Raw genomic sequence first — 576,716 nt, 5'->3', positions numbered from 1 at the left:
ATTTCCACCTTTTAATGAACTTCTCAAATGTGCTGGCAGTTTTTATTGCAGAGTGACATGTTCATGTTTGTGCTGGTGGTACCTTCCCCCTGCTCACAGCAGCTGGGTTTCAGTTTGAGGAAGTGTCTCATATTCCATCTGCTCTGTGGCAGTCAGTGGTGATCACTGCAGTCATTGGAATTTTTTCAGCTGAAAGGCTGTGCAGCTGTTGTGCATGTCTTAATGAAATACTTGTATTTGAGTTTTTCACCAAAAGTCTTTGCAGCTTGTCTCCAGGGTGGGATGATAGCCTGATCTATACAGGAACAGGACAAGGCATCAGCAAACATTTGTGTGAGACTTCTACATGTTAGGGCAGGATGTGTTATGCCAGCTAGTTGTACTGGAGGTGAGAGAACTTGCTGATCAATAGTAAATCTACTCCTGGAGTCTCATTTCACATTTTCCTTTGTTGTTCATTCCAGTGGAATGAAACCTCATTTTCATTATCTAAAAGTTCATGTCTGAAGACAAAATTTTATAAGTATTTGAAAAGGTTTTTAAAGATGGAAAAAAAAGACAAAACTCTCTTTGACTGAGAAGCCTGTTTAAAACAACTATGGGAACTAAGCATATAAGGACCTTACAAAGGTAGCTAGTATATTTGAAGACCACTCATATCTAGCCTTTCCTCTGTGATCTGGACTCCTAATGGAGTATAACAAGTTGGGGGTTTTTGACCTTGACTGCATGGTGGCTTATATGGCAACATAACTGCAATTTCAGTCCAATTTGTAGTTGATGAGCCTCCTGTTTGCTGGCACTACCAACAGAGCAGAAAGGATTGAATTAGCAGAGAGTTTTAAGTGAAAATTCTGTAATTATTGTCTGCAGATGAGAGATGAAGAGTGGTGATGGGAATATGCAAACTTTCATCGTCAGTGCCCATACTGAGAACGAATGGAAGGTTACCAGTAACACAGCTTTCACTCAATTAAAATTCATTATAATATTTTCTTAAGAAATATTTTATATGTAATCATTAAAAAATACCTTACATTGTCATTATCACTTATGTAACTGTCCTTCTCATCCTAAGATAGTAGACAATAGTAAAAGGATTAAGTTGGATTCTCATCTGTTTCAGTTGCTGAATCTTTCCTGATTTATAGTTGAGGACAGCCAAATGCATGAGTCAGATTGTCAATAAAAATTCTAAATGTATCCATTAACTGCTTACCTGGAGTTTGAAAATACTCTTTCAGTGACTTGGCAGAACACAACTGAAACATCATCACAGTTACAGGATCCTCCTTTTTGCAGGCTGTTAGGTTTCTTTTCCAAATACTTAGAGTCTGTGCCTTTAGTTGCTTTTACTTAGGATAGGATTAGGTTAGATCTGAGACCAGATGTGGGATAATATTATAAACCAGTTAGTGAAATTAGGGAAACTTTCTTTTAAGAATGTAATGCAGGGGCTCTCGTGATATATACCTACAGAAAAAACCTTGGGTCACGTTTTTTCTGGGCTGTAAAACACTTGGACTCCAGCTGTAGTTCTCTGTCTGACTACTATGGTTGCAAAAGCTCAGTGACTTAACCTCTCTCTTCTCATTTCCTGCCTTTTTTATCTTTAAGCCTTTGCTAGGACTTTTCTGTGATTTCTGAGAACCACAAGGACCCACCTTTGATTTGACACCAAGTGTTGTTGTACTACAAAAAGTTGGTAATAATACTACGGTACTGAAGTACAGATGACTGACACAGCTCTTTTGTTGCTAACAAGTCAGACTTCAACACCTTACAAGACTGTACCCTCAGCAAAGAACTGGGCTTAACGCAGCGTGCTCTCCTGGTCCCCTCAGTCCTTTTTTTAAGAAAGTGAGAGACAAGCAATCAGGACTCTGAAATACTCTTACTTACTAGCTGCTTACAAGCTGCTTCTTGAAGTCTCAATCATTATATTTCACCTGTGTTTCCAGGAACATCTCCTTCCTTTGGGTAATCAGATGTTTAGATTAATTATGCTAATCAGCTACTCCAGGCTGACACAATTAGCCAGAACAGGCGGTATCTCTGGAAATGTGTACAGGATCTTTTCTACTTAATGACTTTAATTTCATGATCCAGTGCAACAATTATAGGAAAAGAGAGCGCTCTCCATTTGTGTTTTCATCTCTGTCATTCCACATTTCCACTAATTGTCACAAAAATTCCCCCAGATTCTGGGGGCAGAAAGTCCATTCGTCAGGCTGCTTTTGCATTCGCTGCTCTGCAAGGATTTTTGTTTTCTGTTATCTCACAACTTGAAAGGTCATGTTTTTACACAGTTACCAAACATTTAACTGAAGCACATTTGTGTTAGACTCATCACAGAAGGGTGCCAAGAAGCTCTGCTGTGGATGTGGCTAGCAGAGCAATGGATCTACATGTAGCAGTGTAGATGTAGCTTGTAGAGCTTAAACAGGGAATTAAGTTATAGAGAACACAGAGATCAACGTGAAAAGCTAATGAAAACTCACCTACCCTACTACGAGAATGCGAAGAATTATTTCTGTTGGTGTTTTTTAAACAGCTATGGTAGTATTTGTGTTTAATTTAATGGTGGCTCTTAACATCTCCAGGATGAAAAGAGAAAAGATCTTATCTCCAAATTATATTCTTCTCTTGACCACAAGTATAAATACCATTAATTCCAGCATGAGCATTACTTGTAGATGATGTGCAGACCTGTAAGATCTGCATTGTAAATAAGAAATCCACAAGATCATAATAGATCAGAATAGAATCTTTTTCTTAGTATTTGAATGTGAGGAGCTAGTATTTTATATGTAAATATTATAAAATACTGATTTTGCGTATTTCCATTTCAGTCAAGAAATTTAACTGAGGAGAAGCTAGTTTTTGTTCTTATCTGTGTATTTTAGATGTAACTATTTCTGCTTGATCTGACTAAACTTGAAAAGAATGAGGCTTGCATGCCTGTGGCCTTTTCCAGACAGAACCCAGCTGTCTGCTTGCTAGCTCCAAACCAGAGGCTGCGTTTATTGGTGTAAGCCCAAGCTAAAGAGTCCTGCTGAGATGCTTAGCCTCTTGGTAATGTACCTGTCATCCTTCTGACTAGAGCTGGCTTATGCTCATCACCCATCATGCAATATAGGCAGAGGTTGTTCACTTCTGCCTTCAAAATGCCATAACAAGACGTCATCAGTAACATTTTTATAGGCATGAGTTTTTCTAGCTGTAAAAAGCATAACTATTTCAAGTTATTTGTAATTACAGTGGGAAGGAGCAGTTTTGAGAAGTTTAAAGGAGTCTCGTGACTGCAAGCGTTCATGAAGAGAATTTTCTAAATGTGAAGACAACTTCGGCAAAACAAGTCACTTTTTGGAAAATATAATCAGTGAGATTTGGAGGTGACAGTCATGGTTGCTTGATCTGTCAGTACAGAATGATACTGATAAGAGGCTGTGAATGACCTTAAAAACTGCAGAATAGAAAAAAGAAAACTAATGGAAAAGATGGAGAAAGTTTTGCAGTCCATAATTTTAATTTCTTTTTTTTCCACTGTATTATAGGTCAACACTCACTCTTCAAGTGCTTAGTCCATCTCTTCAGTATTTTTTTTCTTTTCCTTGAGAGTATTTTGTTCTTTCGCTTTCTCTCCTTTCTCCTTTCTCTTAAAAGTGATGGTTGCAAAAGAGAAAAATAACTTCTTGGAAAGCTATAAATTTTAAGTTACACCTTTCTTAATATGCGTTGCCCCCCTCCCCCGTTGGGAGAATCACACCTGCCTTTGCAGACATAAAAATCTGTGTACATTCAGCTGACAGACACTCAACGATAGTGTCTGCCATCTTCTTTGCCAGGAAGCTCTGAAATTAGTGCTCAACCTGCTGTATATCTGCCTGTGGTCAGTTGTACAGAATGCCTCCTTGCATTCCTAGGGATGGTGAAGCATTAGCTCACCTTTGTCAAGCACATAGGCTACAAATGGCAGATGTGGGGTGACATCCTCAAATTAATCTTCCAAGACGGAGCTTGTATTCAAACTAAGAAGAAATGCTATTTTTTTCTGTTCTTATCCATTATGGTCTAGTTACTAGTAAGTGACCTGGTTTTTGCAGCAGTAATCTGAATGGATATGAGTAGACCAGAGAACAAGATATTGCAATATCTGAGATAATGAGATTCTTGACAAGAATTTGACATATGGATATTTAAAGTGGTTAATGTTTAATGTAATGATATTACAACTTGAAATAGGGGAGAGAAGGTAGTAAAGGAAACCGATCAAATTACTCTGTATTGTGCCACTGATCTAGCTTTGAAATTCCTTAAAAGGATTACACTCTACATTAATTAAATCCTTTGCTCTCCCTAACATTGCTTAACAATTTTTAGTATCTCCCTAGATTTTTAACATTACAGAGAAGAGAGTTATGAGTCAGATTACTTTGTGTGTTGAGTTTTAAACATGAGCCATGAATCCCTGAAATCCTTTGTTGTTTAAGAAGAATACATTTTACTCTCTCCATTTAGGGTTTAGTCATCCTTTTCATAAGTCTTTTGATGAATAAGGTCATTAAAATTAACACAATATTAAAATAGCTGGTCTCAGTAATTATAATGTTTAACCATGATTTCTCCTGAGATTAAAAACTCTGTTCATTTTATCTGCCAATGCAAGAACTTTAACAAACCTTATTTATAGCAGCCCAAAGACTTGTATCTGGGTATAGCTTAAGGCAACCACAATATTCTTGTGTATCAATGACATCGTATGTTTCTATGGTGAAGTAACTTTTAATACTCTCTTTTTCACTCGTCATCTCACATTTAAATAAGTTGCTTGGTTTTTTTAGTGATCGTTTAAAAAATATTTCAGTCCTTCCTGATGCTAATAGGTATTTTGTTTGATACTCTCATTAAGTTTTCCATTAACAAATTTTACCTGTCACATATTCCCACCTACCCATTAACTGAGTCACTGTATGTTGACACATATTGTATGATGGGTTTTATGTAAGAAGAACCAAAAGTTTTGTGCATAATAAAATAGGGATTGAGATTAAATTTATGGAAAAAGTTTTCTCCAAAAATATATCACAAGGCTTCCACTCTAATTTAATATGATGACCAGGACATGCTGGAACAAGAAAACCATAGCTAAAACTTCATGCCTCTTAAGTGGTGAATATATTTAACTTCCTGAATTTAAATTGACCACATTTGTAACCTATTCTTGTAAATATTTGCTGAACACTGACTGCAGGTAGCGCTAGGGAAAAAGCAAACTGGATATGAATTGGGTGAAGATGGTAGTTAGTTAACTATTGTAATTCAATAATTCCTAAATCCTTTCATGTCAGAGATTCTGACTTTCTGCAGCAGATTACTAACTAGTTGGAAGGCACATCAGTACAAAATGCCTGGCAGAGCCTCTTGTGCACTTGCTTGTGTTCATATATCAGCCATTGTCTTGCTGAATGACAGGGTGAACTTAGTTAATGGAAAACATTGCTTTGATATAAATACCTATATTAACCATTCCCAGTGAATGAGGACCCTAAAAGCTTTTGGGTACTTCGAGTTTTTATGGTATGCACAACATGAGAATCCCAATTCTAAGGGTGACCAAGGCCTCAGCTTCGCTTGGGAGATTTATCAAAAATCTTTTGGTTTAAATAATGGAACCCACATAGAGAAACAAAATGGAAAATATATTAACAGCATATTTAAAATAACAAATGTCATTATTGGGTTGAGGATGTTGATGATTTTTATGCTAGCTGCTTTAACTGCTCCTTAGTCACCTACCTTGAAGACTGTATAGCAGATTTTCATTGCACATATTATCATAAGTGGTGGTTGGATCTGTCTAAATGAGCTGGTCTTTGCAATTGGCCCTTTCTTTAACCTCAAATCAAAAGTCCTGCTTCTTCCTCTCAGCTCCTGGTTACTTTCCGCCTATCTTCTGAAACTGGGAACCAGGATATCATGTAGTTCTGTGGAAAATTATAATTTCTTCTACTTGTCTTTATTATGGCTTTATGATTAGCATCTCTGTCAAATGCCCTAGTTAGCATATTTCTGGCTCCCGGCTGTTTTTTCTTGAGACTGCTTTCAGAAGAAACTTTTATAAATCACAGAGTAAGATCTTCTTAAAAGTGCAGTTTTCTTGTTGGATGCATCACTGTTCTTTCTTTATGAACATCATAAAGAAATTTAACATAATACCACAGAGAATGGATGTTGTGAGAGATGCCACACCATTTTTAAGGAAACCTTTCTGGAAACGCTTTTTACTGTCTTTTAAAGTATTTTCTAGCATACTTAAGGCCACACCAATCTTATTCACAATCTATTTATAAAGTATGTTTTGAAAAAATTTGAATTGAATTCTGCAGGAATGTTTTTGGAGGAACTCTGCTAACTTTCTGCTTCTTTGTCTGTAATGCCTTCCATAATCCTTCTCTCAGCTGAGATGAGTAAACTCTTCTGTAAGGTTAATTGTCTTACATTAGCCATTTCAGAAATTACTGGCAGCTAATCTTCATAAAGCTAATCAGTCAGAAAAGAAGGCACCCAGCAAATAAATACCACACATCTTTGTGCTTGAAACAATTAGGACTGACCCTAATCTGATTTAAAGAATTGGAGTGCTTCCAAGAAGGGAACAGTGTGTGGCTGCCTTCGCTAATTCCATAAAGCTTTCGTGTTTTTTTAATTGACCCATCTTCTTGATGCACTTTGTTGCTTTTCCCTTCTGATCCTTCTGAGCTTGAATTTTCAAAAGCTATTATAAATCCAAAAAGGTAATGTCAGCTTATCCCCTTTATCAGTTAGTACTAGCTTTTAAGTCTGCTCTTCCAAATACATTATAAATTTCAAAAAGTTAATTTAAATATTTGTCTCTTTTCGTTTCACTCATGCTTGAGTTTTGGAGAAAATCTCTTTCATATAAGATCTCTCTTCCTCCCACTCCCTTAAAAATGTCCTGATTCTGCTATGCTGCTGAAGTGGTTTTAAAAATGATACCACTTCAAACAACAGTTTTTAGGTTTTGCTGGATACAGCTTATGCTGCTTATTACTGAAGAAAGTAAATATCCTGAATTCAAAATATTTAGAAATAATTTAGTACCTTGGTACCTTGCCAGTGTGTCTTGCCATGTTAATTAACATCCTACAGGACACAACTGAGCATGTTGTTCAACAGGAAATTCTGCAGAAATATATATGTTTTTAATACAGGTTGCATAAATCAACCTAATCTGAATGTCTCCAAACTTCGGAAATACTAAATCCATAGCTGTGCATCATGCATTGGTGTGAACATTACATTAACTGTGTACTTACAGGAAAGAAGAATGATCTTAAATGATCAGGGAAGTCAAGAGTCAAGAGGTGCTTGGCATTCAGCAGAGCAGACTAATGCCTGCCTAAAGATAACAACGTTAGCCTTCTCTCCTGTGCAGTCATGTCTACTCCCATGTGTAGGTAGAGAACAGGCTATGCAGTTTCCCTTACAGGAATGATAAGTGTTTTTTTTCCGAGGTGCTTTGAGATCTTAAAATGGAAAATGCTGTGACTGAGTGTTGGTGGTGGTTCTGCAGCTGATTTCCAAATGGGAAGGTTGGTCTGGGATCAAAATGGCATTTTTTTTTCAGCTGTAGTTGAAATCAGTCATGCAGAAGTTTGTAAATGCTAGATAGAGAAATCTAAGTGCCCTTTGGAGCTGTGAAAGCACTCTGAGCTACTTGACAGTTTGTGACAATTAAAAAGCAAGTAAGATAAAAAAGAACAAACCCAAAGTATAATATATTGTCACTCCCAAACTAAATCTAGGGGAATGCTCTTAAGATTACCCAATAACAATCAAACCCAGAAAAGTATATTAATATTTCAGATAGAAATGCTGCTATGAATAGTGTGGTGTGACAAGATCAACGTAAGATATCAAATGATTGCTGGACTCCTAGCTTCATTAAAACAAAAGAATAAAAATGCTACCAACAGTACAGGAATGAGGAATGTCACATGTAAAATGATCACTAAGGAAGCTTGTCAGTGAAAAAGTTATGTATGCTGATTAATTGGATTAATCATTTGTACATTGGCGTATTGAAATAAACAGCCAATATCAAAACTTGAAGAAATTTCTGTTGCCCTTTTTCTTCCTTTTTTTTTTTTCTTCCCTAGATGCTGTCATGACCCACTACTACACATCCCTCTTCCTGGGCAAATGGCTGTGTGCTGCAAATCTGGCTGTAGTCCTGGGTAGTAGGGTTTCATGTGATGAATTAAACTTACAGAATTCTCTGGTTTTAACACATGATGTCTATGACCTGTTCCACTGGCTGTTGGTTACTGTGGCAGCTTGTTCCATAAACTTAAGCCAAATAAGTTTGAAGACCTCTGGAGTTAATAGTATTAATCTAATTTATGAACACAGCCTCCTTCCCAACTGCATCTGGTTTTGGGTCCCCAGCAGAAGGAAGATGTGGATAAAGGTGAGCAAGCCCAGTGGAGCCCAAGATTCTAAGTGAGCCGGTGATGCTAAGGGAACAGGGATTGTTCAGCTTAGGGAAGAAAAGGCTTGGGGGAATATAATAACAGCCTTCCAATGCCTGAATGATTTTATGATTCCATGTATACTTAGTGGAAAAAAGGCCTAAATCACTAAGCCAGCAGGACCTGGTGTAATCTGGGGAACAACTGCGACATTCTTGCACTCAGCTAGTCTGGCATTGGGCTGTAGGTGCCCTTTGCCTCACTGGTACCCTGATGACTTTGAAAGGTCCCAGTGTCTTCCAGCTAGCTGGCTGAGGATTTGCAGCAGAACATAGAATAAACAAACCTTCATGAATCTCCTTAGATCCATGGTTCAAGTTATGAAGCAAATAGCAAGATACCCAAAGACAAAATCTGTTGCAGGAGCAATGTTTTTCCTAAAGACTGAAAGACCAAAATTATGAGTACCTTCTCACTATCCCAGCTTAGACAGGCAATAGTTATGTGGATTCCTTCTTATCTTTTTTTTCTCCCCTTTTATATCCCTGTCTGTTTTAACTTCTGGATTCTTAAAATTGTATCTAATGTTAGATGGGAAAATTAGAAATCTAGTAAAGATTCACTAAGACTAGCTGTAAGTTGTCTTTGGTTTGTGCTTAAAGAAGGAATACAGTGACAGACTCTGACTGCTTTCTGATTTGTTTCTTGGTTTTCCCTCACTCTTTATTCTTATGCCTCACACGTTTCAAATGCACCCAAGTGATGTGGAACCTAAAAACTGTTTTTCCAAAGAACTGTAATGTCCCTGTGGTGTTGAAAATGTTATGTGCAATGTCTGGTTATTTCCAAAGAAATGCGGGAGAACCACTCATGATACACACTTCAGGTTACTAACTTAACAATGCAGGCCTCAGAGAATCCTTTCCCAAAGACAAATTTTTTTTCTCCCTCAGTTCCTTAATTTGTCTCACAATGCCTGACCATAATGCTAATAAATGCCTTTCCTCAAAAGAATGAATGGTACTGCAAAAGTTCCTTCTAAAATAGTGGGGTTTCTGTTTATAATAGCCACTATCCCATATTTTTTCTTGGATCCCTGTAATTCTACACTGGAAGCAGAAACGGTTTTAAGACAGCTGCATAATTGTCTTTTACAGTAAGTTTTCTGCTTGTGTCAAAACAGCCATCACCCTCTTTTGCAATGCTTCCGGAAAGCAGGCAGGTCAATGGTTTGAAATTTTGGTTAAGCTGGCTCTTAGATTATTGGGTTATTGCTACAAATTTGCTCTTGTCTAATTTGAGTACGCTGTAATTGCCACTTTGCACTGCAAGTAGATTTCCAGAGTCAGAATAATCAAATTAATGGGGATGACCCTTCAACCGTTCGTTGATGCCTCTCTCTGTTTTCAAAGGTCTCATTTTATAGTTTGTCTTATATATGTCAAGTTCTTTTTGTTGCTGTTTGTTATGCTAAAGCATCTAGGTGTGTATTATGTTCTAAAAAAACCCCACATCCCCAACATCTCATTTAGTTTCATTTAGACTATAAGAAAAGAAAAAAAAAAATTAAAAAAAAAGAAAAAAATAAGGTAAGAGAAGGAAGTGCTGTAGTAGAAGCGTGTGGAGTGTTATATAAACTCATTTACATTAAGGGAGAACTTTTTTTTTAAAATTGCATAAATATTGTCTCATTTTAAATTATGATGTATAATTAGACGTTGTATTTGTATGTGGGTAGTAGCAGATAGAAGGACATCCACCAGGGAGCAAGGCTTATGTAATAGTCTTTGTTGTCCAAACCGGAAGCAAATGTCAGTGCTTGGAAGTGCAGCAGAGGTGTATGGCACGATTTAGAGACCTGCTTGCCAAGTAGATACTCCTTCTCCTCCACCTCCTTAAACAGCCAACAATAAAGCATGTGCTGAAATACTTTGTGAATAGGGGCTATCTGGAGCCCTGTATAAGACTCAGCTGGTGTGATACTAGGCAGAATTAATGCAAAATCATTCCCAGTTTATTATCTGGCATGATAGGTAGTCCTGGTTCCTGGTAATAAAGTGAACAGAGATGAAGATATGAAAAAGACTTGTGTGGGAAAAATAAATAACTTGATTTTGTTTGAAAAAATCAGTTTGTGTTGAATGAGAAAGATACAGAATGGCTGTGGTTCATGTGTTTTGCCTCTTTGACTCTGTTAGTGTAGCTAGGTATTTGATTCCTGTATAAATGAATCAGTGTAGCAGAACAACACTTAATTCAGGATAATATAAAAGCTATTTAGCTGTATGTACACTTCATCATATTACTGTTATATTTCTTCATAAAGCAGTTTTCACTCTGCAACTGTTATTTTCTCTTCCCTTAAAAAAACCTCCCAGCTGTGTGGACTGGATACTATGGTGTCTCAGTGTTTTTCCCAGCTGGAATAGGTGCTGCATGCAACTCAGCTGATTTGGGCTTGGTATATCTTTTGAAAGCAATGACATTCAATGACCTTGTTAGGGTTTTGATGCACGGTCATAAAAGGCAAAATAAACAATTGGTCTTCTGCTTCACTTTTTTTAATTTGGGGTGTAATCCTGTTGCCCAAGTGAAGCTGAAATGCCTGACACACACCTTGTGCTCAACAAAATTTTCCTGAGAAAAATAAGGAAAGAATCCAAGTGCTGCTATTAAGTGTTAATTTGAAATGAATTCTGAATGCTTACGTTCTTTGTGGTGTCCTTTTTCCATTAAATATATTTTGGAAAGTAAAAATATTAGTAACAAAAATTTACAGGTTAACAAGTAACAGATTTTTTAAAAAAACTTGAAAAGAAACCATGTGACAGAAATAAGTGTTAGACTATTCTAGACAGGTTTTTGATTCTGTGGATTTGATTTATTTTGATGGCTAGTATTTGTCACAGCTGTATTTACTGCTCTGATATTTGATTAAAGAAAAATAATTCTGTGACAAAATAAAAGAAAAAATGGGAAAAAGAATGGTGTACTTAACAGGTAGGTGTTTTTATTAAAACTTAAACATACTGTTCCATTTTCATCACTGGTCTAAATTTAACATACATAGAAGATCCTCAGTTTGCTATCAGGGGAACTGGTGGTCTGACAAATAGTAATTTCAAATATGATCCATAAATTGTATTGACAGATTGTCCAAATGATAATTGTAACTAGCTCTTGTGCTTTAATTTAAATATGGTCCTGTTATTTCAGTCCCATATATATTTATGGAATGTTGCTCTGCCCATGGGAAAACTGTTTCAGTATGCATGACGGTTCCATATATTCTTTGGGGGGTGGGGAAAAACCTTTTAATTTCATCTTTGCCTTAGAATAGACTCAGGTCCCAGAGGCTGTTCTGAAAACAGTTACATTTGTCTGACAGCTATTTAGTCATTGTGAAGGTATGTCTTCAAGGGAAAGGCACTCATTTTCAATTGGCAGATTTCTAATATTAGGTTTTAGACTATAAAAAAACCTCACCCCCAAACCCTTTTTTACTTCACTGCTTCTTGTTGATAAAATCCAATCAGCCCAGAGGGAATTTATAATTCTAGCAATTGCACCAGACAATTACTACCTACAGGAGCAATCACTTATAGTACATCACCTGTGGACTGATGAACCATTTATTATCAAGGGTTTAATTGCTTGTAATACATCCTTGTGGCGAGATACACACACATATACCTAGTTTATACATATGTATAAATAGATGCCATTTTTGTTAGGGATGGAAAATGTTCAGTTCAGATTAGATTTTGCAAAATTAAAAATACTCAAATTGTCTTAGAAACACTTGAATCTAGAATACAGGTTCACGCACTGTGTCCACCCATTTCTGGATCTAGTTTAAGAAAACACTTAAAGAAGACAGAGAAGGAAAATGTGTGTGTGCAAGGTATTATTTATTTATTTGAATCTTGAAGAGGGTTTTTATATAATAGCTGGAGTTTGAGGTGAAGATTTTTGGGTTCTTGTTCAACCTCATCTATTTATTACAAATTTTTAAATTACTATTTCTCGGGGGTGTGTTAAATTATTGTTATTGTTTGAAAGTGACCTGGTGTCATGCATTTAAGGGGCTTATGATGCATCCTTGCATGCACTGCACATACAGGCAGGAAAAGATCCCTGGGGCACAACTAAATGCTGATCAGCACTGGGACTTGGGTTTTTTTCTGAATAAATTTGCCATTCTCTATACAACTGCTTCAAAACAGTGCCAGATGTATTTAGCAAAACATACTGCAGACCACAGTTTTTGATGTTGAAGCTGGAAGCCAGTTGCGAGGTATATACCAAAACAGCAGTAGATACAGGACTGAGGCAAGAGAGAAAAGTAAACTAACTTCTCGGTGGGTCCTGAAGCAGTGTGAAAAATGAAACAAAAGCTGACACCATGAAGAAAATCTGAAGGCTTATTTAAATTATTTTACCTGGAGCCGTCCCTACTGCATCAGCTGAAAAAAGCCAGAGTATGTTTCTTCCCCTTGGTGTTGCGCCACACAACAGAAAGTATGGAGGAAAAGGGAGTAGGTTTTAAGTAGATGTCTAAGGACGAAAAAGTTGTGTGACGCTATCATTAAGGCAATCACGGTTACAGGTATGAATGTGCACTTCACTCCCTTGTTTTGATTAATCTTGTACAGTCCTGTGTGGGGAAGAGCTATTAACAGTGCTTTGGAGAACTTCAGCCTGGGAAACCTGTGTGACTTGCCTATGTGAGCACCATCTAGGGAGCTGATCTGGCCAGGTGCTTGGCCAGCGCCTTCATCGCGGGACCGTCCTTCCTTTCTATCAGCTTCCCCCAAGGCATTCTCTTCACAGCTGGGACCACAGAATTTGGGTCTTTGCAGCCTATTTGCTGTGGAGGAACAGTTGTGTTGCCAGATACTTGGGAGCCTGGGTACTATCTGCAATTTAAATGTGAGTTCCATGATTAAAGGGATTAATGAGGCAGCCCAAATGAGAACGTTTCCAAAAAGTGATTTTTGCAACTATTCTGGTTTCCATTAGAAACGTTTAACATTGTTCCTTTGATATAGAGTTAATCTTCTCTATAATGAGAATATTGTAAAATATGCTACAGGCAGGGTTATCTAAATATTTTTTATGAGAGATAAAATGCATAAGATCAATCCTGCTTGCCTCATTCATGCAGCTAGTCCCACTGAATCTAAATGGGAACACCATAGTGAATAAAGCAAGCAGGATTGGTCCTATATGTGCTATTTCTATATTTCATTTTCCTGTTGATTTCTGTTTCATTTGTAATTAACACAGTGTACTGATTAAATCATTAACTGTATAGTTCATCTTTCATCAGCGGCTTGTAGATTGAGATCCTAATGTACTGTAACCCATTGCTAGGATAGCTATAAAAGTTTTGATTTATGAAGGCAAATATTTTCTCTTCTGATATCACTTGTGATCAAGAAATGATACAAAAAAAATTGTCTAGATAATCACTTCCTCATGTCTGCCAGTGCTAGAAAACTCATTGTAAGGGTATCTGGGATAAAGGGGAGGATGAATTTTTAGTTCTTTTGAAGCATATTAAACTCTGAGAGTTTCTTTGAGGGGCAAAGCGTAGAGGCTAGAGATTTACTGAGATAAAATGGGAAGTGCCGTTGTTTTCACATAGCTGCTGTCAAGATGGTGGCAGTGTAGTCAGTCTCACTGGAAATGACTATGTAGATTTTTTTCTTGTTCTTCTATCCCAGTTGCTGAAAGTCTGAAATTTTAAATGTTTTGTCCTCTAGGTCCATCTAATTCAATAATTGTCTCAGAAACTTTGCATTGTAATACTCTAAAGAAAAGCACCTAACTTACCTTGTGATGTGTTGTAAAGCCAGTAGAAAGCAGTGTGGTGTTTACAAATTTTGTTTTCTTAGCAATATCTTATGGTTAGCAGTATTTTGGGTACATTACAAAACTACTGTCATCTTCACAGGGTGGTACATAGTGGTTATTGGGATATCTTGGAAAGATATCCACCATCTCCCTGCTAGAGGCATATGTCCCTAAAACAGACGCTACAATACCATCTCCCAAACATTCAGCAATTTATAGGGCTCATCAGTGGTGCAGTATTAACGGTTCTTTATTCAGCAGATGCCAATGTCATACTTAACACCAAGCTTTTAATTGCAATAATGAAGGTTTAAAATATCTCCAGCAAAACATGGAATATTTTGAATACTACCATAAAAGAAATAATTTCATAAAAATACCTCTGGGTATTTAAATATAGTTTTAATTTTCAAATATAGCTCCTGATTCTGATTCCATCTTTATGAACCAAGACTAAATGTGAAAAGAGGACATACATTTGGCGTAAGAGCTGATTTAAGACTCAGCCAGTTGCTTCTCTGCAGCCGAGTTCTACGACATGGCTTATTGCCAATAATGTGAAATTGTAGCCACAAGATGTCCTCACAAGAAAAATGTTTCACAGAATCAGTTTGTTGCCAGCTCTTCAAACGTAAGCAATTGTTTCTGTCTGAACCTGTGCAAACCAAGTCAGTGCTTCCCCTTTTTAGGTTTCCAGTGGTTTTGGACACCTACATGAGCCAGCAATGTGCCCTTGTGGCAAAGGCAGCAAATGGTGTCCTGGGCTGTATTAGGGAAAGCACTGACAGCAGGTTGACAGAGGTGACCCTTCCCCTCTGCTCAGCACTGCTGAGGTGACACCTGGAGCACTGTGTCCGGTGCTGGGCTCCTCAGTACCAGAGATGTGGATGTACTGGAGAGAGTCCAGTGAAGGGCTGCGAAAGTGATGAAAGGACTGGAGCATGTCTTCTGTGAGGACAGGCTGAGTTGGGACTGTTCAGCCTGGAGAAGAGAAGGCTCTGGGGGATCTTATCAAAGTAAGTAAATACTTGAAGGGAGGGTGCAAAGATGACAGAGAGAGGCGGTTCTGTGGTGCCCACTGACAGGACCAGAGGCAATGGGCACAAACTGAAATTAGGGAGGTTCTGTCTGAACACAAGGAAACAATTTTTCACTGTGAGGGTGACTGAGCACTGGCACAGGTTATCCGAAGAGTCTTCCTCCTTGGGGATATTCAAAAACCATCTGGACATGGTCCTGGGCAACTGTCTTTAGGTGGTCCTGCTTCAGCAACAGGGTTGGACCAGATGAGCCTCCAGAGGTCCCTGCCACTGTCAACCAGTCTGTGGTTCTGTGAACTAAAATTAGTCATGTGGCAGTGCCTCAGATTTCCTAAAATATTTGTAAATCCATGTAGCTGCTTAAACTGACCTGTTTTATGAGTAATACCCTGAAGGTATTCTAACTTTAGAATTATTTGACCAATAAAGTTTAGCTGGCAAATCATCTGAAAACCAGAAAAGAGGATAATTTTATTTTTGTTTGGAAAGTAGTTGTTGAAACAGTGTGGACAATTTCCTCTTATATAGCAAAATGGACTTGCTCAATCACATCCAACATGTAGCTTTCCCGTTGCCCAGCAAAATTAAAACAGTGTTAAGAAAATTGGATATCCTTGTAGTGCTTCAGAAGTGGTCTGCTACAGCACCTCCAAAACCCAAATGTGGGAGTGCTGATTGGGAATTTCACAGAAGAGCAGTCTGGGGAGCTGTCAGCAATAACATGCATAATGTTCAGCTCTCACAAACTCAACAAAAATCAAAAGTAATTATTTATAGTAGCCTAGGGATTCTGAGAGTGGTCATCACCCTAGGGGCATGAACCTGTGAGATGAACCTATTTTTGGAACAATTGACCACAAATCATGCTTATGTCTGATCGCATATGGACTCAAACATATGGGTTGACAGTCCATTTCCCTCCTCTGTGTGGTTTCAGCTCATTTATTTGGGAAGAAACCTCACATTTTCCATGTTCTGATTCATTTTTGCAAAACTAGTGTCGCAGCAATTCTAAAACCTTTCTTCCTGGGGAGCAGGTACTCACACCTCGGCTGGTCAGTGCAAATAACTGTCATCTGGCAGTAGTTCCACAATTAGTGATTAAAAGTTATTTGCAGCAGTTCTGCAGAAATTAGAATGGTGATAGAGTTTAGCTTATAAGAGTTGACACATATGCGTTGTTGAGAAATCTGTGACAGAAATCTGAGAAAATCCTTTCTTGCAACCAGCAAAGCACGTTGAAAATAGTGTTGGGAGATGAACATCACAGCGAAGTGGATGAGGGAGAGTTAATGATGAGATATCCAGGCAAAAAATCATAGAATCATAGAATGTTTTGGTTTGGAAGGGACCTTAAAGCTCATCTAGTTCCAACCTCCCTGCCATGGCCAAGGACACCTTCCACTAGACCAGGTTGCTCCAAGCCCCATCCAGCTTGGCCTTGAACACTGGCAGGGAAGGGGAAGCCACAACCTCTCTGGGCAACTTGTTCCAGTGTCTCACCACCCTCACAGCAATGAATTTCCTCCTAACATCTAATCTAAATCTCCCCTCTTTCAGTTTGAAACTGTTACACCTTGTGGTATCACCACACTCCCTGATAAAGTCCCTCACCACCTTTCCTTCAGGCCCCCTTTAAGCACTGGAAGGCCACTATAAGGTCTCCCCAGAGCCTTCTCTTCTCCAGGCTGAACAATGCCTACTCTCTCAGCCTGCCTTCGTAGTGGAGGTGCTCCAGCCCTCTGATCAGATGATGACACTCTCCTGGAGTCTCTTGAGCAGGTCTATGTCTTTCTTACGCTGGCGGCCCCAGAGCTGAACACAGCCCTGCAGGTGGGGTCTCACCAGAGAGTAGAGGGGCAGAATCCCCTCCCTCGACCTGCTGGACACAGTTCTCTTGATGCAGCCCAGGATGCAGTTGGCTTTCTGGGCTGCGAGCGCACATTGCTGGCTCATGAGCAGCTTTTCTTCCACCAGCACACTCAAGTCCTTCTCCTCAGGGCTGCTCTTCATCCATTGTCTCAACCAAGATGCAGGACCTTGCACTTGGCCTTGTTGAACTTCATGAGGTTTGCACCTCTCCAGCCTGCCAAGGTCCCTCTGGCTGGCCTCCCTTCCCTCAGGCATGTCAAGAGCCCCACTCAGCGCGGTGTCATCGGCAAAGTTGCGGAGTGTGCACTCAATGCCACTGTCCATGCTGCCGACAAAGACGTTAAACAGTGCCAGTCCCAATACTGACCCCTGAGGAACACCACTTGCCACGGGTCTCCACTTGGACAGTGAGCTGTTGACCGCAACTCTTTGAGTGTGACCATCCAGCCAATTTCTTATCCACCGAGTGGTTCATCTGTCACATCCATGTCTCTCAAATTTAGAGGCAAGGATGTTGTGTGGGACAGTGTTGAATGCTTTGCAGAAGTCCAAGTAAAATATTTTATTCCTAGGGGATGTAGAGAAATTCATATACTACTTATTTCTTAAACGTGGCTGGATTAGAGACTAGCAGCAAATCAAAAGCACATAGGATATCCTGAAGCAGTGAGCCTAGGATTTTTTTCTTCTCTCTCCTTTTTTCACATCTCACCATGCTTCTTTCCATCAGGTCTTGATCACAGGTTCTCATTTGTCTGCAGTTCCTTTTCTGTCTTTGATCAATATTTGTCTTTAATCTCTATGTTTCTGTCTTTTCTGTTCTTTTGTCTCCAGTCCATGACTATTTTATTTCTCCTTTTTTTTTTTTTCCTGTGCTATTGTTTGCCTTCCAGTGGGTCTTTCTTCTCGTTTCATTATACTCTATCTCTGACCCAAATGGTGTCCTGGGTGTGAACGATAAATGAATTGATTTCAAATGAGTTGACGACAGTGCTTAGCCAACCCATATCATACAAAATAGCCCACTGAGTGAGTACAATAAGTGACTCAAATCAAAATGAATTCACACGGATGCTTGCAAAATCCATATGGAGGGCTGCAGGGCTGTGGCTCAGGTTTGGTTTGTGTAACCAGAGTGTTAAGAAAAACTTTTTCAAGTAGTAGAAAGAAATCCATGTCTGCCTTTTCCTTCTACTTTGTTATCTTCGGATAAAACAGATTAGCGAGTGTGTAATTGATTAGCTAATGAGTAAGAGTGGGCCCTGAAGACTGGTTACCAAAGGCAGTAGAAATTATTAGAGATTGTAAAAATGTAACAAGAATGCAAAATTTAAAAAATGGATTCTTGCCTCCCATAGAAAATCTTAAAACTCTGAAAATGAAAACAAGCTTGCTAGCACAGGTTGCTAGACTGTTCCTCAGAGATGATGCCACTGTATTACTGCTGTACAACTTATACATGTGAGGTGAAAGGAAATATAAATAATTGGGAAGAGAAGACTAATAATTGAAAAAGCTTGATAGAAATGCTTTTGTGTCATGCTCCCAATCTAGGTTTTGCCACAGGCTCATTCCTAATAATTCCAGCTATTGAGCTACAGTGTTATCCAAAGGATCATGTCTGAATTTAGATTAGTTTTTCAGTTGTTATTGTTTGAGTAGCTCCATCAAATATACGTAAACTAAGGGAAAGGCCTTGTTGTTTTTAAACACAAGTGCTCTTTCCATAGCATGCCAGAACCTGATATTTCTTCGCAGCTTTTCTAAATTTCAAAAGAGGTAATATATTTAAAACATCCGACAGTTTTTGCATTTCTCTTTAATTATTTTTGATGTGATACTTCTCAGGACACACTAAATGAAAGTGTTTTCCGCCTGATCTTAATTGAGAAGGCTCTTATCTACTTCTCTAATTACTGATGAACAAGATTTCTACAGGGATTAAATTGTATATTCTCACAAGTGGAGCAGGCTTATTTTCTAGTCTTTCATCACACACTTTTCTAAAGCTCTGCAATGTCTCCATCCCCATGTGAACACTTTATTTACCGCTGTCCACAGCTGTATTACAATGACTGCTATATAATTACTTTTATTTCTGCAGATTATGTCTACGTTAGATATTCAGAGAGGATATATAAGCATAATTACTGCAAATGGAGAATATTACCATGGTGATTCCACGAGAGTTACAGGAAAGATCCTCAGGAATGTACCAAGTCCAGAAGTATTTACCTCAACCAAGGTAAAGCACAGTGATTCAGGCAAATCCATTTATGATCGCAGCAATGTCTTGGCAAAGGTGGGCTTCACCTTACTTCACTTGTATAAGGGCAAAGTACGTTTGTGTCAGTCAGCTAGAAACTGGTAGGAACTCATCCACTGAAATCAAAAAGGATGCTTCTAGTGAAAAGCTCTTTGACTGAGAGGACAAAACTTTGTTGAGGTCCCTTTCCTTTGAAATGCAGCACAGTACTTCTATGAGAGTCCCACTGCCCTTTCCATTGCTAGCCACACCATGTTGGGGGCCACCTTGCCACATTGCTGGGTCTCTTGTCACACTGCTGAGGCTTTCATGGACATTTTTGTATTTTTGGACTGAATCTGGATGCTGGTATTAATCATTAATGTGCTTTGGCTTCCTCTATATAGTACTTTGACTGGCATCCTTCCAAAGAATAAATTTCTGCATTGTTTTTTTTTTTTTATTTTAAATGCTTCAAACAAATCTGAAATACTTTATTTATGCTAAAAATGATTTTTAATCTCTTCCGTTTTCCAGGTCTTTTTTTTTTGCCAGGTGTGACCTTTGGGTAGATGATTTTCATCATGATAATTACCAAATAGAAATTATTTTCTGCTCGTGTAATTTTGTTTTTTAAAAAAACAAAGGTCAAGTGTGGCTGCTTGTGGAATGACCACACCTCCTGGCCCTTCCTAGTTGTGTTTCTGGGGTAGCATGTTGGGTTTTTACTCTCCTAATCCCATGAAGTCTTAAAAGCATATCCAGTATTTTAAAAAACAATAGAACAATATAAATATTTTTATCAAATAAATTAATTTATGAGTCTGTGTATCATAACACAGGTAAATATTTGCCTTTTGAGACTCATAATATTTTCTGTAAAAATGAACAGAAGTCACTCTACATATGATTCATTCACTTTATCTCTATGCACAGACATACAGCATCTTTTAATGTCAGGTGTCCTTAAGTGGGTTAATAGCACTGCTAAGAAAGAATAAAAAAGTAGTTAAATAAAATAAGGAATTAAAAGAGCATGACAATTACCGCTGAAATGTAGCAAATATACTAGTAAATAACACAGATCTTCTAATAGTGCCTGGAATCCAACTAAAAAACACAGTTGTATGTCATTCCAGTGCAGTATCTCTACCATCACAGAGCCTGCAAGTATTGTGGAGATGTGGTGTTACTTACTCAGAGGGACTTGTGCCATCCAATGAGTTGCGTTTGCTGATTATTGGTGATAATAAAGGGGAAAAAAAGTAAAACCACCTGGAAGAACAGTTCAGCTCACTGTATGGGTCTTTACTGTCTTTTATAGCTCTGATCAGTAGGGTGTAACTGAGTTTGTAGTTCTTGGTGCTTTTGTGGGTGCTGCAGAAGTTCATGAAGGATATCGAACGTTCAACTTGTGTGCCTCTCTCTGACTACTGCTAGATGCGAAATTTTCATAGTGCTACCAACACTTGTTTGTCATCTTGGAAAGTAGAAGTGTCCATGTTTCACAATATCCCCTGTGGTCTTTGTTTACTGGTAGCTGGTAGGGATTCTCAAGAGATAGAATAAGAAAAGCATCAATCAACATATTATTCACTTTTGGTATGAAAAGAAAGCCACGAATCCTGAGAATCCTGAAACCAGTCAAACAGACTAAAGGTCTCAAAGCTTAGTGTGGCTTTCAGTCTAGATAACAAAGCATCCTGATGTAACTTAAGTCACAGTTCCAACTTATCGCAACAATGTATATTCTTATTCTAGTTAGCAAGCAAGTAATAGATTAAATCTAAATTATAGCATCAGCAAATACCTTCACCATTTTGTACAGTCTTGATATTTTTTTATTTTGCTGCATGTGCTGTTCAAGGATTGACTTGTATAGACTTGAGAAAGCTAATTGATGCAAAGACACATCAGTCACAGATGAACAAATTACAGGGTCTTCTCCAGCTGAACTTGTAGTAAGGGTTGCAAGCTCATGTGGATGGGGTTCATGGAGTTTTGCCACTGAGACTGTCAGATTTGTTAATACCAGAAAATGTTGTATATGGTGTAGGCATAAAACGCTGCAGGATTGTGTTTAGAATAATAGTGTATTCACAAATAGTACGCAAATTGCTCTGAAATATGTTAGCTGCATCTTCATTCTATTATCTCACTGCTTTATACTTCTGAGACCTTTTCCTAGCAGGCTATAAAATAATTCCAAATGTAAGATGATAAATTAATAGAACAAAACAAATCAGAGTCGGTAGGAGTGCATTTATCACTAACAAGACCCATCTGAGCTTCACATTTGCTCTTGCAATTATAAAAAGCAAGGCTAGTGTCAGAACCCATCTTTTCTTTAATTGCTGTTGCACAAAGCTCTGGATATTATTTAAAGGGCTGATGGAAAGGAGCAGCCTCTCCAATTCTTGACAAATATAATTTCTTCTAAACTAGGAGGGGGAAATGTGAGATATAACAAGAAATGCATTTCAAATCACCTATGGCAGAAGGAATGAATACTCGGTTATTCACACTGCGTCACAACATACAGGGATGGCTTTAGAGTAAACAATTTTAAATATTTGCAGTAAGTAAAAACTCAAACAAGGCACATTAAGAGGTGGAGAGTTTGATGTGATATTTGAGGAGGCAAAGTCTCCTATGCTGTTCCTGAAAATATTGAAGGTTTTGTGGTTTTTTTTTTTCCTTGATGTGGAAGGAAAACTATTGAAACATCTGTATTTTGCTAAACACATTTCTTGTGTCCCATCAAACCCTAGCAACTTTGAAATTAAGGAACAGGGATTTTACTCTTCTACAGAATAAAAGACCATTAAATTCTGCCTCTCTCACCTGATGCTTATAATGAAACTTTCAGCTAGCAAGTACCAAAAATGCTTGATTTTCTGATTTGTTCTTTGATTTGATTTCCTGTGATTAAGCAGTTGTTACGAAGCACTTTCGCTGTCTTTTTTATCATACTTCATCATAGTTCCTTTGCTTTAGTCGACTCTGATGGCATCCCTGTCAAAAAAACATATAAGTCAACTTGATAGGAAGATAAGTGACTTGATTAGGAATACAAGAACATCTAACAATCAGAAAAAGAGGCTTTCATGTACTTACTTGGTGTTACAGTACTGTCTTTGCCACATCCAAAGATGCTTTCCTGTGGTTAAAGGCCATCGTAACATTCTGGAGAATTTCAGATTCACTGCTGTGTCTGGTCTGTCATGGCAACCTCTCCATACATGGCTGGATTTTTATGTGCCTTTTCAGGCAGCGTTAGTAGAGTTTTGAAAGACCTGCAAGCTTTAAAAAGCTCAAGTAAGACTCTTGGGATTTGAAAACTGTGTTTATGTTCTGTTACAAGCCTTTCAAAACCATTTGCTTCATGTACATTAGAACATTGAGTTGATTGGAAGGGGATTTTATCAAGTCAAAGGCAAAAACCGTGAAGAAGTGGGAACTGAAGCAAGTCTGCAAGGGCATAAGCTCGTCACTGATACACTTTCTTTCCCTTAAATAGTTAGCCTTTGTTGCAGCATGTTCAGCCTTGAAATGTAATGTAGGGAGGAGGCCAACCACAGTGTAGTGGAATTAATAAAGCTGATCAGCTCTGCATTGACATGTTAAAGTGATGCCATTTATTAGCAAATGTTTTCAGTAGCTCTTTTCTGTTTCCTCTTGAAAGAGAGAGGTGATGAAGGAGCCAGCTTCTGTCCAAGGGACACTTTATGTTCAGTAATTTGGCCAGATTGTAAGTGAATTTCTGCTGAAAGGAGGATATCTACTGTTTGGTAGGAATAGAAAAGATAAATGATCACAGGTCTCATTATTTTTAGGAATAAGAATAAACCACTTTGTCCTAAATACATGGTTATAGATACTAATGGCACTTGAGATTTAGTTGTGTGTCACTATATTTGTAAATTTTTTATTAATGGCATTCTCTTTCTGTACTAGTGATCACTGAAATTGAAATACATCTTGCTATTCGTGTTCCTTCGCCATTGCCTGTACCTTTTGCACATATTGTAAGAAGCACAGCTAAGCTTCTAGCAAGCTATCTAGCATCCACAGTACCTTATGGACAGACAGACTTTTAATGGACAGAAAAGAATGAGAGTATGGCTAGAATCAGATAAATGTCTACCGTGGAAATCTTTTTTCAAAGATGGAGAGATGATGACGAGACAGCTGCTGGTGAAATTGTCAGATGGTCTTTGCCCATGTGAACATGTGGAGAGAACGGGAAGTGGTAACTGGTGCTATGCTCGTGTACAGTCTTGTAGGGCAGGCATGCGGGCCTTTCTTGATCAAGCACATGATACAAAGTGTTATAAACTATATGAGGAGAACAAAAAGATATCTACATTTGCTAAATTATTATATTTTATTTGTATTGAATTATTTTGCAGTAATTATGGGTATCTGTTCATTCCTTGAGAACTTGATGATCAGGGAAGGGTTAAAGTAGGGAGTTCCTTTACAAATAAATGGAATGAAATTAGACTTTCATGGTAACAAAGCATAATCTGTAGATTAAGCAAAAAAATCGAATACACATGTTTAGTTTCTTTCCCTGGATTTTAGGTTACTTAAATCTACAGTTATCTTGACTGAAATGCCCCCTCAAAAAATTGTGGAGAGGAGGAAAATATACCAGCAGGAGTATATCGATATCTTCAAAATACCAGCAGTTATTCTTTTTGATTATTAGACTGAAAGTGTGAAAATTTTAGAAGTCAAAAGCTCTTTTTTTCCATAATTCAGAATATGGGTATGAACAACTGATTTTAATCTTGTAAGTCCTTGTAAATACTGAAGTTTATATCGAGTGGGTGCACTGAGCTTAGTTTCAGAGGCAACTGATAAGAGGTTTATGTTCTGAGTGAATGCTTGTTACTTCCAGCCTATTTTTCAAAACCAGAAAAGAATACATTCAAGATACCAACCTTTCACTGTCTGTGCCTCTTCTGGCTTTTAAAAAGTGTTATATATGGATGTTGGTTTCTGAAGTATCTGAGAAATACTTATTGATCTTCATTTCAAAAGTGCTCAAAAATACGGTTCTTGGTTGCTGCATTATCTTTAAACCATGTCTTGATCTCAGTTGGCTAAGAGGGTATTTTTCTAGTGTTCAGGTTTGTTTTGAGCTTAACTTAAAGGCTCAGGTGGCAAGCTCCAGATTGAGTTTTCCTTCTTCTTTGCATTAGGCGTTGTCCAACAAGCCAATTTGCTTAATACTCTTATAGCTATGAGTTCCTGATTTTTGAGTCTGACTCTGACAATCATTTGCTGTCATTTTTCAGGTCAGCTTTTTCATGGACCTCTTTCCTGTTGGATAATGAGGCAGAAAATATTTCCCTACCCTAAAGATTCCTGCTAATTATTAGTTAGTTCTTATGCAGGAGTTTAAAACAAGGCGAGGGAGGGGGGAGAAATAAGAAAAAAATGTCAGATTGAAGACCTGTGTTTGAATTGCTAAATTACTGTATAAAAGCCACCACTATTAGGGGTACTTTGTACTGGATTTTGTGCAGTCATTAAAGATGTCTTAGGCTCAGAGAACTTCGGTAGAATTTTGGTATTTTCAGTTACATTGTTATGGCCTGCAGATCTTATGAGTTGTTTTAAAGTCAGGAGGCAGATAAACCTACTTAAAAAGGAAGACTTAATCTTAGACTAGAGAGTGATCCCGTTATGGTAAATGCTTGATCACATCTTCAAATAAAAGTAGATATTCAAATCATTATGATTAAGTGAGGGGTCAAATACAGTGACAGCACTTGTTCTCTGTACAAGAGACTGGCAGTTTTGGCTCTTAGCATCAACTCCAGCTAGTATGTATTGGTCCTACTGGAAAAGGTGAAGAAGGTCCTGTTGACTTCAGATCTTGTTAGGGACAGCCCTGTTCAAGAAGGTATCTAAGCAGTTTTAACGTGTTTTTCTTCATAGCATTCTTGATTTTGTGTATATGGGATAGATAAATGGTATATCTGGTTTGTGTGTTCACAGCTATTTCATGTAGTAGAGTACCTGGAAGGGTCAGAGGAAGACTGCCTTGTCCTGCCCAGCTCCAGGGGAACTGGCTAGTGGAATGGGTAAGTGGACCCTCCTGAAGAGTAGCTGTGCGTTCTCAGCTGGAGCAGAAAGGATGGGAGAGAGCTAGAAAGAGGTGTGGAGTGTAGATTAGGAGTAGCTCTTGGAAAATCTGAGTGCGGGTCACAGGCAAGCCGTACAGGTGCCAGCAGATAGAACTTTCCATGTATAGTAGTCAAGAAGGAGCTGATATAGCTTACTGGAAACGAGGAAGCCATGGAAATGTGTTGGAATAGAAAGGATGATTGAAGCAAAGGTTTCAGCCAACGAGGATGTAACTGGAGGGGCATAGATCTGTTAACCCTTTTATTTTAAGCTGTTTTGCTCACCTACTCAAAGTTTCTTTACTTGGGAATTCTAGCCAATTCTAGCCTACTTCCAAATAAAATTCAGTTCTATATGTTTTCATCTTACAATGTAGCGTGTTTGCATTAAAAGAAGGCAGATTCATCTCATAGCCTTGGCTAACTTGGGATCCAGTGAAAAGTGTCTTCTGAACTGAGCCTGTTAGTGGAAGGATTTAAGTAATCATTTTCCATTGTATGAATCAAAGTAACTCTGAAGTCTGAACGGCCCAAACAGATACAAAAAGCCCCAGGATGATGGCTGAAGATCAGCTTTGTGATTTTAATTTCTGTGCCAATAAATCCAAAACTGAAAACAGATGTGCCTGAGCAAGTGTAGAGACTTTCCTTCTCAAAGGCAGTTTTAAAAGGTTCATGATTAAAGACTAACTTCCAAGATCTTGTCAATAGTTCCAAAATTAAATTTGTCATAACATTTTATGTAATGCTAATGATAAGCTATTTATTGTGTGGAAAATGTCAGTTTATTTCTTAGTCTCCTCTTTTGATCTAGTATTTCCTGACATGCTGAAGTCTCAGTATTCAGGTCTGTGCAGTGACTATCCATGGGAAACCTCTGTAACTGTGTGGTGAGGAGAGATGTGCAAAGATGGGGTATGGTGCATAACTGGTTGAGGGGTGCAGTGGGCCTCGAAATTAAGCAGCTCTTTCTAACTTTGCTCTGATATCACGGTGCAATGTTTATTGCTAATTTATGTATTAGTTATGTTGCACAGGTCTAGCTTGATGTGGGGCCTAGAGCAGATAAGATTAAATGAGGGAATGGGGTGAGAGAAGAGGCTCGGAGCACAGGAATGGCTTCAGGGCAGGAGGAAGCTTTCACTCGCAGAGGCTCTGGCTGGCTTTTGTGCCATTTTTTTCAAGTGAAACCAGCATCTGCACAAATAGGGTAGAACGGAATAACAGCAGTTGTGAATGGGGTCACTGCCTTTGCGCAGCACAGTGAGAGGAGCTGCCACTGGAAAAGCCGTGTTCTGCCCTGGCTTACTGGGGATTTGGAAAGGAAGAAGAAAATGCGATCTGGGCACCTGGGTACCAGGCACCTGAATTCCATTTTCGGTTTCAGTGAACATTTCACCATTAACTCAAAGGGGAGAAAGGTTGATGAGAAGGACTGAGAATTCCTTCTTGTGTTCCAGCGTAACTGGTGTGTTCATGATCAGAGGAACCCCACCGTACAAAAGTAGGTTAAGGGCCCACGGGCAGAAGAAAAATATCTGAGCTCACCTGCAGAGCTGTTGGGTAGAAGGTTGCTCCTGTCATGAGTTTGAATCTCTCTCTCTCCAACACACTTTTCAAGCTAAAGCTCTGCTGCTTATTATTGATTCAAAAATTATTTGAGGACAAATACACATTTTCAGTTAACTTACTGTTAACCATCAAACTCTGCACAGGGTTTTGTCTGCTGTGAGAAAACACAGGTAGGTAAGACGGTACTATTCACATTCTGTTAAGAACTCCATTAAGATCCATTTTAAACTTCTCAAATAACATTACAGTTCCAGGAGGTAACATATCGTGCTGCAAAAAATCCAGTGTTAGAAATAGTCCCAAATGCAACAACAAATGTCAGGCAAAACTTTTTTTTTAAATTTCGTTAAGACATTTCTGAAAGCCCAAGTGATAAAATCATCACCATACATGAAACACACAAAAGTCACCTTCAGGCATAAACCATCTTTTAGAAGATCTTTATGAATACTTGTGTTAAAAATACTCTCTAATTTGCTGACAGGAAAGTAATGCATTATCATCTTATTTATTTTCCGGTTGTCAGAGTATGGATAGTGGTAAAATATTTAAATAACTTCTGAAACAAATCATTGTAGATGAAACAGTCTGTCATTGAATTCATGATAGACGGACATATATCCCTGTTGCATTTCTATAAATACCATTTTGTATTGGAAACAATCTTCAATCCTGCTTTTGACTTACAATTAAATTATTGTTCTGTAAGGAATTTTAAGCAATCAATGAATTTTTTTTCAGTTTAAAGTGTATGCATAAGTTAGAACTAAAGTGGCGTGTATCTCTTACACAAAGCTGGGTTTAATTTAATGGCATTATTAAGGCTCAACGGCTTCCCACAAACCACAGGTTGTCAATTCATTGGGAGGAGTAACCCCATCATTAACCCTGGTCTGCTGCGATCTCCAGCGCAGGCCTGACCCACCCTCTGCAGTAATTCCTTGTTAAAACTAGATGAAAAGAAGTCATGGAAGGACAATAACGTCATAAATATTTTACTTGCCAAGCTTCTCTGTATTTCTCCAGCTACTGCCCCAGTGAGTGGAGAGCTGGAGCCTGAGAAGAAACCAGCTTCCTTCTGCTGGCGACTGCCTGTGGGGGGGAGCGGTGTGGGCTGAGTGCCTGATCCTCAGCCGAAGGCAGCTCCCCCACTCAGGGGTCACCCTGGCTGGGGTCCCCGCACAGCCGACTGCCCCCACGGCCTGCATGAAGGGGGCACATGTAGAGGCTTTGATTTTGTAAAGACTTGATCAAAACCCAGTGAAGGCAGTGGATGTCTTTCGGTTGATCTGAATGAGTGTTGGTTTAGGCTAACAAGGTAACCCTGACGCTTAGATTTGGTAATATAAATAGTAGGATGGAAACAATATTACAAATAATGTCAATCTCTGGATTATTTTAGCTATGAAACATACAGATCTGATTAGTATTTTGCTGTTCCCAGCAAAGTACCTCAAAAGCAGAGTCCTGTTGGAATGTGATCAGAGCAAAATACATATCTGCCTACTTCTGACTTGTATACAGTATTTATGAAGCTGCCTATGTGATTTCATTTTAAATTGTTTTATTAATGAATAAGCAAATAACTCCTCTCAGAAAAAAATATTTCAGGTTCTGTTAGGAGCATTCTTGATTTCTCAAAATCCATGGTTCTGACAAATTGTGTTATATTTTCAAAGCATACTTGAGCTATGCATAACATTCCCCTTGTTGACTCCTAGGTAGTTGTACAAGGTTACACAGATCAGGACCGCTTAGTTCAAATACAATTCCAGACATTCAGAAGCACCTAGTCTGTGCTGCTTCTGCTTAGCAAAGAATGTGCTTACACATCAATCTGCTTATTTGCTTTCTTAGTAAGTAGTGCTATTCAGACAAGTAGTTATTCCTGTCCCGAGGAAATGATGGCACACTGGGTGATACTGCTTTCTCAGCAGGATTTTCACTACAAGAACACATGAAGATTTTGTGCTCACACATTCAGTTAAACTGACACACCTCTGCGTTTCCAAGCTGTGACTGTATTTTAAGAGTTAAATTGCATTCAGTATATTTTCTCCAAGAAAAGTAACGCTATCCATTGTAGTGACTCAGACTTAAGGTTGAATCCTGTTCTCTACAGTGTGTAATGTGACAGCAAACCAGATACAAAGTAAGAATATATCTAGTGGAATGGAGTTTTGGAACCCCCCATCCAGTTTCCATTGATTTCTTGGAGAGCTGGATTATTCACACCCGGCTGTTCGCAGGCTCCATGGAGCTCCTCGCCTCCCTCTTTGTTGGAAGAGGAATCGTGCAGTTTCCTACCTCTTCTTGCCATAATCTTAGGACACACTGACTATCAAAGTAGCTGTCCTACGGAAAGGATGTCAAGGGGCAGTCAAGTTGAGTAAACCAGAGCTTGATTGTTAGGCAGCTTGGTTGAAATTGTTATTTTCATACTTACTAAACTCTTAGGTAACTCCTTTAAGCAGTTCTTTTGATATCACTGCAAAATGGTGATTTTTAGAATGTAGCTTTTTGTATCTTCATTATAACTAGTATGAATGAACTGTTATAGAAATACTACCACATGGTGCAGTGGAGATATATTTTATCACTGTACAGGAAAGTCACAAATGTATATTGGACAATGATGAGAGAACATTCTTGCTACCATGTTCCTTTTATTTTATCAGTAGTTGAGGGAGTATACTCTGATATATGGTGTGTTGTTGAAACATAATGTTTATTTCCAAACTAAAAATATAGAATAATTTAAATTGAGAGGGACTTCTGAAGGTTATCTGCTTAAAGCAGGGCTAACTTGGAAGCTTGATCAGGTTGCTTTGGTTCTAGTTCTGACAAGTTTTAAACACCTCCAAGATACGTGCCAATGTTTGACTGCCCTTACTATGAAAATTCTTTTTTGGTATTGTCCTAGGTTACAGTGTAAAATGTGCCAAAAGAAAAAAAAGTATTCTGTTACCATCTTCAGGAGCTGTTGAGACCAGGTGGGGCGGTGCTCCCTGCCTCCCCCCTCTGGACTATCTCCTGTTAATGGGCACAACAATGCCTTATCGCCTGACCCATCGATAACTCGCTCCTGGACTATCTCCTGTTAACGGCCCATCAAGGAACTGCCTCACGACTCCCCATCCCATTGTGAGATGCTCCGCCCGGGGGGAAGGAGCCAAACAGTCCATGCCAAATAAAAACTGAGATCTGGAACACCCTAGCAGCCTTCTTCCACTGGATTCCCAGAGGAGTTTTTCCCCCACCGGAGTTCCAGAGGACAAGAGCTACCTACCTACCACTGGACCTTCGGAGGAAGACCAGAGCCTTTTACAAGATCGCTGCTTCAACAGAACTACATCCATCGCTTCAGGAGGACTGCAGCCAGCATCTTATCGGACTGCTGTATTTCTGACTCTGTCAGTGTAAACCAGTGGGTCGGGTTTTTTTCCTGCCTTGTGTTATATATAGATATAGATATAGATATATTAGTAAAGAACTGTTATTCCTATTCCCCATATCTTTGCCTGAAGGCCCGTTAATTTCAAAATTATAATAATTTGGAGGGAAGGGGGTTGCATTTTCCATTTCAAGGGAGGCTCCTGCCTTCCTCCGCAGACACCTGTCTTTCAAACCAAGACAGGTATATCTGGTTGTACTTGTCTTTACTGTGTGTTGTCACTATTGACCTTTTTCTTGTCTCCGAGAAGACCCTGGCTCTGACTTCACCATCTCCAGGTACATTATGTGCTCCAGCCTCCTAACTAACTGGCTCCACTGTGTCAATGTCTCTTTTGTACTGGGTGACACAAAACTGGAGGCAGTAGTCCAGCTGAGGTCTTGCAAGTGCTGTGTAAAAGGGAACACTTAGTTCCCTTGACCTGCTGCCTATGCTCCTGCTAACTGTGTAGTTAGCTTTCATTGCCCCAAGGGTGCACTGCTGATTCATGTTCATCTTTTCTTCACTCCCTCTTCCCCGACCAGCAGCTTCTCTCCCTTTGTAAGGAACAATAACCTAGGAGTGACCAGACTTACTATACGTCTTATAATGGACCTGTCCATTGTCAGGGTGGCTGTGATTTCTACAAAACAAATTTCTAGAGTGAGAAATCTGAGTATGCTGTTGAACTTGTTCAGATATGTGCATAGCAGAAGAAAGAGGTAGAAATAAAATAGTACCTTTCATCCAATACACAAAATGCTGTTTGAACACTGAACACTCAAGCAGCGTTTGAACTACAGAAGTGGCCACTTTCTGCAGTTAGGGAGGTATTTAAAAGCTTGAATGTTGCTTCTGTGAGCTATCTGTGACTCTTATTTTCGCTTACTTTAAAAAAGAGAATGCTGTAAACCTACATTATGACCTCTGATAATCTTTTAAAAAGCTTTATACCTTTCCCATAATACAGCTAACTAGGATACTGTTAAGCTGACTAAAGTGGATTTTCTTTTCTAGAGATCGTCATCAAATGAAGGTGATTAGACTACCAGGAAGGTGTTTGTTTGCAGTGCTCCACTACTTTTTTTCCTGCCCTGTGGGTGATTAGAATAGAGAGCTATCTTACCAGATGCGATATTTTAAGATAAAAGAACGTGTAACAAGCAAATACTTCTGCAGTTAAACAAAAGTGGAGTTATAGCCAAACATATTCTTTACTCCCACAGATTCTATATTTTTCATTAGGTTTATTCATAATTTTACCGTTGACAGAGAATTAACTTTAAACATTCCTCCTTATAGGAAACAAATGGTCTAATTCTGGCTTCCTCTGTACACAGGCTTTGTTTATTGAGTTTTAACCATGTTATATAACTCTTCTTATCACACATTTAGGAATTCAGAGGCAGGTTTCTAGCCTGAAGGTTTCTGATAGCATCCTATTTTCTCTTGTGTTTTTCCTACCTACAGTTTCCAAATTTGTGGCACTATTAATACTCTGCCAATTAATTTAGCCAGTATTTTCAGATAACAACAAAACCTAACTTTTGTGATAGATTATATTTTCAATATATAAAACCTCTGTTTTGTATAACCTATTTATTATTAAAATCTTATTCCCCTAGGACTGGTATGCTAAAACCTTATTCGGTGCCAGCACAGAGCAATTAATATTTAGGGTTTTCCTCACAAATTTTTAAATAAGAGTATCAAACCCAGTATCATGGGGTTTGTATCCCTTCAGAGGAGGATACTTCCCTATCAAGTTTTGTATCCTTTCAGAGAAGATTTGAAGGTTTGTATAAACTGTTCTAGCAAAGTGCACTTTCATGATTTGCCATCAGCTGTATTTTGAACTTGAGAAGACTTGTGAATCCTTTGTACTTTGGTCAAATCAGTGGTACATGTCTTTGTTGAGAAACCCTTGTAGTTTCATTTTCTAAGTCTACCTGACAGCAGTGCCTTTTTTTTTTTTTTTTTCTGTCTACAGCCCATTTCTACAGAGGCACCTTCTGCTGTAACCCCTAGGTTGATGACCTGTCTCATAAGCTTCCACGTCTTCCCATTCCTTGAAGTGGACAGTTTTGGTCTGCCATCTGCAGGCTCAGGTTTCTTCTTAGACTCCTGTAATACCTGCTAAGTATCCTTATGCAGCTAAAATTAGGTTTGTAACTTTAAGTCAATCAAATCTATGAAAAGAAAAAGCGAGAGTGGCACTTATCCACTGAAGTAATACAAAGAAAGACTAAAGCTGGGTTGCCAAAGATACAAAGCTGCTTCGTTCTTCATGCAGACTGCAAGAGACTTGCCAAAGAGCTTTTGACTAACGGAGAATGCAACCCTTGTCCCCAGGTCAAAATACTGAAGCCTGGTTTCTGCCAGTTGTGTTCTGGAGCTCTTGGAGTACAAGGACTTGTGGAAAAAACTGAATTTTCTCTTGATTCAGTGAAGTCTTGGGAGGGGAAAAGCATGTAGTTTGCTACATAAATTGTAGGGTTTTGTGGGGAGCTTTGACAGCAAAGCTTTTTGTGTATCTCTGATCACCACTGTGTTTCCAGGGGGATGTGAAAGTTTACAGGAAGCATCAGGAAGGGATGTTTACTGTCACACTTGATAAAGCTACATGTTCATTGAAAAAACATGCAGTTACAGGCATTACTATTTGTGGTAATTACTTACTGGAAGTGTGCCCCTTTTATGCTTTTAATCCTGGGTTTTGTGCTATTTCTGTTATGTGTAAGTTTTTCGTCATGTAATTTGGATTCATGAATTTCAGCATATGGCTTCCTGATTTATTTATGTTGTTGATGGTGGTGTGTGATTGCTTAACTTCTTTATCTTACTTTTTTTATTCTTTCACTTCATGCCTGGAATTCTGACAAAATTTTAAATAGTGAATAATGAATTAAGCAAGATGTTTGGCTGTACCAAATGTTGCGGTGTCTTTTGGGACTCAGAAATACTGCACACATAGTGAACGCAGGCTCTGGTTAGAAACTTGTGTGGGTGGTAGAGCGTACCTATCTGAAGTGCAAAAGCCAAGGGTTTAAATAGTGGTGAAACTCATGCTTTCCAGAACTAGAGTGAGCTTTAACGATCTATACCACTACCTGTCTTCCACAAGAGATAATAAACTTCTTGAGCTTATTTCATGTTTTATAAATCACAGGTTTTTGTCCCATAAATTCTAATGGAATCTCTTGACCCAATAATAATAAGTAATTCATAATATAACTGTTAAAACAGGCTAGGTTGCCTCTTCCAAACATCACAAATGCACACAGTACCTTCAGACTGACAAAGGATGTTAGAATTACTTAGAATATAAGTAATAGATATGAAAACTAAGAAAACATATGATAAAACCACAAACTAGGAATCAGTTTTGCTGCAATCCACTTAAACTGTCAGAAGTTTTCCAATTAACCTCATGGGAAGAGGTTTGGATCCTGGATAAACTGCTCTCTGTTCTCATTCTAGTACCACATCTGGATTCCTTCCAGCCTGGGAGAGGGCAAGGCCTTTGACTTGGGAATACAGCAGCAGCCACTCTATTTTTCCTAAGCAGCTGAAAGATTTTTGGTTCTTGTTTTTAATGAATCAAAGTAAGCAGTTAGAAGCCAAGAGTGGTTGGTCAAGCAGTTAGAGTCACAAAGTGGAAATACTCTTTTGTCCTATGTGATACTTTTACGATTTCAGATTACTGACTAATTATCACTAATTCAGATGTGAACAGAGCAACTGGATACTTGTTTCTCTGCCTGGATACTCCAAAAGATGTGGCTGATGTGTATTTTTTCTGCATTATTTTTCATTTCTGTTTAATTTCTGTAATCTGACAATCAACAAATTTAAAAATTATTAGTACTAGGAGTGGAGAAAACCCCAGAATCATACTTTTTCCTGTTTGTTAGTGAGTATGAAAATTCTCACAATGTTGTGTTTCATTTTTCAGCTTTTATTGAAATTTTGGTTTTCAGACCAACATCTAATTAATTTCATGTGTGGGTAAAATATTGTCAAGTGTATGGGTTTTGGGTTTTTTTAAGTGCAAGCATTATCTTCGTACTAGTAGGCCTTCATGGTAACTCAGATGACATGCAGAAATGCTGCTTATGCACACGTATGATGAAGATGGCATGTGGAGGAGTAGAGGGATTTGAAGGAGCTAGTAAGTAGCTCAATCAAGATTTATAATTCTATCTATCAGTGCTAGGAGTGTATTGTAGAGAAGCAAATGTTATAAAAACTAGTGCTGAACAGCCAGGCCAGGAGGCTTATAAGCCACTTCAGTTCTTCCACAAGATAATTAATGAAAAACATTTACATCACCTCTAAGGGAAATGCTATCATTCAGTGTCCTGTAGCAAGAACTTAATAAAAAAATATATTTGTTACAACTTCATTGCATCTGGTTGCAAGGCACATCTTGAGATGGATTTGTGGTATGCTCCTACCAGTACATGGGATTACTCAGCAGCAAACCTGCTGATTCATTGGTTAGAGTGGTAGACCTGAAAGTATTAGCCATAAACATGATGGGGCTGAAGAGTTTTGAATGTTAGAGTAAGAAATTCCTTTCTCATGCTTTCATACTTGCAATACATCTTTTCAACATTCATACTTCGTGATGTGCAACTCACGCAGCAGGCTGTTTTGTGCAATATTCAAGGCCAGCAGTTTAACATACACGGTCCCCTGGCACTCAGTCCCTTATACATGTAATTTGAGAGATTTTAAGAAAGGGAATTACCAGCTATAGCAGGTGAGATTGATCAGAGTGGACTGTCAAACAAGGAGTACCTAACAAAGTAAAAGACACTTAAAAAGGCACTGCCAAATTGGCACTGCGTTGGCAACATTACCACACAACCTAACAGCTGTGTTCCGTTGTGGGAGGTTTTTATTCTGTCTTTCTGGCCTTGTGATAAACTTAGAGCATCCAAAGGAACAACACAGTTATGGAACTATAAAAGCATCTGTATCTTCTCTGACATAAGAGTCCACCAGCTTTCTGGAAGATGTTGATATAAATGTAAATATAAATCACATATCAATTTTATGAAACAAGTCAACCTCAGTAATACATTTCCTCAGTACTATCCTTAGATGTGTTTTGAAATTTGACTATTAATATTGCAGGTCCAACAAAAATAGCTTATGTTCCTGTACTTGGTTGACTGTCCAGGAAGGAAAAAAACAATGCGACAGACAAGTGGTTTGAAGATGCTCATAGGTAGTTATAAGAACGGGTTGCTGTTTGTGTGATGTGGATGTATACATAGGAAAAAAGCGTACAAAGAGCATACTACGAGTAGCTTGTGATGAAGATGTTAAAAATAAAGTGTCGATTTGAAAGGGTTTATCTGCTTGCTGCTGAAGCTACAAAAAGCCATTAAGACTGAGTCTTAAACCAGCACAGTGATTCTGCACTATAGGATGTAGCTGTCTAACAGCATATTTTTCTGGGAGCCTACATGTATACTTGTCACTGGCTGAGACAGTATTACTGAGAGAGTATCTTTCTTATTCTCCTGTAGATAAGTGTTGTTAATATCCTTTTACATGTTAACTAGATACTCTGTCGTAATAGTCCCCTTCCCTATGAAAACCAGAGCTTGCTGAAGATCAGAGCAGATCCGTGTGAGTGGAACACTTTGGTAAAGGATCTGGCCCCTGGCTCTCATGCAGTGCCAGTGTTACCCAGAGGAGTGGGACTGACTGTGTGCAGTTCCCACAGCAAGATTTGGTCATTGTGCCAACTTGTTTGATTGACCACATCCGAGAACATAGAAAAGGTTTCATAACATTGATATGAAGGGAATTGGTTTGGCAAATGCTCACAACACTTTATATTTTATTTCTAGAGTTCACTATTCTTCCTGCTTTGTGTTTTTGTTGCACTCAAGAAGTGTTATGTACAGTACAAAATGCTTACTACTCTTTTTTATGCTTCATCTATTCAGCAATTTTTTTCCTTGCAGATTTTACATTAAGAGGGACTCCAGTTAGAACTGTGGGGTTTGAGTTTGTTTGGTTTTTCTTCACTGCTTTTTTTTTAGGGGCCTAACCCATTCCTACATGTGCAGTAAAACTTTATCTCTTTCCAAGGAGCAGGGCTCTATATTAAAAATAGTAATAGTTTACGCTTGCCTAGCTGCTGTAATACTAACTTTGCACTACTTTATAGGTACCAGTTAATTAAGTTCTGTAGAACTGCTGTTAGAGCATAGGCAGGCATGGGTAAGTTGATAAAGAGAGTACAAACATGGTTTCCTGAAATTCATAATAGAATGAAGTCAGCTCTATGATGTTTTGTTTAGCCCCTTTATAGAGGTTTATGCTGTGTAAAATTCTCCTGTTCAGTGCTCCATTTTTCTAACACGTATAATATGCTAAGCATATTATAAAAGTGATCATTGCCTTTGTGAGAGACTCAGTTATAACCACAATATTTCCTTTACCTCTCCTTAACTGGTCCCTTTCACTTTCTAAGTTTAGCTTCATGTTTCTTCTATGCTTCCATTGCTATAAATACCCTTACTGCCAAACTGCTCTTTTTTCCAAAACCATATCAATATCTTTTTTTCTTGGCATTAACAACATTATCTATATCCAGTACTCTCCTTGACAAGTTTCTGAGATACATTTGCTTACAAGAATTATTAAAGCTACAGCTCAGTATGACTTGTCTGTTTACAGTGCAAGGAAGTCGCACTTAAAAACATGTGGAGCGTGTTGTGTGCATATATACAGACACATGCATACATTTACACACATTAAGTGTCTAAGAAGCTGTAAAAATAATATCCACTAAATTCTGAGTCCTTAGAATAATTCATGATTTCTCTGTATTTCTCAGTATCACTAATTTGGCTGAAGGCAGATATGATGAAGGTAAGGATAGACTTTCTTCCTCAGAATTCCTCTTTAACATACTATTTTTAAATGGTATCTCAGCAATGTGAAAAGTAAAACCAATCAGATTGTACCAATCAGAAAAGTGCCAAAACCCAGAAGTTCACTTTTGGATTATAAAACGTGCTTTGAAAGAACAAAAGTTTTAGGATTAATGACTGTGATCTATTAATAAAATGTAAAAACAACACAATGCTGTTTGAGGGTGTGTTTAAGATACTATGTCACTTTCACTGAAAATTAAAAGCAACAAAGGCATAGAAATGTTTTAGGTTGGTCAATTAAGGTCAATTTGTTCTTTTGTTTCTTCTATCTATATTTTCTAAGGTGTCAGAAGAGAAAGGGTCATGTTCACTGCATGGTCAAAATGAAGCTCAGTTACCACCTCGGTTCTCGTTGCAAGGCTTATAATTCATGCTTGATTTAGGTTACAGTTTGCTTAAAAAACAAAATAAAAAATCTTCTAACTTGTCACACAGAAAAACTGCCTTCCTGATGTTCTTCATTAGATGTCGTGTGCATCATTTTAATCACTGAATTGGGAATAGATTTGAAGATAAATTTTGTCAGCTGTCAGCAGATATAGATATGCATTAGGACAAGAACATACCCTGGAATTTCCAAGAGAATTCAATTTTACTTTCAATTCTTTTTTCAGAAACTAACATTAATTAACTCTGCCATATTAAGAATCAGGTCTAAAGAACTAAGCCAAAACCCAAAAATGGCAAATGATAGTGATTCCTGAAACAAACTCACCTACCAAGTTCACCCTGAACTTTGAAATTTATTTATTCCAAATATGGTTTTAAAACTTTAAAATATGGAGGTAGTTTCAAAATTTGCTCTCTGAGAAACCTGAGGACATATAAATTGTTTCATTCCACTACTCAGTTCTATTCCGTAACAAGCAGGATTAGCGCTGCACATACTTAGGTGATCTTGTTGTAAAACTGAATCGGATGAGCAGAGTTTGACTGCAAGTGTTACACATTTTGCTTTTATTTTCAAATGACAGGCAGACTTTCTGAAGCCAAATCCTGCTGAAACAAATAATATTACTGAAGCTAATGAATGAAGAGAACAAGTGAACTGTTCAGGCAGTGGATTTAACTGGTACTGAAAGGCTTGGCAAATACAAAATAGAAGTTTGTTTATATGGTAAGTAAAACATCAGTATAAAACAATCTTAAACAGCAATGAAATAAATGGCCTTTTGTTAAAAATTTGTATCATGTCTGTCTAGATCCATAAAGTTTAGATCCAGTGGAACTGGATGCACAGTTGCTAAAATTATATTTGAATAAATATCCCTATACTTAAATGTCTGCAGTCTGATTAATCTAACCACATCTGTCATAAATATGAGCTGTACGTTCCAGTCTGCTGGTTGTCAAATACCTGGTAATTCCAGGGCCGGTCTCAGATATAAACTGGAATGGAAAAGGAATCTTGGGATATTTCAAGTTACAATCTTTGATTTGTATTGGACCTAAAATTGGATGGATTTATGGTTTCTAATTAAATAAAAAGAATTTCAGTCCTTCACTATGACTGAATTTTAGTCTCCTTTTGGGACATAACAATCTTCCTTCCCATCTTCATGACACTATTTGCTTCAATGGGACTCTGCTTCAGCCTAAAAGGCATAGTCGTGAGATAAGTTTCTGTGGTGGTTTTGGTGAAGGTTATTCATAATGCATGTGTTCCAGAACAGAAGTATTTAAACAGCTACATTAGTAATAACACCTTTTTACCCCCACAGGACAAACCAAAAAAATCCCAACTACTGTTTTGCATGAATCTTTCCTAATTAAACAAGAGCAGATATTCCTGTGATTAATTCATATTGAAAAAAAAGTCAGCTGACTGAATATTTAAAAGCAGAGATGTACAAATACAGCTACTTCCTGAATACAGCTTCTGCATACTTGCTAAGCTACATGCTCCTCATTTTTTTTTCTTTTTTTCTTTTTCTTTTTTTTTTTTTTTTTACTTTTAGGAGCACTCTAGCCACATCAGTGACAAAACAGACATCAGGCAACTAGTAGCAGCTATCCATTAGAGTCACATCTGGTAGGTTTGACTGACACTCAGTAGAACTGATTAACCACAGAATAACATGCCAGAAATGTAACAGGAGAAGTCACTTCTGCCTGATACCAATCAATCACTCACTCTCTGCAAGTACAAATGAACATTCACAGTGGAATGAGTTTGACCCACACTCTTATCAGAATAATAGTGAGAAATTATTGCCAGACTTTTAGATGGGAAAAATAAAGTACAAGCCAAATGCCAGAAAGCAAATTCACAGATGGGAGTACACATTGTTAAATGGCACCATGGCATATGACCGCAAGAATCAGACAGTTCTCCATATTGTAGAAGATGTGTTCAATATGATGATTGCCAGTACTTGAAATACAGAGCTGAAATGTCTAAAATAATACAGCAAAATCCTGATACAGTATTTTGACAGCTCAGTGTTTTAAAGATCACTTTTTCTATCAATGCAAGAGAAAATAATGTAATGCTTAGAGCAAAAAGCAAGGGTCTCAGAAAGTGAGAGCTGCTTTTTGGCCTAGATTAAGTAAGGCAGTTAAGCATGTGCTAGAGGCTTCTACTGACATTTTTGTTGACTCAGAATGTATTTCAGTTCTGTTACATGGAACATGCTTGTGTGCTCTGAATCAGTGTCTTTAGCCTTGTGATTTCAGTATTTCAGCTCTCAAACTATCTGAATATAATGCAGGTCAGATTCCACCTTGCTAGCCAGGCATGGTCAAGGGAATAGAAAAATAACTTTTCTATTTCTGCAACTTGAGGCATTACTGAATTTGGTTGCAGCTTCTTTGCATTCGATATATTGATTGGTCCTAGGCACCATGATATGATGTTGGGATAATCTGAGTATGTCACATGGAGCTGGGAGTACAAAGACAATTTTACAAGCCACTTACAAGATGTATCAGTAAATAAAAAATCATCCTCTGTCTCCAGTTCACATAGTCTCTTCCATACGCCCTCCAGTTCAGGCCCTGGCAGGATAGAGTCCAAGATCTAGAAAACATTTGAACAGCATTTGTCAGTGAGAATGTTCAAAGAAAATCATTCTCTTGACCACCTTCTGGATTCCACGAAATTGACCTTTGTACTTAAATCCTTCAAATCTCTACTGCCCTTGGCTGTAGTTGGTTTAGATTTTTGTATAACAGGAAGGAAGATTTTCTAGCTTGTCATTTTTGAGACATCCGTATACCCCAGCTATATTTTAGCAGATACTTGTGAAGTAAGTCTTACAAACTTTTCTATTACAGCCTGTTAAAGCTATTGCAGTGAAAATATGCTATACCGCAGCCACTGAGTCTGCCTATATATTTGCTAGACCAGTGTAAATTAAGACCAAGTACAAGCAGGGATGGTTTGAATGGGAATAACAACTGAGAACAGAACAGACTTTTTCATTGGAAAGAATCAGTCTATCTACAAAAGAAAATACTCATTACATATAATTATTTCCTGAAACAAAAAATTGATTTGGTATCTAAGTGTAGAACTTGCATAGTATTTCACAAGAAATGACTGTGCAATAATCTTTTTTAAAGAAGATAGCTTTCTGAAAGCAAGCCATATGCATAATGCCCCCTAATAAGAGATGAATCTGATTGAAAATAACTGTGCAGATAATCTCATTCCATTTTTAAAAGCACTAAGCTCTGTGTGATTGGCACAATTGCATTAATAATTTATAGCCATTGGGAATTGTTGGTTTCTGCCTCTTTTGGGAGTGTGAATCACAAATGATTGCTCATTTTAACAATATTGAAAAAGATTGGAGAAGTAAAGCTGAAGGGAGGAAATGTGCTGACAGAATGTGCAATAATTGTGTTGGCCAGCCTGGCTGCTGGAGCTGGCTATCAAGTATGTTTTTTCTACTCAACTAGCGAGAATCCTTATATGAGGAAAACATCATCTCTGGAAACGGTCCCCAGTGGCTGCTATTGTTTGAGAATGCCAAAACCTCCTTATTTTGTTTATATTTTAGATATGGTATAAAATAAAATCCAAAATGTGCAACTAGGCTTTGTTCGGTTTGTTGCAATGTCAAAAAGCTTTAATGCTTAAGCTGTTGCTGCTGTTCCTGACAGAGCAAAGTAGGACGATCAGAAATGATGCATGAAAGGAGCTATCTGTGCTTGACTTCACTGTTTTTAGCATGCGATGGTATATATTTGGTTTTTGAACTTGTTTCTTTGGGGGTTGAATGCTGCATGTTTTGCAAAAGGATCAGACCTTTAACGTAAGATCAGTATTTTTCTTACCATTTGTGACATATGCTCAATACAATTCTGCAGTTTTGGAAGTGTATATATTTCCTACTGTATTATATACGATTTAGCTCTTCTCTTTAATGCTAAAATGCAAATCATGTATCAGAAAATTCATATTTACATCCATACAGACACATAACAAAGCTACCCAGACTTTGAGAGGAACAGTTGGTGGCTTCTGAGCTAGAAAAACAAATTCAATCAATGTTCATAAACTTTTACAAACGTATAGCAGTGTCAGCACAAGAATCAGTTTGAATTAGTCAGAGATTTCACGTCTCCATTTGTTTAACAAAACTATTAGTAGTATTTACTGTGCCTTTTCCAACTACAGTTTTCCTGTGTCCATTCACTAATGATGATATTGTGTCTAAGAATTTCTGCTCAATATATTTGGTTCAAATTTCTAAGGAAAAAAACAGAACATTTGCTTCTGAATTCTAGTGCGGTAGGAGTGCTCTTGGAAAAGAACTACAATCAGCTTATCACTAGGAATAAGACTTAGACAGAGGAGTCCTTCACAAACCATGCTTTGTGATTCTCATCTTGCTTTTTTCCCTCGCAGCTGTCTGGGCTGCCTTCTTCATTTCTCTTTCCCGTCTTTCAATGGATGTGAACTAACTGATCCTTGGGACAGTTTTTCCCCAGCAGTGCAAAACAACTGTGAAAGTCCCAACCTCAGCTCCATTTTCTACTAACACAGCATTAACATTAAAAGGTACAGATTAAGGCTGTCTTATCTCCAGCTTTCTCAGCCTTGTAGCAGTTCCTTCGAGTCCTGTCAGCTTTCAGTTGCTGCTACTTGCATAGTTCCCAGAGGCTCTGACTGCCCTTCCCAGCAGGGATGCCCAGGCTGGTATGGGTTGAGACAAGTCCATCCTTCATGGTATCTGGCTTCAGGTCACAGAAGTACGAGGTTAAGCCTCGTAGTGAATCTTCTCAGCTCAGCAGAAGCCAGAGCACAACCCTTTTTGATTTTATAATTTCTTTATTTCCCTGAGTAGAAACTCCTGGCAGAGGAGACCAATGAAGCAGTCCTGTACTCCTTGGTCCTGCCTTGGCTCTTCAGCTCAAGGATGGCCAGTTCCCATGCATCTCGCAGATAACCTGCCTCCACTGGGGAATCTTGCTTTCTTACGTTTCCCTCTTTTTTAAGACCAGAATGTGCTTTCCTCACCCCCACCTTTTAGGGTGTGCTGGGGTGCATTTCTGACTTTTGCAACAGAAATGTTGCATATGTTACTTAAAAGCTTCAGGAAATCAGGAGAGTGGTACAATTTCCATGACTTCAGGGTTGTGAAATCCTGATGGGATCCTTTCAGCAAGCCTCTCTCCAGCTGGCTGAAAGCCCTTGTGAAGATAAATGCTAGAATTTTCAAAGTGCCTTAAGGGAGTAGGTGCCTGATCTCCTTGGATTCCTTAGAAAATCCCATTTTTCAGGGTTTTGTAGCATTGAATGTACTGTGTTCTTCCCTTCTTTTTTTCAGAACAAAGAAAGACTTTGTTTACAGAAAATAATCTTCAAAAGCACATAGTATTTTAAGGTTTTTTTCTTATTCTTAAGAGCTACAACTTTTATAGTTCTTTTTTAAGTATAACTATTGATTTGAAGGAACATGCATGGAGACACTCGGTGAATAGATGGAATAGATAATCCTATTACATTCAATCTGATTGCAGGAGTTACTGTAATTTTATCTTGTGTAAGGCTTTATGTGTATGCATGTATATCTGAGTATAAAGCAACATACAGTAATTAGATAAAGTCGGCAATAATAAGAAACTGGAGCTTCCTAGTACTAATTTTTTGATCTATTTTTGGTGTGATTATTTGTGAGGAAATTAGGAAGATCTCAACCATTAAAGCTTAGCAAAATGCAGACCTGTGCCCTATAAAAAGTAAAAAACAAAAAAAAAGGTAAATACAAAATATATGCTTCTAAGCAAATTACTATGCATAGCTGTCAGTCTTGCCACAGGGTAACTGATTATGATGTGATAAAGCCTAATTCCCACTGGATCTTTTAGACTTACTCTGTACTCCCTGGGGTCAGAGAATTCCTCCTCGTAGCAATGGCTATTTCTGGCCTTTACTTGTTTTTCCAAGAACATCTCATCTATGATCTGCTGTCTGGACTCACTTCACTGTCGTAAGTTTATTAGTACATTTTACTAGTAATTTTTAAAATAAAAGCCAAAAACCACTGCACCAAACCCCAGAAGTGTCTGCAGAAAATGAGCAAGCCAGCTTATAATTACTGGTGTGGAATGCTACCTCATTTGCAGATTAGTTTTGTTGAATAAATCTCAATGTGAAAGGATAAGATACTACTTAATATTCTAAAGTCAGAATCTGATCTGTAATGATGAGTTACAGGCTATTAACAATTTTTAGATTTTTTTTTTTTCCTGAGTAACGTGTTGGGAAAAAACCCTACAATGTAAGATGTTAGAAGTACCACATACTTAGGAAAATTCTGCCACAATTTTAGAATTCCTCAGCTATTCTATTTATTTTCCTTCCAGTATTCAGTGATTTAATTCAGGTCCAGAAGAGCACAATGGCTTCTGCTGCCATGTTGCATGGAACATAAATTATTTAAAGACAAATGTCAAATTTTCCTGTTGAGCAAGATATTAGACAGCCTAGGTAAATGACAAAAATTTGTCCGCAATGTAATCTGAATGCAACATTTATAAACTGTAATATATTTTGTATTGCATTTTAATTTGTTTTGGTGTTATTTTCATTTCTTTGCCCAGGGTACGTATTTCAGAAATCACCAAATTACTTAGTGTAGTTATTGATGTGCATTTTATTTTCCAGAAATGAAAACCTGAAAAACAAGAACAATCAAAGAACAGTAAAATATATTTGTTTTAAGTGATAGTCAAGGAGAATGATGATTCATAATAGGAACTGTAAGTGTTGATTTTCCAAATAAAATGGGAACAATTGATTATGCTACTGTGCTTTTGAAACAAAAAGATGTAATAAGCATAAGCAAGTGTCTAATTCTTCTTGATGCTGGCTCAGAATAATTTCTCTGCTTTAAACTGAAACAGGGATCATATATCCCACACTGAGTTAACAAGCCTTTACTGTAGGTGTTTTCATTATTACCATTACATTACAGGCAGGCAATTATATTGAGTATAAAACCTTTTTTACACTTCACTGATTATGTTTTTAGTAACAGGTCATGAACAAATTAATCACCTCTTCGAAGAGTGTTCATTAAAAATTGTCTTTTTTAGTCTTTTTCTAAGGCTTTCCAAGTTTATGTAAACAATGATTACAGCTCACAATCTGATACTCTGCTCACATTGAGTAACACCTTCCCACAGTGATGCAGTGGGATCGTTTATGCTGTACAGTGGGAGTTAGCGTACACACTATAGGCTCTTTACCAGCCTGAACTGCTTCAACGAAGTGAAAAATCAGTAGAAAGTACTTAGGGTCTTTAAAGCAATTGTTCCATCAACCCATCTTCTTACTTTCAAAAAATGAGTGCTTTACGTCACTCTTGACTGTAAGGTTGTATCCACACCATATTAAAGGTCTGCTAGCCATATTCCTTGTGCTCATCTTTTTTGTCCATATTGCTTGAACCTACTTATTCCTTTTGCTTCCACAATTTCTTGCAGTCATGAGATCCACAATTTAATCATGTGTTATTTGGAGAATGGATTTTTTTTTTTTGCTGAACATTCTGCTTCATAATGTCAATGAACGTATCCTATTCTCATAGTGCACGAAATGAAGAATTCTTGCTTTTCATGGTGTTAAATGTGACATTAGATCTGACATTTGAGGAGCTGCTTCAAGGGCTATAATCTCTGTTTGATGCAAATGGCTTTGTGGGTTCAAGGAAACCCCTGTTGTCTGGAGCTCCAAGCATCTGCTGTGGCCTACCACATCATGCAACATATTAGCTGAAGCTCATCAAAACTGTTTTTAAAAAAAGTGTATTACAAAATGGTATCCAGATGAGATTATTTAGCATTACAAGTACTTATGCAGCTTTTAGGAGAATCACTCACTTGCTAAACAGAGTGCAACAGCTCCTTGGGAGCCATTCCAGACTATCAGGTAAATCTGTAATTAGTATCCAGTTGATCTGAAGTATGGTGCTGTCATTATATTGATATAGACATACACGTTAGAAAACATTACTGCCTGGGCACAGCGGGCGGTTCACAGACTCATTAAACTCAGCCATTTTATTTTTTTAAAACCTAGTAATTTTTGTTTCAGAGTTAAAATATAAAATAATTGCAACAACATTCTTAATTTTCAGTTAAGCATAAAACAGACAAGATATCTGTAATTTTTCTGTGATTTCTATGTTTTGAAAATAGTCTGTTAAGTTTTTTAAGAAGAACTGAGAGGATTTTTGTTTGTTCTTTGTTTTTTAAGCAAATAAGTTGTGTGGTGGCATTAAACTAGTAGCAACGGAAAAAAAAAAAAAGAAAGATTGTAGACTATTTTTGTGAAAATAAATAAATTTTAAAAATAGGTTTTAGGATTTAGTGCAGTCAAGTGCAATTCCACTTCATTTTGCTTGAATTTCAAAATTTAGTTCTCATAATGGCAGAGGTTCATGCCATTTTGAGTAAATGGAAGTCCTGTATTTTGACGTAAAGTTTTAAAATATGTAGCCATGACTAAAATAGAAGGAAATAAAATAATGTGTTAAGTTGTATCTACTATACCTCTATCATATGCAATAAAATTTAGGATAGATACACTGAAATGGATTTGACAGTATAAATGAAATTCAGGCATAAGAATGCTGTGAAGTTTCTATGGACAGGAGCAGATGCACAAACCAGTGACTTTGGAAAACCTCCCCACTTGATTACCAATTATATTGCATTTGCGAGACATTTGATCTTCTTTTGAATAGTCGCTTAAGCCTTCATTATTAACTAAGCATTACTTTTTCTTTTTCATACATTGACTAGAGGTTTGGGATATGAAAAGCAAAGCTCAGAGGTCTGATAGTGTGTTGTCTGATGTTTAAAAAATAGATACTGTCTGCAGACTCAAATATAGAAAATGGGTCTCATTTTTTTCCATAGCCTCAATATACCACAGCCAGTGTAAGCATAAACCACATTTCTTAATGGAACATCAATAATAAACTATCCTCTTTCGTGTGACAAGTTTGAAAGGAATGTGAACAGAGAGTGAATACTACCTGGAATATTTCAGTCTGGTACATTTTCAAACAAAACTACAAAAGCTCTGAACCGTTACATACATACAGAGTTGATTGGTTCTGCTTTAAAATCACATTTAATGGGAAAATTTGTCTTAAAAATAAGCCAAATCACGTATGCTAGTACACCTGGCATAAGTAAAATCAGAAATGCAGATGCTTATTGAACAAGACCTCAAGATCAGTCTTGTGACTAATGCAATAGACTGGAGCTGAGGAAAACCTGATACATAATTATTTTTCAGTTTATTTGTACGGTGGAGAACAATATGGGCAAGAGAATAACTCTTCGTTCCAATTATGAAATGTTTTGAAACAAATGGAAACAAGTTTGGGTCAGACAAGCACTGGCTGACCTACACATGGTCTTTTCAGTTAAAAAAGTAAAATTCAAAATGAAGTATTCACTCAGATCTGAAATTGAGCTTCTACATTCAGTCTCTAGCTTTTTCACCAGTGCCTTATGTGGTTGTGAGAAACATGCATAACTTCCTCTCATCCTTGTCCCACATCTCTAATAGGTATTGGAAAAAAAAAAAAAAGAAAAAAGCAAAAAACTTTGTATAAGAGGGCAGAGGCTCTTCCTTATGCAGTATATGTACATCAACTAGCATAGGTGGGCTTTCCCCTTCTCGGGACTATGGGCTCTACAGTTATAAAACTTCAATGTGACTGGGATTCTTTTTAAGCTATTGGTCTTGGCACTGAATGGGATCAGTGAGGATAAAATCTTTGAGAAACAGAAATCTCATTCCAGCATTGTGAAATGCCTTACTAGCAAATCTTTTGGATTAACTCCCCACCCACAGACTTTACAGGTGAATGTTTATACAAGAACTTTAATTTTCATCATAGATTTAACTTTGTTCTAAAAGAAATAAATTTTGTTAAACTGTACCAAGCACAAATATATAGTGTAATTACAGTGAGCAAATAAGGGAAAAGACCAAAACCTGGAGATCAGAATATTCAAAACATTCACAGAGAAGAAAAATTATATTTGGTTTTTTAAATATGTTGCCTTGTAACACTGAGATTAAGACCTCATTCAATAGTTTAGGAGCAGGTTTAAGATGGGAACTTGACATTATTTGAATCTCTCAGCTTCTATTGACAGGCGGTCTGTAGAACACCTCCTGTTTTTGTTTTAGGATACTGGAAGTGATAAAAATAATGTTCCAAATCCAGTAAGGACTTAAAAGTTGTATCAGTGTGTTAACAATTTAGTAAGCAATCTTGGGCTGCAGTACCATCATTTAACAACCACAGTCAGACTGATGGTCTGGTACACAAAACTGTTTTGTCACTATAAAGTGCAGTAAAAAGGTGAAAACAATTAGTTTAGTGAGAGGCTGATCTGTAATTACTGTTCCAACTCCACTGAGATTTCCAGACATTCTGCTATTTCTATTAGCCTCTTTCATCTGCCTGCTCCCAAGTCGTGCCCATCAACCTCTTACACCAGAAAGCAAACTGGAGATGAATTTGCATCTTCATGTGCTGATACTTTATCAGGAATTTAAGGTAATTTTATTGATATAATAATATTTATATTATCTGGGTACTGAAGTTTTGTGACAGTTTCTAATAAACATCCAAGATGTTTTTCACAGGCACAATAACAGAAGCAAGTATTATCATATTATTAGACTGTTACATACAACAGTATATTTTGTACCCTACCTCAGGCCACCTAGGTTTCCAGCAAAGTGAGGGCCAAGAAAGCAGAAAAGCTACACAACACTCAGGGCAATTAAATGTCACAACACCAACTCAAGTAAGTTGAATCTTGACTCAAGAAAACTCCAACTGTCAGAACAACTTTTTAAGTATCACTCTTCATATATATTTTCTTTTCTCAAAGATCTCTCTAATGTTCTGGTGTGAAAATCTTGTGCATTTGCCATTACTCCTTTGTACATTGCTTTATTCTTCACTGTGTGAAAAATAAGTTTTGTACTTTTATTTTTTCCCATGAAGTAGGGATTTTTAAGACAACCGTCACTTTACTATATCAGCAATAAATAAAGCTTCAAGTCAGCATAAAAAAGAATTATTGCCACACCATTTTCAACTATCTAATATATGAAAAGTTTTCATGTATTTTTGAGTTTCACTTTTTCCACTTGCATATTTATGAGGACTGGGCAAGAGATCCAGGTGTAATACAAGGAATCTGTTAATCAGAAAGCAACTTTGCTCATCTTAAAATCACTGCAACACAGCAATTTTGAAAAAACATGATTTTCTTTTGGCTAAATTTTCACGTCACTTTTTTTGCTTTTGTTTTCCCTCTGCCTAGATATTGGGAATTTCAAGGGAGTTGGTCAATTTTCTGTTGAAGGAGAAACAAATGACATTAAGTCAGTGCATTTTCTTAGTTTAAACTCTTTCAGCTTTAGTGTGCACAAGCAGAAGTACTTATAAATAGCCTGCAGTCAATCTTGGTTTTAAATATACCAGCCTAGACATCAGCAGTACTTTTCTAGAAAGCGCTGTGCTGTAAGAGCTTGCTGTAGTTACACAGAGGGTCATACTTGCCTTTTGCAAGGGCATCACAAAATTATCAATACATCTTTCTTCTAAGTTAATCTATGGCTTTGTCAGGTGATCGTTAATACCTTTTCTCAGTGCTATAGATTCACCTGGATCAAGAATCATGGTCCAGATGAAGCATACAAATCAGCCAGAGTATGTAGTCTGAACTTTACACTTGCTTTATTTCACCCTTAGGACAGACAATACCCTCCTGTTAATGTTCCACAAGATTGAAGTGTTGCGTTTTGCTTATATAAATGGTTGTTGCTGTGACTGCACCTATGAAAGCCCCAGCAACAGGGTAAAAGATGCCCTGGAGTAGGTGGGTTGCCTTACCCTTGTGCCCGTGTCTTGTGGAACAGGATATATACACTCTGTCAGAAGGACTTTGGCAGCCTACAATTCTGTCTTAGGGAACTGCTTTTTTTTTCCTCCATCAGACTTAGTATTTTCTCAAATGAAGATTATGGTGATTTGGGCTCAGTCGTTTGGGGAAGGAGAGGGGAGGAGCTGGATTAGATCAAGTCTTCAGCAAAGACTGGTCATGTAGGAGTAATAGAGGTGAATCACAGAACTAGATAATAAGAGAGCAGGAATGGATATCATTGGGGTAATTAGCAAGGACTTTCAGGCTCATGGGAATTGTTTGTGAATATATTCTGGGGAAGAGAACATTGAACAATTAGTTCTTGAAGCTGCAGGCATTACAAAACACCAGATTAACTGATCCACACTATGCTCATGTAATTGTTTTGCACATAAGTTTCTAAAGGTGCAGAAGATTGCATGTTACAAAAGCTCCTGAGAATTTGCAGGTGTGAAAAGCTACATAGTAGGCTAATGAGGGCAGATTTTCATTTCCCAGAGCTAGGTATGGGAGTATACTTCTGAACAGGGATTTAACTTAGTTTTATTTATGTCAGAGCAGATCCTTTGAGGCAGTTTGAACCTTGTTGTTATCACTTGCACTTAACTTTTATTGAATAACTGTTCTTTCATAAAATCTTCTACTGAATTACTGAAATAGCTGTTCAAGTTTGTATTCTGTGGATCTAATTCAAGATTATATGTTCCAGCAGAATTAGAACTGAGATATATTTGTCCACCTGTGACCAATATTTCTGTCTCTGTTTCTAGTTCTTATGCTTTTCTGTATAGGAACCCTGAATCTATGATTACATTTTATTTATTAGGCCCTCTCCTTTGAGAGCTGTTTCAGAGAACAAATATGTGAACAGACTGGTAAAGGAATTTTCAACCTTTGCTTTCAATTGATCAGACTTGAAATTGTTACTACTTTTCATTTGGTCTTTTTCTCATTTCTTTAAAATCTGTACTCAAAGAACAGTTTCTAAACTGAATACAAACTAGGGTTGTCCTCTCCACTCTGAACCAGAGTTATGTTTGGTAAGCCTCACAAAGACCTTCATACGTGTAACACAAGTTTTGCAGAATGCCTGCTGTGGAAATAGGTGATCTTGCTTATAGGGCCCTTTAACATATGATAGAAACAGACAAAGGGAGAGGATAGATTGCTAATATTCCCCACCTTTAGAGAGAGTTCTTTTCCTTCATTAACATACTATGTTTTTCTTAAACATTATATACTGCTTTAAATACATTATTTTTGTTAGATTTGGACTAGGATTATTTTTAAACGCATCTCAGGATGCATGGAATATGTATGCATCCCAAAGGGGAAAAGATGATTGTTTGATTTTTGAGATAGTTGTGGAAAATTATTGCTACTGTTATTCCAAAATCATATGAATCTTGTTTGGGGCCTTTCCCTAAAATACTATCAATCTGCAGACCTGACAAGAATTCCTTGTGGCTTGCAGATACTGAGAGAAAACTGGAAGTTGAATACCTGGCTTACTCTAAATATAGCTGGATAATAAGAAACTGAGGCAAACTTAGCTTTCACTCACAGCTGGAGACTGTGTCCTTTTTGACCCCCAGTACAAGAAAGACTAACATACTGGAGCCAGTCTGGCTGAGAACCATGTAGGTGGTTAGGGAGCTGGAGGGTGGCCTACCAGGAGACTGAGACCTACATGTGTTCAGCCTTAGGAAGAGAAGGCCAAGGCACAGGGGATCTAATTGCTGTCTTCAGTTACCTAATGGGGGGTTATAGAGAAGGCAGAGCCAGAGTCTTCTAGAGGTGCACAGCCAAAGGACTAAGGCCAGTAGACACAAGATGCAGCAAGGACAATTCCAAGTAGTTATAATGAAAAAGATTTTTCGTGGTGAGCTCAGTCCAACAGTGGCACAGGTTGCGTAGAGATATTGTGGAATCTCCATCTGGGGAGATAATGAAACAAGGCCATGAACAACTTGATCTAATTTTGAAGTTGACCTTGCTGTGAGTGGGGCTGGATGGGTTAAATTCCAAAGATCCCTTCCAATCTGAATTATTCACTGATTTCAGCTGTGGGTTTCTTAGTATGTACATAGGGGATGTAAAGTCAGAGCTTTGGAGGCTACCCAAGTGAGAAGAACAAAGTATACTCAGAAAAAAAAGAATGCCTAAACAAAAGAAAGAAATCTGTTCACCCTTTGGAAAAAAAATCACACATAGTAATTCTGTCTTGAGTTTTCAGTTATTGTTTGCAGATAATAAAGGTTCTTTAAAAGATTCATACAAAGCAAGACAGCTGAAAATATATTATTTTTGCCTTGATATGAGACACCAAAGGTTATAAAAGTTTAAATGTCCTTTAAATATTGTAGTATGCAGGGAAAAAAAACTGAAAAAGATAACAAAAATAATTAAAAACATATTCCTTAAAACAAATTAACACTTTCAAATGCCTTAGTGATTCCTATAGAGGCACGGGTGATCACAAGATGGTGGCCCTAATTTTGGCTCTAGCTGTTTCTGTGGCTGCTTAAGCTGTTCAGTGATGAGATCCTGGAGATCTGTAAAAATATTTAGAAATGGGGACAACATCGTACAGCTACACACACTGCTAGGGCTATGTTTAAAGAGAAAGAAAGCTCCCCACAGAGACAGGAGATCTAAGGCACCACGAGGAGAGATGAGTGCAGAGGATAAGCACTAGGTATCAGAGAATGGCACAGAGGCTGGAGGAAAGAGTACTTCTAGACTTTTTTTAAGGAGTTGGGTCCTGGTTTCCTCACACACCAGCACATAGGTACAAAACCACTGAAATAATGTAGTTACAGTGGCTTTTACATTATTCTATTGCAGACTGCTGGATATTGCAGTAGAAGGCTCCAAAATTTTTCCAGGAAAAAAGGTATTTTCATCTGCCATTTATTCACCTGCTGGGTGCTTATGTAAATACTGGGAAGGAAGTTACAGATATGCATTTGGAAGAATATTTGTCAGAATTTTTATTGAAGTTCAATAACATATGAAACTGTACAGTTACGCAGCTTCTTAGGATAAATGCCATTCAAATACAACAAGGAAGGTGTTATGTTGCTTATGTTTTCTATCTGGTGAATATACGTACTAAATATAGATTTGGAAAGGAGTGCTTCCAACTAGACTTATATTAAAGGTAGTAAACAAAAAAGCCAGCCAGGCCAATGGAATGATTTAGTAGTTCTAAGAGAGCTGGAAAATAAAATAGTATGTAGTAATGACTTCTGTTGGAAATTGGGATGAAATGTCGAAGTTTACTTTTTTTATACTGAGTAATAAAAGCCAAGATATAATAGGTAATCTCCCAAATTTGCTGGTTTTGTTTCTCAGTGCACAGAAGGAAGGTGAAATAGTTTTTTCTTATAGTGCAAATGCACCATAAGAGGAAAGAAAAATCAGATTAAAAAAAAAAATTTCTTCTCTAGGGTAAAACTCTTTGAAGTGTCCTTCAAATACTTGTCCAATTTCATTGCTCCCCTAGATGATGCCAATGACTTTTTCAATATATTCATATTTATATGCAGATCATGATTCACTCCTAATCTATGAGCTGGGGGACAGAGGTGGTAGGAATAATGGTGTAAGTTGCACATCACATACTGTAGCTCTTTCATCTTGCATCTTCTTTCATCTTTCCTCAGTTTCAAGCCTCTTGTCACATAGGTTACATCATCCTGCACTAATAGGCTACACTTACCCAAGCTATAGAAAAGTGTAAATTATATTAACTTATACCTACCTGTCAGACTACTTTTCTAGGAGAAAGTTCCTTAAAAAGAGAACGTAATGAGCCCCTCCTTTGTCTCCGTCTGCTAGAAAAGCTCATTTCTTATATCCTGTGAGAAAAGGTACTGACAGAATGTACAGAACAATCCTATTACCTGCTTCTTGGTTTCCTGATCATTTTCTGGGGTGTCAAGATTTTTTTATACTTTATTTAAATCTGAGGAGTTTATCTACTTTGGAACTCAAACCCACTTTTTAAAGCCACGTATGTACTGACTCAGGGTCTGTCTCCCATTTGCTGTGCTTCTGATCTTGGTCTATTGTGTAACAACTGTAGTAGCAAGGGACAGAAGAAAGTTTAAACTACAGCTTTCTTGAATGACTTCATGCCTTGAAGTGTATGTTTATCTTTGTTTTGTCCTCAGCCTGTAGGGACTAGAAGACATTTTTGGGGAGTTTTTCTGTTCTCTCTGTTATGTTCTCCAGAGGGTGGAAAAGGAAGAAGAAATGACAACAGCGTCACACACTTACATACATATGAGTAATAGCACAAGCACTTGTTAAATCAGATGTTTCTTTGAAACGTCAAAAATTATTAAATTTTCATGGGAAGCTTGAAACACTGTGTATTAAAGTAAAGTCACTGTGCCTTACATTTTTAATAGTGGCCCTTGACTTCCTTTTCTGAGTCCACCATGGCAACATCACGTACCAATAAAGAATAATGCTTTGTTAAAATGATTATACAAAAATGGAATTGTGGTGTAATCCACTGACATTAAACATTGCATGGATGTCAAAACAGTGGATAATTTGATACGGACTGTTCTACAAGACATAACTATTTGAATGGCAGCCTTAACTTTTCACTACCCTTGATGAAACTAAGGGTTTGGAAGTAGATTTTGAATAAATGGTCAAAACAGCGTGCCTTCTGCACTATGGCTTTGGCTCCAATAGTCTGCAAAACTATGCTGAACTTCCTCTGAGCTTCTTGTAGAAATCCATACTTGGGCTATGTTTGTAAACAACGGGGCAAGGCCAACAGCTCTTAGTGGCATAATCCATACACATCAGCAACGTGAATGCCAGGTCAAACATCACTTTTTTTCCAGGTCAGACTGTGGTACTGTGTAGTAACATCTTGTAGCATAATAGTGCCAGTTCAGGCTAAAACTTATTCCACAGTCTGGAGCTGCTGCTGCACGAGATTATGCATTATGATAACTTTCTATTACACGGGCACACATCAGTTCAAAGAATTAGCAAAAAACCAGCAGCAATCAAACATTCTAAGCTTCCTAGATGTAAATGCGTACTGCCTCATAGCATTATGTTCAAAGTGTATATGCTGGACAGTATATCAGATCAAACATTTGAATTTGTTTATCATCTTGGTTATAGTTCATACAGCCATATTTAGATTTTTATATGCATTTCAAAAATATAGTTTTGGAAGTCTTAATTATTTAAATTTTAAATATTATTAAATATCTAAGTATCATTATTTCTGGGAATTTTATAATATTGACTTACTAATGCAGTTGCATTCCCATTTATGTAAAATAGTAGCCATGACAGGAAATAAAAACAAAGAAAACTGAAGGGGTCAACTTCTGGCACTCTTGAGGCCAATATTTCTTAGTTCCCTGGTACAATATTAAGCAGCACAACTAAGTTTTTCAAAATCTGTCCCATTGTAATGTCATTGTTACTGTGATCACCTGTTATGAGTAATGTACACAGTGTCATGAGGTTGAGGTGAAAGCAAAGATCATAAATGAATACACATTATATTCCCCAAAATTTTTTTATCAGTACAGGAGCAGGAAGGAATTCTGATCTCATGACTAAGCCTTGGCATTACCTTACTTTAGAATCCAGTTGCCAGAGAAGTTATCGTGCACAGCCATGGCTTGAAGCTAGAAAATATTGTTAATTGTCATAACAATACATTTGCGTGCACACACACAAAACCCAACCACAATTAAAGCTCTCATAGTTCTTAAAGGCTTAATCAGTACTTACTGAAACTAGCATTTATATATTTTTTAGAAGCTGGGCTGAATACTTACTTGAAATATACAATTCTAGGCTACTGCATAGGAGAAATAGGTTCCCTCTATGAAGTTTCCTCCTCTCCTCTAGCTATGCTGGAGAAGATCAAGACATATTCCACTGAGAAGAGAAGGAGCACATCTACAGTGGCAGCTTCTCCAATTTCAGTGCAGGTTCTTGCATTCTGGATAATAAACATAAGACAAGTTGGCTCCTTAAACACCTGTGCAAAATTGTAGCGAAGGCATCATTCATCTGTAAGAGATTAATGAGAGGGCTTCATTTGCCAGCCCTCCTACAAGCTCCTTATGCTTGCTGACATCTGATATTTCCCGTGGTGCCTGGAGTTAACACATTTCCAAGGCAGCGCCACATTGGAACCTTTATCACCTCAGCAGCAGCTCCGCTTATGGTGGCTCTACACAAGGGACGGGCCTTAGGCCACTCCATCTTGACCAGTTCCAGTCCAGTCCCCACAGACTGCAAACAAGGCTGCTGAGCTGCCAGATTTTTTTTTTTTTTCTTTGCTGTGCAAACAATCAGAATGCCTGAAGGTAGTTCTGTTGTTCAGCCAGTCTGTTAGACAGGTGCATTATTTTCCATTTTGTGACTTTACAGGTCTGCAAAGCACATTGGATGTATGTGATGTCGCAGAAGAATTCTTTTAATATAAACATAAAACTTGAGAATATTTCCTAGAGAAGAAATGTCCTACTAAGGAAAAGAGAAATCTTTTCATCTTGTAAAATTTATCAAAATCTTATTTATAGTGAGTGAGCAGAGAAACAAATTCTTCTTCCATGCAGGCAAGGCTCTTCCCTTTTCTTTATATTATTTAATACTGAACTAAAAAAAAAAAAAGTCATCGGAATAACCTATTAGCAAAATCACTGTTGTAATACAGGTTAGAGGTTGTACTTAGTACAGATGATATGTCACATGCATGATGTAAGAAATAAGTTCCTTTTAAGATATCCGCAGCACATTTGAGTGGTATGTTGAATGTAGAGCATCCTTACCAACTAAAGTTTTATGAACGTAATCCTATTTGTTCAAGTTACATATTCTAACTACTTTGAGATTTGTTAGTCTGTGCTAAGGCAAAGAAACATGTCATGAATTCATGAGTGGCTTTATTAAAGTCTTTTCAGATAACGTATATTGATTTTCATCTGGGCTAATAGTTTAACATTCTGCTCAAGAATTTCATTTTGTAGCTGCTTGCAAACGATTTTTGCCTTAGATGTAGATATGTATAATAGCATTAACTCTATAGTATAACAACATGCTGAATAGGGTATATGTCTGTTAATTGCTTTAATTTGGGTCAGTACATTAGAATGCATGATTTGTCTGCGATTAAAATTTTGTACATTCATAACACACACAAACAACCCCCACCACACACACCACGCCATTTGTTCTGAAGTACCTTATTACTAAACCATCTTGATGGATGGACAGATGATTATCTTACACCTTGTTCTCCTAAATATATCCGCATATATTTAGAAAGTTAGCATTGTGTCAAAAGGACCTAAATTCATATTACTTGTTTCCTACATAGGGAAGATCTACATTTAAAACACTGAACATTCTAGTTAGTGTATTTAAGTGGCTGCATTATTAGCAGTTCTGGTAGAACAGAACCTGAGGTGTGTTTTCTCCCAAGCAGTGCTCACTGTATACCTATGTACTTTTGGACTCATTCCTAAAGGAAGTTTACAATATAGAAATTCTTCTTCTGTTTCATGTTTGGTATTATCATGGGATACAAACAAGTGGCCTGAAGCTAATTTTAAGGAACCATAAGCATATGCTGTTGTTCATTTTCAAATATATCTTATTTTCTTTGGAATTGTAATGATTCATATTGTGCTTCATATTTTCAGCAGATAAACAACTTGATTGTGCCAATCCCTTAACTCCATCAATACCAAGGCAGCAGACAGTCTAAATTCTCTTTTTGTTTTTTGTCTAAGGGATTTCCTCCTTTCTTCCCCTGAGTTTTATGTTAAGACAGAGGACAGCATCAGGGAATTAGGAAAGGTATTCTCTTTAATAGAAATTCCATGTGAAATTTCTTCCTTAGTCCTAATGGTCCCCAGCTGAATGCAAATGAAGCCATCCTAAGCAAACTGAGCGTGGTGAAAGCAGCAGAGAACTAACCTGATTCCTGTTGTAACACATTGACACCTCTGGGAAATACGTAAATAGGATGTTGGCATCCCACAAATTAGTTCACAATAGTATCAGTTGGCAAAAAGTATTAGATATTTTACTAAAATGCTTATACATTTTGGAGATAATTGCTTTAAAGCATGATCCACTGTATGTCATCTGGTTTAAAAATCCAGCCTAGTAGAGCAAAACCACCAGGATGCGGGAAACAGGAGCGTATGCTGTGTTTGAAGCAGTTTCTGCCTACCCATCCCTTCTCACTTCAGAACACGCTCTGCATCATTAGGGCAGAGTTATGAGGCTGGAGAAAGGGAGCAGAAATCTGCTGCCACTTTCTGTAGAGCAGTGTGGTTTTGATGGAAGGGGTAAAGAGAGGCCTAGATGAGTCATGAAAATAGTTTACTCTCCAGAAATGTGGGAAAAGTGAGTTTTTACTATTACTTCTTCAGATAAGTAAGAGACTAGAATGTGACTCCCTGATTACAGGTTAGTGCCTTCCTGAACACAACGGGGCAGAAATAGCAACCACAGATCTTTTAAAGCAAAACCAAACTTTTAAATTCTTTCAAGCCTTGTAAAATTCAAGTGGAAGGAGATGCTGCCTTTCAGTAGAACATAAACTATTGACTCTCATGAAAGGTAAGTTTTCCAGGAGCTTATCCTGAATGTTTCTGTTCATGCTGCCTTTAAGCAACTCTTTGATCATCTTACTAATATTTAAGGATGTTGTCGTGAGGCCTGTGACTTCCTGTGTCTTTCTGTGTCTCTCACTAAGGTTTCCAGATCCAATTCAGAGCTATGTATTTGAAAGCTTACTGCTACAACTCCTAAATCCAGCCCACTCCATCCTTTTTTTTTTTTTTTTTAAAAAAAAAAAAAAAAAAAAAAAAAGTTAAGCTTTTTGTACAAACAAGGAGGCCTCAATTTAATTTGGGTCTTCAAAAGAAAATTCTAGAAGCTCCAGCTGAGGGGGATGATGAGCAGCTGTTGCAGGTGGGGAAGGGAGGAGCTGGTTCCTGTAAGGCGGCTCTGAGGGCAGCAGTGGCACCTGCGGGCAGCTGAGGTGAAGTGGCTGGGCAGGAGGCTGTGTCCAAGGGTATGGAAGTGGTCAGTCTGGAGAAGTTGGAGCCTGTTTGTTTTAGGAGGCATGGAAAAGTTTTAAAAGAAGGCGTCTGTGGCCCGCTGCTTGACACAGTGAGGACTTCGGAGGGGTTCATCTGCTGCTGGCCTACAGTGGCTGTACCATGAGTGGCGCTGAACAGGAGTGCGACTGCATTATCTGTGAGTGATTTTTGAAGCCCATAAAAGGGGTGGGGTGTTGCTAGAGAGCCACAGCCAAGACTAGGATAAATAGAGAGCTATAATGGAAGGACTGCTTGATGTTTTTTTAGGGCATAAGGAGAGTGGAAAGCCCTTCCTTGGGATGTCAGCTGGAGTGTGAATATGGCAGGGGCTTGTGAACTAAAATGGTTGCCAAGGTGGTGTGAGGAGAGTGACTAGAGCAGATGCAGGTTAGTTTTGTGTTCAAAAGTAAATAGCTCTGCCTAGAATTTTAGTGCCTTGTCTCACCTTTGTTTTGCTGAGGAGAACTACTGCTCTTGTCTGTGGGATGGATGTCAGATTCAGTTTAAAGCTGAATTTTAGATGATCCTTCGGAAGGCTGGTTACCTTCCTGCATTTTCTCTAGGAAAGTATAGGCCCTTTGCTTCAGCTGAAGGGCTGAATCATTTATGTTTTACTGTGATGTTACTTCTTGAAAGCAAGTGTGGAAAAGTCCACGATAAGATGAGGAAAACTTGAAGCTAATAGAGACTGAAGTGGCATAAGATGGTTTTGCAGGTTGTGGTCTGTGTGGGGCTGAACACGCTTTGTTTGGTAGTGTGACCGCAACAGTCAAAGGCTTTTATGCATTGTTAAACTTCCAAATTTCAGTGCATACATAAAGTATAAGCTACTAACTTGTTTATAACAACATGACTGGAAATAAGGCTCCAGTGATGAGAGCAGAGCTAACTCTTGTAGTTAAATGGTGTAGCATTGTAGTTGGAGGAAAAAAATGCTATGTTAAGCTAGCTCCTTGATGGGATAAAAATCATATCCAGGATAAAGGATTACTTAACTAATGATCAAACTGAGAATTATGTTACTCAATAGACGGTCATTGTGCTAGGTCATTGCCACCTGTGTTAAGTCATGTAAGTAAAGGAATTTATTTCTTGAGGTTATCTCTTCATATTCCCCGCCCCCTGCCTTGGGAAGGTAATGGGAGAAGCTGGAATACAGGCTTTTGTGCACCAGCTGCTGAAAGCGCCTTCCCTGATACTGCAGGCAGCCTGCTTCCCTGGAAGCACTAGCTCCTGAGGCAGCTGGGGACTGTGCAAGGTGAAATTGCTGTCTCTTAAGTAGTAAGCTATGTGGACTGGGTGCAATTACAATTTCTGTCTGCCTTTTCATCCTCAGTCTCACTGATGTGTAGGTGTCAAAGATGGCTGTTAGTGATCTTCAGGAAGCAGATCTCAGGTGTGTCTAGGGCAGGTACAGACTTATTCTGTGCATAACAGTGATAGGTGCTTTGCTTAATGATGGACAGAATGCAAGACTCTACCAGGACAGAAGAAGAAAAGCATGAAAAAAAATCTCTGGTATGTTGACTTGTATGTTAACCGGAACTCGTGCTGGGTTTGTGTCCTAGGTTACAGTGTAAGATGTGCCCCAAAAAAGTATTCTGTTACCATCTTCAGGAGCTGTTGAGACCAGGTGGGGCGGTGCTCCCTGCCTCCCCCCCTCTGGACTATCTCCTGTTAATGGGCACAACAATGCCTTATCGCCTGACCCATCGATAACTCGCTCCTGGACCGTCTCCTGTTAATGGCCCATCAAGGAACTGCCTCACGACTCTCCATCCCATTGTGAGATGCTCCGCCCGGGGGGAAGGAGCCAAGCAGTCCGTGCTAAATAAAAACTGAGATCTGGAACACCCTAGCCGCCTTCTTCCACTGGATTCCCAGAGGAGTTTTTCCCCCACCGGAGTTCCAGAGGACAAGAGCTACCTACCTACCACTGGACCTTCGGAGGAAGACCAGAGCCTTTTACAAGATCGCTGCTTCAACAGAACTACATCCATCGCTTCAGGAGGACTGCAGCCAGCATCTTATCGGACTGCTACTGCCACCCTAACAGGGTGTCAGGTTGTATTTCTGACTCTGTCAGTGTAAACCAGTGGGTTGTGTTTTTTCCCTGCCTTGTGTTATATATATGTATATATACATATATTAGTAAAGAATTGTTATTCCTGTTCCCCATATCTTTGCCTGAAGGCCCATTAATTTCAAAATTATAATAATTTGGAGGGAAGGGGGTTGCATTTTCCATTTCAAGGGAGGCTCTTGCCTTCCTCCGCAGACAACTGTCTTTCAAACCAAGACAGTTTCTATGGGTAAAGTACAGCTGAAGATGCTATGATGTGTCTTAAGCTCCTCTGGGGAGGGGTGAAGAGCACAGCTGTTGGTCAGAACTTAACTTAATTGCATTTTTTAACTCTTCCCCCACCCCTAGCACATTTGGGAGAGAGGGGTGATGTCCAATGTACTTGAACTGCCTGACCTTTAATGTACTGAACAGAAGGGATGAGAAAGAAGGCTATCAGAGGTCATGAGCATAGGATGAGTGCTCTCAATGGTCTTCTGGAAAAGCCTGTTTCTCCTCGTTGATTAGGGATGCAATTTTCTTCCCATCAGCTACCTTTATGTGCTGAAGTTAATTTCTACTGTAGTAACAAAAAGGCTAATGCAATCCATGTATAAATGCTATAAAATGCTAAGCAGGCGTGAAAAGACTGCGGAGCCTCTGCATTTGGCTCCGATATAATTGCTACTGGAGCATCATTTAGTGTTTGCAGTTCTAGGAGGAGGCCAAAAGCTGCAGGGTTTAGAGGAGCTCTTTTTTTCTGACTTAAACTATAGAAAACATCTCCGAAGGTCAAGAAGTCCACTCTATTAGCGTATCAAAGCAAAGGCTGAAGAACAATGTGATTGATACATACAACCAATTCAGTAATTTGATAGAGAACTAATCAGTCAATTCAGCAGACAAAATACAACAACAAAAAAATCTTGTAGTGAAAGAGGAACCAACTTGCACAATGTTAGGGGTATATGCTTAATCATTTCTGTAAATTAATTGTTCTTGAAGTAACTCACCATGTGTGAGAATTGTGTCACTGAAACATCTTTTAATCCACTTGGGATGCTTTTCAGGAGTGTATGCTGTATTTCAAGTAGAGATCATGTGTGAAGTAATATAAGGCAGTCTCATGGCCTATGATATGTGGGCCATTGGGCTAAAAGGTTATAGAGGCTCCTCTGATCTGAAAAAAAAAATAAAGAGGAATCATTGTAACAAATTTGCTTTTATTGAGCTACAAATGTGACTGCAAATTACATGAAGTAGGAGAAAACTGCCTTCTTAAAGGTGAAGCCAATCTATGTGATCTGCTTAATTGATTAGCCAGCACCAAAGCACTGCCTGAATGAGGGAGGAGAGGAAGTATATTTTTGAACTGACAGATCCCTACTTTTAAATCCCTTAGTTCAAAAATTTATCTATAATTAGCAAAAAGACATCCATATGGTGACTTTTCTAGTCCCAGATGGGTAGCTGTCATTTTGCACATGATCTTTGCTTCTCTTTTGAAGTAGAAATGAGTAATCTTGGAAATATTAATCTGACTTCAACTATATTTATCCTTCTATCAACAGTGATGACACACTTTGGTTTCTTTCTTGGTGTACACAGTATGTGCTGCGGTGCAGAGGATTCCGGTTGCTGTAATTTTCAGTGGAAAGAATAATTATCACAGGGAACTGCAAGTAAGTTGTTATGGAATACTTGTATATTTCATTAACAAAGCCAAAATTTTCAACAGTAGTGACGCAAAGATATGCCAAGCTTGAAACTCGGCTAAGGGGGTGATAGGAGGTGTTCTGCAAGGGCTTAAAGTTGGCTCCCCTTTTCAGCGATGTGTTACCTGGCACTGTAGCAGCTGTACACCTGCTCCTGCCTGGCAGGCTGCTGCTGGGATTAGTTATGTCAGAGCAAACAAACAAGTAAAAATAATTTACCGTGCTGGAAAACATGTTTAGGTATCTGACTTCTGTTTTCCTCTTAACTATGGGAGTACTAATCCTTAGCATGGATCTTTCTGCCCTTGTCAATATAGTTTATGTGGTGACATAACTACAGGCATCTTGCGTGTTTAGACTTCCTTTTTTTTTTTGAGGGTCAAGAAGGGGAAAGTAATTGTGTGTGTAAGGAGAAGGTATTTTGTAGCAAGTATTATGTCTGTGCATGACTTCCCCTTTCAATTTACAAAAAATAATTCTGTTTGCTTATGCTTAAATATCCATATAGAGAGACTAGCAACCTCAGAATTGGTGCAAAAACTTGGCGTTCCTCTTAGTAAGCATTCTCCTTAAAATGCAGTCTTATTCTGGAGGGGGGGAAAAAAAGTGTTACAGTACAATTTCTTTTTACCACAGGCAGTGTCAGAGGCAAGAGACCAGATCCAATCAAATGAAGTAAATGGAATTACCCTGAATTTACTCCTGTATAAGTGAAAGCTTGTTTCAAGCCCCAAGCTACATGAAAATGATTGCTGTTCTTTTTGCTAGCATTGCCCATATGAAAGCTGACATGATGTGACCTAGAGTAAACTTATTTAGCAAGCGAGGGTACATTTTTTTCAGTGTGATTGAAAGGCCTTAAGAATTCAAGTCTCGCATGCACGAAGGAATAGAGGTGCCTGAGTGCCATTAAGATCAATAGAAATTAAGTGCTTAAGTGACCCAGACCTGTGCCTCTGAAAACATTCAAGTATGTTTTAGCAACTCAGGGATCATAATTCCTTCTTTTCAGCAATATCCTTATGATAAAATTTGATCATGTTTAACACACCTATGAGACACAGATGAAGACAATGAATGACGGAAGTTTTTTTAGTTAATGTTTTTTATAAGCAATTAACATTTTAGTGTTTCTGGCCTAATATTAGGGGAAATTTTAGTATAGTTGTAAACTCTGCAAGTAACTGAAGGGGTGAAATAACTGAAAATTAACTTTGTCATTACAAGGATGGGCGAGACCTGCACTCCACAGTGGGGAGAAACATGACGCAGACACTCATGTGAAATCGGGAGAGAATACAGTCTTGTATGCAGATGTGTTATGACTTCAAAAGGACTTTAATACTTCATACCTTGGCTTTGGCTTTTTTCCCACAGTTATAGCAGATGGCAGAAGAAAAAGAGATTCTGTCACTCTATCAACCTTATTCTTAAAACTCTCTCTGGGATTTCATCCCACTACTTCAAGTGCATTCACTGTTTTGCATTAGCTGCTCTTAATATTGCTGTACAAAAAGATGCAAACTCGGTTAAGAGGCTGTCTTTAGAAATAAACCCATGTGGATTAGATCAGTAAGAAACCAGTAGGAAAACAAAATTGCTGTGGTCTTCCTGCATGTTCTAAAACAGGATGGAAAAAAAAATGTATACATCTAATGATGAAGTAGCTTGCTAATCAAACAAGTGATGTGTGGCTTATTTTGCTCTATGTCTTTTTAAAGACATTAAGGTTAGATATCAAAAAAGAAAGCGCATGTTTTACAGATACAAGATTAAACAATCATCTAGCACTTAATATTTTGTAATTTTAAGCTTGAGTTATGCCTCTAAATGCTTGACTAAGTATGTAAATTTAATAAAGCTTATATATAGGCTTGAAATATGTGCCAAAGATTTGAATATTGTACCCAGCTCCAATGCGTATAGGAATATTTACTGTGTAATTCTCATCCTAATAAATCCTTCACAAATCAAGCCACAACTAAACTGTAACTTTGTGGCAACAGCAATATTCAAATCTTCACTTCTCAAGAGCCTGTGGAAAATGTAGATTCAACTGAACCAGTAAATTGTAGTTCATTAGAGGTGTGTGGGGGGAATTATTACTCAGATGGAATGGTGGGTATCCAATGAAAATGTTTGAATTGGACAGTTTCCAAAAAGATGTGCAAGTGGGGCACACTTCTGCCACTGCACAGGGGACCACTTGTACCTTAAAACATGTGGTGTGAAGCTCACCAGGTTAAGACTTGATATGTGCCAAATTTTCAGGTTTGACTTTGGAATTTGAGAGTTCTGGCTTCTCTCAACTGCCTTTTCTTCAGTCAGAGCCTAACGAGTACCAGTGGGGAAAAGCTTGCTAGGTTACAGCTCTTTTTCTATTTGCAGTCTTTGCAGAAGACTTGCTACCACACTAAATTGGCAGGAATCTTGCAGAAAAATACACAAGGTAACAAAGAGCACTTAATCATGAACAATACCCTGTGAAACAGTATTTTCTTTCTTGTAGAACAACAGTAGGCACCATATCCAAGTACTTCTGTCAGTCAAAATGATTCAAGATGAGGAAATTCTGCTGCTGTATTTCAGGACTTCTTCTAAGTTATTAATGCTTAATAAAGCTTAAAATTTGCATACACCCCCCTATGGTTTGTTGGTTTTTTTTCCCTGGTTTCACTAGGTACAGTCAAGAACCAAAATTCATATGGAATGACAGGTTAATGAGTCCCTAAAATTTACTTAGATTCACCTAATTCTGTTTTGCTTGACTTATCTTGGAATTAATCACAGCTAAGGAAGCAAAAGGCTGAATTTATAAGTGTGAGAATGATTGTCAATTTATAAAGAGTTTTGAAGTGGCCAAAATATCACATGGCTCTAGCTGGCTAATCTTCTGCCATTTTTAACGTTTGATGCTTTTTTGTCAGGTGTACACCAAAAAATATTACTGTCCTATAAACCTTCCAAACAAATCCCAAACCAAACAGGTCAGTGGAAACAGTTAGGAATCTCTTTTATGAGAGGGAAAGTTCATGCATGAAGAACTTGTAGGCTCTCAGTGGGTGAAGCTCTGTTCAGGTGTGGTTTTTATTAGTCTAGGAAAGAGTTATAAACAGTTTGCAGTGTAATCACCAAAGTAAAGGGAATACTCCTGTTGACATATGTGCAGATACGGCACCCTCTAGAGAGGTTTAGAAATCTGAATCCTCTACTGTTCTTGTTCTGATATTGTTTGTTTAATTGGATGCTGTTTGTCAAGATCTGGGACAATTTTAGAGTTGAATGCTTAGAGAGGAGACTTATACTTGTATTCTTTGTTAATGTTAAGGAGAGTATGCAGGGGTTATTTTTATGTATAGCAAAAGCTGGAATGACTTCTCAAAACTCTGAATTCTGATTCTTTTCTAACAGTAGCTTTCATCTGTTGTATACAGTATGCAGATGACAAAAGCCTCTAGCAAGTGTAAAGGCTCTACTTCTAATACAGAGGTATAGAAGAGAGGGATGAGTCTGTGCAAAGAGTTATTCAGATTGTAACAGCAGGGAGCTATGGGAATCATCACCCTGTGTTATTGCACATGTCCCTTCCCCACAATGCTTCAGGCAAATTAGAAACTATGTGATTGAGAATAACTTCACTGAAATCTGAGGGGAAACGTACAATTAATGTCAGTTAGTAGCAAATTAATTATACAAAGACTAATGTTCAATTATTTTATTGTGTCTAATTTGTTTCCAACACATTTATGTCATCCATCTGTATTCTGAGGCCCCATTGTTGAATTTATTATTGACCCAAGGTCCATCCACGTATTTCTGTATACCTCAGGATCACTTAAACACAATGAAGACAAATGCTTAGGGACAGTTTTTAATATTATTGAAGTGACATTTCTTTCTGGTCCATACTCCTATTAGCTACATTATGTGCCCTTTAGGTGGGTTCTGAGGGGCTTATTTGGCAAAGTGTATGGGTGGGAGCCTGGTTATATGGAAAGTCTGTTTCAGACTTGCCTGGTTTTTAGGGAGGAAGAAAGTTAAAATGCTCAAATATCTTCTGGCAATTCTCTGCCAAAGTTTGCACACACTCATCAATGGCTGTGGGAGACTTCTATAAAGCCTTTTCATCCTTTCTTATAACCTGTACCTGGTTGTTCTTTTGTTGTGTTACAGCCCCTCTTCCCGTACAGATGAGGTGGAATGATCATAAATTACCAGTGCAGAGTCAAACAGCAGAAGCGATGCTGCTTCTGGGCACCAAGAGGAGTCTAATAATAGTAACTTCCCACTCTGCAGGAATATCTCCATATGGGAATTGTTCTATCCAAACTGCATTGGAATTCCATTTCCAATGTCCATTTCTCAATTACTTGGAAACTGTCCCCTTTCCTAAGGGATGCATCTTATTTCAGCACTTCAAAATTATGCATGAAATTCACTGCTCTATCAAAACAATGAGTTATTTGCTCCTCACAAAAAAAGGAGTCCTGGGACTGTAGGTGATTAAAATGTTGCAGGGCTGCTTTATCAGCCATGTTATGGCCTGAGTTAATGCCTTCAGCTGTTCTTTATCTGGTGTTTACAAATACTTGTTTGCATCAGTGTTTTCTGCTGCTTTTTTGTCTCCTTTTTATCACTGTGTCACTAAAAGCTGATTCTGTCACTCTCCTCTGGTTACACATTTTCTGCCTCTGTTGACTGGCTAGTTTTAACATTATTACTTCTGTGTTATTGGAAAGCAACTTATTTTATCCTTTTTCAGCGCTCTGCTTCTGAAAGCTGTGATTGCAAAATCCCACCAAGCAATTCTATTGTGTTTTTATTTATCTCCCTCTGCTACTGCATTTTACTGAAAGTAATTTCTGAACTTTTCTTCTTTTTTCTTCTTTTTTTTTTTTTTTAGTAAACGTAATTAGCTCCTGTGAATAGGGAACTGTTTTTATCGCTTTTTATTGAAGTACTTTTTTTTTCATTCTCTCTTGAGACAAAATTGTAAACAGAACTGTTCTGAAAGATATTTTTTTCTTGCCTTTGGATTTAGAAACAAAGGAGACTAACATCTGTTGTCAAATAATGTTTTATTGAAGATTTCAAACAGTTGTTAAACTGTTAGAAAGCCTTTAAAATCTGTAAATCTCTACTTAATCTGCACTAACTGAAAATCTTACCTAACTACTCTTCAAAAACATTAAAAGCCATGTGCCAGATTTAATCATTGACTTATGCTGACAAGATTTTCTGAATGTCTTTCTGCTCAGTTAATTAGTTCATTCTCTAATAGGAATTATTTGGAAGGTACCTCTTGGGCATAGTATGATGAAACAGTATTGAAAGGTGCAGGAGTATTCAGTGATCCAATCGTATCCAGATGTCAATCTGATACCGATTGTCCATATGCTCCTTATGGTCCTTTTCATGAAAACCCCGAAGATACTCTATCATCCAAATTACATTTCCCAATCTTGATTAATCTGTAAGTCTTTAATTCACGATTCCCTCTATCCGTTGGTAACTTATGTCTCTTGTGTCAGCTTTTTTCACTTGAAGGGATGTACACTTTTAGCATAGAATCACTCTGAATTTAGAAAGGAGAAGGGTAGTTTTTGCATTTAGATTTAATTTGATATGACATATTTTGAGTATCCTCCAGGATACTTTTCTCTTGGATTTTTAAATTACATTATCAGAATATAACATGAATTCATTACCTTAAATAATAAAATGTTCTATTTATTTACTTTTGGTGTTACTAGGACTTTGTACTTCATATGACTGGAAGGTTCTTACAAGAAAAAGCCCATAGGAGGCAGTGGCATTGGGAGCAAGGCAGAACAAAGCAAAATGAAATCCCAGGTAAAAGAATTTTAATTTCTCTTGAACTGAGATGAGATTCAGGGCATGATTTTTATTTATTTATTTATTTATTTAAAGCATATAACTAGAAGAATCTGCTTGTTTAACTTGCAAGGACTTTTGTTGTTGCTTAAATCTGAAATTGTAAATTTTTTTACAGTCTGTCTTTATATACCCATCCAAAGATACCTTGTGATGATTCAACTGTTAATAATATCTGTAAGTTGGAGACAGCATGATTTGTTACACTGAATATCTCGCTGCCGAAAAAGGCCAAAGCTCATTAAAAGAGCAGTCACATTTCAGTTAGCTGGTTGACATTACTTGGAGTTGGTGTCCAGTGAAAGCTAGAGCATAGTCAGTCCTCACATGTTAGGAGACTAGGTGTATTAGATATTTCTTTAAAATATGTAATTATATTCAGTCATGGTAAATTTCCTACCACAAGCTTGATCCTGCTTAAATCATTCTATGTCTATGAACCTGGCATGCTTATATGGCAAAGGTGTGACAATGCAAGCTATCCCTTATTGAGCTCAGGTAAGGTATGTGGTGTATGTGCTTAACATGTTAAATGTAACAACTCGTATTGAGAAACTTCAGTGCTGTTACAAAATGTCTGTCAAGAAATGCCGAAGCATGACACTACAAATAGAATCACAGAATCGTTAAGGCTGGAAAAGACCTCTAAGGTCATCTAGTCCAACCATCAAGCCAACAAACACCCCCATGCCCACTAAACTATGTCCCGAAGTGCCACACCTGCACGTTTTTTTAAACACCTCCAGGGATGGTGACTCCACCACTTCCCCGGGCAGCCTGTTCCAGTGCTTGACCACTCTTTCAGTAAAGAAATTTTTTCTAATGTCCAATCTAAACCTCCCCTGGCACAACTTGAGGCCGTTTCCTCTCATCCTGTCACTTGTTACTTGGGAGAAGAGACCGACACCCACCTCACTACAACCTCCTTTCAGGTAGTTGTAGAGAGCAGTAAGGTCTCCTCTCAGCCTTCTTTTGTCCAGGCTAAACAACCCCAGTTCCCTCAGCTGCTCCTCACCAGACCTGCTCTCCAGACCCTTCACCAGCTTTGTTGCCCTACTCTGGATACGCTCCAGCACCTCAATGTCTGTCTTGTAGTGAGGGGCCCAAAACTGCACACAGTACTCAAGGTGTGGCCTCACCAGTGCCAAGTACAGGGGCACGATCACCTCCCTGCTCCTACTGGCCACACCATGGCTGACACAGGCCAGGATGCTGTTGGCCTTCTGGCCACCTGGGCACACTGCCGGCTCATGTCCAGCTGACTGTCGATCAGCACCCCCAGGTCCTTTTCTGCTGCACAGCTTTCCAGCCACTCCTCCCCAAGCCTGTAGTGCTGCAGGGGGTCGTTGTGACCAAAGTGCAGAATCTGACACTCGGCCTAGTTAAACCTCATACAATTGGCCTTAGCCCATCGATCCAGCCTGTCCAGATCCCTCTGTAGAGCCTTCCTACCCTCGAGCAGATCAACACTCCCACCTGATTTGGTGTCATCTGCAAACTCCAGAAGTCCATGGTAGTGGTTTTGCTGACCCCTCTCCTTACTTCACCAATAATCAATCACCAATTTCATGGTCACTAAGCACAAGATGGCCTCTGACCACCACATCTCCTGCCAGTCCTTCTCTGTTTGTAAACAGCAGGTCAAACAAGGCACCTCACCTGGTAGGCTCACTCACCAGCAAAATCCGTGTCTCATATCCTGGTAGTATTGAAATACATTATAATGAAGTTACCTATATTGTAGACTTCTTTCTAATAGGTACTGATCCCAAATTACCTTTACCCATAACTGTTGCCACCGGCTCGTAAGTATTTACTTGCCTCTTACTCCAAAAGTTAACAATCCATTGAGGTACAGGCCTTCACATAGTTTGCAAAGTGCTTGAGCTTCTTTGGGAATTCAATTTGCAATAAAAATATAAAATACATCTAGAAATGACATTGAAAAATATATTGGAAAGAATTCACTGGTAGTTAAAACTTGGCACTGTTGTAGCCTGGCTTAAGCTCTGCAGCAAGAACAGCTAGATACCAGTGGAAGGGAGGGGGAAATCAGCCTCTTGCATATGTTTTGGCTGTCATGCTGCATCTGTAATGCATATCAATACTTTATTGTCACAGATGTCATCAGAAAGGCTTTTCCCTTTCAGTAAATGCCTTTGGGGGTAAAGCAGGTGAAATCACTTGTGACTGAGAAATTTTAGCGTAAGTAAAATAAACTTAAAGTTGCGGCTACAAATTCTGTTTTCTTGTCAGTGCTACATCAGAAATATGGGAACATTCACACTTTGATTAAACATTAGAGAGAAAAAGGGTTGGGATAGGAAGAAATCTGAAATAGAATGGACCCTATTTTAATCTGAGTTTGTCCTGAGAAGAAATTGTGTTTTAAGAGTTAATTTGAAAATACAGACTGGCAAAGTGTTTTAGGGGAACCTTTGGAAAGAAGACACTCACTTCCAACGTGTTTTCAGTGATAATTTGATACTTTCGTGTCCCATTATGTCTTTGGACACTTTTGTGGTATTATATCACTCCCCAAATTTATTACAGATAGTGGTATTTTCAGATTTCCTTCCTAGCTCTTGTTATAAATAAATACATTGATGGTCAACCCCAGAGTTGGTATTCTGCTGTTACCTTAATAAGTCTGCTTTTCTCAGTAGTATCCCGGTCTTTGTATACACTGCAGGCTCCCAGATCTCACTGAGCCCTTCTTGATCTCTACCTCTTTCTCTGTCTGCCCTCATGGTAGTCTGAAGCTCCCCTCCCTGAAAATGAGGTAGCTTGAACAGGAAGAACTATTTTCCTCTTCACACCAGAGGGTTCCACCTGATCCAGTCAGTCTTAAATGTGATGTAGGACAACTGTTATCCATTGTACCTCTTAAGGTGCTGCGTTGCTTACTGGTGTTGGGATCTATATGGTTTGCATATTCTGAAGCATCTGTAGTATTTCATAGTTGTAATCTGGCGTATGTGCCAAGACTTCCTGTATTTTTGTTTGTGCATTTGATATGTCTACTTTTAAACCCATCATTTTGAAGCTCAGTTTTCCTGTTTAATCTATTAAGTCTGGTAACGTCATTGGATTTTGTCAGTCTTTTTTTCTAACATCATGGGCAGCAAACTTAATGGGAATTGTCTGTGAGGTACTACCTTGCACGTGCTCTCCATACAGATGTAAATCCCAAGCCTTATGGACCACTCTATGAAAAAAATGCAGCTTTTAGAAGTGTTTCCTGGATTGGCACAGGAAAAGTTAAACTCTAGTCAAATAAAAAGGAAATCAAGTTTGATTCAACTGGCACATTGCAAAGCTATTAAAAGAATTACCTTTGATAATTTGGTATGTCTATCTCAGCCACACTTTCAGAAACTTTGACTTCTGTTTCTTAAAAAATCACTTAGGAGCGTAACTGTTCAGCTGAAAGTGTACCTTTTTGTCACATTCAAGCCTTCTTTTCAAGGAGAGACATTTAACATATTTCCTGAGCAAAGTGTTTGGTTTCAATGATTTGGTGTCTTAAATGAGGTTAGAAATATTTCAGCCAGTATTTTTTTAAGGTACTCTAAGCAAATGTAATTACTTTATAGTTCCTAGCATATGTTAGGGGGCAATGTGCTTAAAATGCAGGGAGTTTTTTTAATTTCCTTTTCTTTTCCTTCTAGGAATTAGTGGAGATGAAATATTCTGAAGATGTTTATCTCCCTTAATCATAGTGACTAGGCATAGCTGCAATGTTAAATAAATGCTTAAGAATACTGAGCCTCTTTCAGGAAATATATAGAAAAAGCAAGAAACTATATTAGGATTTTATACGAGTTTGTTCTTTAAAGCTTTGCTTAAAACTTTACACTTTAGAACTTACACCTTGTCGTTTCAAGTCTAAACAATGGTAGTAGCAGTGTAGGTCTTGATTGTAAGTGTAACTTGTATATGTAGGATTTTCCTTTGTCACTTTATCCAAAGTATTTATTCTGAAATTCTTTGAAGTGGCTTAGAAAACACGACCGAATATAGCCACATAAGTGTCCATAGTGTGCTGGTTTATAGTAGCTGAGGTGACTGCATGGAACCAAGAATACCGCAGTATTCAAGTCTCTTTGTTGTTCACAGGCAGTGATGCTTCATTGCTGTGCTTCCTAAGAAGCTTAGTGTTTATCACTACACATTTACATCAACTGTAAAAAAAATGGGGAAATTACTGTGTATTTACTAAAATGAGATATCCTGAGATACAGTTCAGTGCTGCCTAGAACACGTCACTCTGACTCCCTCTTTTACCTTCTGCTAGTGGGGCAGAACAAATACCTGCAGAGATGGGCTTAATTTAGCAGATACTAAGGCATCAATATTTTTTGCAGCAAAGCAAGAGATTTTCCAGTCTGTCAGACTTGATTGTTTTTGTCACAGAACACATGGGAAGGATACAGTTCTCCAATGAACAGATTTCAAAACAATTTTGATTCTGTCCCTCCAGAGTGTCTGGAAACTGTTTTAGATTAGTGACATCTACGGCTTTATAAACGCATCATGACTTGAAATATCCACACTGTTGAGATTAGATTAACCGTCTGTTAAGGACAGACTGGTGCAAAAGCTTCTTTGATATGACCTCATACTGTGACAGTAAAATATTGATAATGGTTCTGAATGCTTCGTACCCTTGGCACGTTAGCTTAAGTATGATAGCTCTGCAGGTCTCTGATCTTAAACCCTGGTACATAAACCGAAAGGCCAGTGTCTCATGGATGAGTACGTGGCACTCCTGTTTCATGTCTTACTAGTGTAAAATTCTACCTGAAGAGCTCAGGTTTCTGTCTGACAGTCACTTTGGTGCAATGTACAGCACTATAGTTACAAAATACACGTGCAGTCTTGCTCGTACGTCATCTCTTCAGCATGATTGTCAGATGGTGCATGACAATTGACAAACCAGTTAAAGGTAACATCTGTGAGTCAGTGAGTCTAAATAATTATGCCCGGCCTCTAGCACGTGTCTGTATGCTTCGAGATAAACCCTTTTGAAATGGCATCTCAGAACACCAGTCAGGAAAAAAAAGACAAGCTATGCCTTTTGTTCTTTCTGTTGCCTTCATCTTCCACTTACCTTCAGCAGTTTTTCTTAGTTACTAGGAAGGCTCTCACAAAGCTTTATTTTTGGTAACATTTTCCTGCACCTCTTCCAAAATGAACTGTTGGGAAATAACCACGGTGATGCAGCTAAAGGTAAGTCTGCTGCACAATTAGGCCATGTGATTGACATGGAGTCTGAACAGATTACCCCCTGTGTTAGTGTGCTGTCACTTGGTCTATTCTCACCTGTATTTCTGCTGATAAATTACAACATTCTCTGTGCTAAATGTCCAGGGATTACTTTTCCTCCTCAGGAAATTGTGGGAGAATGTTCCTTCTAAATACAGAAGGGCATTTAACAACTCCTGCACTCAAATGACAGCAAGAACTGTAAGAATAGATTCATGGTTTATATGTAATATGGGCAAAAACACTTTTAGAGACACAGGTGAAACCTACAGTATAGGTGCAACAGTTCTTTGTAGTATAGTCTGCACTAATCTGGATTTAAAGAAGGTGTAAAAGGAGTCTGTAGGCTAGTTCTTTGTTTCTAATTCTGGAAGATTCATCGAGCTTGGTTTTTCTGTTGTCTGTCTTTTTCTTTTTCTCACCATATTTTTTTTTTTTTTGCTATATCTCTCTTGCTTCATTTTTCGCTTGAACTTTCTCTTCCTGTATGTTATATTCAAGATGAGAGATGCTCCAGATGCTTCAAATGGCCTCTCCATTACTCTCTTTGCACACTAACCCCACCCCAGCAGAAGATTTGCTTGTTCATCCTGTGCAGGGGGAACTTGGCCCACTGATACCTCATGAAGACAATGTCAATATGTCCAAGGTACCCCTGGAGCCAGAGCTATTTATGTTGCTTTCTTCACTTGGGGCACCACTTCTCAGTCAGTAAATCTCGGCCATCTAAGTGCTGGAATCCAATAACCCTGCTTTATTCAACCTGCTACAAAAAGACGAAAAGTAGAAATCCCTTTGGTGCTCATTATGAGCAGGTTTTGCTGTGCTTGTTTTGCAGAAGCATTCATGTTCCACATAAATACCAAAGAAGCTCAAACACACAAACTTGCTGTTGCACATTGAAAAATAACATGAGGTTTCATATAAACTGTGATGCAGTTGTATGAATCAGCCATCTCTTGTTTGGCTCGGACCTAAATCATCACTGCTGATGGGCTTTGGCTTGAAACCCTCCAAATACAGCTCTGAATAGTCAAGAAGTACCCTCTTAGTCCTGGTATAGGGTCTTTGATCAGTGGCAAGTTATGTGTACCTCACTGTCTCCTCCTCCCTTTAACTCCACGTTGATGTGAATCGCTATTATCTCTTACTATGGTTGTGTGAATTTATTGACCGCTATGATTAATTAATCGGGAGGCTATAAATTGGTCACATATGATGCACTTATATTTTGGGTTAGGGAAGAAAATACATTTGTAGAATGGTTGAAATCAGTGGGCTTTTCCAGCTTTTTACACTGATGCTTTGTGGGAGGACATTTATGAAATAAGGGACATGTGAACAATCCAGCCTTTCCAGAGAATCTGAGCTGGGACGTACCGGAACTGCTGAAAGCATAAACAACTTCCGGTGCACGGGGCATGAACATCTTACAGGTGCAGGAGAAGAGACAGCCGCCATTAATGATGCAGTTTTAATTCTTGAAGAAGATGGGTGTGAACATCTGTGAACGTGACTTGAACATGACTCGCAATGTAGCCAATCGGGTTGGACTATGGGCTGTTATTGGGTGTGGTCGAGGGTTATAAATTGCACTGGAAACACGGAAATAAAGGTTCACTTGTTAGATCACATTGATCGTGTCAGTGTCCTCACGCAGCTCCCACAATGCTTAAAACAGTTTCCTCCAACGTTTTAAGTACCCTGATGGAGGGAAATAGTAAGATTTCTAGAAAAAACCCTCCTAAGTCTGTCTCATCAGTGCTTTATGATGGTATTATGCAGCTGTAGAAGGAAATCTATTTGCTGTACATCAACAGCCCTCCTTGCATAGAACTGCCAGGTGTAAAAATAACTTTGAAAATCAGAGATATGTATATTCTGTTTGTATTGTTATGTTGTTTTTTTTTTATTTTGACAAAAATAAACAAAACAAAAAGTGAAAAGCAACTGCTGGTGACTAGCATAGCTCTGTCTACTGGGTGGTGAAATCATTAGTTTTATTCTAGCTACTAGAAGGACTGCTTAAAAAGTGCTTTGCACAGTCCCAGGTGGGAAATGAGGAATCAGAAAGTGGATGGAAATCAGTTCTTTCACACAGCTGTTCTTACTCAGTTTTAGATATATGGGGCTCTGTGCATTTCATTTATATCTACTTGCTCTGCATATGATGATCTGAAACTATACTGCACTGTGGCTGGGTATCTACCTTTGTGGAATGTGTGTCAGAATTCCTAGCATCAGCTTTTCCCCCAGAATTAAATGGATCTATAATAAATCAATTTTCTTGGGAATAAAAATGTCAAACGTTGGCATTTCTAATTAACAAGGCGTGTCAGTTTCTCAAAATTTAATGTGTCCCATGTCTCTACCAAATAGTTTCTTACAGCTGTAATACTGTTCACTTGACACCTCATAAATAATAATTTTCACATGAAGACTTCTGTATGGAAGACACTTTAGATCATCTGAATGAATTAATACGTAAGAATTTTATGCATTGCAGAGAAATGGGTGAAATTAATACTAAGTACTAAAAGTCAACAGGAACTACATAACTTTAGGTGTAACTCTTAATGTTGTTGATGTTATGCAATAACCTCCCTTCTGTTAATATTTTATGTAATTGGGTCAGCAAAGAAAAACTGTCCTGTGTTACAGGAACTCCTTTTCTGAAAGCAATTTGCTGATTCCTTTTAGGGTATAGAGAAGAAAGTAATATTCAGTAGCAACAGAGTGTCTTTCCTAGAAATTTGTATGTGCATGCAAGTTTTTGGTTTTGTTTTGTTTTGTTTTGTTTTTTTAAAAAAGGACAAAAAACAACAAGAACAAAAAAGAAAATAAAAACAACCCCAAAAAACCTGTAATGGGTGAATTCAAAAATTCCTGTTTTCAAGAGGTGATAATGCATGTTATTTTGCCAGAAGTTGTGTGCTATGAAGTTTTGGTGCATTTCTGAATTTGGAAAGGTGAGTTCATATAGGGCTGGATGAACCTGAATCAATTGCAAAAAAAAAGCCCAAAACCAACCCTAAACAACAACAACAAAAAACCAAAACCAACCAAAAAAAATCCCCCCAAAACCACTCGTCTTTCAATTTAAAAATATTTTATCGAAGTTCTGTGAATAAGGCTCTGATATAAGGAGAGATTATGACTGATCACTGTTGTTATTGACCCTCGAGGAAAAAATTAGACCTGTTCAGATGATATGAGTGTGGAGCAAAGGGGAGTGCTGGCTAAAAGTGTGTTCTGTGTGTCCATCAGTTTAGTGAGGGGAACTTTATCTTGGAGGTAACACAGCGTGAAGTGCCCAGTGTTGATTGAGGCTTTACACAGTGAAGGGTAAAAGGAGATTCCCAGAGCCTTTATCTTTTATCTTTTTTTCTCCCCATCTTTATCTTATAAAGAAGCAAAAATGCTTAAAACCTTTGTTCTTTTATTTCTAAGAGGTATTGGAGAGCAGTGACCTATTTTGGAAACACAAGCTGACAACAGTCTGTCATCAGGGAAGGAATTGTTCTAAATTTTTATTAGTTATTTGTAGTGTATTTTTATAAGTAGCACGTGGAGGCCTTGATTAGTGGTGTTTGTCAGCATAAGAAATGGGCAGTCCCCATTTCAGACAAACTTACTAGCTCGGAGACAACAAAAGTAAACCCTTCCTTTTGGGTTTGTGATGGGAAGGCATGCAAATGAAGAAATGGTTCTGATTATGTAGCGTGTGGTCTTGTAGGCAAGTGTGGGGAAGAGGAGCTTGCTTCTACTGTCCTCCAGAGCCTGGGCATGTGACCACTTAAACACAGCCTCTCCAAATCCATCTTCTACAAAGGTTCTTACACTCCACAAACCTCTGGCTGTGCTTTCTGCTAGTCCCCACACAGAGTATCAGGACAATCTGAGCTGAAATTTGTCATCTGTTATTGAGTAAGGCATGCTGCGTTCCCCAAAGTATTGATACAACTGCACTTTCCTGTGATTTTTTTTTTTTTTTTTTTTGCTTGATTCATAACCTTATGCACAATGCTTTTGATGTGGGTTTTGTGGGAGGAGGGGGGAAGCGAGACAGTGGTGCTTGGTGTAGTGGTGGGTTGGTTGGTTTGGTTTTTCACACTCATGTCTTGCTAATACATTTTGTCCCTTTTGAGGTGGTTGAGTTTAACCAAGCTCTGATTCCAGAGTCAAGGATGCTCTGAGTTTCCTTAGGGATGTTTCACTTGCTCGGACTCCACACTGTGACCAGGGTACGGTTCTGAAGTAAGAAGATGTAGAATAGTACCAAAGTATATTGCACTTGTTCTGTAACTGCCTCCCTTGTGCACATGCTTATCTAGTTCTGTTCCAGATAGGTTTGGTTTGGTTTTAAATTAGGTTTAGTAGTCAGTAACCTTTGTTTGCCCCAGGAAATCGGTGCTAGCTTAAGTCTGTCTGTTGCAGCGCACACACCAGCTGATTTTGTGCAATTTTTTCTTATTCTCAGGACCCAGGCTTGAGGTACCAGGCATTCTTCTGTTTACTTGGCATATGTGATGTGGGTACATCTTTATTGCCCACATTCCACCTCTTCATTAGTCTCATTCTCTGTTTTCATCTCATTTAAAATGTCAGGATCTGCCACTTCTCTGCCAATTTCATGATGGCCTACACTGACAGACACCCTGAATTGTGCCTATAGTAATTTCTGCAGAGAAGGCAGTGATGTTTCTTTTGGATGATGGCAGTTTTGGTGTTTGGATACCGAAGCTAAGTTTTCTAGTTGTCTTAATCTCTGATTATTTGGGATAGAAGCAGAAACCTGTAACTGAAACAGACCTATTTTTATAATTAATTGCACTCAGTAACGTGCTGTGTTGTTAGATTATCTTTTACGTAATATACAATTGTTTTGTCTGTTCTTGTTTTCTGGTTGGGGAAAAAGTAAGGAGGTTTGGTTTGAGGTGTAGCCTTGAATGACAGACCAAACTATTGTTTGCATGGATCTGTAAACTCCCCCAAAACTTCTAGTGGCTTGTCATCCTGAGGAAAGAGAAGTCAGCGTATCTAAATGGCAAACTTTCTCAGAATAATATGTGATATTTGCCATTTCTGCTCTCCAACAGGTAGACTTTATTTTTTATGTATCATGATTGGAAAGTATTTTTATTTAATTGAATATAAATACTTAATGTTGAACAGCGGGAGACAAACTATCAGACCTTTCTTTTCACTGGTCTCTTATGTAGCCATGCACAACAGCACAAAGGACTGTGCCTTCCAAGTTTTTGGTACCCACACTATACTGCAGTGAAATTATTCTAGATGTACAGTAGTGGTAATTGAAGCATATTGCAGCCACACAGGAAATCTCACACTTGTGGAATACAGCATTTCTCCTGATGAAAACCCATTGCCCTTGAGGGGTTACACTACAAGAAGGGCAGCAAAATCTCCTGTTATTTGCTGAACCTTGATGTTAATGAGTTGTATGCTCTTATAAAATAAGAGGATGTTCAGGTTTGCAGTTAGCCAGCACTCAGCCAAAATAAAATTTTATCCTGGTCTCCTGTGGCAGGCTTTGCAGCAGAGATCAGCTGTGAAACCTTGCTATCAACACTGCATGCTGAGATCCTTCTTTCATGCAAATTATGACTTTTTCTGCGAGCAAGTGATAAGCTTTTTCAAAAGGCATGGTAACCTGACCAATAAAAAGCTTCCATATTCGCATGAAGGAGTGGCTTCTTTTAAAGGCCTCTTAGTGACCTTAATTTCCATGTGATTAAAATTTGATCTTTTAATGATTTCACTGTGATGAGTGATGGAAAATGAGGGACAAGCAGGGAAAACTGGCACATCATTGCTTGCAGATTAGCTCATTTGTAAAAATACTTAAAATAGATTTCAAAAGAACTGACTTTCTCTTCAAATTAAATTATGTTGTATTCTCCTTTGTTATTATTTTGTCATAAAGGTGTCTGGATTTCTGATGGGGAAACAGATCATCAAAAACAACTTCACTGAAGCATATAACTAAAATAATTGGAGAAACCTTAGAAAACTTGAGCCACTTAATATTTCCTATACTGTTTATTTCACATTATTTAGCACTATTGGTGAATTTAGTTGGATAATAATTAGATGTTCAATTAGTAAGGTAATGTTTATTGTAAAATATTTTTGACACCTCCACTGTTGGAATGCAGAAATCTCAAAGATTAAAGGAGCAATAGGGAAAGTAAACCACTAACAGCCTAGTGTTCCAGACTCTGAATGCCCTTGCTTGAGTAGATGTAGAATTATTTCAATAGCTTCAAGTATTATTCATTTTAACTAAGTTATTTGTCTGCAAATAGCATTAGGATCTGATCCATATATGACAAAAAAGGTGTATGAGGGGACTTGTTGTAGAAGGGCAGTTAATAATATATGGAGAACGTTAACCAGGATATTGATTCTTGTAAAAATGTCACAATGATAATCTATTAAATGCATAGAATTTTGATTATTGCACCCTACCTTGAACAATGGAAGCTGTTTGTATCTGACCTAATTTGTTTACAATACTATTAAAGCTATTGACTTATTTTGCTGTAAAACAAATGAGAGTTAAAATTAGCCCCTTGTCTTCCAACTGAGGAAGACTTCGTTAATGCCATGTGAGATTATAGTTCCCCACTAGCTTAAGATCTGATTTCAGTAAGAGATTCTTTTGAGCAAAGCTGCTGTAAACCTTGCAGCTGTTTTCACAAGAAAAGGAGAGTGCCACACAGGAGGCTTGAAATTGTGACTTTAGATTCTCCAGCAGCAAGGGAATCCTCTGCGTGAAATTACTCGCTACTCGGAGCATAGATCAGACTTTCACTACCGAAAAAGCTCTGCTGGCATAAGGTGATGGTTTTCCTCCATTAGATGTTACTGTTTTCCAACAGATCTGTTTTGTACACTCTTCATCTTAATCGGAGAATGTTAAGAAAATGTAGGAATAAAAGGTAGTAAAAGCCTCTAGAAAAATCTTGCTTAGTTAAAATCAGTGGTAGCCAGGCTTCTTCCCTGAACGTTGCTGAGCACAGCACTTTGGAAAGAGCCAGCATTGACAAAGATCTCAAAACGTCAAAACATCAAACTTTTTACTGTCCATTTTTCCTCAGGTTTATTTTCCTATAAAATAAAAGCTTTAATGAAAATGGCAGCACTGTGATATTATCTGAAAGATGTGAGCTCTGGACATATATGTGATGATGCCTGCAAAAGCAAAAAACAAAACACACCCCTCCCCTCTGCCCCCTGCCCCCCCCCCCCCTCAAGCCACCAAACAAAAAAACAAACGAAACCAAAACCGCGCACACACACAAAAAAGAAAGATACAGTGAACCTTCTCCGAGAAATGTCTCTCTCTCTAAGCTCAGGTTAGACAAGCTTATTGTTTTATGTGTTACACTGAGTGCAGCTCTTGTAGATACATCTTCATGTATTTGCTGAGGTCTAAATCCCCTTGCTTAAGGGGCTTGATTGAAAATTCCTTCTCTGTGAGCAGGAAGTAGGGTGGTGTCTTGGTTTGAAAAGACAGGTGTCTGTGGAGGAAGGCAGGAGCCTCCCTTGAAATGGAGAGTGCAACCCCCTTCCCTCCAAACTATTATAATTTTGAAATTAACGGGCCTTCAGGCAAAGATATGGGGAATAGGAATAACAGTTCTTTACTAATATATATATATATATATATATATATAACACAAGGCAGGGAAAAACAAACAACCCACTGGTTTACACTGACAGAGTCAGGAATACAACCTGACACCCTGTTAGGGTGGCGGTAGCAGTCCGATAAGATGCTGGCTGCAGTCCTCCTGAAGTGATGGGTGTAGTTCTGTGGAAGCAGCAATCAGGTAAAAGAGTCTGGTCTTCCTCCGAAGGTCCAGTGGTCGGCAGGTAGCTCTTGTCCTCTGGAACTCCAGTGGGGGGAAAAGCTCCTCTGGGAATCCAGTGGAAGAAAGGCGGCAAGGGTGTTCAAAATCTCCGTTTTTATTTGGCATGGACTGCTTGGCTCCTTCCCCCCCCTCCCCGGGCGGAGCATCTCACAATGGGATGGGGAGTCGTGAGGCAGTTCCTTGATGGGCCATTAACAGGAGATAGCCCAGGAGCGAGTTATCGATGGGTCAGGCGATAAGGCATTGTTGTGCCCAGTAACAGGAGATAGTCCAGAGGGGGGAGGCAGGGAACAGCGCCCCACCTGGTCTCAACAGCTCCTGAAGATGGCAATAGAATATTTTTTTTTTCCTTTTGGCACATTTTACACTGTAACCCAGGACAGGTGGCAAATTTAATAACCACCTTATTGTGAAAGCTACAAGTACAGGAATATAGATGCAGCATCATGGTGACTTTGATACGGAAAATACTAAGGATTTTTTTTACTGTAGCACTCTATGAATACTGTTTCACCCTTTGATGTTAAGCATGCACAAGGAGAAACGCAACATAATAACGTTGCATGGGGTTTTTTTCCGTTTGTAAATATTTGTATTTGTGGACTCTATATCTGACAGTTTTAACCGTGACAAGTCACAAGGCTTCCTTTGCATAGTCAAATAAGTAGACTGCCTGGATCACTAGACCATCCCCTATGTCACAGTTGAACGTGGCAGAATCAACTAGGGGGAAAGAAGACACAGCTACAGTTAGACATTCAGTGGTGGCATTTTACCTGAAGTTTTGAACTAGCATTAGTAGAACGATTATGATCTTGGAGCAGTTCCTCTTTGAGAGGTGTCACTTCTGATTTATAATTGCATACTGCCTTCAGTTATGGCTATTTGTAGAATTGCAGAGCAGTATAGGTTGCAAAAGGCCTTGGAGGTCATTCCAACTCCCTGTTTAAAGCAGGACTGCTCAGATTTAGCCTATAAACAACTTATGTGCCTCTGCATAGCACAGGTGGAGTTTGAGAAACAGCTTTGGTATTTGTTTAAACCTAAATAAAGCACTAGGTCTTGACGGAAAGTTGTAACTTCTGATAAAGTACTTTTGAGTCTGCTCTGGTCGTCTAAAAATGAGTGGGATAAACTTCAGGCTTTCATGTTTTTTATATATTGCTAGGGTTGTCTTTGCCTCCAAGTTTTTTGTGAAATACATCTTTTCAGCTTGGAGGCAAAGGCAACTTTAGCTGTATACATAACACATGAATGCCTGAAGTTTATCCCACATGGACCAGAAGTATCAGTCTGTTGAGTTACCTGCATAATCTCACTGCTGTGAATCAGGTTTCAAATATGAAAACACAATGAGGCAGATTATAGAATCCTCCTGCATATTAGAATATATTGCAAGATGAAACTGAAGAGGTTACTATGAATGTAGATATGTTCCTCTACGTATTCCAACAGAAATCAAAGCTTAGCTTTTGTATTTCCCATCTGTATTTGAGCCAGCTCTTTTAGCTCTAGTCAGGAACTCTTAATCTGGTGAGCATGATGTCTTTAATATATTTTGTTCTCTGTGAGAAGCTGTGAGCTGAAATCAAATACAACTTCAATGAAATTTGCATGTACTTTAGCAGGCACTGCAGTTCAAAGAAAATTGGGCTCTAAATGAACTTTGAAGCATCTTTGGCAGTTACATGTTATAATGTGGCGACTACTTTATATGTAAAATGGCCCTCAACTGTGTGCATCTGGAAGCACCAAAGAAGTGTAATGCTAACAGCAACCACAGGTGATTTTGTTCAGGCGCTTTGATATGTTTCAAGAGCATCATAATCTGGATGTTTTTTTCCAGTGAATACGTGCACTAAAAATGGCTTAAATGGTTAGCATAGTATCTTGTTGGTATGGTTGTGGTTAAACAAAAATGATCCCAATAGGATAGCATTTACTCTGTTCTCAGATACATTGCATAGATGTATTGTGTGAAATGAGAGCTGTCATCAGAAGAGATATTATGATCAAATCCTAAATCTGAGAAAGCTCTTTAAAACTTCCCGTGTTTTTACTGTTTTAAATAATGTAAGGTTCAGTAGTATTAAGAAAAGTGCTCTGCAGTAATCAAAGCAAAGAAAATGCCAGCATGCGCAAAAGCAGGGGGAAATAAACATGCCAAAAATCAGTCCATACAGAGAAAGAAATGCAATGAATGGTCAGCCTAGCTTTTCTGGCTGTGTATTGTGCAACTGCCAAATCTGAGGTGGTGTCATACGCTCTTGGCAGCAACTTTGCTTTGGAAAGTTGTTTTTGGTTTGGAACATTTCAAAACTGGGTCTGTGACAAACTGCGGTGTCGAGGACAAGTACAGCTGGCTTGGGCAAAAGACTGAGGGTTGTGGCCATTTCTTACAGCGGTTTTGCCGCTGAGAATATAATATGTAAGCACACCCTGCAAGAATGTCTATGCAAGTACTGAATTATTTTTAGCAGCTTAAACAACGTTTAATCTTTGTATAGGCAACCTTACTCATAATTAAATTGGTCTTAATTTGGTTTGATCTAAATTACAGTGAAGGTGAATTAAGACACGTGAAATAAGCTGTTTAAATTCCAAATTAAACCATCTACATAATTTTATGAAATTTAATCAATGTCCTTCAAATTCACAGACTTAGTTAAAGTGGTTAGCTTTTCTAAGATGCTTTAGTGCTGTGATGGCAATTTGAGTCTCAAAACTCCTGTGGGGTGCAATATTTGGGGAGTGCTACTTAAATAGCTCATAAATTATCTTTACAGACAAAGGTCAGTTTGAATAAAGCATGAATGAACTTGCTCTGAGATGACAGAAAGTGTTCTTATGCACTCGGAGAAAATGACCAATAGAAGTTTTTGTTTTCATGCTAAGTGCAAAGCTTGCTGATGAATTTTACCATAGTTTAGAGGGCGAATGGAATTCCGTTACAAAGGCTGAATATTTTTCAGCAATGTTTCAGGGCAAAGCTAAAAGATCAAGACAATGAAGTATAAAAAATAAAAATTATTTGATTCCTTAATCAGAACTGAACTGAATTTACACCTCAGTTTTGGATTTAAAAGATAGATCTTTGAATTAATTATATCCTCAAGAAATGCAGAGAACTCTCTGTTTTCAGAGGTATGAGGATTAATATCATAAAACTTTTTTTTTTTTTTAGTTTATATTCTAATATGGATTTCTTTTGATATAGGGCTTTGTTTTCATCAGACACGTTTTCTGATTTTATATAATGTAGTACATTTTAAATTACTTCCACTAATGTCTGCCTGACCCTTGCCTCCTTCCCTCACCTATTTTATATGGTAGTCAGAGACTAATTGCCTTTGCATTGTCAGCAGAGTCATAATTTTTTCTTTCTTTCTTTCCATCTTCTCCCCCTGAATGCATTCTAGCATTTGTAGGGCATTTATTTAAGAAGTTGAAGGGAAAAAAAATGAAATTAGGCCTATGATGCAAGCTTCCACAGGGACTCCAGGGATTTGTCCACGTGCTAAACTGATTTCTCTGCTCATGTTGCTCTTGCTTGAGGGAACTTTGCTAAGGTCTAACCAATGTCACTACAATGTCTGTCTTTATTAGAAAACACCAAGAGAAGAGGATTTAAGTGAGAAACATGGTAAATTATTGTAAAAACAACTTGAACGCTTTGACAAGTGTTATTTTAAGGGACTCAAAATAAGTTATTACTTAATTCTTAAACGATGGCATTTTGTTCCATGCCGGAGTGCTGGAGCTAGAGCACATGTGGGTATTAACAGTTACTGCTGAAATCATTTGCGGTGTACTGAATTCTCCCTCAGAATGAACCTTAAATTGAAAATACACAATTTTGAGCATCAGTCCATTCTTACAAGCTGTTCTTCAACCTTGACTTGGGTTCAACCATATGTATGAACAAGAAGCTAGGAATACTTGGCTTGCTTGCCATCCATTCTTGATTCTTTTGAAAGAAGAAAAAGTGTCTCACTTTTTCTTATGGGGGATGTCACAGGTTGAGGCTGGGCTGGCCACTAACAGATGACAGATGCTCTCTGTTAACCCCTTTCCCCTCTCAAAAGGGAAAAGGAGAGAGAACAAAGGAGAGAGACTTTATGGTTTGGAAAAGAAAACTAAAACAGCTTTAATGAAACAACAATAAAAGAAAAGATAATAACAAAGAGATAATGAAATATAAACAATATGTACAAATGTATACAAAATTAATACAAAACCAACACCGAACCCAACTTCCCCCACCCTGGTGATGATACGTCCCCATCAGGCTGCAGGGCTGGCACTGGGGCAGTCCCAGGCTGGACTGGGCAGCAGACAGGGACGGGCTGCAGGAGCTGGACTCAGGCTCTGGATTCAGGGATGCAGGGTCGGGATCGACAACAGAAGATCAGACAGAGTCCTCCTCAGATGTCGGCCATCGAAGAAGAGAGCGAGACCCTCGTGATCCCTCAGCTTTACACTGAACATGACATCTATGGGATGGAACACTCTGTGGGTCAGGTTTGGGTCACCTGTCCGGTTCGCTCCTCCCTGCAGGTGCGACCTTTTTCGTGCTTGTGACCCTTTTCACTCCCGGCACCCCAACATGGGGTACAAGATTTAGCAGTGACCTTGGTCGCTACAAGAACAAGTCTAAGCCAGGGCTTCTCTGCATCCCACTCCTTGGTACGAACTATAAACATCAGGCCTTGTCACTGCTGGGAGCAGTCACTGTCTGGAAAAACGTGCTGCTGGTTCAGAAAGTGCCGTTAGTTAGAGAAGACTTAACTGAAAAGTTAAAGCACTAAAGCAGATTTAGTTCTGGTTTAGCCCAAACCAGGACAGGGGTTGTGCAGGATACTCAGAGCTGGTGAGAGCAGAAGATGATGGTATATTTTCACCTTCTGAAAGATACTGTTCTGGCCTATACTCCTCACTCCAGCAAATATCCTGACTTTTATTGAAGTGGAATTAAACCAAGCCTTTCTTTTTTAAGGTTGTGTGGATGTAATTGTGAAGATTTAGAAAATATTTTGTAATTAAGCTTTTCAATTCGTCACTTTTCTGTTAGAAATACCTGTGGCTTGCATGCAAATGCCGTTCTTTATCAGTAAGTAAAGACAATATGAATGCTACTTGAATGCTGCACCTTCCATGGAAATACCTTGGGACATTATCCAGACCCACAGCATCCTCACAATGTTCCTGTGAGTAATGAAATGTATGTGGACCTTGGTTTTGAGCAAGAATTTGCTCAAGCCAATGAGTAATAACTGAGTTTTTGAAGACTCTCTATCTGTTGTTTCACAATGAGATCCTACTTAGTTTTACTTTGCAAAAATGTTTGTCCCTTTCCCAAATGAGAAAGTCCTTTTGAGAATATATTTTCCAAAACTCTTCATGTAAATTATGTGTTTTGAGAGGTTAACTGAACTGTAAGCATCACATGGAAATCTTTTATGGGTTTCTACACCTGCAGAAAGGTTACATTTCTATTTTACAGGTGTATGTAGTAGAAGTCAGTAGATGCAGTCATTATGAGACTAAGAATAGAACCAAGAATTTTTCAACAGTGGCATATTTTTTCTTAGAAGGAATTACTTCATGAATTAAAAAGCAAAACCACTGTGTTCTGTGTAATCTCTTCCTCTTGATGGCTTGTTTCACCCTTCTCATACTGGCAATAAATTCAAAACTGTCTTGAGAGCTCCATATTGTAGCTCATCTAAAGATCGTTATATGGTCTTAATGGGGCCCACACTGTGCAGCTGCATGTCTGTTTTATAAAAGCCATTAGATCTCTCCTAAGGACGTCTTTTGTCATAAGGTATTACCTGCTAACTGTTCAGACAGTTTTTTGCTAATGGTTTCCTTAACTTAACAAACCCTTTGCAGTGAAGGTGTTAAGCCACTGTTTTATGTAGCTTTTCCAGCTGCATCAGAAAGTGGAAGGAAACAAAAGAGAAATTAAACTAGAAAGAAGGAAGAAATGAAGTTCTTTTTTCCTCGACAATAGAAATCATAGAAAAGAATGATTCAATCCTCACTTTTTTACACAGTCCTGATTCCCACTAGTTCAGTTAAGATTTCCCGCTGTGTATGTCACCTCAAAGTAATGACATTCATATGCTAGCTATGGTATTTCTACCAGTGATATTTTCTTTTGACATATGCACTGTTCACAAATACACAGTGACTAAGATGTCCCAAACACATGATGGTTGTGTTTTAGGGAAATAAACACCAAACTCAAAGGAGGAGGTTGCGATTATGGTTCTTCTACACCAGACAAATCTACTTCTAACCTGGCAGTGGGTGATTTAGAGGTAGGAGTTAAATTTCAGTCCTTTCCTTGACACTTCTAGTAAATATTCTGCATCTCTAATATTGAGTGTTTTCTGTCTATATCAGCAAGTTTGTTTTTTAATGCATCAAATATGAATATAGTTGGTTTGAACAATCTGAAAACATTTTTAAATGTTTATAGCTTTTTAATTATTATATCGAAATACTTCAACTTGCTGGTAATTTTTTGCTTGGGAACCATTTTCTTCCTACAGTAATGAAGCCCAGGACTTTTCTCATTCATTTCTCTTTATATCATCCTAACAACTGAGAGAAAAGGAAGCTGTCACTAGGTGATAGATTTCTGCCAGTTGAGTCTGTGATGTTCTTCTATGCATATTTTCTCCTGTGTTTTTACCTAACATTTCGTAAGTGTTGTGTTGATGGAGTAAACTTCAGTGCCTGTGTTGAATCTGTAGTTACAGTGCTAGATTACATCTGTGATCCTTGAGGCAGTACCTATTAAACAAATGCATTCCTCATTGCAGTCCAAACTGTACAGTGTTATTTGCAATTACCCTGAGAGCTGTTCTTCAAGGATCATTCATTCCAGTATCAACCTGACTGACCTCCTTTAACATTTTAAATGGTCAGTGAAGGGAGTCTGAAAATTATTTTAACGCATCAGCCATGATGCAAGACAGTAAATTTCTGTTTCTGCCATATGACACTCAAAATGTATGGTTGGCTAACCAGTTGCAGATCACCCAGGCCTATTGGATATTGATGAAAACATTCACATAAACATAGGTTAGTCGTCTTATTATTCTGGTTAATCTGATCATTGTGAGATCTTTAAGTGAAAATGTAACTTAGTATTGAAGAAGGCATCCTCATCAAGTATTCAGTACCTGTGAGATTATATACTGAATAGCAGAGCATTTTCCTGAATCAGAGCTTAAACTGCCTTTTTGAATGTTTTTTTAAGAACTGTGAGAGTCCCTGCTAACATCCATAGTTAGATAATTGTTTTGAGGCAGTAGTCTAGCCCTCCTACAATTTTCCCATTGATATATGCTGCTTTTCAGGTTTGGGGGGAGAATTAGTGGATAATTTCTAAATCTATGACATAGATCTATAAAAATCCATGTCTCATTTTTATTTTATGTAATTATCTTTTAATTCATTCTGATCTAATACTTTCAAAATACATTTTATAGATGATCCACAGCAGCACAGTTTCATTTCAACTTCTAAATATCTCATTTTAAACAATTTCATTTAAACTTTTGAGTAACTTGCTGGTAGCTTTCCTCGGTGTTAATGCAGTGTTTCCATGTAGGATGCCTGAGACACATTTTGTGTTTATCATTTGAAATGAGTTTGTGAACGAAGTTCTGTCTGTATGTGATCTGTAGTGCTGAAAAATATTTTAGAAATGCATTTCAATTTTGTTGTGCAGAAGTAGAGGGAAAATGACAGCTGGACAGCCATTCCATCTGCATCTCAGAAGACTCATCAAATTACTCTGATACTGTGGAAATTTAGCATCATCCCCTTAACTTCTGTACACTGATCTTAGAAGGTAGTGATCATAGTGCCAAGCAGTTCTGATTTACTTCAGCAACAAAGACTCGAGCTATTGGAGTCTCTCTGCCTTTGGCAGCACAGAAAGGAAAGGGGTGACTATAGCTGTAGTTATGTTGCCTTCTCCTTCCCTTAGACAGGATTACTTTAATATGAAAAGCACAAATCCAATGTTACTTGTATTTAAATTTTTTTTTCTTCCAAGGAAAGTACTGTCTACAGCTCCTTATGTTGTAACAAACTTTCTGAACTAGTTTATTTGGATACAATTTGATGTTAAATCACTATGGGCAGCAGCATAAATAACTTAAAAGATTCCTGGAGATATATGATAAATTATTACTATCACAGCTTTTGTCTTGTAGTCAGCATACTATTTGTTTTTTTTTTGTTTTTTTTTTTTAAATCGTGCTGTTTGCATTTTCATTAGCTGTTTGGAGATTAGAAGAATGGTGATATTTGCAGAACTGTTTGGACTGTTAAAGAGATTTGGATATTAATAACTAAGACTGGATTAATTATGTATAGATTATAGAAACCTACACAAAATCCGATATCAAAAACTAGCAGAAATTACCAGACCCACCAAGTCCAGATATTTAAAATGAAAAATTTATTCGTGTCTCAAAATATTCAGAAAGAGCAAATGATGAAAAGCTCTTAAAATAGGAATATGCCTGTGCATGAGGGTGTACACAACTCATAGGGTACTTTGTGTCAAATTAGCAGGATGTGTGGTAGGAACAGTGTTCTGTTACATACTATTGGATTGTCAGACAGCTTGAAGTAAGAAAGAAGAAAAGTTGGTGGACTTAATTAACAAAAGCAAGATGCAGGGGAAGTATAAGGAAAAAAAGGTCTAATGCAATTTTAACCACTCTAGTATAAAATAGTATTCAAGAAGATTAAATAATGTACACAGTATGTAAAATTGAAAGACTTTATTCTCTGAATTATTATTAATACTTTCTGGTGTCACAACAGAGCTTGAGAAATTACAAATATTTAGTTAAACATTAATCAAGAAAATGTGTTCTGAGATTAAATTAGTTTCCATACCTGAAGGTATATGTGCAAGTTAGATGTGGAGAAAAGCGTGTATTTCAGTAATGTCAGCATATTTGAAATAATCTGGATAATCTCTTCATAGGTGTATTTTGCAAAAAAAATTTCTACTCCATGTTCTGAAAACGCCATTGATTACAAAATTCGCTGAAGAAACTGAGCTGAAGTATAGCATAATAGCTGTGACTGGGAGCTTGTAGGCATTTTTTAACATTAATTTGAAAAGATTGTCAGCAAAGCAGTGGAGGGTCAAGTTCCCAAGAAGTGAGAATACGGTTGATGAGTGACAATCACCTATTCCAGACAATATTCAGTTAGTGTGAGAAACATCTTAAATAGCAATTTTTAATGCCTGTGACCTCCTCATCCTCCTGCCACCAAAAAGCTATTTGTTACTTATATAGTGGTCTTGACAGTCATGGCTCAGTCCTCTACTTTCTTCTTCCTAACGGTGCAAACAAAAGTTATTTTACATTGAAGCTGAGAGATCTCCATGTGAAAGTGGAATTCTGCTCATGGGCTATTCAGCACAGAGTTGAGAGTCTGGACCTTTCTCAGTGCACAGTGCATTCAGCACTCCAGTCAGGCAGGAAGCACAACATACTATTGCACTGTAGAAGGGCCATCAGGATGACTTTTGCAAAATGGGAATGCCGGTGTCCTTGACTTGGGTAACACTAGGAGCAACATTTCCTTTCACTGGCAGTTGTCATAGCCATTTAATACCCCTAAAATGAAAAAATGTTCCTTTTGTACCACGAAATGAATGTGCAATACATCATTGTGTACTGTTAAGATCTTCCTACACCAACGTATGTTCAGCAGGTAAGCCTGAAGTTTCTGTTCTTACCCAATTTTCAGTCCCTATATACGATTGCAGAAAGACCTTCAAGAAGAGCTTGGGGTTGCCTATGAGATACTATACAGAAAGTTTATATTTCACAACCCTATTTTTCATACCCTTCCATCTGTCTTTATTATACTCAGCACTTTAGTGCCCAAACAACTTTGACAGTTCTGCTATTCCAATTCTCAAGTAAAATCGTGTGTTACAAAGTTCCCTATTTTCCTGCACAGTAGAGGTGCTTAATTAAATGCAGTTTTCGCTGGTTTTTGTGTTTACCAAAGTTATTTATCATGGGCTAATTACCGTATGTTATTACCACAGATTGACCTTGGGTATTCTTTTATAGGCAGTAACAGGCACAGCAATTTTAATCCTCACAGAAAATTGCGTCAGTAATAAGTAAATGTAATATTATGATAGATTATTGCAGTGAGTTATGTTTTCCTGTCTATCTAAAGTGAGATGAATTTTTTTTTAAAATTAAAACAGTTTTAACACAGTAAAATAGATGAAATATTTGTTATGAATACAGCTTAAGCAAAAAAACCCCCATTACTCCACATTATCAATCTTGCAAGATTGCATGATTTAGCTTAAAGGAATCCAAACAAGTGGGATGGAAATCTTAGGTTTTTATTGGCTCTTAGGGTTTTGTGTTTCTATTATTTAGTAACTTCCTGGTTTGTGGACTGAAGGCAAATTAAAAGTACATTTTGGTTAATATGAGCTGTTGAACTTTACAAACAAAATGGAGGAATTGGTCCAGTTTCTTGTTAAATGTTTAATATAGATATAATAAGCTTTCAAGATTTGTTATCTATTACAGCAAATAAATGTCTGTGGGCAGTTTACATAGTTACAGAAGAAATGGGGGGCATTAGAGCAATTTGCAACTCCTTTCGAGGGCACCTGTCAGGTTATAGGCTTTATATTCTCACTGTTGGAAAAAACCAGTCTTTGGCATAGATTCTTTTTGCTTACTAAGGTGGGCACTTAACAAATTCGTTACTCCCAAGACTGTCTATAAACGAATAGACGATGCTTGTGAAGAAGTAGGGGGATATTCCCCATATTTTCTATGAGAGCAGATCTGGACTGGCTTGGGAAATGCTGAGATTTTCCTGTTAGGATTATCTGGCAAGGGAAGAGAAACGCAAAGAAAGCAGGAGTCACGTTACTTGCTATTACTTCTCATTAATCCTGATCTAGTACAGTTTACAAATCACTCCTTAGAATTTTGTTTTGAGATAGAAAGTAAGTCAAAACTTCTTAAAAAAAAAACGTTCTTTCCTTGTTCCCAAATCACTTCAGTTAACACTCCTTTTCTGTAGTAACCAACTAACAACAGTTACTAGAAAGGCTGTCTCTGTTTAAGAAGAAAGTTCTACCTTTCTCTCCTAGTGCTCTCAGGTCTAATACTACTCTGCCATGACACAGAATCTTCCATTTTCTGCTGAGCAAATAGACCAAATTCTTCTGCTCCCATCTGAACATGTGCATGAATGCTGGCACATCTAATGTTTGACACATTTGTTATAAACAAAGTAGCAGATGTTACCTTACCCACGTATATTAGTTCATTAGAGAGCATATTTATTTCATTTTAATTTTTAATGTTAACTCTTATGTGCACTTTTGCTGCTGACAGAAAAGTCAGCATGGCCTTAAAGCTCATGCATTGTGCTCCATATTATTTTGCGTGTTGTATTAGTTGGGGATTTTTTTATAAGGCAACGGGGCTGCTTTTTCCTAACTCAAAGCAAAATAGCGCCCTTGAATATAATATTCTGCTTAAACTGGGTTTGCTTACAGCATACAGTAATGAAATGTGTTTATATGATTGTTATACGTGTATAAAAAAGGTTCAGAAGGAGGAGCAGGAGGAAGTTTTGAGCAGGAAACTGGACGCGATAACCTCTTGAGATCCCTTCCAGCCTGAATTATCCTATGGTCTATCTGAGGTGGCTTACAAATACTAGTGCCACAGGGAGACAATGTGTTAATGATTCACTTCTGCATCAAAGTTCTATTCAAGTCATCCATGAAATGGGTTCATTGGTCTTAGCCTGAAGGCACAGCTTTGATCCTGCAAGCTTCTCTGCTGAGGTAGTCATCTGTAGAGCTTCACCAAATGCAACTAGTCACCCCTCTGCACCTACGGCAATCTAGACATTAAACTGTAGGAGTTGTCGAACTCATTTCACTTAGAGCTTCTATCTGACCTTAAGCCAATTCTTGAGGAATTAACTCTTAGTGTGTTGTTAGGACTCCCAAAGACCCAAAACTGAGTCTTTGCCCAAGCTGTTCTTATGCCTTACTTTGTTTCTGGGACTGGAAATCCAGTGTTGTCTGTTGGAATACGTTGTACCTGTGAGATAGCTGTTAAAATAAGCTCCATTTGGAGAGCAGTGCACATACAGTAATAGAAACCCTGATTCTAGTTGATGAAGTCTAATTATGACCTCTAAATTATGAGGACTATCTGTATTTTATCTTTAAAATATCTTTGCAACTCATCCATGTACACTTTTATTGCTAGAAAAATCTATTAGGAACAAATTAATAAATAATAAAAATCTGCTTCAGCAGAAGTTACTCCTTCACTGGGTTAAAAAAAACCAAAACAGACATTATATTTGTGCTTTGTACAGTAAAGCAGTCATTTCTCTCTGTAAAGTAAATAGTTTTCTAAACAATAAATGGATGTTTCTGACCATGGCAAGTCAATAATGGCTTGGCCGCAGTGGTTGAAATCCTAGCTTGTTTCCCACCCTCACTCCTGTCTGTTTGTGGATTGTGTGTGCATGCACGCACTTTTGATGTTATTACATTTCTGATGTTTCTCAGAAGAGATTCTGAAACTGAGGTTCTAGACATAGGTGTGACTATACCTTTCTAGAAGGGTGGCATGTTCTTTGAGCTGGAGTTCAGTGGAGTTAACTAGATAGTGAACAAAATCCGTTTTCTCTGCTCAGCAGCAAGAAAATTAACATGATACAAAGAAGCAATTTCGTATTGCAGAGCTGTCAATTACCGTGGGAATTAGGTGACTGCGTCTGTTTTAGTTAGAAACGAAATCTTTATTAAAAGCAATCAGCAGAGAAATAAAACTGAAACAAGCAGAGAATTGCAAAGCGGAGAAAGGGTATAACTCCTCTGATATCTCTTGCGCCTGTAAATACATGAAATACAACTGATACTCTTGCAATTCATTGTGTAGACAGTGACTTCACAAGAAAGCTAGCATTTTATAATGGGTGCAACACAGAAATTCTGGGGTTAGAACTTTGTGAAATGCAAAACAAAGTTGCCATGGAAATGAGTTTATACATTACTTCTCAAAATAAAAAGATCTAGTTATTTCAGGACTATAGCTGATGATTCTTCTCCACGAGCTGCATCTTCTCCTACATTAGCATCAGGGACAAAAAAACCCTTATCACTGATATTTTTTATTTCACCTTTGATTGATTTAGACAGCTCTTGATCAAACTAATCTGTAAGGTGAAAATACTTTAACATCCTGTAAACTGAAATTGAAATTTGGCCAAAAAAATATATATAAACCTGCAGTTTTAATCTATAGCCAGAGAACTAAGAAAAACATAATTGCCAATCTATTCAGCAGTATTTGTAACAAAAAATTCTACTTCTTTCTGTTCTTTTTGTAAAACACAGAAGGAAAAACCTTCTTCTATGTATCTGTGAATGATACAAGATATCTAACAAGTTTTAGAAACTATCAACAATATTTCTGTGATAACTATAACTGCTTATTACCAATCTTCTCCCAGGAACACACTATTTTTTTTCCTCATTTAGTCGTTTTGAAAACAGGCCTGCAGTTTTACACACCATTTTGCATTAGAGTGTATGGTTCATCCTATTAATATTCTCGCTTCGTTCTTTTAATTACAGTTTTACATTTTTATCTGTATTCTAATTTCCACGGAATTAGACATGCTAATCCATCCTTTAATAATATGTTTACATTTTGCTGCTTTCAGGATGGGAGTAAGTTTAGGTGCATTTTAATTTATCTTTCAGTACTGTGTTTTCTGAAGTTTGCATTGCAGATTGATATATTTTTTAATATATGTATATACCTGTACCTATATAGATGTGTATCATAACACAAATACTGAGGAAAGTGAAAACTCAGCGTAGTTTTACATCCTCAGGCACTATTTCTTTTAGAATTAATTATTGCAGCTGTGACTGCAGGGTAATAAAAAACATTAAATGGATGTCTTAGGAGCTGTTGGTAGTATAACCACTTCTGGAACTACTGGAATGTATTCCCTTGCAGAGGGGAATTGAGTATGGGACAGCTCCCTGTGCCAATGCCACAATCACCTGCTCAATTTTTGCTAGTATTGCAGGAATGTCTTCAGCCCTGGTTTTGTATACATTTCTGTCTCGGAGAGAAATGTACTAAGGTAATGAAGAGTGATGTTAATAGTTGCATGTAGACAAAACTTCTGTCATCCACCCATCTGACACACACCTCCCCCTCTCCCCAGCATTAATTACTTTAATAGGAGTTATGAAGCCAAAAGTGAAGACATATGGACAAATATTAAATGTGTCCCTTAAAAAAACAGAATGCAGGAGCTTCAGTAGTAGGTCAGACCTATTGTCTATATGTCTGCTGTGGTCATAGTACAAGAAAGCAATTGTGAGGCTTTGGGTACTCAGCTCTCAGGATAATAACACTTTCTGTCCTGAGATTAATTATTTTATATCTGAAAGTATCAGGGCTTGTATCCCTTTATTTTCAGTTTAGTTGGCATGCCTCATTAGGAACAGAAACCATGTGTCAACTACGTGATTGTTTCAGTTAATGCGGTCTCCCAGAGGGGTTTGTGCTGGTATGTTCTAGCTTTTTGTCCATTAATTGCTTTAGAAATACCAATATGTAAGGTATGAAAACCTAATTCAGCAAGGTATTTAAGCAAATAGATCTTATGCGTATGTATAGTCATGAGAATTTTGGCCAGAGCGCTCATAGGTTTAATGCCTTGCTGTACCAAAGATAAAATGCTTTAAAACCCCTTTTGTGATAAGACTCATGTTTAGGATGAAGACGTCTTCTGAAGAAGCAGGAACTTGCTGCAGCAGTTCCTGGCATTATATCACCATCTCTTGTGCCACAGGTTAGCATGCCTATACGACAGTTGACAAAGCAGGATGTGTGTCCACATCTCACCTTTCTCAGCTGACAGGTTGGCATCTTCTGTTAAGCTACTGTTGCGAGTGACCTCTTTGGAAACGTTGAGGTTGCCAACTTGGGGCAGTAATATCTTAAGCTGCAAAATTCCTCTGAGTACGCATCAGTACTTAGAGAACTACCAAAGGAAAGTATGAGTGAATGAAGAGCTGCAGATTAGAGGACTGTTGTGCAACGAACATATTTTTCAGACCCTCATTTTAGACACCCAGCACAATAATAGGCATTTGCTATTTGAATGGGCCTTGTACCCATTGCTTAGGCTCACAGAAGTGTGTTACGCTAAATCTGGTCTCCAGGATCTAGCCCAAGAAAGTTTGCCAGGACATTAGGTTGGTATTTAATAGTCCCACTTTTAAATTGAAGCTTTGCTTTCTCATATTCAATTTCTGCACTTTGCATGCTTGTGCGGGGAGGGGCTTTTGCATGTTTTTCTTTATTTTATTTGTAAAGAAAAAGTGTGATAAGAATGGATGGAGGCCACTGTTCTCTTCCATGAAGGAGTAGGCGGCAAGATGGTTCTTGGCGATCAAAACTTAAGATATAGTATTACAGGCTATAAAAGGTAATGACCCACTATAAAATGCTTCAGGATTTGAAGCCTCCACCTTTTCCTTAGGCCTCACTAATTATCCTGGATCAGACCCATGAGGCTGAAGCAGACAGATCGTCTTCACGAGGGACAGACTCCCCACTGCGCACTGACATAACATTTTTCTATTGTCAGGCCTCCATTTGCACATAGCTCTGTATTTCTTGGGTAAGAAAACAGTCTGGAGAGTCTTGCAGAGACATAAAGTTTTAGGGTGTCTGAGGGGTAAATTGTGTCCAGCAGTGACTTGTGTCTGAGCTGGCCAGAGGAAGGGGGACAGTATGTGAGAATATCTGCAAGCCACTTCGGAAAAGAAATGTGTTGCACTTAGAAAAGGGAATTGACCTTAGTTAGATGGATGACTGCAGCTGAAACTTTCTTCTGTCTGTACTATTATGCAGTCTGTAGTTTAAGAGCCATAAAGATATGCTAATACCAATTTCTACATGTTGTATTTTATTTTTTTTTTTGTTTTAACTTTTGTGTTTATCATTGGAAATGCATGGCGGTGTGTAGGAGAGGGTATGAGCACTGGAACACAGCTTCTAGTATGCACACGCAGTCCTGTAAATGTTATCCAAACCCAAGGTCCTGCCTAAGTAATGCGAGTATGATTTGTTTTTCAAAGAGTGATTGTCTTTTCTGAGAAGAGGAAGCAACTGCTCTAGTATTTGAAACAGAATCAATTAATCCTAATTTTGAAACAGGCTGTGCTGTAACTTGTAGTAACCTGCATATAATACATTACTGATAAACACACTATCCATAAACTATTCCCATTCATATGTGTGCTGTGCATTTTTTTTACAACTTTAGGAGTCATGAAATGCATGAGGTTTCAGTTACAACACATTATTGTGATACACATGTGACCTCGCACACTATTGCACCTGTCTTCCTGGCAGAAGCATGCTTTGTTTTCCAAGGAATTGCATTAATATCTCAGACTATCTCACTTTTCTTTTAAAATTACTACCTAAATCTAGTTTCCTGTTCCTTCATTATATTGTTCTGTCTTTGATTGCATCTATATCTGGGGAAAAGAATGGAATAGGAAAGATAGAGGTTTAATTAGAGGTGATGGCCAGAGGGTATAACTGTCATCACCAGAATGAATGGCTGTTTTCCAGTTGTAGCAGCAGAAGTAGCAAAATTGTATTACCCAATTTATCTACCTGTTATTACAGTCTGGGAATTCCCACGTGTGTCGATCACATACTTATCGTGTGATTGATTAGTCTGCAACAAGACTGCTGAACCTTTCACAAAAGTTTTCAGGTTTTCCGTTTGCAGCTCTTCCATTTTGTCACGTCTTGTTTCCTCTGACTTGGACTCCAGAGAGATCTGTACAACATGCCTACGCAGATTAGTTTTGCTATTAATGCACAAGTCCCATGTAACTAATGTGTCCTTCCATTCTGACTAAACTGCTGAATTGTTTTCAGTGAATTAAAAATTAGCTCTGCTGTTATTTTCCCTTCAGTAGGGATGTACGTTTCTCATTTCCTGTTAGAGAAATTGTTTATTAAAAAAATCTGTCCGTTTATTATTTGTGCTTATGAAGGTGGAGCAACTTCAAATGCAGAAGATAATTAGCACTTGGTATTGTTTTGATCTAGTTTTCTCTAGGTAAACTCTTCACTAATAGAATATTTCTACTGGTGAGAAAACTTCTCTTTTAGACTCTCAGTATCAAAGCCTAACTAAGCAAATTTCACAATTCAGCTAGGTTTTCAGTGCAGTGCAGATAATTTGAAATACCTTTCTCAAACACCACTTTTTATGCTAATTTTGCTTGGGGTTATTGAGGGGCAGGTAGCATGAAATGCAAAATATTTCATGAATAAATTGAATAACCAAAGCATGTAACTTCTCCCTCAGTTTGAGGGCTCTGTAGAAAAGCATCATGCCGAAAAAAATCCTCTTCTGGCTGCACATTAAGATATGGAGAAAGGAATGGAAAATATCTGTCATTTGAACAGCTGCAAGCATCTAAGAGAAGGTTTCTTGTGGAAATCTGTCATCTGTCTCTGGTATTTTGAGGTGGTTCCATTAGTCACTCTGAGGTAGCTCTTTCTGTTACTGGTCTGCTCATTATGCCCTATACCACCTCTTCAAAAACCTGGGAAACAGGACCCCTTTCCAGATGAGGGGTCTAGATTAGCTTCAGTTTCACTAAGAATACAGATTAGGATGTGGTCCACGTACTAGTAATGACAGACCCATTCTTTTGAAAACTGGATACATATTTCATCTATTACTGGTAATAAAACAAATCCGAAGTAATAGTGCTTTGAAAACCCAATTGTGTTTTCAGCTGCTGTATTATAATGCTCTATTTACTTTTTCTCAAATGTTACATTTAAGTGGTTTTTATATGAATGTTTAAATTAAGAACAGAAGAGATAGTATAATGCAATGATTTTCAAGAAATTGTAATGATCAATCAGGTTCTGAACATGTAAAATCTCAAAAACATTCTCTTTTTATAAAACAATATTTCTCCGGCTACTAGAGTACTCCGTTCCTGGTTCTCTTTGTTCCGCCTCATTTCTAAACAGTGGAACAATCATCTTTGTGTTGCTCTTGCTCTGCTGAAAGGATGATATGAAGCCAGATACTTTCAGAAGTGTTGCATTCGTATAATAAAGATATGTAGAGATAGAAACATAAACTCCTGTTCCAGGATGGTATTTTTGGCTCTGTAGAACACATTTGAACAATAATGTGTCTTCCATTTAACCATCCTCTTAATTTACTTTCACTTGACCTAAGGATCTGACCACATTAATCTTCCATGTTGATTAACCAGATGGAAAACCCTCCTCCACATGATACTAAAATGACAGATTTATATCCAGAGAACAAGAACTGATGTGTTTAATTTTCTTGCAAATTGAACTGATAAGGTACAAATTATTTAGACCAAAGTTGGAAGTTAATTCTCATTTACTAGTCATTCTTACTCAGACCACTAAAAAAGACTCTAGACAATTGACAGTTTGGTGGATTTTTAATTATATTTCCATAAGTAAAGCAACTAGTTTCCACACAAAGTGCAGCATACTTTATATATATATATAAAAAATACGTTAAAAAATATATACACACACTTCATGTACTGTAAAGACTTTCCTCATATTTGTTTTTGCTGATAATTTCATGAGACAACTATCAGATTTCTTCTGAATCTAGGTTATTATTCTTCTCTCATTCTGTATCACCTCTTCCTCAAAGAGAAAAGGCATCTCCAGTGATAAATGTGTACCTCTACCTATGTAACTTTCAAAACCCTGGATTTGGAATTTAAAAAAGCACCACCTGATCTAGCCTCAATTAACAATTTGCAGAACGATCTTCCTTCTCCACGTAATACAGAAAGTTGCCCATAACATGGAAATTAAGAAATGCAATTGAAACAAAAGAAGTCTTTGAAATGAAAAGAGAGTAAGAATTATAATCCTTAATTTATCCACTATCACTCTCCCCCTTCTGTTTAAGCCTCTTTGCTGCAATAATCAAAACGGCAGTTCCTTAGTCACTGATAATCTTACATCATATGCTCATTCCATTATTTTCCTGCAGGCCCTCAAAGTACCTTTTGACCATGATACAGCTTGTCCAGTGATTGACAAGCTTGTTTCACAGCTTTCTTGCATTTTAGGGGCTGAATTGCTGGAGGCACAAGCTGTGCAGAGAGAAAATCAAGTCTTATCAGTGCTTCCCAAATTCTTGTTCAGGTTTTTCCTCTTGAGCTTCTGCCTGCCTTTACTGATTTAATTAATGCTTCTATGTCCCTAGGTTACATACCTGCTGACTTTAAATCTGTTGCCATTTATCCATTATTAAAGTAACATTCTATGCCTGATGACTTGCCTGACAGCTGTAGAACTACTGCCAAACTCCCATTCCCATCAGAGATCCTTGGAAAAACAGGACATTCAAGATTTTATTTTTTTATTCATGAAAAGGGATAACATTTATCTTAATAGGTTGAAGTCTGACATCCCGAAGCTCCTCAGAAGCTAATTAACTTGTATTGCATTGACTTGGATATTGTCGTTTCTCCTTTCATTCATGTCACTGTTGCATTGGAAAAGAAACTCCTCTAGAAGCCACTTGACTATGCTTTTAATGATCAAGTTAATCAAGGTAACCAATGGAACTGGCAATATCTTTAGCCTTAAACTTGTTTCTTTTGCTCTGGCCGTCTTTATTTGAAGTTTAAACTCAAATCTGTTCTCAAATAACTCCCTGTCCAGGGACAGGGTGACCATATGTCAGAGTAAAAGGGGACTTGCAGCAAAATCAAGAGGAAAGCATTACCATCTCTGTGAGCTCGCTGGCATTAGAGAAGATCCATTGTACAGTCCAATCTCTGAAAGGGAAAGTTCATGTTCCCTTCTGAGGAAAATTTCTTTAGCTATTATGTATCATATTAAAACAATAATATACAATAGTTCTCATTAACCTCCCTGTAACTCAGCAAGCTTAATGACTATTTCCTCCACACAGTTGTCCGCTCTGCTTCCGCTAGAATGGGTTCTTCAGTCTTTTTCTGAGAAGTGGACCTCTGCCTAACAGATTTGAAACTATTGATGACAGACTTGTTTCTTTTAATTAACTCTTCCTGAGTTTGTAGAAGCAGCCCATAGGCCCTTAGATGTCTGCAGACCGTGAGTGGAAAAGCTCTAGCCTAGGATCCTACAGGACTAGTAGGATTGGTTTAGGAGACAGTATGGCCCTGTCTGTTTCCATTTCTGTATAGCTTTCCGCAGTATTTCTACACTAACATTTCTGCACTCCTCTCTTTTTTTGTCTTTTTGTAACCTTAAGCTTTAATTAAATTACCTTTTAAAACACACAAATTTTCATTTACTGAGCATCAAATATAAGGATAACACAGGAAATAAAGGGATGTAAAGTTCCATAAAGAATAGTTAATCTTATTTCACAACTTCATCTCGGCCTAAATCCAACTGATCTTTCAAAATGCTCAGAGGACATCAAATGAAATTAGCAGAAGTTAGGTGCAAAACAAGAAAAAAAGGCTTATTCTTCCTACAACACACAATGGTACAGAATGCCTTTCTGCAGGTTGTTGAGGGTCCTAAAAATTTACATGTGTAAAAAGTGACTGGAAAATGTAATGAAAGAAAAAGAATCCCCTGAGAATGGTTAAACAGGAAGATGTCATACTTGGCTCAGGAGATCCCGAACTGCAAACTGCTGTAAGCCAGGGGAAAACAAGTTAAATATCATAGAATCCTAGAATGGTTTGGATTGGAAGGGACCTCAAAGATCATCTGGTTCCAACACCCCTGCCGTGGCAGGGACACCTCCCACTAGATCAGGTTCAAGACTCCATCCAACCTGGTCTTGAACATTTCCAGGATGGAGCATCCACGACTTACTTAGGCAACCTGTGCAGTGTCAAATGTTTCACCTGTTCTTATGCTATTCTCAAAACTGCTCCTACTTCTGAGCTTCTCTGCCTATTATGAGAGATAAGATTCAGGGTGATCCTGCACTATTATTATTGTACTGTTTAAGTGCTTTTTCCCCTTGACCCCGTCTTTCTGTTGGACTACCTCAGGATTATCTCCTTGGTTAAACATTTGCTATCCTTAATAATTTAATAATAGATATTATTCTAGATGTATTCATTCAAACGTTTACTACTCTGTAGATGGCACAGGTGTTTCGGTTGAAAATTTTACACCTGATTTGATTTAATCTTTTTAACAATGTTTGTCCAAGATTTAACATTTGAGTGAATAAAATTAAAATTAACTCAGCATTTGATAACTAAGTTTGGGAATCCCATCTGCCATGAAATTTCTTGTTTTAAGCATGGCAAGTTTTGAAAGCATTAAAATCCCAAAATTATGACTTTGCTCAGTAGGATTGGTGTCGATTCCTTTTTTTTTTTTTTCTTATAACAATCCTAGATGCTTTTAAGCTACAATTGTAGTTGTGTTTATAAGCTTTTCTATTTTTGTAAGATGACGCTATGCAAATAATTTGCTGTGATCAAAACTGTAACATGTAGAGTCTCAAGTACACTGAATAATTCCTGCAAGTATTGATATAAAAATGTCTTTGGCTTCCTTTTTCTCCACTGTATTTGAACAAGTTGTGAAACAGGATCTCAGAAACTTCTAAGTGTTTATTGTCATTACAGGGGCCATGTCTAGGTTTGAATAACACAAATGTCATTCCAGTTGGCGGCTAACAGCGTACAGTGAATGAATCCACAGTTTGCAATACAAATAAACAAGGAAACCAGTGCAACTGGATTTAAAAAAATAGAAAAATAAAATTTTGAGCCCAATGTATATTTTACTGTAAATCAAAGCTCTTAGAAACCTTTGATTCTTTTCAAAAGTTTGCTTGTATTTCAAAAAACGTCGAAAGACGGCTAGATGTATATGAGCTGCTTCACTCTTTTACGAAATGAGTACCCTGTTTAGGTACTAAGCTGGAGTCAATTGTACATTTATCAAGTAACCAAAAAAAAAGCTATAGCCAAATGTAGCCTAGATGTGAAAACAAAACATTCATAAGGAAGTGCCATTGAAGAATCATTTTTCAACTCAGGCTTTTAGAAAATTTCAGATTCATCAGTTTCAATTAAACAGAGAAATGAACATCCAGATTTTCCATATAACTTTTCATTTTTAAATTTAGAAAATTAAAATACTTTTAAAAGTTTAAGTGCCTGCAGCACAAATATTTCAAAATTATTTAATAAGCTTTCTAATGTTCTGAATCAAAAGTAATCATGTTTCATAAAGCAAAGGTCTGAGTCTGCCTTTTTTTAAATATGAATTCAGCTCTTTGGTGAAGGAGGTGGGAAAGTAGTGGGAAAACTCTGCCCAGCTCAGCTAGTCTCTGTAGAAATTTAGCTGCGGTGTGGACTGACAATTTAGCCGACACATCCACTGTTCTGTGTCTAGCACTGCAATCTCCAACATGGTTTTCTTGGGATGGAGTAAAATGTTTCTTGCTCCTTCAGCTTAGTCTTTCCTGCTGTCTTTTGTTATTAACGTTGTCCTAATGTCCATATTGGAGGAAGACAGCCTTAATTTGTCTAGAGGAATCCAAACTCCAACTGTCTGCTTCATACAGATATGCTCATTTGAGAAGAAGACAAACAGTATCTTTTTCCTGTTTGTTTTCCTTGATAGTATTTTGCTACATCTATTCTGGGCTGCTCCTTTGTTTTTGCGATGTCGAGTCTCCCATCAGCTCTGTACCAGCTACTAAAAAGCAGGTTGCCTTCTCATTTCAAGCTGCCTCGGGCCAGGTTTTCTATTGCCAGGGTTTCATGACAGTTTCTATGCAGATTTCTGCCGATCTTGAGAGTATGGTGGGTCAGGTCCCAGTATGTAATGGGAATGCAGTTCAGGTGGGTCACCTCACGTATTGGTCTTTTTGCATTTTCAGCAGGTAATTTTTGAAAAGGTTAGGCATAATCCTATTGCTCTGGTTTCAGAACAAGGGAATTACATATTGAACATTGCTACTTGCTTGGGTTTGCTCCAAATCACGCCAACACACTGACAATGGCAGATTAAATTCCCTTCTGTTGCTTGTTACAATTTGCAGTTAACAGTCAACATGCTGAAGATGTGGCAGGCCTGTTTGATGCCTTTTAGCATGAGTGACCTAGGTATCAGATTTCCCTCAGCACAAAGGGATATGGATTTGTGAGGGTTCTGCAATCACCTATTTTCCTGAAAATCACCAGTTCTTCTGATACAGTTTGAAGCAATTTCAAGACTGTATTTAAAAAAGGCTTCAGTTCCACTGGCAATAATACTGGGTGTCAAGGCTGAGGCATATTGGCAGAACGCAATTGGGAAACTGTGTTCTTTCTGCATTGTACTTCATTGGCTGGTGTTATAAATCTGTTGGTTTAATAATCATTCCTATTCACATACATAATAAAAGGAGGTGTATCCAACTTGATCATTTTTGTTTTAAGTTTTCTGGTTTCTAGCTTCAGCTGCTTCTTTTAACTTGACTTCATCTCTTCATTTATATTCGTTCAAATCCAGCAAGCAATTACACTGTGGTGTAACCATGAATAATATTACTGTTTACACACACTTAAGATAGCCTATTTCTTGGTAGGGAATGGTATTATGTAGATTGATGCTGTCTGGGTTTTTTTAATTCCATCTGACTTGCTTTTCCGTCTTTCTAGACATTCATGAAAAATCTGTCTTCATTGCAACCTTCCATTAAAACTGGAGATGAGGTTTTAGCCAATGATGTATATTCTGCTAGTGCTTACAAAGCTGGAGAGTACATGCCAGCTGCATAAAGTCACTTACAGAAAGATAAAATATGGTGAGAGAAAATCACAAAGAGCTCATCTATGGATGGACGTGAAGTGGAAAAATTTTATTAAAGGCAACATTTCGTCCTTATAAATAAAAACAGAACAAATACTGAAATCAAGAGGAATCTCATGTATAAAAGCTCGCAGGCTAGTTAGATGTTTGTAAGTCATCAACAGGGGACTGTTACAACAGGCCGCTTACCTGTGTTACTAGTTACAGAGGATGAACCAAAAAAAATTATTTTTTTATCTTTTATGACCTGAGTGAACATGTTTTCATGCATTTCAGTTGAGGAAGCTACCTTCAGGATCAGAATGCAGCTTTTCTTTCAGTTTGGTAGCCATAAAAAAAAAATTTAAGAAAAAGTCTCGTGCTAAAATGAAAGTCTCTTCCTTACATTTTTTTTTAGCAATATACCTCTTACCATGCATCACTTTTACAGAGAATGAAGAGACTGATCATTTTGAATGAATTTATGTATGGTGCAGTTCATTCTCCTGCTTAATGCTATAGTAATAATTTTCCCCAGTAAAGAAGTAAGGATGTGTACTTGCAGTCTGAAAATAGGTTTGTTTAGATTAAGAAGTGTCCTGGTTTGGCTGGGATAGAATCCCAGCCCAGCCATGCTGGGCAGGCCATTAGCAGTTTCCAGTCAGCCAGGGCAGCTGACCTGCGTTAGCTAGAGGTGCAGCCCGTACTGTAATGTCATGGTCATTATAAAGGGGAAAGGTTTGCTGAGAGAGAGTGAGCTCCTGTGGGGTTCCTTCTGCTTCTCTTCTGGCTTTTCCCTGCTCTGGAGGACTGCTCTCCTGTTGATTGTGACTGCTGCACATTAATTTACCTGAGTATATCTTTGTATACCTTTGTTGGTATTGGTGTTGGTTCATTAAATCTTTTTTCACTTCAACCACAGGCCTGCTCTTTTTTGCCAATTCTCCTTATCACAGAATCATAGAACAGTTTTGGTTGGAAAAGACCTTTGAGATCACTGAGTCCAACCTTTGTCCTAGGTCTATCAACACCACTAAACCATGACCCTAAGTGCAACATCTGCCCGTCTCTTAAACATTTCCAGGCATAGTGACTCCACCACCTCCCTGGGCAGCCTGTTCCAATGCCTGACAACCCTTTCAGTAAAGAAATTGTTCCTAGTGTCCAGCCTGAACCTCCCCTGGTGCAGCTTGAGGCCATTTCCCCTTGTTCTGTCACTTGTTACTAGGGAGAAGAGACCCACCCCCGTCTCGCTACAGCTTCCTTTCAGGTAGTTGCAGAGAGCGATAAGGTCTGCCCTCAGCCTTCTCTTCTCCAGGCTGAACAGCCCCAGATCCCTCAGCCGCTCCGTATATGAGACACGCTCCAGACATCCTTCCTGGATGGTGAGGGGTTGTCGGTTGATAGAGCGGCTGTTACAGTTTAGCCCCAGGAACAGTCTAAATGTAGATGAGAGGCTACCACCAAAAACAAAAATTCATTCAAATTGAAAATTATACAGAAACAGGAACAATATGTCAACAAATTGTGAAAATGCATGAAGATCTACTAAGTCATTCCAGATCACACTAAGTTGCTCAGGCCTTCCAGAACCCAGCACTTGTTACCAATGATCACTTTTGTTCAGAAAACTAGGATTAGCTATCGAGATAGCTTGAAAAAAGGCTCTTCACTTTACTCCCCCTTTTTGCAGTCAGACATGTGCGTTTCCTTTTCCTCACTTTTTTCCATTTCAGAATGTTTATTGAATGGCATTTTATTAAAAAAGGAAAAAAAAAAAGAGGGGAAAAGAATATTTAGTAATATTGATATGTTTGAAATTGTCTTACACCTTTGCTGTTCCATTTGCTTAGCAAATAGTGCCCACTGGCAAAGGGAAGTGATACATGTAGAAATAGAAATAACTTTATGCAAGTAGGATTTCCTACTATATATTAATTTAATACTTTATGTGAATAATGAATAAAATTAGTGCAGCATCAGATAGTATGGTAGACCACAGAATAACAGATTTTAGGTAATTCTTGTTGCTGAGGTTAGAAGAGTTTTTGCAACACAAGCAGCTTGCTACAGAACTCAATATTGGGCAAAACAACTCTGCCAGAAACTGAGCTCAGCATGCAGGTAGCAGTTTGTTGTTTGGGTTAAGTAATCCAGCAAATCCAGATGCTATCCTTTCGATTTAAATAACTTGGCATCTTTCAAAAAGGTATTTTCTCAGCTAGAGCCCAGTGCCATGAGATGCTTAAGAACATGTTTAGCTTTAAGTCCAGAGCCTCTGCCCTCAACTATCAGATAACTGTCAGATATAAGGTGTGTACTTAAATGCCTTGCTGAGTAAGTGTCATCAGGTGCGAGCTAATCCTTATGGAGGTCAGTAGGAAAGTATCTATAAGGATTACATTTGGGCATGATGCTGCCTTTTCTTGAAATCAATACCTCTGAATTGATCCTGCTGGTATCAACAGTGAAACATTTTACTAGGTTTGTCTAGAATTTACAATGATTTTTAAAATATTAATCCAATTTATACTCTTTCAGCAATCTGTTTCTCTTCAAGAGTCAAGCTCATGCATATAAACTCTTTAAATTATTGCCAGCATTATTCAGCAAATATCACCACTTTCCCTGTGAAATAGCTGAATAATTGTTTTACATTTACACTTATAAATATCAAGTGACCGGTTCTGTAGTATAATGAGATCAACAAGCTGTCTCTAAGTTGCCAAGTAACTTGTAGGGGTGCCTTTTATATTTTAGATATAATTATATTCAGTTATATATAATAATATTGAACCAGGTCTAGAGTGTTTATGGAGTATGATTGTCTATGAATGGTAATAATAATACAAAATAAAAAGAAATATATAATTTCTTTGGCATATATAGGAGTTTCTCCCACAGTCTGTCAAGGAAGTTGGATTCACCCCAGTGCAAATGAGAATAAAAGTCCTCTTTAATGACCCTCTTTCAACACACCTCACAACACACTACCAGTAGAGACTATGACATTGGTTTACAAAACTGAAGACAATGATTGTCATACAAACAGCAAGGCAAAACAACATCAAAGCAAGCATCAACAGCAGATAGAGAATTAATATCCAAAACTTATATGAAGTTCTAGACTAGGTAATGATTACTTTTTTCCAGCGCACATTTGCAGTCACATCTGTAGTTTGTATTATTTAAGACAAAGTATTTCACATCTAAAAGACAAAATACCTGGGCGAAACAGTTCACCCTAGAAAACACTCAGTATTTTTTAATTTTTTAGAAAAGGCTTTAGGGGATAAAATTAAAATAATCACAGCTACTGCTAATTTGAGTTTCCAAATGTGGTCCTCATTTCCTAATGGTGAACTCACTGTGAAAAGAATTAACATGCTTAGGTTTTTTCTGTTGCAAATGTGAGGTACTTGCAATTAGGTTTTTAAACACTTTTCCTACTTCATCAATACAAATGTATACAGGCATGCTTTTTACATGCACGTCTGTACTGTTGATCTAAATTCAATTTAGATTTATTTTATAGTAATTTTCACTGTAGTGGTTGATCCTGCTATAGCAATAGCCTGGATTGCTGGAATTGCCTGAAAGAGGAAAGAAGTCACTTCTGCCAGTCTCACTAGATTTTACAAATGCCTCTGCTGCAGCCAAGGGTCTGATGTAGGTGACAGGCCAGAACTGACAACCAGCCCAAAAAAGAAAACAGAATTAACCTTCAAAGGGTTACTATCAGAGCACTCTATGCTATTGCAGGCAGGCAACTAACAAACCCTAAACTAGTTGTTTTAAACGTGCTGGTGACATGTACTGTTGCAACAGTGGTTACAGTGGTAATTATTAAGAATTTTCACATATGTATTATGATCTTGTCTTAGGAAAATAGGAAGAGAAAGACTCTAGGCCACCTTTTTTCAACCTCTTTTGTAGGGCGATGGCAACGTTTCCTCGAATATAATTTAGAACTGTTTTTAAATGACAAACATAGCAGTGCATAAGGTTTCCTTGCTTTTTTTCTGTTGCATTCCTGTAATCTTTCTCAGAGGAGCCTTTGCGTGGATGCATCCATCCTCTGTGCTGTCAAAAGAATGGGAGGTTACACTTCAAGTTGTTCAGTTATGCTTGAATATATCTTTTGTTTGTGGGATTTGTTTTTGTATAATTTCTACATGCCAGAGCTGTAGGATTTTGTGTTTGTGACATTGTTACAGTCTGGCTAATTTATTCTCAAATCCTTCTTTTTCCATAATTTTCTTTTTGTCTGGGAAAGCCCACTGATTTAACTAATGAATCTAGTGCTGATTTCTGAACAGCTGCTAATAAGAAGAAATTTGTCTTGATGGTTATTCTCAAGTCTGGAGAATGAGCATGCAGGCAAGTTGTTGAGTCTTTTTTTTTTTTTTTTTACTTTCCAGGATGTTTGGCTTGTTTGGAGAGCTCTCATGTCAAATCCCTTTTATCTGTAATTACAAAGCATTATGATTTCATCTTGGTGCCAAGGGACAGCAAATGACTGCAGGGAATATTGAAAGCCCATTTATTTATCCTAAGGCCATCTTTTGGTCACAGTGACATCATTGCCTAAATTCTCAGTAAATGTATCTGTTTGGAGCTTTAACCCTATGCATGCTTCCCAGGACTGGCTAGAGTTTGTATACGAACTCTACTGGGAGCAATTTGGAATATATTCCATTCCTTTCTCTCTTAAATAGTATGGGCTAGACTATTTGTCGAAGGAACTGACAGTCAACTTACAAATAGATTATTTTTATCCCCACTTTTTAAATGACTAATATCTCACAAAAGGAATGGATTCATCATAAATGATGTAGGAAGTCCATTTCAAACTGGAAAATGAAACCTATGTTTTTTGGAAGCCAAATATTTCTTCTTGGTTCAAAATCTTTCTACCTCCCTTCTGTAGTCTTCTACCATTTCAAATGCTTTCTTGGAATTCAGAGGCATGATTTATTCAAATAGATTGTAGCTGTAAGCTGACTTGTAGGGGCAAGTTCTTTCCTTACCTCTGAGATCACATTATCTATGTTTGATCTATATTTGAGATTAGGATTTTGGCCTTTCAAATTGTGGCTGGCTGCCAGGTAAGGACATGGAATGAAAGAGGTACTGTCAAACGTACGAATGAGGCTGATATTGGTAACACGTAATAACAGTGAAAACAGTTTGTGCCTTAGGATTCTTTGTTTCCAGACAGTCTGTACTGTGTCCGAATATATGTGCTTCTAGCTACTGTGTAAGTCTGTCTAGGGAACATTATGCATTGATTTGCAATTGCAGTGTAGCGACGCTGAATTTTGGGGAAACCTTGGATTTCTTTATGCTACTAGTTACAGCTTTCATCTGCTGCTAACTGATAAAAGGAACGTGAGAAAAACCTCACTCCTAGGGGAATAGAATTTCTGTCCCATCTTTGCTATGGGCCTTGGGAAGAAAAGATAAAAGAAAGAAGAAAAGGAAAAATAATAGAAGAGTTGCAATGGACTTTTAAAGATCATCTAATCCATCTTTCTTCTTCAAGAAGGTTTCAACAATATCTAAATCATTCTTGACAGAATCAGTTCAATGTTTCTTTAAAATCATTTGGCAATGGAAACTCCACAGCCTCTGTATATAATCCAGTTCACTGCTTGTCATTCCATGCCATTCAAAAGGTCTTTCTTCTAATACTTGACTATATAGTCCTTACACCAACTAGATTTTTTTTTCCTGTCTCCAGCGGGGTATATTATTTTCCTCTTTTCAGCAATTCTTTACATAGATGTGTCTCTCCATAGGTGTTTTTTCTCTAGAATAAAAGGAAGAAATACTCTTTAAAATAGCAAAGTTTTATTTTATCTTGGCTTTTGCTCTCTTCTTTATTTTTGTAATTTGCAATCATCTGACCAGTGCTGTTTTTCATTCTGGAGTTCATGTATAAACTTCTGGATTCCATATCAGTTAAAACCTTACACATATGAGCAGAAAGACTATATTGTTTATCTTCTATATGACATTAGAACTCAAAAATACTTTTGGCACAAAATTTTGCTGGTCCATCATTTCCTACCGTGTCTGTTTTTCATGTCCTCCTGTTAGTAGCACTTTGCAAATGCCACTGCTGGTCTGCAGTGGTCTGAAATAGCTTAGATCATCAAGACCATTTGAATTTGTCATATCTTACGAGCACTTGCAGTCCAAAATGGTTTCTTTCTGCACGTGTACTCTGTAGTCTGTCCTCTGAGTTATCACTGAAAATACTCATTTGTGCCAAACCCCTGGAAAATCTTACTCAATGCAACATTTGGATTTCCCTGATTTGAACATCAGAGTTGGCACCCATTTTACGGTACTTCCATCTAGACTATTTGTGGGGGAAAAAGTGGTTTGGGGAGGTCCACAGAGATGCTGGAGGTATGTGCAGAATCTCTCCCTGTTACGCAATGAAGTCGCCTTCTGTTTCCACACAATCTTTCCTTCTCTTTTCCCCTCATGCTTCTGAAGTGAGTTTGTGGTTTTTTTTTTCTTTTTTGGCATCACTTATTTAACCTGTGAAATGAACTAAAGACAATATGAAAATTAGATCACTCTACATCTGAGGCCGCTTTCTTCACCAATGGTTTGATCACCCTTGGCTTCACATTTGCACTATACTCACAAATGCTGTGATCCAAACAGCAGAACTCTAACATTGCAGCTGGAGTCCCTGCCACCTTTTATTAGGATAATGCTGAAGTCCACGGAGATGAATGATCAAAACCAGATTCTCTAAGGAGTGGCAGAAGGATGTCAGCCTTTTAGAGCATAGTGACGTCCTGGGGAGGGAAGGCCTGGCTGAATATAATTATAATTCTGGGTGCAATTACTGACTTTGCTGTAGTGTAAATCAAGCAAATCCTTGAAACTCATTCAGTGCTAGTTTCTATCTGTTAGGTAATTCTACTTCAGATACAAGATCTTTGGAGAAGGGACTAGATTTCTAAAGCGTACATAGTGCAAGTAGTTTCATGCTGCCATCTGAAACATGATTTATTACCAGTTACTGACTATACGATGTCACCTTAAAAAAAAAAAAAATCCTCTGTTTGTTAAATATCAATGGACCAGTGTCAACACCAATGTTTATATATGTCACACCTTACCTGCATTGCCAGTGGTATAAGCAGAGAAGCTGAAGACTCACAGAATAACCCAGGTTGGAAGGGACCTTGAAAAGCCATCTGGTCCAACTTTTCATAGGAAAGGGAGCCTAGACGAGATTATCTATCATCCTGTCCATTTGCATCTTGAAAATATCCAGTGATGGAGGTTGTTCCATTAATTCATCTCACTGTAAAAAAAGAAAAATTTTTTCTTATATCAAGTTGAAACCTCTGCCAGTGCAACTTGTACCCTGCTGCTCCTTGTCTTCTCTATGTGGCTCCTTGTGAAGAGGCATCCTCCATCCTCTTTGTAGCCACCTTTTAAGTACTGGAATACTACGATGAGGTTGTCTGTGAGCCTTCCCTTCTCCAGGGAGAAGACACCTAACTCTTTCAGTGTTCTGTTTCCACTGGACATGAACTGGTTTATCCTCTTTTTCAGTGATTCTTTGTTACAGGTGTTATAATCTGTACATAATATCTCTCTTCAATTGTCTGTTCTGTAGTATAAATAACTTTTTTTTTTCATTCTTTTCATCACAGTTTGTTTTCTCTACACCTCTGCTTATTCAAACCAGTTGTTTAAGTAATAACTGATTAAGATAACCTTACTGATTTTTCTCTCCCCCCGGTACTCTCCAGTTGACCCTTATATCTCTGGAAAGCTTGGCACAGTGTTCTAGCTGAGGCTTTATTACATCTGAGCAGAGTGGGAAGATTACTTTATGTGATTTTCCTATTGGCCTGTCTGATTTTCTTGACTCATAGTCAGTTTATATACTGTTGTAATTCCCAGCCCCATGTTTTGCAGATCTGCTGCCTGAGCTGTTATTCCAAAACTTGTATGTCTATGCTATTGTTCCTACCCATAATATATAATAACTGCATGTTTATGGTACTGTGCATTAGTCCTCAGTGCTCCATCCTGTTTATTTCATGCCACTGTGCTCTATGGTGAACACTTTTTGATGCTTATTTTGCTTTCCTTTTTCAAGCTGAGTTACCTGTAAATGTACTACTTTTCCTTACTGATTTAGACAATGAAATGCAAATATATTTTGATATTTTAAAGTAAAATTTTGAAGAATGTTGCTTGATTCCTCTTTGTGGTTTATTACAGTCTTGCTGATAACTATATTGTTCCATTATTACCATACTTTACAGTAGGCTAATTTAACCCACATTTCCCAAATTTCTTATGAAAACATGACACAAGCCAGAATCAGAAGTCTTGATAAAGTGTGTGATATCTACAGCTACTTGCCATCTTTTGATTTGGGACCTTACCATTGGAAATGAGCAGCTGACTTTTAAGATGTCACTGGGTGAATTCAGGACAAAAATCTGCACCTCTGATCAGGATGCCTCCGGAGATGCTTTCTGTGCTCACCAACAGAGTGCCAAAAGTGCCTTCCCTGCTACCGCCTCAGTCATTCTGAGGTTTTGGATGAGAAACCTATAGAACAGCTTTCTGGCAATTCTTCCTCCTGTTGCTGAAAGAATGAGATGAAAACAGATGAGAGCAGAGGGCTCCTTTCTTTATCACAGCTTCAAGCCCTACATACAGGAATATGCACAAGGGGTATTAGGATTCTGTGTGTATGTGAAATAGTCTCCCAAGGGAAACAGGCGTGTCACAGCTTGAGAGATTGTACAGCTTGAAAATAGTAGAAAACGTGATATGGAATAGTATGCTAGGAGATAAGATGCTTTTTATTCCCATCTGTGCTTCAGAGGCTGAATTGGCAGCAGATTCAAAAACCTTTACTAGGCAACAGAAAAGATCAAGAAATATAGTATATGCATAGCAGGGTTTGGCAGGAGGTAGTGTATGTCCCAACTGGATAATAGAAGCAGGTCTGGGGATTAACGTAGAGCATGTACTTTCCAAAGGGTTTTTTCTAAGATCTCATGCTATGTCAGTTTTTGCAGAGTCTTTACGGACAATGTTTTTTTGCCCTGTAGTTAGAATTCCTTTGAATAGAGTTCTCCAAGAGAAACCCCAACACTGTATTATTTTTCTGGCATTCATTATTGTGTGACATATGGATATGTCCCTCTGCGGAGGTTGTGTTGTCTGTCTCAGCTGCTATTCCACATTGATAAAAATACTGGTTCTCTTCTCACTTGTATATATTAACAGCTTGAGTGTAAGTGAACATATATGCCACAGGTTCTGGAGACTTATGATCTCCAAGAGGGAAAAAATACCTCTGTTTATTATGGGATCTCTCATGTGGTTCCCTTGTGGAGCTGACAAAGGGGAAATCAGCAGATGGTGTAAAACTTCTATAGTTATTAACAGGCAGCACTATCAATTCTACATATTTTTCCTTACTGTAGCCTTAGTCATCTCAAGCTTTGTAACCTTTCTCTTGACCTAGTGAACATTTTTGATAGTCTGTCTTTTCCTCGGATTTCTGTTTGTTGAGGTAATATGGCAATTCTGATATTAACAAACCCAAAATCAATCAGCCAACCAGAACCAACCAACCAAACTCCAAAGCCAGTGCAGAGGGGAGAGGGAAAAATAACATGTTTTTATAAGGTAATGCACTCTGTCTGCTTAAATGTATTAATGCACGCTTGCTGCTGTTAACATTGGTAATACGCTCTTTGGCTAGTGTTCTCTAACGCTCACAGCATTATCAGGAGACGTTGCACAATGGGCTGTCTTGCCTGTGTTTGCCACTTTTTTTTTTTTGCTTCTTTTCTGATATATATACACATATGAGGTACAAAACATGTTCCTCCCATTTTCAGATAAGACAATAGAAGGCTACTGATTACTGTAATATTTTACAAAGAATAGCTATGCAGTTTTCTATCTTATCTTTTTCTGAAACTGTGACTCATCCTGAAAGGTCACTGTTGAAGAGTGAACAAATATAATAGAACATATTGGAAAGTCAACTTCATCTTTCCCTGAAGTTGATTAAATGCATTGGCTACACCTCAACTTCTTTAGTACTTTTGTACAAAAAAGTGTTATACTGCGGTCGTGGCTGTAATGTTATAGGTATGGGAAATGGGGCCTGAGCTGCTAAAAGACTCATGTTATCTCTTTACTTAAGTGTAGTGTCCTCTCTCTTCCACCTATTCACTCACACTCCACACAGACACAGTGTTTTTGCAAATGTATGTGTATTCTCTTCCATTCATGTCAAGAAATATGTTTAAAATGGCAGAATAGCTTCTGTGGTACACACAGCAGCTTTTAAAAAAGTGAATTTTTCTATTATCAAACTGTTTAGGAAGTGCAACCCTAAAGATAATTGAACTGTGATTATCAGTAAATTTGCAGGTGATAAGAGGCACTTCCTGTTGAATACTCATCTAATACTGCCATCTTTGTAGAATGATACCTTGGCCTAATAAAATAATCAATAATAAAATAAGTTGTACACAGTGAAGTAACAGCATGAGGAATACTAATATTGAGTGTGGCACTCATTTTGTGTAGAAACATTAAAAATATCTTAATAGGTAAGCAGCCAAATATTAACTAAGAGTCAGAGAAGCTGAAGAGTGTCTAAGGAAAGAGTTTCTAAGAAGCTAGGCAGCAAATCATAAGGAAATTGGAAGTGGCCCTCAAAATTCAATATATTTTGATGCTGTTTATAGAAAGTAATGTTTTATACCTGCACTTTGACTTTATGCAGACTTCAGTATTCTATTTGCTGTAGTAGCTGTCTTTCACGAGGACTTTGGAAGTGTACATTGAAGCCAAGTAACAGCCTGAGAGTGGAGACTTCCCTACTCGTTCTGAGCTGTGTCAAAGTTACAGGACAACAAGGTAGATGAGATCCTGTCAGGATAATTGCATTTTGCTACAAGGCAATGTTGCAGCCATTATTTTGTTGAACTGCAGTCTTAGCAGTAACTGAGTCCAGGAGATGGATGCGATCCCATCATGTATCTGCTGCATTTCCTTTCCCGTATCATTTAGTTGGTGTCTGATGGAAAAATATTGCTTGTAGTGGAGCCTAACAAATTTTGCATATCAAAGAGTGAGTGTGTGTTGTCTGTGGGTTTTAGTCTTCTGCACACCGACAAGCCTGCCACTAACAGTGGTGCAGGATCAGGGCCTTTGCTATTAGAGTCGTGCTGTACAATGTTGTGTCACTTGCTGTGTTCAGAAGGACACCTTTGTTATGAGCCCTCTTAGCGTTGTGCTTTTTAGCTGTGTCTCTTAGAACAGAAAAAAACCCCACCCTAAACTCATAAATCACTATTAGTAAAAACCAGAACAGTTTGCTCTGCATAGGCAGACTTGTGCAGAGTCTTGCACATAATGGCATACACAAGCTGTCTCTGCCTTAATGGATCCTGTCAAGTTGCTCTCTATCATTCATAGTATTATCATTCCCCAAGCAGTAATGGTAAAATACATTACAGCCTTAAAGAACACTTTTTACCCCTAAAGTTTAGGCTGTCTCTTTGTTAGAATGTCACATTCTTTAGTATTTAATTTTCAAAAGCATTTAAGTAAATTAGGGATATAGATCACATCTTCAAAAGTGATACAAGGCCCCTAAAATGTAGCGAGGCAGTTAGGTGGTTTTTCCAAATCAGCGTTACCCTTTGATGGTAGTGCAAACACAAATGATTTAGGGAGTCAGGCTCCAAAGGTCAAGCGACTGATGCAGAAAATCTTCTAAAAAGTATGTGTGCGCATACACACGTGTACCCAGAGAAAGAAGGTTTTTTTTTTTCTGAGACTACTACATCAGTGTGGAAGCTGAGAGCCTAAGTGGGGTGCTGTGTGTGAGGGGATGTTTAGGAAGACTGCAGGAGTTCGCTGGAGAACATCAGTTTTGAAAATACCACACGGTTCTGCTGCCCTCTTCAAATGCATGGTGGAAAGTAGTCACCGAACCATAGCATATGGCAAAGCCAGTACTGATGCCACAGTAGTCCAGTCTATCTTTATGTCTTTCAAATGCATGATTTTTTCACTCCTAGTATCTGAGGGAGTCAACATCTGAGGATGTCTCTGTGCTCAGTAGTTGATGCTGTCCCCTGTAGAGTGTGTATGAAAAATCTCTACTGAAGACAAATACTGCCTTGAAAATAGACAGAAAAGTAGACATCTTTGAGCTCCTTCCTTATCCCTGTAATGACAAAGCAAAACCTAGTTTTTCTTTACCAGTGGCAGGGAAAAAGAGCACAACTCTGTTATCTTTGCAAAGTTTCTGTTGCTTAAAGAAATAGTAAGTACCAGGTAAAGTGCTCTTTCCCTTGGAGACCATTTACTTCAGGGAATTATATGCATAACACTGGCAAAAGTCTGACAAATAACTACTGTGACCAAAACATTAGTGTGAGCCCAAATACCAGAAAGTGAAAATGAGGCCAACAGCTGCATGCAGTGAAAAGAATGTGTTTCTGCTCAGGGAGTATTAGTGGCTCCATTGACACATCTGCTGCTTGGTAGGACTTGTTTCCTTGACAAAATAACCCTGTCAATGACCACTTAAAAGACTTATGATTATTCCCATTTTTCAGTTCTAGTTTGTAGCTGAACCTCAGATTGAGCAGCAGCACTGCCTGACATCCTCTCTTGATTTGAAATCATCGCTGTTGATAGCCTATTGTACTGCCAGCCTTATTTTTGTGTGTAGGTTCAGAAGATTTACTCTGCCGTGCAACATCAAGCACTATTAACAAGCAGCAATACCTTTTGCAGTTTAAATGCAGCTGTAGTTGTTAAGTGAAGGAAGCTAGTGTTGACTTGAACAGACAAGGTGCAACTGTGTGTGTAACAGTGTGAGTGTACTTTACCGAAAACCAAAAAAGCCATTTTGGAAATGATTTTGTTTTGATATGCAAAATTGCCCTTAAGTTACCTGCAGAGAAAGATGGGTACTAAAAGCCTCTTCATGCATCTGTGAAGGACCAGGCTTACTATAACACTGCTTCATGCACTTAGGTACAAGCAACATCTCATTCTTTTCTCTTGTATGAAACCAGAGCAGTGGTGATGGATTAGGGTTCTAGACCTATCTCAGCCTCAGGTAAGCTTGAATCCATAGCTTCTGCTTCATAGAAAGGGACCCTAAACTCTGAAAGCGAAAAATTAAATGAAACTGAAGAGAACACCTTGCTTTTGAAGCAACACCATTATCTTGCCAGGAGACCTGGGATGAGGAGGGCCTATCCAGGGAGCACTGGCCTGTTCAGGCATTGTTTATTTGTCAAATATTCTAACATAGGAAGAACTAGGGTCAGGGTTGGTTTTCTTCCAGTGTCAAAAATTGTGATTTATTGTCACTGGTGACAAATACATCTGCCTTATGTTTTGCTAGTTTGGTAGGGCCAGCATAGCTCAGTAAGGTGCATCAAATTCTTCATGGTGCATCTTCTGCAGAAGTGTTCACTAGGTCCAATCAGCAGCAGCTTTTGTGCAGATACAGGATATAACCAGTATCCTAGTTTGGTCCTGACTTTCATTAATGCAGCTGAATCGGGAGGAAAAGCCTTGCTTTAATGCTCATGTTCCAGATTGAGGTGGCAGGTATAAGGACACAACTTTCTTGCAGGCTGAGCAAATTTGAGTCTGGAAATCTCTAAAGCATGAAGCATAAATTCCAAGAATTGTTTTTTACAGCCACTTTTCAAATTGGAGCTGTATGTTGGTATTTACATTGAAAACCCTGGGGTTTTAGCTGTAATAGCATTTGCTGGCTCTTTTTTTTCCCCCATCTGTAGGCTGAGATTAGTCTGCTATTATGTCACATTTTTCAAATGAATTGATTTAGTAGTTTAGCATAAAACATTGAAGTTTGTCTTCCCTCATTAGTCACACTCATCTGCCATTGCCCTCCTAAACATGGTCTTGCATGATGTATACCAGGAGCGCCAGCTGGGCTGATTGTGCAGTTTGCTAGAGCAGAGAGTGAGTGCTACAAGAGGTGCGCTCTGTGAGTAATAACCCAGGCTGCCAAGGACAAATTCACATTGCACAGTCTCTTTCTTCATCTTTTCTAATGTCGCCCCTTGACGTTAAGCCTGTTGTTGAGAAAACACTGCTCATGTCGTAGGAAACACTAGAGATAAGCTTGGGTTTGAATGCTAAACCATCAGGTTAGACTTCTGCACCATTCTGTGGGCAGCTTGGTGTGAACTGCAGAATGTGGCATGAAGGATCATCTTGTACATCTCTCCTCTTCAGGTGGGTGGCAGCTGGACAGAGTGGTCAGAACCTGATAGGAATGTAATGTAAATGTAATGCACATCTTGTAAACCAGGACAGTGTCATGACTCCATGTGACTTTCAGAATAATGCCATTATATGCTGTATCTTCTGCAAAACTACTGGTAAATCAATCAGATTATGTTCTCCCAAACCAGTCTCATTTCTAGAGGATGAGTTACCAGGAGTTTTCTGAGTAGTTCCTGACATTTAATACAGCCAACAATGTTAATAGTTTTACACCTTTAGGACTTTGTTATTGAACTACTATAAGATTTTTTTTTTAATTTCTGGGGTTTTAAAATTGGATTTTAATATATCCTGGAAGTTATTTATTACTGACTATGTAATGCTATTTTAGAAACAATACAGTGAGCAAGTTGCTGTATAACTTGAAATGAACAGGACTCTCATTCAGTCCTTTTTGGCTAAAAACCAGCTTTCATACCTAAGCTAGCATGGCATCTGAGCTACTATATAAGTATTATATTACTGCTGAAATAAATTACAAAAGTTACCTGAAGTCGCACATAATCAATAGGCACAATAATATGTGTTCCCCACTTAACAAGAATAACCATCTTCAGCTTTTAGTAATGTGGTACTCATCCTATTTTCACATTGTCAGCACTAGGTGATATATGAGATGATATAATCTAATACAATGATTCTTCCTGTCATAACTGTTTTTAGCAAAATAAAATTATCCATGCCAAATAGAAAGATTATATAATTACAGTAAAGACCGTAAGGTCTTTTCCAACCAAAATGATTCTATCACTGGAAGTCCTTCACATATTTAAATACATAAACCAGGATTAAATAAAGTGTCCAGGATTGTGTGCAAAAGGGATTTGTGGACTAGGGTTGTGTAGTACCCAAAATTCAATAACCATTCTATGATAATAGAGCAAAGCATGAATCTTTTCGTATTAAAATCTAAAGTCTGAGTCCTGGAGACACTTTGTAGGTACGGTGTGGAATGTCATGAAACCTGAGTCTGTATTTATAAGTTACCACATCTTCAGTTTGTGTAAGCTGAGGATCATGCTTAAAAGATAGTCAAGAACAGGTATTTCCAGGGTAAAGGGGTTTAAAACAGACAACATTTAGACTTTTAGACTCCACAGCTCTGCATATGGAACATCTTTATTTCTTGGTAATACACTTTTGTTTGTAGTGTAGTGCATCTGTGTTAATATCAAAGAGCCTTGTGGAAGAAATGCTTATGGGAACCCAGTTCAGTTCTTGCTCACAGTGACAAAAGATTCAGACTAACATAAGACAAAAATATGTGCAGAGACAGAAAATCAGATGCAGGGGTTTTTTTGGAGGGTTTTTTTCATGTATCTGGAAGAACAAAATCCTATGCAGAGACACTTCTACTAGTGAAGCAGTTGTCCTTTTTGCCATCCATGATTCCAGTCAGGAAATTGCTTATAGAAACAACATGCAAATTAGATTGGTGGTGAAGCTGAAACAGTAAGTTGTCTACCATAGGTTACGCTTGTACTCCTTGGGCTCCCCAGGCTTCCCTGTGGGTTGTAGGGCTGCCCAAAATTTTTGTGGCACTGTGGCTGCCCCCTGGCAGAATGGGGTTGTTTCCATAGTTGTGCCTGAGACAGGGATATGCTCCTGTAACCAGAAATAGGGCTTTTATGGTCTATTTCATGGCACCCATAAAGGCTGAAAATGAGTTTTTTCTACTGTTTAAAATGTCTAACTCCAGCTACTTCTGAATTGATGTTTTCCCTCTGATAATGTGTCATGACGTCCTAGGAATCATAAATTGTCTAAAGAATTTGCACCACGTCATGCACTAAGTTGATTGTGAAGCTAGGTATCCTGATTCTTCTTTTCTTCTTTTGAAATTTGTCCAATATCATTGCAGCAAAGCAAAGAGAAGCAGCTACCCAAACACTGTCCTTTTTTAAGGTTCTGTTCATTGTCAGGTTTATGAGCAATTAACGGTACTAAAAGCCTGTAAAGGACTTTCTGTTCCAGCAGACTTGGTACACAGGTGTTGTGTACAGGTTTTTCTGTAATGAACACATGAAAGTTTTGAAGCGATACACTCGTGTTTCATCTGACAAGACCTTGACATGTTTGAGACGTGGGCCCATGCAAACTTCATGAAGTTCAACAAGGCCAAGGGCAAGGTCCTGCACATGGGTCAGGGCAATCCCAAACACAGATATAGGCTGGAGGATGAATGGATCGAGAGCAGCCCTGAGGAGAAGGACTTGGGGGTGTTGGTGGATGAAAAGCTGGACATGAGCCAGCAATGTGCGCTCGCAGCCCAGAAAGCTAACTGCATCCTGGGCTGCATCAAGTGTGGCCAGCAGGTCGAGGGAGGGGGTTCTGCCCCTTTACTCTCTGGTGAGACCTCACCTGCAGTGCTGCGTTCAGCTCTGGAGCCCCCAGCACAAGGTAGACACGGACCCGCTCGAGTGAGTTCAGAGGAGGCCATGAAGATGATCGGGGTCCAGAGCACCTCCCCTGTGAGGACAGGCTGAGAGTGTTGGGGTTGTTCAGCCTGGAGAAGGGAAGGCTCTGGGGAGATCTTCTGGTGGCCTTCCAGTGCTTAAAGGGGGCTGCAGGAAAGGTGAGGAGGGATTTTATCAGGGAGTGTGGTGATAGGACGAGGGGTAATGGTTTTAAACTGAAAGAGGGGAGATTTAGATTAGATACAAGGAATAAATTCTTCCCTGTGAGGGTGGTGAGACGCTGGCACAGGTTGCCCAGAGACGCCCAGGGGCTGCCCCTTCCCTGGCAGTGCTCAAGGCCAGGCTGGATGGGGCTTGGAGCAACCTGGTCTAGTGGAAGGTGTCCCTGCCCATGGCAGGGGGTTGGAACTGGATGATCTTTAAGGTCCCTTCCAACCCAAACCATTCTGTGATCTATGCTTACTGGGTAGTTCCGATCCTTGGGCATGGCTGAAGCTTATTGCAGAACTCCTATGCGTTCATGAGGACCAGGATCTGGCCCTGTGCATGCTTACTTTTTTTTTCTTCCCTCAAAACGGTAATTAACTGATCATGTGACACAAGCCATGTGTGGTGCTTGGAGGCTTACAAAGCACATGGAGCTCTGCAAGGCTTGCATGCCTTATGTGTATTATGGTACATTGTAACAGGCATTGCACATATGTAATGCATGCAACATGCAGCTGCTTTCCAAAGAACCTCTTGTTCACAACACTAGCACTGGCAGAGTCATCATTTGTGCTGAGATGAACCCCACTGGCTGCAGTGAGAGGCTCCAAAAGCTCAGTTAATACTCAAAAATTGGCCCAATTATACAAGTTTAGGAATGAGCCAGCAAGTTGGATTCACATAGAATCAGTTTTATTGCCAGGTAAGAAATTCATATTAATATAGTGAATACATATGTTTACAAATAAACATTCTTAAAAAACAAACAAACATTTTATTGTAGGAAGTATTATTGGTATCATAAACTCTGTAGTTAACAAGTATTAACACGGGTTTACTTACAGAACATACAGTTACTAAAATATTTCCACATAAAATATGCTCAAGTTACACGAAACCTGTGTGAATTAGAGTGCAGCTGTAATGTGTGTCTAAAGCATATGGATTAACAGCAACATTCCATAAAGGGTCAAATTAAGTCAGCCAGTTGTGAAGGCAATAAGGATTAAAGGATTGAAAGTAAGATAATGGAGAATCTGGGTTGTGTGCAAAGTATTTGTCCTGTGGGCTTTGTCCACTTCTGATAGTCTTAAAACATATGGTCATACAATTTAGCAGTACGCTTATGGAGAGATGCCGGTGTTCTTGGGATGCAAATCGATCTTGATGTAGCTAAAAAAATGGTCTCTCCATTTAACCACATTTCAAATTCTTAGCCCTTGCATCCTTGACTAAGAAGAAACACTGCCAGTCAGTTGAGTACAGTAAGAAATGACACTTCTAATTCTTCTTTCGACATAACAGTTCTCACTCCTCCCTGCATACTCTTCCAAAACCAAACTCCAGAAGAATTGAGAGCTGGTGAGAACGCAACTGTAGTGAGATAGCTAGTTAGGATTTAGCTAAATGACATTTTGGGGGAAGGACAGGAATTTAAGTGAAAGACTGAGTTGCCTGCCATCAGGCTGTTGCAGCATCACCAGCCCATCCCAACTCCGTTTATCTCCTTGTTGATGTGCTGAAGCCTTTACAGGCCCAGGACTGCAAATCTACTACGGGTGCCCAATTCAAGAGTGCTTTTACTCATATGAACAAGGCATCCAGCTCATCAGAACAGTCAAGACCACAAGTCCAATTGTTTGTTTAGTTTAAACCCAGATCTCTTTGACGTTTGCGGCTAGCCTGTTAGCCGCTTCCGCCAAATAGTCCACCAAGAGGGAATGCCACTATAGAAAGCCAAACGATAGAGACAGTATACCATATAACATTTAGTTGAACTACAAAGAGCTACCATGGCTAAAAGCAAATACAAAATGAGAGACTAGAGGGAAAAAGTTTAAATTGGGAAAATGGAGGGGCTAACTAAATAGTCTTGACTGTGCAATCACTGCATGGAGATGTAGCCTGTTTCCCTTTGGGACAAACAGAGGAGGCTGAGCAGGGCAGAACCCTTGTCATCCTTAGCAAAACATGAGGAAATAGCTTAAAGGAATAGAGGGGTCACTTTGAGAAACAAGACTGTCGTTGAACAATAGTAATACAGTAAAGGCACCACCCACGCTTAATTTCAGTCTGAAGCAGTTGAAGATAGGCAAAACATTTAGGAGAAGAAAAAGTCCTGACAGTCTGCAAAGTGAGAATTGTTACCATCTGCCCAAAACCAGGAGGACTGAGAGGGAATATTCTGATGCCCTTATTCCCCCAGCAGCTTTCTGTGTCATATGATATGTCTCTTCTTATTTTGGAGGTTCCCAAGAATTTCAAATCAAATGAAGTAAACTGAAATAAAATCTTCTGCTGTTTGTTATCATCCTGCAGAATTCTCTACCAGCCAGAAAGGTCCCATATGCTTTTAATCATAACAGTCTTCATAAATTCCTGGTGAAAGAGTCTTTGTCCCTTATTGTATATATGTTTTTTGCGCTTTTTATAGGACAGTGTAAAAGTACAATAATAGATGTTAGGGGTTGTACCAAGATTTTTGCTCTTGGCTTTTCACAGGTCTATTGATTATTAATAGGTTTTATACAAAATTCCTCTCTGAAATAATATATTACAGTATATTGTTCTCTCTTTCTTCCTCTGTCTCAAGGCAGGAACATAGTGTAAATGTTTAAGCAGACATAAAGTTTCTCTAGATTGTGCTACTTCTCATCATGGATTCTAGTTTCAAGTAAAAAAATTTAGTCACAAGGGTTTGTGTTCCATTGTGAAATACAAATGGAGTTTATAATTCAACCTTCAGTGTGTATTGCTGAATGGTATAAACCCACTCTTCAGCCTACAGTTGGCTGGATACCAAGAGTGTCCAGGTGGAAGTTCCTTCCTTCCTTCTGTTTTTTTTTTTTTATTATTGTTTTTTTAAAATATTTTTAAATTTATTTTTTGCCTTTCAGTTGAGTGTTTGTGTTGTGTGTGTATTTGCGTGTGATTTTTAAAGGATTTCATTAAAAAGGAAAACAAACTCAAACAGTTACTTCTGTCTTGCTGTTAGTGATGAAGTATGGCTGTGGGCCCAAATAATGCTGGCTCCGGGTTGTCAGTGGGTCGCTTAGCGTTGGGTCTGCCATGCCATGCTTCCCCTTGTTGGTGTATGCTTGCCGTCTAAGAGACTGGTCATTGGGATCCCAGGTCTTGTAGTGGGAATTGTAACCTAAGGGGTGCGTGTGGATCTTTGCGATTTTGGATTTCTGCCCATTCTGTTTGGTTAGGCCGCTGTCAATTGTGTAAGCTCTCTCTTCATCTAGGCGCACTGGATGGAGTGGCAGGCTCCCCTTGGCAGCCAGTTCTGCAAGATGTCGGCGTTTGGTGTAGAAGTCATCGTTGACTTTGTCAGCTGTTTGGATTTAAAAGGGAAAGGGGACAAAAAAATCAGCTGGACACAAGAAAAATATTACAGTTTACAGTAGGTCATGCACAGTTACATCTGTGGACCAAATACAGTCACAGGTACCTCAGTAGTAGAAATCCATGCCACCTCCCACCTCATATTTTCTCTCTGTAGTATATTTTTGGATGCTGTTACGCTAGACTTTTCATATATGCAAACAAAAACCTGTTGCCCTTTAACAAAAGGCTGTCCCTGCCCCAAATCACTCAGGTTGTGCTGTTATTTACATTATGAGGACCAATCCTATGAATCACACCGCTGCTCATCTCACATAGCCTAGGAAGTTTAAGAAGTGTTCAAAAGTATGCAGATTTTCTTGGAAATATTGGGGCATCTTGGGATGCCCTGTTGTATGAGAGCTCATCCCTTTAATGCAAAGTATCATGCGGGTGTTTAACCAAGCCACTTGTAAGGTCCAGTGATGTATGAGGGGGACCTGTTTCTGTTGAATAATGCCTTAGGGCAAAATGAAGAATGGAATCTCTTCCTATGAATGTTTGGAAGTTCACTAATGCTTTAGGGCGCTGAAAGTACTTTGTGTTGCTGAGGTTTAGGCATTTACCCTGTGATTTTACAGACAATGAAAATCCTAAATTCCAGCCTCTGACATAATTATGTGGGGTTAGTGCCACTAAGAAATACAGCAATAACCCTGCCAACAAACTGCATTGCAGTTCTCAAATTAGGATTTTGCCCCCTGCAATTTCCTAGACAAGTGTCTTCCAGTGCATACTTTTGCTCAAGTTTGACTGTTGTTAGCACTGGCATTTATTTGGCCTTGCTTAAAAAGTAGGAACCGTGCTCAGGAAGCTAAAGGCATTCTGCAGCAGTCCAGCAACTCATTTCAGTTTTGAGACTGGGTATCAGAGGTTTAAGGGGAGCTTAAATGAATCTAATTTTTTAAGATTTTGTCTTTTGTGTAAAGAGGGTTTATTTATCCCCTTCAAAAATCTAGATGTGGATTTAAGACAGTGCCAAATATGTAGATTGACTAACATGGTGGTGTGTTAATCAGCAGTGCTGTGCATTGAATATACGATTGTGTCAGCCTGGATTTGACTTTGTGCCCTGGCTAGATCTGGCCATTTTCCTTGTAGCTATGCCATGTCAAGCTTGTCTGCAGAAGACTTGTACATGCAGCTGTCTGTACAGCTCAGCTCCTCTTGCTTCTGTGATGAGTAGGTTTTTAAGTCCCTGCACTATTTTTGTTTATTTTCCCTCTTTTTCTCTTTCCCCAGTATTGCTAAGAGGCTTTTGCTGCACTCTGAATTTGCCCCTTCTCTGTAGTTCTGAACTGGATCTTTAGGCAAGGCGGTGAAATTCCCATGATCACCTCATTAATCTTCAAGATCAGGCTTCTGTTCTGTGTCCCCCTTGTCCTGGCCCCTCAACAGGGAGGAATATTATCAAAAGCAGTTGCTGTTTATCATCTCACGACATTTTTTGTATAATGACTCTGAGACTGGACTTTGCCCTTAAATCCTTCATTTTGTCATTAAAGAGGTGTTTCCTCTTCAGTGAACTGAAATTGCTCTTGTCTGTGATGTAAGATTAGACTTTGTGTATTTTAGCCATCTCCATCTGTCTTTTTTTAATTGATGAGTGAATCCTTTTCTATAGGATAGAGGTATCTTCTGTTTTAAACAAAATACAGAATGTAGACAATGGCCTATTCTAATTTCAGTACAGGATGTGCATTTGCCATGGCTGATAGACATGTAACGTGTTACAAAGAGAACCTGCCAAGTTCTACTTTGATTTTGGGGTGAGTTGTTTCATTTAGAGATCTGTAATCTGAATAATCAAGAAGTTGTACCTATTTCTGCTTGGAAGAGTTTTTTCCCATTCTAAATGTGGCTTGTCCTCATTTGTTAATATTCACCAAATGCCATGAAAGAATTTTATATACAAGTGGAATAAAAACAGGAGGGAAATGCAGTCTGTATTGCTAATTTCTCATTAATCTGTTATCAATAATTGAGAAAAACAGTTGCAGAAAGGCATTGTGAATATCAACACAAGTATTTATTTGTATAAATTTTGACATCAAAGGCACTGTAGGTCTGCTGGTTAGGGGAGTGAGCTTCTGTATCTTATGACATAGACCTTGTCTATATATGAGAAGTAATGCTAGCTTATGTAATTTATATTCAGCATAGTTAATTATGTCCAGCTTCCTATATAGATACATTTGTCTGCCTGTTTCACATTTAAATTGGTTTAATTTGCATAGAAAAATTAAAAAGTAAGATAATCTCATGTAAGGATAGAGTACAATTGTAAGTTTGTACTTGTAATTTTATCTTAGTTAAGCTGCAGCAATTTATCTTGCGCAACCAAGATCTTTGATGATCAATTGCAAGGTAAATAATGACTTCTGTTTAGAAAATAACAGTGGTGATGCAGATATGTAAATAATGACCAGAAATTGCAGATATTTGCATTGCCTGATTTTTCGTGCCTTTTTTCTGTCTTGTGTGGCTAATCGAAAAAGGTCACAACAAGATCAAGCTACTTCCTTAGCTCCTTTGTATTTTTTCTTGATCATACCTTTTTCAGATCTCCAAACAGATCAAGATTGATGTCATCACAGAAGAGTAATTTCTATTGCTGTTGCATATAAACAACACCCCCACTGTAAAAACTAAGCACAGAAGAAATCAGCCTCACAAGGGCTGTGCCTATGACATATCTGTGAGATTGATTTTGTTCTTGTTTATGCCGTGTTATATGTAAAATTTTTAATTCTTTGTTTCTTATGGAAGATCATGCAGAAAGTGAAATTGTTAATTCTGTAAATATGGTTGAATTAAAGTTACTTTAACTAATTTAGTCCATAGTCCCTTTCTAGGGACTTCTCAACAGTTTTCTGGAAACTCGGCTTGAAGAGGACAAACCAGGCTTTGACCTGGAAATCCTCATGAGCAAAGTCAAGAATAAAGCTGGCAAACATATGACAAATGGCTGATTGCATGTGTTTTGGTGGTAGCGACGGTGTGGGAGAACTGATATCTGTATTTATCCTGATCAAATAATGGTTTGCAGGATTTTGCCTGAGAATTTCTTATGTATACCTAGGAGATAAATGCTAGCAGTGAAAGCTGGCCTCTTTATCTAGTGTTTAACCTCGTTAAAACAGTTTTCTTTCAGCATGCACGCACAGGTTTACACGCAGGCACGTGTACCAGAATTTGTAGCAAAAAAAGCATTGATAAGACCCAGTGGTTCAGTTGTTCAAAAAGGGCTTTGGCAACTCTTGAAGCAGTCCTTATTCTTGCATGCTGACTAGATTACAGGTTTTGTAATATCAATGTGCTATGCTCCAGTATGAGTGACCTGATGCTATAGTATAGTGCAGAAACAGGGGGGGTTTATTCTGATATTCAAAGAAGATTCAGAAGACGAATATTGAGCATGGTTTTGTAACAAATATTTTACCAAGAAAAGCATATTTATAGTATCCTGATGCCAACTACTTTAAAAATCAACTGTGAATCTCAGGAAGTTCATTTTTCTTCTTAACCAGCCCCTATAAATATTTTGTGGACTTTAAACATGGAAAGAGACAGTTTGGAGTTGCAGGATGGATTTATTATGTGACCTTGGGTACATGACTCAACTTCCCTCTGTCTTGGTTTCACCAGCTGTAAAATGAGCTGTTAACACATTGGAGGTGGTAGTTAAGTGTTATGAAGTTTAATTGCTATTTGTAGACTATACCAAGTTTTCAGATGAAAAGTGCTATAGAAGTGCCTTTTGCATTGGCTTCTGTACATAAATCAGTAAAATAGGATTTAAAGATATTACTGTCATGTTTGCAAAAGGAGTAATTAGAATTGCAAAATTGCCAAATGAACAATAGTAAAATAAGTGCTTTAGTTCTGAGTGTTATTCTTTGTGTTCCCTCCCTCCAGTCTTGGCAACTAATTAGAAAAACGTTCTCAGTTTCAATATTTTTGTCAGGTTTTTACTCCTTTAAGGTAATGCCCCCACAAATTTAGTTACTGTTGTAGCCGTTCATCTGGAAAAACTGTTGAAATATGAATATTTTCCAACCTTAAGGTGTGTGCCTGGGAGGGGGGAGAACTTGGGCTTTTGTTCCTGCTGTGCCTGAAATGAGTAACTGAAAAAGTGTAGAAGCAGCGTAAGGATCAAAAGCAGGACTTCTCCCTCCCAGCTGAGTACCTTAACTATTAAGCTAAAGACATGCTTTCTTTTCCTTTGTCTTTCTAGACTAATAAATCTTGAATTTTCTTCTACTCCACAGCAGAAGTTCATCAGCATGTGAATCTGGGTGGGGATGATTCTAACAGAAGCTGAGATGCATCTTGCTGGGTAGGGAATGTAGATTTAACTCCCACTCAATAGCAGCAGTTGTACGACCATGAGCTTATCATCTAGAAGGTGGATCGCTTCATTTCTCACTCTTACCTGAATCAAATGATGCCTTAAAGAAATTGGCCACAACCATCAGTTTTATTTTGATCTTGACTTTGCCAGTATTGCTGTCAAATGTCTCAGATTGGAACCCTTGCCTTATTCCTTGAATTTTGATTTTGAAAGGAGAGGGTTAACAAGCTGCTTGGTCTGGTAAGGTCATGGGAATGCCTAGGAAAATGTCAGTGAGTTTAGGCTCATTTAGATGAGGTGGCCAGAAGGGAACGGGCTCTTGGTCGTACATTTTGATTCGTGTTTCGCTATTCTGCCTAAATCTGTCACTAACAGAGACAAGCTTTGTTATTTTGGTAATTCATGATTGACCATGACCAAACTTGGAAGTTTTGCGTCTTTCTTTGTAATCCACAGTTAGGTAACAAAAGCATGTAAACTGGTGAGTCACTTATAGAGTAATACCATGAATGAAAACATGTTTTCTTGAAAATCAGTAGCAAAAACATTTTTGTCTCTAATAGGGCCAGAATTTCTCAGTGCACTGATTTGAGTGTATCTTATCTGGGCCAAGATGTGGCCCTAAAGTTATGTAATATTGTTCTGCTCCCTAAGTTAAGTAGTCTTCAAGGTGGCTGTGTAAGCACTTTCGGCATAAAGAGTTGTGTGAACATTAGCATTGCATAATGCTTTCTTTTTCTGGTGAAATATTGTAGTTACAAGAATTTCTGTGTATAAAGTACAGCTAAGTAAGGAGGTCTTGGGCAATTCTGAAGCAGTATTTTTTACTCTCTTCGTCATTGGCAATTGTCTTTGTGGGTCCATAAAATGGCTCTGAATTCTTGCACCGCTTCTTACACCTACAGAGGAAGTGTAGAAACCTGAAAGACGATTACATCCTACAGCTTTTGTGAAAATAGGCACCTATGAGTGAGAAGATACCTCTGAAGTGAGACAGGAGAATCCACAAAGGAGAGAGTCCTTATAAAAGCTCTAAAGACATTAAAAAAAAAAAAAAAAGCTTCAGTGAGAGCTTGCAGACACAGTTGGAAGATACAAAAATATATAGGGAACCGTGTTTCTCAGTAGATGTTTCACAGAATTGTTTGTTATCTGAACATATTTTAAGAGCTACTTTGTGCAATGCAGAGCTTTATGCTAGCCACAAAGAGACTGTGTTTCCAATTTAGGGCTAGAGATACAGAAAGCAAGCCAATGGAAAGTGCTGGGGGACAGGATAGCAATGAAATTGCTGTAATGACACACTAGGTAACAGCTAAAATACGTGAATTGCCTAATTGTAGATGTTTTCTGTGTAACAGTAAAGCTATCCTCATGTAATATTTAGCAGTTTATAACGAGGCTTTGCTTCTACATCCATGGCTTTGCTGAGATGTTACTGTAGTTACCTGAAGCTCTGGGAACCTTACATTTCTCTTTAAGTAATGAAAATGAAAACTCAAGGAAAGACAAAAAGGTAATGAATCCTGGCTCAAAGGCAATAGGAGAATTTTGCCCAGGGAAATACTAGGATATTTCCTTTGGTGGTGCTGTTGTTGATCCTGTCTGAATATGTGATTGTTTATTCATTTGCTTTTCTAAGCTAGCATCTAAGACAGTATGTTCAAAGGCTTCCAAGATATCAGCCAACTCCATGTGAGAGTTTTTGCAGGATTTCATCTGAAAATCAAAAAAGTATCATTTCTACACCAGCACAAGTCTTTTTTTCTTGGGTGAGGGGAAAAAACTAATATGGACTGAGTTCCTATTAGCTGTCCTCAGGTATGAATTGAATCCAGTAAATTAGCTGAAAACTATGTTCCACCCAGTAAAACAAATAACTAATAACCCATCTTTTGAATGAAGGGGTTCACCAAGCTTCATGAAGCATAGAATTTACTTTGCACAACATGAAGTCTGTTGGAAAACAGAATATAGCTAGATGTTGCAAGTAAACACAATTCTGTTCGTATAATGCCAGCAGTGAGATGGATCTGTATATGGCCAAGAGGAAGGAATGTAACGACTTCATAGTTGGTCACTAGCTGTTATCTCATCGGCATTGGAGTGGCTGCGTATGAGGTCGGGCAATTTTAAACCATACTAAATTCTAAGAAAGGGCAATTTAAAATCATGCTTTCATCCCTCCTTCTCCATTCTTGTACTGAGCTCTGAGAATGCAGAATTCAACCTGCGGGCTGCAATGCATTGATTTCTGTGTTAAATATTTGCCTTTCTTCCCCCAGAAGTTTTAACACCAGTTTGCCTTTATTTAAGACATTGTGAAAAGGAAGATAATATTTTATTTCTGTGGATTCTTTCTCATTATTTTATTTGCTATTACTGACAGAGGTAAAGAAAAATACACAATGCATACAATCACCCATAAATTACATTCATAATTTGGTAGAACCTAGTTTTTGTGTCTCTGTGTTGTCCCTCTCCTGGACTTCTTTACCATTTTATCTATTCACTCATTTCTTATAGTGATCTGGAGAGAGACCAAGCATGAAAAGACATATCAACCATTTCTTCTGCAGACACTGTTTAAAAGGAGCTTGTCCACCCCCAGACACAAGACTGCATTTTGTTTTCCCAGTGAAATAAAATTCTACTTTCATGATATGAGACATGATGAAACATAAATATGTAGGCACAAACATCTCTTCTATCGATTACTTTCATGACAGTTTCTGAAAGGCTGAAGAGGCCACAATATTTCAGTTTTGAAACACATTAGGAAGAGTTTAGAATAGGAATGTAATTAGGCTTGGTAAGTAGAGCCTCCAGTCTCAGCAACGTCTCTTTATCCACTACAGGCAGTGAAGGCTGCTGCTTGGCTGGGAACACCTAGACAGAATTTAACTCCTCAGGCATTGGACATTGTGTGTGGTACCTTATGTACAGTGTTATGGTTCCCTGGAACACAAGGGTAGCCACATGTCTGTGACCAGAAGCACCCCTTTTCTGACAATGTGCCAAGAAAGTGCAGCACTGCAGTCTGTGTTTTCTTTTTCTTTTTACAAATGTTTATTTACTGTGTAAGTTTAGTCGGGTTCATCCTTGGACAGCTTTTCCAGTCGTGCTTTTAATACTTGGCTGCATTAATTTACATAGTATTAAATTGCAATATTTGTGATTCAATTTTGCAAAATGCTGCAGTGATACCATGATTCGGTTTTGGTCAAAATACTCCAGACACACACATGTTGTACCTAATGTAAAGACTAATAACACTCAGAGTACTTTCATCTAACCAGGGTAAGAAAAACAGAGCTTTTCTGATTTACCAGAACCAATAGGTTCTGCCAACCTGGAAATAAATGGTGGATGCATCATGTTAAATTAACATGAAAATTGTAAATGTTTTCAGGAGGCTTGAAATCTGTTGCAGGCATATAGACAAAGATCACACTACTTTGTTATATCCCCAAGTGATTTAACATTTTAAATTCAAGCATCAAGATGTTAAATTGCTGGTTCAGTGTCATGCGATGAATGATAAACCTGAGAAGGAAATAAGATTGCCAGTTCTATTCTTGGAACCAATGGATGAAATTGTAAAGGAAGTTTAAGAGAATTATGTATTCAAATCTCTGACTTTCCTTTGAAAATGCAGCCAGTGGCTGTCCTGTAACTGTAAATCTACTTTTCATTATTATTTTTCCAAAGTCCTCTAAGCTCATGTCCTTTTACAGCATCTACAATGCCAAATAAATGTGAAAAGTTCTACTGTGAAATATTTATTTCATTTTATCTTATTTAGGCATATTTATCAGTTTGAGTTTACTGGAAACCTTATATATGGTAAGAAAAGTTGCCTTTTCAAATAGAAACTGTTTAAGGAGTTATGCTATCATGCTTAACTTCTGAATAAAGCATGACTGCAGCATAAAGTGATTATAGGAAATGAGGGTTTGGCTTGCTTTCTAAAAACGCCGTCCAAAGCCAAAGAGGTTAACACTTAGCAGATTTGCTTAAAAGGCTTCTTCCACTTCTTCCTTTGGTAATCTTGCTTGCTTTTTCACTGGGTAGTTTTTAACGCTTCTCAAGCAAATCAGTTAGGACAAATCTAATTGTACAAAAGTTTGCAGCAATGCTTTCATACATTAACAATAACATGAAATTGTTTGTAACCTTTTTGGGCAATGAGGACCTTCAGTTTGTTTAAGGGCAGGGCTTCCTAACTATTCCAGGAGCACTGCTTTATTGTACATTTGCAGAAAAACTGTGCAGTCATGTGCAATAACAGGCCCTGCTACTGCAGTCGGAGTAATTCAGGCAGTCTGCACACAGCGATGTGCCTCGCTCCTGGGAGTGGACCGCAAACCAGGTAGACTGTCCTGGCAGGCTGCGTGCTAAGTAGTATGTGGGTCACGTTGGAAAAAATTTCTGCAATGTGATTCAGCATTTAAAAATGCATGTTTGTTTTTCCTTAAGGTGTCGATTTGTCTTATTTAATGCTGACTGAAAAAAGCTGTTATAGTTCTGACCCCATTTATTTGTAATAACTGTTCTTAGCATGAACCTAATTTCATTTTTTTTCACACATTGCGGTTGACAGTCTTCTGTGTGCTGAATTTAATTTTCAGTTTTAATCCTTTTTTTAGATGTTTTTGTTTCTTTTAGTATACTTCTAGTTATAACTCTTAAACATATGTCTGAATCAGCTGCAAATCAGGTACAAATACTCCTAGTTGTGATGATGTAGAAAGCTGCATGAGAAGACAGAAGACCCAGTTCAGGTCTCTGAATATATAATCAAGACATGTTTTTTAGTGCTGAAATAAACCTGCGTTTTTCTGTCTTTGAGCTGGCATCATACTAGATTTACACTATTACTTCTGAATACAAAGTGAGGCTCAAAGGCTTTTTGAATTGTCCTGGTTAAATGAAAAAAGTCCCAGTGATGTAATAACTATTTTTTGCAGGAGTTATTTTTATTTGATCTGTTTCTTAACTGCTATAATTTTAAAGAATTTTTAGCAATCATTCTGGATTGAAGTTGTTTTTTTCTTTTTTTTTTTTTCCAAAATTATCTGTGGCATAAGTTGTTTCTATTAGAAAGTTATGTTTTTCTATTCTTTTTGCCAGGAGAAATCCTTTTTGAGAGAGTTATTAAGCAAGAGAAAAAAAAAATTAGGAAGTCATTCCATAACTGTACTTGCACACATTCAGTTCTGTTTTTTTTCTTCTCTTTTCCTTCTCTTTGTCCCTCCTATTAGACTGCGTGGCATTTGTATTATTAAAGTCTTGTGCATAGTTGTCCAAGGTTTCCAAACCACAGATATGTGTCAAACCAAAAAGAGATAGTGTTCCCTGGCAATTCCCAAACTTGTGCTGTCAGATGAAAATCAGTTTCATAAGGTTTTCTTTCATACAGACTGGGCAAACCCAAAGGCAAAGCAGACAGAACTAATGCCTGCTTTAAACAGAACCCTGAGTAGCCTTAACATAAAGCAAAAGCATTTGTGACTGACAGACAGCCAAGGAAGAATCAGTAATGAAGCTCACCGCAATGAATATTTAATAGTCCACACACACACGACTTCTGCCACATTGGAGTGTTTAGCTCCTAAAGCTACCTTTTTTTTCCCAGGAACCGCAATCATAACCAGCACTTGTGAAAATGAGAACCAACAGTGCTGAGCTGTAGATCTTCCTTCCCCCTTGTGGCAGATGCCTCGCCAGGGAAGGTGAACTTTTCGCAGGAGCACCTTCCATAGCAGAGAAAGATTTGCAAACTTTTCCACTATAAAAATTACCTATTATACCTAATATTATCATTAGGATGGGACAGACTGACATTTTTGTGGTGATTTTTTTGATGCTGTCATAGCTACTACATATCAGATTTTTTTCTCCAGCTTCTCTTTTCCTCTTATCCTTCTTCAAATAAGCTGTCAGGGGAAGGACTTTTGGAAAAAATAGCTGTGTGCATTACAAATCATGTCATTGCTCTTCCTCCCTCCATGCCTCAAGTCCTTTGTTATTATAGTATGAATGCGTAGGAGTAAAGCAATGATCTCTGTGGCTTTTATCTGTGCAATTTCTCTCTTAAACACATTTACTGTCTTTAGAACATCCTTTGTAGAACCAAAATGGCAGATAGATAACTGCTGCTATTTATATTATATTGTTAATAAGTGATTCATTCCTATTGATTGTCTTACTAGTCTTCATTGGTATTCATGGGTAACTCTGAAGAACATCACACTACAGCTGTTGACATATATCCAAGTACAAAGCTGAAGAATATTCAAGCTTTTGAGGTTTTGAATTTGGTTAGAGCCAACAAAAAAAAAAAAAGTATTATTTGTTTACTTAGGTAAACTTAACTTGCAACAAAGTAATACTCATAGCTGCTGAAAATTACCGAGACAAACTGAACGTTCATGTCACAAACACTGTAAATGCAACAGACTTGAATGAAATAGTTTAAAGCTCTGTTGTCTGCATGGAGGCAGATTCTGGTGTACTTGAAGAAATAATACTTTCATACAAAAATAACCCCAATGTGACCAAGTAGAACTATGGGAAATAAAGTATGAGTGTAGGAACTGAAGACTGTTTCTGAATTTGCTTCCCAAACCTAAAATTTCTAGATTTATTCCTGAATTAGTTATATTGATTGCAGTGGGATTTCATAATTGTACTCTCTGGCTTCATTCCATTGTTCTTTGGTCAGTTCTTGGGAAAATTTAAATCAAAGCCCTTCCTTAAAATGCTCCTTTTCATTTTCACCTTTTGAGTTTTACAAAGAAAAAATCCTGGATTAATTATTACAACCTGATTAATATTTGAGTATTGTCAGCCTGAAAGGCTACTCAAAAAATAAAAATGGTCCCCAAAAGCCTTTAGTTAGAGAAATGCGTAATTTAATTAAATAAAATTCTCTTCAAGACTTTTTCATTGGAATTCACTCAAAGTTGACATTTCAAAATAATTTGGAATTATTTCATAGATCATAATAATTCACTTCCATGTACTGAGTTTAGAGCACTTTCTAAGCACTGCAGGTATTTAGAAATGGTGATGAACTCAAGACATTCTTAAAATCACTGTTAATTTTTTGAAAAACATTGAGCAGATTTGAGGCATCACCAAAGTTATAAGTTTTGATTATTTGGCATCTCTCAGAACCACTTGCAACATATCACATGTTGAGCACCTGTATGAAACTCTTATTGCAAAAATATTGCCATAAATTACCTGCACAGCTAATAAACCAGGAGGAAAAAATGAGTGGAGTATGTTGAGAACAACCAGTGCAACTGATGTGTAGGCTTCATGGTTGGAACTGTCAAAGTCACACTTCAGAATAAATCTAGACTTTAGCTGGGATCCCACAGTGATGCTATTTATCTGCAAGTATTCACAGTTGTTTTCATACATTTATGATCAACCTCTACTCTTAAATAATAAAAAAATGCGTTGCAGAATGAGAAGTATGTTTATGTGTAGATATGTGTTATAGTGCAAAATAAAACAGTTATGAGGAAGGATGTTTAAGAAGGGTTGCAAGTGAAAATGCTTAACATTGTTAGACTTTGTCTACACGTGAGCTGAGCTTTGTTTTTTGTTGTTTAACTTTTATTTAGTGGTATTGCTGAAGCACAAAGTTTCACTCACTCATATCTTCATATCACTTAATGTGTAAAAAATCTCCTGCATAATTCATTAAAGTTTCATAGAAATAGATTTGAATAACCCATGCTTGATTTAGATTTACTAGTTTCCTTCCTGCAGCCACCACTGATCTCAGTAGATGGTAATAAAATGGGTTACGGTAAGCTTGTTACCTCTGAAGTTGGCAGTCTTTAAAGACAAAAGACGGTAAAAAAACCCAAAGACTAACATTCTCTAGCGGTCAACTGGACTAACGTTACTGTTATTTTAGATCTGCCTATTGTGTGTTATAAAAAAGGAGAAAATTACTTTTTGTTTTGTTTTGATCAACTAGTTTCCAGAGAACCAACCTAATTTTTAGTGGAAGGGTTGAGTTCTCTCTGGTGTATAACTGATGGATTGTGGAGTGGCACTTGTAATCTGAACTTCTATTGCTTTATTGGTGATGGTTTCATCTTCATTGTTTTAAAATACATGCTGGTAACAAGTAAAAATAGCTGTTTCTCAGATGTAGGGAATCCACTGTAGGGAACATGAGTGGAAAGAATATCAACTTCAAGAACAAGAATTAAGAATGCAAATTTAAATTTGTTGTTTTGGCATGAAAAATAGGTTAAGAATTTAATGGAACCTCATAAACAGTCTTCATCCACCATGAAACCAGGTAGTGGACCAAGTTCAGATGAAACAAATTCACTAGATGTGAATCAACCCAGAAAACTAAAAATCCTGAGATAAGCCTAAACTAAATAGACCTGAAGGTCAGATATCCTTTCTTACACAAGTTCAATGTGTTGCTAAAGTCTTAAAAATGAAGCACATAGATGGAAATGTTCAAGAGCATCTTATTTTGATGTTAAGACTGCTTCTTGTAAAAGGGCTGTTTGCAATTTCCTCCCAGCAGCCTAGATGTCGCTTCTGTGACAACATATCCCTGAAGAGTTACCTTTTCACAGCTCCATTTATTTGCTAAAGAATGGCATGGGCAATGACTGCATGGATGTCTGATTACTTACAGCAGAATTCCCTAGCCTCAGAAAGAATGTCACACTGTATAGTAAACTGGGATTTCTTTAAAAGGCTGTAAGAGAATGTCAGCAATGCAGCTGATCTTGCTCAAGGTACTGAGACTTTGCACAAACATCTTTGTGACTAAAATAAGTCTGCCTTATTGGAAGAAGAAATGAGTGGTCTGGATGACAAAATAGGAAAATATTTTGATCAAGAATCTCCAAGCATTTTTTATTTGTCTGTGACAGAGTGTCTGTGGATGTCAGAAGCCAATTTGGTAAATAACAGAGAAAACAATCAAACAATTTAGGGGAAGAAAGAAAAGGTCTTGAAACTCTGAACACACTGGGCAGGATGTGAAGTTTGAGGGGGTCTCAGCAGAAGACATAGGTGGAACAAGTGACGCTGGCACTTCATCTAGTTGAGAAATAGGAAGGCTGAAGGAATAGTACTAGCAAGGGGGTTGATAAAGTGAGGGTTGCTACTGAGTGCTTCTTGGCTTTTCTCCTATGCCTGAAGGAGAAGCAAGGATTAAAGTATGAAAGACTTCCTTAACAAATGAACAAATTCTCCAGCCACACTGGACTAAGTAAATAATAATAATAAAAAGATACCAAGCTTCAAGCTTTTATATCGTACTTCCTTGAGACAGATCTGTAGTTCCAGTGTTGAATTGGGTAGATTGCCTAGTCTAGCATTATCCATGACACTGAACATACATCTAAGTATATGAAATAGTTAACTGAATCACCCTCTGGATATGACAAATGATGCATTAATCTGTACTTCCCTGACTGTTTTCTTGGTGTTAAATCCAGGGAGCAACTCCCATGTCCCAGATTTTTTTAATCCATTTTTGTGCAGCTGCTTATGGAAGTAGTAGCTGAAAATTTCTTTACTCTTTGAAATGAAAGCACAATTCTTTTTTAAGCCTTCCAAAGAAACATGAATATTTACCTGTCAGTGTAACAAAGTGATTGGTATAGGAAAGTAAAGTAACACAAACATATTGTGTCAAATAATTCTACAGTTCTACTTTTTCTAAAAGTTGACTGTAGCAACCCCATGTGAATGCATGGGCAGGCCTTTTTCCCTGTTGTGTGTTTTCATTTTTCTAATTACAGTGTTTCTTTCCAGCCCGGAGCACAGTGAGCTGTAGGAAACAGTACAGAATCTCATCTTCTGGTGAGATATGTACCAGATTCTGTGGGGCAGTTGTGAAGTCACTTCTCTTTTCATAAGACAGATCTTGTACCAGCAGAGAGTTACAATCATTTCTATGGAAGTTCAAGATCTGAAGCTTAAGAGAAGGCACCACCAAATTTCACACCAGACAGGAGGATAGTTGAAAGATAACACCTTAGAGTTAACCTTATGGTGGTCTTCACCTTTGGATCCTTCTGTGTGTATAGAAGTAAAGGACAAACAAACCAGACAGTTTTCTCACATGCTTCACCTTTTTGAGGAAGAAGTTGCCTGGTGCGTTGGTACACTTGCAGCCACAATAGTTTCTACATAGTAACAGTGACCTAAACGGGAGACATTTATTATTCGAGTGTTGTATTTGCAGAATCTCACTTTGGAGTTTTGCAGCTGCAAGCAGAGCTGGAGCACTGTCTAATGTCTCCTTTGGGATCAAAGAACTGTGAAGCTTTAAGAAATGCTGGGAACTGTAGACTCAGAGATGTGATCGTGAGTCTGCTGCCAATTATATGCTCCTTCTAGCTTCACTATATCCAATTGATTAGATCTGATTTCATCCCACAGGACACTACAACTTCCAGCATCACTGAAGGCTTTCTGGGTCAGAGTTAGTTTCATGAAGGAATTCTGTCCATTTTGGGGGAGGGGGGGCAGGGGAAAAATTTAACCTGGCTGCGTTATCTTTTGTTAAGTCAGGCCGAGTCCGTTCCTCAAAACTTTGTGTGTGTACATGTGTATGAGAGGGGAAGAAGAAAGTTTACGAAAGAAATATAAAATCATGTTAAACTGTAGAAATACTTGTATTCTCAGTTTTTACATGTATGTCTGTGCACCTCTCCAGCAAGTGAGTTATCCTTCTCCCAGTCCTGCAGTGTTTCAGAAAGTTGGGTTTGGGGTATTTTTTAATTTTTGCAAGAAGCTCTAAAGAAAGTTGGTCTCTTTGCACTCCCTGAAACTCAGGAAAGAAAATGAACTGTTAGTGAGCCAGGCTTGCAGAACTATGTGACTGCATAAATACTACTCATACCTCAGGATAGTGAAGCCAACTTGAGCTCTAGGGAACTCTTATTAAGCAAGGGGATGGACTCCAACTCTTAAAGCTTAACAGAGTGGAATCTGAAGTTGGATTGTTCGTACTTTCTGAATGAGTGTCCAGATGATGTGTATAAAAATTTGTGATGAGCTACCTTTGTATGTCCTGGGACTTGAATTTCATGAAAGTGTTCAGATACAAGATCTCTAACCACTTGTAGCTTTAGGCATGTTGGGATTGCTTAAGTGAGCAATAACTATTTAAGCATGGAATAAAAACATGGTTGATGAACTGGAAATGAGAATAATTTATGCAGAAAAACCTCTTTCTGCATTTTCACATAAATAATCAAATACTGCAAAAGCACTGAAGGAAACCAAGATTGTGTCATCTCATGTCATCAAAAAATTGAAATATCTAACCACTGGGTGTTTCATTACCACACAACATTCAGTGACCACTTTTGATGGGACTGGTCTTAGACCTTGTTAACCTTTTTCCCTCAGATACAGTCTCTGACATTGTTTAGTGGGACAAATTTGGCACTGTTGAAAAAGATTCTCTGGCTCAAAAGTGGACAAATAATGGATGAACAGAGTGCACCTATCAGTCAGACAGATAGGCTAGAGATGTGAGGAGATGGATTGCTTATCTATTTCTTTCAGGAAGTGTGTGTTGATCTGTCTCGTTTCCAAGGGGTCCTCTACCATCTGCTGATTATTCCCTGATGGTGTACGTGCTAAGGTAGAAGGAAAGTAAAGTTCTGAGGCAGTGAGGAAAACAGTAAGTAAATCTCGACTCACTATTACCTTGTTGTACTCCAAGCACTCATCTGAGAATATAAATAGGCACAGAATGTCCTCGCATTATTCAGAGGTGTAAATGCCAGCAGACAGTAAGAGGAAAAGGTGAATTTGGTCAGTAGCCGCTGGTCAGTACTTAAGGAATTCTGGAGGCTGCAACAAATAAAGAAATTCCTAACAAGAAATGAGGAAAGCATCCTGTTCCATTGAGCGTGTAAGGGTTTGGCTGTGCAGTTTGAACTGGTTCACATAAAAATATTTTGCTTTTTAAATAAAATCCATGCAGCCTTTTCAACTCTCTTCTCCCCTGTTGTGCTGAATCAGACACTGCAACACACACGTTGCATTGCATACATGCATGAACAGTCCAACTTCAAATTGCACTCTGCTAAGCCATGTGATTTGGAGTCTAGACTGCAGCTCTTAAACAGCTTCCTAGGGATCAGCTTGGCCTCACTACCAAGGTATTGGTCATTCTTATTCAGTAATACAATGCAAATTAATACCAATGGCACTGTTGTCTCTTGTTTTCATAAGCGCTTGAGTCTTAAGTACTGAATTTAATGCAGGTCCCAAACACAATCCAGAACAGAGATTACTGTGACTCAGTACTTTTTCATGTACTTAAATTTCACAGCAGCCTGTCACTGAGGGGTGGGTAGCTCACTTCTAAAATTAGCCCAATTTTTAGGACATCTGTAGTTCAGAAGAAAGCAGCTGTGTGGAAATTAATTTTATAGTGCCTCTGGTAAAGCATCACTTTTTTAGTTATCTAAACTTCTTACCACTTATGGCCACATTATGATGAGCGATATTAATCTACTACAGCTACAGCTGCTACAAAGCAATAGGGAATACTTCTTCCTCCACCCCCACCCCCTGTTAAAGAAGAGAATTAAGCGCAGTGGACTACACCCAAACAATGGGATCATGCAGAGTAAGAGACACTTAAATGAATATGGTTTGCCTCAAACACATGGAAAAATTTAGAACACATCTCTTATTAAACTTCTTTTGTGGCAAATGAATCCACCCTCAAACCACTACCAATGAATGCAAAGGGAAAATGGACTACCTACACTCGTCAACCTGTTATGGAGATCAGTAAATGCCACTCTGAATGTCAGCATATGAAAAATGCCATCACCCTGTGACATGAGTACCAGGTCAGGGTGAAATCAACCTGTGCTGATTTGTTCAAAAGCTGTCGTCAGGTTAAAGCTACGTTGGTGGGCCTGATGGGGGCCAGTTGCTCTTTCCTCTCAGAGCTCTCATAAAGCCAATAGGAGCTCTGCAATATGCAGTCTGGCTAGCTTGGTGTCAGCATGGTCACAAACCCAGGCCTGGCTGGCATCATGGAAAAACCTCTTTGTGGTCTTGGGATGTACTCAAGAGTATCTCTTGGGAGGAACCATGGCCTTGTGAGTCTGAAAGTGGTTAAAAACTGAGCATATTGAACTCGTGTTCCGTATGTCCAGACAGGAGGTGTGAAGTATAACAGTTTCAAAATCTCTATTGTTTTTTTTTCTGAAAAGTTTGGATAACAGTGCAGCACATTCGTACTTTTTTCATGAAAATTCACCACAATGTAAAACTTGGCTAATGTGGTCTGAGACCAGTAGATCTACAGGGGAAAAAAAGAGAAAGGATAGGAAGGATAGGAGAAAAGCATGAGAAGATGGTGCAATCCTTCTGGAAGAAAATGTCTCTGAAATTTATGTTTAATTTAGTTTAAGGTTCTGAGTGGCATTATACAACTTCTGGAGCTGAAGTGCACAATATTTCAAGGTTGATTTAACCGTGCGGTTACAATCTAGCTGCTTTAAAAACTTGTACTCGGACACCTAAGAAACATCTAAGTTCTAATTTAATAGTTTTAGAAAACGAGTACATTCAGTGGCTTTTGGGCAGGCGAGAGAATTTTCTTTTGAGTGTCTCATCTCTTATTTCATTATGCTTAAGTACCTTTTAGCTTTGATGATTGGCTCGACCTAAATTGACGTCTGAAAAGGAAGCCTGATATCAGTGCATAAATCTGTGACAATCACCACAGCATTACACAGCATCACCTTTTGAAGAAGGAATTGTAAGGCTATTCTGTCTGTATTCAAAATTCAGCAGAAAGCTATTAACATTTGTCTTTTATAAATAGAATTTAAAATGCCACTTGTAAGAAACAAAAATGGCAAGCTAAAGCAAAGCTAAACTATTTGAGATGAGACTTCAGTGTGCATTTTGTTAGAGGTCTGCTATCCTGACATTCAGATAAAGGAACGTCAGTTTGTGATGAAAATTTTTCTGGTGTGATAAATACTACATTCTTAAGTTAGAAAGTCCTCAGCTGTTCTGCTGTTTTTCTGAGCTAAATAGCTCTGTTTGGAAATAAGCAGTGTGATAGTGCTCCAAATTGATGGGTAAATGGTGTTAACATCCATACATGTAAGCTGAGCAAGTGTTAGTGAGAAGTTGTCTATGGATAAATCCCCCCAGTTCTTAATTTATTATTGTCTAGAAGGGGCCTAAAATGTAAGGTGACAAAGACTTTCTGTCTTCACATAGTGTGCAGCACGTAATTACAGCCCCTGAAAAGTATTATCACCTTACGCTTCCAATACGAAAATTATGTTGCAGTCTTTACCCACTATAGTCATTTCGCCTCACCACAACTGTTTCTTTGAGGGTGTTCCCCTGTTTACTTAAAATAATAGTGTATGATGTTAATCAGTCACAGAAAACAGCCACCACTGGATCTTTATTGTTTAAAATCAGAAGGCCTCAGAATATTCCTCCAGTGACCTACTAGTGAACACCCTGCAGAAAATCTGGAAGCTCTTACTTTGGAAGCATACAAGTACCTTCTCATTTTGTGAGTATTTAGCAGGTGTTTAAATTATGTGCTTTAAATTTGCAACATACCTGATGTTTGTGCAGATAGGTATGGAATATATATACCGAAATGCATAGGTGGGCATATTCAGGGCATAAAGAGCTACAGCTGAACACTGTGCATACAACATGGATGAAACTTGCTGAAAAATGGTGTACAGTAGTGTCACGGGTTAGGGTAGGTATGGTGTGGGTTTGTATGCATAAACACACATGCATATGATCACCAATTCTTACACATAGTTTTCTTATCACTAATTGTAGTCTCCCTGTTAATTTTTAACACATTTCCAACTTACGTGATATTCTATATGAAATTCTATCATGAAGTAGTCCAGATGAGCAAGACTTTGTTTTTAACTTTGAAGCAGAATGTCAACTGACAACAGCAAATGCAACATACTAATCTAAAGGAGAAGTCATGCATTGTGTTGTATACTTACCGACTGCCTTTAAAGAGGCGTACTTGTTAAGCTCTTTGCCTGGGGGCTGTTGCTCATATGGGTTTGTGATCTGTCCCAGGCTGGGATATGAATGTTGATGCGCCATCTGAGGAAGGAGGGGAGATGTTGGCATGACATTATTCATCTGTGGTGGATCTGTATTAAAGAAAATCGACAAGCATTAAGAAAGAAGTAAATCAGTCTTAAGGTTTTAACACTGCTATGCAGTACAGATTAGACAGGATATGTCATGAGATTTGATGCAACAAAACACTGTTGACTACGAAGTGGGAGTTTGAGTACAGCAAACTTGTGCTTCAAACAGTTAATGCCATGATTAAAGGCTGACGAATGATTGTAGCAATACATGCTAACTTTTGTATAGAGAAGATCTTTGAACTAAAAAGTAGGTTTTCAAAACAATTGAACACCAACACAAAGACTGAATTAGATGCAGCATTAGGATATAAACCAAAACTTGAAGTTTATTGCAAGGTAGCTTGAATACAGGGCAGTAGTATCAATCTGTCTGTGCAATTAAATAGCCCAGCTAATTTGAACTTGCTCAGGCAGGCTGCTGCATACATACAGTTACACTGCTTTTAATACCTGAACCAGCTTGGTTATTTGCACAGCATAATGTTGTGTTCTGTAGACATGCCCCACAGTGCAGAATGTGCAATTTTGGCTCATGAATAACATTAGGTAATTTCTTCAAATCTCACACTTTGTCATTATGTTTTCTCCTTTTCCCTGACAGTAGGTATCACATATCATACCAGGATAATGTTTTCTGTAGCAGACATACCTAAAAGCAGGAGCTAATTACTGCTTATGTGCAGTTTTATACCAGCGCTCACCCCATATCCATTCTGTAGATTTGTTCCATTATAGTAGAGCATACAGCCTGGATACTTTTCTAAGGTATACCATAATTTATTAGTTGTTTTTAATGTTTGATTGCAGCCTCTAGAAATTGTGATCAGAATTGTATGCTGCACTCAGTTTGCAAACCTAAATGTCAACTGATTTCAACATGGTCAGCATATCTCTTTTGCTGAGTTTTTCTCCAGACTGTGTATTTTGAGATATTTGGAGCTGATTGTCAATCCTAAAACCTTATCACAGCTTCTGAAATGACAGACAAGTGCATTTTTCTCCTGCAATGAAACCATGGTGCTGAACTGGTGACAACACAGTAACTCCCAAGCATCAAGCACAGGCTTATGATCATGTAGAAAGCAAGCTGGGCAGTTGGGGAAAGAAGGCTTATTGTGATAGAGTGAGTGGACCACCCTGCAAGTGTCCACAGGATCTGGCAGGAGCCAAATATCCCTGCAGTTTGCCAGGATTTGAAGGGAATTGAGCCACTTGGCTATCCCCAGCTCATTAATGAAGCTGACTGCATGAGCAAGAGCTCTGAAACCGGTTAACAGATTTACTGCTGGGAGAGAAAAGGAAAGCTAAGGTGTTTTTTAACTTCCTTCTTCACCGTTGCTGCTGCCTGATACAGTCTCTGCTGCTCAGACTACAGAGCAATCACATCCTCCTACCTCACATACATAAAAACAAGTTGTAAGAGCACCTCGAGGCAACTCAAGAAAAGCGATGAAAGGGCTACCATCTAATAACAGTACGACTCTTCTTGCTGTTATTGGTTGTTAATAGGAGACAAACCAGTTGTGAAGAGTAGGTAGAACTGAATGAGAAATGATTTTCCATAACAAAAGAGTTTTTCAGTAAGTGGTTTTTTCTTTTACCAGACAAATGAAATCTGAAGTTGGACCTTTTTTTGCAAATATTGTGTCAGATCAGGAGAAATATTTTGTTATGATTTCAAAATTATAGATACATAAAAACCAAGTTGGCTTGCCTTTTAAAAGAGAAATGTTATTTTGGATTGAAAACCAGAAACCTTTTGGTTCTAGAATTCCCCCCAAAAAGTATTTGAACACTTTTTGGATCTTTTTTGATAGGTTCACCTTGGAAGGGTAAATTTATTAAGTCAACCCTTTCACAGAAACAGTTGTTATTTTGATGAATTGCTATTTTCTGATAAATAAAACCTCCCAGTAAGTGTCTGTTCAGCTACAGTACTGGTATGTAACTAAGTGGAGTGACTCTTAGAGCAAGAATTAATGAAATCCTACTCCATTCCCATTCTATTTCTAGAGTACAGCTGAGGAAAGCCTCTTACTCTAATGGCTTGAATCATAAAATAGTTGACCACTTTTCAAACCATCCATACCTTCCAAATGTCTCTCTCTTGTGGTTGCATCTACAAGCACATTTTTGAGGATGAATGCTAGCACAGCCGTATTTTTGTAACAGGACAGCTGTAAAGATACCAGCATGGGTAGGACTTGTAATTTAAGGAAGGTGTCAACTTTTTACCACTACATACACTATTTTTTTCTAAGTAGAGCTAAATCAGCACTTTGTAAATGCTACTACTGTGAAGTTCCCTTGTGGCAATTCTTATTCAGTCTGTCAGAACATCATGATTTCACAGTGATGAAAGTATTGTGAGGACCAGTATTTCTACGCTCACTGCCAAAGTGACTTGCAGTTGTGGAGACTCACAAAAACAACGTAAATAAGGTGTAGTTAACCAGGACTGGTTTTCTAGCTCTGTTTCTTACTTAGACCTATCATTTTTACTCAGTCAACTCTTTCAATGTAGTGAAGAAATTTACCCCACAAATGTACTGGGTAAAATTAATTAGGTGTACTTGTTTCTCATCCAGGTGTTCAGCAGCAGACTATGTTGTTATTGGGTTGCTGGGTTACTAATGTTACTGGGGTTTGGTTCTTCGAGTGTTTGTGAAGATGTAAAGAAATGAATTTTCCATTTCCATATCATCTTTGACTTCTCTTTTGTCTTGTTAAAAGTCTGGAACTCTCCTGAATTATGAATTTCAAGCAGATTAATGACAGTCACTCTTTCACTGCCGCACTTACTGCACAGAGCCCCTCACTCATATCCAGGTACTTACACAAGACTGAGTCATCACATAGAAGATGTTAAAATTACTCATTCAATTGGCCATTTGCACAAAGTGAATTAAACAAAAGGCCAAACTCTGGCAAAGTGCATTGAACCATATTGAAGAACAATACCTATTTTTAAAGAGACTCCCACTGGAACGGACACTTAGGGCTTAAAAGAAAAATCTCAGCTTGATATATACATCTGTCATACTAAATTTTGGTCCAGCTGGCTGGAACTGACGAACGTTGCATTTGTTGGCAAACTCACTAAACTCATCTGATTCCTTATCTTTGGGTTTCTAGAAATAAGTGAGCAAGTGGGGCACTTGCGTTGTTTTCTCCACACATAGTTAATGTAATGATGACGGGTAAATCCACCTATATTTGGATGCTGCTTAGGAAATGCTCGTAATTGAAGTAACAGTGGTGTAATGCAAATTCTGCAGCAGGCATGGTGATGGGGAGTGTAAGTCTAGCCACCGGGGGGAGCCCAGGCGTAGCCGAGAGAGGCCAGGAGGTTTTACACAGGACTTGCCTTGCCTGCTCTGGGGAAATCTGCATCATAACTAAAAAAGGTATTGGCCGTGGCTGTGTTATCTTACACTTGTAAATACTGCGTCAGTCTCAGCGATACTGAGTAGGGATTCGGATTCTCTCAGGGAAAAAAGACATTTGTCTACAACTACTTCATAAGATCTCAAGGTGAAATCCGAGATTTTTCAATTTGAGATTTTGACTTTTTTTTCCTAAAATTGGAATAAATTTTGGGGAGCAAATAATAATCTATTGGGTTATTCAAATCTATTGGGTTATTTTGGGATACAAGGGATTGGTTTCAACTGGAAGAAAGTTTCACCAGAAAAATCCCTACTGGCTTTGTCGCTGACCTGTAGTGCCAAGTTAAATCCTTTATACTTATAACAGATATTCTGTGATTGGTATTTGCAAATAGCTGGTTTCACTGAATGGGGACAACTTTAACCTGAAAGCTGTGGCTGTGCTGATACATTACTTTTGGCAACCTGACACTGGTGCACTATCCAGCATGGTATTCCATATAACCAGCTGCACTGTGCCATTGCCAATTTATGTATTTAATTTTAAAAGACAGAAAATGTGAACATCACAAAGAGTCAAAAAACTGTTTGTGCTGCAGCTTCTAGCATGAATAGTCAGACCTGATTAGCGATGGTGATATTGTAAAAAACCTGCAATATTCACAAAATGTCTTATTTTCTGCTGAAACAAGGAAATATGTTGCCAGGCTGCTTTGTAACCTCCCAAGACTTTGAGGAGTCGTTCTAGACATAGTTTTAGTGGTTTGCTCTCTGTCTTCTACTATCAGCCCAAAAGGAAGAGTTTGAAAAAGCATGCTGGAGCTCACCAGACAAAAACTAGATTTTCTGCTGGGCAGAAAATGAGACATACAGGAAAAAAAGAAAAAAAAATGTCTTCAGATGCTAAAGGGTGCTGTTGACTGTCATCCTCTTAAGAGGTCTAGGTGTAGAAAAGCTTGTGGGAGGCAATTGGAGCAGAAAATAAGAATTAAAGGAAGCTGCACCAAAACCAGTTTATAGTTAGAGAAAATGGGGTTTAAATCTCAGCCACCAACAATGAGCCTTTGGAAATGGCTAAGGCATCAGCTTCTGGTCACAATCCCAGTAGCTGATGAAGACTGATCATTACGTTGTCTGTTTATTATTTTGACCTATATCTCAGCCTGTGCAATTGAAACTTGTATCCAGATGTCACAGCTAACAGCTTACTGCATTTTCCAAGTGAAAATGCCTTTTATTGAGTGTTTCCACCTCTCCCTGATTGTGAATTTTGAAGTTGCTTTAGTGTGCATCATGGTGGCAACAATAATGTAATTAGTTGCTGTAGTTATGCTGCACTCTATCCAATTAAGATGGTCATATCTGTGTCATATCTGATTTATGCTCTTCATTCATAAATCAAGGAATGGGCATCTCAGCAACTATTAAATACAAATGAGAACCCAATGTGGAAGCACCTGACACACCATGGTCACATGTACGAACGTGGTATGACAAAGGCAAAAGCCCCAAAACTTATGTTTTGTTTGTTTTGTTTTCTGCATTGTTTATAGAATATATTGTGCTGTTCACCTAGTTTGATTATTCTTGTCAAGGAGCTGCTAGGGTTGTGGGAAATACTCAGGATTAGAGAAAGAATGCTAGCAGGCTGCTAGCAATAATAAGCTTGTAATAAGGGAGCCAACAACCTGCTGTGAATGTCCCTTAAGCTCAGCCACTATACTCCTCCTCCTCTTCAGCTGTGGGAGAGTGAAACCTATTCTGTAGAGTGGCCTGGTGTCTATGTTTAGCCTGTACCCAGGGCTAAACTACAACAGTTGCTCCATCACCCCACAACACCTCACCAGCCAGGGAGAAGAATTGGCAAAAGGAGAGCAGCCCCATGGGTTGAAGTGAAAACTGATTTAATGAAACATCAATACTGACAAAGGTATACAGAGTCACACTCAGCAGCCACAATCAGCAGGAGAGCAGTCCTCAGGAGAACTCCACAGAAGCTCTCTCTCCTCAGCAAACCTTCCCCCTTTATAATGACCATGACATTACGGTACGGGCTACACCTGTAGCTAACTCAGATCAGCTGCCCTGGCTGACTGGAAACTGCTAATGGCCTGCCCAGCATGGCTGGGCTGGGATTCTATCCCAGCCAAACCAGGACACCTGGGGATTCGTTCCTTTCTGGAGCAATGAAGTCAATGATTCGGTGCTTGAAGACAGGGAAAATGAAAAAATTCCATAGGCACAGAATGGAATCTATTAGTAAATGAGCAGGTAAAGGAAAAGAACAAATGAGACAGACAATGCAGTAACAAAACAGGAGAGGATGGGGGAAGGGCAGGAAAGCAGAATGAGATTTTGCTATAAAAGCCACCTGCAGACGCACATACAAAAGAAATGAGAACAAGACAGACAAAAGAAGAACAGGAAGTCAAGGGGGAAAAAAGGGAAAATTCAGAGCAAAATATAATAATAGCTGAGCATTTTCAGATACTCAAGAGAAAAAGATATGCCCTGAACTAACTAAAATTGAAAATAACAGCTATGAAAACAGGATAGATCTGAGTGATTAGAGAATACCAGTATAAAATTGCTCCCCTCCCATCCATAACTGCACTGCCACCAACATGCACATTTGCCTCTTTGTTCTAGAGTGTATTAGACTTAATTATAAGACTAGCTCATCTAGCATTGCAAATCCATACTCACATTCCTACAAGCCTCACCAACAGAAACTACAGTGCTATTTCTGAAAAATCCCAGATATGATGAAAGCTGTGGGATTTTAACAACTTGACTGTGGCTGCAAAATAATTTCTTTCAGACCAGTTCCTTTCTGGATAATGAGTGTCTTCCATTCATGGGACTAAGCCTTCTGCTGGGACGAAACTCAAATCCTTGGCCTGTATACTTGGTCTTGCTTCCCTGTAGGTTGTCCCAATGCAGTTGGAGTGACCCTCCCTGAGGTTTTGTGTGTGTGCATTTTCCTACACCTATGTAACTTGAGGTTTTTCTCTCTTTGTAGGTACTGTATTGCCATTGCCATTGTGTTTTTATTTAGATTATTTGCCCCTTCCTTCAGATTTGCATTAAATGTTGTGTTTTTAAAGGATATTCTTATTCACATCCAGAGCATTATTGCATACAGGAGCATACAAGAATACGTGCTGCAACTGCTGGTACATCAAAATCAGGCTGCACGCCCATTAGATAATGCACTGTTTGTGCACATACAGACATACACTTAGTGTGTGTGATCCATCCAGTTTAGCAGCCGCTCTCTGTCCAGTACTAGATGTGTGACAGGAGGGTGCAAGAGCCCCAGTGGTGTTTATATGCAAAATTGTCTCTGAAAGGTATATGCTTATCCTTTACACTATGGGTTATGCCCAGAAACAGTAATGCAGGTTACGCCCCAAAACAGCAATCTTAAACCCTTTGATTTGCATTAACTGTTATAAATCTGCATGGTCTTGTTCTCCACATAGCCATAAAATGGTATTTCAGCTCTTGTTGAATTAGTGGCACTCTGCCGCAACATTCTCCACAGTCTAGTACAAGTCCTAAACTGAAAAGTATTCCTATTATCTAAATTTCTCTGCTTTGCAATTTAACTGATGTTGTATTTTAGCAAGAACAGATGCTCGCAATCCATCTTCTGTACCATTCATTATTTTATATGCTTTTTTCCACTTTTCAAATATTTGTCTCTTTTCTGAAGTAAATAATTTCACTCCTTTCAATCTTTCTTCATCTGACAGTCTTTCCAAGCTTTGATCATTACTGCTGCTATTTATCAACATATGTAGACTTGCAATGCAGCTTCTGAGATGAGGTTCTACCCTCAGTAACACATGGAATTGTGTTATTCTGTATATAATGGTATCATAAGTCATCCCTATAAGTCCCTTATGATATGCAGACTTTTTTGTCTCATCAGTGACACACAAGTCATGTGAGTAGTCGTCTTTTCCCTAAATGTAATAGCTCTGAGACAATACATATTTTTCATGGCCATTTATACTAGCCAGTTGTCTGTTCTGTCTCTGCACTGTATCACAAAAACATTCTTGTAACACAGACAACCTACCCATATAATCACCATCACAAAAAGGATCTGAGATGAGTGGGATGGCATTTCATCCAGCAAAAAAATGTTTCTGTTTAATGGAAGTGACAGTCTACAGTGTAAATGCCTGTCATCAAACATACTGTCTTGTGCCTTCCTCTGTCCTACCAAGCAATTGTAGGAGTTAGTCCTATGCTACATGCTATACTCTTCATTCTCCATGGTGTCACTGAATGCGAGTGTCTCAGCATGCTGACATCTAGTGCTGTATGTTTTCTATTCACTTCCTACATGATTAACCTCCTGGTCTGTTGCTGTCTTCCATGGTAGAGGTTGCATGGTCTTTCACATATGGATATCCTCAGTGGGTATCTGAGAAGAACCTTTTTTCCCCAAAATAGAACAATGCTGGACACAGGAATATCTTCAGTTACACTGTCAGATTCAAAAAGGTTTTAAACTCCTTATGACACAGTGGTGTTGTGAGCCATGCTGATAGCATGAAGAATAGGCAAGTGAAGTGTATCCCCTGCTGCAAGTGTTTATGAATCAGCAGGGTTCATAGTGCTGACTGACACCAAAATTCCTGTTGGTTCAGGTTGAAAATTGGCAAGAGATAGGATGGCATAGTAACTCTTAGCACCTCGTTGATCTGAGACACTGATGAACAAGGTTACTGTGGATGCAGTCTTTATGATAAAGCGTTTCAGTAGGGAGATTCATGAGCTGATGTTCGGAGACAGTGTCACTCATCTGGACATGGGAAAGAAGGTCAAGGAGCCAAGTCACAAAATCCACGGTGCTCTGCCCTTGGTACATATCTTAGGAGGAACTGACTTTCCTCTGTCAGGAGAGGTAAACCGTAGAGATGTATCAGTGAGCTGTGTGGTCAGACTGCTGTTGTTGCTCGAACGATGCCCCCTGCCTGGTTTTAGATGGCAGTATTCCCAATTTTCCTTACAATGCAGTGGAATTCTGTGCTGCTGTCAGATGAAGGCAGTGCTGTCTACACACCGGAAAACAGATGGACTCTTCATTTGCAATACTCTTAGCTGAAGTGCAGACGAGGACAGCACTAATTTTACGATACAAATCCTCCCCACCTTCACCCCTTCACTTTTCTATCTACTTTCTTCAGGTACTTAGCTATGTGAAAGGCAGCCATTATGTTTCTTTGAATAATGAGTGGGGCGGGGTGTGTGGGGGAGGGGTGTTTGAAACATAAAAGAAGGAAAATTAGTAGTAATGTGGCCAAAGAGGTGTGGGGCTCCACTGCTGTGTGAGTCCAGCCAGGGAATGAAATGTTCCTGTAAAAGGGCCTTTTTTCTTACTGCATTTGCTGCTGCCACTTTGTGCTTAAATCTATCGGAATTATTTATATATTAAAAAAATCATATGCCTGTGAGCTCTTCTGAACTCTGTGTGATGGGTTACAAATGGGGAAAAAGACAACTGCATCTTTGTGCATCAGTTAAATTCAAGAGCTGGTGACTGAAGCTTCCCACTGTCTTCCAGATGAAGTCTCTGATGCTGTGAGGTGCTGAATTCTCTGTGGTCACAGTGATTTAGGAGATGGGGCCTTCATCATGTTTCAGGTTTGGGCTCCTTGTTTCTGGTTAGACTCCAAGTGTGTAGGAGCAGAGTTCTGTGAAATCAGTTGGCTGTTTTACTGCCATCCGAGGAGGGTGGGAGTGGGATATCACTGGCCTTGTGACTAAACTGGCTGGAAGCCTTTCTCTTCTGCTTTTCATTTCCCTTGGGCTCCGTGCTCTACTATTGCACTCACATTCTTGTAATAATTTCTAGGCTATTGCTTTGCAAAGGCGCTACAGTCTGAGGTTGGTTTTCCGTGTAGACTTTTATCATGTGATACCAGATCTCCTTTTATGAAGGTTATTTTTATGTCCTCTGAAGGTTTGCTTTTCCTTCATAATTACTCACAACCTGACAGAATTATAATCCTCTGATAGGATTTGTGACATTGTAATCTTCTCTAAAGCAATCCATTGTGGCTTCACAAACAGAGGATTATAACCTTTAAGAAGGCAATAAGCAGATGAACTCTTGAGATATCAAGACCCTGCTTTCATATTAATTTCTAGTGCTTGAGTTGTGGGAGGGCAGGGAGCGGTGCTGTGTTCTCACTCCCACCCACGTTTCTGGTTTTCTTCATCTTCTTTTGCCTCAAGTAGCAGAGTTGAGAAATTAATTAAACCCACCAGTTATACACACTTTGAGCCCTGCAAATATCCTTAGCTATGCAAATTAAGAAAAGATAAATTCAGCAAAATTGACTTACACAACAGAATTTTTTTTGCCCAGAAGAATGTTCTTTACACTTTCCCATAAGGTATCAGTTGTTTTACAAATCAAACACTTCTGTACCTTTTCACAGAAATAAAAAAGTCTGCCAAGATGTATGAGCCAGCTCAGATTCCTTGTTTTGCTTGTTTTGTCGTTCGATGAAATTACTTTTCTTCCAACAGTTAATATATTTTTACTTAATGGCAATGTGCCTGTTATTATAATACTTATTCTAAATGTTTATATGCCTTATTTGTTTATTGTTTTCCCTTACCATAATGGTTATTGAACACCAGTAAGTGTAAATTTTTATGTAGCTCGACTATACTAAAAGTTCGCTTGCTTCAGGCATTCCACTAGTTTATCTATTTGCTGTCCCAAGATACTGACTGTTTAGAAGGAAAAGACTAGATAGATAAAACTTATGAAAGCAAACATGTTACCGACTTCATGTCTTCGTTATTTACTGTTGTGTCTAAGCAGTGACTCAGTGGTCCTCTACCTATAGCTTGTGGGTAACAAAATGCCTGCAGGATTCTCACGTTGTTCATGGGCAAAGGCAATTGAAGAGTTATGATTTAAAGCAGAGACAGAGTTAAAATTGGAAGGACACTCCTCAGCATTGTTCCCCTTCAGTCAGCAAAGGTTGACATTTTCAGTAGATAATCATCCAGCTAGTGTGGGGTTTGAGAAATACTTAAACAAGTATCTCACCTGAGCATATCTCAGTGACATATTCTGTCCTGATATACCTGACTCAGCAATGGAGAAGAGTGTGCTTTTTACTTTCTGGCATAATTTAGTTTATTCTTTTAGAGTGTCTCTAGAGGTGAAAATATACCAGTGTGCTACAGCAAAGCTGTAATATCCAGTTATGAATCTCTTCTTTCCCAATCTGCATCTTATTAATGTCAGTGCCATTTTTGTTTTGTTAGTCTGTGTTAAGCAAACAAAAACTCAGAGAAAGAACTCAGAAGGTTGGTGAAGAATTAGAGTTCTGTTCTAAGAGAAATAACCATAATTTATTTTCTTTTAGAATAGCAGAGAATAAAAATTACTGATTACGGAGTAGGATGCATGTTATCTTGTTGCATAGAATCACAGAAAATACAAATGACTGCCTTTTCAAAAGTTTACCTCATTTATCCCATACTCCTCTCAGGAAGGATTACCCATACTCTTGAAAGATGTTAGTCATGTTTTGAAAAAGCCTCCAGTGAGGGACTCCACAGCCTACCTGCACAATCTGGTCCAGTTCTAATACTCTTTTAGTGGTATCCTCACCATTAGAGACCTGGTCCTATTATCTGTTTTACATTTCCTTTAAGGCAGCTGAAGTCCATTAGTTCTCTTACCCTCCAAGGATATGGAGAGCAGATGATTACTATCCCTTGTGCTGCAGCATTTTATGTATTTTTAAGTCACTGCACTACAGAATAGGAATGCTTTCAGTCTTCTCATATGGAAAGATTAGAGGTCTCAGAAATCCAGCTTTTCTGAACACATCTTTCTTGAGGTTTGGCATCTCATTATCTTCTCATATGTCTCATATCTTGCAGGATCTCTACTTCTTTGTGCACCCTAGCATACCATTTCTTCTCTGGCATCAACATGCTGTTGTTGATCCATTTCTGCCTTTGATCCCCTAAAGCCCAGAAATCCTGTTATGTCAGACTGCTCTTTACCGTCTCAGTCCTATCCTGTGTTCATTTAGATGCTTATTCTCATACATAAAACCTTGTTCCTTTAATAGGGGCATGTACTGTGCTTTTTCACATCATTTTTTCAGCTTTTTAGGATCTCTTGGATTCTAATTCTGTCCTTCAATGCCTTTGAAACAACTTGGTGTTGTCCACAAATTTAATAAGTCAAAGTGTGCTCTGTCCCGCTGCCCTCCTCATTAATGAAAATTTGCAGAATATTGGAGACAGAATAAATTCTTGCAGAACTCTGTTCAGTATATCCTTCCATTTCAAAAAATATGAATCACTGGGGACTATTCTCTGAATGCAGTTTTTAGACCATTTTGCACCTACCTTCTAGAAACAGCTTCTGAGATCATATTAAAAATCAAGATATATTATATCTGCAGGTTTCACACAACCAAAGGGCCTGTTACATCATCATTGGAAGGAAATTGCTTAGGTTTAGCTCCATTTGTTCTTCACAAATGTTTATTAGTTGTTATTCATGACCATGTTTTGACTAGATGCTGTAAGAAGTTTGATGAATTAACTGTTGATTTCTATTCCTTCCCTTCTTCATTTCCCCTGTCCCTTAATTAATGAATTAAATGATTACTAAATGATTTTAATTGTGTTCTTTATCCTTTTTTAAGGCTTGACAGAACACCTTTGGTTTTGACAGACAGTTTTACAGAACTTCATCTATTGGATGAGTTCTTAAAGATAATGACACTTAGAGGAATCGAGTCCTTTCTCTAAGTGTGCAGGATGAATCCTTCTGGGCCATCAAGTAGAAACATGTTATAATTTTTCCAAATGCTCTTGAAACCTGCCCTTCCTGTCCTCTGGTGTGACCCCTCCCTTTTCTGGTGCTGATTTTTGTTCGTTTCTTGAAACTATTGCCTTTTTAGTGAATACCAAGGCACTGGCTTCTAAAAGGGACAACTTGATTCTTTGAATCTTCAGATGTTAGCTTTTAATAACTAAATAGTAAACAAAAATGAAGCATTATGGAGTCCTATGGTTCTCTTTTAATCAACACCAAGTCTTATATAAGCCACGGTAATTTGGACTGGCTCTTTACATAGAATAAAAACTTAACATTTAGCTGGTCATTTGTGATGTGTTCCACATTGTTATTTCAATAATTGCTAGATTAAAATTATTTTCTATTTAGATAATGTTGTTCTATCCAAATATATGCACAATAGTTTCAGGGGAAAAGATTAGGTGAAACAGAAGATCGGACATATCTTCCTTTGGAAAAGGAAATGCTATCTTGGGCGGGGGGGGGGGGGCGGCATATTCTTAACTTCTCTCTTATTTTTAGCCCATCTCATTTGCTTTAGGCCTCTAAAATGAAATCTGAAATATAATAATGCAAGCGAAGTAGACTAACTATGTCTTAGAAGAGTAAATATAAAGCTTATAGGTGTCTAACTTATTTTCTTTAAAGTAAATCACTTCTAACCATGCAGCCTAGGAAAGAGTTTATCATGTTATCTTGCAGATAGGTGGTCTGACTAAAAGTTACGTGTCTAGTTTATGGAGTTTGACATTCTTACCAGAAGGAAAACACACTTAAAAACCTGTGTGATTTGAGAAGAGGCATGCATTTCAGCTTACAAGGTTCACTGGTCTTTTTATTCATGGCATTGTTACCAGAGTATGGCAGATATTTAAGTTACAACTCTTGCTCTGTACTTGACACAGTTACTTTTTTATAACTTTCTCATTACTCACAGATGTTTCCTACTGTAGCTACTGATGACATTTCAGCAAGAGGTGAAATAACTCTGTTTGTTTAATGCTCAGGCGCTTTCTTTTTACACTTAAAAATTGTGAATTTCAGAACCTGTTCTGAGAAGCACGGGAAGAATGTCTGTCCATTTTTTCCCTGGAATTATCACCGAGGTATTTGCCAGGGGAAGGGACTTATTCCTAGGTTTTTTATTTGATTTTAAATTGCAGTTTTGTAAGGAGATGAGCATCATACTACTGGATGCCAAAATAATTTTAAGGATCATTCAAAAGTATACTATGTATACTAGCCTACTAACCTCACATTATTTGATCCTCTCTACTGATTATGTACATACCAACCTATTGAAGGAAGTGCCAAGTAGATATGAGAATGGAGGAAAGGAAGAACAGAAAAAATATTTCCATAATTAAGACAGGCAGTCCTGTATCAACAGGAACATTTTTTTCCTTTTTAACATTTCAGTAATGTTCCCATTTTATTTTGAACCTTTGGACTTAAAAGGCAACTGTGATAGCTGCTGTCTCAACCCCCATGTTATTTTAAGAACCTCTTATGTGTAATTTCTGTGATCAATAACGTCCGTGCACATACACTGACATGCAGCATAAAGGTGATCTAGCTCTATTTTTGCATTTTAATGGCCTTTTGTAGAGTGGGAACTCTACTGTGAAAGGGACAATGATCAATATTATTTCAATAAATGAGAAAATCCTATTGCTTTGAAGAAGCAAATTTCAGTGGCTTTTAAAAGACCAGTCACTTGAATAGAGGTGGAGATCATCCATCCTATTGCAACCTTCTTGCCCAAATGCAAATATTTTCTTCTATATAGTCTTTGCTGAAAGCAGTTATCAAAATAACTGCAGTAGCCTAGGCACAGGTCACTCTGTTCCTCGGAGAATAAGGCTTAATGGGCTACATTATCACAGGCAAGTTGCTTCGTAAAAGTACGCTTCAAGATATGCAGCTGTCATGAAGGGAAAGCTGGAAAAAGCCTCCACCTGTCCAGTGGTGCAAATCAGAATGGATTACTCATGTAAGGCTGAGCACGTGAGCTTGTGTGAACTGGTGTGCTATGAGCTGTAGATGTACTACACTTCTCCTTTCTAGTGCATATGTACATTAACACTGTTGCTATCGGTGCTGCAAGTACTACAGCTGGGACCGTTTTGTCTGATGAGTGTCCTGAGGGCATGTGCTTATGGCTCATGCACCATCCTCTTTCATCCTGCCATGCCAGAGGTAAATCTGAGACCTGCAGTTCTTCCTGCCAGAGAATTGTACTGTGTTGTCAGGCTTCTCTCAGAGCCCTTTCTTTTTGTGTTGCTTATTTCTGTTCTGTATTATCCTAAGTTAGACCTTTTTCTGTTTCTTTCTTTTCCCTATAGTCTGTGCAGGGTATGACCACTTGTCTGTGTGGCATCCTCAGCCACATCTTCTCTTCAAGTTTATAACTGTCTCTTCTACATTTCCCTGAAAAAAACATCTGCACTGCAGGTGTCTGTACTATCTCAGACAGGCAGGAATAGTATATGCGTCTGTGAATATATCTCCAGCCTAACTCTTTGGTCTCCACCTTATGTCTGGAGAGCCAAGATAACTGGCTCTGGAGCCATCCTCACCCAGTGCTCTGTCTCAGTGCCCAGATGCATCGTTGGTGCTAGGTGCAGTCTCTGCCAGGCACCGCAGGCACCCTGAGCCAGGCAGAGCTACAATGACTGCGCCTCTGGCGCCACCACTGGGACAGGGTCCCAGGCTTGTGAGGGGCCGGCACAGCTGGAGGCAAATCTGCAGTGTCTTTAGAAACGTGGCTGTAGCCAAAAAGGCAAGTCGGAGAGAGAACAGTGTTAGCAGTGCCGTCCTCTTCTTGTCGGCTTATCTGGGGGGGTGTTGCTCACCCTCCCTCAGCACAGATTTCAAGCACCATCTCACCCCAACCCAGCACTCTCTATCGCTGAAGGCACATGTAGAAGGGCCTTTATGTCCTGGCTGCTAATACCGCCCATGCTGGAAAAGTGGATGGGGAAGGCCTTCTGGGTCCATTGTTCCATCCCAAATGTTTTATCTTCTTCATTTTCAAGGCTGCATTTAAGGAGATTATTACAGCAGGAGGAAGGTATATTGTTGTCTATACATACCATACAGCTTGCTTCCTCTCCTCTGAGAAGTTAAGAAATATATATAAACCTGTACTTTTTTGGTTCTGAAGAAGTACAACAATGCCAAGCTAGCCTGAAGCTGCAGGAATGGGAGTGCTTCCATTGACATTGTCCAGAATGGTCACACCAGACACATTTCCCATCCACTTTCTTTCTCCTTTGTTCTCACTTTCATGTTTCTGGTTTGAGAAGACAAAGTTACAGGCACATGCCACCCTTCTGTGTCATAACAAGAAGAAAAAGAGAAGAAGATGATTATTCCCTTCTAATTGCTGCTAAGGCAATTTAAAATAAAAGGTGTCCAGCTCTTATAATATAAATTCCCACAGTGTGAGTCCACAGCAAAGAAACTGGCCTCTGTAAACTATCTGTTGGGCAATCTCTTTTCTTGAGTTTGGCATTTAAAAAAAAAAAATTAATCAATTAAGTCTCTCAGCTCCTAGGTTATTCATTTTATGTCCTCTATTTGCTTACTTTTCTATTCATTCGTCTCTCTTACTCATTACAAACTAGTGCATTATATGATTTGTAAGTTGAGGCAAAAGTATGAAAATGTAGATCTGATATTTTTGAAATCTTATTTAGGATGAAGTTTTGATCAATGCTTAGGCTATCTTTTATTTTGTCCCAGTGAAACTGAGACTTTTCAAGAATAGCAGAATCAGGCAAATTTAGAACATCTCTGAAGCTCTGTCTGAATGTATTTTGTGAACACCTACTTTAATGGAGTTAGGCCAATATGTAGAAACTGAATTGCAGTAATTCAGCTTATCTTCTGTAGTGATACCTCATCACTGTTTAATTTACAAATGTGGTGCTGATGAATTAGATTTACAGTACCTTTTATATGCTCAACACAGTGCACATGTTGGTGTGTTTATTTGCATTCCTCATTGCCATTGTGCCCTAACCTCATGCAGAAGACCCATACCTCACTGAGAAAGTCTCACCATGTTCATCTCTTTTGACCTTCCTGTTGAGACCAACTTCATATCAGTTTCTCTTTCAGAGCTGTGATTTATCATGTGGTCACTGGAAAGTGACTGAGATCAACAACCCTTTTCACAAAAGCCACTGAATAAAAATGAGTTGTTAAATTAATTCTCTGTCCCTTGCAAATGAATGTGGGTTATGTTTGTGCTGATGCCTTGGAAGTGGTTGTGATCCCATGACAGTTCCCTGAGCTGTGGTTCTGTCTTTCATTAAACCATAGGAACATTATTTTGAGTCTAGTGTATAACCGTTCTCAGTGGTATCTGTATTCATGCAGTATTATCTTTCCCAAATGAGATACTTCTGACTTGAGGATTTTACTTTATTTATTTAGTTACCATCCAAATAAAAAGCTGTTGTCTTGCAGTCCTTCACCTTTCAGCAGGGTAAGTTGGATATGTTTACTGAAACTGAGAAACCTTTCAAAACTGGACCTTTTCCCTCTTGATAAATTAATACTCAAACAAAAATACAGTGTGTTGGGTTTCAGTAATTTGTTGCAGTGTCACTACATCAAATCTAAGTTCCTTTAAGATCCATAATTAGCTGATACAAAATGATGAATGAGGGACTGGGACAGTTCATTGAGCAATGATGCTAATTAACAGTGCTGTTGAACCCAAGTGCATCTTGGCATGAGAACAACACCCATATTTTGGGTGCCTGCCCAACACTACCTGCCTAAAGAAAAATGTGTCAGAAGGCAGGCTGAATAGGGGACCTAATTTATGTCCCTTTATGATATGACCCTTTTTGTCATTTCTGTCTCCTTACTAGCTGAACTGTTGTCACCCACTGGTCTTTCATAGTGCAGTTGTTCATCTCAAAAATAAAGTACAGGCCCAAAAGGAAAACTGATGCTTCTATTCTCAGATATTTCTAGTTATAACCTATTACTCTGCACACATTATTTTTACTGAATTGCAGAATGCCTCTTTAGCTTTCTCAGAATCTTTCAAGAACAAGGCTTTGTGGACTCCTGCCAGGCACACACCCATATGATTTGTACGCTGTCCTTTTCTTTTCTTGTTGGTAGCAAAACTGTTTTGGCAGCAGCCTTCCTACACTTCCTTCAGTTGCATCTTGCTCTAAAACTTGTAGGAGCCAAAGCCTCAACATTCTCTGCCTTAGTGTCAAATTCAGTCAGGTGCTGAGGGTCCCAGTTTTCTATGGGCTTTCATTTATGACAGCTTAAATGAACACAGCCCCTGGAAGAACTGAAATTCTAGGCACAGCAATATGAACAGGAGCTAGGTGTGGGGTCAGATGTTCATCCCTGGGACTGTCACCTACCTGGAAGGCTTTGCTTGTGAGCAAGAAGCTTCCTGCACAGCTGACTGAAGCAATGAACTCTCTCAATGTTACATAGATTATGATGACAACTTTCCCATGCAATCTTACTATTATTTATTTATTCCTGATGTGTTAAGAATTTGAGAGGCAGAAAAAGCCACAGTACCTGCCCCAAGGGGAGCCTACTGGAAGCTCTGATATTTGGATGCCTGTGAACTTCCTCTGTGACCAAAGGCTATGTCCTTGTGTTAATTCTGTCAGAACTATTACTTCTCACTGTGTGTTACTGTAAACAATCTCTGTTTACAATAATGGATCATTACTCAAACTTCCCACAGAAACTCAATATGCTGTAAATGTGTTTCCCTTTTATATTACATTTTACCTCCAACTTTAATCCATGCTACTTCAGGAAAATTCTCTCTATATACTGTGGTAGTATTTCAGCCAGAAATACTGTGGTTATAGTTCCTTTCCAGTATAATTAAAGATAAATCACATAGCAATCATTTAATCTTCCCTTCTGTATCTTAATTGTGGATTTTTGGACCATGTTCTAATCTTTTATGTAATATTTCTGTGGCCTATTAAACAACTGTCATGTTTCACCCAAGGGTGATTCTTGCCAATAGTTGTAGTGATCCCTTTGCTTGATTGGTGGAGCAACCTGCCTCTCTCTCTCTCTCTCTTTCCAAGCAGAATACAAGTAGACATTTAGTTAAACAGTACTAGTTGACTCAGAGTCCAGTACCTCAATTCCTGCCTGTACCACAATGGCCTTGCATACACATGGTGAATTTGCCAAAAGACTTGCAATGTAAGTGCATCTAGTATATTTTTTGGAAACACTGCATATACTTCATGTACTTCTGCCAGTGTTTTTTGCATTTGCAGATGGAGAATTGTTACAATACAACAAAGTTTTTTCATTTTAACAGGTCTGTACAGACCTTACACAGCTAGCGTTTGCTCATTGAACTGGCCTGGCAGAATGGATTCATGTATGGTTAGAAAACTAGGTATTATCATGAGGCAGCTTAGCAGGAATGTTTCAGTTTTCAGTCAGAGGAAATGGTTGAAATGTATGATGATATCCTACAGCCTTGTTTTATCAAATAGTTAAAAACAAAAACCAAGTCAGACAAAACATTATAAGCAAGGAAAGAGCAATAATGTCTGCAAGACAGAGGGGTCTGCCATTCTAATACAGCACATTTAGCACTGAGCCTTTCCACATCCAGTACAATCCACACACAGTGTGATTTTGTAGCCAGCAACTTGGATGCCTGTATTAGAACTTGTGTTCTTAGTGCACAGAAAGTATATGGACAGGTAACCCCCCAGTTGATCTTAGCAGTAAAATTTTTTGGTACCTGGGAGAATCACTTATATCCACAGAGAATCACTAATGACTTGTTATATCCTCTAGCACTTGGGAGAATTCATGCCAAAAAAACCTCAAATAAATGAAAAAAAGCTTTGAAACAGAGTTTGCCTTTTGTTAAATACCAATTGTCCTTGCAATTTAGAGTGAGCAACTAAATATGAAAATTAGAGAATATTATATGCACAGAAACAGCATAGGGCATCAGAACAGCTTTTCTTCTGAATATTCCATCTGATTTATGTTGGGTTTACTAAATGCTCATTAATCCTAAATCTTGCAGAAAATTGTAGGGGAAAAAAAAGACGATGTACTTGTATGCTGCACATATTTCATTGAAGTTATGGATATTAATGGTGCAATAGCCACACAGAACTAGAAGTGGAGACTAGAAGTGTGTCCAGCTGCTCTCCATATTTTTATTAAGTTTTTATTTAAACATTTGCAATGGAAGAAATGGGTGTGTTTCCAAGCTGTAGCAAAATTCTGTGGTTTGCCTGCAGTCAGGGTAAGATGGAGAAAGTTGTACAACTCTGAGACTTTAGTCCCCCAAATAAATACCATAAGAATACCTCCTTTATATGTCAACAATTACTGCATTTATTGAAACAAATTGCAAGATCTTTCACTCTTCAGGTTGGAGACAGACACAGAAGGCAGGTAAATATGTGCTTAACTGCCAATTATAAATCTGTTTGGCTTTGGCAGGACTGAAAAATGTAATAGGACTTTTCTGTCTTTTCTCTTTGAAATTCAATAAGAAAAGAATAAAGATTTTTCTGTTATGTTTTATATTTTTTGTTCCTTATGGGTGGATGAGTACCCTTTGCTTAGCTATTCCTTTTCACAAAATAATAGAGGCACAAAGGGCATTTCCGTAATTTATTATACATGCATCAGTCCACTTGACTAGAGAACTTGGTGAAAGGACCTGACCTTTATTATGATAAAGGGAATACAAGTGGGGGACAATTTTGATATTGTAGGCACTCTGTCTTGTAGATGTGTATGAGTTTCTATTTGGTTTAGAATATTAACTACTGTCACTTCCTAGCAAGGTTTCCTTAGAGAACAGTGCTTGTTCATATTGATACTTGGACTTCCTGCTGTGCATTTGAAACAAAGGTTTGAGAGATTTTCCTTAGCTAAATGCATCCAGAGAAGGGCAACAAAGCTGGTGAGAGGGCCGGAAGGAATGTCCTACGAGGAGTGGCTGAGGACTTTGGGCTTGTCTAGTTTGGAGAAAAGGAGGTTGAGGGGTGACCTCATTGCTCTCTTCAGTTTCCTGAGGAGGAGATGTGGAGAGGTGCTGATCTCTTCTCCCTGGTATCCTGTGACAGGACATGTGGGAATGGTTCAAAGCTGCACCAGGGGAGGTTTAGACTGCACATTAGGAATAATTCCTTTACTGAGAGGATGGTCAAACACTGTAACAGCCTTCCTAGAGAAGTGGTCAGTGCTCCAAGCCTGTCAGTGTTTAAGAGGCATTTGGACAATGCCCTTAATATCATGCTGTAACTTGGTCAGCCCTGACTTGGTCAGGCAGCTGGACTAGACGACCCTTGTAGGTCCCTTCCAACTGACGTAGTCTATTCTCTTCCATTCTATTGTATTTTATTAAGCCTGAAGTTGAGAAAGAGACAATGAATTAAACACTTATGTTCCAGAAGTATTTTTTTGCAAGTAAACCATACGTTCTGTGCTTCAGGATATTAAAATATGAGGCTTTTCTATGGAGGGAAGGTGAAAACGTGCTGTGGCTTGTAACAAGTGAGTTATTCTGCTAGCAGCAAGGTTGGTGACTTTTTGTTCATTTTATACCAGTCTGCTTGGGGAGCCACATTGCTTAGCCACTGATGTCATCTAGTGTACAACACAAACAGTACAAAGGGGGGGAAAAAGCTGTATTTTAGTATTTTAAATCTGAACCTGTAAAATCTCAACTTTGGACAGGAGTACATTTGAGTTAGAAGGCCCTCTGCATACAGGTATCTCAGCAGGGACAGCTGTACCTGGAAGAGCCCAGCACTGGCGCTTCTAAAGCCAAGCCAGCCTGTTACCAGCTAGATCAGGTGCGACACATAACTGTGTCATGCATGTAGACACGTGATTCATGTGAAGTCCTAGCCCAGTTGAGTGCAGGAAAGGACAAGTGCAGGTTTTCACCCATAATATTTTTTTTTCTATATGGGACCCATTTGACAAAAAGCGCTTGAGCACAACGTATTAAACATCTAAAGCCATCCCACACATTGGCACTATGCAGACACCTAAGTCTTTTTCTGAATAAAACCCACATATCTTCAGTCTAATCCGTGATGCTGGATCATTTTGATTGTATGCAGTGGGGTTTGGAGAAAACCCCAGGTTTCAGCGATACTGCTTGCAGGAACTGCTGTTTTCAGGATTCAGCCCTTTGCAGTTCAACCTTCAACCACGCAAAGTGATTATGCAGGGAAATAGACAAGATTTGCATAAGGCACTGGAAAATGTATTATAAAATTTTCATATATACTCCTCTGAATAGCTTTAGTTCATACCTATTTTTAGGTAGAATTCAATTAAGCAGTATCAGAGCCAATATCAACAGCACAAAATGATATAGCTGTACATAGCCATAAGTAACAGTAAGTGTTAACAATCTAAATCGTTATGTTACTTGTCTGTGTTACTGTTGTGATCATTTCCAAAAACAGAATTAAAATGTGCTAAACCTCTAAAGTTTCAGCAACTATTGTACGTTAGCAGCAGTTACATGCGAACCAGACAACCACCCACCTCTACATCTGTAGCTGTGTAATACTAAATATGTTTAAGTGTGTGGATATATTGTAGCCAGTGATTGCGTACGTGCCTGGTTCATAAGAAATCTCTGTTTTGACAGTGTAATGGATTTGACATGACAGCAATACTATCTGTAGAAGAAGAGGTTGAAGCTCTGGATGCTGAAGTCCGTTGTTATTGTGCCCACTGTGGTTGCTACACAGACAGCATTGACACTCTATGTGTCTTATCCATAACTACAACATGGGGAGAATGATACTTTATAAAAGTGATTTGAAATAAACTACGGCCGCTTTGGTTTTAGGAAGAAAGCCTGATCTATTTACTATAGAAAAAGAGTAAACTTTTCTAAGTAAAACTCATAGGAGTTTTGGCCATGTAAGAAAGACCAGCTTTGACCTGTGGTTAGTCGATAGAGGGAGCGTATGCAAGTTGCCTGTGCCAGTGGCTGGCTTACTGTGCTAGAATATGCTGCTACTAGGCTTATATATAGGAAATCTTTAGAATTTACTTTTGGTGGAATACAGCTGTAAATACTTATGAATGTTATAGTCATGGACAGAATTAAAAACACACATGGAAAGAATTAAAAATACGTAGCCTGGAAAGATTAAGGTAAAATAAGTGGTTGATTGGAAAGGGTAGCCACCCTCAAGAGCAAGCCAGTTGAAACCCAGACTCAGGGTATGATTTTTTTTTTTTTTTTTTTTGAAAGCACCAAAGCTAGAAGTGTTAACAAAAGGTAATAATTGTGAGCAAATACAAAGGACTATAGTTTATGATTTGTTAAATTCTGAATTCACTTTTATTTTCCAAAACACCTGAAGCTAAAGGAGTCTGTGCAAAGACCCGAAGCCCTGTAGTAAAGCTTCAGGCCCATGGCTCAACACTGACAAGTCTCGAATGAATTGTTGTGATTTCAAACCAAAGTGTGACTAGAACAGCCTATTGAATGACAACTAAATACAAGTTTCATAACCCTCATGTAACTAAAATATTGACTCTTAATTCTAGCTATGAAAAATTATACCACATTCAATTGTGAATTCATGTTTTTCTGTAGCAGTAGCAGTGAGGGGAAAAATAAGCAGAAATATATGTTTGTGGGCAATTTGATTATAAATGCTGCTGGCATTAATGACATTCATTATTCATGTTTTTTCCCCCACTCCTAAATAGCATAAATCATTAGTAATTTTTTTATTCTTCAAGAAGGATAAAATGAAGACTAAAAATGTAAACATTGTAAATTCATGTAAATATGATTTTCTCTTGTCCCCAGTCTTCAGAAACAGACTATTTCACAGGAGTCTTAAAGAATGCTGTTGTTTATCTCTTGGTTGTTCTTAGTGTGAAATCCATTGGGCTCTAATCCTGAACACATTAAAGCCCATGGCATCAGGCCTGCATCCCAAGAATGTGATGCTCTCAGAAGAGTGGATTTGCAAAGGAGCCTGACAGAGACAGGCATCCAGCTCTCGTGGAATTTGTGATTTGGAGCCTCAGTTAAAGCTGGTCAGAAATGCTTTGACTGGAGAATGCTGATTTGTGAAGATCAAAGCATTACCCAGGGGCAATTTGATTTTAACCAAAGGCTAATGAAAAATGGACGGGTTTTGAATGTTATATCAGTCTTTGTGAGTCTATCTGCCGAGCACTTCTGCTGCCTTTCCAGGAGCTGATGGGGAAGCAAAAGCTCAGAGCCACTCCCCAATGCCCTCACCTTCTGCGGCACGTCTGCCGAGCTGCCCGGGAGGCGGCTCTGGCTCTTGGCTGGTGTGCAGGTTTCCTGGTGTGCCGCTTTCCTGGTGTGCCGACATGGCGCTGGGATTTTGGCTTTCCAGTTTGCAGCTCCTTGGCAGTCTGCTGCCCAGCTCCACAGCTGTGTCCCGTCCGGTGAGGTGCAGGACAGACAGAGCTTTGGTGCTGAACTGGCCTTTTGCAAAGAGTGCCAAAATACTCAGTTTTCATCCAAGCCGGAAGTCAAATTCTGAAATTTCAAAACACTTCCAAGCAAAGCAAAGCATAATCTGCTCGCATTGCTTTGTTACTCTTAGTTGTAACGGTTGCGGGTTCTTTTCTGGTAGTAAACAGTAACAAAGGGATGCATATTCAGTCGTTACTGAGCAATAATACATATCCAGAATTTCTCTGTCTTGCAGCCACTGTGTCCAAAACAACCCCAAAGTGCAGAACATATTATCCTGGCAAATGCATAAGCAGAAAAAAATTCATATAAACAAAGTTGCATAATCTTTTGAAAATCTAGTTGCACTGGAAAATCATCCTTCAGCAACCAAAGTTTTAATAGGAAATAATTCAGCATTCTGCTGACCTTTACAAGTTTAGCCTTTATGTAGGAATGAACTGTTTGAAAAATGTTTCTAATTCAGTTGTCACAAACAGACAGCAGACTTGTGGCTGATCTGTTTCATGAGCAGAGGCTTCATTTGGATTTTTTACAAGCACCAAGCTTGATCTTATACTGCCTCACATAGTTCTCAGCTGCCCAATCACTTCTATTTCCTTGCCAAAAAAAAAAAAAAAAAAAAAAAAAAAAAGACTGCTTGAAAAAAACTATGTATGTGACTAAGATAATAAGGATAATAAAAAGGTAATCTTGGCAATTATTGTTGCTTACACATTTAAAACCAGACCCTGTCTCTGTTCCAGGAACCCCACTGTGCCAAGCTGGTTGATGAAAGAGGAAGGATGCAGACTTACTGCTTATATGCACACATGCATACATATGTACTGGAGTGAGAAGAATGTCTTTGATCTGTATGCTTATAAGCAGCAACAGTGTAGACTGTTTTTTGCTATACAGACAAGGATATGAGACATAGTAAGAAAGCATTTATGACCTATAGATCTCAGTAACAACAGTAACCCAACTCCAGCTGTAGCTGGTCATTACATAATGACACTTGCTCACTGATTTGGACTCCTTTCCAATTGAACTGAGCTCCTGATTCATAGCAGCTAGCAGGACAGAGTATCTTGAATTGTGACAGAGGAAGGAAACACAAGGGGTGACAGACAGTGTCTGATACTGTAAACCCTCAGACCAGCCAGGCCTCCTCCGAGCAGGGAATGAAAAAGACAAATATGAAAGAAACTAAATCTTTCAAACCAAATTTTACTACTTGAAAATGTATGAGAGGGCATGTCAGGACTCCAATGTTATTAGAAAAAGAAAACGACAATAATCAGCAAGAAAAAATGTCACAGAGAACACTCTAAACTAGAAACTGACTTCCTGAATCTAGCTTTCTAGTTTTACTTATCAGTCCTTTTCCAAATAAGGCTTATGTAGGATAGAAGTAATCTACCTGTATAAAAAACTGTTTCTATATTTCATTAAAGACAAAGGCATAATCGAATCATTAAACTCAATTACTTCTCTGGAGCTAATGTAACACTAATTTTGTTGTGGCCACACTGCAGTGGTAGCAGAGGTTGTTTCCAGCTCGACTTACACGTTGTGCAGGTAGCTGTTATGAAATGTGCTGTTAGGTTTGTACATTAGTTACTGTAAGACAGTGAGGACTTTCACTGAATCACCAAGTGCTGCACTTTGTAGGTAGCTCGGTCAAAGGTGATCCCTGTTCTCCTGCTACATAATGTAAAAATGCACCAAAGACCGTACAGCAGGGGTGAGATTCTCTCTTGTGGATGGAGCGAACGCATAGGCCGTATGGCAAGTGGGTTTTATTTATACACTGTATAAATGTTCTCAGTATATTTTGACTGGCATCCCCTAGACCAGAGTGGCTTTTCTTTCACAGGAGTAATTCTCAGACACATCATGGGCTCCCATGCAGCTAGCAGTGTAGCTGTGTTTAGATGGATGGTTGGATGTGAACTCAGTCCTTGTGGCACCCTTCTGGAAACCCCAGGAGGGCTGGGACAGACCAGCAGATGGATGTGCTGCATTTTGACAGAACTCTGCTCCCTAGGGTCAGAGGAAATGTATGTAGGGGGCTACCAGGTTCCTCCTAGCCCTGGGCTACTTGAATCCAGAGCTGCTCAGCTCCTGGTGTCCCACTGCAAGTACAGCAGTGTCAGAAGGGCCCGTACAAGGCTACGAGCACGAGGAAGCACTTGCGGCACACCCAGTGTGTTGGGAGGGTGATTCAGTCTGCTGGAGCAAATTGTTTCAGTGATGCAAAGACTGGGTGGCTGAGTGGGAAGGGAGCCAGCTGGGCTTTTTCTTCAACTAGCATACACAAGAACATGAGTGTGAGAGTTATTTTGATGGGGTCAGAGTCACAGTAACAACTATTATGCCTGTTACAGTGGTGTGAATCTACGTTTTGCCCATTTCCTTCCTCCACTTCTTTTTAAAAAGGAATAACAAGAGAAGAATGGCAGAAAAGAAAGCCATGCAGTGCAGCTCTGGGCAATAAGGCATTGGTGCAAAGGAACTGCAGGAGGTCTTTTGCAAGGCCCCAGAGGAGAGGCTGGCCAGTCCTTTTCCGGTTCATTGCGTGTACACCGAGTCCTCTGTCCCTGCCTGGCTGACCAGCTCCAGTGGCTGCTATGGGGAAGGAAGGAAATGTAGCTTCTCCACTGCTGGGGGTATTGGGAATGCCTGTAAAGAACAAAGGGCTCCTATGTGTGTCAGAGATTATACTTTTTGTCCTTACAAATGGCTGATAGGAAGCAGGGGAGAATTGCATTTATTTCTCCCACATATTGTATATTTGAAGAAGTATCATATAAGAGCTGATGAAAAATACCATTTTATTTCAATTCTGTTTATTTAGTTTCTTTCTGCCATTAGCTGCAGGTTTTTTACACCCAGAATTGCAAACATTCAGCTTTTTATGAAATGACCTTTCTAAGAAAAAGAGTATAAAAAGGTTTATGAGCATAAACCGAAGCCTCTCTAATTAATACCTCAGAGAAATATTTTATTTAATGGTTTCTTAATACTAGTATCCTAATGTTAAAGTCTCTGCTACTTTGACTTGACTGATGAAAAGAAAGGAAACATATTCTGTCACCTACAGTAATCATCTCACCTAAAATGGAATTGTTTGCCATATTTTTATAATGTGCTGGTTGTCTGCATATTCCCTAATTGTACCAATGTTTATAATCAATTAAACTTTAACACGTTTATCATCATCATGCATTCATCCTAGGGATTAATCTTTATATTAATGATAAATTTAAGTATTACTACATCAAAGAGATTGTGCTATTTCTATTAAGTATGCCTCTGATTTACAGGCAGTTGTAGAGGTAAATAAATAGCTGTTTCCATTCAAACAAAATGAGGGAGTGGTTCTGTCTCTTTTTTACATGTCCCTTTTTGATACAAGTTGAAATAGTGTAGCCTGCCATCCAAGGCCTCTACTAAATTCAAATGTAGGAGTTTGATTGATTTGTTAGTAACTGTGCATAGAAAGTAAGAAGATGAATTACCCTAGGAAAAACAGCTAGAGCTGCCAGCTCCAAGCTGCAGAGGAGTCACCAGGGCAGCAGAGAATAGTCTTCCAAATGTTATAATAAAGGCAGCAGGAGAAAAAGATCAGTAGCTGATTAATCATGTTGCTAGTGTTTTCAAGGCCATGGGCTAATAGAGAACGAAATGTTAGGAAAATACATTTCAAGGGAACACCAACAGAAAAACCAGAGGAATGCACCAGCTGACAATTTTGTGTAAAGATTTAGAAGGAAATAGGAAGGAAAGAAGAGCAGATGAGAGGGCAACTCATGAAGGATCAAATGAATACCACACAAATTATTTTTAAAGATCAAAGAAGAATAAAATGAACAAACAAAGGAAAAAACTAGCTCCCTGACTCTGTGTTTTCTTGTGAACAGCCATTGTAGGTGTTGGGAGGTTGCTTGTAAAGGATGAAATGGCAGTCATCTGTCCTCAAGTCATCGTGTGAAAATTGAATAAATACTACAAATCTTCTGACAATGGACTTTGGAAATAATTTGTCATCTTTGACATGGGAATTTCCTAAGCCACTACTTGTCAGCTAACTTCTAGAGGCACTTCCTTTTGCATCCTTTCAGGCTGGTCTCCCCTGTTACAGAAACACAAACTGGGAATTTTGAAGGCAGCAAGATATCACAAAAGTAGGCAGAAATGGCAGCCAGTTAGAGGGAGGAGACTCTTCAGGACATTATCTATATTGAAAATTACCACACTGACAATGTCCCACATTCCTGTACAGTTGAGACAGTTGAGAAATAGCTGAAAAATACTAATTCTGTACCTGACAGAACAGTCATAGTTTCATTTGAAAGATTTAATGAGCTTCATGGTCTTGCTGAAGAACAGGAGGAATTTTTTTTTGTTGTCAGGATGATTTATTAGTAAATGTATCTATTAACATTTTTTACATGTTCAATAATTCCTTCAGTACACCTTGGAAATTAATCTTAATAAATATGCAGTAGGAATCAGCTTACCTCAGTAACTGACATTTAATAGCATACAATAGCTATAATTTATGAAGATAACTTCTCAGAGTAGTTTAACTCTTAATTAGCCCTAGGGAAAAAGCTAACCCTACAGACAGTTATTTGTTTTTAAAAAGTGTGATGTGAGAAAACATGCATGAATTTATTTTTGCAGATTTCTACAGGGTAAGTTATGTGCGTGAGGACAGCTAGTAAATGGAAAACAGAAGAGGATAAATATATTTTCACTTTAAGTAATGCATTTATCACTTCTGAATTCACAAGTACATCTTTAATTTTTTTTTTCCCTTCATGCATTTTAAAAACATATCATTACTTAACTTTACTGTATGGGCAGACTTGGACTAATGTGAATTAGTGGAGACAAGAGCCCAGCAATTCTGTTTCTCTAGGAGAGTTACAGTGCTCTAGACCAATTTTTAGTGGAGACTCACCCGTGAGACTGACGTATGATGATGGTGATACCAGGGTCTGAAAGGAAGCTGCGATTTTAAAGAGAGAGATTCCTTCTGATATCTTGGCCTCATCCTCAATATACCTTCAAATCTGCTGATACTTGATCTTTACTTCCCAAAATCTCTCTTGATGGTTCTGCAAAACTGACCCAGAGTAACCTCCAAAGAAAACTGGAGATCTCTAGGAGAGAGGCTACATTCAGAAGTATGAATTGCTTGGGGTAATGCAGATACTGAAGAAATTGTTCTAGCCACATACGGTTACCTGTTAACGCTTATCTTCAGAAGTTTCATTCCAAGCACTCATTTCAAATTATTTAACTTGTTTAAACAGTCTGTTGCAATGCCTTTGTTCCTAGTGACATTTTAGTTCTTGCTAAAGAAACAGACTTATCATGTAATTCCATCACTGCTATTAATTATTAGACCTCTCACTTTTCCTGTGATTGCTACCTTTTTGGGGCATGCTGTTTTAACAACAGTGACACATCGAAAGAGAAGACACTTTGGATAAAGTGTATAGCAGCCAAATTCACATTTCAGATGTTACTGCCTTTTTCTAGTATTACCAAGCCAAAAATGTTTCAATTTATTTTATATATAAAGCTATATTTACCATGCAAACCCACTTAACCAATAAGTAGTAAATGTCAGATTGCTTAATAATATGACTTTATTTTTGTTTGATTCTATTTCTAGTTCCTTTAGTTATCTTTTACAAGGTTGTGCATCTTCCACATTAGTACTCCTGTATTTTGAGGTTGCATTTCCATTTCACTAGTATTCTTTCTCTCTTTCTCTCTCTCTGTCCTCGCTCCCACTCTCCCCTTCCCTTCCCTTTTTTTGATTATTTTTCTGGCCATACTTCGCCAGCTGTGCACAACCATTCAATTTCTGAACTGTCCATTCCATTTAAAAATAAATAAATGGCAGCACATTCACTTTTGCCTCTTCTCAGCCTCATGTCAGGGAGATTCTCTTCTTGTTGCAATTATGCAGGAATCTAAAACAAAGTTTTCAGCCTCATGTCATTACAAGCATTCCCTGCCCACAGCAGTTCCATCTGATTTAGGTTTTTCCCAGAAAGCATGAAGTACTGATTCCTTCTACCAGCTCATTTCAAGGTTCAGGGAAATTGCCTCACCTTTAGAGAACACAAGGATACATTCAAACAGTATGAGGTATATTTTCAAAGTGGTACTTAGAAATCATACAACTCATTAGCAAATAATTGAGATTCATTGGCACAACTCACTTGCTCCTTGGAAAATGTTCACCCATAAAAACTATAATTTGCTGAAGTTAAAAGAGGGCAAACTGCATTACAGTGCATCTTAATTTTCAGTGAAAGTGTATGTGTCTGGAAGTTCTGAATCACCTGTAATCCTGGCTAAATGCTCTGACTCCGCTGTCACTGCCCCTTGCACTGGCCTATTGGACATGGAGATGGCATAGATTCCTTCTCTGATGGCAAGAAGGCATATTAAGGAAAAACTGTAGCTCTTCTGTCCTATACTCAACTGTACCTAAAATAATGCAAAAAGACTTTGTCCATTTTATTGCACTGCCTGGCACCAAATTAAGGAATGGTCGGGACTTGGAGGAGATGGGGCGCTTGCTACTGCATAAACTGAAAAACAAACAATAAAAACCTGAGAAATTATACCGGGAAGGAAATATTCTTAAATATTCAAAAGTCTCACTGATTAGTGCTCCCCCACAAAACAGAGTTTTTCTGTGTCTCAGCTGCTGCTGCCATTGAGGTTCTTCTAAAACTATCAGGGCCCAATACTCCCATCTCCAGTACCAGTACAGTTCTGTTGACTTTTACAGTTACTTCACATTAACCAAGGTGCTCGAGGGCAAGATTTGGTTTACTGCATTTGTAACTAATGAAATGGTTTGAAATTTCAATCTTCCACCTGAGGCTGCTGAACACTGAAGCATAGGCTCTCCCAACACAATCTGCTCGGTGCTCACACTGAGTGGGCTCACCTCATCGGCAGCAACCCAAGGAATTTTAAATTCTGTTCTCACATTCATTCTGGACCGTGCTTCTCTTATTTCGGTATAGCTAGGTATCAGTTCCCATGTAACAGCTTGAACAGGTTCTTTGTCAGTCCTTGTATCTGTTGTATCACCCAAGAGAAATCACTTATGCATATTGCTTTAGAGTGTTATCTTGAACAGAGATGAGTTTCTAAGCTGGTGTTGTAAAGGAAAAAACAGCAGTCTTGATTCTTGGTACTATATACAGAAATATTACAGAATGACGAAAAAGATATGCTAAACGAGATTTTTTTAATTTTTCTTGGTGGGCTGAGTGACTATATGGGGGAGGTGTTCTGTGAGTCTTTCCATTGGGAAAGGCTCTTAGGCTCATATCATTATACCTGCTTGTATACATCACTTGGTCCTCGCCCAGCCAAAAAGATGTATTTTGTGAAATTCCACAGGTGTGTTCTAGCACAGTGTCCCTTCATCTAAGAACAGTGGTAGTCTTGGTTATGAAACTTGATATGTCAATATGTGACCAACCTCCCCCCTGTCCCCGCCAATTAATGTATGTTGTGTAAAACCTACATTCTTTCTAGAATTTGACTCTATTGATAATTGATATAATGACAACAGAATAAAATCTCAGAATAGTCCACCTAAGGAGGAAGCTGTAAGAAGAAGCGTTATGTGGAATGCTGAATCCTTGTAACCCAACAGGGAAGAGAGCCCTGCATCTATAGGCAGCATCATGCCCTGATAAAAAATCAAAAGTAGTTCTTAGTAAGATAACCCTACCTTTTTCTACTGTTGCTTGTAGCTTTGAAATACTGCTGCCCGAGCAGAGTAACATATTGAAAAAGGTGATTTACACTTATAAATATATATATGCATATTTAAAGCATTAATCTGCGTTCTCTAGAAAAAGAAAGATTATTTCCATATACCTTTTCCCCAGTGGGGATGCACAGCCCTTACACTCATTCGATATGAGTTGATAGGTACAGGTATGCATGATGTAGCAAGCTGAGAAATACATCGTAAAGATGAATTTCAACATCTATGAAGGGACATGGTGAACTGACATTTCCCATCAGTGTATAAATTGACACACGGCAGCAAAGCATTTCATGGCTCTGGACACGTATCTAAGTAAGTGGGGTAGCCATCTCGAAGTACAAATAAATACAAAAAAATTGTATGTGAAAGGTGCATCTCAGAAACACTGAAATTTGCCCCATACCTGCTCTTTTACATCAGCATTTTATATTTTTTTGGCAAGAAAAAATATTGCAATTTATATAATCTCATTATAGGAGATTTATTAGAATTTCTTAAAGTGAGCATCTTAACAGAGACAGGCAGCCACCCTATCTGGGTAACTGAGCATGTCTATTAGTATACTCTCTGTTTTCCTTATCCTTCTGTCTGATACATCATTTTTTAAGAGATCGGATGGACTGTGGGAGGACAGAGAATTTATGAGAGAGTCCTGAAAAGGAAAATAACTTTTCAGCTTCTAACTTAGTAGTTTTTTCTAACAAAGTATTTATTAATGTTCAGCACAAGACAATATTCTACCTTTTATTAAATGAAAACCCAACCTACTTGACTGTCAGAAAGAGTGACGAAGTATAGCTTTTTATGTGTGTGCTTATTCACAGACTGCAGAGGGGCAGGATGATAGCAATATGCTTAGACCAAACCAGATTTAAAGAGAGTACAACAGTTTGATTCCATTTCGGGACAAGCAGTTTATAAACTTGCCACGGCATCCCTCCTCTTTATTCTTCCACTGATGTCTTGTACATTTGTTTTCTTTGTAATCTATTTCTCTAATTTCTCATTACTAGATGTTAAAATGAAGGTCCTAATTTAAAAATAGATGGATCGTAACTGTTCTGCTTTGGTAAACGGTGTGCATGTTTCTAAGGCAGGTCCACATGCACTCCTTCAGAAAACCTCTTTCCTTCTGAATCACCTAACTACTTCTGAAATGGAGCTTAATTGCTTAAGTCTGGCTGCTCCTGTATGTACTTGGACGGAAGGATGTAAAAACACTTGCTCCTTAATAGCAAGAAGTGCCCCAGCTGACTGACCTTTTCTCCTGGTGAATCTTTTCTACTACCAGAAGAGGAGAAAAGCATATTAGTTTTGCAAACCTAGAAGCCTTCCCAGTCATTCATTGACGACTTCTAGGTGCAGCTGCAAAGATGAATACATGGGTCAAAAATGCTGCCTAAGAAGTATTAATGGGCTAACAAGTGGGTTATGGCCCAAGTCCTCCCAGCAGCAAATGATCCACTGGTGCCATTTGCCCTGTTTGGCATCCACTGCAGTTAAAGTTGTGATCTCCTGCAGAAGTGCATCTACTTCATCTCTGCTTCAACTTCTGCTTGTAAGTGCCGCACTAAAGTCAGATATCTGCTATTCTAAAAAAAAAAGCAAAGATGTTTTAGTTTTAAAGCACTGCTAAATAATTCATAAGTGCTTACTGAAGAAGTACTTGACCAGATCAGGAAACTATGAGCCATCCCCACCTATTCTGTGATCGCCTGAAAGTTACCATAGTAGTACAGGTTGAAAGGAGAGGGAAGCCCTGCTGCTTTTTTTTGAAATATGTTATTGAGTAATATATTTTGTATATTGGAGAGATGCATCTTCGTATCAAAGTACCTACAGTCGTATTTTGAGTGTTAGTTCCCTGAGGTACACAAGTGGAGTTAGGAAAAGAGTTTCATGGATTTTGCATTGGTTTTAGACAAATGACCTTGTTTCACAGGTAGGGAGAAATGTTATCAGTTTCTCTGAAATGAATATGAAGAAGCTAGGAACACTGGGAAAAGTAGGTACTTAGGCTGTGCTGGTAGTCAGAGGTTGATTCACAGTTTTGATAAGGCAATGATTCTTTGGGAGACGGATTTATTTGCAGTGTGTTTGCACTCCTGATCTCTCCTTCAACTTCAGCCCTGCTCTGTCAGCACTCCCTCTGAGTGTCCTGGAAATCCTCAAGCTCTGTGCTGCTAAAATTAAACACCCCACCCTTGATCACGTAGTAGTGTTTTGCTTTCTGAGTGGATATTGTTTTTTCCAGTTTCTAGCAGAACTTATTTCTTGAGTTATGTTTAGGTTGCCTTTTCGGATATAACTTAACTCTACAAATTCTTTCAAATAGTTGGACTTTTACGAAGAAATTACACTTAAGTAATATAACAGCCTACACTATGGCAGTTGTTTTTCTAGTTACAAAGCAGTTCCCCTTCTTTATTGCACAGACAGGAGGGAGACATTTTGAGAGCTAAAGCTTTTTTGCAGGATGTTTTATGCTCATATGCTTGGATTAATGGCTTGCATGTTTTTTATGACTGTGTCTCTTTTTATTAGTTGAATTAAGAAAAGTAGAAAAGTATCACATATGTTACTTTAAGGGCATTTCCTGAATTTTGCTCTAATTTTTGTCATATATTCTGATACCACATTCTTAGCTGAGTCAAGTCCCAGGCTTAACTCAAGCAAATGCTTTATAAAACAGAGGCACAATGGCCATTGCTCTGTGACATTCAGGTGTTATGAAGTCACATGAAAGGTACAGTCTGCCTTCCACTCTCCCAAATGGAGGTTTGTCTTATGGAACCATGTTTAGCCAGGATCTGTCACAAATTAGACCTGAAGCTCATACTAAAATACTAAATTTTTTAGTTAAAACAAAATGTTAAAACCTTAAATTTTAATTAAAATATTCAAATGTGAAGTTCAATGCAATTGGTAAATTGTGCTGACCCTTGTCCCAGTGATTTACTTTAATCTCCTTGTGTAAAAGAAAGTGTACAGTAATGATAATATATATGAGAAATATAAGGAGTCCATCCACTGTTACATCCAGATGCAGATACATTGAAATTTGTCTTATTTCTATGTTGCATTCACGCTCTGCGTTACCTTTAGTGTTTTTCCAGCTAACACAGAATCACCGCTCCTCCTGCACCAACAGAGGCTGAATCTGGAAAACCTAGTTACTTTGTTAACCATGTGCACTCCCTAAGGGTTGGTTAATAAAGGAGTCCTTTGAATAGCGGTATTTTTAATGCATAAAATATGCTTCAAGACAGACGTTAATATTTTCTTTTTTTAATCTAATTTTTAAAGAAAAGTACAGAACAGCAAGGTGGTTCAACATATTGATGTTTTAGTGTGTTTTGGTACTACCACAGCTGAAGAGCAAAAGAAGCTCAGATATAATGCTTGTTTCATTAAAAGTTCCTGGGGGAAAAAAAAAAAAACAAAACAAAACAACCAAACCCAAACAAGTCAACTGAATTTATAATTAAACTGTGACAAATCTTAGTGCTTTTAAGAATTATTTTTTGTTTTTTAAAAGTCAAAAATTATCTCAGAAGAGAGCTTTTATCTGCAGCTTGCAGTTATAGAGTATGGAGTAGTTTCATTGGCTGCATAGGTCTAACTAAAGATATGATGCAAGCCAGAGTTCAAGGGCCTGATGCTGAAAGCAAACATTTAATTGTGCAAATTCTTGTTGATTACTTCCCATGCATATCACTTTACCACAGTAAAGATTTCTTCTAGGGAGTGTGTACTAAAGGGTGTAATCACAGTGCTTAATACAGTAATCCTTTCTGTGGTGTTCCAACCCAAGAAAGGCAAAGGAACAAACTCTTTTCTCAAGATGAGCAAGGAGCAGTGGTTACCTCCCTAGCCAGTCTCTTTTGTTGGATCCCAGAGGTGGTGTGTAAAGCAAAGCAGCTTGTCTGGTGTTCCCCTCCAAAAAGGACAAACACAAAACATGTACTAGGGGTCTCGAGGAGCTGGAGTTAGGGAGGCAGAACGCTCAGCTCTGCAAGGAAGGAAAACCCGACAACATCTGTAAACTGTATTTACTATAGTGAGAAATATTAATCAGAATTTTAAAAATCCACCAAAAGCTACCATCCAATTAAAAATAATCCTCCCCTGTCACTAGTCTAGTGGTTAATTATATAATAGTTGGAAATGTCATTACTAGAATTAGATTAGGGAAATTTCACTTAATAGAATAAGAATCTCCCTGGTGACAATGGCTGGGGGTATCTGGGCAGGCAGTGTAACGCCCCATCCCTGCCTCCGTGTCCCTCGGCACATTGCTGGCTGCCAGGGGAGAACCCCAAGGGCAGTTCTGGGGTTACAGCCCCAGATACACCACACAGCATTATTCCAGGGCATAAATTGTGTTTGCTAGCATGGATGTCTTGTGAGAAATAGTGCACTGGCACTCTACAAATCTAGTCAAGTATCCTCTATATTTAGTTGGTTAAATATAGCAGTAAAGTCAACTGGGAAATCTTAAGCTTTGCTGTGGAGAGCAGAGCTATTAAGAAGCCACACAGCTGTGGCATATGAAATGGTGATACACTCACCCATTGGACCTTTGTCTCATTTGCTCAGCTACCCAAATTTACAGTAAAGCCACAGAGTTTCATCAGTTTGTTCATGTGATCTTATTATTGAAAATGTTCCTTGACAAATCTATCAAGCAAAAGTGCTTATCTGTAGGATGCTGGATCGCCTGGCCAGTGACTCTACAAGCATCTTCTATTCATATGCCTCAGTGACAGAAATGTGATACACTATGAAAGACTGAGAATGGCGCTTGCTGAGGACTCAGGATATTATTGATTTCGTTGATGACAGAGGCAATCAGGATGTTTGTGCAACGTGTGTATTTGACAAATAAGAGCCACAGGCGTGTGTAAGTTGCAGTAGCAGAGAGACTCCATCTGCTTTACACATTTCGTAACATTGATACAGAATGTGCACAAACTGTTCCCCCAATGCTATTAGTTGCCAAGCATAGTTATCATAAGTGGTGGCAGAAGACTTTTACAACCAACATGAATTGCCAAGCCCTTATATTTTCATAGGAAACAGAAATCAATGGCAAATTTCCTCAGATTTGGTTTTGATGCCTATTTGAGGATGACATTTACCTAGTGGGTTGTAGCCACTTAAATCTGAAACTCTTCCACTGAAAGGACTGTATATTAGTTTCCAAATGGCTGTGTTTTGCATTCTTGCTTTTCTGGAAGATACATCAGATAATCAGTGTGCTCCCTGAGAGAGGTCAGTACATCTTAGCAACCAGAAACTTCAGCGCTTCTAATAATTCTAATACTGGTCCTCAGTATCACTCAAAAAGTTTGTTCAGCCCACACAGAACTTCTGAAACAAAATGTTCCCATTTCACATCAATTTCTGAGAAAGAAAGTTCTCTCCTATACCTGTTCTGAGATCCAGACTGGGCTTTTGGAGGGCTTGGTGGGAAATAAATCTGTTCTGAGCAAATAGTTGATACATCTGGCAGTTTTCTTAAGCATTTCTTTCTTTAGCTATATTCACATCTAGGTTCTTTATGCTTGTTTATTCACCCTGAGCTGTGTGTTAAGATTAAAATGCTGTCACAGCTAATGCACAAGGAGTGCAATTACCTGTTTCCCCTGGTTCATTTTTCAAATGCTTGGATTTTGGCATTGTTGGGGGTTCTCCCCTGTTCATCTTTTTACTATTATCATTCATCTCAGTAGAAAGAAAAAAGACAAAGTAAAATCTGCTCACATCTTTGGTATGTTTTCTTGCAACTCTTACTGCCACCAAAGCAGATATTTCGGATATTTCAAAGCACTTTTCAGATACTCCCACTCTTCCCTAGTCTCTTATTTGTCCTGTCATGGTGCAGTTTACCATCCACTCAATTGCACAGTTGCAACTGTTCGTGGGTCTACACAGTAAAATGGGTCATGAAATTATCAGGTTTTAATTTTATACTTATTTATTTATAAAGAGGGGAAAGTAATGAGGACGAGGGCAGTTCTAGGGTGAAAGTTATTTATGGAACTACATCTGTATCAGTTACAACTCATCTATTGTGCTCCATACGACAGACAATCCTTTCCTTTGTGAGATTGATCTTTTTTTTTTCTTTTACAGAGCTCTATCTAATGAAGTTACTTTTTGTGATGAGAATCCTGTTATGTAATGAAGATGGCAGGAAATTAGCCTAACCCCAGTGAGCTCTGTTCATCCTTGTGTGATCGTGAACAACATCCGATTTTGCTTAGCTTCTCTGCTTTGCAGTGTTCTCTCTGGCAATCCTATCAAGCCTTGATTCAACAGCCAATGATTTTTTATTTGTTTCTTGGGAGAGTTTTGGGGGCTCGGGGTGCAGATTATTGATGAGACTGAGTTTTATTGCTCAGGAAACACTGACATTACCCTTTGATAAATATTCTTTTGTCTTCTGTCTAGTGAATCATATGACAAAGGTACTCTTGGCAGACCAAATGCTGGTTCAGGTGGACTTGCACTTATACTCAGTACATGCTGAAAAATATCTGGGTGAGTGACTAGGTCGTGCTTTAAGCTGTTACACACACACACACAAAAAGGGGTTCTAAAAGATTTCTAAACCCCAAGGGACTCATGAATACCTCTATTATGGCATGCTTTCTAATGTCAAGTGCTAAATTTACTGCTGCTCAGCAATCCAGATTTACTGTTCCTTCTCTCCGTCAACAAGAATCGAGAATCAGTCCCTCCCATTAGGCAGACAAATGAAAAGGCTGTTAAACTGTATGGAAGTGATATTTATATTTCCTTGTGTTTTGTGCATCTAGAGTGCACCATGTTGAAGTGAGTAATGAGTGTACATAGAACAGTGTTATGGCAATAATGAAGACAGTCTCTAAGTTGGGTGGTCAGTAAATGTGTTGGAATCATGACACTAAAAAAGAAAAACGTTCCTATCTACACCTATTGCTTTATTTTTCTCTTTAGATCAATAAGCTCACTTTAATTGCTTTGTTCTGCTTTGGACTATGCAATTGAATTGTGCCCTGTGCTTCCCTCTGTCTCCCAATGCATAATGCGGAAGGTTCCCCATGTCACCACAGGAAATTCAGCCTTATTTATCATACAGTCATCGAATGGTTTGGGTTGGAAGGGACCTTAAAGCTCACCCAGTTCCAACGCCCCTGCCACAGGCGGGACACCTTCCACTAGACCAGGTTGCTCCAAGCCCCATCCAGCCTGGCCTTGAACACATCAGAGGCCCCAGAGCTGATCACAGCACTGCAAGTGGGGTCTCACCAGAGTGGAGGAGCACAATCCCCTCCCTCAACCTGCTGGCCACGCTGCTCTTGATGCAGCCCAGGTTGCAATTGGCTTTCTGGGCTGTGAGTCATGTCCAGCTTTTTGTCCACCAGCACCCCCAAGTCCTCCTCTGCAGGGCTGCTCTCAATCCCTTCATCCCTCAGCCTGTATTGATACTGGGGATTGCCCCGACCCATGCTCAGGACCTTGCCCTTGGCCTTGTTGAACTTCATGAGGTTTGCACAGGCCCACCTCTCCAGCCTGTCCAGGTCCCTCTGGATGGCCTCCCTTCCCTCCAGCGTGCTGACCGCACCTCACAGCTTGGTGTTGTCGGCAAACCTGCTGAGGGTGCACTCAATGCCACTGCCCATGTTGCTGACAAAGATGCTAAAGAGTTCTAGTCCCAATACCAACCCATGAGGAACACCACTTGTCACTGGTCTCCACTTGGACATCGAGCTCTTGACTGCAACTCTTTGGGTGCAACCATCCAGCCAATTCCTTACCCAATGAGTGGTTCATCCGTTAGATACATGTCTCTCCAATTTAGAGACAAGGATGTCATGTGGGACAATACCAAATTCTTTGCACAAATCCAGGTAGATGAAATCAGTTGCTCTTCCCTTATCCACCAATGCTGTAACCCCATCGTAGAAGGCCACCAAATTTGTGAGGAAAGATTTGACCTTGGTGAAGCCACGTTGGCCGTCACCAATTACCTCCTTATTTTCTATGTGCCCTAACATAGTTTCCAGGAGGATCAGCTCCATGATCTTGCTGGGCCCAAAGGTGGGACTGAGAGGCCTGCAGTTCCCCAGGCCTTCCTGGTTTCCATTTTTAAAACGAGGGGTTATGTTTCCCCTTTTCCAGTCATCAGGAACTTCACCGGACTGCCATGACTTCTCAAATGTGATGGATAGTGGCTTAGCCAGTTCATCTGCCAGTTCCCTCAGGACCTGCATATGCATCTCCTCAGGTCCCATGGACTTGTGCACCTTAGATGGTCTCAAGCCTGATCCTCTCCTATAGTGGGAGGTTCTTCATTCTGCCAGTCCCTGCCTTTGCCTTCTCTGACTTGGGCGGTGTGGCTGAAGCCCTTGCCTGTGAAGACTGCGGCAAAAAAAGTCATTGAGTACCTCAGCCTTCTCCATATCCTGGGTAGCCAGGTCTCCCGTTTCCTTTCGGAGAGGGTCCACATTTTCCCTAGTCTTCCTTTCATCACCGACATACCTGTAGGAGCTTTTCTTGTTGCCTTTGACATCCCTGGCCAGATCTAATTCTATCAGGGATTTAGCTTTCCTAACTTGATCCGTGTTTGCTTGGACAATTTGTCTGTATTACTCCCAGACTATCTGTCCTTCCTCCTACCCTCTGTAGGTTTCCTTTCTGTGTTTGAGTTTGTCCAGAAGCAACTTGTTTATCCACACGGGCCTCCTGGCTTTTTTGCCTGACTTCCTCTTTGTTGGGATGCATTGCTCCTGAACTTGGAGGAGGTGATCCTTGAATATTAACCAGCTTTCTTGGGCCCTTCTTCCCTCCAGGGCCTTATCCCATAGTACTCTAGCAAGCAGATCCCTGAAGAAGCCAAAGCCTGCTCTCCTGAAGTCCAGGGTAGTGAGCTTACTGTGCGCCCTCCTTGCTGCCCTAAGGATCTTGAACTCCACCGTTTCATGGTCACTGCAGGCAAGTCTGCTCTTGAGCTTCACAATCCCCACCAACCCCTCCTTTTTGGTGAGAACGATGTCCAGCATAGCACATCTCCTCATTGGCTTCTCTGTCACTTGGAGAAGGAAGTTATCATCAATGCATTCCAGGAACCTCCTGGATTGCCTGTGCCCTGCTGTGTTGTCCCTCCAGCAGATGTCAGGGTGGTTGAAGTCCCTCATGAGGACCAGGGCTTGCAAATGTGAGGGTGCTTCTATCTGTCTATACAGGGCCTCATCCACTCGGTCTTCCTGGTTGGGTGGCCTTTCGCAGACTCCCACTATAACGTCACTTGTCCCTGCCTTCGCTTTAATTCATAATTTGCATTGCCAGCACCCCATCTTGGTGCTTTGCAACTCCGCTCTTGTCATTCCTCTCTCTTTTTCAGAAGTTAGGGGACTCATTTTCTACCTGAGTCTTGTGTACTGACCCACACACCATCTTCCCTTACACAGAAAAATGGATTGAGGCTTGCTACAATGTGGTCTTCATCCTGCTTTGATTTTTTCCTTTCTCTTGCTCCTTTTTCAGGCTCTATGATCACCCATTTGGAACATAGAAAAGTTAGTCTCTCTGCTGAAGGCAGCTGTCCATCCTCTGCATATTACCCAAATAGTTTCTGATGCCTGCTTCATGCTAATTAATCTCTCTGCAAGAGATCTTGCATCTTTAAAGCAGAGATCAGAAGCTGCTGGTTACCTGTAATGATATTGCCGATTCAGTTAACTTCTAAGTGCAAATAAAGGAAAAAAAGAGGAGGAAGAAATGGTTGTTAGGCACCGAGTAGAACGAAACAGGTAGTTTCAGGAAAGTTTTTTAGGGTAACAATAACAATAGCAATAGAGACACAGATATATTGTAAACCTCCAAGTCCATTGTTCTGAATTCTTTACTGAATTGCTAAAAATACTCCATAGTTGGTTGTATTTGGAAAGGTGGTGCTACCATGTCCAATATTTTTGCCTCAATTTTTGCATCAAATATGTGGTATCCAACCTGAAGTATAAATCAGAAGATTTATTTTTTTTTATCCACTAGGCACCCACGATCTGTAAACAAGCTGGTTTTATCTGCCTCAATGGTTGCAGTAGTTTGTTGTGGCAGACTGGAGCCCATGTCACCATTACTTCTGAAGTGCTAACTCCTGCAGGCAGGTTTGGGGGCTTGCTGCACTCAAACAGGCATCTGAAGCCTACTTTGTTAGAAGGAATTTATTTTCATGTTCACTGACAATCTCATTGGGCTTCAGTGTAAGGTCCAATTTAAGTTGAAACTCTGTCATCCTCATCCCATCTCACAAACTGGAGAATGAGGAATATAAGGAAAGCAAAAAAGGAAAAGAGACTCTATGTGCTGCTTCCTCCATCTCCAGGAAAGAAGGGTTGTCCGTTCCCCAGCTATTGCCTCACCTCTCACTTGGAAAAGCAGACAAAAGGATCAGGGCGCACAGCTCTGACTATGGATGCCAAACCCCTGTTCCAGCACTGGGAGAGGCACAGGCGATAGCCAGGACTGTGCACAACACTCCAGGAGTTTCACCCACTGGAACTGGGAGAGCAACAGCTATAGCCAAGTACTTAGTCGCTTTCATCAGTGTGGTCCTTTCTGCTTTACACTGGGGGTGCCATTACCCTGCTGCTGCTTGCGCCTTGCCTTTCCCAATCCAGCCTGCACTGCCTCTGTGGACAACTGAGCAAAGACTCCTTTATCCTGAGCTCAGGCTCAATTCCCCTCCCGAGGGACCCATGGGAAGCCTTGTCCAAAAATGTCTGTGGGAGCTTTTCAGCTCTTTTTGCTACTGCCAACAGCAAAGACATCCTCAGTCTTTGCCATTCCAACGCTGCATTTGCTGTGGTAAATATCGTGGTATATTCTGTTGAACAGTGTGTGTTAAGTGCACGTGCTGGCTATCATTTTTCATTGTGCTAAATCTTTTAAAGTCTTCGTGCAGTGCAAAATGAATGTCAGATACTGATCTAGCAGCATTTTGCACCCAGGGCTTGCTGGTTTATTGTATGGTGGCATAATTTATCAACCTATATCTAAAGTACTTTCTTCCCTGGAGACAGATACTTAAAATCAGCTGCTTAGAACATTAACTTCTTTTGCTAATATGAATGATCAAAATGTGTAACTACTTGAGATATTTTATTTTGAGAAATGGTTAGCACATCTGTACAGTGAGTAATTACTTATCAAATTTCATATGCATGTTTAATGGTCACAAACAGGATTTGTTTACCTTATTATAATTTGGATTCTGCACTAAAATACTGTCTTTTCCTCCTTTGTTTAACTCTTTCAATACTGTGCTATTTCCCACTTCCAGTCAGCCAGAGCTGAACTGCTCTCATTTACATGGTGGAAAAGAGAGAACTCAGATGAGGGCAGATTCTGGCCCAAAGAATTATATAAATGCTGAGTACCATCTCGTGTGAAATGGAGCTTCTGTGTAACTTGTTGGGAATTAATAGATGAGCAAAAAGTCTCTTTTTTTTTTTTTTTGTCTGGTTTTACTTAATGCTTATGAAGCATTTTCTTGCCTCACACAACAGTGGCCTCAGGAAAAATGGCTATGTAGGAAAGATATTAAAAAATATCAAAGCTGTTAGTGCAATACGAAATATTTCCAGAAAAGGTTAAAATGTCCCATGTGGAATCATCTCCTAATAAAAAATTTGGAGCACATCAGCTTGGTGTTCCTACACCTATTATGCTCTACTGCGGGAGTTTCATGTGCCTGACCAGAAAACACTGATATGTATTCCTATTTAAATACATTTTTTCTGTCTCAATCTTCCTGTTGCTCTAAGTAATATATTCCATACAAGATGAAGTAAGCAACATACTTCTCAGCTCTGACATTTTTCCTCTTATGGTTCAAAAGTAAGTATAGACTGGATTTCCACAAAAGTACACGCTGAATCATTCCCATTAATTTGGGATTGCTTTTACATCCACTTCAAATTATTTTAATAATAGTCTTGAGATTATCTGTTTTGTTAAGCTGAAATATATGAGCAGCTGTGTTACTCCTACAACTTCTGGCAAGTTGCAGGAATGCAGCACCTATGCACAGCATCAGGGTCCTGTGAGAGTTGATGTAATTGCCCATCCTTGCAGTTCTTTTGCATACCTGGGGCCTAATTGCACAATGAATATTCACATTAGTATTTGTTTTATTGTTACACTGTGATTCTCAGCAAGCAAGTACTGGCAGGTTGGTGAGTGTAGCAGAGCTGGGTCTCTTGTGGCTCTTTTTCATTGAAGAGCCTGAAGTTGGCATTAGTCATCTGCTTAGTCAAGCATCTGCCTAAAACACCTTGCTAAACTGAAGCTGTAACGTGGAGATTACCATAAAAGTCTATTGCCTCCTGGCTGTAGATAAGAGTCTGAATACAGCCCAGTGTACATGACCTTTGAGTAGCTTCTGTATTAGCAACAATGAGCTGCTGATAACTAAGGTAGGATAACTAAGAGGAAATAGTGCTGTATTGTAGTGGCTAAGATCCTTTCTCATCCTGGGAGCAATGATGACAACAGTAACTATAGCAATACTGCTTGGGTGGCTGCTTTCCCCAGTGTCCATAAAGAAAATACCTTTATTTTTTAGGATTGCCAGCATGCTGATGACAGTCGTAGCACTACTCATTTTGACAAGTGCAGCTCCCTTCACACTGATGCTACAGTATTTTCAAGAGCAGATAGGGGCCTGATGTCTTCTTCAGATAGTTTTCTGTATGCGTCCCACTTTGTGTTCTGATCCAGTTACTGGCTCTTAGCCACTTCTCTTGTCTCTGATCTTACTTTTCTGAGTGATCAGCAGGTTAAGCTGCTGCAGCAGATCTCACTTTACCATGCCAGCTGGGCTTAAGTAAATCCCTGTAGCTGACAAACCTGAGGTGACAGCACACAGAGGACTGGGCTCACTGCAGAATGGACTTTCAGATGCTGATCACCTTTGGAGCCCACCTACAAATCTTTTGTAAAGCTTTCTCACTGTATCCGAAGTTTTATATAATACACCAAATGCAATCACTGAAACGTGCTCAGTTTCTATGGTGACGGGTGCTGGTAGAGAACTCTGAGACAGACGAATTGGAGAACAAAAGGGCGCAGGAAGCCGAGAGCCCAAAGTTCACTGTGCAGATCTAATTTGTCCGTGTAATGTTTAAAGAACAGAATGAGGAACACTACAGAAAAAAGTAAACCAGACATAACTAACAAGGGATCTCATCTGGTACCAGCATACCTAAGGTTGCAATGTTCCTTCCTGTGTTCAGTTATTTATTTAATGTTAAAAATAGTTGCACAGGCTTAAGGCAGCAATAGAGAAGTTGACAGCTGAACTGGAACTAAACAGTCACTGGAAAGCGGTCTGAGTTTGAGGTCAATACTGTCAACTCTTAGTGGGAATATCTGTGGGATCACTGGAAATTCTTGGAAGACACAAGCTGGTGTAAGAGAGGTATGGAGGACAGCATCAAGCAAAGACAGAGCTGTAAGGGAAGAGAGGTTGAGCAACCTCATACCAAGTCTATTTAACATTTGATCTTCTGCTCTTGCCTCACTGCACTTTCAGCCAGTATTTGACTGCATAAAGATTATAAATATAAAAAAAAAAAAAGGGCTGTTCAAGTAGCAGGGAAGCCAAAACCATGCTACATTTGCTAAGAAAATTGAAGGTTCTTTAAGCAGAAAAAATAAAACTGTATACATTTTCCATACAGTTGCAGTTACTGCCAGCAGTCATTCTAACTTTCTGTAGTTTGAGCAATGTTTCAAAATATTTGTTTCACTTTCCTTGCCTGAAATCACTTTGTGTTTCCTATAGCACTACTGCTGTGATAGTCATCGTGCTGCTTGGGAAGCATTATGAGCTTGACTAACTTCCCACTATTGAGGTTCAACAAATGCATTTCCTCAAGCTCCATACAGCAAAATTTACAGCTACTGTAACAAAGCAAGGGGAGGGTGGGCTTGAGCTCATTGACCACAGCCCTGCAACTTGACATTCTGCTTCAGTTACTGACAAAAATCTAGGAGGCAAGTTGCAGCTTTATTGTGTCAATAAGGACAAGAAGCATAGTAAATGGTGGCTTAGCGAAATCGATTTCCCTGTCAAAGGTCAGTAGAGTTTAAGTGCGTCTGTTTAGAGAATAGCAGCCTAATCTGTCCCTTTGATGATGTTTGTAACTCATTTACAGCTAAAAGTTGACTATGTGCATTTTATGTGAAGGAGAGATGAAAAATGTTAGGTTTTGGAATAAGGCATTGGGCTAGGAATAGAAAAGCTCATGTATTTTGTTGCTAACTCTGCTGCTGAGCTTTTACACAGTATTCATTTGCAAACATAAGGCTGTATCTTGTCCGAATCTCAGATTTGAATTGGATGGAAAGGAAAAAAGAAAATGCGTTCTTTCACAGTAGTTCAGGAGACGTACAGAAGACAAAGATTTACTGGATTTTTTGCTGGTATTAGTTCCCCTGTCATGGGCAGGTAGAGGGATAAGGGATTCTTCGCACATTTTGTATCCATGTGTTTCTCTATATGCACCACTTAAATACGCTGGGAGCATTTTGTTGACAACAGGAACAAACAGTTGAGACAGGAAGAAGAAAAGCCAGGAGTAATGTCTCCTGTTTTTTCACTGCTCTGATAGCAGCTTTGTCCCAGATCCAAGTTTGAGCTCAAGAATTCATTTTTCTCTCTGACTGGTGTTTATGTGTCCTGGAAAGTGGCTCTATCAGTGTATCATGCTGAATTTCCTTAAGGATTAAAATGGACTGCATGGTTATTAGATTAAATGCAGTTTATCTAACTTTTTTTCGTTGTTGTGTTCCATCATGTTACAAAATGTAAAGGACAAGATTTAGCAAGTGTAACTTGCTGCAGTTTCAAAGTTCACTATTTTACTGGAGACTGCCAGCCCCTAAACATTTCTGTAATATGGCAAAGATGGGACCAGGAGATTAATGAACTTTTAAAATCCCTTCCTAAGCATTCTGTAAACTCTACTATGATGTGACTCAGTAATGACTAGAAACCTCAGAGAGACAACTCTTCAAATGGAAGAGTTTTTCACAAACCTATTAACTTTCTAAGTGAAGCAAAGTGAGTGAAATTCTCAGGAGTTTCATTGATCTTTGCCTTTTTTTAATGGTCTCACGGCCTTCAAGAATGTTTTATTTTAAAAAGATGCTGCATCTGAACATGATCCTGACAGGGAAACCAGAATGTCTGCAGCTGCACCTAAACAGATAGTTACATTTAGCAAGTGTTTTTAACTTACTGAGAATCACTACTAACTAATCCCTTCAGGATGGAGGTATTTACTGGTGAGAGACTGTAGCTGCAGGAATGCTTGCTGGATTAAGAAGTAAACATCAAGTCTACCAGGCTTCCAACATTTATATAGAACAGTCTAGAATTCAACTTGTGTGTCTCCCCAGGAGCAACAGGGCACTGTAGTTGCATAATACCCATTACAGACTGCATTGTTAATTGTGGAAAGTTGTTATGACCACATTCCTGTCTTCTGCATTGTGATACACCTTTCTGTTAGTTTTTACTATCCTAAAAATATATTCAGGAAGTGAGTTATGCTGATTGAAAGTCTTTTTCAAAGAGACTAAAGCTCTGAAATTAAAATGCTCACAAATTATTTTTTGTGAAACTGAAAAAAATCAGTATAGGTATGGAACAAAAGGGATTAAGACTTTAAAAATGCAACTGCTTCCCTTGAGATACACTCAAAATGTTATTCATGTGGTAACAAGTAAGTATGTAATATGTTTTTTCTTCTCTCATCTGTGTATACCATCTTTGTGACTGTGCGGTTCCATTTGCAGGTTACTGAGTAGATGCTCAGATATAGCTGCTTGGTTGGAGATGCAGGAAAGGGACTGCTTTTTTATTTTTGGTCTGTGAGTTTATACTCATTGCTTAGCTTTTTAACAGGTGGAGCTTTATTCAGGAATGTATGGCTGGTAAGACATCATACTGTCTGAACTATTTGGTATGTCATCCTTTGTAAACTGTTTATTAAACTAGACGTAAGCAATAAGTTACACAGAATAAATATATAGAATAAATAACTTTTTAGATTACTGTAAGCTCTTCTGAAGTCTTCATTTTACTGAAGTAACATTCTTTTTGTAAACTGATGTATTCAGAGCACAGTTCTGATACTACTGTGATTTAAAGCAGCATAAAAAGTCGCAGCTCAAATAGTCAGAGTACTTACATTACTGTGAAAGGCAAATATCAAAGGTGCTCACGAGCTACTGTCTTCATGACGCAATTCTGAAGCAATGGCTAAATGTGCAAGACGCATAGATCTCACTTGGTGTGGTGGAGTCAGTTGAGATAACTGAATTCCCAAGCTGACAGTCTCCCTGTTACACCACCCTTTCAGGGCAAGAGGAAAGAAGCCAACAGCTACCACAGGACTGAGCCATTCCGCTCCTTTTTCTCTCTTCTGTAGGACTGAATAGCTGTGATGTTTGCTGTAACCAGGGAATTGTGGGTTTGTGCTTTTTATGCCATTTATACAGCTGACGATTTTCTCACAAATCTGTGCTTAGAGTTAATGTGACATGCTGTCCACGTTCAACACCAGGTCCATGCACTGTGAATGTGCTAAAAGTACACCTGCCCCAGAGCAGCTGTACTTGCTGAACGCTGTACGAGTCAGGGTGGTCCTCAGTGGGTGGGTTTGTGCGGCCGCTCTCACTCCACAGCTGATCTGCAGCAACCCAAGTGGCCATTGCAGACACCATTTCTGACATCAAGGGTTTCCTGCCTCGCCTCCAGCTGCCTCTGGAATGGCAAAGGTCTTGTAAGCCTTGTGTCTATTTGCCAGGCACAGGAAGGTCTGTCAGCCGTTGTAAGGTGTCCAAAATGATAGGAGATGCCTGTGTTCAGGAAAATTAATTCCACCCCAGGTGTCAGAGCTGAGGTGTACTTGTCTCTCTGACCTTCCAGTTTTCCTGTAAGGGAAGCCGTTTCAGAAGTCAGACCTTCAGACTTTTTTATCTCTGTTGTGGAGCGTCCTCGTTCTGTCATCCTCTAATGAAAGGCAAAAACTACTGCACCCATTTCGACAACCCGCTTGTTCAGCAGGCACCACAGGCCTGGCTGCAAAAGCCTTCCCTCCAAATCTCTAACAGATGCAATGACTTCAACAGGTTTTAAAGGTGGCTTTTCCTCTCTGTTTCACACTTGGAAAAGTATTGCTAGGCTACCATGTAGAGTTTGAGCCTCCCCTGTACACAAAATGTGCTGCCATAGTGGAGTGAGTCCAGTGGATGACCACCAAAATGGTCAGGGACCTACAGCACGTGTACTGTGAGGTGAGCCTGTGGGAATGGGTTTGTTCAGCCTTAAGAAGAAAAGACTAAGAGGAGGTCTTCAACTCCCTGATGAGAGGGTGGAGAGAAGGTGGACTCAGACTCTTCAGGGGAGAAAAATGATAGAGCAAGAGGTAGTGAGCACAAGGTGGAACATGATATATTCTTGTTAGGAAAAAACATTTCACTGTTAGGGAGGTACTGTAAGAAGATGCCCAGAGAAGTTGTGGAATCTCCATCCTTGGAGGTAAATACAAATTTGCCTGGATAAAGTCCTAAGCAATGGGATTTAAGTTCACCCTATTTTGAGCACAGGATTGAAACTCTGAAGGTTGTTCCAACCTGAATTATTCTGTAATTCTAAATACTGATCCAAATAAGAATAGGCCCATGAGCACACTTCCTTTTTTGCCAAATCTGAGCCCAAAGCAGTGCTGTTTTGACTATGAATTCCAATCCCTCTCTTTAACTAAGTTTCCCGGGTAAATCACTGCATGACTCTTAAGGTTTTAGAGCTCCAAGTTGTCAGTGTTATTCAAATAAGAATGCTTTGCTAGAGCTCACTTGGGAAATTAAATAAGTGTAACTATGACGTGTGTATTGGTCCAGTAAATCTATTGTAATACCTTCAGAGACTCTCAAAGGGCAATTATATCATGTAGTATCCTCATGGGGGATGCTTGTACTCAAAGTTTTTGGGTGAATCAGTAATTCAAGCCTCAGGACTTGCATTTAGTGGACTTCACAGTTTTACTACAGCTCTTATATTTCCATGGCTGGTTGCTATGCTTTTTGCAACGTTTCTATGGTTTTAATGAATGTTTTCATTTTACACAGTTTAGTGCTGTCTTGTTCATGATGCAGTTCAACAAAAACACTTGTTCCAGTTAAAAATCCTAAAGAATGAATAGGAAAAATGTTCTGTGTCATTGTTGAATATTTGTCCATTATAGTGTACTTGTACTATTTCTGTTCCAAGTGTTATACGTTAAATATAGTATCAAATAAAAAATCATTTTCCATTTCCTCAGTGGATGTTGTCAAGGAACGCTCCTACTTGTTTTCTCATACCTTTGCTTTAACCCTATTTGGGTACCATCTTAATTTTGCCCCATTATTCTTATTCAAAATATTTTTATCGAGTACTTTCACTAGTATCTAATTTTAAAGAAAACGACACAATCTCTTAAAAGCTCTAATGTTTTACTCACAATTCTGGAGATAACTTTCCAAGTCACATAAGATAGTATGAGTGTATAATAATACAGTGTATGGGAGTTGGCCACATTAGTCATGTGAAGAAATGTCCATTCAGTGACTTCCTCCACGATACCTAATTTGATACAAACCTAAGAAATGTTGTTATGAAAATCTTTTTCTGTAAAATTAGATTTAAAAATAAAGCACATCTTGAGAAATGCAAAGGGAGATCGATACAAATACCACTATTATTCAAGTATGAGTCCTGACAACACCTTTTTTTTTTTTTCTTCCAAAGGAACAGCAGTAAGTAACTGACATCCGTCAAATGCTTTTGCATGGTTCATTAGCTGTATTGCCTCCACATTTTCACATTTTAAACATTTTAAGTGCAGTCACTCAATCACATTTTGACAAATAGAGCTTTGCTTCTCATTTTAAAATGTGTCATATATCAAGGAAAAACAGAATCCTGAAATTTCTGATCAGACTAAAGTTTATACAAAGATTTGGGAAATAATTTATTTGTCCTTTGGTTGGACAAATCCTTGAATAATTACACTTTCTAGGAAAAATGCCATTTTTTCAACTGTTCATCATTGCATGGCAAATAATTTTGATCTCCACCCAGAAAGAGATTCTTTTTTGAGTAGGAGACATTCAAGATAGCAACACCAACTAGTCTTTAAAGGGCATAAATATACATGTCCTGTTGGTTGTCCAGCTTCATTTAAAAGTACCTAGAACTAATTCAGTCAGTTCTAGTTAAACTTTAGCTGTCACCATACTATATACAATAAACTCTTGTTATACTTTTCACTTATGAGTTTCAATAGCATGGCCAAATCAGGTCATGTTGTAGAAATTGCTGCACTATTAAAATTCTTTAAATGGTACAAGAGTATTTTGAAATCAATCTTTTGCCAACACTTGCTGTAGCTGAACATGCTATAATATTAAATCCTATAAAGTCCTATACAAGAAATATAGTAAGTGATGGAAAGGAAGTGTTATCATCAGATAGCAACAAAAATTGACTACGTCACTGATTTCCTAGAGTAGACTATGCTTGCATTGGTATTTCAGACATTTTCCTTTTAAAATTAACTGGCCATTTCCAGCAACACTTTTATGTACCTCCCTTCCTGCCTTTTTTTTTTCAGTCATGTGAGATTGCAGTTTTGGGTCTGGTTTTGGAGTTTTGGCTGAACCAGTTTTGGAATAATGTGCAGCTCAGCAGCTCAGGATTAGCCTCTGTCCAAGCTTTATGGCAAAGAGGAGGTTGTTAATTTGAATGGGGGACAGACAACAAAGAAGCAGATTTGACGATGTGTTCATCGTTAAGCTAAAAATGGTGATGTGGCCACCATGCTCAAAAGAAAGGCATTGAAGTTCCCCGAAGTATTTTTCTGCTATGCCCATCCCTAAAATAAATCCATTCCTTGTTCCCGCACTCCAAATTTCAATTAAGATGCTCCAGTGTAGAGAACGGAAGTGATACAAGTACTTGCTCCTTCTTGGACCTCTTCCAGTTCTAGGAAAAGTTGTTGATCAGCTCCTGTGGTTTGGAAAATGCTGGCTTAAACACTTTAATTATTTGTTTGTTGCACAGGAATCACTGTGCTACAGTTACTGTAATGTTTTGATTTCTTGCTTCTAAACCCCTTCAGTACATCTGCATCTTCTCAAACCTCTGCTCTGTCGTGAAATGTCTCTCGCACAGAGCAGTACAGAGTGCTAAGAAATCTTCTGGAAAACAATTCTTAAATTTTGATGAAATCCACATTCACAGGGATTGAACATTCCCAGCTGGTTTTTTCCTACTATCAAATACACTCTTAGAGAACAGCCAAATATGTTATTAAAGGCAGAGACTTTGGCTGTTTATTTTATCTGCATCTTTGATAGGAAATCCAGAGATGTCCTGTAGAAGTAAGGAAAAGATGGGGAAGAATGTATTGCACTGTGCAGTCATGGGTATTTCCCGTAACCTGTGATTTTTGGAATCAGATTATACCTGCTGTGCGCACGTGAGCTAAACCGCCTCATGCTCAGTATAATGTTCAGTTGGAAAATACATGGGTATAAATGGAATATTACCCTACTTTTCCCAAACATGGGTGTGCTTGCTGTTCTTGGCAGAACTCATACCTCTATTTTAACCCTTGCCTCTCCTTTCTCTAGTCTCTCATGCTGTTCATGCCTAAAATAAGAAATCATGGAAAAAATCTCATTCATGACAAATGACAAGTTTTTGCTAACCTTTACTGATTTTTTTGGTGGTTGTTGGAAAAACAGAATTCAGAGCCTAATCTTCATCCCAGACTATTTAGCAGCTGCACAGTCCAGTTCATCTGGCATATCAAAAACTGCATCTCAATCCAATCTGAATCTGAGAAACAATATGAGTTGAAGTCCATACTAGGGAAGATTTCAATGTCAATAGAAGTATTTTTTCATAAAGGCCTGACCATCTCTACTACTGTACTTGTTTCCTAAGTTTTTCTAACACAGACTAAAAGGTCTTTTGGGGGTAGACGTGTTGTCTTGTTTTGCTGTTGGCCTATGGTTTCCTCAGTGAGTTCTTAATATCTGGTTAGTTCATTTGAAAGTCTAGATAAAAGCTGAGCTGTTTGGAAAATCTGGATCTCATTTTGCAGAAAAGTGTCTCATGAGTTTTTATTTTTTCAATCAAAAGAAGTTAATGTTGAGCTTTATTCAGATATAGCATCTCCCAGTGTTAATGTTTTGCTGCCTGGAATGTGTTTGGACAGCTGTAATATTTGTAGCAGTTCTTTTAAATCATCACTTCTGTCAATTTGAAAATGCCATGGTATAAAGTTTATAACCTTTTTCTTTTACAGTGCCACCCATTGTAAATACTGCCGTACTAAGGAGTCAGTCAATATGGCATTATATTATATGGTATCTCCTGTGACAATGGAAGTAGAATAATATCATAACTGGTACATGTCACGTTGACTTGAAATTTCTACACAGATTGCTGTTGCAATGCAACTTGCATTCAACTTTTACCAAAAAGGTTAAACATTCTCCAGTTGCATTGATTTCAAAACAGAATTCTCAGAAATACAGTGCTTTGTGACTTCTAGATAAACCTAAAACCAAAGCAATAAAGAATTATGTTGTGTCAGATGACTACCAGCTGAGATGAGTTTGTACCTCTCTGGGATTTGGAACACATACCAATATTCCTGTAACGTTTACTGTAGAACTTCGCAAAATCAGCTGTGATACTTCAGATGAGCACATACTTTCACAGTTGCATTTTTTGATGCTTTGGACTACCTCATGGACTATCTTGGCATCTTTCTATCACCTAAAAGACTGCATGCTTGATGAAATTGGTTTAATATGTAACATTATATAGTTGCAGCCTCTATGTCTGTACAAGACTCTACTTTCTGGCATACTGACTTTCAAAATGGTTGGTAAATGGAAAGCTGTAATTGAAATTAACAGGAAGTTTGATGCCCTTCAGTAGGATTTTGTGTAATAGTAATAATAATAATACAGCTATTGTTTGCATTTTAAACTTGCTGCCTAAAAAGTTGTCTGTATAGGTGATACAGGGTCTGGAAATAGTCAAAATGCTTTTAAACTGCATGGAAACAGAAGATGATTTGAAGTGCTTGTTCCATTTTTTCTCTACCTCTCAAACCACCTAAATGCCCAGGTCCTGCTCCACAGACCCTGTAATTCATGTGAAACTAAAAAGCTCTGTCAACATGGAAATTCTCCAGACTGTCAATTCCCTTAAGTAATCCAATTTCTACAGACAAACATCTGCTGTGCTTTTACTAAGTGCTCTATTTGCTGATAGGAAGGGAGAAAGATATTGGTGGGTGGTCAGATCTGGGAGCTTCTGTAGGAATGAGAGCTCCATTGGCAAATAACTAGTAAAAGTAGAAAGTAACAGCTAGTTGTGTTGAAGAATAGCTTTTGGATCTACTCAGTAAGAATCTGCCTTACAGTTATAACAGGAAACCATATAATAAGAACTTGGCCTGAAAACATAATGGAGTTACTGATTCATCTCATGGGATAATCTTCTTTCAGTGGTTTGAGCAGATATCGCTCTACATACTATTATCAATGTTTTACTCATTCCCATTGAAATGAATAGAACTTCTGTGCCGTTGGTATCAAAACCATTTCATGTAGCACAAAGAATGTATAATAATAGTAAAAAGACACTCTGTAGTAAGAAAAATAGGTTGGTTGTGTGTTACACATGACTCAGCAAAGCCCAGATTTTGTAACTGTTCAAAGTGCTCATTTGGCAGTTACTCCAGTAACTCCTGGTAAAGTCTTGGCCTCAGGCATCTTGCCATGTGTTTGAGGTGGGAATGGCACAATGGGAAACCCACAGCTTTCTTCAAGGCTGAAATAGAGCAGGAGTTGCAGCACTGCAATACAGATTAATTACTACCTTAAAATCACTAATTAACGTTATTGTTATTTAAAATTAATTTTATATTATATAATCTAAAATAGTCACAGGTTCCTAACTTTGATGCATTAACCAATGTCAAGAAAGTATAATAAGTGGTCCACACAAAGAGATAAAATGTATGTACTAAAATGTTTTTGGTTCTCTACCGTGTGGAGCAGAGAGAGGCAGCAAGATGAGCAGGATAGGCATCTGTCCATCTGTCTTGTCTTCAAATAAAATATCTGAGTTTCTTCCTTCCATCTGAGCGATGCCCTTCCCAGCCCTTCCTGATCTTTACATGGTGACTCGGTCCTTCCCCAAACTGTGCCTGAGGTATTGCTCTCCCCCTGCAACCCTTTAGCATAATTTATATAAACCTCGATTCTGTCAACAGAGGCTGGCAACCTCTTCACAGCGGGCTTTCTAGAAGGATTTCTTCCAACAGCTGACTGGCTTGGAATTAGGAAGAAAACAGGTTACTGTCATAGTATTTCACCTTCTGTTGAATACAGATACCACCTGGTTCTGGTCACACTTTTGTATCAGGAAATTTTTTTTTTTGGACTGGTGTGCCCTTGTCTTTTATACTGTAGCTGTAGCTTTCCTGATATGAGTAAACAGGCATCAGGGACAGATTTTCAAAAGTATCTAAATGCCTAAAGAGGCAGAAAACCACACTAGAATTTTCGCTTCATATTTAGATGCCTAAATGTCTTTAAAAATCTGAACTCTAAAGCTTCAGTTTCTGAAATTGAAATGTTATCAAAATTCCAGCTCCTGCCTGGAAGAACCTCATCTAAAGAGGAGCAAGGGAGAAGAGAGATCAGTTGCCCAGATATTCAGGCATTACATATACGAAAAAAGACTGAACATTTTACTGAAGTATATCCTCAAGTTTAAAAATCTAAAAAAGAAGGAAACCCAAATCCTCCAAAATGTATGGTTTTTTTTTTTAAATTTCATATTTTAAGTTGATCTAGTGGGGTTCTGTGAGTTTTTTGAGGCCTAACCAATTTTTGAAACCTTGGCTTTGGAAACATTATATTCTTAAATAAACACCCAGCCTGAATCACTCACCCTTCTGCTGAAGTATGTGCAGACAATGGGAAGATTTTAGCACAAAGTAGCAACTTCATGCCTGAATATCTCAATTTTTGGCAGCTTGTATCTCATTCTATTATTCAAGCATGGGGAAAGGATTTGAATGTTGAGTGTTGGGGTTTTTTTTAGTTTGTTTAATTATTAGCTTAGAACCAAAAATAGCATAAGTCCTGATTTACTTTAACACTAAGGGTCCTATTCATAGAATACGAGGCACAACCATGAGAGAATTGCATAACTTACAAACATAATAACTGTAATTACTGGAACAGCAAAGGTCACTGGGTCCGTCATCATTGTTTTTTAACTTCCCTTTTATCGCTTTATGTTTATAGCCCTATTTTATCCATTCCTTCTTTAAACATCTTCTCTTGTTATGAGTTAATTCACTATCATTTTCTAAATGCTATAACTTTTCAGTGCTTCCTTCTTCTGCTTCACGTTTTTATTTGAATTTTTAATCAATAGGAATCCACTGAGAGTCGTGGTGTTCTTGTCATCAGCTGTCCTGAAAATGATGTCTATGGAATTCTTCCACTGTGGAAAAGCATTTACTTGCCTTGCTCTTCACAATATTAATTTGGTTAATAAAAATTGCTGTGTTTTCACTCAACCCTTGCCTGTTCAAGGCTACATAGCTGTTACCTCTCTATTTTAAGTCTAGTTTATTGTGGGGTCATGGGTCTTTCACCACATCCTGGAGGTTGGCTACTGTTTTCACTTAAGAAAAAAACCCTCATCTCTAATACAGTCCCCTACTACAATACGGAGCACTGCGATGCTTCTAGTACACTAAGGCAGATTATCCCTGGGACAGGTTAGACATACTCTCACAAAACACCATTACCAAGGCAGCTTTGAGTTTCCTCTCCTCAACAAGATCAGATTTTGAAATATTTGTTTACTTAGCTCAAAACGAATGCTACCAAATCAATGCAAAACTATTTAGGGAGCTATTTGATTTGCATCCTCACTTATCTCAGTGCTGCATCATATTCAGTGGAATGTTGAAACTTCCTTGTGTGATTGTTCCCTTTCATCAGATAGGGCACTGAGACTGAGGACATTGAGTAACTTCTGCTGAACCATATCAGGGATCTGCATCTATGCCATGAATCAAACATAAGTCTTCGAAATCCTGTATTAGCAACCTCAGCATAAGTCACACCTCTCAGAAAAAGTCAAGTTGCTTGGCATTCAGGATTCCTCAGAATTTGAAGGGGACTACTTTTGGGAGATGTTTGTCTCCTTCTATTTTAAAAATTTGTGTCTTACCAACACATTTTATCATAGCACGTCATAGAAACAATATGACCGACTGGCAGAGTAACATTAGTCTAGGATAAAGTGTCAAAACAGGGATTTCTCTCAAACCAGGAACCTCTTAGTGGTAAGCAGACTTACAAGAACAGGGCTAAAAGAAATCAGGTCAGATTGTCTTTACTTATGCTCCAACTTGAATCATAACTTTAGTAATAATGCTGTGTCATCTTTCTTACCAGGTCTGTTTATCTGGTAAACTTACCATGCAATTCCCTTTTCTTTTACCAGTACTTTGAATGTAAATATTACATTTGACTTGGAGGATTTTTTGAAACATTATCATACTTATCTTTCCAAAAAGCTTTATGACTGGTGCAAGTTTTCATTCCTCCTGTGAGATTTTTAGGAAGGATTCACATATTTTCAACATATTCTAGTGTGTTAAACCTGCCCGGTGCATTATCATGTCAGGACCCAGCACTCAATGAAATAGCTTGGGCACCCGTCATGGTAGACCTGCCTTACGCTCGTGTTTTGTTCCATGCCTAGAAAGCTGAATTAGCCCAGCTGGAAAAGCATGCCCACGGGGTCACCTTTGCCCTCTGCACTGAAGATTTAGCTCCTGCTTGTCTACGGCTAGTGAGACAGCTTCTTGTCTCAGACAGTATTCGGTTAGTATTAGGGTGAGCTCCCCAGTGTCCTGCTCAGGAATGATCAGGGGACTGATAGTTGATTTAAAGAAGCAGCAACATGGAAATACTGGAAGTAAAGTCAGGTTTTTAAATATAAGCTTATAGCTTAGCAGAAATCATGGATCCTGAAACCTCAGTTTAAAAAGTTTAAAAGTGCTTGTTTTAACCTATGAACCCCCCTCAGGCTTATTAAATTAGAACTAACATTTTTTCCTCACTGCCATCCCTTACCTGACATTTACAGAATAAAGCCACCTTGTGAATAAAAGTCCACTAATATTTTTTATCTAAATGAATAACAAAAAATAAGACTAATATTTGTGGGCATGACAGATTAGTCAAAAATAATTTAAAATATGTATGTGTATTTTAATGTAAATTAGTACTAGCTACCATGACCTGTTTGTCACAGTCTAGATGGACTGCTTTCTTGAGGGTGTACAAAGTGAAATTAAAAGTCTGGAATGGATTAGAAAGAACATGGAAGGCAAAAACCCCTACACACTGGTCAGTGAAGCTCTGTGGGCCATTGAGGAAAAAAAGAAATAAAGCAGAACATATACTTAAGGTACTGTTCTCAGTGGAAGTAAAACTTGGTGTTTTGAGAGAAAAGAAAGAAGGTTTTTTAATGGTGCATGTTATAGATTAAGCTTGTTAATAATTAAATTCTCAGCAGCTGGTGCCTGCACATTCTGTGAATCCCTTTGCTTGAAATACCTCATTTTCCAAGTGATAATATACTGGGCACTGAATACTTGATAATAAAATAATTGTTTTGTAATTGAGCTCATAAGAAATTAATCTTTGTTGCAAATTACAGGAGTAAGAGGGTTTTCAAATTGCATAGTCACAAGTATCCTTCAAAATTCAGCCTAAAATCTGTGTGTACACAGGCATATTTTTGCACAATGACCATGATCCAAGGATTCTGTTTAACCTGTTCCTTGAATATCCAGTTTAGGCTCTCTGGTTTTCACTAAGGTCAAAAGTGTGGTACTCTCTCATGGAGATATGTGGCATCTGTGTAAACAGGAGCTTGTATTGGTGCAGTGTAATAAATTTTCAAGTCTTTCTGCAAATGACTTTTCTGCCCAATGGGGTGTGTTAAGTAGGAAAAGTCATGTTTGAGTAGTAGCAAGAGCCATAAAGAAAAAAACAATATGAAGAAGTAAAAAAAAAAAAAAAAGGTGTAAAGGAGATGTTTGATTTCTGTTACAAAGGAATTAATCCTCTTTGAAAGGTACTCCATTGCTAATGAATTAACATGCACCTAATGTGTGATTTCAATTTAAAAGGCTAAGCCCCTTGTGTGAGTTCAAAGAGGTTTTTTAAAAACAGAACATTTCAAATGCCTATGAAAACGTAAAGAAAATTGAAAGGGTTTAAAACTTTATCAAATCTATTATTTCCCCAAAAGTATATATAGAAAGGATTTGTGTGTATGGGTGTGTGTTTACATACATATGAAAATACAGTTTTATGTATATGACAATAACCGAATGAGCTGATCTACAACAAGCAAGATGTTAACGAAGATTTCTTAGTATTTAACCTTAAAAAGGCTTCAAATAGATTTTAAAAAACCCTCTTAAATTATACAAAAAGCATATCAAAATGTGAACTTTAAAGCAGTTCTATGTATAATTCCTGTGATGCTGTATTGTGGTCAGTGAATTCCATATAGAGGTATTTGACTGGGCCCTCCACAGAACACTGCCTCTGAGAAATGGACTTGAAATGTGAGAAACATGGAACAACAGTTAGACTAGCACTTAGCTAGGAGAACTAAATGCAGTGAAACAGTTTTATCTGTATAGTAAGGAATTTAATTTCAAATGTTGATCTTTTCACAATAAATACTTTTTTTCACATTTTTTTTAAATTTTGAAGATTCCAAAGAACAGAATTAACTAGAAAAGTAAATTTAAAAAAAAAATAGGCATTTTTTTGATTGAACTTTCAAATTTTTATATCAAGTGACACGAAACTTGTATTTCTTGGAAATGCATAGAAAAATCAGACAATTGTAGCTACCCAAGAATTTTCAGAAAGCTGCATTTTTTTTTGAGAAAATGCAATAAATTCTTCCAGACCTATTGCCTACTGCAGTGCTTAAATATATTTATTTTCTGCTCTATTATTTTTTACTTTTCTCCTTCCTTACACTGTCATGCTAACTTCATTTGTCTTTATTCAAGATAACTGGAGATGGTGGCAAGGAATATTTGCTTGAGGACAAACACTTTTGCAAGATAATGAATCTAACTCCTGGCCTTCAGTTAGGAAGAAGCACTGTGGAAATAATACTGTGAGGAGAAACCCCAAAAGAATTAACCACAAGATCCCCCTCCAAGAGCTAGCACAAGCCTTGGGTTGAGAATGCAAGTAGCTGGAAGACCTGCTACTCATGGATATATTTCCTGCTCATCAGCAATTTCAAATCTTAGAAATGTTACAGCTAGTACAGTTTGGGAAAAGGCTGCATTAAAAAAAAAAAAAAAAAACCAAGTTATTTGCATCCAAACATAGACTACAGTTTTAAAGTGTGTGAACGTTGAAACATGTATCTTGGTAGTTAGACCTGCATTCAGTTCTCAGCTCTGCTATTGCCTGTTTATTGCCCCTTAATCATCTTCATAACCCTTTGCTGAACTCACTCCAGCACATCTGTGTTCATTGCACTGGACACAGCACTCCAGATGTGGCCTCACCAGTGCCAAGCAGAGGAGAATAACCACCTCCCTTGATCTGCTGGCTGTACCCTTCCTAATGCAGGGAAATACAATTTAAAATCAAACCTCAAATTTAAATGGGAAGATGAGTTGAAATAGTTCTGATGATTTGCCACATTCCAATTAAAAAAGCTGAGAACTTCTGACCGACCCAGTTCTATTCTTCCCTGTCAGACACAATGTCTATCTATGAAGCTTGAAGTCTTGCAAGTTTACTTAATGTTTGTTAAGCTTTTTTTATACTTTTGTGAATACTTCTTATGTAAGAAAAAAAAAGTTCAAAACCCCAGACCTCTCAGTGTGAGCAACAACCTGAATTTTGCAGTTAGCAGCTGCATCTGAGCTCCATGTATGTAGGGAGCCTCTGAATATCCACTTATTACATTGCCGTACTCACAAGGTGTTTAAAGAGGATACAATAATAGGTCAGGACAGAGAGAATATCAGAAATCCCAAATAGATTTTTCATGTAGCTTATTGGAATCAAATATATCCTGGGGCAATGAGAAAGAAAGGAGTTTTCAGTCCAAAATAGAACTTCTAAGATTTTTTCATCCTTTTCATAAAGCATCTGAAAGTCTGAGGAAAAGTAGGGGAAAAGAGGATGAAGTAGGAAGATACCTTGAGGGATTAATGTTCATGTCTCAAATAACACTTTCATATTTTGCAGCTTTCAAGCTTTCTGGTTTGTTGTACTTTTTTTTGTTCTGGGAATAACAGATTTGCTTCCCACAATGCAGAGTGTTTGGTACATCAGGTGGACACTGTTCTAGCTGTGGTCTGACGAGTGCTGACTAAAGGAGAAAAATCATTCCTCTCGACCCACTGGTGACACTCCTGTTAATACAGGCTGGGGATACCGTGGGCCCTCACTGCTTCAAGGCCCCACGCTGGCTGATGCTCGCCTCCTGCTCACCAGCACTCCCAGATCCTTTCCAGCAGAGCTTTGCAGGAGGCTTGTCTGAAGGTGCATGTGAATGTGTCCCTGCTGCATTTCATAATGTTCTTTTTGGTCAAGTCCTCCGGCCCAATCCTAACTCTGTCTGAATGGCTCAAGCATCCTGAATTTACCTTATATCAGCCAGTACTCCTCAAAGAGTTTCCCTAAACTACAGAGAAAACTTACAAGAAATGTCTGGGAGGGGCCTCATTAATATTATTTGTTTGGCTGTGTAGCAGCAAAGGGTTCAGCTGCAGCCATGTCATTTTAAACAGCCTTTAACTTTGTTTTAGCTGATGAGGTGTTCTGTTTTCTTTGTGATTCTGTACATAAATGTCACATGGATTTTTTATTTTGTTATCCTCTCTCTTTTCCAATTTAGTAGCGTATTTTTTCATGAATATTTTGATATTTAGTTCTGTGCTGTTTATCATGTCTTATGTTCAACTTCGGTCATTTATGAATCTTAATAGTAGCTAAAAATCACGGCCTATACCCAGAAGTGTTCACGTGCCATTTTCTATTTTCTACATACAAACCTTAACTGACACATGCAAATCAAGACTTTAGACACAAATGCCTATTTTCACAAAAAAAATTGGTGCATGTTTGGTTCTGTGAGTGACTAAATACAGGGCAAAGACTGAAGATGCATAATTTTGGACAATTAAGTTCAAAAAATATCACATGGTTTATTTTTAACAGCTTCTGATTTATTTTTTTTTAACTAATTGCTCTTGCTCTTATTCATATCTCTGCAGAGATGTGTGTACGTTTGTAGCTCAGCTCAGACTTCACAAACTGAGCAGTCAGCACTTAGCAATTAGTCAGAGAAGGTTGCTCATATTCGTCTTTCTGTTACAACCATCACTTTGGGCTGCACGCAAGGCTATGACTAAATGTCTTTCTTGGAAATGCCTCTTAGAAGTGTAAGGCTGAAAACATTCTTCTGGTTCATGATAACCTTGGTTATCTATTGGTGAAAAGGCAACAATTTAGTAATAGCATAAATATCAAGCTGGTTTAGGCATAATGCACTGACTGTGACCAAGTATAGGATGGCTTACCTTATAAACACTTATAATACCATCTTCGCTTCGATGATTATCACTCAATAAGACATTTTTGCTTCAGAAAAGGCTACAGGCAAAGATGTTAAATGATTATTAAGGCTGCAAAACTAAGCATGCAGAAATTAAGAACTGCCTTTTATCCCACTAGTATGAATACGTTATAATCTTTAATCACACAGCCACATGTTGTATTTTGTTTTCCTAGTGCTGCCAATTCATTCAGCTTTTCAGGTGAAGGTGAGGTAAAACCTATCTACTCATTAAATAGCAGAGAATCTGAGAGTGGAGGAAGGAAACTGTTAAACTGTTCAGTGGTGCGTTGTCCCAATAAGCCTGAGTTTGGCCTGTGTGACTGCTGGGAGGAAAGCAAATTCTTTTTTTTTTCTTGTTCCTGAAGGATCCCATTAAGCAGGGTCTTTTACATCCCTCTTGCGTTATACGCAGTACTTGAGAAACGTAGCAGACTGTTGAAGACTAGAAAGTGAAATCATAGCAGAGAAGTCTGAGCATGCCTTTAGGGAGGGTGAGTCCTGTGGAGTGACTCGTGCTTTACCTGCTGGGAAGGGAGAGGTCAGCCACCAGCCCTGCATGGGTGGCACAGCAGGTTTGTGGCGGAGGGTTTTGCACCGATTGTACAGGTTAGTAGTGCTGATGTCTGGGAAACTTTTGCTGAGTAATGCAAGTGTGACTGGTATATTTGACACAAGCCAGTGTTCCTCCTAAAATATAAAAATCTGTTTAAGATACTGGACCTTCTTAAAGAGACAAGCAGTCTGTTTCTCCTATAACTCTTTCTTAGAAAAGGATGAACATATTTCTTCAGTGAAATTTTCACTCTGAACAAGAGGCAGTATGACTCTAACATGAATTAGAGAACTGGCTTGAATTATATCAGATTTATATATCAGCCTGAATAGTTAAAGTTCCAAAAAGTAATAAGCAATTGAAACTGAAGTCGAGTGGGAAAGAATTAGAGGCATGGGAACCAGCCAGTGTGTAATAAGGTTTTTATGTTTCCTTTTTCTCCCTTAAGGACTGTTTTTTCTGTCCAGTCTCAAGGAAATGGCATATTTTAGGTAGGACAATTGCATAAAATTCTGTCATGAACTTTTTGGACTTGTAGACAAGTAACACTCACTTCCCTTACTACATTCAGGCAGCTGCCTTTGGGATGAAAGGTGACCTTAAGCATGTATTATACTGTAAGAGGTGGGAAAGTTGTGCCCTAGGATACCACGTCACAACCTCACTTCCTCGTAAAGCACGTGGGATCTCAAATGCTCCTTGTCTAGGATGCAGTAAAGATAAATGATGGATTAATGCCTACAAATGTACTAATGATTTGGTTAGAGTTTAAACTTTTTTATTATAATTGGTAAATTTTTTTTTGTGACAGTTTCTGATATAAAGCAATATTACTGAGAATACATAATCGTTGCTTGTATACGATAAATTTTTAAATCTTTGTTTATGATAAATGGTTTTATTTTTCTTTTCTCACAACTGACAATATAATGCAATAATGCTGAGCATGAGTCATACATTGCAATGATTCAGCAAGCTTAGAAAGTCAAAAAGTAGATATAACTGACTTGAAAATTGGAGACTGAGCAGTCAGAGCTATATAATTTGGCTGTAGAAAAAGTAAAACAATTTCAGGGAAACTGTTATGTATTATGTACATGTACACAAAAGTACATACATGTTGACCAAAAATAATGTACCAAGGCCTGATACTGCATTTATTAAAGTCAATGGCATAACTGCTAGTAACTTAAATGCAAGTAGGACTTGACTCTAACCTCTTACAGTATTCCAAATGTTGAATAATATGAACAGCTGTACCTGATATTTCTGAAGAATCAAGACATCTGCTAGCAAAAACTTATAAAAATCAACAGGATTAAAAGGCTAATTTTTCCCCAGAAAATCTAGTCTAGTTAATCAGGTGACATCAGAAATGGTTACTTTTCAGGCAGTCAACTGATCATCAGTTCAACTGTACATCTTCACCTTCTTCTTAACAAATCCTGTCAAAATACTTCCATATTTCAGCTTTGGAAGACGCAGTTGGATTTGGAGAGTAGATGCTCTCAAGCACAGGGGACCACTTAAGGAGTAATAAAATAACAAGACATGGCCTTATTAAAGGGGGCCAGCCAAGGAGAGAAATATAAAGGTCCCTGAGGCTGAGGGTGGGAATGACAGGAGGAGGAGGAAGCAATAAAAAAGAACTAAATGGAGAGAGGCAGACTGAAATTAGATGGCAATTACTGAAAACATATCATCCGTGTCCTTCAAACAGTGTTCTCTGTGATGCAAGTGCCTGGAAAGATCTAAATACCCATTTGTTGCCACTAGGCAGATTCAAATGCAGAGCATTTCCACTCCTGACTCCTCCAAAAAGTTTGGAACAGTGCAGGTGAGATCTTTAGCAAGTGTAAGTCATCTTTGCTCCGTTAGAGTATAAAGTATAAGTCACTGGAGCTGAAAGTTTACAGTCACTGAAAATCTGGCCCTAAAACTCTTAATTATATGATATAAATTAAGTCATAGCAAAATCCCTTGTTCATTTGGTAGGCTAGCTTACTATTTTCTAAAAAAATATCCATGAAACTTTCCAAAGTTACGTATGTATTCCTTATATACGTAAAAATGTTGAAATGTTAAAAATTCCTCTGGTGTTACCAAAATTATTTTTTTACTTTCCAATATCTTCATTATCTTATCTTTAGTTAGATTTATAAGACTCAGTGTCTAAGTGTGGGTGATGGTAAAGGCTTGCGTGGTAGGCAGTTGCCTAAAAGCACATGTTCTGCATTGCACAACCTAGTAGCTTGATACTTTAATGAGTTTGGGGTTTCACCTCCAACTATCAGGGATGAAGATATGCTTATGATGAGAGGACGCTCTGACATCTTAGTTTCCAGCCTCAGATTTTTAGACCTTTGTATCTGAACTTTCCAAGATTTGGTTCTTTCATGAACTCAAATCTGCATAGGCTAATCTGAGGTACCAGCAACTTTGGTTTGAATATGTCGGTTGTTTTTTTTTTATTGTGTGAGCATGTAGTGCCTTCTGCTCTTGTGTGGACTAAGATACCATAAAAATACACCATTTGTTTTATTTTTGCCTTTCAGCTCTGCCGATTCTATTCTTAGCTGCAGCCTAAAGTATTACGACAGTCAACAGACAAAACAAGTGTTATGTAGATATTAGTTACCCCCTAAAGATATGGGCAAGAAATTAATCTGAAAGATCAGTATTAATTTTATTAGGGGTGTTTTCCCTATTTCAGTGCTAGAACAAGCAATTCTTTATGTTTATATTGTTGTTCTTTTCCTTTTAGAACTGATGTTTGATACTTTATTTATCAAGGGATCCCACCTGGGAAAACCTTAAAATGTTCCAACATGTATCACATAATTTTTATGCCATATGCTTGTCTCACCTGTCAGCCCGGATGTTCTTGATACATCAGCTCCCACCCTCTCCTGTACCAGTAACATCAGCTTGATAACTCATCTGTTATGTTTTCAAACACAGATATTCCCGCTTAGCATTAGCTTTCTAACAGCATTCACTGAGCTAATTGTTGTCTGCCTTCATATCCCTTCCTAAAGCCTTTTTTCCCATATAATGACAGAAAATTTTGAGTGATTATGCAGCTGGTATGCTTTGACCTCTCCTTTTCTTTTCACCAAATATTGTCTCACTGTTATATTGGACTCCCTATTTGTTTCCTGAATCCATCTGTTCCCTCTTTCTTATGCCTAGATGGTTTTCTCTGTGACAGCTCCCGCTCATGATTATGTAGGTGCTACAGCAATACAATTTACAGATCAACAATAACAGCATTCTTACCTCTCTTTTTTGATAGAAGCAGTTTCATCAGAAAACGTTTCTCATTTAGTTACCCTGTCTTACTTAAGGGAGAAAGAATTAGAAGCCGTAAAATCAGCAGGCCAAAGCAGCCCAAACACGTAATTTCAGTGTTTCGATCAAGCAGACAGAAACACCAGGTTGGGAAAGTATCCCAGCTCAAAACAATATTCACCAGCTACTCATGTATTCATATCTACCAATGAGTTATAGACAGAAACTGTTGGTGTAAAATGTGTTCCGTTTTAAAGGTTTCTTGTAGGAAGATTGTTCTGTGTCTTCCCCCATAGTACATTATCATGGCTGAATAAGCAAGAAAAGAAAGGACTTGTGATATCTGCCCTCTGCAAGGGACGTACTGTTTACTGCGAGCTGGTTTGTTAGGGCTTGAGCTTGAAACTGTTCAACATTTAGCTTAGCCTCTATCAGGCAGGGTGATGTCTCTCATGTACTGAGAGTGCTAACCATGAGTGTGCAGATGGTACGTCTTTGTGCGCAGACTTCATCCCAGTAGCTGTCCTCATATTTAGTCTTTGAGAAATTTACTCCTATTATCTTTGTAGCTGTACCCTGGTAGTAGGCTGTTCCCATCTCAGATGCTATCAGCACTCCTTCACTAAGCCCATTCGTTGAAACCTAAGGTATAAGGGGCCTTAAGCCTACTGATGTTTATTTAGAAAAGTGAGAAGAGATATGTTTAATGAAACACAAAACATGATGCATCTCCAAGTACATCTGCCTAAAGAGGGAGTTAACAAAAGTGAGAGCAGTTCAGTCATTCAGATTTATCAGAGCATGACGACAGACACAGTTTATAGCTCAAAGCATTTGTGTCAGAGGCAGAAGCTGCCCTGATCTAAACAAATGCAGGTGAGGGAACTGCACAGCACCCTAGAAAGCCACCACTCTGTCCCATGGGCAGGAGCACATACCAAATTGGCTGGTAAGAACACAAATTATTATACTTAGCTGATGGCTAGGTGCATCTCCAAAGGGAGCTGTTCTGTCCAGTCTGTGTATTCCCAATAAGGCTGTGTATTAGTTTGTAGCCCTTAGGTAGCTTCAGAGGCTCTGTCAGGAGATACCCAAAGTCTTTGTTTAACAGGATACCCTAATTTTCTTCTTTTGCTATGCAAAAACTGCTGTATTTTCTAATTGACAAAAACACTTAATGAAGTTCAGTACTTTGTGCTAAACACTCTAATTTCTTTTTTGCATATTCAGCCACTTCAAAGGTCTTTTCTAAACTTCAAAGACTACCTTTTGAAGTCTCTTAAATTGTGAGCCAGCTAAAAGGATTTACATCCTCCATTCAAGCAGCATTTAAGAAAACACTTCCACTGGAATACATTTTTTGTATTCCATGAGTGTCCCCCCACCAAGAATGAAAGATGTCCCTGCCCACAACAGGGGAGCTGCAACTAGGTGACACTTAAAGGTCCTTTCCAACCCAAACCATTTTATGATTCTGTGATTTTATGACAAGAAGCTTGCTGTACTGTAAATTCCTGTACTGCTCCTTGACAGAGACATGTTTCAGTAAAATAGCTATTAACATGTGACTTTTAAATGTTTACTAAAATGCTACGTAAAATGTAAATCTGAAAGAAAGAGGGACTCAGCACCCTTCTGATACTAAGAATATTATTTTCTTAATTCCAGTGAAATTTATGATAGTGCAAACAATATTTTGTGTGAAGTGCTATTGCCCATAAAGCCCATCAGTGTTTTGCCAACCTGATGGTAACTATAACCTGAGGTTTCTGTCAACAACCTTTTAGAGGTAGCCTGTAATCCATAGGCCACAGTGAAACTGTGGATATGCCTCTTCTCCTTCCACTATGTTCCTCAACCAGCCACAGGAAGAAAGAAGGAATGATTTCTCAGCAGAAACAATCTTCCTCCTTTTGGCTGAATGGATTGGCTGTTCAGAATTGGCAGAACAGGACAAAAGGTATCCAGAAGGGCTCCTGTATTTGGGAATTACTTCCAAGTTAATTAGTCTCAGAACCACCATTATAGCTCAGAGTCCTGAGGCAGGTGTTCTCAAGCATTTCAAGATAGTTTGTTTTTACTAATGTGTTTCTTGTCTTTGCCACTGTGTGAAATCATGAAAAGGTTAAATGTTGGTCTGGCATCTGATAGTTTACATTTTCTGAAAACTTACTACTCTCTATATAAATCTCAGTATTCTGTGAATTTCATATATCTTTCTGGTATACTCATCAGAGACTTGGTTCGAATGTTTTTGTCTGAAAGATTTTTGGGTCAAAAAGTGAATTTTTAATTCAAAATCAAAAGATCTCCAAAACTGAGTCAGCTTTGACAAGAAAACAAGATAGGAAATGGAAGAAGTCCAGCAAATTATAAAAAATGTAATTTGAAAAACAAGATTTCATTATTTCATTTAATAATTTCATGTTCTGGATGAATAATAATAATTTCATGATGGAGCATAAGTTTTTCAATGCTCCATCTTCTCTATTTAAAGACATGTCAATAGAAGTGGTGTATTAATGTGTCCAGCTATTGGCCAGCAATCGTACAGTATGACAGTTAAACACCAAGTTATGGCTTTTAAACCATTAAGCTCAGCAGATACTTAGTACTGACTGATAAAATATCTTAACCTTTTTTTCCAACTTGTCTTCAGCATTGTTGCATCATCTAAAGTGATAAGAGAAAGACATATATTGTCTCAGTCTCATTAAGAATTCAATGGGTTTGCCTTGCTGTTTCGTCTTGCTATTCCCCTTGTACTTCGGTTAGACTCTGGAAGAGACCATCAATTTACCACTTCTGATTACCATTTAAGTTCATAAGTATCTGAGACTTCATCTCTCTGTGCTTTCTTTTCTGCTGGGAATAGATTTAGCAATAAGAGCAGAAGACATCTTTGACTTCCAAATCACAGCTTTGCAGTCACAAGAGGCTTGTGTTTCTGGGAGCCAGAAATAGTGTCTTTCTAAAGCACTGCCCCAGCTCAGTTGCCATTTGAATGAACTAGCCACATTTCCTCAAAATGCAAATTCTGAAGCTGCCTTCGTAGTTTAGAAATATCGTCTTAGGCATCCTAAATAAAAATGATACAAGTTTCAAAGAGGCCGATTGCAGCTCCCAGTTCATTTCCCTGGGATTCGTAAAATGTAATTAGGCACTTATATAGTAGGATCCTTGAATGTGAACACATTTTGTTTACCTAGGTTAGACTATTTTGGCCCATTGTTTATTTCACAGCCATGGCTGATCTGCTTTTTACATGTATTACAAGGAAATAGGTTTCTTCCAGTCCCCTTTAAACATGTCGTTTCATAAATGTTATCAGTGTTCAATCTCAGCTGTAAATAATGACTCTTATTTAGAGGTAGACCATACCTTAATTGGTAAAATTGCTTGTCTTACACACTGTGTTCTCTGCTGAGTTATTTAGAGTGCTTTCTATACAAAATGTATTATTCAAAATGCAATCTGTGCTCTTGACTTGCAGAATTCACATACGTTACAGAAGCTCGTCTGTTCATTGTCTTACTTTTTTCTTCCATATTCTAGCACCTGCATCTCTTAATATTTATATTCTTAAAAAAAAATATTCTGCTCAGAATTTCTTCACCCTTACAAAAAGCTCATCTAAAGTGCGTATCAGGAAGAAGGACAGAAACAGCATGAATACACTTTAAGATGATAAAACTCCCTCTGCTGTCCTTTCCAAGTCATTGAACAATAAGGGCATCAACAGTTTTTTGCTCATCTTTCTGCCTTTCTGGTGGCTTTTGGCAGTTGAAAAGATCCTCTTTAAGTACAAGGAGCAGAAACAAAGGCTCATAAGCTGTGTGGAATCTTTCTTTGCCTGGCACATTGCTAGGAAAATACTATGTTACCATAAAACAAAGTTATAAAAATGCCATTGGAAGGAATGAAAAGACAAGTGGCATCGTTCCCAAGGAGTGTGCCAATATATCGCATGAAGCTGTTCTTGATATCTGTGATTGCTCTGTGCTCGTTAGGAGAACGATCATTCCTGTCAGAAGCTGCAAACGGGAAGGATGAAGATTCCTGGACTTCCTGCCATACCTGTTCTCACTCAAAAGCATAGATGAGATACTATCATAAGGTAATAATAATTATAAGAGAAGTTCATTAATTATTGAAGACCTTAATTAATCAGGAGGCAACATGAAGTTCTATCAGCAGATGCTAAGAAACATGTGAAATCCCTGTGACTGTTTCACTTCACAAATTAATGCCTTGTTCAGGCAGTGTCTGCATTGCACCACTCTTCTATTCTCCTGTTGCATAACAGTCCACAGCCATCCCGCTGTGATCTGCTCCGGCTGTTGGAGATTTCTCTTTGTCACCTCCCCTCGCTGACAGCCCTGTTCCTCGCTCCCTAGCGGAACGATTACCTCTTGGGAAGTGCTGGTGCTTGGGGTGGTTCTTAGCTACGTGTTGCCTTGGTTTTAGTGCTCTGTAGCTGCATTACAATTTTATGAGTCTCTTTTTTCAGTCTTTCATTAACAAGAAATGGTAACAGAACTGTCTTTAATCCTCCATGAGTGTAGCAGGTAGCCCCAGGAATAATCTTTACAGGTCTGAATTTTAGCACTCCCCAAATGCTGCTTTGCTCCAGTGACCAGCAATCTAGGATTCTTTGAAATATTTTAGCTAAAATATATATTTCTTAAAGTCCTGGTTAGAAACTTGGAAGAGAATTTTTCCATGTTGTAACAGATGGAGAAAAAGTACCTTCATTGAATTAATTTGAAGCTAAGCAAAAGTTTAGCTTTAGTCCAGGCTTCAGGAGAGACTTACATTACTGCTATGTTCCCAGCTGACTGGCTATCTCAGCTGTGTTTCTTTCCATCAGAACCTTAAAGCTGTAATTTATACTTTTACAAGTAGTTAAGATGTTATGTGGTTAAACTGTGCACAATAATTCGCCTTTAGTTTCAGTCATTTTCTCTCCCATAACAAGACTTTCATAAATCATTCCCAACAAAGTAAATAAATCTCTCAGTTCCCACCATGCACCATTATTAAATTTCAGTCCTTCCTTAAAAATAAAGATGAATGCATAAAGTAACTGCAGATAACCAGAACTGCCATCCTTTAAAATATTATCTCCTGGTATAGAATTTCAACTAGAGAAATGCATTTACTTTTAAGAATTTGAACATTAATCATCTGGCAGAAGTGGCATACTATATACATGAAAGTTGTCAGTGGAGTGGAGCTGTATTTGGCACCTCTAGGGAAAATCAACAATAGCCTACAAAGGTAAAAGAGAAATATGATGAAGCTTCATACTGAAATATGAAAGCACTCATGATATACACCACAGTGCTGACAGCCATTCTGTGCCCTTGAGAATATTTTGCATTAGTTTGGCAGTTAATGTTTGTACTGTAAACACTTGCACAATTTCATTTTCATGTGCTTAATGCCAGTAGAATTGATAAGCCCCCTCTGTTAGCCGTGTGGGGGATCAGGTCGTTTTGGTGTCTCGTTTGTATGACAGATACGCCTTTCATTTTTGTTTATGTTCTTGTCTATGTGCAATGAAATGGTCATCCTAAGATGTTGAATTCTTTTTTTAAAAATGCTTATGATATTTCATCTGTGGGTTTTTCTGGGCGTAAAGCGTTTAACATTTTTAGGCTTTTTTCTTTTTTGTTTATTGTTATTCTGTTCATTAAGGTTTATTAAATTTTTAAGATTAACTTTTAAGAATATCTGCTTCTACATCAAAATTTTTATCTAGGACAGAAAATCTGTAACATTTGGGTTTCATTTTATGAAGCATGAAACATTGTCTGGTGGATGATCATAGTTAAAATGAAAAATCACATTACTTTAAAATGGGAAAAATCCTCTTGATTTGAAGATTAATCCTACTAACCCTGTTTTTAGGATAAAAACACTTATTTTTATGGCTTCAAATCAGTAATTTTTCATAAATTAAAAAAAAAATTGTGTTATGGTAGAAAAGAAGATTTCAACTGAAATGATCTAGGAAACCCCAAGGCAAGAGTATTGTTCTCTGATCCAACCCTTAGCCTGTAAGAAAGTGGATGAAGATTACCAGAGCAGAGTAACAGTATCACTGCACACAATTTGAGAGGTATCGACCGCCAAACGTGACGGCACCAGTGACTACGCCTCACTGTATTTAACAGCTACTTGAGTAAACTAACCAGTGTCTAGAATGGTCAGTCCATGAAGGAACTGTGCTTCTCAAAAGGGAATGATGTGATCTTAAGATACGGCGCAGCAAGGCATAGAAGATGTGCTTCCTTTAAGCAAGTGGTGTATTTACACAGCTGTATTTGAAATTGGGTCCAGAAATCAGTGACAAGTGTCTGTATCTTATGGGCAGTGATCACAATGCCTACTAAAACCCGCCTTCAGGACACCGTCAGCAAGCAGCATCTGAAATAGCAGCAGCCAGTTTTGTGTGCAGGGCTGTTTGATGTGCTATGAAAGCCTCACCTTTATTGACATCTAAGCCTTCAGTGGTGCAAACGCTTGCAAGCAGAAGTGACTGTATGCACATGAATAACGTTTCTCATCTCAGGGGAACTGTTTGCATACATACATGTACACAGTGGTAGAACTGGGCGAGACTTTTTGGTTGCTTTGTGTGATTTTTGTTCCCACATAGTTGCCTAAAACAGCATTTTGCTTTTCAGTAAAACACTTGGCATATAATGTCCTTTTAATGTGTTAGGTAATCAAACGTGAAACTAACCACAGAAGTTAAAAATACAGCTGGCTTTATTTTAATCAAAACTTACATTTATTTATTTTCCTTTTTCCGGTTTAATTATAAGGATTATATGCTGTGTGTCTGAATTGCAACTGCAAGAGAAACTTCTTCATAATTTGACTTACATTTCTTTAAGAATTAAGACAACAAAGCTAATCTCAGAGTCTACACACTGACTGGCATAAATATTTATTTTTCTGTTATCAAAAAACCCCCACCTTTGATGATTCTATTTCCATTTTTTTTAACATTTACAACTTATCAAATAGAGTTAAAGGGCTTGCTGCAGCAAGAATCAATGGTGCCCAAGAGTTATGTTGTATACAGCGATCTGACTATAAATTAAGTTCCAGACCTCTGCAGATATTGTAGTTACACCTTTGTGAAGTTGAAAATGCAAGTTGAAGTTGAAAATGTGAAGTTGAAAATGCAGCTACCTTGTCACAGCCTAATTGGACAGAAAAAGCTTTCCACTGAAAATTTTCAGCATACAATTGCTATTGTATATATTTTTGTTCATATGATGCAGCTGTATATGGCACATGCTGTTATCATCTACTATACGGATAACACTATGGAAAGACCTGGAAATGTGACAAGAAAAGCTTTTTCTTGTATGTGGTTAAGCTGCCCAAAAATTGCCATGTTTTGAGTTTTCTTTCTTTTTCTGATGAAAGAAAATTTATGTCACTGCAGTTGTGGTAAGTGACAGAAATAGCCTAAGGTAAACAAATACACAGACCAATTTTACTCCTTCTCCTGAGTTTCCACAAAATAGCAATAGCATGGCTCCCTCACAGTTAACACAAAACCACTCTGACAATTCTATTACTCAATAATTTAGTACCTTCTATAGCAGGTGATGTATTCTTGTGCCTTTTCTTGATCTCAGATTTTACAGGTTTAATCATTTACGTTCAAGAACCCAAAGAGACCATATATATAAATATTGTCCACCACTACCTGGTGACATTAGTGAAGCAAATTTTTGCCTGTTTACCATGTCAAATGCTCGAGAACAGCATACGCACTCCTTATATTCACTTAAGCACTTAACAGAATGCTCATGTATTGATTTCCGAGTGTCTTTTAAACCACTTAAATGAGTCACATATGAGCATTGGAGCATTTGTGAGTTGTCCAAATGGGCATTGATCATATGTAATGACCTTGCTTCCACAAGGATCATTCTCTTTATTCCTTTCCTTCTGTTTTTCTCTTTGGTTTGTCTAGCCAACATATAGTATATTGCATTAAGATTCAGTCCCCTATCACCAGATGTGTCTTAAACATTTTTGCTGTAATAAAAGAAAAAAATTCTATTCCGCACAGTTGTCCTGAGTTCTGCATTAACCTTATTATAGCATTATTTCTCATTCAAATCAATGTAAATGAGAACAAAGAGTTTTTCTTTGTAAAGGATCTTTCACTATGAATATATAAACTGCCTGGTGAACTTCACTAAGCATGGGATCAGGCTGTTGGAAAGAGAAAACCTTTCCTACTCAGCCCATACAAAAAACTTACAGGATGCTTCATCTTTTGAGGTTTAGCAAAGCTTAACACTTCATCATTGCCTCTTAAATTATCCTGCATGTACTCGGCGTTGTGAAACTTTCTTGAAAACTATGGAATAGCTCCAGAAGGTTTCTCTGTATTGTGCCAGCTTCACAAAAGTATGTCTAGGTGAGATTGGTCTTAAATGCTCCATTAGGATGGCAGTAGTCATTGCCTCCTGTGGGAGTCACTGGGAGGGGCGGGCGCGGGTGGCTTTTCTGCCGCCTGCAAGTTCCTGCTTCTGCATTCTGTCTTCTCACTGCTTCAGCTTTCTGTGTTACTGCCTTACTTTATACTAAGACAAATAAATACTTTTTTTGCAAGAAAGCAGCACAGATTTGCCTTATAAAAAGGGTCAGAAAGCCATTAAGTGACCAAGCCCATAGAATTTAAGCAGTAGTCCAGAGTGCAGTGTGAAATTTTTAACACAGCCCTATCTCATGAAGCTGGTGATTTCTATCCATTCTCACACAAGAGCACGTTGTTTAGCAGAAGTGCTGCAGTTATTCTGATATATAGAGGAGAGTCATAAGCTGAATTTTGGTGACTCAGTTTTTACTGTCTAAGGGCGCTGGTTTTGTCTTGTTAGTTAAATCCACATTTAGTTGCAGAGGCAAAATGTTGATTTAGTTTAATACAACTGGCAACACAGAATTTCACCAACAAAATTACAGGCCTCTGTCAAAAATGAGTCCTCCCCCAACCACAATTCATATCAATAGTCATTGAACATGACTGTACTTCCATCTTTTCCTGCTGTTATTCAAAGGCTAAGAAATGCACAGAAAGATTTAGAAAGATCTTTTGTTCTACAAGTTTACTACAGGAGTGTAAGTTAAAAACATGTCTAGACAGAGACACGTAAGCACAGTTAAAACAAATTAATTTACTGCAGTATTCATACATTTATTTTAAGTATCCCTTGCTGTGATATTCTCATCAGAAACAAATTATCTTTAAATTCATTTTACTTTGGTCAGCTATAGCTTTATTTCTGAATTACTGTATCCACATGAACTCAAGTCTGTATTGAAGATACTTTAAATTTACATCTCTGTTTAGATAATTCTGCTTTGCTTTCCTGCTTATCTTTCCCAATGTAGACATGGCATCACAGCTGATAGAACAGAACCCAAAGGGGGTGACCTTGACAGTGTGATGTAAAGCCTCTCTGTGTAGTCTATCGTCTGGTACTCCCTGTTCCTTTCACCTCAGCTGAATCACACTGATGTGCTTTGTAACAGGAGCTGATACAGATCATTTATAACTGGGACTGTTTTCCTAGACATAAGAGCATAAGATAAGCTACATTTATTAAAACTCAAAAACCAGGTTGGGGTTGTTTGGGTTTTTTTTTGGGGGGGGGTTGTTATTTATTTATTATTCAGGCTTTTGTGGAGCTATATTTCTTTTGGTGGCTGGCTGACTAGATAGACATCTGGCCTTAGTGAGCTGGGTATTGTCCGTCTTCCTATGTTCCTGTGAGGTAGTTTGTTTCTTAAAATTATATCATCTTTAGGTTATAAGAACATCTGGAAAATGTCTTAAGGTTGCTACATTTACAAGATAAAAGGTCATATAGTTACTAATTCAAATTTTGGGAGCAGCAACAAAGAAACTGGGATGCGGGGAAGCAAACCATACTTAGATGTGAAAGGGAGCTTTTTGCTGACCTCGATAAAGGTTAGGGAAGGCATTTCCTCTCCACCAGAATTCCAGTGGAGAGAGGACGCTCTCTCCTCCTCTCAGTGCAGTCGGAGTGCCAAGGCAGATGTCGGCCCAGGGAACTGGGCTTTTTCTCTTGTAGATTGTATGCATGAGTATGCAGAGAATATGCAGAGCAACAAAGCAAAAGCCTTCACATTCTACAATGCCGTGCCCATGGCTTTCCAAATACTTATTTCTACATGCAACACATGCAGGCTTGAATGCACCTCTGCTGTGCCTTTCCTCTAAGATGATAGTGTCCAAATGTAATAGAAATAATTGTTCAACCACATAAGTCTGAGTTAAGTAATGGGAGCACACAGTGGAGAAGGCAAGGGGATATGAAAAATAGAAAGTTGTGCCTGTCAGTTTGGTATCCTTGTTCTTTGTTTTATTTTGGTTTATAAAACATTATGTTTCACAAAATATGTTTTGTGCTTTGTTATTCTGTGCTGTCTTTCATCCAAAGGATCTCAGAGCACTTTGCACATATTATTAATTAGGCCTCAAAGCAACCCTGGAGGTAATTAAGTATTTATTATTGTACAGACGCATAAGCTGAAATAGTGGCTGACACACAGGGCCCAGTTTACATTAAAGGCCCTTTGGACTGCCCCATTAGCATAAAATGTCCTTGAAACAGTTGTAAATTAGATTCTTAGGCATGTTAGTGCCTCTTTATCCCTCCGAACAACGTAAAGAGCTAGCTTGTTCACAGGCCAGTTTATGTACCTGATTTTACACTGTGAACTGGCAGTGCAGTTCCTCTTCTGGTTTAACTCACATATGGACATCTGCAAAGAGCCTATTGTACAGGAAATCCAGTGTTGCTCCCAACGCCATTTCATCAATAGTTCCCTACAGCAAAATTTATAACCTACACATTAATCACAGTCATGATTTCCTTCTGAATCTGTATTTCCTATTTACAGTGCACAGTTTCAAGAGGAGGCAGGAAAAGAGTCCCTATCCTGATCTGTGTGTGGTCTGAATTGCTGAAGGTGGCTTAGGTACAGCTGATTAACTTTGCATTGCAGTGAAGTAGAAACAAAGTGTCTAGTTAAGTAGTCTCACTATAAGGGTGATAATTTCTGTTTGAAAAATGCTCATTTCTTCTGGTTTTTTATTATCTGCTCTTGCCTTTAGTTTTAATTGCTGAAATTCTGCCAAAGTTCCCCTCTAGGTACCTCTTCTTTTAGTTTGTCCCTAAATTAATCTGTTGAGTGTGAATTTCCCTTTTTTATGTTGGGTCGGGTTTTTTTCTCATTCTCTCTCTTTCTTGCTGTTTCCTCAGCAACTTTGGAGGAAGAGAGAAAATTATATTGGGTTTTTTATACAATATAATAAATACTATGCTAGGAAATTCCTTTGTAGTCTGCCTCTGCCATGCCCTAGGACTCCTTGCTGTGAGGGCAGCAGGACTTTGCCTCTGCTTGTCACTAGCACAACTTAACTGAAGTCATACCTTCCCACCTCTTCATTATCCCAAAGCTCCCAAAGGAGGTACATTAAACTGCTTTTTCAGCACAAAGGAGGTAAGTAAAATGGAAGTCTGACAATAACAACTTTCCTAAGAAATCTTCGTAGTATAAAAAAGGGACTGGTTTGCCTGGCTAGTCTGATTGGTGGCTCCACTTCCTCTCCTGTGGACAGTGGTCTAAAAATTTTTCAAGAAGACATTTTTTCCTAATCAGGCAAGTAGATCCTGTGCATGGAAAACTGTGGATAATAACCTGGGCTACACATTTCAAATGAAGAACTGAAGATGAATCCAAGTGCAAAGTTTCCTTTGTTCAAACTTACTAGGCACGTTTCCCTCACAGACTGGAGCTCAGTTTCAGAATCCCCACATTTCTGAGTATTAGCTCACCCTCCAAAAGCAGTGTGACTATATATTAGCGTGGCACTGCATAAAGGTATATAAATTCTGGTTTTGCATTGTGGCTAATTGGTTCACAATGTCAGTTTGCTACAATTCCTTCTAGTCCCAGGGTTTGTGTTGTCAGTACTGATTCCGGATCTTGGCTCTGTGGCGCAGATGTCCCTAGAGGTTTCTCCCTGTACAGAGAATTCTTCGTGTCAGATGCTGTTTAGAAGTGCATGTAATTTCTCTTTGCTGTTCCATTTACACTGATGATGTCAGGGTAGTTTTTTCAGTTAATCGAGGTACCTTCTGTAGTTACTGCAGTAACAGAATAAAAAATACAAGCTGTATTTTTGCCAGTTGATTTTCTCCCTCAGCAACAAGGCTATGAATTTAAAATACATATAGTTTAAATTTGGAGGACATTCTGTACAAACTTCAAGATTTATTTTAATTTTGAGCATAAACCATCTGACAACTTCCGTTTCATATTGTGCTATTTTAGCTTTTAGTAAGTACAGCATCAGTAAGAAACGCGTATACAGCTGATGCACAAACCAGTAAATCTTTGCTTCTACTTCATTTGTCCTGACAAGAAGTTGCTGATGTTCAGTTTAGTTTAGGAGCGAAATAACCTTGTATCGATCCAAGTGTATACATAAGAGGGTTTCAGCTTCTAAATAGGAGGTGTTTCACATTTTCTTCCCTATGACCAAGATTTTAGACATGAACTTAGACTCTTATATATCACAAATATTAAATATTAAATATTACGGCATTTAAAAGAAACCATCTCTCTCATCACTGCATTACCATGGTAGGATCATGAAAGTAAGATTGAATAGGACTTTCTGGGTTATCAAATCCAGCTGTTTTCTTTCTCAGGCAACTATGGTATAAACGGCTCACATTTGCTTTGAAGCCAATTGCTTTCCTCACTCCGATCATGATTAGAAACCCATCGTTTGCAACCTCTGTATATGCAAAGTCAGTCTACGCCAGTTTGTACTTGTACCAACTTTGTTCATTAGCCCAAACAGCTCTTTTACTTGTTTTTCCTCTCCAATACACTTATGCCAAAAGCAGTTTTGCTTGTTGTTCGGCTGTCATTTTGCTTGTGTTGCCAGACAAGCTCCTTTTAATCTTATTCTGTAAAACAGATGTTTTTGTTTCTCCTTGACCTCTCTCATAGTCCTTCTCTACACTTGCTGCACTTCGAATTAGTATACCTTGCTTGCACAGGATCAGATGACCAGAGTTGTATCAAGTAGTAACCAGTAACCCTTTCTGGTGCCTTGGATCACAGAAAGAATACATGATATCTCATCAAACAGACCTTAGATTTTAGCAGAACTTTATATTAGTCCCCATGTACCGGCATTCTATTTTATGCTGGCAGAATCTGTCTGATTTTTTTTATTTCAGTCCTCAAGATCACTATTCTTCTTGCATGATACTGCTATCTCCCATATGGCGTCTGCTTCTCACCTTTTGTCATCTGCAGATTCCATTAGCACACTCCTAGTTTTTGTTATATTTTTGTTGATGAAAAGATCAAATAAGGTCAACCTTTGCACTAGTCCTTGAGGAATTCTCCATGTAAAGTCCCTGCAGCATGATAGTTACTTTCAGGATGACCTGCAGTTCTTATCCACTCTGCATTTCTAACAGGCCCTGTCTTCTCCATCTTAAATAGTAGTTGTATATGTGGCATCATATCAGAAACTTTGCTTTGCCTTGCTGAAGCTCAGTTTCTTTTCTGTAAAACATCCATCATTCTTTCTGAGAAAGATATCAGTTAAATTTAGCATGTAAATCTTGAAAGTATTTCATTAGTTTTAAGCAGCATTTTGTAGCCTTATTCTTTGCCTTTCCAAGAGAAAAAGAGACACACTTCTATAGTTTGTAAAAGAAACAGCTGTCTTATGGTCCTCTGTAACATAAGCAATGACTTTGGTTTAAAATGCATCATGCCATCTTTGAAGAGCAACTACTTTCTTGGACAGAATAGGAACTCATGGTTTATATGCCTTAAATGTAGTATGAGTAGTGGTCCTAGTGGATGTGTCACATCTCTGATTCTTTATGTGCTGTTTCAGTATTGTCCTTTTGGACCATCACTGCTGAATAATGTCCTCATGCTCAGCACCGGGTTAAACTAACTCTATCTATCCTGGGTAGCACTTGAAAATAGAGTCAGGGCCCTAGCCCATGATTGCTCCATTTCCTAGCAATCAGCTTGCTCCCTAATTCAGAGAATGTTCCAGCTAGTTTTCTCTGACTCCTCTGCTCTTGAGCTGACTAGCTGTGAGCTGCTGAATGCCATTTAGCATTGGCACCAGGGATCAGTCCTCAGACCTTTATTTAGCAGAAGCAGATCAAGTGGTTCCTGTGCAGTACCCTTGTGACCTGGGCACATAATTACTATTTAATACGTCTTTTGCATTCAAAGCACCTGAAATGTTCTTAAGAATGTGCTTTTATCGTATGATGCCAGGTGTGTGTTACGTGTCCCTTGGTATGCTATGAGGATGTACGAGGCCACGAAGGCTACTACTGAAAAACTGTCCTTGGAGGAGCAAACAGAACATGGCAGGATCAGTATCCACCTTGCCTGTTTGGTGGATTTTAGAGCAAAATACTATAGCAGCCATGCCAGGGTGTCCTCTCAGAGAAAACCAGTTGGTCACTTCAGAAAGGAACCTGGGAGCAAATTAGCATGAGCGTGGTGTGGGTAGTCAGGGAATGCAGGTCCTGGCTCAAAGAGGGAGCAAGGAAAACTGGCAATGCAGAAGTGACTGTGCTTGCACCATTTCCCTGACACCTGCAGTCCCAGGTCAGATGATGCCTGGAACACTCGAACACTCTGTAATCCATGATTCAATGAAACCTGACCAGCTTGATCATTTGGAAGTTTATCTGATGCCACTACATCTTTTAGATCTTGAACAAGATAGCTAAAATATAATCCTTTGGGAACTACTTCTACTTTTGCCCATTGCTAGATAAGTTTTTTTGCATTGGCTATTTCCTCTAAGGAATAAAAGAAGACATTTACTTCTGAAAAACCAACAGGACCATGATAATTTATTTTAAATTTTAGTCAGAGGCATTTTTTTCTTTGTAAATGAATATTTTAAATCTGTGCATACCAAAATTCTGTTACTGTTGCTTCCAATTAGAAATAATAAGGTTAAAGAAGCAACCTCAACTATACAGGTAAGGAAATAAATTATTTTCAACTAAACAAGAATGAAAAGTCTAAATGTTGCATTAGATATTTAAAGTGTACAGCGAGAATCCCCAATACACATTTTAATTTGCATTTAATATCTGTGTTCCTCTGAGTGAAATCCCAGTTGCTTATGAAAAGCTGAGATTTAAAAATTGTCTAGTGGCCATAGTCTTAAGGCAGAAGGTCAAAATCTATTACTGAGAGAATAATTAAGGGTCTGGTCCTCAGCTTGGCTAATTTGATGCAGTTCCTCTGAGGTTAATGAAGCTTGACTGATTTACATGAGCTGATAACTTACCTTCAACTTTTAGGAAGTAAAATAAAAGCAGAACTGCAATTATTTGCTAAGAACTGTCTCATATCCATTTAGGAAATATTCCACAATAAGGGAACAAATGCACAAAGAAACTTACTGATATCAATCACCGACAGGACACCAAGCAAGAGGGAGTGACGACAGAGATAAAGGTGAAGGCCTGCTCACGTTTTAGGGAATCCATAGGGTGCACTTTTTGTGCACTTGCTTATGATGAGTTGAGTGACACAGTGCAAAATATACAGGACTGCTAATCCCATATGTGTACCTTATGTAAGTAGCTTGATTGTCGTTGTGCTATTGTAATATATAGTCTTCATGTAAACTAAATTCAGATAATGTGTATGTGTACAATTTCTACAATATCAGTGGAAGAAACAGTGTCTCATTGAAAGATCAACAGCTTCTAAAACATGGATGTTCAAATATACTGCATTATGTTACTCCAAATATCATGATACTTAACATCTCATTTGCTGAAAAATACTTGAGTTGTTAATAATGTATGAGATTACCATAAATCCACCAACAGGTAGTATCTATGAGAGCTGCTGAATGAAATGAAAAGTTTGATAATTCAAATATAAGCATGCATTAGGGAAGGATTTAAAGCAACAAACTGTCTCTGATTTCTGTTGCTTTTTGATGGGGGGTTTAGCATCGAGTTCAGTAAGACACATTCAAAGTTCAGGAATGAGTCACTCTTTCTTAACATGATAGACCAATCTAGACAAATCAATAATGGTCTTCTATGAGAACAGAGGGATGGTTTTGTGATCAAAACATCATCCAATTTTCTCTGCTGTCTTTACTATACACTTAATAAATGCGATCAGACTATTCATTTAACTTTCCTATATCTGAATTTCCCAACAGTAATTTGCAAATAGTATTTGCTTGAAAACACTTGTTTCTTTTGAAAGTGGAAACAATTACAGGCTTATTTAATTTTAATGTACTTAACATGCTCAAACATGACAGAAGTATGTGCTGTAGATGGGCACAACAAGTCTCAGTCTCGTTGTCAGGGTGCTTAGCTCGTGTCCAGGTTAGAGAGCGACCTAAACCATATAAAGTGCAATCATAACAGAGCAACTAGAACTGCTGCTTCAGTTCTGACAAGGGAGTATTAAACCTTAGTAGGAGGAGTAATGCATCTCCCACAGAGGTCCTTTTCCTCTCCTGCACTCTGTAAACACATCACTCCAAGAAAAGGATTGTCATGGTCATTGTTTTCCCTCATGGGTGCTGATCAGGACAGGACTGAGACCTATTCCAGTGTACACCAGGGAAAGCATGAACTCTGATGTCTCCACTTGCCCAAGTTTACTTGAATCCAAATTTTCTGCAGATCAGTTTGTATAGAAAATAAAACTATGTGAATTTAGAGTACAATTAAGAATAACTGAGTAACGGAGCAGAGCTGAGAACTTTTCCACGTTTTATTCATTTTAGTCCTAGCAGAATAATGTGTCTACATAAGAAAGAACTTAATGCTATTTTGGCTAATGCATTTTCAGCAGAAACATTATGTTACATTTAAAGCATCTTTTTGCTTTTAAAGTTTGGATCAACAAAAAAAACTTAACAACTGTATCGTAGCCTGAATTTAAAGCACAGAAAGATAAAAAAACAGCTTGTAACTGAAATTGCTAGAAGAATCATAGATACAGAGCTCCACAATACTGTTTTTCAGGAAACACTGATAATTGTGACTAATTTGGAGTCATTCTTTAGATTATACAAGGTGTGCAAATGATGCTTTTCTCCAAATACAAACAGGTAATTTATGAAAATGCAATATTTTCATGCAGAGTCTCAAAGCGGAAAAAACCACAAAAGTGCAGTATTGTTTTGGGAAATTAAGGGCTGGGAATAGGATAATCTGATCTAATTGGAACACTGGAGAGTTTCTGCAAGCATTATTCCAAGTGAGATTGCTCAAGGACTAAGAAATTTTACAGTTGTCAAAGAATGCATTTAATAGGTTTCTCCATACATTTTTCTTAAAAGTAGTGGGTTTTATTTATTAGCTATATCTATATTTATTTACTAGGTATGTCAAGATAAAGGCAGGACTATGGTCTATCGGCTACGGTCCCACTCGCTTCAGTCATTGAGGCACAGACTTGCTCACATGTAGATGAAATAGTATAGCTGTGCAAATCACGATTGCCGATATCCCAACACTTCCACACATGTTGACAAACTCCTCTGCTTTTTTTTATTTTTTTTTTTTTTCTGTTAGGATTACCAAAGCCTTACGGGAATGGGGTTCTGTTCTGTGGGCTGCCAACTAACAATATATGGAAATTGGGCAGGTCTAAAGGATTTTGTTTGGGGGAGAAAATACCAAATTCTCCTCCATTACACACAGACAAAATAACCTCAGAGACCATTGGCCCAATGCACAGACTGTGCAATCATTAAAAAATTCAGTGAGTATCATGTGCATTGCACACTCCGAAATTAGAGATAATGGCTATTAATAACATCTAAAGCTTTTCAACTCTGTCTCTATACTAAGGTCAAACAAGCCAACACAACCCGTGAATAGAAGAAAAATATTATTGCAAAAATCTTATAGGCTATCATTAAAACAAATCAGGACACTTCACTTACTTGGGTCCATTTGACAAGAAATTACATGTCAGAATCCTGTGTTTCTCGTGATGGCAAGGAGAAGGAAAATACCCAAGTAAGGGTTAAAAAAATGCCGCTTTAAAAGATAATGCTCTGATTTTCTACTCTGACAGCTTAATAGCCTCTGACTGATGCAACAGAAAGCACTCACACAGACTTACATGAAAAACACACATATATACAGACACCATACTGTCTACTGCAGAAAGCAATGTCTTCCTAGTAAAAAAAAGGAATAAAAATAGCAAGCAACACTTAAATATCAACACTCTCATTACTGTTTCAAATTCTTATTAGTTCCTTGAATGTCACAGTCTTTGCTTGGAGCAATGTTCTTCATAGCACCAAGTAATATGTTGAAGTATCAGGGTACATGTGATTGCAGACCAATAGTGACTCTTCCTCCTCCCAGATGCAAAGCAGACTTACAGTTTCTCAGGGCAAATTTAATTTTCACAATAATGGTCTCCTCTCCTTAGCTTGTGTGAGTGGCAAGAGTTCTGGTGCAATAAATTGTTTGGCCCCATTAATTATGTTTTACTACATACCATATTCAAGAAATGTAGTTTTCTGGACAACTTTGATCGCTCAGGCTTGTAACAATGGTTCTTCCTGCCTCTAGAGTCCTTGTGGAGTTTTATTCTCAGACATAACATTTTTTTAAGAGAATGACCTTTTACATCAAGTTTCAGAACTTTTGTTACGCTATTCCTTATTTCTGAAAGTTCCAACTTCCCTTCCTCTAAACAGGTATCTATCATTGCCAGATGTTTTGAATACTAGGATATTGTTTAGTTTGCAGAGCACAATTTTTCAGACTAGTTATAGCACTAGGGGCAGCTCTAACAGAGACTGCTATCAGGTCAAGACTTGAATTTTTAGTATCACATTAACTAAATCCAGCCTTGTCTGCACCACATGAGTTAGCCTGGTTAGGTATAGTGGTTCCAGCTGGGTCACTTAAAGTAAGTATCCTGTCAAATGCTTAACCTTAAAGGCTCTGGAATGCTTGAACTCTCTCTTTTGCTATGTATTCCTTTAAAATATCATCAGCTTTTAGAGTTTTTATCAACAAATCTCTGGATGCACTCTCTTAATTAGAGACCATTTATCTTCTATTTTTTTGATTCATTTCAATGCAAATCCTGTTCCTCACTGCTGAACAAGGGAAATGTCCACAGCCCTCACTTCCTCAGATCAGGGTTCAGATTTCAGGAATCAAAAGAAAAGGGCTGTGCAAACGCTGAAGAAAATTAGACTACTTAAAATGCTTTTGAATTGTAATATTGCACATGCAATGTGATGTTAATAGTACTGCGCAGTAATTAGGAAACATATTGTGTGTGTATGCTGTGCCCTGCTACGTACAATAATATGTCAGCTATTAATTGGATACTGTTTTGATTTATTAAAATTAACCTTCTGTATGCTGAAATAATCTCCAAATACATTGAAAGAAACCAACTCTATTTGTAACTATTCTTATTAAGCCCTCAAAAAAAGGAGCACTTCTGATAAAGACAGTGCTGGCAACAGGTCTGCGCAGGTGGAACTAGGTCAGTAAGAAATTGCAAGACAATAGTTGAAATAATTGAATAGTTTAAATCAGAAGACAATAATTGAAAGATTCAGTCTTCTGAATTTATGTCATGTAAGAGCATCTACGTGACTGTGAAATGACAAAGGCTATTACAGCGGAGATCCTCCTTTCTGAAAGATATGACACCAGAAATTATACCTTCCAAAAGAGACAAAGAGAGATTTAGAAGGTATTTTCTTGATGAATATCAGTATAAACAGATGACGAGCCTTAGGCATACCTCACACACCATGAGATTTATACTGGTATTTACTGGAGAAGTAGGGCTTGTTAATTTTGCCTGGACAAGCCTGCCTTCTACCTGTTTGTGGGTCTTGTGTATCCTTTGGTTTCCTAGGTAAGTTGTTAATTTATGTATCAGGAAGGAAGTTGAAAAGTATGCTAATGGAATTTGGGTTTTCTTGGTTTGTTCCTCACATTTTATGAATGTACGTATGTATAGTCAAACATTTTTCTTATTGTCTCTGTTATGTCATGTACAGCATGTTTCAGCTTAACTGAGTTCCAGAAGGAAAACCACTAATGACCCCAAGTGGAAAATAGTCCTTGTATTTTATAAACAGCATTTAACTTGGTGCTGTATTCCTCTAAGGATTAAAGGGTCGTCTTGTCAATGTGAATCCTTCTATAAAACGTGGTAAGCTCTAGATCAGACCCTAAAAGGGAACAAATCTCACCCAAAGGTTCAGAATCAGTTACAAACACCATGAAGAAGCCTTATGTCTTGCACACTTATTTACTGAAAGTGTAGAAAGTAATAGTTTTCTTAGTAGTATGTTGACAATTAAGAATATGGACAATATAAAAATGGGTGAATTAGGGAATTTTCTGAGTTTCATTAACAACTCAGGATCGTGTGTTGTGTTTCTTCTACACTTCAGTGGCATCCTCGTCTTTGTGCTAAAATGGTTCCAGAGAGCCAAGATCAAAATCTTTATCTGGTTTGTATAGCCCAGGGGCTGCCAATGTTTTGTGATCATATTGGGCCAAATCCTTTTGTGTTTTGATCACTAACCATTAACAAATTATTACAACAGATGAACTTGTGCAGTAAATGTCTTGGACATTGATACTGTAAGACAGATAACTGATTTTGTTTAAAACACAAATCTTTTAAGCTAAAATAAAATATGCTACGATGTTTATACTCAACATTTGTTTTCCCCAATAAATGGAACAAAGTCCTTTCCCGTAAAAGGAATTCCTTCCTCAAACTTAAAAATATCAAGTTATAATAGTGGGAAAATAACATGTGCTGTTAGCATATTGTGATTATATTCAATTAAAGCTTTTTTTCCACACCATAGTAAAAAGAAGTTTCTTCTATTTTTGTCAGTACTGCAGACAGAACAGTCAAAGTGAATTAGTTTTCACTGATTTTCACAGTCATCTGTAAACAAGATTTATTAAAGTAATTAAATGAGGATTTTGTAATTTGTAAAGCATTTAACTCAGAATTTGGAAGTGTTAAAAGTACTGATATATTTAGAATTGATTTGTCTTTAGATTATGTAAGTCTTGCAGATATTGCTGTTTTCTAATGGAATTGTAATCAATTATGAACTATTTGGTCCGTGCTCATTTTTGTAAAGTATACGTTTGAGAGAAGACCTGTGACATTGCCATTGGGAGAAAAGCGATCTTAAAAAGTCGGCATGCACGGAATGCCGCACATGCAACACGTTCAATGACTGGCCTATATCTTACCGTAGGCAAATCCTCTAGTCCTGTTTCAACTAAGAGTGAATCTAAGGAATCTGACCACCAACATTTCTTCCTTTACATTTTTTTTCCTTCCATTCCACCACACAAATTTTTTTTTCACAATAACCAGACTGTACTATGCTAATTGCCCCAATGATTTATCTCCATCTTCTCATCTTCACATTCAGTTGTTTGCTTGGTGTTCCCCATAGAGCCTGTCACAGTTTCTTCTACGGTTTTTATAGAAGTTTTTCTTTTTCTTCGTTTTCCATGCCTAAATGGTTTTTGTTTGTAAAATACAATGTAATTCTTTACAAGAGAGGTAAGATTTTGCTGATCTTAGTTACTCATCTGCTCTGTCTTCTGCATGAAAGAATGAGATAGGAGGGTTATGGAAGCCACATGCACTGGTTGACAACACACGAAAAAACAAATAATTTTTTAAAAAATTTTTCTTTCATACATGATGATTTCCATTTTCAAGTGCAAAAGTTACAAAGGGTGCTGCCCAGGAGTGCTGGGCTGCCACATCTGGCTGATGGCACTGGAAATTTTGGGGAACTGCTCAGTTAAATGTCTGATAGCATCAGAACGTCCAAGCACTTTCTGTTAATGAATCCCTCATTCTTATACGTTTCTTACTATTGTTTCAAAACCTTCTGCATGAACTGGAAAATTAATCTTATTATTTCATCAGAACAACATTCACTTTATGTCTTCTCATTTAAACACTGAAAAAACTAAGATCTATCTATTGCTAAGCTGCTGTGGCGGAATTCTCTAGAGGGGATGCTCCTCTCCAACAGGCAAGTGAGAAACCACAACACTCACCCCCTCTTTCAGTCCAGGAGGCTGCTGAGTGAGATGAAAAAAACAGTGTGCTCTATTGCAGCCTGCCCTGTGGCCGCTGAAGATGACGGCCAGTCATGCGGGTGATACAAATTAGTGCTCAACTTTTTCCCCAGGCTATGGCAGCCTCCTGCATCTGCGCTACAGGCTGCAAACCTCACTCCTGCCTCTGATGTGCTCTTGCAGTAGGACTGCTTGGCTGCATCTGTTTCTGCCAGCCTTGTGCAAGACTTTCCATTGCCAGAAATGTTCTTTGGGCACTAGGAGGTAGATTTAGTTTGGATTTCTTGGGGGTTGTGTTTTTATTTTTTTCCTTTGATCTATTATGTCATTCACTGTAAGTAGATCAGCCTGATGTCAACTGGCATAAGTATCAACTGGAGACTGCGCGTCTTCTGAACAAACCCTGTTACTTATAAAGTGATGTAATTAGCATAAAAATATTATCTGAAGTAATTTAGTAACAAATTAAGGGGACTGTTGTTAATTCTTCTCTGTACATCATTGAAATCTGGAAGCATCTTGCTTAGTATTTTTGTTTGATCTCTTCTTTCTCCTTTCGGTAATATTTGCATAAAGTTATCTTTCTTTCTACATTTCTCTGACCATCTCACCCTTCTATATCTTTCCTTGACTCTCATCTCATGCTGTTTCAAATTCAAGATTGTCAGTAATTAAAATGTCTGCCACATTTATGCTGAATTCAGGCAAATGGAAAATAAAATTTTAGAAAGTCAGAAGACTTCTTCACATTCATGTAACGGGTATGCAAGCAGAGAATAATATTGGCAAATTTCTATTTATGAAGTAATAGCTAAAGTAATAGCTTAGATTGTTCCATTAGCAGTGATTTTACTCATCGTGCAGTCTCCATTGCTGAAGAACAGAGGAAGCTGCACAGTTTTTAAAAAAAAGAAATTTCAAATATATGGAGTAGAAGTGCTGAAAGGCACTTGGAGCCACATGAAGCAATTGCTTCCCTGCTGAAAAAAATATTGGCTACTTTACTACTCATTATTTCAGATTGCCTTATAACCGTGGTTAAGAGAATGGGACCTGTGAATAATGGTTTGGGGGTTTTTAATACTGTAATTGTTTCATGTTGATTTTCATTTTACTGCCTATGCAACCTCTTTAGAAGTGGAGTATTTGCATGAGCAACTGCATCTGATCAGTAGTTTTGCCTAAAGATCTGGATGGGATAGTCCTGACTAATGTAGCTTAGCTGCTCTCTCTGTAGCATCCAGACTTCTGAGCTGTACAGAGTAGTGCTGTTGTTGTATGCATGCATCAAAACAGTTAAATAGTTTTTAGATCTATATATTTTCCATTATTGATCACAACAACGTAAAATTTAGCATAAAATCTTACATTATTTTGTAAACACAAGGGATTTTCATTCCATTCTTGTGATCAGTGGGTTTAGAGTTGTTCTACATATTATTTGATATAATGGTGAAATTCCTTTATTTCCCTGATAAGAAGATAATAAGCATTCAACCTTTATAAAAATAAGTATATTTGATTATTTGAATGTCAGTATGAGTGACATTTAAATTTACTGCCATGAATATTTTCTTTTATCCCTTTCAGTTTTTTGTTCTGCCAGCTGGACCGTCCCTTTAGGGTGGGTCCTGAGACAAAATCTGGCCCACAGGGCTTTGGAGCACCTCCCAAGGACTTAGCTCATTCATATTTGACTGGCAACTTTTTTAATATATATTTTTATTATTCTTTCTCAGTTAGAGGGGTTTTTTTCAACAGTATTGCAAAATATTTTGTAAAATTCGAGGGGGCTTGTTGTTTATAGTTGGAAAGAAAAAGGTAACTTATCAAGGTAAAAAAAATACGAAGGTGAAAAAAGGAGGTAAATTATCTGTTCTAATTTTCTTCCTCCTCCTGGACCTGCAGAAAAGCCCACTAGCACCAGCACAAGTAACCCCATCAGCTTCCCTGGGCTCTGATCTTATGCCAAATTTAGAAAAGAGCAATCTGTAAACTGACAAACTGAGGCTATGGATAGATAAGGCTACAGGTAGCTTTTCCTGGAGCTGCGTACAGGTGGCAGGACTTATTTCAGCCTAGTTGACAGTATATGAATGAGGTAGCACACAGGTGCTTTATCAGTGCAATAGTAACACAATACTGTGTGGATTTCATGAAAATGTTTCATTCCTGGTGACCCAGGAAAGCCAATTTCTATCAAAATTCAGATCATTATCAAGCAATATATTGTGATGTATATAGAAAAGTTCCTTTTTTCCTCTTATATTCACATCTGCCTGTTTATTAGCCCTGACCTGAAAATTGGATTTTCTTTCCATAGGCTATAATTGTATGCAGTATTAACTAAAAATTTCCCTACTCACTCTCAAGATTTTTATCAGAACATAGTAACTATGGTTTCTTAAGTAATTTTTTTGCTGCTATTTCATTGTAACAATACGGGCTGAACTCTATGAGGAAGGTTACAAAACAACAAGAGAACCATGCGCACAGTTTAAAATTTGGGGCAGTTTCAAAACAATCATTTTAGACATCTAGGATAGATGTTGCAAAAACGGCTCCAGTTCCCAACCAAAGTTTTAAAGACTCCATCTCCCTCTATTGCCTAGGTAAAAAGCCCATACCTGCAGCCAAGCTGGGTATCTAATATTGCTCGGTGGTTTTCAATTGTAAACAAAATGACTAGCTTTACTTCAATATGACTTAGAATGTGTGGTTTTATTTTTAAAATCATCACATGGTATGTATAGCTGTGACATGAGTAACCACATTTGGTATATAAAATGCCAATTTATTTGCACAAAATTTCCTCCTTAATGATTGCTAGACGTGCAAATTGGGCCAGCACTTACTTATGTATAAACTGGAAAAGGTTTGTCTTTTCTACAGAGTAATTAAATATCAAACCCATCATAAGAATGGCCAAACCATATGTCATTTCTACTGTAAAATAAATAGGAGATGCTGTGTAAACCTCCCCTGCTACAAGTGTTCCTTCTCCAGTAATGTTATAACACATAAAATCTTTAATATGGTAACCTTGCAATAAAAAAAGTCATTTTTTGAGTAAAGACAAGGTCTGTGAAGCCAAGTAATTTTCTTCTGTAATGATACACATATAACTGGTTTTAGAGCTTACTAAAATTATAAGAGCACAAGCCTCTGCCCGTTTTCCATTCATGGTTCCATTATCATCGAAACAGGAACATATCTGAACTTACGGGAATATGCCATATTATTTTTATTGCCAAACATGGTATTTGCTTTATTTTCCTGTGTTTGCTATTCTCAAAGATAAAACAAGTTAAGAGTTCTGAGCATATTCCCAAATTTAAATTTGCTAATAAATACTAACGTGAGGATCTAAAAAATATCCAGAGAAGTACCCAATTACATGGACAGTTATATAAAATTTAGAGGATATGTGTTGCAGTCCACTACTCCTCAGATTTCCTGTACTCTTTGGTTTCAGACCTACCAGAAATATGTATTTGATGGTATTTTAGGTCCCCTCCCTGATCCTGAAATGGAAAAATGAGTTGTGGGCGTGAGAGAAAAAATGAAAAACTTAGATCAACTACCAGAATTTGAAGACTGCAACCAAGTTTTGGTTTAAGCCCACTTCAAGTGTGGGGCTACCATGCTGGTCAATTGTTTGATATAGAGAGATTCATTCTTCCCTAATTAGAACCGGCGTTCTGGTGCCAGAAATTACCCTGCTTCTTCAGAAACAGAGCATGTGTGTGTTCAGCTCCTGTCAAGGACAATTTTTAGCATTCAGATAGTGTGGTGCCCTAGAAATAACTACGACAGACAGACAGGAAGAGTGAGTGAGGTTAGAATACTAGTCACAGTTACAATACTGAGTCATATGTATATATTTATTTCACTGTTGATTGCCAAAGGCAATGCAAGAGTTTGAGACTGGGTCATGTTGCACAAAGGACATCTGCAACGTTGCTCTAAGAACTACGCTGGCTTGTCAAAGCCAAAATATGAGATATAAAAAGAACAAAGCTCCAACTTTAGAAACATAGATACAATGGTAGTGCTAGGCTTTCTAATGATAAGGAATTAATGTGATTTTACTTCATATTGGATTACATTAAACTCAAACTGTGTATAAAATGTCCAGTGTTGAGTCCTGTAAAATACATTAAATGATCTGTCTTTCAGTTGCAAGCTCCTCAAACAGGAAAAGTCTTTTTCGTGTATTTTGGAACCATCTAGTGAACAGTTTGCATTTGAAGCAGAAATGATAAAATTAGTGAGAAGGTCCCAGAAATTCTGCTGGGGACGTTCTTGCAAGGATTAATAAATAAATAAATAAATAATCTAATGCTTCTCCAACTGCATGCAGCTATGCCAGTACTCAAGATGAGTTTAGTGGAAGTTGCTGGAAGGCTGGCAAAATCCTGATTTGATTATGACTTGCAAAGTTTTCATGGAATTTTTTTGTAGCTCTTAGTAAGAATTAAATTATCTATCCACTTTATGGCATCTGTAAAGGAGGCTGTAGACATAAATATTGACTATCAGCAGCCAATGTACATTCTTTCTTGAATCAGTCTGTTTGGGTAAGAAGGAGAAATTGTATGACAACAATTTTTTTCAGAAGAAGAGGCAGCTGAGACACCTTCTATTAGTGCGGCATTCATTATCCATTTCCTTTGCAGCACTTATTTTTCCTTGCTCTGCTTAAAAGCGTTTCCAATCTGTTGTTATTACTTATCCTAATACCAGAAGAAGTATTGTCAGAGCAATTAGGAGTCCCAAGCCATTTTGAAGGCTGATTGCATTTGATTTTATAATGTCTTCCCCAAGAGTTTGCCATCCAGCTACAGTTTACTATCTACTAAAACTTAGTGGAAGAAACACAACTGCTGCCAGAGAAAAGAAACCTTAGGGCAAAGAAAGAATCATGTGATTCTCTATGCAGCTGTTGGATAAGATGAAGTTTCTTGAAGATACCAAATATTGAGTGCATTGTACAAAAGCAAACGCTAACTTGCCTGGTGTACCGCTTGGAGGTAATCTCAGAGACAGCATTGCTGCCTTACAGATTAATTCTGAGATGAGCTACTGCGTAAGAAGTGGCAGACAATTTGCCACAGCCTTTTTGTTTCCAAGGGCTGCTGCAGTGCAACCTACACTCTTGTACTGTTGCTTTTTGATGTGCCTTTAAATATGTTTTTGCTCACTCGCCCAATTCTGGTGGGAGCATCCCATTGTAATCCTTATTCAACCAACGCTACAGAAATGGGCAAGGCTTTCGACACAGAAATCTGCGCCGATACTGAATCATGGCCACACTTTTATTCGTCTCTTCATACCTGCTGGCTCCCTCCAATGGGAACTCTTTTGCTCCTGCAAAATTAATTCACTAGCTCGTAACTCACTTCAAAACAAGAACCCACTTAATTTTCAATTAAACTTCTCGCCTGTTACGGATAAAACCCCTCTAGGTCAGGCGCTAGAGGCCGGGGTGCAGGCTCCGCACGCCGCGCTCCCCCCAGACCCTGCCCTCCCGCAGCCCCGGGCGGAGCGGAGCCGGCGCCGTCCCCACGGCAACACCCGCACCGCCGCCATGGAAACGGGCTGCACCGCGCTCCGGCAGGCACGGGGAAACCGTGCCGGTTTGCCACTTGTAACGGTACTTTAAAATTGCTAAAACACAGTGTCAGAGAAAGAATAAAAGGCAATACTGAAAAACATTGCCATTTCTGCCAAATAACACACAAGAGGGTGGCCGCAGAGATAACGTTTTTGTCTTCACGGTTTTGTCAGGGAAATGGCTTCGTGATTATCTTTTCCTTTACTTGTACGACAGGGTAAAAATAGGGCACGTATCTAATGCATATGTGTAGAAATTACGAGTACAAAAACGTGTGCATACGTCACAGTGAGAATAGATAGCGCATCCATAAATACTTGTCTATAATATGCTAAGGCTCATGGTTTCAGTTTAGTCTAAGCAATTAAAAAAAGCGAATGCACGAGATAAGAGTGGTAGATCTCTTTACATGTAATGTGTTCTCTTTTCTGTCTATTCCTGCATGCATTTGAATGCATGTATATGTGTGGTTATTTCAATAGTCTATTTTAAAGGGGTTATTGGTTTAAAACAACAGTGGAGTAATCTTAAAATATGGTTTGCATTTTGCAATGCAGAACATATTTATATTCTATTTTTCTATTATTATTTCCACAAGGCTGTTTCTTGTCTTCATGTTCTTGTATAGGTGCTGTTCTTCCATGACAGAGGAAAAAAAAGACATTAAAGAGTCTGTCATACAGAGCAGAAGGGCAGGCTTTCATAGACAGCATATTAGTAAAGATCTTGAACACACTAATGAGTATCGCATTTGTCTCTCCTCCAGAGGGACAGAGGGCACGAGAGATAAACAGGGCCTATTGAGCAGAGGGAGATGTCCTTCGCCTTTTGCTGTTTGTGTCATGCCTTCTCTTCCTGAGGAGCAGGACCCACCACCAGTTTGACAAAGCCTCCTTCTCAAGTGTGTGTTAGAGGGATTATGTAGGAAGTCAGAAACATACGACTAAAATTACAGACTAAATCCTAACCCGTAATTGAATTTCACTATACCTCAGTGGTTTTGGCAGTCAGAACACAGAGGGCATAATTTGAAGGTAGTTTGCAAATGAGATTAAGAGGCTGTTTTACACTGACACACCTTGCAAATCTCCAGGCTGACTGTGAGACCTGGTGGGTGTGCATTTAGCAGCACTAGGCATTGCTGCGATGGTTTGAACCACCACCATGCAGCTTGGGATGTAACAGCAATTTGACTGACCTTCTTTCAGCCTACTAAAACTGCTGAACTCTGTTGCTGTATGGAAGGTTCCCTTTCAAAAGTGACTTATTTTAAACTTTTTTTAAAAAAAAAATAATCAACGCAGTCATTTCCGAGAATCATGGCCATAAATAAAATGTATCAACTCACAGTTTTGAAGATTCGTTCTAACTGTTCCTATTCTCTCATAACTCCAAAGCATCCTTGATTTAATACCTCAAATACAGCTGCATGTAGCTAGGAGTTGGCTAATACAGCTTATACATATTTCATAAAGAAATACAGAGTGCTGAACTTTTGAAAACTTCCTACCCTGCTGAGCATAGTTTTCTTCTACATGACCATTGTTATCACTTTATCTTTCCTCTTTTTTTTTTAATTTATTAATTTGTATTTTCTTCTTCTTGCTAGTTAGTATTTGTGAGTCCAGATGGAATTTAAAAAATATTTTCCTGTTGTTTTCAAAAGACATGATCCATTTTCCTATTGTTTTAGCTATAGCACTGTGTAAATGGATTTATTCAGACCAAACATAGGCTGCAAATAATCAGGAAGGGTTAAAGGGTGTTTGGACTTGAAAACACTACTGACAATGCACAGCTGAAAGCCATGTTTCCTTAAGTGTGTTTTTGGATTTGGGTTGGGGTTTTTTTGTGGATCAAAATTAGAGTGGATTTGAGTGAATTAGGACAATTTAGGGAAGTACCATTGCTACTCTCCCTATTGTGGTCTCTCCGCATGTTATCAGATAGTACTCTTGATTTGACATGAACCTCCTTTGTTTCTCAAAGTTCTCCAAGTTCACAGTGCTACATTTTTATACTAAATGTTCAAAACAGTTTATTGGGATATGTGCAAGTTTTTTAACAAATAATTATTATACACATCTGCTATAGATCATGTCTTTCCCATACTATGCAAAAATGATTGCCACTCCGTTATGGTCAGTAAAAAGAAGATGAAAGTTGTGTCTCAAATTGTGACTGTCCTGACAATATTTCAAACTCTATTTGGGGTTTCTTAATGGTATATTAAGAAACCCCAAATTCTGAAAACTTAAAAGATATTCTGAAAACTAAAAAGATTTGCGCCTCTCATTTTTTTAGGCACATTGGGCTTTGTCATTTAAGTTAGATGAAGATTGTTATTAAATGCAACATTTCATATTTGTCTGGCAGTAGGATCTGAACTGACCTCTCAGGACTTCATCCTATGCCTTGACCTCTTAGGACTGGTCCACACAAGTTTCCTTACTGATTCCAGCAGAAGAAAGGTCAAAGGCCATGGTGCATGATTATAGAAATATTTTGTAATTATCCAGACTCCAACTGTTAAATATTAAGTAGAAACCAAAGCTTTACCAAAACAAAGAAGCAGTCTTATATGGGAGTACCAGGGAACTGTACCAGCAAAGCCACACCTCCCTGAGGATGTAGCTGTCTTTGTACGAGTGGTTACACTCATGGATGATGACTTTACTGTATCTGTACAGAGTCACCATATACAAGTAAAACAATCCCTATCCTTAAAATTATAGTTTTGTTCTTTTTAGCTATTAACTTTTGAGCACATCTTTATCTCGTGTCACTGGACTGCAATAACAGTACGATCCCTGATACTGTCGGACTGGAACCACATTTGAGCACAGGCATTTGGGAGTATTTACACCAGCTTGTAATCGTTTGAGGGATATTTAACCTTACTATACGACACCACTTATTAACCATAATTAGTGTTTAGGTTTTATCTTCACAGGAGGTATATCCCATACAGTCATTAACTGAGTACCTTCTTTTGAACTAAATCATTCATAAGTATTGAAAGCAATTGTAAGCAGTGATTTAACTTTTGTTTTTAAATTCAACTATTTCAGAACTCTAAAATACAGTACACAGACCAGGCAGCCTTAGAAATGTTATCAGGAAAGAACTACGGTTTTAGGTTGATACTGAAAATCTGTTTAGCGCCTTTGTCACTTTTTCAAAGTGTTAGTGCAGTGTTTACATTTGAAATGCTGGTTTCAAAAATCTACATAACCTTTTGAAGTCTGAGTAAATTCCAGAAATACATAAACAATATGGTATGTCATAAAGCAGATAACAATATATTACGTGTGTGTATATATATGTCTCTGTGTGTTCATGTATGCGCATGATTTTAGTTTGATACAGGTGGCCACCATATATCATCCACATAAATTCTGTATAAATCTCCATAATTCTGCTGGAGCTTTTGAAGTCTGTGATTCTGGCAGTGAAAGGCTGTGGGTTACTGCAGGGTTTTTCCTTCAGTACCTTGGCTTTTTGAGCTAAATGCCTCACTGTGACGATGTGGAACCAAGGGTTACTGCTGGTTAAAGGAAGGAAATCAATGTGACTCATTTATTTCTAGCCCATGCAACATACTGTCAAAGGTGAAGGTAGTCTGTTCAAGAAATGCTGCCTTCTGCTGTTGCTTCAGCTCACATGGACGCACAGCTGAATCCATAACCTCAGAAGAGGCAATTCTTTGGAAATTCGGGGAGTCAATTCTTTCCAGTAGCACTGCTTGGCACACACTGGCACTCACATAACAAGAAAGCAATGGCACAGCCCTGTTCTGAATAGAACTGTATCCAGTTCTGAAAATACTATTTTGAGCTTTGTTTCCCTTTTCCCAACTGGACTCAGAATGGTATGTCACTTTATTTCAGGTAGCAGTAAGCTCAGGATGGGTTCCTTCTGCAGCTAGTGAGAAAGCCTTACTGTGTCTGCTTAAAACATTTGTTTTAAAAAAGATGTTAATTAAAGTTTATCCTCTGTAGTGGGAGTTGTTCAGCTCTAGCCCAGCCAAACCAGCAGTATGGACACGCCACAGGTGTGCCAGAGATTTAAGTGCTCTGAAGTTCTTGGAGAAATTCCAGGTCACAAGTACGTGTTACCTGATTAAAATGAGTCCCAGAATTTTCTCAGACTTAAAAGCTACGCAGAGCCTTCAAGTTCAGACTCAAGGAAAAAAAGAACTTGCTGGGTACTTGGGTACTTGAGCATGCCAAGGGAACAAGGAAGCCACCAGCAGTGCCTGGGCACACTGCCCACAGGTATGCTTCCAGATGTCAGTAAGAAAGTCAAATGGACAGGAGGCAGAGCACAGTAGCACCATAACTGCTCCAGAACCTACGATTTTCAGAACAGCACAGACTTAGGTAAAGTGCAGCACTGGCCCCCAGGCTATTGCTTTTCTGAGAGAAGGATCCATGATGCTATACCTCAGTAATTTGTGAAAAGTCTGCCTTTTGCAAGTGGCAGAGTAGTACTCAAAGCAAAATCATTGCATTTCACATGGGTCTACACAAAAATGTCCTCAAGCACATAGTGTAGCAATGGATAACTTGGATTGCAAGAGTTCTGTGTTATTTTTCATTTGTAAACTCTAATTCAGCTTACTACAAAGCTGGACTTCGGGTAATGATGACACTTTAGGTGTAAGGTATATTGATTTTGTTCAATCATTTTCCTCCTTTCTGTCTGTAAATGTTTACGTCTCCAAATAATATAGTGGCTGCTAAAATATTTGGGACATCTGTACTTTAAGCAAGTATTGCAAACATCTGAGACAGTAAGTATCTGTATCTTTGGGGTGATTTTTCACATATCTTTACAATTCAAACGTAAGTAAAGGTGGCTCTGTGGTACATAACTCTAACAAGTGCTTTTAAGTACACTATAAAATCTCACCATGGCAATATCTTTCTGCTCATCATATTTATAGTGAGAAAAAAAAAAAAAGGCAAAAATAATATTAACCCAGAAACCTTTCTGAATTTAGAGGTTGAAAGTGTATCCTAAGTCAGGGGTTTTTTTTTCTGTAGCTGTCTGTAAAGATCCTTGAACATGTTACCAGAGAAATAAAAATTGAAGGTAGAAATAGAAAGTTTTCTTCTTTTGATTTCAGCTTTATATGAAACTACCAAATACCTAGTTTTTGGTTGGGTCACTGTGACCAAATACAAATTGATTTTAATAGGAGGAAGCTGGAAAAAAGATGCCACATTTGCTTAGCTCCTCTGAGACCTAAGCACACTGGGCATGATGCAGAAGCCCAGGTACAGTCGTAGAAATAGATACCAGTTTGGAAATTACCCCTCAAACATTTTCCTGTCGCACGGTTATCATGTAAACCTGGCTCAAAATGGATTGGCAGTCTTCTAGTAGGGGCTTCACATGCCTTCAAGGAGTGGCAGTGTTTTCTCTGTTCTCTTGCCACCTCATTTCTACAGTCTTTTGAAGACTCGGAAGTGCCTGGGTAAATTGGGAGGAATAATTGTAGAAGAGTGTGTTAGGGTGCCTGCACTAGGGAACTGCATGTTAAGTGCTCCTCTTGGTATCATCTAGTGGGCTACGGCTGAAGAGGTCTTCCAGATAACATGATTCAGAATAACATCAATTATCTCAGTTCTTGCATTTTCTCTAACTCTCTCCCTATAGTCTCCACAGCCCTGTGTTATAGGAACTCTTATTCAAGCAGTGTGAAAGACGAGTGCAGGCTCAGAGAAAGGCTCAGGTAAAGTTAAATGCAGCTACAATGTCACAGGCCATCATTTCTCAGATAAAAAATGAAAATGGACAGATTCTCAGGGAACTCATGGCCTACAAATTCCTTTCAACTGTGGATAAATCTGTGGATGGTCTGAATATCTAAACAAACCATACCACTTTGACACTTAGGTACAGATAAAGGGTCTAGAGTTTAACTACCTACTTAAGAAATTATTGGATATATTTCTTATTTCACTCGAGTTCATTCCCATTCATCTAACTTTTTTAGAACAAGTTCTTTGTTTATATTCAATATAAATAGGGAAGGAAACTAAGGGAAATATAAAGAGATTCTGAATTAAGCCCAAAAAATCCGACTATTTTTAATCCTTCATGAATTTTTCATTACAACTTCCCACAAAACACCTCCTGCCTTCTCCAAATGTTCTAAAAAGTGCTGCCATTCTTGATAGATAAAAGCAGTATAAAATAATTGTATTAAGCAGAATTCCTTCTTTGTTTTTCCCAAACAACTGCTATTTAGTGACTTTCCATCCAGTGTCTTCTGCAGTGGGACTAGGTTCTTTAACTGTCAGGAGAGTAAAAGCAGTTAGCTATGCTTACAAATCTGTACGGGAACTTGAGCACAGAAACAAACTCAAAGGGCTCTTTTGCTCATTTACACAGAGAATTACAGCACAGAAAGTTCACTTTCAATCGCTTCTTTCTGTTACTATTTTTAGGGGGAAAAAAGTGGTACTGGTACCAAAGCATGTAGGATGCTCATTATTTACACTGTGCCCATCAACTTTCTAGCCCTGGCAAATGGACTAAATAGGAGTAGGGAAGAGTGTGGAGGAGAGGCTGCATGGACTGATACTGAAAGAATAATGCAGTCCGAAATCTAGCAGAGGTGGAACTTATTAAATATTAAGTTTAGAATTGGTTGAAAAACTTGTCAAAGTTCGGCTTCCTTTCTTTCAAAGATGTTTTCCCTTATAAAATCAGGTGCTCTCATAGAGTTTATCTTTCAATTGTTTTGATTTTACAGAGGCAAAGATTTCACCAATTCCCCAGAAGACTTTTCAGAACAGAGCAAAGAGTAAATTTTCCAGACCATCTTTTAATTCTGTATTGTTATGTTGAATCTAGCACAACAGATTCCTGATCTATGAACTATTTAAATCTAGTAAGTTTTGATAATACTCACTGTGGCATACACCTTGAAGCAAAATTTTTTCTGCTTGTACAGACATCCCAAATTTTATTCTATGAGGCTACCTTAGGTAGGAATGGGATGGCACAGGCACGTGCTGGAGGTGTCCAGTCTGGCAGCTGACATGATATGCAGGCATTCCACCACACAGGTCACCTGGATTACAAGGACCACTTTATCAGATAAATAGTCTCTGGATGCAATGCTGCATTAAACCTTTCTCCTGCTTCAGGATTAAATGCACAAGACGCAGCTAATGGTGTCAGTCATTCGTGCCTATCATTTAGGTCCTGGCAAAAGGAAGAGGCAGCCAATGCAGTGAGCGTGAGGCAAGGACTACATCAGTTAGGTTTGGAAATAATCAGTAATACTTATCAAATCAGTTGGTGTGGGGTAACATGTAATGACCTTGATCAATGATCAAAACTGACTGTGTTAGACATTCAACAGAGATGGTCTTACTCAAGGAACATTAAGTGTAAAACAACACCTGCCTTTAATACTCACTTCGCTCATAGTCCAGGGCTCTGATGCGTCAGAATTGAAGTCTTTGTTAAGCATAGGTTGCCCTTGACTACTTAAATCAGAAACATTGAACTGCCTAACACCATGGTATGGGGAACAGTGAGAGAAAAAATGTTTTTGTTCTGGGTGTCTTCTAGGCTATAAAGTACATATTTCGCCACTCTGGTGCTCAGAGTGATCAGCAAAGCTTAATTGTTTGCTTAAGCAGCCTTTGGAGAAGCGAGAGCTAACAGAGCTACAAATTGGCAGGGCTGGCCAATGCAGTTGAACAGCAAAAAGACTTTCAAAGGGACAGTTTTGCTCCCAAGTGCTTATTGTCAGCTCTTTGAGTTAAACAGATTTTAACAACCCAAACAAAAACTCCACAGGGAAGCTTTTTACAAACAGAAAACAAAGGAGGCCCGCTCCAGCTACATCAAAGCTTCCAGTCCTTTATAACCTCTGGTGGCAGTTTGTTCCATCCAAGGCCCCTAACTCAATGCTACTGTCAGTTTTCCCGCCTACCAATGAACCATTTTTCTGAAGTTTCCTGATCTAGCTTTTAGCTGACTTCAGAGAAGAAACAGGATTGCTTTAGGCAAAGCTACAGCCATCCCCATTACCATACTGTGGTTGCCCCCATGAAAGGTCTCTGAGAACACTGTGCTGTCATGAAGTTTTAAAGCCTTAGCTGCCTCTGGATTTGTTCACGTTGAAGCTATGCGATTCAGATTTCCCTTACTGTACCAGCCACCTTTTCTTGTGCAGGCTGGGAGAATTGAGAGGCAGATTTGGGCTACTGAATCTGAAGACAAGATGGTAAAATTTATTTTATTGTTTTGTCAATTCCATTTTTATCCCCCAGCCCAAAGTAAATAAGGGGTAGTAATAAGAGATTTGAATTTCTAAAAAGTTCAAGGTAGTGAAATTCCAGGCACTTTTAAGAGAGAACAGCATTACTTTGCATTTAGTGTGGGATTTTGTTCAGAATATGACAAAATATAACACTGGAGTTAAAAAGGGGATGTTCTTGTAGCTATGGATAATTAATGACAGAGTAGGATGCAGCTTCATCTGAATATGAGGCAGAACCATCTCATGGCTACTCCACTTTGACATGACACAAAGGACTACGTGCTGCACTAATAAATCTGTATCTAATGGAAAAAAAATGCACTGGTTGTTAAAAAGCAAGAAAAGAATATTTAGGCAAGGTGGAGAAATGAAATATATGGTTGTATATGAAACATTGTAGATACAGTTGAGATTTCAGTTGTATGAAACCAACTGAAAGTTCCAAATCATCAAAATCCACAACATTACAGACCATCCAAAAGTTATCATTTTTTTCTTTCAAAATGTGTGCTCATAGCCAAATCTTTGTTATACTGTATAAATTTGTGGAGGAGCACTGAAAAGGGGAATATGATAAGCCTCATTGCCACGCAATATAACAATCTCAAATTCACTGGAGTCATCCTGATGCCTATATTATCACTTCAGTTTCCCTGCTTGCTTTAGTTACCCAAGTAGTCCCATCAGTGTAACATCTGCTTCCAAGCACATTGTGTTGCCTCCTCATACTCTGCAGACCCTCTCTTTGCTGCTGGAGTGCTATGTTCAACTCAGCACGGCAGAGTTACAGCACTGGTTGGATCTAGCTTTGAGTAGACAGTAAATATGAAGTGACAAAAAGCTGTAATGCAGAATGCTGTATCTGTCTCAGTACCACTGTGATGGGAGTACATAAGAATATGTCTGTAATATTTCACTGTCATTAACAAAATCTTTAGAGTTTCTAGTTATTTCGGAAAAGTCAGGTTTTGGGTTCGTAACTTGAAATCCTTCAAAGATCCATGGATTTTAGAAATTTAAGGGGGGAAAAAAAGGGGGTTCAAAGTCCTTCAGGTTAAGGGCATCTGATTTTTTTAATCTTAAGCCAATACTATCTCTTCCCTGTAATATGCATGTAAAAGCATACACTTCTCCTCCTGCATCAGAGTCTGTACTTCTGTACTCAAGGGTAGATGGTGGGAGTTGGTTAAGAATGTGTGCTAGGAAAAACTAGTGCTACACCACTGTTTTAGAGATAAGCACTTCCATTTTCTTCTGCCTGACAGTAAGACTCCTCTCTTTGCTGAAGCCTGGATTTCTTTCAGGCCAGCAACTGTCTTCAGATTTTAACAGGCCAATAGGAGGAAGTGGAAAGAAAGAATTCATCCTGTAACATCCCTAATCCAGGGAACAACGGGATCAGCTGAGTAGGGGGAAAGATAGGTAAGGAAGAAGCTTATAGGTTAAATGATGCAGTGGGATTTGAAAATTAAGGAAACTGAAGAGGATCTGTCTGAATTGAGTGAAGGATGGGAAAAAGAAATACAGAAAACCTATTTTAGGGAATCAACATTAGAGCAAATAACTAGGCCACTGACCTGGCCAGAGGTTAGGTAAGGGAAAAGGATGTGGAAAATTACTGGACACTACATGAGAAAGTGCTGAACATGATTGATAAGAGTGTGAGAAAATGACTAAAGTTACAGATAGCGCTGTGCAGGATGGCTGGGTTTCACAGGTGGTTAAGGGGGAGTTTTGTGAGAAATAGAACAGAAGGCCCAACTTCACAGATAATTGGGGAGGTGTTCTGGAGACCTTTGGGGGAGTAACATCTTGCAAGGCACCAAGGTAACTGCATTACTAAGACCACAAAAGGGCGAGATTATTTAGGTAATGGTACCAGAATTGGCAAATTTGGGAAGGATATAGCAAAACTGGGAGCAATGGGGAAAAAAGTAACTAGGTGGGTGTTGTGGAGGAGACCGGGGCAGAGGAATTGGGTGGTAAAAAGGCAGGAAAAGAAAAAAGGATATTGAGGTACACAAACCACAGGATCGGTGCAGTCTGGGCTATCTGTTGGGCAGCCCTGCACTTGACTGCCGTAGCTGGAGCAGGACAATAAACCAAACCCACCCCTCTGACCATATCACACAAGCAAAACCTGCTTCTGCACCCGTGGGAGCGAGGCAAGCAGCATGTTTTTCTGGGGTGCCATGGGACCTTCAAATGACCATCCGTGGTATCACTGTGTCACTGCCCAGTCCAGGTCCACCAGCATTCACAGCTGCCCATCACTCCCTAGCAACAACATGACTGATCAATCTAAAAAGTAGTTCTGCATTTAACCTGCAAAATCACTACTGACTTAAAAAAAATTCACTGAAATCTGTTGACACCAGCTAAATGTTTTTGCAAAGGTGATTTATTTTTTTTTTAATAGAAGAAATGTGTGAACCTTTAGAATTCTTTTCCAAAGAAAGAATTGTGCCCCTATTGCTCATGTGTTTTTACTAAATAAAATGTAGGATATGTAGTTTTTACTAAATAAAATTAATTGTAAGCATTCATTACAAAATGTAAGAAGCCCCCACAAAGGAAAATTGTTTCACACAACAGTTAAAAGAGACCTATGGGGCTTGAAAGAAACAGTCATATTTTTCATGGTTCACTAAATCCATTGTTCTCTAGTTCTTTTACTTCTATGGCCTTTTCGGTACCTTTAATAAACTTGGCAGCCGTGAAGACCTCATCCCTTTTGTTGGTCTTCTTATCTCTGTACCTCTTGTTTTCTTAAGTCAAATGAATGATTGCATAATTTTGAATAGTGGTACAGACTTAAAAATATCACCTAGGATCATCCTGCTTTTCATTGTGTCTGTGTAGGCTGAAGAATTCTTCCATTGACATTGTATGTAAAAGATTTATTTCTGTCATCAACTGGAGCATGCCATATATACAGATTCCTCTTGAAACCTCCATGGCTGGTTGCATTTTTAACAGTACCTCAGACTCTGAAGTACCTGACACATCAACCAGATACTGTCTTTAATTAAAAATTATTTTTCATACTGTCATGTTAAAACTTGAAGGTTCACATTCCGGTTTCTGAGTACCACTTTTTCCCTCATAAAGTATCTGGTCAAATGAAATATTTGTTTCTTGGGAGGGGGCAGAGGGGAGCAAGGGCAAGTGAAAACATGTTCATTTCTTCTGCTACGTCAAGCCTCCTTTAATTATGTGTCACAATTCAGAGTAATAGTTTTCAGTGTATAAAAGACATAAAAGTGTAAACCTCTTATGGTGGTGTCTGCAAGGTTTCATGGAAAGGATGCAGTTAGTCATGCAGCCTCTTCCAGGCACAAGAAGTAATTCACACAAGTTTCTACCCAGGGTTGCTGGCAGAGGGGCAGGTGGCAATGTTCATGGGGGACTGACATAGCAGGGAGCTGGAGTATTGCCAGGCTGACGGAGGAGCTGTGCTACATGTGTTCCTGATATCCCAACATTAAACAGGAGCAAGGAAACTTGAATTCTCCTCGCATCCCCACCATTCCTTACCCCTCCAATGCATTCGCCAGGAATGTGACTGGCTTTCTGTAATTTCTACAATTTTGCTGTTAGCATTACTAGGCAGTAATCATAAATTTGCAGAGGAATTTAAAGTATTAAAGGTTATTCCTGTAGGTTATATGTTTATGTGCTGGTTTCTGCTATTTTTGCAATAAAGAGTGAGTTGCTTTGACTCTGGTGAGAAAAAATTTAGGTCTGGTTCAGAGTTTCACTGCATATTGTTTGTGTTCCTGACAGTTTTGCTTCAAGGTACTGTCCTAGTCTTCTCTTCTGTGCTGGAATAGCAGATGAGGAAAAAGACATGGGCATGTTAGGTTTAAGATAACTGTGCACTTCATGTGCCACAGCTGTGCAAAACATGCCTTTTACTAGGTGGTACAGTGTTTGCAAGTACAGATGAAGTGTTTTGCAGATGGAAAAAGGGAAATACCATTGTTGCTATGGAAAGTATTTGAAAGACTTTACACTATAGTTCTGGACAGGCATATAAAAATATTGGATTCAAAAAATGGGAAACGCAGAGAGAACATTCCCAAAAGAACAGGCACAACAAGTCTATTCTGTGAGAGGTAGTTTAACAGTTTAGCTCATTTAGCTCAACAAAAGAAGGCTGAGAGGAGATATGATAACTCTTGGAAAATATATCTGCAAAGTAAATACAACAGAGGAGGAAGGGAGAGCACCAAACTAGTTGTTTGTAAACTGACAACAGATAAATTAGAAGCAGATTTCTAGCTCGTAGAGAAGTTAGGTTGTGGAACAACCTCACAGCAGTGTCAGAGACACAGAGATGTTTAGATGGACTTAACAACTACTGAAGGTCCAGCACCATGTGCACTCTGACCCACCCCATTTGTTTCAGTCTCAGCTTGCTGTAAAACCCTGCTGACTCCATGGTTTTAACTGGGTTTTAACTGCAGCAAAATTTTTATCAAATGGCTTGTATTCTCAGTTTTGAAGTTCATTAATTCTAAATCTCTTCAAAGTGAATAGGAGAGAAGTTTCTCACTTTGCTGTCTGAATGGCAAGTATTGGATCAGAAGTGCATGTCCCATCTTTTAGAAATAAGACAACTTTGTGTAGTTGGAACTTAAAAATTTAGCACTAGAGAATCTGATTTTATTGAAAGACAACAGGGGAGAGTGTTCATGTTTTAATTTTCTATCTTAGGCTTATAGCCAAGCTTTAAACCTGTGAAAATAAAGGAATGTAACAAAACATGTGACAAAGCTGCAGTGGTTACAGTACCATAATTCTATGGAAAATGTGTTCCATTATGTTATTGAAAAACAAATATGTATTTTTCCTTGCAAAATAGATGTTTTCCATTACCTTATGGTTTAGTATTGTGTCTAAGAAGTGTGTTATTTCTAATACGACTATTTCTTATACTACCAGAGACACTCTTGTGGTTTCGAACTGAAAAAACTTCAGACTGTTAATAATGAAAGCATATTAATAAAAACATGAGTCACAAAGTAAAGAAAAACTGAAGGGCTGTGACAAACAACAAAATCTTCTGATGTCACCACCTATTCTGCTGAGGTATCAAATACGTGGTCATAACTACATTTAGAAACACTTCAAAGTTTGCAAAGTCATCATTTAAAAATTGGAAAATGCCAAAATTGTCTGTATAGCTGTACTTGTATTCTCCACACATACACATTTCACAGTCTCTCAGCACTTTTTCCATAGGACCCTTGCCTTTGAGAAAGGTGACGTGCCAAGGGTGAACAGTTCTCACAAAAAGCTGTTCAGCACCTTCTGACGCACTTTTTATGCTGTGTGTGGCACCAGTCTTATTTGTTTCTTGCTGTTCAAACTGTCTCGGAAGAGAACTAGTTCCCAGATAGACTTTTCTGTCTCATTTATCACTGCTGTCTCTGAGGACTTCAAAATGACTAATTAATTTAACTTCACAAACTCTTGTGAGATAAGGGCTGGCATTTAATTGAGGCACAGAGAGGTGAAGGTCAAAAGTATCCTCTAACTTGGAGGTGTACTGCTGAGATGCTCTGACCATGTTGTTTAGAATTATAAAGCATTTTATGTTCAAATTGCAAATGATTATTCATCTCAGTTGCAATAAAAAGTGCTCAGCATTTCTGTCAATCAGAACCTAAGCTCAGGACAGACACCTAGAAAATAAGAAATGTATGGCCATTAAAAAATTTGGTTTAAGTGCCTTGCTTAATGAAAAGAGAACAGGAAACCTTTGATAGATGCAGAGCTATAAGGTGATTTTCTGAGGCAGCATTTAACATTCAGGATGTGTTTTCTTTTCCAGCAACTCCCCTGCCTCATTTTCAAAGATGACTACCTCCAAGTTCAGGAATTGTCCATTTCTGTGAGCAGGAAATCAAGCAAAGGCGGCAGGAGCCCTGCATGGATTAACAAGCTGCTCCTGACTAAACCATAAAGGAAATGCATGCAAGATATGGAAGCAGAGAGGTGACTCAGGAGGAAAATAGAGACGCTGCCCAAGCTTGCAGGGATGGGGTTAGGAAAGCTAAAGGCCACTTAGAGTTGAATCTGATAAGCAACATGAAGTGCAACCAGAAGGGCTTCTACAAGTATATCAGTGTATTGGGTTTGTGGCGGGATTTTGGTAGCAGGGGAGGTGCTACAAGGGTGGCTCCTGTGAGAAGCTCCTAGAAGCTCCAAGTCGGACCCACCTCCAGTCAAGGCCGAGACGATCAGCGATGGTAGTAGCACCTCTGCGTTATCATATTTAAGAGGGGAAAAACCTGCAGTGGAGGGAGGAGGGGGATGTGAAAGAAACAACTATGCGGGTACCACACTCAGTGAAGAAGGAGGGGGAAAGGTGTGCCAAAGCAGAGATTCCCCTGCAGTCCATGATGTGACAGCAGGCTGATGGAGTCTATGGAGGCTTGCAGTAGACCGGATGCCCACCTGCAGCCTGTGGAGGACTCCACGCTGGAGCAGGTGGCTGCACCTGAAGAAGGCCATGGCTGTGAGGGAAGCCCACGCTGGAGCAGTCTTTTTCTGAAAGGACTGCACCCCGCAGAAGGGACCCCACCCTGGAGCAGGGTGAGAGTGGGAGGAGTCCTCCCCCTGAGGAGGAAGGAGCAGCAGAAACAACGTGTAACAAACTGGCTGCAACCCCCATTCCCTGTCCCCCTGTGCCACTGAGCAGGAGGAGGTAGAGAAATCAAGAGTGAAATTAAGCCCGGGAAGAAGGGAGGGGTGGGGGAAAGGTGTTTTTAAGACTTAGTTTTGCTTCTCATTATCGTACTATGATTTGCCTGGTAAAAAATGAATTTTTTTTTTCTTTTTCACTCAAGTCTGTTTTGTCCATGACCATAATTGGTGAGTGATCCTTCCCTGTCTTTCTCCACCCACAAGACTTTTGCTATATTTTTTCCTCCCCATCCCACCAGCAGAGGAGGAGTGAGTGAGCGGCCGCGTGGTGTTTAGTTCCTGGCTGGGCCTAAACCACAACAATCGGCATGGAAGGAAAACAAGAGAAACACGGGTCCATCGCTGAATAGGGCTGGGGCCCTCATGACAAGGGACATGGGAAAGCCTGCTGTACTCAATAACCTTCTTTGCCTCCATCTTTACTGGTAAGACCATCCTTCGGGAATCCCAGGTCCCTGAGACCACTGGGAAAGTCTGGAGCAAGGAAGCTCACCCTTGGTGGAAGAAGATCAGGTTAGGGAGCATTTAAACAAATCGGATGTGCACGAGTCCATGGGACATGACAGGCTGAACCCATGAGTGTTGAGGGAGTATCTGATGTCACTGCAAGGCCACTATCTATTATCTTTGCAAGATCATGGTGATCAGGAGTGGTTCCCAAGGGCTGGAAGAAAGTAAATGTCACTTCTCTTTTCAAGGAGGGTCCAGGGAAGTACAGGCTCGTTATCCGCACCACAATCCATGGGAAGGTAATGGAGCAAGTCCTCCTGGAAACCATTTCCAAGGCTTGCCCTGTCCTCCAAAAACTTTATTCCTTGGTTTCTGCTTCCTTATCCAGTTCTATCTCTGTCAGCTCACTTTTCAAGACTCCAGTTTAAACTCATCTCTGTCATTCACTTTAATGAAGATCTCACTGGTCGGTACAATACCTTCCTCCATCCTCCTTCTCTTAGCTGTCTTTCCCCTTCCTGCTGACTGTCTCCCAAATTAGTTTCCTTCCCTTGGGTTCCCGCTTTTCTCCATCCCCACTGCCACTTCCTATGCCCTATTCCTGCCTATTTGCTGAGAGAGACTAAATGTTTTTTAAAGGCTGAACTGCTCTGTCTGAAACTTTCTCTGGGTGAAAATAAGTAGCTTGAAGCAGACAGCACAGGAAATGCATCTCATGTGGTTGAAGTTTCTTAGTGCTTGCAACTGAAAACATGCTCTTACAAAGCAGTGTTAAGCAACCTTAATAAGAAACAGACAGACCTACTAACATGCCAATAGCATATCTCTTTAAAAATGCCCAGGATTCCTAAATGCTGTCCCAAGAAGCTGATGTCCATTAAAGCACAAAATAGCACATACACTAACTATCCATTAAAGCATCTGATTAAAAAAGCAGGAATTTTTCCAGGAAATAATGCAAATACTCAAAGAATATGTTAAGTATTCAGAGACTTAAACCATAATATGCATCATTAAGCTTCTCTAATTCAAATGACCAAGATACTGAAAACCAAAATGTGCAAACAAATACTGCCCAAAAATTTATAACATAGAGAGGCATTTTGCATGCCGAAACACACACAAATCACACTGATGTCAGTGCACAGCTCCTAGAGGCCAGTATTTGGAGCTCATATCTGCAGCCATAAAGTTGTATCAACAGTCTATTTGTGTGAAGAAAATTAACTACCAACCTAAATATAAATTAGTCTATTAAATTTTTTAGAGAATGCTTATGAAAGCAATAAACGAGTTCAAGAATAATCACAAAGTCACAATTACTTTTTTAAAAGAAGACAGTAAATGTATAGTTGAAATTATTTCCGTGGTACTGTTAACATATATACACATATATTATATAAATAATAAATGCTGTGTAAGTGTCAAAAGAAGATTTTTAGGATGTTGTCCAGTGGCTGACATGGGTGAAATCAACTGAAATGTATTTTTAATGAGAGGATAAATCTTGTTTGAAGGCTTTATAAAGGAACCTTATAAATTTAGACCAAAAGCTTGGATTTATTTTATGTACTGTAGACCTTACTTTGGCCTCTGATCACAAGAAAATTGATGTAAATCTGGAATACCTCCTCTGAAACCAGCTAAGCCTTTCAGAATTTATGCATCTAAATCCGAGACTAAAATTTAACCCAAGGGCCCAAAGCCAGCTTTATTGAGCAAGAGACATTTGGTCTGGCTGCAGGGGGGAGAGGCTGTGGCAGCTGGCCAGCTTTTCTCCCCAAGAAGTGATGTCAGACTAGTCAGTAGATCCCTTTGGGTGTTAGACATCATGGGAAATAGCCAGACTTTCTTCTGAATGGGAACTGTTAGAGAGAGCCAGCTGGCATCTCTTTCAGAAGGCTCAGGGGAGATGGCCACCACCTAAAAACGCCTTACTGATTGTTGGCCTGTTGTTTCAGGGCTGCTGTGGCTTGCTCTCAATCCTCATTCTGTTTGTAACATAACGTAATTTAATTTATGACCACAGAAAGTGCAACAAGAAAGGGAAAAGATGAAAAATATTATGCTAAATACAACCAGCCGTATGCTTGAAAATGTACACATCAAACTATTCCCTAGATATGTAATTACAGGCAGCTTCAAAGAGGGAAAGGCACATTTATAGCAAACACATCTGATTTCGTATATGCTGCTTTTGCCTGAAAAACAGTCTGGTTTTCTACAGGAGCACAGTAAACTGCTTTTAAAGGGATCATCAGCCAGAGTTTGTGGCTAATCACTTGGAGCTCTCATAAGACATACAGAGGCATGACATGGAAAAGAAAATAAAAACACAAAAGCAAACGTTGCACATCTCCAGCATGCTCCTCTTTCCTTCCCAAGACCCTGAAGGATGGCGAATCAAGACACACACTGGGGTGGTGGGTAAGAAGAGGAGCCATCCTCTGACACATTCCCCCTTCCCATCTCTATGAAATTAGTGCTGGAAAAAACATCAGGAGGAAATAGTACCATACAGGGAGCTAGAAAGGCTGTGCTGGAAGGCTGATTTAATAGTACCAGCTGTTAATAAATGCCCTTAACAGGCTCCCAACCCACCCACTGTTGCAGTCCTCTCTTCTGAGAACTGCACTGGCCTTCTGTAAATGTCTCCTCCTCTGGCCTCTGCTCTCAGTCAGATCCCAAAATCCTGCCTCTGGAGAGAGATAGACAGGTAAGCGCTGGCCCCCATGAACCTCCATGTCTCTCTCACCGTGCATTTGGACTACACACCAGAATCAGCTCATAGTCTGTCACTAGCACATTCCCCTTCACAGCGTGCAGAGTTGACTGAGGTGTCTGCTGCTCCTCCTGAGCCCAGCAAGCACTGCAGAGTGGCCTCTCTCCGTGGAAGCTCCAGTATTTGCAGCTTGCAACTTCCTTCTAAACTCATGACTCATCACCTCCTTCTAATGGCCTTAATCCTCTCCTGCTGGAAGGGAAAGGCATTCTGTAAGGTGGGCTGTTACGACTTCCTTCATCAGTTTGTAAAATTTTTAGCATATCATTACTAGCAGACCCGGTCCATTTTTCAGAGCTCTGGTAGAGGAAAAGTAAACAGGGGGGCAATGTTTTGCTGTCCCAGTTTGCTGCCTTGGGCAACTGCCTGCTTTGGCTGTTCCATGTGAGAACCACCCAAAAGCAAGCACCGATGAAAAGTTTCCTGAATAAATATCCCAGTAATTCTTTTATAATTGTTTTGTTTTCTAAAACATTTTTACCTTAAATAAAAAAGCCAAAGAAGATCAACACTAAGATCTGAAATGTGCTCTTTCTTAACAGCTTTCACTTTCTGAAACATGTTAGCTTGTTTGTGGGGAAAAGCAGCTCCTGCTTCTGTTGGTATGCTTTGTACTAGCTAAAAAGATACCTCAGCCAAAAGATGCTGAAAGGTAGGTCTAGTAGATTCTTTGAGGGTGGAAAGAACATTTTTATAGTTCCAATTTACAAAGTAAGAGATTTTTTATTTAAATTTTCTGAACTTTTTACTCAGATAAATTAAAAAAAAAAAAAAAGGAAACAAACAAACAAGAAAACCAACCAATCAAACAAAAAAAAACCAATCCAGAACAGCAGTAAGGATACAATAAAAATATCTGACAGCATAAGGATGAGCTGAGACCAACTCTCATTTCTGCTCCAGTGTTCATCTTTGGATAACACAAAGGAGAATCAGAAACAGAGCCTGAGGATGCCTCTGTGAGTAATTTAAATTCATGTTTAAATCTCCCTTGTCTGTGGTAGACCATTGTACCTTTGGCAAGTAGTTTCTGGTGTCCTAATTCCTAAATAGTCATGTTTTGCATTTATTATCTCCAGCCCTCTGTAGTGATATTTGTTTCAGAATGAGTGTGGAGTTTTACGTGGCTGCATTTGATTCATCTGATGCTTGAAAGCAAAGGGACTAACTTAAAATCAATGGAACTATTTTCTTGGATTGTGAAAGGGAAACAACAAAACTTCACTTCTTATATGTTAGGAAGACTTCCTCAGTCATTTCACTTTAAAAGCTTTTAATTTAGCAAATGGAGTTTGACAAGAATCAAACCCTTGGCATAATGTAGCACTTCTCTCTTTTGAATATTTGTTTCCATTAAAGACCAACCTCCAAACCATGACGATAAGGCCAAAGAAGCAATATTTGGGTCACTTAAGCAAGTTTCGGGTCAACAGAACCTGGTTTTTATGGGTGACTTCAACTACCAAGGAAGAACAATACAGCAGCTCACGTATCATCCATCGTGTTCCTGGAACACAGAGGACTGCTTCCTCACACAAATGTTAGATGTGTCAACCAGGAATGAGGCGCTGCTGGCCTTGCTACTCACAAACCAAGAAAACCTGCTTTGTAATATCTCAGTTAGTGATAGCGGTGGCTGCAGTGATCACTATACTGTGGCACCTGGGATCCTGCTGAGCATGTGGAAGGTTTGTACTAAGACAAAGGTTTTAGACTTTAGAAGAGCAAACTTATCTCGCTCAGACCTCATTTGGGAGGGATTCTGTTGGAAGCTTCCATGGAGGACAAAGGAGCTAGCAAGTGCTGGGAATTTTTCAAGAACGCTCTTCTGGAAGCACAAAAACAGTTCATCCCCTTTAAAGTAAAATGAAGTAGCTGGAGGAAGAGACCCCCTTGGCAGCTTAACTGCGAGCTTCTGAATCTGCTCAAAACCGAAAGAGAAGCGTACCAGAAATGGAAAACCACACAACCCATTGATTACTACAAGGGCATTGCCAGGGTGTGCACAGATGCAGTTAGAAAAACAAAAGCTCAGCTCAAACGGAAATTAGCCAGAGCTGTCAAAAACTACAGGAGAGGGTTCCTCAGGTACATAAACAAGGAGCAGAAATGGAAGAAAAATATTGGCCTGCTGTTAAAACAGGAGAGGTGAATTAGTCACCAACAACACTGAAAAGGCAGAGGTTCTCAAAACTTTCTTCACCTCTGTCTTCACCTGCACTTTTGGGCCTCAGGACTTGGGAACAAAAATCCAGGTTGATGCAAACACAGACCCGCTGTCAGTGAAGGAAGAGTTGGTACGTGAACTATTACAGGAGCTTGACCCCTACAAATTGATGGGCCCTGACATTATCCACCTGAGGGTGTTAAGAATGCTGGCTGACATCATTGCAAGGCCAGTCACCATAGTCTTTGAGTAGTCATGGAGATCAGGGGACGTCCCAGAAGATGGGAAGAAGGCTAATGTCACCCCCATCTTATGAGAAGTGTTTAAAGGAGGATCCAGGATATTGTTGTGCTATCAGTCTTACTTCAGTTCCTGGGAAAGTTATGGAACGAATCCTCCTGGGGAGTACATGATTGGGAACAGAGCACATGACTGGGGAAAGCCAGCATGGATTCACCAAGGGCAAATTACGCTGGATAAACCTGATTGACTTCTATGACAAAATAACCTGCTCGGTTGATGCGGGGCGAGCGGTGGACATAGTCTACCTGAATTTCTCCAAGGCTTTCACTACAGTTCCCCACAGCCTCCTAGAGAAAACGATGTGTTACAGCCTAGACAAGTGGACTTTATGGTGGGTGCAGCCAGAGGGTGGTGGTGGTAAATAGCTCCTTTTCAAACTGGCAATCTGTCGCAAGTGGGGTCCCCCAGGGATTGATATTGGGCCCAACGCTGTTTAATGCCTTCATAAGTGATCTGGATGATGGCATCAAGCATACTGAGTGGGAAAGTGGACACTTCAGAAGGGAGAGCCACCCTGCAGGAAGATCTGTATAGGCTGGAAGAGTGTGCTAACAAGAACCTTACGAAGTTCCACAAGGACAAGTGCAAGGCCTTGCACCTGGGAAAACATAATCTGGGAGTGCAGCATAGGCTGGGATCTACATGGCTGGGGAGCAGCTCTGTGGGAAGGGACCTGGGGGTCCTGGTGGACAAGCAGCTCAGTATGAGTGAGCAGCGTGCTGCAGTGGCAAAGAAAGCTAACAGGATGCTGGATTGTATCCACAAGGGCATCACCAGCAGAGACAAAGAAGTCATTGTCCCACTCTACTCAGCGCTTGTCAGGCCACACCTGGAACACGGTGTTCAGCTTTGGTCCCCACTGTGCAAAAGAAGATGTGGACAGGCTGGAGAGGGTCCAGAGAAGGGCCGCAAAGATGGTCAAAGGACTGGGAAGCCTGCCGAGTGAGGAAAGGCTGAGAGAACTGGGTTTGTTCAGCCTTGAGAAAAGGAGGCTCAGGGGAGACCTTATCACCATGTTCCAGTATTTAAAGGTGGCTACGAAGAAGATGGAGACTCACTTTTTACAAGGAGTCACATGGAAAAGACAAGGGGTAATGGGTGCAAGTTACTGCTGGGGAGATTCTGATTGGACACAAGAGGAAAATTTTTCACAGTGAGAACCATCAGCCATTGGGATACTGTCCCCAGGGAAGCAGTGGATTCCCCAACATTGGACACTTTTAAGATCTGGCTGGATAGGGTGCTGGGCCATCTTGTCTAGACCTTGCCTTTGCCAAGAAAGGTTGGACCAGATGATCCTTGAGGTCCCTTCCAACCTGGTATTCTATGATTCTAATTCTTTTTTTTTCCATTTTTTGTGGGCAGCAGTAGAGAAACATCAAAATCTTACATTTCTGATAAGAGAATCAGATTGTTTTTTTATTATTACTCCAAGATTTTAGTTGTACAAAGGACCTAAGGGTAAGTTTTACTAGCAGCTAAAAATTAGTAACTACAAATAAACTGTGGGGTTGAAAACCAGAAAACTGTGAAGGTGATAAATGAAAAAAACTAATGTTATATGAGAGAATTCAGCACCAGCCATATTAAAAATTCATCTTGATGAAATATATCTTTTTTTAAAAAATCATCATGAATTAATGCGATTCTATATGTAATAGTTGGCTAAAATCTCTGCTGTTTTACAAGTGACAAGTGCATTGTCACTTAAACAGAAAAAAGTAAATGAAAGAAATATAACAACATAGCAAAACCGAAGACTTTTATAGTAACACAGTTTTCTTCATGCAATATGCTTAAATGTGGTGTGATTTTTATGTAATATTTGCTATTTATCAACTTTTTTTGTTGACTGGGAGATCGATTGATTATTTCCCAGCAGTTGAAAGGCTAACATGCATCAGATGATTCACGAGATGGAAAACAGTCTTGTTCTTTCCTTCTGCCACACAGCATTTGAGAGCCAGAGTCCCTTCTATGAGAATGAAGAAATATTTCAAAGCAATTGTTTTGCTCATCAAGTTTTTCAGCCTCTCTTTATGCTGACAAGTGAAGCCTTAGCTCCTCTCCAGGTCTGGATTCAAAGCCCACTGTAGCCACCGCAATGACTCCCATTGGCTACAAGAGGCTGCAGATGAGGCCCACGTGCATAGTATTGAGCTGGGGATGCAGAAACCCTGTTGCTTCAACTGTAGCTTAGGGGACACAACTCATACAGGGACACGTTCTTGCATCCACTTAGGAAGGGTACGGCATGTAGTTTTTTAGTGCCTAGACAACTCCTATCTGGTTTATTATACAGAATAGTGGAGGAAGAAAAGTGTTCTGAGCATGGGGGTGAGAAGCAGCAGAGCTGTGCCAGGGCCATAAGTGCTCCTGGTTCTTTCCCAAAGAACCAGGCTAGGCAAGGAATGGGTTACTTGACCCCATCCCTTCTTATGTCCTGCAGGTGAAACAAATACACTTCTTTACCAAACTACAGGTTAACACCAAAACATAGATTAACAATTCAGTAATAAGAAAATAGTGATTCATATGACCAAAACATGAGTTGATCTTGTCCATGTTCCTCGCACTCCTGCTTTACATTGTTCTACTGCATTTGCTTAATAGTATTCCCTAGTACTTAAAAAACCTACCAGGAATAAGACATATACACCTATTATTATGCTAAAGAGGCAAAACAGCATAGTAGGAAAAAGTCTAAGAGATTCTGTTACTTGTCATTTTGAAAACAAGTCTAATGTAATGCAATACCTGAACTGCCTTTTAGAACAGCTGGAGTCTCCTGCTCTACTAATTCTCCTTTGTGAGGAACTGGATTTAAGACACAGTTTTAAAGAAAGAGCTGCTGTCAGAAAGACTTGTTCTTCAGTTAGATTAACATGGAAACGTGTCCAGTTATTCCTACCATAAAACAGTCTTCTCTGGCATGGTATGTCCTCTGAACCAGTTAAACTTTAATCCCAACAGCACAGGAACTAAAATTAAATGCATTTTTCCATTTTTGTTTGTGTTCTTAAAGGGAAAAAGACATAAAATATTTAAATACAACATATTCCTACAGAACTCAATCTACAGATTCTTTAAAGTTTTGGGGATATTATAACAAAATTACACCTAGCTATGATCTAATTTTGTCAAATATATATGGGGTATGAACTCTATGCTGGTGAGAGAGTGTTCCTTGAATGGAGACTCTAAAGGTCAGATAAAACAGCCCAAACACCTGGGATGTTACCTTACTTCTACACTGCAGATTTGATTTCATGTAACACTCATAAATACATTTTAACTTATACTGATTTTTTTCTCCTGTCAATCTACTCACTCCCAGGATCTCTCAAATATCAGTATCATGATGGGAGGGTGGGAAGAGCACTTCCTGCAAGCTCCGAGCAGATGGCTCTAATGGTTTCCTCAGTCTGTAGCAGTTTATGGAAACTCGGAGTCAGAGAAGCAGCTATCATCAAAATTAGTCTCTGGTAGGGCATTTTCTTATTTTATATTTGTTTTACTTTAGTAGTTTAGTACTGCAACACCTGTACCAAAGCACAATCCTTATATCCAAATGGATGTAAGTGGGTCAAGTGGATTCTGAATTTTACACCTATATTTAATTCTGTAAAGCCTAGAAAATTCTATTTGATTATTTGGGGTTTTTTGAAGACACTGACAATGTCTTATTAAAATAAACTCATTAACTGGACTATTACCATACAGAAAATCACAGTTTGAGGAATGTCTGTTATCAGGACTTGCTCAAGACTGATAGTTAGGTCTCCTAGGAAAGATGCATACTTCAGCAAAGTGAATATATGTTCCAAATGGGGAGGAGAGGAGACAAGAAAGGGAGAGATTTTAAAACAATACAGTAATAAATAAGTAGTAAATTAGACACAATCTGGAGTATGCTATTGCAAGAATTAAAAGTGTGTGTACATGGTTTCTTTAAAGTATAGTTCTAAGTTATTGTTACTATGATGTTACTTAATGCCTCAATATTGAAAATTTATTTGTTCTAAGCAAGTGTTTCAAAATTTCATATATTGCTGCTTCATGGACACATTCTATATTTGCTATATGGACTTCTGTTTGCAACTGTAATTGTATGGGAGAAATACGTGTATCAGTGAAATGCAAGAACTATTATGAATTAAAACTGCGTTAAAAATTCAAAACCTCAAAGGTTAATATCTGCTGCTTGATAAAACATAAAACAACAAAACAATGACTAAACTAATGATTGATGGCATGTAACTTCAAAAATCTAATTCCTAAAGAAAGAAAAAGCGATGAAAACACAGTCAGTGGCATTACTTTCTATGGCAGCTGTGGTATTGATTTCTAGCCATCAGGCAAAGTGGTGAAAGCCGAGCCAAAGAATCTGTTATCATTATTCTTCCCAAACTTCTCTGTCGTACTTAGTCTGCCAACTCCAAGGTACACTCCAAAGTTGCATATTGTAATACACATTCTTCAATTCAAGCTATACAAATAGCTCTGTTTTCTAATACTCATTTTCATTTTCTTTAATTGTGAGACATCTAATCAGCAGATGTCTCTGTCTCATCTCTTTTTCCCCATTTCACTGAAGTTATAAATTAACTCCTAGGTGAAACTGGGTATAAGTACACTCCTAGGTGTAACAGAGAATTTTCAAAATTTTTTGGTTTTGGTTTTTTTTTCTCCTCAACAACAAAATTACTTTAGGTAAAACAAAGAAATTCTTGTCCTTTTATTTAGGCAAATGCTAGGGATGCCTGTGTTTGGAATTAAATCCTTAAGGATACTTTTCTGGATAAACCTGCTTCTCCAAAGCACTAGCTTTGATTAATATGCCATTGTATCCTGGTAAGATTAATGAACTGTGAAGGATATGTGGACACTGTCTCTTCATTTCAAAGAAAGAGTGTGAAGAATTTAAATAAATGTAACATTTAGATGGTCTGTTTTGTCAGAATCTGATTGACTGTTTCTGCCTTTATAAAGCCTGTGGGTTTTTTGTTGTTTGCTCGTTTTTATAGGTGGTTTTGGAACTTGCAATTTTTAGGCAGTAGTTATGTTGGCCAAGAGCAACTACAAGCTATTATTTCAACAAGCAATGAAAACTTATGCTAGACGAGCTGATTAGATTTGTATTAGCTATCAGGTAATGCTATGAGGTTTTAGAGGTGCTTTGGAAAGACAAAGTTATTGTAATATGATTCCTCTGAAACTTGCTATAAAAGATGAGTAAAACAGAAGAGTAAAAGTAAAAAATATCTAGATTTAAAAAGAAATAAAAAAGATCTGGATGCAGCTGTAGCTTTTCTATTACACTACAATCGCAAAGAAAATTTTTATGGCCATCAATGAATTGTAGGTCTGATACTACTTCTAAATTTGTTTTCTGTCTATAAATTTTGGCTTAAGCATTTTTTTCCCCTCAAAGTCATCCACAAGACCACCTCCAGTAATTACAGCCAAAACTACTAATGTCAACCACAGAGACTTAAATTCACTCAATGGCTAGGGAATGCCTCTAACAATGTTCTAATCTTTGTAATGTAAGTGTCAGAATCTTACATCCCTACTGATCTAAGGTAGTGCAAATACTAATGTGCTGTTGGTTAGAAACAACTAATAATTAATTTTTAACAGATAAACATTTATTTTTTTAAAAAAAATCTCCTTTCTCTTATTTTCTCATTTGTTACACTACCTTAATCTGTGTAGACATGCTTTACATTCTGAAGTATGTAAGCTACACAAGACTGAAGTATGACTAGGAGACTGGAGACTGGAATGATGCTTCTCTCTACGACCAATCGTATAAAATTGACCAATAAACAAAAATTGCTTATTTCTCTAATAATTATTCATTATTCTACAGGAGCTGACCAGGCACTGTGAGTTTAGCTGTCAACAGAAAAATTTTGGCATTTGAAAAAGCAACACACCCATATATAGTGCTGGATAATACTTTTTATTGCAGCTTTGGTAGAAAGCTTACCAACTTGGTGACTTAGGTTTGAGTTACTCATCTGCTCTGAGCTGGTGGCTGTTTACTATTACAGTATGGGAAGACTGGTCCAAACACTTTCTTCCCCAAAAAAGACATCATGAAATTTTGGTTCACAGATCTATTTAATCCCACTCTTTCCCAAAGTTGTAGAATAAACTTCTGGACAAATTTTGTCTCCACCACTTCTGGCAGATTCAGTCATACCTGAGTGAGGCAATCAATCAAATATTGCAAACAGCAGAAAGGGAGAGCGCCCCCTGTAACCAGGAAGAACGTTTCCCCTTGTTCATCAGAGCTTAAATTTCCAGCAACCAATTCAATATAGCTAAAATAATTTTATATTTATCAGTGGTTTTTAAATTCTTACATTTTAGCTGCATATGATGATCATCAACCAGAAATCACAAAGCACATATCAGAGCCAGGAAAGAGGTTTAAAATCACCAGGCAAAAGAACAATGGCCAACACCATAACTGAAGGCCTTTAGATTAAAAATTAAATATATCTATAAAATCTCTTCACCAACAATCAGCAACCTATATCCATGGAGTCAGTGGCATACAAATTTTGAAATTCTGAGGAAACACCTGTGATTTCTCCTGAATTATCTTATACATCTAACAGTGAACTCCAAGGTTAGCTCTATGTAGTGGTGTCAAGGTCCTCAAAGCAGATACTTTCTCTGGTCAAAAAGCTGAAAGGAGGAGCCAATCTGTTTGAAAGCTGGGCTTTATCAAAGTTTAAGTAGCATGGGGACTTCCTTTCCTAGGGTATTCTGACAGACTTAAAATTTTTATTTAAATTTTTGCCAACTTTGTGAAAATCCTGATGTTAAAGAGATCACAGTTGTCTAACTAGAAACATGTTTGCTTTGCACAGTTTTAGGCAAATTTGCCAGAACAGGTTTAAACCTGTCTTTTTTCCCTCAGGCTGGTGGAACCCCTGGCCAGTTTTTTTGCTGTCATCTACCATGTGTTTAGCAAAATCACATGTATGTCACTTACTCATATCTATGAGGGGTACCTGATAGTTCAGAGGTAGATAGAACCTGAGGAATTATTGCACTTGATGCAAACCTACTACACTCAAATTTTCACTCACTTGTTCTATGATAATATAGTACTAATTGTCACATAAAACCATTAGTAACAGTTTGGCTCTTAGAAAAACAAGGGCAAAATTCTTGCTAGCTTCATCAGAGCTGGGTTTTTCAGGCAAAGTGAGTAGAAGTCAATCCAGCGGCGATGCTGGTGCCCTTGGGGACTGCAATGCTGATGCCCTTGGGGACTGCTCAGGACTAGTGTGAACTCCAAATGGCTTTGTCTAAAAAACCATGCTGCATTCTCTCCTATGTCTGTCCCACAGTATGTTCTCTGTTATCATCTGTGAATCACCAAACATCCTTTGTGACGTTTATATGATATAGTTACAAATAACTCTAACACTTACATGTTAAACATAAGGTGATTTACAAAGTGCTGCTCAATCTGACAGCCGTTACTAGACCATAGCCAGGATAGATTACTTGCAAGTTTATTTTAATAATAGATAGGCCTACACTGAAATACTGTAGTCACTTGTTTTGCACAGGAACTGCAGAACAGTCGTAAATGATAGTATGAGCTATGTTTGCCTTTGTAAAAGAAAGAGTGATGGCCTTCACACAGGGAACTTGCTTTCAAGTATCAAATTTCCACCTGGCTCTTTCAGCTGGTTTTTGATCAGGTGAATCCACTTACACAATTGGTAAGACTTCTATTCAAAATATATAGAATATTCAGAAAGACCCAATGATGATGAACCAAAGTCCAGCCTTTACAAGGAGAAATTCATCCATCAGTCTAGGATGAGTGGCTGTACTTAAGTACTAATCCCAGCAAGTTTTTTTTTGAGGAAAAACTGCCATCACTAACGAGAACAGATCTTCATTTGTTCTTCAAATGCTTCTTTTGTGGTACAGTGAGTCATATCTATGGAAAAAATGAAATGCATCAAAACTATGTAATTCAATACTGTAGAAATCACCTTACGGAAACAGGGAACTGTCCACAGCTCTTGTTTTACGGATTAAGCAGGTGAATTGGAAGAACTTGGCGCTCTGGTCGGCTTCCCAATGTCAAGACGACAACTTCCAAAAATACTAATTCAGAGAGCTCTTATGCAAATCCTGTGAAGTCCCTTACATCACCCAAATGATTCAGAATAAGAATGTTGCATGGTATGGATTGTAACTGACCATGTATAGTGACAGATATGAGACTAAGTTTTGAACAGTCTTTGACTTTTGATCTTTAGAAGATCCTTACTGATAGTAAATATTGGAACCTTTGTAGCAGCCAGAAACAGTTATATTGTTCTTTCATGAATATCTACTTGTACTAACCTATCAGAATAATAGGTGCTCCAAAAATAGTAATGAAAGACAGCTTCAGTATATGCACTGTAATATCTTGCACTCTGTGTTTCCTAAAATAGGTCACTGACAGAGAATCTCTGGTTTGATTTTAAATGGTAAAACTTAATAGAAAATTCTTCACTTGTCTAAGGTGATGTGACCTTCTAACTGAAAATTACACAATAGTAGTTTCAGATAGTATTTTCAGTGTCTCTGTATTTGGACAAATTTTGTCATGAAGTAGTTCTTACAGTTTAATAGCATAGCATGTTCTGTGTTCAAACTTCAAGCTATAGTAAATTCATTGCAATAGCTTAACTTGTATATTCATGTTCTTATGGAAAGCCTTGTCAGTCCTGTCAGTCTCTCAACACCACTTATAGCCCATCAGGGCTGACTTGTTAATCATATGCCCTCTGCTACTTTGTAGGAATGGTCACTATAAATCACTCTCTGCCCAAATGTAGATACAGATGGAATCAATTAATTACTGCTTGCCTGCTCTAATAATGATCATCAATGCAATATAGCTAAGCAATACTAATCTCTCGTAACTATCTGAAACTACTAAGACACACTATATCTCCTTGCCAAGGGGAGATAAAGTTTTGGAAGCCCTTGAGGCATGTGGCCTCTCTCAGAGTTGCCTACAGTTACAACCAGCTAACAAAAATGCCAAGAACATGGATCAGGTCTTCAGCAGAGCTTGTATTACTTACCACGTTTATGAAGAGCTGAACGGGATTTTGTGGTAGAATGAACTGCCAGACTTAGTTTTTGGTGAAAATAAACAATGCTGTTGCAGGTAATAGTGACTCCAGGATCAGCAGAAGGAACAAAGAGCTTGCAAAAAGCATAGGCATGATCCTGGACGGACATAAGAGGACAAAAAAAAGGTTGAAGACCACCAGATGGGTGCAAAAGTTGGTTTTTTTAACTCCAGAGTTGCTTATTAAAAGATATAGTTTAGTATTACATACTCTTGACAAATCTCTGGGTTTCTTGGGATCCAAACTGGATTTTATATGGCAGGGATGGTAGCTATGAGTCCAACCAATTCCTGACGGATCCAAGTCTCTCCAAATCAGAGGAATGCATGCCAACACAAATCTGCTCAGAATCACACTTTCACTGCACTATTTTGAGGGTTCTCTTCTCATTGCAGGGAGTTGTAATTCTTTCTTTTTAAACTGTAGCTGTTTGCAGTAAGGTAGCATTAGTGCCCTCAGTAAAAATACTGCCTCTGCTATCAAACTGGCAATCAAGCCTGATCCAGACCCTGAAGAGAAGAAGCACCTCTGTGGAGTTCAATGTACTTGCTTTTGAATCCATAGATAAAAGTATTCTTAGGTCCTTTAAATCAGTTTAAGCCTTCTCCTTAAATAAAGCAAAATCCTTATTATTTCTAATATTGAGCAAATTTAAAACAAGTAATTGCTCCTTAAAAGGATGAGGATTTTTAAACCTTATTCACATCTTGCAAGTGCTCGCAAAGCCTAGCAACTTTATAGAACTGAATGCTGACATGTGAAACCACCCTTATTTTCCTATTTGTTTGCAGGACCAGTTTTGGTACTAGAAGAATTGTTTTTACCTGAAAAGCTTAATGCGGGACTGCCAGAAATGGTATTGTTCTTTTGACTATGAACTTCATCTCACAAGTAATATGTTTACAGCTCATCATTTCCTTGGAAACTTCTCTGATATCAGTCTCTTTATAAGCGGAAACAGGAATTTTCTGTCTCTCAGAAGTGAAAGAGCTGAGGTAAGATTTGGTTTATTTCATAAATGGAAGATTGGATGAGTCTTTCTTAGCCAAGGAATTCTTGTTTAGGTCTACATTTAACAAAGTACTTCAAACACATGGCTAACATGAAGTGTTTGAGTCAGGCTGTTCGAATCAAAGTAAATACGAAAACCTTAAAATGATGCAAATGTGCATCTGCGTCACAAAATCTGTGTCTAAAGAATTATTTTATTCTAATATTTCACTGGTTTTTGTAAAAGCATTCAAATGTATGATTCGAATTATCAGAAAATTTCATATACATATATTCCGATGTTTCAAATATGCAGCCCTGAAGAAGGTCGAAGGCCTCTCCATATATGTCTTTGAGAATTATAAATTGAGAGGCATAGAAAAGCAAGTGCACCTTTATAAACCCATTTAGCTGATTTACCTCTTTCACTGGAAGCAGATGCATCTAGCTTTATGAGGTACAATTCTATCTGCTTGGTATGCAGGTTAAGACTTTTGCTAAGCAGGGTTGTTGTTGGTTTATACTATGTCAATAAATATGTGAAAAAGAGCAAGATTCATTCATAAAGGGAGCGGAAACTATGGGAGGTCATACAAGGGGAGGTAGAATCTCCTACCTTGTCCTTTATTTTCATTTGTTTCATTTTAAGGAAGTTTTCTTTAAAGAGGTACTGATTGCCACCTCTATTTATGTTGTCTTTAAATTGACCTCTCATATGTTTAGAAGTTCAAAGAGAATTTTGCAGCTATTAGCAGGTAGGAGAGACAGAAAGTATTTAATTTCAGGATCTGATTGGTTTTTAGGCTACTTTTTGTGCTCTCACTCTACACAACGCAATTCTCTTCAGGCTTACCTTCATGCTGAAGCATGAAATCTATTAACTGGAGTGAAATAGTGCGGGCATTTAAATGCAAGAAATTAATTTGGTCCTGCTAAACCTTGTAAAATGCTGAGCGCTAAAGCCAATAGGAAGAAAGGATGGTTGGCACTTTCTGGCCTAGTCCCTGTATCTTTTCCTAAGCCACTCCTTCCTGCTTTACCTGTTAACTCAGTGTTGTATTTCACTCTTAATTGAGGGAAATTGTTTACTATGCGGAAAACAATATAAAATTGCATCTGTTGGTAAGTAGGTAATGGCAACTATGACTTTTTTAAGTGCTATCATAAGAACTGTCTTGGCTCAAGTCAGGTAGAATGAAAATTTACTGGCATTTTTTCTTTAAACAAATTGAACTCAGAATTTGGAACTAACCTTGGTATTAGGTGCTTCCAAGTAATTGATAAATGAGTATCAAAATCCCTTTTCTTGGCAATCAAGAAATGTAGAGGCAATTATTGTCTTTTTGAAGACATAACAATAATGTACTGTTTGCTCATAATTACAGTGTCAAGGTCATCAGATTCTGAAAGGAAATCATATACTGCCTCTGCTCTGCTGTCTCCACTGCTACAACTACTACTTCAAGTTTATAATGTTCTATATATTTCTTTGAGAAACGTCTACATCTCTGAAAAAAGAACTTTAAGCCTGATAAGACCTTGAACTGCTTGCAAATCTCATGCAGTATTCGATTATCTCTTTTGTCTCCTTTTTGCTGATTGGAAAGAATTATTTGTCCCTGAATGCCAAGGACAGTTCTGCAAAATTGGCTGAACAAATGAACCAATAACCCCAACCTATACGCTTCTCCTCAGTGTAAGAAAAGAATACAGAGAAAAATAGTTCTCTCTGTGTGTATACAGAGACAGGGAGAGAGGAAAAAACCAAATTTTTTTTGGTTGCAAATTGCCTTTGACGTTTTTGAATAACTAATACTCAAAGAGAAAAAGCAAAAATGTTGCCTTGAAAATAAAATAAAAGCAATTTGAATGCCAAATGCTAGTCACAAAATCTTAGTGCTCTGGAAACTGGATGGCTGACCTTCAGCGAAGTCATGATGCAATAAATAGATGTGAGGAGAGAAGGGACTGGAGCAGGTTGGAGTAGGCAGGCTCAACACTGTGCTCACGTCTGTGATTCGTCATGATTGCCAGCCCCAGAGGGCAGTGGAAGCCATGCAATACTCTAGTGTTGGTAGAGTAATCTAGCGGCAACAGCTGCTCCAAAATGGGAGATGTATTGTCTCTGAGTCTGATTAATTTGGCCCATGCCTTCAGACGCTCTGCACCAGAAAGCCACAAAAGTTGCCCACAAAATTCTTAAGAGATTAAAATTAAATTGGGATAAATTTTGGCTATTGTAGTTATACTTTGTCGGTTGAAATCTGCTTGGACCTGCTTAAGTGTGATCCTTCAGATAATGAAATTGTAACAGTAAATTAAACAGGGCCTCTGTCTCAGCCGTGGCATTAGCGCACAGTTGTCTACACTGTTCACTGTTTTGCACAGTCTCTGCAGATTGGTCATGGGCCAGCAGCACCAAACCACAGGTCTGGGCATGACTTGAGTGGCAGCACAGGCCACAGACTTGTTCCCAACAAGTAGTCTGGATGGTGCCACTCTGTCTCAAATGTGACAATAGTGAGCTATCTGGACGTGTGCTCTACCATACCATTTGACCTCCAGCCAGAAAATTATTCCAAGTTAATTCAGTTTACTAGTATAATTGTAGGCTTAAGGGTGTTGTCTGTGCTAAAATGTCTGACTTTCCTGTTTGGCAGGTTGCCTGCATTATCCTGCCCCACTTTCTCTACCTCTTCAAACCACAGTGAAATCCTGTTAGTGGTTCACACAACATTTTTTAGAAACTTGAACCCGAACGTTCTAGCTCTTTGTGCGAAATTCGGCTGCATGTTGAGACCAATCATTCTGTACCACAGTGTCCTGATTTGGCTGGGATAGAATCCCAGCCCAGCCATGCTGGGCAGGCCATTAGCAGTTTCCAGTCAGCCAGGGCAGCTGACCCCTGAGTTAGCTACAGGTGTAGCCCGTACCGTAATATCATGGTCATTATAAAGGGGGAAGGTTTGCTGAGGAGAGAGAGCTTCTGTGGGGTTCCTCTTGATGTTCTTTGTGCTCCTCTTCTGGCTTCTGCAAAGCACTGCTCTCTGGTCATTTGAGACAACTGAACATTCATTTGGCTAAGTATAACTCTGTATATCTGTATTGGTGATGTTTTCATTAAGTCTGTTTCACATCTGCTCATGAGTCTGCTCTCCTTTTTCCTGATTCCCTTCTCTGGCCGGTGAGGGGTTGTACAGTGACAGAGCGACTGTTATAGTTTAGCCTCAGGTAGGGGCTAAGCAAGGACACACAGGGAGGGTGGTGCTTGCCATTTCACTGGTGTGCCAGGGAGGAGAGCATGAAGATCACCACAATGTATTTGGGGCATAACTTCAAGTATTAAAATCCTAGAGACCAAGAACTGAAACTTGTATTCAATGCTCAGGAGGAATACAAGTCAAAAGAGCTTCAATCCTGAACTTAGAGGAAAAAATAGGCTGCAAGTCTAACAGCTAAAGCATGGAGAATATCTCCCCTGTGCATCAAGAAGTTCTGTGTTTGAACGCAGAATCTTCTGCAGGCTATGACACAGGGCTGAGCTTTACAGATACGGTAAATATCTGTAACAACAGATACAAACAAAATAAGAAATATTTCTGGAATTATTCATTATGATCATATAGGAAATCTGTTTTTTAAGTAAGTATAGCTGTTCAATAGTGTGTAAGAACCATTATATGCTTTCATAAATCTGTCACAAATTGATTCTCCTTAATTTAATTTTTCAATTAAATTATTTATGCTTTTATTTAGCACTGCAAGAAGCAAGTGAAAAATAGATGGTATTTAAAATTCAATTTAAAAAAGCAGTCAAATGCTTAGTTATGAAGATTCATGCTTTTATTTTGGAGGAATGGGATATTGGTTGTTATTAATTTAACTGCCGAATTCCAGAACTATCCTGAAACTATATAAAGCTGTCTTCATTTCTTGACTTAAGTGCATGGAGAAAATTCACTTCTATTCTGTGTGTTAATTCTTTGGTCTGAAACCAGCAGATTAATATTTCATATTATTTAGTTTATATACTGTAATTAAGACAGATACACTGTAATCAGTCTGCTTCAAATAATCTTCTAAAGTGTCTCACAAATGAGACTGAATCCTATTTACTTTTCTTTCCTAATACTGATATGAAAAAATAATTATACGTACAAAACAATATATCTGAATCCATCAGTCATGACATCTTTAATTAAAGACAGAAAATCTATGAGCAGGAACATTATTTTCTATATAATCTATTATGTGCTTCTTTCCTCCCAAAGATATGCACAAAGTGCACTGCCCAAAGGTTAGATGAAATTTAGTTTTTACCAGTAGATCCAGTTTATGATCCAAACTAAATGATCTTCAGCTTTGAAAAGCTGTAGTTTTCCCTCTATGACTGCATGTAGAAATGGGTAGATTTAGATTGGATATTAAGAAGCTTTTTACCATAAGGGTGGTAAAGCACTGGAAGAGTTTGCCCAGGGAGGTGGTGGAGGCCCCATCCCTGGAGGCATTCAAGATCAGTCTTGATGGGGCTCTGGGCAACCTGATCTAGCTAAAGACGTCCCAGCTCACTGCAGGGGGGTTGGACCAGATGGCCTTGGGGGTCCCTTCCAGCCCAATGCATTCTATGATAATATAATGCTGTACCTCTTAGACTGAGGATGAGATTCTAATAGAGCTTTTAAATGCTATGTAGCAATACATATCTGGAAGTTGTTATAGTTCTTAAACACAGACGATATAAGGGTATTGTAAACATTAGAGCGGAAAAGGACAAACTCTGCACTGATGATGCTAATCAATGTCAAACTTCAACCGTTAGGCAAGAGCTGAGGGTCCCACAAGTTGTGTAGTCATCTGCCTTTGCAAATGAGCAAAAAGGCGTGTGGTGGTAACCACAGTGTGAGCAAAGCCCTGAGAGGTAAATATTCCAAAGGCATATAGTACTTTAGCCAGTGATGTCACTGTTAATCAGATAGGTATGCCTGATTATAGAAAATTATTTAGCAAAGGCTGCTTGCAACTTCTGAAACATTTAGCTCAAAACAGTGTAATCGGACAGGACACTGGCTGAAAACTGCAGAGAGCTCACTGCATATATTTTACAAATATAACAAATACTTATGAATTTTGCAGTATGCCAAATATATGCACCCTACACTGGAAACATGCCTTCTTCAATTCTTCCTTTGTAGGAAATTTCTGTCAAAACACATTTTATTCAGCACTTAAACTGTTGTACAAAGTTATTTTTCCCCATAAGACAATCTGTTGAACTTGAATGTATTTCTGTCGCCTTTAATCTTTATACAACATTGTACAGACAATTTACAATTCCCACTTTGTTATTAACACCACCATTCAAAATAGTAGGTTTTTACTTGTTAGATGAACCAAATTCTTCATAACTAACAGACACCTATACAGTCCAGAAAGCAGATTTTCCTGTGTGGTTTCATAGTGGATGTAGAATTGTAGAATGGGATGACTGACATGACACCAAAAGAGCACTTTACTACCTCTTCTCAAGCTCCTTCTGCAGTACACTTTTCACCCAATATACCTTTGTTTTGTTGGTTGCCTTGTAAGTTCTAAGAATCCCTTGCCTTAATGCAGCCAGTCTGCAAATGGCAGTAACTAGTTTTGTCCCTGTTTGTCAGGTGATAAGCATAGGTAGCACTTTATCCTTGTTTCTGATGCAAAAATCACAAATTATTACATCTACGGTGTATAAGTTATGTTTGTCACAGGTTTTTTCCTACGCTGCTTTGATCACAGCTTAAATTCTGTTAAGAGTTCTCCTGGTGAAAACTGAATAGTATAGTGAGGCAAGCTTGATGTTTTTCATCAGGCTGCAGGAAGATTATATTTTTATCCTGAATTATTATGTGTAACTATTTCTTTAAAAATAAAGATTATGCTATTTGCATATTTGAAGAACACATGAAAGTTCATGTAAACAGATGTACATACAGCACTGTAATGAACAAAGTAAACCACACTTTGCATTTTTGATGTATGTGGCAGATATTATTTTGAAAAAGAACTTAGCACTGTCTTAGACCAACAGCACTTCAGAAAAAAATTGCCAATGTTGGAAGTAGAAAAAGTAAAAATAAGTCATTACACTTAAACTACAGTACTATACTTGATTATGTTGCTTTACATTTGTTTAAAATAACTTACAGTATGCAATTATGCAAAGCTTTCTAGTGGAATGTGCAGCATAATTCTATAAAATAAAGTCTTGTTGTGAAGACAACCTGACTCTTCATTAGGTATGAAAGGTATGCTTATACCACTGGACACATCTGAATCGTCATTCTCAAAATGCTAGGAGAGTTGGTGGTTCCACCACTTTAACTCCATCTATATATTAATATCCATCTGGAGATTCACAACTCTTATCAGTGAGTTTCCCTGGAGATGCTGACAAATATTAGCTAAGAAGAAAGTGATTATCATATCCTAGGTTTTCAGATCTCTGGAAGTCAAATCTACAGAAAGTCTAACTCATGCTAAAAGGAATACAGGAGCATGCACAGAGCAGTAAATTGCACTCTGAGTTCATAGAATCATAGAACAGTTTGGGTTGGAAGGGACCTTAAAGATCACCCAGTTCCAACCCCCTGCCATGGGTAGGGACACCTTCCACCAGACCAGGTTGCTCAAAGCCCCATCCAGCCTGGCCTTGAACACTGCCAGGGAGGGGGCAGCCACAGCTTCTCTGGGCAACCTGTTCCAGTGTCTCACTGCCCTCACAGGGAAGAACTTCTTCCTAATATTTGATCTAAATCTCCCCTCCTTCAGTTTGAACTGTTATCTTCATCCTATCACTACACTCCCTGATAGAGTCCCTCCTCACCTTTCCTGTAGGCCCCCTTGAAGTACTAGAAGGCTGCTATAAGGTCTCCCCAGTGCCTCCTCTTCTCCAGGTTAAACACCACCAACTCTCTCAAGCCTGTCTTCAAAGAGGAGTGCTCCGGTCCCCTGATCATCTTCGTGGTCCTCCTCTGGACTTGCTCAAGCAGGTCCATGTCTTATGCTGAGGGCCCCCGAGTTGAACACTGTACTCCAGGTGGGGTCTCGCCAGAGTGCAGTGGAGAGGGAGAATCACCTCACTCAACCTGCTGGCCACGCTTTTCTTCATGCAGCCCAGGATGCGATTGGCTTTCTCAGCTGCGAGCGCACATTGCTGGCTCATATTCAGTTTCTCTTCCACCAACACCCCCAAGTCATTCTCCGCAGGGCTGCTCTTGATCCATTCATCCCCCAGCCTGTATTTGTACTTGGGGTTGCCCTGACCCAAGTGCAGGACTTGCACTTGGACAGTAATAACCATCCTCATTTCATCTCACGCAGCCGAGAATACCAGCTGAGTACAAATCAAAACTTTCCTGCAAGCAGGGTTCTAAAGAAGTCCACATTCAGCTTTGACCCAAACCCTGGAGATAAAGCTCACCTCCACAGAGGATTATTTTTGGTCCAGCAACTACTTGCATAATGTAAAATATTTGCAATAGATGTCTAGGCAAAAAGACAACAGACTCCAAATTTCTAGAAGTCCAAATATCAGTACTAGTGTGGCATTAGTTAGTGAGTTACACTAGAATTATCTTGAAAGGCTTAACAGAAATACTGAACAGTACCAAATGTTCAGGACAGAAGCAGCAAGATCTGGCCTCTAGCACGTAAGATACTGGAAATGTGCTAGAGTGTCTGACAAATGGAGTTTCAGATTTCCAGCTGTTTAGAATTATTGAGACAAAAAGTGACCTTCATATCCTTGCCTTCCATTCCAGAATTATGCCACTGAATATTCAACATGTTTGAATCAGAAAATTGGATGATTTGGTTTATGAAATAAAATTAATGGTCAGCTGGCATATAATTAATCAATTATTTTATTTTAGTGTACTTGAATTTGGAAATACAAACTCCTGAAAATAGGCTTTAGGCAATCATTTTTAATAGAAAGGCAGCAGATTTTAAACTCAGAATTGTTCCTTAATTTTATTACTGTGTGCTTTTTGAATTTTGTCTGATTTTCATAACTTGCACTGTTTTGGAAGCAATAACTAGAAAATAACGCACACCTGTTCATATGAATATTCAAACAACTTTGTGTCCATGTTCTTTTCTCTCAGTTTTTGCCTTCTGAAAATATTCCAGTGAATGAGTCCAACTAAACAAACAATTCTTACAATTATTTGTTGACTATTGTCTGTTGATAGAATCTGAAATGAAATGAGGCAAGACCAACTATACAAAAGAAGATTTTTATGTGTTAAGTTGAATTCCCAGAGCAAATACTTGGTTATTGGTAGCCATTCTGAACACATCACTATGTATGGCCTCAGGTTCCCCTTCAGGTTAAAACTGCATAAAGCTGGTTTGGGGATTTAATGTGGTGTTTGTTGTTTTGGTTTGGGTTTTTTTTCTAGACAAGGCAAATAAGGCTGGGCAATGGGGCCTGGCATTGTTAAGGAATAGAGTTTTCTTGAGTTCTCCAACAGGAGAGTACCATGAGGTCAGTATTCATTCAGAATTCATTTTCAGTGACAGAAAAAGAAACACATTATGTAGCTCGGTTATGATATATTCCATACCACTTTACAACTTTTACCTCCTTATTTTGGATTGGTTTTTGTTGGTGAGTGGTTCTGGGTTTTAAGTGGAAAATGGCCGTATGATTTTTCCGCCTTTCACCATATCTAAAACTATGGGTCCCAATGTACACTTTACTATTGGAATAAGACATATAGTTAGAGCAAGCAGTTTACTGAGGCTACGTCATAGGCTCAGTGGGATAAGTGGCAGCTGGCCCAAATTAGAGAAACCCCACACCACATCCTGACTTACACTGCAGTGACCAATACACAGCTCCCCTTTTATAGAATAGAGGAAGTCCAAAAAGCCAGCAGTTGCCTTTTCTTTGCTCTTAATAATAAACAATGAAGACATGGACCATATTCCTTCACAGAATCTTTTCTGCTAATGCCATGCCATGTTTGTATTTAAAGGGCAATTCACTTCAGATTGAGTGGTATAGGCTTTAACGTTTTACTTCAAAAGAGTTTGCAGAGTATAAACATTAACGCATTCATCAAAAGAAATCACAATACAACGCAAATACAATTAGTTTAAAGCAAATTTATGTTTAATAACACAGCAGTTATCTAAGCTCAATTACTGTAATTAGAATTTTATTCAGTAAGGCACATTTTATTCAGTGTTTGCTCAGCACTTTACAGAATGAGTCCCAAAGACTAACAGTGATTTAGGTCGGGTTTTTTGAAACTAGGTTTCTAATTCACACATCCTTGGGAAAAAAAAAAAAACAACCATTATTTATCTGCCTTGTACCTCAATAATTTTTGCACAATAGTAGCAAGAGTAGTCTGTGAAATTAACTGACTCATGGTTATCTTATATTTGGTAATATTTCAGACAGTGAGATATTTCTTCCTACAAACAGGCTTGTAGCTTTTCCCGCATTTGAAGCCACTGACTTGTAGTATTAAAGTACATAAAACTTATTAAGTAATTATTTTGTGTTAGATTTATTTTTTTTTTTACTAGGGCAAGTGAAACAGTAACAACTCAATTTATTGTAATAAAATCTGACATCAGCCTCACCTTGGTCCTTGGTAAAGTTACGGCTTTTAACGGGATTAGCTCTGTTTCTAAACACATGAAAGGCAAGAAGGTGATTGAGAGCACCCAGCAAGGATTTAGAAAGGGCAAATCATGCCTGATCAACCTCATTGCTCTCTCTTGGACAAGGCTACCCACCCTGTAGAGAAAGGGGAGGACAGTGGACATTGTATACCTTAATTTTTAGCAAGGCCTTTGTCGCAGTCTGCCATAGTCTCCTTATCACTAAATTCATGAGACACTGGTGGGACAAATAGTCAGGGTAGGTGAAAAATTGGCTGGAGTGCTGGGATCAAAGTATTGTGACCAGCAGTGCTAAGTCCAGCTGGCAGCCAGCAGTGAGTGGGGCCCTTCAGGGCTTAGTAGTAGGACCAATGTTATTTAATGTCTTCAATAACAACATGGAGAATGGGGTGAAGTGCACTCTAAGCAAGTATGTGCATGACACCAAACTGGGGGGAGCATCGAATACACTGGAGGAAAGGGCTGCTCTTCAGAGAGACCTGGACAGGTTGGAGAAATGGTTTTAGCAGAACTTCATGAAATTGAACAAGAGAGAGCTTGAGGTCTTGTGTCTGTGAATGAATCTCATGCAACGGTGCGAGCTGCAAGGAGGCTGCTTTGCAGAAAAGTGGTTAAATATTGCAATGGGTTTCCCAGCAAGGTTACAGAATCTCTGTCCTCTGAAACGTTCAAGATGTAGTTGGGCATGGCCCTGATCTATTTAGACTTGTTTTGAGCATGCAGTTGAACTAGATATCCTCTGAAGGTCCCTTCCACCCTAAATTTTGATTCTATGAGTATATATTGCTTATTGTATAGTGCATCTTGTCTGCATGAAGACTTTGAAGAATTATGTGACTTTGAAATATTATGTGCTGATCTATAGGATGGCTACTGCAATGTCATTTTATTTAACTTTTTTCTATGAGTTAGAAACTCTTCCCACTCTGAAAAAGGACTGTTTCATTGACTTCAGTTCCAGGGTAGTGATACAAACATATTTTATAACTTCTCTAATTTCTCACTAAAACACTGATCAGTGTGTTTGTGCAACTTCTAAGAGATAAAAAGACAGCATAACCTTAACTGCATGACAAGTGGACTAGATGATCGTAGACTAGATGATCTTGAAGGTCCCTTCTAACCCAAACCATTCTATGATAAGTATGTAAGACATAAGAAAAGGCTCTAAAAGTCACAGTCCTTAAAAATGGGCTCATCATTATAAAGAATATGAGCTATAGCAATATAGAGATCTAACTTCAAAATAGTAAGTAATGAAATCCTGAAATAACTGACTACATGGCGAGGGTTGGTACTATGACCCTCCATGTGTTATGAGCCACAACACAGAAATAAAGGTTGTCTTGAAACAAGTGACCTGTAGCAATATGAAGATTACTGTTCTTTCCTGTCTGGTAATATTGGATCCCTATTTGCAGTGGTTTTTAAAAGTCACTTGGCTTTTAAACTGATACTGAGCAACCTTTCTAATACAACCAACATGTACTTCCCTTCCATGTGATATATAAACATAATCTGTTTATATAGGTGTATCTTCAGTCCAGCCTGGGAAGTTTGGGGTTTTTTTCCTCACAAAGGAATAATGGATTTAAAGTTAATGACAACTGGCAGCCAGAAATCCTATGGGATTGTTCTGGCAGCCAGGGATTCCTAAATCATGGGGATATTCTGGATACACACCTGCTTTCTCAAAATGCCCTTTCCAGCTGCAGGAGCACAGTGACACAAAACAATGGCCAAGGACCTGAAACTGTGCCCACAGAATCCACATATTCCAGGAAAAAAAAAAAAACCAAAAGCATTCAAGTTAGCGCACCACGAAAAAGGGAGCTGACTAATGGGATTACAAGTTTAGGATTACTAGAACGCATAAAGTCAGTTGTAAAAAACTTGAGGAACTGAAGTCAAGCCTTCTTTTTTTCTATAAACTATTAAATCATTTATTTATTTTACGTAGCACCTGTATGAAGTCGTTAAACAACCATCAGTGGTCTCAGTCTGCTCAGCTAGCTAATGTGCCTGGATTGCATATTTTACTGGTATTATAGGCACTTTCTGTAAACAAGGAGAGTTTGTGGAAAATGAGGATTGGAAAGTTGTCTTAAAATGGATTGGTTTTAGTAACAAGAACCTTAGGAACACCGTGAAAGATAGTCTTGTATTCACAGGACAGGCACATGGTGTTAGGAAGAATTCCAGCTTGTCAGAAAGTGAACACAGAAATGTTGTGGCGGTGCCTAGCTGGCTACAATGCCCGCTTTTCTTCCACAGAGTCTCTAGTACTTGGCATGGTGAGGCTGTCTCAGCACACCCTCTAAAACACACTTTCTGCATCCTTTTCTCATGGATAAGTCTGAGTCTTTAAGATCTTTTCTGTGTCAGGCTTGTTCTTTTGTTCTATCTATAAAGGCTGGAGCAAAGAATCTTATGCCAGTCAAAGCAAAAAAATAGCATTTTTACAATCAGGGTTCAAAAATGTGGGAGATGGTTTTATATAGCACCACTAAAAGATAACAGAGAGCCTATTGGCAGCAAGAAAGGAACTGTCTTATTTTTAAATATGTATGTAGTTTCAAAGTGCCCTTCCTTTGCTTCACTCTACAGTTTGAAAAAGCTTTTCTAAAATAGCATGTTTTGACCATGGATTGGTAACTTATCTGAAGTCAAGTTCATATTTTGAAGTCTAAGTAGGGTTATTGTTATATAAATTTATATATAAATGTGTGTGTACACACATTATTATAATGCATTATTTAGTGATTTAATATATTTTATGTAGCTTATACAAATAGTGTCAAGTAACTACATACATATAGGAGAACAGTATAATATTCAAGAACTTCTCTTTTTGAGACAAGCAGGTTTAATTCTTTCATACCAATAAATAAAATGTGAGGGGAAATGATACCTGACTACATCTCAAGGTCACTGAATGTATTCCTATTTCCACTCTTTTTGTCATTGTTGGTGGCAAAAGATCTTAATTGTCGGTAGCTTTTCTGACAGCAAATCCAGCATGCTTGTAATTTTGTTTTTTCAAGGGGCTGCATCCTGTAGCCTGACTATGTGCAGAACAAAGGAGGCTTTCAGCTCTCCAGGTCTTGAATTAGTCTAGCATAAGTTATGAATGGCTTATCAGTCTTTCTCTAATCCATCAGACAATTGCATTTAACGTTCTGCTATTAATCTGCTCAATTAATTAAAATCAATATCTTTATGAAATTTGCTATTAGAAAAGCCTTATGGAAAGAAGGTCCTCTCTCACCAGTATATTCAATGGTGATAATGGCAACGCTATGAATGATGGTATAAACACTAGTTCAAAAGTTACCAACATTTACAAAAATGCCATTAGAAAGGCTCGTCTGACAGGAAAAAATAGAGGGGAAAGGAACCTATTGTTTTTATTTAGAAAACGTCATTGTGTAAAACATTATAATGGAAAGGCTGGATATCTGCCTTCCACACTGTGGTCAATGAGATGCTGAGTTCCTTCCAGGGTTGCCTGATTGCCTGCACAGGCTGAAAGAAAAGATAAAAATAATTTAAAAGACCATGTATTCATCTTGGAAGATGAAAGGAAGCAAGGCAGACAGTTCTTTTTATCCATGGGCTCCACAGCAAGGGGGCCATTTACTTATTTTCAATGTGTTCTGTGAAAGCTTCTGGTGGGCAAAGCATTGTCACACTGGACCATATAGCCCTCATAGTAATTTCTCAGGCCTGTGTTACTGTTACTGGTACTCTGTTAGCCCTAATGAAAGGTCACTGACCATGGAAAAAAAAAATCACTATTTCCCATTCATTCTTTTATGCCTTTTGGATTGAAGCCTTGTTTCTATTGACTACTATTTTGATGATTGTTAATGGTTTTCAGTTAGAAAAACAAGATTGTTTGGGGGTTTTATAGCCATACTGTTCCCATACCGGCCTCACAGAGCTCCTAGGAGACTCAAGAAAACCACAGCATATTAGACAATTTATGCATATTTCTAAGCCAGTACTAGAAAACTGGGGGGAGGGGGTGGGGAAATCAGCACAAGCCTCATTTCTCTTGTTTGTCCCTCATGTTGTTGAGGAAAGAAACTATTTTATTCAAGACTTAGAAATAAAAGAGTTATTTTAAATCCCCATGAGGGCAAGCAAACAGGTTGTTTCATTTGGCTGTGACTGTCAGTCAAGTACTCATTGTAAAATAGTGGTTCACATAACTAAAACAATGAAGAGATTAAATTTTTATTACATGTATTAGGCTGACAAAACAGAAAGATGAATATAAAATAAACTGATTAAATTAAAACCTTTGATTAGCTCTTCTAGGAAGAATTACTTGCCTAGTCTATTATGTCTGTATACATACATGAAGAACATGGGATTAATGTAGAATTACTTTATCGCTATTCAACTGCTGTTGGTATATTGAAATACGTGAATGGATTTGCTTTGTTTAATTCTGAGCTATTTGGAAATCAGCAAGAAAGGAAATCAGAGGTCCTTAAAGGAATTAAGAGTCCTTAAGAAAATAGCCATTAATTTAGGGGTGCTCACTTCCTGGCTCAAATCTGATTAGTGGGCTTATTTCTCTCATATTTCAAACTCAGAAGGAGACTAAATTGTTGAAAAACAAATCTTGTATCTACAGAAATACGAGCTGCCTGCAGCTAAAAGTGGAGGGATGACAACAAAAGAGCTTGTCCATACCCCTAAGCTGTAGCCTGCTGCCCTGCTGTTCTTTCAGCTCCATTTTGTGAAGCCATACTAAGGACTATGAGGGGAACTGATTTAGCTTTAACTACATATCCAGGGTTTTTTTGCTAAGTTATTTTAAAGTTGTAACAGCCCTTCAGACTGACTCAGAAGTCAGCAGTGATGCTATTGTAATTGGTGGGAAGGAGGAAGGTCATACTCTTCAATAAAGAGGCAGGAAAAGGAAAATGGCCAGGGGTTAAAATGAGTTGCGTTGCTGAAAATGTTGTCTGGTGACACCATGGCCACAAAGAATACAAGGATACAACTTGCCTGAATCACAGGCTTCCTGGGATATACCAGAGGCATGTGGGTCCCTGAGGTCTTAAGAAAAACGAGCCAGGCACACAAACCATGCATAATTTTAGTACTTTTGCCAGGTCTCTCTCTTTTTGGGATGATACATTGTTTCAAAGGAGCTATTGTGGATTATTGTAATCATAGGATTGTAGAGGAGAGTATGGTGTATGGCAAATATAGCAGTTGAGACAGCTGGACTGCATGGGAAAACCTGGAGTTTTGCCTGTCCAAAAAGCCATAGGGCTGCAGGATGTATGAGGGGGCAGTTTTGAGGGACTTGCCAGAGACCCATGGCACCACTCACTGCATTCTCATGGCAGGATGATGGGAATAGGGTGACTGCAAAGCCTTGTGATCCAGAGTAAAGATGGAATGACCCAGAAACAGGGCCTGGCAGCTGGAGGGAGTACCCACACAGAAGGAGCATGGCACCAGGGCTGCTAGTCACCCCTGAACCATCACAACATGACACTTCTTTCTTATGTAAGAAAACAGCCAATGATTCTGTCTGTCATGCCTTTAATAAAAGATCAACAACAAAACCTGTGGGTGTACTATCAATGGAAGGCATGCTACCCCCTCATAGTCCTCAAGAAAATCTACACAAAAAGCAAAGTTCTGCTTAGCTTTGCAGGAGGAGCTGGAGGAGAAGCACTACTGTTTCACAATGTGAGCAGGATGGCATTCTTAAACCCGATGTCAACATGTTCTTTTTACTCCAAAAGTCTTGTTTGCTACTTCCAGCTCAACTTCTCTCCTAATTTGACCTGCTTCATACTGAATAGCTTTTTGGTACAGGCACCACTGGCACCTACTGAACGGGGTATCTGCATACCCGCATGTGAATCAGTAGCAGTTCCCCTGTTAACTGTTGTCAAACTAAGTGCTTATTTATTGAAAAGCACTAGACAGAAATGCAAGACTTTTGGGTGGAGACATTCAGCATGTGGATTATGTTCCGTGTTGCCATATAGCATGGAATTAGACAAGCTGAATTATTTTTGGTTACATTGCCTTATAAAGTTAACTCACAACAATGTTCTCTTGAAATGTTAGTAATCCACGGAGCTGCTTTTTTGGTTTTTAAGCTGTGAAGTACCCGTTACTGTGAAGTAGAGGATCTGTTAGCTAATCTGTTGTATGTCTGAGGTTTATTTGACTATTGATTTTTTAGATATGGACTTGTTATATACTTTGAGAAAAGCTTCTTAACTATTTGAGAAATATTTGTGCCTCTTCACTTTTGTAATGTTTCTGATATTTCATATTGAAAACACTGTCATGACCACTGTAGATAGAAACAATTAATTGACAGTAATGGCACTGATGTAGTAAACTGTAGCCATAAATTTGTTCAGAATTACATGGTATATGATCTTAAACTGCTTATTTGATGTTCCTATTTATTTTTATAAGTAATTATCTTACTATATAAAGTTGGTATAAAAAATTGCCGGTTTGGAAATATTTTTAAATCCACTGATCATTCATGAAATGCAATTATTCACTTTTTTAACTCAAACAATTCACTATACAATATATTCTATTTTAAGTACAAGTTGGAATAATAGGTTATTTGTTGTATTTATTTGTGTTTACAAAATCAGGTTTGGTATAGTGCAAATGGTAAGATCATGAGACTCAAGACACACACTTTCTAACTGTGCCCAAAGCAGCCAGCATAACTGTTGCTGTGTATGTTGCTGACTTGTTTAGTTCCCTGATGAAGTTGTGTTTAAACATGTCAGAATTGTGGCCAGTAGGCTGTAGTATCTTTCCAAAACTAGGACAGACGTTTCTAATACTTTAAGAAATAGAAAATAATGAATACAGTTTTCCTAAAGTTTGTCTTCAAAATGAAGAGGTAAAAGGATCATGCACCATATGCTACCTTGAACAGTGTTTATGCTTTACATTTCCAAACAGCACATGATGTACCGTGAAACTACTGTTCAGGCACTTAACAGGCATAGGAAGCAAAGTAATAACAATTAGCACATTTCCTAGTTGGGAGCAACCCAGAGAAGTAGGTCATTCCTCAAGGGAATGGAGAGAAGAAAATCATGGCTATATGATACAAAGGTAACAGAACTTGCTTTGCCCTAGGTAGCTGGGGTGTAATTTTGGATAGTTACCCAAAATTGGCATTGGCTGTAGTCGTTTGGCTTTTTGTTTTTGTTTTTTTTAAATCTTGAAGCAGCATTATGGGATTGTGAAGTTACTTGATATTGAATTCAGACAGCAGGAGAGAAAAGAAAACTATGGGCCAGAGAAAATGTACATAAAAAATAAATTACACCTATCAATATCATCTCAGGAATTCCATATACAGCTTTTTCTGTGAACTCACTGCACATTCATCCTATGCCCTGGAAAACTCAGAAAGCCACTTCACCAGACACTTAGAAAGCATGTAGACTGTACGCAGTGCTTTTACATGATATATTACACTGACTAGAGCATATGCTTTGAAGGAAAGAAAATACAAGGGTGAGATCTGAAAATGTATTTTTAGTTTTTTTCTAATATTGAGGACGAGTAATTTTGTATTTTTTCATTGTAGCTATGTGGAATGAAGAGGGAAGGATTATGTCCTTTGAGAAGGCTATTTGATTATTTTTGCATATAAAAGACTACTGCTTGTGCTACTCATTTTCCCAGGGTGTTAGCAAAAAATGGAAAACAGAAGATGTAAACAGTCGTCTTCTATGTCTTTTTCTTACGATGAGAGCAAGCTCTTCGGAAACTGTAAAACAGTCATGTAGTTGAATTTCAGAGACACCTGACCATGCCAGGGCCCATAAACTAAAGTGCTTCAAAACCAGTTCCAATGTAAAAATAAAATCTATTATTTAAATATTCAGTGGACCTCCAAAGCAGTCCACCAAGTGTCTAAACCAAACAACAAAAATCTTGTTCATCAGTAAAGTGAAGGGAAGCTTCTGATACTTGCATAAGACTTAGTATATGTAGTAACATTTAGTCATGTTAGATAACAACCTTTTCCACAAGTGACATTCAGCAGTATGGTACCAAAACCCTTACAAAATTTTATTTCATTAACAGGGAATAGTTTATTTGGCAGGGGTGGTAGGTGCTTATAGTAACTTGTATCTAGTTATTAGTCCCTAAGCTGTGTAAAAATACACTTAATGACTTGCAAAAAAATAAAAAGGAAAAAAAGCCAAAAGCTGTCCTATTTATTCATTCCTTTCTAACAGCTTAATTTGTTTCTGTAAGTCTGCTTCACTTTGTTCATCTTCCATTAATCTCTATTTATCTTGGTAAATAACTGAATGGTATAGTCTCCCATATTTAAATGTCAGACCAAGGTGGATTTTAAATTATATCCTATACGAAAAAGGTCACATGGATTTTAAAGTTTGACATAATTGAAAGTATCTGACTAAACTACTGAATAAAACTTTTTTTCACACATGTATACTAATAGCTTCAAACAACAGTGAACAATTGCCTTTACGGGTTTAGTGATTTTGTGATTGGCCTTCTGTTAGAAGACTAATCTAAGCAGCTTTGGTGTTTAAGATGCATTTTCCAGTGACAAGGATAGTTGATATGTTACCACTAGGTATTTTCAGTATTTGGTCTGTATTTCATGGAGCTTCTCAAGTAAAAAAATGTTAGTTTTATCATCTGTAGTTTTAAGTTAACTTGTTGTAGAAGATTGTTCAACAAAGCATGTGTAAACAGTTTTGTTTCTCTAAAAGTAGTGCTTGGTCTGGCTACTACGATTTCAAATGCTATATATTAATGCCATCACTTATCATAACAAAAAAAAAAATCAAACCTGCACCTCGCTGGAAAAAAAAACAAAACCAAAAACAAAACAACAACCCAGCTTTCTAAACAAAGGTCACCTTTCTATCTGTAAATACATTAAAATGTCCGGGAAAGATGTCAGACTACAGCGCTCTGTTCATACCGGTATCAGCAGAGACACTGACCAGCAGTGCAACCTTCTCTCCTATTCACAGTCTGCACTATACCCCTGCAGGTATCAAAGGATACATTTAAAAGCTATAGCAATTACTTTGTAAAGTGAATTGTGCCCAAGAAGGCTGGTGAAAATGTCTGTGAAAGCAGGAGAGTGAGCCCATTGGAGAAGCAGAGGACTGACCAGAGACAGGCCTTTAGAAATCACTTCTGCTTGCATTCTGCCCTCCGCTCTGAAAACCCTTCACAATGCCATGTGAGTTATGACAGTGATGTGGGTATAAAGTAGATATTACATTAGTTCCCTTTATTTAGGAAGCTGTAAATTATCTGACTCAAGACAGCTGCCTTGACTACTTGGACTTTAATAGATTCCCTGATCAGGCAGAACGCTGCAAAGAAAATGAGATTCAGTAACTCGCAGTGGTGCGAGGAGATGTCAGTTGCATATAAGGGATGTGCACAGATAATGTTTTTATAGCACTGAGTGTCTCAGGCTTGATCAAAAGGTGCTAGTCTTAACACACCTCTTTTCCTTGACTTCAATGAGCTTTGGATTGGGCCCTTTGAGAGCAGATATAAGCTAAAGATATTGCAGTGCCAAGCCTGTATAAAGTCAGTAGAGAAATATGATCAAATTTATCATTATAATACTCAGCAGTTTGGAAATTCATTAACATTTGCAGAGAACATGCTGGTTTACCTGTGACCTATAAATTCTGGAAAGCTCAGGAGAATCGCACTCTGAGAAATGTTGATGGCAGAGATATTTTGGGGGAAGTATGATGAAGCCAAGTGGCATAGTTTAATTGAAGTTGCTAGTGTTATAAAAGCTTCATGGGATGCAAATGACAAGTCACTATGGATCTAAACAATTACAGAGATTGCACAGAGTGGGGCTAAGGTTTATGAAATTATATAGAAAAGTGGGAGTCTGTTAGGTTAGCAAGACATTGCCCACAAATTAAAACACATTTCATACAGTAGGAACCATTTATAGCAGTACGAGGATGGATGATATTAATGTCCCCTATTCCAACTATGCTAAATGTGTTTTCAAATCTGCAAGTATTGAGGGCAAAAAGTATAACTTCTACGTTAGATCAGTAATATTGGTTGCACACAGGGATTAAATGTAGGCACTAGAAGGAATACTAGAGGAGAAAAAAAAAATATAACAGGTATGAAATGACTTACAGATTGAATAGAAATTGTGAAACTTTAGCTGTAGCAGAACACATTGGAGAGCAAGCATCCATTGTCTGATGAGAAAGAAGAACATGTATACTGCTTGAAATCTTTTTATATGGAAAGGGCCTTTCTATTAAGAAATATTAAACCCCAATAATTGTATGGTTTTGCCAGTATGTCAAGATTTAATAAAAAAAAAAAATCCTGCTACCTTTTGTTGAGTCATAAATCCATAGCCCTGTATATGTAGCATTTAGGGCTCATTGTCATTAAGGACTACCCATAACTAAAGGAAAAGCTGAAAAGTCTTCTGTATTTCCATGATTTACATCCTAATTCTGTATTTTCTTCAGTCACAATGTGCTTTATGGCAGCCTCAAAGCTATGGCAGCCATCCGAGCTCCTAGTGAGCTAAAGCACTACCTGGGGTTGCTGTTACAAGGACAACTTTGGTGATGCCCTGTTCTTCTTCCTTGTAAAAGGGCTGCAATTCCTGGTGCTTGCTACAGTTCCTAAAAACAGCTCTAGCTTTTTAAGGGAAGTTCTGGCCCACTGCACCAAGTTCCTGGCCCTTCTCACCCCAACCCATGCATATGGGCAGGAATGGGTCTGACAACCTTTTCCATAGTTTGTATATGGGACATTATAAAAAAGGGGTCCATGTCCTGGCCGAGATCAAGATAAAATATCATGGATCAATGTAAGACTGACAGTTTCCTGCTGGTTTACAGAGCTGTGGGAGCCACATGTAACTGGTTTGCTGCAGAGGTTATGTCAACATGGTTTTTGAAGTGCATTATTTGTGCAGGCAACAGTCAAATTAATGCCAACAGTAATTCTGCCATACCAAACTACCACTGCTTGTTTGTGTTATGCTATGTATATGCTACATCTTCTACAGAAGAACTGCCAGTATTAAGGAATCATTTCAACATCTTTTAAAAAATTAGAGCTGTGATCCATCCTGTACATCACTTATTACAAGTCTATCATCCAGGAATTACAGTAACTACTGAAAACTCTAAAACATTATTTTACGCTTAAGAGACAGAGTATTAATCTGTTTATATCAGGTTGGCAAATGCTGTTAGGATGAGATCAAAGTTTAGGAATATCAGAATAGATCTCTTGGAGTAATTTGGCAAAAGGCATGTGAGTTGATCAGTCATGCACAGATATTCAGGAAATTAACTGATAACCTGAATAGTACTGCCACATATGCGATAGGAATTTATTTGTGTGTGTATCTTCACCTATAGAAGGAAAAATAAAATAGCTTTTCAAATGTAGCCCTGTCTTTCTTAATTCAGCCTTTGGCTTCACTGATGAAACTTCCAAATCTGCAGCTGGGGGAAGGGAGAAACAGGAATTTCTGATGTAGACATTTGTCCAGTAGGAACTAGATGGAACTGCCAGCTTATTACACATGGCCCATTGAACACCAAGCAAACACTACTCTCTCCCTCCTGCACACTTGCAGTGTCTGTGGATTTCCTCATACAGTTACTTATCCTGTTGGCTAAAGGGAAAAGCTCTAACTGCATTCACATGGAAGCAAAATCTTCAGTATATACTGTTTCCTACTATCAGTTAGGGTTTAAAAGAACTCACAGGATTATACGCATATTTTACACTTCTGGTTTGTATTAATATAGGATACCAAAGCAAGTAAAGAAAAAAATTAAACAAGCATTTATCACTTAAAAAAAAGTCACTAAAATATGACCCTCAGTACAAAATGATAAAGGATAGCAGAAGTTTGGCTTTACAGCCCACATGCTCATTATAGGAGCTGCTGGGTACAATGATAGGACTTGTATTACACAGGGAATGTCTGTGTAGATCATAGATCTAATAGAATCCATTTTTTTCTTCAAAAGTTATGAATCCACACAATCCGTGCAGCTAAGAGGTGGCCAGAAATGGAGGCTGACCACTGTGAGCATGTTGCTGTGGATCACAGGTTTGCCCATTCACTTTTCCCTTTTTCTCTCCCACAGCAAGGGAACTTAGGTACCACTGAGATTGCTTTAGCCCGAAGCGTGTTGTAACACCAGTGAGAGAGAGGAGAAAGAGGCATGCCACTTTACCAGATAGCCCAGTTAGTCTCTCTGTCTGTTACAGAATTAGTTCCCCCGAGTAATGATTCCACTTGAAATTCAGTCAATCAATAAAGCTAACATGCTTGTTTTAAAAACTTTATTTTTCTTCCATAAGACCAAATGTGTTCATAAGTTAAACATTTGCTAACAAACACTCTTACCTCTATTTTTAGCAAGTCTGTCTGCTGAAGAGAACAGGTTACTGGCACTATTAAGAAACTGGAAAACTTGTTTCTTTCTAGATTATTTAATGCTCAAAAGATTAGAAATCTAGTGACAGATAGTTCAGGCTGCAAATTTACAAACTGGCCACTGTTATACTCACTATAACTTATTTAAACAGGGGATCCAGATGTGACAAGCTCCATATTCTATTTAATCACCATCCAGTCCCTTAAGACTTTTTTTTTTTTTATGACAGTATGTCTTTTGTCAATGCCTATGGTCACTTCAATAGGAGGAGGTTTTTTGTACACTCAGATTTCATATCTGATTGTTGAACCACCATTAGTAACTAAGCTGCTTTCTTTATTGAATTGCATAAAAAAATAATAATTTAGCCTGTGTAGTCATTTTAATTTTTTTCCATATTTTAAAACTCTTATTTGAATCATTATAGATAGTAGAAAACTGAGGCTTCTCCCATTCTCACCCCAAAATGAGCTCCTGATTAGTACCAATTCTTAATTTTTTCAAAGTGTTTATTTTAATAACTGTGTTAACCTGGAGTTGCAGGGAAAATGGAAAATGTTCTCTAGTCTGCAACTGATCCTGGCACACTGCCAGGATGTTTGTGACCTCTAGAAATCCTTAAGGTTTTGATCAGCATTTCCTTATCCCAAATACTCTGTTGTTTCAGTTTTAAATTACATCTCAGTGTACCCAGGGTAGGTAATAATGTTAATGCAAGTGATACAACAGATTGTTACAAGCATCCTTGGGTTATAAGATGGGACTATCTTGATTATGTAAACAATGGTAGTGTTTGTTGTATTACATTTCTGAAATTATTATAGTATTATGCTGATACAAATTATACTGTCACATCTCAGGCATATTTATTTAAAACATAGTGGATGGAATTCAAAGACAATGAAAGACAATACCTGACTTTCCCGGGTTTTGTATCAGGATAAGTATGCTATTGTAACTTTCACAATATTTTGCACTAATTCCTAAGATCCAAAGATACAAATTTCTTGACTTTTCTGTTCTTGTAGAGTTAATTGTTGCCATAATTATAAATGGTAAATAACATGTGAAAAATCACACTGCCACTGCGAAAATACATTTGTTTATTTTAGAATGCACAATTAATTAGTTCAGGGCATCTTGTAGTAGTAACCATGATAATATTAGAAAATGCATTTCTTAGAAGTTTATATACTCATATTAAAGTGTATTAGTAACAGTTTCTTGCCCCGCTAATACTTAAATGTGAGGCAATAGCAAAATGAGGGCTGCTTACACAGCTGAGGAAAAAACTGCATTACGTTACTCTGTTTACGCTTTTCATCCAATGTCAATGGTGCACTGAGAATATAAAGTGCTATACATGTTACATAGCATGTGTGGGGGCTATATATATTAATGTATGTTGCTATGTAAACTGTGGCAGCTTACACATAGAATTACAATCATAGTTGGGGTTGGAAGGGACCTTTAAAGGCCATCTAGTCCAACCCCCCTGCAGTGAGCAGGGACATCTTTAACTAGATCAGGTTGCTCGGAGCCCCGTCCAACCTGACTTTGAATGCTTCCAGGGATGAGGCTTCTACCACCTCTCTGGGCAACCTGTTTCACTGTTTCACCACCTTCACTGTAAAAAAAATTTCTTCCTTATATCTGTCTAAATCTACCCTCTTTTAGTTTAAAACCATTACTCCTTGTCCTATTGCAACAGGCCCTGCTAAAAAGATTGCCCCCATCTTTCCTGTAGGCCCCCTTTAATTGTTGGAAGGCTGCTAGAAGGTCTCCCCAGAACCTTCAATTCTGCAGGCTGAACAACCCCAACTCTCTCAGCCTGTCCTCGTAGGAGAGGTGCTCCAGCCCCCTGACCATTTTTGTGGCCCTCCTCTGGACTCGCTTGAGCAGGTCCATGTCTTTCTTGTACTGAGGGCCCTAGAGCTGGACACAGTACTCCAGGTGGGGTCTCAAATACATTGTACGTAAGTGGCCTAAATTCATAAATTTGATGGGGAGAGAAGAGGAATGTCATATTCCATTGTAGAACATATACAGAACTGCAGTATCCTGAAGGGATAAGAATGTTAAAGTATGTAAGAAAACAATTATTTTTTTAAAAACCCCCACATATGTTATTCTAAGATGAGTAGCACAACTTCAGGGTTTTAAAAATTCATGACACATTTTCAGCTAGAGTTGGTGTTGAAACTGAGACAAACGTATGCTGTCTTTTCTCATATCACCTTTATGGACCCTTATGCTGCAATGACACTGTAACAGAGAGTTATTTTCTTACATGCATCTATAAGTGTTTTCATTTTTTTTAATTAATGATGACCTTTAAACAAATATAATTTTTTCTATAAGTTACAGAGCATGACATAAATTTACATATGGGTGATCACTTCCAGAAACTGGTGTCAGGTATTAGCTATTTCATTTCATCTCTTCTGGCAGTATTTTTCTAGAATACTTGCCTTGTCACTAACTGTGGCATATCTTCATTACAACTGTCAGGCACAGAAAAGCAGAATCACAAACATGAAGGCAAGAAAAGCTTTGATGGGTGAGGGAGAGATGAAGTAAGAGAGAGAGACAGAGAAATTGAGCTGAAACAATGGTATCATCCACTAGATACTCCTTGGGGTGTGGAAAATGAGACTTTGCCTGGCCTGCTTTTGAGCCACAGCTGGGTAAATCATTAAGTTATTAATGTTGTTGCAAAATTCGTTTGGTTTTCAGGCTCATTTTTTGCTTACTCTCTTTCTGATATTATTATCTGTGGCTCAAAAAGAAAAATATAACATGGTTATCATCCAAACATCTACCAAACAAGTTAAGTTGATCCAATGCCAAATGATCAGTACAGGTACATTTACCCATGGGTGTAATGACTGTTCTGCAGACATAGCTCTCTGTTCTGAAAGTTCAGTGAGCTATGTTGGCAGCTCCAGTTGTTACACACTACCTAGTTCTGAAATTTTGAATCCTTTTTGAAAAAAGAATCTCTGGAGCATTTTAAATCAAACCTAATCTCTCTGTGTGCTTTCTGACATCTTCCTTGTCAAGTGAGGCTCTTCATTGTCATCTTCCTTTGACAGCTTCTCTCATCCCATACGTTCAACACATCCACTCCGAACAAGTTACCTTTTCATCTGGCATTTTGTTATGTTAAGGTTATGCTGATCCTCATTCGTGAATTGGATCTGCCAGGCTGGCTGATATTGTACACTGTAGTTTGCCAAACCAAGATTGCTCTGACTGGTAGTGATAGCAGTGGGTACAACTTCAGGCAGCTGTGGCAGCAGCAGTCTTTGGTACCCCGTTGCAGGTATCTAACCATAAATATGATAATGTTGTACCGCTGGACCACAGCCAGCTCTGCACTGGCTTCTGCAAGACCATTCTACAATATGAAGCACAAAGATAATCTGATGCTCAGAGGCACTCAGCTTGCATGCAGTCAGACTGGAAAAAAGCTCATATATATGCTTTATGGGGGACATAGCTCCAGCTGTAAGGCCTCCCTATTTTTTATACGGAGGGGGTGTCAGGGACTGTTTCAAAGCAAGAGGAAGCGTTTTAGTTTTAGTCCTCTGTACAACATAAAAAAAACCAACCTGTGTCTGAAAGCTGGTGAGAATGACAGAGTTAGGAGCTGTCACTGATATCAAATCTGCAAGACAGAGCAAGCAGTCTACATACCACTTGCAATTATCTCACACAGGTCAAACCTAGTGAAATCTGTGGCTGGAAGTTACTATGAGAATACTTCAAAAGGATTCTTCAGATGATAGAATATTGATCACAGCATACTGATTGCCAGGATTCAGTCATGCCTGTGATGTTGGACTATGACATGCATATGTTCTAGTTTTAATTTACTGAGATGATAATTAAGATAAAATTATTCCTCCTCTGTTAATTCCTTTAAAGCTAAAAAGACTTGTCAGCAACGACATGAGAAGAGTATTCTTAAAGTTACTAGCTCATGCTCACCAACTTCCAGGCTGCACTGATCTCAAACTCTATATAGGCTACAGGTATATGGGGAAAGTAAATCCACTTCTACATACAACTATTTCACATAGGGAAATATGCACTTAGGACTTCTCCCTTTGTAATCTGCTAGTTAGCCTCAGATTGCTTAATGCCAGTGACTTTCCATCCTCAAAGCTGTGCAATATCTTCTTTCCCAAGGGTGTTGCAAGCCGTAAAGGAGGATTAATGCTGCTTGTGAAATGCATTACTGTTGTGCGGATTTTCCACTTGGAAGCTTCTAGCATACACTTAATAGCATGTAAAGTAGAAATAAGAATAATTAGCAATTAATAAATCATCTGCCAAGTTCTGAGCTTGTATTTTCCTCTGAGCTGATCTTCTAACATATCCCAACTCCCTTCAGACTTTCCTATACTATTAATTTAGACACTACAAACCAGGCATCCTGATAGATAACGTCTTTGATCCACGGGGAAGGGGATGTGCCATAGCTTATTCTATCCTTCTTTCCTTGTTTTCCTGGCATTCCCAACCTTTGACAACTAGATCACCCTATTTGATGATTACAGACTCTCAGAGCAGCATCTCAGTACTACTTTGATTTATGGATCCAAATTTCATGCTAACAGTGCCCTGTAGCATTTTATTGCACTCAGTAAATAACTCTAGATTTATTGTTCTTAAAAGAGAACAAGGTTAATGTGTTGGGGTTTTTTTGTCTAGCTATCCGTTACTCCCTCTAGTAACTTTTAACCCATTTTCCCCCTCTGGTACTATTGAGATCTCAAGGATGAGATGTTTCTACAGCCGTTAGGAAAACAAACAGCTGAATGGAGACAAAAGGCTGTAAGTACAAACTACAGTTGTTTGCTTGGTTTGTTCTGTTTGCTGATCAGTCAGTATATGTATAGCAGAATGGATAACTGAAAAAGCCAGAGGCTTTTATTTTATTCTTTCACCAGACAAAATCAAGAAATGCAAGAGGAACCTAAGGTACTGCTTATGGGCTACTGAGATGCAGAGGGGTTGTAGTGGAAAGGCACAATGCTTTCTCTTCCTGACGAACAGACATGAGAGCAGTAAAGAGGAAAGGTGAACACTAGTGTTATTCCAGTGGACAATTTCAGCAGATTAAAGCACTAAGTTACAGAGACCAGATTTTCATGGACCACTTGTCTTCCTTTCTAAAAATGTTTGGATTATTTCGATGCTTACAAAATCTGAAAATCTTTTCGTATGCATAGAGCAGATAGGTGATTCACACTTGGCAGCATAACTCCAGTTCTGTCTCTGGTTCTAGAGACATCTTCATGTATGTCTCTATATTTGTAGAAATGGTGGAAATCACATCACCTAGGAAATAGTGTAGCTTGCAAATAAATCTTTCAAACCAGATTTTCACAAGTAAATCTTAATCCTCTGAAATTCTAGATTATGACAATGCAAGATCATCATATTATAAAGTGTGTCATTTGTATGCACTTGAAAAGAATTCTGCAGCACTTGTGGTTTTTTCTCTATTGTGATTTGCTTACTCTGAGAGGAAATAATCCTAACCTAAATCGCCATCAGCTTCCTTAGTTTAACTCCTGGATGAGAATGATGCTGAAAGCACTTCTTTTCCTTTTTGAAAGCTGTTTATAAAATACTGTCGGTAGGCCTCATTCTTTTTAACACAGAGATGCTCAAAAATTCATCTATTCATTTGCTTCTGAATGATATAAGCATATTGTTTTACATAGGCCAAACCCACCTGGCCAGACTAGCAGACCAGTTAGTCTGTTCTTGGCCCACTACCCCTTGCAAACAGGCCAACTGGGATCCCTCCATACTTGGAAGGGCCTCAGTGAAACAAATCTCCACTGTGCTCAGTTCTCTACTCACGTAAGGTTCCAGAGAAATTTTAAATCATTTATATAAGTGAAAGCTGCCACCTGCAATTCTATTTTGTGCCAGGGTTCAGCAGTTGAGAATTCAGTGTCCACAGAAGCCCTCTAAGAGGCCTGTTCTGTGTACTGGGGGTGACAACAGTGGTTCAACTACAGCAGCTGTGCTGGCAAAGGGGAGGAGCATGGAAGAAGAGCACAAAAGGTTCCCTTTCTCCTGTGTGCCAAGGGCACAGACATTTTCCTAATTTGCAGACTCCCAAACTTTGCTGAAATCAGAACAAAGACGGAAAGTACATCTAGCTGGAAACTACTTTTAGCCTCCTGGCTTCCCAAAACACTTCTCAGGAGGGTTTAATTAGGTAAATTATTTGGTGGTTTTCACTGCACTTTTATTAGCCTTAACAATGAATGTGCATTTTTCCTTCTCCAACACTGAATTCTCTAGCCTGTGTCACGGGTGTTTTTGCGAAGCCGTAAGATAAAACTTCCTCCATATCCCTCTATCTCTCTCCTTATTCAAGATTAGTAACAAAAACACAGTTTCCCTCAATAAGACATATATGAGGTCCTAAATGATTTGTAGCACTCCTGAGTAAAATCCTTGAGCCATTAAAGACAGTGAATGCTTTACTATGACTTTTGATCAATTAGAATTTCATGTAATTGGCTAAAACTAGCCATTACTGTAAGCCCTGTCAAAATTCTACTTTTGTTGCAAGGCTTCACAGACTGTGCCTACCCCCAGCTCTGAACCTCATCCACTACTTTGTAATTTATGGCTGAAGATGAAATACTAGTAGACATTTGCCATACTTTCCTATGTCGTGGTATCCTTTCATATGTTGTCTAGAACGGCTGATGACAGACTTCCTAAAACAACAAAAACTAGCATCATCAAACAGTATTTGTGGTCATGGAGGACCAGCTTCTCACAGGCAGCAGAAGAGACAGCAATAGGAAGCATGAGGTTTAGCATACATGGCGAATATGTTAGGAGAAAACAATAAAGCAGTTTAAAAGTGATAAGGAATGATCAGATTAGCCCTGGAAAAGCAACTCTCTACACGGAAAAAGCTGGTTTGTTTTTTTTTGTTTTTCCTGGCTAGTCCTGTAGAGTGTAAAACAACTAACACAGTGTGAACAAACTTCTCAGGATAAAAAACAGATCTGTGTTTCAGACACTTAGTTTATTGTGGACATTTCCAGCTAAACAAATTTCTAACTCCAACAGTGTCCAAATTTTGTCATGCACACTCTTTTGTGTATGCTTTCCTGTGTGTATAAATAACTATTTATAAAATGTGTATTTCTTTTAATTGGTAAGGAGCGGATGGTAAAAGACAATTGGATTATTTTGGATTATGTTACAAATTCAGAAGCATAGTTATAGCCTTAAGCTTGGGTGTGCAGACATGTTTCTTAAATGTATGTGTTAAAACCAAAAATATGTTACTGAAGGGCTCTGAAAAGCTATTTAAATGGGGTAACTAAGAAAACACTAAAATCCATATCATAATCATCTGGGAATGATTATCCATGTAGTATTGTACCATGGATCCAGAGATTTTTTTCGACTCTTTTTTTCTATTATAAAAATCAAAACCAAAGCTATTTCGTAAATATTAAACACACTCAGTTCCATTCTTGACTTTATGTTGTGATCATAAAACTGGAGTCAGAGCTGATGTGTACATTTCAAGGAAAGTTATCATGTGAAGCAGAGAACATAGAACAAAGGTACTGTAAATCATTTATGATTGAAACTGTAGATTGAAATTCGTGAAAATATCTCTCACTGAATAGCGTATCACAATTGCCTGGTAATACTGGGATGTGTATTCATAAGCTTTTTAATGTATGCAGCCAACCTATTCTACTTTATTTTGTAGCCACTGTACTGATTCTGCTTGGTAAAGCTGTTGTGACTCATCAAAAAACGAAGAGGGAAGTCATTTTACAGAATGTTAAATTTGTGATGAGAGCATTTTAACATCTAAAATGTAGTGTAAAAGTTTCACACAGCCAGAGTGATAAAAATGTATATGTTTAGCTATGGATATTTCAATTTGCAATAGTTAATGCTTCTGCCTGAATGCATGGACAGAAACTGATGTATTAATGAATTTAAGTTTTTATCATTTGTGTTACAAATCTATGATTTTTGAGACAAAATAAGAGGGTGCAAGTTAATGGATTTAGAGAGATGATTAAGCTGTAAGTCAACAGTTAAAAACGATACTGTTTCGGCATAGAAAAGGCAAGTGTAATTTGTCTGTGTGATGGTGTTGGCAAACCAACAGTGAAAGCAAAAGGTACTCTGTTTGCCTTTCAATAAGGTGACTCATGCCATATTCAAAAAAAAAAAAAGGTCTATCAGTCTCTATCCTCTTCATTTTAAGGAGCTAAAATCTAGCAGAATACAATCATTAAAAGGTTGTGGTGGTGTTTTGGTGGTTGGCTTTTTTTTTCAAAACATGATTCCTATTAGTTTGACATTGTTGCCTATACCAGTTTTTGACATAAAGAATCCCAGTGACATGAAAGATTGCAACAGACAAAAAGCATTGATCTTGCTGACAGCTGTGGTTAATAGTGAGAATATTCTGCACTGGAAGTTATTCCACATTGAGAATACTATTATTCAGTGTGCCCGTCCAAAGACAAAATACAATTTTAGATATTAAATTGAGTAGTATGTGATAGGAATAGCACCTCATTAATAAAATTTAGTAAGTAAAATTTAGATTGTAAAGTGCCAAAATATTAGAGGATGCTTATTCTTGTAAGCATTGCCTTTGTTTTCAGGTGAGTATTTAATGACAGAACATAGCAATATCTAATAACAAACACATGTGGAACTAAACACTTATTAAATAATTATGCTGATAGTATGGAAGTAAAAATGGAATCACAAGAGAAACACCTAACTGTTTTGCAAAGCCAAGCCACATTTAGGTATTGAACTTTTCATCTTGTGGATGGTAAATGCATCCCTGTACTACTGGGCAACATTTCAAAGTACTTTACTCTGCACCCCAATGACAGCAAAATGAGTCTGATCTTTTATATGTGCTTTTCAAGCCTGCTGTTGTGAGACTCAAAGCTGCCTATATAATAGTCCAGTACAGCAATGCTCTCTTCTGTCATGACAACAACTTTTATTTTATTAGATAATCATTCAGCCTTTTAAGCTACATTATAAAGCACAAAAATGTATTTTAAATAATTTTTATTACCATAATGTTAATTATTGCTGCTAAAGGATAATGTCGGTGATTAACTGTATTTCTCCCAAATAGATTTTACATTGATGAATATTTTTATTAATATATGTCAAATTTATCTGAATTAAAAGCTGACTAGAAGTAAATGATAGGATGCAAGGCAGTAATCTAATCTAATTGTTCTTATTGTACAATAAATGAAGAAAGATAGAGGGAAAACGTCATTGTTCAGTACAAATGGAAATAGTTACATGGAGCAGAGCTTGTGAAGACCTACCCAATACGGTCCAAAATGTTTCTCACTGTCTAAAATTGCAGGTAGGATGCACAACATTTTCATAGTTTCCAATAAAATTGTATCTAACAAGAAATATTTTAGGATAAAGAGGCAACCCACTGAACATACATAATGACGTTAAGTTCACAGATTTATTTGATTATAGACCCAGGATGCAATCCCTTGGTTCATGCAAAATTTGTGTTTATTATTTGCTTTAGCTTTTTTTTTTCATTTGCTAGATTAAGCCGAAAGGATGATGTCAAAGGCATGGAATTAATTGTATGGTAGCAGTATTGCTAGAGTTCTGACATATTACACTTGTTGAAGACTGGTGTGGTTATAAATAAAAATTGGGTATGATTTATATTAACATTTTCAAAATCATCCTGTTTTCTAAAAAAAAATTAACTTATAAAATTGTCAGTCCATGACAAATGAGATATTTCATTTGTTTTACTTTTTGTCTTTCCTAAACAAACTCAGAAGCTGTCATTCTCAGGTTGTAATTAACTTCCTTGAAAACACTCTTTGGTGTTTCAAGAAGTTTCATAGCATCTTCTTATAAATCAGCATCATGCATCTGAATTAAAATCTGAATGTAAATTAGAAACATCTTTTATATTAACGATTGTGAGGCTAAACACACATTCAGAACTAATTAAACACTACTGTCTTACAGCGACTGACTGAGTTGCAAGAGAAATGCATCTTTAGACTCTAAGTTTATATGGGAAACTTTGTTTCCAGCATGGAAGCTTTGGAGATCCGGAATGCTTTGCTATAGCTGTAATTATATTAACAAAAATTCTATCACCAATTTGTTAATGCTTTGAAGTTCTACTGGTAGCATAATTTCAGTTGAAGTCAGTATCTAGCAATTAATTTGAAGTGGTTTAAAATGTGGTCTCTAGATGTGACAAAGCAGCTTGCAGCTTTTAACCTCAAACAGAAATTATATTTTAAAAATACGGTATTTCTTTTGACATGGCTGGTGATGGTAGTGTGGGCTTTTTCTTGGATGATTAGCTTTGTAAAGCATATAATTTAAATGTGGAATTTGTCCTCCTTGTTGTATATTACAATCAAAATGTAATAAGTAGCTCTCCCCCTGGGTTAACTTAAGTCTACTAGCTTTTAGCTCAGGAATTTAACCTAAATTATCAGATTTTTTTTTAAATAGTGTTAAGGTGCTTCCTGGATAGATCATAGAAACCCCAGTAAAATGAGGTTTTGCATACTGGCAGTGACGACTAAGGCTTTAAATGGAAAAAAAAATCCAGTGCTTACTGAGTCAGTCCCATCCCTCTGTCATAGCACTGTAGATTCTTGTGAACTAAGTACATCCTCCAATTAAGCTAGCCATTTCATTCTCTCTCATTCTTCACTGTCTCAGAGCACTCCATCAGCAGTACTTCTTCACTTCTTCTGTCACTGTGCTAAAACTATGGTTTTCTTGGCTGAAAACTTATTAGTGTTGTCCATCTTTTCACTCATAAAATATGGCTGGAACCCTGTCCTTCTAAGTGAGGAGGTGAACAGCAATTAAAGTTCATGAAGAACATAGTCCAAGTCCTCTGGCCTAGGCACGTGCATATAGCCAGGCCTGAAAAAAGCATTTTACTGTAATCAAACAACCTAGATACCAATGAGGCCAAACACACCACTATTGGCTCAGTCTTTTAGATTTTGCAGCCCCCTGTCTGAACAAGGTTTTTGGTAGAGTTTCAAGGCCCTTGTCATCAGAAGTGTATTGTTACAGTAAGACCTGCACATTCTCAACAACTACTGCCTCAATATTATGCAACTCATTGTCCAACAGTTACTGTGTAAGTAAATTAGTTATCATGTTTTATATACTTCAGGTGCTTTGCATTTCAAAGAATAGTACTTCTATTTACTAAGATTTCTTAATACGCTTGTATGCTTATTTCCAATGAGCAACAGTAGGAATTATATTTAGGCAATGCAATACAATGAATCATCTGATATAAACATGTTTATGTATGTTAAACATGAAAATAATTAGTTTGCCAAAGACCCCTGTATTCAACAACAACAACAAAAAGCATATTCACCAGGGATGAAAAAGACAGCAAAAAATTTTTGCAAATTCTAACTGAATTTTCACAGTGTCAAACTAGTGACAGTTTCTCACTGGAAAACAGAGACTGAGCTTCTATTTACGGAAATGGGGGAAAGCACAGGAATACGCTGTACAGAATGCTTATTCTAATACGCAAGAGCTTCAGAAAATACCATCCTATTTAAATGCTTACTGTTCCAACACAGAAAGAAAGAAATAACAAAAGTTAACTTATCATAAGGCACCAGTTACAGAAACGTCTTAGCTTTGTTTTCAGCATTAGCATTTGTAGTCAGTAAGTATCCAGGACAACTGACAATCAAATGCAGTAGCAAACACAGTATTCCGTTGCATATATTTAAAAAGAAAAAAAGTCATTTTAATCACATGTGCTGCAAATCCCTGGTTAGTATTAAAATTGGCCATTTAATACAGTACAACACCTTCTTGGAATGGTGTGTTTACAATTCGCTTTTTTTTAATGTTAAATTCAAAATGAAGAAATAATCCATACATGTCAAACTAACTAAAAGCTAGCATTTTTCATCTTAAAACCTCCATATTCTAAAGTGAATTGGCTTCACTTTAAAGTCACTTTTACCTTGGGAGTCTGCATAAATGCTTTAAATACACTACTGCAATGCTAGTTGTTATTGAGGAGAAAGTAACGCAGCTTCTGCTGATCGTTAGTGCAATCCACAGTCACTTTTCCTAACTTAAGTATTTGTTTCACTCTGTCATAGATTATGAATTAGAAATAATAGCAGTAATCTCATTTCAGAAATAAGGATGTAGCTAAACAGCCTCCTAGCTGCCCCTGCACCAGTGTTAAAATACCAAGAAGGTAAATAAATTGCTTACTTTTAACACAATAAGTAGAAAGAAAAAAAAACAAAAGAAGAAAAAAGAAAATCTCAAATGCTGCTGCTTTATTAAGATTCATGAAAGTCAGAGATGAACAAAACCCTCAAATTCTGAAGGAAGGTTTGCTTTTGGTTTTATGTTTTGAACATAACTTTTAAATGACCTATTTTATTTTATTATTTTTATTTTCATTTTTTATTTTACTTAACATTCTATGTTAGAAAACTTGAATGCTATGATTCTTGGTAGATATCTGCTGCTTGTTTACAAAGAAACTCTACATTCTAATGAATTCTATGAATGAAGGGAAATAATGGAAAAGTAATCTTAAGGAAAGCACAGCACTGGAAGAAAATTATCACAACTAACAACCACTAATGACAAAACAGCTTTTACTGAAAAGCATCTAGGTTGTCTGGATTCACATGAGCAAAGAAAAACAACTGTGTTCTTCCAGAACCTCCAATATGTCTGTTCTTTTCTGAATATCAGAAAAGAAGGAACAAGAAACTGAGTAAACTGCAAGACGCTGAAAAGAGATCAGTCTTTACTTCTGGCCTTCCATTGGACTGCTAGTTTTGGCAAATAGCTTTGCTAGCTGCAGACAACTTAGAAAACCTTTGTTCTCTGGTAACAAACAGTCCAGAAACAAAAAACCACCCATTTTCAGTACCAGAGATCATGTAAAGTTTGTCATTTTGACAGATCTTCCCTTCATAAAACACTTTCAGAATGGGTTGGCAGCATGAGCAAAATGTTTCCAAGAGGGCAGAAAGAGCAAATAAGCGTTCAAATTAGAATGTTTTTAATAGTGGCCTTCAATACTTTGTCTTCAGTATGCTGAAAGACACAATACGGAAGGTGTACAGAAGGCCTAAGAAATTCCTCCTGCCTTCTTCATATCTATGGACCAATTTGAAAAGTACATCAGTCTCAAATGTTTAAGTCTCATTTTGAGATGGCTAGTAGATAGAAAGTGGTAACTTAAAAAAGAAATCTTAAAAAATACAAATCAAAGTGTCTGATGCTTTAATTTTGTACCTTTTCATTTTCTCTGCATAAGCAAAGATCTGGAATAGAATTTCTACAAAACATATAATTCACTCTGGTTTGTTTGCTTGTAAAAATACCCAAAAAAGCCTGCCACTTTTCCAGCACTAGTAGTAGTTAATGCTGCACTGCCAAAGTTTCTGCAAGTAATATCCACTCTTGTAGTGTTTCAGAACTCCACCAGAAAATTTCAAATTGGTAAGACACTGGACTTGGAAAATTTGTATTAACTTTATAGAGATTTTTCTCTGCACCATAAATGCACATGCTCTCAACAGACTTTAACAATTTGCTATGTTCTGGCTAATTCTAGTAGGTCATTTAGTCATGTTTTAGGTGAGTTTATGAGGGAATATAATGTCAACAAATACATAATAATTATCTACTTGCTATTAAATGTATGTAATATCGCTTATAGAATGCCTTGAGTAATTTCACCACTTGAAGGTCTGCATTGAACAATCTAAAATGATTGACTTAATCCATTGTGGTGGGTTAACCCTGCCCAAAATGCCAGGTGCTCACCAAAGCCACTTTATCACTCCCCCTCCTTAACTGGACAGGAGAGAGGAGAGGAAAAAAAATAACAACAGGCTTGTGGAGTTGAGATAAGGACAGGGAGATCACTCACCATTTACCGTCACGGGCAAAACAGACTCAACTGAAAGGAAATGTAATTTATTACCAATTAACTCAGAGAGGAGTAATAAGAAATAAAACCAAATCTTAAAACACCTTCCCCCCACCCCTCCCTCCTTTCCAGGCCTTAACTTTGATCCCGATTTTTTCCTCCTTCCCCCCAGCGGCACAGGGGGAAAACAAGGAATGGGGGTTGGGGTCAGTTCATCACACTGCTGTTTTCTGCCGCTTCTTCCTCCTCAGGGGGAGGACTCCTCACATGTTTCCCCTGCTCCAATGTGGGGTCCCCCTCACGGGAGAAAGTCCTCCATGACTTCTCCAGCGTGAGTCTTCCCACGGGTTCAGTCCTTCATGAACTGCTCCAGTGTGGGTCTCCTCCATGGGGTGCAGTCCTTCAGGAACCGACCGCTCCAGCATGAGCCCCCTCATGGGGTCACCAGCAGAAAACCTGCTCCAGCGTGGGCTTCTCTCTCTCCACGGGCCACAGGTCCTGCCAGGAGCCTGCTCCGGTGCAGGCTTCCCACGAGGTCACAGCCTCCTTCAGGCATCCACCTACTCAGGCATGGGGGCCCTCCACGGGGTGTAGGCAGTCATCTGCTCCACCGCCCATGGGCTGCAGGGGGACAGCCTGCCTCACCGTGGTCTTCACCACAGGCTGCAGGGGAATCGCTGCTCCGGCGCCTGGAGCATCTCCTCCCCCTCCTTCTTCACTGACCTGGGTGTCTGCAGGATGTTTCTCTCCCAAATTCTCACTCCTCTCACTCGCTGCAATTACTGCTGTGCAACAACTTTTTCACTCTCTTCAATACGTTATCCCAGAGGCAAAAAAACGCTGTCGCTGATGGGCTTGGCCTTGGCCAGCGGCGGGTCCATCTTAAAGCCAGCTGGCATTGGCTATATCTGACATAGGGGAAACTTCTAGCAGCTTCATACAGAAGCCACCCCTGTAACCCCCCCTGGCTACCAAAACCTTGCCACGCAGACCCGTTACATCCATAAAGTTGATTAAAGACTGAAACAGTTACCATTGTAGCTGCTTCCTTCTGAGGTTTCCATCTGTAGCAGGAATGCCTGAGCTGCATGTGGAGCGGTCGTGGGACTACCCCTATTCGTTCTCAAATGGATTAAGATACCTCCAAAGTAGCAGTAGTGCTTCTATGTTCCAAACTGCAGTGGTGCAAGAGCTGTTTCATATATAATTCTTCCATCTGTGCCAGAGGGACAAATTCTGAGACAGTGGTCATCACAAGCCAAGATCCTAAGGTACTATTAAATGTAACTTTTTTTTTTTTTTCCTTCCTTGATGCTGTAACTATATGGCTCTGGGTTGCATTATATGCAAGAGTTTATAGAATTAAAATCCAAGAAACAGAGTTTAAAGGCCTGCTGCGTTATGTCATGTATTGTAGTATACAGAGCTTTAAGGAAAATATCTGTCTGATGATTACAAAAATCTAAGAAGTAAGCAGTAAGAATCTCTTTACTTTCTGGTACCTCCATTAACTGGGATTCTGAATAGATATGTCACATATGAGAGAAAACAAGGATTGTACCCTAACTTCATTAGCATTTGGCATCTTTCTTCTTGAAAACATGGTCACAGGAAGGATCAGAGATCAGCAAAGAGATAATACATAGAGCAGAGACAGATACAGTGCATATTCCCATCCTCCTTAAACCTGCAGAAGTTCGCCACCTCAGCTCCAGGGGGCTAGAGAACCTTCGATTGAGAGAGAAGCGTAAGCTCCCCTCCAGAAGTGGTGTGTTTTTATACAATTAGGAATGTAATGCTGCAGTATGTATGAACTTCCTCCTCTGCAGTGTAGAACTGCACAGGCCCAGGTGGAAGTACTTTGCTGGAGAGCAGTGCAGACAGATTAGGTGTCACACTTCACTATATGTGGTGTCTTTATTAGAGGTCACAGCTTTAATTCTGTCCTATTACTCTGTAACAATGCGCATAAGAAATCGCAGCCAGCTGATGCCACAAAACAAGTACCAGGAGTGCAAGCAACATATGAATCTGTTCTTTCTCCCATTGTTTTTACACCCTTCTCCCAAAAGAAAGCAGTAAAATCTCACAATAACTGTACAATGCAGTCCAAACAAAACTCATTCTTTGTCCAAATATAAGCAAATTTTCTGCTTTCTATAGTTACAGAAAGATAAGGAAAAGACTAGTGCATATACTTTAAATGTTTCAAAATCCAAATACCAATACAGTAAAAGTATGTTTGCAGTAAAATGCACATCTACATTGATCTACAGCACCGAATAAAGCTATCCACTGCCTAACAATCTAAACCTCCCTGAATGATACCCTTCTATAAATACATTGAACTTGAATTTGTAAATATACTATCTATAATTTGTATGCATGTATACATATTTATACAGGTCTATATATATTTAAGATATGGATGAATATAAAATAATAAATATATATCCAAATTAAAAATGCAGTGGAACTGTTCAACACAAAAGGAAAGTAAATTTGAACATGAGAAAAATCTGTACTGTGGTCTAATACAAGACTGAGAAATAAGTTGCCTAGGACTTCAGAATCACTTGAAGTGTCACCATATTTCCTCTGAAGCTCCAACGTGCACTTTTACCTTGTCTTCCATAATGTAAACATGTAATAGGAGATATAGACCAAAAATATTATTTAAAACTAAAATAATAATCTTCCACCTTTCCCTTAGAGAGAAAAAAAAAATGAGAAACTGAAAACCACATTCAACTTGATGCTTCCCAGGAAAGTATTTAAGTATTTTACTAGTGGAGATGATATAACAGCCTAATGAGACTGCTTTCTTATTGGATGTTACAACCATATGAAACATCTTGATAAATGCTGCTGTAAGCTCAACTATTTGTATTTTGGTATAACAAAACAGAATAAGGCATAGCTTGGTGAGCTGAGCAAAAACACAAGGTAGGATACAAAGATACAAACCCAATATTAGTCAACCAAGACAACTAATTACAAATAAATATAACTAATTTTTCAATTCAAAATGCCTTTCTCTTAGTGTTGCACTACTTGCACTAGGAAATCCTAAATGTTTCTAATTCTGAAATAGAGAATATTTCTAATTTGCCAGAAACATATACCATCAATCCTCATTTACAGCCACCAATACTTGTTTTACAATGCTCATTTTAGTGCCAGCATTCCAGATATTGATAAAGCTGTAATACAACTTACGTAAATTATTTGGAGGAGGTCTTGTCTCCATGTTTTCATAATGTTGCACATGTACTACAATGTTTAGATCTCTTTCCATATGATCTGTTGTACAAGGACCTTGAGGTCGCATAACATCAGCAAGAGCCCTGAAAACCAAACAAAATCAGAATGAACCTGCAAAACCTGTAAGGCATTACTGATATATTCCAAGGGTTTTTTTAGTTTGAGATGCAGTTCATCATAATGTTTGCTCCATTCACAGCAAAATCAGGGAATCGGATTCATTGTGAGACATCGCACTTAAGGATCTTTTTAGGTTGTCCTAGTGTGCTACCAGTAATACACAGAAACACATTAAGTTCTTTAGCCGTCTTGGCTTTGTAAGAACATAATTTAAGCTTGCTGAGACTTGTAGAGTTCTTCCATTGCATGTGCTCAGTAACATCGCCATCTTGGTTAAGCTGAACAAGTCAGCACCTAGCCCCTGTCACAAACTAGTTATCTTCATACCTAGATTACCAGCATGGCCTGTCAAAGTAAATTTTCACACATGCATTTGCACAGAGCACCACACAATGCAGTGGTCTTGGCTATCTTCATTCAAAAAATGTCACCAAAGTTGAAAAGTCACATGATTTTCATGTAGAAATCCAGTAGGCATAGCACTGTTCATGATCAGGGATTTAAGCTTTCCCCATCCAGAAGGGGAGATTGAAAATGTCTTTTCTAACTTCTATGAGTTTCCTAGTCATTAAGATGGAGCAAAGCTTGCACAGGAACACTCCTTGCTGCTTTGAAGCCAGTTCAGAAACAGCATGAAAGCTTTATGCTAGCAAAGAGGGAGCAAGCAAAAGGATTCTTAACAGTTAGGCCAGGCCCAACCTGATGCTGGTTGTGGACTTTTTCTGCAGAGCTGCAGGCAGTAACTATATCTGAAAGAGAGACAGATTCATCCTGCTCCGGTGTATTTTCTAAGGACTAGCTTCACTGTCGAGTGTCCTGCTGAGTGTAAGTCCATTCTTAGGCATACAGATAAGCACACACACAGCTATATCAGCCCTCTGGTTCCAGAGTTAGTAGCTAAGTCTTAAGCTCTGAAACTTTTAGCATGGAAACATCTAACTGTCTGTGGTTCTGGGCTATGGAGTTCTCTTTTGACTCCTGCAGGAGCAGGATTAGCCCTTAGGTATACGCCACACAGCTACCTGCTGAACTACTTTGCCATACGAAATAATTGGCCCACCCGCAGAAGCTGCTGCCTTAGGCAAAGGAAAGCTATAGTATGTGTTACCAGTGTCTTCAGGGTTCAATGCAAGTCTTTTCTATTCAGATCAATGCATCACTGACCGTTATTTGCCTCCTTTTTGTTTTACTAGTTTTAATTTTTAGACCCCTTGAGCTTTTTTTTTTTTTTTTTAAGGGAATGGATGCATTTTCTGGGCACTGTGCCAAGTTTAGACTAATCTTTAAAATTATATGCAGCGTCCCAGATACTGCATCAATAAAGACTAGTTTATACACTAATAAATAAATAAAAATAAGCACATTCACTGGTGAAAGCCATAGCAAGTACCATCTAGCTCCCCCACTGTATTTCTGTGACATGATGATTTCTTCATCAAGAAGGACTGTACTTTTAAATATTAAAAAGTAACTTCATTTAAGTTACAGACAGAGAGGAATCCTGAGCTGGCTCTTGCTTTCAGATTGCAGGAACGTTGCTTTGGTACAGAGCTGAACAACACTGATGTTTCATCGTGTTTATGGCTAGCATTATGTTATTAAAATATTAGTTGCAGTTGTGATCAACATGTTGCAGAATACTCTGTTGACACTGTAAAAGGTCAGAAGACAGTAACCAAATGATTAATGGTATCAGAGCAATGCTCCCATTTGAAGCAATGCTTATACAGCAAAAATAGCAGAGCTGGCCTACATAGCAGAATAATAAAAATTCAATAGAAGAGATCTCACAAAGGTATGTAGAAAATTATGCAAAAGGAAAGCATTATATTGCAAAACAGTTTAAAATAAGTGGGGACCAAAACCATTAATATCTAGTCAGTTCATGCAAATACATCTCTATACAAAGGAAATTATTATCATCAATATTAATTCTAATTCCAGAGGCAGCTGGACACCTTTCTGGGAAGGGGAGAAAAGCCGATGAAAGTTCCTAACTTCGATGCAGGAGTTAAAACTGTGAGATCTCGTACTACATGGATTAGTATTTCCCAACTTTGTGAGAGGGGGGTTTTCAGAAATGTTTTCTTCATTGCCCTTAATCTGATGGTAAATACTGTTCACTGTAGACTTTAAATAACACCCTGTATTATAGCAGATTAACTACTGCCTGTCTGTGAAAATGTCAACTAAGTTTCCTAACACTTTGGTGTGGCTTTTTTCAAAGGCGTTTTAAGGAATTAGCTGTCCATCTCCCACTATATTAAGAAAAAAGGAACTACTCACCATCAAGTTCTACTTTTAACAACACAGCACCTAGGTTTATACTGTGTTAGCCGAAGTTGTACCACCTTCTCAGGGCAGAATAGCTCATATAACAAAGAGCTTGTCCTTATCTTCCACTGATGTCAGGGAGTCAAAAATGTGTAGCAGCTTGTACCACTGAAGTACAAAGGAAATGGTGTACCTGCATGTTGTTCTTTTACGGATTTGCCCATATAATGAAATGGATAAAGGGAGGTTTGTGCCCCAGCATGTGACAAAACCCTTCAAGAGATGTTTCCTTCAAAAAATACCACATAGGCCAACAGTCTGATATAATACCTTCATGCATTTGTCTCACCTAAATATCATCATATAGATACTGTTGATTATCTGAAGAAATTGTTAGAGTGTGTGCCATTGAAAAAATGTATATACGTAGAGGGTCTTTATCCACACCTTTGCTATACTGAGTGATTTTTTTTAAGGAAATGCAAAATACAAGATAACCTTCTAACCAGGCAGCAATATCATTAGGTCCCGTGTATTGATATTGACTGCAGTATTACAAAAGTGGAGAAATGTTACCTACATAGGAGTTCATGGCCCAGAACTATCCAAGTATCACAGAACTTCAGCATTTCTATTGCCACAAGAATTTTCTCTTTGTATATGTAGTACTATTTTCAGGTGTTATAAAGCATGTGGAACTAGGCATTTCCCTTATGGATACAAGCTTGAAGGAGCTGAAACACAAGTTAATTTATGAAAGGAGACTTTCATATTTTGCCATCAAAATCCATAAGAGAAATAAATTCACCCATAGGATTCAGGATTTTGGCAAGTCAGACTATTTTTGGCCCCAGGTACGTGCCTTTTGAATGATCAACAAACGACTTAACTCGTGAGCTCAGCACATTGTGACGGAAGAAAGAAGAGCTCAGATGGTTCACAATATTTGGAAGGCTGCTAACATACTGTCAGAAGCACTGCTTCAGAAAACCAGGAGCTATAGCATACAAGCATGATTGTAAATATTGTCCTTTCAGTTCTTTGTTTGTTTGCACATTCTCCACAAGGATTAGGGAAGAAGACAAAGGTATGGTTTTATTTACAGAAAAATCTCCTCCATGAAACAGAAGTAAAGCTTTCCACTTTTCTACTCATTTTTGAGAGAAGATTCTCGACTTTAAATGATGGAGCCTGGAAGTCCCAATGGTGTAGTCTTAAGCAGCAAGAGCATGCTGCCCTCATATGCCTAACAGAGCTTCCAGGTCCACTTCAGGAGGTAGATCAATTCTGTTTTCTTTTAGGCACGATACTGCCACATTCATTCCATTTGCCATATCTGATAACATGCACCATCTTATTCCCTTATTCTCTTAGAAAGCAGGAGGGTAAAGGAAGAGTGACTGGATACTTCTATTACTACTTAGTTCTTGGACACTGTAGCTGAAGGGAACATTTATCTCCTTTTAATGTCAAGTAAGAAATTTAAAAATTAGGAGAATGATATAAACAAAACATTATCTTTTGATGTCTAAAGCGAAATATGCCATGTAGAGTTAATACTGTTCTCCTCTCTCCATTTTCATCTTCCAGGTTTACAGTTCCATGCCAACAGTAAGAGTGTTTTACTGAAAAGCACTGATCTAACAAGAAAGAAAATGTCAACAGTGCCACACTTGGCCTTTTTTCTCAAAACAAAAGGAAGCAACAAGCTCTCTAAAAAAAGGACAAATTGTGATTCTTCCCCCCCCCCTCCAAAAAAAGGACTTGCCCAATAGAGATTTTTTTTTCCTATAGACGGTTTTCACTAAAAAAATACATTTCCCGATGCTTTTTCATTCAGGAAAGTTCAGTGAAATGAATAGAGTGTTCTTGGTTTGTTTTGATATAGCAGTAAACAAAATGTAATGAAAGGTGAGTGCATAGAAACTACGCTCCCCAAGCCTATCAAGTTTCCTTTATTAACATTGTAGCACTCTTATACACACCAGTGTCTTACTTCAACAGCAGATCCACTGACTGCAAGATGAAATAATGCAAGGAATTAATGTGTGGCACAGTTTTGCTTCCTATTTATAAGTCAACGTTCTTATTCCCATGTGTCAGGTCTCTGCTCATATTTTTAGTAAATCAAAGATTAAAATATATAATTTACACCAGTTCTATTAATTTTTAAAATTTTTAAAAAATAAAGAATTTTTTTTTTTAAATCAGCCTTTATAAAAAAAGATCAGTTTACATTATGCATTGTCTTTTTTGATAAGCAGTATCATCTCTTCCATAGATGAATTTGTTCATAGGAATGAAGAAGATTCAAGCATTTTATGTAGCCATTGGCTAGGGAAGAGAAAGGAGACAATCTTAGCTAAGGAAATAGATGACAAATCAGCCTCCGTGTGTTTGTTGCTGCCAGCCAAAATGGAGTAATAGTTAGTACTTTTGGTTTGGCCTACCTAACACTCTCAATGCATTATACTTTGGCTTACTAATAAGGTACAGTACAGAAAAAAAACATAAGTAGTGTTCTTTTTGGTTTTGTTTCTTTGATATTGTAGTCAGTGTTATAAAAGGTGATGAATATGAATATAGGCTACATCTCATTTTAATTGTTGATACTATTAACTGCTTCAACAGATAATTTATCTACTTCTTAAGCATTGCAGCCTCTTTTTTCAGAGCACTAGTACTGTAAAGTGAGCTAGGATGGAATATTTTATTTAAACACACATTGGAGGACAAAAAGGTTACTTCAATTCTTCACTCAATGAACAGATTTTTAGATTGCCAAAGGGATTTACAAATCTAATTCCTTTTCAAATTAATGGTAAGCCCACCCCACAGCTGTAACACGAGTGAGAACTTTTTTTTTTAAAAAAAAAAAAAAAGCTATAGCACTGCTTTTTCAGAACATGACTAGCTATTATGTGTACTGAGTGGGTGACTGTTTTTCCATGTGATCATGACTTTCCAAGTTTCTGTATAATCCTGACTTGAACATTTTCATGGCAAGAAAAGTACAAGATCTCAGACACAGTTAAGTAATCAGGGTAACAGACGACCTTTTCTAAGAACCACTTCAGAAACCTAATCTTTATGCATACATGACTGAAGGATTTCAGAATGATTTTCCAATCCCCTGTAATTCTATTTCCATAAACTAAGACAGAATATCCTTTCAGAATACTTCATACCTTTACTTTAGATAGCAAATATTTCTACTAGTAGAAATAGGACCTATTTAAGCCATATATAAGCAGGGATGGCTACAACTTCACTTTGTCCTCGTTTTTGTAGCTGCTACGAGCCCTGCCTTTTTGCCTGCATGAAGACACTACAGAAAGAGGCTGAAGCAAGGGAGAGCTTTTTCCAAACAAGCTTTGTAGTTTAAGAGTGAGATTTAAAAAAGAAATTGGGACCCATGTATTCCTTTTCTCAATTTAGTAGTTGAGAATATTCAAAATGTCTGAAGGATTATTATACCTTGCGCAACAAAAACCATCTTTGCAAAGAAAGTATCACTGACACACAATGTTGACTAAAATTTCTGCAATGTGCTTTGTTCCTCGGTAGTAAAAGTGTATCCATATCAGCCAGTTTATAAATAGCAAATAATTGCTAGTGAACTGGTGATGCATTTGTAGTATTTTTGTGGCTTTCTCTGTTCATTTCAGGATAAGCAGTTAATCAAAAAGTCATGCAGAAAGTTCAGTAAAAAAATAAGGCTCCAGGTGTTGAGCTGATCTCTTGGACTATCTTTCAAAGGATGATTCTTCATCTAAGCTTTAAAGATTGTGAAGTACACCATTACCAGTCAGGGCAAGAAGAAGCTTTCTGCCAAGCTGCATGTCCAGTAGAAGGTATCCTTTCAATTGCATTTCATCACTGAAGTTGCCCAATATGCTGGAATCTATTTAGACTCTTTAATGGAGCTGTTTGCCTTTTTTAATGCCTTTCCCCCATCTGCTTTACTTTCATGTGCCTGGGATTAGCATAAAGAATCAGACAGACTGCAAACTTGACAAATGTGTTATTCCTTGATTTTGAACTGCTGTGACAATCTGGGTTTGGAATATGTTGTTAAAGCCATTGGGCTCTGTCCTGAGTTACCCACCTGCCTATCCACCACTAGGCAGCCAGTATCTGGAGTAGACTGTACACAGCATGCCTAACTCTCGGTGGGGGAGGTTCTCTTTCATATAACCCAGCCATTACACTGTGGATACAGAGTATAACACACACATATATGGATGACATAGACTTTCATATTCCATTTTTTGCCTCTGAAAAAATGTTAAGAAATGCTACAATAGCTTTTCCTTTTTCTGTCTCCCTCTTCCCTTCCTCCCTGGCTCAATTTTAACAGCCTAGAAATTTTACAAATAGCTCACACACTTGCAAGGGTTGGGGGAGTAGGGAAGGTCCTGCCAAAACCATTTTGCAGCTGGAGAGGGAGGGTGAGATGGCATTTGTTTACATCCTTCTGTTGAGAAGTAAAAACATTTTCCAAGCTTTGAAACAGTTGGAAGAGGGAACTCATCAGGCTTTCTATAATTCAGTGTTGCTGGTTTCAGGGTTTTTTTTTGCTTTGCTATTCATGCACAGCATATCTGGGAACACTTGCTGGATCTTGTTCGGGAGAGGGTCAGACACTGCAGATAAAAACGGACTACTGTCTGTGCAGACTCCACAATTATTCCTAGTCTTCCTCAATATCCATGTACTTTGATAACCTGGGCTTGGGGAGCCACAGGAGCTCTGCTCACCAAAGTTGGTCTCTCCCAGTCGTCTTGCAGGGGAATCAGCATGCCTGGCAGGAGTTGTTTGTTTAGCAGGAACACATGGGCTCCTCTCTCCTCTTTAGGGATACTGGCAGGAGGTAGGGGAGAAGGGGACCTGCTGCTTAGCACTCAGCCTTACCTGGACATGTGCTCCCGCTGGGGTCTGTGCGCCTTCTCCAGCCCTAGTTTGGTGAAGATCCCCACCAGCACCATGACTGCCACAACCCCACAGATGATGTAGACAATGAGGTTGGTTTTATCCCTGGTAGGGTCATGCAGAGGGTCGTCTATGCGGGAAGGAGGCTTCCCAGTGTTCATCCACAACGGCGTCTCATAGTTTGTGCAGGTGCTTTGATCCAGCCTTGTCTTCTTGAACTTGCAGCAAAACCTGAAGCCACAAGTGCCGCAGCAGAAGATGAACTCTCCCGAGCTGCAGTTAAAGGGGGGGTCCCACTGCCCCATCACATCAAAGTAGCCCCTGCAGAAGTCTGGGGTGGGAGGTGGCTCCGAGGGGTCTAGCTGTTCCCCAAGGCTGGAGTGGTTTCCTCCCGAGAGCACCACGAAGCTCCCCAGCTGCTGGCCAGCTTTCTCCTGAGCCCGACACACCAGCGTGAGAAGGTCCGCCACCAAGTAGCCGAAGAGCAGCCTAATAAAGCCTTCCATTCTGCCTCCCAGCCCCGGCTCAGCGATGCTGCTGCCGCCGCCGCCGCTCGAGCTGCTGGATGCTGCGCTGCGCCAGGAGCTGAACATAAAGGGTCTCCGTCAGGGGCCGGCCGGCCGCTCAGCCCGCGCTCGCCTTCAGCACCACGGACAGCCCCACGCGGGTCGGGCCGGGCCGGGCCGAGGCCACCGCCCCGCGGGCACTGCCCGCAGCCCGTCGCCGCTCCGCTCCGCTCCGGAGGAGCGAGCGCGCGGCACTTGTGGAGCGGACTGCGCGGGAGAGGGAGCGCGCGGGAGGAGGAGGAGTACCGAGGGGTGGAGGTGGCGGCGAGAGTGCGGAGCACCGCGCTGCGCGGCGGGCTGGGGAGAAGGGGCTGGCGAGAGGGGCGTGGAGGGGGCCACGAGGCGGGAGGGCTGATGCGAGGGCGCTGCAGGGGCGGGAGGGAGGAGAGAGGGCGAGCGAGGAGCCTCCCCGCGCTGTCTGGTGCCAGCGTGCAGGCGCTGGGGGCACCCACCTTCCGCTCCCCCGCGGAGCCTGGCGCGGTCTCTCGCACAACTCCCTCAGCCAGCTACGGCGCCTGCCGAGCCCCGCCTGGTGCCGGGGGAGCCCGCGGGAGGCGACCGCTGCCAGAGCAGAGCGCGGGAGGCTGGACGGGCTCGCCGCGGCATCCAGCCGGCGGGGAAGGGCTGCCGCCAAAGGGGAAATCCGCCTTGGCGGGCAGCGGGCGGGCGAGAGCGAGGGCGAAGCAGCCCGGCGAGCCCAGCTCCGTCCTCCGAGGCGCCCGCGGGAGGCTGCGCGCCAGACACCCAGGGCTGCTCCACGCTCTCCTTGAGCGCTCCTCTGCGAGGCCGCCCCCCCCCAGCAGCCCCTCCTGTGGGACATTCCCCCCCTCCCATCAGCTCCGCCGCAAAGTCGGCCCCCACCTCACCCCCCTCAGGCTCCCCGCCATCCCTTACATAAGAGACTTCCCGCCCAGGCGGGCGCTCCCCACAGGTGCGTTTCCAAAAGCGCGGGAGCGCCTCCTCATCCCCTCCCCTCCGCCCGCCCCGCGCGCGCCGCGCTGAGGGAGGTAACGGCCAGTGCGAGCCGACCTGGGCACCCAGCCAGGGCGGGGGAGGCGAAGCGGGGGCGGCGGGCGGCCTCCGACCCACACAGCCGCCCCGCGGGCTCCAGGCCGAGGCGGGCGCTCGGGCCCCGCGGGAGGAGGGCAGGGCAGGGCGCCGCGCTCCCGGTAAGTAGAGTGCTCCTTCTCCCGGCGACTGCTCTCTTCACAGACTAGCGCTCTCCGGAGATTCACTCACCTGTGAGGCAGAGGAAGGTCCTCCCGGCGGAGCGGTGTCCATGGGGCCGTGCCTCCGCTAAACCATGGGTGTCAGCGGGCGCTGCCCTCAGCCTGGCGCGCTGTGCACAGGTACAGTGTCACTTGTACTGCACGATTCAGAACGGGGATGCGTTTATGTCTGCTAAACATGAGCTGCCCCTGCACATCATTTATTTAAAAATCTTGTTACAATGTTAGTCAGGCTGGCTCCAGAGGACACAGGGAGGCCGCGGGTTGTTTGCAAGACACAGAATTAAAATAACTTCCCCCAAACAGAGAACTGACTCTGGGAAAGACTTTTTAGTGATTCACTCCCCATCCCTGTTATTTAACTCTCTCATCTCCGTCTTTTGGTTTGGCAGTAACCTGCGCAAGTAGCGATAATACTATCCTGAATACTATGCTGCCACCAAATGTAGGAAATAAGCCCATTATAGCATGATTTAACCGTGTGGGCTGGTGCTTAAAGCAGCTTCCTTTTTCCTCAGGGGCATATCTGTGATAGCCTCGCTGTGGCCTTCCAGGCTACTGTTGTCTGTGGGGAAGCGAGGCTTGTGTGCTGGAGCTCTGCAATGGCACGCTACCACTCCTCTCCGACCTGCTCTTGTGAGGGGACTATATTGCTGCAGCACTTCAGGAACTTTGGCCAACTCTTCGTGGAGTTGCTCAGCAGTAAATAAACAGAAAGGTGAAGCAGAGGACAAAGCAGACGTTTGAAATCAGAGAGGGCTGTAGTTAGCTAGCTGCGATCCTTTGCATTCTCTTAAAAATAGACTCTAAGTACCATGATGATTCCACTGAACACTTTGACAGTAAGCCTTGCATCTTTGTCCAGGAGGTAAGTTAGAAAGCCCCTTTATTTTTCAGCAGAGAAAAACAATCAGTCCCAGCCAAAACCAGCCTTTTTGGGTTTTAATATTTAATTCTTAAAACCTCCACCTCATCAACATCCCCTTTCAAGTCTCCTCTGAAATCATATCATTCCTCCCTTGTGTATACTTCTCTCTGCTATTATTTATTATTTAACACTTTGTGATGCAGTTTGAGCTGAAAATACTGCATAAAATTAATCTGTTCCATACTTATTATTGCATCTAGAGACATTTAAGGTCCAGTCCTGTCAGGCACTTAAAATTATGCAAGTTTCCCTGTTGATCTGACTGCTAAAAAGCTGCTTAAATATTTTGCATGATTAGTGCTATACATGTGCAGAAATAATAACATCAAAAAATGATCCTGACTAACTAATGTATAAGTTTCTTGTTTCACTGAGTTCCTGGGGTTTTCCTTAAGAATTTACCTATGGCAGAAAGCCCAAAGTATATATGCTAGAATCTAACATCTGCAGTATTCAGGTCCACGCAATCAGAATCTGACCCTAACTGGCATGTGCTTGGGGAAAACAGGAGGGTGATTAAAGCTCCTTGAAAAAAAAAAAAATGTTTCCTGTGGCACCATAAGACCTTGGATCAGATCCATAGAACCCAGAACCCATAAATCATGTTACCCTAATTAATCATAAGTTACTCTAGTTGTTATACTCTCTGTCCCTGTTAGTTGTATTACCAGTGAAGTTATTTTAGCTGTACCATGTCTTAGAATTCTAATAATGAACTAGAGTTTTTCTAGACTAGGGCACGAACCCTTTTTACTAGACTGCAGCAGTGTGTTTTAATGACTTCATAGCATGTAGTTGTAATAACACCTGCGTGATCAAAATATAAAACCATTATGTATAATAATGGAAACAAGAAAACTATTTGAGAGAAATCAATATTACAGACAGTACTGAGGCAGATCTTGGGTCATTATGTGATTTTTATAAAGCTTTTCTCAATGAAGTCAGGCAATAAACTTCTAATTTATTTGGGTTGTCTCTATCAAGTTGAGAAACACGAAAGATTTCCCAGTTTAGCACCACTGCCTTCCACTTTCAAGACTTCTCTTTTTGACATTGCTGTAAGGTAAATAATAATTACCTATTTTTCTACAGTTTTAGCCCATAAGGAAGGTATTTTGCCTCTGAAACAACTGAGAGGATGAATGTTTCAACTAGAACCTACAGCACTGTCTTTACTCAAGTGCATATCCATTTAGTTAAGTGAAATACTTCGTTTTAGGCATAGACCTTATACAAAATTAAGTATTCCTATAATATTTTCCTCTAATTTCTTTTTTTTTGAACCATTAGAACATATAAAGCAATTGCAATTAACATGTTCCAAATTCTACATTTCATTTTTGTTAATAATAACAATGTTGATGCAACCTCTGAGGATTTCCCAGGGACTGATTACCTGCTAGAGAGAATGGTCCTTTGCTGAGCACTGAATCAATGGAGCTTTCTAGCCAATCATTAATGCCCAAGAAATGCTATATAGCTCAATCTTTGTTATTCCAAAGCTGCAAAAATCTGTCAAAAAAGGCAGCTAGACAGGCCTGATCTCAAGCAGTATTGATGTGAAAGTGTCATGTGATTGTGTCATGTGGAAACTGGAATGAAGCAGTCAATGTCTGTTTCCTTGATAGTCATTTCATACTGTAATGGGATCTTTGAATGTATAGATACAAAATGTATTGCAGCTGGAAAACAAAAGAGGTGATTATTCTATTATAGCAGGCCAACTGGCAGCATGTTTGCAATCACTAGTCTTTAAAAGTACAGTTAAATATTAGAAGATGTCTGCTGTGGAGCTTGAGACATGATTTACAAATATCGTAAACAGCCCTGAATGACACAGCACAGCATTTTGTTTTGAACACCTCTACATTCTTCAAACATCATATATCAGACAGCCCCATTTGCGTCTGTGAAGTTTTGTCATTCCTCTATGAGGAGTACACTATCCGTTGGTATTAGGCTTGCTGAATTGTTAAAATGAAATTGGTTCTAGACCTCTCTTTTAGTTACACAGTTAACACTTCAAAAGCCTTTGTTCTTCTAGCCAATAACCGCAATCACTAGTATCAAATCAGTGCAGCAACATATGAAATCCCAGCCTGCAGTGTGTTGATACTAAATATGCTTCTCCTTTTATAATTACTGAGCACATATCTTTTAAACTAACCTTTCTCCATCAAAAAAGATGCACATACAGACTGGGACAGAATAAGTTTGTTCTTATAATTTCATGAATTCATAGCAACTTTAACTAGAACATCTTACAAACAGTGAGCATTTTTTAGTTATTGTCATCAAGTCTGAAAAAAATACACCTTGCACATAGCAAAGGGATCACCATCGAGTGATCTGAATGAGCCAGGAGGTGCTTCACGAACGAAAAAGCATGAGAGACTTGTTTTCATGGCTCACTGAGGAGGAAGATCATTTATTGCAATTCGGTAATGTAGAAATTACCTTTATCACCTACTATTTTTCTCTTCAGTCTTCTTGCAGAACCAACACTGCAGTAATTGCATTCTTTGGGGTTAAGTCAGGCAGTAACAGCATTCACATTTGGAGTGGACTGTTACCAGTCCACTGGACTGTCACCAGTACCACTGGATTAATGAAATCCTGAGAGCTTGTAGCTTCAGTTTAATTAAAGGAAATTCAGAAAAATTCAGATAAATTTAGAAGGTAAATGGAGTACTTGCAAATATGCAAAAGGAACACATGTATACTGCAAACATCTTCAGTATATGGCAGTTGAAAAAAGTGCCAATATGTCTAAAGCAGCTTTCAGTACTATAGCTGAAAAATAAGTTGTGCCCTCAGGTTTGCCTGTTGTACAGCTATTGCTGATTCTGAACTAGGAAAACTCCAGTCACCTTCTCTCTTTGGCAAATCTGATGTTTGAATTTGACAGTACCGCAAGTACCTGTGAACAAGGTGTGTTTCTGCTTGTTATAAATTAGGCTGCCATGGAATTTAGATCTGGAATGACTGGCCAGGTGTCTGAGGATTACTGCAACTGACAAAGGGTCTGCATCATTCCAAACTCATGCCCATAATGTCTTATGTCTTGTTAACAAAAAGAAAAGAAAGGCTACAGAGGATCAAAAAAATTCCAACTGCTTTTATATCTTGTATCCTTCGAACTGAAAAACCAACCACCTTTGTTCCTATGAGTTCAACTTTTCAAGGCAGAGAGGAAACCTTTCTAAACAGATCTAAAATAGCATTAAAACTTTTCAAGGTTAAAGTCAGTATAAGCCTGATCATAGAAAAGCTGTGCTTAGACATAGAAGAGGACACATAGCAGAGAAAATTTTCTAATCCTCTGCTGTCTGACTCTGGTGTACGTTAGAACAGCTGAGGAGCTGATCTAACCAATACCTCTTCTAAAAACTCCTCAGGAACTGAGATTAAGAGGTAGACAAGTTTTACTCTAGAATGTTCATTCTCCAGGCCTGGAACATCCATGGATGGAAGCCAGAACAGGAAGAATTCAAATTTTAGCACTATTAACCATCAAGGGCAGTAGAAGTGAGCTGTAAACCTCAGAAGCGAAGAATTTGCTCTTCACAGAAATGTAAACTTGCTGTATTACTTAACTAAAAAAAGATTTTAGCCACTGTATATTTTGCATGTCTTCCAAAAGGTACTGTCAGGCAACCAAAATCAAAAGTTCTTACTGAGCATTAGACCTTTTTATTGTGCTTCCCTGGTAATAAGCTTTAATGATGTCTCTCCATATCATTGTCACAACATGCCCATGCAAGCCTTGATGTATTTTGTATATTATAGTAATAATATATAGGTGTAGGAACTTTCAGATTTGTGAAGAAGAAAATTTCGCTGACAGTTCCATTTTTAAAGGATGCTATTAGGAGATGTTCAGGATTTTAAAATGGTAAGTCACGAGACAGATGAAGTAAGAGGTACAGAGAAAGTAATAATGGTCTGAGTTCTGTGATACTTTTTTGACTATATGACACTGCAGTTTTCATGTGGCTATCAGATTCACTTATGTGCTCTCCATGCCTGGCCAAGAGTTTCATATGTGGTTGCCAAAGGTTGAGTATCCACAGGCCAACTCAGTATCTACTAAATTCAACAACTCTCTTTCCACTGATTTAAAATGAAAACCGCACTGGGTGATTTTGTTCAAAAGATGCTGAATAATCACAGTTTACACTGAAATCACCACATGTCTGAGTGGTCAGTACTTCCAAAAACCAGGTCACATATCCGAAAGCCCAATAATGAACTCAGAGACTAAATTTAGGCACATATGTTGGAAAACTGTTGACGTGCACAAACACATATACACGCTCCAGACCATGCTTTTAGGCAGATGATAACAACTGTCCCTTCTTGACTCCACTTGACAGCCAATGTAAAGAGCAGTACTAAGGCTGGTTCCGAAAGGATTTGCTTCTCTGTCCTCTAGCATGCTAGCCAGTGAGAAGAAATAATCTATCAACCAGGTATACTGACAGAAGGCTCAAAAAACCATGAAGATCTCCAGAAACGAAGATCTCATTTCTTACGTTTTCTTTCTAGAGAGCATTCTGATAATGTTAACAGGATTCATCACTGATATTTCTCAGCACAGTGCAACTCTGTTGTACCTACATATATGGAATATCTATCTAGAACATCTATCTAGGTATTCTGTTATACCTATCTTGAGTGAAAAGGCATCAGTCCAGTCTCCCTGCTCTTTGCATCATGTCAATACTAAACTGAAAAGTAAATGCTTAAAGTAATGTGTAACAGAACGTTTTTGATAATTTTTTTTTCTTCTGGTTTTGTAACATACATTTGCCTAGAGATTTTTATTTTTTTTTTACTGTGAAACTGCAGTGATCCCACAGCTGGATAAATAATAGGACAAATAGAAGGATTTTAAATGTAATGTAAAATGCACATTAGGGAGTCTTAAGAAGTGGTGCATAAAGATGCTGACAGCAGATTCTAGTGGTATCTTTTTGTTGTAGTGTTTACTTAAATCAGCAGATTATCTCTAACCTGCTAAATATAATCTAATGTTAATAACATATTTAGGATATCTGTTCCCTAACACATATATAGGAGATTATTGCAGGGAATAATAAGGTTAAACACATTCTTGATACAACACACTGGCACCTGAGAGTACAGTTTTCAGAATGGATTATTTGATCAGTATATTTATATAGGCAAGTAACATTGGAGTACAATGTAAAGATGCCGCAAAAGGAATACATCTGCATAATATGGAAATTATATATATATATATATATATATATATATATATATAGGGCCAGTTGTAACTGAATACTTGGTAAAAGGACAACTCACAGTTTTCCTGGGTGTGTGTGTGAATTAGTCTGTCATTCACTCCCACATACCTGAGAGAGCTGGCCTCTTTAAAGTCTATTTTGTAATTTATATACACCTTGAAGTCTAAAATATGATTTTTCAGTTTAACAAATTCTCCCTGTGATTGTTCTTCTTTAAAAAAAAAAAAAAAAAAGGAAATTGCATGTATTTTCTATGCAAACTAGAGCAGCTGAAGTAAGCTTTGATAATATGATGAAGAAACAGATAGTTTAGATGGCTGAACAATAGGATTGCTTTCCTACATAAACAATGCAAGTATTTCAACACACAAAATGACCATAAGTGAAAAAGACCAGATATCTCATAAAACCCAATTATCTCACTTGTTTCTGTCATAATGTTTAGCTCAAGTTTAAAAAAAACCCACACTTGCACAGCAAGATCAGAAATAGATCCTCCATGCAAAGCCTGAACCTGGATCAAATTTTCAGTCTTCATCTCATTGCAAAGGATATTTTAGTATTAGGTCTGTTGGTTATCATTAATTACTTTTTGACAGCTGCATGCAAAGGACAAAGTCTTGACTCATTAGTGTTAACAGGAATATTACCATTAAATTCAATGGAGTGAAGATTCTGCTCTAGGGATCAAGATTTAATAAGTTTATTCTCACTGAGGTGTTCTTTATAGGACATAAAATTCCATTTGTTTCAATGGGGTCATTTTATAATGCTAGTGTTATTCATAATGAAAGCAAAACCAAAACCTAACATTAAAGGACACATAAAAAAACCCACACACAAAAAGCTAAAGACAAAAATAACAAAGATAAGGGCAACATTCTGATGCCTATTATATGAGAGAATATAGAAATATTTAAGGAAATAATATTTTCACATATAGCGCACCTTTAAGGTCCAGTGCGGACAGCTATGCATTGCTCAAAATGTTTTCCAACAGAACTCTGGTCTCTATGTCCACCAGCACACCGAAGCCCAAGGGAGGCATGGTCTGCTGGCAGAGTGGTAAGTACAGATCTCTAGCACATATACTGAGGGAAGCTGCCCGCACTCCCAGGGAAACCAATAAAAATCAGCTCTGTATTCAACAGTCCTTGTTTCTGTCTTCCTGCCTACATCCACCCTAAGCAACTTTTCTGTGCCCTGACAGTGTAAGAGGATAAAGGCTACTTCTCGCTGACTTCAGGACTTTTCACTACAGTTGCATTCCTCTGGGACAAGAAAACAGTCATGAACAGATAAAATTTTCTTGGCAGCTGGCATACAGTCATGGAGTTCATTCCCTGATGATGTTGGAACAGTCACAAATCCCAGCTCGTTAAGAATAAAATGTAAAAATCCCTTATTTTCACCTACCTGTTCCACAGTAATAATAATAATGAGAATAACAAAGCCATCCCTCCTAGGACATGAGGAGAAACTGGAGATCCTTTACTGTGATTACTCTTAGAGCTTGTAAAGGTGTTCTGATACCATGGTGATGAACTCATTATAATTGCCAAGATAGACGATGGATCCAGCTGGCACTTCTCCCTCCTCCCCCACACATCATGGTGCTCACCACAACAAGTTTACAATTTTTGTCCTAAAAATCTGTTGAGTCTTGTTGATCTTTAGGAATTTACTTGCAGAAAATGCAAAATGCTGTATTCACTTTGACTTTGTCTAGATTATATGAGAGGTGCATGGTTTTCTTTTTTTCACAAATGACACCCATATGGTATATCATTCTCTTAACAAAAAAACCTCCTAAAACCCTAGGTGATAGATAAATAAATGTGCAAAAAATATTTTGTATACCTATCTAGCTGCTCAGTCATCTCAGGCAAGTTTTACCCAGAGTGGGTAAATTATGTTTGTTCAGGTGAGATTTATTGTTCAGAAGCTCAATCAGAAAGTCCTCTAAGTTAACTTCTGCTTTGCACTTTTTCTGTTTACATAGGATTTATACAAGGATGAGGTTTTTTGGTTGGGTTTTGGGTTTTTGGTTGGTTGTTGGGGTTTTTTTTTTATCTAAAAGCTGAGATGAACACTTACTAGACTAGGCTATGTAAGAACTCAGAAATATTGCAATTCTCTTTTCTTCAAGAAAGGAAAAGTGTGAAATGTAATAGCAATCTCATTGGTTCACAAAACCTTTCTCAAAATATTTATTCAGCTCTAAGTTTCAAATAGGAAGAACAGCTATTTTAAATTTCCAAATTCTTAACAGCTGCATTGTACAAGAATGCCACTGCACTTTACACTACTTTGTGTCCTTGCAGGCAGCGTTGTTATAAGTCAAAGTCTGAGTGGGTATGGACAAGATGCTAAACTTTCACCTGCAGAACAAGATATTCTCAGGGGTAAGTGGAAGAAACTGCTGTTGCAGGGAAACCAGATGCCAGTCTCTGAAGTTTATAAATCTGTTATTCAGTGTATTAGGAGTTAAGTGTAAAACATTTTTGATTGAGAAATTAATTTTGAACGAATTTTAGCTACTGAAATACTTTATCTGTGTACATATCTGGATGCTTCCAAACAGCTATACTTCAAAAGCTGGATGTAGTAGTAAACAGTGGGAGAATATTAGCAGATGAAACTTTAATGGATCTAAATGGGACCACGTGAATTTCAGCTCTTTATTTGCTTCAGTTGCTGAAATCTGATTAATCAAAGTTTATCCAGAAGCAAATTAGCGCTAAAGTGTGAAAACTGGAGTTTTACACTACTAGCATAGCCTTATGCTAGCTTTTTTCATCCAGAGTCCAATTAAGCAAACCTTGCAGAAGACTTAAAAGCAAATATTCTCTGCTAGTTGTTAGTAAACAATTGATCATTCTTATTTTATTAAGACAAAGGGTGCTTGTATGCCCAATGAGAAGCTGAAGGGGAAAAATGGAGTGCAACACCAGAACTACACAGATTTCTTCTGGCTTTGGAAGCCAAGAGGAAAGGCTGGAAATTCTAGTACCAGTCTGTTTATGGTATCATTATTTCTGGCTGACGGCAAAGTAACATATGCTTCTTCAGGTCAGGGCTTCCCAGCCTGTTCCTAGACAAGCTTTCTGTCCTTATTTATGGTAGATGGACTTCAAGTGTTGTAGCACATCAAGTGCACAAACAGACTATGTACAGATCTCTCAATGCATAAAAATGCACAGTGGGAGGATCCCTACTACATTTTAGCAATACTGGCTTACAAATCTGCACTGGGAAAGAAATTTAGCCTTATACAAACAGTAAGTTCAGTCCCAAATAAATTCTCAAAAGGCGGCTTAGGGCAGGAAAAAGTTATGCACAGTCTTTATGCTGATTCTCTGCACAGATTCCTTCTTCTTCTTGCTAGATGAATGAAAAAACACTGACTTGTTTATATGGCTGTACATTTTATATTTAACAATATTTAAACGTTGACTATAGCTTGCCTGAAAATAAATATGTAAATATGTAACTTAACTGTTTCCAGTTAAGTTTGACCTTCTCTTGAGCCAAATTAGCCTTAAAGATTTCTAGAGAGGCAAACAGAATAGTTGCTTTCCCATCAGCATGTTCCAGCAAGGAATGTGACGCCCTCCATCTAGATAAGCCTGGAAATACAATATTATAATGAAAACTGTTTTGCCAAAATTTCAGCACTGGCAAATTCTCACACTTTTTGTAGAAATAATCAAAAAATATGGTGGCAGACGAGATAGGTTAGAATTGCTTGAGAACTGAAGGTAAAAAGGGACTGTCATTTTGGAATCAGGAATAAAAGAAATTTGTCATATACGGAAGTAAATATTGTAGTGAAGTACAGCTTGTTGATACAGTATTGCACATTTTGTATGTCAAATAGGCATAGTACATCAAGATCATCACCCACTGAATCAGATTCATCAATCACACTTTTTAGATACACAGTGTGTGTGTGTGTGTATATATATAGCGTACATACATAGATATGATTTTTCCCCAAAGCCAGTTACTGTATTCCAAATGCTTGACAATAAACTTTTTCCATAATGCCTGACTTTCAGAGAAGAATCTCAAATGCATCAGATACATAAGCTCTCTCTATAGGACATACAGAGCATTAGATGCCTCAGAAGGATGAACATAAAAGTCTGCATACTGGGTGGAAAACATGACAACCATCAATGAAGTGCTAATCACAGATGTCTCTCGCACCCAGTGCTCTTCTATGGAGGTTAAATAACTAGCAGAAGATAGCAAGCAGGTGCATTTTCCTAATCCATTCAAGAATCTGGACTCTGAATCCTACTTTCATCTTCTCAGCATAAGAACAACTTGTCCCTGGTTTCTTTCCATTGTTTTTGTTTTGTTTACTTAACAGAAACCATTAATAAGAGATGAAGAAGCTACTTCAGATTAATATCAGGAAGGACAGAAAAAGAAAGAAGAGGTCCTCTGTCGAGCAGAATATAACCTTGTTTACAGTTGTCATCGAAAGCCTAAATGTGAATCATTTGGACTTCACTTTGCTCTTCAAAACTGTAGTGGTAGGACAAGTATGAGTACTACACCAACACTAGATATACTCCACTGGCTCTCCAATCAGTGATTACTTGTTCACATTCAAGGCCCTTCTTCAAGGTTTTCATTGGAGTACAATATAATTCCTATGGCATCCGCAACTCAAAAGGTCACTGCATTCTCTAAAGACATTTTGAGTTATGGAACTCATCAAGAAATAGGAGTAAGGAGACACCCCTTGAAAGTCTAAGCCTAAACACCAAAGATCAAATTAATGTAATGTACCTTTTCCCTGAAAAGATTTCTCCCATTCATGCTAAGATAGTAACATAAAAGAGATTTATAGGGAAGAGATGTGCATAACCACCCATCTCACTGTGAATTCACATGTGCTACAGATTTAATTAAAAGTAAAAGTAAGTTTATATTTTCTTGATATAGTTAATTGGTAAATACCAACACCAATCAGCAATCTTGCTCATCTCTCTTTGACAGCCTTGGCTAGGCTGTTAATATGCAAACACCACCAGCCTACACTCTCCTAGGAATGATAAGCTCACATTTTTCTTATCTGATTTCTTTCCATTCAGGAGCCCAAATACTTAGGAATGTAGCATGATGATCTTTAAGGTCCCTTCCAACAAAAACCATTCTATGAAACCATTCTATGTTTTTGATTCATGCATGTAACTCTAAATGACAGCATATACAGTGTGTATGCCATAGCTTCAGTTACTAGGAAAGTTTTCAGTTTCCACTTATTTTAGTTTTTATTTCCTCCTAGGCACTTATATTCTTCCTAGCACGCTGAGCTCTTCTAATGTTTAGAAATATTGTGGAACTGCAAAAAAGGCACAGTCAATTAATTCCTTCATTTGAATAATTAAACATTTTAAATACTCCCTCCATACCTTATGTTCAGCTATAGATATATTATTAATAGTAGCTTGTACTGTGTTCTGCAAGAGAATGTTAGGCACATAATTCCTAGAACCTGGGGAGGAGAACATTTCCTGGCACTATGAATTTACCTACTCAATGACAAAGTTATCTTGTTCTAATTCAAACATGTTTCACACTGTAATAATTACACCGTATGAGTGTTGTGCGTTTTTTATGAAAAATTCAGCATAGTTAATTATTCAAAAATTGTTATGGTTGATGAATCCATCCCACTGTGTTCAACAAAAATGTTAATCGTGCTTCACTATTTTTAGGATGTTCCTGTTTTAGCATTCAATCCAGTAGCTTAGTCTATGAAGTAAGACCATTGCGTAAGTTCAAGACCATAGGTTTGTAGCCAGACCGCCAAATGGGTGTCTTTAACATGCCATGGCTAAACACGGTTCACTACATCTCTGCTTGTTGAGTGCATCCCTATAGACAAATGGCCTTCAGTCTCTATACTTCTTTGGCTTGGCATTATGCAATTTTCCCACTCTCAGAGCCACTCTTGAACAACAGTATTCAATAACTCCACCAGGCTTGTCGACCAAGCCTGACTGGGCTTCATAGTAGTAGGGTCTTTGTTTTATCAGATTTTAAAGCTACTGTGTCTGAAGCAAAAATGGATGGAGAGTTCATTTTGCAAGGTCACTGGGTAAATTTGCCATGGACTAAATTTGCTAAGCGCTGTATGTAGCACTCTTCTCATTCTTAGCCTACTGTTGTACAGAACACATAGCTTCTACACAGTCTCTACTGCATATGCTTGCAACCAACTGGCAAACACAAAATTATCGTTAATGGTTCCAAGTCATCTGGACAAGAAGCACTTTAGTTAATTTCTTTATTTTGCCTGCTGTACAGGGGACGTATCTATTGTGATCATCCTTCAACAAATTTAGGAATGTATTAATAAGACCAAGCAATATTTCCATCAATAAAACTTCAGTTCTCCATTGTTTTAAAACCAGAAAAAAATCAAAGAGTGGGAAAGCCACTTTTCTGTCATCAATTAAAGTATGCTTTTTTATATTTGGACATTGGACACTGTTACATTTTGTAACAGAGATTTGAAAAATATTGGAGCGTTAAAAAATTAAAAGAACACCACTATCAGAATACACACAGTGCTTGCTGTCATTGACTTAGTTGTTATGAATAAGCACAACTGGAAGAAATCTGAAAAAAATCATTGCAAACATAATGAAGGAGGAGTGTAGGTTGTAGTACAAAACAGGTGGATTACTTTTGCCTTGTAGGGCATGCAGTCTTGTCCTCACCTATTATTAATTTTGAAAGTAGAAGCTTTGTGGTGCACATTATGTCTTCACTCATAAGCCAGCCTCTGTGTGCCTCTACCTGTGCTCAGATTTGATCTTTATCTCTTTTACCCAAGGCCTGTAAAACACCTACAGATCTTTAGACCAGGAACCTGGGAGAAGTGGAAAATGTAATTTATTGCTGAGATAATACTGTTGAAAAATGGGTCCTTCTGGTTATCTAATACTATTATTAATGGAAAAGGAAAGGTCCTTGAAATTATGAGAAACAAAAACGCTAGACACAGCTAAAAGAGAGTCCATACTGAAATATAAAATAATGAAGTACTATTTAATTTTCAAATCATATTTCCTACAAATTAAACTAAGAGGTTTGTAATAGCAATAATTACCTGTTCAGCATCCTTCATCAGTCTCTGAACTCATTTTCTTCAGTCATTACTTGAGTGAAAAAAAAAATCTTAAATGGGTCACTTATGCTTAAATTAATCTGTGGTTTTCCCGGAGTACCTTCTTTATTCATCTCCAGCTTTAATTGTTGAAAAACATTTTGTTTTATAGAAATCTGTGGCAAAATAGACATATCCTTCGTAGTCATTCTGTTTCAGGAATTTCAGTGACTGCTATATTAGTGACATCACAGATGATAAAGTCAATTTTAAGATCTATTTCACATGCAAAACCTGACACAAAATGAGTAAATGCTAATGTGTAGAAGAGTTCTGTGAAGGTTTTAGGGGACGTAAATCATTCTCTAAGGCAGCAAAGATTCTCTCAACTGTTGATGCAATCTATTGGTAAGGCTGTATTTTGAGGGGAGAGTAGTGGCAGTCTGGGACCTGTGAAGGCAAATCAACAAGAAGGTTTACTTTCCTGGTTGATGTATAACTACAGTTTCCACTTGCACAGAGGACAGACAGTTCTGTGGTGTCAAACCTCACTCTGTAGCACAAGCTACAACTTTGCAAAGTGGTATGACAATTGTTCCTCTTTCACAGTTTTTCTGTAATCACTAAGACTATTGTTTTTCTCAGTAATCTGATGTCACTGTTTATGTCCAGTTTGTTGTATCCTGTCAGAATGGTGCTATACATGTGCTTCTCAAAAATATACCTGGTTATTCAAGTGAGCTGCAAAGCACCTGCCTGCTGAAATTTACGTGAAATTTATCCCCTTTTATGAAAGAAGATGAATTCTCTTTATACCAGAAAGGAAGAAAAAGGAAATACCATTTAAAAAAAAAAAAACAACCTGTTTGCATGCCACCTGTAATGTAAAAATGAGTTTTTCCAGACTGAAAATTAATTTTCTGCTTTGAGCAAGGAAACAAAGAGATTTGCCCAATATGTTTGCAATGCATTTGGAGTTAACCAATGTAACAGTAAAGCAAGAATGTCCTTGTTGTATGCCTAGTTGAAAAAACATCTAAGTGCTCTGATTGTTTATTAAATTTTAATACTTGAGGGACTGCTGCTTCTTCAGGTTTTTTTGGCAGAAATAGCAACTGTGGTTAATGATCATCTGGTTTTGTTTTTTTTTTTTTTTTCCCTAATAAAATGTCATTTATCAGCAAAGAAGGAGAAAGGAATCTGAGAGTCATGCATACAGATGCGTAAACTAAATACTGCTTCTTCTGCCAGATTGCTGCTTTTGCTTGTACATTAATGGAAAATCTGTTTGTTAAAAATACGAAAAGTCCAACCAGTCCAAATTTTAGATCTAGATGTGAATTAAAAGTTCTTAAATCTAGATTTTCTTCTTAGACCAAGTCCAATAGTATGTACCTGAACCCTGTATTACTTTACAAACACGCACACACATATATAAATACATACATATACTGAATAGTTTCTTCAAATCTATTTATATACCTAATTCCCTTCCACTTATGACTGGACAGGTCTTGGTGAGCAGCAGGAATCATAAACTTTAGATAGTAGGTAAATGCTGTCCAATACTGACTGCAATAATTCTGGAGAATATTTAAGACAGAAGGTTCTTATACAGTTCAGGATGAGGTAACAGTCAACCACAAATTTTCTGCATAATTTTGAAAGGAGGTACTTCAATTAAAGCCTTTATTTTTTCACCTAGCTCTAGCTCTGATGGACTCACATGCATTTTTTCTGTGCCTAGCAGTTTCAATACAGGCTCATGACTCAAACATCCATGGCTCTTCAGGAGTAGACACCTAATGTATCAAAAATATCCACCAGATCAAGTAATTTTTTCTAGTCTAGCACTCTCATTCACTGGAGTCATTACTGGTCATGACTTCTGAATTTGCCGGCAGCTCAGCTCCCAATTACTCAATGAAAGGTGCAAGTACTCAGTGTACCTGAAAATGAAATCTCAGGATGGGGAAATCCAAAATCAGAGGCACTGTGAATAAAGTAGAACAGTTGAATATTTGGCAGCATGCAAAATGAATGAGACTTCTTAGAAAAACAACCAGTAGATAGTAGATCTAGGTAGAACCTGTATCTGTGTCAGAAATGGGAATTCAGTGTGCAAAACAAATTGAGTTAAGTAGTGTGTTTAACTCATTACATTAACTTTTATATCTCTCATAGTTACTGTGATTCAAGGAATATATTACAGGTTTCTTGAACAAATGGAGCCTGCCCACACTAAATGAGTCAGATAAAAATCAATTACATTGTGGATTCTTAACTGTGGAAATAATCAATGTCATCACTGTTCTCTTCCTAGCAACAAAACATTGGTCCCAGTCAACCAATCTTTTTAAGTTGGTTTGTGCAAAACATTTTCAATATTTTTTTTATATTCTTTTGTGTCCCTTTGAAAATAGAAAGTTATTTGGTATCAAGGCCAAATACTAACAGGACCTTTTTTTGACATGGGTAAGGACTCTTTAGAGTAGTAATTCATTTATGTTCATATAGAATGTCAAAGGAGCAGATCATAAGTTTTACCGTATTCTGTAATGTTTTAGCCTCAGATCACTCTGTTTATTTATACTGGCATAATCATCCTGGAGTCTTTTACTCTCAGCAATGGAATGGAGATAGAGACAGAGTGGGCTTGTACAAGGTACTACTGTAAGTTTTCCAAACTTACAAATTTTTATCCATTAGCTGTTCTGGGGAGAATAGGAGGGGTATCATATGCCAAACCTTCTAAAATGTTACATCTGGTAGGAATGCTGTCCTGTAATAGGATTTATGGGAGCTGGACGAAGAGATTAACAGCAAAGAGACTTGGTACGTTGTAGGCATTATTTATTTTCAGCGTGTGTAAGTCCATATTATCTCTAAAGAAATACAATGGTGTGATCCTTTTTATATCATCAGCTTTTATCAATTCCCATTATTTTCTGTAATTTATTCCTCAAGGACTCATATATATCAGCATGCACTGAAAAGAGATGTTGATAATCCTGTGTGTGTTGTTTACACCTCCAATCTTCATTGGATTCCCTGAATTCCAGATGGCAGATGGTTATCCTATCCTATCCTATCCTATCCTATCCTATCCTATCCTATCCTATCCTATCCTATCCTATCCTATCCTATCCTATTCTATTCTATGTATAAGATTTAAATGGTTTATTTTCAAATCTGCATGTCTGTGCTTTGCAATTTTAATTCCAATGTCTAGACCAACCTGGTTCTGTCCTTTTCACCTTTTGTATTCTTCCAGTTTTGCAATTTATTGTCTTCTTGTCATTTGCTGAGAATAGAGAAAGGATTCCCTCCTTCAACCACTGCTTTGACTATTTTGCTTTTCATATGAATTGCTCATCAGAGATAGCAAATTTTAAAATTATTTACTTGTTTTATTAGTACTTTAGCTAGGTCTCTCAACATGCCTGCAATCATACTTTAAATTGCAGTAAGAAATAGAGTCTCTGCTACTGGATTTTTCAGAACTTCCAAGTTGTTAAGAACAGTAAGGATTGGCAGCATGATCTAATGTATACTAGAATAAGTCTTAGAAGATCTGGACTCCTCAAACCTGCACTATTCTAATCACAGTCATTACTAAGCTAAACCTTATATAAGCATTCCCTTTTCAATGCTTCCATTTCTCACTTTTTATCTATCTTATTTTCAATATACTGCATGCTCTTCCAGATCGGTATATTCTCCTCTGTATGCTCACACTAACTTTTTAAAATCAGTAAAATTATTCTCAATTTATACTCTATAAAGAAGACCAGACACGTGGTACTGTAAATTATTTATTCAGTGTCATTATATTCATGACACTTTGTATAACAAATCAAGTCCTACGACAAAATTCTGCTGCTTTATCTAGGCCTCATCTGGAATAAGTCCATGAAAATCTATAATTAAACTAACATAGATCAGTAGTAACTTTAAACGATTTAGTCATAGTAAAATGAGTTTAGCTGTATAGCATTTGGTCCATGGTCTTGGCTTCAAAAATGCATTCAAATTTGGCAGAGTAAAGGAAGAAGGAGAGAGCAGAAATACCCCTCCTGCACACACACTCCCATCCTCAGTTCTCACGTTTATGTGCAAATGTTCCTTTATTTCTGCAGATGAAAAGACTTCTGCACTCAGTCTGCAAAATCAGAAGAAAATTGTGTTTAAATTACAAAATGGAAATTTATTGTGGCATCCTCATTACAGTAGACAATACTCAAGCTGATGTAATATCAGAGGATGCCGTTTGAAGAGGAGGCAACATAGGCACGCTACATACTCACCATACTCATCACCTAGAGAGAGCTGAGCATCCTGAGGCTCATCTATGACCCATCCTGCAAAGACATCAAATACAGTTCTGAAAACAGTTTTGTAGAAGAGAGCCCCCTACACATGCCTAGAAAAGAATGCTGTGAAATTAGAGAGATTTAGAAAAATCTAGAAGATCTCAGGATCCACGTCTCTGCCAGGTCTGATTCAGATTATTCACTTCTTTCAGATGTGCATAACTTAAGAAAAATGGTTGCCTTTAGCAACACATCCAGGTTAAGACAGGTAATTCAGTGTGCTGATCACAAGCTCACGGCCTTATGCTACAAAACTACAGTATGCTATCTTGCCAAAACAGTAATGTTCTCTCTACGCTTTTTGACCTGATCTTGGTAGTATTTCACTTGCAAAATTCATCCTGAGTTTAGCTGAAGTCATGCAGCAGTCATATGTTCTGGTATATGACTGCTCAACCCTATTAAGCAAATGAGAAGAAAAGGCAAAAGAAACAGAAAAGGTCAGAAATCTCTTTGGATCTTTTAGCCAATTATTCTTACACTAGCATGAGCGGTTCCAGCATTAGACCATGATCACCTGTTCCTACAGTGGTGTTAGGATATTTAGATAGGCTGCACCTGAGAGTCAAAAATGCACTTTAGTATTTACTTGCTTAACGTACCAAATGCTGCCTCATAAAGAGGGGAATTGACAAAAAATTTAAGAAAGATCTCCTCTAGTGCTTTCCATCTCATGATCATCAAGCAGTTTACAAGCAGGAAGGAAACTGTTTTCATTTGTGGATAAGAATACCCCTATTTTACAGATGGAAAAATAATCCAGCCGTACGAATGTGTTTTAGTTGATAACAGGAGTTATCTAGTGCTTCGCTACGGATTTCACAAGGTGAACAAAGAGGCACCTGGAATTGTACATGTCACATGGTGCAGAATAACGGCTGTTTGACTGGGAAATTGCAACCATATTATCCTTCCTGTATTGCTAGGTCGAAACGGAACTCCAGTCCAGAAAAGATTAAGAAAACATTGCCTTGCAAGGGTCACCCATGTATTTCAGTCACTACCTGACTGTGCAGCCTAATGCTCAGAAAAATGGAGGCCATGTGGTCCATGGCAGCTGCCCACCACACTACCTGCAGCCATGGGCAAGGCCAAGCTGGAGGCAGCCGGGCTGGGGTCAGTGAGAGCAGGCGGTGGGGGCAAAGAAACACTGAGCCTTCGCTCTTTTCACGTAACTTTTTTTTCTTTTTCAAAGAGCAGTTGGTGGTGATGTCTAACTTTGTGAGTGCAACTAACACCAGAAACCTGATCTGGAGAACATCCCTTCAAGGTAGAGGAAGTCTGACAATGCTTCTAGATGGCATTGGTTTACTTCCGTTCACAGGTTAGGAAAAAGTTGAAAACGAAGGAAATCTATTACTTTTTTTATGATTACTCATTTAAAAGCCAGCAAGTTCCACTCCCAGAGGCTGTGCTCTGACCCGCAGACACCGCAGAGAACTCTGCCCTCGGCCGCCATGGCGCCGCGCCCCCCGCCTCCCGAACATGGCGGCGCCGGGGAGTCTCCCCGCAGCAGCACCCCCTTTCCGGGGCCGTGACCCCGCCTCTCTCCCAAGGGGAGCCGCTCCCTCCGTAGCTGCCTGAGCGCACTCCCAACCAACGGCCCAGCTTAGGCCAAACTCCCTCCCGGCCGCCAGCGTGCCCGGCTGCCGGGCCTCCGGCGGGGCTTCTCCCGTCCGCGCCCAAGCACCGCCCCCGGCGGAGGCGGTGCCGCCCCCTCGCCGGCCCGGGGCCAGGCGCCGGCTGTCGGCAGCGGTCGCACGGCGGGCGGGAGCTATGGCGGCGAAGGGGGACGCGTTTTTGAGAGCCCGGGGCAGGACTCTGACCGCCTTCCGCCAAGGTAGGCGCCGCGCCGAGGCGGGAGCGCCGGGCGGAACCTCGGCATAGGGCTGCGGCTTCCGGCGGGCTCTCTTCCCCGCCGCGCAATCGGGCGGGTGGTGCGGGAGGGGCGTGCGGAGGGGTGGCCCGGGGCTTTCCCCGGCGGCAGCGGGAGGAGTGCTTACTGCTGCGGAGGGGAGACGTAGGGCAGGCGCTCGGAGGGACTGGGGCAGGGCCCTGGGCCGTCTGCCGGCGCCAGGAAGCCCGTGATAGGCAGCCCCCTGCTCCGGGCAGCAGGCGGCCCTCGGCGTGCTGCTGCTGGGCGGTGGGGACTCGCTGAACGCGGGGCTGGGGCTGATCGGGGGACTGGGGCAGCCCGCTGTGCCCTGCTGTGCCGGGCCGCGCGAAGTCTCCGAAGTTTGTTACGACGTTAGCTGGAGAGCAGAGGCACGCTGAAGCGTTTGTCCCCGCGGTCCTGCCCGCCGCCCGTCCCCGGCGCGGGTGGCTCCGGCTCTCGTGGAGATGCCGGCAGTGTCCAACAGCAGATCCGGTTTGAAATGCTTGTCAGTGCTGCTAAACCTGCTCTTTGTAGCTTGTGAAGCTGTTGGTGCCAGCACTATGCTATCATGTGTTTGTACCTGTAGCGGTGACCTAACAGGTTACAGGTAGCTCACTGTTTATGTTACTTAAGGGAAGGTCAGGTGTCCCGTAAGGGATGCAACTAGGTGAGATCCCGGTTTCTTCAAGATGCTTCAGCTTCTCTCAGGGTGGAGGTCAGCAGGTAGTTACTCCCCTGGTGCCCCCACACTGTGCAGAGAAGGCACTGTTGACCCCCTCGGCTGGTAGTGCCCGAGTATATAGGTGAGCTCCATAGGAGACATCCTTCTAGAATTACCTCCTCCCGCGTGAATAAGGTAATGGGGCTGCTGCCAAGCCAAAGATGGCCGCCATCTGCCGGCTGATGGTTCTTGGCTTGTGGCTGGCCCAACAGAGATCTATGTGTATCTCACCTGTTTGTAAAATTCTCTCAAGGATGGAGGTTCTAGGTTTTTCAGGTGCATAACTAGCTCTGTGTTAAGAAGTCTTTTCCTGTTGTCGCACATGGAAGGTATTTTATTTCCTTGTATTTGTTTATAAATTACAAATTGTATTGGTTTAGTGAGGTGGGCAAGGCTATTCAATCCCAACAATTTTGTGGTATATTCTTGGGTTTCATTGGAAATATTTGGCTTTGCTTGTTGCAAAATAAAGAAAAATCACCAACTCTGAGCATGTGAAGTATATGTATACAGTCATTCTGGCAACCTATTAATTACAGATGGTGTGGTTGGTTTGGAACAGAATGCCTAGCATTTGTTGAGGGGACAGATGGCAGACGAGCCATCTAGTTATATCAGCCGTATCATGAAATTGTAACAAAAGGAGTGTTCAACGGCAGCGTAAAAGTTTCTGAACAAAAGCTTTATCTAAGTACTTCTTGAAAATTGCCTTAAACATGGAAGGAAAAAATGTGATTTGGGTATCGGTTTTCCAGGTGTGTTTGTTTCTCCTGGAGTGAACTTGTTTGGTGTTCTTTAAATATTAATTAAGACTTTTTATTACCAACTGGTTGTTTTTAATCTTGCTCAGGACTTTTTAGGCTATCATAGTCTAGCTACCATCTTCGGGTACAATGTGTCTTTGTCAGTAATTTACTTAGCTCTTTCTGAAGAGGCTAAAGTTCAACACCTTTTAGTAACTAAATGATTGGGAAAAACCAGAACCAAGGGCTGATAAAACTGAGGCAAAGTTTCTTGCAGTTTAAGATGAAAATCAGTTATCTGTGTTTCGTTGTTTTCTTCACTCTTTGAGTTTCACTCCTTCTATTAGGTAGCTAAACAAAATGTTTACTACCACTGCTATGGCTTGGCACACTTTTCTTTTAAAATTTGAAAGCCACCATTGAGAGCTTAATTTCCTTTTTGTCTTACTACACTTTCTGCAGAATCACTCTTCCACACCCAGTTCCTTAATAGTAAGGGGGAACAGTCTGCTTTCACATGATGTGGAGGTTATACCTGTAACGGGCTCTAATCTGCTCTTGATATGTGACACATGTGAATCAGAAGCTCAAGGTTAGGGATCTAAATTATCCCTGTAATCAGTGGAGTGTAGTAGCAAGCAGTGCCTAAATACCCTACTTTATTGGTGAGAGACCTCTGTATTGCTTTGGCTTTACTTTTTTAATAAATTCTCTGGCTTTTCTATGCATATGAGATTATGCTTAGGATACCTACTACTTTTATTAGTATTTTAGTGAAGAAACAGGACCATATGCTTGGGTAAATTCTGTCTTCACCACTTCTCCCAAAAAGCCGTGGGGTGTTTTTGTTTTGGTTTGGGTTTTTGGTTTGGTTTTGTTGTGGGATTTTTTGTCCCAAGTATACCAGTAGCATGCTATACAAAGAATTTCTGTGGAAGTAGGTGAGCACTTTTTTCAAGTAGCTGAACAAGTGATAGTACCATGAACTCAACTGCTTGAGAAGTGTCTCTGTTTTGAACCTGTCTTTTGCTATTTTTAGCTGATGGTTCCAAAACCTTCATCTGGAAGAGGCAGATAACCAGCACTGCATACTCGTGTTCTCAGTTCCACAGGTGATTTTTTTGTTCCTCTGTCATGACTTCATCACCAATCTTCTGTAAGCTTTTTAAGCTTATTCAGTTGCTTCTCATTTTTTATTTTACTCCGTTCCTTTCCTATCTCTGCTTTTTTGCCACGACTGAATGTTAAGGTGACTTTTCCTTGTAGTACTTGGTTAGAACTCTCATTGTTTATATGAAGTCAGTGGTGATATTCCCATGTGCACTATCTTGCACTTTTTGGCATTGAAGTTCATCTGCTTTCTTGAACAGTCGCTGCGTAATTAAGTCTCTTCCCAGTTCTTCACATCCAGGCCTTATTCTCATACTGCCAAGTGGCTTCGTTTTAGCAAAGTTCATTTCCTTGCTATTCAGTTGCTGTTACAGATTGTTTTGAATTTGTTGAATAACATAGGTCCCAGTACAAATTCCAGTGAGATCTGTGTGTCTTGTCCATTTCTTTTTTTTCTTACCAGTCCTTTATGCATGTGAGGACTTTTTGTATTTCAAGACAGCTTGTCTTAAGAGTCTTTGGTGAGCAAATGTCAGATACCTCTTGGAGATGGTATCAAGTGGATTTCTCTTGTCCATGTAAAAGCTGGCGATTACTCTTTCTGAAGAATGAGTAAGTGCAGTAGTTACTGTCTTTGTTACCATTTCCATTAACTTGACTGTACAGATGCCAGTTTTGCAGTCAGTAGGGACCAGGTGGCTCAGGAAACCTTTTCAACTGTAGGTGTGATACTGGCCGTCTTCCTGCTCCTCTGGTGCAAAGGCAATTTTAAGCAAGAGGTGACTCCCCAGGGGTTAGCTGTTTTTTCACTTTTGAGTTGTTCTGTGGATGCCACCTATCAGAGTGGTTTGTTATTTTTCGTGTCTATCTGTGGAATCATCTACTGGTATTTTGATTTGAGACAGGTGTGATGCATTCTCTGTAAGGAAGAATTCTGACATCAGATCTTCACAAGTTCCTTCGCAATAAACATGGGTACAAAAAAAAAAAAAATTCGCAGTTTTTCTGCTCTGCCTTTGTTTTTGACACATTGCATGTCAAGACAACATCTTGCATGTCCAGAACATCTGCTGGCCTCAGTGAGTGTCTGGCAGGCTTCCTACTACTAATTCTTCTAAAAAGGGCTTTATTAATTTTCAGATTTATGTTATTTCCAGTTGTTCTTCATGTTTTTTAGCTTAACTTCTTGGACTTTTGTATCTAACCTTCCAGTGTAAAAAATCTTTTCTGCTTTCTTTACTTGGATGCTTTAGCTTTTTGAAGGGTGCTGTCCTGCTCTTACTAGCATCTGTATGGCTGCTGTTTATGTTGTTCAGCCAGTCACGATTCTTTTTGGTCTTTCTGAAGTTCTTGGTAAATGCAGTGCCTGTGGTTTGAGCCTCTGGGATAGTGTCTTTGAATAGTTTCCATGCTGCCTTCTAGGATTTTTTCACTTTCTAAAAGCATCATAATTACATGTAATTAGCCCTCCTTTGAAATTAAACACAACCACAGTTGATTTCTTATTTTTTCTTGCTTTTTCTTCCTTTCAGTGTTGGACCTTGGCATGTTACGATTACCGTTCTAGAGCTCTTCAACAGTAATATTTTTGGGCACTGATCAGAACTGCTTCCCAGCTAGCAAATTCCATTCCCAATACTGTCTCCAGCTCTCATATGAATTAGGCAAATTTTTACGTGGGTTTTGAGTAACTTTCTGTGACTTCACCTTGTCATTATGCAAGCCACCCCCCTTCACACCTACAGTCTTGGGCTGTAAAGTTTCTGTAATGAGTTTATATGTTAAATTTGGGGGTGGGCATAAAGGAATGACTAGAGTTTAGCATTCTGTAGCCCTCAGTACAAATAAACTGAGGGGGCATTTCCTACCTTGATAGTTATCTAAGAAGTTTAAAAGTATCTTTTAAAAATAGTAGCACTGCCTATTTTTTTTGGAGAAACTGTATTCTGTCAGTTAGTGTTTCTTCTGGCATTATGTCTGTAGTTCAGGCTTGATGTACATAATTTCTACAATAATTATTCTTTTAAAGGGTTTTATTTTCTCTCTGAAAAAAATGTATTTTGATAGCAATTTGAAGGGGTTTTTTTCCCTGATGCCTAAAATTACGCCTTCCATAACAGGTTGCCTTAGTCATTCAGCAGAACCCTCTATAGTCATGTCTTTGGTAGTATTTCAGGTATGCGTGGAAAATATAGCTGAAAGGAATGCATATTTCATTAGATGGAAATGTTTTGTATTAGGACATACAGACAATAACGATGGTGGTTTTGAAGCCATAATTCTTGGTAATGTTTTAATATTAAACAAAAAATTATTAAGGATTTAGTGCAAGTCCTTTATTGTTTTTCAAGCTGTTCCAGGACTGAGAGGAATGAAAGCAAATTCTTTTAAAGGTAAACTGCAGAACAATTGCATGGAAAAAGTTTTTTGCCTTTTGTATTGTTTATAATGTATGAATACTGCCTTCGCTTAAAAGATTCCGGTTTTCCTTTCCTGCCTATAGCTGCTTTAGAAAACCTTCTTTTTGTAGGCAGAGACAGCTCAGAGCAGGGAACCATATACCTGTTTCTGCTCCTTTGTGATCTTTCAGAGAAGTGAAATCAATTCCCCTGGCAAATCCAACATGAGAATGAGGGCATTTTTTTTATTTATTACTGCCCATGGTATACTGAGCAAGCACTAGGGGTGTGTCTGCATCCATCCCCTCTGATGCGGTAGTGTCTATAGAGAGACTATGAACAGGAGTAACTTTTCGTAACTAATTTGTTTCCAGGAAATGCCGTAGAGTGTAGAGGAAGAAGAAAATGAATGTACTGTTGGAACTAACCAATGTACTTTTAAAAAAATCCCACCAGGGAAATACTGGAAATCCCACTGGTGCTACATGGCTGTCAGAGGCCAGCTTGCAGTGGTTTATATGAGCAATCTCTATACACGTGTGTTTGTGATCCTTGATGACGGGGGAAGAAAAGAGAGGAGAAATTAGGAAAAGCAAAAGGGGAAGAAATAAAGGCACGGCAAGATATCAGCTGTTGTCCTCTAGAAATGGTGAGGTTTGGCTTAAATCCCATCTAGGTCCTTGAAGTGTCTATTTGTGCATGATCACAATACATGGTTGAGGTTTTCTCTTGTGAATTGCTGCTGACTACTTTGGCCCTTCACAGAATTAATCCTTAGATAAAATTAGAAGCTGGCACCATTTTTCAGCCGATGCTACTAAAAATACATTGCATTGATCCTCTCTCCGTACTTTGGCATGCATGGGAGCAGAAAAAGAGTGGGAAGCTATTGAAGCTGAGGCATAACAACATGTTGTTAAGTTGGACTTCTTCCGTGGTGATCAGCTGTGCAGCTCTTGAGGAGGCCTGGGAACAAAATGGATTTGGAATAGGAGTTCTGTGTGGCTCAATGTGTAAGAGCAGCTCCACAGACATTACTTATCCTTCAGAAATGGCAACTGTATATACATCAGTTATCTGAGAAATCTGCTCACTTTTGTTTGGCATTTATGTTTTCTTATTGCTGTGGTAAATTCAGAAAGTTGCAAACAGTCTCTATGCTCATGGGGATGAAGAGCCAATTTGTAGGCATTCTCAGCTCCACTCAGTTTTCCGATGCAAGGGAGAAGGCAGAAAAAATTGTTTATTAATTGAACCCTAATCTTCTGTTGTTTTACCAAGTATGCATTTTGTCTAGTACAACTATGTAGCTCATCTAAAGGCTTGAAAATTGAAACTTTAGCAGGAAGGACGCCTTTGGTGTCATTCCCATAAAAGTTGTTGCTTGTTATGTATGAAGGGAAGATAGCTATTTAATTGAAACCCTACGGAGTAACATCTAGGACCTGAGTGATCACTGCAAAATGACTAGATGATCACTGCAAAAACAGCTGTTCTCCCTCCCACCACTAGTGCCCGATGCTTTGTTACTAACCCTCTGCCAGACTTTGGCGCTCCCCTAGCATAGCAACAGAATGATTTGTCTGAGCACTCTTCTTGTGATTCAGTGCAAAGTCCAAAAAAAATGGTTCAAACTTTTTTTTTTTTTGTGGTGCCTGACTACTGCTTAAGCAGACAGGGTTCATTTGAACAGCCTACAGTACCCATTCTGCTTGAGGGTGCTAACAAGAAGCTGGTGAGGGAGATAAATAGGGTACAGAAGTTTTGTTAATAATTACCTGAACACAGTCCAAAAACATTTAATTGTTAGGCAAAAGACTCCCGGATCTATCTATGGTAGTGGAAGATGCTTTTACATTCTGTGTCTCATTGCTACCCTCTTACCATATTGGTCTGTTGAAAGAGCACTTGTGGAGGCGTGCTCCTGGAGTTTTAAGCAAAAGTAGCCAAATTGCACTAGTTGCAACACTTCAGACTTCAGGTGGACTGATCTTATGCCTTGGACAGGTAAGGAAAGACTTGCATGAGCTCCTCTGCAGACCGACCCGTGAGGGCAATTGCGTGATTTCCCAGATGAGCTGAATTGAGAACAGGCTTAAGAGTTGGTGCAGGTGCAAGTTTGCACCAGTGCTGTAGCAGTACAACTCTCTTAATTGTATTCTGCTTTTATTTATATACTTTATAGTAATTGAAACACACTCCTGATAAACAAGAACTTAAGTTGTAAGTTTAAACTGAGTGTCCATATATTATTTTGTTCCCATATATTATTTTGTTTTGTGGGGAACAAAATCAGTAAGTTCTAAACTAAATTGGTAAGTACCACTTGATAAGTATTAAGCCAATGGAATTTGGGTTTAGTACTAGGTTTATTTTTAAATAGGGTTTCTAGTTGGAGTGATCAAATAACATGACAAAGGTAGAAAATACTTATTCAAATGTACTATTGTTTTTTGTACCTATTTGATAAGTTACCAAATACCACAAAAATAGCTGTTGACTGAATTATTTGACTGAGACCAGTTAATGAAACTAATATTTTAAGGAAATGTTATTTATGTGGGCCTGATTCCAGGATATTTTCTGTTGTTTCTGCTTCACTTTCTTCATTTTATCTTTTTCTTTCCTACGGGAGAATATAGCATCTACCTCTGCATCATTTTCAGTGCCTTTCTCTTTTCACCTCCTATCTCTTTCCTTTTCTTGCCACTCTTCACTTCCACCCCTGCATCTTCTGTTTCTCCTTTCTTCTGCCACTTCTTGATTCTGTCTGTGTACTGAACTTCTCTTTTCAAATTCATCTTATCATTCTCTCTCTCTCTGCCTCACATGACCATCACTCACCCACTCAAAGCAGAGCATCTGTGCAGTCTTCGAAACATTCAGGTGCCTAAAACCTAGAGAGCTACTGTATTGGCATGAATATAAGGCAGGAAGAAAAAGTATCCCTGAAGCATACATTAGAATAGCCCCTGGTCTGGCTTTGCAACCTGTTTGGCATCAGCGCTGCATGCTTCCTGACAGCCCATTGTCTGCTTGCCAGACTTCTCTCTCTTCAAGCATTATATAGGAGGCTCCTTGTTACCTGGGCCGTGGTCCAGTCCTGCTGCCTGTGCCAGCCAGCCTGCCTGACAGGTACCTGGCCTGCTGCAGGTGCTCTGGCTGCCTTTGGCCACCAGACACTATCCCTGGGGCTCTGGAAAGGGAAACACACTATGTCCGTAATTGAAACACACTCTTAAAACAAAGACTGTCTGTCTTTTCTGAGTAGTTCCTGTAAAAATATATAGGTAAGTGTCTCTATATTTTGCTACTATTTTACATATTTTAGGCTACTATGGTAAAAATTTCTGGCTTCAGACTGATCAATACAAAAAGAAGTAGATTTTGCTCAGCATTGATTATCAATGCTGCGTACCAAGTTGCTGGAAAAGGGACAGGTGTTAAAAAACCAGCCATGTTCAAAGATTTGAGTTTTTTTTCCCATTTAATGAGTTTGAGGATTGTGCCACTCCTCCAAAACAAGTTTTTGTTTCAGACTTTCCCTTTTTTCAGTTTTATTTTGTATAGGTCATAAAGGGTTTCTGATGCAAGCTTCCTTAACCGATTTTTTTTTTTTTCTATAGCTTTCCACTGATAAAAACTGTAAGTTGATTTCTCTGACCAAACAGTGCCTTTGACGCAGCAAGTAAGCTGGTATTTTATAGCAGTCATATTTTGCCATGCAAGACATAAAATAAAAACCTAAATGACTTTGTGACATTCGGCTGGTTCCATAAGTCTTCTATTGTGAACTCGTGGATAGATGGATCATTTCACTTCTTTGAGTAAGTTATGTAAGTGGTTAATTTCAGAATTAAAAGCTCATGAATGGCTAAAAGTTTCTATCTATAAAATATGTGATTATTATTTAGAACAAGGCAATGCTGGTATGAATTGACAGACAATGTTAACAGATTATAAATAATTTTGTTTAGAAGTTAAGTGTTACTGTAACTAAAATGTAGAAGCTTGCATTTGGCAAAATGGTCTGATGCCATAGTGACAAATGATAATTGCAAACAGCTTCCAGGAGTTGCCCACATTCCTCCTTCCTCACCCTAGCCTATCCATATTCATGGTGCAAGCGATGAATTCTGACCTCTGTTTTCTAACCTTCCTTGACAGAAACATACCCCCTTCTTGCAAAGTGAGAAGCTCCAGTTCTAGATCACTTGAAAGAAAACTAAAAGTAAACCTCTGCAGTGGACCCGCTACTTCCTTATGTTACTGGAAGATTAGTTTTGCCTCAACCTGTATTTCAGATCATACTGACATAATATGGGAGTATATTTATGGATTATATTTTAATTTTAAATAATTTGCTGTATTTTTTTTTGATTCAACTACAGATTGTAGTCAGTGAGTTTTTAACAGTTTAAATGCTGGTTTAAAAAAAAAACAATAACACTACAAATACAACTGTCAAAACTGAAATATTCAGGTTGCAATTAAATGCAATTAGGGAGCTGGAGGAACCACAGCGTACTCATGTTTATACTTTAATTCCATCTTGAGACATAAGTCTAGGAAACAGGATATCCATTTCTGTTTTTCATTTGTAGCCAACTGTTGCTTTATTTGCCTGGTGTTGGTTTTTTTTTTTTCCTTAATGTGCTTTTATTCTTATGTATCACGCCTCTTGTGATACTTGTTATTATAGTACAAGTACACAAGAAAATTGTGGCAGTATAAATCCTCTTGTGCTCTCTGTCTGCACTGACTCTACCAGTGGAAATTTGTTTCTGAGTTCTCGCCTTTTTATCATAGGTCTCAGGAGCTATTTTGGTACTTGTAAATTAGGATTTTCATTGTTACTGCTAATTCTGATGTTGCTGGATTTTGTGTTTGCTGACCTTGGTCCTGTTCAGTGGCTTCAGTTCTAACTCCAAAGAATGTGCTACGCCCAACTTCTTTCTAAAAGTGTAAGAACAAAAAGCATTTAACTCCTTGATAATTTAAGGGCAAGTCTACTGGAACCATAAAATGTGAAATGTGTTGTGAATGTTTTAACTTGTTAATTAAAGAAGCAATAAATGGAGTCTTAAAAGAATCAACTGAAATCTAACATTATACACTTGTGCTGTTGTAGTCTTATAATTTCCAGCACTATTTGCTGACTTCTTCACATACTTTTCCTCTAATCAGTCTGTAATTACCATGTGGTATAATTAGATTAATATTCTTTCATTTATTGCAGCTACCCATTAGAGGAAAATTTTGTACTTCTGCCTTTATGTTTGTCCTATAGGAATGACTACAGAATTCTATACTTTCGTTAAAGTGGCCTTAACTTTGGTGAAGAGCAATTAATTTAATGAGTCATGGAAGCTTTCATTCTTTTTATAAGTTTATCTAGTGCTTAACTTTTTTTTTTTCCTTCTCTTTTTTTTTTTCTTCTTAGATGATGAATGCCAATGGAAGGGGCCCTTCTACTTCATCCAGGGAGCAGATCCTCAGTTTGGGCTGATGAAAGCTTGGGCAGTTGGAGACACTGAAAACGGAGATGATGAATGGGGAGAAGAAATCAAATTAGCAGAGCAAGCAGTGCAGGCCATTAACAATCTAAACCCTAAACCCAAGTTCTTTGTGTTGTGTGGAGACCTTGTCCATGGAATGCCAGGTAAGGCTGTAGGCCTTCCTATAGGAGAGTTTTAATACATATTTCGATTAGGACTTTTAATTTGTGTAAGTGTTTCAAATATGTTATCTTCAGTATACCTTGTAAGAGGAAGAACATTCAGGACAAATAATAGGTATCCTACATTGTATTGAAGAGGTTCTTTCACTCAAAGTTCAAGTAATCCAGGAAGCTAAGTTAATCTCATTTTACTTGGATATTTCTCAAAGGCTTATAAAACAATGCAAAATTCTGAGTACTGTTGTCTATATTTACTTTAACAATGTTATTCTAAGGCTTTTCTGTTGATTGAGAGTAAGTGCAAACTACAGAGAGACAGCAGTCTTCTGACTTCCACTGGGTACTGAATAGCTAGATACAATAAATAAATCTTGTATGTGGCAGCTTTTATGTTTTTTTGTAGTAATAGATCTCTGTAGTCATTATTGTCCCTTTTACCAGTGTATGTCTCAGACTTTGGTAATATTTTAAATACAAACCTGTCAGGGTTTTGCAAAACATTATCGTAAATTCATTTTGTGAGCAGACACATAAGAGAAACTGAACAGGTTGTACTGCTGAGGTCATTTACATTGTTTGATGTACGTGCTGTGCATTGTATAAATATTTGAAGCTGCCTAGTGCAATTTCCAAGAAATTGCAAGAAAGAGCAGTTCATCACTCAATGATTTTAAGGGTCTTTTCTCGCCTAAATGATTCTATGATTACCTCACTTGAGCCACCGTATTTTAATTCATCTAATAATTTCTTCTTGATTGAAATTATGTTAATACTTTTACAAGCCTGTGCTATCATGTAGTTATGTAAAGTAGTTAAGGAAATATACTACTAAAAGGATTTTTAGAATATTCAACTGGAACAATTACTTATTTCATTACTGCCTTTGTATTTATATGAACGGATTGCTGTGAGTTGGTAAACACGTAAGTACAATTTAACAATTGTACATAAAAGCACAGTCAGCCCTTTGTCTTTCTGTCTAAACTGATGAGAGATATAAAAGTGAATCGCTTGACGGTGCAGATACCTATGGATTAACGTTTTTTTGACTATTTGCGTGGAAGGAAAGAGAGATGTGTGATACAGGAAGGGAGACAGAAATGCAAAGTCAGAAAAATACTTCTTCAAAGATAAATCTAAATCTGTGTGTTTGAAAGAATTTGAAACACCACTTTAGTGTAAACTGTATGAATGTGTATTTCGGCAGTGAAGTAATAGGTTTTTCAGAGGATTTTTTTCCTACCCTTTCAGTTACTTAGCTTCTGGAATAGAAACTCCTTCAAAACACAGAGTTAAAGAAAACATAAAGAAATGATATTTTAAAGCAAGACAATTCACATCATGTTTTAAAAATGTCTTATCAAGACACTTACTGACAATTTCTTTGGTTTGGTTGTTAATAGCTGTTACTGTATAAGACGTTGTAAGACATTGGCATTAAGAAGCTAAGATGATAGCCTTATAAGAACGTATTTGGTGCATATTCTTTTATCAAAGCAGAAATCTTCTGATGTTAGAAAACTTTCCACATTCCTTGAAGTGAAAATTTTTTGAAAACTTGGAAGTACTGCGGTCACATACCCAAATTTTCTGCCACATTCCATGCTAAACTCTAGGGATTGAGGTGACTTCCTTCTCACAGAGGAATGAGTTCTTAAATTTCTTCTCTTACAGGGGTATGTGATTGAACTGCTAGTGTATTTTTGCACCAGTTACGACTCAGATAAAAAGCAGGAGCCATTATATTCTACTGTCATATGGCACAAGTCTCTTTCCACTGATTCCAGTACTAATACTGTGCTTGAGATTTCATACTTCTTTACATAATCCATTTAAACAATTCTAATATGAAGTCAAGAAACAATGAGATAAAAAGCTGTCAGCAACTGATTAAACTCTTAAAAAAATTGAGTTCAATTTCAAAATTATAAAAGTAATATTGAAATTTGCCAGCACTTTCATTATTTGTTGTGACAAAAATTTGAACTTGTAAGAAGTCTTTCAGCAATACTGTATTAATGAAAAAGAGCAAACAGAATCTGAGAATTTTTATAACAAATAGCTCTTCACGTAATTTGAACACATAAATGTTTGCAGAATTGAAAGCCAGTAGTAATATTTCTCTTCCTGGAGTAATTTAAGTATTTTCACTGTTCTAGCCAAGGATATTAGACCTATGTAATGCATGTCTGTAGTAGAATGGTACTGCAATCATTTCATACTTCTCCACTGAGGAGTCTCTCCAAGAATAATTACTCTGTCAATTCCCTTATGTTATTTCAACATGAAGGATTAAATATTCATTTTTCCAGTATGCAAAAATCAGAAATGACATGAGACAAGACATGGATTTAGGTTTAACAGTTGTGAATTTTGCTTGTACATGTATCTAACTTAATGTCTCAAATTGCCTTTTAAATTAACTTGTGTATATCACCTATATTAGAACTTCAAGCATCAGTGTTAATGAAAGTGTATCACAGTTACTATTGCAGCACAGTTATCGAAGAAAGCTATGATCAGCTGACGTTCAGCTGTTTTATGATCCATTGGCCAATGTCTGTCAAGTTCTTTGGAGGATTATGCTGCTTTATAAGCAATGCTTGTCAATAAAAAGGGCAGGAGGGGGAACCTAGATTTTCCTCTCTTCTGTTAGTATGTTTTATCATGGAGTATTAAGCATAAAGTTTATGATGACTGTTTTAAAGCATGCACTGTAGCCATTTAGCTGAAGCAATGTTGAAGCCTTTTGCTAAGGAACTCCAAGAAATCTCAGAATTCCAGCAGCTAGAAGTGATGAACAGAATCCTGATCAGCTGGGAAGCAATCAGGCACAGCACTTGGAATCCATTACTGATGTCATTAAAGCAACGAAGTAATCAGTGCCAGTATCTTGGTATTTAGCTGCTGATTAAAAGTAGTTTGTACTCTGAATATTATTTTCAGAAGGTTTTTTTTGATTACATAATCAAGAATAGGATATCTATTCCTGGCAATGCTAATATTGTGGTACATAATCAAGATTTTTAAGCAATACCTTATAGTGCAACTGTGTTACTGAAAATAATTTCTATAAACTCAATACTTATACCTAGATACACCATGATAATGAAGGACTTACTTCTGAAGACATTTGTGTGCGTTTAAGTTGGTGTGCCATAACTTAATATGGCAAATATTGTAATCTGCAAAATGCAAAGTATTGTTGATTAGATAATGTGGTTTTTTCACTGCATTTTTCTACAACTGGAAATTTATTTCTGAATGTGTTTTTTCTCATGTCAAGTTGGAACCTTCTGTTTGTTTCATGACGACTTCCCATATCGTTCCATTAACCAATACCCTATGAGCCCAACAGTGCAGCCAGTTTTTCACCCATCTAGCTCTCCATTCAGCTAGACTGCAACATCCTGACTCCACAACATTCTGGTGGTTACAGGGAGGTGCCTCACCGTGACATCGGTGAGCTCTCTCAGTACTCTTGGATGCATCCCATCAGGCCCCGTGGACTTGCTTGGGCTGAAATTTTTCAGGAGATACTTGGCTGAATCCTGTTCACTACTGCTGTTTCCTCTGCTCCTTTAACACTGGGAGAATATTTCAGTGAAGACAGGCAAAAGAAGCACTGAGAACTTGTCACTACCTCACTAACCAGTGGGCCTGTATTTTCTTTGTCAATTATTTTATTGCTAAAGTAGTAGTAGAAGCTTTTGCTCCCTATCGTGCCCCTTGCTAGTTTCAGCCCTCAGTGAGCTTTGGTTTTCCCAATACCAGCCCTGCATGCCCAGGCACTTTTTCAATATTCTTTCTTTCAAGACCACCTTTGCTTCCATCCCCCTTTTATGTCCTTTTTCCATCAGTACTCACATGTGAGTTCCTCATTTAGCCAAGACATTCTCCTGATAGTCTACTACTTCCCCTTGCCCCGCCCCAGTATCAGGAAGGACCATTTTTGTGTTAGGAGGAGCTTGTCTTTGAAGACATGGCAACTCTCTTGAACTCCTTTGCCTCTCAGAGCTGCCTCCCACGGGATCCTATATACCAGTTCCCTGAATAAGCCAGTCTGCTGTCCTGAGGCCCCAGATCTGCTGCCTGCCTGCCTTACTCCCCTCACGATCTTGAACTCCGCTTTAGTGACTGCTACAGCCAAGGCTGCCAGGGATTAACACATCCCCTAGCACTTCTATGTCAGCGAGGAGCAGGACTAGGAGAGTGGGCCCTAGTTGGCCCATCTATGTCAAGAGGTTGTCCCAGACTCCCTTCTGGGTTGATGTCAGCAGATGTCAGGAAGGTTAGTCTTCCCGTAAGAGCCAGGGTCTGTGATCTGTAGGCTTTTTCAAGTTGCTTACAGAAGAGTGACTGAATCCAATTCTTTGTCCCTGTTGGGTGGCCTGGAGCTAAGCCCCACTGTTAGCGGCTGGCCTCTCCTCTGATCCTGACTCACAAGCTCAAAAAACCTGGTGTCAGTTCCATAGAAAAGCTCCCTCCATACTTTTAGGGCAAATTCTCCTGCCTTCTTTCTTGCTTGTCTATCCTGTGTCAGTTTAACATGAAGCATTGTGCTTCCTGCTTTACCCCGTACCTTGAGTGTAGATTGGTGTCCAGGAAACAGATTCTGCATTTCAACACCTTTCGTTACAACAGCAGAGAATTCAGCTGTTTGCAGCCAAGGTTACCCTGCTGAAGCCACAGAGAGGCATTGACTTGTGAAGCTGAAAATCTAGCAGTTATTTTTATGTGGCTGAATTTATTTGGAGGAAATTGTGTAACTGCCTTTTTTTTTAATGATACCACTGCTGTCAGTAACTTGACAGACATCAGTTCTAGCCAGCAAAGTCCTTTATGTGATGTAGCTTTAGACCAGGTGTTTAATTATTTTTCACTAATTGCTCTGCTTACATGGGTGAAAGAACAAGAAAGACAGGAAGTCTCCTGCAAACTTTACATAGCTCTGACTGTAATAAAACGTAGCTGTTTAGAGACTAAATGAAATGAGACTTGTCTAATAATGTGTATAATAAAAAAACCTGATCAAACTTGATTAAGCTTGATCTGTTAGCAGTGTGATAATGGATCAGTGAGCAAGTAGTGTTTACACTTGCCATTTTAGATTCATTTGTGTGTATATGTTAATTATAAGAAATCAAAATCACTAGAGTTGGGTATTATGGCACCTGAAGTACACTGTGAGTACTGATTCATTTAGTTAAGTGAAGGCATAATCTCTAATATACACGTTTCCTGCCCAGGACATTTAGTGCTATATAATCTGACATCAGCCTTTTCAGTCAGTTAAGTCCAAGTAGTGAAATTTTTCTCTTTTTTTTCTTCTTTGTTTTATATTAATAAATTGTTTAATTAAAGGCTTTCAAACTTACTTATAACACATTTCTGAAACATTTAATTCAGGTGAAGGGACCTTTAGCTCTGCTAAGGTGAGTGGAAACAGCACATGACAGGTCAGAGTTGTGGGTGTTGTGCTCTACTTCAGAATACCTTTGTTTTGCTGAGAGGTGGGGAGGAGGAGGAGGCGCACATTGCTTGCATCTGCTGGTTCAAAGGTCTCTTCTCTGAAGGATCCACCTTCTTTTTAATACCCATTTGCAAAGAACAAATCAATCTAGACAGCTGTGTAAGTGGTGGCAGGAGACTAGGCCATTGTATTTGAAATAAGCTGAATTCCAACACAAGAATTCTGTTGTCTGCTCTTCTGACATGCCTAGTGAATAAATTATGATGGTGGTACTTCCTTTTTAATCTGCCTATACTTTCATTTCTTTCATTAGCTTCAGAAGCAATTGTCCGTCTTGCTTCCTAGTTTGATCACAACAAGATAAGCAGTTGTGCCTATTCATGCTTTCTTATTCATTCCCAAGGTCTGGTGGTGTGGGGCTTTTTTTGCATAGAATTTTGTTAATTTTATAACCAATAAAAATATTTAAGTGGTCTTACTCATTTCAGACACTTTTAGTAATTTTTTTTTAACTTACCTTTCTTAGCATTCTTGAATTACTTGTGCTGCATTCCTCCTCCTCTAAGGCAGAGGCTGTTGGGAGGGTGGGAAGTTGCAAGGAGCTGTTTTCCTGTTTGCTCAAGTTAGAGCTGCTTTGTGCTGTTTTGGACCTGGGCAGTGGCCCTGAAATTGGTACACCTGGTTCCAGGGGGCTGTTGCACAGAAAAGAAAAGAACAAACTTCATTTAATGTGTTATATCCAACTGCTGCTACACACTGTTCTTATAGTGACTTTTCCTTCTGTCCCAGAACATTGGGAATACTTGCAGCTGTTCCAAGATACTCAGTATTATTTCAAGTGGTTGCAATGCTGTAGTAAAAGGGTCTGTGAGGAAGGACAGTAGCTTTGTAGAATATATATGACCACAGTAGGAATTTTGTATCCAGGCTAAAGACAAGGTCTCATTAGCTTCTTGTATTCTGTTACTAAAAATGTTTGCTTAACATTAGACAGGTTTGCCATCTACGTTTAATAGTTGTCTGCCTGGTAGAATAAGCATTGTCCTTCTTTTCATGTGCCAATACATATATTTTTACATGTGTTCTTTCATTCACATATATGCAGAAACACATTTCAAATCTTTCAAGTATTATGAATATAGTACCTGCAGTAAAAATGGCATAAATTGATGTATTTTTTAATTTCAGACACAAACTAGTTATACCTTAATGAACAGAAGGTGGTTGGAGAGAATTAAACTGAAGCTGTTGGGTTTAAACAAAGCTGTCCTAGTCTGCATGGTACAGCAGGAGAAAACATAGGGGGTTGTTACCAGCATAGCATTGCATGGAATCATGTGCAGGGGGATGCTGTGAACTAGTCCAGTATCAAAAATTTAGCTGTGCTCTTCCAACAAAACAAATTGTACAATGCTTAGAAATTATTTGTCTACAGAGGCTATTACTGGGTAGATCCAACTTCTCAACTTAATTTTGTCCAGCTTTTTTGATGGTTGGATAGTTTTTGTTTAACGCAGCAATGTCAACCAAAGCCTGGATGATTCTTGATGGTAGGGTAACAACACGGATTTCGTCAGAATATTGGTACCTTAAAGCATGATAAAACGTACATGCTTTTATAAATGTCTCTTTTGTAAATGGAGCAAGTTAAAACATCTGATTGTTTCAGTCAGCTTTACAAAGCTGCAGTTGTATTTGATAATGTTTTCTTAACTGCTCCTTGGTGTGTTTGTTGTCTGTGTCTCTCGCTCTCTCCCTTGGACCATAGTTGGATTGTAAGATCTTCCAGGATTGTGTCTATTGCATATTTTCATGTTTTTACTGAGCTGTCTAGCGTATGTTTCGGGTTGTGAGCACAACGAAAAGTGCCAGAAGAACTTCCAGACAGAAAGCAGGGCCACATCTATGGAGCTCGATGGGGTTAGGCTGCAGCTAAAGGAGATTGGCTAAATGTCTAAATTGCAACTGAGGCAGCTACATTTTTTTTTTCCATATCTGTCTGTAAAATTTAAATGTGCTGAAGAGAATAGCAGTCTACCAACAACTGCTGTTTAATCCAACAGAGATCTATATGCTGAGGCAACATAGAAGATACATAGTCTTGTATTTGTGATATAACTTTAGGGACTCAACAGGAGGGAACAACTGTCTGCTGATCTTGATGGAGAAAGCAAGTTGTGATGTGCACCAACCTGCAGAGGGAAGTTCTCCATAGTCTGTTCAATAGGTTCATTACAGCCAGTTACAGGTGTAGATTGGCTGGTATCAATTTAAACCCATGGAAAACCCCTAATCCTTTGGGAATGCCACTTCATGCTTTCCTGTTGCTCAAGAGCTCCCAAATTTGTAAAGAGGATGTTAATCATCCTGGGAAATCACAGAATGGTCACATAGAGGTGTGAGTGCCGTTGTTGTCCAGGAGCACAGTCAGAGGAGCGTTGCCCTTGCTACCTACAGGCCTCTGGCCGTATTTGCTGGTGTGCATTGGGCTGACTTTGCAGTGCTGCGGTCCTGGCCCACTGGGCTTGTTGTCAGCTTGTTAGAGGAATTTGTGTGAACTGGAGCCTGGTGCTGGGCGTGCGTTGTTACTGTGAACAGTTTAAACATGAGGTGACAGGAAAGGCCTTGACAATAGAGAAACCGAAAACAGAGGTCCCCAACTACCAGCAGTACATTGATGGTCTGTTACTGGTCATTGAGGTAGTGTAGCCTTGAAAGCTGACATTCCATGATTCTGCTGGAAAAAGACTGCTTTAAGCATAACAGGGGGTAAGAAAGCAGCCAAGTAGTAGGGCAAGGCACCCACTGCAGCTGGGGAAAGCAGTGTCCTTCAGCACTATGCCATGTGTAGTGGTGAAAAGGTACAGACTATCTAGAAAGCCTGGTATCCTGTAAAAAGACAAGATGATGAATTTGGGAGGGAATTGTCACTGTCAGAATCACTGTGAGATTGCTGGACATGCAAGTGCACTGCCTGCTTTAGCGTCCCTCCCCATTTCTCCCTTTGCCTGCTCTCCCTCTCTGCTTCAAGCATCCTGGGCCCCAGCCTGCCCAGCTTGATGTGTGGCTGGTCTGCTCTCTGCCTGCTGCTTCCAGGGGCCCAGCTCTTCTGGGACCTTCTCACTCGCCAGCCAACTCCCCACGACTGCATACAGTGCTCTGTGCATGTAGGCATCTCTGGGGCATGTTTTCCCCCCGACAAATTCTGCATGTTTCGCTAACGCTCTAACTCCTTCATAAAGTCTCAGTAAAGCTTATCAGCTCCATTCGACTAATTACGATTTTGGGCAACACTGTTCTTTATGTGAAAAGCAAAACTGTTGGCTACATGCCTCCTCAAAATTAGGTACCCTGTCCTGTCATCCATGCAAACAGTGTTTCTTCATATAATAATACAGGTGATGATACGCACCAAGATTTTTAAAAGCAGGTGCCAAATATTGGGATTCTGAGTTCATATTTAGGCAGCAATTAAGGGACATGATTTTCAAATCAGCACTTCTCTGTTTGACTTCTGCTTGACAATTTGATGATCAGGATACAAGATGAGCTGGGCATACTGGCTTTCATACCATCAGTACCTCTTATAAGCTCTGACATGTACGCTGTAGAGAGTGAAGTTATTTATGTTCAAAATAGACAGGTTGAGAGCTGAGGCACATCAGAGCTGTTGGTTCTGGTGTCCAGACATTGGTACAGCTTCATTTCTGTTTATAATCACTGTAACATTTGAAGGCATCATCTCTCCCGAGTGAATTACTAAATGGATTATCTTGAGCCTCTTTCCCGTGCCCAGATTTGATGTGCAACTGCTACAGTCCAGAATATTTGTCTCTTGTTTCTGTTAAATATTGAGTGCATTAATATGACTCCCTCCAAAAGCGTCGTCTTTATATATACTAAATCCTAAAGCATAGGCTGCAACATAAAATTACAAACACATGCCTTGCAGGGTAACTTTTAAGAAAACTCTTTAAATTTCTTCAGTTTTCTAAATCAAGGGGAAAGCACATGCCATAGCAAATGTTACTAGCCATAGCATTATTGTTTAAAACCAATTGTGAATGTTCTAAATTATGTTAGTTAAGAAACAGTCTTGGGCTTGACCAAAGGTCAGTGAATACTTGATTTCAGGAATTGCTGAAGTTGGTACCTCCCAGGAAGTCCTACCTTTCAGTTTTGGATCACCTAAAAAAGAAACCTTGAGATAATACCGACTTTCACAACTCTTACTATAGTTGATTATGTCCACAGTCATTTGCGTGTGTGTGTTCTTCCTTCTTGGGAAATATTTCACAGACGTTTAATGTACAAACTTGCAAATTTGCAATTGTTTTGCAGTTGATTGAGCCTGATGTCCTTTCTAGGAGGCAGACAGCTGTACTTGTACTTTATTACATCGGATATGAACTAGCTTGTTCACATTTCAATAGCTGAGTTGTTGGGAGATTTGGAGGTTGGCTGCTGGTGGGTTTTGCGCACAAGATGTGATATGAATGTAATGCTGAAATCTGCATGCAAATGCACAAGCTGCCATTTATACATTTGTGAACTGAATAAATTACAGAGAAATGTCAGGTCCCATTCAAGTTCTTAATGTTATACACAGTGAATTAGTAAGACATTCTACAAAGGAAAAAAAATGCCTGATAATGCTTAATATCTTTCTCAACAAGTGATCTTACTACAGTAAATCTAGCTGTGAACTGCTTTTATTATTGCTTTAAATTACTGTTAAATAACCCATTTTGCTAAAACAAAGGAGCATGAAATAAAAAAAAACAACTTGCCAGATAAAATGAAGCTGCTCTAATCCTTAAGAGAAGCATGGATATAAGGAGATATTTTGTAAAGTTTTAATTTTAATGAAAACTATAATAGTTGTTTAAAAAAATTCCCTTTCTCACCTAGAAGGCAAGAGCATGAATGCTGATGTTTGACTTGTCCATATAACAAGCATATGAGCAGGTTAAAAAATGGTGTCTTAAATATGGTTCCAGCTTTAAAAATTGCCGTAAGCATGTCACCTTTACTTATATTTGCCCTTTTATGCGATTTGAACTGGCTGCTCCGTTTACTAACAAAAGCAAGTTTGTGTAGTTTTTTTAACTCCCATCAGCCTGGCACAGCTGGGGAGGAGGCAGCTGTATTCTACTGTTACATGCGGTTTCAGCAAAATTGTCAGCTAAATTCCAATTCCTGAATCTTTGTCAGTGGAGATTTATAATGGAGCACAAAGTAGAAAAGGCACAGATTGACTTTTTAAGTGTGAGGTAGAGGCAGTGGCTTCGAAATGTTTGTACTGAATCATGCTATAGGTAAAAATTTTATCTGTTGAATATGAGGTAATTTTTAATAAATACTGTCATCTGAAATAACATGAGCGGTGTTTAAGTTTGACCTAATTTCCTGACAATAAGGTAGCTTAATCTAATAGCTGTTGCAACCTATCAAAAACTTTTATATGCTTGGTAGGATGGAGCCCAAACCAAAAGGATTCTTGGCTACTTTCTTCTCCAAACTCTTATGCTAATGTTAACCAAATTCTTGCACTTTATTAATTAAGTAGCACATTATTTGTCAAACACCTAGTAATACGTGTTTCAAGAAATGTCACTATGGTTGCATAAACAAACATTTTATAGTAATTATCTGTTTCTAGTAAAACTTAATGGAGCATTCAAAGCCTCCAAACTGCTTAGTGTGACATTTAATTTGATCTAATCAGCCCAAGAGTAGGGAAGCATGAGAGAATCTCCATGCATGTTCGACAATGCATTGCAGTCTCCTGTGCAAAGAAACCATTGGGTCATCAGAAGCAAATATTTAATCTTCAGCAAGTATATACTTGTTTGTATTTTAGACAGTCATCTCTGGTCCAGTCCACAGTTGAACTAAGACATATGACACAGAACTGGGAGGAGTGGCTGACACTTCAGAAGGCTGTGCTGCCATTCAGCGAGACCAGCACAGGCTGGAGAGCTGGGCGGGGAGACATTTAATGAACTACAACAAGGGCAAGTGCAGAGTCTTGCATCTGGGAAAGAACAACCTCGTGTCCCAGTACACTGGGGACTGAGCTGTTAGGGAGTAGTGGAGGGGAAAGGGACCTGGGGGTCCTGGTGGGCAGCAGGATGACCATGAGCCAGCAACATGCCCTCATGGCCAGGAAGGCCAATGGCATCCTGGGGTGATTAGAAGGGCTGTGGTCAGTAGGTCAAGAGAGGTTCTCCTCCCCCTCTACTCTGCTCTGGTGAGACCCCATCTGGAATATCATGTCCAGGTCTGGGCCCCTCAGGTCAAGAAGGACAGGGAACTGCTGGAAAGAGTCCAGCGCAGAGCCACAAAGATGGTTAAGGGAGTGGAACATCTCCCTTGTGATGAAAGGCTGAGGGAGCTGGGGCTCTTCAGCTTGGAGAAGAGGAGACTGAGGGGTGACCTCATCAATGTTTATAAATATGCAAAGGGTGAGTGTCAGGAGGATGGAGCCAGGCTCTTCTCAGTGATGGCCAATGACAGGACAAGGGGCAATGGATGCAAGCTGGAGCACAGGAGGTTCCACATGAACATAAGGAAAAACTTTTTCCCTGTGAGGGTGGCAGAGCCCTGGAACAGGCTGCCCGGAGAGGCTGTGGAGTCTCCTTCTCTGGAGACGTTCAAAACCCACCTGGGCACGTTCCTGTGTGATCTGCTCTAGGTCGTCCTGCTCTGGTAGGGGGGTTAGACTAGGTAATCTTTTGAGGTCCCTTCCAACTCCTAACATTCTGTGATTCTGTGTGATCCTGTTGACAGTAACTCTATATGAAAATCCTTGAGACTTAATTAATTGTATGATTGTCTCAAATCATATACTTGTATGATACAAGAATCAGGACGAGTACTAGATTTAGCATTAGAACTGAAAATCTAGTACAAGTACTAGATTTTATATATGTATAAAAATAAGTATAAATATATATGGAAGCATGGATTTTTTTTCCATGTTCTAGTAAAATCTTAACCTCTCAAAGTTCAGTTATAATTTCTTTTGCTTCTTTCTTGACACAAAGTTCTAGTTTAGCTTATCATGTTCTCAGCTTTAGCAATTCAGCTCCTATTTACGAACATTTGAAAATGTGTACATGGAGCAGATCTCCATTGTGAGTTATTTATTTGGTACATTGTACAGTAAATATATCTGGGTTAGAATCTTTGTTGCTGCCTTTGTTTGCTTGGAGTTGGATTTGCTCTTTGTAAAGAGTAACTTGCACAATGTTAGTGCTTTGGATTATGCAGGTATGGTCAGATGAGGTGATCAGAAGTGTCTTTCTAGTTTAAAAGTGTTTACTTTTTAAAAGGCACATTTCTGGGCTTTTCCATCCCTCTGAATTGTAAAGGATTTTCTTCTTTTTCCTTGGAAGTCAGTGGCAGAAGATCTGGTCCACAGAAGTTTGACTCAAGCTGAACCAAGTCTTTTCCAAACTGTCAACTCTTACGTAGTCAATGAAGGGTAACGTGGTTTAAATGGGTAGGAACTGAGGAAAAGCATCCAGTTCCTGTTTGTGGCTCTCGGCAAGCTGCGCTACTGCTCTGACCGTGGCACACTGCCTGTTTGTATTGTAAGCTCTTCTCTGAACACCCCGTAGCCAACAGGAGTGTGGAACAGACACACTGGCAAAACATTATTTGGGCTAAGAGAGCATATTCTAAGGAAGAAGTGGTTTGTCTGAACCATTGACTCTGGCTGATATTAGCTGGCTTTCATTCTGCGCTGCTTCTGATAGCAAAAATGTCTTTGTAAGGTAGACAACGCCTTACACATCAGGAAAAGTACATGTCTTTTAATGTAATTGTACCCACTTGCTGCGAGTGTTTCTCAGTTTAGCAGTGAGGACAATTTATTCAGATTTAAGGGACTAGTGTTTCAAAGAGTTATTAATCATGGTGTATACCTACTTAATATGAAAATGTAAATATGATGAAAGCCTCAAAAAGCTGTAAAATTCTCATAGGTAGTCATTTGAAGAAAGTGTGAAAGATTAAAATCTTGCTGTGGCTCTTAAAAATGAACAGTTACTGGAAACAAGAATTGTGTACCTTCAGCTTATTTTTATTAAGTTTGTTTTAACTCCTCTAACATTGTGGTATTTTTTTCCTGCTTGTGATGATTTAATCAGAACAGCCCCAAAGGCAGTGATGGCCTATGCTTGATGTGACAGCTCTGCACAGCTAGGAGATGAGTAAGGATAGGAAGAGCAGAGTTGTGCTTAAGTGAAGCATAATACTTACTTTCACAGGAGAAGGTGGAACAGTAAATGCCATGAATGAGGTTGTTAAGTGGGCATCTGTGTGGCTGGCACTCAGAAACACGTTGGCATTTGCAGCCATTATATTTAATGTCATGCACTGAAAATCTAGGAGCAGTTGATCCACTAATAGGCTTCCTTGTTCACTTTTGGGCTTTTGTCATTGCTTCAATGTAATAATTGTTAATTATTAGCTAAAACTAGAGTTAAATTTTCTTCTTGTTTCAATGCCCAAAGTTATAAAATAAATTTAATTTGTGTTTTCATGCACGGAAATTCTTTAGCGTGATCACTTTTTCTGTCTCAGAACAGATTATTACTTGTTTCTAATGTACTGAAAAAATCAGTCACAGCTGTAGACAAATGAGTATTTCAGTTCATACTTTTCAGTGGAACTAATGAGATGAGGTTCTTTATAAGTTACTGAGTAGTCAGTTTGTCCAGTAGTGAATATAGTAATATTTACATTATTTTTAACTGTGTAATAATTCTTTTTTGCATTTCAAAAAATTGTTTTCAGGCTTTTTGAAAATTAGAAGTATGTATGTCTAAAGAAGAGAGAGGAGACATTTTAGCTATTACAGCACAGACTAAGCCAGAAAATCCTATTTCAGAATGTGACCATACTGGGTTTATTAAAATTGATCAGCTTATTCTTGCATGTAATAATTTGGAATGATGCAGTGTATCACATGACTTCATTATGGCAGATGCTACGGGGGAAACTTTTAAGTATAAAACAAGAAACAATGAAGAGTGCAGACTAACAAGAGCACCGGTAAGGCTGAACTGGGTGGCCTGATAGATCTTTTCTTGCTATGCCAGTGCCCTGTCTGTTACCACATTTTTGTAGCATCCTAGGAAAAATGAATGTGAAGAGGAGAGCAAAGTGGTCTTTTCTAGCTGTTCATGGTCAATAAGGGAATCGTTGCTACAGTGACATGTAAATAAATGAGAAGAGGGTTAGAATTTGCCCATGACAGTAAAGGGGAGTTGCCCATATTGATGAGATGGGGAAGGTTAGGAATGAAGGCAGCACAGCAAGGAATGGCGTCAGAGCTTTGGAGTGGGAAAGCTCTCCGTGCATCAGTGCTCTGAAGGGATGCTGGGTTGTGTTTGCAAAGACCAGAGAAAACTGGGTATCAGTATTTGCGATATGACAAGACTAGAGATCAGTTAAACTTTTATCCATGGTAGCACATAGAAATTAGATGCAGTAAAGATGTAATTGCAGAAGAAGCCTGTAAGATACAGGCTGATCTTGATGATACCGTTGGTTTGGGGCCTGTACTGTCTTCGAAGTGACAGCACAGCAATGGGGCTGTCACTGGCTAGGGGTTCAGCTGAGAGGGAGGAGGAGCTTAGTTGTAGCCCTGTCAAGCTGGAGCCAACAGCCAGGTATCTAAAATGAGAGCGGAGGAAGAAGGCAATCCTATTTTGAACAGGAGGAGACTGCTTTCCCACAAAGGGAGAGAGGTAGCAGTTAAATTTGTTTCAGAGGTACTTACAAAAGGAGCATACTGTGAACACCGCCTTGGACTCCCCTCTTGTATTCTCTAGAAAGTTAGGAGATGTTACTAGGGGAAGTCCTCTAAATGGTATGCAAAAGGAGTAGAACAACTGCAACAGTCATGAAAACCCAAAAAAACCCCCAAACATCTCAAGAACAGGAAAGCATCCAAAATAATTAGATGCTTTGATTAAAGTAGTTGTGGTGCACTGTAAGGCCCAGGAAAATACTAAATCTGTCTTGCTTGTGTATGACACTCATGTAATTGCTTCCAACAAGAATTACTTGTCTTTTGATGCCAGAGTAATTCCCCTGATAACATAATAAGTTACAGAAGGGATGGGCCTAATGTTTTTATAAATTCCATTTTCATTGGTGGTATGTTCACATTTTGCTTTTATCAGGTTTAGTTACTATTTCTATTTGATATTTTGTATAGTATTTTAATCTAAATTTGGCTCTTACCTGCTCTTTGATAATGAGTCTCTTGGGTTAAACGTCAGGCAGATTGCAGTTGCCATATCAGGGCTTTTCAAAGAGCGTTGCTCACATAAAAGCTCATAGTTGAACAAGTTTAACTTTCTTCTTTTTCAAACTGAAAATTTGTGCTTTCCTTTAAAAATGATGTGTTTGCAACTCCTTTAAGTTTGGGACACTTTTAAGATAGATTGAAATCCTGAGACTGAGTAATTTAGAAATCCGGGAAATGCTTGTGCTACATTTTTACATGTTAAATTGGCTGAAGACAGTCTTGGGTAGCTTCATCCTAGAAGTGTGCGTGCTTCTCCTCAGCCTAAGGTGAGCAAGGATGTTGCAGAGACAGAGACCACCATAACTTAGAGCAAAGCATCTGTGGGGATGTAAATACGTACTCTGCTCTGTTAGGGCCCCCCTTGCCAAACTTAAACTCAGATGTTAGGTCCACATTTTTTTAATGTCTATAACCTTCCCTATAGCAAACCATGACACAGTACTGTCTGCGTCAAGATTTTCAGAACAGGTAAACAAGAGGTACTTTTCTGGCTCCTGAGAAAAGCTACCCCCAAAAGGAGGTTTAGAAAGAGCAGCAACATCAGTATTGCAGGTTCAGCTGCAGCAGTTCTTCCCTGCGGCTGAGGCAGCTTGTGCCAGCCAGATCCCTGAAAGTGACTTCTCAGAAGATCCTTAGAGAGTAGAAAATTCTCTGAAATGCAGCATCATCATGTAATATTGAGTAACTGACCTCTGATGGTTTTTTTTCTCTGTGAATTTATGACCAATAGCTTTGATCATTAAAAGAAGTCACGTTGCCTCACTAGAACTTCCATCTGTTGCAAAATGACATGAATTGGAGATCCAGGCCAATACACCCACCGTTCCCACCACACCCGTGTCCTCTCGCAGGGGCTGGCAGGCTGCTTCTGCCTTGGTGGGGGGAGTACTTGGCGTTCTTCTAACACCAACACAGAAATGCCTGGGGGTGCCACCTAGTAATGCCATTAGAAGCTCCCCCTTTCCCTTTCCTAATTCATATCAGTAGAAAAATGTGTGCTCTTGATAAGTGATTGCTAATTTTTCATTTGGAATACTTTTGGGGAAAAAGTTACAATGTTGATGGAGGTTACTGTAAGTGAAGAGTTGCCTCATGCAAAAATTGCAGTCAGCATGCATTGCAGAGAGATGGTTTGGGGGTAAACAGTGCTTCGTTTAGTGCATTAAAAAACCAAAACCCAACACTTTGTTATGAAGGTGCTCTATTCTGTGGAATACCAACTGGTGAACCAACTGGATTAGTAGCTAAAGGATTATTTCTTTGGCAGAATCATCTGTGAATTCTGCTTCCTCTGACTGAAGCCAGCTTCAGCAAAAATGCTTTAAAAGTACTTTCTTGATATCTGCTCTTTCAGTGAGTGAAGACAGGTTGTCTTGACTCCTTTAAGCAATGCAGGAAAGAATATTGGAAGTGTTTAGGCAAATAGTGACGTAACTGGCATACAACAGAAAGATGTACTGTGACAGAGACACTGACATTGCACCTTTAGGCTCCTGTTTGCATTGCTCAGCTTTCAAAAATGATAGACTGGAAAGCTGCGGAAGATTGTAGGCAACTACACTAGCAACAGTTCTCACTTTCATGTTTTTCATAAAAGCCAAACTGCCCTTTATGGGCTATTAATTTGTGAAGTCATTTATCTCAGGGCAAAACTGTATTTACAGAATATAACAGGAGGACAGAATATTGTAGCCTGGGATTTAAAAATGTCACTGCACATGATGCCAGGATAAACAGAACAAAAATTAATTTCAGTTACCTCTACCCTGACACTTCCTAAATTATTTTTTTACATTGCCTCTTGGCATTATATTCTTTTCCTATTCACCTACAACAAACCTCTGTCTAAGCTAAAGAAATACATGTCATCAAATAAAAATGTCCGTAATAATTGGAATAATTCAATATTATAGCTAGCTCTGCGCATGGTAGAGATTAAAGGGGACTTTTTTTTTTTTTATGCTATGGCAGTGACCACTGTAGTCTTCTAGTGGCTTCCATCTTTTCTTTATCAGTTCTTTATCTCCTCTTCTTTATCAGTTACTTACCTTGGTTGTAAATTTAGAGGGAGGTGCCTTCAGGGGGGCACTGCATAGTGGTGTGGCTCACTGTAGCAAAACTCATAGTGTCTATGTCATAGCCCTTCCTCTCCAGCACTACACCCAAAGATTAGAGAGACATGACTCCACCTTTTCCCACCTTTATCTCCATGGGTTTCTCTTCTTTTGAAGTCGTTTTGACTTTCTACCAAGAAAAGGTCAAACCAAGATACAATAGTCCTAAAATAATCTTTAGTTGATACTATTTTCTAGACTCTTTGGGCACAGACCTTGTTTTCCATTTTGAGCAATCTGTTTTCTGCAATAAAACACTGAATATGTCTCTCTGTTGCTATAGAAATAATATTGCATTAAATGAGGGAACCAGTGCCCTGCTGTCAACAAATCTAATCTAAGTGTTAGTCTCTAGAGCTTGAATTTCACCACTGGGAAGAAGTATACATAATTCTACAAATTATTTCTGTAACTTATGCATAAATGTCTTTATACTCTGAAACTGTTAGCTAAATTTCCCAAAGTGATAGCATGGAGATTAACATGGTATAATGAGTTTACATATATCTTAACAGAGCCTTCCCTCTTGCCTTTTCCCCACCCCCCTCCCTCATACATTTTCATCTTTATAGCTTGAAATTTCCGACTCTTTTCATAGGAAGGTAGGGACTGGCAGGAAAAGCAGCTTTCTCAGCCAGGTTGCTTACCCATGGACAACAAAGTGTGCCAGGCTTACTTAAATTTTGGGGTTTATTTTTTAAAATCCCGCCCCTCCACAAGTAACAGGAGATGTCATTTGCCCTGTTTTTTTCTAGGACTAATAAGGATATTTTCCATAACTGGAAGGATGGCCTAAACTGTCCACAGTCCTGGTACATTAATATACCCTACAAACTGATTTCCTTTCCACTAATTTCTAGACTACACTGGGTATCATATGCCCAGTGTTTCTCAAGTTACTCGAAGACTTTGCTACAATAACTTTCTACCCTGTACAGCAGTTAAACGCAAGAGAGTTGTGGATTTTTAACTTAGGCCCCACATATCAAATCTCACATCTGTCTTTACATTTAGGCATAATTTAGACATAATATGAATGTTTTTTTCCCAGCGTTTTTCTAAAGCTGTAGAATTCTAGTAACAGCAATAAGCTGGTACTTAAGCCTGTATCTATAGGGTATGGAAAAGGAATTGAAATCTTTGCTAATAATAGTTACTAAGGGTCAGTGTTTGTCAACATATTGATCATAAGTATTCGGAAGAACATGGAGAAAAAAAAAATCTTTTCTCTCATAGTCACGTTACAAGAGCCCCTCTAATACATTTATTTGTGTAATATATATGTGTACTTACAAAAACACAATTTAAAAATACGTGATGATTGACCTGAATAGACCAGTATGCAAACATATGTTATAAATTGGATTTCAGAGTTCTTGTAAAAATCCTGTTACAACTTCTTAGTTACAAAATGCAGTTGTTATTTATGAAATGGGCCCTTGTTATATATATGTTATGTATCACAGGACAAAATAAAATTTAATTCATGAATAATAAATATATCTATGGCCTCTGATTAAAGATTACTCTTTAGAAAACTTACAAAAACCTCTGTCATCATTAGAATGAAATAACTGCTTTTTTTAAAGAATCCTTTCTAAATTTTTTTCAGTGATTGTAAATTAATCTAGCAATTAGATAAACCTTCCGAGACGGGGAAAAATTTCTGACAAGCAGAAGAGTAACTGTCTGGGTATGCATATTAATATAAAACCAGAGATGCAGGAAAAACTAGGAAAGTACACAATTGCCTTTCTTTGAAATTAATGCCATGCTCATTATTAAAACAGACTCATCATACAAACAAGTCTCCACAAGACACTAATTATATTTTTGCTGTTAAAGTAGTTCTTGTAATGAAAAAACCCGCTAACCTTAATTCCTTTGCACAGCCATAAAATATAAACCCAAAGTTGACCTGGTTTTTACCCTTGTGTAAAGCTGTTAGACCATCCAAGGTTGCTGCATTTTTTTGCCACATCATCAGTCTACAGATGAAAAGAATTAGCCTGCTAAAGCTTTTGGTGCAAAACAGTGACATATCATGGGAGGGAAAGGGCTGAGTGGACATGCAGTATTAAGGTGAAGATGTATTCTAGATCCCTACATATTATCATGATCACATCTAATATGAAATATTTTCTTACTATTCATAGTTCCATAAACAAAAGCTAACAATGAGGGTAGGAAAAGATAGCAGGAACACTAAAATGTGTTTGTGGTTTTTTTTTTTTCTATAGGAACTCGATGGAGAAAAGAGCAAGAGCAAGATTTAAAGAATGTTCTGAAGAACACTGACCAGGACATACCATTGGTATTTGTCAGTGGAAATCATGATACTGGCAATACTCCAACAAGAGAAACAATAGATAATTATTGCAAGAACTGGGGAGATGACTACTTCAGCTTTTGGGTTGGAGGCGTTTTCTTTCTTGTGCTGAATTCTCAGTTACACTTTGATTCTTCCAAATGCCCTGAGTTAAAGCAAGCCCAGGATCTCTGGCTCGATGAGCAACTGGTAGTTGCTGAAAAACAGAAATGCAAGCATATAATAGTATTTCAGCACATCCCCCTGTTTCTGAGAAAACCTGATGAAGACCACGATTATTTCAACTTGGAAAAATCAGTTCGTCAAGAGATAATGGATAAGTTTCATAAAGCAGGTATTTTCTCAAATTTTATGATTTTTGAATTTTTGTTTCAAATTGTTAATGACTATGCTGCCAGACAAATACATTTATCTTAAGTTAGTGCTTATAAGCCTCATTGTTCCTTATAGGTCAAAATTATCAACTGAATCTATCACCTGTAAAAAGTACCAAACAAAATTTAAAGCTTGGGGTGAAAAGTAAAAAACTAAAAGTGAAAAACTCTTAAAAATAAATAATAAGGATTCCATTTTGCAAGTACTGATAGATGAAAGACAACCTGAGTTTTTCCTGCCTAAGGAGTGGAAGATCAGGTATTGCTATAGGAGAAAACCACAAAATTTGTGTTGTACATAAAACATGGAAACAGAATTCAGAATTACCTTGGAGGTTGTTTTCTCTCACACTGAGCCAATTTTAGACCAAGAGTGTAACGCACTCCAGATTTATTCAGTGTTAAAAAGAGTCTTGCTCTCTTAGATCAATCCTTTGCATGTCCATTACTAATAGGGGCCATTTCTGGGATGAAGGGCAGGTGGAACAGGCGCTGTAGTATATTGTACCAAATCCCTTAGCTTTGTCTGTTGACACTTGAGTGCCATGGAGACAGGCACAGTACGAAGCTACTCTTCCATGCTGCTCCCATTGTTTCCTGTTAATTGCCTTCATGTTCCTGGGGTGTGCCCTCAAAATGTCCTGTACTGCATCGGAGTGTCATTTTCTCTGTATCTATAAAAGAGCATGTTATTTGGATTAGTGAACAATGCAAATTGTTTATGATACTGTTTGTGATTTGCCATGTAATTGTTAAGCTTGGACTCATCCAAAATCAGTCTAATTTCAAAGCACTGAATATCCTCCCGTTTCCAATCAGTGGGGCCAAAATTCACAGCTATCTGGGGTCTCTCCAGGGGAGTGACATATTTGCAGATTCCAGATTTACAAGTGTTGGGTTTTTTTTTCCCATAAGGAGACATGCTGAGAATACCTCATAATATCTTTTCCAATTTTTGTGCCAGTGTTAATATAGTGGGAAGTATTGCTCTTGCAAAGTTGGTCAGCTAAATGACTGCTTACGTACTGTTGACTAAAAAGACATCACAGTTCACTGGAGAGCTTGTTAGCAGGAGGACATTGCCATACAGGTATAACCAGTAGATAAGTGTGAATGTGGAAACCGAAGGAATTCTGTTCTAGAGTCTCCTGTCATCCAGATGGTTTACTAACATTTGGCAACACTCAGTCCTGAGAGTATAATTAATCAAGAGGTAAAAGAAATTATGCAAAATGTTATCATTGTAACACATTTCTTAGAGGGGTATTTCAGAGTGATTCTCCTAATGTGTATCCAGAGGCTTAACGCAAAGCTGGGTAGGCTTCAAATTATGGGGGAAAGGAAGAGAAAATGGGAAGCCAGCAATACAAGACAACTCTACTGAAGAAATTTCCAAACTGCTTTCTGTGCCAACATCCCATTTGTACCTTCCCTCTGTTGTTTCCAGTTGTGTCCCTCGCTCCAATCCCTAAAAGTCCTCCCAAAATTACATGTTGTTTGGTTCCTTCATAAATGTGTTAAAACACTGACCTTTTCCTTGCTGTTTTATGCAGTAAGTAAATGAGTCAATAGGTAATATTCGCAATCCAATAATCAAACATTTTTCTAATTAAATTAATAGAGAGCAAGCAGCTCAATGTAACTCAGACTGCTGAGGAAAATTAGCTGAATCAAAAGTTGGCTCAGAGTTTCCTTAGTAACAGGTGTGTTCTGTTTTGATTTTATTATTCAATTGAAGAACAGTCTTTGTAAGACCACAAAATGTTATCAGTGGATTGCACAGGCAGTTATGGTAGGAGAGATGTACGGATGTGCAATGACCGCTTACTTTCTGACTCTGCTTTTGTTGAAGAATAATTGATTTCACCATATCTTTAGACATGAAATTGGTTTCTCCCCAGTTCACTTCATACATTCTTGGAGGATTAAAACACAGAATATTGCTAATGAAATCCCAATCTACTTTGCATTTGTTTGTGGGTTTTTTTTCCCTTATGGCTTGCAGTTTAAGAAGGCTAATCCCTTATAGCACTTAATTTAGAAATTTGGTATAACTATTTATTCTGGAAAAAGAAAGTAAGTCTGCTTTTTGTAATGAGTCCACCAGGCTGCTGCTATTCTTTTTCCCCCAACCTGCCACCAGTCCTTCCTTCCTTCTGCGCTCTCACTGTCTGCTTCAGTGTTTCCAACCACTCCAAAGGTTTGTTGTGTAATTAAGAAAAATTTCAGCATAATGCGCATGTTTTAGAGGTTGCTGTGTTTGCCAATGCAGTGTTATTAGATGGGCATCGTATCTCAGTTGTTGATAGGATCAGACCTGGAACTATCGCAGTTTTCATGTTTATACTTTTTCTAGAAGTGTGAAACGCAGAGCTAGTTAGAGAGAAATAGGAAAGGAAGGACAATCTATTAATTCGGGACTTTCCATGAACTTCATATGGGTATGTGTAGGAAATAATCAGATACTTAAAGTATGGTGATATTGCACAGGTGCTTTAAAGTGAGGTATGCAACTTCAGAAAATTATTTTAAATTCTGAGCCTAGATCTTCTGTAGTTATTCTCTTCTAATCACTTACATATTCCATAATGGTTTTGGTTTAAGTATCTGTTCATTACAAGCAGAGATAAAAGACTAGCTGCAGAGGCTACATCTGGTACAAAACACTGAATTACATTTCTCACATTAGAAGTGTCCTTAACAGTTCGGCTAATTAAAGATAAAATCATGTCCTTATGATAAATATTTATAAATTGAAAATCTGGCACTTGTAAATATGTATTACTACTATGCAAAGTTAAACTGTACTTGCAAGACAGTGAAAATCAACTCAGTTGAGAACATAGTTTATCATTTAAGTGAAAATATATTTCTGAAAGCATATCTGTATAACCTCTGAAAGTTTAGCCTCAGTTGTCAAAGCTCTGTCTCCTCTACATGCAGATGCTAAGTACAGAAAAAACCTGTGTGCAAGAACTGTGAATGAGCTGACCTGACGTTCTCATCTGTGAGATCTGCTAGAGTCACTCGACTCTGCTGCGTGAAATGCATATTCAGCTTTTAAGAAATTTATAGTGCTAATATACATAGGTTTGCTTATAGCTTTGTAGGGAAAATAAAGAAGTAGTAGTGGTCTAGCCACAAATCCAGCCCGCATGTCATGTGCCTTTGATAAACATAAGTAATAAATTAGTTTTTAAATTAAGCAGTTTATGTAATAGAAGGCATACTTTTTCTTACATTTCTCATTCCAGTATAATTTTCTTAGGATGTTAAAGATTTTTTTTGTTGTATGACCTGTAAAGTACAGGTATTTTTGTTGAGCTATAGGCAATCTTTTAAAGACTTTTTGTCCTGTGAACCATCACTGACTCATTGAAATTACTTACATTACTTAACACAATATAGTAATAAGTGTTTCTTAAGGGCCCTAATGAGCTAAAACACTTAAGCAAATGTCTGAACTTGTTTAAGAGCTTTGTCAAATAAACCCTAAATTAATAGCTGTTTTTTACCAACAAAGTTGAGAAAAAACTTTTTGGTTCAGAGTGAGATGAAGCAATTAGGTGGTTTATCTAGGTGAGAGACTTTGCATCCAAGAGAGAATCACTAGATTACAGATATAAAATATAGACAGAAATTCCCTGCAGTCTCTAGCTTTTTTTAATTAAAAAGTTTTAAGTTCATCTAAATGTCTTCAAAGCGGTTTTTCAGATGTGGTTAAAAATGATTACTTTGTACATATGGGGAAAAATAACAACCTAATTTTAAATGGTGTATTTTTCATTATATTTGTGATTGTAGGGACTGTAACTTCTAACACCTTTACTCATTAAAAGAGTGTGGTACCTACATTCTCCTCTTAGAAATGTTATGACAGGAAAATAGTTTTAAAGGAAGAAGCAGCTTCCTGAACATCCACACCTGAGATATATTTGAGCACAAAATTAAAGCATGGAGTGCTGAAATCTGTTGTTTCTAAAATTTACCAGACAACATATGCTATGTTTCATTATTTTGTTTGTTGGTAATCAAAGTTGACAAGGGAGCAATATTTTCTTCTTCCTGCCATTGAGACCTTGATTTTGGCAAACCCATACACCAAGTGAGTAATCTCAGTGCTTGCTTATGTGTCACTTTGTCAGTATTTGAAAGAATCTAGATTTAAATACTCTCAACTTCAGTGATTTATATCAGCCTCTTTCAACCTTGAAATTATGTGCTCATGGTACAGTAGAGTGACCAAATCTGGTATCTTCTACGTCACTGTGTAAGCACAGTTTTTAAGACTGTTCCCCAGGTATGATAACATAATCTAGCATGTAGATATGCATAGACATAGACTTTTTTTTTTTTTTCAGAAATTCAGCAGCAAGTACAAAATACATTTATTTAGTATAGTCTGTAATGGCATTAAGTAATATTTGTTCTTAAATAAATTTTTGAAATCTGTTTTTCCACTAGGCTGTAGTTTTGGTTGATAAAAACTTCTTTTTGATCCTTAGAGGACACAGCAAACCAGGATTGTTTGGGGTTTGTGTCAGGTCTCTAGGAAAGCTTCACTTTCAAATGGAAAAAGCAGCAAAACCAGTAAATAAATTCCACTGAAAGGTCACAAGAGGTATTTACAAAAATTAACTTGAAACACAGAGACCTTCTACAGATAGCGCCTCTAAAGGCTTATTTAGACTAGCAGTCTAATTAGGTGATCTGGAATCACCCTCTGGCTGTGCCTGTTGCTTCTCCTCTGATTACACAGCAAAACCAAGTGAGACTAAGGTCCTTCTCTATAGCTCTATTCAGTGTTGTCCTATATAAAAAATACTTTTGACATAGATAGACTTTGCAAAGTAGTATCTAGTCTCCCACTTACACAGACCCAGTGACCACCAGTTGCATCAAGCTCTGGATTCTTTAGCCTACAAAGCAACTTTAAGGAAGAGTTTTGCTGCAAGTTTGCAGGATCATGTTTGCAAACAGTACGTGGGATATTTTTATTAAGATGCTTATAGTGCTATTATTCAGTTTTATGGTATTCACACAACTCCTCTGATGAAGAAGGTCAGATAACACAGAGCTACTAAAGGGCTACACAAAATAATTCTATAATGTTATTATTTAAGGTTGACTGAAGAGATTATGAAATGGAGGGTGTTGATCCCTGACACTTACCAGTGGGACTCTCCTCCTACTGGGGCTTTGTTGGTGGGAAATGATTGGGGTGGGTTTTTTGAGAACAGAGTCTTGAGAACTGAGTGGTGATCGATGGAGTTAAATCCAGCGGGCAGGCGGTCACAAGTGATGTTCCACAGGGGTCAGTACTAAGGCCGCTTCTGTTTAACATATTTATCAGTGATCTTGGTGAAGGGATAGAATGCACCCGTAGTAAGTTTGCAGAGGACACCAAGTTGGGTGGGAGTGTTGATCTGCTTGAGGGTAGGGAGGCTCTGCAGAGGGACTTGGACAGGCTGGATCAATGGGCCGAGGCCAACTGTATGAGCTTCAACAAGGCCAAGTGCCAGGTCCTGCCCTTGGGCAACAACGACCCCCAGCAGCGCTACAGGCTTGGGGAGGAGTGGCTGGAGAGCTGCCCAGCTTCTGAGCATGAGCCGGCAGCACGCCCAGGTGGCCAAAAAATCCAGTGGCACCCTGGCTTGTATTGGGAATAGTGTGGCCAGCAGGAGCAGGGAGGTGATCGTGCCCCTGTGCTCAGCATTGGTGAGGCCGCACCTCGAGTGCTGTACACAGTTTTGGGCCCCTCACGGCAAGAAAGTCGTCAAGGTGCTGGAGAGAGCGCAGAGAAGGGCAACAGAGCTGGTGAAGGGCCTAGAGAAGAAGTCTTATCAAGAGTAGCTGAGGGAACTGGGGCTGAAGGGAGACCTTATTGCTCTCTACAACTGCCTGAGAGGATATGGTAGAGAGGCAGGTGCTGGTCTCTTCTTACAGGTAATTAATGACAGAACAAGAGGGAACGGACTCAAGCTGCGCCAGGGTAGGTTTAGGCTTGACATTAGGAAAAAATTTTTCACTGAAAGGGTTGTCAGGCATTGGAACAGGCTGCCCAGGGAGGTGGTGGAGTCACCGTCCCTTAATGTGTTTAAAGGTCATTTAGATGTGGTGCTTGGAGATATGGTTTAGGGGTGTACATGGTAGAGAGGGGTTGATGGCTGGACTCTATGATCTCAAAGGTCTTTTCCAACTTGAATGGTTCTATGATTCTAACTGCCTGAGCACTGAACAGTTCTGTTAACAGTGCTGTGACTGATGCTTTCACTTCTTTGTTTGCTGCTGTTAACACCTGCTTGGCAGATGGGATGATGTGAGCGCTCTCAAATTGCAATGAGATAAAATCAGTTCTATTCCACAGGAGAGATTTTGTTTACAAAGACTACTAAATATCATTTGCTTTGTAGCACTAGAGTCTTAAAAAAATTATGTACACCACCTGCCCAGGAAAGAAGAAAGGTACAGCAAAAAATGCCTATGGTTAATGTGTGCTCTTGTAGGGAAGCTGAAAGAACATCATTTTGGAGTACAAAATTGTTCTGAGAACAGGTATTGCTGGTGAACCAACCACATTGTTCAGCATTTCAGAAAGCAGCTGTACACTACAAGTGAAGGGAAGAAAGAAAAGCCGCTTTGTGCCTGATATGCCAGGGGAGGTGCTCAAGATCAGTTTATCCGTGTGGCTTAAATGGTTGTATTTGCCAGAAACATTGCCTTTTTAAAAAATACGTATCTACACATACATGTGTGTAGGTGTACACATACATACATACACACAGAGACCCCTCTTACAGTAGCATATCCCTGTGCCTGGATACTACTTACTTTGTTCCCCTGCCTATGAAAACTCTGAAAGGGTGGTAGTGTTGCTAATATTCAAGTTTTTCACTCAGTACAATTTAATTTCTTTACAGAACTGCTTCTCCACCTGTTGGCTTCCATTTTGGCTCTACTTGCTGCTCCTCTCTAGTCCCTGCAGTCTGGGGGACAAAGATCTATAGGATCAGCTTTTGCTATTATATCCTCTTTCTTCAGTTCTTGATTGAACAAGAGGTTTGGCCAGTGAAGCAGTGATTTTTATTTTTTTTTCAACAAGCAGAATTCTATTTTAAACCTAATTTTATCATTAAACTTGAACAGCTAACATAAAAGCAGAGTAACTAGACCAGAATGGCAATCCCTATAGCCCAGGCTCCTGCTTCTACTAACCAAACCCTTGCAGAGCACAAGACAGCAACGTGCATAATGGTATTTCTTCCAAGTACTTTTCCTGTCACCAAGAGTTTTTCTTTCGGGGACTTACTGTGTCATACTAATGATATCAATATAGTGCAGTTTAGTGATTCTTTTATAGATTTGTTCAGCTGATTTTTGAAAACTCTTAGCTTTCACAGTGGTCTATGGGAGGCAGTTTCATGTTTCACAGCTATGTGAAGAAATGCGTCCTTTTGTTTGCTTTGAGCTTCACCTGTAGTCTGTATTGAGACCATAGATCTGTAAATGAAATGCAGTGAACATTGATTCATGTCTGCAGTTACTCTAAAAAAAATAGTTCATTAATCAGCAGTTAAAAGGTGATAATCTGGACCATGTGATATATTTCATTGCTCAGTCAGAATCGCTTTCTTCCCCAAAATTCTCTACAGAATGCACGGGAGGAGAAGCAAGGTCTGTACTGTACTCATTACATATTTATTATGTCATTCATATTGCACTAATTTAGCCTTCTCGTTCTCATACAGTCTCATTTGCTTTTGCTGAGAAAAGCATTTATTTAATTGAAGGCTCAGTCTAAATAAAGCATGCTACTGATTGCCTATGCTGATTATTCCAGGCATTCTCTTCCTAATTTGGAAAATCTGCATGCTTTTCTTTGGTTTATTTTTATATTGGTAATTTTCTTCCTATATTTTTACACTGTCTGTAGTGCTGGGTTGAGCAGTTTTGATCTCCAACTGAGGCTAGACCAGTCTCTTTCTGGACACAGCAAACCTGCATCAAAATGGTTTTTGTACATTAGGAACTAGAGTTGGAAAACAGCTTCTTCTGAATTCAGGGGGTTTTGGAAGGAAGCCATGGGAGTGTAATTACAGAAATTGGAGTCAGACACCCCTGGAATTTAAACTAGTTCAAGTCTGAATTCCAGCCCAGTTATCGTCTTGATTGTGTGAGGAAAAAAATGGTTTCTAGGTGCATGTTTCTTGTGAAATTGTTTTTTAGTATTTCAAGATAAATGTGGGTGCATTATTTTTCCATCCTGTTTTAACCTGTTTGGATTTCTGTAATCATTGCAACTGGATTTCCTTTGAGAATGGGGCTCAGCCTCTATTTCTTTTAAACTAGCAAACATCAAATTTTTCAAGAAGTTAGGAAAACAGATGTATTTCACAAAATCTTACTGTTGCATTGTTATGGAATATACCTGATGTCTGTTTAATAAAGCAAAAAAATGACTTGTTTAGCATTTCACGTTTAAAATAGAGACATTTTGTAATGACCTAACTCCTTAATCAGAAAGCTTGATCAAAACACTGATTAAAAAAGATGTGGTTGTCTGTTGGTCCACATAGAGAAGGTAGGCCAAAGTCCCCTTTCTTTCCTGCCCCAAATGGAGTTGAAAACATGCCCAGTTTCCCACATCATTGCATTTTTCTGCACTACAGAATGCAACAGCAGTGGAGTACCAATTAAGGGAGAAGAGTCTGGGAGTTATAGGACTGCAACTGCACAATAAGCTAAGACTGGGCTATAATCACTCTCAGTGGAATTATCCACGAGACACAGCTAACTGCCTTTGTTCTCTTACAGTGCAGTTATGTCAAAATCATGCTGACCCTTTTCCCTGGTGCTGCAGAAGTGTTGTTTAGAAGAGTTTCTCAGTGATAAACTATAATTTGTGAGAAGAAGAGGCTGCACTTTTAAAATCTGTAAAATAACCTTAGCTTCTCCTGCTATCAAACTGCCTTCTGCATGGTATTCAGTATGTGGTTTCTTTTAATGTAATGAACTATTTTCTCATCTGATTCCTGTCAGAAATAGAATCAGTGGCCAAAGCCACTGTGTAGCCTTGCAGTCTGAAGTAACATCATGCAGTGTGTGAATTAGCATAAAACCAAAGTATTTATTAATTCATTTCATGGTCAAGCTGATGAAGAGTCTAAGGCTTATCAACATATGTAAGTATTATAGCTCTTCAGATGATTCTTGAAGAATCTATGTTTTGGTTGGTTGTTATGCCATGAATTAGTTATGCTAAATAGGTTGCTTTGGGCTCACAGAGTTTGTACCAAAATAGGTATATCACTCTTTGGTAGGAATGCGTTATTCTACAGGGAAAAAGATTTATGATCAGATCTTTGGAAACAGTAAATATTTTTGTCTTTGGGATTCAGCTTTGTCAGATCAGAACTAAAGAGGATTTTTTGTGCTTGATCAGAAAATCATGGTAAATTGCGTGGCAGGAGGACATCTTTGGTTTACTAAAATCGGAATAAATTCCTGTATTTAAACCTTTTTTTACAAAGACACTGGTTTTGGGTGGGGGATTTTTTTGCAATTTGATTGATTCTGAAAACTCGCGTTTGGTCTGCAAGCAGGAAGCTCGTTGGTTTTAGGTGTTTTCATGATCCAAGTACAGTTTTAGAACAGACAGAGCAAGACCTAGTGTCCAACAGTGGATGATGCCCATCCTGAGTCTCTGGCTTCCAGTCCTGTTCTCACCAAAACTGAGTTTTGCAGTTCAGGCCTTTTTTCCCTAGCAGATGCTCTCTACGTGTTGTATTTTTATGCAGTCTGACATCAGACGATGATCACACAGACAGTATGTGTGGTTTGTTTTGTGGGGTTTTTTATAGTAACTATCTGCACTGGTTTTTACTTTATTCTGATTTTAATCCCTTTTTTTCTTTTAATGAATAATCCATTAGGTATAAACAGTGTCTTTCAGTAATGGATCCTGCTTTTTTTGGTTAATGGATACTGCGAAGCCTCCAGTCACATTTAAATTCAAATCACTATGTGTTTCATAAAAAATGAAATAATGAATGCTTGTGAAGGTGCCATCCTTTGGACACTTATTTACACAGTAGTTTTTTAGTATTTCATACAGCTTTTATATCAAAGCTATTTCAGAAACCAGGGATTGAAAACAAATCACTGCTCTACTTTTTAATTTTTTTTTTTAAGTGGCAAGGGACTGTACCTTTTTGTGTATAGCTGGATGCATTTAACTGACCTGAGGATACCGTAAAGCAGGCTATAAAAATAAGGTCTGCCAGGACACTGTTCTTTCCTCACAGAGTTTAGAAAGAAAACAAAGAGGGGTGGGATGGGGTTGCTAGCAACTTGACAGTATTACTTCAAAAAACATCTGAATTTAATAAAAAAAAAATGGAGTGCATACATCTCTCAAATTCTTTTTATGTCGAAGATCAAAAGCAAGAGCAAAGTAAATTGCCTGCTTGTCATCTTAGTATTATTGTATTGACTGGTTCAGATTTCCTTCTTATGCTAACTAACAAAAGTGAGTGGAATACAGTTGAGTGAACAAAAAAGTGCTATTGAAGAAAAAACCACCACCAGTTAGACTTCTGTTAATACACAGCAGTGACCTGTTTGTTTCTTTGTTCAAGATATTGCCCAGAGCAGCTGTGGCTGCCCCCTCCCTTGCAGTGCTCAAAGCCAGGCTGGATGCAGCTTGGAGCAACCTGGTCTGGTGGAAGGTGTCCCTGCCCATGGCAGGGGTGTTGGAACTGGGTGAGCTTTAAGGTCCCTTCCAACCCAAACCATTCGATGATTCTATGTACCATTCTGTAACACAACAATAACAAGAATTAATGCTAGCACTGGAAATAAAGAGTACCTGAAAACTAAGGTGTTGGCAAAATTTTCACTGGAAAGTATCTAAAGCAGAGGCTAAATTCTAGCAGAGGCTGATGCTGAGCAGTTAGATTCACAAGGGCATTTCAGCAATGAACACCCATCTAGTGCAATTAGGATCTGAATGGCAATCATATGCTATAAGGGGGAATTTGGATGAACAGTACCCATAAACACCAGCTTTTTTATGCAGAATCTGCCTCCCATAGCCAACAGGAGATAAAAAAGGTTTTAAGTCACATCCTCTCTGGTCTCGGGTATCTCCTTTGCACTCCTTCCAAATCACTCTTACTTCAGTTCCATACCAAAATACCTTCTTCGGTGTAGGCAGTTAGCAGACGTTAAACATAACTGCGGTGAAGTTGCCGTATTTCCCTAAGAAGAAAAAAAGCTGCATGATTTGTGGGCCAAATTTTGTACCAGGTATCTGTCTGCTGCCTAGGATGGGTTTCTCAGAATCTTCCCTTAAATTCTCAGACTCAGGGGAGATTTTTGTTTTCCTTTAACTAAAGTTGCTGTATTACTTTTGTATCCTCTGTCTTTCTAATTACACTGAAACTGTGTGTTGGGGTTTGGTTAACATACATGATGACACAAATTCTTGGCTTCTGTTCCTCTTTTAATTCCAAAGGTTAAATTCTCTGGATGGTTGGAAGATGCTACTTTAGGAACATGGATTCTTCCAGTAAAAAGGGAGCACTTACTTCCCTTACAAAGCAGGTATTTCCCTTACAAAAAGTGTAGGGCTTACACCTCACTACGGTTTTTCCTAAATTTTTCATACACTAAAGCTGCAGAAAAAGTGGGAAATATTGAAAAGAACCTTTTACTGTAGCAGAACTGTCACTTGCTGGAAGTTCGTAAGGGTATTTTACACACAGACCTAGCTGATGCAGTAATTGAGCAGGCCAAATGTTAGGTTCCTAAATGTTCAGTCCTTGATCCTTCATTTAGCTGCCACTTAATTCTGCAGGGAAAGACCAAGATAGAGTCAGGTCCATGCTAGATGTGTCAGAGTGGAATCTAGAATGTTGCTGGAGACCATTGGTTATCTGTTAAGTGCTTGAAGGACAGGAAGGTGCTACAGACGTGGATCCATTACAGGCAGCTCTAAGCTGAAAGCAAATTGGTAACATTAAGTTTAGTGTGTCTTCTCCCCACAAATGCCTTAACTCAGAAACTGTAGTAAGCAGCCTTGTCTACTCAGCATCCTCTCCTAGCCCATCAGGGCTTGCTCTTTTAAGAACAATGCCACAAGGCAAGATGGGTCGCACTTTGAGTAGGATGTCATACGTAAAGGTCCCACAATGTTTGATTTCGCTCTCTGTATTAAGAAGCAAGAGAAGAGAATGCTCAGCCATGCCATAACCAGCTCTAGATGGGCACGTTCTGTCTGTCACTGCAGAAAGGTTGGGGGTTGGAGGAGGCATGTGTAGCCTCATGGTTTGGATAGGTGTGCATATAATGATTAAGAAACACTTAGTTCTACTGCTTGAATTGCTTAATTATGTTACATTAGATAGTCACTGTAATAGGCTGCAACATGGTAGCAGCCAAGAAGTGACTGCTCACTCTCAAATTGACTGTAGCATCAGTTGTTAAACATCTTAGTATTTGGGCCCTTAAAATCATAATATAATCTAGAAACTACAGAATCCCTGCAAAGAGCCCATTATGTCACAGGGCTTTTATACTCCACCATCACCTTTTGAGATACTCTGATTGGATTTCTCCCAAGATTTTAAAAAAAAAAGCAACAAACAAACAAAACCCAAACAACAACAACAACAAAACACACACACACACAAAACCGAAACTGTTTTGCTAGGTTCCTACAGCTGAGTCAGAGCAGCTGACTTAGAATTGTAACTCATACACCAGAGAGATGAGCAGGTTACACTGATTAAATTAGTACTGATAAACTAAAATAGTTTAGTGTTCTAGCTGTCAGTGACCATATACCACTATTCAATGTAAAGGCAACTGCATTCTCTCTTTTCCACCTTGAGTCCTTTGCTATTTGGGAAGCATTTGGACTTTGAAATATGGAAGCCTGTGTAGCTTTTACCAGGCACAGAGCAGAATAATTTATATTTTACTTTGCAAGCTGCTTAATTTTTAACTATACCTTGAGCCTAGTTTATATATTTTATATCAGTCTTCATATCACTCACTCCCACAAAAGCAAAGACTGATGTAGCCAACCGTCTTAAGCCAGGTTCACCTACTTCCCTTTTCATTTAATCACTGTGAAAGAGGTCTAAATCTACTGCAGAGAAAGGGTGGAAGGTTTTTCTGGCTAAAGAAATAAGAATTTCCATGTGAAGTTATAGTATATTCCTAATCACAGCGCTCTGCCTTTAAATTGCCTCTACTCTCTTCCGGAATTTGTGCTGTCTGAGGGCAAAATCAGTTGATGCTAGCTTTTTTTTTTTAATGTCATTTAAGGTTATAGTATGCATGTGTTGCCTTTTGTGTTAAGCATGGAATGGCAGATTGCTGGAATATATGAAAAATAAAAAATTAAGTTTATGGTTGCCATCACAGCGTCCATCACTGTATAGCTGTACAGGCTTGCTCATTATTCTGCAATGATAAAAACAGTGGTTGGAAAGGCAGTTATCAGTGCTGTGTATTTAAAGATAGCTGTTAGCCTGGGGTGGTGAGCGAGACCCTCGCTCTGTGCAGAGGAAAGGAGTGCCATCAGGGAGCGCCTCCCACAGCCCACAGTAGCTGTACCCATTTGTGCTAAGCTTCACTCTTCTCTGCTGCCCTCCTCAGAACAGGCATGTGTTTAGACCTTTGCTTTTAGATTATTTTTCGATAAAAACACAAATTATGTTCAGCAAGGTACAGCATCTATAGCATAGTGCCAGCAAAATATTTGTCTGTTCTAGCACAGCAGGTTTTTAGCCAACATAGCAAACTAGTGGGAAAGATTCCATTCCATAAAGTAGCCAGTTATTTTGATAACCTGCTGGCTATCTAGTCACAGCTGTCAGAGAATACTTAAGTGTGTTTTTTGAGTCAGTATTAATATATTTTCAGATGCTTTATGTAGAGTCATTATGATTAAGGAGCACACAACCTGTTGTATTTCAATAGAGAAATTACACCTAAATCCTTCAGGTGCGTTTGAAAATTTTTTAATTTTCATTAATAGTATCATAAATCAACACCAGATCTAAACACTTTCTATAACAAAATATAGAATTAATTTACATGTTTTGCACTTGATGATAAACAACAAAATTCGCTGTATTTTCAGCCATCTGGTCCAGTAATTTTTCTGTTTCACAACAGTATAAAATAGCATTAGATGCAGCTTCAGGAAGCTGTAATAGTCTGAAATCCAAGGATCTTAGCCTGAGCGTGCAAAAAATAAATCCCCAAACCTGTTTGTAAAATTAGCCAAGTCCACATTTTCATTCAAAATAAAATATGCACCATCTTAAATTAGCAAGAAAGCTGATGAATAATTTTTTGCCAAACTACGAATGCTGTTGACTACGATGCCCAGCTGTATCTATCAGCCGTGCATAGAATGGCTAAATGGTGAAGGATGCTGGCATAACCTGGAAATGAAATGCTTGTCAGCATGTTCTCTCTTAGGAAGAAGCTAGGTTCTCATCTCTGTTGTCAATGGTTTTACAAACTTTGACAAGAAATATAGGTTCTTAGCATCAAAATGACTTTTTCTTTCATTTTTTGACTTAGACTAAACATGGTTTCATTATTTTGTAGCAATAAAAACATTTGATTAAAACTTATAAAACATCAAATGGGGAGATCAAATAATCTATTTGGCAGCATGAATTTGACCTGTAAAGACAATCGGAAAGGCCATTCAGAGTATGTATTCGTTTATGTTTGCAAGGCAGAGGAAATAAAAAGTAGAAATTACTGGTTTGGAGGTGAGTATGACAGAATTTCATTTAATTTGAAATTGTTCCAAAATTTCAGCAAAAATCCCATAGCTACTGAGGAGCATGGCATCATCTTTAAAAGTTGGCCACGAACAGATAGCATTTGCAAACTTATTTAATTTTTTGTTAAATTATCATGTTCTGAGGGAAGGGGCAGAATGGTTGGACTTCTTTAAACACTCGTTTGGCTAATTACTTAGACAATGATTCAGCCAAGGATTTCGAAGTATGTTATAAAGCCTTAAATATGAAGTATGTTTTTTCTTCTTTACCTGCTGCTGCTTGTCATTTAGCTTTTCTTCTACTCCTGACCAAGCTTGGATGATACTTGCATGCGACCTACCCAGAAATTTTCAATATAGCATAGGGTTGTCTCCTGCAATAGATCAAATGTATTTTTTCCTTTTCAAGTTTATAATGGACTAATTTTTTTTTACCCCAACAGAGTCCAAAATATAAATAGTCTTTTTTTAAAAAAAGAAAGAAACAGAACAACAGAATAAACCTGCCTAGTTTGTACCCCATGCTAGGTAAATGTTAATTCAAGTCATTACCAAGCCTGACTCCTCTTGCAGGCTGTCAACCTTTCCTTTTTTGGCTGCTCTCATCTTTCTTCCCCTCTTTGATGTACCTGGCTCTTTTCCATCTGTGATAACCCCCCGATGTCTTTGAGGAAAGATTACAAATTATTTTCTCATTTATGTTTTTTTATTTATCTCGTTTGTTGGGTTTTTTTTTTTAAGGTCACTGGCCTTGGGTAAACAGGTTCAAGCTCTCCTTAATGAATTTTCTGCATGTTAATTGACAAATACAGCTCCACAATGCTTGGCTTTCAACTGTTGTTTCGGTAGTATCATTCTTTGGGCAGTTATCTAGTACTGGAAATTTTTTCTAATTTTAATCAGCTTCCTCTAGAGTGTTTCTTCTTTCTAGCCAAAGGAGTAGCAAGCTGACAAACATGCCTTGCTATGTAAGCATAAAGAAGTCTGAAACCAGTAACCCTAAACAGAGCTAGTGGAGCAAAATAACTTTTTTACTAATTATTTATTACTATTAGAATTATTTATTGCTGTTTACTAATTATTTGTTTAAAATGCAAATTCAGGTAAGTGGTTTACTTTTAATTTTATGCTCTATGAACCACAAAGAATGAAGGTAAACATGACACCTGTAGCTGTACTTGTATAGAACTTTCTCTACAACCCAGCAGCTGTGTCAGCCTCAGCATATAACCTCAGCAGTATCTTGTACTGTGAACACATTTTATACATAAACTGCAACTGCTAACTAAGTACCTATTCTCTTTGTTCTTTTTTGTTTGTTTGTTTGTTTGAACAGGCATTAAAGCTGTATTTTCTGGACATTACCATAGGAATGCTGGAGGGTGCTACAGAGGACTGGAAATGGTGGTTTCATCAGCAATAGGATGTCAGCTGGGAGAAGATATGCATGGGCTTCGAGTGGTTATTGTCACAGATGACAAGGTTGTTCATAGATACTACAGTTTAAATGAACTGAGCAGCCAAGGCATAGAGAAAGAGCTGCTAGATCTGCTTGCTAAGCAAAATTAGGCTATGACGAATGATGTGATTTTTTTTCCATAATACACAAATAGAAACAGTTTCAGAAAGCTTCCCCAAGCTGAAGATACGGATTTCTGATTGTGCACTGTGCCCCAGAACAGCTCTCAACTTGTTTTGATCCTAAATAATGAGAAAGTTGTTGACGTGTTTCTTTTTTTGAAAATGAGACCTATGAGGAATATGGAAGAATTGCAGAACTAATATGGAAATGTATCATTGAAAAGAACTGTTCTGAGAATTTTTACTTTGCTCCCAGATAAGACTGTCTTACTAAAGAGAAATTGTATCAAAGAGCGAGAGGTGTAGCTTCTAGATAACTCTTTAACTGAAGTCTATTTGAGTTTTATATTTGAGGGGGTATTTTAAAATCAACCCATGTAGTCACTTCTGTTACACTCTGGACAATATACATGGGGCATTTACTCTATAAAAAAAAATCTCAAGAACTCTAAAATCAACAGACTCCCACTGACTTTTAGCAACCTTTGGATTAGATCTTGTTACCTAGAGGTTGTTTTTTCTCCCATTTCCCACATGTTATTTTCTTAGCTCTTCAGAGACAGCAGCAATAGGAAAGCAAACACATTCTGGTTTGCAGTCACAGCTTGGGTTTCCGTTATATCCTGAAGGGTCTATAAATGAAGCTAATATAGATGCCAGTGACAGAAGCTAAACATGGAACAACTATTTTCCTTTTCAAATTTAACTACCATTCAATTAGCATATATTCTTGCTATAGCTTCAGAAGTTGGAATAATTGCATAGGGAGAATATTCTGTACAGAATAGTGTTAGCAGAAGTCACTTCGTTGATTCCTAGACAAGGGGACAGCTTTGATTTCCAAAGGCAACTTAAGAGTGCCTTACTGTGATATTATATAATATTGAAGGTTGAAAATCTTAAAAAGTGTATCTTCTTCACTGGAGTAAGTCCTTAAAAATAAATGATCTAAAAAGAAATTTATGTGCTACACTTGCTGAAAAAATAAATAGGTGGATTGTATCTGATTTGTTTACTGTTAAAAAAATAAAAGTCTTCATGTGATTAACACATACCTGTTTTTATTTTTTAAGTATTTAGTTGAACGCATTATAGTAATCCATGCCATAGTTTATCTAGAAATAGACATAGCACAGCTTTGGCACCTGAAGAGGGAAGACCACAAACAACACTGGTTGAAAAAGTAATGCATTCTATCCATTTTTATGTATACTCACATACAACATTGGTCCCTAGAGGATATTACAGATATTTAAATAATTAAATATGGTGAGAGAGATGAAATGCTGTGCTGAAGAGTCAGTTTCATTACATTTTAGTCACAATAGTTTCTCTAGGAGGCTCCTTCCTTTATTTAGTGATGTCTAAGAATATTGTATTATATTCATGTGTAAAAATATTACCAGATTTATCTTCAGTTTGGATTTTATAAGATAGTGAAGTTGAGCTGCTGATTTTTATTAATCCTGATATAGGATTTTGGGAGCTTACAGTCTGATGTAGCTACATGTTATGTCGGCTTTTGCCTAGATTTCTGTCCCACCTGTTGTGAGGACAGGTAATCACTAAGTAGTGTACTTTCTAGTATTGTCTACTGAACTAGGTGGTAAAGGAGAAGAACCCAGCTAGGTTCTTAAAGACTTGATGACAAATGTCACTCCCATCACAGGATGAAGAAAAATATTCTCAGAGTTTTATATTTGAAACATGGAAGACATTTATTTTGGTTCTCACCTTGCAAGTTTTCAAAAGGAAGAAAACTAAAATGTCAGAGACGAGCAAGTTGTATGCATAACTGTTACTTTGTAGCCTGGATGACATTATGAAGATAATGTTAGCTGAAATGAGGGAATGGCCCCTGTAGTACTTGGACGTTTTTGAGCTCCTGCCTCATTTCTGTGAATTAAGAATTCCCTACATTAGCCCAAAACAGGAAGGGGTATCCAGCATTGTAGTAGTTGTTCATTTTGCTGTTGCCTTAGTTGGACAACCGTAGTCTACGTCAGCACACAAATTAAACTTTTTGACATCCTAAAATCTAAGATAGTGGGAAATTATTCAAAATTATTTCCCTTGCAATGTACATTGCTTCAAAACATTTATTTTGAATGACAACTCAGAACTTCCACCCAATTTCTCACTCACATGAAGTGGATGCAATCGTGTATATCTTGGATGAAAACAGATCCTCATTTATATAATACAATCACGGGAAGGATTTTTAACCATAGTGTGTTGCTGGACATTACTGTATGAAGCAAAGAGTTAAAAAAATAAGAGGAATATGCTTTCTTACCAGCATAAATGACAAATTTCATTTGATCACTGTTCTTAGCATAATTAGCTAATTTGGAGGTAATACTGATGCCTTAACTGATTTGAAATGGCAGACATCCTTGTGGTCACAGTATCTCATCTTGTTTATGTAAAGAAAAATAATTTATATGATGTTAAATTATGAAACAATCCACCCATGGAGACACTAATTATCATTTAAAAAAAAAAAAACTTTTTACGTTTTTGTATCTCCAGCAGGGCTAATTGTAACTCTCTGTCAGCATATGATTGACTTTAAAGCAAAACGTCACTAAGAGTTCAAACTGCTGATGAAAGGGAGAGCAAGTGAGTCCTCATGCATTTCTGTGGGCTCAAGGAGTTGGGTGGAGAGGAAAAAAAAAAAAAATCGAGTGACCACAATTCATTTTGGTTTCCTGCAGGCAGATAAATGGCTGAGATAACCCCTGATGACTCTTATTAAATGTGGAAAATTTATGTTAGAACACCAGAGCAACCTGTGAGGTGGAGACCTATGAATGGGAGCAAATTACTTAAAAAAATCTTTGAGATGAGTCTTGGTTTGCCAGTTTCAGTGTAAGCAACAAATTTAAGAACACACTTCCTCTGGATCTTTCCAAAAGGTCATTAAGCCTTGAATACACCCTGTTAGTGTACTGCTTGCCTTTAGTTCATTTGGGTCCGGCATCTAATCTTGAAAATTTTAATAAATAGAGGTGAGTATTCAACTTCTGATTCTGTAAGACAGAAAATAAATGTTTGATGTCTTGTTAAAACTCAGTCACATTTTAGATTGGGAATGGGCAGTGGCAGAAGTAAAGCCTCTTCCACCATCCTATTTGCAGACCAAATGTCCTATGTTCACACTGCTTCAACAACTGCTTTCTTGCCTCACAGCAACCTGTTTTCTAGTGTCTGTTTTTTCCAGACATTATCCTCAAGTACCTGTTTTATTCTGCTATCAGAACAACTAGAGACACAGCTAATATAGTCAGATATACAAAGCATTAAAAACTAAACAATTCACTGCCTAAAAATGCACAGGTCCTCTATGTATGTCATTGTACAAGCGTTTGCAGGCTAACGCGTCAATGTTTCAGCTAATGTCAGTGCTGTGAATAAGCTTATTTCCTTAATGCTCTCATTAAGCCTTCTTTGCAACTGCTATTTCAACACAGCAGTATCTTTTAAAGCAAGGGAAACATTTACACATACACTAGTTACCAGAAAGCTTGCCTGCCAAGCAAACCCGAACAGTAACTATTACTTCATGATAAACAGTCACCATGTAGAAATGGCAATTTGCATTAGGAAACTGTAGAGAGGGACTTTCCACTGATATCAACAGTTACAAGGAACATCTTTCTCTTCCTACTCTATGCTGATGCATGAGATGATGTCACATCACTGGCACATAGGGAAATGCAAAACCAGGTGGTGTAGGCTGCTGGCATGCCAGTCTCAGCGGCCATGAACCACTACCAAAATAACATCCAGTAGAGGGGCAAATTTCTTAGGCAACTACGAGACATCTACTAAAAAAAAAGGAGCTAATACGAGAAACCTTTTTACAGCAAGGCACACAAAGCCCAAGATGTGAATCTGTTGCTCCAGCTCCATTCACCCAGAAGGAAAGCAGCCCTGCGGCAGCTTCCACAGCCACCAAGTTTAAGTTTATTCCAATGGCAGCTTGAAAGTACCAATGGATGCTGTTAGCGTCACACAACTAACAGCAGATTTACACAGAGGTCTTAATGAAAGATTTGCAGGGATTTATTTTTTTTTTAAAGTTTTTTAGATTATCTGTTTTAGCAATCAAGATTATTTCCTCTTGTTGGGGAGCAAGGTCTCGTTAGTAGTTTGCACCCATTCTGATCGCATTCTCCCCAACTTAAAGGGGTTTTATTAATTGTTACTGAGTCATCTGAAGATCAGGCAATTCAAAGCTGATAAATGCAGGCACTGTGCTCTTGGACACATTTACATTGGAAGATGCTCTGTAAAAACAGAACATATAATAGAGAAAAAGCACTAGACCAGAATATTAAATTAGCCTCCAGTCTAAATGAAAGCCAACTGTGATCCAGCCAGATACAGAAAGGGGCGGGGGGGGACACAAAACACCACAGAACTATGGCAACAGAGACAAACCAAAAGCTTTTCAAGCAACTAAAAAAACCATACCCGGCACTTCTCTTAAGAAGAAAAGAAACAAAAAACCCCCACCAACCTACAACTCAACAGAGCCATTACTTTTTTTTTTTTTAATTGACATTTTAATTTGTTTCGCTGGAAGTAATTTCCTCCATTAGCACTTTGTCAAATGCAGGTAGTTTAGTACATTTCTACTAATAAACAGCTTTTTTTTTTTTTTTTTCCCCTCTAGGAGACCCATTAAAGCTGCATCCTATTTAAAATTATGGTGGTGTTACGTCACTTTTGGGTAGCCAGCAATTGAAACGTCCATCTTCTAAATATACGCCTATATTTCTTGAACACTGTTTATAAAGGTACAGTGTTAAAAACCACAATATGTGGGCTTTAACTGAACTGGTAATGGCGTTATCTATCTATATTCAAATCTTTCTCACCCACTCCCATATAAAAAAAGGCACAGAAATATGCGAAGGTATCTCAGACTGCTCTAATGAACCGAGATCAGCAGTCCTACATATGGCAACCTGCCTGTCTGGAAATTTTCTGAATAATGTGTCCACAGCACACCAGCCAGGAAACCTATGACTTGTGTTTGGATACATGTGAGACAAAGATAACATTACCACAGAACACGGTTCTTCCAGCACACCGCAAGCACTGAAACCAAGAGGGTGCTAACAGGACACAGAGTGCGAAGACAATGACTCTTCTGTCTTTTTCTACAAAGCCTGAGCTGAACTTCATCTTACCCTTCTATTAATTCCAAGTCTTGGGCTGTCATTCATTACGAATGAGGAGGAGATGGAGCCACTCACTTTATTTCAGCTGGTGTTCCAGTCTGGTCAACTAGATTCCTTCCTACATGTGGCAATATGTAACTCCAGTAGGTAATTAATCCTATCCTGCAACTGATGTGTAAGCTAGATGGACTGAATTGCCCCTGAAGATGCCTCTACTGTGATTAACTAGGTGATTCACATATTTAGACAAGATTTCTAACCTTTACTTAAGGTCAGGCTAACCTTGGAGGAGGCAATATCTACCTCTGTCCATACCTGGCTCCTACTCTACAAAGCTGGAAAGCCAAGGTGTGGCCTAAAAGCCATGGGGCACTGGGAAGAGGTTTACCTGGCTTTTCCGAATCACCAAATTCCTTTTTTTGCAAGAAGGCTACCTAATATAAATATAGACTAGCCATGCTCTGGGTGTCCAGAACAACCATTTAATAAACAAAACAGCTGGTTGCATGCTGATGTTACAGCGCTTATGATCTGTGAAGGTTTGTTGGACAGGGTTTTTTTTAATCTATGATTCTACTTGAGTTCAAACCTTAGACATTTTATGTGACTATTATTTACTTTAATCTCTTCCTCTGATCATTGCTCCCAATACTAACCATAGCTTGTATTATCATTCCCAGCACCTGCTACCCTTCAGGAAACACCTACTTTTGCTAAGACAATAAAATAAACTCATCCTAAAAAAAGAATCAGTATGCCAGGAAAGGTAAAATATACTAAAACAGGACAAAACTTAGGCCTCCTAGAAGTTATAACCTCTATAAACAGTGTGGATGTTCAAGTGGTTTAGATGATTTGTGACCAAAAAAAAAAATAAGGGGAATCTTAAATTGTTCAAAACAAGGGTCATGTTTGTTTGCATCCAACATCCCTGGACTATGCTGGGTCTATCAAAGGCAAAAGAATGCCCCAGACCTGAGCTTCTAGACCAGCTACACTCACTCCAGAGGCCAAAGTGTCCTTTGGCAGCAGGCCTTCTACTGCTTACAGAAGGTCAACTCAGAAATTGCCTAATAAAAAAACATGTGAAGGTATGTGTTTTACTTTAAAAATATTGGTTAACATTCTTACTCATTTTTTTCACATTTAATATTTTCCTTTCTCATCTTGAAACAAAACCTAAACGCATAGCAACACAAAGGACTTAGCCATTCAGCCCTGTGCTGTAATGTCAGCAAATGCTGCTATGTGCAAAGAGGACAATTAAAGCTGAAAAGCAGTCACAGATCTGTTTATACGCAACGTGATAATCTAATAAGCATCCAGACACTCATTACTGAGCCTGTTATCTTTTGTGTCTTTGGAGTCTGAACAATGTCAGCACTACTACTTGATTTGGGATGTCTTGGGGATGAAAGCACTTCCTCACTCCCATACACAAATGTACCTGTTCCCAGATCATCAGCTGTGTAGGGAATTTGCAGCAACAGCTCTAGTCATAAGACGTATGCAATAGGAGTAGTACACACACACACATTTGCACAGAAATGTAGAGTACCATGCATTAAACCCATTCCAGGTAGCATAACTTTAATGCAGACACTAAATAAAGATGGTAATGCCTCGGGTTCCTCACTTACGAGCACTCGCCTATTTGGATTTACCAAGATTCCTACTCTCACAACTCTTTAATTCCACTTCATCCAGGTTACCCAACCTCTTCCACCCTCCATTGGTCTAGCAATTAATACACCCCCCTCTCCCCAGTAAGAGTAAAATAGAGATGGGATAGGAAGACTTCCCTACTATAGCTGCTCCCTTTGCCTCTTTCTCCTCCACTTTTTCCAAAGTGCAGAAAGGAGTCACCATTTCCACCAGGTCTCATTTTCTCTGCCACCATCTCCCTTCAAGCTCTCCCGCACCTGTGGACTTATCTCATAGGTCTACATAAAATCTAAGATAGGATGGATGAGACAATGTAGTACAGCTAGGGCAGAAGTCAACAGGTCAGGGCCCAAGCTTTCATCCCGTGAAGTCACTTTCCATCCAGCAGGATGCAAAGTGGAAGACACATCCAAGAACATAAAAACACAGAGAAGAAATCAAACAGTACTGGGAAGCAATCCGTTATGTGCTACTGGCTACCCTCCTCAGCTGGTAGTTGGCACCATCCTCTCCCTGACACCCTTCAGGTGCATAGGGTGCTCCTGCAGGCTATTTGAATAGTTCTCTGCTGGCAAGTGGCCCAAGCTGGTCTATGGCATTTGTCAAATGGCGATACACACAGCAACTCGACAAAAGAAATTTTCACTGTAACAGCCACATAAGTATTGGTTAATATTACACACTATATATACCATACAGGTAGGTTCCCCAATTGCCCTGATGTTAACTGGGTTTAAACCAGGGCAGAGTAGCTCCTTACAGCTTCACAGATCCCACCACACCCTTTTAAGCATGTGCATACTTCAGTAAAAAAAGCAGGCTGATCCAACACATTCCTGCTTTGACTCACAAGTAACAGCTATGACCTTCTGCAAAACTCCACCCAAACTATTTAACTGTCAGATCAACTTGAGATATAACTGGAGAGAAGGAATATAGCACATGAGCTTTGTCAACCAGTATTGTCATCTCCCCCCCAGCCCCAGTCCTTCTGTTTTGATTAAAAAGCACATTTAGGAATATGATGACTGTAAAATACTGTAAGATTAATCATTCCAATTTATTTCATTTTACCACAGTCCCATAGAGAAGGTGAAGTGTTCATTACTAAAAATAAATTCCAGCAATAACTGGGATTGCTGTAGTCATTCACTGCATTTCAGCGTATTTTGTTCAGACTGCAGATTTGTACATTCTTCTTCAAGGTGATTTGCAATAAATACCACCAAAAACAGGGATAAGGAAGAGGATCTAACCTTAAAGAAAAACCTTATTTTTGTAAGTACACTGCCAGAACACAGAAATGATTAGAGTTTCAATCACTTTTTCAAGAAAGTGAGGAAAAAGAGAGAGAGAACGGAGAACGCTGTCTGTTACTGTGACCCAATTTGAGAGCTGAAATAGACCAATTATTGTTTAGAGAACAGCATTCCTTTTCACTGTGTAGCAATTGCACCCAGACAATAAATGCATATTTAAAATTCAATTGATTTAAAAACATAAATGCTGCCAATCTTCCCAATCAAAGGACTTTTCTTATCCCCTTCATTTGATAAGCTGTCACAATAGGGTAACTGAGAAGAAATATTTCACAAAGCGTATTTCTGAGCCCTGTTTTTAATAGAATTTTGTTTGGTGTGGGTAAATACATGAGGTAGTATTTTATATGTGGGTCATTCAAAATTAATTCTAACTTTTACAGCCTGCACTTTTTTTATATATTAGTTTGCATTAAAATCAGACTTCAGGACAAACTAACAATTTGAAAAAATTGAGAAACACGGATGCATTATCAAAGGGATGAGTATAAACAGATCGAGAGAGTGGTGGGACCATGTTAAAATTTACCTCGCAATAAGCTTTTTAGTGAAAGGACTTTTACAAATTTATTTTTTCACTGCCTTTCTTATCTGTGCATTAAGCCATATAGAAGTTTCCTATTTTTTTCTAGAAAAGCAGCTCATAGTATTAGATTTTTTTCTAAGCCCTCTATTATCAATGCAGATATCTAATGCCTCTCCTTATCCTCCTAAGAAATAATGCAATCTTAATTTATTTCTCATTAAAGATGCATTGTACCACTAATCAGCTAAAGGTATTTTACTTGAAACTTCTGAAGTTTATTTTTAAGTCTTCAACATTTTAATTGCTTTGCTTCGCCCTTGGGTTCCTAGAAATTAAATATAAACACAAAACTTCCTGTGGAAGTAAAATACAACCCATGAAATACCCATACTCTTAGACAACATTATAGCGATGCAAATTTAAGCATCGACATTTATTGCTCACTATTTCCACTTGATTCCCTCTTCCTTGCCCCTCTCCTCTTTCTTTAAAGCAGCAAAGTAAATAATTCTTCCCCTTCTTGACTTCAACTAATAGTTGCAACTGCCACACTTCAGGACATGCACCTACTTCCTAGCTTTTGAGTGTGCTTCTACTTCCCCCATCCTCCTATAACAACTCTGGAGGAAAATCCAGTTGCACAGGCCATTAAGGGCAACAGAGATGCCCTGGTTGGGGCAATCTGCCTAATCAAGGTCTCAGGACCTTGAAACAGGTATCTGCTATTAATGCATAGACGTGATCTAATTCATTGCAAAGAAAGCCATTAAATTATTCAAGGTCCTTTTTATCTTTCTTATGCATATTCATCAGGAAAAAGTCTTGCTGTTATTTTATGTTTTGCAAATGTAGGAAGAGTATTTGTTAGAGAACTCAATTATGCAACCCTTATACTGAGGTATTTGAAGATGTACTATCCCTGAATGAATTTGCTGCTCTTCAGAAGTTTCAGTTATAAGGCACATTGGTACTGCAAACTCTGGGATCTGTGATCCAGAAGCATTATTTCAACGTTTCCCACAATGCTAGAATGCAAAAGCCACTTAACTTTGGGACAGTGACTGCAGTGAAGGTCTTAGAAATCTCACAGCTACAGTAAGACCTGCTGATTAGCATTCCGAGTTTTAATTAACTCTGGTGTAGATACTGCCCTTGGGGACTGAAACATAGTGAAGATATTGTTCTGAAACTAGGACAAAGCCTGACAGAGCCTTAGCAGAAAAATTTTTAGTTGGCTGTAAATCAGCAACACAGTCAAGACAGACTCAGAGATCTGACGGAAGTTCAGACTCCAGCTCTACAACCAAATCTCAGTTAACCATGGCTGCAGTGTGGAGGATAGAGCTTGACCTCATTTTAAGTAATGTTACTAGCCAATATTGGAATTAGTTCTCTGCTTTCGCTGGAGCAACTGATTGCTCAATCCAAGTATTTCTTTGCCCTAAAATTGCTATTTACAATGGAAAGATCCCCATTTCTCCTGGGGAAGCAATCCTTTGCATTACTATTGATGACTTCCCTCATTGTCCACGGGCTGTCTTCACTTTCTGCCTCAAATAGAGCTTCAAGCACATATTCAGTGCAAACCTTCATCTATCAGGTACAGTGTAAATTCTAACTGATCTTCCCACACAGCTCGCTGGTGGCTTCTAACCATTTCAACTACCACTACACAAAGGATATTTAATTATTCCTCCCATTAACTTTGAATGAATGACATCTTAAGTAAGGTCTGTTAATGAGACAGAGATCAAAGTGATGCTTGATGGCAGCACTCTGAATTTTTCAGCATAATATTTAAAGTGACATGTCATAGTTCACTCACAGTAGTAGTGTTAGTACACATTCATGATGTACTTCTAACACACCACAGACTAACTGGTGAACATTACTGCTTATTACAAAATAATAAACATATTGAAAGGGAACGATTTGGCAAATATGATCCATTTTTAATTTTAATTAATCTTTAATCTAACATATTTTAAGATAAATAAATCTTTTCTTACCTTGAAACTTACAGAAGGACTGTATCCCACAGAGGAAAAACACAGTTCTGGAGTATACAAATCCTTAATGTAATACCTAAGTAATTATAAGTTTTATTTCTAACTTACTGAACCTACAGCTTTATGGGCTGAGAGAAAAGTTTGCAGTTTTTTTTTACAGTTTTTTATATACATTTAACAAGTGGAAGATGAATTGCTGCAGTTTACTTTGACCTCATGTACCTGTTGCTGGGGTGTCTCAATACACTGTTTTATAGCTTCCTTCTCAGACTATCTCTTTTTCCTCTCTATATCAATACTAATGGCAAGCTGTAGAAACACTCCATTGCAAGAAGTTTCTGTATTAGTACAGTGAGGAATGTATTTGTAGAAATTACTCTAAACATTTAAACAAAATATTTGTAAATGCTATTAGTTAAAAAAAATCCCAAACTTGAGGCTTTTTTAGATCATTATTTTAACTGCATGGATGTATGCTAATTACATCTTTATTATTCTGCACTGACCAGTCAGCCCCTCCGTGGCTTTAAACATAAGCTATCTTCTCTGTAGGAAAATACTAGAGTAGCCTGATACATTACAAGGCCATAGGAAAGAGTTTGCCTAAACAAATCATAACCACTCTTTTTCCTGACAAAAAGCACATCAGTGTTTGCCAGGTGAGGGGAAAAAAAGGCTTAATTGCCAAGTCTCTCAGTTAGTCAGCAAGAACAGTCAAGCTAAAAAAAACAAAAACAAAAACAAAACCATTTTAAATCTGCATTCTTTAACACAGTAAAAAAATAGTAAATATAAAGCATCCATCAGTACCATTTATTTCTCAGCTGGGGAACTCAGACAACCTTTTCTTCAACATTTATGCTCATCTTTGACGTACTACTTGAATGCTACCACAAAACTAAATTATGTCCAGCATTTTCACTGCAGAAAATTAACAGGGCCTCCAACTGTGCAGAGGATTTCTTATAGGATGAGACATAGAAGCACTACAGAGGGAGCAGCATAAGCTGAGTCTCCAGGAGGCTCTCGTGAATTCAGACACTGATGGTGTCAACTTAGATTCAATAAAATTATTTTAAATTAACACCTATGCCCAGAAATAGTCAGGGGAATTGTCCAGCCAGCTCTCCACATTCAGAGGCTTAATAAAGAAGAAAGACGATGACAGGATAGATTGGTAGATTTTTTTCCACAGACTGAACTTCCCTTGATTAAACTCTCCCTGAAAACTGGTACCATGACAGCAAGTAATGTACTACTGAGTGTTCAAGTGCATTGCACCTTTTTATCACCTCAGCCCTGAGTAGCTAATATTTCAGCGATGAGTACTGAACAAGACATGTGACTAATGCATTTTAATGCACTTAGAAGACTTGATAAAAATAACCATTTATCAAAGAAAGCTTTTTTCTAAAAAAGCCTTATGGGTTTGAATAGTCTTACAGCCTTTGCAAAGTAGAACTAAGTTTCACTCAAATTGAGACTCTAAAAGCCTTCAGAAACATTATTCAAAAACATTCGGATGTGCTGGAATTGTTAGCTACTTTCTAAGTAACATCAAAGCAGGAGGAAATTAAAATCTTAGTAATCCTCCGAAATTTGATTACTTGACCTGGTATCAAACTGTTTGGAAGAGTTGTATTCACAAATGTCAGCCTATCATCCTCTCTGCTCCTGGACATTAAATTTCACTAAGCACTAGCAAAGGTACTGGGAAAATTTAATACTTAATATTTAGAATCGACCAAAACATGCAGAAGTTATTTTATCTCCTTACCCTATTTGTAAATTAGGACATTACTAACTAAGGCCAATCAAATGCTATGTGACTATTTCACCGCACACATTTCATAATACACCTTGGACAAATTGCTGAATTAAGTTATTTGCAGTGTCTTGCATACAGAGTAATACTACTTCACTTCAGAACAAGGGTAATACATTCTTCAAATAATCATATTGTGAATTTTGCGGTGTCAACTAATTAATTCAAGCATTTTCACCCAGAATTGGTCAAAAACCATGACCACTTCCTTTACCCCATAGTTATGTCACTAGGTACCACCATTAGCCAAAATCTTCCAAGGTACTTTGTTTAGCTGACAAGCAGCGAAGGAAGGTGCTAGCTTTTAACAGCAGAAGACATTCAAGCAGCAAAAACGTTCTAGTTCTAAGCCAAAAGTAGTGCATCCAGGGCTAGGAAAGTTGTTTCTCAGTCTTTGTGTACTTCTGAAGCTTTCACCTACAGTACTATTTAGCAACTGTTGAGAAAATAAGGAATGGCCACCTCAAAACCAAGAACTAGATTAAGACAGCAAGGCTATCTTATGTGAGCTACAGAACATCATAAAAGGATAATAACTTTGTCCTTTATAAAGGATATACTATGTTTTAATATCCTTTCCTATATATCCTTTCTATCCTTCCTATATAGCCTTTATAAAGGAGATATATATGCCGTTATATCCTTTCCTATATATCCTTTCTATCCCTCCTATACACCCTTTATAAAGGATATCAATATCCTTTTTACATATTTATGTATATATGTCTGGTTAGTGAATTAAATTGTTGAACTTATTCTAAAAGCTCTTGCACTTACTCTAAAGGAATTAGTGCAAGATGGAACTAGTCAACATATTGAATCCTCTAAAGTCCTGGTGTGTTTTTTATTAAAGGTCACTGAAAACAGAATCTACATAAGGTTGGATACAAAGGTGTATATTTGAAATTTGTATTTGATGAGAAAAGGTCTTTGCATGCTGAACAAGTTCCTAATTAGCTGTCAATGATTTATAACATGTCATATTCAGTAAATGCATAATTAGAACTCCCCCTCATCTTTACACATAAATTACACTGAGTGTTAACAAAAAGAAACTCCCAGTGAGGTATTCTTCAGATTGTAGAGTTACACTCATTATGTGCTGTTGACTTCACTCTCAACAGCATCTGCTGGATGACACTATTGAAGAGAAATTCAGAGCAAGAAAGCACAATACTGCTTTGAGATACTGAATACACTACAGATCGCCATAGCTTCTTCTGCTTAAGACAGAGCAGATGATCAGGTTGGTTCACGGGCTTACAATACTTCTTCTGAAAAGCAAATAAGTCCCTACCCTTCAAGAGTGCTCCACAGCAGAAGTCAGTTGATAATGTATGTTGATCATCTGGTTGGACTTTTAAGTCTGATACTGATTACCGTTCCTCTTTATCACTGCCACACAACACAGGGCACTTGCTGTCCTAAAAGCAATAGAGTTTCTTTTGAAAATGTATACACATGGAGGAAGAAGGCATGAGAAAAAGCCCTGTTCATACCTCTGTTCAACACATGCATTCTTTTAAACACACCAGCGTCTGCTTTAAGACACAGAGAGCCTCTTCAACATTGCCATCTAGCACAACATACACCAGAGACATCTCTGTGCCCCTTGCTGCGGCCAGCCAGCACACCCCTGCGCCACATGCTATCACACTTTGAAGGATCTTCGCAGAAAGGCCCAGCTGAAAGCCTCCACACTAGTATTGATTAAACTTGTAAATGAGCTGAAAATTGTAAAACTCTTTATGAAGCTCTTTTCAACATTCCTCTCAAGAAAAGTAGATCTGATAATTCTCCTCCATCAGATAGCAATTTTCAGTAAACATTTCCTTTTCTTTCCATCCCAGGTGGTATAATACAACTAAAGAAATCTGGATGACTGAGTCGTGGAACAAAAGCATTTGTTCAAAACACTGAAATCCGCACTCAAAACAAGGCACAGATTTTAAAAGCAACAGGAAGCGTTAACATTTCTCTGTTGCAGAGTACATCCCAATCATACAGAGGAATTGTACAAGCTTTGTTCCTATTTAAGAAAACCTACTTTTCACCACAATTGTGGATGTAAGAATTTGTAGCCTGACGCATTTATTTTTGTGCCAATGTACTCAGTCTCCCTGCAATTCCATCCAGATGAAGGCTGAAGAGAGAAAATAAGGCAGCACTTCTGGAGGATAATGTGTGTATATGGCTTCAGAAAGGACAGCAGAACAATTTGGCGGGGGCAGAAAGTTTGCACAAAATTTTTTCAAGTTCTGCATCTGTTGGAGTATTTATCAAACATAGAAACATATCACCCTCACTTTTAGTCCTCTGCATCAGTTACCTAGTGGAAGATGTTAGGAGGACCAATGGTAGAAGGCCGTTTCCTTAGGAAAACTGAGAATTGCCAAGTATTTTTACAATAATTTTTTTAATTCCCATGACAAACACTTCATTTTTTTTCATTCTGTTGCAGTAAATAACTGACTAGGTTTTCAAAGTCAGCTGAGCATCAGTTATGCTTACTAGTTTCTATGATTCCATTGCATTTAAGTGTTTCAGTCAAAGCAGGACTCCTTGCAAAAAAGTGTCAGCAAACAATGCTGATGTTATGCAACATGAAAACCCGAGATACTGAACTACATACTCTTAACACAGTTGCCAGCCTCAACCAGACTGGAAAAGCTACTGCAGGCTCAATGCTCTACTGTAAACACCAGGAGAGCTGCACAGTGTCAGAACAACACCTTTTAAGATGGTCAATAACTGTAATAACCACATTGTGCTATAGAGCAAAGGAACAGGAATAAAAGTGATTAACTGCAGGTTATTTTGTCTGCTGATTACAGCTTACTTAAGTCCTGTAGTATCGTATCTTCAGTTCTTTAAGATTGGTTATTTTTACATTGCACAGAGAGAGAAGAAAATGGATCTGTGTATGAAAGGTGGCACTTCTGAAGGCAAATGTTGGCATAGAGACATAAATGTTTCAAAAATATTTACATATTTCTGCTTTTAAATGCCCATCTTCAGACATCGTGGTTTTCATTTGAACACAGACTGACCTGCAGCATCACCAAGTTCACTGAGAATTACAGGGCAAGAACTCAGGGAAAAGTAATTTTGGCAACCATCCATTAGGATGAACCTAATCACTGCCCTCTAAATAACTTTCTCCTTCTATGTACAAGAACTGAACATGGAAAAAAGAAGCCTAAGGGATGCAATAGGACACGTTAATCTGTAACTTCAGTTCTAATCCAATTTAAAGACTGCTTATCATCACAACTAAATTGCAAAATTCCTGGGAATTTTTACTACTTTATATTCTGGAAAACGAGGCTGGAGTAATATTGCAAGGCCTTGTTTTAATATTATCTCACTGATCTGAACTATTCTTAATTTTAAATAATGACAATTTCTCTTGGCTTCCTGGACACTAAAATCAAACTGGGTTACTTTCTTTTTTATAACGATTATATGAAACATAGATTAAGGCAGCCAAATTAACTTGTTTCAGACACACTAATAAATTTGATAGATTCTCACTGCATATGCTAGATCATCATTCCACTAATTATTCTTCTACAATGATCCTCATTGACTGTGAAACCTCTTTCATGACAATCAGTGAACACTTCTTCATTTTGTAAGACACAAACAAAACGTATTTTACTTTTAGGGAGCTCAAGTTTTCACACCAATAGTGGTTGCAAATACAGTAAGCAAGAGCATAATACTGTATGTTAAACTTTCTATGCAACACGTTAAATCCTGGTATCCTGTGGAGACATAATCATATTAGAGCTCTAAGCACATGTAATACTTCTATTTAGTGATGTGTTGGAGAAGAAGTAACCTTAGCTCATTGACATAATTTCATATTCATATACCAACTGGAGAACTATGTCACATGGCAACTGGTTATACTGTCCTTCACATTCCTACTCAATAAAATATTCATTTGCATACAAGCCTCAAGTAAGTAGTTTGCCAGTCACTTCATTTTGCTGATTTTCATTAGAAACAAACCAAAAAAAGCGTCCTAAGACTTTCAGACTCTAAGATGTGCACTCCTGTCCAAGATAAATGACGATGAACTTTGATTCCAGACTCACATACTCTGTCACAAGTCCTTCAGTAAGCAAGGGGTTGTAAGGAACATCAACTACCAAGGGAAGGTTTCATCAAAGCCCATCAGCAAGTTGATCAGGATTGTATCTTTGCATGGTCTAGGAGTAGGGGATAATGAAGGAGATAATGTCAATAATATGCTTTGTTAAACAGATACTGGACTAGGAAGACCCTGAAAAGACTAAATTAACAAATGAATGAAAGCCAGCACAACGTACAGCAATTGTTGGGAACTGTATCATGGAGTGTGGCCTACGTGTGACCTCTTTGAGCCTCCATGAGCTGTTCTGCTATGTTAATGAGTTCTGATATGTTAATGTGCAACTACAGAAGCATTCTGGAGGCAACAGAACATTCCCTTATATTCCTACCATATTCCTTCTTGTGCTTATCGTCGTCTGCAAAGATATCAGAAACATGATTTCACTTTGTTTCATACACACAGACACATTTTGTTGACACATCAAGCAACAAAACAGAGAAAAATTTATTTTGAAAGGGACCTCTGGAGGTCATGTCTCCAAACCCTCCTCAAAGCATGCTCTTAAGCGGAAATAAGCACATAACCTCTTCTTCACTTGACACCCAGCATAAAATATTTATGAAAATTAAAATCTTATTTGGCACCCTCTGATAGCAGTTCCACTTACTGTTCCATTTTTGTTAAAGAAAATAGAATGACATTAAAAGGCTCACAGAACTGTTTTCCTACTCTGGGTAGCCACGTTGTTTTATAGACATTTTCTTATTGATCTTTAAGTTGGCAAACTGAAACAAAATATCATACAACAGAAGTCCCAACATTTACAACAACCTGGACTTTCACTCTGCAAATTCCATTCCACTTGAAAACAGAGCTTTGTAACAAATAGGGACGAGGTTATTTCGTAAGAGTCTACTTGTTAGCAAGTTATTTTTATGCATATCACTAAAACCTGCCTGTCTTATTTTTTCAAAGAGAATGCCAGTGTGATCTACTGATCATAGCTTTCTTATATACATGGTTTTCAACTTTTAGCATGCATGAATCTATGTTTCTTTGTAATAATTCAGTAGAATCTCAGCTTTTATTTTTTAAAGTTTCGGATCCCTACGTTGGCTGAAAACAACCTACTAAAATAATAGCTCATATGTGCCAAAAATAAAGAAAAAACCCCACCAAGAACATTCTCTAAAATGTTGAGTTGATCATGATTTTGGGGACCTGACTCATTTTTACATGCTCGGGTTTAGCAACGTCAAGTAATGTGCTTGCAAACACTCAGGCACACCATGTCAAATTTAATAGAAGCAGGAAGGATATTCTTATGCTCAATAATTTTCTAGTTCAATAAACATTTCTCACCTGCCAGATTTGCTGTCAAGGCACATCATACACTTACTCTCCTTAGATACTACTAATTGTATTTTTGGACTTCCTCTCACTTCTTATCGCTGAAATTTGGTATGATGGTTAAACTCTCTGTAGCTGTTTTACTCAAGTCTTAACTCCAGAGATGCTTTCAAGATGCTCTTACAGTACCAACAGGTTTCCCTTGGAAGATAAGCATCAACCAAATATTGGTTAAGATTTCTTCTGCCCAACCAAACTCAGTATCCTAAGATCTTTACTGAGAGGAACACACTCCTAGTTAATAACGCAGTGCTATCCATACATTAAAAAAGTTTCTTTTGCCATGTCAAGCTCAGCCTATTTCTAATGTAGTACTTGTGCTTTGTCTGTTCTTAGAAGCTGTGCGCTCAGAAGTCAAGGAGCCTGAGGTATTTATTCAAATGAAATATAATTAATGTAGGAGTACTACATCAACAAAAATTAGTTGCTGTGCAAACATACAGAGTTAAAAAATACAAAAGCTATAGTGCTGACAGCAGTACCAACTTAATGTACAAGTACTAACATGTATAACATTCTAAAATGTTTTTTAAAATGTCTTTATACTGAGCGATAACACAAATACATGATTTCATAGTACTATATTTTGAAAGCCTCATTTTTTTATCATCCTGTTAAAGATAAAATATGTGGCCCAATAAAATATTTGAGATTATTACTTTTAGATCTGAATTTCACTCTTTCCTATCTTTTCCATTTTACCCTGTTTCATTAACAATGATCCTAAAGTACATGCTGTGTTTTTCCTACCAGGAATTCAAACAGAGCAAACTAGGAAGCTTAAGAGTAATCTCAATATATAGCCTTCTTGTGTTCCTTCCGCTATCCTCATTAAACTCTTGTAACAATCAATAAGCTACTTATTATTATAAGGTAATATATTCCTTAATGCTTTCCCAGCTAAATTCTTGCCTCAGGTTGTAAACAAAGAGCTATGGTCCATATATTCATCAGCACAATTCAACAACGCTTCCACATACTTGCAGTATCAAGCCACACTTTGCACAGTACTCCATAGATGTCACTCTGCATTGGCAAAGGCACATCTCTATCTGTCAAGATCTACGTTTACCTTCTGACATTTATTAGTCATAGTGAATGCTGCATATTTCACATAATAAAAGCATTTTATGTTTTATGTAGAATAAATACATTTCTCCAAGTTAAAAAACTTTTGGTAAACAACAGAGAAAAGTCCTGAATTTTATTAGAACATCACAGATTTCACAATTTCATCATTTAGGTGGATTTTTTTCCAGTTATAAGTGAGAACTTATTTTGGGGAATTTACATAGTGATACTCAGTGCTAACCAAAACTTACCTGTCTGGAGAGTACATGCACATACAGACGCACGAAGGCTCTTGTAAATAATAGCATTGTTTTCAAGAGCCTCAGGCTAGGATGATGGTCCTGAAGATAAATATGAAGATCACATCAGGTACATATGTATGTGTGCTTTGGAGCTACTGGTGCTACTAAGTACCAATAACTATCAGCTATAGCATTAGGCAATGACTTAACTGATCCCTTCTTATGAGACAACAATGGCACGACAGGTTAAGTAAGCTCTGAATTAGGCATCCATTGGAATGTGATACGAATATTATGATAATAACAATAAAGTGGTATTTCTCTCAAAACAGGAGGCTTGAAAACCGTTACCTTTACTTTTTCCACACCACATGGATAACATGACAACCTGGTGTGTAGCAGTGTGTACAGGGAGATGTCATACTAGTGCCGGCCTTTGAAAATTACTGCACTATAAACAGGTGACAAAGCACCTATGTCCTTTGGTAGGCCTCTCCCAGCAACATAAATACCAATAGTGGGAATTCTTGAAATCTGTAGCAAATCTGTCATTGCAGTTCTTGCTCCATTTGCCACATGGAAATTTCAATTCATATCAGAAAAATCTCACAATGATAGATTTATTACTTTTTCCTCTTCTCTCTGCCTGGATTTTACTAGATTTCTTTTTAAGTCAATGCCCTTGCCATGGGCAATCCAATTCCAGTGCCATTACAAAACTATTACAAGCCAAGAACTTCTGTCTGTTTAAAGGCTCTTACCACTTTCTTAAGACCATAACCTGCAGCCATAACCTGCAGGAGACAACTGTCAGGACTAGGTTTAATAATTCACAGTACACCATATTCTGATGACTATACAATATTGATGTTAAATCTTATTTCAGCTGCACTAGCATGCTATCAGTGCGCTTCATCTGTCTTCATGCTTTCTGGACATAGAAAGTACTTTTTTTTTAAGATTAGGTTGAGTTGATGCTGACTTTATTTTACACGCCCAGATAATGCTCTTTCAACAATAGAAATAATTAACAACATCTGCAACACATATGCATCACAAGTTTGCAAGGTTATCTTAGCAAATAATAGATTGGAAGAAAGACAGTCAATACACATTTTATGGACCTTTCATTGAACGTTTCCATATTTCATCCATGTATGAATTTGGACAATGTTTTCTAACACAAAGAACACTGAGCAGAAATGGAGGCAGGAGCTACCAAATCTGGAGGGAATTCTTAGAGGATGCTTCCCTGGAAGAAGCGATTTGAAAATGTGGCATTTGGGAAGGCATCAAACCAGTAACTGTCACAGCAGTAAGATTCTATATAAGGCACCAGCCAGAAAACATCCCTTGTCAGTTATAACATTGGTTTATTCACAGCCCTGCTCTTCATTGGCGTAATATAATAAATATGCAAATTTAGTAGTTGTTAATGACAGACGTTATTTCCCACTTTTGCTTTAAAACCCAACGGGAAAGAGTTACTGCTATATACCTATCAGTTTAGCAGGCACATAAGACCCACCAGAAGATTACAAATATTCTGATTTTCCTGAACTTCTTCATCTGGTTATGAATTTGTTTCTTATAAACAAGTATCAGATCAGTTTCATGGGATTCTTAACATAAGCACAGCAACAGCAGCAAAAATCAGGATCTACTTCTCTTCTGCAGGACTCCCTGAGGAACCGTATCTGATGACTCAGACACTTTACTACTTGTTTATAGTGTTTGTATGCATGGAGCTGTGGGAAATGATAAAAGCTGGTACCTGGGGGTAAAGGAAGAAGAAAATAGAAAGATGACTGATCAAAGCAAATGTTTCTGCCTGCCTGATTATAAAAGGAACAAACAAACAAAAAGTTCTAGGGCACTTGTAGCACTTATCACGAGTGACTGGCTGAATGTTCATCATATAGTAAAGCATATTGCCCAAAGAATAGGCACTAGACTTTATCACCTTTCACACATACACTCCTAGGTCAAATCCTCTCGATGCCATCTGCAGCAGTCAAAACTTGGCAGCAAATTAATGGATGCAGACACTCCCTTTCCACCTCAAAGGAGTAAAATGTCAATGTGAAGTCTGCAGGTAACGCTAAGATCAGAATGGAACGATTCTCTCCCTACACTCACACTGAGGCAGAGCTCACTTACCTGTTACAGGCACGCACTTCTACATGTCAAAGATGCTTTCCAGAAAAAATGCAACAGTTCAAGATTCAATGAACAGTGAAGCCATTTTCCCCATAAGAATTCACATAGCAGAAGGGAACTGCATGCAGATGCTTAAGAAAAACACAAGGACAGTACAGTGCAGCATTCCAATCCTGATACAACTGCCATGAGAAGTAAGATCTCAACGGCAAAAACAGAAAACAAAGACTACAGGCATGCTCCTGCATAGTCACCCAACAAGATCCTCTGGGCATTTTTACTACTATTGGTGTTACGATCAACAACAGAACTCCCAAAGAATGGACAGCAAAATGATGAACAGTAGTGTTGTCTCTCTTTCGCACTGCAGGGGTTCATTATCCCCAGGTGGTGGATCTACACAACGAAATTAATTTAGCATACTCACTAGTAAGCATGTACTGAAGTTGCATAAAAGAAATGTATCTTGCAGGAGTATTTTCCCAGTACACTTCACCAGAAAAATGTTACAAGACACAAAGTTTGAAAGGTCTATCACAGGTGGTAAGCAGTTTGGAAAGTCTAACACATGAAACACAATACTCCTAGGATAACCAGACCTACTCAGATTTCTCTACAGCTAACAAGCCCTGGGGAAAAGCCTATCAAAAAGTAATTCCTGTAAGAATTTTTTTTTTTTAAACTGAAAGGAAGTTCCTTGAGGGAGACGCATAATTTTTGTTAGTTCATCTTAAAAGAAATTTGTAAGAGAATATGAAGTTTCTTGAGGACAAGATTATTTTTTTAAAACCAGGAAAACCCATGTAAGACTTGGGTCTTATAAACTTGCAAAGCATTTAAAGAAATATGGAACACATCAAGAGTCCCCTTGACCCTACACCATTCTAAGAACAACTGGAATCATGAGACAGTTTGCCTTGTAGTATTAAACATATCAACATTTTGTTGTTACTAATGGGCCTGTGAAATGGATTAAAACATTTAACAGTATCTCTGCTACACAGATGAATAAGCAAATCCGATTTGATATCTTAGTAGACTACAGCACAAAACAAGACAGTCCCTTTTTGTCATAAAGGAAGCTTATTTCTTTTCATCGTTAGAATGCAATCTCCAAAAGCACCACTCAGCTGACTACAACTTTGAATTAGTATCTATAATGATAGCTAGCTGTTTGAATAAAATATTTTATAGCAAACTGTAAATCCATTTTCCACATTTCTTAAATGTCTTAATACTAATTATGACATAGATGCAATATTTGCAATCCTGTTGGGACTGTATACTTACTGTGTGTATGCAAATACAAAATAAAAGGATAGACAAGTCACAAAGCTTACTCTTAATTTGAATCCAGCATGTATCATAAAAAGCAAGGCAGCTGGAAAGGCAAAGGAATATGAGGTGATAGAGATTTACATTCTACAATGCATTCAAACAGACAAGAAAGGGATTACATGTACATTTGGGAAATCTGGATATTTTATTTTCTTCCCTTTTTCCTTCCACCTCCCCAGAAGCCAGAGTTTGCATCACATACTCTCCCTTTACAATTTTTTTTTGCCATTTCCAATTTAATATTTAGTTTGCTGTTTACTGTTGAAAAACAAGCAAACAGAGCTAATAGTGAGCCTGCTACCTGTACAGTTCATAGTTTAGAAAACCCAATATTTAGAAGTATATACACATGTTAAAAAAAAACCCAAACCTATAAAGACCTGAGCTTCTTTTATAAGTAATAATATGTGAGTATTTCTGTTCTGCAGCTTTATGATCAAATAATCAATCTAAACAAGGTGCCCATTACTAACAGTGTCAGAATTAAAGCAGTATTAGCTATTCCAGAGCTGCTTGGAAAATATTCCTAGTTTAAGAAAAGACCGAAGTGACAGAGCACTGCAGAAGTGGTACATCGAAGCGGTACACCTCTACAAAAGAGACAGTGAAAAGGAAGGAGAATCAAATCTCCACTACAACTAACCACAGCAAGAATGAAGTGTCCAAGAAATGTGGTGTCCAAAGGCTAACAACAGACATACTTAAGAAATCCCACTCACAGTGATTCCAAACACATGGAAGATAAACCCTACAAGAGGATGAAAGCCTCAAGACTTCTTCAATAAGAATCGCCTCAATAACTGGAAAAGCTAAAGAACCTGGACAAAACACCAAATTTAATTGCAATTCCTGATCTCCATGGTCTACTTATACCTTTTTTCTGATAGTAACAGACAAGGGACAGCAGGTCTGCTTCTGTTTATACCCTATCTTTTTAGAATTCATGCTAGGTAAGTTTAGAACCAATTTGAAAAATCACGCAATCCTGGGGTCCAGGCAATGATCCTGCATAGTACTGTTGACTCTCAACTTGGGAAACAACCATCAAGAGGCTATGATGCCTGTCCTGAATGTTTTACAGCACTGCTCTTCTTCCTTCCCATTGCAGCCAAAAGATCAAGTTGGGTCCTCTCATGAGGAAGAGAAAATGATGCTTCATTTTCAAACACTGAAGAAACCTCCCCAAGCTCCCAGAGAAACAGAAAAGTGGATCTTCTATGCATAGAAAGTGTGGAAATAAGAGGTGGAGCTGTGTCTTCTACAGAGGAGCCATCCCAGTGTATGTAATTTAGTGATACAGAAGGAAAACCAGAGGGGAAAATTACCCTTTACGTTACCTTTCTAGGAAGGGCACAACCTTTATCTTCACACAGGAGAATGAGGAAGAAAACAGACATACAGTCCTGGGTTATTGTGAAGGAGGAGAGAGGACACAGCACTTCAAAGGTAGCAGTGATGTACTCAATAATTGCCCATGATAATTATGCTCAGAACCCAATGATTAATGCTTGAATGCCTGAACTTCCCTATAGCTAACCTTCAAGAAACATGCACTGATCCACCTTTCTCCTTTTATGTAACCTTGACATCCTCTACTTCCATCAAGCTCATTCATTACCCGAGAGCTTGGCAAAGATTCTTGGTTCTGCTAAAGATAAGTCGTATACATGCACATTCAACAAAAGCTAGCTCAGAGAGTGTTTTTTCTAAGCCCTCACAGCTCTGTGAAAGTCAGGAATGCAAACACCTACACTTCACAAGAGGCATAGCTATAATGATCCAAAACACTTGCAACCAACGTGTACAAATACATACCATCAATACTCAATGAGAAAATATGGCCTGTGACTACCTCTGCTCCCTGAATCATAATGGATGAATTATCCTCCCACATCTAAAAGCAACAGAGACTAATATTGTACTCACTGTACCTTTTTTAAATGCAGTATAGTTTTGTGTGAGGGTTCTCTCCCTATCTGACTTTTCTGCATGCTCACCACAGTTTCTTCTTAACTAAAGACAGCCACCGTGATCTTGCTGGCTTGCAGTATGCCACTCACTAATTAGCACAAGAAAGGGATTCTTGGGTTTTTTTTTTGTTTTGGTGTTTTTTTTTAAATCACCACTATTAGCAGACACCAGGAACCTGAACTGCACAGGATCTTCTTGCTCCACAGCTGTTATGCTGCAGATCACCAGAAAATAACAAGCTATGAAAGATGTTCTAGGCCACTTTACTGCAGACACTGGAGAGTTCTGTTCTCTGACATGTTCGGAGAACTAATTAAGTAACTCCTTATAGTCTGAACAGAGATTATTTTTCATTCACCTCACATTCAGAGGAATTCTGTATTCCTTTTTTCAAAGACAGAAGCTGTCCAAAACCTTTCACAATGAAAGAATGTCAGGGTCTGATTTCTCCCAGTATAGAAATCTACAGACCAAGCATACATTTACCTGTATCTGATGCATATTTCACTTGCCCCAATAAAGGAATAAACAGGTATATAAAATTGACAAGAGGGGGAAAAATTACTCCCAGGGCTGTGTAAAAAATGATGTGCTTACATAGTTATATAATTTCCTGTTACCAGATCGCACTTCCCTTGCGTATGACCAAGAAGCTAGACACTTGGTTTATTTGTAGCCTTTTCCACTTATAACAAGTGACAGTGTCATCAGTTCACTGAGTCACAGACAAGGCAAATAAAGCAGGCTTCGCATGACAGGTTGTCATTCCTTTAAGAAATTCTGCTTTGTCAACATCTTCCATAATACATTACAATATGTGATGTAAACCTTGAATAAAAATAAACTGTCACAGTTTAGGAATCACAATACGTTCTGGTTTTGAGATCTTAATGACAACACGGTTTAGTGGTTAGAGTAAAGGATTAAGAAATGGTATTAATAAATCATTTTCCTTGCCCTGCCAATGACTTCCTCTTTATCCGCTGTGTTAGCAGGCTTATTTTGTAATGCTGATCTGTAGCGCAACTGAAGCATAAGGACCATACTCTCACTGCAGTTCTTCCATCTGTCACACCAGGAAAGTTATTCATATCTGTTTGTCTTTCTCTATTCTATCAAAAGTTGAGGACAATTGCATTTACCAGCCTGATGGGGTGCTATACAATTAACTGAAACCACATATGATAAGTAATCTGCAAGCACATATATTAATTGGCTAAAGAACTACGAAGGGCTGTTACCTAAACTTGTAGTAAAAATGATAACTGAATTGAATCCTATCCCGTAACACAAACCAAGTACCTTCTGAGGCCTGGAAGCTTTAGGTATATAGTTGCAAACTTCATTTTAGATTAATTTGGCAGGTGAGTGCTGCTGAAGTACCAAGGGAGAAACGAATACACTCAAAGGCAAAAGAGTATCCAGTCTATAACATGGGCTGGACAGAAAGAAAAGGGACAAAGGTTTCTAGCTTAATTTTGAAGAGCTAAGAGGTTTAGATGGTTTCCAAGCTTTTTGAGGGTTTCCATCAATAGCACAGATACATATTCAAAAATGAGCAGTGACTGTAAGTTTCAAAAACTAATTATGAAGTTAATTCAAATATTTTGCTATAGACTTTTGTAAAAAGAAGTGAACCCTTTGCAAATGAGCTAATGACATTAACAGTGAAAGCAGAGGACTCACCACAACTTAGGAATAAAGGGTAACTTTTTTGATCTTCCTGAGTTGGTGAAAACTGCAGGTTTCCTCCAGAACATTCTGCCTCACTAATTCTCACATTAGAAGTCACAGGATTTCTCTTTTATGAGTAACTATACCACTTCCCTCAGTGGCAAGTGTTGCGAATTGAGTAAATACTACCAAAACCACAATTTAAATTTCCAAAGGAAGAACAAAATAAGCAAGGCGAGCATAAGGGAAATACCATAAAGGGTTGAGCAGTGAAGAGCCTTGTGGCATTTCGCATTGAATAGACAGTCATTAAACATCTGGTGCCTCTTTCCGAAGCCAAACAGCTGTCCACTCTGGCCAGCAGCAGCACGCTGGGGACAGGACATGCCATGCACTGATCAGCCATCAGTTCACTGCTTCCCAAAATGTGTTTTCCCACGTACAGCTCCATATCCCATGGTGCGGTCACCCTAGGGCAATACCCGCGTTAGGGCTAAAAGCTCTATTTTTAAAAAAAATAAACCAAACATTCATGTCGACGCCCTGCAGGGCAGAAGCGGCCAGGGGAAGGAGGGCAGGGCAGCAGCTGTAGAGGCGCTGGCGCTGCTGCGCTGCTGAGCCCTCAGCGCTGCCCACAGACGGTTCTAGAACCTCACCCCCTCCACCCCCACCCCCCCGCCGGATGACACCTTCGGGAATTCCGGCACGGCATGGCCGCCCACACCGGGGGCTGGAAACACCCGGCACCCCCCGGACAACAGCGGGCCACTTGCGAGAGGAACCTGGCCACCGCTGGGGTGACGCCAGGCCAGCTGGGAGGGAAACGCAGGCACCAGCTCCCACCAGCCCCACGACACCTGCGAGGCGCTGTGAGGAGGGAGCCTCAGAATCTGCTTTAAGCCATCTTTTCTGGAGATACTTACACAGCAGATGCCACCATCTCCAGCCTCGTGGGAGGCCGCCTGTTTCCCCCTGCTCAGCTTGTGGCGTGGCACCTCCAGCCCTGCCGTCATTTGCAGTTAAAGTGGCCGCGCTGGGGTGGGGTGGGATGGGATAGTCAGGCGCGGGAACTGCTGCCCGTTGCTGTCAGCACCTGCAGGGTGGAGCAGGTATTCAACAAGGGGGAAAAAAAAAAAAAAAATCACTTGCGTTTTATTTTAGAGAAGGTTGCTAGAGAAGGGCGCACCGTGGGAAGAAAGTATGGGAAGACTTTGGATTGATGAATAAGGAGAAGTTTCCACAGAAACCCTGATCGGCAGCCAGTGGTGGCAGCTGGGAGCTGAGGTGACCTTTCAGGGAGAAAATCCCTCCACTGGAAAGAAGGTGGCAGATAATTTGTGCAGAGAGGCAAGCTTGTTGACAGAGCCTGAAACTTTGATTTTGTCTGGAAAAGAGCAGGTGAAGGGCACACGAGCCTCCTTCAGACACCTGAGGGAGGGCTCAGCTGCCTGTGGGGAGTGGGGCTGGAAGGAGCTCACCCATCTGTGCGCAGTCCCGACTTCACACGAGCCAAATGCCACCTGCGTCTGGGCAGAAAGGCCTCAGAGCTTAGCCAAAATGACTGCTAACAGGGACTCTGAGAATACTGCCCCTGTGTTTTCTAACCAGCCACAGGATTGATAGGTCTATATTGTGGCTGCTGTATTCAGATTTCAGTCCTGCTTAATACCTATCTGCACATGGTTGGGGTGGTTGACAGGAATCCAAGAGGAGCTGCAGTTCGGGACAGTGATAGAAAATGTGTCAGGGAAACTGGCATTACTGATCGCCCCTTATCATAATGGCCTTTCCTCCTGCACCACAGAGATAACACACATGCCTGCTGTTCAGAGAGACCGCTCACTGTGTCTGTAATACTCCACAGGTAACAGTTTCTTGACTACAGCCAAAAGACTCTTTTCAGGTACCGATATCCTTGATCCAAAATACCTGTCAAAGATGACAGGAAAAATGTTGCAATCAATAACACTTTCAATTTCTCAACTTTCTATAATACTATCCCACTGCAAAGCGGAGGGGAACAAAAAACCCCAAACACTATGTTTTTTCTTGTTTGACCAGGCAATTTACAAAGTTCATCCTTTAATGCTGACTCCTAGACACTGCAGATATCCAGGATGGTAAGATAATTTGCAGATTCAATTTTTGTTTGTGAACTTTCAATTTGCCTTTCACAAATAAAACCATTAATTGATTGGAACAAAACCAAAGGGTATCTGGCATAAAAAGGGTATGTTGTGTCACAGTTGTCTGACATTTTAGATTTATCTGCAGAAAGCTAAGATGCGCATGAAATTAAAAAACAAGCAAATATATACATTTTAATCATGTTTTGCCAGTACCTTATCCCATCAACCTGTTACAACTGGGAAAGTACAGTACTATGTGCTGGCTGTCAATATTGTCTTACAAGTACGTGCACAGATTTAACACATACAATGTGTCAGACTATCATCACTGTTTATTTACCTGTGGATGTGAAGATGGTTTGAGGAAAATCAGCCGCTCGTAAAAATGCAAAATTTGTATGCAAGGTGTGGTGACTGGCTCAGGCTATCCACAACGCTGCAGGTTTTTTTGCTTGTCAAATCACACCTGTTTGTCTAAATTATGTGACATTTCAAAACCTTTATGTTATTTGGGAATTCTCAGAAGATATCCTAATTCTCAGAATTTGCCCCTTGCAAAGTTGCACTGTCTGCATGAACCTTGACTGCTTGTTAACAGCAGTATTCATAGACTTGGGTTTTTGTTGTTGTTTCTTAGACAACCACTCCAGGTTCCTCCCAGAGCTCTTGCTTTTGTGCTCCCTGATTAAAATGTACACGCTGCCTTTGGCTGATCTTATTTGTGGGAATAGTATTAATTTTTGTAGTTGCGATATTGATTAACTTTTTATTTTCTCAAACATAATTAATTCCAGTGTTATATAAAGGATGATAGGATTACATGAATTTTAACTTTGCTAAATTATAGCTTAAGCTCCCTAACGTGGAAGTTACTCTATTTTTTTTGCTCAAGGCAATTTTTGGTTTACACAACAGAATTCAATCTGTTGATTGAATTCTACAGTTTAGTTTTTCTCAATTTTTATGCAGACCAGCCATAATTATAACATGCTCATCTTGTCCTGAGCACTGCTAAAGCTCTCTTTGGAGCCACTTGACTATGGCATTTTCTGAATTTGTAAATCAAGTTGTACGTAAAATACATATGGCAGGGAAGTGGCTCCTCCACTGTGGCTGCTACTGCTACTTCCAGTCCCTTGCAGAAGTTTCCAAAGGCCATCAAATCTACCACCTTATCTTGCCTTACCTTAGTCTTAGTCTTGCCTTGGTCTTTAGGTAGATGATTAAGTTTCAGGTGTGGTCAAATTTCACTCAGTGTAAAATCAAATTGAGACTGAGGGAAGGAGGGGTAGAACTGCACTAACATGGGTCTAGGTGAACCTAGCTCTTACTGCCTGGAAACAGATCCATTACTTCATTAGACAGATGATTCCATACTGAAATGACTCAAAAAATTTGGAAGAGGAACTGTGCTCGTAAAAAAAGGCAAAAGTGTTATCTTAAAGTTCAGGTCAAGTTTAAGTGTCTTCCTCCATAGGAAAAGAACTTAAGAATGTGCTTAACGGGCTACAGAATCAGGACGCCAAGGGAAGCTAAGATCTGGCCAGCAAGTGTAGTATCTCCGTATCATTGCCTACCAAAATTACATTCCTTTGTCTCTCCAAGCACTTACTGTATTAAAATATTAATATACACATATATTACTTTACTAAAAATTTATTGTAGATTGAGTCTTATTGGCATGAAGCTAGAGTTCTTAAAATGATTACAAAATCTTACATATTAGACATATATATCTGATTTCTATTTCATAATACATTAAAAACTAAACACTTTAAGCCACTTTTTTTCTAGTATGTATCTATTTTGTATTTTTACAACAGGGATTTTTATTTTTGTGAGATGAATCTTACAGAACTTACACAACTGTTGAATGCATCTATTTTACTTGCTGAAAACTTGTATCAAAATTAAGTAGCCCGTTTTGCTTAATATGAAAAGCAAAAAATACCGTTCCATGAAAATGAAAATGCAGGAATCTCAAGCAGAAACCATTATATGTGCTTTTGACCAACATCACAAGAAAGAAATAATGGAGCTTATTTTTATAAATCTCTGTCAACAACTAGTACTGTGTTAATTGTACTTACAAGGTGGCCTGAGGAATACAAAAAATGGATGAAAGGCAAGTGGAACTTTCTGATTTTATTTTTATATAGTTCTTCTTGGGGAAAAACATCCATTTATCATGCTGAAGGAAACTTTATTTTTTGCCTTTTTTTTTTGCTTCATGCAGTTTATGAATGCTATCGAGTATAACTCACTGTCTAAATAATACCTAAATAAGATTTTTGGAGGGGTTTAATCTTAAATTAGAAAGATTACTTCTTTAAGAATAGGGGGAGACAATGAAGTCCCACAGTTTTACTGCATGTATGTAATTCTGAAGCATAAGTCCTTTTGTAAAATATTGGACCAAATACACAACAGGTTTTCTGTTAGTATGCTATTTTTTTTTACAACACCCTTTAGTGATGCCTTGTTTTCTCATGTGGCTCTTTTGCGGAGGGGGGGCATTATACACAATCAGCTTTATATGTTTTAGAATTGCTTCTGATGCCTGCCTTTCACAATAAAAAGCCTCTATAGTGCATCACCCCACTTTACAAATGGGAATCTCATACTATGTTCTTTATGTACATATGTAAATTGCTTTCATTTATTTATGCCAGTGGCCTCTATACTCCAATTGTATGACTGCTGAATAAACAACTTTTCTCCCTGAATTACTTTTTTTTCTACCATTCATGTCTGCTGCCATGCAGTACAGGGTGTATGTACCCACTCAAAGTGAGATGCACTTAAACATGAGTTGGTTCCTAACACTCCTTTGAAAAACCTTGGAAATCCTCTCCACCAGCTGCCTACTGGAGGAGTAATAGGTTTGCACAGATTTCACCAGTGAAAATCTTGGTGCCTCTTTTTTCCAGTGCAACTTTCTTACAAAAAAGAATAGTGAAAGATGTTTGCTTTTATTTCCATCCTTCTACTAATGGATTATTATGAGATCTTTGACCTGCAGACAAGGGAACATCACTTGAGCAGCGACTGCAGCTCTCCATAGACTCTCCACTTGCCCTTTAAATGTTCCTGGAATGTTCAAGCTTAATCTCAATTGTATTTCAGTTTTCATTAGGTCAAAACTGAGTTCTTCTCCCCATCCATAAAAATTTGTTGTTTCCTTGAGTATAAGAGGAGGAAAACAGGCATATAGGTTCATAATGAACACACTCTTGAAGAAGTGGGGTTTGAATGACCTTATTTTCTTAACTTTGGGCTATATGTTATCTGTCCCATGACTTACCCATCTAATGTCCTTTCCCTCTTCCCTCCAAGACAACGCCTCCCCAACTACCTATGTCCCGTTGTTGTAGTCTGTGGCAGTATCTCTCCTACTCACTGTCATGTGTAAGCACATTTTTGCTTTCTTGCATTAGCACAAAAAGACAGCACCACGCAAACGTTTGTTTGGTATCAGCCTTCCCTTCAAATGATACAATAACAACAACCTTTTCTGTTTCCTTCCAGAACAGGTATCCTTGAGATAACTTGCCAGCTGCTAGACAGCAAGTATGCACTGCTTCTCAGCCAGCACGCAGGCCAGACAAATTGCTTTCCAAGCTCTGTAATGCAAGTCTGAAATAGAGGAAAATATGAGTAAGGTAAGCACAAACCAGACACCAGAGAGAGAAAAGCATCAGACAATAAACAGTTCCAAAACGATACATTGGCACCTGGGTCTGCCAGACATAGACACACATAGAAACATGAAAATATATTTTGATTCTGGGAAACCTTTTGACACCAGAATAAGGGTAATTAATTGCATGGCTTCTTTCTACCGCCCCCTGCTTTTTTCTTTAATTGAAAGACCTTGTAAAGCTCCGACCTACAGGCAAAAGGAAGATAACAAATAGGAGACAAAGAGAACTCGGAAAGCAAGAGTCGCAGCTGCCAAACAGTTACCTTGGGTTATGCCTTAGACAAAGCTTCTCTGGCTTTTTTTCATGTGAGGTAGCCTATGGGGGAAGAGTTGTAGGCTCAGCCCATGGATAGTATTTCCTCTGTGCTTGTCAGCAGAATGTGGCACACCTGGAGGAACAAAGTACTGGGAATCCTTCTCAATGTCTCAGTATATGGTACAGTTAATCTATGGTGGCATTGATCTTAAAATACTGCGTACTCCATTACAGCCTCAGCTAACTCACCTTTAATGGGAAGATGATCTCTCTTTATCCCTTGTTTATAGCTAATAGAACATAATAACTTCAACTGTTCAAAGGATTACCATTTGTTATGTCAAACTCAACACCATTTACTTTACTAAAATATAACAAAAGATGTACGGCCACAAAGAAATAATTTTTTTCTCTGTTCTCTGTTCTCTGGTGCATTGGCAAAACTTTGTAATTTCAATTTACTAAAACTGCATCCTCCAGTGCAATGCAAAGAACTCCATAAATACTGAACACCATTATTATTATCAATCTAAATCAAAATGTGCAATTCTGAATAAGTAACAGAAGCCAAAATGTCTTAGTATATAATGTTATTACTAGATAAGATCTTAATGGTCATATTAAACCCTGTTGGAAGAGATGCTTTTCTACAGTGTAAAATCCTTTGGTCAAGGAAAATCTTTGTATTTAAGCAATTGCCTCTCATATAGATGATACTTTGTGAGTATGTATGAATACATAATGATAGAGGCAAAGCAGAGAGAGTCATTCCAACAATCACTAGAAGTTGAAGAGCCCTAATTTTTTCAAACACATTGTACTGTAATTTAATATACACCGGAGAGAGATCTGCTTCCTTAAAAACACAAGCAGGTATGAAAATTCCTTTAAAAAGAAAGAAAAACTTGCCTCTCACCACCCGTTTCCATCATAGGTATTTATAGGAAACTGTAAAACAGTTTATTACCCCCAAATATTTTAGCAAAGGCAAGTCAGGCACGTGAGAGATATTATACGTACACACACATAGCCTCAAGGAACTTCTAACTCACTTCTTCAGGAGGAAGAGAAGAATGAAGAAGTCTATAGAATTCATGACTTCCATTTCTACATGAGGGAACTGATGGCAGATTTGATTCAGAGGGAAAATGTTCTAGTTATCCTTAGCACTGGAAGCAAAAGAGCTGTGACAGGATGTCCCTGAGCTATACTGCTTTAGGGATCAAATTCAGATCTCTTGACTGGAATTGTACTGGACCATGTAGGGACACTTGATTATATCACTGACTCCTCTTGTAACCTGGGACAATTCATACCCTAACTCCCCAAATACAAAAAGAATTAATAACATTTATTTTCTTTCATCTAGAACATATAAACTCTCTATTCTTACATGTATGATTTTGCATTAGCGGTAAGGATGGATCTTTTGTTTGTGTATATATATACACAGATGCAGTCACACAAATTGTTTCAGTTTTCCCATTTCAATGTAGTTTCAGACATTCAGTTCTTTGATATGGATAGAAGATATGTCTATATGTGAGGGAACCTTCTTCTTGTCAGTTAAATATTATATTGACAATAGGTCAATACTGGATTTGGATGTCATTTGGTATGTGCATGTTACCTGGTTTGTACCTTTCTTTCCTAGTTTATACTTTGCTTAAAATAAACATTAAAGTTCACTGAGGAATGCTTTGATGTATCTGCACTAAGGAGGCATCTAAATCTCACGGAAGTAAAAGGAAAGCCTCACAGACTTCACAGCATCCCTGACCTTTCCCTCACATCTGCTCTCCTCTTCCTACGCATGGATGTACACAGAGCCAAAGGATTTACAAAGCAGGAAAACAAATGGAGTCATACAAGTCGTTCATACTGGGTCACATCCCTGCTTTGACAAGGTACAATTTAACCTCAGACTGAACCTGATTTTCATAGACCATGGGGAACAGTTATATAACAACAGCTGAAACACAAACAGACAAAGATTTTACAAATCCAAGCAAAGGTAAATTATTAACTGTTATTTAAAAAATTACTTTTCACACTAGCTTATCTTGAACTAAGTACTATAAAACTACAACATTATCATTACCCTTTATGCATTAGTTCTCATCTTCAGCAGACAACTTATTTGATATTTTATTGATGATCCTTATACTCTAAATAATTTAAAAAGAATGAGTCTTGAGGAAAAGCTTCTGCCTTAAGAATATATCTCTGTAGTACAGATTGACACTGCTTTAGAATTGGATCTGTATGTGGTCAGCCCTTGCACAGCCAGAGGATTCTCATGTTTGACACTTCTCTGTGGGACACTGTTGCTATTTCTTTTTCTGAATGTTGCAATTAAGGATTTTTCAAACTGTCCTTGATGATAGCTATAGTCAAATGCACTGCATAGTTTTTTACCTCTCTTGAGTGAAAAACTTTCATATGACAATCATAGGATTCTATACATTGAAGACAACCTAAAAAACTAGAAACGTTAGATGTGCTCCCTCCTCCTTTTTTACCCTTCCCTTCCCATATTCAAATGCTTAAAATTTTCATTCACATTCCAGCTCAGTTACATCTAAATGGAACATTACATTCCTATTTAGCAATATGTGCAATAACATGATAATTCATAATGCAAAATCCAATCCCAATTTAATGTGGTGGTAACAGAAAACTGTGTTTATCGCCTTCATTCTGTAGACATGCTATATGCCTTTACAAAGTTACATGTGATACAATTTTGCAGTTACAGAGGAATACAAATTCAATAGAGAGTGGTAATCAGAAAGGAGAAAGACTGTTACAGTCTGCACAGTACTGAAGACTGGCCTTGGTTATTCATGAGGTTTTTATAAAACTCCTCCCTGTAGGAGAAATCCAATGGCAGGAGGGATCTGATGCAAAGTTTAGAGCCAATAAAGAGCACAGAGAAGTTGAATAATCATTCTTCTCTATAACTTTGTTGGACGTTACACAGCTTGCAGACTTTTTTCCCTATAATTTGACTCTCTTACTCATCTTATTCTATTTCAGTAAATCAAGAGATGACTCACAGAAAATCAGAATCCAGGCACAACAGAGATACCATATAACGAGTAATTTGTTTGATACTGGGAATGTTGGCAAACTTACATGTATACATGCTGACTGCTCTCCTTAGTACTCACTTAAGCTTTTGACTGCTGGATAACCTCTTTTTACCTTAATCAATTGCACTGTGACAAAACAGTGCTGGTTTTCTTATGGTAATAATGCCATACAGCTGACTGAAGAACAATTGTTAAGGCTAAAATTGTAATTAAAGATACATGCCTATTACCCAATTTACTTGTGTTTCTTAAGAACTATTTATTACTTGTGTAAGGAATGTTTTCAACAGATTAAATTAAAAACACCATTTCTGTCTATGTCAGGCATGTTCAAAAAACGTAACACTTGCATTTTAGTTCTGAATCCAGTATTTGAGTTTCAGTATCGGATTTAAGCCTAAGCTTGGAGAAGCATTAAATAAAAAAAATGAGAAGTTTAGAGAGCTCAGCTGTTACCTGGCTGACATCCCCTAACCTCCGTAAAGTGATCACAAAGCTGAAATTGGATTTCTTTTGCTGTTGTTTATCTGGTCCTGCTCATATGTAATGATGGCCATTTGTGAGCAGTAACCAAAAATGTATATTAAACAAGAATCCAGAGACATGGTGCAATATACTATATGGTAAAAGGTAAGATTACTCTTGCTTCTGCTATCCAGCATGATACATATTAGTAATATATGATACATAGCATACAATAAGTGAAAAGTCCTCCATATTGCATTGGCCTTGAGCCTGGCTGATGAGTTTACATAAATGCTAAAGTTAGCCTCTCATTGTATGTCATGGCATACAAAAGAGATCTTGTGAATGATAGCAGATATGTAATCTTTTGTTTTAAACTGAATGTTTCATGTTTTCTCTCTCAATCCTCTCATATCTTATATCAAATAAATTTTCAAACTGCAACCCTGAACCTCTTACAGCGCAAGAACTTCATATTCAAGACTAAAGGACTGGAATCCTTGAACGTTATCAGTAATTGCTAGAAGCGGATCAAAAGTTCAAAAACAATCTCTCTGGACCTTGTAATGCATGAATTCATTCTGTTTCTGTCCTATACTTTTATCTTGTATTCTGCTAAGCAAGTTCTTATATTGGCCTTACAATATACAGAATCACAGAATGTTAAGGGTTGGAAGGGACCTCGAAAGATCATCTAGTCCAAGCCCCCTGCCAGAGCAGGACCACCGAGAGTAGATCACACAAAGAGTACTACTGCATAAATAAGTCATTTGACACAGTAAATTACAGTCAGCATATAAACAAATAAATAATGTGCATTCTGTGTGTAGCAGAATTTCATGCTTTAGCATAAACAGGCCATGAGCAGAGGGTGAGTTTCTAATTAAGAGAGAATTGCTATGGTAACCAAAGGTGGTCACACATAATTGGGTGTGAAACCACACGAGGCTTCATGACAGAGGTGTCTGCATATATTATCCAGCACATTTTCGGTTTCTTAAATAGAATTACATTGCTAGGTCAGACAGTATTTTCCATATTTTATGTGCCTCCTTTTTGAGCAACCAAAAATGCATCTCTGTGGGCTTCAGTGCCAATTTCAGCTCTTCAGCATCCTTCTCACAGTCAAGGCAGCAGAAGTCTAGATGTGACTCCCTCATGAGCTAACAAGCCACAAGAGAGAGCGATGTTTACAATGCATTTATATGAAACTCAGGAGGGGTCTCTGTTCTTTAAATGGTATCAGAACAGTCCATGTGCAAAGACAAACTGGAAGTGAGGATTCTCAGCCCTAACTTACTCTCGATGATGGGTTAAGAACAAAAAGAGGTGTTTGATTATGTGTTTCCTAACCCAATTGAATGGGACAGAGAAGCAAGATGATTCCCTGAGTTGGCAAAACAGAGCAACGAGGGACAAAGGTAACCCTGTCCTCAAAAATGGGACTGTGCACACTGTCCAGCTACTTCATATCATAAACTCGATACTATAGCGTCCTGGTTAAAACAGTTGTTGTTTAAAGTTGGTATTTCGTTGTCACAATTAGTGGGAGAGAGAAAAGTGATAATCTTGGAGACTGAACTATTCTGTGCAACCAAGACCAGTCTGTTAGGAGCAGAGGGGTTGCTTAAAACTCACACTACATCAGCACATGTACCTGCAGCAGTAACCAATTGTGGTTAAAACACATTTACTTAAATTTATGAAAATTTACCAACTTAAGCACCTCCTACTAGAGAGTTTTGAGCATTATCTTAACTAATTAGATTACGCATTATCTATGTAATTAATACTAATGAAGATTAAAAGAAAATCTCATTACTTCCAATTGTTCTGGCACAACATTTAAGATTTCTATTAAAACCCTTTCTTGAACATGTGGATATGAATGAAATGTTAGATCTTTGACTTACAAATCCCCATTTCTCTGTATCAGCTGCACTTAAAAGGGCACAGAGCTACTTTGATGCATCCAATATTCCTCTAGTCTGGAGGAATCTTGTGACATTCTCAGGACAGGATGGACTCAGAAATGGGGAGGATATATAGATCAGCTCCTGTGGACTTCCAGTACTACTGCACCTGAAAGAAGCTTTGCGACTTGATTCTGTTAAGAACTTCTTCAAGATCTTAATTTGCCCTTTTCCCATTTATCTTATATTGGTGGTGGTTCTCAAGGTGCATTGCATTTGACAGTTTCTCTGTATCCAAGGAGTCAATTAACAAGTTCTGACTTAACACATTTTTGCATTCCTGTTGTCTACAAAACAAGAACATATCTGTTCTGCATCTTTCAATGAGGTAGTGGGTTATCAGTAGTCTCTCTGCATATCTGAAAAGGCTGCTCATCCATTCTGAAAGTGCAGTCTGTATACACAGTAGGGGATTAAGGCAGTCAGGAAAAGCATATCTTACTGAAAAATAGTCAAAGGTAAGTCAAAACTCTCAGTCAGCACTGTACTGCCAATCTAGCTGTGTTCTGCTGTTTCTGCACGTCCAGATTTCCCATTAATTACATCTCAGCAGGAGTTCTGCATAAAGTGATGTGGTCAAAGAAATTCTCAGTCTCTAAGGGAAATATCATAGTCTACCTCTGCCATGCAGGGAGGAGAACCTTGCCGACACTGATTAAGTACAGCAGTTGACAACAGATGTTATTTGTTAATTATTGACATATCCAAAGGGTCCTATGGCTTGACAGAATCTGTAACAGATACATTATCTACTCTGTTGTATCTCATCATGGAACATATCGTGGCAGTTTGATGTTTTTTAATTTTTTTTTTTTATGTATTCCTACATTTAATTCCTCATCCTTTTTCTGTTGCTTCTTGATGTGTCAGAATGTGTGCTTTCTTTTGTTTTCCTTTTTTTTTTCTAGTATCCAATTACCCTCTCTTTTCTGATACAGAAGCACTACTCAGAGGTATTGATGTATCTTGTTTGCCAATTCATACGTAATTTTTTTCACCCTTAAAAAATATCAACCAGATGGTTTCCAAAAATGCCAATTATATCTAATACATTGTTTGAAATTGAAGTATCACTGCAAAATGCGTCTCATCTTATTAACTGCTTGAAGCTATATGTATCACTTCGGATGCACAAAGAACTGTGTGTTCCATCACTGTATTAAACAAAAGCCTACTGAGAATTTGAATTGCTTCAAGATATATCTGAGTGAATAGCAAAATTGTATGCTGCAAAGTATTAACTTGTATCTAAACCTTAGATCTGAAAAGCAGATCCTTCAAACCGGCCGCTTAAATATCACAGAATAAAGGATGTACTGATTTTTTATTTAGTCTCACAGTTAAGAAATAGACTTGCTTGTGTTCATCAATGGAGACAAGATACATATTACTGATGACAAATGTCTGAGGTGTTACCTGCTTTGATGTGTAGCTGGGAAGTTACTTAACTATATCAAATGATATTTAATTTTCTACTTCTCCATAAGCCTATATTCCCGCTTTGGAAGGCACCTGTGGACCTCCACTGCTGAAAATGAATTTTCTTATAACATACAAAATTGGGAACTTTGATAATCATAATTTAGTTTCCTACTAGAAACTGAGATGTAGAAACTGTCACTGAACTTGACACACGTGCAAAGGACTTAATTTATGGGTGAACCAGCACTTGAAAATAAAGGGAACCAAGTGAGGAAAAAGGAAAAAAATAATAAAAATTAGGTATTTAAAAATCAGTATTAACCTGATTAAGTCTTTTCTTGCTATATGAGCTTAACTTGTAAATATTTTTCACAACGTGCAGCTATATATTATGAATGAGAAATCTATTTTACAATAACAGTAATTCCCAAAGAAAGGCCTTGTATTTGACAGCTCTAGCAGATGCTAGTTGGAACCGTTATAAAGAGGCTTATGTCATGCAAAGTTGATGACTTAGACACCGAGTAAAACAAACCCTTGCTGTACCTCAGCTGTTTCTGAACAACATGTAGCACCAGAACTAAAATTAATTAGGAAAATATTCTCAATAGGCAAATGAACTGAAGTCAGAGCTGAAGCACTATGTAAGGATGAATTTGCCAGACAAACAAATTCTAGAAAACTGGGGGAGGGCAGGTCTTTGTGATCCAACAGAGACTCCAACAGAGGCTCCAAAAATACCACAGGCTCAACACAAGAATGTGTAAAGAGCAAAAGTCCATGTGCACAAAAAGGAGTATATAAAGCTTCATATACAATGAACAACCACAAACAGCTGCCTGCCTGGCATTCGGAACAAACCGCAAGAAATGCAGAGGCTCACCCTACCCTGTATGAGGCTCAGTGTGCACACAGCCAGGGCAGAGCAGCACCGTTTGCTCAGGGGCGAGCTCTGTGGGAAGGACATCTAACGGTGCAATTAAAGAATGGCCTAAATCAATGAAACTGTTAGAAGCTTATATGAGTAGGGATATAAGATCACTTTAAAAATACATACTTATTTAGCAATGACAAATGCAGTGGATAAGGTATATGCACTTGCTGAGCAACTTTAAAATACTGGGAAATTAAAAAATATTGAAAACAGCCTGAAAATTGTTGAATTGGAAGTTAAAAGAAAGTTATCATCATGGTACTTAGAAACCCCACATAATAAAAACCTGATGTTACAATGCAATTAAAAAAATGATAAGAAAGATTCAGAAAATAAGCATGACAAACACACATCACAGTTTGCATGATGATTTTCTAGAATAAAATCAAGCATGACCTACAATATATCAAAATATCAATTAGCAATTTTTTTAATGTAGGGAATACAGTAAGCTCACTTACAATACTTAAAAGATCATTCGGAAAGACTGAAGTGCAGTAGCAAAAATCTTATTTAAAACATTATCTTAAAAATATCTTTGCTCTTCCTTCTGACAGATCCGTTCTTCAAAGCTTTCTCCTTACTTCCTTAAAATTTCTGGGGAAAACCACCAGTAGATCCCATGCAGGTCTTTTCCTGAAAAAAACTTTAAACCCCATGTAGAAATGCCAAGCCACTACAACTCCCCAAATGCATCCTTAATCTTTGCCTGGATTCATAGAAGAGTCAGTAGTCCCTTTAAATGATCTTGTTCTTCCCAGGATTTTGAAAGTGGTAATTAAGCAGCAGCATCTGGACAAGGCAGTGGGATACGGTTAAATTCAGCCAGCCGCTGGTTTTGCCACATGCACATCAGGGTTATTGCATAAACCCTTTTCTTTCCAGCCTCCTCTGGCCCAGGGTTTTGAATGTAGTTGCCTTTCTCCTAATGATCAGATTTTACTCTTCCCACAGCAGTTCAAAGGCTCAGACATGCTGGTAGACCAGGAAATAAAGCTCAAGTGGCCAAGAAATACCCATTCAGAACAGATACTTGTTCTGCGCTGTTGAAACTCTGTACATCTGGTACAGTGAGATCTTTGACTTCATACAGTCCAAAGACAAGTCTCCATCAATAACCTGGGGCTATTTTTGGTCTAGTACCTCAAGTAGACAGAAATGGAAAAAACCTATGGCTTAAAACTATTAATTAAAACTTTGTAAGAATAATTTCGCTTAAGATCTTAAATAATTGAGTTATGAAAAGCTTATGCTCTGTAACTATTAGTAGCTAGTATCAGTATTGGGATTGTTCAAAAGGTCTCATCCACATTTGCTTAGAAACAACAAAATCCTATGGACTGCCAAGACAAATAAGAAAAGTTCTCATCTAACTCCTATAAAGATACCTAACATACCATAGGTTTTAAATGATGCAGATACCTAAACATCACTATGAATTTTACAGTAAGTGTGTTTCTGTACAAACCTTTTTTTTATATTATTATTTTAATTGAATTAATCAGCAAACTATTCTGTGAGTATGAGGAGTCTAACACTATATTTTTGTTAAATTACAGCTTTGTCTGGTGGAAATTGATTAAATGTTTACCATGCTTCCAATTTAAAACTTGCCTTTTCAATGATGCATCTAAATCTAGCAGCTTGTTTTCACATGACATGGAAGTATCCGGTTATGAACCGGACATGAAAGTGTCAGTCTGAATATCCAAATGTGCCTTATCTCAATAAAAGGAAATCAAATGTACATAGATGGACTCTGAATGTAAGAAAGCCAAACACCACAAAATAATATAAGCATGTTAAGCCAATCCTTGTAAAAAACCTCACTTACCATTGAAGGGAATTTTTAAGTGTCTTTTCCTGTAAGATTCTGGCTTGCAGCATGGAATGTAGCTCATGGTACATGGGCAGAAACAACGGAGAAGAGGCACCCCCTGCTCTGCTCCAGCAATGAATAGAAAATAAGGGAAAAGTTATCCTCATAACTTTTTCCTAGTGAACACAGTGGTCATAAAAGTCTCTTCAAGTGGTTATCAGCTTGCACGCATATCACAGACCTTCAGACAGACTTCAAAAGAGCTTTGGAATTCTTGCTTTCTAAAAAAGGCAGTAAAATCAGAGGGAGAGTGAAATTTCCAGAACAAATCAGCATCACAGAGGTGAAAACAGTACAGATGTCAGTCTCCTGATCTCTATTGAAACAGCAGTTATACCGAAATTGTATGTATGCCATTTAATTCCCAGTAGAGGCCACATAACTTCAGTACAGATTTTTTGCAAGGCATTTTCTACCTTCTTGTTTGAGTGATTTATCAAATATGTGATTATAAACTGAAACATTCAAGATTTCTTTCAATAAATACTACTTCTCATGCAATGAAATAGTAAGACTTTAACAAATTAAAGCTTGATGCCTACATACATCATTCTAGAAACACATTAAAAAACCTGAACATAAATCACAGAAGCAATTACAGAACAGCTGAAAAGAACAAGTAAGGTGTAAGCATGCTCTTTTTCAAACAAGAAAAGATGTTATTTTTTATTTTCTTCTTGATAAAGTAGCATATTTCAACTAGATTACAACAAAATTACCACAGGATATTTTAAAAAAAAAAATACAAGAAAGCATTTAGAAAATTATATATATACAAGTATTTGCTTAAAAATTCTATAATGTAAACATTAGCGTAACAAGTTAAAATAATATTACAAATGGTTTATTCACTTGTGTGAATACTGTACATATATACGCTTCAGAATTAATATTATCTTTCCTACAGTTTAAGAGGAACAATAACAAAAAATCCCCCCCCACACCCCCAATCAAAAGGGAAATCCAGCTGCTTCAGTTGCCAACAGGTTTGGTCCCACATACAAGATACTTAGTTATTTATCTCAGTGTTAAGTAAGAAAGAATGTGCAGCCTTTCAGAATTAGATTTTCAACCACATTTACATTTCTATAATTTTTAGCATCTTAAATGATTAATTCTCCACTCAAAAAACCAGCTACCACAGTTTAACTTCTGTCATGGCATGGACATAATTTCTGAAGTCTTGTTAAAGAAACTGATTCCCCCTACATGGAAGTGCAATATGTTTGTTTCAATGCAACAAAAAATATTTTTTTTTAAGTCCAGATATTTGCAGCAATTTGTAAATGTAGAAAATTCATTCCTCTCTAAACATTTCAGTGCTGTTTTCTAGTATAAATTCATGCCATTATTAACCAAAACCTAATCCATTAATATTAATTAGAAGTATGTTCTGACTTTTTTTAAAAAAGAAATTTTATAAGTAATCTATGTTATCCATAGACTGGACCATAAAAGCACAGTTAGTGCAGAATAAGAAATAAATGAAATGTACAGTGTCAGACCACTGTGTAGAACAAGTGTTTTATCTTCCATTCAGTATGTGAAATACAAAGCAGGTTAACTGATGTTTTTAAACATATTCTATATTTCGTATGCATGATTTCATATATTAAAGTGATTCTTTCAATACATGCTATTGAAATGCTAAGAAACTCCTGAAATTACTAAATAATCGTCAAATTAATATTCCATGTGATGCAGGGTGCTGACTGAAATATCCTAACCTATAGAAGTTGAAGGAGAAAAATTCTTCACTTCCTTGAGTTCGTTAATCACTTTTCCAGAAGTGACTCAAACTGCAGCACCAAAGTATTATTATTGTTTCCAAGGAGAAAATTGTGTTGTCATGTTAAACATGTTTAATTTCATATATACTAGAGTTCCAGCTATAAAACTACAGGGCTGTTATCAAGATTTGCAACGGTGTGTAGGAGCAGAATTTGGTGAAAAAGTCTTTTTCTTTCTTTTAAACAGCTGATCCACAGGTTTCTCATATAATTTCAAGCAGGTAACTGTATTTCTATCCACAGGGATATATTATCTGTCCTCAGAATTATAGGACACTGGAGAAAAAATGTTTGGGGATGGGGGGTTTGAACCTTTGAAATGGCATGGGTGCTTTGAAGCAGAAAGAATGACATCTGTATATCTGCAAGTACTAATAGCGGATTCTGTTAACAATCATATTCTTACATCATTAATGTGTCCCGACAGACAGTATCATCAGTTCATTTGAGGTTCACTGAGTCTCATTTAGTATTAGCTTGCTGCTTGGAGTTGGTCAACCCCATTTGTCAGTAGGTTCTTATTACTTATTCCAACAGCTACCATGCAGATACTGTTCTACACAATAAAACATTACTTTCTAACAAAAAAAATGCACCTTAGCAATAGGTCACAATTTTGAGCCAGTGCTCTTTAGTAGCATTACACCCTTTCTCTAAATACTTTTCTTAATTGAATCACAATGGTTTATGACTTGCAGTAGATTTTGTAAGACAGTATAATTTGATTACAACTAGCACATCAACAATATATTCCATAAAAAAGACTGGCTTTGAAATTATTAATCTTCCTAAGAGTATGTGACTTAATGGACACATCAATTTAAGCCTTTATAACTATGTCAATATCCTGCCTCATATAAACCTTGGAAATTTATTATTATTATTGAGAAACTTGATTTAATGCAAAAGCCAAGTTGATACAATGCATTCTCTATAATAAATGTCAGAATCTATAAATAAATTAGATTCTGAAAAATCATAGTCAATATGTAATGAATACTGATAGACAATCACCTCTGCAAAAGATGGAAGTCTTGCCTGCCCTGTGTTCCTCAGGAAATTATTCGTTTTGCATGTGATTGGAGAACAGCATTAAAACAAAAGAAGTGCCACTTATTTTTACAATTTACTTTGAATAGTCTCTAAAAGTTCCAGATGAGCAGCCCTAGAAACCTAATACGTCTAAAGATAAAACAGGAAAGAAACAGAAACAACATTACAAATTTCTCTATGTTGCCTCATAGCATGCCATAGCCCGAGGCTTGCCAGCCTGTCCCCAGTCCTGTACTCTGTGATTACAGTGCTGTTCAAGGGAGCCAACAAGAACTGGTTGAATCCATCAACTCATTGCGCGCTGGCCACTGACCACATGTAAGGGTTTAAGAGCAATCAGTCAGTACCAAAAAAAATCAGATTTCTACAAAAATTGTGACTACAGGCATGGAATTAGGTGACACAGAATAAACTGATAAAAATCACTCAATTGATAGAATCATTGTTACACTTGCAGGTGTTTTATAAGAATAATAAAACTATTTGTGATTCTCAATACCAGCTGGTCAACCTTCTTCAACAGTCTTTGCTGATCCTGGTAAATAAACAAAAGAAGTGGGATTTGTGACAATACATACAATTCTCTCAAAGATGAGGCATTTTAAAATGTCTTGAGGTGCTAAAAATTTGGGCATTCATATCACTCGGTATCTGCCTGCAGTCATGCAAGTACCTCACTGATCTTCAAAGTAGTCAGGTGTATAAAGCGGGAAAACTATCTTGTGAAGAAAGGCTTTCATTTATTTTCTGAGATTTCAGAGAAACCACAGATGAGCTTTTAAATGGATTAGTAATGCACCCATTATGGTATCTTGTCTCACAAAGTGAATATTGTTTGCAGACTGTAATCTTAGGAGCTGATACACAATACAGATAAAGTTAACAAAGAACAATATATACACAGTAAATACGTTTAGTATTTTTATGTGGTCTACATACATTAAAAATTACAAGAAGCAAGATAATCAGAAATTAAATCATTTTAAGAAACAAATGTAGATACAAAAGAAAATCCTTCTAAACAACTAAAAAAAAAAAAAAAAATTTAGTCTGCGCTAAATGAGATCTCTTACCATTTGCAACTTTCTGAGTAACAGTACTTTAATTTGAGAATTATTTCCTGAAAATGAATGCAGCTTCATGTGACAGATACATCTCAAAGGTTTCCACACAGTGTTTTCTTTCAGATTTACTTGCAATTCAGTGTTAGTAGATGTGTGTCATATTCCTAGTAACCAAGTCTCCGCTTTCTGAAAAATGAATTTAGAATTGTTTTGAAGTGGGACAATCATTATAAATACTTTTCTTCCCACAAAGACAAACTAAACTATCATCAGCAGCGTATCAGACTGAAGAGTTTGGAGAAGCATTAATGGAGAAGTTATTCACTTTCCTCTTAAATAGATGTTCCACTGTAGTTAACACAAGACACCAACAGTAATTCATCTTTTAATAAAATGCAGATCAGCTAGCTCCCAGGCTGGCCTTTCGGATTTTCTATTTATCTATCTATTTATTTCATAAACGAGATCTCTTACTGAGTGAAAAATATTGTTTCATTTCTGTGACATGATTTTACTTTGTGGCATTTCATCTACTGAAATTTCTGACCTGAAAAGTGAATTCCACTCCTCTTTGCCACATTCTGTTATTCAGTGCAATCTATAAGCTACGTATTTCAGCGGCAGGAATCCAGCATGTGGGGCTCATAATCAGGCACCAGCCCACTGATGCTATTCACTGTGTATAACGAACCCCTACTCACTCAAGAAGTGACACTGAAAACGACCAGACCACTTACCTGACTAAGCAATACATGATGGTCACAGGTTTGCAGAACAGAAGTTCCAGTTTGCTAGAACTTTAGTAAAGCACTGAGGTAAAAAATCTGTTATTAATCATCAGCTTGTTTTTTCTGGAGGGTGATACTAGATTTCAGTATCTATCGACAAAAGAATTTAATATAATGAATGGATAATAAAATGACAAGATACATCAATTTAAGTAACATTATCCAAAAAAGCTTCTGAGAAGAAAGATGTTCTCACACAAAGGAAAACCAGAATGCAATTGATAGGAAATTTGAATGTACACTGCTTAAACTTAATGAAGAGAAGAAGATAGCTAACATATAATTAACTGCCTACGGCAGTGCAGCTAATGGATACTGAACTGGATTCCAACTAATCCATGTCAGGACTTCCATCACTTGTAATAATTCTTGTCATTTTTCTAGTTATTCTTACAGTAGTACCATTACAAATTACTTTTCAATAAGAGGTGATGGGTAACAGGCACTTTCATGACAGGCAATTTTACGTATCACCATGTGAAGGGTTTTACAAAATCAGACTAAGAATTCCATACTGCTCTGTTAATGATGGACTGTTCGTAACATCAGCAACAAATGAATAACAAAATATAACCAAGACTTGAAAGCACTATTTTGTACCATGCTCATTTTGTGTATCTTTGTGGTGGTTTGTAGAAATCAATAATACTGCACCCAGCCTTACAGCAAGACTGAAATTGCACTAAAAAATTATTACATTCTCTGATTTTAAAGAATCACTTCCCACAAATGAAAGCTATTGATAATATCTAACTAGAATTGTAGAAAAGCTGTTTTTCCACCTGTTATGTTTTTCCCTTGTCATCTACTTTGTCAAGTTTTTTAAAAACCTTTATGTGTGTCAGAGGTTTACAACAAAACCCCCTCAGTCTTTCTATTTACAAAAGATAATAAATTAGTGAGGTTCTTTTAAGCACATCCTTCTGACATATTAAGTAGTGATAATCATAACTGTTCTTCTAAGGAAAAAAAAATCTGTCTTGACATGATACCCATGTTTCTCTGGAACACAAAAATGTACATGTAGAAAGGGAGACCACTCAATACAAACAAGGAATTCATAGTAACAGAATAACTTAAGAGGAACAAAGCAGAGTATGTGCAATGCAGCTTTACAAAACAAAGAAAATGCCTCTCAGTTTGCTGAGCCCTCGTGAAGAGCCCTCATATTCTTTTGAGAAAGTGATTACTGCCTTCCAAAGTAGTTAATCAGGATACGACCCTTAGTAATGAATGTCTCTTTTCAGGATGTAAGTTGATGCAGCTGTAGTCTCTTCAGGAGCTTAAATTATAAATATAGGCTAGGAAGGAGTCACAGAACAACTTAAAGTACATGGTGCCAGATTTCACAATTACGAAAAAGGGTCAAAGATCACCACTCTGAGGTTCCAGGCTTCGTGGCTCTCTTTGATGGCTGCGAGACAGCTTGGGGAAGCGTGTAGTCACTCTTGAGCGACTGCTTTTGCTTAATGGTTCTCCAGAAGGTGGAATATCACTGGGAAGACAAGAAATAAAGACAGAAGCAGCTAGTTTATGTTATATGTAAATTATTCTGTAGTTATTCCAAACATGAAAAAAGCAGATGTTATGAGAGCCTGGCACATGACCGCAAAGTGCAGCACACATCTTCAGCTACATAGAACTGCATTGTTTCTACTGGTATCTCAAGTGTGAATTACAAAATGGGCTCTTTCAAAAATGAGAACTAGTAGAACTTTCTATACTTTATGGAAGATTGCAAATTACAGGATAAAAGCATATCTCTGTGAGTTGCAGTTCAGAAATGGTGGGAAAAGCATTTTGAAGTGATAAAAATACAAGCAAAATAGACAAGAGCCTGGATGATGTTCTACTTAACAACCCTCTAATTATGGATGGATGTATCATTACGTGACGAAGTACATTAGTAATACATCCCTGTTGGGAATTCTTCAATCTCTTCTGACCCACAACAGACTATAGTCTTACATGAATGAGCCTTTCGGAAAAGACTCCGAGAAGTACATTAAGTTCAAAAACAAGCAGTAACAGAAAATTCCAGCTTACCTAGGTGATATTCAGAGGCTATAGACTCCTCGGAAAACTACAGTATAAAGGGATAGCATTGTACTTTTGCCATTCTTTTAGAGGACTCCACATGGTTTTTAATTATACTGCTTACATACAGGTCAATAAACAAACCTAATTTTTCCATTTTGCAACTCAGCTAGGCAATAAAATTACACAGTATACAAACCCAAGCTTATTTTTTAAAAAAACACCTTGTAATACCTGTCTTCAGAGTGCATTGACAAGTCTGTAAGGGAGGAACTCCTCATCTGCAGTTCTTGCCAGATTAAACAAATACAGATCTATTTTAAAACAATCACTTAATTTACTCTTTTTTTCTGTAGTTCTCTTTTTCCTGCAGAGTGACCTTTCTCACAGGTCAGACAGCCCTGCAAAAGCCACAGGCACACTCAGGCTCCACTCAAGCATTTTGAACACCCACACAGGAGAGATCTTAGCAAAGCGAAAGCCTTTAACACGTCCTGGGACTGAGTGGAAAATGCACTTGCAGGAAGCAGAGCACTTCTGCAAGATAAGGCAGCTGTATCACTGGTAGCCATTAGCTTTGTAACTACAATGCACACATTGGCTGTTACTCACTAAAATAATAATTAAAAAACAGTATAGGAAAAACGTGCCCAATTCAGATGCTAAAAACTAACAGAAAATAAAATGTATGGTTTTTAACAGCAGTGTATTTTACTTGTCTAAATTTCTGAGCAGAACAGTCTAAAATAACGTTAGTTGAAGTAATAAAAGATTTTTCTAAATTAAGATTCACTGTGCTCCTGTTATAGTATTTAGTCTTCCTAGGTAACTAGGAAGTCCTTCATATGAAAAAATTGCATAAAATACCTGTGGTATACATCCTCCTTTAATAACAGTGTTAATAAGTTAGATCTTTAATTCCTTATTTTTCTTGTCACTAAAATAAAAAGTCTAAAAATTAGCATATGTTATTAATTCTTGGTAGCCAGGGATAATTGGACTTCCAACCCTGGTCCTATGATTTCTTATTTTGAAACTCAGCAACGCTCTCTAAGCTGCTATAGAGAATTCTGATCATGTGAATCCAATTTCAGCTGTCCTTATTAGCATGGATTCCTTTTAGTAACATGAATATTATTACTCATTATTTTTATACTATTTATAAAATTGCAGCGATGCAGTGTTGATACTTTAATGCTTGTAAAATAGAGCATGGGATATTGGCTTCAGAGTGCTGTGATTCTGTGTTAAAATATGTATTTCTCAGAACATGTAAACATAAAAGCATCTAAATATCAAATATACAAGAGAATAAAATTAAATTTTCACCTTATTGGGCTTTTCTCAATCTAAAGTATGTTCATTTACCAGCATGATGGCCACTGCTGATAGTATTTTAGCTTTATCAAGCAGACAGACAGCAACTTTACAGATACACAGTAGTTTACATTGCAGAAGAAAGCACAGTGTTACGTGCAATTACTACAATTTGGTGGTTGCTTTATTGAAAGTACATTTTAATACACAAGCTCCTCCTGCTGGCACGTCCACAAAATGACATTAGTGTCAGCCCAATGGGAAGTAACTTTTCTGGAGGAATGTCATTCAAAGAAAGAAGTGCAAAACATGCAAAATGACTTCTCCTAAAATGGAGAAATATGAATTAATATCAGTCCACCCTGACAGGCATGGTTGAGGTAATAAGATAATCTTTGGATAATTACATGAACAACAATGTCTGTGAATGTAGGACAAAAATTGCAAGTAACTCTGATGATTTAAATAACGGTACTCCAGAACATGATATATCTAATAACTAAATTAGAGATAACTTGTCTTAAATGTCTTAGCTAATTTTTGTAATGACAATCCAAATTCTAAGACAAATCATTATGTAGGTTTACAGAAACCAATTTGTATCTGAGGAATTAGATCTTCATGCATCCAGCATGAAAGTGAAACGGCAGCTGAAATTGAATAGATCAACTTCCATGGAAACAGATGTTGTATGTGGGAAAAAAGTTTAGAGTATTAAAAAAAAAAAGTCATACATTTAAAAGTATATATCTTAATCCCCTTTCGATCCTCCCTCCTCCAAAACTTGATGAGAAAACTTGCTGTCTCACTTGTCTGTTCTCTAGCTTTTTACTCTACAATTAAAATGCTAACTTCAAATAACACCCAGAAATTTTAACCACTAAATTTGGGGAAAAAATTACCAAACATCCCCAAAATGCATGGTAATCAGGTAGGAGGAAAAGATTAATCTCCCATCTCTTCTGTTACTAGATTTAATAATTTATTTCTGGCCTTGAGGTCAAATGATACTTACACAGTCTCTGGTGTGAAACAACACACTTTTTTAAATCTATTGACAGTTCAACAGGTCAGATATTCCATGAACTCTTGGGCAGAGGTATGAAGACCTTAAATTATCCTGTCAGTACTTCTGGCAAACGCACATGAAGATGAAATTGAGACATTTGTTCTGAACCTATTTTTACTAAACTGTGTTTGGGATTGAGGAGGAAGGAATAAGCATACCTACATCCAGTGTTTGCAAATCCTCTCATTTGTCTCATTCAGCAAAAAGAGTCTCTAGGCTAGCTTTCTAGGGTTGAGTTAGGGTTCACCTATAATTGATAGTCCTACTCAGATTAAAATACAAATTTAAAACATGTAAATCTAAACCAGGGAGTAGCTGTTCTAGAATAACTTCCAGAACAGCTACCTCAAGTCCCTGTGGTAAGCACTTTTAAGTCTACATCTGTCTGAGCTATATCTGTTCAGTTTTAATACACATTCTTCTTTTCATTCTATTTCCTTCTTCGCCACTGAAGTCTCAACAAGGTTTAATTTTCTAGGCTGAGTCTGGCAGGCAGCCAGATGCTTGCCAGGCACTACCCTGTGCAGCAGTGGAATGTCCAAGTATTAAAGGCTTGAGTTCTCTTCTACATTCTCACCTTGTCCCATGCTGATGAATAAAGCAACCTGCTGAGGCAATCAATTCCTTCTTCCCACCCAGTCATTGTTTAGCTTTTAAGCATTCCTGATTGATATGCCCAGCGTTTGTTTGGATACCAATTCACTTTCATTGATTTTGTCTTGGTGTCAAGTTCCGCCTGAGGTGTATTAATAGAAAATATCTTAAAATAACTGATCTTCTTAATCAGCTTCTAGTTTATTCATACCTTTCATTTATTGCTCTCCATGTATCAAAATGTAAATCGCACTTTGTGTATTTTTCTTTACATACTTAGCATATGGAACTGCAGTACGCTCTTAGCTGATGTTGTGAATGTTTACATGAAGAAATTTGTTTCCCATCTCACTCTTCAGGATAAAATTTGAGAGAGAAGTTTCTTATAAAAGTAGTATAACATGTCTGCAATGGGAAATACTTACATACCAGCCAGAGATTGGAGAACAGAAGTAATAAGCACATCCTGGGTGTACTGCAAAGCTCAGGATCAGGTATTTCATCTCTCTATATATATTTCTCCCTCTGGAGACATTAATGATTCTAGTTTTGCTTGAGTTGGATTAAACATATCTCATAAAGAAAGACATTAGCTGGCTGGCAGATAAATTTGGTGACTCTTTTTTGCCAGTTTCTTGTGTTACTAATATTTTTGTTTGTCCTAATAATAATCTAATTTCCAGTTATAAGCCCAATATTTAATGTGGTAAACTGGATTCAGGCAGGCAGCCTCCTCAAAAAGGTAGTATTAAACAATTCCTACACTATATTAAGAGATCCTTATTACAATCATACAATCATGGAATCATAGAATGATTTGGGTTGGAAGGGACCTTAAAGATCATCCCATGGCAGGGACACCTCCCACCAGACCAGGCTGCTGAAAGCCCCATCCAACCTGGCCTTGAACACTGCCAGGGAGGGGGCAGCCACAGCTTCTCTGGGCAAGCTGCTCCTCATCACCCTCGCAGGAAAGAACTTCTTCCTTACATCTAACTTTAATCTCCCCTTTGTCCTATCACCACACCCCCTGATCAAAAGTCCCTCCCCACCTTTCCTGCAGGCCCCCTTTAAGCACTGGAAGGCCACTATAAGGTCTCTCCAGAGCCTTCTCTTCTCCAGGCTGAACAATGCCTACTCTTAGGAGGACACGTTGAGAGAGTTGGGGTTGTTTAGCCTGGAGAAGGCTCTCAATAGACAAATGAGAACTAATTCTGACTTGCCAATACAACATTACCTCAGCACCTTCTTCTGCCAATTAAAATCAGCTAAAACATCTGTTTAGTGGCATTATTAACTAAGACTCTGACTTCATCAAATCATTTTATATACTCTAGTAACTCCTGCTCTGCAGTGATTGGGGCAAAATTCTTGTTTCCAGTTGCTGAAGCATGAAAATAATTGAAGACACATTCCTGCCATCACTCTGAGTTTTGTAGAAATGAAATATAATTATCAATGAGAAAGTGATCTCCATCTACTAATACAAATGACTGAGTTGGGATGGTTAAATAGTCAGCTATTAACAGAAGAGAGAGAAAAATATGTGTAAGATAATCCCTCTATAGTACACTTCAACATTGAAAATCCTGAAGACATCATTAGAGCAAAGTTGTCAGGTTAAAAACTGAACAATCATTTCCTATCAAGATTCAATCTGAATTGACCAAGAAATGAAAAGCATTAATTCTAATATTCTATACAACTGTTTGATTAATACACAGATCCTTCTACTTCCACATACATACTTCTACAGCAGAACACAGTATTTAATCTCTTCCTGCTGTGAAATAATTACAAACACATAACCATTTGTTAGAATTTGAATAATCCTAACTTGCACGTTCTCACGCTACAAATCAGTTTCCATACCAGCATGAAGATTTTCTTCATAAACATCATCTGCCTTGATACTTGACTTTTTCTGTAAACCATGACGCTGTATCTAATTCTGATGGTCAGATCTTTTTCTTCTTCTTCTAACTTTACTTTGAAGTTGGCGTAAGAAGATGGTTACTGTACCATAAATGTTTAGTATCCGTTAGTTATAGCCTATAAAAGAATAATACCTATGATTCATTTTGGATGAGATACACTCTCTTTCATTCAGGAAATGCTCAGAACCCTGTAAAGATGACCTTTCATTAGTTTACGACTATGAGCAATACTTATACGTAGAGTCCTGTTCCTTGGCCTTCTAATGCATGATGACATCTGCACTTGGCGGTGGTTACTTTCCATTTTTTGTGGTGCCTCAACAGAATAACATAATGCATAAATACAGTGCTCATGCAAATGATCCCTTCACAACTAACTAGAAAGCCAGAAACAACTGAACACACATAGAAGAAAAAGTTCACCAAAATACACTATTTAATTATAATTTATATAATTGTTTTGTTTATTTCAATTAGTTGAAAGGTAGTAAGTTTAGATATTCCATTTCCATCTAGAAATCGCCAACATTCTACTCTGTTGGGGGTTAGCTGAATTTGTGTAAGCAGTATAAGCTACCTTCTCAGTGATAGGTAATTTATTGAACAAATGGTTTGGAAGCAGAACATGTTCCAAAGTTGTTTATATAACAACAAAATGTAGGATTTGCTTTCAGAAAAACAGTGTTCACTGAATACCTGGATTTATTTTTTCCTGATAGTACTGTAATTATCATCTTTAAGGAAAGCAGAGACAGATCTAGGATACATTTTTATTGAAAATATTGAGGTAACTAAAACCAGAAGACATGCAACAGGATTCGCAATGCATCACGTATGTGAAAATAAAAGGTGTAAAACTCTTATCTGACAAGTAGCAATTTCAATGTGCCGACACAGCAGTGCATTACAGTGACTAGCCAGGCACTTCCTCCTCCGCAAGTTGTTTGCACGCAAAAATGACATGGAACTGAGGCAACTTTAGTTTCCAAATTAACTTTTGAACAGCCCATAATCAATATGATCAGCGTTAGAAGTAACAGTAGTAAGAATTTACAGAAAGTGTGTTCTCAGATGCCAGCCAGCATGAGAAGCCAGTAAAAGGAGTTATATATTAACACTTGGGACCTACCCACCTTTAGATTACACACAACAAAAAATGCAAAATGTTGACCACCTTTCATGCCAAGCTGAAGGAAAAACAAAGAAAGATTTACCATCTCCTCTAACTTGCCTAATTTTGACAATATCACAGAGAAGAAAAATCTGAAAGCTTAAAACATTTCTTCCTACCTGTTCATCCCTATTATTTACACAATACTGAGCTCGCTAACGTACTTAGTCTAATTTCAATTAAAAACTTGTCACGTATTCCTGCCATACTTCACCATGTCTGACTTTTAACCTTCGATGCCACAGAATTCAGCTCAATGGGCAATGCCACACAGTTACCAGTCTCCTATTCTGGACATCTGCCACTCACATTTCCATTTGTTCGGGGAGCAAACAGCTGCTGGTGCTTTAGTTCTGAGCTGGCAGTAATGGCCCTGGTGTAGCTAGTTGGCTGCTGTTTCCCTGTTGAGAGGCTCTGTCCTCTCCATGCTCCTTGACTCTTTGCTGCAAATTCAGTCAGGCAAGAACATTTGCCCACAAGCACTAGCATTCACACTTTTCAACATAGTTTAAATAGTCTCCATGGGAATAATGTAACTTAGCTGTCTTTGCTTTGAGTTTTGCAAGTAAACTGCCCACCATAAAAAATGACCTGCACAAACAATTACCTTTATTATTTTATTTTTGAGAACAAAACCTTTCTTTTAAGAGTACCATAAAAGCAAATGGAATGATAAAGAAAAGTTGCGATCAAAACGTATTGTTTTGATCTTCCAAGCAAGTGCTTGAGTTTTAATTGCTCCATCAAGTTAAGAGGTATCAGCTGCTCCTCTCAAGTATCTATTTCACATGAAGATTACAGCATGATATTAACATACACAACAAGGCAGAAGAGAGATGACGTGACCGTTCTCAGGGACAGATCCAGATTTTAATGGATGTCATGTTAACAGTAACAGCTATGAATGTGAAAAATGAACAAACTTAAAAACCGCTCCTAGAATCCTACAGAATCGTAACTCTTTTCTGGAAAGTATGTTAGCAATAATAGAAGTGAAGAACAGTGCTTCATAGCAATCACTCTTTCTGGTTTTTATTGTTATTTTTCAAACACTAAGGGCACCTTGCTGTACTCCAACCATAAGCTTGCTACTAACAGTGATCTGTGACCTAAAAACTCAAAACCATAGGTCTTAATCTAAACCTTTGTGAGCTTTTAGATTGTTCTTAATTTTAACCTATTATTTTTCATTTCCTTAAGCTAAAAAACAAATTCACACCAAGTTGAATAGCACATAGAAAATAGTGCACCTGCACCTGGAAACATAATCACAGAGAGAGAGTTGAGACTGGGCATAGCGGAATTAAACCTGTACTCGCTAAATAAACAAAAGTAATCAAGATGGGAAAACATGTAAATAAAGCACAGAACTGAGTACCGTCAACAGAATAACAAGGGAAATGCCGACTTTGTTCTTGGTAATGAAGACAAGGACTAATGTTTACATTTAATCCAATGCAGAAAGGCAAGCTAATCAAAGAAGGTATGACGTTGCCTAGTAAATGAGTAAGAGAGCCAGCTTGGGACGCAACATTCTTGACAGATTAGACAGAAACTAAACAAGCATCAGGCTGGCCAGCAAAAAGAAGACGACAGTAATTGGCAACCAAAATCACATCTTCTGTTTTGTCAGATTTCAATTGTTTTCTCTGTAAGAAAGAAAATAGCACAATAAATATAGGCTCGTCATTTTTTTGATTATGACTCCCAATCAGGCTAACGGGAAGCAAAATTTTCTACAGGCTCCAGTGGGAGTTAAGTGCCCAGTACATTGCTGGCCATGAGCTCCTGAAATTTGGGGTCAGGTCTCCAGGTATCATCAGATTCAGAATCTTTAAAAAGTATGTTGTCTTGGTCCCTCTCTAATGCAGATGCACATTTGCCAATGAGTTCAAAATAAAAATAAATAAAATTTGCATAAGCTAGCTCCTTGCCAAAATATTAAAGAAAAATCAATTTAGAACAATGGTGATCAGCTGTGCTGCTCATATTGCTGGCAGCCATTTAAGTGCAACTCCACCACCAGAGCTGCACGCCTGGCAAGTAGGCAGTAGCAGCTTGGGAGGTGCTGAACATTTTCAGCTCTCAGCTACACAGAGAAGCCTGTAAATGGCTGCTGCTACCCAAGGTATCTGCTTCTGTAGCCCAGCTAAGTTTTATTCCATAAGGAAGTTACGGGATCACAAAAGAGGCACTTCCATCTCTTACCTATGAACTCCCCAGGAAGTTCGTCCTCTCCTTGTCTCCGAGTTTTGTGGCTTTTGGACACATGAAGATTTTGGGGTTAGGAAGACTAGCTGTCCTGGTTTTATCCGGGATAGAGTTAATTTTCTTCCTAGTAGCTGGTACAGTGCTATGTTTTGGATTTAGCGTGCAAATAACGCTGATAACACACCAATGTTTCAGTTGTTGCTAAGCAGCGCTTATCCTAAGTTAAGGATTTTCCAGTTTCCCACGCTCTGCCAGCCAGCAGGTGCACAAGGAGCTGGGAGGGAGCATGGCCAGGACAGCTGACCCGAACTCGCCAAAGGGATATTCCACACCATAGGGTGTCATGCCCAGTATATAAACTGTGGGAGTTGGCCGGGAGGGTGGATCAGTGCTTGGGGACTGTCTGGGCATCAGCCAGCGGGGGGTGAGCAGTTGCACTGTGCATCACTTGGCTTTTCTTGGTTTTATTTCTTTCGCTTTTTGCTATATTCATTTTCATTACTACTATTATTATATTTTATCTTATTTTAGTTATTAACTGTTCTTATCTCAACCCACGAGTTTTACTTCTTTTTTCAAATGCCACTGGGAGGGGAGAGGACTGAGGGAGCTGCTGCATGGTGCTTAGTGGCTGGCTGGGGTTAAACCATGACACTAGCCAACCTTGATATAGGACATTTTATGGCTCTAAATAAATTTTGAACTAAATGGTAACTGAAAAACTGCTGAGGTATCACTTTCCCTGGTTTAGAAACAGATCAATGAAGCATCTGTACGTAGAGGTCAACATTACACATGAATGTATACAGTACCAGAAAGCAATACAATGATGCAGAATTTTATCTTTGTAGGGTAGTTCTGATTTGCAAGGAGTAGGAGAAAAAGTCTTGGAAGAGACTGTATACAGCATGTGCCTACAGTGCCTCCTTGCAATATTACTGTATGGTGCTGAAAAGCAAAGGACTACGCTGATGCAATGTAAAGACTATTTATGCCCTACATAGGTGCGTAAGTGACATACATCAACTTGACTGCAGTAACAACAGCTCTACAGTTAGACATGAAGCATTTTTCATCTTACACATAGAGCTGCCCAGTGCTTAGAAAAAGCTAGGCCCTGGATTTTGCTGGAGTCTTCAGGATTTAGATGCATTTGACTCAGCTGTAGCGCTAACAGTAAAAATATGATAAAATACTCAGTCTGACTGACAATGCAAACCAACCCCATTTTATTTCCCTTTGGTCATACCTAGCTATTCTCAATAGCTAGTGCTTTGGGATTTAATTCTTTTAATATGTAGGGGTCTTCTACTGAAAATTTTTTAATGAGCCAGAAATTCAGAGCTGTTCAGTGTATTTATGATTTATCCAGAACACGTATTAAGACTAATAAATTAAATCTCTTATAAAGACTTAATTTATGAGTTCTTAAAGGTTAGAATAAAATTTCAGAAACAAGATTTCAGAGTCAAAATAGACACAGAATAGTAAGAAACAGGCTCCTTGGCTCATTTTGCAGTTGCAAAATTAAGCAATTTTATGCAAGCTGTTTACAAGACACAGATTTCTAACACGTTCTACAGTGAACAGCAATCCCTGCAGACCCACATATTAGTGGTTCCCCTTCTTACTATGTATCATGCATTTTACTAAACTTTTAAGTGTAATTGTGTTACACTTTTAAAATCTTAATCTAAAAACCAAACCTTCATACTGTTGGTATAATCAAACTCTGGGGGACTGTGTAATGAATATGTGAAGATTTGAAGAAAAATTACTCTGGTCTGCTCTTGGAGACAGTGACATCAGCCATCCCAGTACAAATTCTTCCTGTAATTTCTGGCTAAATGTGGGTTATTTTAGCAAGAGTAAGTTTAAGAAGCCTGTTTCACTATAAAGTAGATCTGCATTAGGAAATCTCCAACTATTCCGACTACATCATCATAGGCATGAATAGCCTGATGTTATACTTAAACCGATGTAAATATGCAAAGTACTCAAGCCACATTATCCCTGGGTTAGGGCCATACTGAAACAGTAAGTGGAACAAGCATGGAGAGGATATCTGTGCAATCTCTGCACGCTGCAGATGAACCAGAGCTCTGTGATGAAGCTACCTCTATTATTTCTGCAGAGACCTCAACAGCTCAGATCTTCTTGCATTTCTGAACTGGCATTTGGCCTAATTTGTACCTACAGAGAATGTATTTGGAGACCTCTGAAGCAGTCTAAAGAATATTCCTAAAAAACTAGCAGCGATCACTTTCTTTACTCATTTGTTAATGACGTGAAGTGATATGGCAGGGACGTATGCACACATACCATTAATTTTTGTTATTAATAGATGAGTGCCTATAATTACATCAAGTTATTGTAGAATCCTTTGGCTAACTGTTCATGGATTCTGCTATCACCACAGAAGTGCCAAACATATTAAAAACACCCCACAAAAATAGCATCTGAAATACAACAGGATTGAATGGACGATGTTTATAGCTGGCAGATAAACGAAACCAAGGAACAAAGCTTCTGTAGGATGTTTTGAATTTCAGTGGTGGCCTGTAGCTAATTCATGCTGTTTTCACATGAGAAACTGATGGCTGCTGAAGTATTTTTCAATACAAGTTCAAATGAGGAAAAGAAATAACCCACCTCCTTTTGAAGAAATGTGTAGCTATGCATAAACACACTTGTTACGGTCTGGATTAAAGCCAAGTACACGCACAAGCAGAAAAACACCTCCCTTATGATTATTTGCTTCATGTATTTGAATGGATGCATCCATTTATCCATTACTGTCAGTGCTGCATGAAAAGGAGTGTGAATAAGCACTGGAAGACTGCAATATAAGATGTATAAACAGGCTTTTCTAAACCACATTTTCTTAAGTATACCTTACTATTTCATATGCTAAGAGAAAGGCATAAAGCTTATATATCCATCTCTCAGCAAAGCCTTTCACTCCTCAAAATCTTTTCCACTGTGGAAAAGTAATTAAACTTAATCTTTGGTTTTATTCCCACTGAAATAAGCATTACAGAATAGGGTTTTTTTCTGCAATACTCCAAATCTAACAACTACATGAAGAGAAAAATTTTAAAGTCTTGTTGTTTCATTAGCAAATTAATTTTATTAAAAATTGGCTGTTCTAGTAATCATGTAAAATTTACATATGGGAGTATATTTACACACACGCGTTCCGATTTAAAGAACAGTGTATTTTCAATACTTATTCCTCTTTTCTTTTCCCCTCCTTAATAGATTCCTCAAGGGCAACTGAACTGAGACACTGACATTTCAGGAGATCTGTAGCAAACATCATAAACTCACGTTTGAGAGCTCCGCTTGTGTTATTTCTGACAACGGATTACACAAGTATATCACACCAAAACTGTTTGCAAATGCCATCCTGTGCCAAAAATGCTTTCAAACATCAGAGAACCACCCAATATGAAAAGGGCCCTTTTCTTAATCTACAGTGATTATTTCTGCACAAAGGCCTCATCTACAGGCTACAGAACACAAACAGTTCTTGACTGATGCTTGCTGTGCCCCACTGTGACTCTCATCAGTAGGAAATGAAAGCATGCAGTGACTTACAGGAAGTGTTCCCTTTTTTTCTGCATCAGGTATCTTGAAAAAAAACCATTTTCAATTTCACAGAGTATCAGAAATACAATTTGGTGATAAGACAACGGGTGTTTGGAACTGAAGAGAGAACATAGGTCTATTGCCCTGACTAAAAGGAGATACAGCCAACCTGTTAGGTCGTGTTACTCAAATCCTGGTTCCTAAACAATAAATCCACTAAATCATGCTCTCACTGAAGCGTGGTGCCTTTTTATATCAAATACATACTTACTGGTCAGTGATTTCTTTCATTCTTCCACACTTTAGAAAGTCTTGGAATAAAAGTGATTTTTCAGATAGTCTGTGTTGTTGGCAAGTATCTTAAGCTTCCCTTTTAATAGAATTCAAGCTGAAAATGGCAGGTCAAGGACCTTCTCCTGGACATACACTCTGCATTTAAGCAACTGTTGTTTGTACCTGGAGTTATCTGTTATAAACCGTGTCTATCAGTTTCATGACTCTATATTTTTTCTAAGTAGAGATTTGAAATGCTTATGGATCTCCAGACTGAGTTTTGCCCAGGGCATGTCACCCAGGCCATGCTAGTGCAGTTTTATGTGACACATTTTTCCATGCAGACCGGTTAAATAAGTTAGAAGCCCTTAAAGTTCTTTTCCACACATCAAAAAGTCAGGAGTAGAAATAACCTCACCCTTTCTTAGAATAGCATGGCTTTAAAAACGTCTTAAGTGCCACAGTTGCATGGTATGCAACTTCCAAATATATTACAAATACAATATAAATATATTATAAATAAGAGACTATTTGATTTGTTTTCAGTTCCATTAATCAGTTTCTATTCATTCTGTGAACACACATTTAAATAAATACTTCCCTCTTCAGCTCTACATTTCAAATTCTAATTAAAAAAAAAAGTCACTAAAAGCGATTTGGGATATGAGAACTTGTCAATAAAGAAAGCACACAATTCCACCTACTCAAAGCCCTCATGCTACACTACCTACCTGAAATCTGCTTTCAGCTGTATGGAAAATGTAACTTTGAAAATTTCTCTTCCTGGAAACGTCATGGACTTTTCCAGTACTCTGCCATTCCAACAAAGAGATCAGATTTTGGAGTGTTCAAGCTATTGCTGTACAGAGTGGAATAATACATCATCAAAAGGGGTCTTCTCTAAGGCATTGTTTGGAAGATCATGAATGGTAACTAAGGGTTATGGATCCCAGAGCTCTCATATGCATCTGTACTTGCACATAGATTGCTCTAACTGACCAGATGGCTTCTTACAAAACAACACGTTTATATGAGTATTTTCCAAAACACTTTCTGGTGGTACACTTATTTTCTGTATGAGACCTGCAGATGGTTCCCTTCTCCAACCTATAAGTTCTCCAAAATATATCTCCTGAACTAGCTGTTATGCAAACTTCAGCTACATATGCTGATATTTGACTGTGAATATCCAAAGCTGGCAATTTTCTTAAAATAATTTCCACAAAGAGAAACTTAACAAGCCATTACAGATCAACTAGTTTAGGTGCAGCTCTAGAATAAATATTACAAAGTTTTGCAGGATTTAGTAGGCCAAAAAGCAAGCTTTGAAAGCCACAACTTCATTACAGGGATTTCAAGTAGATTTGGGCAAGGGTAGTCTTGCTTAACTTGTATTTTCTTTGGCAATATTACTGCCATCGCAAACAAGGGTAGTTAAGTGGGTATCAGTGCTTTAGGTTTATAAATGTCATGAAGTCTGGTATCAGATTCTATTAACCAGGAGGTAATGTAACTTAGTGGGCAGGAAACCGGCTCAAGAAGGGCAAATTTGTGAAAAGAATTTTATTCAGATATATCACAGGTATCTGTGGGGTGTACACATGACTCATGAAGCAGCGCAGTACCTGAAACAGTCTTGAACACCCATGCAATGAATTGCTCTTACCATCCACATTTACCATTATGTATTCATTCTAGTAACTGTCACTATAGAGACAATTTAGTGTATTCCCACCTGCTGAATAGTTTAAAAAATTACACTGAAAAAAAATTATCTTCATATCAAATAAAAATATTCACTTTGATTTTTTTTTTGGCCAGTCTGGTGCTCTTTGATGACTTGGATGCTACATAAAAATATGTATTAGGATGTAACATAACATTCTGTATGTTTGTGGACCTTTTCTATTGAAAATTCTGTGTCCATTTGAAAACATTCTATTAATTTTTAGGACTTTGATTGAAAAGGGACAGAAACATACAGCTTTGGTAGTTTAAATCATAAGAGCTCCCACACGTTGGAAGGCAAACACCATCATACAGTAGGGCCAGCAAAAACATCCAGGTAGCTGCACTCGCTTACAATCCCAAAGATTTAGCACATTGTCAACTACTGATTGTTTGAGTTGCAAACTCCTCTGTGCTCTTCTCCTCTGGCAAAGTCAGCTCAGCAGAATAATGGGGCGAATTGTATGGACAGAGAGGATAACTAGGAAAGAAAGCATTCAGACATGTCTAGTCTCATTTACTAGAAAATTTAGGAAAATACATAGACAATAAAACCTTTTTCATTAAATTAGGAATACTACCGGAGCAATTTTTTTAAAAGAATCCTACTCAAGAAATCATGCCAGAAACTGTTTTACAATTGTAAAAATAAGTAATTAGACAATGGCAAACAAGAGTATTAGACTTATCTTTCTTTACAAATGGTGTATTTGTTAATGAACACAAAAAAAATCTGAAACTGGTAATTACTGTTATTTGAAGGGAAGGAAGAAAGGAAATGCCCTGTAAGAGTTCTTAGCTATTCAAGTAGAAATACATTCTACGTGCTTACAACAGAAGTTTTTGTCAATCCTGTAGAGATGTCAATCTCTTTCAAATGTAATAATTTCAAATGTCATTATTTTACAACTGTTAGTAATAAGATGCAGACTGAGAGGTTAATGGAAAGAGGTCTTATGTACATTGGTTTGTATTCTACTGTTTTCATGGTTACACTTTGCAACTTTTGATCATCATTTTGTATGAGAAATAGAAGATGCATTTGTTTTATCCAAGATTTAAGTATAACACTACAGCATTCCATCTGGAGACAAACACAATACAAATAGCATATTAACCCACTGCAGAGCCTGCTGAACTGAGAATACACCTATCTCAAGCTCTCAAAGAGACTTAATTTAACAGAGAGAGACGGGTAAATGGAGTTGACAGGCAGACTTTGAGGCTCTGGGCAAGCCTGGCTGAGCTATGCAATGTGCATAAACTGAGCAGCACACACAACTAAAAGACTAACAGAATGCCACAACGAATCAGAGATACAAATATGGTCAGAATCAGCCATAACATTGCATCTGGAAGAGATGCTGGTTAGCTTACCCAGGCAAGTGTTTCAGTTTCCCATAATTTTCTACAGAGTTCATACCTTAGGCCTAGAGAACAAGCACAGTAGCCCAATACAGATGATATCACAAATGTCTGTACTTTAAATAGTATTAAAATTGCCATCTAGATTTACTTTTGTGAGGATGTACATATGCCCCACACATGCACATTTCATAATTTTATATATCCACTTACAGTATATATTGATACCAATAAACAGAGACAACAGCGTCTTAGAACTGTACAAAAAAAGGGTTTCTTACTGAGGAAATAAGGATTCTAAGGTTTCAGGATGAGTACTATAGATATACTGCTGCATGGTGAAAAAAAAAATATCAACACATAAATCACCTTAAAATCTACTGAATGCTTACATGAGCAAAAATTGATTGAAAAGTATGCAGATGATGAAGTTACAGAAGACATTTGCTAAGTTTCTAGTACTAAAAAAAAAAAAAAAAAAGTTGAATTTTATATCTAGACATCCTGAATTATGTTGAAAGATTCCTCAGAAGCCTAAAATACGCACTGCAGCATTTTGGAAATCTTAATTTTTAGCTAAGTACAAAAGTGTCTTCTTCATTGGAGGCAGACAAATATTACATGAAAAGAACTTCAAATAGTCTGAATACAATTCAGTTCAACAGCTTAGCTTTTGTTGCCTGTGGATGCTATAATCTCATTAACTCTCAGCTCAGCTTGTATTCAGGTTATGTTTAACACCATTGGAAAGGAGTTAAAACTAGAAGTATGGAAGTTAAATGTGAGATAAGCCATGTTAGCTGCCAATTGGTGAATATAATTTGGCCTGGCCAAAAACAAGGCCAATGTTCTGAAAAAACAAGGACCATCTTTATAAAATTATCAATTTTAAAACTCGTCATTCCTTAGTTAAGAGGAAGTTAAAATGTTTTCTAGATGAAAAAAAAGGGCACTTCTCAAAAACACATTCAGGGTATGAGCAAGAGAGTGGGAGCTTATAGATCTGAGGATTAAAGGAAGAAAGACAAAGTTTTGTCCCAGTAGCCAGAGAACAGGTGTACTGAATGACCACCAAGCTGGTCAGACTTCCGAAGCAGAGGAATCTCTCCTCACCAGTCATTTACTTTGCTTTATATGTGGGGTAACTGAATGCAGAACATTCACTGCACCAGACCTTCTCATATCAAGAGCCTAGGTGGAGTTGAAACTTTATAGCCAATATGAGTCTTAAAATATCAGAATCACCTATGGTTTGTTTTTTTTTTTTTTTTTTCCAAGGCTTATTTTCAAAAGGAAAGACAAATACTTCTACATAGTGTTCAGGTAAAAATTCTATGCCTATGGTGGACCTCCTTTGTTGCTATTTCAGCTACCATTGCCCTTTCAATAAATGAAAGCAAATCCCAGTCACTTCTAATAAAATGGCTTCTTTCTGTGTGCACAAAATCCAGTAAAGGAAAATAAATCCCACATGACTGTGTTTTGATGTTTCCTTCTTTCCCTTCCTTCCCCCATCTTTCTTTTTCACATACATTCTCTTCCTTCAGTCCAAACTGTGTCATTCGGTCTCTTGCTTCTGTTACTTTTTATAGCACTCCTCTACTCATTTATTCCCTTATTCCCCACCTTCTCCAGTTTTTCTTTATTAATTCAGGTCAACAGCCACAACACAGTTTATCACCCAGTACTTTCCCAGCTACTGTTTGCTTCTCTTCTCTTTATGCCTAATTCTTCTCTCAGCAAACTCCTCTGCTGAGTTGATTCTACATAGCAGAGTCAAACCTCGGCTGCCCAGAAGTCATTCTCACAGTTCCCCGTCTAAACCAATTCTCTCCTGTATTAACAACCTACACATCAAGTTCCCTTTCAAATCAATTCACCTACTTCATGTTTCAGTTTGCCCTCATCATCTTTATTACAATATAGACCTCAACTCCCTATTGACTCAGGTTTTCAGCCACCCAGACCTCAATCAGAGCGTGACTCTGGACTGCCCAAGCTTTGTGAGGGAACCCTACTGAGTCTTTGACACATTTTTATTCTACTGTTCTACCTTTCAAAATATATTTTGGGAAAACTACCAGTTTAAGGCATTTTTAGTACACTTCTCCAGGCTGAAAACCTCCCTTGAAAGTAGTTACTGGACAAGTCACTCCTGTTAAAAGAACTACTCTGATGAACAACTGCCTACTGTTGCAATCTGGACTTTTCTGTTTCTATGCACTGTTGTTAAATTAATTTAAACTAGAATCTAGACACTGTGCTCTGAACTATAACATATCATGATAATGACACCTTCTTGGGTTAAATTCTGTTCTTATATATCATTAATTAAATATATTAACCAGTGCTCATGCACAGCAAAAAGAGGGTAAAGTGAGCATATTGGTACAAAACCACAACGCTTACAAGAAACATGGATTAATTCCGTATTTGAGGGGCAGGTAAAGCTATCATATGGCTAGCCTGACTAGAACAACTTTATTCTTTTATTCACTTACGAAAATCATACCACATTACAAAGAAAAGGTTTCAAGACGGCTGCCAACATCGCTGAAAGCAAAAAAAGGTAAATGTTGTCGATACATTATCCCATAGCAAAATGTCTTCATGCTATCAAGAATGAGGATGGTAATTTGAAGTACTGCACACTTAATTACATCAGCATTTCTAGTATTCCACTTTTCATAGCTACGATGCAAAAATTCGTTCCAGATTCAAAACTGGCATAAGAAGCTTCAAATACTGGATCTATTGTTTATGAATTAGGTATGGACAAAAGATGTAGGAAATTTTTTTGTGTGTTTATAATTAGAAACAGTTTATGATTTAACTAACTAAATCTACCTTGGCAAATACTTGCCAGTTAGGGGAATACACAATAAGTATACTGATAGGAATGATGTGGTTTTGTGGATGGGCAATAGAAAATGAGTTGATTCACATTTAGACCCTAAGCTACAGAACTCTGCAAAGGGTTTTGTATATTCCCTCAGTGCAATGGCTGGATGCCAAAAAACTTATTAGTTACCTCTTTCTACTAAAATAACAAGTGATCTCCACATTGTTTTAAGTGCTTGTCTTGGTCTACAAATTGACTTCATAGCTGTGTAAGATATATTTGGGAATGGACAGTAGTTATATCTCACATTCTACAATTTATAGCCTTAAGCAAAAGTATTCTCAGTTACCGGGCTAATGTTTGCTGTAAAAATCCAAGCAGAGAAAATGGGACAGCTAATTGAGTTTTTTTACAACTGGACATCAAAGGAGCAGGGCTCCTTTGTCACTGCTGCCACTAGAACTGAGAAAAAAAAAAAAACCAAACTAAACAACCTGACCTTCAAGGAAGGACTAAACTTTACAATCACAGGAAGCAGAAAGAAACCTCTTTCTAAAAAAAAAAAAAAAAAGACACAAGCCACAGAAGCAAGAATTTTCATACACAGAGAAGGTGGTGGAGGGTCTTATGAGTCACAGTCACTTGCAGAAGTGAGACACAAACAACTCCTTATTTTATTCAAGATACTTTACAGTCTCAGCTGTTTTGATTTAATTCTGAAACATATTAAAGATTTTACTTCATTGGTGTAAGTTAACGTCTACTTTTGAGTACTCAGCATTATGATTTGTTGTTATATTACTAACTCATTGACAAAAATCTGAATTTAAAATAAGTGCTGAGAACTGTAAGACAGAAAAACAGGGATGACAGAGATTAAAATTATATTTTTGCAAGTCTCTTTCCCGGTTTAATTTTATGTTGCTTGCAAAGTAAAGAGAATTGCAAATGTATTCTCTCTATTTTGCCCAGCCTCAAAACTGAAATATTCTTTACTGGCTCTAGAGCCCGTTCTTTGCTACCAATTTCAGAAACACCTGCTGCAGTACAGAAATGCCTGAATATATAGAGAGTTCATTTTTTTATAAGAGAGTGCACATGACTTGCTTGTTACCAAGGAAACAGGATCACTGCTGTAACAACACAAAAGTTTAACCGCCTGTGTGTTCTTTTATGAGAAATATCTTAACCTCTTCTTGCACTGCTACAGGTTAAGCATAAACTGCACAGTTTAGAAAACCTGTGTCTTGTTAAAGGCTTGCTGAGTTTATTAGCAAGCAGTAAAACAGCAAGATGAAAAGGAAGAAGTAAATGCTACTGAGAACGACAACCGTTCTCTCAGAATGATCTCTCATTACTAAGCCTGTCGTTAATTGGGAGGGAAATGACAGAAAGTCATGATACAACTCCTGGGTGCCAATAAAAAAAACCCAAAAAACAACCAACATTCAAAAGCATGTTGACCCAGCCAGTTCCTCAGTTAAACTGACCAGCATCCCATCTTGACCCAAGTTGCCTAGACTAAGAAAAATCTTTATGAAAATAACTGCTTTGTACAAACTGGGAACCAGGCATAATCAAGAGTAATAAAAGGGACTCAAAGTGATATTAAACTATTCCTGCATGCAATAAAGGTGTTAACTGAAAAAATATTGGGTAAATTGACGATTTCATATTTTCATGGTAGGCAACCTGCTGTTTTCACTAACTCTTAGAGCCATTTTTATTATTTCCCAAAGACAGATGGAACTAGCCCTATCAAAAAACGCTCAGCACTCTTAAAAGCTCATTTTGTACTGAAACACTAAAGTTTGCTGCAACACTGAATATTTCGACTTTGTTCAACATAACCTCCATTTATGTCAGGGTCTTTGAAGTGGTCTGTTTATAAAGGAAACTGATATATATCCATTAGCTACCAACAACAACACAGAAAGGGCTTTTTGGCTGTTATTGTCAATCTACTTCCCTTAAATTTTTGCCCCATTCTTTTAAACCATGCAACGGAGAACATTGCTTGTGTATTTTTAGACACGTAAAAGAAATAGCATACCACATCCTCTCCCTCATTCGTTTCACCAGTTTTAGACACAAAACATCAGTATTGCCCATTTTAACATTTTTATTTGCTCAGGCAGCATTAAACATGTGTTTATTCTGAGGCAACTGTAAAAGATGCTTCCGATGGTGACAGGAAAGTATTCAATTCAGCACAATACATACTAAATTCTTCTCTTCATAAGCACTGTAAAGGTCACTTTGAATACAAAGAAGCATGACAAAACTCTACTTGATGGAAATACGCTCATAAATACCTATTTGTGAGGTCTGTTGAACAATTCAGAGCAATTAACTTCGCAGAGCAAGTCTCACTGTCTTTATGGAGACGGTAATCAGTCTAAGAGTCATACTATTTGAAAGTGAAGTTGATTTTTTTCTTAATGGCAAGACTCCATAATGAGGCAATAAATATAATACATAAAACCCTTCAGTATTGTGCAGTTGCTGTATGACATACGACTTTTATTGAGCATCGCACCAAGGCAATCAAAATGACAAACACCGCCTTTTTGAGGTATCTTAGTCCCAGAACAATACAACACTGAGGTGTTTCATTAGGGTGGCTGCAGAAGGATGTGTTTCTGTAATACTTTCACTTACCTGTAATCTGCAGGAGAAAATGTTTTCAATTGTACTTATACTGAATATTGGAACACGTAATGCCTTAAAAGTGAAAGACTGAGAAAACACAAATGAGAGCAAGAAAGTGTGAGCGAGAGTAAGAAAACAGGTCGGCAGGAGTCAGACACCTGCACATAAACAGATTCTTTCACCTGAATAAAAGCCATTTACGTTAAGCACTGCTGGCAAAGTTCTCTTAGTAAGACCAGCTGCTGGAAAAAGAAATACAACTTACAGGAATGCAGCTGAGAGTTTCTAGTCCTTTTTACTTTAACAATTGAGAAAAAGATTAACAACTACAAAAATAGTTTTAAAAATATCCAAACATAAACTCTGACTCCAAATTTTCACTTTGCTTAAATTTTGATTTGAAATGTAAAGGATTGCAACATTTGTATATAAAGCAGTCCTCACTGATAATTTTATATACCTCCTATAAATCATTAGAAACTATGCATAATATTCTTCCTGATTAAAAATTGTCATGTAAACTCTAGTGAGTAGTTACTGGACTGCTAACTTCTGTAAAACTACTAACAGCAGAACCAAGTTGAAGTCAGCAGATAATCTTGAGTGCTGATGGGTATTTGGAATGTATCTCCATCTACAGCAACTGTTTGAAGACTGCAAATGCTGCTAATAGTACTGCCATGATAACTATCCGGAAATCAGGGCATCATGGATTGCAAACTCCTTGGCTGGAACGTGTATATATTAACTCAGGATGGTTATCAGGAAATCACACATTGAAAAAACATGGATGGGGAAGATGTCAATTCTGTCAAACATGAAATAGTTTTGAGAATGCCACGCTGTAGGCAGGGCAGAGGAGGGGGGGGAACACAGTGAACATGAACACAAGTTAGGATACATCATTTCTCTGATCACAAACCAGATTAAGGAGCTTTTCTCTCTACAATACCTTTAATGGCATCTCTGTACTGCAAACTGCCCCTTGGGATGAAAAGAGACAAGAGCGAATAAAATTTCTTCCTAGTACAGATAACATTATTCCTCCCAGCACAGGTGGCATCTTCCATAAGTATTTCAAGGGAGTGTTTTTGCATACACACACTCTTAACTGACATAAGTGAGCTGGAAAAATCCTCAAAGATAAACCAAAATTTGGTCAATTATGTACTCAGGTTAAAACAGAGCTTCCTTAACTCTCCTGCAATGTCTTTCACACTATAGAATAAAACTATACTGTAGTTTACAATATAGAAGCAATTATCTTCCACAGATAATTTTCTTTTCCCAGCTCAATTTACAGATTTTAGCATTTATTCAGACCATTTAAAAAGACTGGTAAAAAACTAAGAAATTATTTTGCAAACCTGAGGCTGAATAAAATAGGAGGACACAGGGCCGTTCGTTACCACATGGAAAGGAGTAGCAGAGTTGCAACAAATGCTGACAGACTTGGCACGCTTCTCCAATGATTATTCAAGGTTTCGGTGTCCTATACTTTAAAGCCAGGATCAAAGTTTTGATTATTTCACAAATAACCTGTCAAATCCCAGAGAGATCACTTGTAAAACCAAAAATTACAACCATAACACCATCATCTTTTGTTTGGATAAAGATAGCTTTATAAAGCCAAATCCTTCTAGTAATCCTCAAGGACCAGTATTTCTCTATACTTCCTTACTATATTCAACCCATCTTCCTTTTAACATTAAGCATCCTATGTCTGTCTCTCCTTGTTTATTCTTGCCCTCTTTATCACTGTTTCTACTCCTCCTGACACATTTTTTTCCTTCCTCATTTTCCTCTAACATTCATAAACCCTCTCAACTACTCAGAGCAGGGAAAGGAAAATTTAATACATTTGTAGAATGCCATGTAATACACGTCTTCAATGTGGATATGTGCCAAAACACAAAATAAAAGACAATGTAACATCATAATACAATCCTTGCAGAAGGAAAACAGATGAAAGTATGAATTGTCATATACTTCAACCAAACAGTTTTTGCCCTACTTCTTCACATTTCAGTTAGATCAAAATAGGCTTGATGCTTTTTTTAAGTTTGATGTCAAGCCTCATAGGTTATGAGAGACTAAAAAGAAAACTGTCAGTTACCAAGTGAGGAATGCAGAAATCAAGAATAACAGTGAGACAACTACATGTTTGTTAAGAACAATCCACTCCAAATATTTTAATTCTAGCATCAGCAAAAATTCCACAGAAGAATAGTACATTTTTTGCAATGGAGCTTCCTGCATTACCTGAACATGCTAATCAAATTTTAGATATCAAAGATATTTTTACTTCAACAATCATCAGTGCTTGGCAACACCGTTCTACTGAAAGATAAATATTGTGTAATGTCTCTACATAGTTTTATAAGTAGATCAATCAATTTACATAGTAATAAATTAGTTTCATTAGCATGTTTCAGGCATTAGGAGGTGCTTTACTAATTAAAAGTCACATATTTAAGCAAATCCTATTCCCTGTTTGTTCATGTAAATTATATTCCTCCTTATCAAAGTGCTTACTTACTGTTACAGACCATAACTGAAATCTGTTAAAGAGATACTGAAGCCATTCAGTGCCAAGTTGATAACACAAGCTGCCACTTCAAATGATGCAATCAGGTAAAAATTTGGCCACTAGCCACCACACTTTAGGATGCATTAGCTGAACACTGTCACTTAGTCTGTTAGAAGGCACACATATGTATGCTAATAGCTTTAAGAGATGTCATGCCATCACCAACTCATTTTTTGAGAAATTCACCTATTCAAAATTGCATTTTTTTTTCAGAATTCCAGGGATTGCTTGTTTGTTTGCTTTTAATCCTACTGTTTATCTGATTAAGCACTGACAGTAGAATACTAGCACCACATCCACTGCAAATTGAATGGATGGGACAATTCTGCCATCTCCTCTCCAACTGCCCCAAGAACTTCCAGGCTGCAACTGCAGACTCAACATGTGTTACAGAATGTGCAAACCAAAAATTTAGTACAAAAACCATGTTACTACTATTTCTCAAAACAGATATGTAACTAAGCACCACATATCCTACATACATAACTGATACAATGCCTCACCAAGTGAACACATAACCACACCCTAACTCCATGGATGTCAAAGGAATCATCTCAATGAGTATTCAGCACTCATGTATAAACCATCATATCAATACCTGAAAATATTCCAATCTAACTTGTTCTACAAAATAAAATTATAAACCCAAAACATTCACTGCTGCGTTGATACAGATGTATGTATGTGTGTAGGCTTTTGCTTATTTATGTTATACATGCATAGTATGGACTTCAAATGAGAGGAGGGATTCACATTCACTTAATGCATAAATTCTGTGTTAACTATCATTTCTGCTTTTTGTTTACATGCTAGAGAAACATACTTCAGAATTGTTTTGCTTTTTCATAGAATCATCTTTGGTAACTTTCCATCCAGAAAGACTGGTTAAATAAGAGCTATACCGCTGCTATAAATACTGTACTACCAGTCCAGCTAAGCAAGTCCTAAAGGGAGGAAATAATTAGAATATTTTAGAAACTCTGTAGCTATAAAACCGATTTCTTATAAATCATAAAATGAGGCAGAGAACATTACAACATGACACGAGAAGAATAAGATTACAAAAACATTTTTCACCTTATCTGAGACTGAGATTTAAAGTCCTGCAAATGGAGAAATTTATAAACCTAAAATTCCTTTAGAATTTTTATTAGTTCATTAAAACCTCATCTCAATACCGTCACTGGCCAGGAACACAGTAAAAGCACCATTTTAAAAAGTCTTTCTCCTCTACCTTTATATGTAAACATATTAATGTCCATGTATTCAAAGATCTTATTTAAAATAACATTCCACAAATGTTTCTGTGAAGAGGTTTTAGTTAATTCTTTATACTAAAACAGCGCCTGTACCTGCTGTATAGTAAATATCCCTTGTTGAGATAAAGCTACTGAATGAAATACAACTGATAGACTAGTTTGTAGCAAATGTTTAAGTCTGAGCAAATGTTTTTATCCCTCTAAAGTATTTTGAAAGTAAATTTGAAGGGGTCAATTTTCAATTTCTTTAAAATGAACTCAAAGATACAACATCCACATGAACTTCACAGTAATTGTCTTAAAAGATTTATTACATTTATGCTTGAAAGCAATGTTTTAACACTTGCAATGGTATCGCATAGAAGTTAAGATTCTTTTTACCTTTCATACCTTTAATATACACATTTAAATGTTCTCAATGACACACTGACAATTGCAACTGAAATTAGAGATAAGAAAACCCCAAAATCCAAACCAAAAAAAAATTCTTCAACCCACTAAGAGCAAACGTCTATTCTGCCACATTATTTTAACTTTGTGGTCTGCAAGACTATAAGCAGATACTTAGCTTTACACACTTCTTAGTGCTAAACAAATCTTAAGAGGAATATTTCCAGGGCAGTGTTTCTGAGTGGCTGATTGGCTGGTACTGAAATTCGCCTGTCAGTTGGTACCTCTATCTCTCTACCACGCTTCTCACAACTTAACCTTCCAGGAGGGAGCAAGCACTTACAAAATGGGAAAGAGAGGTAGAACTAGTGACCTTTTTACTACAATTTAACTTGGTGACTCAAAGACAACTGACTTAAAACACCTAAGAACATATTCAGCTGCTTTCTGACGGGTTTATGTAAAACAAAACTCAAGTTAAAATTGCAGGTTGAGATTTGGGGGAAATCATAGATTTATAGACTATTTGAGATTGGAAGGCACCTCTGGAGATTGTCTAGCCAATCTCCCTGCACAAGGTTGCCCAGGAGTGTGTCCTGTCAAGTCATTAATACCTCCAAGGATGAAGTGTCAACAATCTCTGGGCAACCTGTTAGAGTATTCCATCACCCTTACAGTAAAAAAAGGTTTTTCTTATTTTTCTGGTATTTCAGTTTGTGCCTATTATGAGGATGATGGGAAGAAAATCTTTATCTTCTAAAAAATGAGGACATTTCATACAGAAACCAGAGAGATAGAAAAATCACAACATTTTAGTGTTTCTTTTCACAGCTTTTTACAGCTTTTAGCTTTTTACATACTTAAAACCATACCACCTATTATGATGATTTATGTTGCAAGACTCAATTATATGGTCCAAGAATTGTGATGCCTGTTGCCAAAGATCCTTCCTGTTCTTATAAATGTATTTACAAAGAGCTAATGTGTGTGATGCTTTTCAGATAGATAAATCTGTGACTAAAACACAAGTGTGCCTGTTATAACAACGTCTATTTACCTGTAATGTATCATGACTGTAAATAAATGCTAATTTAAATAAGTATTAACAGACAGGTCTTCACCACCTAGCACAGGTAGCAATCTAATTCAGCAGTGCCAACTCTTGATTTAAGTTTTGCTCTGCATGGACTGGAAAATCTAACTTGTGGTGTCAATTTTTTTATTACAAAGAATTTGTTATTCAGCATGTACACAGACAAACTGGCAGAGCCAGAATCTCTTCTTTACATTAAGACATGAAAATGGACTAAGGGAAAGTATTTTATGAAACCTATGACTGAGTTAATGCAGCATTAAATTTGAAAAATATACAAACTGATATTACAAATGATAGAGACGGACAACAGAAAGAATACACTAATGACAGTTCACAGCATAAGGAATCAAAACAAATTACATTTCCGTGATTAACCACTAGCATTTGATACAATAATGAAGAGAAATGCTAGCAAAGTGATTCACATTATTTTACCGCAAACTGTTAGCTGTATCTGAGTTTCAAAATAAAATTAATTTATTTCATTGTAACAGTGGCAGGCTATTTCATACAGATCAATTAAAATGTTTTGTCTCATCAGATCTGTGCTTGATTGTATGAAATCACTGCACTTCGAAGGCAGAAATCCCCAAAGGAACAACTTCACAACAGAAATCTTAGGCAATATTCCTCCCAGCATTTCATAATCAGTGGATTCAGTCCTAGAGACAATAATCTTATTTTCTGTTCACCATAATCATATTCTATAACCTAAATCAGATCTTAAAAGTGATTAATTAAAACTGACCCTGTAATTGCTATCTATAGGGTGCCTAATCAGACATAACCTTTATGTGACTTTTCATTTTCACACTGAAGTGTGGTCACTTAATTTTGCAGTGAGAACAAACTCTATTTTTTAATTTTATTTTATATTTCATTGCTTTCTAGTAGACAGATCTAATGCCCCTAGGGACTTTTTATGCATATTAAGACTATTTTTTTTCTCCTAGACTGAGGTATCACTACACTCTACAGCAGTCCTATGACTATGACTCAGTGGTTTTTAACTACTCTTTCATTAATAAAGACATAATCAGCAAATAAACACACATTTGTGCTTTATAGCACAAATCAAATATATCAGAATTATTTAGTGGTTTGTATTCAAATATTGAATATAAGTTCAAATATTATTAAGCCAAAATATTATTAAACCTAACAGAATAGAAGAATTGCAGGTACAGTACAAAGGTTACAATTGATTAATATAACAAACACTTCACAGAGTCCAGCATGTTCAAGATCTCCTGTTGATGAAGTTCAAAAATCCATTAAGGAAGGACAATACTGGAGAAGTTGGCAATATGAAGTAAAACTGAAATGCATTTTCTTTTAGATGCTTTTTCTTACTCACCAACAGTGCCAGGTCATGACTCCCAGAAAATAAAGGACATTGGGAATTCAAATGACAGCCTAGCAATGATGATACTTTCTAAAATGAGCTCCTTCCATCATTGTCTAAAAGATCTTTATATTACTTTAATACTGCTGCTCTAGCTGCAGAGGAAGAGTCTGATATATCAGTAGAAAAATGCATTAAAAACCCACTTTGTCTGCTGTAGATGAGGTATATAGTTATTTTGCTCAACAGCTAAGCTTTTCCAGAATCCCACTAACATTCCCACAGAGAACTATCTACTCTAGCTAAGAGTGAATGCTGATATGTTTACTGTTTGAGAAAAAGCTTCAAGCAGATAATTCACAGATACATATTTGAACAGAACTTTTTTGCATAATGTCCAGATATCAAAGAATATTCTTGAATCCACTATAGTCCATTGCTTCATGCAATATATCGAGAATTATGAAACTGCCAAATGCAAAAAACCCCTCTAAAAATAAACATAGTCTTTTCACAACCTATCATATAGCTATACCACAAAAGGTTAGCATCAATGCAGTGCATCATATTGGTGTTTATAAATGGTTGACAAATGCTGTTGGCAAATTTCCTTGAGTAAATTTCCTTGAACAAATTTCTTTCCTTAGACATAATTGCGTTATTTTGTATCACGTTTCACATACTAAATTGTACCCATATTGAGAAAACAGGTTACTTAAATATGCTGCCTTTTCAATAAAACTTTACTCTTTTTGTGAAATTAATTGCATTTATCTCATTCAGCTCATTACAGTTATTAGAAGAAATAGAGTTGGGGTTTTTTGCTTGGTTTTAGTTGTTTGTTTTTACAGCAGAATAGGGTAACGGTGTTTATTCTGACTTGTGCATCATTGGTAGAACCCGTTACATGGGGACGTGATTTTGAATCTTTTCCTGTGCTGGTCCTCATACCTGGCACTTTTTTTAATAAACAAAAACATGAGATCTGGATTGTATTTACACACTTAACTGAAATTAACTATCAGAAAGCAGGTTAATTGTTTAGGGCTGAGGAATAAGAGGGAATTCGTTTTCCCTCTTATTTGTATTCCCTCTTATGTTTTTAACATAAATGGCTATGAGATTATAAATAAACTATTCTTGAAATGTCATTTCTCAAAGTAGAATAAAAAGATACTGGAATAAAATATACCTGTAACAACAGTGTATTACGACAAAAAAACACCTGAGAAGTAGCGTCATTGCTTTTACACTAGTACTGTATTACCTCATAGTTCTAATGTCACAGTATGGTCACTGCCGAATCGCACAATTAATGTTAGATCTTTTTAAAATACAGGAAATTCTAATGATTGAAATTCAATAAAAATGCAAAACCAAAACAGTTTCGGTTAAAGCATGTAAAGAGCGCATTACAGTTCAAGCAACGAATGGCTACTGTGAATACCTTTCCATCGATTTAGGCCAAAGCTTCAAATTAATATTTCTAACTAGAGCATCCACAGTATTTCCTAATCTAAGAGCTCCTCGTTGAAACTGTTGTCCACTTTTGTCATATTTTAATATTAGTTGTGTTGCTATCTTTATGACCGCTTGTACTGTTGAGGTAATGATAATTACTCTAGCAACTCAATGTACACCTGAAACCATAATCATCATTCATTAAAAGATCTTATATCCCACAAAGCTTGTTTCATTTCTTTCATAAGCAAACTGGTTGAGGGGGAAAAACTAGCTAGCCTCAACTTACAGATGTTATTCTGCGTTACCACTTCTCCGTGTGGAACTCAGGATAATCAATTTAACAAGCCAATGAAAAGACAGGACCTCCAATAGGACATTGCTCAGAATTTATTCTCCTGCTCTACATTTAAAGCAGCAAGTTATGAAATGAAGTTGACAAGAAATTATCAGTTCACTACTTCACACAGCTATACTTAACTATCTTAAAATAAAATATAATTGGACAGGAAGAGCAAAAATTATTTGAGTTGAAAATTCAATTGCAAATGTATTTTGTATTTGCCCCTCTCTTCTTTAAAAACCAAAATGAAGTACAACATGAAGGACAACCTCCTTAAAATGACTTAACAAAATGCCACATATGGGCCTCTCAATTCTAAGTACCTGAAATAATTTCAATTTTTACAGTCCTTAGTCAAAGTCTACAAAATAGGTTCTTAGGAATAAAAACCTAAGTCTCTCGAGATGTTTGTCCCTACAAACATCATTTTGCCATTTATAACATCATCATCAAGATGCTTCATCAAACTGATTTTTGCTTTTTCAAATCCAAGAAAAATTGAAAAAACATGAATGCCACAAAATACTTCTTGGCATTCTTCCATTTATCTATTACATTTTCTAATAAATACAGCTTTCTTGAAATAAAGTTTCAACTTGAAAATCCGAAACTCTGCACAATAGTACAGATAAGCATGTATGCTTCTATTGAAACATATTAATTTTAAATTGGTTTTGATTCTGCAAATGGATCCATCCATGGATTCACAAGCATGGATGCACAATCCCCATGCAGAGGCTTGTGGACAGCAAATTTAATATGATGGCTTACTATGAATGTGTGTTCAATCTATAAATAATTTGTATAGGTGTAGTATTGAAAAATCATTATATTGAAAAATTATTCGTGAAAGAAGTAACACCACTTTCAAAAACAAATTTTCATTAATATTATTGCTTAAATAGTTCCAAATATCTTTACAAATACTGTAAAGAATTATGTATACAGCAAAACGGAAAGATTTTAACACATTATATCCCTTGTATGATTGTATATCAAAGGGTTTATTTTGAGCTTCTTAACAGACGACTGTGTTAAACTATTTCTGGACATATTCAACGTTAACATTAATGAAATCAGAACACGCATCAGCAGATTGCAAAATTCAGCTAGAAAGAGTTCAACAGCTTGACTTTTTAATTTGGTTACTAAGTACCCTAATAGTGCTCCACCCTCGTCCCCCCAAAATAAATTTAAAAACAAAAATACAAACCCCACAAAAAAAAGGCAAAACAAAACTGAGAAAGACCAAATTAAAGAAATTAAAACATCTCATGTTTGAAGAGTACACATGAATGCAGATTTTTAGTTCATCCAGGTATTTCTGAAAGCTTTACAAAGTGATTTTTGTTCAAAGTCACCATTCAAATAAACAAAACCAACAATATATGTCATACATTCCTTTAAATATAACAAAAGCACTTATACTTTGAACAGGAGCCTTCTATTTAAAAAAAAAAACAACATGCAAACAACAAAACAAAACCAAAAAAAACCACCCCCAAAAAACCCAGACAAAACATTTTAAAGATTTTGGAGATGCTGGCATTATATTTTAAATGAAGTTGTGATGAAAAAAGCTTAATATTTTCTTTACTACTTGACAGATACTTACACAAAAAAGGGCATCAGCTGAATAAGAGTCTCTTTTTTGGGATTGGCTGTGAATTCTGGCACAGTTTGAATAATTTTGTTCATTACATTCCTTAGGTAATTTTGCAGCTGCTTGCGTCGCTCTTCTACAAATTTTGCATCCTAAAAATACAAAGGAAAAAACTATAAACAGCACAAAGAATACGTTTTTCATATAAAGTAACTAAACAGTTCTAAATAAGCATAAAATTTGATCTTTTGATGGTCTGCATTTATTATGTTTATAGAAACATGTTGGCAATATGTAAAAGACCCGCGAGACTGTCCTTAGAGATAAAGGAAAATCATGCAAGCTAATAAAGACCTGTTTCACAAAAGCACCCATGACAGGATGCTGAATCCTCTCGTGGCAGAATGTTTCTTCTATGGACCAGAGTTCTTCTCCTAATAGTAGATCCCCATAAAATACTACAGTCTTAGATGGGCAGTGCATAACAGCAGCATAGAGCCAGTGGCATAACAATTTGTATGATTCTTTTTGAGATCCAGAATTGGCAGTCTTCGCAGAAGGAAATAATGACTTATTCCCACAATTTTTTCACAACTCATACTTTTCATATGTTGAGTAAACAAACTCCAGAATGGATTAAAGCTTCTCCAGCTTTTTTATTATTATGTTAATAAATGATTATTTTGTGATGGAGTTTTCGTATAGTAGACTGTTTTTGTAAAGATTGTATCACAGCTCTTATAAAAACGTTTTAATGAAGTTCCTATAGTATTTAGATCTCACGATATTATTGGCCCCAATAAATAAAATAATTCTATAAACTCCACATTCTGCTGAGAGACTTACAAACTAAATGTCTACCAACCAGCACAAGGCCATGCATCCCATAGCTTGCATCTAGCTTAAACTTTTTCCTGTGAGGGACTGCAATTGCAGTGAATTGTAATATAAAGCCTACACATTTCACACTAACATAAATCTATAATAGGTTTACAATGAAATTAGGTGCTGGCCGGTTTGTGCTACAGCCAGCATGCTATATCACTGAAATGCGTCTTTCTGATCACCTGGTTTAAATGTCAGAGTATATTCCTTAGGCATGAAGACAAAATAATTATTAGGCAATTACAGCTCTCAAAGGAAGACTATTATCTATAAGATGTGTCTATCCAACCTGTAGTATTTATCTGTGTAAGAAAAGTCATTGAAACAAATTCCTGTTCCTTGCAAGAAAAATGACAACCCACCAACAAAACACTGTAAATACATTTGACAACACTAAATAAATCCATTATATTAAAAAGGTTCAAGTCTGCCATGCACAGGATGCAAATCTGAAGATCATTCCTCCCTTAGGTACAACAGACTAACACATCATCAAAGCAGGGATGCTCCTTCAAATTCATGAGGACTGCTGTAGAGTTTCTAGAACCTTCATTGACATTTTGTTCTGTTCTTCTCTCTCTTTAGGAGGTGTTACAAGGAACAGCAGTATTTTTAGAAGACATAAGAAAACAAGAAAAGATTCTGAATGACACTTCTCAAAGCAGTAATTTAAATTCATAGAATCAAAATCAACCAATATTAAGTAAGGCAGATTTGCAAATATTGGCAATTAACCAATTGGTTAAAAGGCTCATTTGTTATAATTTAAGGAAATCTTTTCTGCTCTGGTCTTTTATTTGCATGTGATTACTTAATAACATGTAATTGTAATTACTGTAACATTTATAATTGCTGAAGACATTTATACTTACAAGCTTCAAGAACTTATGCAGTGCTTGTGTCGTTTAATAAAGTTCACAAAATTCCAAGATACATACAGATTATTTTTTTTGTTTTCTAGATATGAACTTACACAGATGTCCAGCCCTGTTTCACATTCCAGTTTTGTATTAATACAGGTAATAATCAAGACCAGTGTGAAAACCCCTATGTATTATATGGTTTGCTATTTCTTTTTTATCAGTCACGTTTTTCAGCAACATACACACACTACACACACAAGTTGTGTAGCAAGTGATTCTAGAGTTAATCGATTTACTAATAAATGAACTAATGAAGTCTGAAAACTCTTGGAAACTGATACTTTATTAAAAAAACAAAGCTGCATTGTTGACACTTCATGCAATCTACTCTGCAGAGTCACTCACCCAGTACTGCACAACTGAGTACAGTTACTACTCAAACGGAACAGAGTAACAGCTTGCTCTGTGCCCTGCTGCACTGACAAAGCCTGGACAAATTGTGGAACAGAAGTCTATACAAGCTGTTGGGAAACGTTAAAGCAAAAATTTTAATACATGGAGACATATAATATTAGAATAAAATGGAATGCTAATAATAAACAGAAGTGTAGTGCAATACTACTTAACTAATTGACTAACACAAATTTTGTTATTTTTCCTCTTTTCACTATGATTTTTGTTCCTACTGGATTCTTTGGCTAGCTCACAGGACAGCCTTGTCTTCCCATCTTTTCACTCAAAGTATCATGTCATCACGTTGGTTGGGACACTAATTTGCTACCACCAGCTGTGTGAGGCAGAAGACAAGGAAGCGTGGCAAATAGAAGATCTCAGAGCAGCAGAACAAGTTTGTGGAACAGCTTTGGTTCCAAAAGCTTTAACCACATGAATTTGGTGATGTTTGGCACATGAAACCACTTCAGTTCTTGAGTAATCCTCTCCCCAGTCTTATCTGACTGTGTATAATGGAGGAAGGGGGAGCAGTGCTTTGCTCTACAAAGGGCAGACACAGCCTCAGCTTAAAGTCACTCCAAAGAACCAGACTCACCCCCACTCCACTTCCTTGATTCTACTTTCATCACTTCTATCAATTATGTTTTCAAGTCCCCAAGAAAAATCTACATTTTTAAAGTATCACATTCGTTAGAATTTTTTCAGTTCTTGAGTTTTTTGGTCATAAATCCTCAACAACAGTATTTTCACTGAAACCATTTTAATTACGTTAAAATTTGCTCTTAAGCAGAAGCTGCATTCTTTTAGTATGACTTCTGCACTGAACAAGTATTTATTTAAATACATTTTCTTTTACAGGGAGGACCACTTTGTTATAAACACAGGACCAAAATGCTGAATGTAGGTACTTTCTGTCCCTTATGTTATTGTAAAGAGTCTCATTAACTACAGATAATAATGGCACAAAGCAGTTTTCTAATTAAGACTGCCAGAACATGCTTAGGGAATGCATTTTTGCTGTTTACACAGCTGATCAAATTAGTACTTACAATATAGATATTTTTCTGCAATTTATTCAAGCAAAATACAGAAAATCTCAGAAATTAAACTCAGCCTGAAAACAGTTAAAAATGCTCTTTTAGCCTGACATAAATTTGATCTCTAAAACAAACACTGAGCCATCTACCATGAAATACTGTACCATGTACTAAGGCCCATTGGCCTTACCAGAAGTAATGTAAACCAAGGTCAAAATGATTCAGCTGTAGGTCTATACCTTATCATTAGATGTGCATTTTTGCAACAGCAGGTCAGCTACTCAGAGGAATTATTTTACCACACCTTTGTTACCACCAAGTTGTTGCAGTAATAAAGAGTTTTTGTCACAAAAAAGTAAATAGAATAACTGGTGACAGAAAATCACCATTGGTTCCAAGCCTGGCCATTTTTTTCAGCCTCAAATAGTAAAAAGGTAACAGTTACCCTCTTTTCATTGGACCCAATTATCAACAGCTGGAATCTAAATAGTATTTTATATTCCAACTCCTAAATGATATTTTTATTTACAAACAAAAAGTAAAGGGAAAGGGTTTGATTTGGATTCATACAAGTGAAAAAATCCCATACTTCTAGTACATGTCTTTGGGGATTGTATGAGACTGTATCTGTCAATACAAATCTACACTTGCATATCTATTCAGTCAGGAAACAGCAAAGATCTTTCCCCAAGATTCACTATACCGATTTATGTATGCTTGATATGAATGTACTTTGGGGACAAACTAATTTTGTTAAAACTACAACTACATACACTTTTGCAAAAACCTTCCATTTTCACAGCATTAAAGGTTAGATAACATAGTTTCATTTTTAGGAAAATAACTGCATGTATGAGAAGATAAAGTAACAGTACTAAATAACGTACGCTTTCAAGATCTCACCAAAGAGAAATCCCGCTAACATGGTTGAAAAAATAGACCTGCTCTCAAAAATAGGGATGGGTATTATTACAAAGATCAAAGGTGTTTTCTGAAATTCAAGTAAGAAAAATGTATAGAAGAAATGGAATGTGTAAGATGAGCAAACAGCAGGTCTTGTCTCTTAACAAGGAAAAAGAACTTGGGTCTCAAATAATCAAGGCAGTCATTTGACCAGTTGGGATCTGAATCACAATGAAGATCTTTTCTTTGCCTCATAAATGCCTCGTTTTATTTGCAGGAATGCTTTAAGAATTTTACCTGCCTTTATTACATATGTTGTTTTTTTTAAAAAAACAGCTCTTTCAAATCTGGCTATAAAAATAAATTTTGAATAATTGTGGCACTGATTGTTTTTTCCAGAAGCATATATCAAAAATGGCACTAAACCCAGCATTATATGTATTTGGTTCCTATATGTTCAAGAGCTGTAACTATTTATAGGACACAAGTTATATATCATGTGAAATTATTCAGAAAAAATAAAGTGTTCTATATTAAGCTTTTCTCCATTTTTATATAGAAAGTATTAGACCCTTCCAAGAACCAATCTGGGAGCACATTTTTAAGCGTTTTCCTCAGTCAGGCCCTAGATGCTATTTCTACAAATCTTTCCATGAAGGTATTTGAACAATTGGCTACAATCTCACTAACTTCAAAACCAAAAGGCAAGGCTAATTGTCCCTTTCAGTTCTTCTAACCGGCTCCAGTAGTAGACTGAATGATCCCACCAATCTTGAAGAAATTAACTCTTAACTATTACTTGTAAAACATCTCCTACTGTATTCACAGTAAACCGAATCCCTGATCCTGTGGCACTACAGGGAGCCAAAGAGTATTCAAAGAAGGCATGAGCTCTGCTTTCAAGATTTGAGATTTCTTTTCAGTTCAAAAGACAAAGTCTTTGAGCCATATATCCTCACTGTGAGGGATTATTTATGGACAGCTACTACCGCTCCTGGTAATGATGCTGAAATTACCTTACTGTACTTGAAAAGCGGTTCCAATCTGACCAAAGAGAAAACCTCATGTATTCATCTCTACCTGATTAACAATCCATGAAAGCATTCTCTGCACAGAAAAGGAATTAGTACGTGCAGGGATACATTGCCTATAACTGTAATCCATTGCCCTTTTTAATTGATTAAGAATCTCTCGTTCCTTATTAAAAGAAAGGGTACTATACAGACAGGGACTCTGTTACATAAAAAATATGGAGAGATTCTCATATACATCTGTAGGGCATCACAGCCACATTTACCATCAATTCATGCACAGTAAGATAATATTGTCCACAAATTTTTAATTGAGACTTAACATACCAGCATTCACCTTCAATTTGTAGGCATAATTTCTGAAAAATAAAGCTACTAGTGTTTCTGCACAAACTACTGTCAAAGTTATTTCCTAGCCCACAGTTCAAGAGAATATACTTTTGATTAAAAGCCCACAAAATTTCAGTTAACAAGCAAAACTGCTTCAGATTGCAGAAGCATCAAAACACACCTTGGAAAATATTTTTAATCTGAAATTAACGTCTTTCAAAATACTTTATGAAATTCTTTTTGACTGACAATTTGCCAAGTTTCTGCCCACAGCAAAATGCTAATATCAAATTACAAATCTCTAACAATGAGAATACATAATGGAAATCTTATAGACTCTCAACAGGTATTAGAATATGCTGTTAAGTTATAAAACTAAAAAGCAGAGTCTGACACATGGTATTTTATTTTACAGTGTTCTGCTGTTTTTCATTGCAAGACAAGTTCATTCCAACTTGCAGTTTAAATCGTTTCACACGACTGCTGGTCTTTCATATACATTGTTAGTATGTAACAGATGGCAAAAACATCAATATTCTTCATTATTAATGGCACAGATCACTTAAGATGTTTTCAAATATTTCCCATGAGCTGTTGGAAATGGTATGATTGCCATGGTTACCTGCTGTGATTTAGGGACAGATAAAAAACTTTCATATTCTGGGTTTGGTGCTGTTGCAATCAACATAAAATGCACTGCTTCTGATGTTCTAACCACTATTTACCACTTAACTAACTTCCCATTGTTAGCACTGGGGGGGGGGGGGACACAACAAAAACAACAAAACAGCTCAGGGCTCAATCCAACTCAATTAAAATAAAAGGAAACATGTCTTTAGGACTTTAATGACAGCTGTATCAGCTGCCAATATTACACAACGCATCCCATCCTAAATAAATCTGACACAGGGCTATTCAAAGACGACCCTGCAAATGCAGAATTAAACTCGGGTTATTCTAGCGTAGCCTGATATTTTTCACCACTTGGTCAACCGTTCTTTGCAAAATTATCATATCAGTTTTTGTCTGTTTGCAAGACACTAAATCATTAACCTCTAAGTGAAACTGGAAATCGGAAGCTGAAATGGGAGCTAAGCAAACAGTCAAACTGCTGAGTCATTCTCACTGTTCTCTGAGTAAAAAATAGTAAGATAGCAAGTATTAATTTTTTACAGGCTAACTGACAGCTTTGCAAAGGTCACAAGAAAACATGACTTCAACACACCTGTCCATCAGTAACTACTGCATCATGAAACAGTTTTATGGAGGTACAGTTTGCAATACTAAATATATCAAATACTACCACATTATACAAAAATCATCTCAAAATTACTGAAACTATGTAAGCTTAAAATTTCCATCCTACTTGTATTGACAGTTTCTGCATGGCAGAATCAGGCTAGCGTTATACAACAAAACAAGGGTATACAATACATGAAATTCCCATTTTTACCATATCACTGCAAGATTTTTTTGTACATTTCTATTCAGTGGAACAAACAGGAATTTAAGAGGATAAGATACAAAGAAGAAATCAAGGAACTGTCAGTTTTGAAAAGAAATCTATCTTTCTTTAAATAGACTCTCTACATAATTGTAATTATTACTTAGTGTTTCTCCACTAAAATAGTTGATGCATTTCCATCTCCAACTACAGGTTCGTTTCAATGATACCAGAAAGTAAGTTGTGGTTACTGCCACTGTTAGAAAAAGAACTCAGTTGGTAATGTCATGCTAACAAAATCCAGTGTCATTTAAATAGTTTGTTACTTAAAGACGTAAATGCCAACTATGTGTCAATTTGTCAACTAGTCAGGAATCAACTGTTCATAAAAAAGCATCAATAGAAAACTGCTGCCTACAGCAAGACCCCTAGGGCTTATCTTTTGCTCAGCTATTGAACAGGAAAATTCTATTTCTCTCTTCTTCTCAGACCAAGTATTATCAGTCTACTCTATATTTTTATTCAGGAAATTCTGGAAACTACGACAACAGTTCATGAAATTGAGATCCATTTTTTCACTAGCCTATATTACAGTAATAACTATCAACAATATTAGTTAAAATGTGTCTCAGTTCAGTGCTTCCCCCCAACATTGCAGTCTTCTTTCTCAATTTCTTTCTTTTATCAGATTTGAAGATGCCCTGAATACCAATAAAGATGAACTCTAAATTTAAAACAACAAAAAAAACAACCCCCAAACCCTTTAGAAACATGGTACATACAGTGCTTACAGGGTACAAGCTTATATATACAAGCTTACAGTGATGCCTTCCCTTAAACATAAAATAATAAATTAAAAACAAAGAACACCACAGCAAAGAGCCAAACCCAGAAACAGCTTAATAAAAAGGTATGATTTCTCTTCTACTCTTCTCAGCAAGTGAAATTGCTTTCAAAATTCCCCACAAAGTTCAGTAATAATTGTTTCTTTACCACATATCAGTAAATATTTTCCCTTTGCAGTAAGAACCTTCAAGGAGAAGTTATGCAACTTCTCTCTTGTTGGATGGTTCCAGCAAGTCAGGAGGGGGGATACTACGAGAATATGGATGGGTGCAGACTGCCACAGAACTGCTGAAAGAGGAGGTTACAGAGAGCCACACAGTGGCCCAGATACCACTCTGGGCTAACTTCTCCCCTGATAGGTCTGGCTAAGATTACAGCAGTGTTGCTTAGTCTGCTGATAACCAGCAACACCACAGAACCACAGAATGTCAGGGGTTGGAAGGAACCTCGAAGGATCACCTAGTCCAACCCCTTTGCCAAAGCAGGACCACCTAGAGTAGATCACACAGGAACACGTTCAGGCGGGTTTTGATCTAAGACATCTAATCTGCAAGAAAGCTGCTAGCTTCTGGCTACTGTCTACACATGTGGGCTAACAGTATCCAAGTATGTTTGTTTGAAACGTTTTAACTCTAGCAAGTAAAAGTACGATTTTGAAAAAAAAAAAAAAAAAAAATCAGAAAAATACATTAATTTTACCATCCCAACTGCCAAATAGTTCTGGGACAGAAGACGGTCTTTAAACTTTACTCCCACTCAAAAGACTGGATGCTTTTTTCACAGAAATTTTATTTTGACACACTCTGATAAATGATTCCATTTCCTAAATTAAAAATTGAGTGAATGAGGAATATTGATATCAAGCCCCCACTATTTATAATGCATTCATGTAAAGACATTTTACATGGCACAATGAGAAAAATCAGATTTTTCATGCAGGAAGTGTCCAGCATTTCACACAATATGAGGTATTCAGTGTTTAGTTTTCTCCACCTTTTCAAAAATTAACACCAAATGTTTAGTACTAGCAATCACCGAAAAAGCGGTAGAGCAAGTAAGAATAGAATTTTCCAATATTTATAAAACAATATATTTCAGGGCTGGGGGGGAGGAATGATATAAAATCAAACATATTGATAGGCACAGAAAGACAGAAAAATGTGGGAATGTGAGTAAAATTTCAAATTCAGATAAAGGAGGTGTTAGTTTTATTTCTGTAATCAGGTGTACCTGTTAAGGCCTCTCTGAGAGGAAATTTATTAATCCAAGTAACTTGGTAATTTAGCATCACCAAGAAGTAAATTTAGAAATTATTTTCTTATTTTCGTTTTATATCAGGAGGCTACTAGGATACCTAAACGACACGAGTTGTTACAAAACTTCAATACTTTTACCTAGCAGTTGTCCAAGTAGCATATAAATTACATTCTGTTTTTTCTCCCCATAATGCCATGATGTAAAGCAACACCATCTGAACTGTTTCTATTGGCTCTGTCTTCAATAATTTGTTAGAATAAACCACTTCTCTTAACTATAGGATTACAAGACAGCAAAAACCAAACTACCTCTTGACAGGCAAAATTCTGTTTTGTAGACCCTAAGTAGTCTGTGTTGCTTCTTCCTAAACTTCAACAGCAATTAATGGCAAATTTTTGTGATTTGAAGAGAAAAAGACTCAATTCACTATTTTCAGGAAATGTTACACCTGAGCACCAAATAAAGACATTAATTCAGTGAGACATTCTGAAAGAGATGGAGAAGTACAAGATGGCAAACTGTTCACCTTTTAAATTAAACCACCAAAACCAAAATATACTACTCTGCACTGTGCTAGCTTTAACCTTCATGCTGAGTATCAGGTAACCCAGACATTTCATAGCACAGAACTTGAAGTGATTTGTTATAAAGTATTTGTCATACAATACCCAACCATTTCCTACTGACTTATTTCTCTTCTCTTAGATAGTGGCATGACAAAAAAAAAGGAAATGAAGAAGAACTGAATGCTCTTTTCTAAGTGCTCTATACATAAAACATAAACTGCAGTCTTTTCCACTAGAAAACCCAGAGGATCTGGATTCAAAACCTGAAATACTCTGTAGTCCCCCTTAGTGTGCAGGTTACAGTGTCAGAAAAGAGGTGTGCTTTGACTAGAAATCTTAACAGTTACACCAAATGTGAAATTGCTTTTATTTCTATCTGTATGGTACTTCAATTAAGTTACCTATTTGAAAACTAGATAGTATCAATTCAATCTCAATGTCCATTTAAAGCTCATACTTCTTTGAGAATTGAACTTTCCAATTATGAAGTAACATGGTGAACTCAGAGGACAAAATTTCTTTTATGGCTTTAGAATGCCAAAAAAACAGTGTTATAGAATTAACGCATATGGCTACACACATAAGATTAATTTGAGTTCCCCTCCCAATTTGAACACAACACAAATGGATGCCTTTCTTTTTCTGACAATTTTATATTAGCTACAGCTTTTCCTAAAACTCCCAAGGCAAAACAGTATATGAAAATAACTCAATATAGTAGTTAAGTACATTAAGAGGGTTGAAAACTAAAATCTACTCACTTTGAAAATCCAGAATAATATAGACTTTAAGCATCTGTATTACATAATCCAAAAATCAAATTAAATAAGCATTAATAAAAGCAATCCTTGACTTCAAATTTTTAATATATAACTTAAGGATTTATATTTTCAAAGCTTTTCTCCTTTAATAAATGTATTCCAATTCCAAAACATCAGAGAGTCATAATTTTCTCCTAATTCTACTTGAAGACATCAGATATCAAAGCTTAGTACTAAGAAATATTTAGTCCACTGCCCCAAAGACATTATCTAGAAGTTTTGCTTTCTTCTCTGCTTTCTAAGTCACAGCTCCCTATGACAATGTGACTTGGACAAACTAATCTGAGGAAGAATAGTTTCTATGAACTACTCAACCCCATAACGTACAAAGCACATATATCTGTACTTCTGATCTCAATGCAAGTCAAACACATACTTAAATTTTAGGTTGGCCTGAACTGCTTTGCTGAATCAGGACACAAAAACACCCAAACCTAAAATGAAATTACTTCCTTCTCTAGGATTCTTTCTGAGTCATCCTCTTTCAAACATTCCATATTTCTTCTGTTATTGTCTATGTAATAGTTAAACAGGAAATGTTACGCTTCCTATTTTAAAATACATATTTCAAACACTGCCAGTACATGAACTATTACAATTGTATTTGCTGTCATGGCAATAAAATGTACATTGGACATATGCATGCAACTTGTGAATTAATTCCTTTAAACCATTAACGTGATTTTCCATGTCAGTCTAGAGATACTGGTAGTGTCTCTATTAATGTGAAGATATAGGATATTTATTGGAATAGTAGTGAAGTTGGAGAAAGTATGAACACAGGCCCTTCTCCAGATCTGAAAGACGCACAAAGTTTCATTCCTTGTTTCTGTCAGTCCTGAATGCTCATCTGTAAGTCAACAGTATCTCAGTTTCACTGTATCACAATAGCAAAACACACACTGTGTTAATGTATGTATACAAACTATGTAACGTACTGTGCAATGTAGTGAGCACAGTACAACAAACACTGAATTCTGAACTCATTCTGTGCTGTAAATGTGACTGGTTATGGCAAACACACAAGTCTTTTCTTGAGGAGGCAGAAATAGTTCTACTGAATGTCAATAACCTTAAAAGAAAGTTAGGTAGCATCATGCTCTCTGAAGAATACTAGCAAAATAATTAGGTTTTTTTCCCAAACAGCGATCTCATCAAATCATTCATCTCTCTCCTCATCACAATCCCGCAGCAGCTACCCCCCTCTTTCCGACAGAAAAATACTTCCAAGTGTAAGAAGAAATCTTAAACACCAGAAGTCTATCTTAGATACTTGCAGGTACATGAGCACTTCATGCCACAGAAACAGTAGAAAACAAGTGAAAAGGAGGAAACAGAGGATCCAGTACTGGAATCTTCATGGAAATGCACTGGTCTGGTGACCTCTGTCCCTAACCCAGAACGGTTCCCCCTCAGGGGAACCTCAAGGCCAGCTTACTACTCAACAACGAACTCTGAAACATAATACAGGACAGCCCCGCTTCCTTGAGCTATGCATGAAGAGCCTTGCATTCTTTTTCCTTGCTTCTTTCTGTCAAACTCAGGGAGAAGCTTTCTTAAAAAAACCTTATTCCTCTCATGTTTCTTCTCCTCTTAGCCCTTTCCAAGGAGAGTTTAGTACCTCCACCATCTGGTCTAAAAATCAGCTTTAAAAAGGTACTTGTCTCTGAATAGAGAGGTCCTGTTGGCCCAAACTGGCAGATCAACTTTTTACAGTAAGGAAATACATAACAGGGGTTACACATCAACAGCATAATGTGGAACACTTAAGAGCAAAAATATTAAAATTCAAACTCTAATTTGAATGGCTTTGAATTACTTCACATATATACGTATACACACACACAGAGCCAGACAACTCTTTACTTGATACACTTTTAAAAACCAATAAACATTATAAGCAAAAAACACAAGCTATATTCTGTTTTCCTTTATTTGCAATAAAATGTTTACCTTCTATGCCTTTTAATCCTAAAATAGTTACCCTGCAGACTGTCTTAAACTCTTCACTATCTTCAGTAACGGGCAATCAGGTCAGACACTGATAAAAAAGCAGCTATGCTGGCAGGAAAAAAAAAACAATAACAAAACAAAACAAATCACCACCAACAAAAAAGAAGCCATCTGCACTGTTACTGCAAAGACAGATTTCCACTGACATAAATGGCAGAAAGATGAAGTCCTTGGTGACCAGAACTTGCAGAATTATAAGATACGTTCCAGAAGCCAACTTCATATATATCCTAAATGCTGTCTTTGATGTTGTCATATGCATACACATGTGTATATATGTGTATACAAATAGGTATCTTTTACGATATGTGCGCAGAGTATTTACAAACTTTAAGAACAATTACATACATAAAATAACCTATAATTTAGTTTAGTCACTGACAGGTGAGAGGGACACATTTACTTTATTGAACTAACACTTGGGCGTAAAACAAGCTATGGCTTGAGAAACAGCTCACAGACTTCAGTTGCATGGGTTAACAATGATGAATGATGTTGCTCTCAACATTTTCTCCTAGACAGAAAATTTATTTTAGATTTCTGTATTGTTTCTCCTTTGCAGCTGAGGAGTCATGGCAAAGTCACTCTCTTCTACTCTCAGAAAAGTGCTGTGTATTCTTTCCATATGGGGTATCCGATGTTTTAAAAGAAAGCAAAGGATATCATGCAGTTGAGTCAGCACTCAGTGGAAAGCTACCTTATTCAATTTCTACACACTTAGACAATCACTGAATTCACATTTTCAGTGGAAGCAAAGAACCATTTCTATTTTGATATGTCCTCTATTGGGACAATACCCTTGTAAGAGGATACTTAATTAGATGTTTACTCAGTTACTAAAATCCATTCTTCACTTGTTATGTCCTGCCCAGTGTCATAACTGTAGCAACTGAGATTTTAAGGACATTGCAATATTCAAAAAATTAGAATAATAGGTCCAGTAAATACTCATGTATTACTACTTAATCATTAGCCTGAAAGCAACTTTTCAAGAAGACACCAAAACAGCACCAACAAAGTAAATGTGACTGATTATGGCAAACACACAAGTCTTTTCTTGAGGCTCATCTTAAATGAAAAAAAATTAAGCTGTATTTCTATGCAAAAGTATACAGGGAGCCCTTCACAATCAAGTATTATGATTGTATGAAGCTTCTCTTCATAAGCTTCACATAACTCTGCATGAGCTTCACATAACTCTAGACCAGAGCGTGCTGGCTCATGGAACCAAACCAGTCCTTTGGATATTAGGAACCTGACAGGAAGGCAGTAGTCACAAAGACTTGGTATATACACCTACATATAAAACACTTAGCAAACCACAAACCAGGCTGATACATGTGGAGCATGTTTTAAAACTACAAAACCCAAACAGCCCAATGTTAAAAATACGGTTCAAATTTGTAAGTTTTAAATAAAATTATCTGCAGTTTAAAAAAGAAGAATAAAAATATACGATGAGTATATGACATTTCTCTTATACACGCAGCAGAAGAAAACAAATACGTTTCTTGTTTGTGTGAAAACAAGACATCAAAAAATCGGCGGAAGAACGCTTATTCTTGCAAGGACTACTCATGAAGATTTTGACAAATATTTGCTACCAGCACTGAAAGATCATTAATAGACAATATATGGGATGAGGACTAGCATATAGAAAACCTGAAGTCTTGCAAGCATTATCGTTATATTTTCCTTCAGTAATTAAATTATCTGTTGTGACTTGATTCAAAGGAACATTTATAAATCAAATTATTCATTTCATTGTTTCACATTACTTCTAACTTACTATATTAAAATGTTTAAACTGATACACTGAAAATAAGTTTACCAACCTGAAAGGCAAATACACACTCTTCTTTGTAACTGAAAAAAGTTTTCTTGTGCAAAGCAGTATTTTTTCCTCTTCTCTGTTCATTTTCTACTTACTGGTTTTCTGTATATTTAATCTGTATTTCCTCAAGCATTAACTCTAGTTCCTAATACTATACACATAATTTGTTGAAAGATCATGAACATGAACTATTAAGATAAATTGTCTGAACGTAAGGCAAACAAGTGAAATGCAAAAATACATTAAAAAGTAATAATTAGAATTAATATTAGATTCTTTATCTATTGTTGTACAATTGTTAAATATTTTCATATTTCACTGCTACTTGATGACTATATATGCGATAATAAATACTTGATTTTCTTACTTTTTAAAACCCTCATTCAGCTGAAATTCTGCTTTCTTTTTGCATTTCCTTATGTCAGACTCTGCAACTTTGCACTTGAACCTGATCTCCCCAACTTCTATTGTGGTAAGCACAAAAATTATGCATGAAAATTAATAGTTCTCCACTCTCTTCTAGTCAAGTTCCCTCTTCAGTGCTCCAATATTTTGCATAGCAAAACAGTGGACGGTATTTTGTGACTCCGCAGGAGTTGTTCTAGGTCATTCCGTAGAACATGGTGTCCTCTTGTGGTCTTGCAGTTTCCCTCAATCCAAGACATATAACTGAACACCAAATTTAGTGGTGGTCTCAAGAGAGGTATGAATTACAGCAAAACCCTCTTGCAATGCCATTAACATTTAGAATAAGCATATCACCTTCATTAGCCTCGCAGTACCAAACACAGTGATATGCAATGAATAACATCACTCAGGCAGAGAGCTGAAGGATATAAAAGCACACACCACCATTTTCCAAAAGTTGTAAAATAGTCTTCTTTAGACATCTACATATGTAGGACTATGTTTCACCAATAGGATATTTGGGCATCTGATAACACTGAGGACTTGTAAGGGATATGAAAAACATAGACTGACATAAACTGAACAGAGATACTCTTGTTACCAGAATTTAGCTACTGAAACTGCTCTTTAGTCACTCATTTAAGATTGTATTGATTAATCTAGAAATGGGAAGACAGCTGCAATTCTATTAAAAACAGTATAACATATCAGAGAGAAAAAATACCTATTGAAATCTAAAAGTATATCTAAACGGGAACATGCTTTGGTAGCTACTGAAGTTAAAAAAAGGAGTTTTGAAAAAAGTAGCATTGTCAGTATGTCTTGCCCAGAGCAGCCGTGGCTGTCCCCTCCCCCTGGCAGTGTTCAAGGCCAGCCTGGATGGGGCTTGGAGCAACCTGGTCTGGTGGAAGGTGTCCCTGCCCATGGCAGGGCGGGGTGGAACCAGGTGATCTTTCAGGTGCCTTCTAACCCAAACCATTCTACAATTCTAACGCTTATTACCAACATCTGCACGAGTAACATCCTCTACAAATCCCTCATCCTAAACTGAAAGTTCCACAGAATTCCACATGAATTAATTGATTTCACACTGAATTTTTAAACCTTCCAATTACATCAACTTGCTCTGTCATGGAAAGGAGGGCCATGTCAAGGCCATTAACCCATCTCAGTCAGTGCACAGTGCAATGTGTTCCAAGTGGCTATTGTTTCTACTGAATTGTTCCTGAAGCATGATCCACCATACTGCACAAAACCATGCAATATTCCTAGATGCAATACATACTGTGACATGGTACCGAAAATAGAATCACTAAAAGGACAAAAATTTGCCTACAGAACGTTCTGTGGAAACAAGCTCTTGTGAGATAAATTGATGGAAGCTCTTGCAAAGCTGATGTGAAAGTGCCACTTTGCGACCTGCAAGCTTTTTACAGCAGGTAGCCAGAAGTATAATGAATAATCAATTCCAGTTACACAACTGGCTTATGACTCATCATAGCAGTCTTTCAGAACTGAAATAGATGGCATCCATTTCTTACTGTAAAGTTACTTTTTCTAAGATCCGATATGACAGAAAGTGATTGTGGGTTCACGTATGATTAAGGTAGAATTCTGGCCCAAAGCTAAAGCACTGAAAAAATAAGCGATGCAAATTTTTTAACAAGTTGCTCAACTGATAATTTTGTAGGCATCAATCGTGCAACTGAAATTGTAGTTCAATTAGTGTTTAAAGTAATTAAGGATGAAAGACTATCAAAAAAAGCTTAAAAGAAGGCTTTTGTAATTTATTGAAGTGGCCGATACTCCATCACTTCAAAAATGGAGAATTAGTTATGCAACAAAGAAGAAAATACATTGTTTCTATTACAAAACTATCCACTAAAAATGAAATGAAAAATGCATGAACTTCTAGTATCTGAAAAAAGAGCAGAAAAGCTCTCGGAAGTACTTTCATTTACTAGGTCAGTAGGCAATGAACAACTACATTAACTTCATGCCAAGCAAACAGACCTACAGGTTTTCTTGATAAATCCCATATATATTTATATCACCACCAGATATGTGCAATATATATATATTAATTCCAGATTATGTGCATCACTACTCATTTCATATCATATGTGCCAAGCTTACCTACTCATTTTTTCAGAACACTTCAGAAATCATTTGAAGTCAGATGAAAGTTACTATCTTTAAACATTCACAATCCACATGCACCAACATCTCAATGCCATGGAGGAACTTATAAACCTTTTTTGTTTGTTTGTTCTTGAAATTTTATATTACTTTATACAAATTAGCAATGATGATTTTTCTATCATAGACAAAGTTGCAACAGATAGAACAAGCATGAATTCTGGCATTTTAGTGATACATGTATTAATGTGGTCTTAGGCCAAATAAAATCATGAAGACCTTTTCAGTATTTTAGTCATTATGTCAGCTTTCTTTTGACGACTACACTGATCACTATGGATGGTGCTTCTTAGATATTTGATGCAAGAACTCAGTGATAATAAGAGAAAAAAAATTAAAAAAGGAGAAAATCCCATATAAAAGCTAACAAATTTGATCAACATTTGGAATGCTGACTTAAGCACCCAGTGATTTAGTACAGACTTTTTTAGTCATAAGCATGTTTTAAATCTCAAAGATTTTACTTGTAATAGTTAAATAAATTTTTCAGATCATTCTTACACTGTAAAGAAAAATTACTTTGATTACTTCTCTTTTCAATCCTTCCTGGATTTGTCATGTATATTGCAATGTGTATTTAAACATTTTAAAGTTTTGGAGATTAAGGATCAAACTACACGATACTACATATTTACTACATACATAGTACAGTATTTACTGTATTTGTTTCAAAATCCCTATATGATAGGTAAACGCAGAAATTCCCATTTTAAAATGGGAGAGCTAAAACACAAAGACACAGATTATGGGAATTAAGCACTCAAATGCCTTTAAAAAGCTGGCTGAAAACAACAATTGGTGAATAGCACAGGAAATTTAAGGAATTTAGACTGATACTTTTTAAAATTTACAGACATATTTAATGAATTACTGACCACTGTTAATTGTTGGCATTTATTGAAAAGAACAGAGTAGAGATTACATTTTACATATACAGCTGTCCAGTACAGTTTTGGGGGTTTTGTGCATTTGTCTACTGTGTATGTCATGAATATTTCATTTAATAAAATCAGTTTTCTTTTCCAAGAGTGGAAAAATCAGTGCATTAACTGAATTATCAGTGATGAGGGCAAAGTCTGTATAAAAATAGCTGGTACTGTCTAGTAGGTGTAAAACATATTTATGACAGTCACCTCTTTTTTTGTGTGTGTGGATAGGAAAGGTTTTTTTTTTCCCCAACTCTTACTGATACTATGAGTTCTCTTAAGTACCTTGTTTCCAATGGCCTTTTTTGGTGGAAAGTTAAAAGTCCTCACTTGTTGGTATTTATTTTGTAATTTATGATGCAAGCTTCTGAACTCCGCATATCTTCGATAAACATTCCATTCATCGTCCTTTATCCTAATATAAACCTGCAAAATACAGACACGTAAGGAAATAATTTAAAGACAAACCATTGAACTAACGTATCTCCTTCACTCTTTAAAGCTTCATGGCTTTAACACCTTCCCATTCATGATGCAATGGCACCAGAAGTTCCAGGACCACTTACCCATAGATGCATTTCTGACTGTACTTTTGCTGTTTCTGTTGCACAGGTCATTAATCTTATTCTCTCCCTTCTTCCCTCTCCTTCTCTTTTTCTCTCTTATTATTATATTAATCAAGACAAACATAGCTTGCTCATTTTAACAAACTCTGAGGCAACCATGGCAGCATTTTTTGTTACCATGGTTTCCAGCATATTCTAATAGCCAGTGATCAAAGGAAAAAATAATTTAATAACACTATAAAATTGATTTCTATGTACTCAACACAATTTTTCAACTTTGTAAATCAGCTTTGCAGCATCAGAACTGCCTAACATAATTTTATCCAAAGTATGAAACTTAATTTACTTTCTGAAAGAAATTACATTGAAAACTAAACTAGAAATTTTATTGTTTGGAAAATAAACACAGTTCATTCTCTCTGCTTGTATAGGACATTAAGTATAATTTAACACAGCTGTAGTTTTGTGATTCTGTTTTTGTTTGCCGCTCAATTATTTCATGAGCATATTACCAATTACATGCTAAATACTCATGTTTTCTAGGAAAATTTAATGCAGAAGTGAAATATACTTAAGAGAAAGCTGAGATTTCATTCATTACTAGGGAATAACCTTTCCTCTACAGAAATGAACCCACCATTTAAAAGAATGCTGAAACAGCACAAGTCAGAAACTATAAACCAAGCATCAAAACTCATTATCATGCTGCACCCCAGAACAACATTACTTTCTACTACTGAAAATACCTTAACATGACATACGTAACAGAATTTTAAGATCAAGTTATACAAAGTTGAAAGAACTTACGCTCATTCTCTGATCAATTCCAAATCACTACATTTCCTTTCAAATGCCCATGTTTTCCTGAAATCGTCTACTTCCTAAGCTAATTAAATAATTTTCAAGGTAATGAAACTTTAGAGACCAAATCACAATCACCACTAGTATGCTTATTTGATTGTAGACAAAGGATTTTATTTTAATATTCTCTTGAATATCAAAAAATGAATTACATAGCTTTTGCTTGTAATTTAGGAGCAATTTCCAATTGGGTCTCCCACCTAAAGATTGATTAGTAACCTTTTTCGTAGCTATGATTTACAGCAGCTGAAAGAAAATTTCAATAAGAATATATAATGAATTAGTCTGTTATTTTCTCATCGCAAACATGTTTGAGGTCAAAGATTTGAAGAGAAAAAGCAAAACCAGTGGTAATTTAATTTTTTGTTTTCCAGCCAACTACAGGCTAACTTAATATTACTGAAATGCTGAAAAGCTTCTGAGAAACAATTTGAAAGCACTAGTTTAATGATTGTATAATGAAATTAATAAACCCTACTCCCATGGTACTGGTTTTTGAGCCAAAAGTTTCTTTAATAGCTTAAGGAATCTTTAAGCACTTCTGAATCAAAAATGCTGTTAAATCTTGGTAACAGACTAGTCACTATTGACACAGTACACTGCTACTTATGTATGAAAGTCTGAGGAGAAGAAAGGATAAAGGTCAAAATTCCAACTTGCTCCAGTTCCAGTGTACCTTCACAGATTAAATGCCTATAACCAAGATTCATTCTTCAGGTCTGCAGAAGGCTGAAGTGGGTGCTTTTCTTTTTGGATACAAAATATAGATTGGCATATTTAGGATTAACTTTCTGGCTCACTCTCAAGCACTGCAGGTAGAAAGATTTACCAAATGGGATACTAGAATATCTTCTCCTGTTGCAATAGCATGTTCTTGGTAAAGAAGCTATAACATGTTTCTGTAAGATGAGAATACTTGCTTCAGATACAGGAATAGCTGCTTAGACAGAACAGATTAAAATAAAAAAGGATGACAAGATTAATAATCAAACCTGCTCATGCTAATAGAACATGTAAAGCTTAAGAAGCATATTGCTAGCACTCAGCAGGATAAACCAATGAGTGAATGACAGTTCTTAAATGGATTTTATGGATCTCCTAAGACTGGCACTTTGAACATTGTGGAAGGATGGGAGAAGAGATTTTACAGGAAGGGAGGTGCTTAACTTGGCTCTTCTCTGCCCCGTGCCCTCCCCCCAGACAAAGTAAGCTTGGAACAAATTAAAAAATTACACAGAACAGATGCTCCTCCAACTACCTCTGTTGATACACCTGTTCTAACACTTTGTTGGGTTAGAAAGGCCAACAAAAACAATGCGAGGAGATGATATGAAGTTCAAACTGCAAGCATTTCAGCTTTTATACTTCCTATAGGTAGAATCTACCAACAAAATGTTGCATCTCCTTTACCTCTTCCCTTTGAAACAGTCAATTTAAATAATGATATATTGTATTATATAATCATAAAACAACCATAATTTCATGCCAGGTCCAAACTGCAACACTTCTAACGTCTCCAAATCATCTTCTAGAATATTAAAATTATCTTCTAAATACCTTAATCCTACTGTGAGCCGTGTTATCTTTTACCAATCTTAACAGTAAGGATATTTTCTGTTTTATTCTTACAAATTGTAATCTATTAAACAGCATAAAATGACATCCCCTTCTGCTCAACTACAGAGAGGGAACATCCAGCACAAGACAGGGACTTCTTACAAGTCCAGTTCAGAATTACTGATGGAGACCTGCAAGTAGTAAGAAGAGACAAGTTCTCATCTGAAGTTTTCCTCAACTACCTAACCCAGTTTTATCATTTTCACTGCTTCTACTGTAAGTTTCACACACACGCACAAAAAAACCCAACACCAAACCAAACCCCAAAAACATCTGTGTAAGAATGCCTGTTAAATTTCTTCATGATAAAAAAGGGGAGAAGAAACAGAAAAGAAACAATTTCAGTGCTCTGAACTATAAAGCAAAACTTCTTAACCTCAACAAAAGTACTGCCAGTACTTTTGTAGCGTATTGTTAACGTAATCTAAGAAAAATGACTGAGTAGTCTTTCTGCAGAAAGAAGAAAATGCATTCATTCTAACCAGAGGTGCAGACATGTTCCGGGATGAGTTTCTGTAACTACTACTTCTTCTCAAATATTGGTTTATGATGATAATAAAGTTTTAAAAATTCTCAAAACTAACTCAACTTCAACGTATATCTTAATGATTCAGGGACACTAAATTAAAAATATTACCAAAATTTACAATTTAAGAAATAATTGTATTCAGGGGATTGGAAATGCATTTTCTTCCTATTTCATAGTGAAATCGTGCATCATTTCCTTTCTTTTCTGAGAGGAATGATGCATTTCAACCTATTTAGGAAGCTTTTATCAAAATTATTTCTGCACTTAAATATATAGAAGTAAAAGGTATGAATCCAAAGGAGAAATATATAGCAAAAAACAAAGAAACAGTTACATTTCTTGACTTTAATTCAGGACAACGGGATTCTGTTTAGAATATAAATTCAAGCTGGATACTTTAATGTGTTCATTTCTCGAATATAAATGCAAGTTATATTTTGACACAGCTGCAGGACTGCATTTATGGTTAAGTTCCTGATTTGAAAATGATCCAATTTAAGAATTTCTGCATAATGAGAAAAAAATGGAACAATGAAACTTCTCAGCTGTGATATAAGCAGCTTTTTGTGTACCCTTCTATGTACAGAGACATAACAGAAATTAAAGTGAACAAGCTTTTACCTCAATAAGACCATTTTATCTACTTACACAAAGACTACAAATAATATAATATATTTTGTTAAGTCTTCAACTTTTTGGTATTTAGCTCATAAAAATCATCAAAACAGCGTCAAATAAACGAAAGAATGCATATGAACCTTCAAAGCAGCCAATATTGTTCTACTAAACAGAAAAATGTCATGCATTTTAGGCCTGTCCACTCAATTACACACACGGAAAACTGTGTTACTGTGTTTCTGTAGTCACAGTTCTGTTTCTGTTCACCAAAACAGCACTGAAGTGACCGGACACTAAAGAACAAAAGCAGCATGCCTATGCTTTTGCTGGATGGAATCAGTACCTTTTGTATTTTTAATACAAATCAAATCAGCACAGAAGATTTCACTCAATAACATAATTAGCTCCTTTTGACAGTGAAATATTACTTATAATACCCCAAAATAATTAACATTTCACAAATATGCACTTTGAACCGATATAGTCATTGCAATGCATGACAACCACTGCAGTGAAAGAAGTTTCTGCAGAAGATAATATAGGTAAAAATGGCAGAACTGCTGGCTTTTTCTCCAAATAGAATATTTTGGGTGCTCTGGCTGGTGGAAGGAGGATATCTCACAAATCAGTTTGTAAGTAAGATAACTATTATTTACTCTAGATATTTTTTTGATATAAATTATTTTCTTCTTTCAGTAGTAGGTATAAGATAATTTGAAAATTGAAACGCTACTTCTAGTTTTCCTAGTATTTTTTGCACCCAGATTAGCATTTCTATAAGCACATTGATGTATTAAGTTGTATTACGGTTTCCTTCAGAAAAGTAAATAATTATAAAAGTCTCCAAGGACTGATCTCACCTTTGTACACTCCCTCCATCCCAGCTATTTAAAAATTGTTCTTTACCTACTCTTATGCTTCTCTGACACATCCTGAGGTCCCATTACAGAAAAAGTAGAATATTCTACCTTTTTGGCTTATGCACCCTCAAACCACTCTTTCAGAATGCCATGAGCCATATCTTTCCCTCAAATTCTCCCAATCATTCTAGGCCATTTTCTTCTCTACTCGCCCTGAGCTGCTCTGAGATGGAATATGAATAAAGACTATTTCTTTCTCCTTTTTGCCTGCTTAGTGCTACAGCTTCTAAAGTAATCCAATTCCTCACACATGAGGGAAATTAAATGCGACTTTGGGTTTAATTTTTGCAATTTGTTGCCTACTTTTCAACTATTCCAACTGTCAATCCATTGCTAAGACTTACACGTTTGTAATGTGAAGATGAAATACTAAGGCTATGCTGGCTCGTGTATAAATTAAGTCAACAGTGACATCTGGCAGATCCTGGACTGCGCTTCCACTGTTTCATCTCTCACCCAAAGAATTTGCTGGACACTCTCCCCCTCAAAAACTCTTGAGTATCAGATGCTGTTCTCCTCCATCTCTTTGATGTTGCATTTCTGTGAAAATTCTTCCCTGTTTAAGCAGGAGCATTCCAGTACTGTGACTCATAAGAAGGTATACTGCTCTCCCTTCAGAGAGGAAGTGAAGAGGAGAAACAGAACATCATCTAAAGTAACACAAAAAGAAATGTTATGAGAAAAGATATGAGTTAATAGTAAACAGTAAGACTGAAGAGAGTCAAAGGAATAAAAAAGTTGTAAGAAAAGAATGTTTATTGATTATAATCTAGGGGACTCCTATTCATATGCAAATATCAACAGTCTTGTCTGATTAGCATGTTTATCTTCAATCTTATTTGGTATAATCTAAAATGTTTATTGCTCTGCAAACAAGGCAGATTTGCAAGTAACCATTTAAATATTTATATCACTTTAAGAATCACAAAATCTCAGTTTCATTATCATAAGAGTCAGCCATTGGTAATTATAGCAACAAAAGGCATGACTAATGGCATTTGCTGTACACTTCACAGGAAAGTGGAATCCATATGTATGCAAAAAATAACAAGATACTCTACAGCTGAGAAATATGACAAAATACTATTATTGCAATAATCATCTTGCTGCACAGGCACTAAGGAAACTGCAACTATCACCATCTAGAGGTAAAATGTAATGCAAAATTATTATTTTTTTTATTCTGATCTGGACTCTGTCCTTATCCCTGTGAATATATTAGACAAGAAATTATTTTCTAATGATAGGCTGACTGAGCAACATCTGCCTCACAAGAAAGATTCACAAAGAAGATGGGCATCAAGCTGCACAGATCACAAACAGCAGTCATCAGAAAGCAACTAGTTGACTAGAGAAGACAGGATGTTTATAAAAGGGCAGACTTTTGTCAGCACGACCCTGATTTTACAAAGCCACCTGATATTTAAGTTGTCTTTAAAGGACTTTCTTAACTGTTACTTTGTACAAAATATTAGTTTCTTCACACATGCTACGTCCTTTAAAGCTTATAACTTTACCACTTACTAACAGCCAACACGAACTTTGTAAGGGAATAAACCTCAGAAGCTTCTTTTAGCTCGAAGTGGATAACTGTAATTGTTCTAATGTTCTTGCGAGAAGATATCATTAAGACAATCTAGTCTGAGGTCCTGTCACAGCCCAGATAATTTCATACAGTAACGCCTAAATAATCCTTATGATTTGTTGATTCATAATAAGGACATCAACTGGTCATATAATTAATCTTTCTGCTCAGGTGCAAAATTAATTATACTGGTAATCTGTCGGCACTAATGAATGGCAAGACAGTAGTCAAGATATAAACCTGAAGCAAAACAAAGCTGAGCAAGTATAAAGACAGGGTATGTGCTTCTGAAAACATTAGAACAAGCTTGCCATGCACAGAAGATAAACACTGGTGGAAGGAAAGAGATTTCCTAATCATACCTATCACTTCCATTTTAGGACTAAATTAGTCGTCATTAGCATAGCATTACAAGGGCAGCTTCTGTTTAGTTAGTCCTACACCACGACCTTCAAGTTTCTTCCACTGTACAAGGCATACTGATTTCAACAGTTCAGAAAATTCTTTGGTGAATTATGAAATGTATTTTATTCAGCACACTTAAATATGAACAAAAAGTATAGCGATAATTATCCAGAAAAGTTGCCTCTTCCAAAATATTACTACCTATGGATTTCCTCAGAAAGTAGTCACGCCTTCGTGTCTGGACTGATTTTTCTTCAATTTAATTAGCTCAATTATTTTCTAGAGCCATGTAAACTTTCAGTATTGACAAGATCTGTGACAAGATGTCTTGCACCCCAATTATATGTTGTGGAGAAAACCACTGTCACGCACTTGTTCTGAAACTGCAAGCTAGTAGTTTCAAAGGATGCTCCGGTTCGGATCTTGAAACAGTCAAAAATCTCTCCCTGTCTTTCATGGTTTGAAAGATTGCTATTGTATTCCCCTCAGTTATCTGTCTTGCAGGCTGAGAATTTCTAATATGCTCCTCAAATGAAAGAGCTCACTTCTTCACCTATATTCTTTCCAGTTCTGACATATTTCTTTGGAGAGGACTAGAACTACACAGAGATAAACCAGAGATTACACAGAACATAAGAATTTTCTGTTATTCTGAGCCTTTCGTAGTGATTTCTAACAACTGAATTTTTAGGCCTCCCCAAACCCTTTTAAAAAAAGGCAGATTAGCTACTTTAAAATCTTCCAGTACCCAAGCCAGAAGCTATTTATCAGTCAGTTTTCAGCTATTTCACCCTTCAATTCCTGGTAAACTGCATGTGAAGATTTACTCTTTATTTGTTCAATAAGATCTTCTACTGGTATTTGATTTAAAACAGACAATCTGATAATTCTCCACAAGGAATAATCCAGAATGGGAATACTCCATAACAACTCCATGGTGAACAGAGATTTTGAAATGTGCATTCTTCTGTTACTATTTTATGTTCTGAGATCTTCTTCAGCTTGAGTATTTGTCCCACTGACTTTAGCAAGTGGCCTCTTCCTGACATGGACAAAAGAGACCATTAGATTTTATGCCTTTTGGAAGTTGTAAGACGCCTGTAACTCTGCATTTCTACTTTTTTGCTCCAGAACATGTACACCCCTCTATTTTTCTTTGGAGATTAATTAAATTCTTTATTTTTTTAAGATGTTTCTATTTACTGCTAATAACTTTGCTTATTCTGATGTTTAGCCATCCTTCTCTTGCTTTTCCTCTGTCTTTTTTAAAACAGGTTATGCACTCTGAGCAATATCCAATTTTTTAAATAGTCTCTATTATGCTGCAAACCATCTTCTTTGTCCCTTTTAGGTTTTTTTAGGCAGCTTCCTCATTTTTTATAGGTAAATATTACAGTAGTGGGTTTTTCCTTTTGTGGTTCCTTTTACAATAGAGTTTAAATTAATTAATTTTAGTTTATTTAAATTCCTATTCCCATCCCAAGCACCTGCTCTTCTTTACATGTAAATCTTGCTCTACTTTTCAGTTTATAAATTTCATGATTTTCAAGTGACAGTAACTGAGTCCTGCATTTAAAATGATCCCTCCTGTGAAAGCTCCCTTTATTCCAGAAACATATCCAAATCCTGATGAATCCAAACCCTTTATTTTCTTCTTTCATTCAGCAAAATACTAGATCTCCACCTCCCTAAAGCCTCCATATCCTCCTTCACCCTGTATCACTAGAAACCAAATGGAACATTATATTCCATACCATGGCTTAGTAGCCCGTCTAGAAACACTAAGTCTTCCCATCTTTCTACTTAGCAGGTAAAGTCCTGTATGATACCCTAGGGAATGACAAAACTGAACTCTCCAACACTTAGAGCCATCTCTTCTCAGTAAGGATCTTTGTCCTTAGAGGACTATTCAGAGTGCAAGAGAAAACAAAGCCCTAAATGGCTATTTCATTTTAAAAGCTCTGTATTACAACACCTATTTCTGTCTTTATTTATTGTAGTCACCATTTATTTATTGTAGTCATCTGAGAGTTCATCAATTATTGTGAAATGGTGATATTTCAGAAAACAAGCCAAAAATAATTTTAATTGAACTTAATAACTGCACTTAAGTGCATATCCAGGTTTAAACAGCTTTTTTACTAAAATTTATACATCATCTAATTGTTGCAGCATCCATAATTGAATGATCTAAGTCTATGGCTCTGTGAATTTTTAAGGCAGTATTAGACAGTGCTAAACTGTGAGCATTGATTAATCTGCTGCTCACAACTATCCCCTTGAACTCAGTCATTCAAACTGAGCACAAAATTTGGCTATGTTTTTAGACCTTGTTTTTAAATTCTTTAGATTCATAACCAGTAAATTCTGTTGGTTAAACATTACTGGAAGAGTGCAGTGTAACTCTACAAAGACAGAGGTCTGATTAAAATTTCCACATCTAATAGGATTCATTATAAATGTTGCTTGCTTTCAGAGTCCACAACTTTATTTCTGAGCTTGTCCAGAATCCTTAATCCTTAACAGAATTAAAGAAACCATTTGATAGTTGAAGCTATGTGACAAGTATGCTGGAGCTGGAAACTTTTCCTTACATATTCACTGAAGAACAACATCTGGGGTTTTTTTCAGGATGGAAGACATACTGATTTTGAACATGACACCTGAAATATACCAAAATATTAACATGACACAAAAAGAAATGTTTTGAAATGCCCTTCAAAAGAGCATTATGAATCTGAATTCAACGGGAAAAAAAAATTTAAAAAGCAAGCACTATAACAAAAACCTGCTGGAGACTACCCTTCTCCTGTCCAGGTCAGGACCTCCTGACACACAAATTAAGACGTCATTCATTTCTTTTCCTGGTTTAAGAAGCATAAATGCAAAATTGATTTTGAAGAGGCATAGCTACCCAGATTCATTTCTCCCAATTCTTATATTCTTAAGAAGCATTTATAAGGCCATGAAAAAAGATGACAGATACTGTGGAACTGATGGGTTCATATTTTTCCAAACTATTTGAGGTGCTCTGCAATTCCTTCCACCCTCTTTCGGTCATTTCCAAGGCACATGATACATATACAGTAATTTACTTTCTGCTAGAAAATATGCATGTATGAGCAAAATGGGACAGAAGAGGCACAACAATTCTAAAGTGCATCAACAATAAACACAAATAGCAAGTCTCCACTGGCACGCTGTCTCGCCCTCTCTGTCAAGTGATATGCTCCAGAGATAGACAATTTCAAATCAGCAGAGGTTAACAAGGTGGCTCATAAGAGGAGGAGAATCTCTTTGGCTTTCTAATAACAGAAAATACAGAAGAAAGCAAGCCATGTTAGAAATATATGAACTGCATTTGGAAAAGCAATGGTCAAGGCCAATGTCCTTTCCTAACATCTTCCTTTGGCAGCAACATCCTACCTTAATAGTATTATGCAAACGATCTAATTTTAAGGCAGGCTAAGCATCTTAAGGCTAATTTCCAATTAGCTTTAAGTACAGTCATAAGCATTTAGTGCACCTAAAAATGATGCTTACCAAAACCCAACATTTCAAACTTTGCCTGTTCCAATTGGCACACTTCAACTTTCTCCGAAGTTCACTTGACATCTTTTTCTCAGTATAACCAGCATAACCAAGAGTCAGTTTTTTCATCTCAAGTTATGATTACTCAAGAACTCGCTGAGAAATGTGAACTCCAAAAGATGGTGGTAATGATCTCAATAGTATTAACATTCTGAATATGCTACCTTCCTTTACATTAATACACTACAAGGAATTTCTCATGTAGCTGATACAAAGAGTTATACATGCATTTTAATTTTCTGCCATTGTAGAAATACATGATAAAGCAGCAAAAATAGTGTTTATTATGAATAAGAGGACTCAGAAATGAGCTCTGTCATTTATCCTAATTGTCACTCCCAGTCCTTGTCTGTTCATTACATACTGGTACCCTGGTAAATATCCTCTTCCACAATTTCAACACTGAATCAAATTCCCTGTAATCAGAAGCACATGTTTTGGCAGAGATTTAACAAGATAAATGCACAGTGCTGTTATTGAAGCTATTCTGAAGTTTTATAAATTAATGCTTTCCTGGTAGCTATAAAATGCAGAATATATATTGAGCAAGAGTGTGACTACATATTTGATCAGATATGTGGCAATCACTTCAAGTGTTTCATCATAGTGCTATGTTACAGAGTGTCTATTAAGGAAAATTTTTTTTTTCACATGCACAGTTGCAGAAACAGTTATTTGCTAGACAGATACTCTTCCCAGTCATACCGCTGTTACTGAGATCAAAAACTAGTAAGGATGCCACAAATGTATTCTTCCATACGGAAAGATCTCAACAGATACCAACAGATATCAAAGTTTAATAACAATTATAGTTGTTTTAGGGCACTTCTACAGGTAATTCTTGATCACTTTTTTTTTTTTAAATATTAAAAGACAAAGTTGAGCAAATACACAACTGTTCACCAGAGGAATTCTGTGATATTCTGTGCTGTTCTGTAATTACAGACAATCTAGTCTGACCAGACATTCTACAACTATTTTAGACAGATGCTTCTAACTTTCCACATTGCATGTGGATCTGTAAATTGCTAGTGTGAACACATAACGAATAGAGCATATTCAGAAGAACTTGTACATTTTTCAAATACATATACTGAGAAACAATTTTGCACACTATCGATGCCCAACATTATGAGTATATATTGTAGACATAAAGAAGTCCATAAAATTCTCAAAATTGTCTTTTTGTAAATCTAGAACTTTCAATCTTTCAGAATCTTGCAATGATATTTTGTTTCCTTTTTTCTCCTCTTCTCAAGAGGCTTAGCCTTCAATCACAAGTTCTGTTTTCCATTGATGATGAGTAATGGATGAAATCTATCAAAACCCAGTCTGTATCAGCACAACATATTTTCTAAAATGAATGGCCCTGCCAATGATAAATAGAAATAAGGTGCAAAAGTATAATTAAAAACCCCCAAATTTTGTTCAAGTCACTGTAGTAAGGCCCTTAACCAAAGCTGACCGAGAGCAACATCTAACACTCTGCTCGCCTCAGCACATTTTGGATAAAGCCCTGAACCTCTTACAACCTCTCATCCACAAGCAGTTGCAACAACTGTTTTGTTTCTACTTCTTACTAGCCAACCAAATGAGGAGGAAAACTTATGTGAGCAACAGACCATTAGCAGACACAGCTGAAAAAGCCATAGTTTAAGTTTACTTCTTACTCACAGCTTACACAGAAAAGATTTTAGAGTGCTTTCCTTTGCAATAAGTCTCCCACTGCAACAATTCATGCCCACGATTTGATAAGTAGAAATTATGTTAACTTTTCAGATAAATATGAAAGAAACATGTAACTCTGTTCATTGCATCCATGTAAGTTTTCCTGAGTATCAGGAAAGTGAAGATCAACTATTGGGTCATATTCCCCCATCCTGTCTTTCACATAACAGCAGTACTAGTAACATTAAAAGGACACAAAATTAATTCTGTATAGATAGCACTGTTGCATATCACTTCTCAACATCATTAACAAGTGTGTCTAAACAGTCAGAAATGTACTTAAAAATTAAAGGGATATTCACTGGGTGCCTTCATTTCAATCTGTACTGTAGATACCACCACCCCCCCCCTCCATCTCCCAAAAAAATTCAAGTGTCATATTGTTGCAAACACAAAAGACTTCATCGTTTCAGATACCAAATATTTTTCTGGCATTGCCTTATTTTGTAGTTACCTGCCAGAAACTCAAAAAAAAAAAATCCACAAAGAAGAAAATTCTGGGGTGCATCACACTCCAGCTTCTGCTTGATCAACAGTCTAGATGTAAAAATGCTTGAGGAAAGACTGGACTTTTAAAACTTTTTAAATAGTACATGGTACGTATCCCTTAGTATTACCCTTCACTGCTCATCCACACAAGCAGAAACATTCATTCCAGAGAATACTACCAAATCAAGGGTGACTAAACAGTACTGGGTACAAGGATGAAGTACACAGGGGCCCAGCTGGTCTTCTAGATCCTGCTAGTGAGGAAAAAGGCTGGCATAGAAGCAGATGGATCCTGTGGCTCAATAGCTGGTTGCACAGCAGGTGCCACTGATAGGTTTGGCTTTTACAATGATGTGACTGTCTCGAAGGTTCAGGGACTGATGAGAGATGAAATCCACCTGACAGAGTGGGACAAGATCATCTTTGCCAACAGCCTGACCAATTTCATGAGGAAACAGTGGATGGGGTGGAAAGCAAATGGTACATGGTGATAGGAACAAGAGAAACCTAAGAAATGCCACAGTAGGATGAAAAGAATAAAACAGAGCATCCTAGGAAACAAGCAGGAGAAACTAGAGCTCCTCTAGTGGTCACAGACCTGCAGCCTCATTAGAGTAACAGATGTGGTGGGGTGGGATATCGATACTTCTAAGAATTCTTGCGTTAGCAGACCGGTGTCTGGGTTTGAGAATGTGTAGCCGGTGAAAGTAGAGTGGAGGAATATGTGAGTGCCAGAAAGACAAAAATAATCACACTTGTCAACAAGTTAGGTTTCCACAAACACTTATGCACCTGAATTTGATTGATTATTTAATGCTTTTGAACAAATTACTAACTGTTCAGTATTGTTAGCTTTTCTTTCCATTAACTAAAGTCTTACTTTTCATTGTCTTTTGCTGGCCAAAAGGTGGGTGTTTTCCTGCATTTTTCAACTATCTGCCAACACTTCATAAATTATTCAAAATTCTACAAAAAACATTCAAAGTGAGAGGAATGTTAAAAAGCTTCAGAAACCTAGTTCAGAGCTAAGTATATGTAGCTGAAAGAAAAGTAGAAAAATCTTGCAGCTACTAATAAGCCACGAATAAAGAAATACAAAACCCTGGGACAGTGTATAAAAGAGTGTTTAAAGTTGCCCCTGTCGCGGTTTGACCCCGCCCAGCCAGCAGCAAAGCCCCGCCCCCGCCGCCAATTGCTCAGCCCTGCCCCGTCCTCTGAGGGACAGGGAGGAGAAAATACAACCGAAAAGCCCGAGGGTTCAGACAAAGGGCAGGGAGGGCTCACCCACCAGTTACGGTCATGGGCAAAAGACAGACTCAACTTGGGGATATCAACATCAGTTTAATGAACGACCACCACCATCCAGGATAATGAGACATAGGACCAAGTCTTAAAAACAACCCACCTTCCCCCTACTCCTGCGGTCTTCCCGGGCCCAGCTCTGCTCCCTCTTCCCCCCGAGCAGCGCAGGGGGCTGGGAATGGGAGTCACAGTCTGTCCGTCAAAAGGTGTCTGTGCTGCTCCTTCCTCCTCAGGGAGGGGGGCCCTCGCAGCCCTCCCCCGCCCCAGCGCGGGTCCCTCCCGGGGCTGCCGCCCTCCCGCCGATGGGCGGCTCCAGCGCGGGCTGCCTCGGAGCCACGGCCTGCTCCGGGCCCGGCCCCGGCCCCTGCTCCGGCCCCGGCCCCTGCTCCGGGCCCGGCCCCTGCTCCGGGCCGGGGCCCTCCGCGGGCTGCAGGGCATCGGCTGGGCCACCGCTGGGCTCCAGGGGCTGCAGGGGCTCCCGCCACCCCACCATGGGCCGCAGGGGACCCTTCGCTCCGGCACAGCTCCCCCTCTCCTTCCTGCCTGACCGGAGTGTCAGCATGGTTGTCTCCTCTCTTCCATCCCCCTCCACTCACCAACACGGACAGACGAACAACGGACTTAATCTACAGGTTCTTTCACTCTTATGAGTTATTTGCAGAGGCGCCAATTGGTCTGGCCTTTCCCAGAGGCAGGTCTGAAATTGCAGCCGGTGGAGCTTCCCTAAGCCTCTTACAGGAGCCACCTCTGTAGCCCCCTCCCCCAGCTACCAAAACCCCGCCAGACACCAAACCACCACAGCCCTGCCATTCTATCCATGGAGAGTATAATTGCTCTGAAATGAAGAATTCAGGAATCAAGGAACAGTACAGGATTTCAATGCTTCAACTACAAGGCAGGCTAGAGCACAAACCCCTAAATCCAGACCCAGTTGAAGCAGAACACACTATGAACAAAACCAATGAAACACAGTGAAGGCTTGTTACACCATTCAAGATGTTTTTGAGTAGCTACTGCAGTAAGCCACATCTGTCTGTCAAGCAACATTTCTGGTCATTGATATCCCCAAAACTGAAACAGAATAAGTACATGCGTATTGAAGAAGGCGTTACTGACGAATAATGAATTGTTGTACTCCCTGGCCAATGCAGTCATCTTATTAGCATACTTTTAAAGTATTAAACTATTAAAAGCCAACCCTCAAAATATGCTATTTGGATAATCATCAGAATCCTACGCATGAATATACATGAAGTTACTGCTGCTGTTCATTAACTGATCTCTAATGAAATTACACTAAGATCTTTACATTATTAAAATGTGTCATTTCAGTCAGAAACTTTTACACAGAATCTGTGTTAAAATGTATCACTTACCTGATAAACATGGAATGCATTAGCAGCTTTTCCACGCAGAAAGACTGAGGGAATCCAAACATTAATAAGAGCACGATTTGATCTGAGGAGGAGAGAGAAAAACTTAAAATAGGGAAGCATATTTATGTATAAGAATTGCAAAGCAACTACCTCCAGTGATTTAGATAATGATCAAAGTGATCAACAAAGCAACTTAACATTTCAAATGGAGTATCAGAAAATTGTAGTTCTGCCTGAACCTTTTATATCGGCTGTATCTAAGTGTTCCCTAAAATTAACATAATTGAAAAAGAGCAGTGAAACAATTCCCCTTGCATGCTGTAAAAACCAAACCAAAACAAAAGCAAAAAAACCTGCATTTGACAACATTGATTATACACATGAAACAAAAACTACTCATTTCAAAAAACTCAACATTCTGGTCCACAAAACTCAGCAAAAAACTGATTAAGTAACAGAAGACCACTGCACAATTATGGAGAAGTCATTTCCATCCACTTTGTAATTCGTCTCCAAATTTCTGTAATTCAAAAACATCAGCTACATCCAGAAAAAGCTAGACTCATTAGTCTGACTAATAAAGTCAAAACTCCAAATCAGAACACTCTGGAATGATCTGGGATGAATATTTGTGGAATTTTTTGTAGTACTATTTGTATGGATTGATCAAGAGTTATTCTGTAAAAATGAGGAAGTCCATCACATTATGAATAGCATCTAGCATCTATCAAACCAAAGCAACAGAAAACAGTAACTTTTGAGTGCTTGGTTAGAATACCAAGACCTAGTGCACTGAAAGAGCACTCCAAGAGAATCTCCATAAATCTAAACTCCTTGCATTCAACATTATTGAAAACTACACTAGGGCATGGACTGTGCATCTCTCCATATTTTTCCACAATGGAACACTACAGCTCATGATTCAGTTATTGCAAACAATATAGGAAAAATAAATCATTGAATCTGTCTGCTTATTCTTCTTTCCCATAAAGACAGTATGAAGAGAAAAATATGTGTATTATGAAACTTACATTTCAAAATCTGACAAACTCTGATCTTCAGATGTTTGACTCAGATCTCCAGGGACCTATATTTACAAAACAGAAATAATTCCCACACACTGGTTATTATGCTTTCTATTAAGAAAATAATAACACCTGCAGAATCAAAAGAAGTAGCAGTTGCGAGAAAACAAGATTGAAAGAGCATTTAGAACTGAAACAGAAATACTTTTTAGCTTACTTTAAAGCTAGTTAAACATAAAAGGGTATCTACTCTCCTTTAAATACCGTAAAATGTAAAGCATAACACAGAATAGTTAGTGTGTTTTAACGAAGAAAAACAGCTAAAATTTGTGAACTTCCAGAGACAGTTTCTACATTAGTTAAATATTGGTTCAGTGTATCTCTATAATGTATGTTGCATGCATACAACTCTTTTTCAGAATATTTGCTAAGATATTTAAATATATATTATTGCTTGTTGTAAAGCAATATATATTTATTTATTGCAAAGTGATATAAATTTCCAAAAGGAACTAAAGAAAATCTACTTCCCAGACATTTTGACAGACCAGCTCAAGACCTCCCAATACACAAGACAAAACTGAATTTTGCCTTCCCAAGATCAAAGGGATATGGCTTAGCAAAACCTAAGTCATTCCTGCCAGAGAAATGAAAAGAGGAAAATAATTGTGCAGAGCCAGGACAGCTCCAGGGCATATATACAGAATCCTGAACACCTCTGCTGTCCTTTTTTGGAGGAATGAGGAGGGAGGGGCCTCAATTACACCACCAGCTGTTGTCTGTTCCCAGTCCAGTCCACCCTCCAGTGGCAGCACACAGCCTGCTGACCTGGGGCTCTTGTGCCAGAGAACAGACGTCCTTCTTTCTTGCCTACAACGTGCAAGCTCTCTTTGCCTATATATAGTTGCCTGAAGTGGCAAATCCTACCACCAGATATGTACGGTTATTTTAATTAACTTCAGTGAAAGTTTTGCATAAAACCCTCAAAAACAGCGTGGACTTTGGAAATAAGAAAAAGGATGATGTTAATGAGGTGCAGTGCTTGCACGTGTATGTTGAAACAAATTGGTTACTGATTTTGAGATGGTAATTGAAGCGCTGTTCATTGTAATGCAAAACACAACGATGGAGACTTTACATCAATATACCTCCTCATACCCTTGAAAGCAAGTACTTTTTGTTTTAATATCTGTTTGTTGCAGAAGTTCTTAAACCAAATAACTAGAAATTTGGAAAGATCATTGTGAACAATTCATAAATTACAGCATTAGAAGGAAAAGAAAAGACAGTGAAGAATCACGGAAGTTATTTTTATAACAAACTGTAAATTATATACTATTTTAAAAATAAAATGTTAAGAACTTGGCTGATATTTTCAAACAAGTCAAAGGGGGATCAAATATTCATATTCCACAATTTCTGGGAGTTACACAATTTACCAACTTCGAAAGGTGTAACTGAGGTCTACTAAGTAACAGACTACCAGCACAGAGTTTTGTTTATTAATATAGAATTAAAATGTATCCACTTCTTAGGATAATACAAAAATCTACAGGTGAAATCCTGCTTCACTAATGCATGCAGAACTGTCATCGGCCAATTTACAGAAATGTTACAATAAAATAGGCATGAATGCTTCCAGTGCAAACAAAAAGTAAGGAGCAATATCACGTAATCATATGAACAAAAAGTATCAAAACATGCCTTCCTCAGAAGATGGACAAGTATTAGGAACATTCTTGACACCTGTTTCCTCCCGTTCATTTTCAAATTTCAACCCAATCTTTTCTTTAAACACAAAAAGCCAAAGCAAAGCAATAGTTGGTAGAAAACAATTTTGTTGCCTGAATATATATATTTTCCATTCAATTCTGCTAATGAGACTCAAACACTATCAAAAATATCAAGCAAGGTGTTCTTGACAGATGGGTTACTAGCTGTTATTTCTTATAAGCTAATATATATTTATTTCATCAAGAGTAACAGTTTTGAGGTTATTCAAGAGTGGTACTCTGCAATGTAATAAACAAACATTTACCGGCCCTCTCAGATCAATTAGTTCTTGTCTCATCTGGGACACAAGAGCTTCTTTAGCCATCAGAGCACGGTGCAGCCTCTCATTGAATTCAATCAGTTCCCCATGCATTTCAGCTACCTGAAAAACAAAGAGATAATTGTGTTCTAAACTGAAAAAACCCCACACTATGTAATTTCCTACAAGTATATCAACTTTTATTTATATTTTTTATTTTACCATATTCTCTAAGTAGTGCATCTCATTGCTAATGCATTAGTTTGAACTGACCATTAAGAACAGATGCTGTTCTAATAATTTTGACTCATGCCTTGAAATAGAGGGGGTTTTATATTTAAATCAATAGGACAAAATACAACTCTGTGTCCAATTTTATTCCTATCAGAGGAGATCCTACGGCAACTGATTCTAACAAAACACCTATTAACTTCTGTTCTCAGTTTAATTCTTTGATGAACACAGCACTAAACAGTTACAAACTAATCACAATATTTTGAACAGGGAATAATGCAAAATGCACAAACTGAATTAAACTTTGTCAATAATTCATGAGTAATATATTCTGCACTCTTACTTGGAGTTTTAATAAGATTGGACCTAGAAGTCCACTCATCCCACGCAAATCTGTGAGAGGTCAAAGGAGCATAAATACCACAGTTACGCTGATGCACAAGTTGTTGTGCATAAGTAAATAGTGTGGCCTCAAGTGTGGCCTCTTTGGACACGAAGTCTAGCTATGTCTGTGCTCTCCATTGTTGAGTCAATGTGTCAAGAAAGCACCAACTGATGCAGGATGTTTATGAAAGTGAACAGGGCTGGATGAATGACAAGGATGAAAACTATACCAATTTACAGAGTAAACTATGTTGAAGTCAGTTCCCTGCCAAGAGAATCAAGAAACAATAAAACTCAAATCAAGGTTAAAGATGATATTGAGCTCCTGAATTTTTCCTACACAGAAGTAAAGGGCAAGCCTACAGCTTAAGGGGGAAGAATTCCAAAAGACAAGGGTTCATAAATAGCAAAGGTCTACACAGTAGCAGTAACGTGTTACCATCAAGAGAATGTGATGGGGAAACTAGGAGAAAGAGGGAGCAAGGCCAAAAGCAACTTAAAATCTGTGTTCAGCAAGATTTTCAGCTACTCCTATCAGAACCATTATACTGTAAAATTTAATGAAAGTTTCAATTACGGTGGATGACCCATCTTTACATAATACACCTGGCAAGGGAGTTGTCTTGAACTGATAATGCCACTTCTAGCCTTAGAGCAAGAAAATTTGAGCCAAAATGGGTTTGTAGAATTATTTTCAAGGGAAAAGAAAGACTCCAGAAAACCCACTGTTAGAAGCTTCCAAGTTAATCTTCCCTGTGTGACTCCTGTATTAAAGAAAGGGACTACTGATGAGGGCCTCTATCAGAGGTGGAGACCCAGATCAGCAGTCCCATGGCAGAGCAAGAAAAGCTACAAATTTAACAGGAGTAGTTCGATGAAAACAGCAGCAGTGATGGGCTGGCCCCTCCAGTGGGCATAGCAGGCTGCCACAACAACATTGGTAAACATGTTTTTCAAGGTACAGCAGCTCTGGAAATGCCTTCTCATAGAGCCATCCAAAGCTAGGAGAACAGTAGAGACGATGGGCTAACATGATGAAAGCACAGCTGAATAAGATGAGTATCAATCCACTACCTTGAACGACAGCACAGGGACTTGGACTACTGCCAACTCTCTTAAGAGTTCATAGTTTCCCTGTCTAGAGGCAGTTCACTACCATCTATGAATTTCATGCTTTCCTTTTCTTGAATTACCACTCGGCCTTCTCCCTCTTCCCCAGGGAATTCCCCCAAGACAAAGCAGTTTAATTCAGTTTGTTTAATTTAGTGCTTGCTTTTAATTTAGTGCTTTGTTCCAGACAACCTGTAACCTTCACATAATCAAACCAAACAGAAAAAACAGCTTCGATTTGACAAGCCAAGAACTGACATCGATTAAAAATAAAAAATAAAAATAATTATACCTGAGTTGAACTTCAAGTATTTGTTTCCAATTTCTTTTTATATTAGAGGGAGTCCTTCAACTCCAGTAATTCATCAGTATTGCATATACACAAAAAGAGCTAAACTAAGCCCAGATATTATTTGTCTAGACTGATCTCTCTCATTAATTATGAATCTACAAACTATTCTGAAATGCCTAGCAAATTACAAGTTAAAAAAACAGTAACAGTAATTGAACTAACAATGAACTTTCCTTGTTACAGGACCATCAGGAAGCACAAACACTAAAGATTTCACAGAGTGATTACTTAAACCCAAACAGGCAAACATTTTTATGTAAGCGGTTGTAGATGAATATTGATGCTTTATCTTACACATCACAACATGAAAAGCTTGCAACATATCTGAGTTAGCATTTAGTTTCACTCCTCACTTTCTGAAGTGCAAAGGTTTAAAGTAGTATTCATATAATTTCTACAATCAAAACCGTTATTAATATTATTATTATTATTTATAGTGTACAAAAGCAGCTTTAATTTACTGCTTTTGGCTTTGTTCTTGTCAAGCATTCCTGTTGCACTTAATCTCACTAGAAAAACTAACTTCCCAGCCTCATAAGACGACTCCTTTCTGGCTCCTGCTGATAGTAATCAGAACATTAGGACTTCTATGTTATCAATTAATGACGTTATGTATTCGTATCTCAATTGTTCATTCAACATCAGCCTTGACAAAAAAAGTTCTTAGACTTCAAACACTTGTTAGAAATCAGTAAGCTCATTTTGCAAAAACAGGAGAGATCTAAATCCATATGAACTTCTGTGTTATGACTAATGTAGTAGGTGCCGCTTAGCAAGTGGTTTTGCTTCATAAATTGCAAACATTTAGGCACCAAACAAAATCGCCAACCTTACTAGCTACAGTAATAATACAATGTCATTAACCCTGAATAATTATTTTCCATACTAGCTTAACCACCCATTCCAATTCAAAATGAGAGGTGTAATACTTAAGAATATCATAAACCCCTCTCTGAGGTTAATATTAGGAGGTTATTGCTAATTACAGAGAGCCTGGGCTAGGAGGCAGAACTTCCTTGCATTTCACATACAAAATATGCAGTATGCTACTAGTTGCAAATGCACAGAGAAAAACCATAATGCTGATTTGATTAGCTATCAAAAGCAATATACAAATTTATGAATGGATGTAAAACTCAGTAGTTTACATATTTGGAATCATGGTTGATTTTTCAGTGCCTGTCTATCAGAACAACAAAATCCAAACTATTTGATGTAATGTCTGACTGTTTTCTCTCCCTGTAATTTGGACGTCCTTGAAATAACTTTCTACTTGCAGAGTCGATTAACATGTAAATTCAACAGCTCTCCCAAAATACTGGAAGTACTACAGGAATTTCTAAGTGTCCCTAGCAAAGTTAAATAATAAAAAGAAAATTTAACAACAAATAAAACAGCAAATCACTTATTATATATTATCAAATGGACAAATTGACAGGTGTGTTACTTGTGAAAATCACTTTCATTAGTAATTAAGTTACTTCAATACTTTTTCTTGTCAAAGAAAAATGTAATACCATCACAGCAAACCAAAAGGAGTGATGAGACATACTTCTGAATAACAGCATTTAGGGTCCTCTAATTTTTTGTGCAACAAGATCTGCTAAAAACAATAAAGAGGTCTCCTTATATTATATTCTTTCAGTTACATTTTATGTCATCACATCTTCCTTTATTCATTCCACACTGAATCTTAAGCAATAATTTTCCATACTGGGACTTCAATCATCTTCACAGTTGTCTTCCTCCACGACAACATGTTTAAAGCAGAAAATTAAAGTACAAATGAGCAAAGTTTACCTTGGCAAGATTATCATTCAGATTTGGGCCTGGTCATATCAGAAAGCATGCTTAAAGACCACAAATCCTTATCACGAAGGAGAAGTGAGGCTAACATAAAATACTTAAGACTCCACACTAACAGAACTCTAAAGACCTGTTGTCAAAAGAAAATCTAAGTCTACTCCTGCCGCCTGACAACACTCCAATTAAACCTTCCAGCACGACCACATTTAGGAGCAGTCTCCAGAGAAATGACCAAGGTAAATAACACTTAATGTTCCACAGCAAAGGACTAAGCTGTTGAAACATGCTAGGAATGTTTCACTAAGCATATGAATAATACAGCCTGTCTTACAAGGACATGCTTCTAGAGTAGAGAAACAGACTTTTGATAACCTGCAACAAGAAAAAATTAATTTTTTTTTTTAAAAAAGGTGTTTTAGTGGAACTCGGGGGGGGGGTTAACACAATTTGCAGATAAAATTCATAAAAGTTTCTGCATGAGCTACATCTGAATTAATGACTTTTTGTCAGGTATAGGCATTTTTTTCCCCCCAATTGTCACAAAATGCAAAACGATGTACTTCCCAAGAAACTCTAGACAGAAGCGGAAGTTGCTTCCATTACAGAAAATATAAAACAAACCACAAACACCAAAAGGTCAAATGTTTATAAGTGTTCAAAAAAGCCACCTGTCCAACTATAGTGGCATGTTCTTTAATTTGTTCTGTAATTGCTGGCTCAAAAAAATTCCCAATATAGCTTAAAGACATTTGTGCACTTTGTAATGAAATTGATGAGATTAAAGTTAAAAAACTAGAAGGCAGTTCGAGTAAAAATAATCAGTAGCATGCTCTCAATGGAAGCATGGGTGTATTTTTCCCATGAGAAGATACCATTTTTCAAAAATCAAATGTTCTTTTTCCCCAACAGAAATGAAGCCAAAGGTCTTCAAAACGGAGCAGGTACTCTACTAAATATTAATAATTTCATTTTTCTACAAGTGAAAAACAGTAAAACTCAAAATGGCAGACAGTTCAGGCAAATCTATTGATATAGCCATAAAATGCTTAGTCATTGCCTTTTTTTTTCCCCAAAAAATCCCCTTCCATTTTGTATTCTTGACATTTCCATTTGCAAGCAAGTTATTTGGATCACAGCAGACTGAAAGATCCATTTAAGAACAGGGTTGTTTTTTGGTTGTTTTGGTTTGGGTTTTTTATTTTGTTTGAGTTTTTGTTTCTTTTTTTACTGTACCTGCATAAGCTAAGCACAAGTCACCATTCATCAAAAGCAACAAGAAGAAAACAAGTTGTAGCTTTCAACTCAAAATACATTGGGAACTGTGCACGTTAGATGAACTACATACTAATGCTTGCAATATTTCACAGTCTTTGTCAATTGTGTACAGTACTGCCAGTGTCTACTGAGATTAATCCTGACATACAAGAGACCACTACCACATTGAGCAGGAAAAACACTACTCTGGCAAGACCTGTGCCTGGCCAGGGAAAATGAAAGTTACCAGCAAAAGCAGAATCAGATACACAGGATAATGCATTTAATAAGTGTTAATAAGAGGGATAAAATAAGTGTTAATAAGAGGGATAAAAATTAGCATGCCTCTAGCTGCTGCATCCTTCCATGTATCCTCATGGCAAAAGCCAAAGCCCAAGACAAAAGATCTGAACAACAAAGATCTAAACAAATTTCTCAACACCACTATTATTATCTTCCTCTACATCTTTTTAACTTCTCATTTCACACCTGGAGGAAGGTTTCACCTCATATACTGTGCTGAGATAGCTATTCTGAATTGCACCTCATTATGCCTTTACTAGGACTATCTTCATGAACTAACACAAAATACTTCAAATGTACAACTACCATTCATAAGGATCATCTGACATAAGCAATGAGACACCATTACTATCAGGAGATCATTTTTCATAAACATTCCACAGCCCACCTCCAAGAGAACAAGACTTGGAACTACATCAATATTATCATGGACTCAAAAAAGTAATTTCACAGGCCACAAAACATTATCTAGTATAAATCACTTAGACTATTTACTTTTTTTTTTTTTTTTTTTTCAAATTAAATGTTGACAGACTAATTTTTACCTAGCAGGCTTTACACTAGACCAGGTATTAATTGTCCTCCCATGACTTGCACAGATTCAGCAAAAACAGAAACTGGCACAAGTTTTATATTTTAGCTACACAAATACAATTGCGGTTCCATACCTAATCCAAACCAATTGGTGAGCTCAGGGGACTTGTCAATGTATGGATCCAGTATTCACTAATGCCTGTGGAACCACAAAAGTGTAATAGAAATGTTTCTTTTCTTGCTCATCACAGTTTTCTCATTGTTATCCCCCATATGCCATGTTTGGACCACAACTATAAAAAGACTTCCAACATCATCAGCCACAAATTTTGGGCCCCAGTAGTCCCTCCTGGGAAAGGGCTGTTTAAAGTCATGTCAATCTGTGGTTTCACTATTCCACAGATACTAATTTGCTGTCACTTATGCCTTGCTAGTAACCCCCTGTTGCTAAGCTGCTAACCTTCCTTTTTTCCTTTAAATCATGACAGATTCACTCATTTCCATCTACACTATGTGCAGGACTGTCAATCAGATGAGGAAAGTGGTCTGAATGAAAACATCTCAAAAATATTTTTAAGCCAAACCAGGTTCCCAAACCAGTTTGCACCATGGACATAGAAACTAATGTTCCACAACAAGTGTGGGGTAGGTGCCCTGTGATACAGAAGCAGGATTCAAGCTTAAATTGATAATGCCGCCAAAGATGCAACTTAAACCACAGCATATGTTTAACCTGAAGAACTTTGTCCAGCTTTCCCCAAGTATGTGATTTGATATAACAAAAGATACTACCTCTTCCTGAAATCTTACCTTGATAATAGTTACCTGTGACAGTTAAAATATAGTAAGATAAGAAATAGCCATGGTTCACCATAAATGCCACACTGTTTTTTCCTTGTAGAACTTGCAGAAGAGACAGCTTAACACTTAGCACGCTTATTTACTGTTAACTGAATATAAACAACACTGACTCAGAAATAAGTTTGTCTGTAAAGAAAATTAAAAACACTGACCAGTCCACACATTAACAAATGGATCACTGCCTAAGTGCATGGTCATTCATGGGTGCACCATTCTTGCCTCAGAAAGAGAAAACTGTTCATCTTACTCAGCCAGGACTAGCCTATTTAGTAACTTAAACTGTGCATTGAGTAGCACTCCAAAATATACACACACATATATAAAAGCATATTTCAAATTCTTATGAAATAAGACAAATTATTTTAAGAACCACAAAAAAGGCTACCCTTGTGCCAAAGTACATCTGGGGCCAGATAAAATCACATCTCACTGTATCTGAGTAACAGTTTAACTGACAAAAGCTACAGAAGGGCTTGTCATTCCACAGGAAAGTGCTGACCAATTTACTAATTTAAGACGCGTTTTCTATGTTGACTTCAAACACAACTAACATTTAAAACCAAAGCTGCAATGCCATGCTAAGACCTTTAAATAAGAAAATAAAATAACAATTTCCAAAAGTATCACTGTTCACTGGCGCACTGATCTCATTTGCTTGCTGAATGAAATCTCATGCTGAATGCAAGTACACTAATAAAGTAGCTGTCAGTAAATAACATGACTGACAGAAGAGATCAAACTTGCAGTGTTTGTTCAATGCTAACAAGAGCCAAAGATTTTTTGTTTCTATGACAAAAGGCTATTTTTCAATTCACTCCCATGAGAATATATTAAATCTAAGCAAACAAGTGCTATTATTTAATAACTGTATTTATAGGCATTTTAATTTCTAGGAGAAAAAAAAAAATCCACGTCTTTACAGAATCCAGTGAAAGAACAGAAAACTTTCCTTCATTCATCTCCAACAAAATGGGTCATGTAGGTCAATGAAATGGTGCTCAGAGAAGTTTTCAACGAAGTTATTTAATATTTCAGAGGTTATTTCTTACAGAATGGTTTCTTTTTATTCTCATCTTAGAATGTCATTAATGTTGTCTAAATAGACACTAGACATTTAGACATTAACATTGCCTAAATAGAATGTCAGGTAAGAGTGCATACTGTCAATAGTGAAAGGTTCTAGGTTTATCAATAGTTTGTAAAATCACCTGGGGATCAAAAGTAATAAAAGAACAAATCAAGATTATTTTTAGAAGAAGAGCATGAGAAAAAAATTGACAAGCAGTCAAACAATTCTTCATAGTCAGAGTTGTTGGGTTTTTTTAAGCAGGTAACAAAGTTGCTGTCACAGCCTTTCCACAAAATCATCTCATGTTAAAGAATAAGTAGCACTATATGCAGATGTTACCAAAATTACTATATCATCAAAATTCCCTACTTCAGGATCTCAATTCAGTACATTGTAAAGAGATTCATTACAGTATATTGTTACCTGTTATGCTAAACTGAGAACCAATTCTGCAAAGATGCTGAGGCTTTTTGGCAAAGCTTTTAGCGATTTAAGGTACCTTTCCTGACCAGATTGTTTAGTATGTGAGAAGGGATTTTGTAACAAAAAACCCAAACAAAACTCATGTATTGCATCATGGCAAAGCCATATTCTCACACTTGAAAATCCTCCAATATTTAGAAACTTTAATTATCTGGTAGCATACAACTGAAAATTTCTTAGTAAAAAGTAAAAATTAATTTACAATATATCTCTGAATTTTTTAAGACCGAAAGGCTCTTTTTTGAACTTCCATTTACTAACAGTGACAGCAGCACAAAGAACCTTAGAGAAAGTCACACAACTACTTTTCACATGACACTATAATATTTCCTTACTACATTACCAAAAAAAAAAAAAAAAACCACCAAAAAAAACCCCACAAAACACCAAACCACAAACATCAAAAGGTCAAATGTTTAAAAGTGTTTAAAAAAAGCCACCTACCCAACTATAGTGACACATGCCTTAATTTGTTCTTTTTCTGTAATTGCTGGCTCAAAAAAACCCTCAATACAGCATAAAGGCATTTGTGCACTTTGCAATGAAATTGAGAAGATTATAGTTGAAAAACTGGAAGTCAGTTTCAGTAAAAGTAATCAGTAGCATGCTTTTGATGCATCAGGATGCAACTGGCCTACAAATTACATGTTCAACAAGAAAGAACAGAAGACACGAAAATTCACAAAGTGAAACTCTACAGAATGGTGAAAGCTTGGCTTAATATCCAAAATTACCTTTCACAGATGTTGTTTCAAATGTTTGAAACAATTCAACTTTTCAGAAGACCTGCATAGTTTCTCAGGAATTTAAAAAACATTAAACTTAACCTTTTTGACATATGTCAGATCTCATGAATATCTAATATTCAGAAGTAAACTCTCAACTCTAATCTACTGGGTGTACTTATTTGAACAGTGATTCACATCTTCAGTTCACAGGATTGGCATACGCACCCTCCATGTCAGAAAAACAGCTTCCCAGCCTCACATACCAAATACTGAATTTGTCAGGCATAAAAATACAATAGTACACCTACCATATAAAAAGTCTGTGACCTTTAGGAAAAGGTACAGCAGTATTTTTCAAGTTCATTAAAAGGCAAACTGCAGGTTTTGTGGAAATTTACTTTAAAAACTAAGCAATTCCTAGTTAATTTATGTAGAAAGATTCCAACTCCTAGAAATGTGTCTTGTACAGGCTTCTACAAGGAAAGCCTTAGAGAGTTGGAAAGGACTTTATTTTTTTTTAACTGCTTGGTTTGACTCCAGCATTCCTGTAAGAATGAGTGTTTCTGCAGAACAATAAGGGATTAATATATTGTGATACAAGTTTCAGTACATGAAAAGCCTGTTATTCCTGCAGAGGAGCTTGTCTTATTCCCTAGCCTGACAGGAACAATCTATGCCAGGAAACTGAAAATTCAAATGTCATTTATTGAGTCTTTAACAGAGCTGTTTCATAATACAATTTAGTATTATCATGAGCATAACTCACAATTTAACTCTGATAAAATGCAGGTTAAAGTCCACCACTACAATTACTCTTAAATAGAGTATAAAATTATTAAAGGCTGAAACTGCAAATAAAGTTGAAGTCATGTTCTCTCTAATTAGATATGTTTACTAGTTCATTACTGGCCTACAGCCACAAAGAGAAAGAATAGACCAATTGGAAACAATGTCTTACAGATAACAACCTGACCACAGGTCTTTTAAAGATGTACAAACACTCCAATTTAGTTTTTTTTAATCCTTAGCAATGTCAGGTCTGACATGTCGGCAAATCTTTAGCAATTGTTTATTCTGAGCTTAGCTGCAATGCAATCTATAAAGAATTTGTCTCTCCCTCGGTGTGTAACACAGGAAAACTTCTGGTGATGTTGCTCTGACAAACCTTACATAAGCAGGACAAAGCAAATGAAACCTATTTTTACCTATGTACAGCAAACTTAGGCTAACAATGCACAGCAATGGCCCAAAACCTATCTAACAAGGATTTTAAACACACTTTATTATTCATGGCCTGAGAGTACTTTCTCTTCTAAAACAAAATAGCATTCTAGTCCCAAAGCATATGACACTGGAAAATATACAGGAATTGCTAGAGGTATCCAAAGACCCATCAATATCCCAACAAGTTTCTAATTGGGGTTTAGAAGAAATTGTGTTAACCAGATAGATGTTTCACTATTTCTAATGAAATACAGCATTAATAAAAATTATGGATAATTTTTATCAAAATTTCTCTAACACTGTTTTAAGCATAACATTCAGTAAAAAATTTCAAGTTTCCTCACTCCTTCAGAATTTTTAGTTGTAACTTTTCTTTATCCACTTGGTTAAATCAGGTGATTTATAGATCATAATTAAAGAACTTTGATAAATAGACTTTTTTACAAATATAGTAAGAAACTGAAAATGTCTTCATTATATTATTATGAACAAAGCATTTCCAATGGAAAAACAGAAAAAAAATCTAATTATTCAGCATAATCATTCTTCTTATTCTCTTGACAGCTAGTCATTTCTTTGTGGGAAGACATCAATATCCCGATCAGCTACCAAGAAATTCAAGGGAATCTTTGTCTTCAGTTGGAATAGTCTACTAGGCACAAAATAACAGTCACTAAAACTGCTTAAATCTGAACATTTTTGTGGTGGTTTGACCCTGGCTGGATGCCAGGGGCCCACCAAAGCCGCTCTATCATTCTTCCCCTCCTCAACTGGACAGGGGAGAGAAAAAATACAGTAACAGGCTCGTGGGTCGAGATAAGGACAGGGAGATCACTCACCATTTACCGTCATGGGCAAAACAGAGTCGACTTGGGAAAAACGTAATTTATTACCAATCAACTCAGAGAGGAGTAATGAGAAATAAACCCAAGTCTTAAAACACCTTCCCCCACCCCTCCCCTCTTTCCCGGGCTTAACTTTGATCCCGATTTCTCTCCCTCCTCCCCCCGAGCAGCACAGGGGAACAGGGAATGGGGGTTGGGGTCAGTTCATCACACTGTTGTTTCTGCCACTCCTTCTTCCTCCGGGGGAAGACTCCTCACACGCTTCCCCTGCTCCAGTGTGGGGTCCCCCTCACGGGAGAAAGTCCTCCATGACTTCTCCAGTGTGAGTCTTTCCACGGGTTCAGTCCTTCGTGAACTGCTCCAGCGTGGGTCTCCTCCATGGGGTGCAGTCCTTCAGGAACCGACTGCTCCAGCGTGAGCCCCCTCACGGGGTCACCGGCAGCAAACCTGCTCCAGTGTGGGCTTCTCTCTCTCCACGGGCCACAGGTCCTGCCAGGAGCCTGCTCCGGTGCAGGCTTCCCACAGGGTCACAGCTTCCTTCAGGCATCCACCTACTCTGACGTGGGGGCCCTCCACGGGGTGTAGGCAGTCATCTGCTCCACCGCCCATGGGCTGCAGAGGGACAGCCTGCCTCACCATGGTCTTCACCACAGGTTGCAGGGGAATCGCTGCTCCGGCGCCTGGAGCATCTCCTCCCCCCCTTCTTCACTGACCTGGGTGTCTGCAAGATGTTTCTCTCCCATATTCTCACTCCTCTCACTCGCTGCAATTCCTGCTGCGCAACAACTTTTTCACTCTCTTACATACGTTATCACAGAGGCGAAAAACGCTGTCGCTGATGGGCTCGGCCTTGGCCAGCGGCGGGTCCGTCTTAAAGCCGTCTGGCATTGGCTATATCTGGCATAGGGGAAACTTCTAGCAGCTTCTCACAGAAGCCACCCCTGTAACCCCCTGCTACCAAAACCTTGCCGTGCAAACTGATTACAATTTTTCAGACCCGATTCTAGCTGAACGGAACTGCCAGAACAATTTTCAAGAGTGGTTTTTATCCTAGTCCTCTATTTGGAAGACAATGCAGGCTAACCTTTGAAAATAAGACTACACATCTTTCATTTGTGGAGAGATAAAAGAGTCATGACTTTTGGTAAATACGCCTGGATCGTTACAGGGGTTACATCCTATTTTGAGTATGTGAAGATACTGTTACAGACTGGTAAGTGAGACTGAAATGCAGACTTCCTCTTCTGGATGTGATCTGCAACAAGGTTCTCCAGTGGTTACACCCACTGCTGTGTCATCAGTGCTACTGCAAACACTACCTTTCACAAACTCAGACGTGTTAACAACAAATTCCTGAACATGCAGAACAAACTTAGCAGGACTAAGGAGGATGTTTTTAAAGCTGAAGGAGATTTTACCTGTGTTCTTAATTAAGATATTCTTTTGATAAGTACAGAACAGAGGAAAGGAGTCAGAAGAACCAAATCAAAGGTATACATTAGGGAGTGAACTAGTTTCACATGGTCCTATGAGAAAAGGATAACCAAGTACAAATGTTTTAGAAGAACTGCATTAATCTCTTTGATGCATGACCTGCATTTTCAGTCATCTTCAAGTTAATCAGTTAATATGAGTATCCAATTTCAGAGTATTTTGGGCAAGAGAAAGACAGAGAGAATTGTTTTACTTTTTATAAAAATGTTCATTTAATATTTAATAGGAAATAGGGCTATTAGATATTAAATTTCATTACTTTTGTCTGGAAAATAATTTGTATTTAAATTTAGGATGAAACCCTAGTCTGTCTTGTCTTTTTTTTTTCTTTAATGAATTTTAAATTAGCCTTAAAAGTGAATCTTGCATTAAGAACTTTTCCTAAAATGGTCATATCAACAGAAGTAGTAGCTTCCATCATTCATTTCCATACTGCTGTATTCAATAAGCTATACAGGAAAGCAATACAAAAATGAAACAGTTTGGCAATCAGAAAACAGTATGAAAGCACAGAACGAGCTACAGATTTCAGTATGTCCTCAGTTTTAAAGCTCAACTGACAAAACAGCAATGCCTGAATTATGTACTGTGACTTACACAATACCTGAAACCTATTGTCTGTGACGCTTTCAACTTCACCACCATCCATTATAGCCTTAAGCAACTTGTTTGTAAAAACTTCCATTTTAATATCAAAGTATAAATGTGTACCCTTGTTAGGAAAAGTATTTTTAATTAATTAAATTGCTTTGAAGTTGAATGAAGAAATTTGTATTTTAACCACAAAAGCCTGAAAATTAAATCTTTCATTTTTCTTTTTAAAGCAAAAATCAGACTTTTCTTTTACACTAATGGGGAAAAAATAACAACTAAGTAAAGAAACTACAGCTTCAAATGTTATGTTACAATTATGATTGCATAAAATTTGTGCAGTACAAACTTTACCTCAATCAATTTTCTTTCATATGAGCTGGCCAATTCCTCATTGTTTTCTACTTGCTTTTGCTCTGGAATAGTAAATTCACCATCAGTGCTCCAAATGTTTGGTAGAACTAAAACAAAGAGACACCTCAAATTAAAATGTTAGATTATATAAACATCTAAAACAATCTGTTTAGAAGTAATAACTCTAAAAGAAACAGTTATTAGAAGTATCAAAACAGGATGTAGTATTAAACAGTATTACAAGTACTGAAATACAAATGCTGCAGGGAGCTTTCTTGTGAGCAATATTTAGACAGATACTCTCAACAGAGAAAAATGAAAACTAAAAGCATTTTCAGTCCTATGACTACAGCTCTCTAATATATGTAGGTAGTAACTGCAATTCCTGCCCAAAGCCTTTGAAAACTAAGCCTAGGCTTCTCTTTTAAGTCTTTTTTCTACTTCTCTTCCAGAGTATCATTTCATATTACTTGCACAGACTACTTACATATCATAGAAATTACAGAAAATAGGGCTGAGAATGGACATTCCACACTTTAGTATATCATGGTTTTTCATAAAGCAGAATCAGCTGTAGTTATTTCATTCCTGATAGTTAATTGTCTAATTTCTTCCTAGAAACCTCCAATAACAGAGATTTCATGCTTCCCTGCACAATCTATTTAAATTATTCTTCTCAGGAAGGTTTTCTTGATAGCTAATTCCTTCACCTGCCATTTTAGCCCATTATTTCTTTTCTTCTCCCCAGTGAATGAAAACTACAGTTTATTCTATTCCTGCTCCCACGTATCATTTAAGTATTTGATGATCGCTTTAAGGCCAATGTCAAGTAAGTCACCTCTTCTCCAAGTTACACAAAGTCCAATTCAACTTTTCCTTACAGATCATGAATCTCTAAAAAAACAAGTTAGCACATATAAAGTAAACAAGCCCTAATAAAAGAGAGGTTTAACAAATGCTTTCACCATTTTTTAAAATCTAAGCTAAATATATAACCACTATAAGGTAGATAGAAGACACCAGAATTCATCTGAGTAAATACTCTTGAGCCTAGGAACTTATTTTTGTTCATAATTATTTTAAGAGAATTTTGAAAGCTATTTTAAGAGCTGTTTCTTGTAAACCTTGCTTAAAGCTCTTCAGCCAGAAACTTCCAAGATGAGCATTTTTATATACATAATATTATTGTATCTAAGCAAGTTTGAAAAATGGTACACATCCAACTCCTGCTGATGGCTGAGAAATCAGGATGTTAATTTATTAAGTATTCAAATACCAACATCAAACTGCTCAGTCTATGGCAGTGATCACTCATTTCAAAAGCTGGTATGATATTCTGAACTTGACACAGTTCTGACTTTAGGGCAATTTATTTACAACCAGATTTGCTGAGTGGTTTTTTGTTGTTTGGTGTGGGTTTTTTTAAGTCACCATGGGCAAAATGTTATGCTGAATTTAATTTATTATTTTAGGAAACTATTTAAAAGGCAACTCAATAGCAATTCTGATCTAATTATTGTAGCAAACATATATTCTTCTCTATTTATAGTCATAAAAATAACAGCAGAAGCTCAATTTATTTTGACTCTTTCAAAATAGTTTCACAGAAATTCTAAATACATAGTGTTCTAAAATCTACAATGCATTTAAGACTTGTGTTCTGATACCATTTGGAAGAAGATTAATCATCATTGAAATTACTCATTATGGTATCATAGGGCAGCAGTGAAATTAGTTGTATGCAACAGTTCATGCCTCCCTGAAGATGATTTCCTAACATTACAGCAAAAGAGGACAGCTGGGAGTTTTCCAAGTTTAAACAGATCAGACCTCTACGTCCCTGTCTACATGTAAGACTAGTTCAAAGTCAAGAGCCTTAACCTATGAGTGTGTAAATTAATATATTAAGAAACCAACAAGAATTTTAACTTAAAATTACAAAAGCAGGGAAAACAATAGTTTCTTCATCCTATTTTCTTCACAAAATTGTCACGATCTCAGAACACAGTAATGAAACAGGTCTTGTAAATATACTCTGTAACCTTTTTCAGCATGTAAGTGAATTAAGAACAATAATTACTTAAGTCACATTGTTATGGTCACTTTAAGCTGTACCACAACTGGCATTCACTAATTCGCCTTAAGTTACACAATGACATACTGAAAAGTACAAATAGCTTTCTAATAATGCAAATATTCTTAATTACAAAGGCTCACACCTGAAGAATATGAATGCCTGCAATGACATACTTGCAAGTTATCAGTGTGATAGTTTCTATAAATCTGGTAAAAAAATCCCTTTTGTTTCACTCTCCTTTTTTGAAGTGTATCTAAATACTAGTTCTCAGGGATTATTTACATGCTTAAATACTTTTTGGAGTCAGAGGCCCCAATAATACTAAAAGTTCCACATAAATCTCCAATGACAGCTAAGAAAAAAAAGTTGGTTTTATAAAAATATAATGCGTGATGATAGAATATAAGAAAAATATTCCAAAAAGTGCATATAGCTGAAATTTATTCTGGTCAGTAACAATAAATATTACAGAAAATTACTGTGGATTGATTAAATATCCTTTGAGCATAAAGCATACGTGTATTCGTTTTTAGAAATGTTGGTACTGTTCCATCCCCCTTTTTCATCTAGAAAATCTGACCATCCTACTCAGTTTCTATTCTTATCACTTGCTAATTTGCATAATTTTAACATGGCAGAATATAGCTAGCCTAGGAATATTTTTTTCTTTTCCTATAATTACACTCATCATGGAAGCTGTCAGTATCTAATGAAGGATAATTTCTGCTATTATAAGAAGCTTAAGCGATGGTTTTCGTGAATAATTCTTAATATGAATCACTACACTCCAGCAAAGTCGGAAGTAAAAACATGTGTTCTCACTAACAAAAATCCTTTTAAGGATGAATGAAGTTTTTTAACTACAGATAAGTATGGTGACTAGCCCTTAAGAGCAAAATTAATGTAGTATTCATTCCCACAGCCACTTATATGGCCACAATATTGTCACAAAAAAAAAAAAAAAAAAAAAAAAAAAAAAAAAGACAGATGGTGCTAATTTCTGAAAAGCCACTTCATCTCTCACAACACCTTCTGCAGTCAGTGAAAACACAGTTCCCACCACAAGATGGTTCAGAATCAAGACCCCAATTCATCTCATCATGGACACATCTATCACCACTGACCACTGAAGAAAAACAGATAACACTGCTGATAACTTAACTCGTTGACTTTCAGACACAAAATCTGCTCACTAGAGTCAGAGCAACTTAGCAAAGAAAGTGAAATGTCTGGTCTTAATACAGAGTCTATTTCAAACAGTCTGCAAATACTGATCTCCAAAACAACACTAACAGTATGACCTAGAGATACTAAAATTTCTCTCCTCAAAATTATTCCTACGTTCCAATATCACATTAATTCACAGATTTTTTTTTTAATTAAATTTTCATCCAATTTTTTTTCAATAAGAAACTTTCCAGAAAAAGCTAAGACCACCTCATCTACCAGAAAATGCTCTGTAAAAATAAGTACAAAAATCTACATCAGTATTTTTCTCAAAACGACAAGATATCAAATATGTTTTTTTCACTATTGGGAGATGATATTCTACCACGGTTAGAAGAGATGAATAGGGCTTATTATCTCTTGCTAACCCCACTTTCATGTAAATGATTTCACTTCTTTTGGCGAAGACTCAGCAAGGAAAGCAAAGACTTCTTGATTGCTTCTACTCAGCAGTAATTTGATAGTATGCCATCACATAACATTCTTTTTGTTTGATATCAATCTGCATTACAAAACTGTTCACAAGCAAGCAGTCCAGTTGGAGATGCGCGAGGGACAGTTTTCATAGAAACAGAACTGTCCTCTTTTCAGATGTTGATATTTTCCAGCAGGGTGGGGGGTGGTTGATGTTGTACTGGGTTGCAATGCAGAAGCGTGAACCATGTCCCCAGCCACACTAGGATTGTTTTGTGTGGTTGAAGTGTTGGTTATGGACCATGGCTTGCACAGGATTGGATGGCTGGTTATCTACAGAGATCCATTCCAGGATCAAACAGGAAAAAAAAAAAAAAAAAAAAAAAAGGGGCCAAAAAAAAAAGCAGATTCTTGCAAACCAGAGACATGCCTGTTCACTGGCTATTCTTTCATTGTCAGTTTTTATAGAAGTCCAGGAGTCACTTCGATCATTTGGTTACTATACCTGTGCCTCCAATAAACTCTGTCTCAGCGGTAGCATACAGAAAACCAAACCCTGTACATGGATTTTTTTTATTTTCCCCTTCATTTTTCCTTTACCTTCCACTGTTTGACCTTCTCTTCTGAGCATCTGGACAGCTCCCACATACTTCTTAAGTTGCACTTTTAGCACCTCATTTTCTCTGTTGATAAAAAGAACAGAATAAATAAAGCGTACTGTTTTCTTAAAATAGATGAAAGCCCCTTTCAATGCAAAGAAACATACTATCTGTAATAATAAGCTTTATCTAAGTTATGTCATCAAGATGAAAAAAAGATGACTTACACATTGAATAATACATCAAAAGCACAGTACCAGGAAAACTAGTTATGCAGGGCCAGATAAACACATCAGCAAAACAGATTACTTCATAATAAAAGATTTTTCATCAGTTGCTTAGTTTCGTTTTTCTATACTATGCTACATTGATGGCAGAAAAATTATACAGTCTATCTAAATCAACAGTTGATTAAAAAAATAAGGATGGGATACTAGACGAGGAAATTCAGAGACTTCAGCTTTAGAAATAGACTTTATCATTGTAAGAAAATGCTAGTACTTCAGCAACAACATTAAAGGTAAAAGTTTTCCATGTACCATTCCTAAATGAAAACCATAAGAGAAGAAATTAAGTTAATCCCTTTGACTGTTATATTTCAGTGCCTGTGCCTGTCTCATTTTTCTTTGGAAAGTACAAGTATTCAAACCAGGTACTATCATAGCTCCACCTATCAATATTAAGCACCTTAGTTTATATTTCTGCGGAAATAAAATAGGATTCTAACCAGCTGAATTTTAAACAAAGCTGACAAATCACACATCTGAAAATTCAGCTACCTGTCTAAGCCCATTCAGTTAACCAAGTATGACAGAAGTGTTTATACAAAAGAAACATAACTAAAATGTGTTGCGAGAGAGTGAATTCAGACTCTTCTTTCAGAAAATATCAGAGTAGAAATACACAGGTGCAGTACATAACCTGACACACAAGAAACCTTTTAGAGAGAAGAGAGAACATGGGCAGGTCAAAATCATGCCAGAAGAGCAGTACAAGCTCTAGGAATGATTAAACCGTAGATATGTGACAGATTACAGGAAGCCAGAAACAGATTATACACAAAAGGTAGGCATTTTATTTATGGGAATTTATTTAAGAATGAGAAATACTCAGAAACACATGCAAATATGTTTGATGGTCGTTATCATACTATATATATACATATACACATACACAAAATATATACATATTTTTATATATATGTATATACACACACAAAAATAAACTGCTGATGTGAGCAATGCCATATTTATATATAAAAACCCTAGACTAGTACTATATTCATATTTCTATGGATTTCAAATCAGTTTTTTGAACTATATAGCCTCAATTTTATTCAGTCCTTTAGCAGAAGGTTGCTAAATAATTGCAAAGAAACTACTGATTACCCAGCTATCAAATTTTAACAAAGTCTTTGATGATTTTATGTATTTTATGGTATTTTCATTTCCTGGACTATGAAGAACAGGTCAGTTTTTCCACCAGAGCTGGATGCTGATATTCAGATTAAGGGAAAAAAAAAAAAAAATCAGAAACAGTTTAATTCTATATACCATATTACCAAGTCTAAATAATTCATTAATGAAAAAGAAAATCTATATGACATCTAGACAAAAAGATTTCTCTCCAGAAGTGTGAATATGTCTGCATGGAAGTAACTGCATACAATTTCAATATATTGAGTTTTAAGGGTTCTCATTAAATAACCACACCCCATCTCGTTTCTACATTTGAGAATAGACTCAGTGCCTTCTGTCTGTACTGAGACAGCACTAAAAAAAATAAATCTATTTACCATTGTGCCTATTGACTATGAGGACAGGCTGAGAGAGTGGGGGTTGTTCAGCCTGGAGAAGGGAAGGCTCCGGGGAGACCTTACAGGGGCCTTCCAGTGCTGAAAATGGGCTGCAGGAAAGGTGGGGAGGGACTCCTGTCACAGAGTGTGGTGATAGGATGAGGGACAATGGTTTCAAACTGAAAGAGGGGAGATTTAGATTAGGTATTAGGAAGAAGTTCTTCCCTGGGCACAGGTTGCCCAGAGCAGCTGTGGCTGCCCCCTCCCTGGCAGTGTTCAAGGCCAGGCTGTACGGGGCTTGGAGCAACCCGGTCTAGTGGAAGGTGTCCCTGCCCATGGCAGGAGGTGGGAACTAGGTCACCTTTAAGGCCCCTTCCAACCCAAACCATTCTACAATTCCATGACTTAAAATTGATACAGTACAGATGAACTTCAGAACGACTTTAATTCACTTAAGGTTTCTGATACAAGGCTGAAATTTAAAGTAGGATACGATAGCCCAGTCACAATTCCTAATATGTCTCTTATCATCTTCTCATTCTTTGACATGTCTTTCTCATTACTATTTAGCTAGATTCCTGATAGATATGAATTAATATAGCTCTTTTTATCAGAGCATGTTTAAAAAAAAATAGCAAGTACTCACTAAAACGTCTTCAATGACTTCAAGAGACATCATATCAGATATTCATAGCAAGTATTTTATAAGGAGAAACTACTGTATAGGAGCTAAGGGTCATATTCGCAGAAATTATTGTCCAGCTGACCCAACAGTTCTACCTGTTTTTAAGGACGTTAAATACTTCTTTGTGAAGGCCCCAGCTTTACTTCTGCAACTTTTCCAAACTTTAGCATCTAACTTGAAGAAAAACTGTTAGCCTGTTATAAGACTAGGCTTTCAGAATCTTTTGAAGTGCTCCATACAATTCCACATTCTATGCTGAAGAAAACTGACAAGACTAAGTACAAGTTGAAGGTGATAGAGCGGAAAAAAAAGAAAAAAAAAATCAGGCTGAAAAAACATGGGAAAACAGACAACTATGCAACTAAAAGCACACCCATCTCCAAAAACTCCATTATAACAAATTTCCCTGCCTGATCACTTCTCCTATGTTAATAAGTAGCTGAAACACAGAGCGATAATATGTTGTTTTATCATGTATCAATGACAGAGGATGACAATCTAGCATTCATACGAATTACTATTTTTTTTTCTCAAATGGCAAAGGTCTAGCATGTGTTGTTGATTAAGCTTCATACCATTGGTGATTAGTCATGCAGAATGATCATACAAGACATACTTTCCTTTGGTTGGTTGATTTCAAAACTAGAAAAATGCACATTAAGAGCTACATTATAAAAAATACTAAGGTTTGAAAACAAATCACAAGAAAAATTTGATTTAAAGCATCCTATGAAAGCAGAATTTAACTCCTCCCCAGGTCCCTTTATGATTTATTATTATATGAGTACACAAAAGAAGGAGATTAGCAGAACATCTTTGAAGCTTTATGTCCTCAAGACAAAGAAAAAAATCATATGCATTTCCACACTATTTTTTTCCTTAAGACAAACATGAAGTTAGTTTCTGACAGAGCAGATTTATCTCCAAAATCTCTCCAAAAGTATGACTAGAGAAACACAAACACATTTAAATACAGCAACTTATAAATGCCACACATCTATAATAGCAGGATAAATTTTATTCCATCTGAAGCTTTTTCAGGCAACTGTAGGAGTTTCTCCATAGCTCTGTGCCTATTCTCCACAGAAAACCAGAAAAAGATATTTCCAATAAACAGTTTATGTATAAGCTTATGCAGTAAGGATCAACCATTTTTAGCAGAGTCTATTTTATTCTATAGCACTTTTATCCAGTGAAATTACTTAAGATGCAACTAAAGTCTGTAGTTAGCTTTTTAGTACTTTTCCTGAAGATAAATCAGACTTATGTGTATCCACTCTCAGACATTAACAGTGTCTTTCTTTAAAACCAGAGGAAAAATACAATACTAGTTATGGTAATGAATCAGTACATAATAACAACTGTGAATAGAGAAGAGGAATTTAAGTATCAAACCTTAAATGGTGATACATGAGTAACTTTCATCAATTTCCTAAAATGGAAGATACCACCTCATAAAATCCCTAAAATTGTAAGTATTGCTACTGTCAAACTTGAAAATTCACCAGAAACCACTGTACATATTAACAAATTATATGAAACATCTCAAGGATCCTACTAAATTCCTGTACTGAAATCAAAGTCAGAAAAAGGAAAAACATTCAGTAAATTTCTTTCAAGAGTATCCATATGGTCAGGGCTTGTTTATACAGCAACACCCGACTGGCATTACTAGTGTAAGGTAACCTTTTCACCAAAGATATGAAATAAAATATTAATAGTAAAGGATTTACTTTTCAGTGGCAATATTTATGACATCGATTATACTAATACAGAAACAAAATATTGTTTTACTGACATTTTCTTTAAATATTCATGAATGGTACACAGCCACAGAACACCTTAGCAACGTCAAACTTGCTTATTTGTTATCTTTTTTGGAAAACTATCAGGATTGACTAGGAATGATCAGTTATATCATAACTGTAAGTTGTCAAATATCTTCAATTACCTGCCTAATTTTGAAGCAAAAATAATTACTCTTCCTCTTAATTTTATCATTTAAAAATTAGCATTTAAGGAAACCCTGCCTAAAAGAAAACCAAAACTACTATAAGAACAATCTTTTTTTTTTTTCAGCACCATAAAAAAAGCTTGCATTTTGGGAAACATATACCTGACTTTTGTGTATAAAATGAATTAAAAGATAGCAGGCAATATTACTGATAAATGCATATTAATGCGAGCACTTGGAGGATAAGGAGTTGGCTGGATGATCGCACTCAAAGAGCTGCAGCCAAGGGCTCAATGTCCAAGTGGAGATCAGTGACGAGTGGTGGTCCCCAGGGGTCGGTACTGGGACCAGGGCTGTTTAACTCCTTTGTGGTGACATGGACAGCAGGATTGAGTGATTCTATGATATCCTCACCAGCAAGTTAATTCATGCCAGCAAAAGCAGCAACTGTTCCCTAAGGGCTGTCATATTGAGAGGATGAATGTAACAGGAGAACAAGCAGCATGTTCTCACATCAAAGGGAGGACAGCATGGAAGAGAGATACTATTCATGTGGAACACAGCAGTGGATCGACACCCCTGCTGGGACTTCTGCTGTATTCTTGGAGAAGGACCAGGCCCCGCAGGTGAAATCTGCCCCACCTTCCTTGTGCTATAGCATCCCTTTTAAAAACTATCACTACGGGGGGACAAGGGGAGTTGAAGGAGGTTAGTCATTTTCCAGTAATGTCCACAAAGTTTCTGTGATAGACAGTCACGCTTATTGAAGCACGTATACATACACCACGCATAGTTAAGGTCTACTATGCAAGTTAAACGAGATGCATCTTATGTTCGTCAACATAAGATTTCTGGCTGTTAATACGAGTGAATACCAGTGAGAAAGTGTTTTATAAAAGCTGACTTCCAAACATTTTATTAAAATTGTTAAAGAACAGTATACCTTTAAGTTATTATTTTTGTTGCAGATGAAGAGGCCTTATAGGACTTATTCTCCTATACCTTAACAGGGGAAAAAAATTTTTAAAAGCCAAAAAAGAAAAAACAAGAACACAACTGCTTCTTGAAAAGGATACAAACATTCCTCTAGGGCTTCTGTAAAATAAGCATGGTAAGAAAAGAATTTGAAAAAGGGTAGTTTCTCATGTATCTCAACTATACCGGCCTGAAGAATACCGTAATTAAGTTTCTGGGACAAACATAAGATACCAATAAGTGCTTTTATGCAGCTTACTCCTGAAATGTGTCTTATCTCTAAATTCGGGCTTACCAAAAAAAAAAAAAAAATTCCAACCGATGTCTATATCTTGCTAAAAGCGATAGAGTGAAAAAACCTTCGTGTTTCAGAAAACACTATAAAGGTACCAAATCTTCAAATAATAAGAAAATTGCATGAATCTCGAGAATGAATTGAAATAAACAATGTAGTGCAAGTATATGTAGAATCTATACAAAGGTTGTGCTTGATGATTTCCAGAGATGCCTTCCAACCTGAATTATCCTATGATCCTCCTATTAGAAGGTGCAAGATCGCAATTCATTGCAATCATATATACCCTAAATGAAATAAGAAAAATGAGAACTATTACTCATAGAAGTGGAAGTTGAACTATATACAACATAATGAGATTACAGTATAAAACCAATCTGAAAAAACCTGTAATGAGGAATAATGTGATAAACTTACCTGCTTGTCGTGAAAGACAAACATCATATGAATGATAAACTGCAAGGTATTCTTGTGATAGCTTCACAACATAAACTGTGTTCCTATCTAAATTATGAAAGGGCTCTATCTTAGCATTGATATCACATCCGAAAAAGCAAAAAATGGCTTTGTGAATACGAAATATGAGGAAGTTGTATACCTTACGAAGTAACATATCTCACTCTTTTTATAAAATGTTTTTGTAACTTGTGACAAGTCACCAACTAACCAAGCAGGAAAAATAAATCATCAAATATAGGTATATTCAAATTAGTTTTCACAAGCATGGACAAGAGGTATTTTTTCCTCTCTCTAAACTGCTGCTTAAGGTAAGTGATGCAAGCATTTCATGATGCACAAAACATCATTTCACACAACACTGAAGCGCTACGGCTCTGAATGAAGTGTTGTAAAACAGATTAATATAAAATGCCAAATCTAAAAGCAATGTGGATAATACAGACACTAGATAAGAAGAGGCAGATTACGTTACAGAACGTACAGTAAACAGAAGGTACATAAAAGTTTAAGATAAAGGATAGTCAAATTCTCATCCCTCATTTTCCTACACAGTGCCTTACCATCTTCTCTTTCTATCTGCTTTTCTTTTACAAAGCCTGTCCTTTGTAAATTGCTTTCCTCCAACATTTCTGAATATAGTCTAAGAATATGCAATCCGAGATTATCCAATTTCACAGTCAACTTCAATAAATTTCTTTGCCTTGCAAAGGGATGTAATAGTATTCCATACAGAAAAAAGAATCTCAATTAAAAAACTTTATCATTGCCAAGAAGCCACCGGCAATATATGTCCATGCAATTTAAGAAAGGCTTATTGATAGGGGGGGAGCTTACAAAATTATACTAGAGAGTCTATTTAGTCTAATGTATTGGAAGGCTAGGAAATAGGTTGAATGCTTAGACTGCTCGTTTTGAAACAGTATCATAACTGTTATGAAAAAGCTATTCAAACACTTCACATAGAAGAATGAGATTACCACTACTTGAAACTAAAATGACCTAAGAATTTTTCCATTTTTGAAAGAGAACTTAGGAAACTCAGGAAAATTTTTCTAAGCAAGCTAGCATTTTGTCTAGGAGACCAAAGATTCTTCAGAGAGTCTAGGAGACCAGCCAAATAAATCAATTCTGCAGCTATCCAGAAGTAACCATTTCAATGCTGACTGATATGTCACTGAAATCTGTCTTCTCAAAGCCTTCAGGAAGATATTCACATCAAATTTTTCACAAGAGTTTTGGCGACACACATAAATATCAGCTTTCAATTTGAAGCATATTTGTTCATCAACTTACAACAGTCAGATTGTTACTGCATAATTTTCCTTGCCTTAAGATGTTCAGAATATTACAATCAAGGAAATTTTTCTACTCTAGTCATGTGATCAATTGTTTTCAACAGTGAGATTTCACTGTTACAAAATATCCGAAACTTAGTTTCCTCTCACTCACCTACTGTATTTTGCAGCACTTACAAAGCATTTCCAAAATCTTTATTTTAAATTCTTCAAATTATTCAGCTTGCCCATATTCCTGGTTTAAAATTTTATTTAATAAATTTTACTACTCCTACTATTGCAGCAGCATCACCTACAGTGCACAAAGTGAACAAACAAAAAAATTAAGAAAAACCAATATTCCAAAATAACTATATGTAAAGTTTCTTATGTGCTAGAAAATGAGTTGCAATGAATTATTAAAGAAATGCATCCAAAGTCCAAAATAACCATTGACACAGGAATTTGTTGTACCTAAACAGCTCCCAACACTGTTTTTATCACATGACAAGATAAACTGACTTTCAGAAGAACAATTAACAGAACATACCCAGTCTCCATAGTGACAAGAGAAATTAAACAAACTTGTTTAAAAATAACAAGTTAGTCTAAGTGAGCATCTCTTTAGATGTTGTTATAAAAGCTCCTTATCTATTCTTTAAAAAGGTACATGCATGACAAATATCTGATTCACCCATGTCACTGTAAATTATAAAACTGTGGGGGAAGTGAGTCAAAGAAATATGAATATACAATTCCTATAACCTGAAATATGAATATTAAATGATGAAGTATTTGCATTGTCTTAATTGCCCTACATCACATGAATGTCAAACCCACTTACACATATCTCTCCCTCCCTCAAAGTGAGTAGTTCGGTTTGATGTGTCATCAAAAGCAGAATTAGTAACGTTTGAATTTTTAAATTTTTTTAAGCAAGCTTTACATTCATAATTTTCAGATACTAGTTCTGCTATGCAATAAAAAGCTTATAGCAATCTCAGCTGCGGTACTTCACGATTGACACTAAGCACTCTGCCTGCGCATGCAGAAAACAAACACTTCTCTCTGTGATAAGGCACAGATTACTAATCTTATTTAACATTTGGGATATGTTTGTTGTTTACAATACACGTGAATCATCCCCATGATATTAGGCATTATAGGTTCCTTTAGAGCTTATTTAGAATTGTAAGAAGAAAATCACACTATTACAGCACCATTTACCTTCAAAAGTCTTTCTTAAGCTAAACACATTTGGACAAGGAGAGGGTTAAAACTCTTTTCTTTCAGCATAGCTGTGGCACAAAGTCAAGATGGAGGCAGGTCACTACTGAGGCCTATGTTGTTTAACACCTTCATTAACGGCCTGGATGCTAGGACAGACTGCACCCTCAGCAAGTTCACAGACAACACAAAACTGGGGAGCACCTGACACACCAGATGGTTGTGCTGCCATTCAGAGGGATCTGGACAGGCTGCAAAATTGGAATCTGCAGACGAATCGCTTGAAGTCCAACAAGGGAAAATGCAAAGTCCTGCATCTGGGGAGGAATAGGCCTAGCATCCATACATGCTGGGGGCTGGAAAACAGATCTACGGAGAGGGATCCGGGAGTCCTGATGAATAACAAGCTGACCACAAGCCAGCAATGCATCCTTTGTGGCAAAGAAAGCCAACAGCACCTTGCATCACATGAGGAAGAGCATTGACTATGGGTCACTGCCAACAACATTGCCCAGAGGAGCTGTGCAGTCTGCATCTGCGGAGATAATCAAAACCTGACTGGAAATGGTCCTGAGCAATCTGCTCCAGCTGACCTTCCTAGAGCTAGGGGGAAGCAGTTGCACCACTTCAGAAATTGGTACTGTTCATACTGTTTGGCAACAACTGTGCTTATGATACAGTGGTTGATAAAGTGGTCAGCCATGAAAACCTGGCAACAGGACAAGAAGAAAACATCAGCCCAAGGAAAACAAAGTCACACTTAAATAATCAGATAGACAGAAGACAGATCGGACAGAAATGTCACTGAAGATGATAGATAATCCATTCTTTACTGCTTACATGTGTGAGAGTACATACAGAAGGGTATGCGTCAGCAGCAGCTGACACTGACATACTCTATACAACTGAAAGCAATAAATGAAGACACAGATATTCCTACCCAATTTAACTGACAGTAGGAGCACTCAGCACAATTTCTACTGACTGAAGTAAGAACTTGCTGGGAGGAGAGGAGACCTCATACTAATCTCCATGTTGAACTACATAAGCTATCTATCAGTGGAAATACTGTGGAGTAGTATTAAAATCAAACAGCCTCCAAAACAAGTCCTCACTGGCTCCAGATCTGAGAACTAGAATCCCAATGACCTAGCTTGTGTATTTTTTAAAAAACCTATGTTTTACACATGCACTGGAGCAGACATTTCCACTACTAGAACAAGCATTTCATTATTCTGGGACAACAACATCAGTCTGTTCACCATAAAGATTGACACGGTGTTTCTGTTCCCCTCCCAACCCCCTTATATTTAAAAGTTGTACCAGATTTGAGGTTTGGAAATTACTGTTTGCAGACAGTGCTCGGTACTCTAACAACATTAAGAATATCATACATCCAATAGAAGGAAAAAACCAGGCCCTTGATATTGTGATTTGTTCCAATTAGGTAGACAGCTATACCAAGAATATCCCAAATATCAAGTAAAATAATAATGAATTTAAAAAAAAAAAAAGGGGGGGGGGTGTTAGAACTAGACATATAAAGAGAGAAAAGACTTCTTGCATTTACTTTATGCATACATGTATTCCTTTGAATCTAGTCTCATTATCTAACTGTTGCTATTTTCATGGCTTATATTTCTTAATATTAGTCTAATTTTTTTAAATTAAACTTGACATTGTCATAAGTTCAGCTCACTAAGATTCTTTCCTCTGGAGCTGCAGCAGTGGTTTTACTAATATTTTAAACTCTTACTTACTGTTAACACTTAACAAAACAAACCACAAACACACTAAATTTGTCAGTAAATCTTCCAAAGGTGTCTTTCAGCTTAAATTCAACTAAAGTCCATAGGATTTTTAGTCCTAAATCACTTGTGTTCTTCTAAAAACTGAACTACTCGAAAATTATTTTTTCTAGTATGCAGAATTTTATTCCCTTGTTCACTGCTGTTACTTTTTATGACACTTTCAGTGCTTCTTACCGTGCCAAGGCTTGGACTTTCGTGGCATGTCGCTCTTCCTGTTCTGCTACTTTCCTTCTCCAGTTGTCCATCTCCTGCCTTAGTGCTGCAGAGTGTTCCATCTCTCCATCAAGCAGATTTCTCAGAGATCTGGAAGGCAGCAGCCTCTATTAGAACACTGTAAACACTACCTAGTAATTAGAGGATATTCTATGAATCACAGAGTAGGTACCTGGATGGTACCATTAATGTCATCATAAAATTTCAATATTCAATGTAATAAATTCACCTGATTTGATTATACAAAAATATGAAAAGCTACAAGGAAAAAGGACCCAATCAAAACAGTTTTAAGTACTTACTATTAATTTGTATTACAATCTCATCAACAAGCCCAAAGCACAACCTTCTATGGTATCTACTGTACCACCATACAGAAAGAATTTATTATAGAAAACAGCTTATAATCTGGTTTCAGCGCAAGTCCATACATCTCAAGAATAATCTATAAGCAATATATTTACTAGCAAGAGTAGGAGGCAAGTAGAGGTCTTGTCTCTACTGAGAGTACTGCCATAACCTTCTGTGTAAAACCTTTGATGGGACAGCAAAGTCAGCGTGATGCATAATGGTAGCACCCAAAGTATCCTGGTCCTTCTGCCAAAAAAAACCCGCAAAGCTGAATGGGGCAGTAACTTGCAATTACGGGAATGGAGAGGATATGAGGCAGGAAAATGGGATCAGTTGGTAGTCTTGATGTTAAAAATATATATATATATATACATAGAAAAATGTAAATTACCAAAATAGCCCTACTACAGCATAACAATAGTATGTCTTGAATACATTTGTATTTTCATTCATCTAATGATGTGTTCCAATAGACTAAATAAATACAAAGTAGGTCTGATAGATTTTAAATAAGCAGCATCATCATTTTGCCCCAAAAGTGCACATGAAAACACTCACAAATGACAGCCATTTTCAGCGTAACATTGTTAGCCATGCTATATCACTTCTGCACCAGAAGGGGAAAAAAGGAAATTTTCTGAATATTTGTGTAAAGACAAACTTTTACTCATTTGGAAACCTATATCAAGAGATCTTACGAATCTTTTGGCTGTAAGTTTTGTTTTTAAAAAAATTGCAACTGGCAAAAGCTCCCAAAAGACAGATAGCTGTATGTGATTAGAATTCAAAGGAAAAAGTTGACCTGCAAATATTACTCTTCAGTACCAACAGCTGAATATTGAAGTATTAAGCTTAGTTTTCACAGAAAAATAATACATATATCAAAAAGAACACACAAGGATTACGCATAGCTTTACACAAATGACAGCTTGTATTAGAGAACAGATTTTTTTAAATTATAGTGACTCTTAACTAGAAAAAGAAAACTACCTATTTTGTTCTTCCAGTTCATCCTTTCTATTCATCATGGCCACAATAGCTTGACGAAGCTCATCTAAAGAGAAGGGACAAAAAAGATTAATTTCTGTGTGCATGCTTGCTCATTTCAGATCTAAAAGTCACATACATAGTGACACTAATTCAGCAACACGCTTAAGATGATACCAAGATCATTTGCTATTCAGCAAAGCACATAAAAATGCTCTTAATCTCATCACTAATTTGAGCAATCTTTCAAAAATAGTATTATTAACATAGTATCAGAAGTATTGATCAAATCAAATTAGTCTACATTTGACTTTAATACAAATGTTTACAAGTCTCCCTGTGGCTACAGCTGTTTCATTTTAATTGCAGATATATGGGACAATGCACCTTTTCATTACATGCATATTAATGAGATATACTGTTAATTGTTTAACTTCTTCAGATTGCTTGTTTTCCTTGCTATAAATTCTGACACAGGAAATACAACTATAACAGCAAGACCAGAGTAATGTTATTGCTTCTTCATGGCATTTCTTCTTAAGCTCAGTCTTAAAGACTGTCATAAGATGATTTGATTTCTGAATCTTGTTATTTCCTATAAAAATCTTTTTATTTCCTATAAATACCTTACAAAATAGTTTCTATCATTACATCAGGAATAATTTTTTTTTTTAAAAATTACAAAATTTTAGAATTTTTAAAAACTTCTTTAGGGTTAGGTTTAACAGTGATACCAGAGTAGCTGAATATCATACAGAAAAGTGTCAGCTCAAAGCACTGCCTAACCTGGAGTCCTTCTGCTATTATAGAATCATAGAATCGTTTTGGTTGGAAAAGACCTTTAAGATCATCAGGTCCAACCATTATCCTAACACTACCGAGCCCACCACTAAACCAGGTCCCTAAGCACCACAGGTAAATGTCTTTTGAACACCTCCAGGGATGGTGGCTCAACCACCTCCCTGGGCAGCCTGTTCCAATGTCCAACTGCTCTTTCAGTAAAGAAAGTCTTCCTAATATCCAATCTAAATCTCCCCTGGCGCAGCTTGAGGCCATTACCTCTTGTCCTGTCATTAGTGGCTTGGGAGAAGAGACCAACACTGGCCTCACTACAGCGTCCTTTCAGGTAGCTGTAGAGAGCTGCAAGGTCTCCCTTCAGCCTCCCCTTCACTAGGCTAAACACCCCCAGTTCCCTCAGGCGCTCCTCATAAGACCTGCTTTCCAGACCTCTCACTAGCTTCATTGCCCTTCCTGGACCTGCTCCAGGACCTCAACGTCTTTCCTACACTGTGGCACCCAAAACAGGACACAGTACTCAAGGTGTGGTCTGACCAGTGCTGAGTACAGGGACCCGATCCCCTCCCTGCTCCTGCTGGCCACACCATGGCTGACACAGGCCAGGATGCTGTTGGCCTTCTGGCCACCTGGGCACACTGCCGGCTCATGTCCAGCCGGCTGTTGACCAGCACCCCCAGGGCCTTTTCTGCCAGGCAGCTTTCCAGCCACTCCTCCCCAAGCCTGTAGCGCTGTATGGGGCTGTTGTGACCAAAGTAAAGGTTTTACCATATAATTACAGAAAAATATCTTAAGTCCTAATCATCAAATCTAAAACAGATTCTGACTTCCAGATCTTGCACAAATACAAGAAATACAACAGGTCTTCAAAGATTTGAATGGCTTCCAGCAAACATCAGGATAGATACATGTCCTAAACTAGATTTTTTTTTTTAGATTTCAATAACAATTTCACGTATGCTAATCAATAATTTCATGAGAGTTCTGCAGGGACACAATTATATTAAAACATCCCTCCCAACAGTTAAATTAAATGCTCCTATGTTTATATATAATAAATCAGCCAATTCTGTTCCGCAAGTATTCAAAGCAGATGTCTGCAATCTTTTTTTTTGCTTTTACTGAAAACAGACTAACAGAACTGGTATTACTTAATTTCTTCACATAAGCAAAGCCTCTGGACCCATATCTTTCTTAATGTTTTCTAGTTACAGAAGCTTTTGCCAGTTCAAAAAAAAAAGTAACATTGCCCTGTGGACCAGGATTAAGTCTGCCATACTCTAGTAGTAGACAAAATGTGAAAGCTTTTACTGTGTCAATCAAATATATCAGTCAGTGCAGACACCACAATTCCATTCTGGCATTGGTAACCTGCTGGCAAATCCCCCCTTGCAGGATTCGGCAGGGTTCTTGCATCACTTGAAATTAGCCAATACAATTTCTTCATGCTAGATCTTTTCCAAAAAATTTCTGCTTCTTTGGCCACGAAGAAAGTGGACTATTATTTTCCTACCCATTCCATATTACAGCTTGAGAACTAATTGACATTAACAAGAAACATTTCAGTAGGTCATTAGAGGGATTTTGCACTCCATTAATTCAGCACAAAAAGAATAATTATTTTTCTACAGTAACTCAGCATCTTTATATGAGTTCTCCATACAGCTATCAAAAAAAAAAAAACCCAACAAACAAACCAACAAATCTTGTAGAAAAGCCAAAAGTGAAATTTGTGGACATTAAATACAAACACACATTAAAAAAAAAAATTTAAAAAAAAACTGGACACTTCTGCTTTCTCCCTCAATAATATTACTCACGTTCAAAATCAAAGCTGTGATTACATGGCTACTTTAATCGGTCTTCCTGAGGCTGTGCTTGCAGCAAAAAGGACATTCCACCTTGCCTCACCCAACATTGTCTGGCACTGGTGTTTAGACACACACAGTGTCCTATCAGGAACTGATCCAGACCAAAACTGGGTTTTGTTTTTTTTTCTGCTGGGCTGCTTTTCAGACCAGCAACTGCCAAGTGATCTTACTGTAGAGTTTAATGTGTTGCTGGCACAAGGTACATAGCAGAAAGCAGTCAGGAAAGAATAGAACATCTTTTTAGTCAGTAAGGATAAGGAATAAATAGTGGAATACCCTTTTTGGCACGAGTAAAGTTCATAATGCATTGAAGTGACCAGGAAACCACTGCAATTTACGTAGGAATTGTAGGAAAACTTTGAATGGAAAGATTATATATGACAAAATCTGCTGCGCTCCATTATTTTCATGACTATTTTTCAAAAGATGGTCTATAATAGCTTCTATTGAGTAGCATTTATTTTGAGGAGGGAAAAACCCCAAACCAAACCAAACAAAAAACGAACACCAAACCTTACATTCTGAGATTTAAGTATTATATTTATCTATAAAATATCAAACTTGGTGATCAGGAAACTCAACTCACTATTAGTATTCTTTTGGTCACCATGAGACACTGCCATTTTGAGGGCAGATTGGCAAGGTTGGGAGTTTTAAGGATTTTTTTTTGTTTGGATTATTTTGTGGTTTGTTGGTGCATTTTTTTAGCAGTGGAAAATCAGTGGGTTGTAACAGTCCTGAAAAAAAAACATGCAGTCTTGTGAAAATGGACCACTATCCATCAGGCTATCTGTGAAAAAAATTGTTGTAACGATGAGGAAAATAGAATAACCCAATTAAGTGTTCAAGCCTTGTACAAGTGTACAACACAAGCAAAAAGCATCCATAGTAAGCTTTCAGTACAGTAATACTCTACAACAAAATAAAGATCTTTATATTTAAAGTTGAAATCAGAATCATCCCCATGAAAGCATCAAACCAATGGCATTTTAAATATTTCAAGGGTGTCATTAAAATATGATAATACTCAATCTGAGTTACTTGCTATTATTTCTCTGACTCTGAATAAATTAAAGCCATGGCTACTCAGACAAGTTATTGTAGCACTGGCTCTGCACTTACGCTGGGGTGACTGCTCTACAATAACAGCCCGTATGCATATTCAGTCTGTTTAAATATGTACTGAGTTATTAACATTTAAACAGTGAAGCTATTATAAATTGTCTTCATTTTTCCAATTTTACCAGCCTATTCAAATTGTAACCTTAACTTGCCTAATAACTTAATCTTCTTTCCCTTATTCCACCCAAAATCTTCTGCATGAGTAGAGTTGAAATCCCATCTTCTCTCACTCTCCTCTCCAACACACACGTAAGTAAGCAGACCATGAAAGCAAGATTCTGTTAAAGACCATGGTTTGCATAAAAGGAGAAGAAAAGACTCCCGGAATAAAAGATGATAAAATGCTTTTTATTTCCATTTGCCTCATTTTTTCTGACAGTTATGGAACTGACAACACTGTAGAGACACAGGAAAGCACAAACTCCAAATTTCATTATCACGTATAGGGCAAAAATCAATGCTTAATTTAGGACCACAAAAGCAAACACACTTCATACTCAGTATTTCTTGCTAATTAAGTTCAACTACAATAGCAGTGGAGATGTGGAAGAAAGCATCAACTCAAAAAACTAGGCTGTGCTAAGAGCCCAGGGTTCCAATAAGGCTTGTCAGCCTGTGCTTACCCTAGCAGCAGTGTTGCCTCATTGCTATACCTGTTATTTCTTCTTGAAGTGATGAGTATTAAGAGTCACATTTTCTATCAATTACTCAAAACAAACACAAGGACTGCATAGTTTATGATCAATACTTCTTTAACCTCTCCATCCACAGTAAACAGAAAGGAGTCAAACATTCACTAGTATAATTAAATAAATAAAAGGTTACCCAGAAAAAGAAAAATCAGAAACTTTAATTTCATGATCTTTTGATGCAAGTAACTGAATAGAACTAAACGGACACCATCCTATTTAATTCAGGTGTAACATTCAAAACTTTCAAAAATTGTAATTTCTTACTCTCACTTATGCTTCTTGAAAAATTTTAGCAACACGTCAGAACAGTCAGCTGAATGTAAACAAAGTAAATCCAGTATCACACACTGCAGCAGGTTCGCTCCAAATCTGCCAGAACATCCACAGTTCACAAGCTTTTGTTTGTGTGCTATGGTTGCCTCTGAGATCAGTGGATGATCATAACCTAATTTTTTCAGCACACTTATGTCTCATTCATTGTGTGGGTTAGAAAAAGGAATAAATTTTAAAAAAAATCTGGGTTGTAGCGACTACCATAAATTTGGCATTTTCTGACTTCTGGACTTCACAACCTCAATCTTTCTCCCACTCTTCCTTTTCTTTTTTTCCCCTTTTTTTTTTTTTTTTTAAATAAAACAGTGGGAGGATGGCCAAGCACAGCCACTTTAGAAAACTGTTTGATGTTAAGAGTTTATATCCTACTTCTGAACTTCTTTGTGCTTGGTACGTCATTTACATTCTGTAAAGTAACATTAACAGAAAGAAATGTACTACTGTTACTAAGGATCACCATTCAACACCAACATATCTCTAAATTCAAGTGATAATCAGAGTTTCACGAAGACAGATATAATAACTAGCAAAGTCTTTCAAATTATGTGATCTTAAGAGATATTTTCACAACATCTTCTTAAAAAAAGGATTCCCATGTGCAAACCAATAATTCCAAACCAGGTTGCTTAATCAGTAAAAAAAGATAACATAAAAGTCAAGGAATATGCCAGTTAAATTTTTCATACTAAACCTCACTTTTTAAAACTCAAAAAATTACCCTTTTTTTTCTGAAATTAATCTGCAGTCCCTAACTAATAATAAAGCAAATATTTGCTCTAAAACATTTTTTAATCACTTGGCATACTACATGAAAAAAATAGCTTCTATCAAGCTTTTATAAGGTCATTCAGAGTATGAAATAGATGAAAAAGTGCCATGCTTTAAAAAACACCTGCCAATTTCCCAGTAACCTCCAGAAAATTCGTAAGTTTCACAACTCTTCTGCTGTGTAGCCAAGGATTGGATAAGTATGATTTTCAATCACCTGTTACGAAGAATGAGCTGTAAGTGAAATCATCTCTCCGTGTACACAAGGTCATGCAGCACTCCTCTGCACTCCTGCAGAGAGAATATCAGGGTGGGCTGCGAGCAGTCTACAGGAATAATTTTTTTTTTCTTTTTCTGAGTGCAAATTTACACAGATATTTTCAGAGACAAATAAAACTTCTAGCAGAAGTTACTAGTTACTTCTTAAATTGGAAGCCTGACCTTTAAAGACATGCTCCCTGAGCTGCCCGCATGAACATTGGCTATTAAGGCTTTATTTAGTGCTCCAAAATCTTGTAAATATTACTGTGTCATGTCACTACTAACAGGGCAAATTTTAGTAGGAAACAAACTAGACAATACAGTGTTGGCCTTCTACTGTATAGCAGGGTCCTGACCAACAAAAAGACTGTAAGATGAACTGCAGCTTTTTTCTTGGTGATGAAATTTATACATCCTCTTTCCACAACCTGTGCTTTCAAAGAAGTCACAAGAATTTAGTACCTGTCAGTCAGTGGTGGCAACCAAGTTACAGAACAGGTCAGAAGCCTCTTAAAGGACAGAGAAAGCACAAAAGCATACATATTATTTACTTACACATCCAGGATAAATACATAATATGTAAGTTAGATTATTTAGTAAAGTTCTTCAATGATCATGAAAAACTGGGGGCTTTCTCAAGAATATATGAATAAATATGGAATAACGTACAATGCTAAAATCTTTGCTAACCTTTGTGGTTAAGCCCAACTTTAAAAACTGAAGAAAATTATAGTAGAAAAACTAAGTTCCCAATTATTTACTAAAAATAGCACTATAATCAAAGAACCTTGTAAAGAAGGACACAAGTAGCATCCTTCTAAAATGAAAGTTTTGGAACTTCCTGTTTTTCCACTACAAAAACAAAATGAGGAGACTTGTGCTGGCCGGACAGATTCTTCTGGTGTAAAACAATGCTGAAAATATAATCTTCCAATTACAATAATTGGAGCAAAGTTGTTTGTGATTCAAATATGACAAGATAAAGACAATTCTTTAAAAACTGGAAAATGACATAATGGAATAGGTGCATAAATATTAAACTTCTAACAAACTGAATTCTTTATAAAACTGGTTATAAGACTTAACGACCTGTAAGGTAGGGCAAGTTTTCAAATTATGTCTAACATAAACAGTGAAATCTAATTCTATGGATTAGGATTTCTCTCGAATGGTATAAGTATTTTTTTGGGATGTATCTGCTGCTAAGTTAACATATACCTTACAAATGCATGGGACATAAATTCAGGAAAATCATTCAAAATGGCAGAAATTTTAAATTGCAGCTTCTCATGACATAATTTTCTAGCCTGCATATCAAAAGAACTGAGAAAAGGCTAGTACTATACCAGTAAATTGGAAAGGAAGCAGGAAAAGAATGGATTAAAAAAATTCATTTCAGGCTTTGTCTTCAGAAGAAAGAAGCACAAAAATCGACTCACAGGAGACCTCACAGCTTTTTGCACTGCATTACTGCATTCCATTTTTCTTGTCTGATGTGTTAGAATTAGTTGCTATGCAACCAAGCTATAAGCCTCACCATTTAATAATTCTTCTGCTAATTGCAATAGTGAAAAAGAGCTTCAGTGTCTGGCTTTGTCATAGCACAGAATTCTTCCTGTGTAGAGAATCTACGACCAATAACAACAAACTTGAAAAAAACAATTTTATTGAATGTACCTGGGATCAGCTATTATAAAGGTATTAACTTACATGTATAATCAGCTGAATTTTTATTATAATTAGATTATTTACTAAGAGTTCTACTGGCTTTATAGATTGTTCTGACATGCTTCCCCCCTTCCTTCCAGCAAAACCTTCTCTGAAATGGGAAACTAACGATAGTGTGTATGCTTCTGTTGATCCTGTGGTTCATTTCATTTACAAATTGCTAAGTCTCAAGAATTGAAAATCTCAAGACTTCGTTTCCACTATGCAGCTGTCTTAGCTACACATAGAACTAAATGAGCAACTGAAGGAGACCAATTGCGGCCCCTGCTGGTATCTAATACACCTACGAAACAATAGAGTGCAACAAAATCAGAAAGTTTTCCATTAAAATTCTACTACTGAAAAATAAAATAAAAATGTAAGAATGAAAGGATATTGTAGAAGTAACATAAGTAGAGAATATTCAGTGACTAAATTATTACAGTAACTACCAACAGTAACTCCATCTACACCCTCAATTATGTCACTTAAAAGTCTCAAACTAGTTTCCCACTTCATAAAGTACTTTGTAAGAAAGGATTTTTTAGCTTTGTAAAGCTCAGTCAGCAGACCCATGCCAGAGCCTGAAACAGTACCCAGTGAAAATGCATGGTCTACCTCCTTTAACACACGTTAACACAGGTAATGTTCGAACACGACATTAGAACATGAGATTAGAAAATCTTAAGGGTTCATTCATCATGATGATTTCATAAATCAGTTTCAGAAGAGAATTCGGCTGCATCACTTCTAACTTGCCAAATGTCAGAATTTAAAATTTGTACATATTGAAATTTATAAAAAGAAACAGACAAACACACACCTCAGAGTTTTATGAACAAAGCCATATCCACCAATTCAGTTACAAAACTTTCTGTACAGTGAGGACAATAAAACCATACTGGCTTACATGTTTAGACAGCTAGTCAGTTTAAGAACTAAGTCTTTGTTCTGCAAGTGAAGAAAACAAGATTGAAGATAGGGTAAACAAACTGCCTGTGCTTCTACTAATCTCTTTCTACCAGAAAGGCCATTTTAACCTGTCCAGCTCAACTCTTAATAGCACTGGAAATATGACTGTCCTCCACCTTGATCTTAACTAAAGTTTTTGCTCATAAAAGCCCATAGCTATATTTGGAGCAGATTTCCATACCAAAACCACAGACTGAGTGTACATACAAAGAGTTCCAGGTTTGTTTGGCTTTTTATCTGACTAGGCATTAATGAAAGCAGGCAAAATAATTACAATCACATCAGAACCAAACATTAGTGTTTTCAGAGCTTGCAGAGATTTAAAGATGTTAATCAACACGTTGTTGTTGTTGTTGAATTATTATTGTTCATTTAACTACCCAAGCCACATCTAGTATAAGGATTTGCTTCACTGTGGAAACAGAAGGTAATGTCCTACCAGTTGCAATGAACCACAACCTGGGATCTGCTAATTCAAAAATCATTTCAGAGCAGTCATTTGTAATGTGTCCAGCATATCAGAAATGAAGTGCTGTATGTCCCTCTAACAGATCTTACCGAAATGAAAATACAAAGGAAGAGTTACAGGACTTTCGAAGTTAATCCATCAATCTAGATACATCAATGAGGTACTTACTAATTGTCATGGATTCTGGCACAGTGGCTGAGGGCAACATGCTGCTTAAAGTATTCACTTGAGCTGGAGGACCGACTTCCACTCTAGTCATAAAGTACAATATCATCAACAAATGAAAACAAAATCCTGAATTCAAAACTTAAGAAAAAAAGCATTCCAGAAACTAGTATTGTTGTCATATTCACCCATATTCAAGCAATTTATGTTTAATTATCCTTAAATGTATCTATTGTGAGTCTGATTTGAGAATACAAATGAAAAGATCCACATCAACAGGCCATGGATAATACAAAAATAACATTAAAAAAACCATAAAACCTATTTTCAAAACCAGGAGGCTAAGTGTGCTTGTTATTTGACATGACTATATGACTTCAAGATAATTAGGAAAAGTTCAATATATGAAACTATGCAAAAAGGGAAGTGTAGCTTTTTGCAAATGTTTGGAAAGACAAATGCAAAGTACCCTGATGAATAGTTTTCCAGCACTGAGTAGCTATGCATTAGGCAACAATAATAAGTTGTCAGCTACAGGGCAAAATATTTTCTTTTCGGAAAAATGTATTTGACACATACCTGTAGGGAAGATCAGACCCTCTTGGAACCAGTTCTACTGAATGAACATGTTCATGCCCCTCTCCATTCTCCAAGTTACCTAAAATAAAATGCAGAAGCATTAGCTTTCTTCAGTTAACAGCACTTAAAAAAACCAAACCATAAGGAAGGTAGTTATGTTTTTAACTAGAAATACTCATCTTCACTAAAGCTTTTAAACACTAAATGCCTTCTCCAAGGTTGGCTTCTGCACATTCACCCTGAATGCCAGCAGGATTGTAAGTCCCCTAGAAACACAGCCATCAGTTTAGAAAAAAATTAGTATTGTACAATTCCTAAATTATAATTTAGATGTACATTTTACATTGACAACAATGCTGCAAAGCTACGAAGAGACTTCTTAATGAAGTTATTTTTGCAAGCCTCAGGAGTTTAACTACCACGTGGCATCTGATACACATTACAAATCTGTTTGTGACTTGCAGGAAAATAATTCGTGGTTAGTCCCCAGTACATGAAACCTTGCAAAGACACTTTTTTTCTGTTACACATTCCCAACAGAGCACCACGGCTTTTCTCTGGCTCCTTATGCCTATATACCAAACATCAGGAATCAGACAGATGAGATACTTTTTAAAAAGCATGGATAATATGCATCAGTCCACAGATCCACAATTGTCATCAAAACATACACATCACTGGGCCTGTCATTAAGGTACTTCAGGTGGAAAGAAACAAAAATCACATTTTCTCGGTGTTTTCTGCATCTTACTATGTAAGGTTTACAAAGTTACCGTAAAACAATCCTAAAATCATGAGCTAAAATAGCACAGAATTTAAAAAGCAGTAATTCTAGGAAAAAAAGTGTAATGGGAATTAGATTATGTCAGAACAACCATGGAGGGGAAAGTTCATTTTTTAAGCTGTAGAGTTTACTGAAGTTCAGTTCCTAAAAAACATACTCCATTTTTCTTCCAAGCAACTGAATTTTGATTCAGGCTTTCTCATCTCCAGGTACAGGGAGATATGATACATCCTGACACATCCCCAAAGCACTGCAACAGACTAAACGTGGAAACAGATAGTAATATACAACACTATAGATTATGCTGTAATCTATTTCAAATATGTATGTCTTGTTATTATCTCTATTAAGACCTATAAAGCAAAATATTGGGTTAAACTATATATTTTACAAGAGCTTGCCAGTTACTGGGCTGAACTGCCCGCAGAAAAAGTTAACCCACATTCCCTCTGATACCAGTCATCTAGCAAAAGTGTAACTCAAGCAAACAACTGCCTAAGGCAGCTGTCTATCTCATCAAATTGTCATTATGGCTGGGGAAAGAGTCACTGTACCCATGCATAGCACTCTCGTAACTGGTTGACATTTGAGTTGCATGATGGGCCTTTCAATGAGGACTGCCTGCACACTCTGTCAGTTCAGCACTGTCCAGAAGGGCCCAGTGACAGCTTTCAAAGTTGAAGTCACACAGCAAATCTGTGTTGCCATGTCCTCTAACTGATGAAGATTCCTTTCACCAGCCCAGTGCTGTAACATTCTGGCTTGCGTGCTGGACCATAAGGTTTACCCCAGAGGAGCAGAAGAAGAGCTGAAAATATCTGTATACTGGGCCAGAAGAGATCTGAATGGGCTGCTGTTGATCATCTCTAGCAGTCTAAGCAATATCTTCAAAACAGTTCTGAGATGAAGGAAGATAAAATAAGGGTCTTTTGCATCTCCTTAATAAAAGCAAGACCCTATTCTACTTATTGTTGTCCTCTCTGGTCATCTGTCTCCAGGGCAAAGTCTTGGCTAGGTCTTCTGACTCTCAACTTCAGCTACAAACGCCTAGCTCTAGCTCCTGATGCCTTATGATGTCTGACTGGCTACTAACTTCCAGAGGTCCCATTCCACACACACGCCTGCCCCTGTAAACATGAACATTTACATTCAATCTGTTGCAGTCAGCAAACACAAACCTATGGAATTTTTCTAACAGTTTCTGTATAAATTTTGAGAGAACACTATATCACAAACTACATAACGTTTTCTAAATCCACTCCTTCATAAATTGAAAACATGTGGGAGCACAAGAAAAAAAATTACAATGTACCTTCTATTTTTTTTGAACCACTGGCATTTCTTAAGAGGTACATGTCTTAAAATACAGCAGAGGGCAGTACAGCATAATTTTACGATTCACATTTTTATCACCAAACACAGAACTGAATTGCACTTTTTCACATGCCTTCAATTAACTGTTCATTTAAACTCTTGGCACATATAATGTAGATGCAAAAAATTTGAAATATTTTATAATTAAAACATTATTTAAATGCCACTGAAAAGTTTTCAAGTACTCAATGAAATGAGAATGCATATCCAACGTTTTATAAAGGCAATGTTTTATAAACAGCTAGCAAAATACTACCTCGGGGCGGAGGGGGGGAGCAGGAGGGGAGTGGTGGCGTGGCGGTGGAAATTTTTTGTTTGCTTTTGCTACCAATACAGATACTGGAAAAGCACCAGGCCTTCTGTTCTATACCTTTGACCATTCTCACTGCTTGCTTCAAGATCTTCTCCAAATGGTCCACATCATTCTTGAAGTGCAGTACCCAAACTGCATCCAATGCTGCAGCTGAGGCCACATCTGAGCCAAGCGAGCATAAATTTACAAATGACACTTTCCTTCCTGCGTGTCTGTATGAAGTGTGCTTTTACTGCACGGCAGACGAAAAATTAGATATAAGCCAGCAAATGGTGCTCGCAGCCCAGAAAGCCAATCTTATCCTGGGCTGCATAAAACTAAGCATGGTAAGCAGGTTGAGGGAGGTGATTCTCCCCCTCTATTTCACTTTTGTGAGACGCCACCTTGAGTACTGCACCCAGCTCTGGAGTCCACAGTACAAGACAGACATGGACCTGTTAGAGTGGGTCCAAATGAGGGCCACAGAAGTGATCAGGGGGCTGGAGCACCTTTCCTATGAAGAAAGGCTGAGAGACTTGGGGTTGTTCAGCCTGGAGAAGAAAAGGCTCTGGGGAGACCTTATTGCAGCCTTTCAATATATACAGAGGGCTTATAAGAAAGATGGAGAGAGACTTTTTACCATGGCCTGCAGTGACAGGACAAGGGGTAATGGTTTTAAACTGAAAGAAGGCACATTTAGATGGGATAAAAGGAAGAAAGTTTTTTACGATGAGGGTGGTGAGACACTAAAACAGGTTGCCCAGAGCAGTTGTGGATGCCCCCTGCCTGGAAACATTCAAGGTTGGGTTCGTTGGGGCTTTGAGCAACCTGATTAGTGAAAGATGTTCCTGCCCATGGTAGGGGGTTTGACTAGATGATGTTTGAAGATCCCTTCCAACCCAAACCATTCTACAATTCCCATATCCTTTTCCAAAGAAGTATTTCCTAGTCAACCATTCCTCATCCTGTATACAAACAAGTAACAGCTTCTATTGAACATCATCCAATATTTGATACTTTCTCCAATCTGTCAAGGTTAATTTGAATTCAAATTCTCAAACACACTTGGAGCTTCTTCCAGTTCAGTGATATCTAGAAAATGAATAAGGATATTTTCTATTCAACCATCCTAAACATTAATAAAATACGATACAAGACCACAGCTTAATCCCAACAAAACCTTGGTTTATTTTGACGTTGATAAATCCTCCTCAACTAAATATCTACTCAAATGGAGAGCTCTGATTCAGATCTAGAATAAATTTTAATTGAACCTCTCATTCCAGTTGTGCAATATCTCAATCCTATTATTTCTTACCATTGTCCCATGTTAGAAATTCTGTTATAAATTTCGCTTAAAATACCTACCTGTTTGGGAGTAAGAGCCAACAGCACTGACAGGAAATAGAACACCTGAGTCATCATTCAGGACCTGCAGAGGAGTCCAACTGCATATCTGAGAATTGCATGTGCCTATTTCATGAGGCCTAGAGTTAAAGCAAACAAACAAAACAACCGATTTATACAGTCAATATTCACGTTCACAGTGCTTGTATTTCTTTCAGATAGATCACTGCAAGAAAAATCTTTTTTTTCAATCTGCCTGCCAATTTCTTGGTTCAGACATACATAAATTCATTACAGATCAGACCATCCCAAAGCAGATAAAACAAGCAGTGCTTGCCTCTTTCTCCAAAGGGATTTCTGTGTCAGAAATAAAGAGGGCATATTAGTATGTAAAATTATTCTTTTTCTCTCAGTTTTATCTTGTTTAACTGTCTACTCTGATGATAACAGGCTTACTCTCTCTAAAATATGTGAGTTTACTGTGAAGCCAAAATAGAGTTGACATCATACTAAGAATAAGGAAACTTCAAATAGGCCAGAATTATAGCCTGGCTACATCATGCAACAATTTCAACAACTGAGAACTTCAAGGAGAACATTTTCAAGTCTGAAATCTCAAAGTTTTGGTTTTGAGTGGAACTTAGAAGCAAAATACTGTCACCACAGTGGCCCAAATGGTTCAAACAATGGGGGGGGGGGGGGGGGGAGGATAGAGAAAACCTATAGGTCAGTTAGTTACATAAATTTGCCGGTACCCATGAAAGAAGGCAGAGAGGGGAGCATGGAAAATTTACCACTGGCTCCTGCAACTTTACTTACTGTTCAGAAGCTTCAGTTTCACCTTCTGTGCCTTTACTTCCTGATGTTTTCCCATATAGCTCATCCTCATCTGCATCTTCATCATCAATGCTCTTCACATCTAGTTTCTGGTACTCATACTCTCCATTCATGACTACTGAATTGCTCTTCCACGAATGGTTTTCGTTCCCGTTCAATTTTTTCCCAAGAGTGCTTTCAGATGAGGGTAATACAAAAACTGAAGATCTGTCTACACTCTCCTCTGAACTTTCTCCTGTAATCAGAGCCTTTGTGGCATCCCCCAAATTTTGCTCATCTTCCTCTTCATCAAATGAGATAATATTTGTCACTCTCTTCTTCTTTTTTCGATCTTTTCTGTATTTCAAATCTATTAGCAACATAAAAGAACCCATGTACTGAATGAGTTTAGTAAAGAAAAGAATACTTAGATCTACAAGGCATTTCGTTATCTTTCCATACACATGAGCTTTTAAATCTTTAACTACCATCTTTTTATAATATAAAAATAAATACATATTATAAATACAATAATAAACTAAAATAATAATTATAAATTATAAAATAAAATAAAAATAATAAATCTATATTCTAAAATGTATATAAATAAATATAATGGTAAAATTAGAATTTTATTTCATCATTTTTACATTATTCCGCTTTTAGAAGATATTTTGGAGGTGCATTCATAACAGTATTCAATTGGAACTGGAAAAAAAGTTCAACAGACTTATAAAATGAAATTTGAAATAAAAAGTTAGCCTTCTCATCACTTGCTCCCATGGAATATGGCTAGCGTATATTGCAGAGTATGTCTGCACAACAGAGAAAACATGAAACACTGAGGGGAAAAAATTAAAAAGAACAAACTCACAGTACAAACAAAATCCACAACCTGCAATCAAACAAAGTTAGTTTTGGCTATATTCTGGAAACTGAGCATTCAGTTTTCAGAAAAAGAAATTAAACTTGCTCCCTCCCTCAGTTAATTGGCTCTTGGTCTAGAAATACACTGAAATCCTCTCCGATTACACCAGTTGTATGCTGTGACAGCACTTATTTTTAAATTATTACCTATTCTCATTGATTCCGATGTGCACATGAGGCTAAATGATTTTACAAAGTTGAAGCACTCTAAGAAATATCAGAAATTTACTCACCAAGACAACTCACACTGGGACTAAACTGTTTTGTTTAATTCAAGTCCAGCTGTTACATATCCACAAAACACATTAACATACTTTTAAGGATAAGAGGATGTTGAACCCATTCTGGATGCAAACAGAATTCCAGCAAAGAACATAGAATTTAATAAGAACATCTGACATGCTCTATGATTCATCATGTAATGGCATCTGAACAAACCTAATTTTTTTAAAGTGACATTTTATTGTAAGTTGTACATTACGTATACTGTATACACATGTTCTGTACACATAATGTACATTATGTTGTAGAGTCACGTGCACCATACGGTCAATTATTCTGTTATTTCATCTTGCAAGCCTATTCAATACTAACAAAGTTAACCCAAGTTAAGTATCATCTACTTTTTTAATCTCATTTAAAGTGCTAAACAACAAAAGCTTTACCACAATTTTGTTTTGAAAACTGTGTTCTGAGAAAAAGTCTATTTTAAATGCCAATAAAAAAAGATTTTTTTTCCCTCAACTTCTGTTCCTACCAGAACATTCACATGTGGGTTTTTCTTCCTTTTTCTCATAACCACAACAACTTAAAGCCTAAACTTAAACCTTGTCTCTTGACTGAACAACACATAAACCTCAGAATCTTCCTGCAGTTTCGTACCTTTACAAAGCAAAACTTTCTTTCAACTCAACTTCTGGAAATAAAGATGATAAAATATTCTTTTGCTATTTTTGGAACTGAAAATGTGTAATGAATATCACATTTTGCTTGATTAATTTCAAATAGGAAGAGATTAAGAATTTGGGTCTTTGTTAGTAACTAACATCCTACAAATTGGTTGCAACACTAGCATATTTAAAGGTAAAAACAGTATACGAGTACATTTTCATTTCTGATAATTACCTACTTCATATAGGAATTCAGACTGTAAACATGGGTGCTGCTTGAAGAAGATTACAAGCTGAGATTTTTATCAGATATATAACAACAGATACATGGCAGTGTATTTCTGATGGATAAAGTGTCAAAAGAAAATATATTAAAAATGAAAAATCATTACAACAAAACATGCAAGGCACAATCTTACAAATAAGAAATTGAAATTCAGATTTCAAGCAAAGCACTTTACCAAGAAGATAGTTTAGATTCCCTCTTGCAGTGATACAAGAAAGCTAAAATGCATGTTTATCATTCAGCATTCACACCAGTATTTCTAAAAAAGTTCATACTTTTTATTTCACACTCAACCAGTTTGTATGTGTAGTGCACTTATTTTTAAGGTTTTTGTTCCATAATAGTTCATTAAACTTAATTGCAGAAGTTATTTAAACACACTTGAATAATTTATAAGTTTCTGAATGACACTAACATTGAAAAAATGCTTACCAGCATTTACATTCTTTGAGAGAACAGGAAGTGGGTCAGTGTCTTGATCAGGTTTTATTAGAATCGAGACAGCAGATGATGCGGTTATCTCTCTAAGAAGGCTGCTAACACCCTGCGTAGATTCTTTCAATAATGAGGTTACATTTTGCGTTGATTCCTTTAACAAATCAGACACGGTGGGTGTGCATTTACTCTGCCCATTTAAATCCTTATTATCAATGTTGATTGCAAAAAGAATGGAGTTCAGACCTTCAGATAAAAGAAAGGGGAGGGAAAGAGACCAAAAACCCACTATATACTTCATACAAAAGTTACAAAGATAGAACCTAAGGATTAACAAAGCTATGACACGTAAAACACTTTTTCCTCAAAATTTCCCACAGTTCTCCATGCATGAATTCTTATTCTTTCATGTACCTACTCATTCTTTCGTAGATGATATTCAAGTTGATGCAACCAGTTCTGAATTTATCTTGGTGGCTGTTCAGCTGCACATTAAATGAACCGTAAATACTGTGAACTTGTTTATTTACAACCTTTCATTTAAGTCCATTTTGCTGCAACTTTAAAATTTGTTGGTTCCTATATTCTATTAACAAAAACTCCTGTGAACTCTATCTTGCAGAATGAAGCATGTGACTATGTACCTGAGAAAAGGGGTCTAAAAGGTAATAATACATCACTTCTGTGGTCAAACTCTAGAAAAGGAAACTATCTGTTACCATTCCTTACTCTTACTCTCCTTCTATATATTTACGTATAATTTGGTTCTTAATATAATAGTCTAACATTGCTCTTTTCTAGTCAGGAATAACCAATTTTGTTTTCCCTAAATTGCACTAGTTTTAAGAAAAAGTCAGCCTTGACTGATGAAGAGTTAGAAAATTTCTGTGAAAGACTTCTGAACTGTAGGAAAGCCAGATCCAGTGTTATAACAATTTATCAATTCATAGCACAAATTGGCATTATACCTTGACTATCCACCCTGAATGTGCATCCAACACATTCTCCTCGCAACCAAACCCAGATATAACATCCCAAAATAAAATCATTTTCCAAGAACAGTAGCATTTAAGAGAAAGTCTTACCAGCTGCCATCGTTGGGATCATACTAGAACGTTCTTCATCCATCATAAAAGACCAGTCTTCATAGAAGACACTACAATTTGAAAGGAAAAAAAAAAAAAAGGAACAAAAAAACCAATATGCAGTCCTATATTAACATATATTCCACTTCTAAAAGACATGAAAACTGAAAAATGAGTACATCAATGGATCAAATTATATGTCACAGCAACTCCCTGAAGCCCTGAAATATATAGAAATGTCTGAACAGTTAAAAACATGCTAAATAATATTTTATTTCCAGTTTTAGCTCTGCATTCTTTTTAATGGGAAAAAAGCCACTCAGGGCAAGGAGGTTCATACTACATTAGCAGTCACAATATTTATCTACACCTATTGCTATACTGCATATAAAAGTTTTCAAATAACTACAGTTGACCATAATTACCAAGCCTTTTTATAAAATATTAGAATGTATGAATACAAACAAAAAGATCCACTTCATCTTGTGCAACATGATCTAGTGAAAGAGGTAGACGATGAGGTAAACTCCTGTTTAATATCTTTATCAATGATTTGGACGAGGCGATGAAGTTAGTAAGTTTGCAGATGACACCAAGCTGGGTGTAAGTGTCGAACTGCTCGAGGGTAGGGAAGCTCTACAGAGGGATCTAGATAGGCTGGATCACTGGGCCAAGGCCAGTTCCATGAGTTTCAATAAGGCCAAGTGCCAGGTCCTGCACTTCGGCCACAACAACCCCCAGCAGCGCTACAGGCTGGGGGTGAGTGGCTGGAGAGCTGCCCGGCAGAGAGGGACCTGGGGGTGTTGACTGACAGCCGGCTGAACATGAGCCAGCAGTGTGCTCAGGTGGCCAAGAAGGCCAATGGCATCCTGGCCTGTGTCAGGAATAGTGTTGTCAGCAGTAGGGAGGTGATCGTGCCCCTGTACCTGGCTTTGGTGAGGCCGCACCTCGAGTACTGTGTGTAGTTTTGGGCCTCTCTCTACAAGAAGGACACTGAGGTGCTGGAGAGGGTACAGAGGCGGGCTACCAAGCTAGGAAAGGATTTGGAGCATGTCTTATATCGGGAACGGCTGAGGGATCTGGGGCTGTTCAGCCTGGAGAAGAGAAGGCTGAGGGCAGACCTTATCGCTCTCTGCAACTACCTGAAAGGAAGCTGTAGCGAGACGGGGGTGGGTCTCTTCTCCCTAGTAACAAGCGACAGAACAAGGGGAAATGGCCTCAAGCTGCACCAGGGGAGGTTCAGGCTGGACATTAGGAACAATTTCTTTACTGAAAGGGTTGTCAGTCATTGGAACAGGCTGCCCAGGGAGGTGGTGGAGTCACTATCCCTGGAGGTGTTTTAGAAACAGGCAGATGTTGTACTTAGGAACAAGGTTTAGTGGTGTTGCTAGAGCTAGGACAAAAGTTGGACTCAATGATCTTGAAGGTCTCTTCCAACCAAAACTGTTCTATGTCCTTGCCCACGGCAGGGGGTTGGACTAAGCGATCTTTAAAGGTCCTTTCTAACCCAAACCATTCTGTTATTCTCATTCTGTGATCTGTTTCAATATCCAAAACCAGATCTTACCCTAAAGAGTTAAGAGTCAACTAGGAATTTGGATGTAAGGAAAAAAAAAAGTTAACTTTAATTTCACTGTGAACACATTAATTTAGTTGTTCGATGCTGTATTTTTATTATCAGCATTCAGCTAACTAAACACACAAACAGACAGCAAGGAAACCTTCAACGTACTTTAAACAATTTTGACAGCTTCATTTCCAAAGAATTGGGGATGTAAACTGATTCTGTAAATCCCATTTGATTTTGGATAAAATTTAAATCTTAAAATATTCTGAAATAAGCCTTTTTAGAAATAATATTTCATGTACAATGCAGAGTGTGCTGATAATCCTGATACTCCACAAGTACTGCTACAAGCATGAATAACTAGTGGCACAGCAATCCAAAGGGTGTTTTTCGTTTGCCTTTTTTTTTTCCTTTGTTGTTTCATTTGTCTTTATTTGATTTCATATGAAAATCTGTCTTGCAAGAAAGCTAGAGAGGACTGGAACTGACTGAAAATGAAAAGAAGTTGCTAACTAGTTCAGTTCTGGCAATAATCTTATCCAGTTACATCCATTAATTCATGCAAATGGAAAGAATGCCTTTCTGCTGAATCCACTGGACTTGATCAAGCTCAACAGTTATTGATAAAGAAGGAAAATACCACAAATTTTCAAAAAGACAAGGAGCTGAAGATGTATGAGGAAAAAGGTAGGCCTCAGTTAAGTATGAATTTAAGTGCATTTTGCACATCCAAAGTACTTTAGGATTTCACAATACGTAGTAAGTTATTCTCAGTAACTCTGTAACAAGAAGGTTCACAAACCAATACAAAACCAGTTCCAAGTGATCTGCAGTAGTAGCTACCAATTGCTTGACTGCTGGAGCTTTTCAATTACAGGATGAGCATCTCCAAAAGGCAACAGGAAACTACTACTGATGAATTGATAAGATCAAGGCTGCAACTGTGTACTATTTTAATGGAATGAGAGGGGCACCTCAAAGCATGGTGTCAAGGTCTCAGTGAGGAAAACTGCTGAAAGAATAGGGAAGGGACTTAGGAAAGAGGATGGAAATGACCATGAGGACAGAAGCATCTCCTCTCACATGCTAGAAAGAAGCCAATTTCAGGTGACATGTTGATACAGGCACAAGCCACCATCTTAATGGCTGCCAAAATTTCAAAAATTAACAAAAGTATAAGGTTAAGTGGCTTCACTAGCATAGCAATTAATATGGTGTATTATTACAGCTGTGGTTTTTGGTTGGGTGGGGTTTTTTATCTCAGTACTTCATCTGTCAATACATTTGCCTGCATTACAAAGATATCAAATACAGTACCTGAGTCGATTCTTATCTGCAAGCAGCATATGAACATATCTTTCCAGGGAATGTTCATTTAATGCACAGCGCAACCAAGCCCGGCCTCTACCAACATCTGTAGTAATTGTTTTCAGAGAGTAAAAGCGCTGCAGTTCATGTTTATTCAGAACTTCTTTCACATAGTACCAAAACACTGGCTCTGGAATAAATAACAATAATAGCAATAATAATACCACAAAAAAACCCTCTACGCCCATATCTGAATGCATTTACATGCAATTTTATAAAACGAGCAGGTAATGGTATAAAACTTTGAACAAAGGTGAATCATTTACCATCTCCGTATAACTCTCGCAGTTAAATAGGTCATCTATCTCTACAGAATGTGGGCCATTTCAGCACTTAGAACTTTTCGCTTCATTGAAAAAGCCAAAAACACACATTAAAGGATTTGATCTTACATTTTTAAATAGAGTTCACATTTAAAATCACATTTAAGGTAGTATTTCACCCATAGAACAGGTTCACATGTTCAGCTCGGAGTATATTATGCAAAGGAAAAAAATTCTTAACAAGTCTGTTTTACTGCTGATTGTGAAACGTTAGAAGCTATGTCCAAAGGAATGGATAGTCCCAGAATTTGCATCATGCAAATGACAAATTCATGTTACTTTAAAAAAACAAAAGCGTTACATTTAAAAGGCAACAATACTAGTTTCCACTAAAATAATTTCCTTGCCCTGTCCCCAAATATTGATAAAAAGATTTTTGCAGTTGCCTCAAATTTCTCAATTGGAGGTAACAAAAATCTACATTAGTAATTATAAATGTACAATAAAACATCTAGTATTTTACATATTCCTTTTTCTTAACTGAATAAGAACATATTTTAAGCACATATTTATTACAATTTACCTCTTACCATTTTCTCAGGGTGAAAAGAACAACCAAACATCAGCTAATTCATGTGTAAGACTTGAATCATTACTATATGGTATAGTTTGGCAATCATTAGTCATTACTGTTGCATAAAATACATATTGCTTGAACGTATCTTAAAATACAACATTAACAATAACATTCATGTGGCTTTGACTGTTATAAATAGAACTGCTCGAATAACTAGAACAGTTTGAAAGCTGTTAATCTATACAGTTAGTAACACATTACAGACACTGAATTTAAGGCAAATAGGATATTTAAGAGCAAAAAAATCTAAGAAACCCAAGCATTACAAAAAAATTTAAAACACATCAATCTCTCAAGGAAGATACTCCTTTTGACAGTTTAATGAATGTCTTCACTCAGCATTTTTTTTTAAATTAACAAAAAAGGGAAAATAATTCTATTGTACAAGTGAATGGTGCACCATCACCTCAAATATTATGCTCGCTTTTGATCATAATCTCAATGTAGGCAGCATAAAGCAGATCTTTAAAGACAGGTAAAAAATTTCAAAGACAGAAAAAAAAAAAAAAAAATCACACAACAGAGAAAACAGATTGATCCTGCCACTCCTTATCAATTTCTAAATCTTTTTTAATGTAGTAAGAGTTTTAAGAAAAGGCCATCCATGATGCTTCTCTTTCTCTCTACTAAATAAAGAGCATGCAGTCAGATTTTGAATATGTTTTCATTACAGCTTATGACTTCTTTTGGTGAAATACGCTCATTTGAGGGAATGGGGGTTTTTATTTATCTCTGCTGAAAGCCAAATACTGCATTAGATTAGCAAAGTTTATAATACAATTTTAGAAATCTAAACACATAACAAGCAGGTTCGACTCATTAACTAGAAGTTTTGCCAAATAGCTCTGACAGCTATGCAAGAGTAACCCAGAGCTCCTCCAAATTAGACAAATGTGCAAACCACAGGAACCATTGAACTGACAATGCAGGATGCAAAACTAAACGTATACTTTCCTGAACTAGGAACATCATAGGCACATTAACATGCAAATAGTAAGGAGGTCCACTGAACGTATAAGAGCATTCAAATATCATACGTTCTACTCCTTTGGCTTCAACTTCTCTGATCTGCATGTCAAAAATAAAACGCACGTATATGTAAAAAAAGAAGATTCCTTGAAATGCCAGATTTGTATCAAGATGATAGTGATTTAATGATTTATTGTTCCTTATGACCAATAAAATTCATTTTCCCATCTTGCTAAAACTCAAAACAATACTAAAGTAGGAAGTGAAAATAGTACGGGAATAGCGAAAATAAGCAGATTTCCCCTTGTGCTGAGAGTGAAACTCAGTGTTTCTTGGCATTCTGATTATTTACAGATATCAAGGATTTTTAAAAGCTTCAAAATTTCAATTATCATCAGTTTTTAATCAAAATCTATCCAATGGAAATAAAGTAAGAGCATTCCATACTCTAAGTCCCTCCATGACATATTTTATAAAAACAGTAATGTAAGTGGCATTTTCCAACGACTAAGTTCTCTTCTCTGAGAGTAACATCAAATAAAAATCCAAGTCCTAACTCTTGATATTAATTTTCATAGCAAATAATCCAATACTTGTTATTCAGAAGAAAGATCATTTTCAGTAAAATATAATTCGTACAATTGTACTGTACGCAGAAAAGACACTGATGTTATGCAATTCACACAAATATTAATCACTTTATGAAAACAGTTTATTTAATTTTAATAATACCACAGTTCTGATAACTGCAATACCACCAATCATCAATCAGCATCAAACAGCAGTCATGTCTCAAGCTGAGAGCATAGAGATCAGTCTGAAGCCAGGTTCAGTGACTTCTTATGGGAAAAAAAAGAAAACAATTTATACTGTGCCACCATTTTGCATTTCAGTGTCCATTCCATCAAGTAATTAAAGAACAGTTTCGTATTTGTCATGAGTGTCTTGTAGCAGAACATTCTTTGCTATAGCAGAAAATATTAGTTCATTTGCTTTTAATTGAGAGTATCATTAAACAACATTTATATTCCCTAAGCCTTAGTTTACCATTTTAATTTCTAACCACAGAAACTAATAATTTTGCCATATTAGCCCCTAGCATTACTCCACAATGTATTCATAAGCAAGCTATGATATGCAAAGTAGTAAAACTATAAACATATCGTGACTTAGCAACAATTTCTAAATACATTCCCATTTTTCGTATCGACATGCCATGAGGCTGTGAACAAGCCACATTCATAATTCTGCCATAGTTTACCTATTTGTAAACGGACAATACTATCCTACAGTTATAGCCCAAAGCACATAATTAATCTATAGCAAGATGCAGCACCAGAACTACTGAAAAAAGAAAAGCAAAGACAAAATTTTGCTTCAGCCTGGAGAACAGAAGGTTTAGGGGAGGTCAGGTACCTAACAGCAGCCCTCTGGTACCTATGAGGAAGTCATCAAGAAGACAAATTTAGGCTCCTCACAGCAGCACACAGCAGGAGGACAGCAGATAATGGGCATGGGCATAAGGTAAAACAAGAGAGGCTCAGACTGCATATAAGGAAAAACTCTTTCATCATGAGGACAGTCAGATGTTGGAATGTGGTTGACCAAAGAGGGTTTGCAGTCTGTGGAGGTTTTCAAGTCCCAAATGGATAAAGCCCCGAGCAACCTCGTTTAACCTCATAGATGATCTCTGTAGGACTGCAGACCTCCCGAGGACCCTTCCAACTTGAATTAGCCTATGATCCTCAGTGCAGAAAAAAACACTGCTATGAACTATTACTGCTATCACTGAGAGAAAGGTTTCAGCAAGTCTGGAACCTCTCGTAAAACAGCAGAAAGAGCAGCCAGAGGCAATGGAAGAGTTGATCTATTTAGAATCTTTCAACAACATTGTCTTAATAATCTTTAGTGAATAGTACACCCGCTACAGTATTCTCACATAACCTTAACTGGAGTTAAATTAAGAGACCCTCATATTGCTACAAACTAAAGACAGAATACAAATTTATTGTTTGCTGGTTTTGTTTAGATTGCTTAACATAAGATTAAAGGAGCTGCATATGCCTGTAATGATCATGCCGTCAGCTGATACAAAATCTCACTGATGTTAGGAATTTGTTTACTTGTATATTAAAAAAATTAAAATATTTTAAATAGGAGTTTTAAGTCATAGTTCCAAAAAACTACTACTGGAGGTTTCATTTAAAACTTTTACTATCATTTAAGAAAAACAAAGTAAAATGCTGAAGCTCTTAGATGCAAAATGATGCCACATTGTTTACAGCCATTTGAAAGTACAGTTTGTCATGAAGTATCTGTGAATTTCAAATAAAAAACACTGCTGAACAATTTAAATTTTCAATTGTCAAAGCCTGAATGTATAGCCTAAACAGCAGTATTTTACTATGTTAAAGAAAAAGACAACATCTGCGATTATGTTAGACACAACAGAAAATAAAACATACCAGACTCAGTTGCCTGAAAGCGATAAAGAGACAGAACTACTTTGCAATTGCTTTCAGGAAAAAAGAAAAAAAAAAAAAAAAACAAGCACAACAATGCTATAATTCACAAAGATCAATGCAGTGGAACCCAGTACTTTCCATTAAAAAGAAAAAGTTTCTCTTCTTAGTCACTGTATAGCACTCAATTTGCTGCAAAGCAGCCATGTTTTTGTTCCTGGACTTCCATAGCTTCCATAAGCTTCTTACGGAATAAAAATGATGTCTTCTTCCTTCTTCCATTCCCGAACCAGAGATAACTTTCACAACTTTCTCCTCTTCCTCCACATCATCTCACTGACAAGCCCCCAAACAAGACACACATACATACAAACATACAGCTAAATGGTTACTAAGGTCCCAAGTATCAGAGATGCACCTTTGTACATCTGATCACTAAAAGACAGGACCAAAAACTTCACATAACCTTGACATTACTAACAAATGTGAGAAAACTTAAGAATTATATGTAATGTCTTGAAATTTAAAGGCACGCTATTTGCATAAATCAGAGAGGGCGTAACAGGGGAGAACATTCTCTGCATTAAAGCATAAAACTCTCAATTGCAAGCTGGGGGGATAAAAAAGCAGATAACCAAATCATTACCCATTAAAGAGATGGAAACTACCCAGAGGCTGAAAAAGAACACAGAGTATCTAATCCCCAATTACAAACACATACGAGTGAGAAAAAAAGCATACAGAAGAGCCAAAAAATCTGTAAAGATTGTGTAGACAGCTGAATTTTTCTTATGTATTCATTTAGAGTCCGCAAAGCGTTGAGTCTTGCCCATTAATAAGTAAAAGAGGCAAACATGGGAAAGTCATCAACTTCTCTAAAACCATACGTGTTCTAGCTCCCCAAAAAAAGAGTCTGGAGGCTCTAACCCATTAGCAGCAAAGTCAGCACACAAGATCTGACATTTCACCCTATCATCCACAGGAAACAAGTCCATCGTTACAGCAATTTAAAAACACCATTATATCAAACTACACATTTTGTGTTAATGTAACATTCATTACATGCAGTTGTCTAGTGTAACTAGAAGTTAAGGCTGGAGATTAAAATGTATTAGCAATTCTAGTACCACTAAATATATTTAAAAAACAAAACCAAAACCCCCTATGTGTTACATGTTACACTTGACAGAGTTTCAAAATCTAAAAAGAAACTTCTTTATGTTATGCATATCCTGTTTAAGAAAAACAATACTGTATGTCAAACTTGACAACAAAACTGATGAAAATTAACACCTTTATATAATTTGATAAAAAAACAAGGGAAACTTCAAGGTGAAGAGAAGGCAACAAAAATAAAGGAATCTTATCTTTAAAGTGGAGAAAGTAGTAGAAAACAACCCAACCAATATAAGTAATGTAAGTTTCGTTTTTAAAATTACACCAATACTCAGAAGCTAAACATATCTCATGCTACAGGATACAGCAGTTAAAGAACAGAGTAAGACAAGGTTAAGAAAGAAAATGCCGTAGCAAAAACTTAACACAAAAGCACAATGACACAATGTTTATCCCCACCAGAATTCAAAAGAAATTTGCCAACAATACTATTCATGATGGAACTGTAAGAAGTGCAGATTTCCAAACAACAAAATTTCTAGATAAAAAGTTAAACCACATTAAGAAAGCAATAACCATTTTCACTGCTTAATGAGAGTCCAAGTATTAAATATGCTACCAGCAGTGTGCAGTTTGGTACATTGCTTAAAACTTCCATTAGAAATTACATCATTTGCTTGCACTTATCAACTGTTTAAAATAGAATAGTTATGATTAACAAATCACCTGTTTCAGTTTTACTCGAGAAACCCGCTGCCTGCTTGATTGCTGCTGCTGTTAATGCTAATCCTCGGCTCCTCCTCAGACCATGCTGTAACACAGCTTCAAACTGAGCACACAAACAAGTGACTCTGCAATAGAATTTTAATAGAAATCATGTGAAAAGAACCATCAACTACGTTTCTGCAGAGCAGGTTTATTCCAAATCTCTGAACAGAGAATGTAAAGGTGAACCATTATCTTACAGGTAGTAAAAGACCCCTTGTGTGCACTAATCTCATTATTTGCAAACAGTATAATCTACTTTTACACACAGTTTCACCATGACTATCCAAAGCTGGGGCACAAATTACATTCAGAAGAACTGGCAATCAATTTGAGAATCATCTTCACCTGCTACAGTGGTGGATATTTCAGCTTCCACATTACCTACTGTTCATGTAATGCAATTACATTTTCATAAATATACTTTGTACTACACACACAATGAATGATTTTCCAAAAATACGCTATAACTTCCTATAAATTAATAAACAATTTCGTTAATTTGCACTAGTACACTATAATTCAAGCCTAGGAAAACAATTAAACAAACATTTTAATTTCCTTCAGAAATCCTAGGCATAGGAAAATAAAAAAGATTTTTCTGGAGATGTGTTGAATCTTCAAGTTCTGATGTTGTTCTCTACAATACTATTTATACATTTCCTTATTTATTTATTTTTTAAACATAACCCTATTAATAAATCAATTTTCACACAAGTAGAAACACTGTAAAACCAGGAAAGTTTTAAAATTCAGCCTGCCAAAGAAAAGAATATTATTGTAACCTACAGGGAGTAGTAAGGCTTAAGGTATAACAGACATGGATGTAATCTGTTTGTCTGAATCTTATTTTCTCTAAGTTTTATTTTCACCATAATAATACTAATACAATACCTAAAACTTAAGCTTTGAGAAAGTTGTCACCTGGCTGCCAAAGTTGATTACTAAAAGTAATCGGTCACAACAGCCCCATACAGCGCTACAGGCTTGGGGAGGAGTGGCTGGAAAGCTGCCTGGCAGAAAAGGCCCTGGGGGTGCTGGTCAACAGACGGCTGGACATGAGCCGGCAGTGTGCCCAGGTGGCCAGAAGGCCAACAGCATCCTGGCCTGTGTCAGCCATGGTGTGGCCAGCAGGAGCAGGGAGGGGATCGGGTCCCTGTACTCAGCACTGGTCAGACCACACCTTGAGTACTGTGTCCTGTTTTGGGTGCCACAGTGTAGGAAAGACGTTGAGGTCCTGGAGCAGGTCCAGGAAGGGCAATGAAGCTAGTGAGAGGTCTGGAAAGCAGGTCTTATGAGGAGCGCCTGAGGGAACTGGGGGTGTTTAGCCTAGTGAAGGGGAGGCTGAAGGGAGACCTTGCAGCTCTCTACAGCTACCTGAAAGGACGCTGTAGTGAGGCCGGTGTTGGTCTCTTCTCCCAAGCCACTAATGACAGGACAAGAGGTAATGGCCTCAAGCTGCGCCAGGGGAGATTTAGATTGGATATTAGGAAGAATTTCTTTACTGAAAGAGCAGTTGGACATTGGAACAGGCTGCCCAGGGAGGTGGTTGAGCCACCATCCCTGGAGGTGTTCAAAAGACATTTACATGTGGTGCTTAGGGACCTGGTTTAGTGGTGGGCTCGGTAGTGTTAGGATAATGGTTGGACCTGATGATCTTAAAGGTCTTTTCCAACCAAAATTATTCTATGATTCTATTCTATGATTCTGTAAAAGGAAGAACAGAGACCTTAACTAAGCTCAAACAATTAAATAAAAACGGCTGACAAAGTAGCTCAGGACTCTACTTTCAGCATTCCAGAAGTGCAGAGTTCTAAGTTCTATTCAGGGTCACAAAAAAGCACAAGATCTCAGGAGGAGCACTGACAGAAAGACAGGTATATTTACCATAATTGCTCTGCACAGAAGAGATTTTAACACATAATGCTTTCCAGTACATTTATGTTAGGAAACTTCACTTCGTTGGGAAAATTTTACTAATAAAGCAGAATACAACTCAAACAATGATCAAGATGATTGTGGAGTAGTTGTGATTAATTTTTGCCAAAACAACTGCTGCTGTTGAAAACGGAAATTCCAGCAGATACATGACACCCCAGGAAAAAAAAAAAAAAATCTACTTGACTTTTTCAATTCAGAAAAAGCAGAACAGAAACTAGGTTCTGTGAAAGAGCTCATGTTATTAAAAATATATATGCACTGCAAATTAAAGCAAGAAAATTGTACAGCATTTACTTTAGCCACAAAATAAAATTAAAAAAAAATCATGTATTCTACAATGCCCAATATACATACAGTATTTACTAGATGGCATCACAAGGGTTTGTTAAATAAACAAATAGAGAGAAACTTGGAGAAGTCTAGTGTACATAGACATAGCAGAACTGTGAACAACTATAATCTCACAGACAAAAAAAATGGGAGAACAAAACTTGGAGAATCATGGATTTTACTGGATTTGGATCTAATCTGTCAGACTAGCCTGATTTTCAAAATTATCTCACAATATTTAGCACAGCAACAACCTCAAACACCAAGGAATTTAGAAAAAAGATATATCTATTAATATAATTTCCACTTCCTTTTTAATCCTGAAACTGCCCAGCTATAATCCATTATTCAGCATGTCTACTGAATTCTAAGGAAAATATTTCTAAGTAAAATTTGGCCATCATTATATCTTTGGAATCCTAACTCTCACTGTTTATAAGCAGACAAATACTAAAGGTCATTATTCAAAATTATTAAACAACTGCAGCACAGCAGTTGTTCAAGTAAACTGAGCAAGAAAGCAAAAGTTTTAGACCCAGAGAATTTGCTCAACATAGGAGGTCATTCCTTCTGGCCAAGTTTACACCATCATCTACAAAGGCAAACATCATCAATACATTGTCTCACATAAACTAAACAGTAAAGATTAAATAACTATCTCTAGTTGATGCTTCTGTGACAACAGCTATAGCTGCATAGCCAGTCCAACTGCTAGGTGCTTCAACCCCACCATCCCTTTATCCCACCCACTTGCTTCTTCCCTCACACCAGTTCTGTCCAACAAACCCAGTGCTGAACAGACCCTGTACCGAACCGTTTTCACTACGCCAGAGCAACAGAACACTATTTCTCTCTTTCCCCAAAACACTGTAGGCTGAAACAGCCAAGCACAGGACAGGATGACAGCAGTAGCCAAAAGTCAGAGAGGCTTAAGCTACCATGGAGTAGCATTAGCCTGGAGTTTCACACACAGGTAATGCACAGGAGCTACATCACAAGCTGCTCCTGAAAGAAGATTGGTTTGCCCTTTCATCCCTTGTTGCTTCTTCCTCCTCTTCTGCACTTCCCATTGCTTCTAGCTGTGTGATCTTCCCCTCCTTGCAGCAACTCTAGCATTCACCAGATGTTTTGCTGATTTAACTCACTAAAAGGGCCAGAAGTTATCCTTTTGCATTATATCTTTTGTTATTAAATTAATTCAGAGGGGACTGGATAATCACCAGGCATTGCATAAAAAGGTGGTGGAAGGGAGTAGTACTGAAGTCAGGGCCCTTGAGGAGATACATAAACCTTCCCCACCCCTTCAGCAGCAATGAATTGTTATGTTGGTTTTCCAGAAGTCATGGAGCCATATCCTTAGACGTGTCCTTAAAGACTGAATTGGGAGGGGATTGGAGAGAATTTTACACATCATTTATAAATGGTCAACAGATAATTAACTCCTTCCCAAAAGGCAGAGTCAAACTTCAAGGACATAAGAAAAAGGACAACAAACAACTGCATTTAATCCTGGTGTTTTATTTATCCGAGATTCTTTGAAGGACAGATTCTCAGAAAGACTCAATAGACTACATATGATACAAAAAGCACTGCAATTTCTGTCTGCCAGTCATCTTCTTAAAGGCTTTAGAAACCAGTATGCCATACCCATAACAAATGCAACTAACAGGAATTAAATTACTTTTTTTTCTACTTATATTAATAAAAAGGAACAACTTCTCGTACAGAAAAAGAAGAAAAACATGCTTAACATGTCAGGAATAAGAAAAAATAACAATGAAAATTTTCTTAATGACTGTGTGTTAAATGCACTTGACCCTTAAGTGTCAAGCTTCACAAAACACAGGTGTATTGGTAATAAATATGCATTCATTTCAAAAGAGGTTTTAGGTAAGGTAAGTTCTCCTCCCAATATCATGTTCAGTCCTCCAAATTCAATGCTTTCTCCTGAACACTGCAACCACTTAAACACTCGTAACTTCATACAGAGGAATACTCGTTGTTAAGCTGTCAAATTTGTAACAAAAAAATTCAGAGTCCCACATCACTTTTTATGTAAACAAAAGGAACTGGTGGTTTTTTGAGCATGACAAGTATTTTGTGCCACCTATTTTATGCCATTATGATACGTAATCTAAGAATGTCAAAAGTTTCTTAGACTATTTTACCTGCTATCAGAGTCTGAAGCAATTTCTTTTCTTCCTCCAAACCGTATTTGACACTGCAATAGACAGATTTTAAGAAATTTTTGTTACATTTACAAACTCAATATTCTGAAATATTTCCATGTAAGAAACAGTCATAACAAAAAAATGAAGCAGTACAAAATAAAGCACTGGCAAATACAGCCTGCAACCAAAAAGTGCTTTACAGCATCATGTTCCACTAACGGACTACTCTTTTAGTGCAAATATATTCCTGCTAGCCAGAACAACACACCTGCAGGTACTTCAATAAATTTAAAATTGAGTAAAAATTACTACTTTTGAGTTTTAAATGTATACCCACAAAACCAAGCGTTGCTGCTATTCAGCTCAGCGCTACGATTACAGAAGAATCATTATTTACAACACGTATCATTGGCATAGTTTTGAGGCATTCTTTTGCCTCCCAAGCTCTCCTAAATTTGATCCAGTCTACGCAATTCTACCTGATGAACTTCATGTTGATGTAATACACATACATATATTAATAAATCCATTCTTCACCTGTATTTTAACCATTCACTAAAATCCTAGCGTAAAGAAAAAAAGCTGCTATGGTAAAATATTAACCAACATTAGTCTTCGCAGTACACTACAAATTAGTTCAGTCATATAAGTATTACAAATATATATATAATTACAATATGTCTTCAATAATACTATATATATTTATAATACATATAAACACTGCAAATATAATCTGTCAAGAAGAAGAATTTTAAACAAATACTGCATAATAGTTGTTTGCCGGCAGACACAAAACCTCAGTAGTAGTGTGTGAAAGACAAGTTTTCTTCTTTGTCTGGTAAAGAGGAGAAAAAAGGGCAAAGATAGTTCCTGCTAGTACTGACAACTCAGGGCAAGTATACTGTAGAAATACATATTGGATTTCTCACCTGTTTAACTGCATCCAGCAGCCGTTCTAGAAGAAACTGTCTTTTAGTGTCATTGTTCTGTGAACCTGAAGTGCAACAAAAATATATCATTTTAAAATAAATAGGTTTTTAAGAAAAATACATTTGGGCCAACACCAGGGCCCTGAAAACTTTCTTCCCATGCCAATTATTCCATTAAATTTATTAATGTACTTTCTCTAACTAAAATGATCCAGTATAAGTCTGTGTTTTGAGGTTTCAAGCAGCTTTTCTCTAATATGCAGGAATACTACTTGAAATATCATCTAAAGTCTTATTTCAGTAAGATTTTGGTTTCATGATATAAGGTATATTGCAGCAATACCAAATACAGCATAATTGTGCACAATCAGCACAGCTTGCCCCTAGCTTCTTAGCACAACCACCTGTGGGGCCATATTGCAAGCCTGGAAGAGACCTAGTTTAAGATTCTTTAATTTTGGGGTTTTGGCTGGTTGGATTAGGTGTACTATGGAGCTTGCACTGCAACCCCATAAATGTTCATACTGCAACAACTACCGTGGTAGTGTATCATCACAGCACAAGAAAAGAATGGAAAATGAGAAAGAGACAGCAGGAATATCTTCTTACTGTCAAACACCTTACTGCAGAAAGAGCTTTAAGTCAGGTGAACAGACAGCAACTGTTGCAATAAATCCCTTAAAATTTAACTACCGGCATAGTTCTTCCTGATTAACATCTATAAAATCTAGTTTGTTACTACACAAGCAACCACACAAGACAATCTTTAACTTCTCAGTTATTTCAACAACAAATAGCATCATACTTTGCTTGTCAGAACATGCTTTATAAACTCCAATGAATATGTGTAAAATTTATTGCTTAATTAACCTACAACACTTCTATCATTTCTTTATTCTGAGCTTGAGTTCAAAATATCCTCTGTGGCCTCTCTGGCATTAAAGTAATTCTGTTTTTCTTTTCCTGTCAAAGAACATACAACTAATACACGCACAGACTGAAAGTCAATTATCAAAACTGCATAAGCAAGTTCCTCCAGATACTCAAAATCAAACACCACATAATAAACACTCTAGAGATGACACATAGAGACATGCATCTCTTCCTCTTGCTGTCCAACACTGTGAGGTCTCAATCCCAGAATTTCCTGTCTTCATAATCCCATTCAAAGTAGTTTGTTCCTAAACCTGCAGGAGGGGACAGAATTTGTCCTACTGAAATTATTCTGCCTTTGTTTCATCTTAAACATGGGGTTAGGAGAAGAAAAACCCAACAGTAAGTATATAATAGACAATGTCAGCATAAAGAAAACAATAGGAAAAACATGTAAATGTAGCTGCAGCTAACTAAGCTTCACAATGCTTACTTAGCTGATTACAGTGGATTTTCAAGAAGTTATACTTCCGATTTTGAACTCTGACTCAAACTGTGTGGACATGTGATGTATGAGGTTCTGTTAGTCAAATACTCTGATGCACGTAACCTCAGGTGAAGATGCAAACAACATTCAATGCTAGTAAAAGACCCTAGAAACAAACCCCACACCAAGTAGGTTTTACCTTCCAAACAACTATCACAGTTGAGCCACTGTGAAGAGAAGGTTAAATTCATATAACCCCTCCTACTCCACCTTGTGCTCCTTCAGAGATTACAATATCATTAAATTATATTCAGTGTTCTTGCCATGCATGCATTGCCAAAAACGGAGACACATGCCTATGCATTTAAATGCCTTACAATAAATCCTGTAACTGTAAAATAAGGAAAACAATACGAACTTTTAGTACAACCCCTCATGCACAGTAATGCTGAATATACACGAACCTGCACATTTTCTCTGCTGTTTCAAAACTCATTACTTCTACAGATTTCTGCTATCCACATACCTGCGAGAATAGGCACAACACAACATTTCTCTTTATATTAACCGTTCTTCAGAACAAATGCACGTAATTAATAATTTTGCAAGCTGAAAAACATCTATCAAATGAAAATTCTAAGTATGTGGGTTAAGTTGTCTTCCAAATGCAGTATGTGTCAGTTTTTAAATTCACATCTCTTCAGCATCTTTGTATCTATTTGGTAACACAGAAACAGTTTGCAACTAGATACCAGACTGTGAACAATATAAAAAAAATGCATAAATACAGAAAACCTACAGATGATCACTATGCTAACTGATGTTCTAAAAGACTAAAGCCTTCAATTTACACAGGCTGAGTACAGTGTAATGTGTATTTTGTCTTTACTTTACTTGTAAATTTGTACTAATAACAATTATGACTACACATGATTACAACCAATAATTTCCATAAACAGTTCAGATCACCTTCACCATTAACAGGGCCATGAGGCCACATAATGTCTATACTGAGGGCTGGCCAAGGTTTCTGCTCAACGCACGTCTTCAGAATTCTTCCATTGCTGTGCTTAACAGACATTTTGCAGGTAGAAGAAAAAGCATATTCACAAAGTCTAACATTTTTTAAAAATCAAAAGATTAAGTTGCATGGTTTTTTTTCAAGCAGAGGATATATTTTTCTTTGTAATGTGCTTAGAAAATGTAGTACTATTAGCAATGTTTTTGTTTCAAGTAGATGGAAGGTAAAAATAAATCTCTAACAACTCTATTTAAGATTTTGCTGGTTTACAGTCTTCATTTTCTAAACTAAATCTTTTTAAAAAAAAGGCTTATTTTCAGACAAGAGCACCAATTAAATGTGATCAACTCTAGTCAATTTAAAGACTAACAGTGTATCACAAACTGACCAAAATACCCTTCTACTGATTCAGCACAGTCGTGAAAAACTGCAGTAACACACATACAAATACAAAACATAGAATGCATAAAACCAGCATTACTCAGAAAAAAGGCTATATTTAGACTATTGCAATAAAAAAGGAAGTTCATACACGACTCTAAAAATAATTGTGAAAACATAAGGTTGAAAAAACTAAGAAACTTAAAGAGGCTACTCCCAACAACATCTAGTCAGTCAAAAAGGGTTAAAAATAGGCTCAGGTACTGCACCTGCCTCTGTGACCCTTGCCATTTTCTGTTGTTCACAGTCACGCTTTCCTACTTTTAAAACAAACTTCTCTGCCAGAAATATCCACACCTACAGCAGAACAAAAATTACTATGCAAGCAAACACGATTTTCATCGAATTTATAGGTACAGCTCTCTTCAGCACCACATGTAGCATATAGGTCAAAAAACAACCAAATCTCAGATTGCTTTTACGTACTTCTTGAAGTCTTGTGCACAAAATTTCAGACTGCAATTCCTTTTGCTTGCTCTAGTACAGGTTCTGAGGGTACAAGTTTAAGATAAAACAAACACAGACCTAATTTAAATACTAACTTGTACTACATTATTATGATTCTACTGCCTCATCCCGAATTACACATTTTTACACAGTTTTTGAAACTGTCATTAAACAACCGACAACACCCCTAATTCTTGACAAGTACATAAATCTAGTACCCTTCTCTTACTTCCCTTTAAAGTTTAGCCTGTTCAACACTGTCTGAAAAAATACGAGCATGTAATTAGTAAGCAGCATTAGTAATACTAAAGTAACATTCAAATCAACAGGAAGTTCCTTCACATCTGTAGCTAAAAAAACATACATTAAAAATAATTATAGCCATTAGGGAAAGAGCTTCTTCTATCCATATTTTAGGAACAGCCCTTTTACTTTTAAGGGCTAAAATTGGGCAGGGAAATAAGTGTAGACAGTGCTGTACAGCCGCTAAAAAAAGGACATGGTTAAATTTGATTATGTTAGTATTAGCTATCTGCTTTACCTGAAACAAGCATGGTAATGATACACATTTCTTCTCTGTCCTGATCTGTTCCACCTACGTTATTCTGGAAAAATACCGTACAGTATTGTACAACAGTAATGTCTGGCAAAGTGCAAAATTAGTGTTCTTTTTGTCATCTTGCTGTCTAATTGAAATTGTTGGAAAAGTCACATAGGTCTTGGCAAGGGCGACTCATGGGTAGGTTAGCCACGCAGTTGAACTACTAGCCTTCATGTCACCTTAGACATTATTCTATTTTAAGTAATTAAATGTTTTCTCTCATAAATCTGGATCTCTTCATTGTTAAAAAAAAAGAAAAATATTAATGGTGTCAAAAACAAATATAGGACGAGGCTTTATGCCACAAGAAGCACCACCTCGCCTTTTGAGTAACAGATTTCAAATAGAGCTCACAAAGGTGAGTCTCCTCAGAAGATTTAGGCTTTGATTTGCACAAATTTGCACAAGTCTAGTCCCAGCCTGAATTCATCTTTGAAGGGCTGAGGATTTCCATATGAAAATGCTGACTCCTAAAAATTTCAGAATTAGGATTTAGTCTCTATCATGTCAAGATCTGAAACATTTGAGAAATTTTCTTTTGCCATGGTTTGAAAGACTTGACTGTTACTTACATTTTTCACAACGCTAATTAACAGGTTTCCCTACAAGAATTTTTTTTTTTTCCCCTCATCTCTTCTTCCATAAAAATCTTTTGTTTTCTTCTTACCACAAAGGTGAGAACAAACCAGAGAAAAATACAACTGAAGTGTTTTCACTTTCATTTTTGGTTTCATTTTCAGAAATTACCGCTATCTATGAAACACATAGCCTAATATTCAAGTATGTCAACTGTCTTTGGCAACAGATTTCACCATGTATTAAATCCGGGCATGAGAAAAACATACGATCTAATTTTCAGGTGCAGAGTGTTGTCTGCTACTTCCATTATTGAAGTTGTATAAGCAGACCCATGAAAGCAGTTACTAAAGCACCTCCCTTCTTAAAAAAAAAAAAAAAAACCCACCCAAACAAACCCTTGTCAATATGTTTTTTACAGGAGAAGTCTATTAAAATGTCTTCCTCCATCCTACCAAATAACTCTCCATGGTGGCCCATTCAAGTGACTATGCTTCCTAAAGTTTATGGGTCCCAATTCTCATGCAAAGCTTTTAAATATTTCCCCTCACAAATACTTCAAAAACCTCAGGATTTAGCGCACCCCCACACACCACTTCACCGTAACACGGGGGCCACAAACACATTCACAACCTACACGTCCTCCTCAGGACTGAGTTAGAGAAACAACCATACACCCTACGTACTCTTTTTCCACTAGTCATGCTTCTCACCTCTCTCACCAACTGCATCTTAGTAAGTTCACCTTATTTTTTTTATTATTTTCTCTCGGTCATTTATTTTATAACACAGATCCCCGAGACCAGCACCACTTGTGCTGGGAGGCAGCGTCACGCTCAAGGGCAGGCTTTAGGATTTAAAACGAGGCAAAACAACACTTCGGGGGGGCTTTGAGAGTCAAAACGAGCGCGGTGTGGCGATGCAGGCAAGGGCTGAGCCCTACCCCGCACTGCGGGGCCAGAGCCTCCGGTGCCCCACCATGCCACCACCCCCAGCCCCACCGGGGAGAATAAAGGGAGGAGAAAGGGGCCTCGGCCCGCGGGGCACGGGGCCACACCTGACCGAGCAGGCAGCGGAGCGGCGGGCAGCCCCCGGGCACGCTCTGACGGCGCCAGCCCCGACAGCGCCCCGGAGGCCCGGCGGCCCCACCGAGCGCGCCCTGGCAGCGGAGAGGGCCCCGCGCCAGCCCCACTCACCGCTCATGGTGACCGCGGGGCTCGCACGCTCCATCTGCCCGACCCGCTCCCTCCTCCCGCACAGCCCACAGCCGGGCCGGCCGGCGCACGCGCTCCGCCCCGGAACTCCGCCCCGCCGCACCGGAAGGTAAACACCACCCCGGCCCGCGCCCGCAGCAACGGCCCGAGCGAGCCCTGGCCCGCCGATCCCGGGAAAAAGGCGGGAAGCTGTTCGCTTCCACCCGGCGGCAGCCACCCGCAAGCGGGGTCCCTCACCCCGCCGGGTACCCGTGTGGCCCTTCTGCGGGGCAGCGGCGAAATTCCGGGCAGGGGAACGATGAGAAGCCTGAAGCTCAGGCGTCCTGTTCTGTCGCACGTGATGTGTGAGCTGAAAATCTGGAAAGGTTCGTGTTTCAAAAAACTGGCACAGAAACTGTGAAACCTCTAATACAAAAGCGATGGCGAAGTAATGAAATAACTTTCTTAAATGTTGTAGATGTCGTTTTAAGGCATCATCTCGCTGGTTTGTGTTTGCACACTGCCTCAATACAGTGCCCGGTGCTTGCCCCGTACTGCTCCAGGCTGCGGAGCGACACCTTTTTTTTTTTTTTTTTTTTTTTTTGAGAGTTACCAGGTAAAGCAATAATAATAAATTTGATAGCTCTGTAGGCCTGTTTCAGAGCTTTTGGCTGTGTGTTGCCAGACCCACACAGCTAACTCGTAACTGGCCCAAACTATGTGGTCAGCTTCCGAAAGCTGCTGTAACACTTATCATTCATAGATTTTGTGCAATAATTTACTAGTCTTACAACACTTCAGTTCCTCATTCATGCAAGAACCTGGAATAGAAGTTATCTACAAATAAAAACATTGTCGTTGTTTCTGTTGTTGCACTTTTCCAGGAATAAAAGTAGCCTAACATTAGGCAAATAAGATTAATGCTTGAGAGGCAAGGTGACAAAGGTATATTCCTAATTTTAGGCCACACAGTAGCCTACTATGCCTATATCTTATCAGCCACCCTTGTACATGTTACAAGAGTAAGTAAAAAAACCCAGTAAAATAGAAAGAAATCTTTATAGAATACGGTCTGAAAAACGCTTGGCACTTAAAGGAAAGTTTGCACCATCAGGAAATACTTTGGGACTGCAGGCTCCACAGCCCCACAACCTCCCTAAGTGTGACCCAGAGGTACTATCTGTACGGGGGGAGCCTCACGCTACAAAGGTATTCATCATTAGAACATGCCTATTTCAAGAATCATAGGTGATATTTGAAATTATTCTTTACAAGACCGGGGATGTAATGTGTGTCTTCATTTCTGCCTCTTGGAACATTCCTTGTGTACCATCAAGCAATTTTTTGGCACAAGATCTGAGTTTAACATAAAATATATATTTGCAAACTTGTTTATTGATGGGTTTGTATATATCCAGCGTAAGTAGATACAATCTCTAAAGGCAGAATAAGCCATCCTACATAGGGACTTTCAGAAATTAAAAAGTGCAAAACTAGCTTAGTACCTGAGAATGGTGCAGAAATACTGACTAAAGAGATACTAGAATTAGAAATAATATGAAAATATTAATGAAAGCTCAATGGAAGATCTGTAAGGATGATGTACTAGCTTTCTCCACTGACTGTAATTTTTAAGATTAATAGCTATACTGGAATAACTCATTTATTATTATGCAGTAACAATATACTTCTCTCATAGTCACCCAGCACCCAGAATATAGTTGCAATAATCAAAAGATTTTGTGGTAACTAGAACAGTAGCTCCTTCTTCTGTAGCTGGTAATGGAAATGAAGTTTCATAGCCAGTCTGAGGTTTTACCAAGCCACAGTCATGGCAAGTGCATTCTTCCACTGAATACATTATTGTTTCACTTTGAAGTGAGTGTCCAGTTCCTTCTGTATTCACACTGCTTTCAGTATTAGCCTTGAGAATATAATTCAGCTCCATAGAAGAGTCTGTAAATACACAGCAGTCAATTTAGTACGTACCTCATGCTATACCAGACGTGCAGTTATTAAGGTCCAAATTTCATCATGTTCCAACTATGTTCCTTACCTTAGTGAAAGTTTTAAGATGTAGCTATATATGATAATCTTTTATTTTATGACAATATACCTCCTATACTTCAGGATAAGCATTTAAGTATCTAACGTGTATTTTCTAATCGGTTATTATTTATTGGCTGAACACTCCACAAATATTAGTAAATGTAAAAATGTAAAATAACTTAATTTCTTTCACCTTCCCATAATATACCACATATGCTTCTCACAGGCTAGAATATTAAATAAAATTATTTAATGTCTTGTAAGATGGAAAGCTAATATTGATTGTGTATCTTCTACCTGGGTAGAATTCCTTTTGCATTCAGTGAGAAGAGTATGAAGCCTTCGTAAAGATCTTTTGCTATTGCAAGTTCATAAATGATTTCTCAAACACCAGCAAGTAAACAATCCTGATGTGATCCAGAACCACCAAAGAGAGATTGCTGCTTTTACAGGCTCTCATCTGGATATTTTATTCCCTAATCCCTTTAGTAACATCATTGAGACTATTTGAAGAATACAAAACAATTCAACAGTTATCAGAATCTGGGATATAAATTATATGCAAAAAACTATACATGGAAAGAGTAGCTAAAATGTACAATGATCTAAAATTATTTCATAGTCTTATTTATTCACCTGTGTTTTTCAGTTTTTCTTTCAGTTGCTTTAGGTGCTTCCATCTAAACAAGACCATTAAGGTGAACAGAGTGAGCATTAAAATCACTCCTAAACCCAAACAAATCCAAAGAACTCCATTTGAATCAGTACCTGATGAAATAGAAGAGATGCATTGAATTTATTGTAAACAACCACCAATGAACAGTAAACATGTCCAACACATAAAACTTCGTCTACATCAAAGGAGCAATTTCTGTTTCTGTTGAGTGACAGTTCAAGTAAAGCTTGTGAGCTTTAAAAATCTACTCTTCTTAACACACATACAGGACACACTGCATATGTCTTTAGTATTTTTGAGCCCATATATTATTCTGATAAATTCTCTCCAGGTTTTAGATTTCTTCTAAGTTTCTGTGTTTACAATTCTGTGTAAAATACAACACGAAAATTCCCAGCATAGCCACAAAGTCTTGCAGAAACATTACTTACTCGTATCACAGTAGCTTTCACATGAAGGCGGCGGTGCGCTAGAACATCGAAGATGACACGGCTTACAAGAGAGTAGCAAATTATCAAAGTATTCATTTTTGGGGCAGCGTGCCATCAGCGTCAGTAATTATGGAACTGGAAAGCCACAGAAATTGTAAAAGAGTGAGGATCATCTACAAAGGGCTTTTCAGTTCTCGGTTTTATCAAATCTAAGGACAGCTAGCAGTAGGACTTTGATCACAGCTCCACTACATAGTATCATGTTAAGTAAAAAGGATTTAACTCTAAGGCCCCCAAGGAATTACTGTTCCTTTTTTGGCAATTCACAATTGTAGAAAAACTGAACAGCTGCACCAAGATAATTTTCAATGTAAATTTTGTCTGAAACAGAAAACGGTTATTTATAGAAGACATTTCTTGAACAGGTGCTAAACATTACAAACTAGAAAAGCAAGAAGATCTCCAAATAGGAGTTCATAATAATTGTTCTTGTCTTTAGAATTTTGTGGGGTTTTTCGTGGTGGTGAGCCGCAGCAATTATGTTTTCCTGTAGTATGAAAACTATGTAATGCTTACTTTTTGTTCTTTTTGTCCCAGTCCAAGAAGCATAAGATGAAAAAAATAGAGGCAAGAGGCACAGCAGTAAGAAGATACAACCAATTCAGTTTTTAGGTTTGCCATTGACTCATTCTGCAATTTCAGACAACTTTCTTCGTACCTGTTTCCCTGGACGGACAATAATATTTAGAACACAGAGATGATGAAAGAATTACTTCTTCTAAATGAATGGATCTCTGTTTGTAAATGAGATACTGTTAAAGTACAAGTTCAACAATTACTTTGTAATTGTGTTGTACAAAATACATCTAAGACCTTCAGTTATAAGAGAAAGATGAAATCTAGACAGTCACTGTGATATTGCTCCTCAATTTCAAATTAGCCTCCTTTATCTGGTCTATTAGGTTTTGGTCGGCTTTTTTGCTAGTTCATTTTGGGGGTTTTAGCTGGTTTTTTGCTTATAATCATAGTTATATGAGAAATTTAGTAAGATTACATTCTAATTGTGAAAGAAAAGCTATATGAATATTTTACAATTTTCACTTATAACATTATCTGCAATTTTTCCCTTATTTTTCTGTAATGCAGAACTGTCACTGTACTAAAACTGCAGTACTCAGCATGGAAAAATAGGTGGGCCATAGGTTTCATTCTTGTGGTAGAGTGTATATGACATCCCCTTCCCAGGCAGGTGGTGGGGCACGCTGAGCACACAGGGGTTTGCCTGCGTGTATGCAGCGAGTGTTACATTTCTGAAAATGCATTTTAGTCTTCTTCCAGGAAAAAAAAAGCTTCAGTAACAGACTGCCACAGTGAAATGAATTTACACAGCTTACTTGCATCTTGACTTTTTAATTTAATAAAATGTATTTTAAATATGAAGTTAACCAGTAGTATCTAGCAAGTTGCAATAACTGCCTCTATCCAGTATCACTGCCACAGGCAGATTAGAATTACAGGCTTATTTATAGTTCAGTTTCTCCTTCACACAGTTAATCGCCTTTTTGACCACAGAAAGAGAAAAGAAAAATACCGTAGAAGGAATTGTAATTTCATACCACATTACTATGTATGAGACTTATTTTCCCACTAAACGCACCATGTGGGAATACACAAACTGTTTCTAGTGGAACGGTCTAACGAAGCAATCTGTGTTCTAGTCTCTAGCAGATGGAACTGCTTATTGTGCCTTCTGCACTGGTTTCTGTAGGCCAGGTGCACAGCTGTAGGCTCTCTATTACAGGCTTTTCTCCCTATTCAAGATTACTGGATAAACAGGAATCGACAAAATCTGATTTAGGCGTGACAAAAGAAAATATGAATACAGACTGTGGGCAATGCTACAAATTTCACCAGGAGGTCAGTGCTGGTGCTGACCTCATAAAACTGGTTCTGGCTTGCTTCATACATTCACACTCTAGGTGATGACACCTAAGTTATTGCTAGAATATCATTCCTATTACTGAAGAAGTACCATTTGGTAGCTTATGCATAAAGTGATTTGACTTTTTGGTTTTAAGATGCTGTTTAACCTTTTCAATCATGGAGAGGACAATCCCATTCTCTGCTGCGATCTCAAGAAGGCAGATATTCATGAAAGTATCTTCATGGTATCCACAGGTACAATAAGTGAATTTCAGGACAGAGAAGTTGGGTCCAATGCTTTAATCTGTTATTAATATAATTCCATTGACTTCAGTGAAATGCTCTCTAGCTTTACTTAAATAGAATATTTTCCCGTGTTACAACTCCCCATTGTTCTTGCATTTTTATATTCATATCTATAACTTGTATTAAGACCCCTTATTATTTTAGAAAGGAACCAGCTGAGTAGTTCCAC

At 37.8% G+C, this 576,716-nt stretch overlaps 4 protein-coding genes across 4 annotated transcripts; 1 reads left to right on the top strand and 3 right to left on the bottom strand.

Moving 5' to 3' along the window:
• Positions 1-125,903: 125,903 nt before the first annotated feature.
• SHISA9 (shisa family member 9) lies at positions 125,904-318,230 on the bottom strand. Its single transcript, XM_086473210.1, has 4 exons — positions 317,620-318,230; positions 310,267-310,394; positions 145,726-145,881; positions 125,904-126,274 (listed from the first exon to the last, which is right to left on the bottom strand). Exons 1-4 carry the CDS (start codon positions 318,228-318,230, stop codon positions 125,904-125,906), a joined length of 1,266 nt encoding a protein of 421 aa, XP_086329336.1.
• A 20,684-nt stretch (positions 318,231-338,914) lies between these two features.
• CPPED1 (calcineurin like phosphoesterase domain containing 1) lies at positions 338,915-386,665 on the top strand. The gene is made up of 4 exons (XM_086473238.1): positions 338,915-338,978; positions 349,431-349,649; positions 369,822-370,244; positions 386,433-386,665. Exons 1-4 carry the CDS (start codon positions 338,915-338,917, stop codon positions 386,663-386,665), a joined length of 939 nt encoding a protein of 312 aa, XP_086329364.1.
• Positions 386,666-435,097: 48,432 nt separating this feature from the next.
• SNX29 (sorting nexin 29) lies at positions 435,098-572,618 on the bottom strand. Its single transcript, XM_086472830.1, has 23 exons — positions 572,594-572,618; positions 571,027-571,540; positions 567,853-567,998; positions 565,524-565,588; positions 564,592-564,644; positions 560,114-560,238; positions 553,890-554,070; positions 551,006-551,076; positions 549,918-550,166; positions 547,386-547,752; positions 546,588-546,706; positions 542,770-542,848; positions 542,194-542,276; positions 533,039-533,102; positions 531,659-531,787; positions 521,011-521,093; positions 516,693-516,799; positions 503,073-503,189; positions 501,041-501,096; positions 500,010-500,091; positions 484,708-484,848; positions 466,619-466,758; positions 435,098-435,227 (listed from the first exon to the last, which is right to left on the bottom strand). Exons 1-23 carry the CDS (start codon positions 572,616-572,618, stop codon positions 435,098-435,100), a joined length of 3,126 nt encoding a protein of 1,041 aa, XP_086328956.1.
• A 243-nt stretch (positions 572,619-572,861) lies between these two features.
• TNFRSF17 (TNF receptor superfamily member 17) lies at positions 572,862-574,439 on the bottom strand. Its single transcript, XM_009951231.2, has 3 exons — positions 574,319-574,439; positions 573,848-573,979; positions 572,862-573,118 (listed from the first exon to the last, which is right to left on the bottom strand). The coding sequence occupies exons 1-3, from the start codon at positions 574,431-574,433 to the stop codon at positions 572,862-572,864; spliced, it is 504 nt and encodes a 167-aa protein (XP_009949533.1). The 5' UTR covers positions 574,434-574,439.
• Between the last annotated feature and the right edge of the window lie 2,277 nt (positions 574,440-576,716).

The sequence above is a fragment of the Leptosomus discolor genome, chromosome 14, assembly GCF_034619465.1.
Source record: "Leptosomus discolor isolate bLepDis1 chromosome 14, bLepDis1.hap2, whole genome shotgun sequence".
In the NCBI taxonomy this organism is placed as follows: domain Eukaryota; kingdom Metazoa; phylum Chordata; class Aves; order Leptosomiformes; family Leptosomidae; genus Leptosomus; species Leptosomus discolor.
This window is presented reverse-complemented; position numbering and strand designations above follow the sequence as displayed.

Excerpts from the sequence above, each read along its gene's own strand:
- SHISA9 (XM_086473210.1), bottom strand. The coding sequence starts at position 318,230 with ATGTTCAGCTCCTGGCGCAGCGCAGCATCCAGCAGCTCGAGCGGCGGC. Across the intron at positions 145,882-310,266 it reads ACCTCCTCCAAATAATTTAC|ATCCACCACAGATGAATAAT; the intron begins GTAAGTTGTATT and ends TCTTTAATACAG. Across the intron at positions 126,275-145,725 it reads CGCCTCTTTAAAGGCAGTCG|CTGACAAAGTCAACGATGAC; the intron begins GTAAGTATACAA and ends AAATCCAAACAG.
- SNX29 (XM_086472830.1), bottom strand. The coding sequence starts at position 572,618 with ATGGCTTATTCTGCCTTTAGAGATT. Across the intron at positions 560,239-564,591 it reads GCTTCAGACTCTGATAGCAG|AGTCACTTGTTTGTGTGCTC; the intron begins GTAAAATAGTCT and ends ATTCTATTGCAG. Across the intron at positions 531,788-533,038 it reads GAACTGGAAGAACAAAATAG|ATCTCTGAGAAATCTGCTTG; the intron begins GTAGTTTTCTTT and ends GCTGCCTTCCAG.
- TNFRSF17 (XM_009951231.2), bottom strand. The coding sequence starts at position 574,433 with ATGGCACGCTGCCCCAAAAATGAATACTTTGATAATTTGCTACTCTCT. Across the intron at positions 573,980-574,318 it reads TGAAAGCTACTGTGATACGA|GTACTGATTCAAATGGAGTT; the intron begins GTAAGTAATGTT and ends CTATTTCATCAG. Across the intron at positions 573,119-573,847 it reads AGAAAAACTGAAAAACACAG|ACTCTTCTATGGAGCTGAAT; the intron begins GTGAATAAATAA and ends GTGTATTTACAG.
- CPPED1 (XM_086473238.1), top strand. The coding sequence starts at position 338,915 with ATGGCGGCGAAGGGGGACGCGTTTTTGAGAGCCCGGGGCAGGACTCTG. Across the intron at positions 338,979-349,430 it reads TCTGACCGCCTTCCGCCAAG|ATGATGAATGCCAATGGAAG; the intron begins GTAGGCGCCGCG and ends TTTTCTTCTTAG. Across the intron at positions 370,245-386,432 it reads GGATAAGTTTCATAAAGCAG|GCATTAAAGCTGTATTTTCT; the intron begins GTATTTTCTCAA and ends TTGTTTGAACAG.